Here is a 576,716-nt window from a genome sequence, read left to right on the forward strand (position 1 = left end):
AGCGTGATAACAAGCGAGAATCCGAGAGGCCGTGAGTGGGGCTTCAGAGGCTCCTGGAAGCCAGATAAAAACAAAATAAAACTCAAAGTTGATCAGATAAGATTCTGGGGATGTAGTTCAGTGGTTGTGCATCTGCCTAGGGCAGGCGTGACAGAACAGCAGGCAAGATGTTTGCCTTGCATGCAGAGGAGACCATGTTCCATCCCCGGCATCCCATATGGTCCCCTCAGCACAGAGCCAGGAGTCAGCCCTGAGCACTGTCGAGTGTGGTCCAAGATTAAAAATTAATATAAAGGGGCCAAAGTCATAGTACAGTGGGTAGGCATTTGCCTTGCATGCAGTTGCCCCGGGTCCAATCCCTGCATCCCATATGCTCCTCCAAGCCCACCAATAGTGATCCCTGAGCTCAGAGCCAGGAGTAAGCCCTGAGCACTGCCGGATGTGGCCCCATTCCCCCCACCATAGATAAAAATTTTAAATAAATAAATAAATATAGTGTCTGCCTTACATGTGTGAAGTACTGGGTTCCATCCCCAGCACTATATATATATATATATATATATATATATATATATATACAGTATCTCCAAATTAATCTCAAAACATCTTTCTAACTTCTATGAAAGGCAGGAGGAATGATTGCTAATTAATCTTTTAATTAATGCTCATCACCAGCAATTTATCAGTCCCAGGGAACATTTGTGAGGTGGCCATGCTGTGTTCTTTGATGTGTTCCATAGACATTTTATGGCTCCTTGGGGCCTGTATGTAATCAATATGGTCAGCATTTTTTATGAACATTTATAAAACACTTTGGAGCATAATTTTATTATTTTAAGCGATCACAAAGCTTTATGGTTCTTTGCTCTCTTGACATCTGGAACCGTCTCTGTGCCTTCAGATGCCAAGGCCTGACTTGAGAGTGTGATATCCTACTGCGGCTTTATTTTTATGGAGAAACAATGACCTGCTTTACAATGACTCAGTTAGGATTCCTTTTTTTCCAAAGACAGGAAGGAGAGCAACACTCTTCTCTTTTGCTTCCCCATCCTTGGCTCTGGGTCCTGGGTGCAGGTTGAAAGAACTAAATGCAGTGAATCTCAAGACATCCTAAATGGGGACTGGAGAGATAGCACAATGGGTAGGGCGTTTGCCTTGCACACAGCCGACCCGGATTCAATCCCCAGCATCCCATATGGTCTCCCAAGTACCGCCAGGAGTAATTCCTGAGTGCATGACCCAGGAGTAACCCCTGTGAATCGCCAGGCTTGACCCAAAAAATAGAAAAAAGAGAAAAAAAAAAAAAGAAAAAGAAAGACATCCTAAATGGGGACCCTTTGGGGCTGGAGCAATAGCACAGCGGGTAGGGCGTTTGCCTTGCACGCAGCTGACCTAGGTTTGATTCCCAGCATCCCATATGGTCCCCCAGCACCGCCAGGAGTAATTCCTGAGTCCGTGAATCAGGAGTAACTCCTGTGCATCGCCGGGTGTGACCCAAAAAGCAAAAATAAATAAATAAATAAATAAATGGGTACCCTTTGCAGACAGGACTCTGGGTTCTGTTCTCTGGGGTCAGTTCTAATAGAGCACGTGTGCCTCGTCGGCTTATTAAACACTTGTCCACACTGCGACCAGTATCTCCTGAGAACCTTCTTTGTGTAGCCACAGACCTTCGGGAAGCAGGAGAGAGAGGTCCGAACCAGAATCTCACAACACAGACGAACCTAGAAATGCCCAGGCCAACCTTGCCCTGATGGTAGAGCTGTGGGGAAAGCCCCGAATGCACTAGAATTCCCCCAAAGCTGGGGATGGCAGCCGGCAGGACCATTTCCTATTTGACGGGACAGGAATCCCTCACTGAGCTGGAGGCAGCTGGAGGTTTCGGGGAGCTGGAGCCTCAGTGGTGGGTGTGTCCCGCCCAGATGTGTGTGGCCCCGCCACTGTCTCCCGGCGCTGAGCAGAGGTTGGTCTGTCTGACAGACCCCCCCCCCCCCCACCAGCTGTGCGCTGGGGGTGTGTAAATGTTATCCAAGTGCCCTGGAGACCGGGGAAGCACAATGCTTCCGAGGTTAATGAAGTCATGGGAACCTCCTGCCTGGATCCCAGCCCCGGCCCCAGGCTGTCCTTGCTCCTATCTCGGCCTGTTTGCTTATCTGAGCGCTCTGCTGCCCCATGGCCTCCCACAGGATCCTGGCAGGGCTGCTTAGTTTTACTCACTCGGTAGCCAGGAAAGAAGGACACCTGGACTCGATCAGTTTTCCACCAGGGCCTGAGGTGCCCCACCCCCAACAGTGTGTCCACCCCTCAGAGCAGAACTAATCAGGCGTGGGCCTGGCTTTTGTGACTCAACCCCAGGGAGAGGGCAAAGCAGCCTCAGCAGCCACTGGCAGTCCAGGCAAGTGAACAGATCCTGGGGATGTAAGCTGGGGAGGTAAACAAGGGGGGAGAGAGGGTTGGTAGAGCAATTCCAAGGCTGGCCACTGGAGCAAGGAGCCAGAGACCGTAGTTAGGAGCCACCACTGAAAGGGAAAGTTCTGGCCTGTGTTGGATTTCAGCGCAGGAAGGAATCCACAGCCTCTGTAGTAAGCGGAGGGTCCTGCAGCTAGAAGCATCACACTAAGTTCATGTCTGTTTTTTTTTTTTTTGCTTTTTGGGTCACACCCAGCAATGCTCAGGGGTTACTCCTGGCTCTGCACTCAGGAATTACTCCTGGCAGTGCTCAGGGGACCATATGGGATGCTGGGATTCGAACCCAGGTTGGCCGCGTGCACAAGGCAAACGCCCTACCCGCTGTGCTATTGCTCCAGCCCCTGTCTTTTTTTTTTTTATGGAAAAATCACTTTTATGTCTGTACATCATCATCACTGAATCAGCACTTGGCACTTGACCCTCCCGTTGATCATCGATTTGCTTGAGCGGGCCCAGTAACGTCTCCATTGGAGACTTTGTTGTTACTGTGTTTGGCATATACTCTCGGTAGCTTGCCGGACTCTCCGAGAGGAGCAGAGGAATCGAACTCGGGTCGGCCATGTTGGCTGCGTGCAAGGCAAACGCCCTACCGCTGTGCTATATCACTGAATAGTGCCAAAAAAGTTAAGAATTTCATTAACAATAGCATCAAAAATACTTAGAAATAAACTCAAAGATGTGAAGACTTATACACACAAAAGTACAAAAACATTGCTGAAAGTATCCATGTCTATTTTTATTTGACCTGGGTAGATTTCTTTGGGATACAGGGGAGTGTGGTTTGGACAACTGTCGGAAGGCTCATGTGGGTGAACCTTCATTCCCTGCCCCCCTGGGAGGCGTCTCCCAAGCAGTGTTCAGGGGTTCTGGGGATCACTCCAGGAGATACTCAGCCAACCAGTCTGGATGGCTCAATGCTCAGGTCCAGAGATGTGATGTTGCTGGAGCCTTGTGAAACTGGGCCCCCTGGGTCACAACCAGTGATTTAGGGGATTCATATCATGCCAGGGATGAAACTTGGGTTCTTGTGCATGTCCTGACTTCTGAATGAATTCCCAGCTATTTATTTATTTATTTTCTCTTTTTTTTCTTTTTTCTTTCTCTTTTATCTCTCTTTTCTTTTGGGCTATTTATTTTTTAATTGAGAAAAATATTGATTATCTGTTGTTGAGGAGTATACTTGAGATTATTCCTGAAGGTCAACATTTTGCCTTAACCAGGTTTATGGAATGGATCAAGGAAGATGTAATGCAGTGAGCACTTTATACTTTGCAATCACCCACATCCTAATTTGGGGTGTATGGACTGGAGAAATGACTCAATGAGCTGAATGTAGGAAGGAAGCTTGGGCTCTATCCCCAGACCCACAGGGTCCTCCCAAATACTGCCAGGATCCCTGAGCACAGAACTGGGAGTAGTCTCTGAGTGCCATGCTGGGTATGGACTAGAAATACTAGATGTGACTCTATTCTTTCCCTCAATGGTGCAGTTTTAGAATCAGGTCACCCGGTCACCTGCCTTCTCTCTCTACTTTCTCTCTCTTTCATCTCTTTTTTTGTTTGTTTCTGGGCCAAAACTGAAGTAAGCTCAGGGCTTACGTCTGGCTCTAAGCTCAGGGATGACTCCTGGCAATGCTCAGGAAACATACGTGATTCTGGGGATCTGACCAGGGTCAGCCACATGCAAAGTCAGCACACCTTAAGCCTTATTCTATCCTTTATTTTTTTCTCTATATATCACAAATGAATGTAATTATTCTTTATTTGTCTTTCTACCTCTGACTTATTTCACTAACGGTTGTAATCAAGTTGTAGCAAGAGTTCATCTTTTTGTAGCTGTATTATATTCCATCATGTATATATCCCGCAACTTTTTATACTTTATCTGTCATTGGATGTTTGCGTTATTTCCACATCTTTGCTATTGTAATAAGTGATAGCATAATAGTACATATCTTTGCTATTGTACTTTGCTAAACATACGTGTGCATCTGTCTTTCATAATTCATGTCTATGTGGTTGGGAATAGAGACCATGAAGTGGAATCACTGGATCATATGGAAGTTTTGTTTTTTTTTTTTTAAAAAGAATCACCACACTGTTTTTGTGTTTCATACAGGCTGAACTAGAGCACCTTTCCACCAAGAGTCAATGAAGAGTTTCTTTTCACCATTTCCTCACAAGCACTGGCGGTTTCCAGTATTTTTGATATATGCCATTCTCACTGGTGAGATGATATTTCACTGTTGGTTTGATTTGGATTTCCATGATCAATGACAATGAACACCTTTCCTATTGTCTGTCCTCTTCAAGCAAATGTCAATTTGTTTTGTTTCCTCTCTCCATTTTTGATAAGATTATCATTTTTATCATTTTGTTGGTTTTGTTGCAGCTTTATATACATTGGATATTAGCCCTCTATATGATCTATTGCATGCACATATTTTCTATTTTATGTAGATTAGTAGTAGATTCTATTTTAGTTTCTTTTGGTATGCAGAAACTTTTCAGTTTGATGTAGTCCTGTTTATTATTTTTGTTTTTACTTTCTTTACCGATGGACTTACTTGAACCACTGAAAACACAACTGAAGTTCTTATGCTGGAGAGTTATACCTCTTTCTCTCAATGTGTTTTTATGATGTCTGGTCTAATCTTGATGCTTTTAATTCACTTTGAGTTAGTTAGCTTATATAAGTGGTGTGAGGTATAGTTCCAATTTCATTCTTCTGCATGTGGTTATCCAGTTTTCCCAATACCATTGCTTACTCCACTTCACCTACCTGATTCTTTGATTTATTTATTTTAGTAGTAGGCAACAAAGCATAGAGAGAAATATATAAATATATGCCTCTCGGAGAGGCTGGCAAGCTACCGAGAGTATCCCGCCCACACGGGCAGAACCTGGCAAGCTCCCCATGGTGTATTTGATATTCCAAATACAGTAACAACAACAGGTCTCATTCCCCTAACCCTGAAAAATCCTCCAATCGTTGGGAAAAGATGAGTAAGAAGAGGCTGCTAAAATCTCACGACTGGAATAGAGATGTTACTGGCGCCCAGTCGAGTAATTCAACGATCAACAGGATGACCGTGATACAGTGATTTATTTTTTATAGCTTGACTGTCTATCTGAGGGCTTAACTCTGGGCTCTTGATTGGCTACAAACCAATTTTGGGGACTGAAAAAGCAGGGTGCTATTATTATGGGGTGAAACATGATCATTGGGGACAGTGCCTGGAGGTCTTGGGTACCGTTTGAAAAATCTGAAGCAGGTAAGAGTTTGAGCAGGTGAAGATTGAACGGGTTCATGTCTGACCTGAGGATGACACTCAGGCGGCTTGGGAGGGTGGGCAGGAAGAAGGCAATGGGGTGTGTAAAAATGCAGAACTGGGTACAAAGAACTGGGCTCGCCTAGCCAGCCCCAACCCTTTCCTTAAGGAGCCCAGAGCATGCCAGGGAAACCAGACCCCTGTTTGTGGACGTGCAGAGAGGAAGGCAGCCAAACAGAGCTTGTGAACAGAGTTCACTCAGGTGACACTAGGGAAATCAGAGTTTCGTTTTCACCACTGCAACAAGAGTTCCTGGCCTTTTTTTTTTTTTTTTTAACCTCTGGATTGTGTGAGGATGAAATCATTGTAGGAAAGGAAAGTGTTTAGCAAGTCTTCAGAGTATGGTCAAGCTTCATTTTCTTTTGAGGAGGGGAAGGGTCACAGGGGTTACTCCTGGCTCATGCACTCAGGGATTACCTCAGAGGACCATATGGGATGCTGGGAATCAAACCCCCGGGTTGGCCGCATGCAAGGCAAACGTCCTACCCGCTGTGCTATGGCTCCAGCCCCTGGATCAAGCTTCATTACTGGACACACACATATTCTGGACCTGCTCAGTCTGCAGGATGGAAGAATTTAAGTACATATTGGGGTTTGGGGGGGTCGGTGGGTGGGGTTTTGTTTGTTTGTTTATTTTTTTTTAGTATTGATTTGTTTGGCCGGCACACCCAGCTGTACTCAGGACTTACTCCTGGCTCTGTGCTCAGGGAGCCCATCTGGGGTGTTGAAGATTGAACACAGCAAGGACCTTATCGGCTGTACTATCTCTCCAGGACTGCATGCTGTTTCTACTGCACCAGGTTAAGGTATTGGAGGAAATTGCAGAGGGATAGCCGGGGGCTGGGGGCTGGCATGGACCATGTCCCTGAGGTTGCAGAACAGGTTACATGCCTCTCTCATGGAAACCGAGCTGAAACCGATGCCCTGAGCTTTTTTCTTTTTCAACCTAGTACGGAATTGACTCATCTCACCCTCCCCTGGTTTCATCTCCATGGGGTCATCTTCCCTCATTCCTGCCACAGAACCTGTGGCTTTTTGAATTGAGAGACCAACGACCTGAAACACGGAGACACGCAGGAGGGAAGTCTCTCGATAGGGTGGCAATGATGAGCTATGTTCAGACAGAGACTGGAGTTCCAGACAGGTTCCCACACCAGTGTCACGTAGGCTGCAGGAACAAGGACATATTCTTACAACTCACCAGACCTTAGCTTTCTTCCCCGGGGATGAGCCAGGAGTCTGTGAGCTCCAACATCTTTGGGTCCCCAGGGTGCTCAGAATCCCAGGGATCTGAGAATGCCACAGATGACATCAGGAGTGAACCAAGGTCCCAAGGGACCTCCTGCAAGCAGGGCCCTTGCGTTAGCTGTGGAAGGTTGACCTGATTAGGCAGCCACAGGCCTGGTCTGCAGCGTGTGCACCTCCACAGCCATTCATTTCTCTGGCTCCTCTTGGGAGCAAAAGACTCCAGCAAAGAACCGGGCTTGGGAGCATTTCTCCTGCTAGAGTGAGAACACCACCTCCCGCGGGTGCTGGAAAGACAGTACACAGGGAAAGCACTTGCCTTGCACTGGCCAGTCTTGATTCTGATCTCTGGCACTGCATATAGTCCCCTGAGCATCATCAGATTCACTCTTGAGCACCACCAGGTGTGGCTCGAACCTCTCATTCCCCACGAAAAAATAAAAGTATATCATTTTCCATTTATTGAGTGCCACCAGGCCTCACTCTCTTGCATCTTCCCTAAGATTCTGTAAAATTAGAGACACTATTTATTTCAATTAATTAATTTATTTATGGTATGGGGCCATGCCCACCAGTGCTCAGGGCTTACTTGGTGGTGCTCAGGGAAGTGTATGCAGTGCTGGGGATCAAATTGGGGTACTCTGTGTACAAGGCAAGTGCTTTACCCACTGTAATATCCCTCCAGCCCTATGATTTATTTTGTAGAGGAGGAGACAGCAGCTCAGAGAGCTGAAGTCAAAAGCACAGGTCACAACGCTACTAAATTGCAGAATTCCGAAGATGAGGCTTTTCTGAAAAAGCCTGTGTTCTCTCTTGAACACACCTCTCACTCTTTTTTCTTCTTCCTCTTCCCCTTCCCCAACCCTTTCCCCTTACCCTTCTTCCTCTTCCTCTTCCTCCTCTTCCCCTCCCTCTTTCCCTCCCTCTTCCCCCATCCTCCTCCTTCTCCTCCTCTCCTTCTCCTTCTCCTCTCCTTCTTCTTCTCCTTCTCCTTCTTCTTCTCCTTCTCCTTCTTCTTTTCCTTATTTTCCTCCCCCTTCTTCTTCTTCCCTTACATCTCTCTAAGTAAATTTCTTTGAATAAAACGATTTTTACTTCAGCTTAAAAAATTCTAATGATGAACAACACTCTCCAAGGTTATTTCTCATCTACCCTACTGGATCGTGTCTTAGTCCCTCACTTCGTTTGTTTAGGGGCCACACCTAGCAGTGATCAGAGCTTATTTTTGGCTCTGTGCACAGGGATCACTCCTGGCAAGGTCCAGGGGGATCATACGGGGTACCGGGTCAGTTGCGTGCAAGGCAAATCCCTACCCGCTGTACTATCTCTCCAGCCCCTCAGATCTTCCTCTTCCTTAGATGTCCACCCATGGCACTCAGATATCTGTCCAGAAGTCCCATTGGGAAACCTAGCTCTTCCTTCCCCATCACGCCTCCATGCCCTCATCCCAACACACACACATGCCGACATGCCGGGGTAGTTAGGTCCTATCTAGTCTGTCCCCCAAGAACCGCTCCTCTCAAGCCCTTCCTGTCCTTTCCCACTGGCCACTCAGGAGCTCTGGGAACAGGTAATGTCCTGCCAACACCTCTCCCTCCTGCCTTCAGCAAGCCTGTTTCAGCGGAGATTGTGGGCTATGAATGCATAATTTCCGCCTGTCTGGAGGCTGTGTGCCACTGCTACATGCAGATGTCATGACCGGGGGTTAGGGGGAGGGTCAGGAGGTGTTGACCAAACCAGCACTTAAACATATAATCAGCAGCCTGGCCCAACTCCAGGAGGGGCGGAGGATCTTGACTGCTGACTGACAGCTGGGACAGGGCACTTATAAAACCTTGATCGGTAGGTTTCTGCAAACATCTCCCAGTTGGAACTCACTTTGCATTCATCATGCTGAGGAAGATTATGAGAGCGATAGCACAGCGAGTAGAGCATTTGCCAACGGATTGGATTGCTCTGCCCCTCTCGGAGAGCATGGCAAGCTACCGAGGGTATCCTGCCCGCATGGCAAAGCCAGGCAAGATACCTGCGATGTATTCAATATGCCAAAAGCAGTAACAAGTCTCACAATGGAGACATTACTGGTGCCCGCTGGAGGATGACAGTGCTACAGTGCTACTATTCCAGTGGCATTGTCCGAGGACGTAGAAAACGAACAAGGAAGGTCTGTGTCAAGAATTTACAACAGTTGGGACTGGAGCGATAATACAGCAGGTGGGGCGTTTTGCCTGGCACACAACTGACTGGGTTTGGTCTCCAGCATCCCACATGGTCCTCTGAGCACCACCAGTAGTAATTCCTGAGTGCGGAGCCAGGTGTAACCCCTGAGCATCATCAGGTGTGACCCAAAAAAGACAACAACAACAAAAAAGAACTAACAGCAATAGTACAGCAACTAGGGCACTTCCCTTGCACATGGCTGACCCAGGTTCGATCTCTGACACTGCAAGTGGTCTCCTGAGATATTGCCAGGAGTGATCCCTGAGCACAGAGGCAGGAGTAAGCCCTGAGCATTGCTGGGTGTGGCCCCCAAACAAAAGAAAACAAAAATCCCATATAAAGTCCTCTAGCGTTGCTGCTGCATGAGTCTCTATATCCCAAATGTAAGAAATCCCGGTAGGATCAGCAAACGGCATCTACAAAACGCTTTGAGGTTTGGTTATAAACTCAGGTATGCTGGAAGTCAGCAGCCCTCCAAGTGGGAGGGAAATGCTAAGGAGTGCCAAGGACACAGGTCAGTTACCTGGAGACAGATAACTCAAGGAGCACCTGGGTCATCTGCTGACCCCTTTGTGCTTCAGTGGGGGAGGGGTGCTGCAGATGCTGGGGAGGGCGCACCCTACTCTGATTTTCCCCCAATTCTTTGTGGCAGTCTGACTTTTGCCGCAAAAATCAGCCCATTTCCTACACCCAGATGTTTACTCTCATTTCCATTTTTCACTGTTAAAGGGACCCATGGCACTACTGGTGAATGTGAAATAGTTCTGAAATACACTCTCCACAAAGCGAACTAACTCCTTCCTGAATTTGTGGAGCAATGCTTTGCTGAGCTCAAATACACTGTTTAAATCAGAGTGCATACAATACAAATTGTTTCTGAGTTCCAGTTCCTGAGTTTTTTTTTTTCCCTAAGCATATTACTGGTTGCAGAGAAACGAGGCTATACTAGGGGAAGGACTCTTAGCAAAGATTCTCTCTCTCTCTCTCTCTCTCTCTCTCTCTGTGTCTCTCTCTCTCACACACACACACACACACACACGCACGCACGCACACACATACTTCTCACAGCATTTCTAGGGAACACCCTCTTGTCTTTCCCATATGTGGCATGGAAAACAGGGCCAGAATGACCCTGTAGAAGCTTCCTGATGAAAACAGCCGGCTCAGCCATTCCCTGACTTCAGCCAGGGGCTACCTCAGAACTCCAGCCAGGCCCCCGCTGTGACTGTCCTTTCTCTGCTGCAAAGAGGCTGTGCCCAGTAGGAAGGGCACTGGGATACTAAGGTCCTCGACACTGGCCAAGTCTGGTGGGCAAACACCAACCAACCTTCCAGACCCATCTCATAAAGACTCCAGATTTTCCACCTGGGAATCACTGCCACCACATCCCAAAAATGCACGCCCCTGCCCCCCCCAGTCCTGAACTTCTCAGTAGGGGATTCACAATCTGCGTTCCCACCCCCCAGGTTGCTTTTGTGGGACTCATAATGGTACCGGAAGGGGGTGCTTAGTTGGATTAGATTAGGCTCCCACCCCCATCCAAACCTGCAGGTTCTGTCAACCCTTGGAGCAGTTGCTTCTTTCACTGAGTTTCTCTGTGCCAAGCTCTGGGCTAAATAAACCTTCTACCCTCACCACCTTCTCCTAAGTCTTCTAGTTTCCCTTGCAGAGGAGGAGGAGGGGCGATCTATTCCTGTTTCTAAGGTGCCAAAATAAAACAAAACAAAAAACCCACCTCCAAAAAATTAAATTTAAAAAAAGAGCGGGGGGGTGGGGGGGGAGGGCGGGGTGTGCGAGATGTTCGGAGTCTTTCAAATAACAGAACACAGCTGGGTTTTGCATCTCGTTGATTTATGCTGGCGCATCCTCATGCTTGCTAACAGGTCCCGAGCAGTTACTCTTTGACAAGCACGGCGCAACGAATTTCTCCAAGAAATTCTCTCCGAGGTAGACGCGTGTGCCATTTCCAGGATCTTGGCCAAGGGTCCTAACTCTCCACTCGATTCCTGCAAAACCGAGCTACAAAGGTGGCTGTGGCGAGAATGAATATTAAGTGCCCGCCCTTTTAAGAACCCAGACGGCCACATGGTTATTCCCAAAACTAACTAAATAAAAATAATCCCCCCCCCCACACACACACATACACAACCCACCCCCACCGCGCTCAGCGCGCTGCGTTGCAACGAATCATTTCCCTCCGTTCACAGGTGAGGCTCTTGGGCCGGAGAAGTTAAGCAATTGCCCCGATAACTCCAGAAGGGGCCCCGTGCGGCCCCAGCCCGCAGCCAGCCCAGACCTGCTCGCAAGTCGCGCGGGGCAGTTGCACCTGGCAGGTGTGGACAGGTGCTCAGCGTGCGGGGCAGCAGAGACCTCCGGGGGTCCTTCCCACGCGCGCACAAAAGCCTCGGGAGGCGGGGAGGGGAGGGGGCGTGGGGTGGGGTGGGAAACACCTCGCTGGAGTTCGGGGCGCGCGGCGGGGGGTATGGATCGTCTCGACGGCCTCCAAAGTCCCGCGGGCGACCCGGGAGACGAGGGACCCGGCAGCCCCCCGCGCCCCCACGGCCCGCGCCCCCCTCCCGCGCTCCCCCGCCCGCCGCGCTCCAGGGCGGAGTTTCCTCCCCGGCTCATTGTTCGCGGCCCAGCGCCCGCCCAGCCCCGGCCCGGCCCCGCCCGGCCCCGCCGGCGGCGGCGCGCTCCCGGGGGGCGGGGGCCGGCGCGGACGGGACGGGAGTCGCCGCCGCAGCCGCGCAGACAGCGCCCGCCCGTGCCGCAGCCGCCAGGCCCCCGCGCGCTGCCACCTGCCCCGGCCCCGAGCCCCACGCCACGATGCGCGCGGCGCCCGCGCTGCCGCCGCTGCTGCTGCTGCTGCTGCTGTTGCTGCTGCCGCTGCTGCTGCTGCTGCGGCCGGCGCTGGCCCAGAACGACGGTGAGTGCTGGGGCCGGGCGCCGCGGGACCCCCGGCCCGGCGCGCCTCGTGGCCGGCCCCTGCCGAGCCCCGGCCCCGGCCCCGGCCCCGGCCCCGGCCCCGGCTGGCCCCTGCCCGCGCCCCGCCGACCTTGCGCGCCGCCGGCTTCTGCTCGGGTCGCCCGGGCGAGGACCGTCCCCCGTGCCGAGGAGGGGCAAGCCCGGGTGGGCAAGGCCGGCGCTAAGGGGGGCCCGCGGGGAGGGAGAGAGAGAGAGGGAGGGACGGAGGGGGAGGGAGGCCGCCTGCCGGGGCCGAGGGATGCGGGGCCGGCCCCGAGCGCGCTCCGGGGAGTCCCGGAGCAGGTGCCGGGCGGGCGCCGTGCGAGCGGTCAGCAGCGCAGAGCTCGGCCTGGCCGGGGCCGGGGAAGTGGGAGTGTGAGGGGCTTCCCCGCGCCCCAGCTGCCTGGTTAGGGGGGTTTCTTCTGTCTTTGTGAAGGGGACGGTCTCCGTGCGTGGCCAGAACGGCGTGACCCCGCCAACTCTGTGGGATACACAGCAACTTCTCTCCGGAATCGGACCTGCATGCGCCTTCGAACACCCCCCCCCCCATTCCTTTTGTAGATAAAACGCAGCTTTTTTTTTTTTCCTGCAGGTCCGGGTGGTGGTTGTAAAAACCTACTAGAACGGGGGTCCTAGACACTCCAGGATTAGCAGGGAGTCTCGGCCTTCTCCTGCCACCCCCCCTCACCCCAAGAGAGGTGCCTTTCTCTCTTGCCCCCCTGAGCATTCAGTTTTCGGAGAAAGCGGGGAGCAGGAGGGCCAGGTCAGGACAGCTCCAACTGGGAGGCTGCGGCAGGTGCTGGCAGCTTGGGGCCAAACTGCGGTGGTGCCGCCGCCGCTGGGGCAAACGGTAGCACCATCCCTGCTAGGGAAGAAGCAGGCGGGCTTTCAGGGCGCCAGGGTTGGGGACATCCTCTGCCCCCCACCCAAGTGCTTGCGGTGTGAGGAGTGGGTGGTGGGCACAGCCCAGAGGATGGGGCCCCTTTGGGTGTGCAGAAAGGAAGGCTGAGTTGCTGCTGGAGTGTAGCCCTACTCCCCATCCTGGCAGGCTGCCCCCCCTCCCCCAAGCACTTTTGGGGGGCTCCGAGCTGATGAGGAGAGAATTAAACCCCAGTTTGTTCAGGCAGAAGGGGCTCATTCTCGGCTTCAGAGTGGCTTCAGAGCCTCAAGGGGCAGCACTTGAAGGCAGGAGGGGTGGGCTGCCGTGCCCTTGAACCCCTGTTGTTCTGTCCCCAGGGGACGGACACTGGGCTCCCCAGTGGACCCCCTGCAAAGCCACAAGCCCAGTGCCCTGGGATTGTCTTTGTTGGCATCTGGGCATTCCCCAGAACCATCTCCCCTGGGAGGCTCCCCTGCGCCTGGCACGGCACAGAGCATGGCAAGGGTGGGTGAGCTTGTGGTGTGGTCGGCTAATAGGGTGCCGGGTCCCCCAAAGGCAAGTGTGCTCTTATGCAATAAGAGAAGTGCCTTGTAAAGTTCGAAGCCGATTATTGCTATTAATGCCTTTTTTTTTTTCTGTTTAACTTGGCTTCCTTTGAGGCCAGAAGTTGAGGCATGCTAACTAGGGGTCTCGTGGCTCTGGGGTGCCCCCCTTCCTGAAGGCTTACGGGGATGGCTGCCATCCTGCCTTTCTGAAGGTGTGGCTGGTGGTCCTGTAGACCCACCCTCCCACACCCCATTCCCCAGTCCCTATGATGTCCTAAACAACTGAGTTTCCTCTGAGGCTCCTTATCGAGGGACGTCCCGTGAGGTTTGCCTTCCTTTTTCTATTGGCAGCACCAGAAATGACTTGAAGCTTGGGGGCCCCACCACCCAGATCTTTTTACAGAACTTTAAGGTTTGCCAACTGGGCAAGACCAGGGGTCCCCCTGGGCCTCAGCGCCTGCATCTCTAAGAGGGAGTTGCAAGAATAGACGGAACCTCGCACCCCATCCTTCCAGCCCGCTGCTGGAGAACCTGTGAACTCAGCGTTCAGTGAAATGAGCCAGTACCGGGACGAGCCCCAGCAATAATGGCAGGTGTCAATGTGGCAGACTCCTGAGCTGGGGGTCAGGCAGGCCTTGAGGGCCGCAGGCAGGACAGTGGAACTCTCTGAACCTCCATTCCCTCATCATCTGCAAAATGAAAACACGCTGACTTTTTTTTTTTTGATTATTAGTATTTTTTTGTTTGGTTTTGGGTGGGGGCCACACCCGGCAATGTCCAGGGCTTACTTCTGGCTCTGCACTCTCTCCTGGCATAGCTTGGGATGATATGGGGAACTGGTGATTGAACCCGGTTGACTGCATGCCAGCCAAGCGCCCTTGGTCTGGGCCCACGGTGCGGTGAGCTCAGTGAATTCCAGCTCTTGGGATCAACCAAGCAGTGGGGGGGATCCAGCTTGACACTCAGGCATCTGGGGCCTCGAGGGGCTCATAGCTGCTCACCGATAGGATTTAAAAATGCCTGTACAGGTGCCACGCAGAATTGGAAGTGGGGCTTGTGTGGGAAAGGGTAAGATTTGGGAGGGCGTGATCTGGGTAAAGTTTCTTTTTGCTGGGAGGGGACTTGGGCAGCAACTTGCTGGTGATGGAGGGGCTGCTCCAGGCACCGTGTGGGGGGTGGGGTGCCCCCCGATCGCTGGTGCGAGGCAGTGCCTTACCCCCAGTACTATCTGCCGGGCCCCTGGGTGAAGATTCTTGAAGGAGGTGGGAGGTGGTTGTAAAGCAGGAGGGCTCCGTGTGGTGGGAGCCTTTCCTGGGGTGACCAAGCCTAGTTGTGGGGTCGGGGAAGACACGGCTGAGAGCAGTGTTTGCCACACTGTGTGTGTGTGGGGGGGGTTCCCCTCAGGTGTCTGTGGGGGGCAACTCTGTGCATTGCAAATAGGTGGATTTTGGGGCTGGGGGGGTACTCTGTTTGTCTACTGCAAGTAGGTGGATTTCTGGTGCTGAGGGTCCCTGAGCCCCTTGTTTTCTTTCTGAAAAGGGGGCGGTAGTCAGATCAGTTTGGGGGCCTCTGGTAGAGGCTGGAGCTGATGGTGGGGTTCTTGCGGTGGGCTCAGTGAGCCGAGGCCGGGGTCGGCCGTGCTCCTTGCAGGCAGCTCGGCTCTGCATTGAGGCATGAGCGAGCTGGTCATCCATGGGCCTGTGCGGGCCTGGGAAGAGGAAGGTGGAGATCCAGGGGGACAAGACAGAGACTCGAGGCCCCGCCCCCCTTGAACAGGGGTGGGGGTGGGGGTTGGGGGTATCCAGGGATAGGCCTGGAGCAGGGCATGGTCCCAGGCTGAGAGAAGGGGCAGGCAGACCCCAGGGAAGCCAGAGGAGGGGAGGGGCCGGGTGGAGGGGCATTGCTGGGGCTCTGCTGGGGTAGTGGAAGCCTCTCCACCTGCTCTGAATCCCTCCCATCCCCAGGCAGGGGGCACAGTGTACTCCCGCACCCAGCTGTGTCCCCTGGTCTGCTGGGGTGCCCCCCAGCCCGCCTGGGATGAGTGCTCTTCGATGCAGGGGCCAGCGTAGGTTTATCTTCCACACTGCTGTCCCCCGACAGGAGGCCCAGGCTCCCCAGTACCCCAACAGAGGTAGTCGGAAGGGGTGCTCCAGGATGCTGTCCTCCACGGGAAGCTCCGCAGTGGTGGAGAGTGGGGGCTTGTTCTGGGCTCGGGTACCCAGGACTGGGCACAGTGAAGGGGAGCAGGGCCTCCCCCTCTTGTGGCTACACTGAGCACAAGCCCTGCTCAGTCCCACTGGACGAGACGGGGCAAGGGTCTTGTGAAGGACGGGCACACCCAGCGGTGACCCGGCCCTGGGTCTGGCTGTGCACTCACTTGCTCCTGGTCCCTGGGGGTCTGAGGCAGGCTCAAGTGCTCTGCTGGCGGGGGTTTCTGCCATATCTGATTCCAGGAGCACACGCACAGCACAGGCATGCACACACATTTACACTTGCACGTCTACACGTACACATGTGTACACGTACATACACACATGAGCATGCTCACGTATGCACAGACAGGAACACACATGCACGCACTGTTGCACACACATATGCACATACATGCACACAGGTGCACACACATCGTACACACGTGCATGCTCGTGTTTACACACAGGCATACAGGCACGCACATGCATACATTGTGCACACACAGGCACACACAGGCACACATGAGCACGCAGTGTGCGCACACACACACGAACATGCACACAATGTGCTCACAGGCACACATACATGCAATGAGCGTGCTAACATGTGCACACACAGGCACACACGTGCACACAGTATGCGCATACACACCAGACGTTCTCTCTGCTGCTTCTGCATCCTGGCCACTTGGGGGCGTTTGGGGGTCCTGGGGGAAGTGGCACATCTGTGATGGGGACACTCAGGGCCCCACGATCCGCCTGAACAGTAGTGCAGGTGTTTCCTGGAAGCACCGCCTACCCACGTCTTCCACACCAGACAAGCCCAGGAGCCCTTTGTGTGGGGGTCATTCATTTCCTTCCACACCCCCAAGGGGGCTGTTCCATCAAGGGGCCAGATCCCAACCTCCCTGGATGTACTAGAGTGTCGCTGACACAGAGTGTCAAGGAGCCTTTTGGATGCAAGATCATCTACACCACCTGTGTATTTTACTAATTCTTTTTTTTTTTTTTTTTTTTTTTTGCTTCTTGGGTCACACCCAGTGATGCTCAGGGGTTCCTCCTGGCTTTGCACTCAGGAATTACTCCTGGCGGTGCTTGGGGGACCATATGGGATGCCGGGGAATCAAACCCAGGTCGGCTGTGTGCAAGGCAAACACCCTACCCTCTCTACTATCACTCCGGCCTCCTAATTCATTCTTTATGGTGTTTTTTTTTTGGGGGGGGGGTCACACCCAGCAGTGCTCAGGAACTGCTCCTGGCTCTGTGCTAAGGGGGTGGTCACTCTTGGTGGTGTTCTGGGGACCAGGCAGGGCTAGGGATTGAATGTATGCCCAGCCTGGGCTCCAGGCTGTCAGCCTGTCTCTGGCTTTATTTCTTTTCATCGACTGACTTTCTGTGGTTTGATTGAACCCAGGGACTCACACTTGCACCCAAGTGCTTTACCACTGAGCCACATCCCCTGCTGGCTCCAGATCTGGGTGCAGACCCGAGAGGCGGGTCACTCGGCCAAGTTCCTGGTGACTGTGAGTGACAGTGTGATGGGGGAGAGACATCCCTGAACTCTGGACCCAAGACCTCTTTGGTATACGTGAGTGTGAGGCCGCGGAACTCTGCTTTTCAGGGCTCATGCTCTTCTGGACTTTGCAGAAACTCCCTAAAAGCCTTTTGGAGGGGCTTTCAGGATGGGGGTGCTCAGGGTGTGATGCCAAGAGACAGCCCACGCTCTAGACCTTTCCAAATTCCCCTGCGTCACAGTCCCGCTTTCCATCAGGGTAAGTTGTGGCTTCGAGTCAGTTTTCTACTCTTGGAGATTTAGACTCTGATTTCTGGGACCTGTGTTGGCCACCAGGTGTCAGGAATCCACATCTGAGTCCCATTGCTGGGTCCCTTGCCGGGTTCCACCAGAACCCAGAGCCAACAGGTGCTGGGAACGCTGCTTAGATGCCAAGCTGAGCAGGTGTGGCATGGTCTGGGATTCGCCAGCCCCTCCCCTCATCCCAAGCTCTGGTTGGGGTCCAAGCCCTTGACCCCCAGAGCTGCCAGCACAGACCCCCCCAGCCCCACCACTAGCTTACTGTGACCTCCCCTTTCACCAGCGTGCCCCCTACACTCCCCCATCCCTCTCTCCTTTCTCGCCTTCCCCCACTTGGGTCAGCCACCTCCAGCTTCCCTAGGGCCCGGGCGCAGGGTGGCACCGCGTCCGCCCATTGTCAGGGCCGGAAGGCTGTGTGCCTCAGCCCCAGGGGACCGGGCGTGAGGGAGGACCTCGCCCGGCAGTCCTGACTTGGGGGGCTGTTCCACCGCCTGGGCTGATGAGGGGACCCTGCTGGCCTTTCCTTCTCTGCTCTCCCACAGCATGAACAGTGGACAGACAGGAGGCAGGGCCATGCTCATGCGTATGATGTGTGTGCACCTGTGTGCATGTATGTGCATTTGTGTGCATGTGTGTGCAACAGCACAAGCCCTGCTCAGTCCCGCGGGACGAGGGGAGACAAGGGTCTTGTGAAGGACGGGCACTCCCAGCAGTGTCCCAGCCCTGGGTCTGGCTCTGCACTCACTTGCTCCTGGTGCCTGGGGGCCTGAGTGGGGGCGGGGAGACAGTTAGAGGCCTGAGCTCGCGTCTTCTTGCCTTCCCAGAGATTCCTCACTCTTCGTGGGGTCCTGCGGCGCCTCTGCGACCGTCTCACTGGACACCCCTGCTGCCTAGGTTACCTTGGGACAGACGATCCTGTCCTGTGAGGGGAAACTGAGGCTGAGGCCCTAGGGACCCATGGTAGATACGAAGCTCCCGTCTCTCCTTCCTACCTGTCTGGCTGCCGTCCTCCTCGCGCGCCCTTCCTATACCCTTGCCTCGGACCCCCGTCACCCCCTCTGGCTCTGCTCTGCAGATGAGAGTTGTCCGTGAGAGCTCGGGGTGGGGGGGACGCAGCTGCTGCTTCCCTCTCCATCTCTCCCCCAGGAGAGAGCAAGTCCCTGTAGGCAGGGCACCGCCTGTGGGTCAGGAGCATGGTGCAGGGATCCAGACCCAGAGGGCCGCGGGCAGAACTGGGTCAGAACCTGCAGTTCTTGTCTCCCGGTTCGGAGCTCTCTGGATGCAGAATTTCTCCCCTGGTTCCAGAAGCAGAGAAATGAGTGGTATGGCCTTGGGGGCTCAGGAGGGCAGGAGAGGGAGCTTGGAGCCCAGCTAGGAGGGCTGTGGCCGTGCAGGGGCTTGTCCTGGCCGCTTTTGTGCCTCACCACCCAAAAGGTCCTTGTTTGTTTGTTTGTTTGTTGGGCCCTGCCCAGTGGTGCTGGTGCTCAGGACTTACTCCAGGCTCTGGCAGGGATCAGAGGGTCATGTGGATGGCAGGGATCGAACCCTGTTTGGTCTTTTTTTTTTTTGCTTTTGGGTCTCACCTGGACTTGCTCCGGGGTTACTCCTGGCTCTGCACTCAGGAATTACTCCTGGAGGTGCTTGGGGGACCATATGGGATGCTGGGGATTGAACCCAGGTCGGCCACATGCAAGGCAAACACCATACTCGCTGTACTATCGCTGCAGCCCCTCTTTTTTTGTGCTTTTGTGTTTTTCCTCTGTTGGAGGGGGTGCAAAGCAACACCTGGCAGTGCTCAGGACTTCGTTCTGATCCTGTGCTCTGGGACCACTCCTGGTAATGCCTTACCTACTGGACTACCACCCCAGCCCCCATGGTCCTTCCAGTATGATCCATTTTATCTGGGCCAGAGGGGGAACCGGGCTGTCTCCATGGCCCAAGGTCTTGCCACCTTCTGGTGCCGCCGGCTCCAGTTTAGCCCAGTTCTGTGTGACTCCAGTTGTTTCTGACAAGTGCTTCCTTGTAACGCGTGAAGATAACACTCGGCTCCATCCACCGAGCCCTCAGCCTCCAGCTGCACCCGGTACCTGGTGCCTGCGGACTCCCATGAGCAGAGCTTTGCCAGCGTTGGTCCACAGTGGGGGGTGGAGGGGCACTTTCCCCCTGGGGCTTCTGGCTGGCAAGGACGTATTTCTGCAGCCCATCTTTCCTTTCCCATTATAGCGGGGGGACCTCGTGGTTGGAGGGAGGTTCTGTCTTTAAACTCTGGTCCAGTTAGTGTGGGATCCACAGCTGGTGGAGGTGTTCTGTAGCATTGCCTTGGGGGGCCACTGAGGGATGTGGTGTATATCTTGGAGGGACAAGGCCAATTTGGAAGGGACTTCTTGGTCCCCCCCACCCCCCAGTTTATGCAATTCTGCTTTCATGTGCTTAGTATGAGACATCACCACGTAAGAATTCCTGGGATGGATCCGGAGATAGTCAAGTGGGTAAGGCACTTGCCTTTCACATGCCAGCCTGATTCCATCCCCGGCACCACATATGGTACCCAAACACCACCAGGTATGAGCCCTGAGCACAGAGCCAGGATGTCTAACCCATGTGCCCTGCTGGATGCCACACATGTAAAGAATTCCTTTAACTGAGGTCCCATCAGAGAGAAGAACAATTCAGGCCTCTCGTGCTGATCTCCCAGGTGCTGAAGCTTTTAGCCTATGATTTGGCTGAATTCCACCAGCCCTGGGATCACAGACTGGTTCCTCATCCTCTGTTTCCCCAACTGTAAAGTGAGGTCAAGGGATTTCCGCCCCCAGAGTCTGTTCAGCATCACCCACTTGGTGGGTATCCAGCACCCAGGGGCCAGCCCTACTTCTGAATGGCCACATACCCAGCCATGCTCAGGGCTTCCTCCTGACTCTGCGTTCCTGGTGGTACTGTAGGGACTATATGGGATTCAACTAAGGTTGGCCACACACTGGGCAAATAAATGTCTTAGCTCTAGCCCTATTTCTTTATTTCTTTTTCCACTTTCATATTTTTCACTTTTTCAAGTTGGTACATCCATAAAGCCAGCTGTGACCCAGGAAGAACAGGGAATGATTAGTGGCATGGCTTAATCCTGGAGTGAGCTGGTGGTGTGGCTTTCCTGGAGTGTGTGTGTGTGTGTGTGTGTGTGTGTGTGTGTGTGTGTGTGTGTGCAGGATGTAGAAGGCAAGGAACCAAACCACACAGGGTCAAATCCTGTACAGGGCAGTGGGATACTGTCAAGACAGCTGGTGAGAGAACTTGAGGCCGCCATGCTTGGCTCACTCATGTTGGCCCGGGGATGTGGCACAGTGGCAGTGTGCTTGCTTTGCATGCCTGGAACCCAGCACCATTGAGTGCAGAGAGATTCAGCCTTAGGATTCGGGGGACCACCCGTCTGTCGGCAGTGCTTGACTGTGTCCTCCAGATGTTTGGTTTTATGTTGGGGGCTTCCTCCTGGTGGTGCTGGGGGGCCTGTGCAGTGCCTAGCTCCAGCCCCTGCCTCTGGCAGGCAAGGCAAGCACTCAACCCATTGCACCATCCTTGCAGCCCCTGGGTGTTAATAATTGTCCTCTCAGTAAGTGAATGCAAACCAGTTTCAGATAGAAAAGAGCATCATGATCCCAAACATTTGGGAGAAGCCTATTCTGATCCCTCTTCTTAGAAAGCCAGTTCTTTCAGGGCTAGGAATACAAGACAGTGAATAGGCCTTGCATGCAGCCCAGAATGACCTGGGTTCATTCCCCAGCACCCTAGAGGGTCCCCTCAGCCCTGCCAGGAGTGATCCCTGAGCATAGAGCCAAGACTAAACCCTGAGCACCCCCAGATATTGCCCCCAAACCGAAACAAACAAAATCCTAAGTGCAGAAAACCAATATTTTTGGGACCCAGTGAACATCGGGAAGGGCTGAGAACTTGCTTAGCATGCATGAGCCCTGGGTTTTATCACCTGAACCGGGTGGTCCCCTAGAGCATGCTGGGAACCGGGAATGACCCCCAAGCACTCAGCCAGATATCCCCTGGGCATTTCATATGTGGCCCAAAAACTAGGTGGAAAATCATATATATAATATATATATATACACACACATATATACATATACATATATATAAAATATCATGGGCAGAGCCTGGCAAGCTCCCCATGGCGTATTTGATATGCCAAATACAGTAACGACAATAGGTCTCATTCTCCTGACCCTGAGAGAGTCTCCAGTCACTGGGAAAAGATGAGTAAGAAGAGGATGCTAAAATCTCAGAGCTGGGAGGAATAGAGACGTTACTAGCACCTGCTCGAGTAATTCAATGATCAATGGGATGACAGTGATACAGTGAGGTAAAGGTAAAGGTAAAGGCCCTCCCGTTGATCGTCGATTTGCTCGAGCGGGCCCAGTAACGTCTCCATTGGAGACTTTGTTGTTACTGTGTCTGGCATATCGAATACTCTCGGTAGCTTGCCGGGCTCTCCGAGAGGGGCGGAGGAATCGAACTCGGGTCGGCCATGTTGGCCGCTTGTAAGGCGAACGCCCTACCTCTGAGCTATTGCTCCAGCGGTACAGTGAGATATATATATATATATATATATATATATATATATATATATATATTGCTGGACATTAAACCCAGGGCCTCGGGGCCAGAGTGATAATACAGTTAGTAGGGTATTTGCCTTGCACGTAGCAGACCATCCCATATGGTCCTCTGAGCACCCTCAGGATTAAATCCTAAGCCAGGAGTAACCCATGAGCATCCCTTCACGCCCCCAGCAAATAAACCCAGGGCCCCTCTTGTGTTACCTGCTGTCCCGCTGAGCCACCGTCCTGACCCCAGCCGTCTGGACAGTGCTATTCATTGCTCTGCGAGTTCCCATCAGCCTGGTTTAACCAGGCACATTCCCTGCAGTTCTCTCTGCTCTTTTTGGCCAGAACATCTGTGAACCTCTGGGTCAGAGTAGAGGCACCAGTGACATTAGTGTACCTAGGATGTGCCACCGTCTGTACGTGAGCACCCGGATGGTCCCGTGTAGAGACAAGGATGGCCTGGGAAAGCGTCAGAGTGCTCAGGGTGGGGGTGGGGAGTGCCAAGCCAGAACTGCAACCACAGGAGTGAAACCTCAGGGAGTCTCTGGGAAGCCTGGCGGGAAGGCTGTGGCCTGCGTGCAGCAGCTGGGAGCTGAGTGTGTGCAGAGAATCCGTGTGCATGGATGCCCTCTGCCTGGGCCTGCAGTGCTGAGCGCGCTTCTCAGGTGGCTGTGGGGGTCGGGACGGGGGTAGGGGAAGGCGAAAGGAGCCGTGCCTACGAGTGGGGCCTAAGGTTTGGCGTAGATGGGAGCAACTCGCACGTGTGCTGGCTCCATCTGCCGCCGCTCCTACTCCCCAGGTAGGCCTTTCTCTGTCCCCACAGCTCCAGTTCCCTGATCCACATGCACCCCCTACAGCCTGGGTCAGGGGCTGGAGAAGGGGGAGCCTGAGAATGTTCTGGCATTCTCATGCACCGCCCAGTGACCCTCCCCAGATGGGCAGCATTGCAGGGGCTTTCTCTGCTACTGGTGCCTCTCGTGCATCCTCAGCCCGTCAGGCACTTTTCCTGGAGTCTGTATGCGTGTTGTGTGTGTATGTGTGTGTGCATGTGTGTGTAAAAGTGTATGTGTGTGTGCATGTAGGTGTATATGTGTGTGCACTTGTGTGCGCACATGTTGTATGTGTGCATGCCTACGTGTGTGTATGTATCTGTGCGTGCATGTGTGTATGAGTGTGTGTGCATGTGCATGTGTATGTGTGTGCGTGTGTGTTTGTGTACGTGGGTGCGTGCGTGTGTATATGTGTGTGTATGTGTATGTGTGGTGGGTGCGCTCTTGTGTGTATGTGTATATGGGTGCGCACGGTGGTATGTGTATGAGTGCGTGAGTGCACAAGTGTGTGTATGTCTATGTGCGTGTGTGTATGTATGTCTGTGTGCATGCATGCATGTGTATGTGTGCATGGGTGTGCACGTGTGTGCATGTGTACGCGTGAGTGGGTGTGCGCGCTAGTTGGCTTACTTGTTCTCCTTGCCTGTGCCTTCCAAGTTGCCTGTGCAAAAGGCAGTGCCCCCTAGGAGTTGTTCTGGAGGTGCCCCCGACTGTCTTTGCTCAGTCAGGTGCAGCTCTAGGGGGTGCTGCTCAGTAGCCCCCCCTCCCCCAGACTAGTGGCTCTCTGTAGCTTCCCTCCCCAGGCCCATCCCTGTGGGCACTGTGCGTCCCTTTCCCAGGCCAGGCTGGCCCCCCTGAGCATTGCACGAAGTTGCTCTTCATGATGGTTTTGATGGGCTTGGTTGGAGCTGGGGGGTGGGGTTCTTGTGGTGGAGCTTGGTCTGCAGTGGTAGGGATCGAACCCAGGCTAAAGGGTTTTTACCTGTGCAAGACATGTGCTACCACGAGAGTCACACCCCTGGGCCCTTTGGATGGTCCTGGTTTTGGCTTCTCTGTGGCCACGGCCCTTGGGAGCTGCTGGCTGGGGAGAGGCAGCTGGGAGCAGGTCCTAAGGCTCTTGTCCCCCATTTTGGCATCTTGGGGAAATGACATTGGGGTGGAGAAACACTGGGGAGCTGGTTTTTGTTTGTTCATTTGTGTTTGGGGGCCACACCTGGCGGGGCTCAGCCATCACTCCTGACTCTGTACTCAGAAGTTCCCCCGGTGATGCTCGGGGGACCACATGGGATGCCAAGGAATCCAGGTCTGCTGTGTGCAAAGCAAACGCAGGACCGGCTGTACTAGCGCTCTGGCCCTGGAAGAAATACTTGGGATTCATTCAGGAGAGCCGGGAGCCTGGTTCTGGCTTGCTGTGGGGTCTCTGGGCTCTGCTCTGCATGTCCACACCCGGGCCCTAACTGGAGCCCTGTGGACTGGCCATGCCTGCGGGTGTGTGCCTGGGGAGGTAGGTGGCTCTGTGTAAGCTTGGTATTGCTAGAGAGCAGGGAGGAAGAGCAGGGGTGAGGTTTGCAGAGGGCCAGGGCAACGGGCTCAGAGGGCTGGAGCTGCGGTCTGCATGTCAGGGGGAGCCCCAGGGTCCATCCTTGGCATCGCACCCCAGTACTGAGCCAGTGGCACCACCCTGGGTGCACCCACCTACAAAAAACATGGGAGTGTGAGCTGGGAGGCACCGGGGAGCCTGTCTGGCCCCCAGTTTTCCCTCCGTGGCTGAGTGGCCCATCCAGGAGCTGGCAGGCACCCGTTCTGTTTGGTATTTCTGGAAAACCTCACTCACCCCTGCAGGTTTGGGCCCAGAACTGCAGCCTAAGGGGCCCCGTGTGCAGGGTGTGTGTGATGGGTTGTACACAGGGTAGTGGTGTGGACTGAGGAGCCAGAGGCTTTGAGCCCCTGAGGGGACCTCAGGGGAGGGGAGCTGCTGTCTCTGTAGCTGGTCGCTGGGGATAGCCTTCTAATGACTTGGGCTGCAGGCTAATGTGAGGAGGGGTGTCCTGCTGGCCTTGGCATCTGCCCATTCCCCCGCGGGTCAGCTGCCTCCCGCTCCCCAACTGCCAACAAGAGAGGCAGCAGGCCCTGGCATGTGGGGGAGGGGAGCTGAGCCCCCCCCCCACCCCCCGAACAGAGGGAACCCTGGGTGCAGACCTCGGGACTCCACAGAGAAGGTGCTCCCAGCTCAAGTCCTCTTACCCTCCTGCCTCTCCGCCCCCCCAACATGGGTGGGTGGGTGTCTGCTCTGTCCCCTCCGTGCCCCCTGTGGTCGGCGGTTATCTTTTCTGTTCTTGCTCTGACACCGACGTCAGAGCCCAGGGTTACAGAGGCAGCCGTTGTTCTTGGTGGCCCCAGCATGGGGTGCACCTGTGCCGCCCTGGGGGCCGTGTTCCAAGCTCTTTACCCCCCTGACCCTCTTGTCTAACCACAGAGGTGGGCACCAGCTCCACTTACGGCTGCCACCTCTTTGGGGGTGGGAATATTGAGTGGGCCACACTTGACGGTGCTCAGGAGTGACCCTGGCAGTGCTTGAGGAACCCTGTGGTGCCGGGATGGAACCTGGATTTGGGGGGTGGGTGCGGATGCCAGGCATGTGCCTCCCCCGCTGTGCTGTCTCTCCAGAACCTCTGGCCGCACCCTTGACCCAAAGTCACCCCCGTAAAGCAAGGACAGCCTGGAGAGGCGCTGAGAGGCAGCCCAGCTGTCCGGTTAGCCAGTTTCTTCTTTCATTTTTAGGGCTGACCCCTGGCAGAGCTTGGGGACCCAGGCCCACTGCTGGGTAGGCAGGAGGTGATGGGGGAGTGGGGGGCAGTGCGCATGGCAGTGTTGAGGGTTGGACCCGGGGCCTCGGACATTCCCGGATGTGCTAGGGCTGTCTCAGGCCCCCACGGTCCATTCTCGAGGCTCAGAAAACCCCTTCACTTGGGGAGGCCCAAATTTCAGCCCTGGGAGCCTCCGCTGGGTGCAGGTCTGGAAAGACAACCAAGAAACTGGAGCAGGGCCAGGGGAGGAGGCGGCGCCTCCCTTTCTGGGGGTCTGGGTGCGCCAGCAGTCTCGTGAGCTCGTCCAAGCCCCCTCAGTCCTGGTGCCCAGCTGTTTGTTCTGAGGAGAGCTGGGAAGTACACATGTGCGTGCGTGCGTGCGTGCGTGCATGTGTGTACGCATGTGTGTGGTATGTTAAATGGTATGTGGATTTTTTGGTGTCCTGTGTGATTATGTGTTCATGATGTGTGTTGGTGCATGTATGTGTCTGCATGTATGCTGTGTGGTATCTTTGTGCTGTGTGTTTATGTGTTTGTGACGTGTGTGGTGGATGTATGTGTGTCATGTGTTTGTGTCTGGTGTGTTTGTGAGGCGTGTGATACCCAGAATTTCAGCCCTGGAAGCCTCGGTTTGGGGTGGGTCCTGGTGCAGCTTTGTTTTATATGTTGTGTGTGTGCGTGTGTGGTGTATTTGTGTGTACGGTGTGTGATTCTGTGATGTGTGTTTGGTGTGTGTGGTATATGTGTATGATGTGTGTAGTATCCGTATGTCATGTGTGTGGTACATGTACATGTCTTTGGTGTGTTATGGTATGCATGCATATGGCATTTGTGATATGTGTATGTGTGTATAGTGCCTGTGGTGTGTTCAGTGTATATGTGTGTGATCGTGTATGTGTCTTTGGAGTGTGTTATGATGTGTATGTGTGTGGGGTTGTGATGTGTGTGGCATGTGTGTGGTGTTTGGTGTATTTGGTGTGTATGTATGTGGCCGTGTACATGTCTTTGGGGTGTATACCTGTGGTGTTGTCACGTGTAGCATGTGTATGGTGTCCTACACCATACACATGGTGTGTTCAGTGTCTCCGTGTGTGTGTACGTGTGGTCATGTACATGTCTTTGGGTGTGTTTATTGTGCATATGGCCCGCGTGTGACATGTAGCTGGTCCCTGACTCGCAGCCCAGCCCCCTCTGGGTTGTGGAGGCCTGGCCCTTGCCGGGGAGGTCCCTGGGCCCTGGGACAGCGGCTGGGATTCTTGATTCACTTCCCCAGGCGGGGCCGGAGGAAACGGAGCTTCCGCGCCCTCCAGCCTCTCAGACACGGGGAGTCTTGGCTTTGTTTGAAAGGAACGTGGCGGCTTTTAACTTTCCCCACAGGCCCTGTGGGGGGGTGGGTGGGGGGCGGGCGTGCAGCCCTCGATTGTTTGGCCCTATTCATATCGGGGTTTTGTTTGTTCTTCCAGCCCCGCACCTCCCTTCCTCCAGCTCCCCGAAACCAGGGGCCGCAGAGACATTCCAGTGGGTACGGTGCTGGCCCGGCGCACGGCCAACCTGGGGTCCATCCCCAGCATCCCATATGGTCCCATGAGCTCCTCCAGGAGTGCTCTCTACGCCCAGAGCCAGGAGGAAGCCCTGAGTGTCTCCTGACGTGGGCATGGGGTGGGGGGAGCCTGTGCTGGCCCTCCCGCTGGCCCGCGGCGTGGGAAACGGACAGGCCCCCGCAGCTGCCGCCCTTGTTTGTCTACGGTGGGGAGCGGAGCTGGGCCTTGGCGGAGGGCTCCTGGGCACAGCCCCGACCACATCTGGCTATTTTCACGGGAGGCGGTGGCGTGGGAGTGCCAGAGTGCGCCCTCGGGAAAGGGTTTGCCTGGGTTGTTTTCCAGGGATGGCGAAGGGAGACTGGGGAGGGGGTGTGGTATGTGCGGAGGGGGGCGTCCCTGTGCCCCCTGCCTTCTCCATCCCCCCTTCCCCCCCAACTCACAGACAGTAACTGTTTCGCTATGTCCAGAACCTGCAGCTCTCTGCACGGTGCCAGACCAATGGTGTTCAGCCTTTGTCCCCGCTGGACCTGTGGGTGAAGACCACTGCTGGATGGGGAGGCTGTGGGGGACGTGGACAGGATACGGGCCCAGGCCACAGTGGACACTGGCTGTGAACTCCTGCCTGTGGTCTCATGCAACACACTCTACTACGCTGCCCACTGCCCACTGCCCCCTGTTGTGTGTGTCCAGTCCATGGAGGATGTAGACGGGCAGGTCCGGAACTAGGCTTTCACATCCAGCTCCAACCCCTGCCACCAACCCCCCCCACCACCACCACCCCTGCCTCAGCCACCCTGATACCTCGCTTAATTTTACTTGATCGTCTGTAGTTTGGTTTGGGGCCACACCTGTCAGGGCTTGGGGAAGCCCCAGGGCGCTGGACACTGAGTCCGGGCATCCAGTCTGCTGAGCGCTCTCCTGGTCCACTGCTTTCTGTCTCCACTTTGTTCCCAGATCCCAGGACAGGCGCCTCCCTCTCAGTGGCCAGGCAAGGGGGCCGAGATCCCAGGAGGGGCCCACGCGCTCTCGGCCCCCCCCACCCGCCCATGGTGGTCGGGTACACTCAGGCGCTGGGCACCGCCAGACAGATCAGGGTTCCCCTGCCTGGCGGCAGCGGCCCCAGGATTAAGAGGCCCTGCAGAGAGGATTGTTTTCAGGAGGCTGATCTGTGTTTGCAGATGGCAGTTGCTGCCCGACCGACCCCCAGATCTGATAGGTTTGTCCCCATGCTGCCAGGGCTTGGGGGTAGGCGGCAGGCCAGGGCTGGGGACCTCCGTGGGGCAGGGAGCGGGCTGGGTTCTGGGCCCTGCTCGTCCCCTTGCGTCCAGCAGAGGAGCCTGGACAATGCAGAATGGGAGGAAGGGAGACAGGAGCTTTCCGCAGAGGTTGCAGGCCTCGCGTCATGGGTTTCTGCCTCCGGACCCCCACCAGGACAGTCCCTAGGGCGGGGCTACCAGCCCCAGCCTCCAGTTTGGCCTCTGTAGAGGTCTTCGTTGTTGTCCCTTGGTGGGGATTAGGCGGAGGCGAAGTCCTCTCTGAGCTGGCCCATAGGCCCTTTCTGCACCTGCCACCTCGTCTCTTCCGGGTCCCAGCTCTGGAGGGACTGGCGCAGGCCAGGGCCAGGGAAGGGACTGCGAGGGGACCAGCGGCGCTGCGCCCCAGCCCAAGGGGGTGTGGGTCCTGCTTCACCGCCTCCTGGCTGCACAGCTCAGCCCTGCCCGACGGTATAGAGCCTGTTCCTGGAGCTGGGAGTCTGGGTGTTAGGGCCGAGCCCCTCCTTGCCAATGCCCTCGCCTGCCCGTTACTGGGCGTGATGCACTTAGGTTTGTTTATTTATTTATTTGTTTTTTTTTTGGGGTCATACCTGGCAATGCTCAGGGGGTCCTCCTGGCTCATGCACCCAGCAATCACTCCTGGTGGTGTGCTCGGGGGACCATCTGGGATGCTGGGAATTGAACCCGGGTTGGCCACATGCAAGGCAAATGCCCTACCTGCTGTGCTATTGCTCCAGCCACTGCACTTAGGTTTTTGAACCGACATTTTTACTTTGATGTTTTTGGTTTTGTCCCAGTACGGTGCTTGGGGGGGCATTTCAGCTGGTGCTTGGAGATCACGTGGGTGCTAGGGATGGAACCTCAGGTCCGGATTGCAAGACCCACGCTCCAGCCCTTAGAGATCCTGCCCAGCCCTCCAAGGTGCTGAGTAGGGCTCTGCCCAGGAACTATGCCTGGCCAGGCTTGTGCCGCAGGTGCTGGGGGCCCACTGGTACTTGGGGGGCGGTGTGATCGCTGGTGCTGGGGCTGCACCGTGCAGTATTGGCAGTGGGGGCATGTGACACCCAGGGCTGGACTCAGCTTTGAGCACTGGAAGCCTATGCTCTGGCTCCTTATTCTTGCTTCTGACTCTGAGAGAGACACTCTAGCATCTGTCTTGGCTGTTGGGCTGCAAACATGGTTGCTGTCTTCTCATCCGAGTCCCTTGTAGTTGGCAGGGATGAGTGACTCAGTGGCACTTCAGGACCACCCCAGAGGAGAGGCCCAGCAGAGCTGGGAAAAAAAATCAGACTTCAGAGAGACCATGAAGGGTCAAGGTGCTGGTCCTGCATGTCCTAGGTTCAATCCCCAGCACCCTTTATGGTCTCTCGAGCTCCACCAGGAGTGATCCCTGAGCGCAGAACCAGGAGTCGGTCATCCCTGAGCACTGCCAGGTATGCTCTCTCTAAACAAAAAAGTTAAATTAAAAAATTTTTTTTTTATTTTTGCTTTTTGGGTCACACCCTGCAGTGCTCAGGGGTTACTCCTGGCTCTGCACTCAGGAATTACTCCTGGCGGTGCTTGGGGGACCATATGGGATGCTGGGAATCGAACCTGGGTTGACCGTGTACAAGGCAAACACTCTACCCGCTGTATTATCGCTCCAGCCCCCCAAAAGTTAAGTTAAAAAGCAGTCAGTGCTTCTGGACTGTGGCAGTGACCCGGCTGGCTTGGTCAAGAGGGCTTGGCCCCAGAATGAGAGCCAGCTCCTCCCCTGCACCCTAATCTCTCCACCTCGGGGCTCGGGGTACCCTTGGATGAATCCACTTCTGCCTCAGACACCGGCTTCGAACCCTGCTGTGCTGAGGTTTGGAAGAGGCCCGGGACCCTTTCTCCACTTGGGTTCTTCATCCCAGAATCTTCTGGAATTGGTTCACATCCAGTGAGAGACCAAGTAAACGCCTGCTGGGAAGCCACATCAGTCAGGATACTGAGAATATACCCGACGCTGCCTCCTCCCCAAATCAGACCCTCTTATTAGGGTTCCTCTTCTCCCGGCTCCTGTAAAGGAAGAGGTGGGGTACTTTTCAGGCTCTCCCCTGGTCACACATGTGGCCCTGACCCCCGGTGCAGGTCCTGGGGCCACTTGGTCTGGAGTAGCTGACCCCTTTGTCCTGATGAGACTGCTGATCAGGCTCTCCCCCCAGGATGCCCAGCAGGGATCCTCCCTGCCTTGTGGGAGTTGGAAGTTCTTCCTGGGGCGACCCCGCCCCGGCCTCGACTTCCTCTTCCTCCCCGTCTGGGTCTTGTCCTGACGACCACACTACCCCTCTCAGCCCCCAGTGTGCCCACTGGTGCCCCTGACACAGAGTGCATGGGAACCCAGTGGGTGCCAGCGGGCACTGAGCATTTCCTGCTGCGCTGAACCTTCTGCCTGCTGCTGTTTTGCCACGGCCCCCTCCCCTCCGCCCGGCCCCTGTTTTTACCTTTAACTTTTGTTTTGGGGCCACACCTAGTGATGCTCAGGGCTTACTCCTGGGTATGAGCTCAGGGATCCCTCCTGGCAGTGCTCGGGGATCATATTTGATGCTGAGGATCAAACCCAGGCCAGCCCTATGGAAGACAAGCACCTTACCTGCTATGCTGTCTCCAGCCTCATGAGCCCGTTTTGATGTTCAGGCCACACTGCCTATGATCCGGGAGCTCCTTCCTGCCTGGCGCTGGGGGGGATCGTGGGGTGCCCAGGAGTGGACTTGGGGCTCCTGCGTGCAGACTATGAGCCCCAGCCCTCCCCCAGCTGTCTGCCTTGAGCTTCCTCTTCACTTTGACGCCGGGGGACATGAGGAATTGAGGCGCCTGGTCAGTGCGAAGGGGGAGTCAGGCTTCAGACACACTGGCACACTGGCAGCCTGGTGGGTCGAGGGTCCCGTGGTGGGGCCGGGCCAGGTGAGCAGATGGGAGCTGTGTCCTGTGGTTGCTGGGTCTCAGTCCCAGGTATGGGGGGACAGGACAGAGGAGGAAGTGGGGACTTGGTGAGGTCCTCGGACAGGCAGCCTGCTGGAGCCCCGCCCGGCTGGCTGAAACCAGCTGATAAGAACAGAACAATTCCCGACTTGGAAAATGCCAGGAATTATCTCCTGAGGGGCCGCTGCAGCCCCTCTGGGACAGGGAGCGCTGACGAGACTCCACTAGGCCCGTGGGGGTGCTGGCCTGTGGCCAGAAGCACCAGGAGGATGGTCTGGCTGTGGGACAGCCAAGTGGCTGGAAGGGACATGGGTGTGTGTGGGGGGGGGGGGGGGGAAGTGGTGGTGGAGAACATGGCCCTCCCTGGACCACATGGCCTGCCCTCGGCCTGCCCGTGGACAATCCTTCCTGTGCCCTCACTCTTCTCCTTGCCTCGGTCCCGAGTGCCTCTTCTCATCAGTGGGACTGCTGGACACAGCTACCTGTGGACAGTCCCTTTTACCATCCCCGCTCTTGTCTTAGTGTCTGTCCTGGTCATCTGCCCAGGGAGGGAGGGGCTCAGCCACAGACCCTGAGTCTCCCAGGCTGTGGAGGGGGAGGTGTGGTGAGTGAGGTTCTGGAGACCCTTTTCTGGCTTGCCCGGGGCCGCCTTCTCGTGTGTGACCTCATGCAGATGGCAAAGCTTGGGTGGCACGGCTGCCTCTTCTAAGGACAGGAGACCCTGGGGTCTCCCCTCTCACAGTGGCCCCCTCCTAATACCCTCACCTAGGAGTTGGGGGGTCTAGGACTTCCACATAGGAATTTGGGGGAGCATAAAGCTTTAGGTTCGTCTCAGGGAACTTGCTCTGGTACCTTTTGGGGCATCCCCAACCCAAGCAGGGCGCTGTTCGGAGAGGCATAAGAGCACCCCTGGGGACCAGGGGACCCTGTGTTCCAGATGGACACTGACTGGATGTCCCCTGTAGACCGAAAGGCAGAACCCTTGGAACCTTTGTTTGGCACAAAGATCTCTGCAGATGAGATTACACCCAGGGGCGCGGTCATCCCAGAGCTCCAGCCCGAAGTTCAGTGACGAGTTTCCTCATGGGACACGGGTGATGGTGGAGGTGTGACAGGGTGGGACACTGATAGGGTGACAAGTTCAGCAGAGCCAGCGGCCGCCCAGTTCCCAGGGGAGTGCAGACAGACACCTGCACCTAGCCTGTGTCTCTCGTGGCCCTTCAGTACAAGAGGCCAAGCTGAGACCCCACTGGGCAAGCAAGAGGTGGCCATCGGCCCACACCCGACGCTCTCACTGGCCCGACGTTGCCCACTGGCGCCTTGCGAGTGTGTCACCGCCTGCTTAGGACTTTGGAGGAGGTGGTTTGGAGGGGATCTGAGTTTGGTTTGGTTTCCAGGCCACACCCAGCAGTACTTAGGGGGGCTACTCCCGGGGGCTTAGTGCCTGGAGGTCACTGTGAATGGTGCTCAGGGGACCCTGTGATGCAGCAAATCAAACCTGAGCCTCCTATCCCCATGCAGAGCCATGCACCCTTTGTGCTGTGCTCTGTGTGTGTGTGTGCACGCATGTGCGTGCATGCATGCATGTGTGCGTGTGCATGTGTGTGTGTGTGCGTGTGCATATGTGTGTGTGCGCTCATGCACACCAGCATGTGATAGCGGGGATCGAACCTGGGTCCTTCCACATGCAAGGCTGGCTTCCCCCACTCTGCTCCAGTGCTGGCTCCTGGTGTCCAGCCTCTTCTCTTCCCCTACCCTCCCTCTTCCCCCCCCCTTTTTTTAGTTTTTGGTTTTGGGGCCACACACCCATTGTGCTCAGGCCTTACACTTAGGGGACCAGATGTGGTTCTGGGGCTCGAACCCTGGCTTGGCTACGTGCTAGGCAGGCGCCCTCCCCTCTGCACCATCTCTGCAAGCTGTTATAAAGGCTTGGCCCAGGTCCGATACTCTTGAGTGGAAGAGGGGAGCATTCCGCCTCCAAGAACAGCATCTCGCCTTGGGGTGGGTGTGTGTGGGGGGAGACCCCAGAAGCGTGCTTAGTGGATTAGCTCAGCCAGCAGGAAGTACTGGGAACGGCAGGCTGGAGGTGAGGGACTTGTCAGGACCCCAAGTCTTCACTACAGAGCAGTGAGGACTCAGACAGAACCTTTCCAAGCTGGGGGGCTGGATGGGGTGCATGGGCCCTGCGGGCGTCCTGGCTAGGCTTTCCAAGTGGCTGGAAGGGCAGATGGGCCTACAGACACAGTCTTGTGCTGGAGGGGCAGGGTGAGTGGGGGGACATGTCTTTCCCTGGGGGAGCCCCGGGACCCTCTAGTCCATGACGCAGGCAGACCCAAGTGTCAGGGGTCTCTGTGGAGGATGGCAGCTGCTCCCGGTTGCCGCCCCCCGTTCCCCGGGGACAGTCACCAGAGCCAGGGAAGGAGGGGGCCCTTCCACACGCCCTCTTCCTGGGGCATTCTTTCCAGTTTCCTTGCCGCTATTAATAGGTGGGGGCCGGCCCAGCTCTGTCCAGGGCTGAGAACGGGAGGAAGCAGCCCTCGTGGGAGGTGGAGGGCTGCATGCCCCTCGGTGGCTGGGGGAGCCGGCGGCTGGCGCCAGGAGATGAGCACTACTCGCTTCGCAGGCAGGAGCCCTGTTTTCCATCTCAGTCAGGAACTGTGGGATGCTCCCGGTTTGGGGTCCAGAACCAGAATTAGTTAATGTGCGCCCTGGGCCAGCCAACACTCACAACAGCTCACAAACACCCTGCAGGCCTCATCCTCATTCTCTCCCACTCGGCAAAACCCAATGGCATGATCCAGAGACACACAAAGGATCTCGGACCCGAGCAACTTGCTGCAGTGATCTCTTCCGATCCTAATTATTAAAGGTTTAGAATTCCTAGACATTATATTGTATCTGTAACAAGTTGTACAAAACACATTGACTAGCATTGACTTGGCGGCAGGGGTGAGTGGTGGTGGGACTGGTCTCGAAATACCGAAGGTAATTAAAGTAGAGAAAGAGAGTATCGTGCAAATTGTCTGCCATGTGTGGCAGGGGGAGGTGTATTTTGGTGGTGGAAAAACGTGCACTGGTGAAGGGATGGGTGTTTGATGACTGTATGATCGAAGCTCAAACATGAAAGTTTTGTTACGGTACCTCATGGTGAATCAATAAAAACAACAAACAAACAAAAAAAATAAAAAACAAAGAAACAAAAACCCCTGATACTGCTAATAGAGGTTTTTGGTAATGAGAGTAAACTCTTTTTACTGAAACAAAAACAAACAAAACCCAATGGCAAGTGAACCTGCCTTGATTTTATTTTGGGGAGAGGGAAGGTAACACCTGGTTCTGCTTGGGGGTCGCTCTTGGCAGTAGTGCTCAGGGGACCCTGTGTGGGCATGAGGGGGTTGTCCAACCAGGGTTGCAGCCGCTTGGTGAGAGCCTTAACCTTCCCGCCATCTCTGGCCTCATGTGCTTCCCCCTTTCCATGCCTCTGATCCAGCTCCAGGACCTCACCTTGATCAGAGTCCGGGGGGCCGATTGACGGGGTTTGGGGTTCGTGCACAATTCTGATTCCAGAGCTTAGCGGCCCTGGAGGTGGGCCACCTTTACCTCCCACACAGACCTCTGAGCTGCAGCGCCTGGATCCCTGGGAATTCTCCCCATTCCCCATCTGCTGAAGTGCCCTTTGGAGCCGGATTGCGCGATGGGGGTCTTGTGAAGCCCCCACTCCTCCTCATGCTGTTGGAGGTCTGCTTCTCTAGAAGTCGCACTTCCTGTTTCCAGGATGATGAGTGCTTCCTGCCCCTTTTCCCCCTCACCTGCCCTCCTGGCTTCTTCATCAGCAGAGCAGATCTAGATTGGAAACTCCTCCTTCAGTGGGAGTTTACTTGCCCCTCACCCAAATTGCAAATGTCAGTCTCTGTCTCTTTCCTTCCGGTTTCGACAGTGGTCTTCTGTGGTGGAGTCGAGGGGCTTGGCTTGGGATCAGCACATGTGTACCCCTTCTTCTGTGTCAGAGGGAGTCGGCAAAAAGAGCGTTTCTAGCCACTCTCACTCCTCTCTGGAAAAGAAAAGCAAGGGCTGGGGTGTGTGTCCCAGGGCTCTAGGGCAAGTCTCACCTCCTAGAGGCCCTGGGTCTGAGCCCTGATATTGCAAAACTTTCTTTTTTTGCTTTTTGGGTTATACTCAGTGATGCTGGGGGTTACTCCTGGCTCATGCACTCAGGAATTAATCCTGGCGGTGCTCAGAAGACCATACGGGATGCTGGGGATCGAACCAGGTTGGCCACAAGGCAAATGCCCTACCTGCTGTGCTATCACTTCAGCCCCACAAAGCTTTCTTAACTATACCATTTCCTCCAGTGACTGCCGAATTTCTCTGCTTCTCTTCATAAACTAAGTTTTCTGCACACAGGTAGCTCTTCCCTTGATGTGTTGCTCTGTCAGTCAGCGGGTCATGCATGGACCTGACCGGGATTTCCACATGCCCGTCTCATCACTCAGCTCCATCTGTCATGCCCTGCCTGGGAAAGGGTTCAAGCCCTTGTCGAACCCCTAAGAAGATATTTGTTACATGAAATATGTCAGAATCTCTGTAACATTGTAGGAATATGTTCTGTTTCTGTAATAATACTTTTTTTTCTGGAGCCAGAGAGATTAGTATAGCAGGTAGAGCTTTTGCCTTGCACACAGCTGACTCGGGTTCAATCCCTGTCATCCCATATGGTCCCCCAAGCACTGTCAGGAGTAATTCCTGAGTGCAGAGCCAGAAGTAACCCCAGAGCAATGCTGGGTGTGACCCAAAGAGCAAAAAAAAAAAAAAACCACACAAAAAACAACCCCCAACCCCCCAAAAACCATTTTTTTGCCAATCTTGGAGTCCCATGAAGGAAGTCATCTCTGCAGCCTTGTTCTCATTTAGTATCATTTTAGAGTACTTATGGGTCAGTTGGGCTGGAGCGATAGCACAGTGGGTAGGGCGTTTGCCTTGTAAGCAGCCAACATGGCCAACCCGAGTTCGATTCCTCCGCCCCTGTCGGAGAGCCCGGCAAGCTACCGAGAGTATCTCGCCCGCACGGCAGAGCCTGGCAAGCTACCCGTGACGTATTCGATATGCCAAACATAGTAACATTTGCCACAATGGAGACGTTACTGAGCCCGCTTGAGCCAATCGATGAACAACGGGAGGACAGTGACAGTGATGGATCAGTTGAAAAGGTGATGACCTTCATCTTCAATTTGTGGTGGCTCCTTGTGGCCGTATAGAGCATTTGCTCCCTCTGTGTGTCTGAGGACATTTACATGGTTGGACCCACCTGGGGTTGGTTCCTGAACCCCAGAGATGCTGAGTGGGATTCGTGTGTGTGTGTGTGTGTGTGTGTGTGTGTGAGAGAGAGAGATATCACATGCTTGTATCTACATGGAGCTAATCCACATCCACCGCTTTAGGTTATCTTTGGATTACACACCAATAGTTCTTTTTTTTTTTTTGCTTTTTGGGTCACACCCGGAGATGCTCAGGGGTTACTCGTGACTCTGAACTCAGGAATTACATCCTGGCAGAATTTGGGGGACCATATGGGATGCCGGGGATCAAACCCAGGACGTCCACATGCAAGGCAAACGCCCTACCCACTGTGCTATCACTCTGGCCCCTACACCAACAGTTCTTACACCATTCCTCCACCTCCCCCCCAACCCCATCCGTAAGACCGTATTGTGCAGGGAATAATGATGACACACTGAGCCTGTGTGTATTTGTATGAATGCTGCAGTCAGATGAATTTTGGGTTTTGTTTTGGGAACAAACCCCGCAGTACTTGGGCTACTATGGGCTCTGTGCTCAGGGATCACTCCTGCTGGTGCTTGGGGAACCCTACATGGTGTCAGAGATCGGGGCCGGGCTAACTGTGGGCGGGGCAGTTTGCACTGTTGACTGAGTTCCCAGAAGCCAGGGGGCACGGGGGTGGCCATCTGTGTAGCCTGAGGTAGGGCCTGTGTGCTGACAACCAGTGCTGGGCGGCTTGGCATGGTCATACCAGACTTGGGTTGTGCACACTGCCGTCCATGAAATGTGGACAGCGTGACATAGGTCGAGCGAGGTGCTCTTCCTAAACGCACCCTGCAGCCTGGGTGCTGTGTCTCCCTGGACCCTAGGAAGTGGCAGGCGAATGGGCTAAAGTTTGACCCCAGCAGGAAACACTCTCCCAGGTGCCAGCGCATTTGGACCAGTTCGTACTTCTCCTGGGTCTTGCTTCCGCCTCTGCTCATCAGCCTTTAAAAAGGTGCTGCCAGGAGAATGATCAAGGGATGAAACCCCTGTTTGGCACTCGGGAACCCCCATGTGGTACCACACAGCCCTCCAAGCGCTGCCCCCACCCCCACCCCAAATGTTGCCAGTCTGATGGGTAGGGAATGATCTTTGTTATTCAATTCTGCATTTCTTTCATTACAACATTGTTCATTCCTCTGTTTTTTTTTTCCCTGCAACGTACCTGTTTAATGTTTATGTTAATTTTTTTTCTGTCAGATGGTTGTTTCCTTACAGATAAGAAAACATGACTGCATATGTTGTAGTTTTTTTCTAATTTCTGGTTTTTTTTTCATTTTCTTTGGGTTTCTCTTTTTATGTCAGTGGTAGTGGGGTGTCTGCGCTCAGGAGTGACCTCTGGTCAGAGGGGACACAGGCGGGTGCAGGGGGCCCCTCCCAGTGATTCTCAACCAGCCAGGTGGGCAGACTGGAGATTGTGGTGCTCTTTGGGCCCTGTGGTGCTGGGGACCACTAGGGTCAGCCAACAGTGCTTGGGGACCCCCAGGGCCATGCCCAGTGATGCTCAGGGAATCATGTGGTACCAGAGATTAAAGGCATATGATTACCCCAGGACTCTGGCTCGCTCCTTCCTTCCTTCCTTCCTTCCTTCCTTCCTTCCTTCCTTCCTTCCACCCAGCCGTACCCAGGGGCTGTTCCTGACTCTGCGCTCAGGAGTGACCTTTGGCTTGCTCAGGGGCCCAGGGATTGCCCAGGGTCAGTCTCCCAAAGTAGCCGCCACAGGCCTGGAGGTCTAACCTCCTGGGCTATCTCTGGCTGACCTGGTTTCTATTTTTGAGTGAGAACAGTTTTTTCTTTATCACTTTTATTTTTTCCTGGTGGTGCTAATGGGGAGCTGGGCCATGCCAGGGATCAAATTCGGGGCATTGGAAGTGCTCGGCTTGTGTGCCACTGCTGGCCCCATAGTTTTTATTCTGAAATAATTTTAGATTACAACAAAGGCTGCAGTATGTGTGTGTGGAGTCCCATGTGCCTTGCCTCCCCACTAGCCCTCAGATATTTTTATATCTGGGGGTTAGTGGGGTTTATACCGTGCAGTGGTCTGGGGGCTACTCCCAGGTCTGTGTAGTGCCAGAGGTTGAACTGGGGTCCTCTGCATTCAAGACAAACATATTTTATTATTAAGAAAAGCTTAGGGGGGCCCTTTGGTCTCAGCTGCTGGGCTTGCATTTTCCTGCAGGGTCCTGAGGACTGCGGCTGTCAGGTACACCTGAGCCAGCCCACAGGGGGGTGAGGAGTGGGGGGAGGGGCAAAAGGGTGGGGGAGGGGGAGGAGCGCCAGGATGCACCCAGCAATCCTGAAGGGGAGGAAATGATCATTGTTATGCAATGAAATTTGGTATTTCTCTAATTACTAACATTTTTCTTTTCTTTTTAAGACTCATTTAATTATTCTTTGCTTTTTGGGTCCCACCCGGCAATGCCCAGGGGGTACTCCGTTTCTCCTGGCAGGGCTTGGGAGACCCTATGGGATGCCGGGGATCAAACCCATCCCCGGGTTGGCTGCTGGGTTGTCTTTGTGCGAGGCAAACACCCTCCCCCTTGTACTAGCTCCAACCCCCCACTACTAACATTTTTCTTTTTTCTCTCTCTCTTTTTTTTCTTTTTTAATTATTGAACCACTGTGATATACAGTTGCAAAGCTTTCATGTTTGATATTCAGTCATACAATGATCGAACACCCATGTCTCCACCAGTGCACATTCCCCACCACCAATGTCCCCAGTATACCCCCCCCTTCCCAACCTTACCCCTTCCTCTATGGCAGACAATTTCCCCCCATTTCTCTCTACCTTTGGGCATTATGGATTGCAATATAGATACTGAGAGGCTATCATATTTGGTCCTTTATCTATTTTTAGCACACACCTCCCATCCCGAACGATTCCTCCAACCTTCATTGACTTAGTGATCCCTTCTCTATCCCAGCCGCCTTCTCCCCCAGCTCAAGAGACAGGCTGCCAACTATGGGACAGTCTTCCTGGCCCTTGTGTCTACTGTCCTTGGGACTACTAACCTTTTTCAATATGTCGGTATGCTCAGGGGACCTCATGGTACCAGGGGATCCAATGCCAGTTGGGTACGAGAAGCATCCTGCCCGCAGCACCGTCTTTCCTGGCCCTCAGTTAGTCATCTGAGTATCTCTCGCCACACAGTGCGCCCATCAGCACTGAGCAGTTAGTGCCAGGCAGCACTATTCACTCCACTGCACTCTTCCTCACATGTCCCTAGTGCCTCTGCTGCGGTTCTTTCTGTTCCAGAACACTCGGTGTGTTTTATCATCTCTCTTCTGACTTGTCCCTGCCAGTGTCTGACTCACTAAGCGCACTGGCTGGGGAGTCCGGGTGGAGCACCTTCACCTGCATGCATGCGTGAGGCCCCGGGGCCTGAGCCCTACCCCCTGACAGGAAACTGGAGCTCTGACTGGCTCTCTCGCGTGGACGATGCTTCATGTGGGTGTGTCTGGTGTTTTTCTGTATTTTTGGAAAGGAGGAAGCAGAGGGTGGGGACCTCATTCAGCTTATCAGGGGATGCGATGATTTGTGGCCGGTCATGAGTTCTCGCGAGGGACATCCCCCTGATTGTGTGGGTGAGGTGAGGTGCCCACCAGGCTTCTCTTTCCCTGGGGAGGGTGTGATGAGCGCCACGCCTGACTGTGCTTTGTGGTTAGGCAGTGCTTGGGTGGGGGGTGGTGGGCACCGTGTGGCCAGTAGCAGAGATTGACCCAGGCTGGACCCGAGCAGGAGGGACGCCTCAGCCCTCAGTAACTGTGTCTGCAGTTACTCTAACAGAATAGACTTCCCAGACTGATCCCTTCTTCAGATGGGCTGGGCCGCACAGTCTTGTCCCTCGAGAAGGTGGGGAGACAATCTCCCTTTTTGGGGGGCGATATGGATTTTTTTTTTGCTTTGTGGGTCACACCTGGTGATGCACAGGGGTTACTCCTGGCTCATGCACTCAGGAATTACTCCCAGCGGTGCTCAGGGGACCATGTGGGATGCCGGGGATTGAACCTGGATTGGCCATGTGCAAGGCAAGTGACCTACCTACTGTACTATTGCTCTGGCCCTGGCATGAATTCTTTTTGTTTTTTGTTTTTATTTTATTTAATTTTTTTGTTTTTTTTTTTTTGGATCTGACCCGATGATGCACAGGGGTTATTCCTGGCTCATGCACTCAGTATTACTCCCAGCGGTGCTCAGGGGACCATATGGGATGCCAGGTATTGAATCCAGGTTGGCCGCGTGTGAGGCAAACACCCTACCTGCTGTGCTATCGCTCCAGCCCATGGATTCTTTTTCATTTCTTTTTTCTTTTACATTTTTTTAAAAATTTTTATTAGTGAAACACCATGAGGCACAGTTGTAGACTTAACAAATTTTTGTGCTTGAATTTCAGTTAAACAATGATCGAATACTCATCCCTCCACTAGTGCCCATTCTCCACTACCACTAATCCCAGTATCCCTCCCACCCCCCATCCCCCCATCCCACCCTGCCTCTGTGTCAGGGCACTCCCTTTTGTTCTCTCTCTCCTTTCAGGTGCTGTGGTTTGCATTGAGTGGCAGTCATGTTCGGTCTCTAGTCTACTTTCGGCATGCATCTCCCATCCTGGGCGGATCTTCCCAATACCCTTTATTTGGTGCTCCGTGGATTGTTTTTCAAGTCTGATTTGCTACCCACCTCCCAATACGGATGGACTCCGAGCCTTTCTCCGTGTGTCATCCTGGGGCCCCCGTCCAGCCCCTGGCGCGTGCGGCTCCCCCTGTGGCTGCGGGTGTGGATCCTGCGAGCTCTTTGCAGTTCGTTCTTTGGGGCTTGCCTCCCTCTTTTTCTTCTCTGGGCTCTCCCTTTGCTTCCTGGCGTTACAAGATGTTCCAGGCTTATCTTGGCTGCTGCTCTCTGCCAGCACGAACTGAGCCGTTGCTCCCAGGAGCCCTGGTTGGCTGACTGGGGGAGCAGTTGGGCTGGCACCATCTCTGCCTTCCATCCGCTCACAAACAGTTCTCGGGAGCACATCCCGGGACTCGTGGACGTGCACAAATCTGTGTCTGCATACATGTCTCACCGCCTCTAAGAACACGGGCTCATAGTGACTCTTCTCTCTCCTCTTCCTCTCCCCTCTTCTGTCTTTCTCCTCTCTCTCCTCCTCTCCCTTCTTTGCGTTTTCTCCTCTCCCTCTCTCCTCTCTCCCCTCTTTTTTCTTCCTCCTTTCTCGTTCATTTCTCCTCTCCTCTCCTCTCCCCTCCCCTCCCCTCCCCTCCCCCTCCCCTCCCCTCCCCTCCCCCCTCCCCTCCCCTCCTCTCTCCTTTCCCCTCCCCTCCCCTCCCCTCCCCCCTCCCCTCCCCTCCCCTCTCCTTTCCCCTCCCCTCCCCTCCCCTCCCCTCCCCTCTCTTACCCTCCCCTCCCCCCCTCCCTCTCCCCTCCCTTCCCCTTCCCTCCTCTCCTCTCCTCTCCTCTCCTCTCCTCTCCTCTCCTCTCCCATCCCCTCCCCTCCCCTCTCCTCTCCCGCTCCCCCTCCCCCCTCCCCCTCCCCCTCCCCCTCTCCCTCTCCTCTCCTCTCCTTCCTCCCTCTTCCTCTACCCCCCTCTCGTTTTGAGCCACACCTGGCAGTGCCGAGGGCTTACTCCTGGCTCTAAGAGGTTATTCCCAGTGGGCTCAGGGAACCATCTGGAGTGCTCAGGATTGAGCTCAGATCAGCCGCCCCCAAGGCAAGCGCCCTCCCGCTGTTCTCTCGCTCCAGCCCCTTGGCGATGTCTCTCTCGAGCCTCACTGGGTGCTCTCAGCCTCGTCCACCAGCCTCATCTGTAATTTCTTTCTCCAGGGTGAGAAACGTGGCTTGTGACGTGTGTCATTAGTTCCAGAGTCACCAGTCCTAGCGGACAAGTAGCTGTGACTCAGATGGTGTGGGAACACTCGGTGCCTTTTGCTGTTGATGTCGATTCTCTTTGTCTTTCACTTTCCAGCGGAGAAATATCTCCCAGTTATTTTAGTCTTTTTTTTTTAACCTTCAACCCACGCTGGAGCGATAGCACAGTGGTAGTAGGGCGTTTGCCTTGCATGCGGTCAACATGGCCGACCCGAGTTCGATTCCTCCGCCCCTCTCGGAGAGCCCGGCAAGCTACCGAGAGTATTCGATATGCCAAACACAGTAACAACAAAGTCTCCAATGGAGACGTTACTGGGCCCGCTCGAGCAAATCGATGAACAACGGGAGGGCCTTTACCTTTACCTTTACCTTCAACCCACCAGTGTAACAAAGTTAAATTAATTTTCTAGGTTTTCATCATGTTGTGGGGTGTCCTGAGTATCTCAGTAATCAACCTTGCCCCACATTTGCATGAAATAAAGTTCAATTTTGGTGGGGGTGTGCCATTCTATGGGTCCCCAGTGCTCTCTTCTGTCCATCACCCCAGTACCCCCAAATACAGTTTCACTGTCAGTTGCTCTCCCACCCAGTAAAACCGATAGATTTTGTTTCCTATCACTGCCACTGTCACGGTCCTCCCGTTGTTCATCCATTTGCTCGAGCGGGTCCCAGTAACGTCTCCATTGTGAGACTTCTTGTTACTGTGTTTGGCATATCGAATACATCACGGGTAGCTTGCCGGGCTCTCCGAGAGGGGCAGAGGAATGGAACTCGGGTTGGCCATGTTGGCTGTGTGCAAGGCAGACGCCCTACCCACTGTGCTATCGCTCCAGCCCTTGTTTCCTATAGTTTTGCCTTTTCCATAATATATAAGTGGACCCGGGTGCTATGGATGCGAACTCCATGAGACCATGGTGGTAGTCCTCTCTATTGCTGAGCCGTCGGCGTGCGGATACGCCACAGTTCTCTTATCCATTCACGTATTGCAGAATATCCTGATTGTTTCCACTGTGGCTACACACGTTTGCAGCTGGGCTTTGGTGCCACCACAGGAACTCTTAGTTCTCTGGGCACATACTGAGAGTGGAACTGCTCGGTCAGTGTGGCCACTGTGTGCTTCACTGTAAAGAAACTGCTAAACTGTCTTCTAGAGTAGCAGTACTGGTTTGGAGTATTAGTCGGGAGTGAGAAATTCTGCTTGGCACACGCCCTTGCCAGGCAGGCTGCTCTCCGAGCTGTGTCAGGACTGCATCTAAGCTTGCGCTAGCATTTGCTAATGAGTAGTAATGAGCTCTGTGTGTGTGTGTGTGTGTGTGTGTGGTCTCTGTGTGTGTGAATGCGTGTGTGTGCATGTGTGTTTGTGTGTGTGCATGCGTGCATGCGTGTGTGCTGCTGTGTGTGCGGTCTGTGTGTGTGCATGTGTGCTGTGTATGTGTGTGAACTATGTGTGTGTGTGCGTGCATGTGTGGTCAGTGTGTGTGTGCATGTGTGCTATGTATGTGTGTGAACTATGTGTGTGTGGTCTGTGTGTGCATGCACGTGTGTGTGCGTGCATGTGTGGTTAGTGTGTGTGTGCGTGTGTGCTCAGTGTGTGTGTGTGTGTGTGTGTACTTGCGCTCATTTGCCATCTGTATCTTTCCTTTGCAGTTTTGGCTTGTCCTTTTATTGTTGAGTTTTCAGAGGTGCCCCCTGGGCCCCCTCACTGAACTAGAGCAGCTTTCAGTAGGAGTGTCAAGAGCGAGTCTCCTGGGTTAGACCCCAGTGTGAGACACAGTCTCTCCCGACTAAGTAGGATGTTGACTGTCAGCATCTTTGGAGATATTCTTTACTCCGTTAGGAAAGTGACCATCCTTTCTAGTTTGCAGTAGCTTTAAAAAAAAAAAAACCAAACCAATTACGAATAAATGATGCCTTTTGCCAAATGCTTTTTCTCCATGTGTGGAAATGATCATAACTTTTCTTATTTAATGTGGCGCGTCATTGTTTTTTGGATAATTAAATTAGCCAGGAGATGAGCCTTGTTTGTCAGGATGTATTGTCCTGTTCATATATTTCCTCATCTTTTTCTTTCATTTTTGTTTGAGGGCCGTAACCTGCGGTGCTCAGGGCTTCCTCCTGGCTCTGTCTTCAGAGACCACTCCTGGGAGGTTCCGGGTAGGGACCATGTATGGGGTGGCAGGGATCGAACCCAGGTAGGCCACGCGCGAGGCAAGTGCCTACCCATTCTCTCTAGCCCCTCTTCTGCATTTGCATGGTTCCTGATACAACCTAATGAAAAGATAAAAATAGCTGGTGAGGATGCTGAAGGCTGGGATGCACAGCATGGCAAATGGGCACTGGATCGGGGCCAGCCGCTCTGCGAAAATTCAGCAACCCTGTCCACAAGAGTTTCCAGTAACACTTTCTTGGTAGTCCTGAAGCAGAAACAACCCGGATGGCAGTGGATGGCTAAACCAAAGGTGTTCTGTCCTGCCAAGGCCCCTCCTTCAGCAGTCACGCGGCATCAACCTGTGCCCATTCGACATCACCGTGGACCACAGAAACATTCTAAGGGAAAGTTGCTGTCTCCTGGTGTGAATCCCTTCGCAGGGAACAGATAGACTCTTGGTCAGGAAGCACAGCTGTAGGGGCCACCTTTGCCTGTCGTCTCTCTCCCATGCTTGGGCATGTTCTTATGGCCAGGAGGCAGTGGCTGGGTTTTGAACCCTGGCCCCGCTGTGGTTGGGGAGATAGGGTAGGTGGCCGCGTGTAAGCCTTGCCTGGTTGATCCCTGGCCCCACTGGCTCTCGCCCATGCGAAACACATAGCGTGTGGTATATAAGTACTGCACTGTAGCACTGTCCTCCCATTGTTCATCCATTTGCTCGAACAGGCACCAGTAACGTCTCCATCGTGAGACTTTGTTGTTACTGTGTCTGGCATCGAATATGTCACGGGGAGCTTGCCAGGCTCTTCCGTGCGGGCGAGATACTCTCAGTAGCTTGCTGGGCTCTCCGAGAGGGGTGGAGGAATCGAACTTGGGTCGGCCCTGTTGGCTGCATGCAAGGCAAATGCCCTACCACTGTGCTATCGCTCCAGCCCTGTCCAGAGGCTGCAGGTGCCTCTGTCTGCCCGCTGGGCTGCAAGTGTTCCCTGTGTGTGCCCTGTGGGTCTGTGTAACATGATGCACTTTGTAGGATGCACCTTTGTGGGCACTGATTGAACAGTGGGAGAGAATACCAAAAACAGTATTCGATATGCCACAGTCTTCTCTGTGGCTGTTTGTTTTGTGTTTCATGTCTTGGGGTCACACCAGGTGGTGCTCAGGGCTTACTCCCGGCTCTGCCATCATGGGATCAACATAGACCTGTTTGCTTGGGCCTTGAGATTGGTCAGGAACCCAGAAGACCACAGAACTTCCTCCCCACTGCCCCTTAGGAGTATGATCTCTGTCGTCCTTCCTGGAAATTCAGTTCGGCTCTTGCTTCTCCTGCCCGTGGAGACCCATTTCCCCTACACTGAGATCAGGGTCTTGTACTCGGGTACCCGAGCCACGGGAACTGCCTCAGCCAGCACCAAGAAGCAGTGCCAACACTCTCCCAGCAAATCCAAAGATGCCAAATGCCTCAAGAAGCCCGATTGTTTGATGAACCAGTTAGAAAGGAAGAAGTACTGTCAGTGTGCTACCCACAGAGACTTCTCACAAATTCTCCCTGCAGAGACACGGAAACATGACCACTTTAGAACTCCTGAAGCCAGGCAGTATTTCTCAAGTTCTTGGGAGTGGGGGCGGGGCATGTGAGCTCTTTTGAGGAATGAAGTTAGAGCGTGAGTGAGCAAGTGAGACATGGAGAGGTCTCACGCGCATCTAAGGCTTTCTTAAAGCGCATGGCATTCCAGCGAATTGTGGGCTGCCACTGAGTTCAGGTTTCAGGCCACCAACTCACAAAACAGGACCAGGCTAGAGCCATATACAGAGGCCTTGCAAGCAGCTGACCAGGGTTCGATCCGCTGCATCCTATATGGTCCCCTGAGAGCACCGCCAGGAGTAAATCCTGAATGCAGAGCCTAAGAGTAAAACCCCTGAGCACTGCCAGGTGTGGCCCCAAAACCAAAGAAATAAATTAGCACTGTAGCACTGTCGTCCCATTGTTCGTAGATTTGCTCGAGTGGGCACTGGTAACGTCTCCATTGTGAGACTTGTTGTTACTGTGTTTGGCATAGCGAATATGTCACGGGGAGCTTGCCAGGCTTTGCCATGCAGGCTATCTGAGGGGCGGAGGAATCGAACCTGGGTCAGCTGCGTGCAAGGCAAATGCCCTACCTGCTATGTTATCGCTCTGGCCCAACGAAATAAATTAAAAGAACAAAAAACAAACAACAGTGCTACCGTTAACTGCTTGACTTAACATATTCTATCAGGAATCTCTAAGAAAAATTCAGCCTGAGAAGTAATTATGATAAGTTTTCCCTGACCCATAAAGCCCTCATTATATGTAACCATCTGTGCCATTTAGATTTTCTGCAGGGTCACTTCCCAGAGACTCATCACTCCTCAGAGCACTGCTGGGAGTGGTTCTTGAGCACCACAGTGGGAATAGCCTCGGAGCACCACCACAGGGCCCCCCCGCAGCAGCAGAAAAGATATGAGAGATGAGAGTCCATTATTGCTCCATTATTCTTGCAGAATTCTGACTAGTGCTGTACTGTCAGCCACAAGAAGACCCCTGATTTAATCCTTGAGATTCTGTTACCTGCACTGCGATACAGATTCTTCTGCTTCGCAGTGAAGTGTGTGTGTGTGTGTGTGTGTGTGAGTGTACCTGTGTGTATGTGTATATGTGTGTTTGAGTGTGCAAGTTGTAAGAGTAGGTAAGTGTATATGTGTGTGTGTGTGTATGAAAGTATATGCGTGTCAGTGTGGGTATATGTGTGAATGTAAGAGTGAGTGTATATGTGAGTGTGAGAGTATGTGTGTGAGAGTGTGGCTGTGTGTATATGGGAGAGCATATATATGTTGTGTGAGTGTGTATATGTGAGAGTGTATATATGTTGTGTATGTGTATATGTAAGGACATACATGCATTGTGTGTGTATGTGTGAGAGTGCACGCATGTTGTGTGAGTGTGTGAGGGTATGTGTATATCAGTGAGAATGTATGTGTGTTGTGTGAGAGCATATGTATTGTGTGTGTATCTGAGTGTGTATGTACGTATATGTGAGAGCGTATGTGTGTTGTGTGAGTACATGAGTGAGGAGTAACCCCTGAGCATTGTGAGTCTATGTGAATGTATATATATGTGAGTACATGTGTGTTTTGTGTGTATGTGGATGTGTGGATGTGCGTATATGTGAGAGCGTATATGTGTTGAGCATGTGAGTATGTATGTGAGCATGTGTTCTGTGTGTATATGTAAGAGCATATGTATTCTGTGTATGTATACACGTGTATACTGAACGCATATTTGAGTATATGAGAGCATATGTGTGTTGGTGTGGGTGTGTATGTGTGTCTATGTAAGTATGAGTGTGTGTATATGTGAGAGCTTATGTGGTCTGTGTAGCACTGCACAGTAGCACTGTCCTCCCGTTGTTCATCGATTTGCTCGAGTGGGCCCAGTAATGTCTCCATCGTGAGACTTGTTGTTACTGTGTTTGGCATATCGAATACATCCCGGTGAGCTTGCCACGCTTTGCAGTGCGGATGAAATACTCTTGGTAGCTTGCCAGGCTCTCCGAGAGGGACGGAGGAATCGAACCTGGCTCAGCCGGGCTGGCCACGCACAAGGCAAACGCCCTATGACTGTGCTGTCGCTCCAGATAGCACAGTGTATGTATGTGTATAGTGAAAGCATGTGTATGTTGTGTAAATATATGAGAGCATATGTGTTAGTGTGGGTATATGTGTGTGTGTCTGTGAGTATGAGTGTATGTGAGTGTGTGTATCTGAGAGCATATGCGTGTTGTGTGAGTGTGTGTGTGTGTGTGTGTGTGTGTGTGCGCGTGTGCATGTGAACACACCCACATGGACAGCAGTAGATCCCGGGCCCCTCTCTTTTAGGGGACCCACTCTGCTGGGTACTTGCTCTGTGTTCGGCTGTGGAATGGGCCAGAGGAGGCAGCGCTGGTCTGGGTGGGCCCGAGCCGACATCTCCAGCTCGGTGTGTATGTCTCGCCTCCCACAGGGGAGGGCTGCATGCGGGGCTGGCAGAGCAAGTGACGTCTCAGATGAGGCCAGTTCCTCTCCATCAAAGCCGTCTCTGAGCAGGGGGCAGTTCCTCAAACTGCCATGAGATGCCATCGATGGCGACTACCATCCCTTCCCCCCTTTCGGCACCAGACACTGGATTCTTCACTGGGAGCTGGTTCTAGCCCTAGTTGTGACTGCGCCCTCTTCTCCGTGAACGGGGCGGGGGGGGGGGGCGGGCGTGGGTTAAGGGTCTCCCTTTCCTGGCCTGGCGCGTCTGTCACTCACCCCCACCCATTTCTTCCCAGCACACCTATGTAGCCGTAGGGTTGCCCTCGCCGCCTTGAGATGACTCTCGGAGAGCAGCTGGCCTCCTTCACCTCGCCATCGGGCAGTTGGGCCTGTGCGTGGGTGTGGGTGGGAGAGAGGAAGCCGAGGGGATCTGCTGGTCTGCTTTTGGGGTGGTCATGAAAGATGTGTCCCCGGCCCTGGGGAGGGCCAGGAATCTCCCCCGACCTGCCTCATCACCCCTGTTCTGCAGAATTTCCCTTGGACTTTCTTCGCTTGCCTCTGGGGGGGTCGTCTCCCACATGAGGACTCAGGCTTTCGACCAGACGGCGGCTTGGATGATCGTAGGTGAGCGCTGGAGACTTGGGGGTGCCCCTAACTTGATTCTCTGTTGTCTTCCGGAAACAGATCCCCAGCTTGTGGAACCACCAAAGAGCACGGCCACATCTGCAGCCCCGGGTCAGGAAGTGACGGCAGCGCCCACGGCGGCCAGCACTGTTGCGGTGACCACGGCTGTTCCCAGCCCTGGCACTCAGACGGACAAGGATGCCCCGGGCGCTGAGCCCGATGGCACTGTGCAGCGCAGTCCCGATCCAGGTGCCTCTGTGGCCCCAACCACAGTCAAAGGGAGCTCGGTGCCCGCCCCCGCCCCCAGCGACAGCACGTCCGTGGGAGCCCTAGTGGACACGGAGGCCACTGCAACCTCCGCCCAGCCCAGCCTGGTCGGGCTGCCCACGGTCAAAGCCACGGCCACCACCAGCAGCTCCCCCGTTGTCTCTGATGCCGGTCCCCAGGGCCCAGACCCGGCTGTGCAGGCGTCCAGCCCGGTCCCCACTAAGCCGGCCCCCACCAGCGTCCAGGACGGGGCCCAGAGCTCAGCCACAGTCACTGCCCCGGAAGCGGGAGAGACAGAGACGTCGCCCCCCGCAGGAGTGAGCCACCCAGCCAGCACGGCCTCTGCGCCGCCCGCCTCCCCCAGCCCGGCTGCTGCCACGGACTCTGGGCCTCCTGGCAGCGTGCCCGAGGCTGGGGACCAGAGGACTGTGACGCCCAGTGGCCCCAGCCCTGCGGTGGGCTCCACCTCTGTGCCTGCAGGGTCGCCTTCTGCTGCAAGTGAGTAGCCTTTGGGGGTTGGTGGTGGGAAGCAGCTTCCTCATGCTCCCATAATGCCCGCCAAGGTGCCCCACCCACTCTCATGCTGGGTCCCCGTGGCAATGGCTGCCAGAGACCCGCTCCCCCCCTTTCCCTTTCCCCTAGGCTGTGTGATCTGGGAGAGACCAGCTCCCTGTGTGGTGCTCAAGGACACACCCAGGGCTCTGGGACGCCAGGGGTTGGGGGCACGAGGACCCCCTTGAGGTTCTTTCCCGTCCTTGTTTTGTGGCCGTCCGCAATGTGCTGTGCTTTAGTGGACCCTGTGATTCCCGGCTTGACACACACCAGCTCACGCACACGTCATAGCAAAGTGTTTTTGGTTTCTTAGGCTTTTTTTTTTTTTTTTTTTTGGCTTTTTGGGTCACCCCCAGTGATACTCAGGGGTTACTAACTTCTGGCTCTGCACTCAGGAACTACTCCTGGTGGTGCTTGGGGGGGCCATATGGGATGCCAGGGATTGAACTCGGGTTGGCCATGTGCAAGACAAACGCCCTCCCCGCTGTACTATATCACTCCAACCCCTTTTTGGTTTTTTTCTGGGTTTTTGGGTTTTTTTTTTTTTTTTTTTTTTTTTTTGCTTTTTGGGTCACACCCAGCGATGCTCAGGGGTTACTTACTCCTGCTCTACACTCAGGAATTACTCCTGGTGGTGCTCGGGGAACCATATGGGATCCTTGGGATTGAACTTGGGTCGGCCATGTGCCAAGGCAAATACCCTACCTGCCGTACTATCTCCCTGGCCCTGGTTTCTTTGTTTTGGGGCCACAGGGGTTACTCCTGGCTCTGTGCTCAGAGATCACTCCTGGTGGGCTTGGGGGACCATATGGGATCCCAGGGATCAAACCTGGATCGGCCGCGTACAAGGCAAGGGCCCTACTTGCTGTACTATCACCACAGCCTCCACCCTACCGCCATTGGCTCTGCTTAAAAAATTTAGTCCTATTGTCACTTCTGGGCATGCTGGAGGCCACAGCCCTCTGTGCTTCTGGGGAGAAGGGGCCTGTGAGGCCAGGGTTGGGCCCAGGGCCTTGCCGATGCAGGGCATACGTACCCTACCTCAGCCCGTTCATTTTTTTTAAAGGGAGATTAATTTTATTTTATTATTTCTTTTTTTTTTCTTTTTGGGTCACACCCGGCGATGCTCAGGGGTTACTCCTGGTTCATGCACTCAGGAATTACTCCTGGCGGTGCTCGGGGAACCATATGGGATGCTGGGAATCGAACCTGGGTCGGCCATGTTGGCTGCATGCAAGGCAAACGCCCTACCCGCTGTGCTATTGCTCCAGCCCCAGCCTGTTCATTTTCATGGTGCTGAGGACCCAGTCCAGTTCTTGTGTGGTTTGGGGCCACACCCGGGGAGTGCTCAAGGCTGACTCCTGGCTCTCCTCTCAGGGATCAGTCCTGCTGGAATGCAGGGGACCATCTGGGGGTGAGGAGGTGGGAACTGAACTCAGGTTGGCCACGTGCAAGACCAAGGCCATACCCCTAGATTCCACTTTTTTTTTTTTTTAACTTTTTTGCAGTTCTTCACCCATTATGTTCATTTAAAAAGTCACGGATGGCACAGGAGCCTTAAGGCCGGGGCTCGTGTCATACTGGCACGTGCTAGGGCTCAGAGTCAGCACACTGCCAGGGGATGTGGTGGGCTGGGGGCTCGGTTTGGGGAGCACCTGCCTCCCAGTTCCCTTGTGCTTCTCTAAAACTGGGGCGATTCTTGCGGTGCCTTTCCGTGAGTTGTGGGGCAGAACGTGTGAGCTGGTGCTTCAGTTCCCCTAGTTTGTTGTCGAGATGGGGTGAGCTCAACCCCCTCCCCATAGCAAAGACCTCGGGCCAGGAAGGATGATGGTGTTTCTCCGGGATGCTGAGGCTCTGCCCTGGGTTTTCCTTCCCAGGTACGGTGTCATCGGATGTGGTCCCGGGACATGGGCCAGATGCCAGCCGGCAGCCTAACATCACTGAGACCCCAGCATTGTCCTCAGGGAGCCCCTCCCTGGACACTGTGAGACCCACGGACACGTCCGCCAGTCCGGAGGCTATGCCCTCCACGACGGCGCCTGCAGATTCCAGCGCTCCCGTCACATCAGCCACCCCCCACGAAATCCACCCCTCTCCCACCTCAACTTCGGGGAGCCGCAGGGTAATTCCAGGAGGGACAGCACCCAGTCTGGGATGAAGGGTTCTGGGGTGGGGCTGCCGGGGGCCCTCCGCCCTTCACCCCTACTGGATTCAGGCGTGTCCAGCATCTGCCCCCAGCCCGCCCCTGGTCTTACTCTTCTCCGAATGCCCTCTGTACAAGGTGGAGGGGGGATGGCTCGGGTACGAGCTGGCAGCCTCATCCTCAACCTCTATCCCCAGGATTTCTTCGAGATACACTGTGACCCGCCGGAAAGGTTCTCAGAGAAGATGCTGGTCCTGAACTTCACCAAAACGGGACTGTGTGTGAGTACTGCTCAGTTAGACCTTCCATAGGCGTCACACCCCAGGTGGCGGGGGCAGTGGGGTTAGGGGGAGGGCTGGAAGTACCTTTCCCTACCTCACCGAGGCATGGCTGGTGCAGATGCTCGCAGCCAAGTGCTTGCCATAGGACTCCCATTGCAGTGCTCACAGAGGCCTGAGACCCTTGCTTAACTTGGGGCACTGGGGTCCAGCTGCCTCTGGTGCAGGATGGGACTCTATGAGATCAACAGGACTGGATTGGAAATGAGAGACTTTGTGTGCTTAGTTTTACCCATTCTAATAGTGGTAGCACTGTAGCAATGTCCTCCCGTTGTTCATCGATTTGCTCGAGTGGGCCCAGTAACGTCTCCATTGTGAGACTTTTTGTTACTGTGTTTGGCATATTCAACACGTCACGGGTAGCTTGCTAGGCTTTGCCGTGTGGGCGAGATACTCTCAGCTTGCCGGGCTTTCCAAGAGGGGCAGAGGAATCGAACCCGGCTTGGCCAGGCCAACCGCACGCAAGGCAAACGCCCTACTGCTGTGCTATCGCTCCAGCCCCTAATAGTGGTAATAGTGGCTTTTGTTATTAATTTTTTTAAAAGTAAAAACAGATTTTATTTGGAGGTTTCTTCAGAAAGGAGAGAGAGAGACAGAGACAGACAGACAGGCAGAGAGAAAGACAGACAGACAGACAGACAGACAGACAGACACAGGCTTCTCCAAAGGCAGAGAGCTCCTCCACACATCCCAGCATCCAATATGCAGCGACACATCTCAAGAGGGAAGATTGGGGGGGGGGGGGGGCTGGAGCGATAGCACAGCAGGTAGGGCGTTTGCCTTAACACACGGCCGACCCAGGTAGGATTCCCAGCATCCCATATGGCACCCTGAGCACCGCCAGGGGTAATTCCTGAGTGCAGAGCCAGGAGTAACCCCTGAGCATCGCTGGGTGTGAGCCAAAAAGTAAAAAAAAAATTTTTTTTTAATTTAAAAAAAAATAGAGGGGAGATGCGGGCGTCACATGTGCTCGGGCAGCATATGTGCCTCTAACAGTGGGGAAGTTTTCCTGGTCTGATGCCTCCTGGTTTTCTGACACCCCCACTCTTAAGCTACGGAGTCAGTGTAAGCCTGAGCATCGGGGACCACTGCCGGCAGCTGTGCCTCTGCCTGGGTGCTGGGCGCCTGTGAGTGCAGCTGCGTGTGCCTACTCCTAGAAGGATGCAGGGCTGGGGTCCAGCAGCTGGGGGCTGTGTGCCCCGGGTGCTGCATGGCTCTCTGCTGCCCTCTGCTGGTGTGTGTCTGCTTCTATTCTGGGACCTCCAGCAGCCGGCAAGGGGGGGGGGGGGGGGCGTGCTAACCCGTTTCTCGCCGCCTGCATTTTCTGCTGCTGTTTTCTTTCGGGAGTCTGTTTTGCTGGGGTTTTCCCCGCAGACCTTTGCCAGAGCACACGCTGAGACCAAAGTCCATGCTGTTTGTGGTGCCAGGGGCATGTGCCCCTGGCAGAGTGTCACAAGGGGCAGGGGTCACTCTGGTGTTCATCCCGCCTCTCTGCAGGCTCCTACTAAGGACGCAGACTTGTCCGGTGCGGGCTGGAGGGATAGCGGGGAGGGCTCTGGCTTTGCACAGGGCCAGCTGGCACTGCCAGGAGTGATCCCTGAGTTCCAGAGCCAGGAGTAAGCCCTGAGCACTGCCAGGTGCGGCTCCAAAACAAGAACGAAGAAACCCCAAAACAGGCCAGAGCAATAGCACAGCGGGTAGGGCGTTTGCTTTGCATGTGGCCAGCCTGGGTTCAATCCCCAGCATCCCATATGGTCCTCTGAGCACTGCCAGTAGTAATTCCTGAGTGCAGAGCCAGGAGTAACCCCTGAGCATTCTCTGGGTGTGACCCAAAAAGCCAAAAAAAAAAAAAAAACCCAAACAACAACAACAACCCAAAATAACGCAATAAAACCTTGTCAAGTGCATGACTGGTGTGAGAAGCCCTTTCCCCCTTCGCTATTAAAAAGGAAGGTGGAACCATTTTCCCTGCCCGGCACCAGGCGGGAATGAGAGCCCTGAGGGACCGCGTGTATGCGTGTTCATGTGTGTGCACGCGTGTCTGCAGTTAGCCAGAACAGTCCTGAATCCCAAATGGAGTCACACTCAGGGGTCTGAGTCGTCTCTGCCATCCACCCTGGCCTCCTCACCCTCAGCTGTGTTGTCCACGCCCTCTCCATTGGGAAGTGCTGGTGGTCCCCCTGGGGGTGGTGTCTCCTCAGAGTCGCCCACCCACCCTGTTGCTCTTCCCCTTAGGGATGGAGGACCAGGGCTGCTGTGGGGTGGGGATCGAACCCAGGGCCTTATCAGTTCCAGGTGCCTGCACTGCGCCCCGTGGCTGATGGTCACAGCAGCTGGGACACTTGGAGCTCTGTCATGGCTATGTCGTGGGCTGTCCTGTGTGCTGGGTCTCCCCTCTGTCCTGCTGTGACCTGGGCCTTGAGGAGCCCCAGGGCGAGATGCCTTGCTGGGGGGTGGGCAGGAGGCAGCCGGGAGAGCAGAGTCACAGAGAACTGGGGACCAGTCTCACGACCTGCCACCACCCACCATGGTCCCTGAAGAATCACCCCGGGGTCTCGCCTCTGCAGTCCGGGAGCCCTCCTGATGACAAGCTGGCGACGCTTCTGTGCCAAGCGGCCAAAGCCACCTTCAACCCGGCGCACGACCAGTGCCACATCTGGCTGGCCCCCGTTCCGGAAATCCAGGCGTTGGCCGTCAAAGAGATCACCATTCAGAGTGAGTGTGTGGTTGGGATTGGCCCTGGGGGCCCTGCGGCCCACTGAGCTGAGCGAGACCCCTGAGCTGTCTCTCTTTTCCCCGCAGCCAACCTCCTTCCCCAGGACGTGTACGAGTCGCTGAGAGACAAATGGGATGCCCTGAAGGAGGTAGATGGGGGGGTTGGGGACGCCCCCTCCCTCCCAGCCTGGGAGGCAGCAGTGGAGCATGCTGGGGAATGCCTGGGGGCTCCGTTCTCACCTGTGCTCTCTGTCCTGGACCGCCAGGTGGGGGTCAGCAACATGCAGCTGGGGGAGCTGGGCCCCCCCGAGGAGGCGGAGGACCGGTTCAGCATGCCTCTCATCATCACCATCATCTGCATGGCCTCCTTCCTGCTCCTCGTGGCCGCGCTCTACGGCTGCTGCCACCAGCGCCTCTCACAGAGGAAGGACCAGGTGAGCCCCCTGGGTCCCCCTGGCTGGCCACACGGGCCTCATGTGAGGGGAAAGCGAGCTCCCCACCATCCTAGCCTTTCTGGTAGCCAGCTGGGAGGCGGTCCGGGAGCTTCTGGAAATTTCGGGGAGGGATGCCCTAGCACTCGCTCTGTCCTGTGCTCTGTCGTGCTGAGGGTCACACTGGGGACTGGTCCAGGTGGATGGTCCCTCCCCTGTGGAAATGCTCAGAGGGGTCCCGTAGACCGCCCTGGCCTGCCAACCTCGGCACCAGCTCACCCACCTGTTCTTGCTAGGATCTCCACATCCGGCTTGTTCCCACAGCAGCTGCGGCAGAGTCTTGGGCCCCTGCCCAGGGGGTCCCTGGAGTCCCTTGGGTGTGAAGTCTGGGCAGTTGAGAGGATTTTCTTCTCCCCGTGGCTTCTGCTGTGGATGCAGCCAGCCGCGTGGCTGTCAGCTGGTTGGATCCCGGGGTGCAGCCTGAGTCATGCTCCCATTCCCCCCTGGGGGCCTGGGGGAGCCCACCCCCGCCCCAACCCCAACGTGGTTTAGGGGCTGATTGTATTTATGAAAAGCTCCTCACGGGATCCTGGAGCACGTCCCAGATTGTGTCTCCAATGAGATGGAGAAGAACGCACCATTAGGGGAGAGAAAGCGCCACCTCCAGGAAGAGCTACCTTGAGGAGACGCGACGCACGCCCCCTCGAGCAAAAGCGCGACCTCCCAAGTGAGGAAAGCACGCTCTCGAGAGAGGGTGATGGGCCCTGCGCCCCGTCCCTTAGCCGCCTAGAGAATGAGTCACTGTCTCGCAGAGAGCCTCCTCAGTCCGTTGGGTTGGGGCCCCAAGAGGAAGATGGGGGAGGGGAGGCCGGGGCAGAGCCCATCCCCCTGGACTTCTAAACATGGGCCTGGAGAAGCAGGGGGCGGGGAGCAGGGGAGCAGGATCTTCGGACTCTGGACAAGGCCTGGACGAGGCGGTCTGTGACCTAGGAGGCCTGCGGGGCTGCCCCTCGGGCTAACACTGGGGTTCTGTGGGGGAGTGTGTGTGTGTGTGTGTGTGTACACAAAGCAGCACGGGACCCAGGAGGCCAATGGGGATTTCTGGGGGAGAGGGTGTGTGTGTGTGTGTGTGTGTGTGTGTGTGTGTGTGTGTACACAAAGCAGCACGGGACCCAGGAGACCTATGGGGATTTCTGGGGGAGAGTGTGTGTGTGTGTGTGTGTGTGTGTGTATGTGTGTGTGTGTACACAAAGCAGCATGGGACCCAGGAGGCCTATGGGGATTTCTGGGGGAGAGGGTGTGTGTGTGTGTGTGTGTGTGTGTGTGTACACACAAAGCAGCACGGGACCCAGGAGGCCAATGGGGATTTCTGGGGGAGAGGGTGTGTGTGTGTGTGTGTGTGTGTGTGTGTGTACACAAAGCAGCATGGGACCCAGGAGGCCTATGGGGATTTCTGGGGGAGAGGGTGTGTGTGTGTGTGTGTGTGTGTGTGTGTGTGTGTACATGAGGAGGCCCTGGACCCAGGAGGCCTATGGGGATTTCTGGGGGAGAGGGTGTGTGTGTGTGTATACACAAAGCAGCACGGGACCCAGGAGGCCTATGGGGATTTCTGGGGGAGAGGGTGTGTGTGTGTGTGTGTGTGTGTGTACACACAAAGCAGCACGGGACCCAGGAGGCCAATGGGGATTTCTGGGGGAGAGGGTGTGTGTGTGTGTGTGTGTGTGTGTGTGTGTGTGTACACAAAGCAGCACGGGACCCAGGGGGCCTATGGGGATTTCTGGGGGAGAGGGTATGTGTGTGTGAGGGTGTGTGTGTGTGTGTACACTGGGGTTCTGGGGGGGCGGGGGAGGGTGTGTGTGTGTGTGTGTGTGTATGTGTGTGTGTACATGAGGAGGCCCTGGACCCAGGAGGCCTATGGGGATTTCTGGGGGAGAGGGTGTGTGTGTGTGTGTGTGTGTGTGTGTGTGTGTGTGTGTGTGTGTGTGTGTTTACACGAGGCAGCCCAGGACCCAGGAGGCCTGCGGGGCTGCCCCTCGGGCTAACACTGGGGCTCTGTGGGGGCGGGTGTGTGTGTGTGTGTGTGTAGGGCCGGGTGCTGGGGGTTCTTTGGCCAGGTGGGTCTCCAGCATCGTCCTTTCTCCCCATATCTAGCAAAGGCTCACAGAGGAGCTGCAGACCGTAGAGAACGGGTACCATGACAACCCCACCCTGGAAGTGATGGAGACGTCCTCGGAGATGCAGGAGAAGAAGGTGGTCAGCCTGAATGGGGAGCTGGGGGACAGCTGGATCGTGCCCCTGGACAACCTCACCAAGGACGACCTGGACGAGGAGGAGGACACGCACCTCTAAGCATCGTGGACAGGGCCAGCGGGCTCCGCACCGAGCCACCTCAAGTGCCACTGGACAGGGGAGGGGACGCTTCCCCGAGTAGAGGGGCAGGCTGGGAGGGTCCCCACCCCCCATCCCCACCCCGGTCCCCTCCGCCCCCCCGCGAGGCCTTAACTTTTCCCCTTTCTAGCTGAACAAATCGCGTCTTGTCTCGGTTCCTCTTGTGAGAGCCTGTCTGGGCCAGGGCTCAGGCCCAGGCCCAGATGAGCTTGGGGGCTCTGGGCTGACGGGTCGCGGCCTTTGGCATCCTTGTAGCCTGGGGCCCACAGAGGGTGCCACCAGGGTCACACCGGGTGATGACAGTCAGGATGAACATTGAAACCTTTGCATTCCGTCCCGGGCGCATTCCCAGGGGTCCTTACGTCTGCCCTGTCTCAGCCATCCTGTCCCCTCCGTCCGTCTGTCCATCATGCCGTGGGCCCACCCTGGCCGGCGGGGGTCAGGGGGTGGGGGTTCACCTCCAACACCATGCTCTGCCTTCCACTTTCCTCACATTGTTCTGGGATGAAGGGGACCTGGTTGTGGGGGGGAGGGGGCGGGAGGGGTGCACCGGTCAGTGAAGGGCGGGGAGGGGCCACCCTGGGAATGGGTCCCTGTCCTTCACTCAAACCCAGGGGTGGCACCCCCAGGTCAGCAGCCATCACGCAAGGGCTTGCTTGGCGGCTCATGGCCCGGCCACTGGGGGTTGAAGAGGCAGCTCAGGGACACCCCCGGGCCCTGCACAGGAAGGGCCTCCGTTAGAGGATGGTCTTCCTCCCGGCCCCCCATGTCCGTAGAGACGGGGTCTGGACAGACAATCGACAGGGCAGTGGGAAGGGCCTGGCTGTCCCAGTTCCCAGGGGCTCTCAGGGACATGGCGGTTGGCTGAGGGTTTTGTCACTCATTTTGTGGCCTGGGAGAGGCGTTTGTTTGCAGCTGATTCCGGCTCTCCTGGGCTGTGGGGGGGGGGGGGGTGTGGGGGACCCTGGCGGTCTGCCATCTGCCCCCCGTGGCCTTCCATGGAGCTCGGCAGCTGTGTCCTCGCCTGGGTTTCAAGTGGAGCTGCCCAGCCATCCGGGTGGCATCTCAGGGAAACCAGATCCCCTCTGCGCCCCCGACCCCCTTCCCCCGCCCCATTCCTGAGGGTCTCGGCAGGGGGCCTGGGAGCCCCCAACCCAAGGTCCCGGGACCCAGGGCTCAGAGGGGCAGACATGTATGGAAAATGAAAATTTGGGCCTGGAGGCTGCACCCCGGCGGGCTCAGGCTCTGAGACTTTTGTTTCTCTGTGACGGTGGTCTGTGGCATCCGCGTCTACTGCCGGCTGCCTGGATGTCACGCGTCCCTGCCCACTTGTCCCTCTCGAGAGCAGCAAATGTTTCGACTTGCTGGGTCTGGTGGGTGGACGTGGGGGGGGGCGGATATCTGCTTCCCCAGGGGAGAGCTGTTTGCTTTCTCCTACCCAGCTCTGGGTCACTCTGCCCAGTGGGTCTGCCCAGGGGGCCACAGTCCCTCCGGCCAGGCGTGTCGAGGCCGCAAGTCTGTCCCTGCCAAGAAGCAAATCGAAAGTTGTGACCCTGGTGTCCTTGCGCGGGGAAAGAAGGGCAGTGGACAGGAAAGACAGTGCATGGCCGTGGGGCTGTCCACAGGGAGCCCTAAGACAGCGTGGACTCTTTCAGGGGCGGCCTCTTGGGGGGGGCCCCTCAAGCCTTCGCGGGCCATTTGGGACTCCTGCTCACGCTGGTCTTGCTAAAAAACCTTTTGCTGGCCCCACATTGGAGAAGGCGCCCTCGGCCGGTGTCCTTGCTGGGTTGCTCTGAGCCTTGGGCTGGAAAGGGGAGGACACCAGGTCTTGAAGCCAGTCCCACCTACCGTGCAGTTTTTCAGAGGCAAATGGGTTTCCCCAGGCTGCAGGCAAAGCCTGGATGGACCCAGACCCGGGCCTGGGAGGCCTCCGAGGACCGCACACCCGAGCACGTCCCGCCCCGTCAGACGGGATACGGGTTTGGTCCAGCCGAGACATGAGTCCTTTCTCGCCCCTCTCAATAAGGAAAGCAGGCAGAAAGTTTATTCCAACCGTTTCTAGAGCTTTATCCTTTTTTTTTTTTTGACAATATACTGGAGAAACTTGGAAACATTACGTTCAAGCTGAGCTATCTATCTATATATATGTATACATGGTTCTGGGGATAATGTAAATACAGTGGTCATGCCCTGGTCCGCCCTGCACTGCTTTAAATGAATCTACTTGGAACAAGCCTTGTTGTTAGCTAGGGGAGACGGTTTCCTCCACCCCCACCCTCTCTCTGATAGGAATGTAAATGTTTCTTTTACTAGAAATGACAAGTTTGGGGCTGTGTGATTTTTTTTTTTCCTTTTCTTTGATGAACCATGAAATATCAGGCAGACTGAGATCGAGTCTCTGTCCAGCGGATCTTAACCTGGATTTTTGACCCCTGCTGCCCTGGCTCCAGGGAGATTGTTTCAGCAACCACTACTTTTTACAGAAAAGGAACCAGAAGTCCAGAAAGATAAGGGGACTTAGCCCAAATCTGTCACCTATGGTGACAGAAACAGGACTAAAACATGGGGTGCAAACACAGTGCAGAGTGGGGTGCTGGCAGGGACACTGGCCCCAGGATGGCTGGGTACCATTGGACCCCAGGGAAGGGTCAGTGAGGGCCAGAGGACAGAATCCTCTTTCTCTGTCCTGGTGGCCTCCCGTGGACAGGAGCCTCTGGGCCTGCGGACGTCCCTCCTGGGAGGGGTCAGGGCCCCAGTCTCCGTGGGGAGCAAGAGTGACCTTCAGTCCCTGCTGCTGGCTGGTATGCCCAGGAGCTTGCAGGGGGACGCCCCGGCTGGACATGAGGACGCTGGCCAGTGTGACAGAGTGAATGTGGAGTCTGCCCAGCATGTGTCTTAGTGGACAGGGGTCTGAAGTACACTGGAATTTACTGAGAAACTTATTTGTAAAGACTAATTATTGCCATTTTCTTACGGAAATATATTTTGGAAACTTGTCTATTTGGCTGTGTTTTGTGTGTGTGTAAGCCGGTCCCTTTGTGCCTGTGCTCGGGTGGTGGGGGACAGGGCCATTTGTGAGCTTTCCAGAGTGTCTCTTGGGGCGCAGAGGCCCCTGTCCCCAACACTTCTGCCTGCTTTTCTCTGAGTCACCCACCACCGCACCCAGGGCGGGTTCCCAGGGGACAGCTACACACAGCCGGACAGAGAGCAGGACAGAGGAGCAGGGCGCCCGCGGCTGCCCACAGAAGCCTCTCGACTCCAGAGTATCAGCACACCCTTGGCCCAAGGCCATGACTGTGGGGGGGTTGATGGTCCCCGAAAGGAACCAGGCAAAGGTGGTCTCGGTGCTCTTCAGCACCTGGTGCTTCATATCCAGGCCAGAGCATCCCGGATTTATTTCGCCTACGGCCCCGACTTTCAAAAAAGAGAACGGACCCTGGCACTGCACCTCCCCCTGGGCGGGTCCAGTGCGGGGTGGGGGTATCCTAGGCCAGGTCAGGAACACTTTGCTCACAGCATCATCTCCCCTTAGCTGTGGAAGGGGTGGCTCCTTGCAGAAGAGAAACTCCCGGGGCCGGGTTCTACACACCGTCTCTTCTGTTTGCCAAGCTCAGGTATGTTGGCCGCTCCCGGTGGCTGGGGAATGAGGCTGCCCCAGGGGGCCACCTGGGTTCCACCCCCTCCCCCAGGGCCTTCCTTGCCCCCGAGCCGCTGGCCTTCTGACCACCACCACCACCACTACCACTGCGGCCACCTGCACTGTGCTTCCAATAGGGGCTGTCCCCATGGAGGGCAGCAGCCACAGCCCAAGGGTGGGCCCGCGCTGGGCGCAGGGGTGTTCTGAGGTGAACAGCAGCGGCGTGCCAAGGACACGGGCAGGGTGCGAGTGCCAAGGAGCACAGGCGGGTCCCGGCCTCACTGGAAGCGCACTGTTCTCGAGTGACTCATGCTTTATCTCCCGCCGCAAATTCGGCCCGAGACTCCCTTCTCTTCCTGAATAGGTCATTCACCCTGTGCCTGCCGGCCACCCAAAGGCCACCCAAAAGCCACGCGGCCCTGTCACTTGGGTGCTGTGCCTTTCTGTCACGGACAACCTCTCCCAGGTGCCCTTCCACGTCCCATGTTTCTTGTGGAAATAAAGAACAGGACTGGGGGCTGGAGCAATAGTACAGTGGGTAGGGCATTTGCCTTGCATGCGGTCGACCCAGGTTCGATTCCCAGCATCCCCTATGGTCCCCGAGCACTGCCAGGAGTAATTCCTGAGTGGAGAGCCAGCAGTAACCCCTGTGTATTGCCGGGTGTGACCCCCCCTCAAAAAACCAACCAACCAAACAAAAAAACCAACCAGGACTGGCTACTCTCATGAACACGGGTGACTGACACTAAGATAGCTTGGATTTTTCAGACCCTGACCTTGTCCGGACTGGAGAAAAAAAAAAAAGCCAACAGATCCCAGTGAGCACTATCAGCGAAGCTTTAAGAGCTGGAGAGAAGGAGGTGGGAAACTGAGGCTGCCAGGGAAGGTCTGGAGATAAAACCTGGAATCCCTCAGCCCTGTTCCCTTTGTGCGTAGGAGGCCAAGGGAGGGGAAGACATCATCTGGGGTGCTCTAGGAGAGAGAAGCCAAACCCTCACCCCCAGGCCCCACACAGACCCAGGACAGCTGTCTGTTGGCCTGCTGGGTCAGGGTGGGGCTCGGGAGGAGGGGAGGGGTGTGTGTGTGTGTGTGTTGGGGGTGGGGATCTGCTTTTCTTTTCCCCTGAAGTCCGGGTGTCTGTGCGCCCATGAGCCCCAGGAGGAAGGGGACACTTCGTGGGTCCTGTCCCTGCTGGGGGTGGAGTGTCATCCTGGAGACATGTCCACGCCCACTGAGGTGCAAGCTGCCCTCTCCACCACCTTTTGACAGCAGACGCATATTTCAAGGGAGAGGGGACGGCCTCTCACAGTTCTATTCTTCAGGGTTTATTTTTGGAGGATGAACCAAAGGACAGCCCTTCCTCTCCTTATCACTGGACATCAAGTTCTCCGGTTTTGAAAAATGTTACTTAGGGGCTCAAAGCATATATTACAAATGAAACCAGAGTGGAAGCTGGATGACATGATTCGCGAATGGAGAAAACGTTTTTAATGTTGAACCCAAGGCATGTTGAGCATGAAAGGCTTGGGAGCATTATCACTGGCCCATTCCTTTATTTATATTTTCTTTTCATTTTGGTCACACCCAGAGATGCTCAGAGGTGACGCCTGGCTCTGCACTCAGGAACCACTCCTGGCAATGCTCGGGGGACCATATGGGACGCTGGGGATCGAACTCAGGTCGGCCGTGTGCAAGGCAAATGCTCTACCCGCCGTACTATCACTCCCCCTCTCCCGCCTATTCCGAATAAGATCAGTTGACAACTCACTCACTGAGAACTAAGCACCGCAAAGTCAAAGTAGCATAAACATTGGACTGGAGAAATAGCACAGGGATTAAGATATTGCATTGTATGCAACTAAGCCAGGTTCAATTCCTGGCAATGCATATGGTCTCCTGAATCCCACCAGAAGCAATGCCTGAGCACAGGGCCTGGGGTGAGCCCTGAGCGCCGCCAGGTGTGGGCCCACTACCCCCAGAGAAAAGCATAGACCAGACCGGGAGATGGGAGGTATCGGGAGAGCTTGTTATTGAGCGTCTCAGTGAGAAACTCACATAAATCAATCCCCAGCATCCACCGTTTTAATTTGGCATTTTCCATGTTTATTGTTTGCAAGGTTCAGCCCTGTTCCTTTCAGTGGGAGAGGAAAGAACCCAGGATTCTCCCAAACTTTGTAACACTTCCAACTTCTCTCTTTTGACTCTTTTCCACACTGCTTTCTACTTCAATGTTCTTTTTCCCCCCTTCTAGGTCCTAACCTGTACGCCTGTCCTCTGGAAAACACAGATCCAAAGTTACAGAGCATATACAATTTTAAGCTTTTAAGGCCATCAACATATTTCATATTTTATGACAATAACAATACCTTATGAAACAATTTGCCAGTTTTTTTTTTTTTGGTATCTCACGTCTTTATTCCTCTTAGCAAAATAATCTGGTTACATCCATTTGATATAAAGGGCATGAGTCCGTCTTTTTTTTTTGTATGAGTAATATTCTACTGAGTATATATATTTCTTTTCATTTTGGTCACACCCAGAGATGCTCAGAGGTGACTCCTGGCTCTGCACTCAGGAACCACTCCTGACAATGCTCGGGGGACCATATGGGACACTGGGGATCGAACTCAGGTCGGCCGTGTGCAATATATGTCCACCACTGGTTTTAACCCTTTTTACACCTTTGGACTGATGAAAACAAATATTTTCTGTTTAGAGGTAGGCACAGAGGGAAGTCATTGTTTCTAATAGTTTTTTTTTTTTTAAGTAATGGTTTAAAAATATACCTTTGGGGGGCTGGAGCAATAGCACAGTGGGTTGGGCATTTGCTTCCACACGGCTGACCCGGGTTCGATTCCCAGCATCCCATATGGTCCCTTGAGCACCACCAGGGGTAATTTCTGAGTGCAGATCCAGGAGCAATTCCTGTGCACCACCGGGTGGGGCCCCAAAAGCAAAACAAACAAACAAACAAACAAACAAAAACACACCTTTGGCAAAACATTTATTTCCGAGATAGAAAGCTACAGAAAGAATGACCATTACCTGTATTAGCTGTGAAATATATACCTGCATGTGGACATTTACCGAAAAGGCTTCTCCCAAGAAAGATCCATTTGGCGAAAAACGTAACTAACTGAACTCTGTATGCTTTTGTTTCACTGTACCTTTGCTGTTTCTGGAGCCTCCTTTCTGTTGGTTCCTAAGCCTATCTAAGATGGTACCTGAAGCCATGTGGGCTGGCTCTCCACTGGTTCCTTCCCACTCTCTTGTCTGACGGGAGATACATATGCTGTGAATTTCATTTTTCCTTTTTTTCTCTTCTCAATCTGTCTCATGCTGTACCTGTTCACCTCTGAGAAGGCTGTCCTGAGTGCCCCTTTTTGCCTCCTGATATTATAAAATTTTGAATTCATAAATGTCTTTTGAAAAGCACACCGAAAGATCTGTCAACAAATTATCAAAACCTAAAACACAATGCATACATAGCTGCTGGAAAGAAGAGCAATATAAAAGCAATCAACAGGAAACCTAGCAACTGAGTTTCAAGTTATTCAGAGACCTAACTGGCCATTAAATGATTCAGTTATATGCAAAAGGAAAATCTGATTATGCAGACACTGCCCTTACTGCAGTGGTTAGTCCTAACCTGTAACAATTTGCTACCATTAGGACAGGGAGCACTCCAGTAATTTTAATTAGTTAGAAACTCATGTATTTTCATATCAATTACTTCCCGCTCATATAACTTAATTAAAAAATTTTAAAATTGAATCACCATGACATACAGTTACAAAGCTTTTGTGATCAGATTTCAGTCACAGAATGTTCCAACACCCATCCCTCCACCAATGTACATTTCCCACCACCAATATTCCCTGTATCCCTCCTGCCTCGCCCTCCGGCCCCATCCCCCCAACAGCCTGCTTCTGTGGCAGGCACTTTTCTCTACTTTTGTTGCCAGTATTCTTAAAAAGTAAAAGTTGCCTCAGAAACTCTGCGATCCACCCAAACGCTTCATTTCAAGGCTCTCTCAGGAAGACACTCAAAGTCCCTTCAGTGTCATTTCCTGTCGCTGGAAGCCTTGATAAAACTTACCTTTTTTTTTTGGGGGGGGGGGGGGACACACACATACCAAGCAACTGCACTGAATAAGTAAACATTTTAAAAGATTTTAAAAGTTGATTTCAAGAGCCACGGCTGTTGGCTTAGCAGTAGAGCCTATACATGTGAGGCCCTGGGTTCGATCCCTAGCACCACTGCAGGTAGGTGAAGTGGGGGTGGGGGTGTGGTAATTCAAGAGCCATTTTAATAACACAAGACACACCTTGTAGTGCCCATATGCTTTTTTTTTATTAAGAAAAATGAACAAAATACATCCTTTCTCCATATGTACATTACATACAACAGAATTCTACAATTGCAGCTGTTCAACAGAACACTCATCACGAAGCGGTATTAACACAGTCACCAAACCAGGGATCGGAAAATTACTTGCACTAAAGAGAATAACAAACCCAAAATACGCAACCTAAAAGAGTCCATACAGATTAGGCAAAAGTAAGAGGAGCCATAGAAGACCATGAGGGGAGAGAGGGGACACAGCAGGACACACTCAACACAGCTCACAGTGACTCAGAACAATGGAGAAGACAGACACCCCCAAGCTCCTCTGTTCAAAAGTGTCAACTAGCGTGTGCCAGATAATCTGAAACTCAGGCTACCAGGAGAGGAGGGTGACGAGGAGGATCCCAGGAAAGTCTGCGCTTTCCTCGTCCATGTGAAGCAGCACGTGCCACATGAACACAGAAACTGAAGGCTCTGAGTCTTAGCTGATGGGCAGAGAAATGCATCTTTTTGTATTACAGGACTCCTGTCTTTTGGTTTTTTAGTTTTTGGGCCACATCCAGGGGTGCTCAGCGGTCACTCCTGGCTCTACTCGGGGGACCGGGTGGGGCTGGGAATTGAGCTGGGGAGGGGCCAGCGTGCAAAGCATGTGCTTGAGCCCTCTGAACTATCTCGCGGTCCCTTTTTCAAGGCTTCTCTCTGCTTTTCCTTTGGTCTTTGAAAAGTACTTTGTCCTTTTTGGATGGGAGTTTAGTAGTGGTCATATTAAGAAAAAAGTCCATTTTACAGCAAAAAGCTCGCTATATGTGAGAAGGCTCCATCTGTCCAAAATGGTGCACGAGGACTTAAAATTTCCAGTGAGTTTTCGAGATTAAATTTTCAATGACACGAACAAGGCCCTATCGCTTCTAGGTGATTTCTCACGCCCACTTACATATCAAAGATACATACTGAAGAATGATTTCCAGACTGTATGCTGAGGAAAGGACAGGGTCTGAAGGACTACAAGGATCGGGAGAAACGCTTGTACCATGGTCCTACGCGTACATTAAAACTGAGAAAGAGGGTGACACACACACACACACACACACACACACACTCTCTCTCAACTTTCTCAAGATTTTACCATGTTCAATACAAGAAGTCAGAAAAAACAAAGGAGTCTCACCAGCTAACAGTAGTTTTCCTTTCTTTATAACTGAGTCATTTCCGAACTTTCTATAATCATGAAAACCAGTAAGTGCTATTTCAAGTCCCCTCCAAGGTGTCTGAATGGCCGCTAACACACCAAGTGCCGGTCCAGGAGCTGTTCTAACAAGACAAGGAGCTGGTAAGCGAGTCCGTTAACGAAGTAGACTCAGAAGACAGCGTACTGGTGATGAACAGTTATACTTTCATTCTCAATCTAATTCCCAGTTCACTTTATTCTGAGGGTCTGCCCTTGATTTGAAGCGACTTTTACTTATGGAGACAAAGCACTTCTAACTGATAAAAGAAGTTTTTGTTTTTTGGTTTAGTTTTGTTTTTTAAATTCCGACATCCTTCCCAAGATGCTTACAAAGTAGAATTATGTAGAATTATGCTTGTTGCTAAGACCAAGTAAAGAAAAAAAGGTCTTAAGTTTCCCTGTACACCTCTGAGTGCAGCCTCAACTCCACACAGATTTCAAGGGTGGCCATCTCCAACATGCCAGCAAATAAACACATTCACAAAGGAAAAAACCAAGAAACCAGCAGGCTTCAAGACAACAATGGCAGCATCTCTTGGCTGGCTGGAAGTAACATTGAGGAAAGACAGTCCACTGTAGGCTGGGCTGGGCTTGCCGGGACAGTGCAAGTCCTTGTGGGAGACGGCACTGATTTCTTCCCACGCCCCCCAAAAAAGGGAGGGGGGCAAGGGCCAATTACCAAAAAATTTTTTTTTCTGGGAAAGGGGGGAAAAAAATCTCTTGGAGAAGCCCAAGTGCAGGACTTTCAAAGCATCTTCCATATATTTAATCGTGTAGACTGTGGTGTCCCGCTGCACCGGGACAACCTGTGTGGGTGTTGTGATTCGACAAGGACGGCGAGTGTGTATGGGAGACCTAGGGGAGCCTTCAGAAAGGTGCAAGGGTACCAGGGCTCCCCAAGTAGGCAGTGGCATGCAGAGCCACGCAGCTCTGTCCTCGTTTCTCCCCACCTCACCCTGGTTTCACAAGGGAAAATGCAATTTCAAGGCAAGGTGCTCGAACAGTCCCCCAGAAACTTGAATAGTAGAAGATCCTCTCCTTCGTGCACGAGGACTGCACCAGGCTCTGCGCTGTGTTGAGAACTGGACTTACTCCAGGTACCTTCTCTAATTAAATGAAACACTGAGAGATGTGGAGGAGACTGGAAGACTAAAACAAATTATTCTATACTTTCAGAGCCAAGCCCAGAAGTCATGCAGTCCTTGGATAAGTAGAAGAGACCCTTGGGAGTATGCATAATTAATTTTAAAGCACAGAAACTAAACTGATGAAAGATCAGTTCTGTGTGGGTGAACACTTAAACGCGAAATGACTATTTTTCTCCCCCCACTGTCAAGGGCTAGAAAAAGAACACCATCCAAATGACAGTTGCTCAGCTGTAACAGAGGCTGTCCTGAGTTTTGGCAACAAGGGAGAGAAAGGAATTTCCAAATTGGCTCCGTGAGCAACTTCTTGATCATATGCACGTGTGCCTGTTCAGTAGATCACAAGTGGTTTTCTATCCCCCCCCCCCCCCCCCGTTCTTGCTAATTAATTTGGCATCCATCACGTATTAAATGCAGCCGGGGAATGAAGATCTCCCTAGGCTGGTATTCATGTGGCAGACAGCTCTGACACCCAAACTAACCGATGTGAATGCTAACATCCCAGATGGTACAGAGCTGCATGGCAGCTAAGAGCTTCCATTCGATGAACAAGTGAGGACCCTGGGAGCGCCCCACTGCATGATCAGATGGCTCAATGCTGCTTCTGCCTCTGCATCCTTAGCAAGAAACGGGCTGCACATCAGAGGCTGCTCACCTAGTGGCAAGATCCACAGCTCAAGGGCTGTGGCTTGTACTATTGCGGCATGTGGCCGGCCTGAGTACAATCCTAGTGTCCCCTGCTCAGGTGCTGATCAGCCCAGCAGGGCTCATCCCTGAGTGGAAAGCCAGATGAAGCCCTGAGCACCCAATACGTGTGGCCCCGAGACCTCTCCCCCGACCCGACCCGAAAGATCCAGAATCCCTAGCACTGCTTTCTGTCTTAAATTCTCCAACGGCTGTCTGGAAGGAGAGAACAGCAACCAATCACAAGGAATTCTGCTTATCAAATATTATCAGAAATAACCGAATTCCCTATAATATTTTGATTATCCTTTTCCTAGCGCTGCACTTTCAGAATCAGAGTTAGAATCACGAGCTTTCCTTTCCATTTAGACTAAGGACCCCTCAGATCCATGAGCTCTTGTTTTCCTCCTCCCACCTTCTTCTCTCTAGCTCTATCCCTAAGGTTCTCTACACGGAAGTGAAAATGCCAGTGACTTGGGGCTGGAGCAGTAGGATGGCAGGAGGTTGCCTTGCACGCAACCGACCCAGGTTGAATCCCCAGCATCCCATGTCGTCCCCCAAGCCCCACCAAGAGTGATTCCTGAGCGCAGAGCCCGGAGTCAGCCCCCGGCACTGTCAGATGTGACCCTGAAACAGAACCGAAAACGAGAACAAAGGAAAATGTCACTGACAGGTAAAACAGGAGCCAATGTCTGTTTTTTTGTTTTTTCACTGACATTGTTAGAAGAGCAGAACAAAGGACATCAAATTATTTCATAATTTCAGTAAGTGGTATCTTAGGACTGGAAAACTTGCCTAATCAACATTCTCTGCCCCACATTTTTTTGTTCACCCTCTAGGTCTTAGATATATCCACGCAGCAATCTGCTCTCATTCAAGCTAGGTGGTGTTTGAAGGGCAAAAAACAGATGAACAAACAAAATACTCCCGAACCAAAAACCAAAAACAAAAAAACAAAACATAGGAATAAAGTTATATTAGCTGAGAAAAACTGGAAACACAATTTATAGTATGTGCTGGGAAATCAAAACTGCTATAAACAAAATCTCCAGGATGGTACGTTTTTGAGTATAACAAGATCCAGCCACCTCTGATCAGGCTGATGAGTTTGGAACTGCATCTAAAGATCTTTAGCATTCTACCTAACAGAAACGGACAGTTACATGATTTCCTACAATACCATCTCTCCAAACTACTAGAACATCTGATTTTTTTTTATAACCTCAAATAACTCCTTAGATCCAGAGCTACAGAATCTAAGGTCATAGGATTTTATCATTGGTTATGATGACGAATAAGATTTGGCATTTGGACTTGAGGGGAAGGAACACTTATAAGGCTGTGTACATTCCAAGTGTCAGAAAGTCAAAACAGGCCCTTCTATTAATGCTGACACGGCCATATTACTGTCCCGCAAATAAACATAGCAAGCACCTTTAGAGCAATATCTGAACATTATTTTAATTCTTTACATACAATTTTTACAATTTTTAATCACTGCTCTGTCATATACAATGATAAAAGAGCATGTCTCAGAATGAGTTGAGTCTCTTTCAAAAATACTTTGTAAACAATGTCACAGAAAAATGAGATAGTCTAGGGCTAAAAACAAACAAACAAACAAAATCCAAACCAAAAGCAGAAAAACAAAACACAAAAATAAAATTAGTTGAGAAAACCTGGAAACACAATTTATAATATATACTGGGAAATCAAAACTATTAATAAAATCTCTAGGATGATACATTTTTGAGAAGCAGAAAAGAGCATTTTGGTGAGTCCACAATAATAAATCCTTCCATCAAAACGAACAATGACATTACTCAGCAAATCTAGTTGGCCCTAATTATTTCCAACAACCTGGAAATTTCTACCTTTAAATAAAATACCCAAAGCTTCTAACTGCCACAACATTTTATCTTTATAGTCACTCACAAGGAGATACAGACCATAGTAAAAATTCACAATGAGGGTTATTTGACTAAGAAGGAATACAAAAATCTTGGAAACATAAGAGCCCAAAGGTTTAATCTACATAAATGCTCATCTGTGGACCGTTACGGCGTTCCTCTGATTGTGACCCTTTCCTCAGGAAGCCAACCTCCCAGAGTCAAGGAGAATCCTGCAGAAGGACAAGTTTAATGATGACCATGGATTTGTGCCGTGTTTGGGGAGTAGGCGGAGCTTCCCCAGTGGGGCTCCAGGGGCCTCAGGGCCAGACCTGGTAATACTTGGCCAACTGGGCAAGCATCAGAAGCCGATGACCATGGATTCTTAAAAAAAAGAAGGGAGGGGCTGGAGTGGTAACACAGTGGGCAGGGCGTCTGCCTTGCACACGGCCCACCTGGGTTCAATTCCCAGCATCCCATATGGTCTCCCAAGGAGTAATCCTGGTTGCAGAGCCAGGAGTATTACCCCTGTGCATTGCTGGGTGTGACCCAAAAGGGGGGAGGAAAAAAGGGATAGGCAGAAATACCAAACTGAATGACAGTTTCAAGTGCAAAATGTGATGAAAAATACAATTTTTTACTGCTCTGCCTCATTCAGTCAGCTAAGAAGCTAACTCAGAAAATAAAGGAATCACAATTATCCAATAAAATTCCCACGGTGTAAAGAATAATTATAGGGTAACTTCCTAATGCAATTATCAAAAAAACAGTGAAGAAGAGGAATATACTCTTTCCTAAGTGCTTTCTGATCCATTAAGCACCATTATTAATATCTCACTAAATGACTGAGTGCCTCAAACTGGTGTTTGGAGGTTAGATTTAAAAACTCTCTTATTACATAAACTTCTGGTAATCGATCTCCAAATAATACTTTCAAGGAATAGATTCATGGAAGGATAAGATATTTGATATACGTATTTCACCCAATAATACAATCTTTCTTTTTGGGGGGTGGGGGATGGGGTGGGGTGGCACGCCTATCGATATTTAGTGCTTACTCCGGGCAGAGCTCAGGGCATCGTATTAGGTGCCAGGGACACTATCCCAGCCTCCAGTTTTATAATCTTACACAAATCACTGAGCTATGAAACTGACACATTTATGATAGATCAGTGAATTCACTTTCTCACTTAAAAAAAATTATTTTCTACTTATTAGAAGTAAGCAGATTTCAGCCTAAATGAAAACCCCCACCAGGTCTAAAGATAGGATCTTTAAACCTTCAGTGCTTCCTGTCCTTCCTGTTCAACACAGTTGGGCACCCAAGTCTGGATTCCTTTACTTGAAGCCGATGAATAAACGTATTTGAATTAATCATGCTGGCCACATGAGGTCTCTGCTATTCCACAAAATACGGGAAAAGAACACATTTTTTTCAAATCAGATCATTTCCCAAAAGTGCAGCACAGAAAATCATGTTCAACAGGCAGTATACTTCTGGTTGAAAGGGTGTATTCTGCTAGGAAAAACAGAAATGGGAATGAAACTGAAGGAATGGCAGCTCACTAACTAATGCTCCGGCCCTGTGTTCCGGTCCAGGACTCACTAAACGAGAATGAATTTTTTAAGCAGCAAAAGACATACACCTGGCTTCCTTAACTGCGCTTGAATCCCAAAGGGGCACCTTAGATGGGAATGTGCTCTGGGATTCCAGAGGCTCCTCATCATAGAAGCAAATCTCCCACGTGGCAGGCTGTGAAACGGGAGCAAGGTATGCATGGGAGGAAGCCTGGCCCCTCCCTTGGTCACGGCCAGGACTACCCCGTGGGGATTCGAGTAAAGAGCCTCCTCGGTACGGCCCATCTCCCTTAAGAAACGCTGAGATGTTTGCTATGGTTCAACCCCACTGAAACATTTCAGTGAAAAATCAATTCTGCAGAGTTTCACCTCAATGGACACAGAAGAAAAATCAGAAGAGCGTATTTCACAGAAACAACTAGAGTCAGGATGGAGGATGACAAAAGCAGACAAAATCACTGCTATTAAGAACTGAGCTTATATAGAATAAAGAGATGGATTAAAAAAAGGAAAGAGAAAAAAAAGACAACCACGGAAGGGGAAACAGAAAAAGCACCACCAAAAAAAAAAAAGTGATGGAGGGCAGCAGAATTTAATGTTTTCAAAGTGACAGGATTCACAGTAGGCAAAACCATACATAAGGTTCTTGGCTTGGGGCACAGGGGTTGCTCCCAGATGTCCTGGGGACCCTGTGGTCCTAGGGATTGATGCTGTGGCTCCAGCAAGCCAAGCATGAGTGTCAGCCCTCTGAGCTGTCTCCCCAACCCCAGAGAGAAGATTTTAAATTTAGAAACTTATCCAAGTCAAATTCTTCCCTTCCAAGTCTGATTTGTACCAGTTTCCTCAAAATGAGATTTGCTAAGCTCAAATATTGGTGATACTTGTCTTTTGTTCTTGGCTGTCTACTCAGGGGAATCATTTTATGAAACTGTACAAGCATGTAAGTGGATTTTTTGTCTCCTCCCCTGTAAAGATAACGGCTATCTGCAGCTTACCCGTTTGGTACTTTGGAATTAGAAGCACTACTTTCCATCACAAGGTAAGATACAGATCTCACTGTTTAACAAACCGCTACTGCTTTGGCTACCTGGAGAGCCATGGAGTCCAAGATTCAAGTCTAGAACAAGGGAAAATATACTCTGTCCATCTCCACACGAAGTCAAACGATGCCACAGACAGAGCCAAAAGGATCTCAAAGTCTCATTCCCACACGTGAGACTTTTTTGAAAGTGCACTCAATTTCTTCTTTCTTTGGTGAGGCCAAAACTTGCTAATTAGGGACACACTCAATTCCCTAAAGCCATTCATTTTTAGGAACCTCTGGATGGATGGGCAATTCTTCTAGTGAGTCTACTTTCCAAATGCTGGATATCAGTTACATATAGCAATTTTATGAGCAAATACAAGAGCTGGTCCGGTGTAATTTCTTCTATTTCATTCCACAGCATCTAAGTTATAGGAAAATACATACTCCTATTCTCCCCCCAAACCCCCACACACCCAAGTGGAAAAGCCCATTTGCTATAATTTCCTTTAGTTTAATGGACCCCCCTCCCCCCATTACTTTTCTTTTTCCCTATTTAACAAAGAATGGTCCGTGTGCTTAATCCATTGGCTATCAGATGGATTCTGGTGAACAACTACGGGCTACTACACTTGAAAAAATCAGTACAAAGAAGCAGATGGAGGGAGCCAACATATCTGGAAATAAAAGTGTCGCCGTGGAAACCCGCCCTCTCAAATGAATGCCAGAGAGAGCATGGGAGGGTCAGTAGCCCTCTGCCACTGAACCAGAGGAGAATCCTTTAAGCCCCAGACCGCTCCAAGATATGCATAAACGTTTAAGTACTACTAGAAGCCTCCTGCTGGCAAAGTTTTGAATGGCTCTTGGAAATTTGAATTGTACTCGTCTTTTAAGGTTTAAGGTTTCTGTGACTCAAAGCTATCGAAATATCCACTATAAAATATATCATTATAGAAATATTATATACCAATCTCAGATAAGGGCCTGAACTGATCTGGGGTTTTGCTTTTTTAGCTTTATGACAAGGAGTGCAAAGTTAAGCCTCCAACTTCTCCTAGTGTTTAATGTAATACGAGACTCTAGTCAACAGAGACACACAGAGATATATACATACATACACACATATATATATATATATCTCACCTTAACATACATCAATTGTTGTACAGAACTATATACTGTAAGAATGAAGCGGAGAGGTAAACAAACAACACCACGCACAAGCAGCTGTGTGATGTGAGGTAAGGAGAGGCGGGAAGGAAAGCACGAGAAGCAAGGCCAGGAAACCCAACAACAAAACCCCAATTCTTGCGGCAGCGAGTCTGGAAGCAGTGTCTCTTTGCCCCAATTTTTAAAAACAACAACAACAAAAGTTGGGGACAAAGAAATCCTACCTGATTTTCTTTTTTCCTTTTTTTTTTTAAATACGCATTACTTAGAAGTTAAAGAAAAAAAATAATATGTGTATATATTTAAATGGAAAGTAAACCAATTTCATTTTATTAGCCTAATTTAAGAATGGGGTGAGGAGAATGGGGTTGAGATCGGGTATGAAGGAAGAGGGTTTAGAACTCGTGACAATGAAGATCCCTTCACACCCCCGGCGCAGTGCTCGCGGCGGCCTGAGTGCTGGTCAGCCAGAGCCCGCACCCAAACACTGCCGGCAGGGTCCTGCTCTTCACGTCCATCTAGTGACTCCAGTGTTCTCCGTCACAGAGTGATGAGATCTACCAAGTTGCCCTTAGGAGGAGTCATGCTGTCAGGAAAGAAATTGACTAAGGTGTCAAAGAGCTGAGTTCTTTGGGCATAGGTGTGATCCACGTCCGAGAAGCCTGGGGAAGGAGACATACAGAGAGAACTCATGCACGGGAAGAGCTCGTTGAGAAACGCAGTGCTGCAGAACAGAAAAACTCGACCGGCCGTAAAAACCACAGAGGCACCCACTCTCTGCCACTCCCCCCTCAAACAGTGGTGTGACCTTCTGGTGAATTAATCAGCTTTTCTGCACCTGTTTCCTCGGCTGTAAATCAGTGTCACGGAGTTATTGTGCAAATTACAGGGAACAAAGCAAAAGCACCTAGTGAGATTAGCACACACCGATTTCGGCTCTTTTCCTCACATGCATTTCCTTTCTAGTTCACTGAGGAAACTTCACTCTTGTTTGTTGTTTGTTTCTGGCCCACTCGCGGCTTACTCCTGGCTCTGTGCTCAGGGGTCACTGCTGGTGGTCCTCAGGGGACCTAAGGTTGGGGATTGAGCTTGGGTCAGCCGGATACAAGGCATTACATCCTGTACTATCGCTCTGCCCATTGCCCCAATGAAGCCTTTTGTCAATTATTAAAAAAGAATATATATAAAACTAATAAAAAAAATCACCCAAGGCCCCATGAGCTGAAAGTATCTCAGAGAACTGAGTAAAACAAATACTGGGGAAAGAAGCCCATGACGTGACACCTGGTGAGTCCCACACTTATGACACTGGGTACCAGGAGCTCCACCAGCTGCAGAGAATGACTCTAATCCAGGGAACAGTGGAAAGCAGATGACACTCAAACTCAGGGGAGGAGGGGCCTGAGCCACAGGATTTTTCCTCTTTCGACCTCTAGCAAAATGCCTTTCTTCTAGTCAGCTGAGGTACTGCTTCCAGAGGCTCTATACAATTTCCAGTCGAAAAGCGGCCAGTTTTGTCTTGATTTCCTCCTTTCCAGAAAGGGCCTACCAAGGCAAGGCTGCCTCTGTGAGTGCCATCAGAAATAAATGCAGCAGGCCAGAGAGATAGTCCAGGGGTTAAGGCTTTTGCCCTGCATATGGCTGACCACACGGTCCCCTGAGGTACTGCCAGGAGTGATTCCCCAAGCACTGAAGAGTTATAGAGGCCAGTGCTGGGCCTGAGCACAGAGCCCACCATGCTAGTGGAGTAGTGCCTAGGAGTCACACACACACACACACACACACACACACACACACACACACACACACACACACCATGCTCTATACAGATTTCCAGTCTAAAAATGGCGAGTTTTGCCAGTTATGTGTGTATATATATAGGGCCAGAGAACTAGAACTACCTTATAGAAGGTAAGGCACTTGTCTTGTATGCAGGTAATCTGGGTTCAATCCCCGGCATGCCATCTGATTCCCTGAGGCCACCAGGACTGACTCTTGAGCACAGAGTCAGGAGTAAGGCCTGAGCACTGCTGGTGTGGCCCAAAACACAAAAACCAGCATTTAACTAGGCCATGATACTCCATGCAAGGACTATTTCAAAGTGAATTTTCATTCAATTTATACAGTTTTCCATGCAATCTGTTTGTTTCTTTAATCTTGTGACGAACATGAATAGAACATAACATTGCCAAGGATACCAGATTTTTTGGAATAAAAAGAAAAATATTCTTTTAATTTTTTTAATTAAGAAAAAGGTCTGGAGCCAGGAGACAGCTTAAAATGCTGGGGCTCCTGGTTCAGCCCACTGCACTACCTGATTCCTTGAGCTTCAGTGGGAGTGGTCCCTCAGGGAGGGAGGGAGGGAGGGAAGGAGGAAGGAACTTACAAAGCTTACTATCCCAGGGACTAGAGCAATAGCACAGCAGGTAGGGTGTTTGCCTTGCAGGCGGCCAATCGGGGTTCAATTCCCAGCATCCTATGTGGTCCCCCGAGCACCGCCAGGAGTAATTCCTGAGTGCATGAGCCAGGAGTAAGCTCTGTGCATCGCTGGGTGTGACCCCCCTCCCCCCAAAAAAAGCTTACTATCCCATCACAAAAATAGATGGAAGGAAATATTCCAAAATAGTAACAAGGCTATCTCTGATTGGTGAGATTAAAATTTAACACCTACCCCAATTCTGCCCTTTCTCTAAAGCTGCTTAAGGCAGCTTTTTCTTTTGGGGTCAGACCCAGCAGTACTCAGGTCAACTTATTTATTTCAAACTCACAGAAAATTTCAGGAGTAGTACAATGAAAACTCATATGCCCTTATCTGGAATAATCAGTTGCAAACACTTTTCCACATCTGTTTGTGTGTGCATGTACCCCAGTCATGTTGTTTTTGCTATACTATTTGGTGATAAATGGTAGGCATCTTTACCCCCAAGTACTTGAATTTGAGATATTTCACCTAAGAACAAGAATATTCACTTATGTATGTGTGTATGTGTATGTATGTGTGTGTTTAGACATATGTAAATATACAAATTTTAGGAAATTTATAATTTATGCCTGAATAATAGTGATTTCCCACACTAATCTAATGCTCAGTGCAAGATCAAATATTGCATTTAGTTTTTAAGTGAAAAACCAATTCCCAGCAACATCATACTCACAAATGTGTTCTAGCGCAGCTGGCCCTAAATTCAATGTTAATGAACCAATAATATAAATACATAAATGCTCTTTAAATAGAAGCTTATCAGTCAAGCTCACAGAAACAGCTTTGTAGTCCCTGTGTTCTGCATGAAGTTATGGACATAAGAGAGTAAATAACAAGAATCCACTGTATCAGGCCTGCAGTGATGGTTTGGCGAGGAGGGCATTTGCCTTGCACATGGCTGATTCGGGTTCAATCCCTGGCATTCCATATGGTGTCCCGAGCCCTGCCAGGAGTGACCCCTAAGTGCAGAGTCAGAAGTAAAAACCCTGATCACTGCCGGGTGTGGCCCCCAAACAAAATGAAAAATCTACTGTATCTTGTAATCTGTGTACGCGTATGTGTCAAGATCTCCCAGGCTACATTTGAAGGGGAAGACTGAGGGACGGTGTTAAAGGATACTCTCAAGCATTATCTGTAGTCCATTAAAAACAGACAAATACTAAGAATAGGGGGTGGAACTCCAGGAATCCCGGCAAGAAGAAACTAACACTTCAACTGCAGAACCAGGAGAAAGGTTTATTGATGCTGAATCTCGCTCTTAATCATTGTTTCTCTTACTTGATTCTCAACAACAGAAAAAAAAGCTAATTACTCGAGGGTAGTAGAAACTGGGAAAGCTCAGTGAGGACGGTGGTTTAGAGAGTGAGCTCAAAGCCTTTTAGAAGGCCACCTACCAAATCACACTAAATCAGTGTCCTGTTTCCTGAGGAATGGGCAAACCTCTATTTAATTCTCATTAAGAGCCAGAGAGTTTGGCTGGGACAAAACTTTTTTAGAGAATTTAGAAAATGACAGCAGGTCTTCAAACAATGTCATTTCAACATGACAATGACATGGGAAAACAAACAAAGCATCCTGGCTGACACTGATCAAAATGCTATCATTTATTCAAGGGTGTACTTTCCATGAATGTGGTTTTACTTAAATCCACCATTTCCAAGAACCTCTTCAGTGAGGTGGAGGACTGACTTTACTTATATACATCAAACAACCCACTTACTTTCGATTCTATGTGGAGTTGGGATAAAATAATCTGATAGAAAATGAAGGAGAACAAGAACCAGGGACTCTTGAGTTGGCATGGAAACGTATAAAATGTACCGTTTGTTTCTACACTAGCCATCAAGTTTCCACTTATTAAGATCAGCGTAAAAACTTGAATTTGCTCCACATCCAAACTCACCCATGTCCCAGTGAAGACTATGCTTTTAAGAGAGGGAATCACAGTAGCCCCCTGACTTGGGTTATTAGTTATTAAAACACCAAAGGAGCGCTTCCATATTACTTCACTGAATTCTTGCAGCACTGAGGCCAGTGCTCTCACGAGCACAGAGGGGGAACTAGTGATCAGAAAGGTAACGCAAAGCCAGCCAGTGGCATCGCTGGGCCCAGTGCCGAATCTGACTCTGACCCAGTGGGCCGTGAGGCTCCTCCTCCTTTCGCGCTCCCTCTTGGGGGCTTCCTACAGCGTTCGCATGGCTCAATGTGCCTGAGAGCTGTGTACAGCCCAACAAAACAAACTGTTCCTGATAAAACACAGTAGCTGGCAGAGACTTGAGCAGAGACAGAAGGAAGGAGTTAAGCTAAAGGTAAAAATATTTGCCGACACCAGCCTACCATACTGAAATGACTGCCAAGAAATTCTTGTTCTCAAGGCTAAATATAAGTCAGCCAGAGACATTTCAGCGCTGCCCACCAGCACAACAGAAATAACGGCGCGGGCTGATGGGATCAATGCAGCACACAGTACATACTCATTCGAACATGGCAGGCTCCTCAGCACATCCCAGAGATTATTGTTTTGGATGATGAAACTCAAAAGGATACGAAGTTTGGAAGTTAGTGCTCATTCCTAGAGTCCCCACCACAAGGCTGAAGTATTCCTTTCTCCCTCCTCTTAATTCTATTAAGAAGAGAATTTATTTTGTTTTGGTTTTGGGCCACACCCTACCCAGTTGGACTCAGGAATCACTCCAGGGCTCAGGGGACCATATGGGGTGCCAAGGGTCAATCATGGGTCAGCCACGTGCAAGACAAGCACTCTATTCGCTGTGCTATGGCTCTGGCAGAGACTAGAGCAGAGACAGAAAAAAGGAGTTAATTAAAAAATATTTTGGGGGGTCTTGGGGTCATACCCAGCAGTGCTCAGGGGTTACCCCAGGCTTTGTGCTCAGGAGATCACATGCAGGGATCAAGCCAGTGCTAATGTAAGGCAAGTCACATGCCTTCTGTGCTATTTCTCTGTCACCTCCTTTTCTGTTTTTCTTTTTATTACTGGTTATCAATAGGGGACTGCAATTTCTAACAGCCTAGAAATATATTTTTTTAAGTCTCTGAGTAAATAGATTAGTAGTAAACAATTATCTAAATTTCTAATGGGAACCTTCTGGAATTATATTGTATGTGAGTCCACAGAGCCTTGCCCTGCGGAATTCTAATATTCTGGAATTAAAAACTCAGGACTGAATTGTATTAATCAGATAGAAGGCTTAATGACTGGTTATGGAAAATGAAAAAGCAAGACACCAAGAATACTGTTATTCTTTCCCATCCCTATAAGAAAACATCAGATTTTACAATGTTGGTTTTTGCTCTGAGGTATGGTTTAACATTAATGAGCAAAATGAGGAACACAATGAAAAAATTAAACAGATACCCAGAAGTGACATTTTATCCCAAAGAAATAGTATCCATAATACACACTGAAAATATTCATTTTTTAGTGTATAATATGGATACTATTTTTTTCAAACAAATATTCTGTAGTGAAATACTTCTCAGACAAATATTAATAGTGCAAGCATCAATGAGATTAACATGCATTCATTTTGTGGCTCTTTATAAAGACAAGAGGAAAGCTGGAACTGACCACAATTCATTGGTCTATTATCTTGTTGGAAAACTGAAGTTGTGATCAAGTCTCATTCTAAGTTCCTTGAAGAATCACCTGATGAAAGCTACGGGTTCTAGAACTTCACAGAGGGTCTATGAATTTAATAACTCTGCCTACTTCATTATCATTCTTGTAACATCACACAATTTCACAAAAATACGAGAGGAAAACAATTTCAGTAACAAACATTTTTTCACAGTAAGTGTAACAGCAACATAGCCTATATTCTAAAACAATGTTATACAATTTAATTTTGATTGTGCTTCATTGCTATCTGCTTGTATAAGTCAGCAACTATATGAACTACAGACAAGGTGATTCATCTATTAGTGATTAATGCTTGGGAAATTCCCTGCAGGTCAATAAGAATTTTGTATGCTACTTTGAGACACTTGTTTCATTTATTTATATGAATGTCTCATTTACTTCTTCATTTAAAAGAAAGCAAAATCCCAGGGCATTTGGATGGAGAAGTTACATCAAAATACTTACCAAGAGCCGTAAAATCTGAACCCGATTTGAATAGAGCTGAAGCCAGGAGCTGAAACTATACAAGAAACAAATCAAATTAGCTTCCTAAGTTCATTGGAGAAAAACAACCTGTATATTTTTGATAATCTATCAGATACTGCATGTTACGCAGCACCTTTTACATAAGTTACAAATACTGACAATTATAACAACACGTTTAGAGAAAAGAATATGCGAACTTTTAAAAACTGGGCTAAAATTGTTATTGTTCAAAATACTGCACGAAGTATTAAAATTATTACTTTTTAATTATGAACATATATATCAAGGAACAACAGGTCAACTGAAATTAAAAAAGAAAATGACTCTTTTTTTTTTTTTAAATACCTGGCAGTGCTCATGTCTTAGTAGTACTGGGGAGCAAATTCAGGTCAGCCATGTGCGAGGCAAGCGCTCTGTCTGCTATACTAGTTCTTTAGTCTGAAAATTAGGGAGGATTGGTGTACTGGAAACAGCTACTGAATTTTTAGTTTATATGCATTCTCACTACAAAAATACATAGTATTCTAAAGTATCACTGGCATTAAAAATCAAATTGGGGGGAAAAAACGTCATGATTATAATGTACAGGTCATTTCTTTCCTTTTCTTTTTTTTTTTTTTTTGACACAGTTTTGTTTGTTCATTTGTCCTCTATTTTTAAAAAGAGACCTACCACCTAGATAGGCCATTTCTAAATTACATCTTAGACTGACATTCTACAATCATGTATAATTATATTGTTACATAAGCCCTTAAAAACCTTTTCAAGGTCAGAAATTCTTCTAGAACTTACTAAGCAAGGGATAGGGAAAAAGAGACTACAGGAAGAATTTAAAGCGCATCATGGGCTCTGGTTACCAGTCCTCTTTGTCAGAGAGATCAGCCGAAAATATTACACTAGCCTGTGTTGTCTCTATTATCTTGTCCTTTATTTTTGGTGGCGTTGGGATCAAGCCTCACACATGAGGCACATGCTCTTCCACTAAGCTACCAGGCTTTCAGTCAATACAATTTCTCGGTTCCTTTCTTTTGTTGTTTTTAGGCCACACCCCATGAGTCAGGGAGCTACACCCAGTTTGCTGCAGGTTTGTTCCCAGCCAGGCTTGTTTGCAGGGCAGCAAACCCAGGGTCTCCTGCCTTCTGAGCCACCTTCCCAACTCCACCGAAAGAGTTCTGTTTTTTAAATTAAAGCACATTGATTTTTTTTTTTTGAAAGAGAAAATGCTACTGTAGTAAGAACTAAAGCTATAATACTATAGAGCTACATGTAAATATAACTTCTATATGTACTAGGGAAACATAAAGTTCACTGACCCGTTTTATTGGGATATGTGCTTTCCTGTGATAGCCTGAAACTAAACTCAGAATAGTTCTTTGTATTCCTATATAGAAGGATGGGGAGAATTTTTAAAAAAAAATTTAGTAATAAGATTAACCAAGAAAATCTGATACAGCTGGAAAGAAAGATGGCGGCCGCAAGGGAGCCTTGTGGACAGCAGGTTTGAGCCGGGGGTGGGGGGCGGCAGGGGCCTCATGGGAAGGGGGGCGTAATGGGCCGTCCTTCACGCCCGACCGAGGTCGCCAGCTGCCCCCCACGAGCGGCTCTCCGGCACAGCCACGGCCCCGGAGGCACAAGGACTTAGCACAGAGAGCCACCCACTTGGAGCACAAAAGTAAATGGACTATGTGTTAAACCGCGCCAGCATGCCTGCCCGGAGGCAAAAGGGTGTTGACCCACTCGCCCGCTCCTCTCTGGAAAGAAAGATGGCGGCCGCACCGGAGCCTTGTGGACAGCAGGTTTGAGCCGGGGGTGGCAGCGGCAGGGGCCTCATGGGAAGGGGGGCGTTCTGGGCCGTCCTTCACGTCCGACCGAGGTCGCCAGCTGCCCCCCATGAGCGGCTCTCCAGCACGGCCATGACTCCAGAGCACAGAAACCAATCTCTTAACTATCTAACTTTTAATAGAAATACTTCCAGGGTTAATAAGTAAAATAGCAGAAATCCAAAACCGCGACATCATTTAATTCTTAAAACCCAGCTGTAGAAAGTAAATTATTTCACAACACTGTTTCAGCATATCTGATTGGGGGGGGGGGTCATAAACTCTAAACAATAATTGTGCATCTTCTATCGAAACAATGTATCTAGTCAAAGTAAAGGCCCTCCCGTTGATCGTGGATTTGCTCCAGCGGGCCCAGTAACGTCTCCATTGGAGACTTTGTTGTTACTGTGTCTGGCATATCGAATACTCTCGGTAGCTTGCCGGGCTCTCCGAGAGGGGCGGAGGAATCGAACTCGGGTCGGCCATGTTGGTAGATAGAGTATTAACTAGAACTCATCTGCCTCACAGGAATTGGGAGGGGTGGGAGGTGGGGTTCTATTGGGGTTCGCGGTTAAAAATAAGTATTGGTAAAGGGAAATATGTTTGATATTTACATGACTGAGACTAAACCCCAAAGCTCTGTAACTTTTCCCACAGTGATTCAATAAAGAAATAAATAAAAAAAGAGAGAATCTGATACATACTGGCTGGCTTGCTCTTTCTTTTCCTTTTCCCTTCTCTTTCCTCCCACCTTCCCCCCTTACTCATCCTTCTCTTCCTTTCTTCCTCCCTCCCTCCTTCCTTCCCTCTCTCCACTTCTCACACAAGCAAGGCTGGAGTTGTGCTGCTGAGTCATCTCCCTAGCTCTGAGGTCTCCAGGTACCAAGTGATATTATACTACTTGAATAGTCACATTTTTATCCAGACTTACACTTGACTATCCAAATGCCATTCAAGTATCTCAGTTGGCGGTTTCATTGGCATCTCAGAGCAGGCTCCAAACTAGGTGGCGGGGCCCAGCCTGGACTCTCCATCCACGGCCACAAACCAGCTCCACTCAAGAACAGTACCATTTCTGTTGACAGTAACTCTTATCCTTCCAGATTTTCAGGCCCAAAACTTCAGTGTCTTTCTTCAAAATCCTACAACTAATCCATCACAAATTCCTGTTGGTTCTACCCTGACAATATTGAGACTCTGAGCTACTGTATTTCTTATTCTTCTCTATACTCTGGTCTAAGGAACCATCACCTCTTTGCTTAGATTTCTGCCATCTCCTTCACAGGCCTCTCTGCCTTTGTCCTTGTTCCTGTGTAGCCTACTGTCAAGACAGTAGTCAGAATCGTCTAATTAAAAAGGAAACATGGGCTCAAGCAATAGGAGAACGAGGAGGGCATTTGCCTTGCACAGGGCCAACCCAGGCTTGATTCCTGGCATCCCATATGGTCCCCGAGCCCTTCCAGGAGTGATCCTTGAGTGCAGAGGCAGAAGTGATCCCTGAGTACTGCTGAGTACAACCCAAACCCCCCAAAATCACGTACATCACGTTCCTCCCGTTGTTCATCAATTTGCTTGAGCAGGTCCAGTAACGTCTCCGTCGTGAGACTTGTTGTTACTGTGTTTGGCATATCGAATACATCATGGGTAGCTTGCCAGGCTCTGCCATGCGGGCAAGATGCCCAAAATAAAATTCTAAAAAAGCGGAAATAGCTGAAAGGGCCGAAACACATGCCCTGCAATCAATGAGGTCCCAAATTGGATTCCTGTCCCTTCATGACCCTCTGAATACTGCAAGGCATGGTCCCAGAGGCTCCCTAAAATAAAGAAATAGAGGTACTTCATTCTGGACTTGCCCTCACCCTTGCTCAAGGTGCATGATTTCTCCCCGCAAGATAAATAAAATAAAACAGAGGTTGGGGAGATGATTCAAAGGTTTAGAGTAAATGTATTTGCATGTAGCAGTCTCTGGTTCAATCTCAGAGACTATTTGCATGACCCGAGAGCATCATCCCACAAGTACCCCGAGCATCACTGGGTATGGCTCAAAAAACCAAATGCAAAACCAAAACTAAGCAGACACTTAAGGAAAGCAGATAATAACATTCTTCTGCACCATATCCTAAAGTGGCTTTGCGTTTTCTTGTTCGTTTGTTTGCTTGTTTTGCCACATCCAGCCAGGCTCAGAGTTTACTTCTGGCTCTGCACTCAGGAATTATTCCTGGTAGTTCTTGGAGGTCCCTAAGGGATGTGGGGGGATCAAACTTAGGTTGGCCGCGTGCAAAGCAAGCGCCCTGTCCCCCTATCCACTCTAGATCCTGAACTGGCGTCTGATTCGATCAGCAAGAAAATGAAAGTCAAAATAAGCGCTTAGGAAGACACTTATATTCTGTTCTCATCTCCTGACTCACCTCTCAGATCTTCTCTTACCCTTTTAACATCTATCCCAGACAGAAAGGCCTCTCTGCTGGCTATTCCCAAGCCAACATACCCAGACTGCTCCCATACTAGGGTGTCTGCCTGGTCCTCCCTCGGCCAGCCAGGAATTCTCTCCTCCAAGTGATCTGCTTAGCTCCCTCTCCCATATCCTGCTTTGTGCAAAACTCACTTCTGAAGGAGGCCTAGGATAATCAATCTATTTTACTGCTTCAAATGCCCAATTCACATTCTCTATGCCTTTTTCTCCCTTTATACTTAAATTTTCCTTAATACTTATCGAGTCAGTTTTCAATATACTTTGATTATTCATTAGTTTACTGTTTAACAGTCGTATCTCCTAGGGGTGGGGATCCTGTTTGGGGCAATGATGTAGCTCCTGCACTTAGAATAATGACGGGCATATTGGAAGGATGCAATACACATCCGTTAATGGAATGACAATAGTACTTTGGAAGAGCCTAAAAAAGTAAAATTAATACAAAATGCCCAATACTGGCTAAAAAACGTTTTCTTTCTCATTAGGTAAAACGGCGGGATTTTTTTAGGCATTATTTCCATAGGCATTTTCTAGAAAGAATGGATTTTTGTAAGTCTTAGTAGAGTATCATCACTAATTTAGAATGTATGTTTTGAAAAATGGAACAGGAAAAGAACCACTGCTTGGTACATAGTTGGGGAACCCATCCTTTCTTTGGTAACAGGCACCATTACTGATCCTCTGAATCATAATAAGACAACTTTCCCCTCCAGAAGAAAAAAAGAAAAATCTCTGAATCATAATAAGACAACATTCCCCTCCAGAAGAAAAAAAGAAAAATCTTAAAAACTCTATTTAGTTGCTGATATATTAATATAATGAAAAACTTAACATTCATAAGAAAATCTACTACAGAAAATATATATAGCAGTGAGGACTTCATTAGTAAGTAGAATCGGGTGTGTGTGTGTGCGGGGGGGGGGGGGGGGGGGGGCGGTGGCCCAGGAGTTTGGGCCACCACCCAGCTGTGCTCAAGGCTTGTTCTGGGCTCTGCTCTCATGGGTCACTTACTCCTGACGGACTCAGGAGACCACATGGGGCACCAGGGGCCCAATCCAGGTTAGCTGCTTCAAGGAAAGTGAATTACTGGTAGTACTAACTCTCCAGACCCTTAAGTAGAATGTAAGGTTTTTGTAAGGAAAGTGAAGCCTGATAGGCCTTATAAATAAATACTACAGGTAAACATCACTTCCACGAAAATAAAACTGCCACTAAAAGTAATGCCCCTAGAAAAAAAATCTATTCACACAGTTAGTTTTTAAAAAATATGGGGCCACACCCTTTGGTACTCAGGGCTCAGGAAATACTCCTGACAGGCTGGCGGAGCATGTGGGATGCTAAAGACTGAACCTGGGCCAGCCGTTTGCAAGGCAAACGCCCTGTCTTGCTGTTCTATCACTCTGGCCCAGAGTCACACATCTTTAAAACCAAAAAATATCTTCATCGGCTATTTTGTAATTCTCAAGGTCAGAAGTGTTTTCAGTTTCCTATTAAAAGCAGAGGAGAATATTGTTTTGAAAAAGTTTCTGCAGCCAATTCTAAAGCCAACAAACACATGTACAGCATGTCCAACATCATATCTTAATTAAGGCTGAACAACTCTTGACAGACAAAGCATTTTCAGAAATGGAACAGAAGCCCGTGGCATACTAAATCATAACTTGATACTATTTAGGAAAGGCAAAAAAGAAAAACCTGCACCAAAATGTTTTAAATGGCTCTATTTGTACTTGAGGATATCTCCTTGTCCTGGTTTTCCCCATTAGCTTAAAGAACAAACTGTCTGTTTTCTTTGGCCTACTTACAGCTCATACAGCTGAAATTATTTACTTTGCAATATTTTGTTTGGATTTAAAAAAAAGAGAGAGAAAACTGTTTCTGAACTATAGTCATTTTAGAAATAATATGGAGAAAATGACAAGGAAACCTATTTATAAGAGTCAAAAGCAAGATCTAACAAATGACCATTAATGGCTTCTTCACAACTATGTTCAGTTAGAAACCATACAGATTAAACCAAACATATTCTATCTGGCCAAACTATAATTTTCTTTACTTCAAATAGAAACATGAACTGACTAAAGAGTGAAGGGAAGACAATTAAGTGTCTCACTTCAGTTGGGTTCTAAAGTGCGTTCTGCTGATGAAGAGCTGCACCCCATACTGAGGAAGGGAAACAGGCCTTATTTTCACAGTGGGCAACTAGAAAAGGGTAAGCCCAGTGTATGGATGCCAAGGACATGCAGTCTCCGATGCTCAGAAGTATGAAGAATCTGATGCCTAAAAGTGATTCAACATTAAATCTACGTCAGAGCTCAACGGAGCAAAAGCAGTACTGGATGCTGCTAGTATAAAACGGAGGCAAAGCAGGGCAGAGAGACGGTACAGCAGGTAAGGTCTCGCCTTACGTGCGGCTAACCTGGGTTCAACCCCAGGCACTCCACCTGTTCCCCGGAACGCCACCAGGAATGATTCCTAAGCACAGAGCCAGTAATAAGCCCTGAGTACAGTTTTGTGTACCCAATCCCAAACTCCCCAGGCCTGCATTACATAAAGGAAGTGAGGGAGGGAGAAGAAAAAGAAAAAGAAAAGAAAAAGAAAGGAAAAGAAAGGCAAAGAAAAAGAAAACTGAAGCAAAGCAACAGCTAAAAGGGAAACGGAGGAAAGGGACAGAACAGCATGTAAACACCACTCCTGTCAGTAGAAGGTGAAACAGATGACAGCATGTACTATGAACAAGGATGGTGGCGCAGGGAAGCCAGCAGGGAGGCTGGGGGACCATGAAACTCACTGCAGATGTATTCGAACATTGGGGATAAACAAATCAATGCTAAACTATTATCTTCAGAAAGAGTTTCTCCCATTCCATGTTATGTAACAAAAAACTCCCAAGTCATGATCTGCTAATCTCTCAAGTTTAAGGACTGTTGCAAATGAAACTGAGAAGGTTGCAGTTAAACTACACACACACACACACACACACACACACACACACACACACACACACACACACACAGATTCAATTCATGTGACTAAATACCAAGGAAGCAAGGACTTTATTCCTACCCAATCTGTTTTTACTTTTACTCTTCCTTTTCGCTCTATTTTTGTTTCTGGACCACACCTGGCCTGCTCAGAGTTTATTTACTTCTGGCTCTATGCTCAGGGATCACTCCTGGCAGTGCTGGGGTGGGGGGGGGGAGAGGGGGGAACCATGTTGGGGTGCTGGGGATCAAAACTGGGTTGGCTGTGTTCAAGGCAAGCACCCTACCTGCTGTGCTATTGTTCCAAGCCCCGCCCCTTCTTCTTTTAAAGGATTCTGGAGTATTAGAAGCAAAGTTGATACTGAAATATTATGTAAACTTAAGTAAAAGTAATATTAATAAAATGTTTGATTCCCTTCTCAATACACAACATTAATATCTCAGTTAAGTTTTCTCTTCATTTTGGGGGGTTCTTGGTGGAGTTAAGGGGACCACGTGTGGTGCCAGGGACTGAACCTGGGGTCAGCAAGGCAATTTCCTCTGTGCACTCTCTCCAGCCCCTCAGTTAGAATTCTTACTGAGCTATCTGGGAATCCTTCACGAATGGACCAGTTTTCTTCTCTCTCTCACGAATGGACCAGAGTTTTCTTCTCTCTCTCTCTCTCTCTCTCTCTCTCTCTCTCTCTCTCTCTCTCTCTCTCTCCCCCCCTTCCTTCCATTCTTTCCCTCCCTCCCTCCCTCCCTCCTTCCTTCTTTCCTTCTCCCTCCCTCCTTCCTTCTTTCCTTCTCCCTCCCTCCCTCCCTTCCTCCCTCCCTCCCTCCCTCCCTCCCTCCCTCCTTCCTTCCTTCCTTCCTTCCTTCCTTCCTTCCTTCCTTCCTTCCTTCCTTCCTTCCTTCCTTCCTTTTTTTGCTTTTTGGGTCACACCTGGTGATGTACAGGGTACAGGGGTTACTCCTGGCTCTTCACTCAGGAATTATTCCTGGAGGTGTTCAGGGGACTATATGGGATGCTGGGAATTGAACCTGGGTCGGCCACGTGCAAGACAGATGCCCTACCCACTGTGCTATAGCTCCAGCATCCAGAGTTTCCTGCGTGACTTGAATCCTGTAGCAGCACATAAAAATAGGCCCTACTCAATTTTTATTTCATCTGCTCTACGCCACTTTATAGATTATTAGTGTCATCATATTGTGCTCTCCATCCTTAAAGGCAAAGGTCAAATCAGCAAATATGATTTAGACTCTGAAAAAAAATGTTCAATTTCTAAAGTTTATTATCACATTTACCTCTTTTGTCTCTTCTGGGTCTGAATGATCCACAGTTATATAAAGGTCATTTTGTAAATACTTCAAAGCACTAAGAGGATCCATTTGGGCCTTTTCTTCAAACCTGGAAGACATAAACAAGAATAATAGTTGTCTAAAGTTATGATAAAAGACCAGAAATGTCTTTTACGTGGAGTGGAATTTTCTGTGTCTGGAAAGTCACTGTGGATACTGAAAAAAAAAAAATCTACACATGAGAATTAGAGTGGGCTGTGCAGCTGGGGGTCCCTGCAGAAACAATGGCGAGGTAGATGAGGAGCTGCCCCTGGACAAGAACACTTCCTAACCACAAGCCGGATCTAGTCAACCACAGAAGCAGGTCGGGGGTACTGATCACAAAATAGAAGTGCGGAAAGAACCCGGTATATTCCACAGAGAACGGGTGGCGGGCTGGGGATGTGGCTCAGGGGGGAAGAGCACACGGCTAGCATGTTCAAGATCCTGGAGTCACCTCCAGGACTGCACAGCTGGGTCTGGTCCCTACAAAAACAAAACCCAAGTCGAGATGAAACTGAAATAAATGGTTCAATTTGCAGTTTCCATTGGAGGTGCTTAACAGATACTTTAGAAACAATTTTATTTTTAGTTTTATTTTTTATGGGGGTGGGGACAAACTCAGTGGTACCTAGGGGCTACTCTGTGCTTGGGGACTTACTGATAGTTCGCAGGGAACCACGTGGTTCATGTATAGTTTAATTTCATCTTTCGGGGGTGGGTTTAGGGCCATACTACACCATGCTCTGAACTTAGGGATCAGTCCTGTGGTACCAGGGACTGAACTGGGGTTGATCACATATAGGTTCTCATTTTGATGAGGCCAGACTTACTAGTCAGCTTCTGGGGTTTGGACTTTGCCTGTCATGCAGACTGACGGTTGGGTATGAAATGATTCTCTTTACAAACAACGTTAGAGAAAAAGCTCATGTAAAGCTTAAAATGATTCCTTGAATCCAGACTTGAAACTTCTTCATGAAATAAGTATTATAAATTCAATCTCTTCATGAACACAGCCTGCAATATTATTTTCATTTCTTCTTATTTTTCATGTGATATTTTGGTTTGGGGGTCACACCTGGCTATGCTCAGGCATCACTTCTGATTATGCTGGGGTGGGGCAGGGAACCATGTGTGGTGTTGGGAATTGAACAGGGGTCAGTGGCAAGCATCTTAACCACTGTATTATATCTCTGGCCAATTTTTTTTTTACTGAGTCTTAAAATTGATTAAATAAGTGTATACTGGGTGTGGGGGCAGGAGCAATAGCACAGCAGTAGGGTGTTTGCCTTGCACGCAGCCAACATGGCCGACCCGAGTTCGATTCCTCCGCCCCTCTCAGAGAGCCTGGCAAGCTACTCAGAGTATCTTGCCCACATGGCAAAGCCTGGCAAGCTACCTGTGATGTATTTGATATGCCAAACACAGTAATAACAAGTCTCATGATAGAGATGTTACTGGGCCCACTCGAGCAAATTGATGAATAACGGGAGGACTGTGACCGTGACAGTGATACTTGGTGTGTATGTGTGTGTGCAAGGGGGTGGGTGTGGGCCATACCCCGTGGTGCTCAGAACTTCTTCCTGGCTCACACAGGGCTTATTCCTGGTTCTGTACTCAGGGATCCTTAACAAATTATTATTTTTAAAAATTTTTATTAATGAAACACCATGAGGTACAGTTGTAGACTTACAAATTTTTGTGCTTGGGTTTCAATTATACAATGATTGAGTACCCATCCCTCCACCTGTGCCCATTTTCCACCACCACGGATCCCAGTATCCCTCCCACCCCCTGTCCTCCCAAGCCACCCTGCCTCTGTTGCAGGACATTCCCTTTTGTTCTCTAACAAAATATTTTTAATGAGACTATTTCCATGTTTCCTTCAGTATAACATCAACAAAAACAACTGCAGCAACAATTTATCAAGTATCTGAATGCGCTAGCCTCTGTATCAAGCATTTTTCCTTCTATCACTTCTTACAATAATGACAGCATTTTATCCTCATTAAAAAAAAAGATGATAAACCAAAAAATTAAGTCTGGCCAAGACTTGTACGTGGCAAAAGCAGAATCAAACACAGATCTATCTGTTCCAACTCTGAAGAGGGAACAATGAGTTCACCCACCCACCCTCCCTCCCTCCCTCCGCCGTTTTGGATTTTTGCCACACCTGACAGTGCTCAGGGGTTACTCCTGGCTCTCCTTTTCCCCTCACAGATGTCTCCCCAATCTAAAGTGCACCAAACTGAACCCATCTTTCCCAATGTGTTTCTGCAAAACCTGTCAGTGGAGAGAAAATAATTATAATCTACTGTCTAGTCCTCTGGAAGAAAATCCTGAAAGAATAATTTTTATTAAGAGGCAAGTCTGAAAGAGTCATTCCTCTCCCTAAAATATGTCCAATGCTCCCCTTTCATTCTGAGTGTAAAAAGCCAAAAACCCTTTCAGAATCACTTCATTAATTCCACAGTTCCTGATTCATTCCTTAAATAACCAAGGCCGATTTGAGCCTCAGAATCTTGTCTATCACTTATCTGGAACACTTTTCTACTCACGAATCTGTAATACCCACTCCCTCCGTTCATTAGATCTTTATATAATGCCATCTTCTTTGACAAAGCCTATTCTAATACTCCTATACAAAATCAGGTCCCTTAACACCTCACTTGTACAAAAACAGTGCTTAACCTGTTATAGGGAATTTCGACTTTTATAATACTTACTGTTCCTTGTTCTCTGCCCCCGCGCCTGGGTGTTCCTTCCCGGAGTCCCTTGGAGGGGAGCGGGTTGAGCTTTCCTCCCCGCCCCGACCAGGGCTACGGCAGCCGAAGACCTCCAGGACCAGCCACCACCATGCTGAGACCACTCTCCGCACACATGAAGGTACTGGCAGAGGGACAAAGCCACGCGGGTTCCGGGGCCGAGACCTCCAAGCCTACTCGATTTGGAGTCGAGCATCTTCCACCCAGATCCTCCAAATTCCAGTAGGCGGGGGTCACACCCACCACCTGGCCCCCTGGCGCCGTGTAATCCCATCAGCGGCCAAGACTCAGAGACTATAAAATTCAGATCCCGGAACCGCGCGGCCGCATTTGCGGCCGCGCGACATCTTATTATCTCATTCCTACTTTGGACAAACTTGCAGGCTATCGAATGTAGCCTGCCCACAGGGCAGAGTCTGGCAAACTCCCCGTGGCCTACCAAATATGCCAAATACCAGTAACAATGATGGGTCTCATTCTCCTAAAGAGCCGTGAATATAATCTCAGGGCTAGGATGAAAGAGACGTTACTGGGGCCTGCTCGAGGCAATCGACGATTAACAGGATGATGAAATGAAAATGAAATGAAACTGTTCCTTGTTATTTTTTTGCTTATGATCCGAAGAATGGAAACTCAGAGGAAGGATTTTTGTTTTCCCCGAAAGTCTAGGATGAAAAACTTATTGAGCATCTGTAATGTATGACACTTCCTTATTTTTCATTTGCAAATTTTTAGCACTGATATCTATTTTTACTTTGCAGTTTCCTTGAAAGCGTAAAGTAAAAATAAGGGCATATAGGAGGGAACTGACAAAAGTCACAGTCTTTGCAGTAATTATATTCCTGTGTTTCTGAATTTTCAAAGTAATTATCTTTGTAATTATTTATCAAAGTAATTACCAAAATATCATCCCCAAGGCTTAGATAATACCAACGATAGATAAAGTTCAGTGGAAGGTCACAATGGCATTCATTTACCTGTGTTTTCTTATGAGGTACTTGCAATGCCTCAGCAAGTAATCCTTTGAAGGCCGACACAACTTCAGTGACCAGAAGTCATCTAATCTCATTTTTGGAGAGCAAGATTTTCCTGGATTCCCACCAAATAAATAATGAACCTGTATTGAACAAAATATACTGGATTTTAAAAAAATGCACACACATTCAAAATCATAGTAAAATTTACTTTGCTAGTCATGGTAAAATTTATTCATTCTGGTAGTAGTACATAAAAGACATTCTTAGCTCTTATATAAAATAAGGCATTATTACATCTCTAATTTCTCTCAATTTTTCGTAAGGTTCCATTTTAAGGTAATATGGCTACTTTCTTAAGAGAGAGAGAGAGAGAGAGAGAGAGAGAGAGAGAGAGAGAGTGTGTGTGTGTGTGTGTGTGTGTGTGTGTATTACAGCCACAAAGCCTGCAAGGAAGACTATGCTATGAAAAAGGGTTCTGATTGGTGTTTTGGGGATGGGGAGTTTTGGGCCACACCTGGTGGTTCTCAGCTGTAACTCCTAGCTTGTTCAGGGATCCACTTGGGGCTAACTGCCTGCAAGGCAACTAACTGCCTTTACCCTCACATTGCTCTAGCATCAAATGACACTTTATATTAAGATGAGTCGTACAACTGCAAATACACTGATGACTGAGCACAAGAAACAAAAGCAATGATAGTCTGAAGCTGGATCCAATAAGCAGTTTGCTTAGGGTAATGAATGACAGGAATTACCAAGCTAATAAAGTATTGATCATAACAAGAAAGAATTTGTTTTAGTCTTAATGACAAATACTAAATTATATATGATGTCTAGGATAAATTTTTAAAGTATTACCCGCCTTTCAATTAAGGCCAAAAAGGAAATATATAAAAAATACAGTAATTGTTTCACTATATTAATTACAGTTTAGAGATCTTCTGTACTTGACATCATGTCAAAGCACTTACTGAAATTTGAAAACACTAACAATATCATCTAATCAGAGGTATTATTTCTATCACAGTTTTGCCTTTGCCTAAGTCTCTCATGAAAGAGAATTTAAATAATTATCAATGGCCTTAAAAGGAAGAACACAGAAAACCAGTTACAGAAATCATCTAAACAATTAATGAAACATAACTTCAAGATGTAGGGCAGTTTTCACAAAGCTGAGAGAAGAGACAGAGAAAAAAACTTCATACATGATGAGAAAAATCTAGAAGTTACATATACTTTCTTATTCTATACGACAAGATCCCCCAGTGCTGAAAAATGTTAATACATTAACTTGGATGTCCATACTGTAGAAACAACAGGCCATAGTATATATCTGAGTAATGCAGCCAAACATTGGCCACTGGACACGTGGAGCCGTGGAGTGAGGGGAGGGGTGAGTGCTCAGGGGATCATAAGTGGTACCTGAAATATGAACCAGGGTTGAAGCCTACACAGCCTCAGGCAAGGCAAGTGCCTAATCTTCTGGACTATCTCTCAGGCCCTACTGGCCACTTTTTAAAAATAAGAAAAGTGCTAGAAATTATGAACTATGCAAAAATGCTTAGTTTTGTAAAGAATTTCAGGGAGAATATGTCTGTTACACAGATAGTCAACTGTATGTCTGCTATTATAACTTTTCATTAAATCTACTTACAAATAATCAGGAACACATATTTGGGGATTCATTCAGATTGCAGATTACACAAAATGTACGGGGCAATGCAGTTAAGATACCTTGTGTAACTCATCATATACAAGCTGATGGGCAAATCTTGGACATGGTTCTTCCTCCTGAAGACTTTTACTTGGATTATCCTTTGCAGCTTGATCATTCTTATAGACACAAGACCTGTAAGATACTGCTTTTAAGACACTTTATCCTTGAAAACTAGCAATACACAAAATATTAATATAACCACAGTAAGCAAATTAACTGCATGTCTGATTACCAACAAAAACAGTACGTTTATTCATATCAACATTTAAAGTTCTGCTTACTCTCATAAATAATCTCGTTTTGTAGAACTGAGATCTGATATTCCTCAAGTTTTGGGATTTAACTAGGCGGTAAAGAGTGGGCTGGGGGATTTCAGAGCCAGAAGGAGAAAGGGGTTCCAGATCAGGGCCAGGAGAGAAGAAGAAGAAGAAGAAGAAGAAGAAGAAGAGAGAGAGAGAGAGAGAGAGAGAGAGAGAGAGAGAGAGAGAGATAGGAGTGAATGGGGATGAGATTGGAATAAAGGACTACTGAGACCAACCAGCCTGGCTCTCGTTCCTTCCTTCACCTGCCCTCAGCCAAAAGCCGTCCCGATCCAGTCCACACACAGCGGCTCTAGAGCACCCAACGCGGTGGTGAGACAGAGCCGCCCGGAGTGAACACACACCCTTCAGCGTGCGTAGTTTTTTACAGTGGTGGTGGTGGCGGGGGTCAGCAGACCCAGCGGTGCTCAGAGCTATTCCTGCTTAATTCTGGCACTGGGCCTGACCCACTTGTATTATCTCCCTGGCCCCTCACACTGGCATTTAAATGCACCACATCAGTTACCACCAGACCTTCCTTATCTTTCTCCTTTTGAATAAACAGCCTTCAAAACAAAGTCATATGGGATTACAGCACACACCAGAGCTACTTACCAACTATTTCTCACAATGTCATAAATCCAGAATGAATTTCTAACGTTCTCTTCTCTCTTTTCCTTGTCTTTGCTAAGTCCGGATAAGACGTGTATTTCATTCAGTTCGGGATCAATAGTTGCTCTCTGTGTGAATCCTGTCATTGGAACTGCAAATTGAAGGAGAAAATAGACAACAGTACTTGTGTTAGGCAACAGAGCATGTGTTTATCTTTAAGAGATAAACATAATCTTTCCCTATTCTATTTGTGGCCATGGTGCTTAACCCTTAGCAAGGCTACGCCATGCCTGTGTGCAACAACAAGGGATTCTTCAGTGCCATTCTACTTTAGAATGAAAGGTCTACATGGGTAGAAGCTGTTGGGTTCACGGTTTGAGACCCAGTGCCCACAACAGCGCCTGGCACAGAAAAGTCAGAGCAGTTACCCAACCACTCGCTTGCTGAGAGAATAAGTGAACACTATTACAATGGAGTCCAGCAGGGAATGATGGAGAGTGGATGAAACGTGATCATTTTCACCGAGGGAGTGGACAAAAAGCCTTCATCAATTTATTATCTGGGTCAGCTCTCAGAGTAAGAGAAAATACTCAGTGTTGACCTGGAAAAATGAGACTCTGACAGAACATGAAACACAGGTTTGTTCAATAAGGTTAGAGTTGTTTAAAGGATTTGTTCATGATCTGGGAATGCAGTACTTAATATCTAAGAGGGGGAAAAAAAACATTCTGGAGTATAATGTGCCATTTTGTCTTCCTGAGTGGCTTGAACTCTCCCAAATTAATAATGCTTGGGTTTTTGTGGCCATCTCAGGCCACATCAGGAGGTGCTCAGGGCTTGCTCCTAGCTCTGCATAGCAGGATCATTCCTGACTGGCCTGGGGCACCATACAGGATGCCAGGGATGGAACCTGGGTCAGCTGCGTGCAAGGCAAGCGCTTTACCCACTGTACTATCTCTCTAATCCTTTTTTTGGGTATTTTAAAAAGCCATTACATGTAGGGCCAGGGTATACAGCTCAGTGGTAGAGAACATGCTTTCCAAGGGTGTGAGGCCTCAGGCTGTTGGATGTTCAGTACCCCACCAGTCTAAAAATTTTTTTAAATTTAAAAAGTCATTTAAATGGGTGATTAAATATCCGGCAGAATACTAGCCAGCAGAATTTTGCAGAAAATGCAATTTTCCCCATCACTGCTATTTGGAAATAACAGCTACAAAATAATCTCATGTTTCACAACGTAACTGCCATGAACCAAAAAATGTCATTGTTTTAATGCAATTCATTTATACGTTACTGTCATTGGTTTAAGGAACTCTATTTGTACATGAAGCATAATTTGAGCACAATTGTATGCTCAGAAAGTTAAATAAATATCAGACTGAACACTCTGGTGACAGATGTGACAATGGGACTATGTACAGATGAAAATATCATTGTAAATCATGGTACCAAGTACGAAGGAAAATATTTTGTAAATCATAGTACCTCAATAAAAACGGGGAAAAATATTCACAGGCAGAAACTTTTCAAAGATAAAATCCCTACTAATCTGTAATTTCATAAATTAAGAGATACAGTTTTAATTTTTATAAATATAATTTATTATACTTATACAATTTAGATGCAACATAATTATATTTATATACATTTTTATTGGTTTATATTTTTAGGGGGGCCACACCTGGTGGTCCTCAAGGCTTACACCTGGTTCTGAGCTCAGGGCTCACTCCTGGAAAGCTTAGGGGGCCATATGGAGTGCCGGGGAACAAACCTGGGTTGGCCGCATGTGAGGCAAGCACCCGACCCACTGTACTATTGCTCTAGCCCCTCAAATACAATTTTTATTATAACTAGTGACAAAAGTTTTTATATTCAAGTATGTTTGCATATGAATAGAAAACATGGAAGAACACAGACCAAGCTACAAATACTGAGAAGACTATGACATTTTTATTTTCTATTTTATAATACAAATACTTCATTTATTGACTTTTTAGTTAGAAGATAAATCCAAATCTAGATACAGAAAATACTTATCTGGGAACTTTAAGTAGTAAGAGAGTTCATAAATATTTGGAGTACTCTTATTTCGGTAGAATGGGCATTCATTTTTTGGGGGGACCACACCCAACTGTGCTCAGAACTTACTCAGGCAGGGCTCCGGGGACCATATGAGGTGTCAGGAATCTCAAATCCAGGCCGGCTGTGTGCAAGGCAAAGGCAAGTGCCCTAACCACTATACTACTGCTTAAGTCCCAGGAATTGGGGTTTTAAACACAGGTTTATGGACTTTAAAAAATGCTTTTTAACTATTTGGTGGCATGATGGTGACAAAAATAAACTTAGATATATTAGGCTATGTTAGGCTTTTCCATATTAGTCTATGTATATAAATTTTTTAATTTTTTTTAACAACTAAAAGTAAAAACTTATTTTTAGAAAGTCCCTAGATATAAGGGGATCAACCCAAACTTGCACTAAGTATATATGTCAATAGCTTTGTACTGAAGATTTATAAATTATACTTAAGCTGAATTCTTTACTTCACTCCACTTTATTTCACTCCACTTGTTTATTGAAAACAAGTAACAATTCAAAACACATTTAAATCAAAAAAAGATTTTCCACCTCTATCTTCAAAAGTAGTCTAGATTTCTCCTAGAAACTAGTCCATTTTTTGTAATACAACAAATCTGATCTGTTATTTGATCTGATAACTTTTTTGTAAACAGCAGGAAAAAACCAATTTCTTATTTTAAATGGAGATTTTGTGCATTCTTATTAAGAAAAACAAAAATGCAAATAAATGTATGAAGTATGATCCATCTTATTTTACCTTAAGAGTATCTAAATACTATATTAATATAGGACAAATGGCTTCATAAAGCTATCTTAATACCATACTCTGATTCTGCAAGCTAATTTTAGATTCTTGAGTTTTTACTACTAACAGAAAGAAGCAACTTATTAGACTGTGGCTTCAGACAGCAAACTAAAGACAAACAACATTACTTTTCTCATCTCCTCATTAAATTGACAGAAAAGATATTCCAACAAAAAAGGGAGGGGTGGTAAATGACACTAGAAAAGAAGAAAGTTTGTCATCAAGAGATAAATTCCAAGGAATCTTGGATGACAGCTGGGTGTATGTGAACAGAGATGTCATGGCCAAGAGACAGAGCCCAATTCACCGGGGACGAAAGATGATAGACCTCCAAGGAAGTCTTCAGAAACAAAAAGCAGGACTATGCTGTGGGGAGAAACACAGGTAGAGCTCTAAGGAACCGCAAATCTTCACCACCAGCTTCCAGGAAGGACCGGCAGAGAGACAAGACAGTGCTGTTCTGACCCGCACAGATCTGATGACCCTGCACTGTCTTCCTCTGAATGGTGGACAGGTGTCTAACACACTTAGGGAGCACTCTCGGCTAGTGCCCAGGAGAAAAACAGGCCTACACAGTAGGAAGAAACCACTGTTGAGGACATTCCTTTCCTCCAGAGTCCTTTATTCATAAATTTTTAATGCTTTTAAGGGAATCACAATGCACGTGAGAAAATACTCAACAAGAGAGAAAGAGCAGGCAAAGATAAATCACAGAAAATAACAACATGGGAAACACTGGGAAACTCATTATTGTTTTTCGAGGGAGGCACCAAGGATTAAAACCTGAACCTCACAGATACAGAGGAAAAGCTCAACCGTGCACTCAAACCCTGAGCCCATCGTTCTCCTTGATGTAAAGAGAAGATTGTGTGTGCAAAAGAATAAGCTTCTAATATAAGGACCAGAGAATATGAAAAAGGTATTTGACAAATCAACGACAGAATACAAACAAAAGGTAATGTGATCGAAATAGTCAGAGGTCTTAATAAAACTGATACAGCAGCAGATCATATAGGAAAATGACACAAGTTATGATAGAAAAAAAAAACTAAGAGGATAAAGTCATGGGGTGAAGGGTAAAAAAAAAAAGAATCTGTCTAAAAAGAGTATCAGAAACTAGTGAAATAATGTAGAAGAAAGCAAACAAAAATAATTTCCCTGAACAGAAAACAGAAAACACCAGTGGGCATCCTGGCGGAATCTGAGGGGAAAACAAGGCTGTGGTACGGAGGGCATCGCTTTGACTGGCCGTGGAGCTGTGAGGGCCTCAATCTGGTACCCAACACCAGTAGCTAACTATAAACGAACACAACAGGAACAAGACAAAGTCTTGGCTACTAAGGCATGCCTTTATTTTTAAAAGATAGCGATATTTATCTATCCACACCCATACACATACACTACCGCTAGGAACAGGGAAATATTTCAAAATATTTAAAATATTCTAAATATAAACGATTAAATAGTCAAATAGTTACAATTAATTATTTACAATTACAAATCATTTAATTGTTAAAAGGCAAAATTGGGTCCCCCCACGACCATTTACAAAAAAGGTATGAGGAAGCAGATTTGATGTATTACAAAAATGGACCTGTTTCTAGGAGAAATCTCTTAAATATTAAGTAGCAATTTAAAACAGCTTCTTCTGTCTTGAGACAGAAGAGTAGACAGACAGGCACAGGGAGCTTATGTCCTCCCTGGAGGACAAAGTTGGAGCTTCAGTGAAACTGCAACACTCCAGCAACAAAAACCTCCGGGGAGGGGGGGAAGGCTACTGCCAACAGAAGAATAATTTCCAGCTAATATGAGGCCTTTAATAAGTAGCAGTTCTAGAACACAACGAAATAATACTTTTAAAATGATGAGAAAAAAAAATGAAACCAAAATTCTATTTTCGGTTAAAATTAACAAGCCTAACAAGGAGGGCAAATTAAACGGAATTTTTGAACCAGCGTCAGTAAGAAACTAATCTATGACTGCAAGGGAAGGAATTATTCTAGGAATAATTCCAGCAAGAAGAAAAGAAATCTAAAAAGGGCCCAAGAAAAGAGCTCCAAGGACTGTAGCACAAGTGGGAGGCTGGGCTCAGTGTCTGAGCAGCCCCTGGAATGCATCTCCCAGCACCAGTGCAGGGGCCAAAAAACCAAAAAACAAACCAAAAATCTAGGAAAAAGAATGGATAGAAGAGAAAGCAAGTACTATGAGGCACAAGAAAGAAAAAAAAGGAGAAACATTCATAAAGGAAATAAAGATCCATGAGATCTTGAGCCTTTCTGGGCAGTCTTTATAATGCAGAATATTTTCTTCCCTGAAAGGCTAGACATGGTATCTGGACTTGTAGTGTGGTCCATCCCCCTTTCTCAGGTTTTCACTGCTTATAATCTGGGTCCTAGTATTTTTCTTCAGGCAAAGATAAATTTTCTCAGGAGAAGTTGTCACTACTTATCACAAATTACTTACATCTCCAAGATTTATTTCTCATTTGCCTGACTTCCGAATGGGTTTCTAATCTAGATCTTTATATGGCAATCTTTCTAAGACAAATAAACCTGAGAATATTTTATTTCACACACATCTGAAAGTTTGGGAGCGGGGGCAACATACATTTCCTGGGTCAAAGTCATTTTCTTAGAGCACTTTCTAATCTCTGCTCTCTTCTTCATTCACTCTTACAGCCATCTGTTCTTTCTTTAAAAAATTTCTTTTTGTCTTTGATATTTCTGCTTTGTTCTGTTTTAGTTTGTGGGTCATACCCAGTGATGCTCAGGGCTTATACCTGACTCTGAACACTGGAAATCACCCCTGGTGGTGTTCAGGGAACCATAAGGGATGTTAGGGATCAACCTGGATGGGCTTCAAGCAAGGTAAGTCCTACTCACTGTACTATGGCTCCGGTACGTGTCTTTGATAGTCTTAATTTTAATACTCTTGGGTATGTGCTTCTCCTTATTTTCTGTTTGGTACACTATAGGCCCTTGACCAATCAAAGGCCTTTCAACTTTCCTGAACTCTAGGATATTTATCTCCACAATCTCTTCTCTTCTCCTTCCTCTCTCCCTTCTCCTTCTCTCCCTCCCTTCCTCCAGCCATTCCTTAACAGGAAGTCCTATTAAGCATTTAGTCCTATTACGTCCTATTAGGCATTTAGGCCTAAAACAGAGTATAAAGCTTAAGGCATTTGCCTCACATGTGGCTGTATCCATCACACAGCTTCCACACATGGTCCCCCTGAGTACCACCAGCTGTGGCCCTTGAGCACAGACCCAGGAGTGGCCGTCAAGCACAGCTGTGGTTTCTGAACACCAAAGGGTGTGGCCTCAAGACAAAAAGACTAAACAAACAAAAAAAGGAACTTGGCATTTATACTATACACATGCTTGAGTTTTACTTATATATATATATGATATATACTATACATATAACATACATATTCTTTCTCTTGTATCTTTTTGCTTTTCTATTTCTTTTGGGAAAAGTATTTCTTTTAATCTCTCAGGTAATTAATTCATATTCTATTTACAGTATATGTTACGATTTCATTTTAAGTATATTTCCTTCTATTTCTATTTGTAATGTTCTTCACATTACTAACATGTTTTCTTACATCTTTTCACAGATCATGCTTGTTAGAAAGTCTTGGCACATCTACTGTAAGAATTCTGCTTTAGATCCATACATATTGTCAGTTTATTGATCTCTTTTTAAGCTGTAGACTTGAACTGTCTAGTGCTACTGTGCTGTTGAGCTGTCTGATGTCTATCCAAAATAAGTGGATTTCTTAATAAAAATCTACCTAGAAATGTTTTTTCCAGGGTACCCGCTATTGTTTTTGGTAAGCTAGACTGAGGTATTCCAGACCAGGCCCTGGCTAGCATGAACACCAGTGAGTTTGAGGAAACAGGGACAAGTCAGGGGACAGGGAAGCCTTCGCATGGAGAACCCGTTAATAACTTTCATTTCTACCCCTCCCACCTCCCAACCGCCAGGGTTTTATACCTTTCAGCCCTTTAAGGGAAGTAGAAAGCAGCATCCCTGGAGGGGAAAAAGAAAAGAATGACTGAAACTGGAGAGCTGGTCCACATCTACTTCCATCTACTCTTAATTTCAGCGGGGCTTCTGCCTACCATAAGGCGAGTTCTTTGGATTCTGGCTCTGGGTATGAGCCACTGAGATGAGTTTCCATACCCAAGAAAAAGAATGAACTCAAGACAAGTTAGGGAGAAGACAGCCCGCTTTCTCATTTAGTTCTTTTGCAGTGGCGGGGATCAAAGCTGGGTTCACATGCGTGGCCTCTCACGTTGAGTTCCGAAAGTTCAGTTACCTCTCATTCCATTTTCAAGGGGTTGATCTGCAGGAAGAGAATCTGCAGCCTGTGTTAAGTTTGCTATTTTCTTTCTGGGGGCCAGAGAGACAGTACAATGGCGGGTAAGGCACTCACCTTGCATACACCTGACCCAGATTCTATCCCCAACACCCCTTATGGTCCCCTGAACCCAGCCAGGAGTGATTCCTGAGCACAAAGCCAGGAGTAAGCTCTGAGCACTGCCATGTGTGGCCCAAAAACTGAGAGAGAGAGAGAAAAAAAGAATTTGCTACTTTGGCTGAAATCCTTTTCACTTTATAATATACTGTGTGAATTGCCCTTATTAAGTACACTGTGTTACTTCTATAGTAATTTTATGAAAATAAAAATCATTAAACAAAAACAGTAAGATCAAATAAAAGATCTAAAGGTCAAAGCTAAGAAAGCTTTCATTCAAATATGCCATAGTTATTAACATAATCCCCTATGTTTTCTTCCCCAAAAGAAAACAAGGCTATCTTTTCAACTGAATAGCTTCTAGTGATGAAAGAAGGAAGGATAAAGAGTAAAAGATCTGCAACATGATTCTCCTTGGGGGTCATACGTGACTCTCTGTGCAGGGACCACACCTGTAAATTAATAAGGTAGAAAAGTGCTCAGGGGACTGTTTGTTAAGTGGTGCCCGGAACTGAACCAGGGTTATGGCAGCAGGTACGCGTTAGGCAAACATCTTAACCTTTGTACTCTCTCTCCAGCTCACATCGTTACAACTTGCTGTAAGGTAGCTAAATATTACAGTAACCAAATAAACAAGTAGTCTGAATCACAGTATCTTTTCTCCTTTGGTTTACTCAACAGGCAGATGGAGGAAGAGGACTGCAATTAGTAATGTCAGAAAACCACAAGAGGAGAATAAAAGGTAATAAGTATTTTTAATTCATTTCAGTCTCTAAAGGAAGACATCACTATTTTAATTCATGAATTAATCTCAACTCTACCTGTGCTATATGATCCATTGCACATATTTACTATTAATCAAGACATGGAGGGAAATTTTTTTGAGTGCTGTCACAAAATATAAAATTGAATAAAAACAGCTTTCTACTCTTCGTCAGTGTATTTTCTTCTTTAAGTAATAGAAAAGCCTGACTTAACAGTGGATTGACGAACTTGTAAAACACGGATCTAGCAAGCAGACAATTTCAGTGTTCCAACCAAACCAAGTGTGCTGGTTAACAGTCCTAGACTTCCCCGGTCTCCTTGCAGGTGTGAAGGTTGCCAGTACCAGCTCTAAGTAATGTCTATTTTTTCAAATGAGTATTCAAACAGAGAGAAAGGAGCCTGTTTGCCGCCTTCTTTCTCCTTCTCCTTTTCTTTCTTGGTTTTGGGCCACGCGTAGCAGTGCTCCGGACTTACTCCTGTACTTACTCAGGGATCACTCTTGGCAGTGCTTTGGGCGCCGTATGTGGTACTGGGCAACTGAACCTGGAAGGCAAGTGCTCTACCCACTCCCTGGCACTGGCATCAATTTTCTTAGGGAATTCCTCCAGATTTTCTCAGTGGTCAACACTGGGCCCAGGGAAAGTGAAATAATTTAGCAAGTGATAATGACTAGTTAACTAATTCATTGCCTAGGGCTTGGTTAACAAGAAAAGGCCTGCAGTGACTTGGTGATTGGGTAAGTAGCAGTGTCTATCACATTCGTATCTTCTAAGTTTGAGACTTGTTACAACCTGACAGGTTACAACCTGAAAGCCTATTAGGGTCTGGCAGTAACTCCAATTTAGATCTACTATCTCAGCTGAACCTGGGCTTCTATGGCTTTGTTTTAATTTCTGTAAAACTACAATTAGTTTGTATTACTCTACAGTGTTTACTGACCTACTTCATTCATATCTGGCAATCAAAAGTCCATCTCATTGAATAGACCCATCATAATTTACCTATTGTCATACGAGAGCCGAGAGCTGTTTCCAGACAGTTTACTCTTGCAAACAAAAACTATACTAAGCGTTAACCATAAGATTTATGTTTTTATATCTGTGCAAGTTTGTAAGTAGGATAAACCCCTGGAAAGAAAACTGTCAGTCAAAAATATGTATTTCTTTTATGCCATGGTAGTATTTTATTTTTCTTTTTGTAGTATCACAGATTAACATCACTTATTGGCAACATGAAACTTTTTTCTGTGAACAATATTAGTGAAATATTCCTTCTTTATTGATTTATAAGTCTTTTGTTTATAGTAGTAGTTTATAGTAGTAGGATTTTAATTTTGGTTGTAGTTGCTACACTGTCATTTATTAGAGACTTTCAGGTTTAGTGTCATGTTTAGAAAGGTCTTTTCCCAGGCCTAAATTAATAAAAACAGTAATAGATATTATTTATTCTGCATAAAACTAGAGGTTTATCTGATAGTAATAACCGGTACTACTTTATTAACCCTCACTTTCAAAACTGCCATTAGTATTCTTGCTGTTTGCTTTTATAAGTAAACTTTATTTCACATTTACTATAAATGACAAATTTTATAATTAAAAGTATAAAATGCCTTTTAAAGCCTGCAGATAGCAAAAACACCCCTGGGAGAGTAGACAGGGGCAATATGGGAAGTTATTATTACCAATAATGTTGAGAGGAAAAAGTACATAATCCAGGCTCGAGACAAGTTAACGACAGAGCATATGTAGGCTCTACATGAGGTTCTGGGTTTCATCCTGGGGGCGTGTGGGGGATGTGGGGGAAGGACACAACTCAAATTTATCAGAACAATGGCACACCAAATATGAAAGAAACAGGAAGCAATGAAAATCATTTTGAAAATAAGCGTTATCATCTCCTAGCTCAGTAGCTGAACTCTGTTAATGATGGAAATGATTAGCTATAAAATCTTTGCTAATGCACAATAATTTAAGTAAGAAGTGAAAGTCTCAGAGGGTTAAAAAATCATAAAAACTTATGCTGGTTTTTCAAAAAAGACAGTGAGCACATTCCCAGTGCCAAAATGAAAACCAGTGATATTTTGTTCAAATGTTTATGGATAAAAATCAGATTTTGCAGATAGCATAGGACTCATGTTTGTTTTATAGCCTGACAACAAGAAGGGACTAAAACTGTTAGATAACGCCCTATCATGAGGTAGTTCAGGCCCACAGAGATTTTTTAATTTTGCCAAAGTTGCAGAGCTTGTGAAGTTTGCTAAAGTGGAAAACAAGAATGAAGAGACCAAGTCTTCTGATTCTTAATTCATTACCCTATCTCTAGAGTTAGAACAAAACGGAACAAGTAAGGACAGATATGGGAAACACAGTGGAGAGAATTTACAGAACAAAAAAAGGAAAACCATAACTACTATAAAACATGGATTAAAGCTGTAAGAGCTCTGTGTCATCAATGCTGGATTTAGCACTTGGCAAATGATGAAGACCCAACAGACAATTTGTTATCATGAATAATACAGATAAAAGAAAATAATCATCTTAAAATGGACTGAATCTCTATAGCAAACCATAAAGGCCCAGCAATATGACGCCTCTGAAATGTAAGCTTCAACTATCTTTAAATACTGAATTTACATATGGGGAATCTGCTACACTCTCCCCGTTTACAAGCTTATTGTCAGAGTTATCCAGAAATAAAGCCAAAATTTTGATGTGGAATTTTGATACAATTATATACGTGAGACATAATACTAATAAATCTCTTCTTCCTGAGCAGTTGCCTATCCACTGAATTTTAAAATCTTAGTGAGGCGAATATTGTTATATTCTGGTTTTAAAAAAATTCAAGGTTCTTTCCAGTTCTGAGGTGTTAAATCTTTGAAGATAATTTTGTTGACTATAAAGAGCAACCATTTTGAGATCTGATATTATCTGACACAGAAAGCTGTAACAAACAGCTAGACTTTTTCATATTCCATCTTTAACTGATGAACTCCATAGTTCACATTCATTCTATGATTTCAAACAATCCAATTTGAAACACACAATAAATGCAGTTTTAATCAAATAACCCACATTACTGAATCATAGACAAACATAGTAATTATATGTTAAGTCCATCTCAAATAACAGTAATTAACTGTAGTAAAAAAGCTTTAGAAGAACAGTTAATAAATCGAATGTTTAAATGAGCTAGAGAGCATCCACAGAATAGAAGAAAATTTGTATTTTCTAAGAATGCCCAATAATGTGGAAAATTAAATAGCACCCAGCTTTGTTCTAATAGGAACTTTTCATGGCTTAAAAGATAAGTAATAACTAAGCATGACAAAACGGAGTTTCAAAGGGCTTTTAAAAATCATGTACAAGTAATTCTATGGGAGTACAATAAAATAAATAATTGTTCTGACATGAGGTTTTCTGATTACTCCAAGTTCAGTGAAAGTTTTTTTTTAAGGAGAGGTAATTTAGTGTTTTGAAAAGACAAATGTTCTTTGAGAAACCTTGAGAAAAATCTGTGTTTTTCAGATGAGCCTTTTACAGGTTTTGAAAAGCAGAGTCAAATTTATACTGCCAGAAGAAAACACAGAATGAGTTCAAAGTTTGAACCAAATGCTTTAATTCCTAACCTGGGCTTGAGGAGGTAAGAGAATTCCCATGATCTATGAAAGATCTGAAATACAACATAAGTCATTTCTGTGCTGGAGGTGGGAGGAAAAGTGATTTGGGCACGGGCAAAAAGCCAAAGGCAAGAAGCAAGCTTTTTACAAAGAATCAGTACTCAGTACTCATGAAACCAAAAAAAGGGGCCAAGTCAGGGTCAATACAGAGAGCGCACTGGAGGATTAACTGGCTTATCATACAGGAACCTGAGACTGACTGAGTTTAGGCTTCTAATCCTGAGGGTAAATATGAAAAAATTCAATCAAGTTTCTCATGTTTTAACAATATTTTCCTACCAGTGTAAATCAAAAGGGAAGGCTGCCAATCTACTTTTTTCTCTTCCCTATACATAACTACAAGCCCCATGAAGACAGAGCTGTTATTTATACTTGCGTGCTCAGTGCTTCTGCTATTAATAACCTGTAAGTGACAAAATATACCCACTTCGTAAATGTTACAGGATCTGGTCCTGTAGCACTGAATTAGTCATAGAACAGCTATATACTGATTAAGAGTGCGGGAAAGGCTTGGGGGAGCCGGGAAGAAGTCTAGAAACAGAAGCAGAACAGGGGATGAGAACAGTTCAAACTAGTGGTATAGCGAGGTAACAGTGACATGACTTGGTCACTGAATAGATCAGTGAGTCTGTCAATACTGTCCACTCTTAAGAAAATCTGAGATACCCACAAAAATACCAGCCTAAACTCTAAGGTCAATCCAGCTCATCTCCCAGAGTAGCTATGAGTAGGGATACTACTTTCCTTAAAATACAGTTTTATTCACTTACATACAAGCCAAGGCCAGGATATCAGGTAGCCTGCCCCAAGTCCGCCTCACTAAGGACTGAAATGGGCTTTCTAGAGCTACAACAGAGGTTCTCAAACTTGGCCAAAGAGCAGAAACCCTTGGGACAAGGAAGAAAGAGAAGAGTTTGGGGTAGGGTTGGGAGGGGGGTGTTGAAAGAGGAAAATTTTCCAGGTAGTTCTGACCAGATCTCAATTCTGCTATAAAGATCGTCAATCACACAGTGATGAACCACTTGAAAAATGTGTATCTAGACCAAACTTCCCAAAGTGAAGATACTGCAGCCCGGGGGTGCTGGGAGGATCTAGGGGGTCAGCAGTAGCCTAGGGTATAAATGGGGATACAGGCATCTCTACTTATTTTGAATTATTCAGCACTGAATAATTTTGCTTCTGAAAAACAGACGGCAGGCCAAGAGTTTGAGAATCTCTGATATACACCAAAGCATAGTGCTTTTACAACTCAGATTAAACTCTGGCATCGACCCTCTCAGACATAAACCTTACTTAGAAAATAACTGCACTGTGTTCACTTGTACAAGTACTGAATGATCATACTCCAGCTATTTCTCCAACCTCATTTCACATCAACTTAAGGCACCCTCAGCTGCCCCATCTACTCCTGGAACACCTAAGTTCTTTCCTGCTTTGGACCTTTGTATTTGCTTTATTCTTCGTGGTGAACATCGTTCTTTAAACGCTCACCTCATCAGGAACAGTTTCCTAATCTACTCTAACTAGGGATCACCAGTAGTACCTAAGTTTTTCCCCTTCACAATACTTAGAAGTATAGTTCTCTCTTCATGAGACTGTGTTCTTTGAGGGATCTTTTTTTTTTTTTTGAGGGGCTTGGAGTGGGAGGTTGTGGGCCACAACTAGCGGAGATGTGGTCTACTGCCAGCTTGGTGCTTAGGAACTGCCCTGGTGGTGCTGGGGTGAGGGTGGGGAGGGACCAGGCCAGGCCTGCTTGGCCCGCTGAGCTCCCTCCGGTCCGAGTGAAGGGATCTGATCCCCAGGCTTGCAGCTGCTTCCCAGCAGCATGTTAAAACACACAGAAGAAGGGCTTACATACGTGGGGAAAAGGGAGACACAACACACAGAATTCTCTAATGTAGAAGGAAGTGCCTTCAGAGGGAGGCTTTTTGTTTTCTTTTCTAAATGCAATGTACTGAGCCGGAGATTAATATCTTTCAATTTGGGGAAATTTTGAGTTTTTAATTTTATAATTCAGCGGCCTTCACTTCCCTAGTTCTCAACAGATGGAGAAACACTGTTCAGGATTTAGCCTCCTGGATTTTACTGAAATCCTTATTTATTGACAACTCTTCTATTTTTCTTTGTTTTGTTTGGGAGTCATATACCCTGTGTTCTTTGGGGGCACTCCTGACTGCTCAGAAGACCACGTGATGCCCGGAGGTCAAACTCAGGCCTCCTACATGCATAGCATGTGCTCCAGCAGCTCATCAAACCATCTCTCCTGACTCTCCTCCACATTTTTTTCTCTAACAAAATTCATTTTTCAGAAAGTATCTTAGCCTGACCATTCACGTACTCCAATTATTATTGTATGGATGCAGTACCTCTCCCCCCAAAAACCCTGTCACTGTCCTCCCGCTGTTCATTGATTTGCTCGAGTGGGCACCGGTAATGTCTCCATCATGAGACTTACTGTTACCAGTTTTGGCATATTGAATACGTCATGGGGAGCTTGCCAGGTTTTGCGGTGCAAGCAGAATACTCTCATTAGCTTGCCAGGCTCTCCAAGAGGGGCACACCTACCACATCCTACCTGCTATGCTATTGCTCTAGCCCCCAAACACCGTATCTGATCAGTAATTACTTTCATTTACCTGTGTCCATCCACTACTCCAAATTTCTCTTTTTAGGTTTGTTTTTGTCTCTCTCTTTCATGATTAGCTATTTCAAATTAATTGAAAGCTCATTAGGAGTGGCAATGGAGAAAGTAAACTGGAAACAGGAGTGCACAGTGGACAATGCTGGAAGGGCTCAGGGCTGGAAGTGATCACCAGACTCGGTGGGGACTGCGGAGTGATTATTTAGTTTGGGAGACAGGGTGAGAGGTGAGGGTGACCAAAACAATAGCATCTAGAAATCTTTTCTAGTCTCTGCCTAAGCAAGTATAGAGAAAGTTGTGAGGGTTAAATCAATTCATATGTAATATTTTTTAATGGTGGAATGATTTTTTTAAAGGAAAGGATCTGAACATAAACAACTATTTTAATAAAAGGTCTATCTTTCCAAATAATATGTATTCGATATGCCAAACACAGTTACAACAAAGTCTCATGATAGAGACGTTACCGGGCCCGCTCGAGCAAATCGATGAACAACGGGAGGACCGTGAATGACCGTGAGCTAAGAGGTAAAAAGAAAGCAAGCTGATGTAATTTTATTTTATTTCAGATTTTGAGCCACACCCAGTGCGGCTCAGGGTTTACTCCTGGCTCTGTGCTCAGAGTTCATTCTTGGCAGGGCTCAGGGATGAGGTACTGGGGACAGAACACGAATCTGGGTTGGTCCCAGGCCAGGCAAGAACCCTACCCGCTGTACTCTCTTTGGTCCCTGATCTAATTTTATACCTTATTGTTTAGTTTAGGCATTTTATACTGCTGAGTTTGAAATATCATTCTTCTACGCGTACTAAATTACAGGCAAAGCAACTACTTTGTAGGAGAATGACACAAATTATCATCCAAAATAAGACACTTTTGAGAAAGAATAGGACACTATCAATATACGCCAAAGCAATATGCATAAAGTGAGGACTATCTCAGAAAAACCCTATTTATTGCCAAAAGAGAAACTTCTTAGATGATGGATCTGTAAACTTCTAAAGTGCTACCAGTGACATGAAGTTACCTTCCAGAACAAAACTGCTCTCTACTTTGCTAAGGTTTAATACATGTCATGAGAATGAAACACAAGGTGGAAAAAGATTAGCAAACTAGAGGTACGTTTATATGCAGTAATTTTTGTTAACTAATTTTGGGTCATACCTCCAAGTGCTCAGGGGCTACTCCTGGCTTTTTTTTTTTTTTTGAGGGCAGGGGGTGGGGGGGGAGAATGTTTTTGGGCCCCACCAGCAATCCTGGGAATTTACTTCTGGCTCTGCACTCAGGAATTAGTCCTGGTGGTACCAGATATGGTGCCTAGGATGGAACCTGGGTAGGCCTCAAGCAAAGCGGTGCCCTACCCACTATATTATCTCTCGAGCCCTTCTCCTGACTTTGTACTCAGGCGTCACTCCCAGCAGTGCTCAGAGGACCATGGACTGAACCTGGAGCCTAGTGCATACAAAGCATGCTCACTAACCTTTAATGTCTCTGTTCCAAAATATATTAATTCTTTCAGAGACTATCCCCTCCCCAACAAATATACACATGAATAATTCCTTTAAAAATTTATACATTCTTAATTCAGTACACAGAAAATAGTATTTTAAGCGGAAACAAATTAACTGGCAGAAATCTCTTCCTCTCACACAAAATTTTAAAACAATGAAGAAAGGATAAAGAACAGTTAGAAAAAGAAAGTGGGCCTTCTACCTATACAATTAAGACAAGAGAGAGGGATAACTAAATGCCATTACCCATTCCAGAGTCTTTCTTGGTGCCATCTGAGATTATGTCTACATGATCAGAGTCCACATCGTAACTAAAGAAATCGTTCAAGTAGGTCTTCGATCGCTGGCCACCAAATACATATAAGCAACGATTTTTCTGAAAAATAAGAAAAAAAAGGGCAAAGGAAGGAGAAGTAGTCACTTCTATGAAGAATTCAGAAATATCCCTTTAAAACTAAAATTGGCACAAAACTCATTTGATGACAGATCCCATGCAACAGAGCACCATGTGGGAAGAAATCGGAAGTAGCAGTGCTACTATAGACTAAGTGAAATTTAACATAAAAACTAAAGGGAATGCACAGATCTGTTTTTTTTGCTACTGACTTGAATAAACTATGAAACAAGATTTTTCATTATTTCTGAATTTTAAAAAAAGAATGTAAACTACAATTTAGTGATTCTGAGAAATTATTTTTACTTTGGGTATTATACTACTATTGCAATTATATTTTGTAAAATTTCTTTTATTTTTGGGTCACACCCGGTGGTGCTCAGGGCTTACTCCTGGCTCTGCACTCAGGGATCACTCTTGGTGGGCTCAGTGGACCATATGGGGTGCCAGGGATTAAACCTGGGTTGGCCGCCTGCAAGGCAAACACCCTGCCTGTAGTACTGTTCCTCCCCCCTCAGATTTTGTTAAAGTTCTTATCTGTTAGTAAAGGTAAAGGTAAAGGCCCTCCCGTTGATCGTCGATTTGCTCGAGCGGGCCCAGTAACGTCTCCATTGGAGACTTTGTTGTTACTGTGTCTGGCATATCGAATACTCCCGGTAGCTTGCCGGGCTCTCCGAGAGGGGCGGAGGAATCGAACTCGGGTCGGCCATGTTGGCCGCTTGTAAGGCGAACGCCCTACCCGCTGTGCTATCGCTCCAGCCAGTGCTGGAGCGATAGCACAGCGGGTAGGGCGTTTGCCTTGCACGCAGCTAACATCTGTTAGTAATTAACTATAAATCTTGTATTGCTTTAAAATATTCCATTACAAAAAAAAAACACCTTAAAAATAAACAAAGCATAACAAAACAAAACCCCAAAGAAATAAAAGTGGGGTAGAGACATGAAAATGGAAATCCATTGGTAACTGGTGAAACATATAATCCAATGGTAACTGGTGAAACATATAAATAAGCATATTGGTATTTAATATACTTCTTTTTTTTTTTTTTTTTGGATTTTTGGGTCACACCAAGCAATGCTCAGGGCTTATACTCCTGGCTCTTTACTCAGGAATTGCTCCTGGCGGTGCCTGGAGGACCATATGGGATGCTGGGGATTGACCCAGGTTGGCCGCAGCAAGACAAACGCCCTGCCCACTGTATCACTAGGGCCCAGATTTCTTTCTATCATGTTATATGTTCAAGATAGCCTAAAATATTTTTAAAAGTGATTTTTCACAGAAGGAACCCAAGGTTTCATTGTATAACTTGAAGAGGTTAAAGAAATGCGTGTGCAACAAGCAAACTTTAAAAGGTGCCAGTTGAGACAGCAGGCTATAGGGTGAGGCACACAGGGCCTGGGAATGCTGGTGGAGGGAAGCTGACGCTGATATCAGTGACGAAACATCCCATGCCTAAAACCCAACTATGAATAACTTTTCAAAACACGGTGCTTTAAAAAAAATTTTTTTGGAAACAAAAATAAAAAAAGTGTACTGGTTATACTGCTTTATACTGGTTTTGCTTTAAAGTTCATCTCTAATTCTCTAAATATACTTTAAATAATGAGTAGCAGAGCAAAAACTAAGAACAACAGGAAAGCTGATTTTACGAAGAGTAGTCAATAAGTAGAAAAGTCCAAGACAGATAGGAGCTAATATGTGATAGCAAATCTAGATAAGCAATGAAAGAGTCATTAAAATATGCCTGGATCAGTAACCAGGTGATAAACCTTCAGGAATGACTAAGCTGATAGGAAGAATTTTAATAGCAAACTGTCAGTTTTGCTTCGTGTCCATCACTGCTAACTAGTCATTCATTTCTAATGGGGAGTTTTTCATCTCTTACTCACGAGTTATATTTGACCAATTCCTTTTCCACACTGAGATGTAGAGGACAACAAACTGTGAAATGTACAGAATTTCTTACTGAGTGGAATAGCATGCAGTGTCCTATCCGAGACTGGATGTCCTCCGGGCCAGCGTTACAGGAGTCCTCGCGAAGAAGTTTCCAGGTTTGGCACTGACAGTTGAAAGCAAACAGACCGCTGAACTGAGGCTCACTGGCTCTGCTGTCGTCCACGCTGCCGTTACACGTCAGAATCCGGCCGCCAAAAGTGTAGATCATGTGCTTTTCCGAGTCCATACACATCTACCAGAACAAAGCAACAGAGTCAATAGCATTAGATTGTCCTTCCCTAGGAATGAGGCCATTTAGGTTCCCAGAAAAAGTAAACTCTGTCTTAATACTACTAAATACCAGTCCCTGGTCATCACATGGAGTTACTGTAATACTGCTTGGCACTCACTGGGCAGAGATCCAGAAGGGATTTCAAGTTTCCCTTTCTCTCCCAGCGACAGTGAAATATACGGGGTCCAAAAACTATCCTTTCTCGAAACTCTGTAATCTCCATCATATAAATATGATATACAAGTGACGGATACATATTGGCACTTTACATATCAACAATAATACATAAGGTGCTGATATATACCGAAGAGTAAATATTCTTGCTCATACTCTGAGGTAGCTACTGCTCTTTTATATCCTTATTATTGTATCCTTTTTTATCCTCTCTTTTATTCTAAGCGATTATTATATTAAATTTGCTACCATTTAATAAAAGAGAAGATAGGTGAATAAGAATGATGCAACTAAACCCATCTTTCTGCATTTACTTCTTTCAAGTCATATTCTTACAAGTGGGTGAAACAGAAAAAAATGCTTGCTTTTGGCAGTACATACACTAAAGATGGAAGAATACAGAAAAAACTGGTGTGGTCCTGGGCAACAATGACATGCAAATTTAGTGAAACATTTCACTTAAAAAATGCAAGAAGACATTTAAAGTAGTTTCTAGACAAATTTTCTAGAGTATGATGAATCTTTCTTCCTTTTACCCTAATAGTATAAATGTAATTGTGTGACACGTTATGCTATTTTTGTTCAAGTCAAACCTGACTTTTCTATTGCCTCAATTCAAGGGAATTATGACCTTTTACAAAAACATCTGTGAGAAAACAGACACCTGTCACTAAGTCAGTAAGAACAGATTCTACACCTGCTCCTAGGAATCCCGGCAGCTGCCAACTTCCAGAACCCAACGAAAAGTCCAGGTACGCGGGATCTGTGAGGGAAACGCCAGGCCATAAGGGATAGGGGGTGGGTCAGTACTTCCCATCTCCTCATCCCTATGAGACCCTGGATGTCACGCCCACAAACTGCCTCTGGCTGCTATTTAAGCTCATTAATGGCCATGATCCAGAGACACACAAAAGAATCTCAGAACTGAGCAGCTCACTGCAGAAATTTCTCCAGACCCTAATTATCTAAAATTTTAGAATTCTAGAAGAGTGTGGCCACGAGTATGCTATTCATAACAAGTAATGCAAAAAAATTACCTAGCACCTGCCTTTTCAGGAGGTTTGAGCAGTGGTGGGAAAATTCAAAGATAATGGTTGTGGGAAGGTGTAATGGTGGTGGGACTGGTGTCGAAACAGTGAATGTAATCCATTATTGTGAACAACTCTATGAAAATAAAATTTAAAAACTTTTTTGCAAACATCTCTATACCTATAATAGTCCTCTTCTCATTAAAAAGAAAAAAGGTATCTTCCTTATTGTGGTGCAATCTTCAGACTGTAAACATTTCCCAGTTGTTATCAAAGAGATAATTCTGAGTATTGATTCGGAATTGCCTATTAATAATTAATACATTCATCCTGTTCTTTATTTGGTCCTCATTTGTATACTCGGTGTTTTCACTGGAGCAAAGGATTGGACAGAATTAGAATGTTCATAACAACTAAAGCAGAACAGGGGCTGGAGGAGCACAAGCTTCGCATGCTCAGATTAGAAATATATATAACTGCTTCAAGATTTGGTATATGATATAAAATAAAACGCTTAGAATTTTTATTGAGCTCAAATCATTAATTTACTAAAATAAAATAAAAATTTAACTTAAAAAGAAAAGAACTAATTGTATTTCAAAGATTACGTGCAACTCCAAGGTGGAAATTAAACGATGAACAGGTGGCATAAAGAACTGTTAACATTAAATATATTTTTGCTAAAGCACAAACATTAAAGTCACTGAAGTTCAATTTTCTCCTCCACCAAATTAGTTCTACTTACCTGTTTTTGTATATTTTAAGAATATATATAGAATATATATGAGATTTTATATATCCATACACATACACACATGCACTTAACACACACACTATATGCGTGTGTGTTTACGTTTTGCCAGGATTGTTCCAAAGCCTCACCAAGAGTTCTGCCACTGTCTCATCCGTGGCTCTGACATTAATATTATAAAAATTCTAGCATTCCCAAATTATACCTATCACTACAAAGACCCACTAGCTACTTCTCAGATTTCTGGCAGACTGCTCTAAGTTAGCATGGAAATGTATTCCATAAGGGTGGAGTCTTAGTGAAAAATGGGTGAAAAACTGAGATGTCAAAGCTTTCATTTCCTGGCACTGGAAAGAAAATGTTCCTACTCTTCCATCATACCATTGGAGCCAGAAAAAGTGTACAGGGAGTAATTAGGGTGCATGCCTTGCAAACATGGTCCCCAGATCATGTCTGGGTGCAACCCCGAGGGCCCTGACCATGCCGGGTTTGGCTCTGGTGGCCTCTGAGCACTGTCAAAATGCCCCAAAAAATAGAAAATAGAAAAGATAAAAACCAATCCATTTGGCTGAGCACAATCTAGTAGTCATTCAACAACTGTGACTTTGTCTAGGGCTACAATAAGGCCAGGTCACATTACTCTGTCCCAGGTTCATAAGGTTCAAGTCTCCAAAACCCAGGGGATCATGCTGCAAGTTACACGAGCCCGGTACATTTTCATAAATCCATACCATTTGCCCCATCTCTGTTACAAATTGCTACAAAGACGTTTTTCTTTCCTTCTGGGGATATTTAAGTTTAATTTGGACGTGGCTACACTCATTTATTATTAGGGATAAAGCATAAGCATTTTTATCTTAGTAGCTCACTTCAGCTCACAAGCCCAAACCAACCCAAAAAAGGAATTAACTACTGTATTAGCTCCGTAATTCTTTCCAATATCTTAGGACAAGCATGACACAGAAAAGAAACCATTTTATTCTTTCAGCTACCTAAACTTGGTTTTTATGGTTAAGCATGCAGTTTCAATTAGGGTCAATTATCAAATAACAAGATGTTTTAATCACTGTAGGAAACTTTGTACAGTTCATCAGTTATGGCTAACTTTTAATCCTTTTTTTGTTTTGAATCTCTGAAAATGTTTCAGCAAAGATAATAACTTATTAAAACAATGTCTGATTAAGTTCAGCTTCACTTCTCTCAATGATTAAAAAAAAAATTAAGTTCCAAGTTCATACTGAGAAAAGCTAAAGATCTAAATTCTAGATATCTAATTTCTAAAATCAAATGAAAAGTACATAACCTTTTATCTCCCCTCTCCAATTATTCTTAACTTGAAAGAATATTTTATTCTATCATGCAGACACACAAGGTTGGAAGGGTTAAGCTGAGTTCAACATAACGTTTTTCTTGTTATATTTGAAGGTATTTCTAAAAAGCCTTCTAAATACCCCCGTGTTTCTCAATGAACTCCCACCACTGTCAAAGACTGCTTTATGCCAACCTGACTCTGCCTACCTACAAAGTGACCAGTTCTCTCTTGACCTTTAGGGTTTCGTTTCCTCTTACTCCTTGGTACTGAAATGTCCTTACAGATGTACTGAGATAGATATTCTTTTTTTATTCATCCTGCCCTCTGCCAGGTGGTTTTCTCATTTTGAAAACCGTCTCTTTAAAGCAATAGGAGTTTCCTTCAATTCTACCTCAAATATTTTTTTGTCCCCATTTTCTTTCTATAATTCTACTAAGCAGATACCAGAACTTCAGGATCCTTTTCTGTTAATGTCAGCTAATTAAGTTACCATTTAGATATGAATGTTCATTCTAGTTTTTAATCAATTTAATTGAGATTCCACTAGCAAATGTTTACAACTTTTCCAGGTAATTTATCTTCATGGATATAAAAATCTCCTGATGTGCTTTAAAGAACATCACCTAAACTTAAAGCCTTCTTTAGTTTTAGTGTGAACTTGCTATTTTTCTTTACTAATTCTGATTTATTGAGTTTAGCACCCAATTCTTATAATACTATCTTCAAACATCTGAAACTTTGTTGTTGCTATAGTTTTCATATAGGAGAATCCCTATTCATCTGCCTTGCAGGTATAGTAGCATGCAACCTACCACACCCTGCATACCTACCTACCAGACCCTGTAAATGAACCTACCATACCCTACACATCAAGCTATCATTCCCTACGCATCAAAGTACCATAACCTACATATCAATCTATCCATACCCTACAATCAGCATACCATACCCTACACATCAACCTACCATGTATATCAACCTACATTATCAACCCTACATTACCAACCTACCATACTCTACATATCAATCTACCAAACTCTACATACCAACCTACCATGCCCTACATTTTACCCTACCATGCCCAACAATCAAGGGACAACATGGGAGCTAATGAGAGGCAGTGAATGATTTCACAACAGCTCTCTGCTGCCCCTTGGGCATTCCGTTTTACCTTTCCTGCCCCCAAATCCATACTCAGCATCTGATCTATAGGCTCTTGTCACTGCTAAGTGCTACTAAGTCACATGGAGACTCCGTCCTATTCAGTTTCCAACTGATCATGCAATGTTTGTCACAGCTCTATACATTTTTTAAATTCAAGTGAATGCATTCCTTAAAGATTCCAGCATCCCTCCCACCCCCAACCCCCATTCCACCCTGCTGAATTTGATCCAATTTGTCTTCTTACAGGCATTCTTCTAAAAGTTTTTAAGTTCCTCAAGCGGTTCACTCCTGTTTGTCAATGTGATTATTAATGGATTCTCCTATCATCTCACTGGTTATGGGGCAGGAGGAAGGTAAAAAGATATGGCCAGCTGCCAAAGACCCACACTGTCCCAGGAAGAATGTCAATGAGCTGAGATCTCCAATCCTTTTATCGAAGTTCCTTTTACTATTTCTTGGCTAGCTCATATTCCATCTTCTCATAATTTCCTCAAAAAGTATTCAAATGATGGGATGGCTAGATATAAAATCCTTGGCTCACATTGTATTATTATTTTAATTTTTCTTTTGGGGCAACATCAGGGGGTACTTGGGGCTTACTCCTGGCTGGGCTCAGGGGACCATCTGGGGTGCTGGGGACAGAATCTGTGTCAGCCATGTGCAAGGCAAGAGTCCTACCTACTGTAACTACCTTCTCAGCTCACACTATTTTCTTGAATACATTCTCGGATGCTGCTCCATTGTCTCCTGGGGCAAATAAAATGGTAGAGAAGTCTGATACCAGTCTTACTTACAGGTGTTTTGATCTAGCTGTTTTGAAAATTTTAAAAGCCTATTATTTTTGAAATCCAGTGTTACTAAGATAGTTCTGAGATTTTGAAGGCCTAGGTCAATTTCCCCTGTATACAGCACCTTTTGACAGATGTCATCTTACTTTGAGAAAGACTTTATGAAATTTATTTATCTCTCCCATTTTTTTGCTTTTATTTTTTAATATCTCCAAAGTGTATGTTGGCTCTCCTTTGCTATGTTATTTCCTGAGGAATCCCTATTGTTCTCTCTCTCTCTACTCTTCCTTCTCATGATCCTGAGATTCTGACCTATTCTTTATTCTTCTTTATACCCTTTATAGTTTACTCTGCATTTCTAGGTATACTGTGTTTTTCTCCAATTTCCTTCTTGAGTTCTCTCATTTCACTTGTTCCTTCTATTTGATCTCATCTATAGTCTTGCACTGTGGCTTTCTTCACAGTTTCACGATTCATTAAATTATCTACTCAGGGTGTTTAGAGGATCCTCCCAGGAGGGGAAATGCATGTTGAAAGTAGACTATGGACTGAACATGACTGCCACTCAATGCCTCTTTTGCAGACCACAACACCCAAAAGGAGAGAGAGAACAAAGGGGAATGCCCTGCCACAGAGGCAGGGTTGGAGGGGGGGTGGGGGGAAATGGGCACTGGTGGAGGGATGGGTATTTGATCATTGTATGACCGAAACCCAAGCACAAAGATTTGTAAATCTACAACTGTACCTCATGGTGCTTCACTAATAAAAAAAAAAAAAAAAAAAAGGAAAAAAAAATGATCTACTCCACATTAGAGTATGGGGTATGCAATTTTTTCCGTGTTCTTTCTCACTGTACTGTTTTATCTTAGAATGCCTTCCTGGAAGTCTTGTGTTTAACATTTCTTTATATTTCTCTTAGTTAAATGAGCTACCATTCCCTAGCCAGATAACAGGATCGTGTAGGAGATTGGAGCCTTGGGAGGCGAGGGTCTCCTCTGGACCACTGGGAAGCGGACTACAGAATGCCAATTCCACAAACCCTCCAGTCTCAAGAGCCCTAATCCTTCATCAATCACAGCAGATGAAATCTTGTCCCTAGGCATCACGGTGCTCCACACATTTTAGGAGATGGTACATCCTGACATCTATCCCCGGCTCCACCTTCCCGAGCACTTCCCACAGTCACCTTATTGACTCCCCCCAGTGCTGTTCATGCCAGACCCACTGTGAAACACTCTACGAGGCACCCTCTTACTTCCATTCCTCTCCCTTCTACTGCCTGGGCTTCCACGCACTTTCTGGGCATTCTGTTGTCTTTGGCTAAATTTACAAATAGTTGTGGGTTTTCTTTGGCTGCTGATTTTGCTGAATGTGGCCCCTCTTTTATTTAAGATTTTTTTTGTTTGGTTCTCATTGTTCCTGAAAAATCACACCAACCAACAACAACACGAAGGGTTTCAGAACTACACTGTGACTCTTTTCCTAAGAAATCCAAAGTCCCTGAATGCATAGTTTTGAATAAGGCAAAATCTTAAAAAGGAGAAGTACTACCTAGTGATGTCTTTATGACTCTAGCTTTTTCACATTCTTCACAAATTCGAACATTCAGTGTTAAATACTGTGCGAGGAACAATCCCAAGTAATTTTGCTGTGAATTCTATTTTATTGCTTTACATGCAAAAAAAAAAATAGAATAGCGGCTTTTATAAATCATGCTAATTACTTAAGGTCACAGAGCTAGTTGTTAGCTGAATTAGGGCCAAAATCCTGGTTTCTGCACTCCTAGTATTCAACTATACCATCTAATCAGTTGAAAATCAAGCATTATTTAACAGAGCCTAGCTCCCAAAGAACAATCTCTATTTTATCAAAGTCAAGAAAAACAAAAGCCACACACAAAGACAATATGTGTGCTGTACTCGAGACTACCCTTAAGCTATTCTTTTTTATTTTCCAACCTGTAAAAATAAAGGCATAAGCATCATTTGGAAGAGAAATTTGTAACCACTTGGAGGCAAGAAAATAAATTGTTTCCCTAACAATGTTATCTGCTGATGTTCTGTTTTTAAAAGATCAGAACCTGCCTAACTTTGGGGGGAATTCTTATTTTCCACAGGAACAACACTGGGGATGCCAGCAGGGAAGTGCCTATCTTTGACAAGCTTGGTTATGTAGAGCCAGCAATGTCCCAAATTCCAAATCCATTCCATGTGGGATGTATTTTAAAGATTAATGTTTTTGATTTCCCACCCACCATTTGATAGGCACACATGCGCACACACGCACACATCTCTAGTTCCTCCTTTCCTTACCGTTCATTCTCCTATGAACAACTGCTTATTAATATAAATACAACAGCACAATAGTTTCAAAGCAGAGAATATAAATCTGTAAAGATACAAAAACTAATGACTTAGAAATTCAAACCAAAGTCCAAGTCTGTGATAATTCATGTTCTATTTGGCAAGTACTAGATTAATGTTATGTTCATCAATATACTGATAAAGATTTTTTTGTGAGTTTAATTTTACACCCTATACTCAAATATCTCAACCTGAGCTGACTTGCACACAATTCTCTATAGCACTGCACTGTCCTCTCGTTGTTCACTGATTTGCTCGAGCAGGCACCAGTAACATCTCACTGCGAGTCTTGTTACTGTCTTTGGCATATTGAATATGGCACGGGGAGCTTGCCAGGCTCTGCCATGTGGGTGGGATACTCTTGGTAGCTTGCAAGTCTCTCCAAGAGGGACAGAGGAATCAAACCCGGATTGGCTGCGTGCAAGGCAAACACCCTACCTGCTGTGCTGTTGCTCCAGCCCATAATTGCCAATAAATAAAAAATTATTACTTTTTGTACTGACCTATCCAGCACCCAGATGGAGTAAATATTCAAAGAAATAGCAATGAAAATGGCTCTAGATTTCAAGTTATTTCAACTCATTACAAAGTTATTTTAAACTCTTCCAGGAATATAGTAAAAAGCTTTAAAATGGCCAGCTGTTGTTGCTATTTATCATAAAAAATAGTTTCTTCGTAAATATATTGCTAAACATACTCTCTAAAGTTTTTATAATTGTGCTGAGACCTTCGTATTTTATTCTGTCCTAAGTAAAAAGGGAAAAGTGTTAAAAATAACTTTGTGCCCCTAATGGTCATTTTTAGGGGAAATCATTTAGAGACAACTTATCAAACGAGTGAAATAAACTCTAAGAGCCAGCGTTACTGAGCATGAGTAAACGGCTTCATCTCTTTATCTGAGCCCCCACCTGATGATCAAACACCAATTTCGGTCCTCCGTCGGCGGCAGTGTCCTCGCTGAGCAGCATCCATGTGTTTGTGTCAATGTCATAACGATAAAAGTCACTTTTCAGAGATTTGCTGTTCCTCACAGAGGAATCCAGATAACGCCCCAATGTGTAGATTTGCCTTCGTTGAATGTCAATGCACATTTTATGACACGATCTGGCACTGGGGCCATTCTGTAGAGAGGATGGGGGAAAAAGAAGATGAAGAAAAAAAAACAAATAGAAAATCAAACTAAATGTTCTGTTCTTTAAACTTTCGTTACAGGGTTTACTCAGAAACTCATATCCGATCAACTGATTTAAGTACATGGGGTTTAAATCTCTAAAGGAAAGCAAAAGAAATAGTAGGAAACATTAATCTTAATTTAGAAATTGTTAACATCTCCAGGAAGGATGAATTATTCTGTACCTTATGGTAATCTGTACCCTCTGGCATTAGTTCTAACACTGAAATGGCTTCTATTATATATTCATTGCATTTTAGTCACTGCTGCACAGAGCTTAATTCTAGAGCACATATCAATCTATTTAAGGATACTTTTGGTCGTTTAAAACATCTTCGCAATTCTCATCAGAATTAAAAACAAAAAAGCAATCCAAGAATACTTAGAATCTCTGAATCATAACTGGAAGGAACCTTAACAAAACTTGTTTGTTTCTCTCCTTTTATAGATGACAAAATGTAAACTGAAAGAGAAACGGAATCCTGAAAATTTGTAGGCTAGTGAAAGAAGCAGAATGAGAACTCAAATTGTTGACTTCTCCGTTATATTACATAAAAACTGATTAAAGTAAAAAGTAAAGGCCCTCCCGTTGATCATCAATTTGCTCGAGCGGGCCCAGTAACGTCTCCTAACTTAATAAACAATATTAACCCACGAACAACAGGAAATATAGTACACTACACGCAAAACTGGCTGAGACTACCTGAATTAGCAACAGTGGGTAAAAGGTTAAAAAAAAAGAAGAAGAAGAAGAAAAAACCGTAGACAGAGGAGACCGGACATGATCTTACAGCAATGAAGGGCTATTATGCCTCCAGAGCAAAATAAAACACAGAACAGGCTTTTTTTGGGGGGAGGGGGGCGAAGAGTAACCTAGCATACTTATTTAGATTAAATGAACAAAGATTAGGCAGGAACAGTTTGACAGTAAGTGCTAACTAATCAAAGATACCAAGTTATTTTGAATCTGCACTTCAGTATATCATATTAATTGCTATTTTAAAACTTAAGAGATTTTATTTTGTCATGGAAAGTCTTTAGAATATGTTAGAAATTTTGCTTGAAGGGATTTCCTCCATAATTAAATAACTCTGAAAACAAAGATGGGGGCTGGAGAGATAGTACAGAAGGGTGGGCACTTGCCTTGCATATGGCCAACTGAGGTTCAATCCCTGGCAGTGCCCCGAACTCAGCCAAGGGTAATCCCTGAACTGAGCTGCAAGTTCACCAAGCTGCTATTTGCAAGTAACACTATGTAATCGAAAGTCAACTACCAATCCAAACACGTTCATTCACACAATACGGTCATGGAAGACAGTCTCCTAAAAATGAAGCATAGTTGAAATGTGGGCTGGAGCAATAGCACAGAGGGTAGGGCGTTTGTTTGCCTTGCATGCAGCCAACACAGCCGACCCGAGTTTGATTCCCGGAGACCTGGGCAAGCTACCAAGAGTGTCTCGCCCACATGGCAAAGCCTGGCAAGCTACCCGTGACGTATTCGATATGCCAAACACAGTAACAACAAGTCTCAAAATGGAGATGTTACTGGGCCTGCTCGAGCAAATCAAACAACAGGAGGACACTGACAGTTGCAAATGTTAAAATGTATGTTCTAAAGAAAAATGAGAATTCTGGAAAACTTCAGGCTTCCACTGTGATCTTGATACCTAACAATACAACTTTTCCAATAAGACGAACAGAACTTTCACTGACTGAATGACTGGGTTGTGGGCCATACCTGGCAGTGCTAGGGCTCACTCCTGGCAGGGCTTGGGTACTAGGGATCGAATCTCAGTCAGTTGTGTGAAAGGCCAGTGACTAACCTCTACACTACAGCTCACCAACAGAGCTTGAAAATTGTATAACAAAATAAGCCAACTTCTGGAAGATGTGCTTAACTCAGGGAACCAATATTTTAGATATCAAAATAACTTGCATGGGTAAAAAAGTTATTCAAAGAGCTGAGCAGACCAACGGATTTCAATATTAATGAAATACAAGAAGTACATGAAATCTAAGCAGAGAGGATTTTAGAGGGTATAATTCAGTTTGCCTTAGGAAACAACCATATAGACTAAGGGGGAGAGCTTAGGGGTCAGGAACACAAACCATATGGCCCCTGAGCACCACTGGGTGTGGTCCAAGTGGCCCTCTGTACGGGTGGGCCCTCACGGCTTCACATGGTCGAACTTCTGCATTGAACCACCCAGCCCAGTTGGCCAAAAATGAGCGGGGATGGTCAACCTACCCCAGGGAATCACCTGTCAATCTGAAATGAGACTGAAACGTAAAATGAGCCATTACCTACAAAAGACTATTAAGACAGTACTTTCTTCTCCAAAACCATCACTATGGGAGGTCATCTATCTTATACAAACATCAGCTGTAAGAATCCAGCTCTCGGGGCTGGAGTGAAAGTAGTCAGCTTGCCAGCAGCTGACCTGAGTTTGAGCACCACATATCCCTAAGCCCTGTTAGGAGTGATCCCTGAGCACAGATAGAAGCAAGCCCTGAGCATAACTGGACGTGGTCCAAAAATAAACAAACAAAAGAATCCAGCTCCCTTCCACTAGCACAAAAACTAAAAAGATTTATGAAAATTCAAAACTAAAAAAAAAAAAATCATTTCAAATACAAAAAATCTTACTTGCATAGCTTCATAAACAATTTAAATTGTTCTAACATTTGAAGCAGAACATCATCTTACAATCTCCTAAAAGTACTACTAGATATATTTAGGTGTAGCACTGTAGCACTGTCCTCCCGTTGTTCATCGATTTGCTCGAGCGGGCACCAGTAACGTCTCACAACAAATTTTGAGACTTGTTGTTACTGTTTTTGGCATATCGAATAGGTCACGGGTAGCTTGCCAGGCTTTGCCGTGTGGGCGAGATACTCTCAGTAGTTTGCCAGGTTCTCCAAGAGGGGTGGAAGAATCGAATCTGGATTGGCTGCGCGCAAGGCAAACGCCCTACCTGCTGTGCTATTGCTCCTGTCCATATTTAGGTGTATTACAGTAAATTAACTTCACTTTTGAAAGTATGTGTCACTGTCACTGTCCTCCCGTTGTTCATTGATTTGCTCGAGCAGGCCCAGTAACATTGTGAGACTTGTTACTGTGTTTGGCATATCGAATATGTCATGGTAGCTTGTCAGGCTTTGCTGTGCAGGTGAAATACTCTCGGTAACTTGCCAGGCTCTCCTAGAGGGGCAGAGGAATCGAACTCGGATTGGCCATGTTGGCTGCTTGCAAGGCAAACACCCTACCTGCTGTGCTATCGCTCCAGCCCTGAAAGTATGTTTCATTCTTTTTAAAACACATGGTCTAGCATATAGTCAAATGGTAACATGACTCACTGGTATATAGCATTACATGAAATGTACAAAAATGTACAGTTTTAGAAGAAATCAGCCTTTTTGCAAAGACATATACTGTCATTCAAGTCACATATCCACAAAAGGTTTTTAGGTGTATGTATCACGAAAATCATAATAAACCAGAAGAGATCTCACCCCAGTGTCGAGGTGCCATTTTATGCATCTCTATTCACTTCAAAAGTGAAACAGTGTGCTCTAATCAAAATAATCTGTATTTTTTCAGCCCAATTTTTATTTGTTTTTATTTTGGGCAGTGTGGTTTACATATTGTTAGTAGTTTCATGCATGAACAATTTCAGCGCCACATCCTCCACGCCCAAGTGTCCACTTCCCTCTCCCATTGTCCCAGAGCGCTCACGGTAGAGTCCTACTGAAATTCTCAGTTTCTGCTTTGGACATTTACTGTTTTTTATTTTTTAATGTATTCTGTATATGAGAAAGATTATTCTGAGTCTTTTCCTCTCCTTCTAACTTCACTCGGCATACTTTCCAGCTCTATCCACACCGCAACAAATTTCTTTTTTTTTTCTTACATCCGAGTAGTTTTCCAATGTGTATATACAGTTTCTTTATTCAGTCCCCTGTTCTTGACGTCTGGGTTGTTTTCAAATTGTGGCAACTGTGAGTAGTATTGCAAATGTCTGTTCTACACTGAGTTGTTGGATCCTGAGGTAAATTCTCTTGAGGTAAGTGTGTAAGCTCAATTCCTAGTTTTTTGAAGACAATTTTATCTTCCAAAAAGGCTGAACCAGTCAACATTCCCACCAGCAGTGAATGAGGTTCCCTTCTCCCAACATCCATGCTAACACTGATTGTTTTTGTTCTTCATGATGTGTGCCAGACTCACTGGCATGAGATAATAACTCATTGTCTTGATATAATTTCCCTGATGATAAGTGATGCAGAGTATTTTTCATATACCTTTTGGCTGTCTTCTTTGAGTAAGTTTCCTCTGTTCATCTCATCCTCCCATATTCTGATGGGATAGATTTTGTTTTGTTATATTTTTTTTTTTGGTGTTCTACTAGTGCTTTATACATCAGCATAAATTTTAGTGATTAATCATGTTTAAAATAATTTAACATATAGAAAATGATATAAAAATACTACACATTTAACAGGTTCAAAGTAGAACATTAATATTACCTGAGGCCCATAAACTATTCTCCCACCAAAGCAGTCCCTCTACTAGGTTTCAGTTATCTTCCCCTGGCTTTTCTTCAGCATTAACTCTTTGTGCAACTTATCTCACTAACTGACTCACAATAGTGTTATGTCTATAGAAACACACTGCCAACTGTGCTGATTTAGGTAGACCCGGTCTCCCAGCCCAGATCCCTGCCCTGTCGGAAGGCCCAGCGCTCCACCCACATCTGACTTCCGCTAGCAAATAAAAGTCCCAACTGAGACACCATGCTTATGACTCATCCTAGTTCCACAGCTCCTGGAGCGCACGGCTGCATATGCAGCCATGCAACATCTCCAAATTTCACAGTACTGACAGTCCAGCAAATATCAGAGCAAATCAGATAGGAAAACAGCACAGAAGCTCACTAAGCAAGTGAAAACAATTTAACACAGAAGGCTCAGCCAGAATCTAACAGCTCACTAAATACTCATACTTTACTAACACCATCATGAGATATATGTTGTAACAAGCAATATAAAGTACATTATTTTGTGCCTGCTAAGGGGGCCGGCTCGGGGCAAGGTGGGTGGGTAACTGGGGACACTGGTGGAGGGAAGAGTACACTGGTGGTGGGATTAGTGTTGGAACATTGAATACTTAAGACAACTGTATTATGAACAACTTTGTAAATCATGGTATTTAAAAAAAGTTTCAAACATTGAAAATGCATATGATTCAAGTTAAGGGATTCAGAATCTGGACAGGGAAACAGGAATGTAAACCAACCATTAAAGTAACCCACTCAAGGAATATATGGAGCTTAATGGGCACACCTCCAAAGGAGTTTCTAATTATGAGTGCAGAGGTCAAAAGAAGCATCACAGAGGAAGCCTCAACTTGAAGTGACAATAATAGTAAGTGCTTCTACTAACAGTAACAGTAGCAATAACTGGGTGCATGGGATGAGAAGTCTTTTGGGCCCACAGAAAACACCATTGCCAAAGGAAAAAAAGCTGAGAAAGCCAAATTAATTCTAGAAACTACAAAAATGGCTGGCATATAAAGTCAAGAGATAAGGCCATGAAAGTAGATGGAAACAGATTTGACAAGAAAAACTTGTCAATTACCAATATGAAGACTTTAAACAAAATGAAATACACAGCTTTACTACTGTTAATATTATTATTCACAGTGGTAGGGCGTTTGCCTTACAAGCGGCCAACATGGCCGACCCGAGTTCGATTCCTCTGCCCCTCTCGGAGAGCCCGGCAAGCTACCGAGAGTATTGGATATGCCAGACACAGTAACAACAAAGTCTCCAATGGAGACGTTACTGGGCCTGCTCGAGCAAATCGATGAACAATGGGAGGACAGTGACAGTGACAGTGACAGTGACATTATTCACACTTATCTATGTTTATACCTAATACCCAATGATAATGAACTTGGTCATATAGTTTCTTCTGGACAAGGGGACAAAAACAAAGGGGATGAAAACAAATATCCTACTTTATTCCTCCAGCCCCTGACTGAGGATGGGTCCCAGCCGGCCCAGAGGAAGGTGAGCAACTATCAGAACCACAGGGTCTCCGCTGAAACTAGTCAGCACAAAAGGAAAAACCAAGTCAAAGCAACAGAAACCAGTAAGACCAGGATGCAAAACAAGTGCTCACTATTAAATGTTACTGTAGTTTTGTGAAAATCTGTAAAAATCTAACAAAGAATTGAAACAGGGACTGAAGCTAACTGCAGGGTTTAAGAATCACACAATGGGGCTGGAGTCATAGCACAGTGGGAAGGGCGTTTGTCTTGCACGTGGCAGACCCGGATTCGATTCCCAGCATCCCATATGGTCCCCTGAGCACCGTCGGGAGTAATTCCTAAGTGCATGAGCCAGGAGTAACCCCTGTGCATCGCTGGGTGTGACCCCCCTTCCCTCCCAAAAAAAAGAATCATATGACAAAAGATTTTTTATAGACTGTATTAATGAATGGAGAAGAGACCTGGGAATCTACAATGGAGGCCAAAAATGTTTGAGAAATTTAAGTTGAGAAAGAAAGAAAAAGATGTAAGAAACACAATAGTGGGTACAACCTGGGCACTAACTGGATACAAAAAAGAGGAAGGATTTCATGGTGAAACCTGGTCTTATTCCAAGAATATCCAAATACGCAACCAAACTAGATTGAAAGAGTTTAAAACATATATAAGCTAGGTATTTTTTTTTAATCAAGAACTGAAATAATATTTTCACACTAAAACAGCAAAAGCAATCTTTATAGAAATAAAAAGGAAAAAAAAATCACAGAATTTTAAGATCGCTTTGAAAAGGTAAAACCTAGCGAAGGAGGGGATAAGGAGAGAGCTGAAGGGTCTAGAGTGCGTTGCTTTGCAGGTGCAAGGCTCCTAGTTTGATCCCTAGTACCACAAGGGTCCCCAAGCACTGCCAGCAGCAGAGAACCACATGAAACTAGTCAAGCAGCCCCCACAGCCCCCAGTCGCCAGCCCTCAGCAACACTACTCAGAAACCAAAGCCCAAATCAAAGCCAAAAACCCACTTGATTAATCATTAAAGCACATCGAATATGCAAGAAATCAATTTCCTAGGATGTGGGTGTTGTTTTATTTGTTTTGGGGTCTCACCCAACAGTGTTTAGGAGTTTCTCCTGGTTCTGTGCTCAAGGATCACTCCTGGCAGGCTTGGGGAACCATCTGGGATATGAGGAGTCAAACTCATCTTGTCCATGTACAAGGCAAATGCACTACCTGCTCTATTATTGCTCTGGGCCTGGATTTTATTTTTAAATGGTCTTATTTAAAAAAAAAAAATCAATGAACTTTAAATGAGCTCTTTTCCTCTTTCTGATTTGCAGTTACTACTATTTTGTTACTGTTTATTTTTTACCTTATAATCTGAAATGGAAAATAGAGGTACAATAAATTCTATACATATCTGGAAAAAAATCAATGTCATATTATTCAAAGCCATAAACTTAAGTTTTTTATTCACTAAGGACATATTCATATACATATATACTATTACTTTACATGTAAATAGATACACAGATGCACCTATTAAATGTTAGTTAAAAATAAATTAAAATGTCATTTGTGAAAAATTGACAGAGGAGCTGGAGCGATAGTACTGCGGGTAGGGCGTCTGCCTTGCACAGGCCGACCGGGTTCGATTCCCAGCATCCTATATGGTCCCCCAAGCACCACCAGGAGTAATTATTGAGTGCATGAGCCAGGAGTAACCCTTGTGCATCACCGGGTGAGACCCAAAAAGAAAAAAAAAAAAAAAAGGAAAAATGATAGATAGTGAACTGTAAGGAATCAAAACAGTGAGATAATTAGAATTCTGAAAAATGAGAATATTTCTTTCCAGAGGTCATCAAAATAAGATGCTCAAAAAATCAGAAAGCGATTTACCTTTCTGGTTAAAGCAATTAAAAACAAAAATCAGAAAATTATGAGAATTTTCCATTTATTTCCATTAAATAGTTCTATCCATACTGTAGCTGAGGAATCAGGTATAGGAACTGAAATGCATGAATACTTAAACCAAATATGGTGACCACAAATTCTGCTGATACACGTCAGAGAAAAAGACCAGTCTGGAAAAGGCAGTACACCACCCTCAACCCCACTGTAATACAGACGTGTGAGAAGCCCAAACACTTGCCTCTTTCTCAGTGTCCCTAGAGATACATGTCCACTGGTTTTCCTTCACGCTGTATGCCCAGAAGTCGGCAAGATCCTGTGTTCCATCCCAGCCACCAAACAAATAAACAGTCTCTATGAAAGATAGAAAAATATGTGTTTATAAAAAAAAGAGCAAAATTTACAATCCAGTTGTTTCCATGATGATTAAATAAGGCACATGTAACTAAACTGAAAACAAAGATTTCATTGGTAATACCTCAAATACATTCTAAACTAGTATCTGTTAAACATCAGTATTTCTTAAACCAGAAAAGGCAGTGGCAGGACCACTATTTTGAGAAATAAAAACAGATAAGTAGATGGCATTCCTTGGGATTCTGATTCCCCACATTTTCAGTGGATACAACAGTCTGTTTGGGAAGTTTCCCAAGTGACCCTAGTGCTCAGCTAGTTAGTCCTGTGTAACAAAGAGAAATCCCTAGAGAAATCTATAACACACAATCTAAGATAAAGACACTTAGCTGCTTCAAAAGAAACCTAGCAGTAAAACTGATTTTTTCATTGTAATACAAACAACAAGACTCAAACTGGCTGAGTGATAGACAGACATCATAAGACTAAACTGCTACATAGCCTTGGAATTCCATGAAAAGGGGTGGGGGGGGGGGGGAGAAAAATTTTCCAAACACATTATGGTAGGTTTAACCCATCAGAAACCGTTAAGTCACATCAGATATATTTTGATAATTTAGTTTTTTCTACCTCTGTGTTTCAATGTTTGTTTGTTTGGGGTCACACTTGGCAATATTCAGGGGTAATTATTACCCTCAGGAATCACTCCTACTGGTACTCAGGGGATCACAAGGGATGCAAGTGTTTGAAGCTGGGTAGGCCATATGCAAGGAAAGCACATTACCCAGCTGTACTATTTCTCTGACCCCATAGTTTTTTCTTCCTCTGAAATGTCTATGTAACATCCATGGACATTGTCACTGAGAAAAATGGATTTCCTACTCCGTGATTAGTGAAAAATATCCTTCACTAATAGCCCTAATCGTCCACTCTTCCTTAGACTAGTCATGCCTCTTTCTTCAAGTAGCCCCCCCTTGGTAGATGTCTTATGTGGGACTCAGCAAGTTCACCAATTACTTTTTGGAGTTAAATAAGACTAGCACAGAAAACTATATAAGCCAGTTAATGTGCCCTAAATCTTTAAATCTTTGTAAGATCTGACATCTTAGTGATGTGTCCCAGGACAGTTTCCATTCCAATGTGGAAGCAGTGTAAAAGTTTTGTCTTTCACATGCTGACTGGCTTCTCAAGAGTTCCCTGTCATATTTTCATATCGTTTCAAATTCTGTCACCATCCTAAGAGCAAATAGTTCTGTGCCTTGATAACCTGGGGAAATCAGAACAATGCCTCTGATAAGGACAACTGATACAGAACTGAGTTCTGGTGCTAATAAGGTACTCAAACAGGTCGCTTCACTTCCCTGGTTTCAGGTTTTTCATTTATAAAACTTTCAGTGTTTTGGCGACGTTGCTTAGGTACATGAAAACATTCAGAGGGCTGTCAAGCACAAATAGAATTTCTATCTTTAAAACATGCACACAAATAAAGAACTGAGCAGTTACTAAATGCACAATTAAGAAGTACGACTGTATCAGACTCCATGTCTCAGTACTTAGGAAACTTCTGGTTCTATATAAATGCAAAATAGGGCAATTTTAGAAATAGGGCTTCTCCAGAAAGAGTTGGTGATGGGTCTGGTGGTGCTGGGGACTGAGGGCTCATGAGAGACTGAGAATGAACTTGGATATTGTACACGGAGATATGTGCTCCACCCTTCTGAACTGTATGTGAAAATGATGTTAAACTATTAAAAATGGTCCTGTTTCAGGGTTGGAGATACGGCTCCAGTGGTCAAGTACATGCCTAAGAGTGTGGCCTTTGGGTTCAATCCCTAAGTACCACATGGGCTCCCCAGCATAGCTGGGTGCCCTGCTGGTTCCTGAGAACTGCTAGAAGAAACACAATCAGAAGCGGTGCTGTTCACCACCCCAAGTAAAGTCCATATCTCAGATCTACAAAACAATCCACTCATAGTTAAATGACATTCTTTTCCCTAAAGTGCACACAGTAATGCCCAGAAATGCAGAATTACATAAAAAATTAAGTTTTTTTCATCTGACATAAAATTATGTGTTAAGGCTTCACGATAAAGGCAATTAACCCTGTTTAACAGTGAAGCCTGGAGAGAAGGGGGCAACTAACTAAAATAGCAATTGACCTTTTGTTTTATATCGTTTCTGGGCACCCTCTGGATAAGGTTACCCTGGTTCATTAACTTTAATAACCCTTCCTCTTGGGCTCTGGGTTCTCAATGTTCTTTCTGAAAAGCAGGTCTCTTTGTACGCATAAATTCTCACAGCAAAGAAAACCCACATTTCCACAACAGCCTCATTGATAGCTGAGCAAAATAAAATCTGGCACAGAGCAAGCATCCCAGTGGAATTAAGCCAAGATGTCATTCTTGTTTGTGAACGCTTTGTGGTTCCAGTTCAAGTCTAATAGTAAAACTGAATGAATTCAATGGAAGCAGGATCTTTGGACATACCTGAACATAATGCCTAACATTCATTTAAATGAAGTATCACATAAGTTAAATAATTCGGAGATCAAATATTATCTAGAAACAAACACCAGAAAATGCATATGTGTGTGTGTGTGTGTGTGTGTGTGTGTGTGTATACACACACACACACACACACATATATATACACATATACCTTTCTGAATCATAAAGAACTAAAGGTTCTTCCAGCCCATGTTCTCCCTTGAACACGTACTTCACTTCCAGTGTCTCTATGATCTTTGCTTGCTTGGTTTTCCACTCTGGAGTAGCTGTGCTCTTTCTCTTGAACACATACTTCCTCTCTTTCCCTTCGCATCTTTCCAAGTTTTGTTCAATAAAAACGATCTTGTTTTGGGGTGGGAGCAATAGTCCAGCATGTAGGGGACTTTCTTTATGTGCAGTTGACCCGGGTTTGATCCCTGGCATCCCATGTAGTACCCCAAGCCTTCCCAGAGTGATCACTGAGCCAGAGTAAGCCATGAGAATGCTGGGTGTGTCCCCAAAACCAAACCAAAACAAAGATAAAAATCTTGTTTCACTTTTTTAAAAGAGTAGCAAACTAAACAGAAGTTAGAGAGAGAGAGAGAGAGAGAGAGAGAGAGAGAGAGAGAGAGATGGTACTAGTTGCAACATAGTAGACTAGTGATAGTGAACTGGATATTCACTGCCATGTTTCTAGGGTATTATTTAAAAATTCACATACATCCTTGGGGCAGTACAATCGCATCAAGCATCAGTGCATTCTGTTATTTTTGCTCTGTATTTAGGGGTCATATCAGGTGCCAGAGTGGGTGGCCTCACACGTATGTTCTTCCACTTGAGCCGCATACCTAGACCCTATTTTTCAAAGGGGTAATAGATGTAGAGCTATTCACTTCTCCTACCACTGAAAGGATCTTTAGCCAAAATATTTGCAAAAAAACATTTTTTTTGGAGGGGGGGCGGGGCGGGTGCCACACCCTCAGCTGTACTCAGGGTTATTCTTGATCCTGGACTCAGGAGTGATCCTGATACCCAAGGGACCCCACACAGTGCACAGAATTTGAAGGGGTGGGTGTCAGTTGCATACAAGGCAAGCATCTTTCCTCCAGTACTCTCTCTCTCTGGTCCTCAACAATATATTTTTAGAACTAATCTGACAAGGTACTTCAGAGAACAAACAGAAGGACTCTGTCCCTATCCTCAAGGAGCTAAATCTAGTCAAAAATTAAAAACGACGACATCAACCACCACAATGTAGACTAAGTGTCAGCACCATGGGAATGCTAAAGATGGAATGAAGTATACCTAGGTGAGGGGATCACGGGAATATTTAAAAGTGACAGAGTAATTAAAGAATTAAATTAAGCAGTGGTGGAAATGTTTAAACGGTGGTGAATAGACTATTCCACTTTAAAAAAATACAACAGGAGATGAAGATAACGTCAAAAAGACAAGTAGGGCTCAGCTCACAGAGGGGGTTAATAACACCAGGAAGGTTTTTATCTTGACTGCAGAGACTGATAGTAACTGAAGACTCTAAGTAGCAGTGTGATAAGATCTGACCTGAATTTACAACATACATGACTCACTGAAGTGGAGTCACCAAGGAAAAAAGAAGGATTAAAAGTAAAATAACCAGTAACAGCCTATATATAAAATGTCAAACCATTTCATTAAAATTAAATGTATCAATTATCTATCTATCTAGTTATTCTTACTCAAGACCCAAACACTGAAATTCAATTAAATTCTTCAGGATACATCTTTTTAGTGACAAGTGCTATACAAACTCTATGGACATTAATTATCTGAAAAAAATCTGTACATCTTTTTAAGTTTCTGGGCCACACCCAGTTATACTCAGGGCTTACTCCTGGCTCTGCACTCAGGACCATATGGGATGCTGAGGGACCATATGGGATGCAGGCGATCAAACCTGGGTCGGTTGTATGTAAGGCAAAGGCCCTATCTGCCATACTATCTCTCTGGCCTCTGTATATCTTAGAGATATTTAAAGTAAGTTAGGAATGTTAACATATGTCTCTTCATTCACTTCTAGGCTTTTCATTTTATGTGCCTAATTCACTGTCTATCCTTCTATTCTAATTCACAGGAATAAACCAAACTGTGCTGATAGCACAATTCTCCACAAGATGGCACACTATTTTTGTAATTAAATCATTTTCCCAATCTGAAACAGTATACAGTGCACTACTATAACGTAACCTAACCTCTGATAAAATTCATGTGTCAAAAAGGAGACACTAAGGACACATACTTCACATATCTGAGGTCTGAGTTTCTGCATCCAATCCCCAGACATCAAAGCCCAAAAACAAGAAGAGGAAGTAAAAGAAGGGTTAGCAGATTAGTGAAGAGAGCTAACATAATTCTTACTTTAATACAGACTCGGAGGAAAAACAGCAAAAAATTGAAGAAATTTACATTCAAGATCAAAATGGAACCTTGCTATGATTATTTCCGTTTGGAAGCTTAATCCTTCTAAAAATACTGGATGATTTCACTCCTCTAGCACATGGGATATAAAGAAACAAAGCAAGGGAGCGGACAAAATCAAACGAAAACAGACCCAGGGACTCTGGGGGTAAGAGGCGTATCAAAGGGTCAATAGGTCGCTGAAAGAGAATATTAGTCTTTAGGTGGTAAGTATGGAATGACAACAAATTTTGAACTTACAAAACACAGTTCTATAAGCCAAGTTACCGCAACAAAAATGAAAAAAATTGAAAGAAGCCTTAACATCCTTAGCCAATTCTGAGCTCGTGACTCAGCAGATTATCAAACGGATTCATCTGCCTTCCTTGTTCAAGAGAGCTATATTCTTTCATAAAGCAAAGAACAATCTTTTTGGTGAATTTAATATGCACTTACATTCCCTGCTAAGGGGTTATATTTTCGGCCATGGTAATATATTTTGTACTCTTTAATTGTCTGTATTTCAGAATTTAAGTCTGTATTTCTCCTAACTGTATGACAGATTCATGTAATCCGAATATACAGAAATACAGAAATATACTAATTTGTGGAGTATAAGATAACATGAGACTGACACCCAAGGACAGTAAACACTAGGGCCAAGAAGACTGCTCCATAGTTGGAAGTCTGCCTTGTGTGTGTGTGGGGGGGGGGGGGGGGGGAAGGGGGAGGGGAGAGGGAGAAGGTAGCTGGAATAGAGAAGGAATCACTAAGAAAATGAAGGTTGGAGGGATCAGTTGGGATGGGAGATGTGTGCTGAAAGAAGTACATAAAGGACCAAACATGATAACCTCTCAGTATCTGTACTGCAAACCATAATATCCAAAAGTAGAGAGAGAGTATGGGGGAAATCGTCTGCCATGGAGGCAGGGGGAGCATGGCAAAGCAGGGGTATACTGGGGAGATTGGTGGTGGAGAATGTGCACTGGTGGAGGGATGGGTGTTTGATCACTGTGTGACTGTAACTCAAACATGAAAGCTTGTAACTCTATCTCACTGTGATTCAATACAATTTAAAAAAGAAATATAGCAATATGATTAGATTTATAATTAATCATCAAAACCATTTAGTTGCTTCCTCAAAGATGATTCTTTAAGGGCTGGAGAGACAGCACAGTGGGTGGGGTATCTGCCTTGCACATGGACATAGCGGGCTGGATCCTGGCATCCCATCTGGTCCCCAGGGCCCACTGGGAGTGATCCCTGAGCACAGAACCAGGAGTAAGCCATGACCACCACTGGGTGTGGGCACACCCCCACCAAAAAAAAGTCTTTACAGACTTCAAGGAAAACTAGTAAGTGGTGCCACGTGTTTTTTTAAAGATGAAAGTGGCTGGAGAGAGTATGAGGTTACGGCGTTTGCTTGCATCTTGCTGACTCTCGTTCAATCCGAGGCATTCCTGAGCACAGCCAGGAGGCACCCGTGAAGGAAATACTTTCACGTAATTGGTACCAAACAGTCAGAGGTTCGAATTTTCAAAGAAGGGTTCTTCTGACAATACCACCCCCTTCTTTTGTAGATACGAAAAAAAAAAAAAAAAAAACTGGGGTTTGCTTGAGTTTTCTACCTATTCTCAGAGAAAGAGAAAAAAAGGCTGGTACCAAACTTACAAAAATTTCAACCACAGTTATATAACAGAGAACTGTCTAGTGCAATGGACATGTTCTTACACTAAAATTTGGTTTTTAATTCCCTGAAAGACTGAAACTTTTGTTTTATCATCAACCGTGCACCTATAAAAGCTTGATCCAGTATTCATAAAGTTCAACAAAATAGCACTCAAACAAAAAACCCAAATGGCTCTAAACTGAAATCCGAAATCTCTAAATTTTCTATGGTACAAATATTGGCTTTAAAATCTATCCAGAGCCTGGATAAAGAGCTTAATGGGATGAGCGCATGCTTTGCATGCAGGAGGTACGGATTCAATCCTTGGCACTGTTAGGTCCGCAGGCACCTCTGGGAGCCAACCCAAGCCCAGAGCCAGGAGCAGGCCCTAGCATCATTAGCTGCACCCCCTCGCCCTCCCACTTCCAAAAACGACAGACAGGTAAGGACATACATATACATTCTAAACTACTTCTATTACTATTAACAGACGTTATTACTAGAAGTACGGACATGGGATAATTTTCCTTTGTTGATTTATAATAATTCTCGTAAAGCAATCAAAAGGAAAGACTACTCCTTTAAAGATCCCATCTGGAATAATAATCTATGATTAGAAAAGGTATTCAAGTCACTCTTACTATGCTTTCTTATACTGCATCTTTCTAATGCAAGTCAAGTAAAAACTCCAACTCTTCCTCTGCTTGATTTTGCTACGATGAGCGAGGAGACAGCCGAGACCGCATCCATATCCAGGACACCACTGTGACAGAAATTAAACCCTTGGCCACATGGGCCACATTTCTGGCCCTTGTTTATTTTTTAATTTTCTTTTCTTTTTCAAAGAGTATTACCTTCTGCTAAAAATCCACCCTTCATGCACAGTACAAAGATGGTACAAGTAAATGTTTATCACTCTGAAAATAGTTCAATTTAAGAGTTTTTGACCTGAAAAGCTAGCTTTTAATCCTAAAGGACTTTGCTCAGAGAAAAATCAGGATATTTCTGGCAGAAAACGAAACATTTATTTGCATTTCAAACGACTTTTATTTTCAATTTTCAAATCTCACGGATAGTAAAAAAGGAGAAAAATTATTTCCCTGATAGTAAAAAAGAAGAAAAATCATTTTCCTGTTTTTTGTACATGTACTTTGCCTATCTCATACAAGAAATATTATGAAAATCCTGCTCACTGATAAGGCTCCTAAATGCCAAGTAAACCACATTGTTTATTTATAGAAATAAGTGCATGTATATTCACTGAACTCTTGGGTTAAAAAAAAGAATCATCAAATTCTACAGCCGAGTCAAGTCTATTTTGGGGAAGTGAAAGCCTTTCAGGGAGAAACCAAGATTTGGAAACTGAATTTAAATGAAACATTTCCAAAGAGATAACGAATAATATTCTTAACCCAGATCACTAACTTGGTTATACAAATTAAGCAGTTAATTTTAAATAAAATGTTATTTCCCTATATTGCTTACAAAACATTTATGAAAATGCATCAGTTCCAAAAAGATGACCTACATTGCATTAATTTTTATTCTTAATTTTTTTTGTAGTAAATCAAGCAGAACAACTTACTTATTCCCAATATCCAATGAGCCAGCATACCACAATAAGAAGAGTATATGTTATGCTTGGAAAAAGCTTTAAAATGTCTGGATTCATACCGGCACTCTACAGAGTAAAGTTTTTCTAAAAATCATAGAGTAAAATAAAATTATACTAAATTTTTGGCATTATTTGCTTTTGAAGATGGTAATTTGACACCTGTTATAATTATGGCATTAGCCTCTAAATATAATGGTGTTTAAGCTGCCCACGGCTATAGAAACCTAAGGAAGATTTTCAGTACCATGTTATAGAATAAAACTTGAGAGTAGGGGCTGGTGCGATAGCACAGCGAGTAGGGCGTTTGCCTTTTTGCCTTGCACACGGCTGACCCGGGTTCGATTCCCAGCATACCATATGGTCCCCCGAGCACCGCCAGGATTATTTCCTGAGTGAAGAGCCAGGAGTAACCCCTGTGCATCACCGGGTGTGACCCAAAAAAGCAAAAAAAAAAAAAAAAAAAAAAAGCAAAACCTTGAGCAAGCGAAGAACTAAAAGAAATTATTTCCAGACTTGTGAGGAGTTAGTTAGCCATTACTCTACCAACATAAAAGCTACCTAATTTGCTATTCTCTCCCTTGAAATACCTTAATTCTTTTCCTATGTTACCACATTGCTATAATAAAACAAAATGCACTGAAAATCCAGAAATACTCTATAGTTTACTATGAAAATCTAACTATAAACCTACACACACCACCACCACCACTCACAGTACTATAAAGGGATGCACATTCTCCCTTTTAGTTTATCTAATTTGATCTGTGCAGCTGCCAAGTCCCTTTCCTTAGATGCCACTGCCTGGTATTGGTTATAACTGTGGCTTATGCCTATTTTCTCTGCTACTTAGTTATGACAAGTAACATCAAACCTTTGTGATAAATATAAAGAAGTACAATCAAACTTACCTGGCATTTCATATATACATATATATATATATATATATATATTTTTTTTTTTTTAAAGAATTTGCTGTCCAGGGCTGGAAGAGTCAACCTGGGTTTGATCCTTTGTACCATATACAGTTCCCCCAAGCAAGCACTGAGCACAAACAAGTGTGGCCAAAGGAAAAAAAAAAACCACACTGCTTTCCACTGCAAGTATTCCTCACCTGTTTGAACATCAATAACCATCTGATGGCCCCCTCTCATTCCTGGCCTGGTATCTTCTCCATCACCTGGAATGAAAACCAATTATTTTCTTCTATAGGAATAGAAAGTAACAAAAATAACATTCTTCTGTTATTAAAGAAAACCTATACGAGAAATGTAATTTATAGCTGTGTTTATAATAATAATAATCTTTAGGTTACTAATACAACTGGAAGCCATTTGCCATAAACCAGCAAAGTCTGCACATTCCATAAAAATATGACAAGAAGCTCTAAACTATGGAGTAACTAAGTAAACGTGAAAAACAATCACACAACTGGATCCCAGGTGCACAAACATTAATTACCACAATTAATTAGTATCATGAGTACTTTAAAGACTTATAAAATTAGTTAATAAAACCCCAGGTGTTAATCAAATTTTATATTAATAATTTTCTTAACATATTAATTTATACCAATATTTCGAAAATCAGTTCTCACATAATTAACCAAGTATTTTATTTCAGAACTGACTGAAAATGCAACAATGGCTTCTCTGTAATTCTTACTTACATCACAAAACTTAACAGACAGGTTTAAATATAATCAGTATAATCAGTATAAATTTCAACTTCTGAAGGGGAAAACTGTCAATTTATATCTACTCTTTATAGCAAACCTTACATAAATAAATGAAGCTATAATTTTGTTCCAATAGTTGCAAAAGTTACAGAATTCTACTGCCTTACTGGCTATAAACCAGAAACTTCATTAATGGAATATACTGCTTGTCTAACAACTTGCCCAGTATCAGCTTTGTCCTATATTAGAAACTGGGAACATTCAACTTTTTAGTAATTTCACTGGGATACTACTAAAAAAATAATAAAATGTTGGTTTCTTGACACACAAAAAAATTTGATGCAAAACTGAAGCTTCTCATACTAATGTGGTGTTCAAGAGCTAAATATTGAGAATTACCTTGCAATTTTTTCCCCTCTCCTTTCCAATGGCTAGGCTTAAAGTTTCAGTTCACAATCAATGAAGCTTTTGTCTTTTTCTTTCTGTCCCCCAAACCGGTCAGTACTGCCACTTCCCCTGCCCCTCGTTTTGGGGCAATACCTTGGACAAGCTTTGATGAATATAGACTAAAAAGCAAATGCTCTTAGGAATATAAGGTCCAAAGACGCATCCACCCAAAAATTTTAGTTCCAAACTCATTGTGATGCTTGATATAAAAGCATGTAAAGATATTACTTTTTTTTCTTAAAATGGTTTGGAAGGCTATATTCATTAGATCAAATATAATGCTAAGAGAAATGAATCAGAAAGAGAGGGACAGACATAGAAAGATTGCATTCATCTGGGGAATATAAAGTAACAAAATAGGAGACTAACACTCAAGAATAGCCGAGATAAGTACCAGGAGGTTCTCTCCATGGCTTAGAGTCCAGCCGCACATGCTAGGGAAAAAGGCAACTCAGATAGAGAAGGGAGCACCAAATAAAGGTGTTGGGAGGATCCTCCCAGGATGAGAGATGCATGCTCAAAGCGGACTATAGAACGAATATGACTGCCACTCAATGCAAACCACAGCACCCAAAAGGAGAGAGAGAACAAAGGGGAATGCCCTGCCACAGAGGCAGGGTGGAATGGGGAGGATGGGGTGTGGGAGGGATACTGGGATCAGTGGTGGTGGAAAACAGGCACTGGTGGAGGGATGGGTACTCGATCATTGTATAATCGAAACCCAAGCACAAAAATTTGTAAGTCTACAAATATACTTCATGGTGTTTCACTAATAAAAATTTAAATAAATAAATAAAATATAAAAAAAAAGTTAAAAAAAAAACAAAAAACCCCTCATGGCCAGAAGTAACTGGAAGACTTGAAACAATAGTAGTGCATTGGTATGAAAAGAACAGATTGTGGAAATATTTACTAAGTCAAATTCTTAAGATCATGGTGAAGATGGGAAAGAAAAATGTTAAGGACAATTTTGAGGGTGCAGGGGCGGGGTGGAGATGGAGAGGTTTAGAGAGTGGAAATTTAACAGTGCCAGCAATTATCTTTATAGTAGCACTATAGCACTGTCCTCCGGTTGTTCATCGATTTTGCTCAAGCAGGCACCAGTAACGTCTCCATTGTGTGACTTGTTACTGTTTTGGGCATATCAAATACGTCACAGGTAGCTTGCCAGGCTTTAGCATGCAGGCGGGATACTCTTGGTAGTTTGCCTGGCTATCCGAGAGGGACAGGAATCGAACCCGGCTGCGTGCAAGGCAAAAAATGCCCTACCCGCAGTGCTATCACTCCAGCCCTTTATAATATTTAGTTATAAATACTTTACAGTATTTAGTTTTAAATTTCCACAGCTTCAGATAATCCTGTTTCTACTTTTCTTATAAACTCCATTAGCTATTTAGAAAAATGCAAGATTTTTCAGGAATACATATTTAGCACTAGAATAATAGTATATAATTTTACAACATCTCTAAAAAAGCAGTTAAGATGTTAATTTGTGTGGAAACTAATCTGCTACAGGAGTAAAACAAAAAGATCTGAAAGTAAAATTTCATATAACAGAGTAACTCTGCCATCTAGTTAAAGAATGTTTTGTTTTAAATACTGGCTTTACAATAACGGAATACTGTGACTTTTGAGCTACCTGGGGATAAATGGAAACTGAAAGCAAAAATACCTACAACGTGGTAGGTAGGCTCACCTTTGGTACTTTTGGGAATGATCTGACTCCATCGTGGCTTGTATTCCTGTTGACTGATGTACTGATTAAATAAGCCATCTGTAAATACCAAAGGATGAGAAACAATTACACCTGAACAGCTTATACTTTCATTACAGAAAAAATATGTGTTGAAATGCTGAGGCCTACATTAAGGAAAACCGTTAATGTCAATAACACCACAGTACACGTTTCCACAAAATTTGCCAGCTGAATTTTCATTCTACCTACCATATAAACAGTAAAATAATAATGGGAACAACCATGCAAAAAAATTGTTTAGCAGCCACTCATATTCAAATTTAATCTTTTTCGTCATTTTTACCATTACTATATAAGAAAACTAGACAAGGAAATGGGAACGCCAATAACTGGTCTCGGCCCTTATTGCCTAAAACAAATCCTATTACAGTGTAAATTATATGTCTACATATGTCAAATGTTAACATTCAAACTGTCTTACTGCATTTCAGTCTGAAAAACAACACTACAAATTAGGCATTATCATCTTTGCTTGGGCTGGAGCAATAGCACAGTGGGTAGGCCTTGCACGCAGCCATCATGGCCGACCCGAGTTCGATTCCTCCGCCCCTCTCGGAGAGCCCGGCAAGCCTCCGAGAGTATCTCGCCCACACGGAAAAGCCTGGCAAGCTCCCTGTGATGTATTTGATATGCCAAACACAGTAACAATTGTCACAATGGAGACATTACTGGGCCGGCTAGAGCAAATCGATGAACAATGGGAGGACAGTGACAGTGACATCTTTGCTATAAGGATATAGAAATCTTTTGTTTTTCCCAAAAAACTAAGGAATTTAACCAAAATCACATAGCTCTTGAATGATTCCTGTATCATACTATGCTCTGTTATATTCCTGATTGTTTTATTAATAAATTCTTAAACCACTTCTTAAGAGTTGTTACAGGATTACTACAAGGGTCCTGGGAACCAAACTATTCATATATATCCAGTCTACCTCAAATAATTATCCAGACTTAATGCCATGCGTCCCAACAAATATTAGGTTAAGAATAGTATGGAACCCAGTCCTGGCTAATGAAAAATGAAGATCTTCTGGGACTTCCTAGGAAATGTTTCCTTATTTATAAGTGGGTACAGAGAATACATAAATTTTACTCCTCAGGAAATTTTTATAAATGTAAATGTCCAGTGAACATTTACAGACGTATGAGAATGAAATCTGGATCAGTGATTTAATCAACCACAAAATTTACCTCACACGTGTATTTTTATGGCAACAGTAGCATTTCCTTGTTTTAAAAATGAGTTTCCAAGTTGCAATGGTGGTGGGATTGGTGTTGGAATATTGAGTGTCTCTAACAGATCATCATGAACAACTTTGTAAACCACAGTGTTTATATAGTGAGGGAAAAATAAAGTTTAATGAAAGAACAAACAAATAAAAGTTAGCTCCCTGTTACAAGGACCCCACAGATTATAATTTATAAAATCCCTTTACTATAAATTCTGTCAGATGACTGATTTTAATCTGAATAAAATTTCCCTTTGCTTTGTCTATTTTCTGAAGACAAGTCTCACCAAAAAATTTTAAGTAAAACAGTCTGTTCTTCATAACTTGTACATTCTCCAGATGCTGCAACTTAGAGAAATCTCCCTAATCTTTCTTTTCTGGGTAGTTAAGAAAAGTCAATTGTAACTACTCCCTTCCACATTCAAGTCTTTTCAGATGACTTTAACTGGAAACTTCCATCCCACACACAAATTCAGCTTCTTTTTCTTTGTTTTGGGGGCATCTCAACATTCCTACAAAAAGGAGTTTCTATCAGTCTTCTCTTCTTTTTTTAAACTAACACTTACAAATGAGAATTTATATCTTAGTTGTGAAAGTAGAGGAACAACTCAAATCAGAATTGATTTCAGTGAAAGGACTCCGATCATATAATGTGCTTTCACAGGCCTTTTTGACAATTCACCAACTCTGTCCCATTACAAGACTGAAAACTCTTCAGACAAAATTAATCACGATCCTAATAATACAAAAGGCAAGCTGATAATAAAAGGCTAACAGTAAATTTAGAATTATATAGAAATAAAATTTAAGCTTTATTCAGTTCTGAGGAAGGCACAGAAAAGTATAATAAAAGTAAATTTAAGTAAAATTCCTTTTACTTAAATTTAATCACAGAAGATAAAATTATTCGGTAAAGAGAATGACTTTTAAACATTAATGCTACACAATCGCTCACTGAAAAAAGATGGCAAAAGAACAAATAAAAACAAACTGAGGAAAATCAGGAAACTGCAGGACATGAAAACTAGGAAGCAAAAATAAAGAAAATCAAAAAAGTAATAAATTCCATGTTTTTAGTAGTAATGACACTTCCACATTATTCAAACTATTTATATGACTATTTACATTAAATCAAGTTCCTTATCTTTCAAGCTGGTGTTTAAGAGTTGGATATAACTGAGGATATAATTTTCTGATTGTGGCATACTAGGGTTTACCAACTAGTTAAAACCATAAGAACTAGATATTTACAGGAACTATGTATGTCTGGCTGACTTCACCTTATGGTTATCTTAGAGAAGTTTCCAGAAGCATATTTTCAGCCATGTGAGGTTCTCAAAGTCAGATCATTAGGGAAAGATCAATTTGCATTCTGAGTAATGCTGAGAAGAAATCAGGGGAAAACCGCGTAAGGAAAAACCTTGTTCTCCCAGAATGCAGCCCTAGTTCCTGGCCCACAAGCACCTCCTTCAAACAGAAAACATTCATTTCACTGCAAGATTGATAATACTAGCAGAGAATCAACACAAGATTTACACAGATATAGACAGGAAAGAAAGATACGTATGACTATTGAAACCATGTTACCTAAACTACGATGAAAACTTAAGAATAAAAAAAAAATTGACAAATGACTTAAAAGAATAATACAAGAAAACTAGATGAAAATGACCACTTTTCTATGAATATATTGTTCAAAGGAGTAAGGAATCCTCTCAATAAAATGAATTGAAATTAAAGAACAAAATAGCTGGAGAATAGAAATAAAAAAAGTAAGTAGGACAACACAGGAAATCAATCCTAAATTTTTAGAGTTGAAGAAAATAAGAAAAATTGAAAACATGACAGATAAAAGCCAAATTTTTTTAAAGAGGCCCAATTAATAACAGTAATAAAAATAAGAAAAGATAAACTTGAAATTTTAACATAACATGGTTTGAGGAAAAAGTATTGAGAGATTTTAAGTACGTTAAACAGAGCACATTATTTCCAAACCAAGGAAAGACGAAAGACTGGGGAGACAGCTCAAGTGTTACTACTGCACATGCCTTGAATGTGGGAGTTTGATCCCTAGCACCAACATGCCCCTGGTGGTCCCCATGCACTACAGTTGTGACTCTGGTGGCCTCCCAAAACCAACAGTTGCATGTCCTAGGTGTGGCCTCTATTTTTAAAATGGGGTGAAGTAAAAATGTTAAACGTTGGGGGGGGGAAGAACAGACATATTCATCACTAACTGCATCACACAAATGAAATAACTATTCTAATTGAAAGGCGGCAATTATCTTCTTAAAAAAGTGCAACTAGCAGGAGCTGGAGCAATGGTACATCAAGTAAGGCCCTTGCCTTGCAGATGGCTGGCCCAGGTTTGATCTCCCGCACTGAGTGCAGAGCCAGGAGTAAGCCCTGAGCACAGGTGCCAAAACCAAACAAACAAACAACAAACCAACAAAAATAGTTCAAAAACATTTCGACTAACCTGACCGCTGGAGTTCTAGCACAGATGGCACAGCACACCCTGGCATAGGAAAACTCCTTTTCAAAAAGTTAGAAACAGATTTGAAACTTAAATAAGTGTGACTGTGGCCAGGATACAGAGCAGGGGATGGGGCTGAGGGTGAGAGCACTTGTCGTGCATGCCCTGGTTTCACTTCCCCATACCAAATACCCTCCCTGCAAGCACTTCTTGGGAGCACTCCCAAGGACAGAGCTGAGAGTAGGCCTCTAAGCACCAGTGGGTGGGAACTGCCTCAAAACCAAAACAAGTAGCTATAATTAAAACAGGACAAATATTTTCTAAATACTTGACCTGGTAAAAGAAGATTCTGTGTGCATGTGTGTGTGTGTACGTAGGGCTGTGTGTGTGTGTGTGTGTGTGTGTGTGTGATGAAACTGAGTCCCTCATACATGTGAAATACATTATCACTGGGCTATAACTCAGTGATAACAGAAGTAGCTATTAAGGTAAGTTCATTTATACTTTATGGAAAAAATGTTACTGGAGATGAAAACATACTTCAAAAAGTATTTCATTCAAAGTAGTGTAATTTAAAATCTGTATAATTCTATGAACATGGCTTCAAATAAATAAATGCTGATGGACTATAAGCAGAAGAAAATGACCGAACATTCAACAGAGTATACATGAACTGAGTAGGAAATGTTTACACTTTTTTCTCAGCAAACAAGAGATTAAGGCAAAATTATTATTTATCAAGATTTATTCCTTCACGCCCTACCAAGGTCACAAGTTGCCCCCCACGAGCGGCTCTCTGGCATGGCCATGGCTCCAGAGGCACAAGGACTTAACGCAGAGCCTTGCAGCTTGCAGCAGAAAAGTGAATGGACTATGCGTTAATCCACAGTACCATGCCTCCCTGGGAGGGAAGGGGTGTCGCTCCCTTCCGCCTTTTTCCACCGGGGCAGCAAGATGGTAGCTGCCTCGAAGCTTATAGGAAAGCCAATAAGCTTTCCTATAAAGCTGGCAGTGACAGGCCAAAGGCAACCTCACGGGAAGTGGGGGCGTTCCCGGCTCGTCCTTCACGCCCCACTGAGGTCACGAGTTGCCCCCCACTAGCGGCTCTCCGGCACAGCCATGGCTCCACAGCCACAGAAACCAATCTCTTAAATATCTGACTCTTGGCAGAAATCCCTCCAGACTTAATAAGTAAAATATCAGAAATCCCAAATGGTTCTCATAACCAGCTATAAAAAACAAATTATTTCACAATGCTTTTTCAGCAGTTCTGATTGTTGGGTGGAAACTCTAAACAACAATGGTCCATCTTTTGTCGAAATAATGAATGTAATCAAAGTAGAGAGTTAAGTAGAAATCATGTGCCTCACAGGCATTGGGAGGGGTGGAAGGGGGTATATTGGGGTTCCTGGTGGTGAAAAATAAGTACTGGTGAAGGGAAAGGTGTTTGATCATTGCATGACCGAGACTTAAACCTGAAAGCTTTGTAACTTTTCCCACAGTGATTCAATAAATAAATATATATATAAAAAAAGATTTATTCAACATGACTTGCAAACAGACTATTTCAACCTATAAAGAGCATTGCCCCAACTACTGACGAATTCACATTCTGTCCAAGTACACAGGAAGTCATAAAAAATAAGTAGAATGGGTCAGGAAGACTCATCAAACTTCAAAGGATTAGAAACATAAAGAATACGTTTTCCAACCAATGCGCATTCATGCTGGAAACCATTAACAATAAAAACAACCAGAAAATATTTATTTTAAAACTAAAACTATCTTTATATAACTATGGTCACAAAAGAATCATATCACCTTGTAATGAAAAAATACTGAACTGGACAAAAAAATGAAAGTACTTCACAGCACAACTGAAAAACAAGAGTTATTTATATCCTGAGACAAATATGCAGGAAAATTGAGTCTGAAAATTAAGATGTTAAGCATTCATTTCAATAATTTACAAAGGGACAGAAAATTGATCACAAAGGAGAAAAAAAATACAACATTAAACATAAGTCAAGAACATTAGAAAATAACAGAAATGATGAACAAAGCAGACACTGGTTGCCTAAAAGACAAGTGAACTTGACAAACTTCTGGTGATAGTAATGAAAATTACTATCACTAGGAAGATTATTGAAAATTAGGGAATTTGCCTTGCACGCGGCCAACTTGGCCGACCTAAGTTTGATTCCTCCACCCCTCTAGGAGAGCCCAACAAGCTACTGAGAGTATCTCACCCGCAGGGCAAAGCCTGGCAAGCTACCCATGACATAGTGAATATGCCAAATACAGTAACAAATCTCACAATGGAAACTTTACTGGGCCCCCTTGAACAAATCAATGAATAACGGGAGGACAGTGCTGCAGTGCTACAGTGCTACTAACAATAAGAATTTGTACGTAACCAGCACTGCACTGCATTGTCCTCCCGTTGTTCACAGATTTGCTCGAGCGGGCACCAGTAACGTCTCCATTGTGAGACTTGTTACTGTTTTTGGCATATCAAATACACCACGGGAGCTTGCCAGGCTCTGCCATGCGGGCGCGGGATACTCTCAGTAGCTTGCCAGGCTCTCCAAGAGGGGCGGAAGAATTGAACCCGGGTCGGTCACATGCAAGGCAAACACCCTTACCTGCTATACTATCGCTCCGGCCCTTGTATGTACCAGTCAAATAAAATCAAGTAAATCTCAATAAACCCTACAAACATGAAAGAGTACAGAAGGGGCTATGAGGCATATATTCATGTTCATTCGTTTGCAATTTTTATTTTATTTATTTATTTATTGCTTTTTGGGTCACATCCAACAATGCTCAGGGGTTACTCCTGGCTCTACACTCAGGAATTACTCCTGGCAGTGCTCAGGGGGCCATATGGGATGCAGGGGATGCAGGGAATCAAACCCAGGTCCAATCCCCAGTTTGAAAATTTTAGATGAGACTCATAAATTCCTAGAAAAATATAACTCAGTAAAGCTAAACCAATCAGACTTGAGTCCACTAATGTTAAAGGAAATTTAGGAAAAATAAAAACACTCCCTCCGAACAAATTACAAAGAGATATCTCAAAGTAAAATCCAAACACAGGAGGAAAAAAAATCATGCATTTTTTGTGTGCTGGCAAGTAACATGCTTAATCCTTAGTCCCAATTAAAGTTTTTTTTTTATAAATACTTAAATAGGGAAAAAAGGTGAACTCCACAACCCATTATATGAGGCTAGAAATTGGAGAAAGACGAGAGCAAACTTATATAGCTAATCTCCCTAATGAAAATAGTTGGAAGAGTTCTAACAAATGTTGCATTAACCTATATCTAAGAAACCAAAATATTTATGACAAAGACCACTAAGAAATGCAAAGTATACTTGAATTTAACATCTGAAAAATGATCGCCATAAATTCACATAATAAAACAAGAAAAATCATATCACATGAGAAAAACGTCAAAATCAATATCCATTTATAATCACAAATTCTTAGCAATCTAAGAACCTAAAACAGGATCCCCAAATACTCAAGAACAAAAAACTGTATTTAACAATAAATGTTAAAAGCATTTCTTCCACCATCACAAATGACTATCATTCAGTAGTATGATGTCAGCTTGACCTTGTATTAAATCTTCTAGACAAAAGATTAAACAGGGCTGGAGAGATGACACGTAAGGCAGGTTTTGCAGGAGGAGCCCTGGCTTGACCACTGGCACTGCTGAAGGTAGCTGGGTATGGCCCCAAAACACACAAACAAAAACGGTTAAATATGCTTATGAGGAAAAAGAGGCATGAGTATCAGGAAGAAAAACTTCTCACTATTCTCAGTACTTTAAACAATGAAAATGAGCACACAACACAGCATGCTTGATGATATAGTTAAGCAAGTAGAAGGAAACTCAATACCAAATGCCTCCATTTGAAAAGAAGGATCTCAAATCAGAGGCCTCTGTTTTTATACTGAGAAACTAGAAAAAAATACAGCAATTGAAACCATATTGTGTGAGAACTGGAGTAACAGTACAGCAGGTAGGGTGCCTGCCTTCTGACTAAGGTTCCATCCTCACCCCATATGGTCCCCCGAGCCCCTCTAGGAGTGATCCCTGAGCACAGTCAGGAGTAAGCTCTGAGCATAGCTGAGTGTGCTCTCCCAAACAAAACAAAATAAAACAAAACCCAAAACAAATAAACAAAAAGAAACCATATTATATAGAAGGACATAATAAAGACAATGGCTTAAGTTAATGAAATAAAAAGAAGAAAAAGAAAAAGCAAGGCACAGAAATTCTTTAAATAACATGGCTAGATTTTTAGCCAGACTGGTAAGCAAAAAAAGACCCAAAAAATTGCAATATCAAAGATTAGACATGACACACAGGCATTAAATAGTTGATATCAGATTATGAAAATTTTATACAAATAAATTCATTAAGAGTTACTACCAATTTAGATAAAATGATAAACTCTGAGAACCAAAGATTCTAAATCGTTTAATACCCATTATTAATACTGTGTAGTAAACAACCTTGTCAATAAGGTTACTCCAACAAAATCTGAGATCTCGCTTTTAAAAAAAATTGGAGCGCAAAATATGCATACCAAATAATTAACAACTACTACACAAGGAGGTGAGAAGCGTACATAATAAGAAAACGGGAAGAGGGAAGAAAGGGTTAGGACCTCAGGTCGACACTTTAGGAACACTTGACATTATCCCTCCACCTCACAAAAGCAAACTTTCATTTCAATTGCCAATCAGGTAAGACTACAAATGGAAGCTTCCTTTGAGTATTTTCATTTCCTAGGTAATGACTTTCACCAGGCAAACTCAATTCTACCTTTCTTCACTGTGACTGTCAGGTAAGTAGTTGCAACTACAGATTCAGAAATTTCCTCTAATGAAATTGAATGTAAATGTAGGAACTTTTCTAGGCAGACTGGCACTTTCGTAAAATACAGACCACACTTGAAGAACATACCAATAAGCTAAAAATCCCTTTTGTTTCTTCCTTTATGAAAAAACTTGATAGAAACTGCTTTTGATTCCCTAGGTCTTCCTATTTCGCAGGCAGGAACTCCTTGCCCTTCTCTGCTGTTTTCAGTGGAGCAGAAGCCAAAAACTCTCCAGTGTTTACTTCCTTATTTGTCCAACAAAGCATCATCAGTGAAGTCAGCAGCAAGCTGAACCACCCTGGAAGGAATGTTTATTAACTAAACATTGTTGCAGGCCCGTTGAGGAGCACAAAGTATGAAAAGGAAAAGAAAAAAAGACTTGAAGTCTCATAAACAGAGTTACTACCAATTTACCCTTAATCTGGCTTCTTCTGAGAGGTGGATGGGTAAGTAAGGCCTCTACAGTTTCAGGGCTGCACAGATTTCAAGAGTTAGTTGAATATACCATCAGAGAGACAGTTTTAAAATATATTTTTAGCTTAATTGTTATGGAAAACTGCTGGTAGTTTTGTTCTCTATGTTCCCTTATCGTGACACCAGCACTGTAATTTGTGTTAATTAAACCACAGCCAAGTGTAAGCCACCAGCGGTACAAGCCAGAAACAACCTGTTAAAATACTGAATGTCTTAAATATCTAAAACAAACAAAAAAAAAGTAACAGTATTTGTACGTTTGCCACAAGGTCAAAATCACACAGAATTTATTCTAAGAAATTACGCGCACACAATTTCACCCATGGCATTTCATTTTTTTAAACAAGTATTTCTTTTTGTATATATCAATTTATTTTACCAGGACAGGGATTAAACCCTGGGTTTCACACATACAGATTTACATTCTTGGCCCTCACAAATGGTATTTTAGTGACTTGTTAAGAGATAAGATATCATATATATATGTTCATATATATGTACATCTATTTTTTATTTGGTATACTAATAAAACATACTCTATTTCAAAGACTCAAATCATTTATCTTAGCACTGTCTGTAGCACTGTCCTCCGGTGGTTCATCGATTTGCTCAAGCAGGCCCAGTAACGTCTCCATTGTGAGACTTGTTCCTGTGTTTGGCATATCAAATACGCCACGGGTAGCTTGCCATGCTTTGCCGTGCGGGCAAGATACTCTCGGTAGCTTGCCAGGCTCTCCGAGAGGGGTGGAGGCCGGGCCGGACATGTGCAAGGCAAACGCCCTACCACTGCGCTATCGCTCTAGCCCTCATTTATCTTAAGTATGATTATCAACTGAATGCTCAACTGAATAAGCAGCAACAATGTATAAGACTGAAAGTACAACTTGTTTTTATAACACAATAGAAATGGAAGTAAAATCAGAGGTTAACTTTTCATTTATAAACCCAAAGAAGGCAGTACTGGGGCTCTGTTTTTATCAAGTATAAAACACTCCAACATACAGGATCTGATAAATGAATACCCAGTACCAATGAAGGATAAAGTAACAGCATAAAGATTTATGAAACCCAGGCAGCACTGCAAAAGACTACGATTCTTCTTTTTTCCTATATAAGATGCACTAAATTTCCTCCCAGTTTCATACTGAGCATTAAGCCATTTTTACTCACACTCTAACTGATGTTATGTGGCATTTCTCCTCCCATCAACAATTTCTCCAACAATTCTGACATAAACTGTGTCCGAAAACTCAATTCTGACACAAATCTGTTATGTGTTAATATCAGATCCCACAAGTAAAAGAGTTTGATCCCATAGGAATCACCCTACTTTTAAGTCTCGCACTTCTGACCTAGTATTTCCCGCCCATAAATGTAGAGTGGGAAAATGTGCGAAAAGTGATGGAGGCAGAATCTCCTGACCCGGCGCCAGGCTGTCTTCACTGGGGCACCTCGACGGGGGACGGGTTGAGTCTCCCTCCCCACCCCAAGCAGAGCCCCAGCATCCGAAAACCCCCAGAACCCAACTGCCGCCATGCTCAAGGCCACTCTCAAATGAGCCTCAACAAAGAGGGAAGCAGCAGAAAAAACCCAGGAACGTGGGTCCCCTGAGATCTCCAAGCCTGCTCAGATCAGGACTCGGCCTCCTCCCTGCAACTCCCCAGTTTTCTAGTAGCTTGGCAGTCACACCCACCAACTGCCCCTGGCACCATGTAATCTCATCAACGGCCAAGACCCAGGGGCTATAAACTAAAGCTCCCTAAAGCGACACAGAATTTCGCGGCTGCATTCACGGCAGCACAACCTCTTATACTCTGGCCCACTTACGTACCAAAAGAAGAACACATCTGTTCAGTTTTAACATACTTGCTTATACTCTCTCATATACTGGCTTAAATGGCTCCAGAATGAAATACAGCAACCTTCACACACTTCCCTCTAATTGTGGGGGGAAGGTGCTTGGTGGTGGGATTGGTGTTTGAATATTATCTGTAACGAACTACTCATTACAGTTTCAATCCTCTAATCGCATGGCTTGGTTGTTCTGGAAGCCTGAAGCTCAGCAGAGCCCCCAGTGAACTCAGCTCACATTCACAGTCCACAGGTTGCAAGGTCAGAGGGGCTGCAGGCTAGCAACAGGACAATCTCGTGTTCTAAACAACCCTATCACAAGCAGCACTGATTCTCTTCTGTCCCCACCAAAAAGGGTGAAGGAGATTTTCAATGTCCTAAAAAACAACAAAGAGCGCTTTCATAAAAATAAAAAATCACACAGCAACTTTAATAACCAAATGGATGGATGTCATCTTCTGAGACAATTACCTTGGGAGATTACTTCATATTAATACATTTCTTTCAGTCTATCAGTCCCAAGAAAAATCACCAATTACAGAGCATTCAAACCACAGCAAAGATGATTCTAATATGAATCTCATCATTCCTAATAGTCTTCTAATAACAATTTTTTAAATATACCTAACATCCCCTTTCACCAAAGGACATCATTTTAGGAAATGGTAATTTCCTACCAACAAAAATATGTAAAAGTGTAGGCCAATGATACCAAAAATAAAAGCTTTTTCTAATGTGGTTTAGTGCTAGTGAATGTTAGCATCTGTAAATGTGTGCATTCCTAAGATGATAATTTATATTTTATATGTAGGTATGCTTTTTTTTTTTAAGTCTAGTCCATTATGGACTTAATCCAAGAAACTAGAAAACTTTTAGAGTTAAAAAAAAAAAAAGGCAGGGGAGGGAGGGAGGTCGAAGGAGAACCTAGCACAATAAAGGTTAATAGTCCTTTAAAAATATATTCTTGGGTGGCCAGAGAAACAATACAGAGGTTAGGGAGCTTGCTTTGCACCTCTGCGATCCAGGTTGGATCCTTTACGGTCCCTCAAATCACTGACAGTGATCTCTGAGAAGACACAGAAATAAGCCCTGAGCACAGCCTGGTAAAACACACACACACACACAATTTTGTGTGTGCTTCAGATCATTCTCATACCTAGTCTATGTTTATGAAACATACCATTTACAGCCTTTTCAATCAATTCTTCACAAGCATCAAAATCACCCTTCAAAACCAGTTTATCATGCAGATCTGTTAACATAGGATGTTCCAGAGCAATCTTGGTTTTCTTTTGCAATGATTCAAAGGCCTCTGTATAGTTGTGTTGCCTGAAGTGTTTGAGGCAAAGACGAATGGCTTCCTGTTCACGGTACTACTGGAACACAAGAGAAAGTAAGAAAAAAAAAAGAGTCTGCTTAGTTATTACTGTATAAAACAGTGACAACTAACCTATAGTGAGCACTTACTGTGTGCTTATCGTTGTTCTACTCTATTGACAATTATCATTATTGCTTCCACTTTTAAATGACAAAACTGAAACTCAGTCACTTATAATAAAAAGCCAAAGATTACAAAGTATGTATCAGAAAGATGTGGAACATATAAAGTTATAAATGCATGTTCATCATAAAGAGGAAACCAAACCAAATTCAAGAAACCAATTTTCCAAAAAGCAAAAACAGATCCATTTATCAAAGCCCAGTTCAGATGATAAAAACGTTAACTTCCATCTTTTACTGATCATATTGCAATGTACTAAAAGCAGAGAAACCATTAAGTAATACATATAAATTAAACCACTGCTTTCTGTTCTTGGTTTTTAGTAATAATTAGTTTTCACTTGACTGACTAAAATCAAATTCTAATGCATTTCAAATCCAAACCTGTTTGTGAACCAAAGACATCAAAAAGTGACTACTAATTCTATCATTTGGGGGCCAGAGTGATAGGACAACAGGTAGGGCACTTCCCTTGCCAGTGGCCAACTCAGGTTTGATCCCCTAGACCATATATGGTCCCTCCTGCTCTGCCAGAAGTGATCTCTGAGAACAGAACCAGGAATAAGCCATAAGCACTGCCAAAACCTTTTAAAAAATTTAAATTAAAATGTTTTTAAAGCCTGGTCTAAAACTTATCTATTAAACAGCCACAAAGTAAAATTTTCAATGCAATAAAACTCAATTAGGTCTCTGCCCTAATATAATGAATACCCAAAGTAATAAGCTCACAGATATTTTTAAAACAAAATAACTTCAAGAACGTTACAGATTAACAAATCTCTTAAGTACATATATAATAAAAAGTAATAAAACTGTAATCAAATTGTTGACACAGCAGTAACCATGACAATCAAAAATATGATTTATTGAAAAGCATATTTTAATAAAGCAAGAAAATAAAACAGAACCTCGTAAGAAAATTTACAGATTAGAAACACAAACCACTTTACAGTTGGCTGAATTTTTTATTAGTAAAAAGTTGACTTTTTAAAATCAGAAACAGGTTATCAAAACATTTTTCCTGGAGTACTCTAGTTGAGAATTTTTCCCTCATCAAAAACTGAAGAATAAATCTATATTCAAACTAACATTATATTAATAGTTTCTTACTCATGGTTTCTAAAGAGTTACCAGAATCTAGATTTATCACACTCATTTTTTTTTTTTTTGGATTTTTAGGTCACACCCAGCGATGCACAGGGGTTACTCCGGGCTCTGCACTCAGAAATTACCCCTGGAGGTGCTCAGGAGAACCATATGGGACGCTGGGAATCGAACTCAGTCTACCCGCTGTGCTATCAATCTAGCCCCTATCATAGACTCTTATGTATTCTAGATAGTGCAATTAAAACCCTATTAAGTACTTTTTAAAAATAGACTTTAGACGAGTCTATTCTAAACAGCATTCACATTATAAACATTCTGTCAAGCCCTAAAAATTCACAGTACAAGAGGATTTACAAAACAGCAGAATTTCAATGCTTGACACAGGAAACTTAAAGAGGGTAAAAAGACTTGAATTTCTGGAGAAAGGATTCAAAAGCAAATGAGGGTGAATAATTTCTGCAGGGCCACACTGGGTGGCGCTCAGGGCGCTGAGGAGACTGGGTCCTGCAGGGAGGCTGGGACACAGACAGAGCTCAGCTGGTGCTGCAGTGCCGGGTGCCAGGATCAACCCCGAGGCCACACCCAGTCAGTCTTCTTCTCCACCTCTTCCTACCAGTCACGTCCCAGACCCAAGGCTATACAATCTTAATTTCTCTAACAAAATTTCTTCCTGGGGGGAGGTAAAATTCGCAGCTCTCTACTATTTCAGAGATCTGCTTGAGTTTATTAAAGAAACATTCACATATCACAGGCTATAAGGAAAATGTTAATCAAGCATGAGAAAAGCCGAATCATTTTTTGAAGTAAGAACGGAGAGAACTCACAAGATTTTAAGTACATACTATGCATCTGGAGCGATAAGCACAGCAGGTAGTGCGTTTGCCTTGCACGCGGCCGACCCGGGTTCAATTCTTCAGTCCCTCTTGGAAAGCCCGGCAAGCTACCAAGAGTATCCCACCTGCACAGCAGAGCCTGGCAAGCTCCCCGTGGCATATTCGACATGCCAAAAACAATAACAAGTCTCACAATGGAGACGTTACTGGTGCCCGCTTGAGCAAATCGATGAACAATGGGAGGACAGTGCTACAGTGCTACTATGCATCTATTATGTGCATAAAACGTGAAAGTTATCTGGGGTGTAAGTTCAAAGGGTTGGAGCATCTGCTTTGCAAGTGGGAGGTCCAGATTGGATCCCAGGCACTGCCAGTCCCCTGTGTATGGAAGGAGTGACCCCAAGCAACAGGCCAAGAATAGCCCCCAGTACTGCCAAGTGTGGTCCAAAAACTACATATAAACAACAAGAAAAGGCGGGGGAGGGAGGCTATTAAAGAAATATCACAGTAAATAGGCTGCTTGCCCCAGCACATTTGGTTCCCTGAGACCAGGAGTGATCCCTGAGGACAGCCAGGAGCAGCCCAAAGACCAGAACAAACAACAACAAAAGAGGTCCAACAATGACCTTTAATATTTTAAAATTTCCGTCTTTACTGTGAAATAATTTATCTGATATTCAAAAAATACAAAAAAAAACCCTCCCCAATAGCCATCATCTATTCTAAACTAAATAAAATCAAATGCCAAAAATAAATTAGCCAAATAGAAACTAAATTGATCAGAAAAGAGTTGAACACCCATATTAAAAAAAAAAATCTCTGAAAGAAGCTAGAGTCTATTGCTTCCAATATCTGGGTAGATCAGTGCACCTACTAGCAAATAAAGTGATAATGAGACCAAAGTCTTATCATCTCACTGATAAAAATAGTGAAGATTCATTTAAATCTATCAAAATCAAAGATGAAACAGAACAAAGAGATCTTCAGAAAGACTGAAATATGTACCTTTATCAGAGTAGCAATGATTAAATAAAGTGCAAAGATGTGTAGAAGCTAATAGAATGTAAATAGTAAATGGTATCTGGCTGAACATTATAAGTATTCCTATTCTCAGTATTTTTAATTATTTAAGCTAGAAATTGATACAATCTTTCCTTTCTAGGCATTAAAAATAATAAAATTAGGATTTTAAAAATATAGTCCTACCTTGCTATACCAGTTGAGACAGGGTTGTACTACATCAGGATCATCAATGCCACTAAGTTCAACATACCAGATGCTAAAGTTAAAGCTGGGTCCCCAGGATAAGAGTGGAACTTGAGGGGGAAAAGGGAAGAAGAAAAAGGGGAAAAAAATTAACAAGGTTCAAATAAAACTTTCACAAAGCAAAATCACTATTCATACCTATTAAAATTTATTCAACAAATTTTCTGCATACATTCTATACACCTAGCACAATGCTAGGAATGAACTGATCACAAACAAAAAAAAATAATACAGAACATCATAAAGTTTCTTTAGTTACAAGAAGTGTAAGGTACACTGAAAGCGATCACATTATTTCCTCTTTAAGAAAGAGAAAAAAAGAAAAGATCGAGGCTCTATATAACTTAGCAGGCCAATTTTATTTGCCCAGGGACCAGAGAGATAGTACAGAGGGCAGAGTGCCTGCATGCAGCCAAGCTGGGTTCAACCCCTGACACCATATATGGTCCACTGGGTACTGCCAAGAGTGGTCCCTGAGCACAGAGACAGGACTAAGCCCTGAGCACAATCAAATGTGGCCCCAAACCCCCCAAAAATGTAGTTTTACCAGCCCATAAGAAACATGATTGCTAGTTTCCTATTATTGCTATTAATTTCTGTCTTAATACTTAACACTTTTAAAACACACCTTTTGGGGACTAGAGTGACAGTGCTCTCCCTGTAGGAAGCTGACCCAAGTTCGATTCCCAACACCACCTATTGCTCCTCCAAGCGACAGCATGACTGATCCCTGAGCGTCCCACTCCCTGAGCACAGAGCCAGAAGTAAACCCTGAGTACTACCAGTTATGTCCCCTGCAAATTAAAAAAAAATCCACCCCTCTCCAAAAAAAACCCCCCAAACCCACATATACCTTCAGACCAGAGAGACAGCCACGCATTAAGGCACCTGCCTTGCATGAGACTGACCCTGGTTCAATCCCTGGAACTACACGATTCCCCAAGCACTGCCAGGAGCAGGTATGCAGGCCCCTGAGCACCACTGGACAATGGTAGCCTGGGAATCCCAGCAGGGCAGAATCCTAGCAGCACTGCAGCCTCTAGTCCTCACAATGAACCACAGGCCTGGTTGGCAAAGAATCACTAGGACAGTCTGGGAGACCCTTCCCAAAAGCAAACCTTTTAAAAGAAAATAGAACACTTCTCTACAGAGGACTACCATCAGGGCACCCCCAAAGTTAGTATTCATCCTAGATTTCTAAATATTCCTGCGGACCCATTCAATCTAGCCAGATCGAAAACTTCTCTATAGTCTATGCAACTGCCCAGGCTACAAACATTCAAAATTCCGAAGAAATTCAGTGTGCCCAAATTCCATCTCTATCCAAAACTAGGACTCCCGGGATCCTTCTCAGATTCAGTACCTCCTTCTGTCTCCACCTCAACTTGCTAATTTCTTCATTCAGCTGTGAATGAAGATGTAAACCCTCCATGTCATCTAAAAATAGTATCTACACTCACCCCATCCCCCTTTATGCACTCTGATCTGATCTCCCAAGGAGGCGGCTTTCCCTTTCAAACCTTTATTCTGTATTCTCAAATCTTATCTCCCAATTAATGACTCTTAGTAACTTTTTCTCTTACTCAGTCTTATGTGAAACCAAACTTCCTCCTAAGGCCAATTCAACTTCCACACCAAGCCCAAACCAAGTCCAGCAACGAAATCACTCCAGTATGAACTCTGCCTTTTTGTGTGCCACAATCTTCTTTTTGCCTCTTCAGTGAAACTGGAAACCTAATCTTCCTCATTTTTCAGTGCATAATGGAAAACACATAAATTATAGAGTAAACCAATTGCACTAAAATATAATTACAAAAACTACTCATAAAATTATGACATAGGGCTGGAGCAAGAATACAGTGGGTAAAGCTCTTGTTACCTTGTATACAGCCCACCCGGTTTCAATCCCCAGAATCTCATATTGTCCCCTGACTACCACCAGGAGTAATTTCTGAATGGGGAGCCAGGAGCCCCTCCTGAGCATCGGTGGGCATGGCCCAAAAACAAAACAAAAAAATATGTATGCTTTTTATTAACACTCAATAAGATCTAGAAACAGGTCTAATAATAATAATAATAATTTCAAAGATACGAATTTGCTATACTGGAATGTGATGAAGAACAATTTTTAATGAATGATAAGCCATGAAAATTGTTGTAACTTACAACTATTAAGAGTTGCTCCCAATGGTGATAACTGAAAGAAATTCTAAATACTTTAGAGGTAAAAAAATGTAAAAATGTAACTCTTTCTCCATCAAATTCAGGAAGCTATTAAATAAACCCTACAAAGTCCTATACAAAAACTCAAAAATACATTTACGTCTCGAAGGAAATGAGTTTTGCTTGGTAATATTAATAATTGAGGAAAGAAGTGAGACTTCCTCAGGACTTCACAAATCTAAAGAAATAAAACATAAATATTACAAAATATGAGAGCTCAATCTTCAGAAGTAAACTTCTGACAGAGTCAGGTTCAGGTTCATGCAAAGTATGTTCCCCTTAACCCTACGCTTTCTCCCCAGTCCCCCACCCCCACATATATATCACTCACACACATATATTTATTAAAGCACCATGAGTTACAAAGTTATTCATAACTTTTTCCCCCTTTTTGGGGGGTGTGGCATGGGGATCACACCTGGCGATGCTCAGGGGTTACTCCTAGCTCTGCACTCAGGAATAAGTACTCCTGGAAGTGCTCGGGGAACCATATGGGATGCAGGGGAATCAAATCTGGGTTGGCCGTGTGCAAGGCAAATGTCCTACCAGCTGTACTACTGCTCAGGCCCCCGTAATTGAGTTTTTGACATACAACGTTCCATCACCAATTTTGTTACCAGTGTCAACTTTCCTCCAGAGTTCCCAGGTTCCCTCTCCTACCCCTCAGCCCCCAAGACCCAGTCTGCCATCTCGACAGGCACCTTTCAAGTTTGGTTTATTAAAGTCTGCGTCTCTTGACTTCAGTGTCATTTGACTTTGTGGTTTGGCTATTTAACTCTATCATTCCTTAATACCACAGATGTACGTGAATCCCCTTGACCTTTGCTCCTGTTGCTTCTATCTCTCTTGTCCCTTTACCCTTCACCTTATTTCTTTCCTTTTTCCTCCCTATACTCTGGGGCCAAGAGTCATCTAGGCATTCCCTCCCTTAAACCACTGCAATTCCTCACCCAATTACTCCAAATGCCACATTCAAGTGATATCATCCTGTGTTTGTTCTTCTCCTGGCTTACTTACTGCATTAATATACCTTCCAGTTCCATCCATGTTGCAGCTAACTGCATGATTTCACCATTCCTTACAGGTGCATGGCATTCCATTGTGTATGCATACCACATCTTCATGCTCTACTATCTGTTGTTGGACATACAGGTAGATTCAAAGTCTCAGCTATTGTACTGAATGCTGCAATGAATAATGGTGTCCATATGTCCTTTTGAATGAATTTTTTTCTATCCTGGGGTAGATACCCAAAAGTGCAATTGTTGGGTCATATAGCAACTTAATTTTAAGTTTACTGAGACTCTCCATACTGTTTTTCATAGTTGGTGGTTGAAACAGACAACAATCCCACCAGCAGTGGATGAAGTTCCATTTTCCACCACATCCCCACCAAGAGATTGTTCCCTGTATTTTTGGTATATACCATTCTAACTGGTGTGAGATGGTATCTCATTGTTGTCTTGATTTGGATTTTCCTAATAAGTGACAGTGAGCATTTTTTTCATGTGCCTCTAGGCCAGTAAGAAGTCCTTGTTTATTTCCTCTTTCCATTTTTTGATGGGGTTTTTGGGTTGTTTGTTTCTGATCTTTGTCAGACTTTATCTATCTTGGATATCATCCCTTTATCTGATGCACTGACCACAAATTTTTTAGTCCACACTTCTTTTACCATGCAGACACTCCTTAATTTGCTGTAGTCCTACTTGTTTGTCTTTGATTCTGTCATGTTTGACAGTAGCACTGTATCACTGAAGGCACTTTTGAGGTTCAGCTCTTGGAGTGTTCTGCCTATATTTTTCTCAATATATTTAATAGATTCTGGTCTGACCTCAAAGTTTTTGATGTACTTTGAAATGACTTTTGTGTGTGGTGTGATTTACAGATCCAATTTTAATTTTTCACACATGGGTATCCAGTTTTGCCAGCATCATTTGTTGAAGAGGCTTTACTCCATTTCATGCTATCAGATCCTCTGTCAAAAATTAGTTGAGCATATATGTGAGGTTCTGTCCTTGGATATTCTATGCTGACCCACTGGTCATAAGTCTATTCTCATAACAATACCATGTTGTTTTGATCACTATGACTCTGTAATAGAGTTTCAAGTTAGGTAATGAGATACCCGCCAGTTTCTTATTTCACTATGATTTTGGCTATTCAGGGTCTTTTATGATTCTATACAAACTGTATTATGGACTGTTCTAAGTCCTTGAAGAATGTCTTCTGAATTTGGATAGGGACTGCATTAGCTCTGTATAGAAGTTTAGGTAGGATGATCATTTTGACAACAGTGATTATTCCTATCCAAGAATATGGAATATTTTTTGTTTAAGGCCTTCTATTATTTTCTTAAGCCTTTTTCAGTTTTCATGGTATATAGACTGCCTACCTCTTTTGTTGATTCTTAGGAAGATACTTGATGTTCTTAGACATTATTTCGAATGGGACAGCACAGCGGGAGGGCATTTGCCTTGTGCGCGGTCGACCCTACTGACCCAGGATCAATTTCTCTACCCCTCTTGGAGAGCCCGGCAAGCTGAGTGTCTCACCCTCACAGCAAAGCCCAGCAAGCTACCCGTGACTTATTCGATATGCACAGTAACAACACAGTAACAAGTCTCACAATGGAGACGTTACTGGGCCCGCTGGAAAAAATCGATGAATGGGAGGACACTGACAGTTGGATTTGGTTTGCTAAGATTTTTTAATTTAAAATTTTTATTTTTATGCTTTTATTTTCCTCAATTGAATCAGTGAAAAATACAGTTACAAGACTGTTCATGACTGGTTTGAGTCATAGAATGTTCCAACAGTTGTTCGTTCACCAATGTACATTTCCCACCAACAAGCCCTCAGTCTCCCTCCTGCTTCCCCCCCCCCCCATGGCAGGTGTGCGCTTCCCCCCGCCGCCCCCCCCCCCACCCCGTGTCTCTGTCCGTGTCTCTCTCTCCTTCCCCTCTTTTTTGGGCCTTATGGTTTGCAGTACAGATCACTAAAAGGTTATCGGGTATATTCCTTGAAGGTCTGCTAAGATTTTGTTGTGAATCTTGGCATCAATTTCATCTAGGAGATGCTCTGAAGTTTGCTTTGGGTATCAGTGCAATGGTAGCTTTGTAGAAGATGTTAGGAAGGATTTGTTTCTTCAATATTTTGGAAGAACTTAAGGATCAACAGCAGTAAGTCTTTTCTGAAGGTTTAATAAAACTCACTAGTAAACCTGTCTTGATCAGAACTTTTGTTCCGGGGGAGATTCTTAATTATTGTTTCAGTTTCCTTGTTTGTGACTGGCCTGTTCCAGCTTCCTATTTCCTCTTTGTTCAATTTTGGGAGATTACATGTTATAAGAATCTGTCCATATTTTCCTAGGTTCTCCAACTTAACAGATTAGAGCTGTCATTAGGTAGTGAGCTCTCATTCTGTCTTGAATTTCTGAGGGTTCTGGTTTTAATTTCTCCCCTTTAATTTCTGATCCCATTTATGAGATCAGTTACTACTTTGAAGAACCAGCTTCTGGTTTCATTGATTTTTTTGTATTGTTTTCTTGGTTTCCGTACCAGTGATTTCTGCTCTGATTTTTACTACTTCCTTCCTTCTCTGAACTTCGGATTCATTTGTTGTTGGTTCTCCTGATGTCTGATATGCATTTCAGTTGCTGATGTTATCTTTTTCTTCTTTCCTAGTGTAGGCCTATATTGTTATGAGTTCCCCTCTACATGTGGTTTTTGCTATGCCCCACAGATTTTGATAACTTGCTTCTTTATTATCACTAGTCTCAAGGATTTTTAAAAATCTCTTCTTTGATTTCCTCTCTAATCCAGCTCTTATTTAGTAGCATGCTGTTCAGTCTCCAGATGGCAAGAGTTTCTCTACATCTTCTTTTCATGATTAAATTCTCTCTATAGCATTGTGTTCTGACTGGATACTTGGTATGATTTTTATGTTTGTGAATTTATGTAGAGCACAGCGGGTAGGGCGTTTGCCTTGCACGCAGCCAACATGGCCGACCCGAGTTCAATTCCTCCGCCCCTCTTGGAGAGCCCGGCAAGCTACTGAGAGTATCTAGCCCGCATGGCAGAACCTGGCAAGCTCCCCGTGATGTATTCGATATGCCAGACACAGTAACAACAAAGTCTCCAATGGAGACGTTACTGGGCCCGCTCGAGCAAATCGATGATCAACGGGAGGGCCTTTACTTTACCTTTACTTACTCTTATGTCCTAATATATGATCTATCCTGGAGAATGTTCCACGTACACTAGAAAAGAATGTGTATTCAGCTTTTTGAGGAAGTAAGGCCCTGTATATATCCACTGGTTACAGCTTTTCTAGTTCTTCACTTGGTACTATTATGTCTTTAGGGACATTCTGTCTGGTTGATTGATCCAGTGGTGATGGGGAAGTGCTAAAGTTCCCCACTACTATTGTGTTTTCATCCATATGTTCACTTGTGAACAAAAGCATTATAAACTTGGCTGATTCAACGTTTGGTGCATATATGCTACTTAAAGTTATCACTGTTTGATCTATTGTTCCCTTAACTAATAAGTGGGGTTTATCCCTTCTTTAAGTTCTATATTTAGATTGAATGCTGTTTGGTCTGATATAAGTATGGCTGTCCCAGATTTTTAATGTTTACCTTTGGCCTGTCTGATGGTTGTCTATCCTTTCACTCTGAGCCTATCTATCCCATGATTTTTAGGTTTGTTTCCTATAAGCAGCAGATAGACGGATTCTGTTTCCTGATCCATTCCACCATTCTCTGTCTTTTGATGGGACAGCTGAGTTCATTGACAAAATCAGGTAAGTTATGAATATTAACGGCTGTCTTGTCATTTTACTGTGTGGGGTTGTTACTTCTAATACTGGCTGTTTGATTTATATAAATGGCCTTTCAGTATTTCTTTCGGGGTCAACTTAGTCACAGCAAATGCTGTGAGCTCTTGGTGTCTGAGAATGTTTTTATCCTTCCCTCCCATCTAAATGAGAGATTTTCAGGGTAATGGACTCCAGGTTGAAAGCTTTTTTTTTTTTTAAGTGAAGTTTGAATATGCCATTCCATTCTTTTCACTACTGTTGCATATGAGAGATCTGCTGTGATTCTTATGTTGTTTCCTTTATATTTAAGTTTTCTCTTTTATCTAGGAGCTTTCAGGAGTTTCTTCAGATTTTGCCATTTTGATTACTACATGTCTAGGTGTTAGTTATTTTTCTTGGTACTCTTGAGGCCTCTTTAATCTGTACATCAGTGCGCTCAGAGAGTGGGGTGGGGGGTTCTCAGCTATTCTCTCTTCCACCACTTGTTCTTCCTCTTTCCCATTTTCCTCTCCTTCTAGTATTCCTATAATTCAGAGATTATTCCTTGTGCTGTTATCCATATAGCACCTTACATTCTCTTCCATTCTAGTGTTGGATTTTTTTTTTTTTTGCTGCTTCCTGATAATGCTGACTTGTATTTTGTCTTCAAGTTTGTTTAAATGGTTCTCCACCTGTGCAATTCTGTTACTATGACTTGCTATTGTGTTCCTTAGTTCCTTCCGGCTCATCTTGTTTGGAATTGGTCATCCTCTGAATCAGTTCCTATTTGAGTTGGTAAAATTTCTCATCTAGTGGTTGCTTAATTTCACTGGCCAGTGATTGCTTAATTTCAACTGCCAATGTAATGAGTGTTGATTTCAGGTCCTCATCAACCAGACTTGAGAGTTTTAATGGGCTTGAGGTCTTCCCTGAGTTTCTATCGCTGTCTGAAACAGCAAGTTGAGTTCCTTAGTTTCCTTATCTTGTTCTTTGAGTTTTATGTGGACTAATGTTGGAGATTTAGATTTTGAGTTACCTAAGAACAGTTCTGTTCAGCTGTTTATACCAAAAAGGCTAATGATAACACCCGTTATCCATAATTGTTATCCAAATTATGTTCTTTACTAGGCAGTGCTATTAAGAGTACGACATGGGACTTTGAACTAGTCATTTCATTTAGTTAACTGCAATATATGACTGTATAAGGTCTTTGAAGTATGGTGGCTTCACCCACTGTCTTCAATATGAAGAGTGTGTACAGTAATAATCTCAGGTGGAGGCTAATGGGTTTGGAGAATTAGAGCTGATTTCATACAGCTCCAGACGTATCTAGACACTGGGGTAAGCGAGGAGGAGGACCTCATATATAAAACTAGCCTCTGCCAGGCATTTTCTGCTCTGGAAAAGCCCATCCTTTTTCTTAAACATCTCTCTCTCCCCCTCCCCCTCCCTCTCCCTTTCCCCTCCCTCTCTCTCTCCCCGCCCTCATACTTAGGGAAATTTAAATAAAACTATTTTGCTTCATTTAAAAAATTAGCCTCTGCTAAAAGAACAAATAAATTTATTCTCCTTGTCTAGTTTATGAACTAATTCAATGAATATGTTTATATTCACTGTAAATAGATATTTTTCATTGTAATTGAAAAATATATCTAAATGTCAAATATGATTTGGAGATCATCTTAACACTAATTTAGTCATGTTTAGTTCTCCTACATTACTGGTTAATTAAAGGCTGACTATATTTAGAAATTGTGCTACCTAAGAAAAAATTTTTTCTGGATAAACATCTTTCAAACATAACTAAAATATAAATGTGACTAGTCAAACACATTTTAGGAATTTTAACCAATTCATCTTAACCAGGTAAATAAATCTGAGCTAAATTACCAAGACAGCTACACATCACTCAAAAATTGCATTAGATATGTACAAAGTTACAGGAATAAAAATACTAATTCCTAGTTCCACACTATTATTTTCAAAGAACATTTATTAACAGAATGCTAGGAAAAGACTAGAAAGTAAACATACTACAAAGAACAATTTGTATCTCTTAAGAGAAAAGAGAGAGGAAGTTATCTAAATGTCATTATCATAAATATCAAATAGGTCAGTAAATGTCTAACATTATTTGGAAAGCTCCAACAAACACTCTGCCTAAAACCTAACATTCACAGTGCTCGGCCTGGGATGTGGCCCAAGTGGTGGTGGGGGCCAAAACAAAGTAAAAGATATCACTGTGCCCATGCGGGACTGGCAAGGTCGGATTTCTTGTCATAATGCAGCTAAATGTATAATTAATCTATAAAAATATCTTTACAGGAACCACTCTCAGAAGACTAGGCCAGGCAATGTGGACTGGACAATTTGGTCTCCTGTCAGCAGTGCTAGGCAGCACGGGGTGCAGGCTGGTGTCATCAGGGCCACACCCAGCAGTACTGGAAGTGGGCAGTGATGCCAGAGACTAAACTCAGGGTCTCCCACATACAAAAGCCAAGGAGTGCTGCTACCTGAACTGTACTGCCAGGCCCTCATGAATTTTTAAGAAGGAAAAAAACAAACATATTACTTCCCTAAACAGATCTGTTTGTTTGGGGACCACACCTGGCAAGTTCAGTACTTAGTCCTGGCTCTGTGCTTAGGGATCACTCCAAGAAGAGCTTAGGGGCTGTATGTATCCCTGGTGGTGCTATGGACAGAACTCGGATTGGGTTCATGCAAGGCAAACACCATACCTGCTGTACTGCTCTCCAGAAACTCTACACAGATTTTTACCCAAACTTCTGTAATGAGTAATACTAGAGAACTAAAAACTATCGAAGCCTCAGTAACAGTCTCCTTTAAAGAAAACTAATAACCAATAAAAAAAAACCCAAAAAGCACAAATAAATCAGAAAATGAGAACATTTGACTTTATATAACTAATCCAAATAGAAGTTAAATACTTTAAAGCTATGTAGTATAACTCTATAATATAAAATAGTAAGGTATTTTTACCGCTTCCATATCTGAAATTTAGGATCACATAACTGTAAAAGCTATCCAAAAGTTGTTAAGAACTGGGGAGTCCGCATGCAGAGGAGAGGATTACTCATTAGGAGTAAAGAAGTAGTCACCCAAATTAAATTCATTCTAACACTAGGATTGACAAGGGGAGGAGGATTATTTAAAAACTAAGAAGAAACTTTGTGGCTGGAGTGACAGTTCAGCTGGCACATGGCTGACCCATGTTCAATCCCAGGCAATACATAAATTTCCTGAGCCCCACCAGGAGTGATTCCTGAGGTAGAGTCACAAGGAAGCTCTGATTATGGCCCCCAAAAAACAAAAACAAACAAAAACCCACCATTGCTTGTTTCTCACAGAAAAATAGGCTTTTATTTACTATAAATTGTATTATTTATATAACTATTATAATTAGAGAAGAAAGTAACACACTAGATAGCAATAGTGAAAAATTAGCTTTTCCAAACTAAAAACTGGTCTTCAGTAGAAAGCCTAACACAGGGAGGAGGAGTGAGAGGAAATGGGATGGAACAGCGTCACTGGTACAATGGTGAAGGGAAACAGACACTCAGATGGAGGGTGTGGTGCTGGAATGATTTATGCAAGAACCCTTCCACAGTATTGTAAACCAAGATGCCTAAAATAGAAATTTTTTAAAATTTTTATTTATTTTTTTGCTTTTTGGGTCACACCCAGCGAGGCACAAGGGTTACTCCTGGTTCTGCACTCTGGAATTACTCCTGGAGGTGCTCAGGGGACCATATGGGATGCTGGGAATCAAACCCAGGTCGGCCGCATGCAAGGCAAACGCCCTACCCGCTGTGCTATCACTCCACCCCCTAAAGAAAGTTTTAAAAGCAACAACTATCTTTTCTTCATAGGCAGTCTTTATGAAGACTTCAGAAATTCTATTTGATGCAATGAAATCAACAGGCCAATACAACAGACTGGCAATGACTATGAAGAACACTGCTTCAGAAAGAGGAATTTTCTCCCAATCAAAACATGGGATTCTGGCTTTTATTGTTATTCTTTAAAGACTGGGATTGAATTTAATCCTAATTCTAACATAAATTTTTGGATATTCAACAGAGGTGGGAATTACGACTCAAGCTACAAACATCCTGTCTTCTAAACAATAAATCTCAAAGGAAAATAAAAGATCGTTAAAAATTTAATTTTGAAGAGGCATGACAAATACTTCCTTAAAAGAATTGTTAATTATAAACCTTAAGTAGTATTTCTCAAATATTTTACAATACATTAGTCATAAAATTAACAATGTTTAGCAAACACTTTGTCATTTTTAAAATGAATATGAATATGAAAGAACAGAACAAAAAAAACCAAAATGCAGTCTTAAGGAATTCACTAGTATTTGGTCTGTTGTAGTTTTAGAATAATTGGTAAACCTTTCATAAACAATCAAAGTGATCAAGCCACTTTATCTTAGAAAATCTTTAAAGACTCTTTCAAGGAAGAAATATTTGGTTCCACTAGAAATAATTGTACTGGGGGCTCAGAGAGATGGTACCATGCCCTGCATACAATGAACCTGGCTTCCACCCCTGCATTGTGTATGGTCCCACAGGCACTGCCAAAAGCAAGCCCCGAGGATGTGTTCCAAACCTCCCTCAAGCCCCAAAGATAAGCAAGAAATAAACCTTTGCAGTTTTAACAGATTAAGGGCTCTGAAAACTTTTCTGCAAAGATTCACACAGTAAATCTTTTTATGTTCTAAGAGACGTGGCCTCTTACAATTATTCATCTTTTGTCTTCCGCAGTCCAAAAGCAGCCTTCATATTAAGTGAGAAACTGGAAGTGTTCCCATTAAAAAACAAAATGGGGGCCCTGTAAAATATGGTTTACAGGGCATAATGCTGTCTGATAATATAGACTTTAATTTCTATGGCAGATTTCTGAAAATCTTACCTATTTTAATGAATCGACAAGGAAACATCTGTTCATCAATTTTATGCTTCAAAGTGAATGTTTCTTTGTTATAATCATTTTTTAATCCACTGTGGGGAAAAAAATAAAGTTTTCAAATCTGACCTCACAATTTTGTAAGTACACTAAAATACAGGTTAAATAATTGTTAGATTTCAAGTCAAATCAGAACTCAAGATATATGACAAAGACAATATAAAGCAGCAGGCGAATATAAGAAAACAATTCAAAACATACTGACTGCATTGTAACTATAGTCTTATTTATGCAATAGCTAATTAAAAATATTCCAGGTAAATTTAAAAAATGCAAATGTGCACGCATGCAAATGTGTGAAGAACCTAAAGGCTTTACTGTATCCCCAAATACAATAAAACATCTAATTACAAAACAGAAAATCAGAAAACAACTAACTCGTAGCTGACCATGTTGAGTATCAAATATTAGAATCTGTCAAAGAATTAAGTCACCTAATTCGAATTAAGATGCCAGGTTTTCTTACAGCTCAATCCACTCTCAAAGGCAAATTTACTATAGATCCGAAAGCATTCACCTTATTTAATCACAATAAATATTTACCATCTCTCTCCAACTAGAACTGATGAAAAACATTAACCGAAAAGTCACTTACCTTTTAGAGCTCTTACATCCTGAAATACTTAAGTCAAAAATAATACATAGGTAACATGTATTTGTATAATTTGTTGTGCAAGAGGGACACCACAAACGTATCCTAAAACTCTATGGCACTATTTGGTCATCCGTTATCTATCTGATGTCTGATTACCTAAGGGGCAAGTGAGCACTTTCACTGCTGCTGTTCTATGCTGTTAAAATCCAAATTTAGTACAGTTCCATCCTAGCGGCAGGCACCATGCTGCTCTGTGCAGTCACATAATTTTTCTTTTAGTCTCCAATTTATTGAAAATTCCAGAATGATGTTTCTTCTGCAAAGGTTTTATTAAAAAAGCGGAATATATTTCTAAAAGTTCAAAAATAAGACTGAAAATAAATTTAGCAAAGATTTTAATGAATGTATTGCTGAAGTTCAAAACAAGATTAAGAAATAAGTAGAAAAAAGAGAAAAATTATCTTTCTTCTTTGATATCAACTAGTATTTGATGGTTAAAATTTTTCTAACTATAATTAATGGTTTTAAACTAATTCACTAACATGGGGCCAGAGAAATAGTACAGAGTCTAGGGCACTTGTCTTGCATGCAGCTAACCTGGGTTTGGTCCCCTGCACCCAATATGATTCACTGACACCTCCGAGAGTGATCCCTAAGCTCAGATCCAGTAGTTAGTCAAGGTATAGCCCCCAAACAAAACAAAAACAAGTAATGGACCAACTGAACCAACAATACTAAAAAAATAAGGCACTATCAATCTAAGAACAGAAATATTTTTTCCATCTTGAAAAAATAAAACAATCAGACCATGCAGCTTGGCTACAAAAATGACTGTGGCTTGTCTAGAAGACAACCCTTTACTCTTCACAGTGATTGATGACTCACCTAGACAATAGTTCCGTCATATTCTCTTCATTCATTCCACCAAAGACTTTAAACTTCTTCAAGTTGCAGACATGAGTTTTCTCATACTTTCCAAATGTGATATTCTGGACTATTGCAGGCCTTTCAAGCTTCAAAATCAAGTACTGAAAAAAAAAAATAAAATAATATAAAATAGTCAAATTATATTCTCTACTTAAAATACAACTTCTGAAAGTTCTGTTAACAAAAAAAAACACCTAAGGTCTATCCTATCCCATCTACACTGGGAGATTTCTTTTTACTGATGCTAACAGTAAACAGCTGGGTACTAGATAAAACTAGGTAAAATAAAAGCAACCACTACATATTCTCATCTGATATACTTCAACAGAAAATTCAATGTTCAAGATCAGTAACAAATCTAGAAAGGTATATACTAACCACCCCTGCAAATTTTATTTCAAAGTCCACACGTACTATAGATAGATCAAACATAACTCAAACTGTCCTATTATATACTATATAAAAGGAACTTAGAGAGCACATTTTGCAGACTGTTTTCAGTTTTAAAAAAATGAAAGAAAATTACTACTGATTAAACAAACGACATTCATAAAATGTTTTTCTAAATCCCAAAACATTTTGTTGGCAGACTTCATGCTTCATGATAATAGAAAATACCTGTGGTATGGATAATAAGAGTTAAGTCAGAAGTCTGATTTCATACTACACACAAAAATTAACTCAAAATGGATATAAAAAAATCCTAAAAATCATTACCTCAGGATGGAAAATATACATGTAAAAATTCTATAAAGTTCTTAGAAGAAAATAAGGGTACATTTTTTTTTCAGAATCGATTTGACAATGGATTTTTAGATGTGACACCAAAAGTGAAAGAAACAAAAACATAAACTAAACAATAAAAATTGAAACATTTTTTACCAAAGGACATTATTTAAAAAATGAAAAATGGGAAAAATATTTGCAAATATTTTTTGCAAGACTCAGAGACTATAAAAACCAGCTCGGAGGAGAACAGTGCAGTCTCCTGCCCCCGTGCCTGGCTATTCCTCGCTGGGGTCCCTTGGAGGGGAGCGAGTTGAGCCTTCCTCCCACCCCCGACCAGGGCCCCGGCAGCTGAAGACCTCCAGGACCAGCCACCACCATGATGAGACCACTCTCCGCACACCTGAAGATACCGGCAGAGGGACAAAGCCACGTGGGTTCCGGGGCGGAGATCTCCAAGCCTACTCGGATTGGAGTCGAGCATCCTCCACCCAGATCCTCCAAATTCCAGTAGGCGGGGGTCACACCCATCAACTGGCCCCCTGGCGCCGTGTAATCCCATCAGCGGCCAAGACTCAGAGACTATAAAAACCAGCTCCCGGAACCACGTGGCCGCATTTGCGGCTGCACGACATCTTATTATGACATCTCATTCCTACTTTGACAAACTGGCAGGCTACCGAATGTAGCCTGCCCACACGGCAGAGTCTGGCAAACTCCCCGTGGCGACCCAATATGCCAAATACCAGTAACAATGACGGGTCTCATTCTCCTAAAGAGCCTTGAATATAATCTCAGGGCTAGGATGAAGGAGATCTTACTGGGGTCTGCTTGAGGCAATCGACGAATAACAGGATGATCTGTGATTTGTGTGATTTGCAAATATATCTGGTCACGGTCACAGTCCTCCCATTGTTCATCGATTTGCTCGAGCGGGACCAGTAACGTCTCCATCATGAGACATGTTGTTACTGTGTATGGCATATCGAGGTTTATTTATATAAATATATATCCAGAATACATAAATCTATACAGAATATATAAAAAAAGCATTCCTATAGTCAACAGCAAAGACCAACAATTTAATTTAAAAATTAGCAAAGGATTTCAACAGCCCTTTTTGGAAAGAAGATGGGTTCATCAGGAACATGAAAAGATGTTAGTGGGAAATGCAAGTCAAAATCACAACAAAATAAAACTCCACACACAAATGCTAATAGTCAGGGTTTTTTTTTACCCCAGAAAAAAATCAAGTATTGACAAGGAAATGGAGAAAATAGAACTCTCACACATTGCTAAAGGAATTGTAAAATGTTTCAGCAATGTAGCATATAATTTGGCAGGTACTCAAAAAGGATAACCTTTAGAACTGTCACTGACCCAGAAGTTCTATTTCTAGATATCTACTCCATAGAAGTAGCACTGTAGCACTATCCTCCTGTTGTTCATCAATTTGCTCGAGCGGACTCAGTAACGTCTCCACTGTGAGACTTACTGTTACTGTGTTTGGCATAACATATCGGGCGGGCAAGATGTCGGTACTTGCCAGGCGCTCCAAGAGGGACGAAGGAATCGAACCTGGCTCAGCCGAGCTGGCCTCGTGCAAGCAAATGCCCTACTGCTGTGCTATCATAGAAGTAAAAAATAAAAATAAGGAAAAAAGTCCTCAAATATTCAGAGCAATGCTAGTCAGAATGACCAAATGGTGAAATAATTCAGAGGCCCATCAATGTAAATAGATAAACTGTAGTATTTCTATGCAATGGACTATAATTCAATCATTAAAAGTAGTGGAGTACTGATGTATGCTACAATATGGATGAATCTCTGAAACATGCTAAGAGAAAAAAATCAGACTCAAAAGGTCATATAGTATGGTGCTATTTACAAGAAATACACAGAACAGATAGGTCTATAGATGTGAAAGCAGGTTAGTGGTTGTTAGGATCTAGGTTTTTGGAGAAAGGAGATTGCTTAACATAACAGGTACCACATTTCCTTATTAAGTAATAAAAGTATTTTGGAGTCACAGAGAAATTAATAGTTGTACAATACTACATGTATACTAAATGCCACTTAATTGCCTGAAAATGCTAAACTTTATGTTATGTGACATGAAAAAGTGTGACGATGAAATCAGAGCTAACACCAGGTGAACACTTAATTCCCCTAAGTGGCATAAGCTCAATGTTTACATGCCTTTTTTAGCAGAAGCAGGAGAAATAGGAGCAGTATCTTAATAATAATAAGGATCCTCTTATTCCAATTTTACAAATGAAGAAATTTTACAAATGGCAGAGTTGTGATTAAAAACTTGAGTAATTTTACAATTGGGAGAGTTGAGATTAAAAATCAACCTAACTCTAGTTGACACTATGTGGCCGACCAACTCCACTCTCAACCCAGTCTTCCTTGCTATCCTACAACTAAAGGCAGGTACAGGACAAAATTCTGATCAAGGAGATGCAAGCAAAAAGCTTGCTGTGGGATGCTCTTGATTTCTAGAACAAATACTACCTCTTACTTATGTCAACAGTTACAGCCTCAACCACCACTGCTGTGCTGAAAGAAAAAAGATCAAGAGACTCTCAGCGTTGCCATCTGTGAAGCACTCAACTTTCACCAGCAACTGACTTGCTCAAGCTTTCAAGTATGTGATCCTATTGGTTCAAACCACTGGGACCTCTGACTATTGGCTGTGAAAAGTATTCCTATGATTCACTAACCCCAAAGTCAAAGCTCTGAGCACTATACAAAAACTGTTTTAGGCTCACATATTCCTTACACCCAAGGAGCCACAGAAAAGTTAAAATTGTTCTTCTTTCAGTCATCAAGTCTTTGTACTTATTTCAAATTAATATATGTGATAATATGACTTTTGGAAAAAGCTTTATGGGTAATTGCAGGAAATAACATTATCTCTTAACTTTCTATTAATGCATTCCCTGTCATTTCATTCCTTTTTCTTTAGTTGACTATCCTTTGAGATTTGGGGTTTGACTGGCTTTGCCTTATATTTTGGTTAATTAGGTGCAATGTGAAGATATAAAATGTATACACCACGCCTAAATCCAAGGAAAAGAATTAGTTTGTAGCACTGTCCTCCCGTTGTTGTTCATCGATCTGCTCGAGCAGGCACCAGTAATGTCTCACTTGTTGTTACTGTTTTTGGCACATAGCACAGCGGGTAGGGCGTTCGCCTTACAAGCGGCCAACATGGCCGACCCGAGTTCGATTCCTCCGCCCCTCTCGGAGAGCCCGGCAAGCTACCGAGAGTATTCGATATGCCAGACACAGTAACAACAAAGTCTCCAATGGAGACGTTACTGGGCCCGCTCGAGCAAATCGAGCAAATACCAAATATGAAATATAAATTCTCTAACTTGAAGTGTAATACACGTACTAACTTAGAAGCACATCTTAGATAAAGTTCCCATGTCTAATCACATTTTGACTTTAGTGATAAATTTTATCACATTTTGCTTTCCTATCAATGCCCAGTTGTATTGTTATTAGAGAGTTAACAGTTTTTCTCCCATAGCTAGGTAAGTTTCCATTATATTTTTGATACGAGAGAATAACAAGTACAGATTTAGTAACAGATACTGAAAAACTTAAAACACATTAAGAATGAACATTCGAGGGGATGGACCAATAGCACAGTAGATCGGGCTTTAGCCTTGCATGTGGGTTTAACCCCCCACACCCATACAGTCCCTGAGCACCATAAGAATGATCCTGGAGCACAGAACACTGGGTGTGATCCAAGAAAAACAAATTAAAAAATGTACCCTTTATTTTCTAAATATCTTTGTCACTTCTTCAGGAATCAAAGGACATTCGGTGGAAAAGCAGCCCCCGAAGTGGTTCCTTTCTCTGGGTTCCTGTATGGCCTTGAATACAGGTCCCATTACATTTTAATACCTTGTTATCTATCAATCATTATACCTTTACAACTTTTTATTTCATTTTCTTCCGTTTCACCTAGTTTTTTTCTACTTTTACTTAAGAGTTTATTGCAATTAAATTTGGTATTATTTATGCAAAGTTTCTTTGGTCCATTTTTAAGTCTGTCAAACAACTTTAATCGGTCTTTACCTGTATATTTTTATTTCTTTAAATATGGTATGCAATTATTTGGTGTAAAAAGGCTTAAGTGTCACAGGTACTCCTCTTCTTTACCTGATATCCCTCTTCTCCTAGCAAACCTTTGATCCCTCAGCACCACAGCTTAGTTCTCCTGAGTAACGGTTAGTGGAGACAGTGTGAGCGCTAGTGATAAAGGTAACCATCTCCTGACAGGATGAACATTACTCTGCAAAGAAAACCTTAGATTGGGTTTCTGATCCTTTTCCCCACTAGGTCCCCTTCTAACCCTGTTTCCTTTCCAGGGGTCACCTGTCCTATCAACTAACCTAGTCTAGTGCTAGAGCACCAGTACCACCTCCCCCAGCCCCTATATCCCCTTAACTTCCCAACTGCCCACCCCCTGCCCCCCACTGATGAAATTTCCACATGTGACCCCTTGGAATATCTGATTTTCAGGGGGTTGAGAAACACTGCTTTAGATCACTAACAGTCAGAAACACTTAAAACTAAAATCACACTGGGAGGGGTCCCAGATAATTGAGAATTTGAGTACCAAATGCGGGTAAGACTATCATGAGGATGAAGAGTAACAGATGAATTTTCTTCAGTTATTCTCCTCTACTCAGTCCCAATGTAATTTACCCCATAAATTACATGGCTACTCACACTCCCATCTCCAGAAGTTAGAATTGTTACTTGTTTTAGGGACCAGAGTTTCAGTACAGCAGGGGTTGGGGGGTGGGGGCACTTCCCTTGCACATGGTTGACCTGAGTTCAATCCCAAGCACCACATGTGGTCTCGAGAACCCCACCAGGAACGATCCCTGAGTGCAGAGTCAGGAGTAAACCCTGAGCACTACTGGGCATGCCCCTCCGCCCCCCGGGCATTTTTTTAAATTAAAGGGGGGGGGGAACCAAAGAAATCCCTTTGTTTTATACTTATCATGAAAATAAAGCAATTTAGGGTTCAAGTTTTCATAAGCTTTATGTATGTGTGCATATGCTTTCTCTCTTAAACCCTGTTTGTAACTTTCAGAACAAGAGTTAGAAATAAATACTATAACCTGACTCTGAACTCCAGAAGAATGATATTACTTGCTATGTATCTATACACTAAGGCTATATATATGCATTCCATCACATACACTCACCTTAAAAAGTAACAACTGGAATGATTATATTTTTTCTGGTAGAATTACTGTGTTTTGAGAGAACATTTGTGGAAACCCTGGATATTTGGGTTGTAATTAAACTTAAGAAAAATAGATTTCATGTCTTAATTTCCATGATGAATCAGTCTCATATGCTTAAAAATTTTGGTAACTGCTACTCTAGAACTCAGGGTTTACTCTCAACAGTGCTTGGAGACCATATCTAGTGTGGATTTGAACTGGGGTCCACCTCATGCAAGGCAAGCACCTTACCTCCTGTACTAATTCTCCAGCCCAGGTGCCTTTTAAAATGTACCTAAAATTAGACACTGTATGTGGATTATAAATACTGAATAAGCAAAGAAAAAATATTAACATCTATTAATTCTAATTTTGTTCTATAATAAAGATAATTTCAGAGTAAGGAGGTTTTTACAATTTGTTATAACAGAAAAAATAAATAAATAACTTAGAATTAGAGAGATAGTATGGCAAGTAAGGCACATGCCTTTCAAGCTACCAGGCAGGGTTCAATCCCTAGCACCAAGTATGATCCCCTAAATACCACCAGGATAATCCCTGAGAACAGAACCTAGAGTAAGACTGAGCACAGCCAGACGTGGCTCAAATTAAAAACATCAAAAATAAAATAAAATACCCCCTCCCCAATGGGCTCAATTTAAGTGATATAAAAACATTAATATAGAAAAAAATTTCCAAAACACATAATATATTCAGTTTCAATGAATATACAGAGTTGGGAAGAGATAGAAGAATACAATGCAAGTCCATAAACATATGCAGAGGCATGAATATAACGTAAAAAAGGCAATTAAAACCACCTTATGAAAACAGTTTATGAAAACAGATCTACCTTATCAAATAAAAGTAGAAACAACTATTAGTCTATGATTCAGCAATTCTACTCCATGGTATATTCCCTATAGTAAGTCCTGTATTGATGGGCCAGTAGACATAGAATAAAAATGTTCATAGTAGCCTGCTAGTAATAGCAAATAAAAGGTTAAAAAACAAAAACAAAAGGTCAAAGCTTGCCTTAATGAATACATTTTAGTATATTCCCATTCTGGTATATGAAACAGAATTGAAAATCAACTAGGATTATTCATAGCAAAATTAACAAGTCAAATATTATATAGAAGACTAACACCCAAGAATAGCCAAGATAAGTACTAGGAGGTTCACTCCATGGTTTGGAGGTCAGCTGTCCATGCTAGGGGGAAAAGGCAGCTCAGATAGAGAAGGGAGCACCAAATAAAGGGTGTTGGAAGGATCCTCCCAGGATGGAAGATGCATGCTGAAAGTAGACTATAGACTGAACATGATTACCAATCAATGCCTCTTTTGCAAACCACAGCACCCACAAGGAGAGAGAGAGAGAGAGAGCAAAAGGGAATGCCCTAGGGGGTATGGTGCCACCAGCAGGTCAATCTGTGCCTGTGAAGCGAGTGCATCAGCAGCCTGATGGCACCATCAGACTTTCAGATACCCCAAAATTGCTGCTGTGTCTTTGGCCAGACCCCAAAAACTTGGGGCAAAGTTTACCAAGAAAGTAAACGGCCAAAAGTTAGGTATGTGGGAGACACACCCACAAACCACCTCTGGCTCAGCTATATAATTGGAGGCATGGCCTCTCTGATTCTTGATCGAACTGCTTAATGGCCATGATCCCAGAGACTCGGAAACGAATCTCGGAACCCAAAAGGCTTTTGGCAGAAACGCGTCCTGTTCCTGCAGTAGGTTACTGGCGCTGGGCCACTCCAGGGGGGAATAGGTTTTGTGCCTTGGCTTGTTCCCCTTAGCGGCCCGGTGACCGCCATCCTCCAGAGGCCACTGGACAGTCAGGTTTGGGCCTGCAGTGACAAGACATGCTTGTCATCACCAGATGGGGGTGGAATCAGCCCTTTCCTCCCCATTCCAACGAGACCCCGAGTCACCGCCTACAAACAGCCTCTCTGGCTCCTGATAAAGCTGCTTAACGACCATGATCCCAGAGACTCAGAAACAAATCTCTAAACCCAGCGACTTTTGGCAGAAATGCATCTGGACCAGATACAAGGTGGCCGCCGCCTCAGAGCTTATTAAAAAGCCAGGTATGGCCGGCAGTGACGGGGCAACTGCAGTCTCATGGGAAGTGGGGTGATACCAGCTCGTTCTTCATGCCTCACCGAGGTCACAAGTTGCCCCCCACGAGCCGCTCTCCGGCACAGCCATGGCTACAGAGGCAAAAGAACTTAATCCAGAGCCCAGAAATTTGCGGCAGAAAAATGAATGGACCATACATTAAACTATGGCGCCACGCCTCCCTGGGAGGGAAAGGGTGTTGCTCCCTTCTGCCTTGTGTGTGTGTGTGTGTGTGTGTGTGTGTGTATGTGATCCCCCATCCCCCCCCCCCCCCCAGCAGCAAGGTGGCTGCCACCTCAGAGCTTATTGGAAAGCCAGGTATGAGCCAGCAGTGACAGGGCAACTGCAGTCTCATGGGAAGTGGGGCAGTAACAGCTCGTCCTTCACACCCTACTGAGGTCACAAGTTGCCCCCCATGAGTGGCTCTCCGGCACAGCCATAACACCAGATGCACAGAAACCAAATTCAAAATCATTATATGATTCTCATAACCAGTTATAAAAAACAAAGTATTTCACAATGTCTTTTCAGCAATTCTGATTGTTGGGGGGGGGGGGGGAATTCTAAACAATAATGGTGCATCTTTTGTCAAAATAATGAATGTAATCAATGTAGAGAAGAGTTAAGTGGAAATCATCTCCCGCACAGGCATTGGGAGGGGTGGGAGAGGGGGTATATTGGGGTTCTTGGTGGTGAAAAATGATTACTGGCGAAGGGAAAGGTGTTTGATCATTGTATGACTTACTTAAACCTGAAAGCTTTGTAACTTTTCCCACAGTGATTCAATAAATATAAGAAAAATAAATAAATAAAATTATGAAAAAAAAGTAAGGTGGAGTTCATGCCCAATTCAATCAGCTAATCAGTGCCTGAATAAATAGCAGTACTCCTACATTTAAAAAAAAAAAGGAATGCTCTGCCACAAAGGCAAGGTGGTATGGGGGGGGGGGGGGAAGGGGGGGGAGGGATACTGGGATCAGTGGTGGTGGAAAATGGGCACTGGCGGAGGGATGGGTACTCAATCTACTCAATCACTGCATAATTGATACCCAAGTACAAAAATTTGTAAGTCTACAACTGTACCTCATGGTGTTTCACTAACAAAAAAAAAATTACAAAAAGAAAAAAATATCAAATATTACAAAAAAGGTGATTAAGTCACAGAAATTGATTCAATTTATGTCATATTAATCTAAAGTCAGAACCAGTTAAAATTTAAGAGTATCTGTAACATATTCATAAATATTACTGTGATTAAATGCTTAACAAAATCTAAAATAATAGTTTTTTTGGGTGGGAAGAAAGGACAAACACAATATGAGGTTCAACTAAAGGCTACAAAGGATTTTAGATATTTTCTACTTCTAAAGATGGTTAATGAGCAAGTAGATGTGTTTAAGTCTCAGGCATAATATTTTGTAATAAAACATTTAAAATACCAGGTGTTCCAAAATGGTATGCAGTCAAAAACCAATATAAAGGAAAATAAATACCAAGACAAGGTTTCCAAGAATTATACTAGAATAAAAAACTGTTATGTTTACCCATCTGTTTACCTAGCAGATCATTAAGTTTCTCAAATATATGGACACAATAACTGCTGATGCTTAAAACATATAAATGAGTAACAGTTTTACATTTCAATGACCTCAGATACCATTTGCTAAGGAAAGACTTTATTCACTACACTGTTTGTTTTTCCCTAAAAGGCAGTCATTGAACCACTGTTAAAGATCAATGCAGGAACGTTTTCTAAAACATTTTCAGAACAAAGGCTGGTGAGACAGCATAAGGGGCTGCAGCTCTTGGCTTGTCTGAGTTAGGCCCAAGTTTGATCCCCAGCTCCCCACGGACCAAGAGCACCACAAGGCACAAGCCTGGTGGTCCCTCTGCACCACTGGATGTGGCCCTGGTGACCTCAGCACATGAGCAGCGCCATACTGCCTGGTCTGAGCACTGGCCCGCTAGGCCAGCAGTCAGGAGGATTAGCGCTCGGCCACAGGCCTACTCAGGACTGCTGGGAGGCTCAAAAGAAAACAAATATTTACATACTGACAGTCTGTCATAAGTGCAGCAGAAGCCAGGACTGCTCAGACCAGCCAGTATACAGATCAGTGACTGCTCAACAGTAACAGCCTGACAGCAGATCTTTTTAGTTAACACATCCACAAAAGATAATAGGAAACTTAGTTCTGCATCATTAGTAATCAAGAGAAAATAAAAATTGATTTCAGACACTCTTGCAGATAGAAGTAAAAAGTCTGAGTGTCATCAAATCCCACACTGCATTTTCCCATACAACTAAAAATTTTTGCAAATTTTTGGCAGGTAAAGGTAAAGAAAGGCCCTCCCGTTGTTCGTCGATTTGCTCGAGCGGGCCCAGTAACGTCTCCATTGGAGACTTTGTTGTTACTGTGTCTGGCATATCGAATACTCTCGGTAGCTTGCCGGGCTCTCCGAGAGGGGCGGAGGAATCGAACTTGGGTCGGCCATGTTGGCTGCGTGCAAGGCAAACGCCCTACCGCTGTGAAAATTTTACTTCATGATTTCAAGTAATGAAAAACTATTAGCGGATTCATGGCAACTAATATAAATCAAATAAATGGCTATTAAAATTTTGACTTCTTAAAATTATATCAGGAGTTCCACATAACCTTACCTGGGGTGGATAGTTGCTCTCTGAAGACCACCTTGAAGACTGGTCATTTGGTTTATCCACTAAAATGTTTCTGAAATAAGAAAATAGTAGCAATTAATTTTAAAAAGTAATGGAGTTGGTGATTCACTAGCAGGGACTAAGGTACTTGGCCTTGTACAGGCAATCTCAGCTCAATCGCAGTGTTGGGGTCTCAGCAGCTAGCCTGAGACTTTCACCAAATCCCCTGCCCCTGGAAGCAAGAGCTGGCCCAGTTTACAAAAATCCAGGGGGCCATCCCAGCACCCCCCACAGGCAGGCACTCTGGTTAAGAATGAGGGACATGATGGTGCCCACCTATTCATATTGTTAACCTGGCCCTAAGAGCAGGATATGTAAATCATTAACTGACATCTGTAGGAGCACCTACCTGAGAAGCCTGAGAAGCATGCGTGCCGTACTAGGGAACCGAGCTATATGTTGGATTGCCCGCCCCCGCCCCCCCCCCCCCCCCCCCCCGCAGTGTACGTATAAGAACCCCTGGGTAGGGGCCAGTAAACGGGAGAACTGCTTGACCACCAGACTTCCCCCCTCTGTGGCTTTCTTTCTGGCAGCTATGGGCAGCAGCAGGAATCCAGGAATCCCGGAATCCTGCAGTGTGCAGAAGGCCAGGGCAGAGGCTTCTCCCCTACCCATTCCCTCCCATTTAGGGAGTAAGTCTGGCAACTTCAGGGGTTCATACTCCAGTTTTCCGGGGGTCAACTGGCCAGGGCCCTGACACCGCAGCACCAGATACTGGTCCCTGAGCACCACCAAGGACCACTCCCAAGCCCAGGACCAGGAATAAATAAATCCTCAGCATCGCTGGGTGTTGGCCCAATGCCAACCTGCCCATATTAAAAAAGAACACAAGTGTTCAAAAATAAGACAAATCTACCAGATGCTGAAAATACGGTGCTATAGAACACCTAAAACTTAAAAAAAAAAAAAGAAAAAAAAGAAAATCGAATTAAAGATTTTAAAATATCAGGAGGATAAAATTTTAGATCGTGAATATAGATGTGTGCATATATGTGTGTACAGTTTTTACTTCATACCTAGTAACAAAGGCTGGAGCGATAGCACAGCGGTAGGGCATTTGCCTTGCACGCGGCCGCCCAACCCACCCGGGTTCGATTCCTCCGCCCCTCTCGGAGAGCCTGGGTAAGCTACCGAGAGTATCTCGCCTGCATGGCAAAGCCTGGCAAGCTACCAGTGACGTATTCAATATGCCAAACATAGTTAACAAGAAGTCTCAAAATGGAGACGTTACTGGGTCCCCTTAAGCAAATTGATGAACAAGGGAGGACAGTGCTACAGTGCTACCTAGTAATAAAATGAACTGTACATTATTTAGATATAAGGCTGAAACAAAGTAATAAAATACCAATGAAACAATGTCATATATTCTATATTTATATCTATAATTTTCCTGTGATGTTATCTATTTATATCAAAGCTATATAACATTATATATAAACAATCTTTGCATCAAGGGGGTCTCTTATAAACACAGCATCCAAAGCAAAACTGGGCAAAAAAAGAGTCTGATAAGATCAACTTTGGAAGATAGTGCTTTTCGACGGAAACGCTTAAGATTAAAGATAAAAAGAACTATTTATAAAAATGACACTATGTGGTAAAGACATTTTTCACAGAAGTATGAGTTAATTCTGAAACACTCTGCATGGATACTGGGGTTGAACAAATAAGCAAAGGAATGAAGCAAACAAGGGCAGAGAGGTTAGTACAAATCCAGTGGAACTGGATTACAGTCAGCAATGTCAGTGTGAAGGCAAGTTTAGCTTAACAACAGATAAACAGTCACAAAAGAAGTTACCAACTTATGGGTACTTCCATGCACACACACTAGCAGTATTTCCTAGCTCTATTAGTGCCCATAGCAATGCACACCCCCAGCGCACAAAACTTTGTTTCTACACACCATCTTCAATAACAATGAAAACTGGGACTCTGGGGGAAACAGATTCTGTCTCTAACGTTGGGGTGAGGAATTCATAAGACAAGCCTGGAGCATTCTGTACTGCTTAAGAAAAAAAAAAAAAAGCAAAGCCAAAAGGACTGAGCCATAGTCAAAGCAACACAAAGGAGCTAACATCTAAGAATGGCCAGAACAGCAATGATTTTGGCAACAAAATTTACAAAGTAGCAGTGCATTCTAATCCAAAATATAAAATAAATACTCATAAGCAGAATGGACAAGCCCCCTTTGACAATTAGAAAAACAAACTCATGCTGAAGATTTTGTTATTTTTGCATTATGCAACAAAGCACATGGCCAGTGATACTCAAAACTCTCAGTATGTTTTAAAAAGACAGAGTAAGACGCTGTCACCAATCAGAAGAGTAAGTTATGACAACTTAAAGTTATGGCATCCTGGATGGGATCCTAGATGATGAAAAGGACATTAGTGGGGAAACAAAATTTAAGTAAAATGTGGAGTTCAGGTAACAGTAATGCAGTAATGTCTGTAATTTAGTTGTGACAAAGATATCAAGGTAATCTAAGATATTAGCAATAGGTAAAATGAGGGAGAGGCGTAAGAGTGAGCTAACTTTGCAACTTTTCTGTTATTCTAAAATTTTTCCAAAATGAAAATGCACATTTTTAAAAAATTAGACCCGTACCTCACATAGACGGTATTTAATAAGTTTACAAGATTTTAGATAGAACTATAAGGGGGGAAACTGCCAATACAACAGAGCCAGAGAGATAGTGCTTGCCTTTACAGGCAGACATCCTAATTCAATCCTAACACTATATACAGATCTAGGAGTAACTACCTCTGATCACAGAGTCAAAAGTGAGCCCTGAGCACTGCTATATACAAATATATGTGATGATTTAAAGTTTAATTATAGTCATAAATGAGGAAAAAGACAACATAAATTGTTAATACAACTTTCAATGAAAGTATAGTTTCACCTTTATACTTTGAATTTTCTAAAATTAATATACTGCTTTCAAAATCTGTGGAAAATATGTTTGCAAGAATTATAAAACAGTATGAGATAAGAACTATGAAAAAACTGCAATACAATTCAAAGTTAAAGCTAAAAAACTAGGATTTTTTTTTAAATCACTGACATGTAAGTTATAAAGCATGAATAAAGCCTATCTATGATAAACCTGGATCATAAAAATGACAAAGTATAATAAATTTGGAGCAGGGAGGATTTCGAGGAGATACGTAAACGAGCTTATTTCATCATCTTTTATAGCTCCTGGGAATAATGTTTCTGAAAGTGAGAAAGGAAAAAACATATTTAAGAATACTATTTAAAAGCTTAGAATCAGGCAGGATTAGAATTAAAATATGCTACCTACATTCTAAATTGTTAATACAAAATATTAACAAAAACCAATAAGCAAAAAAGCAGTAAATAAAACAATAAAAACAGAAACATTAATGCTATGCAAAAGACAGCACACACCATCTAATATAGCTACACATAAAAAGGACCTAAAGTAACAAAGTAGAATGTATGTTGGAAGAATAGCAGAAACACTATCCACATGAAGGGGCACAGATAATAACAAAGTGAATCGTGACAGACATACCGAAGTAGAAAATTTGTAAATCCAGGGGGAATTTAAAGCAACAAGTACTTGTTGGTTGAAAACCACAGCTAAATACTAATGAAGATTAAGCCAGTGTATCAATATAACTTTTGAATGTTAATGAATCAGAGAAAATAAAGCAAAAATATAAGTAATAAGAAGTGAATAAAAATAGTAATAGAAGATTAACATTTCTCACACCTGGAAAAACATCTTCATAATGGCAAAAATAGTAAGGAACAATACTCTTATGAATAAAAATGTAACAAAGCAAGAGAAAGAAAAGGAATGTATGACATGGGGGAGCTCCCCATGCTACAAAGTGAGAAGGGAGCTGGGCCACTAAATGTGGAAGTCAAGGCCAAACAGACTAGTCCTGATCCGGAAGATTCTGAAAAGCTATTAAACACGCACTGAAAGTGCTGCAATTGGTTATGAGACTGAAATGCAAGAGAAATCCCAGCTTTGTAAACAATTTCTCTTTCAAGACCAGTGTATCTCTTCTAAAAATCTGAAGCCATGGCCCAGAATGAGATGGAACTGGAGAAGAGAAGCTGGAGGATGATGCTCTAGGGGCCCATCAGTTAGGGAGCCCAGAGGAGAAAGATGAAGGAGGTAGAGACTGAGAAAAGCCAAAGGTGAAGAAAAGAAATCGGAAAGTTGAGGGTGTATGCTTAAGAAAGTACTCGTGCAAGGCAAACGCCCCACCGGCTATGCTACCTCTCCAGCCCTTAAGAAAGTACTTTTAAAGGAAGTGGAAAGTGACATAAAATGCTGAGAGTGTCTGAGCTGGTGGTTTTCACCCTCATATCCCTAAGTCCAAGTCAAAATGTTACCATGGAAGTACTTATAAACTGCTACCTAGTAGAAAGTGTCAAAATGGATCCATGAAACTATCCCTATAATTCGATTACTTATACTAAGTTGAAATACAAATAAAAGAGAAGTAAAATACAAACCAAAAATGGGAAGGTTTGGAAAGACAGAAGTCTGAAAGTATTTCAGATCACCTCCATCTCAACATTAAGTCAAGTGAGCACCTCTCACAAGCCCGACAGGGGACGGACAAAACACTGACCACAGGAGAACCAATGTGATCTTGAATACCTGCCCCAGGAGAAAGGCATCAACTGCTAAAGAGTTCCTGGGACAATCTTTGTGACTAACAAAGAACAGAATAAGAAAAAAAGCTGCACCAAAAAAATAATGCATATTGTCGAAAGTAGACTATGGACTGAACATGTTTGCCACTCAATGCCTCTTTTGCAGACCACAACGCCCAAAAGGAGAGAGAGAACACAGGGGATTGCCCTGCCACAGAGACAGGGGGGATGGGGGGATGGGGGTGGGAGGGATATTATCTATGGTGGTGGAAATTGGGCACTGGTGGAGGGATGGGTATCTGATCATTGTATAATTGAAACCAAAGCACAAAAAATTGTAAATCTACAACTTAAAAAAAAAATAAAATAAAATAAAATAAAGGGAAAAAAAATAATGCATAAAAAGGAACAACAAAATTTATTTAAAAAAAACACACAGCAAGGGGGGCTGCAGCGATAGCACAGCGGGTAGGGTGTTTGCCTTCCACCCGTCCGACCCAGGTTCGATTCACAGCATCCCATATGGTCCCCTGAGTATTGTCAGAGTAATTCCTGAGTGCAGAACCAAGAGTGACCCTTGTGCATCACCGGGTGTGACCCACAAAAGCAAAAAACTATATTGTCTCACTAATAAAAAAAGAAAACAAAAAGAATACATGTCACTGAAGCCATTAAATTGGTAAAAAAAAAAAATCTTTAAATCCTTTTGTATTATTTGTGGCAGCAGAAAAAAAAGAGTACATAAGGTATCCCTTCTCACCAACCAAACTGAGAAATGAAAACACACTTATCAGGAAGTCATGGAAAGCAGGTAGGTTATTTTCATTATACCAGCCTTCTGGAAAGTTAATTTTCAGTATCTATTAAAATGGCAAATGTTCATATTCTTTCACTAGCCCTATCATTTTGAAATTTATCCCACAAAAATAAAATTATCAGTACGTATGGACATTCTTACAGAGGTTGCTATGTGTTGTCTGTGTAGTATAGGAGTATTTGTATAGAAGATGAATTATAAAATATACCTACACACACACCAAGGAACATCATATTGTTGGGAATGGAGCAATAGCACAACGGGTAGGGCATTTGCCTTGCACACTGCCGACCCGGGTTCAATTCCCAACATCCCATACGGTACCCTGAGTACCGCCAGGGGTAATTCCTGAGTACAGAGCATCGTTGGGGTGACCCAAAAAAAAGAAAAAAAAGGAACATCATACTTTTATTACAAAGAATCCTTTAAGCTCTGTATCAGTTAACTTTACATTTCTACACTGTTAAAAACAAAGAGGTAACAGGGTCCTGGGCATTAGCCTCAGCCTGCACCACGACACATGACACTGTGATCCCAGGGCCACTGTGACTTGTGATTCCTGGGGCAAGGCCAAAAGTGTGCGATCTCTGACATCCAACCACAGAGTGTGATGCACCACAGCGAAAGTGTGCAGGCACAGCAACCAAGTGTGTCAACACCCCACCCACTGTGAGCACCACAATCAAAGTGTGCACAAGGGCCAAAACCAAGTGTGTACAACTCCGTATAGGATTCTACTACTGTAAAAAGAAAAAACCCTATTATTCATATGTTGCATCATAAATCACGGTCACGATCCTCCCGTTGTTCATCGATTTGCTCGAGTGGGCCCAGTAACGTCTCCATCATGAGACTTCTTGTTACTGTTTTTGGCATGTCGACTACCTCACGGGTAGCTTGCTAGGCTTTGCCGTTTGGGCGAGATACTCTCAGTAGCTTGCTGGGCTCTCTGAGAGGGATGGAGGAATCAAACCCTCCTCAGCTGGGCCAGCTATGCGCAAGGCAAACGCCCTACCACTGTGCTATCGTTCCAGCCTGCATCATAAATAACAAACATGCATTATTTGATCTAATTTATATCAAATTACAAAGGCATCAACATAAATTTAAAATGAAGCTTAAATACCATTAAGGGGTTTTATTTTCATCTATTTAACGTTTTGCTTTTATAACAAACATTATTAACAGTGAAAATAATAATTATAAAAATTCTATGGCTGTGATGACAAGTTTCCCACATTTATGGCTAAACTGACTATATGATGATCAAAAGATCAAATTAGGCTCAACTTTTACTTCTTATTCTAAGACCTAAGAGGAAATAAAGAAAAAACTAATAAAGAATTGTTGCCTCTTAAAAATGTTAAGTGACAGATCATCTCCCAAAGCTTTAAGTCAATCTGTAAATTGTTTTAAATTCACCCTCCCAGATGTTTCTTCCCTCAAATCTTGTTCCACACTCCAGCAAGGCCAATGTGAAACTACAATATGAAACTAGGTTAGAGAAGTGACTATTAACAGGAGAACTTCCACATCAGTAACAGAATTACCATCACAACATTCTCCATAGCATTCCTTCTTCCTGCTCGATTTGCTCGAGCGGGCCCAGTAACGTCTCCATTGGAGACTTTGTTGTTACTGTGTCTGGCATATCGAATACTCTCGGTAGCTTGCCAGGCTCTCCTGAAGAACTACAAATCCACTACTGCTATTATAAAAGCCACCATCAACACTTTCACTTGCTCTAATTCATAGGACTGAGCAAGAAACATCCACCTCTCCTCCTGTGCAGTCACGCATGGTCCCAATTAACCGTTTTTAATGCAGAAATCTCCCGTGGACAGATAGCTTCTGCTGCAAGAGCAAGCCAGTGATGTTTCTGTATCTGTTGACTTTCTTTTACAAACACCTCTTTGACAGCTAAGCTACCTGGCTAGAGACCTCTAACAGGAGATATTAGACATAAAATTGGAGATAAAGTATGGAGATAAAATTCTAAGGCAAAAAAATACGTAAGAAAACTAAGTCAACAAGAGAGAAAGCCAAAACAGAAAAGGATAACTAAGAGAAAAAATAAGCCAGTCAGTATAAAGATCAGAATAAGGCCAATATAAGATAGAGGAGACTCTAGGAAATTAGAAAATAAAAATTGGAGACTTTTCATTTGAGGGTTTCTGTTGTTCATAACTCAAAAATATAACCATACCACTCTTTTAGACACTCCATAATTAATTTTAAATTTTAGACAATTTATCTAGAAAAATAAAAATTAAGCACTGTCCTCCCATTGTTCTTTGATTTGCTCGAGAGCGGGCACAGTAACGTCTCCATTGTGAGACTTATTGTTACTGTGTTTGGCATATAAATACGTCATGGGGAGCTTGCCGGCTTTACTGTGAGGGTGAAATACTCTCGATAGCTTGCCGGGCTCTCTGAGAGGGGTGGAGGAATTGAACCCGAGCTGGCCGAGTCGGCCACGTGCAAGGCAAAACACCCTACCGCTGTGCTATCGCTCCAGTGATATTTAGAAAAATAAAAATAATAAGAATACAATGGTTATACACAATTCAGTATACAACGATTCAACTGATAAAGAAAAATCTTACTAATAAGGGTAAACATCTGCATTCTAAGATATATTTAAAATGTAAAAAAGCAAAATAGCTAAGTAGAAAAAAAAGACTGCTAAAAGAAATGGGTTTAGGATTAAAATGGCTTCCTAATTTCATCAAAGTTAATTTAATTTTATATGTACGTTTTCATTCCCACTAATGCAAGATAAAAACTGAAGGTAATAAAAGTGAACAACAGCTAATCTCTTAGATTACAAAAGCAAAGCTGTAATTATTCTATTAGGGTTATAAAAATTCAAAATGAAATATATGGGCAATTGAAATACTGAAGTTAGCTTTTCCCAAAATGTCTCTATTGTGCATATTTTTCAATGTACTCTATCTACATACATATTCCCAATTAAATGTCAGAAACAAACTATTAAAACTCATTATGGTATTCGATATGCCAAACACAGTAACAGCAAGTCTCACGATGGAGACGTTACTGGGCCCGCTTGAGCAAACTGATGAATAACGGGAGGACAGTGCTATAGTGCTACAGTGCTATGGTATGACAATTTATTGGACATTTTGGGTTCACCTGAAATTGGGAAAATCAAAGTCTTGAAAGTCTTTTTTTGATTGCCCTAAATCTGTTTGGCGATGTCCTTTAAATTGTTTCTCTTAAGAATACTTAAAATAAATATAAAAAGTAGCACCTGAGGGAAAGGGAATGGAGCACTTCATTTTCCAGCTAATGGCTGCTCAGGATACTTAGTAAAACCAGTCAATTTTTAAATTTGGAGTTTTGTGTACTCAAAAGTTATTTCTAGTTTTGATGTGATAAAGTCAACTGAGTAGAGCATTTTCAAGAGTGAAGGATTCAACTGCAGAATAGTTTCCCTTTCTTAAAGTTTAAAAGCACCCTCGTAAAGCCTGTATCATTTTGTGGAGTGATGTGATAAAATGGATCTAGAGGAAACCAACTACAACTAAGCATCATAAAACCAAGGAGGCTGGCCACTAATTGGTTAGATAACCTTAACCACATCATGTATCTCTAAGGACTTGAACTCCTCAGCAGAACGCAAAAGGCTGAATTTCTTAGCTTCATGTTTCTTCTGGCTCTAGTCAGAGCAACTGACTATACAATGAACATGACCATGCCAGTATTCTAAAATTCTAAGACTTCATGCAAGTTATCATGTTCACTCCTCTTCCTCCAACACAGTAATCAATAACAACACACAGTCCATTATTATAAAAGAGCTTCCATTATGTGTAAGGTAATACCAAGGCAGTTGAAGAATGGGTACCTGTGGTTCAAAAGGATTACGGTCTATTTTTAAATAATAAATGCATATAGCATAAAATTTAGAAGACAAAAATAAATACCAGAAACCTGTAAAACTTCTACAAAATACTAATAGCAACATGACGGTGCAATAGCACTTTCCAGTAAAAATTTCTGAAATGATGGAAATATCCTATTTCTGTATTGTCCAATACAACATGCACCAGTCACTGAGATGTTAAAAATGGGAGAAAGAGAAAGACACCACCTAAACAGGAGAGGCAGGGAAAACCATTCATTTTATAAGAAAAGCTCCCCCTGCTCCCCGTGAGTATTTTTTTTTTTTTGTTCTGAAGGCCAATCCTCTAAAGACAATTACTTGACAAGATCATGATCCAACCTGGGGAAGGCAACTAGTCAACTTCAGCCAACTGACTTTTTCCAAGGCCAAGAAACACTTCAGAAAGCAGTAGACCAAGGAGTCTGTCCCTGTGAAAACTGTACTGCAATCATAAAGCAGAGCATGTTTCCCCTCCCTCACATCTCAAAACAGTAGGTTAAAACTGAAAAGACAACACCACACATCTCTACTTAAGAGGCTCTGAAGGAAACAGCCAAGAACAGGCAGAGAAAGTAAAACACAAAACCCAAACAGGACAGGACACTAAGGAAGGAAGCCTCTTAATCTAGGGCTACAGAAAATATCAAAGAGCCCAACTTCTAACCTGATGAATATAAAACCTCCAACTAAATGAACCACAGGAGTAAACAGACCCCCCACAGACAGGGAGAGAGTATTTGTCCACCACTCTTTGGGAGAGGGTTACTACCCAAGATATATAAATTAGCACTTAAATAGTCAACAGACAACAGCGACATCAGTCAGGCAAAACTGTCGATTGAATACGATGTGGTCTATTTCGTTGTGGAATCGTCCACCGGAAGACTCCCATGTCCATCGTTTAGATTCTGCCTTCTCGAACTGTGAGTTACCATGAATGGTCTTGGTCGACATGATGAACTCAGACAGTCTCTCACCCTGTTCGTTCCATTCTAGGCCATGGGTCCCGATGTGAAGTTCTTCAGCTGATCTTCTTGGTCCTATCTTGGCATTAAAATCACCCACAATGATCTTGTAGAAGGTGTGGTCTTCTTTATAGAACTTCTCTAGCTCCATGTAGAACTTCTCGATTTCTCTTTCATCATAATGAGATGTTGGTGCATAGACAACGAAGATAGAAACTGCAGGCAGTGAGCCACATCTATTCAAATGTAAACGTCCGATTCGGGTTGTTAGGCATTCGAATGAATCAATGCTCTTGGCCAAGTTTGTGTTGACAAGGACACCGACGCCTCCAACACCTCTTTTATCGCATGTTCCGAGGAACAATTCTTCTCCAGTGTCGAAAACGGCATGGTGAGATTCGTGCCTTCTTGTCTCGGTCAGACCAATGATGTCGTACTTGATCATTCGCGCTTGTACCATCACGCCCTCGATGGATGCATCTGATGCTAGCGTACGTGCATTGAAAGTACAGACGATCATTTTTGTCTTCCTCCATTGTGGCAGCCTAGGTCGGCCTTGAGATTTTGTCGGCCTCTCCTTTCTCATCCTTCTCAGTGCTGCCATGTCGGTGAAGCCTTCAGGGTCAGGTGAATGAGACCAGTTGTAGTTACTGGTTTTGGCATATCGAATACACAGCAGATAGCTTGCCAGGTTCTTCCATGCGGGCGGAATACTCTCGGTAGCTTGCCAGTCTTTCCGAGAGGGATAGAGGCTTTTGGGGTGACCTCTAATCACCCTTGTAGGTGTTACCATATTTGAACCCTATCAAATATGGTACGACAATTCCAGAAGATGGGTATTTAGTGTCTTATGATGTGTCGCGCGGCTTGCGGCCACGCGGGTCCGAAAAACATCCTGGAGTGTGGCGACAGCTGGGTACTGGAAGTAGTATCCCAAAATTTCGAACGGGATCGGACCACCGTCTTCTTCGTGCAAAATTCTACTTCACAGAGCGGGGAGAAAGGGCTGCAAAGTTCAAAAAGAGAACTCCCAGAATGACCAACTGGGAACTCTTTGGTACTATTGCGGCAACATGGGAAGATGTCATTGTTGACAACATTGACAAGGAATACGATCGACTGGTTCAGCACCTCCATGAATGTGCGAGGAACGCCAAGAGAGAGATAGCCACAAAAAATCGCCTATCTTCGAAAACTCTTGAGCTAATTCGCCAGCGTGGTTTGGCGCATGCCTCAGGCAACCGCAAGCTAACGTCCAAGCTTGCAAAGCAGTGCAGAGATGCGATCAAGGAAGACCTCAAAGAGAGAAGAGCAGAAGTACTGGTAGATGCGGCAGAAGCCGGGAAAAGTATTCGTAACGCCCGCCTGTCCTTCGCCAACTATAAGACCAAGATGACTGCCCTCCGATGTCCTGATGGATCCATCACATCCTCCAGAACGGCAATGGAGAAGATTATCCATGACTTCTACTCAAATCTCTTCGATAGCCATGTCCACTTGCCGACATACCAAATTCCACAGGATGGATATGTCGTTCCCAATGTTCTCCCTTCCGAAATCCGACACGCCATTTCGTCAGTAAAGAAACAAACAGCACCCGGCCCAGACAAGGTCAGACCTGAACACCTGAAGAACCTGCCGTCAGTACTCATCAATACACTGGCTCGGCTCTTCACTCGCTACCTGTCTGAATGCAAGGTTCCGTCCCAATGGAAAACCAGCAGGACCGTACTTCTGTTCAAGAAGGGAGACATCCATGACATTGGCAACTATCACCCGATCTGCCTATTGTCTGTCATCTACAAGTTGTTCACTCGAGTCATCCTAAATAGGATTGGCAGAACACTAGATGAAGGACAACCATGCGAGCAAGCAGGGTTCCGCAAAGGATTCAGCACCATCGACCATATCCACACGATAACCAAGCTCATTGAGGTTTCTCGGGAGTTCAAGATGCCGCTCTGCTTAACGTTCATTGATTTAAAGAAGGCCTTTGATTCTGTTGAGACGGAAGCAGTCATTGAAGCCCTAGCCAATCAGGGCATTCAAGCCCAATACATCAGGATCCTCCGTGAGCTGTATTGCGGATTCACTACCAGGATCTCACCATTCTACAAAGAAGTGATCGTTGATGTCAAGAGAGGGGTGCGGCAGGGTGATACCATTTCACCGAAACTCTTCAGTGCCACCCTCGAGAACATCATGCGACGACTAGAATGGGAAAACATGGGAGTGAAGATAGATGGTCGGCAACTACACCACCTCCGCTTTGCTGATGACATTGTTTTAATAACACTAAACATCAGCCAAGCGGCACAAATGCTGGCCGACTTTGACCGTGAGTGTGGAAAGGTAGGACTACAGCTGAATCTTACGAAGACAATGTTTATGAGAAACAGCCTTGTTCCTGACGCCCCATTCGCTCTCAATGGAACGACCATCTCCGAATGCAACAGCTATGTGTACCTAGGTCGAGAGGTCAACATGAGAAATGACCTGGCACCCGAGCTGCGCAGGAGGAAGAGAGCGGCTTGGAACGCCTTCAAGAACGTCGAAGAAATAGCTAAGAGGACGAAGAACCTCCGGCTCCGGGCACATCTCTTTGATTCCACTGTTCTTCCTGCATTAACATATGCCTCAGAGACCTGGGCCCTACGCAAACAAGATGAGAACGCTATTCAGGTCTCCCAAAGAAGAATAGAAAGAGCTATGCTTGGAATATCACGTTTCACTCAAATGAGAGAACGAATCCAGAGTTCTGACATCCGTCGACGATCAAGGATCAGGGACGCTGTTTCATTTGCCAAGGTGTCGAAAATCAGATGGGCTGGTCACGTAATGAGATTTAAAGACGACCGCTGGACTAGAGCTGTTACTGATTGGATTCCACGGGATGTCAAGAGACCGCGTGGCCGCCCACCTACCAGATGGTCAGACTTCTTCTTCAAGATCATGAACGATCGGTTTGAGGCCCTTCATGTTCCCGGAGCGAACAGATGCCATTGGGCTACACTAGCACGCGACAGGGACAAATGGAGACGTTACTGGCGCCCGCTCGAGCAAATCGACGACTAACGGGAAGTTAAGTGATTAAGTGATTAAGTGATTAAATAGTCAAAATCGGAAAACAATGCAAGAGTCCAGGTGACTGGATTTAAAAAAAAAAAAACTGTTACCTGTACACAATGGATTACTACTCAGCTATCAGAGAAGTACTCATGCTATTTGCTGCTATGTGGATGGAACAAGAGTATCGTCCTGAGTGAAGTTCATCAGAAGGAGAGGGACAAATATAGAATGATCTCCTTACATGCAGGATATAAGTAGCATAGTAGGGGGATAATGAAAGGTCAAAAGCAAAGCAATGAAATCTAAAAACTGGTCTACAGAACTGGGCTTACCACGGCAGTGTAAGTGTAAGTGGCAGTGTGTGTGTGTGTGTGTGTGTGTGTGTGTATGTGTGTGTAAATAAATACGAGTGGGCAGTGTAGTGTTGAAATGTATTCACAAAAGCCTAGAACTGACAGTACTGTAAAATTATACATCACTTGATCATTTGACATCCCATTTCTTGTCAATTTGCTTGAGCGGGCACCAGTAACATCTCCATTCGTCCCCATCATGTGCTTGTGTAGCCCAATGGCATCTGCTTGCTCCAGGAACATGAAGAGCCACAAACAGACCATTCAGGGTCTTGCTTGAGGAAGAAGTCTGACCATCTCATACATCGGTGGCCAAGCAATCTTTTTGATGTCCCATAGAATCCAATCAGTAACAGCTCTAGTCCAGCAGTCGTCTCCAAATCGCTTACGTGTCCAGTCCATCTGGTTTTCGATGCCTTGGCAAACGAGACAGCGTCCCTGATTTTTGATCGTAGACGGAGGTCAGAATTCCGGATTATTTCTCTCATTTGAGTGAAGCATGATACTCCAAGCATAGCTTTTTTGATTCCTCTTTGGGAGACCCGAATAGCGTTCTCATCCTATTTTCATAAGGCCCAGGTCTCTGAGGCATATGTTAATGCAGTAAGAACAGTGGAATCGAAGAGATGTGCCCAGAGCTGGAGGTTCTTCGTCCTCTTAGCTATTTCTTCCATGCTCTTGAAGGCATTCCAAGCCACTGTCTTCCTTCTGCTCAACTCAGGTGCCAGGTCATTCATCATGTTGAGTTCTCGACCTAGGTACACATAACGCTTCATTCGGAGATGTTTGTTCCATTGAAAGTGAATGGAACACCAGGAACATCAGGAACGCGACACATCAAAAGACCCATCATAATACCCATCTTCCAAGATTACCGCACCATATATGATGAGGTTCAAATATGGTTTGAACCATGGGAACACCTGTAAGAGGCCACCCTAAAAGCCTCTATTCCTCTCAGAGAGCCTGGCAAGCTACCAAGATTATTCAGCCCACACGGCAGAGTCTGGCAAGCTATCTGTGGCGTATTTGATATGGCAAAAAACAGTAAATACAATGGATCTCATTCCCCTGACCCTGAAAGAGCCACCAATACGGCAGCATTAAGAAGGATGAGGAAGGAGAGGCTGATCAAATCTCAAGGCCGAACTAGGCTACCAAAACGAAGAAGGATTAAAATGACTGACTGTACTTTGAATGCACGTATGCTAGCATCAGATGCATCCATCGAGGACCTGATAGTGCAAGCGTGAAAGATCAAGTATGACATCATTGGTCTGACAGAGATGAGACGGCATCAACCACATCACGCCATTTTCGACACTGGAGAAGAACTGTTCCTCGGAACATGTGACAAAAGAGGTGTTGGTGGTGTCTGTGTCCTTGTCAACACAAACTTGGCCATGAGCACTGATTCATTCGAATGTCTAACAACCTGAATCGAATGATTACACCTGAATAGATGTGGCTCACTGCCAGCAGTTTATATCTTCGTTGTCTATGAACCAACATTCAATTATGGTAAAAGAGAAATTGAGAAGTTCTACATGGAACTGGAGAAGTTCTATAAAGAAGACCACACCTTCTACAAGGATCATTGTTAGTGATTTTAATGCCAAGATAGGACTGATAAGATCAGCCAAAGAACTCCACATCGGGACCCATGGCCTAGAATGGAACGAACAGGGTGAGAGACTGTCTGAGTTCATCATGTCGACCAAGACCACCCATGGTAACTCACAGTTCCAGAAGGCCGAATCTAAACGTTGGACATGGGAGTCTCCCGGTGTGACAGTTCCACAACAAAATTGACCACATCATATTCAATCAATGGTTTTGCCTGACCGATGTCGCTGTTGTCCCAAAATTCCAAACGGGATTGGACCACCATCTCCTTCGTACAAAATTCTACTTTACAGAGTGGGGAGAAAGGGCTGCAAAGTTTGAGAACTCCCAGAACGACCACCAACTGGGAGCTCTTTGGCGCTACTGCGGAAACATGGGAAGATGCCATCGTTGACAACACTGAAGAGGAATACAATCGACTGGTACAGCACCTCCATGATTGTGCGAGGAATGCCAAGACAGAGATATCCACAAAAAGATGCCTGTCTCCAACGTAGCTTGGCGCGAGCCTCAGGCAACCACAAGCAAACGTCTGAGCTCACAAAGCAGTGCAGAGAAGCAATAAAGGAAGATCTCAAAGAGAGAAGAGCAGCAGTGCTGGCAGATGTGGCAGAAGCCGGGAAAAGCATTTGCAACGCCCGCCTGTCCTTTGCCAACTACAAGACCAAGATAATTGCCCTCCGACGTCCTGATGGATCTATCACATCTTCCAGAAGGGCAATGGAGAAGATTGTCCATCACTTCTACTCAGATCTCTTCAATAGCCACCTCCACCTACCCACATACCAAATTCCGCAGGATGGATATGTCGTTCCCAACATTCTCCCTTCCAAAATTCGACACCCCATTTCATCAGTAAAGAAGCAAACAGCACCTGGCCCAGACAAGGTCAGACCCGAACACCTGAAGAATCTGCCATTAGTACTCATCAATACACTAGTTCAGCTCTTCACACGCTACCTGTCTGAATGCAAGGTTTCGTCCCAATGGAAAACCAGCAGGACTGTTCTACTGTATAAGAAGGGAGACATCCACGGCATTGGCAACTATCGTCCAATCTGCTTGTTGTCTGTCGTCTACAAGCTGTTCACTCGAGTCATCCTGAATAGGATTGGCAGAACACTAGATGAAGGACAACCATGCGAGCAAGCCAGGTTCTGCAAAGGATTCAGCACGATCAACCATATCCACACGATAACCAAGCTCATTGAGGTTTCTCGGGAGTTCAAGATGCCGCCCTGTCTAACGTTCATTGATTTAAAGAAGGCCTTTGATTCTGCTGAGACTGAAGCAGTCATCGGGGCTCTAGCCAAACAGGGCGTTCAAACTCAATACATCAGGATCCTCCGTGAGCTCTATTACGGATTTAATACCAGGATCTCACCATTCTACAAGGAAGTGATCATTGACCTCAAGAGGGGTTTGGGAGGGTGATACCATCTCACCAAAACTCTTCCATGCCACCCTCGAGAATATCATGCGACAACTGGAATGGGAAGGAATGGGAGGGAAGACAGACGGTCAGCAACTACACCACCTCCGCTTCACTGATGACATCGTTCTAATAACACCAAACATTAACCAAGCGGAAGAAATGTTGGCTGACTTCAACCGTGAGTGTGGAAAGGTCAGACTACAGCTGAATCTCACGAAGACAATGTTTATGAGAAACGGGCTCGTTTCTGACATTCCATTTGCTCTTAATGAAACGAACATCTCCGAATGCAACAGTTATGTAAAATTATGAATAAGTGATTAAAATATAAATTTTAAAAATTTGACCTGTTCACCTCAGTTCCTATGACCTAATATAGACGATCAATTTCCCATAAAAGCCAAAAAAATCATGCTGAAAGGAATGAAAGAACACACTGAAAAGACAAAGTAACCATACCAGATATGCCTCAGGTATGCCACATTTTTTTTTAGAATTATCAGTCAAAAAAATTGGATTAATGAATTTTAAATGGGGCTGGAAGGACAGTACAGCAGATAAGGTGTTTGCCTTGCACACAGCCAATGCAGGTTTAATCCCAATGTGGTCCCCTCAACTCTCCTGTAGTGATCTGAGTATAGCTAGGTATGGCCCCAAAACAAACCAAAAAAATAACTAAGAGCAATAAATTATAGGAATAGGGAACATAGACAACATACAAGACAGATGACTAATGTACCTAGAAAAAAACTAGTGAGCTTGAAGATTTGCCACCATACCAATAGGTTCCCAAATAAAAGGGGGGGGGGCGCATTTTATAAAAAAAAAAGTTATCAAAGGATTATGAGAAAATTACAAAAACTAAGAGACATGCAGAACTACCATAACATATAAAACTATTTGAAGTAAAGGCTAGAAAATTTTCAAAACTAATGACAGATATCAAACACCAAAAAGGGCTGAGAGAATTAAGAATGATAAATACCAAGATATGTTATACACCCAGGTCTGTAGTACCACATTCGAACTGCAGAAAACCAAAGCATAACGGAAATCTCGGGAGGAGCCAGCAGGAAATGTTCCTTCTTTATAGGAAACAGCAGCAGGCATGATCCTATAGAACATCTTCAAAATCATGTGTTCTGGCCATGGTTCATGACGGGGCCAACATGCTGCATAAGCTGGCTGTGCAGCTACCTGCCTGTACTATATGCCCCACAAGTGACGCAATAAATATCCAAACGGCCCTTCCCAGAAATAATGCTCCCCATCCCTGCTCTAGAGAAAAAAATAAGAATTATTTTAGACATTTAACCTAAAACCATAAAACCAGGAAAAGGTCAGAAAACTTTAAAATGTTAAAACCAACCTAAAGTTCTGTATCCAGTGAAATTATGCTTCAAAACTAAATAATATTTTCTAATTATTAACTAATAATTTTCTAATTAACAACTAATTACAATTATCATCAATTGACCTGACTTAATTAAAGTTAAAAGAGGTTGTATGCAAAATGTCGATATAGATCAGAAACCTGGATCTATACAAAGAGAAATCAGAGAATTGGAAGATGATAAAATAAAAAACCTGTGTTTTCTTTCCACGTGAACTAGATTAATAACATCAACAACATATCAGAGGATAAGAGTATATGAAAAGATAAAAGGAATGAGAGTAATGTCTTAAGAGATGGTAGAAGAATTTGGAAAACTGGATAAATACTAGATTACCCTGTGAAATAGCATATTTCTGTTATATAGAACTGAATTTGTTAGCTGTAAAAGTACTGCAAACACTGGGATAATCAATACCTTTTTTTGTTGTTATTGTATGTTTGCTTTTTGTTTGGGGGCCACACTCACTGGTGCTCAGGGTTTACTCCTAACTCAGAGGCACTTCTGGAGGGGCCCAGGAAACCACAGAGCATGCTAGAGGTGAAAGCTGGGTTGGATGCATGCAAGGCAAGTGCCCTAACTTCTGTACTATCTCTCTGGCCCAAACAACGTATTCAATGAAACACTGAAAAGAAGCATAATTAATATGCGGAGAGAAAATGAAATCAACACTGAGTCGCCATTTCAAATCAGAGAAGGTAGAAAGAGAAAACAACCAAAGAACAAGTGCAATGAAATAAAAGTTATAAAAAAATGGCATCTATAAATACAAAGACACAGATGACAAAGAAATGGAGAAAACCATACCCTGCTTTCAAAGGAAAACTTGAATAACCATGATAACACCTGGAAAAGACTTAAAAACAAAGAAAATCACAGGGCAAAGGAAGCATTATATAACAGGGGTGGAGAGTGTCAATTTTCCAAGAAGATATAACAATATTGAATGTGTCTTCAGGTTCCAAAAACGTGTCAAAATACTTGAGGGGAAAATCTGACAGAACTACAAAAAGAAAGACAAATATACCAATATAAGTGAAGACATCAACATCCCTCCAGCCATGACAGACAGATCCAGAAGGCAGATACTCACTATGAATATAGTTTAATTGAACAGCACCATCAATCAAATGGATGGCGCTGTTAACATTTATTGAATATTTATCTAACACAGCATAACACATATTCTTCTCAAGCTCAAACAGCAACATTCACCAGTACAGATCACTGAACACATGTTGACTGAAAAATAGTAGAATGTATTCTCTCAGATCTCAGTGGAATTGATCTAGAAGAGAAAGATGGAAAATCCCAAAATATTTGGAGTAAACACCACATTTCTAAATAACACGTGAGTCAGGAGAATCTTAAGGTAAGTTTTAAAATACAGCGAACTAAATGAAAATAACAGCCAAATATCTAAATTTGTGTCGTGCAATCAAAGAAAAACTTAAAAAAATTAAGTTTCTGGAGAAAGAGTAATTTAAGTATGAAGCAACCAGAGGATTTAAAAAAAAAAAAATTGAAAAGAGAAAGGCAATGAAACCAAAACCTGGTCTCTGGAGCCTGAGTCCAGTGGGTGGACTATCCAAGGCAAGTGCCCTTGTATTCAATCCTCAGCATCCCATAGGGTCCACTAAGCACTGACAGGAATAATTCCTAAGTGCAGAACCAGGAGTAACCCATGAACATCGCTAGGTGGAACCCAAAAAGCAAAAACAAAACAAAACAAAACCATGGCTATCTGAAATAAAACGATAGCACAGCGGGTAGGGCGTTCGCCTTACAAGCGGCCAACATGGCCAACCCGAGTTCGATTCCTCCGCCCCTCTCGGAGAGCCCGGCAAGCTACCGAGAGTATTCGATATGCCAGACACAGTAACAACAAAGTCTCCAATGGAAACGTTACTGGGCCCGCTCGAGCAAATCGACGATCAACGGGAGGGCCTTTACCTTTACCTTTTATACAATCAAGAAGAAAAAAAAAAGACACAAATTACTACTATGAGAAAAGATGTTCATTACCTCAAATCGTAAAAGATAGCAAAATAAACATTATTTAGAAGATCCATTTCCACAAAATTGTAAAGTATGACTAGAACAAATTACTACAATACTCAAGGAACAACGAAACTACTGAATAGGCCAAAAACCATTATCAAAATAAAATTAATAAAGCAACATACCTAGATGGGTCCACTGATGAATTTAATGAAATTCCAAACATTTAAAGAAAATAATATCAATTCTTTATATGTCTCTAGAAACAAAGGCAAACTAAAAAACTTCATAACTCTAAGAGGCCAACATTATCTAAATATCAAAAGCAAAGTATTTTACACACACACGCACACACACAATAACCTTCAACCAGTATCTCAGAGGAGCAGATGGAAATATCCTTTCAACAAAATATCAGCAAATTTGGGGCTGGAGCAATAGCACAGCAGGTAGGGCATTTGCCTTGCATGCTGCCGACCTGGATTCGACTCCCAGCATTCCATAGGGTCCCCTGAGTACTGCCAAGGGTAATTCCTGAGTGCAGGCAGAGCCAGGAGTAACCCCTCTGTATCGCTTCGCTGGGTGTGACGCAAAAACAACAACAACAACAACAACAAATCAGGAAATTTAAGAATGCTTAAAAAGAAGTATATACAATTTATTCTAGAATTTAGTCAAGATAAGTCGAAGTTAGTTCAACATTAAAAAATAATTAAAGGGGCTGGAGCAATAGTACAGTGGGTAGGGCGTTTGCCTTGCACACAGCAGACCCGGGTTTGATCTCAGCATTCCACAGGGTCCTCCAGCACTGCCAGGAGTAATGCCTGAGTGCAGAGCCAGGAGTAACCCCTGAGCATTATTCGGTGTGACCCAAACAGCAAAAACATAAAAAAAAAATTATAAAAATAAATAAAAATAAAAAATAATTAAAGAATCTCTCCAACATCAACAAGCTAAAGACTAGCTAATATGACCAAATTAATGGATGCAGGTAAAGCATTTCACAAAATCCAGTAATTCATGACTTTAAATCTTAAAAAGTTAGAAACATAAAGACCTTCCACAAACTGATAAAAAAAAATCCTAAAAGCATTTAGAGTTGATAAAACGGTGAGAAACTAGAAGTTTCCTATTATCAGAAACAACCTACTTCTATTACATCATTGTACTGGAATCACAGCTAAAACTCGAAAGAGAAACAAAGAAATACAAATTAAATAGAAATAAAAAACTGGCATTGTTCACTGACAATATGATCGCCTATACTAAAAATCCCAAGTAATCAACAACAACAAATCCTAGAACTATATGGACATATATATATAAAAGCCAACAGCTGTTCTATAAACCATAAATGAACTGTTAGAAAGTGAAAATAAATCACAAATATATACATATTAGAACATCAAAAAATCAAGTATAATAATTCAAACAAAATATGTACAAAGTCTATATAAGAAAAACCAAATGATAAAAGAAAGCAAAGAAAATACAAATAAATAATGAATACTCCAAGTTCATGGGGCTGGAGCGATAGCACAGCGGGTAGGGCATTCGCCTTACAAGCGGCCAACATGGCCGACCCGAGTTCGATTCCTCCGCCCCTCTCGGAGAGCCCGGCAAGCTACCGAGAGTATTCGATATGCCAGACACAGTAACAACAAAGTCTCCAATGGAGACGTTACTGGGCCCGCTCGAGCAAATCGATGATCAACGGGAGGGCCTTTACCTTTACCTTTACCAAGTTCATGAGGGGAATTCTAATGCCAAAATTACCAGTTCTTCCCAATTTGATCTATATTCAGCCCAATCCTAAACAAACTCCAAAATTCCAACAAGCTTTGTGGATGCTGACAAGCCAATCAGTGAGTTCAATAACATCACAGTAGATATAAGATCAACATGCTGCAGTCAAGGGAAAAAAAAAAACCAGTTAAGTACATTTTTACATTAAAACGGAGAGCTAATGGAACCAAAAGTTAAGGCACAAACCATTAACAATTACTTCAGAAAAAGTAAAATCAATATAAATCTAGTAAGATGTGCAGGAGGCTTTCTATTCTGAAAATGACAAAATGTTAATGAGAAAAGATGGCAGAAATGGGAAGTGGGCTGCATTCATGTATTAAAAGACTCATCAAAGTAAATAAGGTTGAAGAAAATAATAGATGTTACAATGGTATAAATAAAATTAGAACTGGAGATAAAAACTATTCTTCAAAAAATATATTTCCTCCTTATATATTTCCTCCCTATATAAGGAGGAAATATATATTTTTGAAGAAAATTTCTTATATCAGAAAATATAAGGAGGAAATAAATGACAATCCAGAAGCAAAAAGCATTTCTAGTTTCCAATCATGAACTCCACAAATATCATTCCCCCATCAAGATGTAACAGTTCCAGAACATCTTGTACATCATGTAAACGGAACAGAAGGGCAAGCCTAAAGGGGCCCCCGCTGGCCAAAGACGAAACAATCAAATGAATTTTTTTTTAAACACCATGAATATATAAAGAAGCCGAGGGTTCATAAACGCTTATCTTTTTTGTAAAAGAAATAAAATTTGTTACTTAGAAGTATGTTATCAACTTGTTACTCTAGAAATTGGTCATTAAAAGGAAATCAGCATTTATCTTGCTTTTTCAGTAAAATTCCATCAGTGTAATCAAAGAGCTCTAATGGATAAGGGAAACTTTATAAAGAAAAATGCCGGCTATAAATAAGAAAGAAGCATACCAGATCAAGTTGTAACTCCCAGAAGTAGTGTCTCAAAAAAAAGACACAATAAAAAGTATGGTACCAACTAGAAAAACAATATTTTAAAAAAGGAAAAACAAAATCAAAACAAAATCTACCTAATCCCCACCCTATACAAAACATGACAAAAAAAAATAGTCAAATGTTACTATGAACAAAAAATCGGGGCCTATCAAAAATGAAAGAGCTTCTTCAAAACAAGTTAAAACTCCCCAGAACTGGCAATGCTGAGCCCGACCATTAGTGCTCCCATTTAGGGCTGGGAGTCACAAGAGCCACAACCAGTGCAATGGAATGCTGGGATAGAAATCAGGGCTTGGTAATGCAAACTATGAGCTCAAACACGTTGAGCGATCTACTCAGTCCACTAAGATCATTCTCAGTGAAAAGAATTTCAAATGGGTATAACAAATACAGCGAGCATTTAGATACTGATTCAAACGAATTATAAAAAGACATTTTAACAAACAAAATGTAATAGACTGATTTGAGTTGAACATGGAGCGGTTAGGTATTGCTAAAGAATTACTGTTTATCTATTAAGCAAAATAATGGCAATATGTTGTAAGACATCTCGGACTGCAAAATGCAAAGATGGTCCCCCAAATCCCTACCCCCTAATATCCATGCCCATGTGTGATTCCCTACTTGCTACTAACCAATGGAATGTGTCAACGGTAATGGAAAAGTTACTTCTGAAACTAGGCTACTTAACACTCTGACGTCACACTCTGACGTGCATCTTGTCAGCACATTATCTCCCTTGCTGGCTTTGATAAGCAAAGCATCACGTTGAAGAGGCCCACACAGCAACACAGCTTTTTAGAAACTGGAGCCTGACAACAACCACTTAAACTTGAAAACAGATTCCTTCCCACTCTGCTAAAACCCCAGCAATGGTTTTGACTGTAGGGAGTCCTGTAAAGGATCTAAAGCAAAGGATTTCTCTAAGCTATGCCCTAAATTCTGACGCTCAGAAACTATGATAATAAATAAACGTATATTGTTTTAAGGTGGTTCCTTCGTGGTGATATATTATGGAATAAAAGACACAATTTTCTTTCTTTCTTTCTTTCTTTCTTTCTTTCTTTCTTTCTTTCTATTTCTTACTTTCTTTCTGGGCTGGAGCGACAGCACAGCAGGTAAGGCATTTGCCTTGCACGCGGCCAACCCGAATTGGATTCTTGCCGGGCTCAGAGCCCGGCAAGGAGATACCGAGAGTATCTCCTCGCACGGCAAAGCCTGGCAAGCTCCCCGTGATGTATTCGATATACCAAAAACAGAAACAAGTCTCACAATTTGTTGTGAGACGTTACTGGTGCCCGCTCTAGCATATTGTTGAACAACGGGAGGACAGTGCAGTGCAGTGCAGTGCTATTTATTAAACTTTTTCGGTCACACCCAGCAATGTTCAGCAGTTTATTCTTGGCTCTGCACTCAGGAATTGCTCCTGGCAGTGCTCAGAGAACCATATGGAATGCCAGGATCAAACCCTGGTCAGCTGCAAGCAAGGAATACACACTACCCACTGTACTATCCGGCCCCAATACCTTCTTGCTGATGTACATTGAAATACTTAGAAATTAGGTGACAGGACCACATAGCTAAATAGGACAGGGTTCATGCTTGCATGCCAGAAGCTCAGTAGGATCCCAAACACTGGGAGTAGTCCGTGAGCACTGCCTGGTGGGGCCCAAAAGCCTGAGGAAGAAAAAAATAAGGGAACAGAAGTTACACTTATCTTTTGTCTTTGGACAATACCTGGCTGAGCTTAGAGCTTACTCCTGATTCTCCACTCAGGAATTGCTCTTTGAGGAACTCAGGGGAACATATGAGGCACCAGGGATAGAACCTGGGTTGGCACGTGTATGGCAGACACCCTACATGCTGTACTAGGGCGCAAGCCCAAGGTATATTTATCTTAAGTCAGAAGAAAATTAGGTGAATGCAAAGAGATGGGGGGGATTAGAATTCATTTTCCTCTATTACATAAGCTTGCAAGGTGTTTATTACAATACTTTTAAAAGAATAATGGCAATAGCAAACACATACAACAGAGTCAGGTAGTGGGCCTCTAGGCAATCAACTTCAGGAGGTTATAAAAATCAAGAGGGATTGGGAGTCGCCTTATATTGCCCCCAGCTCCAGAATAAAGACTCCCAATTAAAAGCTAAAACCATCAAGGGAGCTGATTCACCAGAAACTAAGACCCTGATGAGACTATGGATAGACCACCAGATCACACAGTCCCTTTTCCTTGCCAATGTCCTAGCAGCAACTCTTCTCTGCACAGGACCTTTAAACCAGCTTTGCAAAATCAACTCCTGTGCACTTCTTTTTGGAGCTGCCCACACATCCCACCTTGTGAGGGGAGACGGGGCAGAGGGATGGAGGGCTAATTTCTTTACTGCACTCCCATCTTCTCTCCTGTAATTGTTGAATAAAACTATTTTGCTTTACCATCTCCTGAAATTCTTTTCTGGTGAAACAAACAGCAAATTTAGGACCCAAGTGAAAATTGGGACTGACGGTTCCTCTTTCTGAGAAGAGCATAATTTCACCTCCTCCTGAGAATCATGACTTCCCAAATCTTCAGGTAGCAGGTCTGAGTTCCTGCTTGATGGTTGCAGGGCTTAGTCCAGGCAGCTGCATACCCACTCACCAGTCAGCCTGTGGTGGGTCAAGGAGAGAGGTAGCCCAAACTCTAAACGTGGCTACTTCCACAACTCTAGGGTGCCCCTACACTCACCACTGGCAACACATACAACTCTTGGGAGCTTATGTATTAGGTAAACAGATAAATGGAAGATGCACGGTCAAAGCAAAGTTTTATAATGACTGCCTAGAAACTGGCGTAGTGACTGAATTAGGGCAGGGTTGAAACCCAGTGGTTGATTATGTAGAAGAGACAGCTGAATAAACAAAACTGGAACAGTATCCGAAGCATAAGTGAAAAAACTAATTTAACAGAATCTCTCTCATCTTAACAGACAAAAAAAAAAAGAGAGAAAATGAAGCACAATTTCATAAGGCTTCCGTATACCCTAAACATAATATAACACTTCGATACTTCCATTGACAAAAAAATTCTTTAAGTCTATATGAAATCAGAATTGTTTCACACTGTTAATACAGTCTGGCCAATTAACTATATTCTGGTTAATATATGCTAGTCAAAATACAAATAGATTTCTAAAGATGTAGTTTCTAAACTCAGCCCAAATGCTTATTTCTTAAGTAGTCATGATTAATCTATTCTACTTCGACTGGCCTCAGTTTCTGCATTTGTAAATACCTACACTGCGAAGAACGCCTGTTGAAAATTGTAGAACAGCAATAGCCTAGAGAATAGAAAGCCATCTGCTTACCATCAACCCTTAGCAAAACTCAAGTCAGCAGCTTGTTATTACCAAGCAATTGGAAATGTCTGAGCCTAGAGCAATTATCTCGAAAGACTCCAGCACTCTGGGAACACATACCTACGTACATGCAACACAAATGAAGAGCGGCAACCACTGGGAAAAGAGGATGGTAACAAATCAAACAAGCATTCCCATACAGAGTACGATAGGAAACTCTTAACTGGTCAATAACCAACTGGAAAGGCAAACAAAATGTGGCTTGGTGTTTTCAAAAACCAGAAAGCTTTGCTAAGACGCTGGCATAAAAAGTTCTCATTTACTGAATATCTCACAAGGTCATGAATCAATAAGAAAAAATTTTGTTTGTTTGGGGGTCACACCCAGCAGTGCTCAGGACATACTCCTGACCCTGCGTTCTGGAATCACGCCTGGTGGGGTTAGGGGGACTATATGGAGTGCTGGGGATTGACATGGGTCTGCCATGTGCAAGGCACATGCTGTACTAGTTCTCTGGCACCAATTAAAAAAATTTAATTAAACAAGTCCTTCAGAATATATTTCAAAACTAGGAACTGCCTCTCTCCACCTGAGGCAAAAGCCACCAATTCAGGACATGAACTAGAAAAAGTTCACTACAGCTTACTATGTACATTCTCAGACAAAATAGCAGATAAAGCCAAAAAGGACTTTAGAAACCAAACTATTTCCTAGCACCTTCAAAAGCTTCATTCATCTGTAAAGAATTTCATGAAAATAATCATTACTGTTTTCTGATTAAATTCTCAAAACATACTTGCTGAGTAACAATTTGGCTTAATTTGAATTACTATTATTTGTGATACCTTGACAGAGACACATTTCTTCAAAAATTATTCTGTGATATCAACACTTTGCTGTCATATGTCAAAAATAGTTTTGGCATTGTCTTCAACGAAATGACCCCCATTGGCAAAGAAAACAAAAGAAGAAATAAACAGATGGGCTCTATCAAATGAAAAGTTTTCTGTTCTACGACCGAAACGAGGCCTAAAACAAATGGACACTCGACTGGCTCAGAGAAAATGGTCAAACATAAATGCATCAGACAAAGGGCTAATATCCAAGTTATAGAAAGCATGCTCAAAGCTCATGCAGCCTACTAAAATATCAAAATGGGGAGAGATGAATAAACACTTTCTCAAAGACATAAAGATAGCCAAAAGGCATCTGAAAAAGTGCTCATCGTCAGTGACATTTAGGAAGCTGCAAATCAAAATGACAATGACACCATTTCGCACCAGTGAGAATGGTCTATATCGCTAGGACATTTGCCTTGTACAGGTTGACCCAGGTTCAATCCCCGGCACTACATAAAGTCCCCCAAGCCTGCCACGAGTGATCCCTGAGCACAGTGCCTGGAGTAATCCCTGAACACAGTCAAGTGTGGCCCCCCACAAAACACAGAAAAGTCCAGAAACAACAAACACTGGTGTGGATGTAATTACAAAAAAAAAAAAAAAAACACTACCTCTCAGGGCCCGGGCGATAGTAGACTGGATAAGGTGTTTGCCTTGCATGTGGTCAACCTAGGTTCAATCCCTGGCATCCCATACAGTTCCCTGAGCACCACCAGGAGTTATTCCTGAGTGCAGAGCAAGGAGTAAGCCCTGAGTATTGCTGGGTGTGGCCCCAAAACAAACAAACCAAAACCCCCAAATCCCTCTCTTCGCTGCTGCTTAAATTGCAGTTTGATTCAGTCTTGCTGGAAACTTCTCAAAGAATTACAGATAAAGCTTCAATATGACCCCTTAATTCCACTCCTGGACATCTACCCAAGAAAGTAAAAACACTGATTCATAAGGACATATGCAAACTGATCTGTTAACCCAAGCTGTTTCTCTCATACCTGGTTCCTACATCAGGTTCCCAACCTTAAGTTTCCTGACCTTAGTCAGATCTCTTCACACTAAAGACTTGACTCCTTCAGCTCAGAAGAAATCTTCCCTTAAAAACAAATTTTTTCTGGTATTTTTTTTGACCTGTTATGTAGAAAGCACAGGGCTGCTATAAATGGTTGTGCCAGTTGCACTTTGCACAAGAAAAATCCCCTGAGGAGTAACAGCTGAAATCCAGCCTGTGGCCCACTTACCAATCCTGCAGAAAGCATGAAAATTTATGAGAATAAGATAGTAGATGTTCTGGATCAATGTTAGCTGCCATGACTAAATTATCACAGATATTTCCCACCTATTTTTCTTCTAGATTTTTAGGTATTTTTCTATGTTTTGTGTAATTATAGGGAAAAATGGACATAAAATCTTATTACTTGTGGAATTTTTTTCATAAATCTAGTAATTTTTTTGTCTAGGTTGGTTCAAAGAATAGATTATAACTAGGATCTATTGATTTTTTTAAAAGTTCCCCAAGAAGTTTCAACAGACACAACTGAAATGTATTTCAGTCAATGACACGCAAGTATTTTTGCTCAAATTCCCTTAAATAATTTTGAAAAATCTACAGACATCCTCATCAGGGTTTCTGCTGTTGCTGTTCTGTTTTTTTAGTGAAGTAAAAACAGCTTTTATTTAGAAATTCTGAAGTAAAAACAGCCTTTAGACATTGAGAGAGTGCGAGCACGCATGCGCTAAGTATACATCTCAAGAAGGGAGATGAGGGTGGCATGTGCTCAGATGCCATGTACCTGGCAGCAACCCATGTGCACTGTTAATAGATGAGTGCATCTTTTTCATTTTGATGATCAATGCTTCAAAGGCTGTAATTTACCTATCTTTGAATACTGTCATTTTTCATAAAGCTGGTATGTTCTTTCAAAAGTATCAACAGAATCAAAGTATTACCTAATTTTAAAAACATATAGCTTTTCTTATAAGCATATTGATCTTGGTTTTCCTAAAACTTCACCCACGAATTTTTTTTAATTTTTATTAGTGAGACACCATGAGGTACAGTTGTAGACTTACAAATTTTGTGCTTGGATTTCAGTTATACAATGATCAAATACCCATCCCTCCACAAGTGCCCATTTCCCACCACCATGGATCCCAGTATCCCTCCCACCCCCCTCCCCCCATCCCACGCTGCCTCTGTGGCAGGGCATTCCCCTTTGTTCTCTCTCTCCTTTTCGGTGTTGTGGTTTACAAAAGAGGCATTGAGTGACAATCATGTTTGGTCTATAGTCTACTTTCAGTATGCTTCTCCCATCCTGGGAGGATCCTCCCAACACCCTTTATTTGGTGGTCCCTTCTCTATCTAAGCTGCCTTTTCCCCTAGCATGTGTGGTGGACCTCCAAGCCATGGAGCAAAATTCCCGGTACTAATCTCAGCCATTCTTGGGTGTTAGTCTCCTATTTTAATATGCCAGACACAGTAACAACAAAAGTCTCCAATGGAGACGTTACTGGGCCCGCTCGAGCAAATCAATGATCAACGGGAGGGCCTTTACTTTACTTTACTTACTTTATGTTCCCCAGATGAATGCAGTCTTTCTGTGTCTATCCCTCTCTTTCTGACTCATTTCGATTAACATGATACTTTCCATGTAATACCACTTGTATGTAAATTTCATGACTTCATCTTTTCTAACTGCTACATAGTACTCCACTGTCACCCACGAAATTTAAACTAATATTATTTTATTCTGATACTTTTATTTTTCACTGTTATTAATTAAAACTTAACTTTTTGGTTTCTGAGCATCAAATTCTAAGTAATTTAAAATATTTCCTCTGGCTAGTATCATCAATAGTACAGGCACACTACTGATCAAACCAACAAAATATATAAACTTTAAAAAAATTACTGAAAGAAAATAGAGTAAAAATTTTCTTTTTTTTTTTTTCTGCTTTTTGGGTCACATCTGGCGATGCACAGGGTTACTCCTGGCTCTGCACTCAGGAGTTACTCCTGGCGGTGCTCAGGGGACCATATGGGATGCTGGGAATCGAACCCGGGCTGGTCGCGTGCAAGGCAAACGTCCTACCCGCTGTGCTATCTCTCCAGCCCCGTGAAAATGATTTTCAATGATATGAAAACTTCTTATTCTAAAATGGATATATAAATGAATATCACTGCTAGAATAAAGTGAAATTCAACAGTCTATAACAATTTATATTTTTATTAGTAAACACATTAAAAATTTTGTTAACATAAATACAAGGGAACAGATGGAATCTGTCAATACTCTTAATAAAAAAAATTTAGGGGCTGGAGCGATAGTGCAGTGGGTAGGGCGTTTGCCTTGCACACAGCTGACCCTGGGTTCGATTCCCAGCATTCCATACGTCCCCTGAGCACCGCTAGGAGTAATTCCTGAGTGCAGAGCCAGGGGTAACCTGTGCATCACCAGGTGTGACCCAAAAAGAAAAAAAAAAATTATGGGCCCACTATGGATTACAAAGTATTCAAAATTTAGTTTCAGACATACAATTTTCTAACACCAATCTCTTGACTTCCCTTGACGAAAACCCCCAATTTCCCTACCACCCCCCACAGTCTGCCTCTATAAGGACACTTTTTTTTTCTTTTTTCCTTTTTCCTTAAGACAGTGTGGTTCACAATCCAGTTACTGATAGGGTATCCTGCATATCACTTTACCTCCATTCAGCACATGGTACCTACCCACAGTGAACAAATCCCTTCCTTCATTGACTTACTGGTCCCTTCCCTGACCTATCTCCCACCCCCTACTAATGGCAAGCTTTCAATTAAAGACCAGTTGTCTAGCTTTTCCTTTCTACTGTCTTTGGGCTTTAGTTATTCTTTATATCCTGCATAGGAGTGCAATCATTCTGTGTCTATCCCTCTCCCTGACTCATTTCACTCAGCAGAATATTCTCCAGATCCTTCCATGTATTAACAAACTGAATGATATCATCTTTTCTTATGACCAAGTAGTATTCCAGTGTCTATGTGTAACATAGCCTCTTTAATTAGTCATCTGTTTGGGGGCACCTGGGCTGTCTCCAGATTTTTGCTGTTATGAATAGTGCTACAATAAACAAAGGAGTGAAGATGTTTTTTCTGCATTGTTTTTGGAAACTTGAGGTATATTCCAGGATTGGAATTGCTGGTTGGTTGGAAGCTCAAGTGCTAGTTTTTGAGGAATGTCGATAGTGTCTTCCAAAAAAGACTAAACCAGTCAACAGTCCCAGCATCAGTGAATGTGGGTCCCATTCCCCACTCCCCATCTCCTCTGCATTCACACCAACACTGGTTGTTGTTCTTCCTGGTGAGTGCCAGGCTCTCTAGTGTGAGGTGTGATATCTGATTGATGTTCTGATATGCATTTCCCTGATGATTAGTGATACAGAGCATTTTCTCATATGCCTTTTGGCCATTTGTATTTCTTTGAGGGACTTCTGTTCATCTCTTCTTCCCATTTTTTGATAAGACTTATGTTCTTTTCTTGTAAAGTTCTATCAGTGTTTTATATATCTTGGATATTAACCCTTTATTGGATTGGTGTTGGGCAAATAATTTCTCCCAGTCTATGGGCTTTACTTGTATTCTTATCATCATTTCCTTTTAGGGGCAGAAACTACTTAAACTATCTTTGCTATACGTATCTTTGCTGTTACGTGCTTTTACATGCTTTTATGTAGTTGTGGTGTTTTATTCTTAAAGATACCTCTTACTTCAATATCATGAAGAGGTCTGCCTATGTTTCCTCTATATATCTTATGAAGACAAATCTGATATCAATGTCTTTAATCCATTTTTATTGAACTTTTAAGGTCTGCCTATGTTTCCTCTATCTTATGGAGACAAGTCTGATATCAAGTTCTTTAATCCATTTTTATTGGACTTTTAAGCATAGAAAGAGTTCTAAATTCCTTTTTTTTTGTATGTAGCTAAAGATTTTTCTCAGTACCACTTCTTGAAGAGGCTTTCCTTGCTCATGTTTTTTTTTTTTTGCTCCTTTATCAAAAATTAACTGACCATATAACTGGGGTCTCCCTCTTAATTTTTATTTCTATTCCATTGATCTGAGGGTCTGTCTTTTTTCTAATTCCACAGTTTCGATTACTGCCACTTTATAGTATAATTTGAAATTGGGATACCTCCTGCGTATCCTTATAGGGACGTAACTGAAACTCTATGTTTTAGAAATGATAGCCATTTTGATAATCTTAATCCTCCCAATCCATGAGCAAATAATTTTTTTCCATTTTTTTGTTCTCCTTTATTTCTTTAAGGGCTGGAGCGACAGCACAGCAGGTAGGGCACTTGCGCAGCCAACCCGGAACAACCCAGGTTCAATTCCTCCACCCCTCTCGGAGTGCCCAGCAAGTTACTGAGAGTTTCGCGCCTGCATGGCAGTAACAAGTCTCACAATAGAGATGTTACTGGTGCCCACTCAAGCAAATCAATGAACAACGGGAGGACGGTGCTATACAGTGCTATTTCTTTAAATATTATTTTCTAGTCTTTTTTATATAGATCTTTCAATCAATTCTTAAGTACCAATTTTCTGAGACACAATTGTAAATTGGATTTTTTTCTTATTCTCTTTTATTTTTGTATGTAAGTAAGCCATGAACTTTTGTGTGCCAATTTTATATCCTGACACATTACAATACACATCTACTATTTTTAGCTTTGTTTGCTTTTGTAGTCTTTAGGGCTTTCTAAACATAGTATGCCACCAGCAAATAGTAAAAGATTGACTTCTTCCTTTCCTATCTGGATGCCCTTAATATCTTTTACTTGCCTAATTGCTATGGCAAGTACTTCCAGTACTATAATGAATGGAAGTGCTGAGAGTGGGCAACCTTGTCTTGTGCCTGATTTTAGAAGGATTTCAGTTTTTCCCCACTGAATACGTTTGCCGTGGGCTTGTGGATAATGACTTTGGTTATACTGAAGAAAGTTCTTTCAATTCCCATTTTACTGAGTTTTTAATATGAATGGGTGCTGGATCTTGTCAAATGCTTTCTCTGCATCTATTAATGATTTTTTTCTTGTATTGATAGGGTGGCATTATGTTGACTGACTAGAACATGTTCCTTGCATCCCTCTAATCCCACTTGGAAATGGCGTATGATCTTTTTGATGAGTTGTTGGACTCAATTGTAGTATTTTGTTGAGGCCTTTGCACCTTTGCCCCTCAGGAATGTCGAACTTGTCCCACAAGTTTGAGTAGTTCATGTTCTTCCTTTTTTTGTATGTGCTGTTTGTCTTTTTTTGATATCAGGGTATTTGTTTCATAGAAAATGGAAATGTTTGTTTCTTCAACTTTCTGAATGAGCCTGAAAAAGACTGGCAGTAGCTCTTCTTTAAACGTTTGAAGGAACTCACTAGTAAATCTATCTTGGCCTTGGCTTTTGTTTTTGGGTAAACTTTTGACTTCTTCCTTTTGATTTCCTCAATAGTAATAGGTCTGTTTAGGTATTCCACATTTTCTTGGTTCAGACTTGGGAGATTATAGCAGTCCAAAATTTTATCCATTTCTTCTTGGTTTTGTTTCATTTCATAAAAATTTTCATAGTAATCCCTTAAGATTCTTTGCATTTCTGTGGTATGTTATGATGCCCCTCCCCCTGTCCCATTCATTTCTGATTCTATACGTTCTCTCTGTGAGTCTTGCTAATGGTTTACTGATCTTGTGTATTTTTTGCAAAGAACCAGCGCTTAGTTCCATTAATCTTTTTTAAAAAAAAAATTCAATTCATTAAATTTCTGCTCTTAATTTTTATTATTTCCTTTTTCCTGCCTGCTTTGGGCTCCCTTTGTTGGTCATTTTCCAATTTCTTAAGCTGCGCAGTTAAGTTAATGTAGGTCCTTTCCTCTCAACACTACTTTTGCTGTGTCCCACAAGTTTGAGTAGTTCATGTTCTCAATCTTGTTTCCAGGAATCTTTTGGATTTCCTCTCTGACCCAACTACTACTGAATGAGCTGATTTCTAGGTATTTTTTATTTCTCCATTTCTGTTTGTGATTAACTCCTACTTTCAGTTGCATCATGGTCTGAAAAAAGAATTGATATGGTTTTGATCCTCTTGACTTTATGGAGTTATGTTTCGTTGCTCAGCATATGGCCTATCTTGGAGAATGTTATATGTATGATGAAGAAGAATGTGTTTTGGAGTTTGGAGGGGGATGAAATGGCATATATAACATAAACATATAAAGTAAAAGGTAAAGGTAAAGGCCCTCCCGTTGATCGTCGAGTTGCTTGAGCGGGCCCAGTAACGTCTCCATTGGAGACTTTGTTGTTACTGTGTCTGGCATATTGAATACTCTCGGTAGCTTGCCGGGCTCTCCGAGAGGGGCAGAGGAATCGAACTCGGGTCAGCCATGTTGGCCACTTGTAAGGCGAACGCCCTACCCGCTGTGCTATCGCTCCAGCCCATATACATATAAAGTATATATGATATATATTATACCCCATTCTTTTATTTCTTCCTTCAAAATCAGTATTTTGCTGAGTTTTACCCTAGATGCTCTATCAAGAGATGTCATGGTGATGTTGAAATATCCAATCATTATTGGGTTGCTATCAATGTCTTCCCTCCACTTTATTGATTAGCAGTTGCTTTAAGTAACTTGCTGGTTTCTCATTATGCACAATATGTTTAGGAGTATACGTTCTTCCTGCTATACATATCCCCTTACCATTAAAAAGTGAGCCTATCTCTAGTAGCACTGTTAGGCCTGAAGTCAATGTTGTCTGGTACAAGTATGATACCCTGATAACCCTGGCCTTTTTGTGGCTTTTGTCTGCCTGAAATATTGTCCTCCAAGTAACTAGTATTAAAACTTTGATAAATCTCCTTCCATACACATAAGCATATAAGTGTGACTATGTTTGTATATATGCATGTGCATTTATAAAGAAAAACTGGATCAAATTATTAGGGGTATTTTTAGACCCCTTCCCCCCCTTTTTTTAATATGCTGTATGTCAGAAGCATTTTGTCTATGTCATTAAAATAAGACAGATGGAATGGAGCAATAGCACAGCAGGTAGTGCAGAGCCAGGAGTAAAAGCTGTGCATCACCAGGTGTGACCCAAAAAGCAAAACTAAAATCAAATAAGACAGATAGATATAATGTTTTGGAGTCACATCTGGCTATGGTCAGGGTTTATTTCCAATCTATGTGCTAAGGGATCACATATGGTTATGCCTGGAGTACCAGAGGGGGTACAAAGGACTGAACCTGTATTGTTCTCATGCAAGGCAAACAACCTACCTCCTCTATTGTCTCTGACTCCTAAAATTTATATTTTAATGGAAAGTTAATAGCATGCCATAATTCAGATATTGCTCCAAAACTTTTCTATTAAATCCAGTAAATCTGAGGGCAATATAAATATCAATGTCAAATTTCCTAGATTAATTTGCATTCCATATTATTATTTTTTATTATGTTGTTGACGCAGAGAAACAAAAATGATTGTCTGTACTTTTAATGCTCGTACACTGGCATCTGCTGCATCCATTGAAGACCTTATGGTACAAGCGCGAAAGATCAAGTACGACATCATTGGTCTGACCGAAACGAGAAGACATCAATCCCATCATGCTGTTTTCGACACTGGAGAAGAACTGTTCCTTGGAACATGTGATAAAAGAGGCGTCGGTGGTGTCGGTATCCTTGTCAACACAAACTTAGTCACGAGCATTGATTCATTCGAATGCCTAACAACCCGAATCGGACGATTACACTTGAATAAATGTGGCTCACTACCGGCAGTTTCTATCTTTGTTGTCTATGCACCAACATCCAGTTATGGTGAAAGAGTAACTGAGAAATTCTACATGGAGCTGGAGAAGTTCTATAAAGAAGATCACACCTTCTACAAGATCATTGTCGGTGATTTTAATGCCAAGATAGGACCAAGAAGATCAGTCGATGAACTCCACATCGGAACCCATGTCCTGGAATGGAACGAACAGGGTGACAAACTGTCTGAGTTCATCATGTCAACCAAAACCTTCCATGGTAACTCACAATTCCAAAAGGCTGAATGTAAACGTTGGACATGGGAGTCTCCCGATGGACGGTTCCACAATGAAATAGACCACATCATATTCAATCCGCGGTTTTGCCTAACCGATGTTGCTGTTGTCCCAAAATTCCAAACGGGATCAGACCACCGTCTTCTTCGTGCAAAATTCTACCTCACAGAATGAGGAGAAAAGAATGCAAGGTTTAAGAAGAGGACTCCCAGAACAACCACCAACTGGGAGCTCTTTGGCTCTATTGCGGCAACATGGAAAGATGCCGTCATTGACAACATTGATGAGGAATACAATCGAATGATTCAGCACCTCCATGATTGTGCAAGGAATGCCAAGAGAGAGATAACCACAAAAAACCGTCTTTCTTCGAACACTCTTGAACTTATTCGCCAACGTGGCTTGGCACATGCCTCAGGCAACCACAAGCGAACATCCGAACTGGCAAAACAGTGCAGAGAAGCCATCAAGGATGACCTCAAAAACAGGAGAGCAGCAGTACTGGTAGATGCAGCAGAAGCTGGGAAAAACATTCGTAATGCCCGCCTATCCTTCACCAACTACAAAACCAAGATGACTGCCCTCCGACATCATGATGGAACTATCACATCTTCCAGAAGGGCTATGGAGAAGATTATTCATGACTTCTACTCAGATCTCTTTAATAGCCACATCCACTTGCCCACATACCACATACCACATGATGGATATGTCATTCCCAATGTTCTCCCTTCCGAAATCCAACATGCCATCTCGTCGGTAAAGAAACAAAGAGCACCTGGCCCAGACAAGATCAGACCTGAACACCTGAAGAACTTACCATCAGTACTCATCAATACATTGGCTCGACTCTTCACACGCTACCTGTCTGAATGCAAGGTTCCATCCCAATGGAAAACCAGCAGGACTGTACTACTATACAAGAAAGGAGACATCCACGACACTGGCAACTATCGCCCAATCTGCCTATTGTCTGTCATCTACAAACTATTCACTCGAGTCATCCTGAATAGGATTAGCAGAACACTAGATGAAGGACAACCATGTGAACAAGCTGGATTCCGAAAAGGATTCAGTACCATCGACCATATCCACACAATAACCAAGCTCATTGAGGTATCTCGGGAGTTCAAGATGCCGCTCTGTCTAACGTTCATTGATTTAAAGAAGGCCTTTGATTCTGTTGAGACGGAAGCGGTCATGGAAGCCCTAGCCAATCAGGGCGTACAAACTCAATACATCAGGATCCTTCGTGAGCTCTATTGCGGATTCACTACCAAGATCTCACCATTCTACAAAGAAGTAATCATCCATATCAAGAGAGGGGTTCGGCAGGGTGATACCATTTCACCAAAACTCTTCAGTGCCACCCTCGAGAACATCATGCGACGACTAGAATGGGAAAACATGGGAGTGAAGATAGATGGTCGGCAACTACACCACCTCCGCTTTGCTGATGACATCGTTCTAATAACACCAAACATCTGGCCGACTTTGACCGTGAGTGTGGAAATGTAGGACTACAGCTGAATCTTACGAAGACAATGTTTTTGAGAAACAGCCTTGTTCCTGACGCTCCATTCGCTCTCAACGGAACCACCATCTCCGAATGCAACAGTTATATATACCTAGGTCGAGAAATCAACATGATGAATGACCTGGCACCTGAGTTGCACAGGAGGAAGAGTGCGGCTTGGAATGCCTTCAAGAGCATTGAAGAAATAACTAAAAGGACAAAGAACCTCCAGCTACGAGCACATCTCTTTGATTCCACTATTCTTCCTGCATTAACATATGCCTCAGAGACCTGGACCCTACGAAAACAGGATGAGAACGCTATTCAGGTCTCTCAAAGAGGAATCGAAAGAACTATGCTTGGAATATCACGATTCACTCAAATGAGAGATAGAATCCGGAGTTCTGATCTTCGTCAACACTCAAGAATCAGGGATACTGTCTCATTTGCCAAGACATCAAAAATCAGATGGGCTGGACACGTAATGAGGTTTACAGACAACCGCTGGACTAGAGCCATTACTGATTGGATTCCACGGGACATCAAAAGATCACGTGGACACCCACCTATAAGATGGTCAGACGTCTTCGTCAAGACCCTGAATGATCAGTTTGAGGCTCTGCATGATCCTAGAACGAACAGATACCATTGGGCTACGCTAGCACGCAACCGGGATGAATGGAGACGTTACTGGCACCCGCTCGAATAAATCGATGAATAACGGGGATTAAGTGATTAAGTGATTAAGTGATTATTATACTTTTGATAAATATAAAAATAAGCACTGGGGGCTGGAGCAATAGCACAGAGGGTAAGGCATTTGCTTCCCATGCAGCCGACCCGGGTTTGATTCCCAGCATCCCATATGATCCCCCAACCATCGCCAGGAGTTAATTCCTGAGTGCAGAGCCAGGAGTAACCCCTGAGCATTGCTGGGTGTGACCCCACCCCCCAAAAAAAGCACTGTCCCAAGAGGAAGATCAGGTTAGAGTAATAATAAAAAAATAAAGCATCTTGGGGTCAGAGACAGTACAGGGATTAGCCTGGCATGTGGCCAACCTAGGTTCAAATCTCTGGCACTACTATGGTCACAATTTAGAACTGTCAAGGTACACTTTCACTTCTGAGCATCACCAGATGTCCAAAATCCGGGGGGAGGGGGAGAGGAAGGACTAGAGGGAGGAGAGAAGGGAGACAGAAAGAATAAGGAGAGAAAGAAAACATAAAAGTTGTACTAACTCATTTATTTACTTAACACTAGACATTATAATTAAGGGAAAGAATTTCGTAGTTCCTATGGATGTTTGAGGTCTAGCTGGGAAGATAACTACTAATCAAATAATCACATAAATATATACTTATAAGCAGTATCAAGAAATACATGGGCAATGTACACATTTGTATGAAAATATTTACTCTAGAGGCAAGGGAGGGGAATGCCAAACTAAGCTGGAAGGATGGGGGTAAGGAAAAGTTTCCTGAGAAAGTGACATTTAGCTGATGAAGAGTTCAAGGAGTCAGGTTTATGGCTCTTCCAATAAAATTACTTAAACCAAAAGAGGAAAAGGGGATTATATTCAAGATACACAAATAATTTAGCATTTCTAGTCAAAATTTTTATACAAAACAATCTATTTTAAAAATACATACATTGGAAGCCTTCAGGGTCAGGTGAATGACAGTTTCATTCATACCAAAGAAATACAAGAATATTCTTTAAGGGGTTAGAGAGACAATAGAGCAGATAAGGCACTTTCCTTGCATGTGGCCAACCTGGGTTCAATCCCCAGTACTCCATACAGTCCCCTGAGCACAGCCAGGAATGATCCCTGAGCACTGGCACAAGTAAGCCCTGAGCACAGCTTAGTGTAGCTCAAAAATAGGGAAAAAAAAGAAGAGAAAAGAAATATTCTTTAAGGTATTAAATACTAGCAACAGTGTCAGACAATAATAATTACATTAGACCCTGTATCTTCCTTCTACATAGGTCTTTACACAAAATATTTAAGTTCTAATTTTAAAGGTATGTAACATAAAAGACACATTATAAGAGGAAGAAATAAGTGTACTTATGGCAAAGATTAAGCTCTCGATATATGGATTGCATAAACAAATCCCAAAAGAGATTTATAAATTACAATAAAATCAAATTACAATATCTTTTGTCTTAAAACCACAGTACTTTAAACAATTGCTAAAAACAATGTCATTTATGTTCCATGAATTTTTCCCTTATCAGATATTAGGAATAATGACTTAAGTTATTCAACTGCAAAACTGAGGGCGAGGGGTGATGACTGAGTAGAAATATTGAGGGCTTGAGAATTATAACAATGTAACCAAGAGGAATTCACACTCCTACAAGAAGATAATAACAATCCATTATATAGGAAACAGAAAGATTTCCACTTCTGGACAGAACTGAATAACCTATTCAACATTCTTAGAATTGACAAAAATAAATAAATAAACAACTATAAAATGAGGGGGTAACATTCTTAAGCTCTGAGACTTTCCAAGACATCTAGGGTTTAAGATGGCAAACTCAAACTTTATAAGCATCCTTCAGAAAAGAGAGGCTAGCCACTATATGGCAGAAGAGTCAACACAGCTTTTGCAACTTCACAAGGCTCAGAAAACAAAATATCCTCCGGACATCTCCAAGAACAAATCTAATTAAAACCGATTCTTAATCACTAATTACTACAGATGACACCCAAATAATCTCGGAGTAAAAAAAAAGATTTCCTACACACACAGCAGGAAAATAAGTTGATCCCTTTAATTTAACAATTCAATACCTAAGAATTTATCATAAAAGAGTTCAAGATCTGTTTTTGAAATGTAAACTCTAAGGATCAAAAAAATAACAAAAACAAACCAACCCTTAACATCTGAATGACCAATGATATGAAATCTATTTTTTTAATTCCATAAAATCGCTACATGAAGTAAATGCATTCACAATAAATGACACTCAAGAGTAGAGAAATATTACATATTAAGAAGCATTGCCTATTAAGGAGGAAAAATACAAAACAACACACAGGATAATACCAAGTGGAAAGCATACACAAAACCAAGAATGATACACCAAAGGATGACTATCTTTGATTAAAAAAAAGAGCAATTCATGTTTAATTTCTGTTGAGCCACATTTTATTAACATTCCATAATAAATGTAGGATAATTTTTGCAATTTAAAAAACACATTCATTTTAATACTTGAAACATATATGTGAAACAAATAGTGGAAATAGGTTCACTGCCTAACCTTGCTGTCTGAACTTTATAAATCGCAACTTAATATTTGCTCGAGCTGGCCCAGTAATGTCTCCATTGGAGACTTTGTTGTTACTGTGTCTGGCATTTCGAATAGGACAAGGGGAGCTTGCCAGGCTCTGCCGTGCGGGCGAGATACTCTCGGGAGCTTGCCGGGCTCTCCGAGAGGGGCGGAGGAATCGAACTCGGGTCGGCCATGTTGGCTGTGTGCAAGGCAAACGCCCTACCACTGTGCTATCGCTCCAGCAACTTAATATAAGGCACAATTTTAATCCATGTTTCATTTTAATAAAGACTAATAGGAAAAAAGGCAAACCTTTTCAAATGTATCAACTTTTGCTATCTAATATATTTAAGTCTTTCAATTTTATGTAAAACAATAAAAATTATTCTATATAAATGATATTAATGCATAAAATAACTTACAAAGATTCTTCCCAGTTTTAATATAAAACATTAAAATCTTAAATGTCAAATTAAAATATAGGTCACGTTTTGTCCGTATTTCCAATTGAGCACATATTAATCACTTAATCACTTAATCCCCGTTATTCATCGATTTATTCGAGCGGGTGCCAGTAACGTCTCCATTCATCCCGGTTGCGTGCTAGCGTAGCCCAATGGTATCTGTTTGTTCTAGGAACATGCAGAGCCTCAAACTGATCATTTAGGGTCTTGACGAAGAAGTCTGACCATCTTATAGGTGGACGTCCATGTGATCTTTTGATGTCCCGTGGAATCCAATCAGTAATGGCTCTAGTCCAGCGGTTGTCTGTAAACCTCATTACGTTTCCAGCCCATCTGATTTTTGGTGTCTTGGCAAATGAGACAGCGTCCCTGATTCTTGAGTGTTGACGAAGATCAGAACTTCGGATTCTATCTCTCATTTGAGTGAATCGTGATATTCCAAGCATAGTTCTTTCGATTCCTCTTTGAGAGACCCGAATAGCGTTCTCATCCTGTTTTCATAGGGTCCAGGTCTCTGAGGCATATGTTAATGCAGGAAGAATAGTGGAATCAAAGAGATGAGACTCGACTCTTCACACGCTACCTGTCTGAATGCAAGGTTCCATCCCAATGGAAAACCAGCAGGACTGTACTAATATACAAGAAAGAAGACATTCACGACATTGGCAACTATCGCCCAATCTGCCTATTGTCTGTCATCTACAAACTATTCACTCGTGTCATCCTGAATAGGATTAGCAGAGCACATATTATACTCACATAAAAAAAAATAAACAGTTTTGAGAAAAGAAGTCAAGAAAGCCCAAGATCAGAATCCTCCCACAACTTTTTCAACTCTTGGACCTAGGCAAGTAAACTTACCTTTTCTCAATTTTTCTAACTGTAAAACTGAGAGTTAACATTTATCACTGAATTTTTACATAATGGAATTGCCTGAGGAATAGAATATACTCAAAATGAGGTGGGTGTTACTAGAGATACAGGCAACAGTTGAAGTCACAAAACCTGCCAAGCTTTCTGAATCTCTAAGACCTTAAAATGGATAAAACTCCTCCCCACAATACACAGGATCTATCTTGTCAAGTATGTGCTATGGATTAAATAAAACCACACATAAAAGGCACTGGATGAATATAGTTACTATCACTATCAGTCACTGCAATGAGCATTTGGGTATTAAGGACTATTCATAAAGTATTTTTTACATCCAACAATGCACATAAATGCTAAGAATCATCACTAAAAGGTTCCTTCATTCCTAAATCCCATGAAAGGTAAAATACAAGCAAAGTATTTCAAGTACACTAAGAAAGGCTCACTGTTAGTTTCAAAGTAAAAACATGTTACTACAACTAGATTTTGTCTAGATCTGTTTTAATTATTTTTAAGGTTCAAATAAATCAAAGAGTTAGAGGGAAATTTTTTCCCCCTTGCTTTTGGGCGGAGAGGGAAAACAGCCTTCCCAGGCCCTAAGGAGAAAAAGAGATAACTAAATTTTTCGTTTTTATTTTTTTTAATCCCCATAACTTCAAATATCTTTACACAACTTTACACAACTAAAGTTAAAGCGCCAGCTGGATAGTACAGGAGGTAAGGTGCTACCCAGTTCAAATTCCCAGCACCAAATCTAGTCCCCAAGTACCAGAAGAATAAGCCGATACTATTATTTATACTAATTAACATGAATAATGTAAGTGCCTTGAACACGAAATGCTTATCTGTGAACTCCTGTCTCTACCACAGTGTGGAACAGGACAGCCCTACAGCTGGCGCCGCTCTGGAGCCAAGGGAGTTTGAGTTCAACTCCTGTTTCATGGAGCTCTTCAACCGTAGGCAAATTTTAACCTCCTCATGCCTTTTCCTCATCTGGGAAACAGAGACTGCTTACACAAATGCTGTGAAATTAAGTGAGTTCATGTCCCTAAAAGTGTTCACAAAGAGCAGAACATAGGGAAACCGTATTAAGTGATTATCACTGTTGTTTTATTATTACTGTCTTCGGTACCTAGATCTGTAACTTGCAAAACATAAGCAGCTTCTATCCTATGGACAAATTCAACAAATGGTTTTATTTACAGATGAAAATACAGTGTAAAGAGATGCGTCGCATGTGAGAGGCCCAAGTTGGATGCCAATCACCACATGGTGCCCTCTGCACTGCTAGGATCACCAAAGACTAGCACACAAACACACACACACACACACACACACACACACACATGCACTGAGAAGAGAGTAGCCCTGTGACCACCTGATGTACACACACACCCCCTTCCCAATTTTTTTTAAAGGTTATTCAAAATGAAACCTGCTTAAGAAGCACCTTCACATGAACATCACTCACTGCCAGTAAAGATACAGCAATTGCTACAGAGGACTTTAGGAGAAGGTTAGGAAAATGAAAACTTTTCTTACATCTCCTATCACACAAAGTTAAACTCCAGGCACAGCAAGCACCAACCCTACACACTCAAAACTTTCAAACACAAACTCCATTTATAGCTACACTTTTATCCAAGTAAAGGTTCAGAATTACTTTCTATTACAGCAGTTTACAGTGTTTTAAAACAAAAACTATACTGCATGGCCACGATCAGTGACATTCAACGAAATGAAATAAAGATGAAATAAGACACTAAAATGAAAACTGCTTGCAAGTTAAGAGTCCATTAAAAACACTTCCCCAATTTCAAACAGTTGTCTTCTAACACCAACACTACTGTTCCATTCACTTCAAATCCAGGCTCCGGATAACGAGACAAGGAAAACTGCCTTTCAGCTAGAAGCATTTCATGCCTAAACTGTGCTATTCCTTCTCTATTTAGAATGAAGACAGAACCTGTTATGTCCAAGTCTCCACTAGTGCCAAATCTTAGTTGGACGTGGCCTAATTACAGCAGAAAATCTAACCAGGAAAAAAATACCCCTCCCCCTCACCAATTTCCAACATCAAGAAGTTTGTTATTTTCAGACTCAACAATTGAAGAAATTGTTGAAACTGCCCTAAAGTGAGAGGGCAAGGGCGTATGGTCCCATTTCAGCTCCGGCGGGGGTCTAACATGCTTACCTGCCCACCTGCAAATTAAATGCTGGGTACAGCATCAAACTGGGACAGGGCCACAGAGGAGCCACGGGCCACATGAGGTGACAAATCACTTGGCTTCCTTTCCACCGCCAGATCCTCCTGGAAGGTCCGCCTGCCAAACTGGACCAAGGGCCTGGCAGTCCAGAGAGGTAAAGACAGACTCCTCTCGTCCCAGCTCCACTCTTTTGAGATTTTTTTTTTTGTACTGGATCTGACTCCAGAACCCAAGTTTTAAGAGAAAGTACGAAATTCCTGAAATAGTCCTCCCCTTTCAGCCAGCTTTGAGGTTCAAGTTCCCTGCATTTGCTCCCCAAATGTCAAAAAACACTTATCACTTTGTCACTAGATTTGTCCCCTGGGCCCCAGAGATGACGCTCCAGAAACAGGGGAGACAAGGAGCACACTCTTCATGAGTGTGCACAAGCCCCTGGAAAAACTTTGCTGTGACCAGTAGTGTCTCTTACCCGGAGCTTAAAAACCAAAGTCAGGGCTACTTCTATCCAAAACAGTAGAAAAAAACTTCCAACATTTCTTTAAAAAAAAAAAAAAAAAGGAAGGAATTTGCCCCAAACGTGTGTGTGTGTGTGTGAATGCAATATATATTGACAACTTACACGGATAGCTATAACTATATCACAATGCACTTGGAAAAACTTTGCTGTGACGAGTAGTGCCTCTTACCCGGAGCTTAAAAACCGGAGTCAGGGCTACTTCTATCCAAAACAGTAGGAAAAAACTTCCAACATTTCTTTAAAAAAAAAAAAAAAAGGGAGTTTGCCCCGCCCCCAACCGTGTGTGTGTGTGTGTGTGTGTGTGTGTGTGTGTGTGTGTGTGTGTGCATGCAATATATATTGACAATTTACATAGCTAGCTTATAAATACATCACAATGCAATGAAACCCTACAGCAGGGGGGTGAGCCAAAGCGAGGTCGGTCGTGGATGCTGCATTCACCCCCGACTAGCATCCGAGTTTCGGGGGGCCGGCACGGACCCCTTGGGCGCTGCCCCTCCTGCCCACCACTCCTCCTTGCCAGAAGCACCGGCCAGAAACGGTCACACCAACCCCGTCCCCCGCAACCTCGAGGAATCCCACGGAAGCCGGCCCCTCGCCCGCCGCCGTCCGCCCGGGACCCCTCCCCTCGGCGCCAGGGTTCGGCGGCGGCGGCGGCGACAGGGACCGTCCCCGCCCCCTCCCCCCCTGCAGCCGCGGGGCTCGGGCCGCCGCCGCCGCCGCCGCCGCCGCCGAGGCTCGCCCGCGGGCCCGGCCCCACCTCCCCGCAGCCGCCCGCGCTCCCGCCCCGCCACACCCCGCCCCGTCGGGCCCCGTCGGGCCCCGGAGCCCCCCGCTCGGGGAGGCCGGACGGCGACTCCCGGAGGCCGCGCGTCCCCCCCCCCTCCCCACCACCAGGCCCCGCCTGGGCCTCTCGGCTCCCGCCGCCCTCTAGCCACCAGCCGCGGCGGGCCGGCGCCGGGCAAGTCCGTCGGGCGGCCCCGGGCGCGGGGCCCCGGCACTCACTCGGGAAGGTAGGTGGACGAGAAGGAGCTCCACTTGTGCAGCGCGTAGGGCAGAAGCCGGCACTCGGACGCCGCAGCGAAAGCCCCGCCGGCCGCCATCTTGTCAGCCCCGTAGCGGCCGCCACCGAGCGGCGGCCGCGCCGGGAGGAGGGGAGAGGGGCGTGGCCTCCCGTTAAAGGGACCGCGGCGCGTTCGGCGGCCGCTCTCCGGGTTGGGGGAAAGTGATGCTGGGGAGCGGGTCGCGGGGAGGAGGGGGTGGTTGGAGGGAGCGCAGCGCGGGCTGGGAACCGAGGGATGGAGAAGCGCGCTGGGCTCTGAAAGAAGGGAGCCCCCCCCCTCTCCCTCCAGCGCCCTTCACTGCTACTGGAGCCTGGGATCGGGATGTGAGCGTCCCACCTCCCCACTCCCCTTTCCCCTCTCCCGCCTTCCTCCCCCGCCAACTGTCTCCCCCCCCCACCTCGGCACATTTCGGGGGGGGGGGGGGCGCGGGGCGGTGGTTGGAGTTTCAACGTGCTGCAGAGGATTTTTCTTCGAGGCCAAGGTAAAGGAGTGGGCTACGTGGGGGTGGGGTCGGGAGTTGGGGTCCGTCGAGCCGATGAAAGAAAAAGAAATTGCCGTTTAGGGCGAAGCAGAGGGCTCGGAGAAAGGGATGCGACGTTGGCGACCCTAAGAGGTGTGGGTGAGACCTTTGGGGGAGCAGTCCTTCCCCTGGGTGAGCTCCAGAGGGGACGGAAACAGACAGGCTGGGGAAACTTCGTGCACAGGAGCTGTGAGCTCAAAAGCTGGGCCGTGCCACTCCCCCAAGTCCGGGAGGGTTTGGAACGCTGGACGTCTTCGGTTTTTTTTTCTTCCTTTTTGGGTCACCCAGCAATGCACAGGGGTTACTCCTGGTTCATGCACTCTGGAATTACTCCTGGCCGTGCTCGGGGGACCATATGGGATGCTGGGAATCGAACCCGGGTCGGGCTGCGTGCAAGGCAAACGCCCTACACGCTATGCTATCACTGCAACCCCTGGACACTGCAGCCCCTGGACGTCCTCGTTTGCCTCCTCGTGGGTACTTGCTTGACCAGACCTACAGCCAGCCCGAGGTTCAGCTACCGGCAGTGGAGGTGCTCTGGGCGGGAAGCATAGTCCAGGAGGCACCCAGGAGGCTGGGAGAGGGTTCCTCCCAGCTGCTTATCACCAAGGCGCACCTGCTCCAGATGTCTGCCCCTGGAAACCAGGGTGCCCATGGGAGCTCGGCAGGGTGCTGTGCTCCCTGGCTCAGCCTTTGCACTTCCCCGTGCACCTGTGAGCCCTGCCTCCCTGGGCACGGTCCCAGTCTGTCTCCACTTGCAAAAGGGGACTGACACCTCGAACCGAAGGGGACCTCAGTGAAGGGAGCCAGCCCTGTACTGGCCTTCTCTGCCCGCGATAACCATAAGCCCTCCTGATGCTCTCTGATCCCCACTCCTTGTTCGGATGGGCTTTTGCCTGGAGACAGATGCAATCCCAGAGGCCGAGCTGGAAGGTCGCAGGATCTGCACCAGTGGAAGGGCAGGGGTGTGTGTGTGTGCTTTTGCGTTGCATATTGAGGGAGGGTTATCTGTCCCCTACGGGCATGCTATCACCCAGCGACTGGAATTGGGGAGCTGCCAGAAACAGTGGGAAAGCCCAGAGAGAGATAATCCCCAAAGAGAAGTACTGGTTCTCTTGAAGATTAAGGCAGGGGGGGATGGAGAGATTCTCTAAAGAGTGGGGGAGGTGTGAAAGTTAACATAAATGTTTCAGTTCAGTTAGTTTAGGGGTCCCAATTTGCTCCTCTATCAGTGACCTGAATGTAGAGTTCCTAATATTTTGCAGACTTAAGAGTTGTATATCCTCAGTGTTGTTGTTGTTTAAGCTGAAAGGCCTTTCTTAAGATTGGACACTTCCAGTGATTTTCTATTCCCTTTTTCAAATAAACCTGTTCTTGGGGCTGGAGTGGGGCGGGGGCGGGGGGGGGGGGGGGGGGGGGGGGGAACGGGGGGGGGGGGGGGGGCGCTTGCCTTGCATGCAGCCCACCTGGGATCAATCCCCTGCACCACATATGGTTCCCCAAACCCTCCACAAGTGGTCCCTGAATACAGAGCCAGGAGTAAATCCTGAGCACAGCCAGGTGTGATGCCAATACCAAAAGTAAATGAATAAATCTGTCTTCTCATAGGTAACACTAGAGGTCCTTAGCTGAAGTATCTTGTGCTCCGCAGTGATTATCTTTTCAGTCTTCTCTCTCTTCTTTCTCTTTTGTACTTTTTTTGTCAGCCACATTAAAGCCAACACTGCACTGTCTGATGTAATACACTGTCCTCAGCTTCCAGGGCTTAGACTAAGGCAAGGCTTCTTAAACTTTATCCACTCGTGACCACTTTTCGAATGAGAAATTTTTATGTGGCCCGGGTACTATGGTAGATAAACTCAGTTTACAAATTAAATATTATTGATAATATCACAAAAGTATTTTTAAAACAATTTTGGAGATTTTTTTCAAGACCCCCACATCCAGGTCTACAACTTCACAGTTTGGTAAATCATTCCATATCATCTGTTTTAGGGTGCTGCATTTTCTTTGGTACTCTGAGTTTCTCTCCATATCTTAGCATACATCATAGCATATTTTAATTTCCTCTTAACTACCTTCGTCTTCCTAAAGCATAACCCCATCAAGATAAGAATTATGCATATTTTGTTCATGGTTATTTTCTCTGCCCTATCTCTCCTATTAGTGTCTAGCCATATAGTAAATGCTCAATAAATATTTATTGAAAAGTGCACGAATTGTGTTGAAAATCAAAATTAAATTAAAAGCCTTGGGTAGCAACAGGAAAAGAATGCTAGAACTTCTCAGACTGCTCACTTGTGTCTCTGAAGTTTGATTACTGCCATGACAAAAATCCAAGATAAAGGTCCAAGGTAATGGTGTTTTTCTGCAACACAGATTTTTGTGCAGTCAAACAAAGGATCTGTATGTTAACATAAATACAGATATATTATACTGAAACCAATAGTAGTATAAAATTTAAGATGCAATATAAGACTAAAGAAGTTTCACATATGAGTCTCTCTGACCCATGTTTGTATACCTATTTTATATACCTTGATGCCCAGGATCATGTAAAATTTTCTCAGGTAGGGGCTAAGCAATAGTATAGTGGTTAAACCATTTGCAAGCGGCAGACCAGATTGGATCCCTGGCATCCTATAAGGTCCCCAGAGCACCACCTGGAGTAATTCCTGAGCACAGAGCCAGGAGTAGCCCCTGAGCATCACCAGATATGCCCCCCCCAATATTTTTTTCAGGAACATGTTTCAGGGTCACACTTGGAACATGTTTATGAAGTTCTGCTTTAAATGATAGGGGTTATTGTAATAAGGCCAGAGCAATAGCACAGCAGGTAGGGCGCTTGCCTTGCACACAGCCGACCCGGGCCGACCCTGGTTCGATTCCTCCACTCCTCTCGGAGAGCCTGGAAAGCTACCAAAAGTATAGTGCTCACACGGCAAAGCCTGGCAAGCTAACCATGACGTATTCCGTATGCCAAAAACAGTAATAAGTCTCAGAATGGAGACATTACTGGTGCCCACTCGAGCAAATCAATGAACAACAGGAGGACAGTGCTTTACAGTGCTATTGTAATAAAATCAAAGTCTAGAAACTGTCAGTAGACATTTAGTCTCTCTAGCTGCCCCCCACTTGAAAGGCTGGAACATATTGATGGCCTCGTGGAGGACTTTTTCAGAACCAGCATCTCCATTGTCCCGATCATCTTGCTCTCCACAAAAGGCATTCATCTTTTGCTCTCTGATGCCTTCTCACTATGTTTCCCTTATTGAAGACTTCTCAGAGACAGCACCGGATTACATTTGGCTTATCATTTACTCTCTTTTTTTCTACAAAAAAAGGAAAAAATAAAAAACAAGAATCACAGAGAGGCTATAGAGTGTCAGGCTCTGGCTGATATGTCAGTGAGACAGTGATAGACAGGCAGGCCTCGCAATGACCCTGTTTTATGAAGCAGACATTCTGGTAGGGCAACATATAGTAAATGCAATAAATCAAATCATAACGTATGTGTGTGTAAAGGGCTAAGAAGAGACTACAGTTGTGGAGTAATATTTAGACGGTAGAAGGAAGCTACTCTAAGTATGATATTTGAGCCAATGTTTGTGCAATGAGAGATTATCAGCTTTCCAAGACTGGCTTAAAAACCATAAGATTGATGGTATTGTGGGAATACTTGATAAAGATAAAACTTGATTTTGTTGCCTGCCACTTCACTGTACAAGTCTATTCTCCTTAGAAGCATTTTTGTGGAGTCCTCAGGATTTTCTCAGTAGACTGTCATGTCATCTGTGTATAGTGAGAGTTCAGGTTCCTCCTTTCTAATCTGGATACCCTTAATATCTCTTTCTTGCTTAATTACTATGGAAGGAACTTCTAATAGTAATGTTAAGAGTGGGAATTCTTGCTCATAGGAAAGTCCATAGCTTTCCAATATGCAAATAATGCAATAGAAAAGAGTTTTCTTTTTAAAAAAAATTCCCATTCACAATTGTGTCTCAGAAAATTGAGTACTTGGGAATCAGCTTACAAAGGAAAGGACTTATACAAAGAAAACAATAAAATACTCCTAAAAGAAATAATAGAAGATATGAAGAAATGGAAACACAACCCTTGTTCGTGGATTGGAAGGATTAATATTGTCAAAATGATAATTTTTCCCAAAGTATTATATAGATTCAACATAGTCCCTGTCAAAAAGACCAAAAATATTTTTAAAAGACGTAGATCAATGCTGTTAAAGTTTAAATGGAGTAATAACCTCACCCCCATAAAAAGTCCAAGCAATCCTAAATTAAATAAATAAATTCCATGAGGGATTGTAAGATTTGCAAGACTCAATTAAAAAACATTCTAGGCAGGGCCAGAGAGACAGTACAGGGATTAAGATGCTTGCCTTGCATGCAGCTAACCCTGGTTCAATGCCCCGTACCACATATGATCCCCAAAAAGTGATTCCTAGGGACAGAGAACAGAAGCCCTGAGTATCACCAGGATGTGGGATTTGGGGCAGATAGAATACACAAGAGCAACAGTCTCAGAGTAGAAAGGAGATGGAGTGATATGAATGGAGTGATTGAAAAGTGTAACTGGAAAGAGAGAATGGAGTTGGAGCAAGCACAGCCCTAAACATTATGGTATAGTAACATGTGTTACTATATGTTTGAAAATATGAAGAGGAGACTTGTGCAAGGATTGAAAGCCAAGGACCAGCAGGATCTGGATCCACTTTTCACTTTCAAGCCTCACTCATTTTGTAGAGAGACTAGAGTTTAGTAGAGGAGACCTGACAGGAGAAGATGGAGGCTTCCTTTCTTCCTCACCCCTCACCAGAATTTCCTTTGATACTTCTGCCCTTCACAACAATATAGACTCTAGCATGCACCACAGAACTCTCCTGGCCACTACCCACAGCCCAGTCCCAAAGCTGTTTCTATGTTTAAGGTATCTTTTACAGCAGCACTCCCACTTCTCTTTATCGTGATGGTAAACTAAGGTTCAAGGTGGTCAACTAAAGGGGAAATTTGCCCAACACTCTCCCATGCAAAATTTACACTGAGGACTGGATGATGTGCAGAGTCCTACCTGAGTCACAGCAGAGAAAAATCAGTGGATCTTGATATTCCTCCACACCCACACCCACCACACAGTGGGGTTTGTGGCAGCCGCGGAGGGACAGGATAGGCAGATGTGGAAGACCACAAATGGTTTGGAGGAGTGCAACTCAACTCAAAGGACTTTCCATCATGGGCTTCTATGGTACCGTGAAATGATGTGGGGGGAAGGGTGTGTTGAGTGCAGAGGTCCCTCAGAAATTCAGTTCTATTTTCACATCTACTGAGTGAGGAAGCAAGTAACTGGGAGTTGGTTGGAGTCCATGTGGTCTTTGTCTTTGTTACTCTTGAGAACCACACTTCTCTGCCATGAGTTCACCCATACCAAGTCTGTGGCAGAGCAAGCTGTTGGCTGATGGATCTTTTCTTAGCCAAGCCAGCTGACTTAGCCAGTCGAGCCCACAGTAGTCAGAAAACAAGTTGATCAGGTCTCTCTAAACATTGGCAGACAGCAAGGAGCCCATGCCCAAACTGTGGAACACAGTAGGGCAGATGGGAATCTGCCACACTCTGGCAATTTAGAACCCCTAGCTGCCATTCAGTCCCTCCTAAATTTGTTGCTCAGGCACCTGGGGGAGGGTAGGGATTCTGATCTGAAGCCTTCTCCCCCAAGATTGAACAAATCTCACTCACTATTATCTTTGATTACACACAAACCCAAATTCTCTGGTCATGCCACCCAGGTTCTTCAAAATTGGCAAAAAGGTACCCTTGTCTGCCAGAAATCTAGTATCCCAGGTAGTTCATTAAACCTGTTCAAACTCAACACAAATGTATCTCAGGGTAGTAGTGTCTACTGTCTGGTCGTCTTCCATATCTGCTTAAACAAGACACTGAGTTGCAAAGACCCATGTGAGTGATTTCATCTAGTGACAGCAAAGGCCACTCGACCTTCATGCCATAGGCCTATCCAAAAAACTGTAGCATCACACCTCAGGTTGCTACCCAGGTATGGTGACTTTGGCTCTATAATTGCAGATAAGTACTGGCAAATACAGTCCCCATCCCTGTTAGCTATGTTCAGCTTGCTTAACGGCTGGGTACAAATGATCACAATCCCTGGTTACTACTTAAGTCAGCCAGACTTTGACTCCACAACTTTTTCCTGACACCAGGAACCATGAGCCATGATTCAAAGTTTAGGCCCATTAGATCTTGGTGCTATAGGTGCTAGAGGGCACTTGTGACCAGAAATCTTCAGCAGTCATCTAGACCTAAACTGACTCAAAGCCAAAGACACTGACTTGATTTTTTAACTATTATTCCTGGTCGGTGCTCAGGACAACTCATATTCAGAGTTCAACCCTAGCTTTCATATAACACCAGGCATAATGAAAATACAGCAGTTCAGTTACATCAGCCCCTCCTTCCTGGGGGACAAAATTCAGGAGGGTCTTAAAACACACCAGAACTTTATAAACTCCTTGATAAGATTTCAAAGCTATAGTCCTATCATGTTCAGTGAAATGGAAAAAATCAGTAAAAGCCATCAGTACTACATTACACTGCACTGTCCTCCCTGTTCATCAATTTGCTCGAGCGGGCACCAGTAACGTCTCACAACAAATTGTGAGACTTGTTGTTACTGTTTTTGGCATATCAAATATGTTAAAGGTAGCTTGCCAGGCTTTGCCGTGCGGGTGAGATACTCTCAGTAGCTTGCTGGGCTCTCTAAGAGGGGAAGAGGAATCAAACCCAGGTCAGCTGCTTACAAGGCAAACGCCCTACCTGCTGTGCTATTGCTCTAGCCTAAGAGCCATCAGTAAATTCATAGAAAGTATGAAAAGAAGAATAAACTCCAAACAGAAATGAAGTGACATATAGAGTATAAGTACTTGAGTTAAACAAGCAAAACACAATAATGAGGATTGGCAACAAAATAAAAGAAATCGAGACAAATCATTGACCTCAATGACACATAGAAAACATTATCAATAAAGAAAAAATTAATAAATGAAAATATTTATGGGACAGCTTTTAACAAGGACAACACTTGTATATAGGATTTTTTTAAAAAAACAAATAAATAAAGGAAAGAGAATGGGGAAGAAATGCCGGTGGAAGAACTAACAGTCAGGAACTTCCCCAATCTGAGGAGACAGATATGCCCTAATCCAGGAAACCCAATGGGATCCAAGCATGAAAGACCAAACAGAAGATCAACATTGTAATCAAAATGCCAAGAACCAAAACTGACAGAAAATCAAAGACATATAAGATTACTATGATAGACTCACACACCAGATTTTATCAAATGAAATTTTATGGATCAGAAGGGAATAATATGATATATAAAAGTCTTTAATTAAAAAGACCTCCAACCAGGAATCCTCTACCCTGCCAAGTTATTACTCAGATTTGAAGGAGTTATGGAAAACATTTTCAAACAACAGCTAAAGGCATTTGCCTACATGAACTTACATAAAAGACAAGGAAACCCAACTTGGTAGCAGAGACATGTAAAACATGAACAGGGAAAAGAAATAGAATAACAAGGTGAAACTCCCAGAATGGACTCAGTATTTACTTCTTTCAAATTGAAAAAGGGAAATAAGTGGGGAGTGGGGGGGACCAGGGGGGTTGTTTGGCTTTTTGGGTCACACCTGGCAATGCTCAGGGATTACTCCTTACTCTTCACTCAGGAATTACTCCTTGGGAGTCCATATGGGATACCAGGGATTGAACCCTGTTTGGCCACGTACAAGGCAAACACCCTCCCCGATGTTCTATTGCTCCATCCCTGGAAAAGGGAATAAGTTGCCACTAGATAATAAGCTCAAAGCAAATATATTTAGAAGAAACTGAGAAGAAGAGGCTTGTGGGAGCAGATGGCTATATAAAAGACAATACCAAAGTCCAAGCAGAAATTTTTATAAGGAAAGGCCAAGAAACAGGGCACATCCTTTTAGAAAAGTAGAAATAAAGTCATTATATCTCCAGTCCAAAGGCAAAGAATGGCTAGACGGATCAGGACATGGAAGCTAATCTGTTGATTACAGAGGATGCACTTATACTCTCACAATAAATACAAGCTTAGAGTAAAAGGTTTGAAAACAGTTATACAGGCAAATAGTAGGCTAAAATAGGCAGGGGTGCCACACATGTATCAGAAATAGAATTGGAGGAAAAGGAGTAAGAGATAGAGATGGACATCACAAACAGATTAACTTATCAAGAAGACTCAACTCTTGACAACATATATGCCCCCAAATTTAGGGGTAACGAAGTTCTTAAAGCAACTACTGCAACACAGTAATAGTAAGAGACTTTTTACACCCCATTCTTATCATTGTGTGGATTAATCAAACAAGAATAAACAAGGAAACGGTACCCATAAATGAGGAATTGGAAGGGTTGGGGGTTAATAGATATATACGGGCGCCAAAAAGCTGAATATACATCCAAAAAGCTGAATACACATCTTCTCTAGAGCACATGAAATATTCTTTGGAATCGACCACATACTGAGGCACAAATCAAGTGTTCATAAAGTCATGAAGTAGAAATCATAGCACGTATCTTAGGTCAAAGTGATATGTGGGAAGATATTAACCATAAAAAAAGAAAATCTCAAAACACTTGGAGACTAACATACTATTGAACAACCATTAGGTGGAAATGGAAATCACTGAAGAGATAGAATGATTAGTGAAAGTGAGTGATAATTAAAACAGCAGTTATTAGAGTTAAGTGACATTGCAAAAGAAATATTGAGAGAGATTCAAAGCAATACATGTTGACATCAAGAAACAAGGAAACGCTCAAATAAACTAACCTCATCTCTCAAGAATTTTCTTTTAAAAAAGAACAAATGAAATTCAAAGTATAAAGGAAATCAAATTACAACAGAAATGATATGACAATCAAGAAAACAATACAAAAGGTCAATGAAATCAGCAGTTGTTAGTTTTTTTAAAGACTAAACAAAATGATAAACCCTCAAGATTCATAAAGAAAGAAAAAAATAAAACTATTTCAGAAATGAAAAGGGAGAAGTTACGACAGATACTTCACCAGTATAAAAGATCATGAGAAGTTACTGTGATCAACTTTATGCCAATAAACTGAAGAACCTAGACAGAATGGATTAATTTTTTTTAATTTATTAAATTTTTTTTTTTTTTTTGCTTTTTGGGTCACACCTGGTGATGCTCAGGGATTACTCCTGGCTCTGCACTCAGGAATTACTCCTGGCGGTGCTCAGGGGACCATATGGGATGCTAGAAATAGAACCCAACTCGGCTGTGTGCAAGGCAAACGCCCTAGTCACTGTGCTATTGCTCCAGCCCCAAGAATGGATTAATTTTTATAATTATACTGGGCTAAGAGATATTACAAGGGATAAGGCACTTGTTTTGCACATGGCAGCCTCCAGTTACATTCCTGGCACATCTTGTATGGTTTTGAGCACTGCCAGGAGTGATCTCTGAGCACAGAGCCAGGACTAAGCTTTAAGCGCTGCCAGATGCGGCCCACAAACCCAGAAAAATAATCATAATACCATACAATCTAACAATTCAGATTTTACGGAATGAGGAGGCAACAGAAAATCTGAGTAAACCTATTGCTAGTAAGGAAATTGAAGCAATAATTAAAAAATTCCCACCCCCAAGCAAAAGTCCAGGTTCATACAAATTTACTAGTGAGTTCAAAGAGGACCTATTACTTATATGTCTCTTCCAGACAAAGAAATGGGAATTTTTCCTAACTGCAACTAGGAGGTCAACATTACCTCACATCAAAAGCAAATAGAGGCATTATGTAAAAAAGAAATTTAGAGACCAGTATTCCTTATGAACATGGAGGGAGAGATTCTTCAGTCAGTCACAGTCAGTCAGTCACTGCATTCCCGTTGTTCATCAATTTGCTCGAGCGGGCCCAGTAACGTCTCCATTGGAGACTTTTGTTGTTACTGTGTTTGGCATATTGAATACATCACGGGTAGCTTGCCAGGCTCTGCCGTGCAGGCAAGATACTCTCGGTAGCTTGCCGGGCTCTCCAAGAGGGGTAGAGGAATCAAACTCGGGTCGGCCATGTTGGCTGTGTGCAAGGCAAATGCCCTACCGCTGTGCTATCGCTCCAGCCCAGAGAGATTCTTAACAAACCAAGTATATCATAAATCCTGATCAAGTGGGATTCATTCCAGTGATGATATAATTTATGTGAATCAATGTGATAGAACTTTATTGATAAAAGGAAACAAAAATATGACCATATCAATAAATACAGAGAAAGGTTTTGATAATATTCAGTACCTATTCATGGTAAAAAGATCTCAACAAAATGGGGATAGAAGGAACTTACTTCTGTCTTACTTACTCACTAATATAATACTTACTAATATAATGCTAATATAATAAAGTCCTATGTACAATACCCACAATTAACATCATACTCAATTAAAAAAAAACAAAAAACTGAAAGCTTGCCTTAAGATCAGGCTCAAGACAAGAATGTCCACTTTCACTACAGTTATTTAATATCGTGTTGCAAAGTCCCAGCCAAAGCAATTAGACAACAAAAAGAAATTAAAGGATTCAAATTGGTTTTTAAGTTTGGTTTTGTTTTGTTCATGTTTTGCGCCACACCAGGCCGTGTTCAAGGCTTACTCTTGGCTCTGTGCTCAGGGATCACTCCTGGCATGGCTTGGAAAAACTGGTGCTGAGGATCCATTCAGGTCAGCTATGTGCAAGGCAAGCTTCGTACCCACTGTACTATCTCTCCAGTCCAGGGATTCAGATAGGAAAGAAAGAAGTTAAACCATCATTATATTTGCAAATGACATAGAAGATCCTAAAACCATACACCAAGAAAATTATAGGAGTAAATATATAAAGTATTCAACTACAAAACACAAAAAATCTGCTGCATTTATATAAACAACTAGAAGAGAAAGAAATTTTTAAAAATACAGTTGTGTACAAAAGCCTCCGAGTAACCTACAAATAACAAAAGAGATAAAAGACTTATGCATCAAAAACTTTGATTAATATAAATTAACAGTAACATTAATATAAGTACAAGAAAATGAAAAAATACTCTATGTTTATGGATTGGAGGAATTAACATTAAATGGCCATCCTATCCAAAATATTAAAAAGCAATTCAATGCTTTCCCTATTAAAAGTACAACATTTGTCTTTAAGGACAAAAAATAAATATAGAACTATAAAACTCCCCAAATCTGGGGTCAGAGCGATAGTACAGCAGGTAGGGCATTTGCCTTGCATGCGGCTGACCCGGGTTCAATCCCCAGCATCCCATATGGTCCACCAAGCACTGCCAGGAGTAATTCCTGAGCACAGAGCTGGGAGTAACCCCTGAGCATCTCTGGATGTGACCCAAAAAGTAAAAATAAATAAAACTCCCCAAATCATCAAAGCAGTTCTAAAAATACTCTAAAAATTAAGTTGGGGGGCTTGTATTCCCTTACTTTATACTATAAGACTATAGTAACCAAAACTGTGCAGTACTTCAGATCACTGTACTAGAATTAAGAGCCCAAAAGCAACCCCTCAAATGTATGGACAATTAATTTAAAACAAAAGAACTGTGTCTTAAGTGAAGGAAGGAAAGCCTCTTCAACAAATGGTGTTGGGAAAAGTGGTTAGTCACAGACAAAAGAAAAGAAATTGAACCTCTCACAAAAGTAATCAGACATAAAAGTTAATTCAAACAGATTAAAGATCTACACAGTGGACCAGATTCCACAAAGTCTCTGAACTAAGGAAAACATAGGCAGAATGCTTCATGATATTGACTTCAATGATTCAACTCCATTGGCAAAAAAAAAGAAAAAATAAATGGAGCTACACCATTTATGCACTGTGAAGACAAGATGGCTAAAACAAATAGAATGGAAGGAAAACTTATGCTATGCATCTGACAAAGTTAATATTTGGTGTATAAAACACTCATTAACAACAACAAAAAAGCAACGTTGTTCAAAAAACAGGGATAGATGCTGATCAGACACTCAAGGAAGATATACTAGTGGTGAGCAGACATTTGAAAAGGTGTTTATCAAGTGATTATAAGGGAAATGCAGATCAAAATGACAATGAGATTTATCACCTGACATTAATTATAATTTTATATATATATATACATAATGTACATAAAAACCTCCAGAAGTAACCAACGTTAACAGGAATGTGGTGAAGAAGGAACCCTCAGACTCTTGTGGAGAGGCAGTTGATTCAGCCTCCAAGGAAAACAGTAAGATGACTCCTCAAAAAAAAAAAACATTAAAATAGAACATCCATATGACCCAGAAATCCCACTACTTGGTGTCTATCCCAAAACATAAAAACATTCATTTAAAAAGATATGTGCACACTTACGTTCATTGCAGAGCTATATATAATAGCTATGATCTGGAAACAGCCCAAATCTCCATAACAGATGAATGGATTTTAAAAAAAAATTCTGGAATATATCTATATATACACAATGAAATACTACTCGGCTATAGGAAAAGATAAGATCTTGCCTTTTGCTGCAACTTGGATGGAATTAGAGGGTGTCATGTTAAGTAAAATAAGTCAAAGGGAGGAGGACAAATGCCAGATGTTCTCATGTGGTATATAAAGAAAGGCCAATGAAAACAAACCCTTGGATTCTGACCACATAACCAAGGTTACGAAGAAGGGACGGGGAGGAGAGATGGGGACAGACTAGAAGGGACATAAGGACAATGGTAGAGGGTCTTTGGCACGTTAGGGATGGTGGAGGTGCGATTATTTTGAACACCGAAAGCATAAGAATTAGTATTAGTGTAAATCATGCTACCTCAATAATAATAAAATTAAGCGGAAAGGTTTCTTACAGCTTGTTTTCTAGTTAGTAAGTGGAGAAAAAAAATAACGGGTTAGAAGCTGTCCCTGATACAATTTCTACTGAACTTATCTTAATTAGTCCTCACAAGAGTCCTACAAGTAAATTAGAGGTTAACATTCACCAAAGTCACTTGCCCCTTCTCTCTATCATACAGTTCTCAGCTGTAGGCTCTGCTCACCTCACCCCAGGAGCCTTCATTCAGAAGGTCACTAAACAGAATCGGATCCGTTCCTATAGCTAACAGTTCTTCCATAGTCTTATTTCTGTTGTCTCAGTTTCAACTAATTCATTTCAACTTTTGTTCTCGTTGTCTGAAATCATTTCTCTGAGCAAACGCTGTCACCGGAAGCCTATAAAAAGCAAATCCAACATGTTGTTTGCTAAAACGGAGGGTATTCTCTTGATTTTCTAGGACGAAGGAACATCAGCCCTGCCTCCACGGGACTCTGCCCGAGCCACAGGTGAAGATGGGGCCTGGCTTCAGGTAGGAAGCTGGGTCCGTCTTCTCCCAGGAGGTGGCAGCAGCAGCAGCCTCAGCCTGCTGAGGAGGCAGACAATTCATCTTGAGCCATTTGGCATCAGAACCTAGAAATTCTCGGTTCCGGAGCCCACTTTTTCCCCTCCCCTAGCTTGCTGAGCTTGATTGGAGCCCTGACACAGGGGGTACAGGAACTGGCAGTGACTCCGAAGTGCCCAGTTTTTTGTTTTGTTTTGTTTTGTTTTGTTTTAAAAACCCGTTGCGCTGAGCTGTGACCTTGAAGCATGCATGAAGGAGGATGACGAAGTCTCTGACTAAGGAAAATGGCTTCAAAAAGAAACAAATAGGGATTGAAACACTTTCGTCCACGTAGGTGTAACTCCAGAAGACCCCAACTCACAGTTGGACGCCACATAGAGAACCAAGTCTCCCAGCTATCAGGCAGCTGACCTTGTCATTGAATCCAGCCAAGCTACAGTTTCCTCATTCGTCCATACCATCTAGGTGATATTTAAGTGCCTGCTAATTCTTAAATTATGAGTTGCTGCATTTTTTATTTTCTGGATTAAGTAAGGTTGGGTCTTCATTCTTTCAGAAACTAAAAAAAAAATAAAAAGCCAAACACAACGAAACACTATTGGTTCCAAGTTAATCCCAGGCGAGCCCCTATCCTGATTTGGCAAACACTGCCAGCTGCAATGGAGGTGGGCAGGAATCCCAGGAAATGTCTGAGGAACACACAACTATGGATGGACTGTCAACTATGCGGAGTTGCTTTGCAAATTACCACATCTAAACGAAGCTGACAAAATAGCATTCCAAGAAACATTTGACACTGATTCCTAGTATATATGGAACCAAAAGGCCTTTTGGGAAAGATGAGATTGGCCCTCTGGGTAGAAATGTTTGAAGCTAAGGGAGTGCTTGACTTAGAGTCCTTCCATGCTTTTGTCCCATTGCCAAAGCCAGGACTCAACCTGATCTTTGAGAAGGAGGTAGGAAACTAGCTTTGTGAAGTTTGCAGTTACCTTTCTTGGGTACCTACTCTGTGCCAGATGCTGGGAACACACCTCAGTGTTCTGAAACTCCATAGTCAAGTTGTCAGACATTGAATGAGTTGATACACAAAGCATTCAGGAAGAAGTCCTCTGTAAAATAGAAGTAATGGTGGATAAGTTGGTGATGGCAGTTGCCTTAACTCCATAGGACCGCCATCAATTGTTAATTTCCTAATTAAAGCTGTCCCCCAGAACATGTTTGAACTATCAGAGATAATTCTGAAGTCATCTAGTTATTGGCTCCTGTGGATCCCTTAAGACAGTCCTTTCTTCCTGTTTCTCATGAGAGCTATCATATTAGATTTTCTTCCTGGGTGAAGAACTTTAACTCCCAAGGTCATTACAAATGAAAATACAATGTGAGCTGTCATGAAAGGACCAAGCTCTCTGAGGACAGCTTCTCCCTCTATCTCTTCTCCTGGAGTTCTCCATTGATAGATGAAGAGCCAATCAGATACGTCTCAGTGGTACTGAAACAGGAAACTGGAGTGGGAATGACAGGAACATGAAATGACAGAAACGGGGGGGGGGGGGGCAGGAGGGGATGATTTCTATGTGGCTGTATACTAGAAAAGAGATGCAGATTCAGGTTCAACTTGGAAAGTAGGTGGGAGGGTGAGGAAGCCATGGGAGGAGGGACTGAGCTAAGCTCTGTCATCCAGAAAAAGGAAGCACACTTCCTCCTGCTTCAGGTGAGTCTGAGAAGGCCATCTGAAGCTTGTCTTCAGAGAGATACTGGATACCCTCATAATTTTTGCTCAGGACAACTCATCTCTCAAATGGAAAATTTTATTAAGACTTTTCTTTTTATGTTGTTCTTGTTTGGGGGCCACACCCCACAGTCCTCAGGGATTGCTCCCAACTGGGCTTAGGGACCCATGCAGTGCTGGGGATGGACCCCAAATCTCCTTCCTGCAAAGCTTGTGCTCAGCCCATCGAGTGCTCTCTCTCGCTCTCTCCCTCTCTCTCCATCTCCCTCTTTCTCCCTCTCTCTCCTCCTTTCTTTCCCCCTCCCCTCCCTCTCTCTCCCATCTCTCCTCCTTCTCCCTCCCTCCCTCCCTCTCCTCCTCCCTCTCTTTTTCTCTCTTTCTCTCTCTTTCTCCCTCTCTCTTTCCCCTCTCCCCCCCTCCACTCATTCTCTCTCCCCTGCCAGGCCCTAGAGACCTTTCTTAACATGTCAATACTTTTCATTCATTTTCCTTCCTGTTTATTTTTAAGTAAGCCCAATTTTTCTCCCTGTTCCACCTCCACAATCAATTTTCAGCAATGTCAGTTTCTAATCATGTAGCACAAAGGTTGAGCAACTCTAGCCTTTGGCTTAATTTCTTCCAATTTAATGTTTGGGTTATTAGTCTTCAAGTCCCCAAAATAACCAGTTCTATAACAGGATCCTCTAGTGAGCACATTCGGAGAAAAGCCTCCAAGCAGTGGCTCTTGGATGCATATTGGAATCACATGAGGAACTTTTAAACCACATCCTAAGTCCGTTACCTATTAGAGATGGGACCTACGCTCTGATGGAGATATTTTTTTAAGTTCCTCAAAGGATTTTGAGTGCACTCAAAGCTGAGAACTTTCCCTCCCCCGCCCCCCCCCCCCCCCGTAAGTCTTAGGATAGGGGTAGGCAGGATCCTGCTGTATCTGACAACTGAGCCCTCCCCTCCTCTTTGGAATTTCTCCTAAGAAGTCAGCATCAAGGAAGCAGATTCGGGGGGGGGGGGGGGCAGAGTAATAGTTTAGTGGGAAGGACATTTGTCTTGCACGCAGCCAACCTGGGTTTGATTCTTAGCACCACATGTAGTTCTCCAAGCGACCATGAGTGATCCCTAAGCACAGAGCCCCAAGTAAGCCCTGAACACAGCCAGGAGTAACCTTCCCCCCCCCCAAAAAAAAAGTCAACAAAAAAGAATGAAGCAGATTCTCGGCTAGGGAGGTGACATAAAGAACTGGAGCACATGCTTTTGCATGCAGGAACCCCAGATTTGATCCCCAGAACCACATGATCCCTGAGCACCCAGCCTGGAGTAGATCCAGAATTGCCAGGTATAACCCCAAACAAACACACACAAAAGAAGCCAGATACTGTAATGCAGCTAGCTTGCACATTCACTTTGTAAGATTTCCATTTCAACTTTCCCATCCTATCCACCAGGTCTACATTAAAACCTGTGGTTAAAGATTAAAGAATTACTAGCGAATTATTTCAAAGAAAATGGGCAACAGGTGGCATAAACGCCATGCCAGAGATTCCCACATTAATTTTTTAAACATTCTTTTTTAGAAAAGAAGAAATCCTCCACCTTAGTCTTTCCTGCTGTACCCATTTCTCTTCCACATCATTTCTCTTCCTAGCTTCCTCCTTCCTTCCTCTTCATCTATTAATCTTTCTGTCTTACTTCAGTACTCCTTTATCTTTCATGCCTATTTCATATTTCATATTTATTTATCTTTCATGGATTTCCTTATTCCTTCTGTAATAACAACATAACTCTGCTCTCTTTCATCATCTTTCCCAACTTCAACTCCTTAACAGACTATACTATAGACAAAACTTTTGTCAGATATTTCTACTTAGTAAGATTTTTTTTTGGTTTTTAATTTTAAAATTATTTTAGGGGTCAAAGAGATAGTACAGCAGTGAAGGTGCTTGCTTTGCATGCAACCAATCCAAATTGATCCTTGGCACCACATATGGTCCCCGGAGCACTGCCAGGAGTGATCCCTGAACGTAGAGACAGAAGTCATGACTATTTCTGGGTGTTGCCCAAAACAAAAAATATATATACAAAAATAAAATCAGTTTGAGAAATTCTAAAAATAAGACGTTTCTTTTTCCAAGGAGAAACAAAAACTTGCTCAGAGTTAGCATTCCTTAAATATTATTAAACTGAAATTTTCTCATACCTTCCTGTACTGACCCTAGATTTAGTTTATGAGTTCAGTGACCCTCAATAGCAACATGGTTCTCTGTTCCTCAGTAATCCTGACAACAGCAGCTGATATCAATGTAAAAAGAGAAACAAGCTAAAAACAGTAGTTGAGTGTATGCACCCTGAATTGCATATTCAGTTGCAAAATCATCATCATCATTATTATTGTAATTGCAGAGGGGAGGCATTTAAATAATTGTTCAAAGTGTCTTCTTAAGGAAATAACTAAATCAGGACCAGCTGTCATAAACCAACCTACAATAATAATCCCGTATGTGCATCTTCAGTATTCATAGCAAATCTCCTATAACAAATTGTGCATTCATCTAATGTCCTTAAACAACCTGAAAAATAACAAACAAACAATCTGATCCAGCGTCTCTTGGGGTAGTTGACCTGTGTTTTTAAGTGTTGTTCCTGAACAACCTTAGGACCATAAACCACCAAGCCAAAATTGCATCATCAATTCAGTGACAAACTGGGGTGACTGGCTCAGCATTTTCTTGCTAGAACAACAAATCTAAGTATACAAGTTGAATGGAAACCAGGTAAGTTAGAGGAACTGTCACTGTCACTGTCCTTCCGTTGTTCATCGATTTTCTCAAGCGGGCCCAGTAACATCTCCATCGTGAGACTTTGTTGTTACTGTGTTTGGCATATCGAATACGTCACGGGTAGTTTGCCAGGCTTTGCCATGCCCAGTGAGATACTCTCAGTAGCTTGCCGGGCTCTCCGAGAGGGGCGGAGGAATCGAACTCAGGTCGGCCATGTTGGCTGTGTGCAAGGCAAACACCCTACCTGCTGTGCTATAAGTTAGAGGAGCAGACAATTTAAAAATATAGGTGAAATACCCACAACGGTAGGCCTTGAAAATTGTGAATAACGGGAACTATAAGAAAGGAGGGAAGTTTCTTGTTTTTAGTTGTGAAACCAGCACTTGGGATTTTCTCTTCCCAAGATACAGCTGTGAGCTGACTAATAAGAATTAAGAGAGTCTGAACCAGAAACTCAGTGTGTCACTTCTCTGGGGACAGAGGATGGTCACCTGGTAGGAGCTGCCCCTGACATTGGTTACTTTGGGTGTCTTAAAGAGGACCAACCAGATTCCAATATGGCACATGTAGAAAGAGCAAGATTCATCCAAGTCCCTTTGCATACTTCCCCCGTCTCACCATATCTCAGTGCTTTTTTGTCATGTTTGAATCATCCTTGTTCTTGAAGAAACTCAAGAAAAGGGAAGAGAGGAAGAGGGAGGAAGCAATTCTATCACATTGAGCCACTGTGGGTTTCCAATAAGTCTAACTTATTGGCCTCAACAATGTTAGAAGAGTCAGTGACCTAAGACTGCTAAAGAAAGTTGCTAATTGCTCTCATACAGTCTTCTTAGGTTCGAAAAATCTATACTCGCAGTGGTTCAATGCCACTTGCATGCCTTACGAAAATCCGTTTGTTCACAGCCTTAAACTGATTCTGTAATTTAAAAAATGTTCTCTTTCAATTTGTATTAAAATAAAACTATCAAATGGGCATTGAAAGTTATTTCAAGTCACAATCTTTCTACATTTTCTGATTGTTAAAATAAAACAACACACTCATCTTAAAAATAAATTCAAACATCAGAAGTGTATAAAATGGAAATAGAAAGCTTCCCATTCTTAATCCAAGGTAAGTGCCATTAAATATTTCTTGTGTGTTCTTTATACCTGAGAATATATAAGTATACACATGTTTGACAAATCACTTAATCACTTAACTTCCCGTTAGTTGTTGATTTGCTCGAGCAGGCGCCAGTAACGTCTCCATTTGTCCCTGTCGCGTGCTAGTGTAGCCCAATGGCATCTGTTCGCTCCGGGAACATGAAGGGCCTCAAACCGATTGTTCATGATCTTGACGAAGAAGTCTGACCATCTGGAAGGTGGGCGGCCACGCGGTCTTTTGACATCCCGTGGAATCCAGTCAGTAACAGCTCTAGTCCAGCGGTCATCTTTAAATCTCTTTACGTGACCAGCCCATCTGATTTTCGACACCTTGGCAAATGAGACAGCGTCCCTGATTCTTGATCGTCGACAGATGTCAGAACTCCGGATTCTTTCTCTCATTTGAGTGAAACGTGATATTCCAAGCATAGCTCTTTCTGTTCTTCTTTGGGAGACCTGAATAGCGTTCTCATCTTGTTTGCGTAGGGCCCAGGTCTCTGAGGCATATGTTAATGCAGGAAGAACAGTGGAATCAAAGAGATGTGCCTGGAGCCGGAGGTTCTTTGTCCTCTTAGCTATTTCTTCGACGTTCTTGAAGGCGTTCCAAGCCGCTCTCTTCCTCCTGCGCAGCTCGGGTGTCAGGTCATTTGTCATGTTGACCTCATGACCTAGGTACACATAGCTGTTGCATTCGGAGATGGTCGTTCCGTTGAGAGCGAATGGGGTTTATGAGAAACGTTTGACAAATATATTTGTAAAATATATATATAACTATATAGCTTATATAAAGAAATACATATCATTTAATAGTGTCCTACTGTGAAATAATTTGAACTATATTTATTGGTCTCTGCTCTGGTTCCTGAAAGAACTCCTAAAACCCAGTGCATTCCTCTATCTTAGAAATTTGCTCACATATCAACATGAAATGTATATTCTCCATCTCTCCTTTTCACCCTGTCCCCTCATGCTTCTCCAAATAAATAACTATTTTACTTCACTAAAAGTAAACAAGTAAATGAAACCCTTGTATAACTCCTACATGATAAGATCATTAGGGTCGTCTCTTGTTTTAAATATTTGACCTTGAACCCTGGTTCCTGATACTGAGTTCTTAAATCCCTTGTCTTTTGTTCTAATAAGGCTGGCTCCTGGAGGCTGATCACCAGCAAGACCAGATCAGAAGACCATGATCAGAAATTCGGAATTTCCAAGTTTACCCCTCACCCCCCATTCACCCTCACCCTTTGCCACTTCATGATGAACAAGAAATGATCCTGCTATGTAATGTAATCTCTATAAGAATCCCAATAGTATGGAGTTCAGAGAGTTTCCAGTTGGATAAACATACCCACACTCTACTGGGAGAGTAACATGGCACGAGAAGCTCCTGAACTCAGCATACTTTCAGTTCTCACCCTAGGTATCGCTTCTTCACCTAGCTGGTCTCAGTATCCTTTCTTACATTCTTTAGATATGATGAACTGGTCAACTTCATGTTTCTCCAAATTTTGTTAACTATTACATCCAATGTGTAGGAGATCATGGGAACCTCCAGTTGTAGTCAAGTTTTACCAAAGTTGTGGTGGATCCTGCAGTCATATTACATGGTGGATGCTCAGTTGAGAGGGGAGGGACTGAACCTTCTATCTGTGGGCCATGATGCCTGTCAGGCAGGTAGTTTCAATATTGAGGTAAATTGTAAGACAACCTGCAAGTATCACAGAGAATTGTTTGGTGTGTTCGGAGTTTGGGAGGGGGGTGGAGAAGAGGGAGGGTGGACCTACTTCTGGTGTCAGATATATTGAGAGTTCAGTAGCACTGTAGCATTGTTCTCCCCTTGTTCATCGATTTGCTCAGGTGGGCACCAGTAATGTCTTGTTGTTACATTTTTTGGCATATCGAATACGCCACAGGGAGCTTGCCAGGCCCTGCCGTGTGGGCAGGATGCTCACGGTAGCTTACCGGGCTCTCCGAGAGGGATGAAAAAATCGAACCCGGGTCGGCCTTGTGCAAAGCAAACACCCTACCCGCTGTGCTATCACTCCAACCCAAGTAGAGTATAAAAACAGATAACACATAGGAGAAAGACTGCATTTTTCCTAAATACCCAGCCTTGCTCTATTCATTCTATCAGAAACATTTCTATGTCAGCACATGCAGATTCCCCAACATCTCTCAATTATTGATGTGCCATAATTTATTAAACCTCACTGATGAACACTGAACTCATTTCCATATATCGAGATGATAAATAATATTTCTATGACTAGTCATATGTGCCCTTGGGGGATATATATGACCTTATGAGATAAATTCATTTAAATAAAACTGCCAGTTTGAAATAGATGAACCTTTAAAATGTGATTATATGTCTGAAATAGTTGTTCCAATTCCAATTTTTTATGAGTTGTCTGTACATTTATACCTTTGTGAAAAAATGAGTTTTACCGGACTTGCAGTATCAATTGATGGTAAAAATGGTACCACTTCATGGTTGGCACTTTTCTTGTTTTGTTTTGTTTTGTTTTGTTTTGGACCACACTTGGCAGGGCTCAGAGCTTACTCCTGGCTCTGCATTCAGGGATCACTCCTGGTGGGCTCAGGGGACCATATTGGGTGCCAGAGAATGAACCCATGCTAGCAGCATGCAAGGCAAACAACCTACCCATTGTACTATCACTCCAGCCTCATGATTTTCACTTTCTAAGCCTAACGAAGTGGAGTGGTTTCATTCCAAGTCTTTTTGCCAATTTTACTTTATGAAATATTTGCTCATATTCTTTGTATATTTTTCTGTTCATTTGTTTGCTCATAAGTCTAAGAATCTACATGATAATTTTTTCTGTTAGACTGTGAATAATTTCTCTTCTGTTTCATTTGCCTTTTGGCTTAGTTAAGGTATTTTCTTGTTGCCATGTTTGGTTGTTACCGTATAATTTTTTTTATCATTTTAATAAAATAATTTATCACTATCTTCTTTGGTTTGGCAGTTTTTAAAATATTCTCTTGCAAGAAGGATCTCTTTGAACAACTGTCACTTTAATGTTCCAAGGAATCTTGAATTCTACAGGTGAAAAATTAAAGTTTTACTGTGTAAAGAGGAAACTTACACAAGCAGGTCATTAAAACAAGGGTGGGCATGGAGATCTCCAGCTCCTGTTGTCCCCAGCTGACCTGCTGGCCTCAAAATGGCATGTGTTCCAAGGACAGGAACTCTCCCCTTGTATTGGTCTCCTCTATATACCAAGCAGCCTCATCAGAGAGAGGAATAATCAGACAACCTTGGCACCAGACAGCTTGGATTTTAGTGCAAACTGTTTACCAGAGTTGTCTAGGAAACTCATACAAGCTGCCCAGCACCTAGATTTTTGATCTTGTGAGATATTACATAAGAGAAAGGAAGCCAGGATTCACATGAGAAGCTGAACTCACGAACAGTTCCTCAGGCCAGGAGAATCTCCTTCCTTGCCCAATCCTCCCCAATCTGATTTGAGCTGCCTCAATGTCCAAGTAACACAATGTACACCTCGATTAGTGAAAACAAGCTTGCGCTTTGCATCCCATTGAATTAAGTCAGTCAGTCAGAGAAATTTAACATTTTTTTTGCAATTAACCCCTTTTTCACATCAACTCCTTTCAACCCCATAAAGAACAACGAATGCACATAAACTCCTCACCTGACTTCACCACTTGTCAACATTTTATCAAATTTGCTAACTCTTTTTTGCAAGTATACATTTTTGTCCACAGAAGCGTTTGCAAGTAAGTTGACTATTTCATGACAATTCACTCAAAATAATTGAGTGAATTCAACTCAAAATATGCCTCCTAAGAATAAAGGCATTATCCTCCATAACTATTTTCATACCATTTTCAGAACTAGAAAAATAAACAGTGAGTCAATGTCTTTAATTTCTTATTCTGGTTTCTCCAATTGTCCCAGATACCTTTCATATCACTCTTTTGTGGTTAGAGCCACTTCATTTTATTCTCTATCTCTAGTTTAATGTCCAAAGGTGGACATTTAGCAATGTCAGGCAGAATGCTAAGGGTCATGGATGAAGGTACTATGGACACCCAGTCATCAAAGATCAAGATATTTTCAAGTATCCTGAAATACAGAGTGTGACCACTCACCTCAAAGAGTTATCTGGTCCAAAGTGGTATTTATTGGCAAGGTTGAAATCCCATTTTAGTCGATCTATAAACAACTCTTTAAAACTAAGAAAAAAAAAATGAACTCCACCACTTGGTGAGAGTTGCTACAAGGTCACATTCCAAGGAGGAATGTATACAAAAAGGAAAGACCTATTGCAATCCATCTATCAATGTGATGCTGTGTGTCACTTTATTGCATCATGTCAAACATTAAATTATGTCATACTGTCCCACTCTGCATGTTGTGAAGTTTTAATACGTGATTAAATGGTGATTAAATGAGCTGGAGCGATAGCACAGCGGGTAGGGCGTTCGCCTTACAAGCGGCCAACATGGCCGACCCGAGTTCGATTCCTCCGCCCCTCTCGGAGAGCCCGGCAAGCTACCGAGAGTATTCGATATGCCAGACACAGTAACAACAAAGTCTCCAATGGAGACGTTACTGGGCCCGCTCGAGCAAATCGACGATCAACGGGAGGGCCTTTACCTTTACCTTACCTTAAATGGTACCTTAAATATAGTCGAAGTGATATCTGCATTTGTTCATTGCAGCACTCTTTACATTAGCCAGAATCTGGAAAAAACCTGAGTGCCCAAGAACAGATGACTAGTTAAAGAAACTTTGGTACATCTACACAACGGAGTACTATGTAGCTATTAGAAAAGATGAAGTCATGAAATTTATATACAAGTGGTACTACATGGAAAGTATCCTGTTAAGCAAAGTGAGTCAGAAAGAGAGGGACAGACATAGAAAGATTGCATTCATCTGGGGAATATAAAGTAACAAAATAGGAAACTAACACCCAAGAGTGGCCGAGACTAGTGCCAGGAGGTTTGCTCCATGGCTTGGAGGCCAGCCACACATGCTAGGGGAAAAGGGAGCTCAGATAGAGAAGGGAGCACTAAATAAAGGGTGTTGGGAGGTTCCTCCCAGGATGGGAGAAGCATACTGAAAGTAGACTATAGACCAAACATGATTGCCACTCAATGCCTCTTTTGCAAACCACACCACCCAAAAGGAGAGAGAGAACAAAAGGGAATGCCCTGCTACAGAGGCATGAGGGGGCATGGGGGGTGGGAGGGATACTGGGACCCATGGTGGTGGAGAATGGGAACTGGTGGAGGGATGGGTATTTGATCATTGTATGATTGAAATTCAAGCGCAAAAATTTGTAGGTCTACAACTGTACCTCATGGTGTTTCACTAATAAAAGTTAAAAAATAAATAAATAAATAAATAAATAGTACCTTAAAGTGTATAAGCACTCTATTTCCAAAGGAGAACTCCATCTTTCATCTAGGTATGATGATACTCCTGCACACTATGTCTTTCCTGTTCAGAATTGTATTAGTTTCCTAGGGCTGTTGTAACCAAGGACCCACAAATGGCTTTAAGCTATAGAAAGACACTTTCTTAAGCTATAGAAAGAATCTTTCCTTAGAGCTTATTGTCAGTTAACCAAGAATTTCTACTTAGGTTCAATTTGAAGGGAAAATCTGCTAAATTTGCACAATCCTTCTTGTGTAAAGTAGATTTAGACTGGTTTTGCTTTCTTTTTTTTTTTTTTGAGGCCTAGTCAAGCGATAGCACAGGGGGTAGGGTGTTTGCCTTGATTCCTAGGTCTGTCTTGGAGAGCCCAGCAAGCTACTAAGAGTATCCTGCCCACACAGCAGAGCCTGGCAAGCTCCCCATGGCGTATTCTATATGCCAAAAACAGTAACAAGAAGTCTCACAGTGGAGTTGTTACTAGTGCCCACTCGAGGAAATCGATGAACAATGAGAGGACAGTGCTACAGAAGTATTAAAAGCAATGTGTCTGTGAGATGTCTATGTGAAATGAGTCAGAGGGACATACAATGATTGGACTCATTTGGGAGATACAAAAAAAAACCCCATAAAATGAGACTAATATCCAAGAACAGTGGAAATAAGAACCAGGAGGAATGGTCGACAGTTGGAAGCTGGCCACAGGTAGTGGTGAGGAGAGGGCTACTAGGATAGAAAAGGGACCACAGTGACAAAGATAGTTGTAAATGGTCATGCTGGACAAGAACTGAGTGCTGAAAGGAGATAAAGGAAGAAACATGATAACCTTTCAGTACCTGGACTGCAAACCAAAATGCCCAAAAGAAAAAAGAAAGAGGGACATTGGTGGTAGGAAATGTATAGTGGTGAAGGGACAAGTGATGGAACATTGTATGACTGAAACCCAATCATGAACTTTGTAACTGTGTCTAACAGTAATTCAATTTAAAAAAAATTTTAATCAAGAAAAATACAAACAATCCAATTTGAAAACAATAAAAAATAATAGAAATAAAATTAATGTGTCAGAAAAGACTCACTTTGAAACAATAGGAACAAATCCTCTCTTGCCATTTCCAGATCCTAGTTGGCCCAGACATTCCTTGGCTTGGAGCTATACTACTTGAATCCTGCCCTTCACATGGTGTTCTTGCTGTGTCTGTCTTCCTCAACAGTCTTCTTATAAAGACTGTAATCATATTGGAGTAGTATCTTATCTGATCCAGTATGACTTTTTTTCATCATTTATATCTGCAATAGCCCTACTACCAAATAAGGTCACTTTCTGAGGTCCTAAGGGTAAAAACTTCAACAGACCTTATTTGGAAATCATTAAAATCAGAGTTCCCATCTATGTTTCATTCACCCAAAGTTTTTATCACTCACTAACTAAATCAGTTATTCTTGGGGGGGAGGGAAACTTATACAATAGTATTTTCCTTAAAGCTTTTCATTTCCTGCATTTAAAAGCTAGCAAACCTTTATAAAGGTTTTGTTTTTCTCTTTTTCCCTAATGTTTTCTCCTTGCCTTCATTTCATTTTTGAAATTATTTTAATCATGTAGTTTTTTTTTCTTTTTATGCAATTGTCATTTTGATACAACCATACAAACACAATTTGGGACATCAAATTATCTCCTGTTAGTCTTGTAAGAGGCTGTAAGTTCAACTTTTAATGGAAAAAAAACTTATTTAAACTATTAAATTAAAAAAATATTTTTTTTCTCTTTAAAACATAACCTACTTTCTACTCCTACTCCACAGGGCCAATTTCTACTATCAGAGAGACAGGCGAGATCTGGGGATTTTCTGCCAAGGAAGCTGATGTGATTATTCCCAGGGGAAAACATCATCACTCTTAAAGTACAGTCATCTCATGTTGTCATTTATTAAGTATTCTTCTTTTTATATATAATTTTAATAACTTTATACCTAAGTAATCTACTATATATTGCAAATGAGAAATTTGAAGCTTAGAGTGAGACACTAGGAAAAGTATACATTTTGTAAACTATTGGCTTGAATTCTGGTTTTGTATGTGATTTGGGGCCTTCTAAGACCTACTTTATTGATGTCATGTGATACGCCAACCCAGACTGTATATTTAATTCTTGTCTTTCTATATCCTGATGGTAACAAGCATGCCTTTCAGGTCATGCTTGGTAAGTGACACTGTCCATTTATAAGTTCATCTTTTAAGATTTAACGTTAGGGACAGGAATGTGAATTAATGGTGGAGCACATGTGTGAGGCCCTGTGTTGATCCCTGGCACTACACACACACATACACATACACACACACACACAAATACATACACTTCAGCTTTTCCCCCTGAAAACTGTGCTTTCATTCATTCCATAAACTGTACTGAGCATTCCCAAGTCCTGTGCCCCACACAGGTATTTAGGTACTTGGGATACTTTGAAACTGAAACAAATATTCTTGCCCTTGCTTACTTTTAGTTGGGATAAATAGGTAGCACTGCACTGTAGCATTGTTCATCGATTTGCTCGAGCGGGCACCAGTAATGTCTCCATTGTGAGACTTGTTACTGTGTCTGGCTTATCAAATAAGCCACGGGGAGCTTGCCAGGCTCTGCTGTGTGGGAGGGATACTCTTGGTAGCTTGCCAGGCTCTCCCAGAGAGTGGAGGAATTGAACCCGGGTGGGCCGCATGCAAGGCAAACGTTCTACCCGCTGTGCCATTGCTCCAGCCCAAATAGGTACAAAACAAATTGTCAAGTTTTAGAAGAGGGTGAATGCTAACGAGAAAAGTAAATGCTATAGGGATTTCCAGGAAGGAACTGTCATTTAAAAACAGGTTTTCTATGTCTGTCCTTCTCTTTCTGACTCATTACACTTAGCATGATACTTTTCCATGTAGAACCACTTGTATGCAAATTTCATGACTTTATCTTCTTTAACAACTGCATATTATTCCATTTTGTAGATGTACCAAAGTTTCTTTAACCAGTCATCTGTTCTCGGGCACTTGGGTAGGGAATATAAAGTAACAGAATAGGAGACAAACACTCAAGAATAGTTGAGATAAGTACCAGAAGGTCTGCTCCGTGGCTTGGAAGCCGGCAGCAGATGCTGCGGGAAAAGGCAGCTCAGTTAGAGAAGGGAACACCAAGGGTGTTTGGAGGATTCACTAGCTCCGGGATGCAATGCGAGATGCGAGATGCCGAGATGCAAGATGCGTGCTGAAAGTAGACTATAGACCGAATACAATGGCCACTCAATATCCCTATTACAAACCACAATACCCTAAAGGAAAGAGAGAGCTAAAGGGAATGCCCTGCCACAGAGGTGGGGCAGGGTGGGGGGGATGAGAAGGTGGGAGGGCTACTGGATTCATTGCTGGTGGAGAATGAGCACTGGTGGAGGGATCGGTATTTGATCATTGTATAACTGAAACCCAAGCACAAAAGTTTGTAAGTCTACAACTGTACCTCATGGTGTTTAACTAATAATAAATAAATAAATAAAATAAAAACAGGTTTTCATTCTTTAAAAGGTGCTAGTTAAACAAAGACTTGAAGGAGGTGAGGACATTGGTCACGTGGCCCTCTAGGAGAACAACAAATACAGAAGCCCTTGGGCAGGAGTGCATTTGGCCTGTGGGGAGCACATGATAACACGTGGCTGGAGAACAATGAAAGAGAGGAAGTGTTTTATTGACCTAGCAAACACTTGACCAGCCTTAACTCACAGCACTATTTTAAAACACTTAAATATATAATGATGGGTCTCATTCTCCTAAAGAGCCTTGAATATAATCTCAGGGCTAGGATGTAGGAGACGTTACTGGGGCCTACTCGAGGCAATCAACGAATAACAGGATGGTCGTGATTAGTGAAATATATATCAACCAATAATCTCGACAACAATATGACCTGCCTAGTGCTTTTCTCTTTTCCAGTTAAAGAAAATGAGACCCAGGCAGGTTAAAGAATTGCCTCCAGATTGCTCCACAGCTTGGAAACCAGTCTCACATGCTGGTGGGGGGGTGGGGGGAAGGGCAGCTCAGATAGAGAAGGGACTACCAAGTAAAGGATGCTTGGAGGGCCCGCTCGGGATGGGAGATGCATGCTGAAAGTAGACTATAGAGGCCACTTAATGCCTGCAATGCAAACCACAACACCCTAAAGGAGAGGGAGAGTAAAAGGGAATACGCCTGCAACAGGGCTGGGGGTGGGAGGGATGGGAGGGGATAACTGGAACATTGGAGGTGGAGAATGGGCCCTGGTGGAGGGATGGGTATGACTGAAATGTGAGTATTAAAGTTTGTAATTCTGTAACTGTACCTCATGGAAAGAAAAGAAAAGAAAAGAAAAGAAAAGAAAAGAAAAGAAAAAGAAAAGAATGACCTCCAAATGGTGAAACTATCAAATGATAGATTTGGATTTGAACTCAGGGAGTCTGTCTCTAAAGAGTTTTGCTTTTTTTTTTTTTACTTGTTTGTTTGCTTGGGGTCCACATACAGCAGTGCTCAGCATTTACTCCTGGCTTGGTGCTTAGGGGTCACTCCTGGCAGTGCTCAGGGGAACAATGAGTGCCCAATACCTGAATTATCGCTCTAGCCCAAAAGTTTGCTTCCTACAAGCCTAGAAAAATAAGTTGTACTGCTGCCTAGTAGCAAGGGGATACGGTTTCATAACTGGGGATGACTAGCTCTCCCGGGTTATTAAGAGTTGCTTTTTTATTCTTCATGATATAGGTTTTGGGTAGAAAGTGATATGTTTGAAATTTCCAAAGTATTTACATACTTGATCTATGTCCTACTCTTGGAATTTTAATATACTTATGCTAGATCCTAAATCATTTAAATTTATGTTATAATAATTTCCTGGTATGTGTTCTTTTTGCACATTCTTTGCTTCTACCTGATCCCAGTACCATAGCTATAAGGTCGTTGAAACTGATTTTTATCTTATTCACTCGTGTTCAAAGCCTTCAATAACTTCTCACTACCCATAATGTCTGAAGTTCCTTCTGAAACCAACCTTCATTCAAGGTTCTCGACAAACCATCACAACCTGCACTTCCAACTTTCATCTATTTTTCTTTCCTCTATTTAAATTACACTGCAAGCTCATCTGGATGTGCTTGTTTTTCTTTCCACATGTATTCCACTTTCCTGACACCAACCACATTCCTTCTATTAACCTACATAACAGAATTCCTTGTGGGTTTGGATGACACCTACAGGGAAGATGGTGACATTTTAACACAACTAGCACCATCAGTCTTTGGCCCTCAGTGCCTAAACAGGCAACTATGACTGATCATGCATATGCAGGACTTGGGGCTGGGGGTGGGAGGTGGGAGCTGATTGATGTGGACAGTATGCGGGCTTTGTTTCCCTCTCTATAAGAGAACTCAGCCCCCGCCACACACACGCACACCAAGACTATGTGTGCGACTGAAATCAAGCATATTACAGATGTCTGTAATGTGACTGTCTGATTCCAGCATCAAGATCCCAAGATGGACAGTTGTCACACCGTTCCATGAAATATCAGAATGCCTTGATGCACCTTTTAGTACCCCTGAGGAATTTCTAACAATTTCAAATTACGTATCAACTTATTTCTCCATCGCAGACAAAATTATTCAGTCTAGCAGGCATCCACACAAAGACTAAAACAAACAAAAATCACCAAAAACAAAGCAAAAAGACTTATGCTGATGTTACAACTTGTCGAGGAAGCGCTGCCTAATGGCCCATACTTGATGGTGAGCAGCCAAATCAGTTAGGTCCTTTGAAAGAATCAAATATGAAAGACAGAGATGGAGTCAGCAGTTAACAGGAGGCAGAAACAAAAAGATCCACAGAGGGATGAAAAAGAGCTGAAGTCTTGTGGCAACAGCAACCAAGAGGCAATAGAAGCCCTGAGACACGAAGAATAGAAAGTACTTAGGAGCGAGGGCAGTGGAAGCAGAATCACTGTAATAGCAGATAATTAGAGTACAAAGGAACAGATATTTGCTGCCGAAGAGCCCACAAGGAAACCCAGCTGCTATTGTATGCTGAATCACCTTCCCCTGCCCACTAGTCATTACTTACACGGAGATTGAGGCCATCAGAGTCTCTGTTCTGGAAATTCAATTTCTGCCTCTTAGTATCTGTGTAAGTGAAGATCATGGCCGGAAACCCTCGGCTGAGATTTGGAAAAAAACTTTGTTGAAGACGTGACTTATAAGGTGATAGTCAGGGTTGTGGAAATTTCAGGAAATGTTGAGACTAGCGAGACTAGCAAGAACAGAAGCCTAGGGTTGAAAAGACAAGGAAACGAAATAGTGGTATGGAACGGCAGAAAGAGCTGGAGGGGCCAGACTGGTAGTAAAGTGGGTAAGGCACTTGCCTGGCATGCAGCTGACCTGGATTCGATCCCTGCCACCTCAGCCCCACCAGGAGTAATCCTTGAGCAAAGTCAGGAGTAAGTCTTTAGCACTGCGGGGGTGTGACCCCTCCCCCACCAAAAAAAAAAAAAAAGCTAGAGCTGAGAAGAAGCATAACTACTGCCAGAATTGTGATGGCTAAGGTGATATAAGAGAAGAGAAAAAAAAAATGTTTCATTTCCTCCCCCTGCCTCCTCGCCCTGGGTTCCCTCTGATGCTCCCCATTGACAGACTCCAACTCTAAAGCAGAGGGCAGGGTTCCCTGACAATATCACTTCTGGGGAACAACCTTGTGGAGCACATGGCAGGAAACAGAAGGAAAAGGAGCTCTGATGGGCTGACTAGTGATTCTTCAAAAAGAAAAAAGAAAAAAAATCTTTGTGTGTGAATCCTCAGAAGGCAAGACTAATGCACGAGATGAAAAGAAATGTGCTTTAGTTCAGAGTCCTGATAGAAGCTTGTGCTAGTTTACTTGGCTTGACCCTAAAAGTGACCACGCGGATCCCAATAAAAGAGAAATAGGGGGAGTTTGGGGAAGAAGAAGAGAACCAATAAACCATGGGGTCAGAAATGAGGGAAGTCACAAATCAGGGAAGTCTGGAGATGCCGAAGCGAGAGGAACAGCTTCTGTCTCAGAGTCTTGGGAGGAGCTTGCCCTGCCAAAATCTTGACTTTGGACTTCTGGCCTCTAGAATTGTGAGAAAATGCAGTTCTGTTGATTTCAGCCACCCAGTTTGTGTTAATTTGTTACAGCAGTCACAGGAAATCGGGGCCAAATGAAGTCTTACACAAACTCTTACCATGAACGTGATGCCCTCCACGGTGATCTGATCAGTTTGGCTGGAAACTCTTCTGCTGACCTTCAATCTTCCCCTTGGTACTTTGTTTCAGATCACCCATATGATTCAAATTATATGCTCCCAAGTCATAGTTATTTTTGCACAGAATACTTTTTTCATTCCAACTAGATCCTATGTCTTCTTGAGAGCCTTCTTTCATATGTCTTCACATTCCATGAAAAGTCGAGCACTGTATTTTGAACAGAGTGGACATTCTGTAATTGGTAAATAAGGAAGAGAGCTTCCATTTGTCCATCCGTAAATGGAAAATAACAATTTTACAGACTTGCCTTTCAGAGATAATAATGGCAGTGTTTCCGGGAAACAATTTCTGTACCTGTAACAGAATGATATATCTGAAACACCGAGACCTGCTGGAGCAATTCATGCGGAGAAAAAAAAAAACACCTCAACATTATATTTTGTTTTAGCAGGTCTTCCAGTCCTGGTGGAGCTGAAACAGATTCACAATTTACCCCAGGGAGGGAAAAGGCAGGGGGATAATTAACAAAAAAATTATAAGAGTTTGAGTGTTGGTGTTTTCTCAGAAATTTTGATTCATTCAATAAACATTTATCAAAGGATTTATGTTCAAGTCCTGCCTGTAAATATTGGGGAAACAAGCAAACGCAGAATAAGGCACGATCCCAACTAAAGGAATTGTCACCCAAAAATGATAGATTTTTATTATAATAAACAGAACGCAGTGTGGCCAGAAAGAAGGGAATGATTAGGGTTATTGATGGGAGTTTGACACCCCCCGTCCCGCCCCGCCAAAGTAGGGGCACATTTAAATTGGTCCTCTAGGACTTCATCAGGCAAAGGCGAAATCAAGAGAATTTTGGAAACCAAGAGAAAAAACTTGGCTTGAGTGGTTGCCAAGCAAACCACGCCCTCAACCGAGCCCTATTGTATCCACAAAGACCTATTTTTATTCTTTATCCTTCTACAGAGGAAGAGAATACTCCCTTTTCATTTACATCAGGTATTTTATATGTCCAAGAACAGAGATTTTTCAGAAGAGAAAAGAGGTTGACTCCTGGATTGCCCACCAAGGACAAGACAAAATACCCATTCGATAAGGAGTTCATAAAGACTCTCACTTTCCCCAGCTGCAAACCCAGGCAGACTTTCCTTTGTGTGTGTGGGGGGGGAGGTGGGGGGGGGAGGTGGTCCACAGGACCAGGGACTTCACTAGGTAATCGAGAGGGGAGAGAGGGGATGAGGGCACTCCCTAGTCTCACTGCCCCAGACTGGGGACCTCTTCCTTGTGTCCAAGGCCCCTTGAATAAGAATAATGGCTGAAGTTCTTTTTCCTCCCAAGGGCTGACCTTCAGCTCATTCCTTGGGGAACTGCTCTCTGTAGGGCTCCGCCCAGCTTGTCTCCAGAGCCAACCCTGCCTCTGAGACCAGGGCTGGGCTGCTCAGCAGTGGGAGGAGAAAACTCTGTGGAGAGTCCCCAGGAGAGAGGGGAAGAGTGGCCGAAGCCCACCAAGGGGTCCCAGGTCTGCCCATGCCAACCCTCTGCCTTCCTCTGGAAAGACGAGGAAACTGGCCCGATTCCAGTCTCAAACTGCGGGTCACTTGTCCTTGTTTTCTCAAGAAGCCTCTACCTTCCAGCCCTTGCCAGGAAGCCAGCGGCATTCTCATGAAGCAGTAATAACAAGGACAGAGCGTTCCAGCCTGCTGGAGCCTGCTGGCTGGTCACTCTTTCCACTGCCTTTTGTTTTCATGCATCATTCCCTCACTTGCTTCTCAGATTCCTCAGGGCTTTGAAAACAGCCACAAACACTCCACACTGCGACACCACCCAGCAGGCTGGCAGACAGTGCTGACGAGTCCCCTGCCCTAAGTGATGAAGTAGAGGCAATTCCCAGCCATACACCTACTATGGGGTCCAGAAAGTGACACCCCAGACCCCCAATTAGCCTGGCAAGCTGAAATGTAAGATTCACAACCCCCCCACCCCCGGGGGAATAATAAAGCACGTACCCCTGTTTGATTCAAAATGCATCCGCAAGATAGGTTGGGCCAGGGGTACCTTTCTAACTTTTTACCTTTTTTACCTTTTTACTTTTTTTAACTCAAGGATTGGACTACAGCCAACACAGACCCCAAGAAAAGCACTAATGCACGGTTCCTATGTTATTGTCACTGTCACTGTCCTCCCATTGCTCATCAATTTTGCTCAAGCGGGCCCAGTAACATTGTGAGACTTGTTACTGTGTTTGGCATATCGAATATCTCACAGGGAGCTTTACCTCACGGGGAGCTTGTCAGGCTTTGCCGTGCGGGCGAGATACTCTCGGTAGCTTGCCCGGCTCTCCGAAAGGGGCGGAGGATTCGAACTCGGGTCAGCAATGTTTGCTGCGTGCAAGGCAAACACCCTACCCACTGTGCTAACGCTCCAGCCCATGTTATTGTACATTATTAGATAGGCCAGAGAGATAGATAATTAGATTAGATAATATCTAATAAGATATTCGATAGGCCAGAGAGATAGCACAGTTGGTTGAGTGCTTGTGTTGCATATGGCACCCCATACTCAAACCAGAAATGATCCTTAAGTGCAGAGCAAGGAGCAATTCCTGAGTATTGCAAGGGTGCTCCCAGATATAATACGCATATTAATGTGTACACAAATACACAAGCAGAGACCCCCAATGATATTTGTGATTATCAGTCTCCAGTGGCTTCTTTTAAACCATATGGCAGTAGTGACTTTTGGGAATCTGAAGATAGGGCATAGATATATATATATAAAGTGGATGGTGTTGTTAAAGTACAGGAGAAAGAACTTCTATGTCACTGAAGAGTATAAGAATTAGTTCGACTACTGTGGAAAGTAATCCAGTGAGCAATTCAATAAAGTTGAGTATGTGGATATACTATTTCTTAGTACTTTCTGTTTCACATATATTTCCAGGAAGAAATCTCACGAAGACTATATAAAGATGTGAATTACACCATGATTTGGAGCAAAAACTAGATATAAAAAATATCCAACAGAATAGACGTAGGATACTCTTATAAAGGGACTATATTATGACACTAGATAGTGTAATATCGCTATGGTCCAATAATGGACTAGATCTACAAATGTTATATGGATTAATATCCTATACAATGTTGAAAACACTAGCTTCTAAAAATATGTGTGTTTTTTATATACTGTCTAAACACGTATATTCTCACCATCTTCAAAATATTGCCTCTGGGAAGAGATGATATGCAAGGGCTGCCTTTCATAACTAAAGCATTTTATTTACCTTAAAACAGTATTCTAAGTTGTTATAATGATAAAATCTGGAGAATGTATCTATGTGCCACCAGTGACTAAGGATCATCCATAGCAGAAAGATCTTAGGAGATGTCTTAAGATTTTCAAATACCAAAACCAAACGTTGGTAGGATTGAATCTTCCTGATGACGCTTCTGAACTCTCTCAATTCAGTATGTGATTTGAGAGTTTTTCACTAAAGATGGAGTTGTTGCCTCAACTCACATATACCCTTACTTGAGTGTGCTTGTGACCTTGATTTGTGATCATCCTTGATAGAGTCAGGCACTGGAATGAATCCAGGGCTTGTTTTACTATTAAAGCTATACCCAGAGCTTCTTGAACCTGGCTGATATTCTGAATCACATGATAAAAGTTTTCATGTAGATTTCCACCTTCCAGACTCTGAACTTATGATACAAATATTTCTGAGGAAGCTCCTGGAATCTATCTATCTATCTATCTATCTATCTATCTATCTATCTATCTATCTATCTATTCATCTATCTATCCATCTATCTTTCTCTATATATCTTTTAGTTTGGGTGACACACGCAGTGGTGCTCACAGTTTACTCACGGCTCTATGAGCAGGAGTCACTCCTGGTGTTGCTCAGGGGATCATAGTGGTGCTGGCCAACCATGTTTATAAAGTGATGATAATTAACAACCATTATGCTCTATGTTTTCAAAAAAGTGGAATAGCGAGAGAGATGGAAGGAAAAGAGAGTCTTAACAGTAAAAAGGAAGAAGAAAGTAAAAAGACAGTCTCCAAATTCTTCCTAGTTAATTTTTTCCTCAGACTTCTCCAACTTGAAATGTCTCTCCACCCACTGAACTTTGTTAGAGCTCTAATTATCTGTAGTGTTCATTTACAATTCGGTTCTTTCTATCCATTGCTCTGATGGGGTATTATTTACTCAAAAGGTTTATGTCTTTTCTGAATTAGGCTATAAACTTCTTCAGGACAAGAATCATATCATGTTTATCTTTGCTTTTCCCCCTATAATATCTTACATGATGCCCTGCACAGAATAAGCAGTATATAATCATGATTAGAAATGTAAAATAAAACAAGTTCATAAATGTGATAATACAATATCAATATACAAAAATCTATTTAATCATGTGTGTGTGGTTTTGGGAATTGAACTCAGGGCCTCACGTATGCAAAACATGTGCCTTGCCTCTGAGCTATACCCTGGCCCACTTGTGTTTCTGTACTTTTAAAAATGAACAGTCTGAAAATTAAATTCAGTGTAATACTTGTCCAAATCCTAGCTGCTTGTTTGTGTTTGCAGAAATAGACAAACGGATCTGACAATTCAGATGAAAAAGGATCCTAAAATAGCCAAAACACTCTTAAAGAGGAAGAACAAAGTTGAAAGAAGCACATTTCCCTATTTCAAAACCTATAACCAAATGACAATAATCAAGACATCAGGCAAAAGGAACCACACATAAATCAATGGAATATAATTCAGTGTCCAGAAACAAACCCTCATATTTATGATTAATTGATTCTTTTTGGTAAGTGTGCCAAGCTAATTCAATAGGGAAAGAAAAGGAATTTTTATTTGTTTATTGTTTTTAATGAATGGCACTGGAGTCATTGGGCATCCATAGGCAAAGGTAAGAGTTGCTCTATGCTTACATCATACAAATACATGATCTGAAAATGGATTAGAACCCTAAACCCTAAGAGTTAAAAATTAAAAGCTAGATCAAAACGTGGGAGTAAATTTTTATAATTTTTAAATCTGGCACTGGTTTCTTAGGTAACTCATCCAAAACAGAAGTGAAAAAGAAAAGAAAAATAAATTGACTTCAAAATTAAAAACTTTTGGGCTTCACAGGACACCTTTAAAAAGTAAAATTTCTGCCAAGGTTTCCACTACAAATGCAGGAAAAAAGTGTCCTCGCATTTTTTGTTAGATCTTGCCTCCCAGATTGAAAGGGAGAGAATAAGAAAAAAACAAGGAATGTGTGTAACTCAAATAGTTTGTAGTCAGTAAGATTTTGTTTTGCTCCAAAGAAGAATCTAAAAATAATTGAGTTTACAAAAGTAAAACAAACTTTGAAAGTAAATTAAAGAATAAAAATTTATAGATTTTGGAAATCATGTATTTGACAAGGAACTTGTATCCAGAATTATAGAAACCCCATTACAGCTCAATAATAAAAAGACAAATAACCCAGATAAAACTTGGGCAAAGGAATGGAACAAATAGTCCTCCAAAATATATACAAATTACTGATATGTACAAGAAGATATTGTCAACATCATTAGTCAGGGGGGAAATACAAGTCAACAATACAGTGAGATGCCTCTTCACACCCAGATTGGCTATAATAAAAACAGACAATGACAAATGCTGTTAAGGATATTGGAAAATTGAAACATTCAGATGTTTGCTGGTGGACATGTAAAAAAGATGCACTTTGGAAAATAGTTTGACAGTTTTTCAAATGCTAAACATGGAGTAATCAAATGATTCAAGAATTCTCTTTCTGGATGGGGGGGTGGGAGGGATACTGGGAGCACTGGAGGTGGAGAATGGGCACTGGTGGAGGGATGGGTACTCAATCATTGTATAACTGAAACCCAAGCACAAAAAATTGTAAGACTACAGCTGTACCACATGGTGTTTCACTAATAAAAATAAAAAATAAAAAAAAAGAATTCTCTTTCTATGCACACCCAAGAAACAAATACATATCACCACACAAAAACTTCTGTATCACAATTCATAGAAACATTTATAATGGTTAAAAGATGGAGGCAACTGATGCCATGAAATGTTGAATGGATTAACAAAATGTTACAATGGAATATTTCAACCATAAAAATGAATAAAAGTGCTAAAACATGCTACAATATGAATGAATCTTGAAATCATTGTTCTAGGTGAAAGAAGCTATTCACAAAAGAGCATCTATTGTAGATAAACTTTTTAAAGAGCTCATTATATTCAAATGGGGGCTTTAGAGTGAGCCTTAATCCAGAATGACTAGTATCCTTGTAGGAGGACATCTGGATGCACAAAGAAATATCAGGGTTCTGATACACAGTAAAATTGTGTGTGGGTAGAGAAAGGGATCTAGGTACCAGCTAAGGAAAAAGGCCTGAGAAGAAACCAGATCTTGGACTTCTGGTCTCCAGCACTATCAGAAAATGAATTTCTATGTGTAAGGAACCCTGCCCATCGTATTTTGTTATGGTGGCCATAGAAAAGTAATATACAGGTTCTTCTAAATATGTAACAGCCAAGTGAATGATGAAGGAAAGACCTGCCTGTTTTTAATTGTTGCATTTTTTTTTAGAGTGACATCTTTTGATCACTTCTAAAATCAATTGTAAGAAATGTGAGACCTTTCCAGCAGATAAAGTTCTATGTAGTAGTTACCATGCTACTACATAGTAGCCCTGAAGAGTTCTGGGTTTTGGACATACCTTCAGAGTCACCAACCTGAGAGAAGGTAGGTAAATACTTAGAAAATCTCTCCAGACCTGTGATGTTTTCATAATTTGGTAAAGATAGTCCGGATGTCCTTAGACCCAGGGAAAATATCAGTTTAAAATAATAGTTGATTAATAAGAGCTTTTAATATCATGGGGAAACTGACTAATACTAAAGTGAAAAATTCAACATGCTATTAATGGGGCCTTCCCGGAGACCTGAAAAGGAAATAACATTTGCCAACTCTGTGCCTAGTACAAAGAGAAGAGCTTTATTAATTTTATCCCCAGGACAACACTGATAGCTTCCATTATTCTCCCATTTCACATGAAAGAAGAAGGTGACTCAGAGAAGTTAAGAAACTAGCGCAACATTTTACAGCCTGTGAGTGCCAAACATTGTTTGACGTAAAAACCACACCCTTCCCACTGCATAAGAAATCTTGGCATGCACCAAGACACCCCTCAGGGATTGAGGCAATACTCTCGACTTCATTTATACTTCACCTGAACCCACTGACCTAGCAACCTAGCAACAGGCAAAGGGAGGCAAAGAATCACCAAAGAATACAAGCAAAGAATTACCAAGAAGCAAGGTGATCCTGAAACGAGGGCAAAATTACCAAGAAATTTCTTTTCTTTAGCTTTCTCGGAAACCTCAGGACAAATGACCTACTCTGCCCTTCTCGTTCCAACTCAGTTTCCAGCTTCTCCAGGGGTGAAATCATTCCTTAAGACCTTAAGTCAGGTATTCCCCAAGCATTCCATGGGTCATGCTTCCCCTATGTCAAGCCCCCACTGGGCATTAAGAAGATAGAACTGCGGGTAGGGCATTTGCCTTGCATGTGACTGACCCACGTTCAATTCTGGCACTACGTATGGTCCCCTGGGCACTGCCAGGAGTGATCCTTGAGTACCAAGCCAGGCATAAGTTCTGAGGGCTGCTCAGTATGGCCCCCAAAGCCTAAGACAAACAAACAAATCAATAAATAAATACGAATTGTATTAACTTGGGTAGCACATGGAGTAAAAACAGTTGAAATGGACAATGAATCAGTTTAACAGCAATATATGAAAACCAGAAGTAGTGATCTGGCGACAAATGGAAAGTAATATTAAAATGCCAGGCATAGGGATTTGACCTTTTAAACAGACAAGCTGAACGTGTTGTTTAGCTCTGACCCCTGAAGGACAATCCACTGGCTGACCAAACCCCAGTAATGAGGGGAGCCAACAACTCCCCAGATGCCAAGTGAATGGGCAGCATTTCCAGGAGCTCAAACCATTGCTGCTTTCTTCTCCTCTTCCTAAACAAAAGCTCTGAAAGTGCAAGGGCACCCCATAGGCCACCGAGCACATTCCCCATCATCCTCCAGGGAAATCTGATGCTGAAAAATGGACCTTTTCCAAAATAGTGGTTTAAGCCAGATGAGAAATTACAGAGACGACAATCTTTCATGGAAAATACCCTCCCTCTAAATCCCCAATGTCTTCATTAGGGAACTGAAAGCAGGCACACCAGCTGGTCTCGACTGCTTTGAAGCACTGTGGTGCAGTGGAAAGAGCGATGCTGTAGAGCTGGCAAGAAGCAACTAGCCTTTTAGTTCATCTGTCCCGCCAGACTTTAGCTGGGTGACCTTGGATAAAGAACTTAACTTCGCTGGGCCCTATGTTTCACATTCGCTAAATGAGGTTTGATGAGACCATGGTGCCACCTGATTGTGAAATTCTCTTTGATCTTCGGGTCAGAATCTTAAGTGGAAAGAAAATGAAGAGACTGATGTATTGTGTTTTTCAGATATATACTATTATTCTCATGATATTTCTCCAACCCTTTCAATATTCTCCATTGGCTCCTCTTCTTCCCCAAGATTAAAGCTAAATTCTTTAGCATGGCATTCGAGATCCCTCGTGATTAGTCGAGTCCTACCTAACCAGCCGCTTTGCTTGTCAATCTTGAATAAATTAGAGCTCACTGCTGGTAACAAGGTATGAAATGTAATAGATGAAGAAAACAAGCCATTATTTCTCAGTCATGAAGCAGTTGATTGTGCAAGGAGCCTCTACCCAGGGTCTTTCTATTTGATAGTTTTGTCATCTAGCTTCAGAGCCCTTTATTTCCAGAGCTAATAAAATGGGAAGGAAGGAAGAAAAGGTATGTATGCTTCTTAACCTTGCCCAGAAATGATGCAAGGTACTTTTGCTCAGGGCCCATTGGTGAAAACTGGTCATTGGCTATCTAGATGCATATGGATTTGAACCTGGCTGGTCCAGTTCACAGAGAAGTCTCATTCTATAGTCTGACCACTGAAGCCTCAATGGTCAGCCAACTCTCTCATGGCCTTCCTTGACTTGCCCACTAGCACTGTAGCACCATACACTGTCCTCCCATTGTTCATCAATTTGCTCGAGCAGGCACCAGTAATGTCTCCATTGTGAGATTTGTTACTGATTCTGGTATATCAAATACGCCACGGGGAGCTTGCTAGGCTCTGCCGTACGGGCAAGATACTCTCGGTAGCTTGCCGGGCTCTCGAAGAGGGATGGAGGAATTAACCTGGGTCAGCCGCATGAAAGGCAAATGCCCTACCCGCTGTGCTATCGCTCCCGTCACCACTAAGCCCACCTTATTCACCCTTCTCATCTTCGTCTCAATCCACCTGCTCTGTGAAGTCTTCCACGCCCTATTAATTTAGAGTCTCCCTCACCTAAGGATAGTAGATACATGGAACAGATAGAATGCTCTATAGCTGGAGGCCTGCCTCGTGAGCAAAGGGGAGAAGGCAGCTGGAATAGAGAAGGGATCACTAAGAAAAAGATGGCTGGAGGAATTGGTCGGGATGGGAGATGTGTGCAGAAAGTAGATAAAGGACCAAACATGATAACCTCTCAGGATCTGTATTGCAAACCCTAATGCCCCAAAGTAGAGAGAGATTACGGGAAATCATATCTGTCATGGAAGCAGAGGGAGGGTGGGAAAGGAGGGGGTATTCTGGGGATATTGGTGGTGGGGAATGTGCACTGGTGGAGAGGGATGGGTGTTTGATCATTGTGTGATTGTAACCCAAACATGAAAGCTTGTAACTATCTCACGGTGATACAATAAAATTTAAAAAAAAATTTTTTAGAGTCTCCCTATACCTCAGAGCACTTTGCATAGTTCTCCATTTTAATTACAGTGTCTGGTTTTTGTGGAAGTCAGATGGTGCCAGGAATGAGCCCAGAGCCTTGCACATGTGAAGCACATACTCTACACATTGAGGCTCCTTCCCTGCCCCCCCTGATCATTGAGATGAGTGAGGGGTCTGCATGTTGGTCTGCTAACAGGGATTGTGTCACCTAAAGGCGGGAAGTTATTTCTTTACATTTCTCTAGGGGACAGAAAGATAGTGCTTGCCTTACATATGGCTGACCTGGGTTTAATCCCTGGTCCTCCATGTGATCACCAGCAATGATCCCTGAGCAGAGAGCCTGAAGTAAACCCTGAGTACTGCCAGGTACTGCACCAATCCCCTCCCCCCCACACCAAAGGAATTGTCTGTCCATTTTTGTATTTGGAAAGTTTTGTGTGATGCCTAATAGTTATACAATATTATTTAATGAACTGATGAATATTATCAGGGAGTGAAATGATTTCCTCAGGATGAATGATTTCCCTAAGAGGCTAATTTTTAAAAAGGAAAAAATATCTCAACTTAAAAAAAAATCTATCAGTCATTCAAGTTTATTCAAAATGACAAAAAGGCTTTTCATATAAATGTTGAAAACATAAATGTTGAACATTTCAACATAAATGTTGAAAGTGTGATTATATATTACATTATTATATATTTAGAATCTGTCTTTCTCATAAATTTCATGAGGAAGGGACCTTATATATATATTCTTCTTTTCTCTGATGCCAGCACCCATCAGACTGTGAGACACATACAAGGTACTCAACCAGTACATTTGATGGGATGAACAGTCAGAAAAACTACTAAATACATGAGTGATATTGCATTCTTAAACCCATAAACACATAATAAATGTGATTTGGATGACAAAGGAAAATGTGGATGGGGCAGTGAAAATTTACCACTACAGCTAGAGAACGGAACAGAAGCACAGTAGGACCTTATTGTCAGTACATTGTACCATTCATGTCATCATCCTCCTTATATAAGAAGATGAGCAAACAGTGCAGGGGAAGCTAAAATCTCAGGGAGAACCTTAATCTGTAAGTAAATGAGAACAAATGGATGTCTCTGAAATGGCTACACTATGAAATGGCTTTTGTAAATTGGTTAATGAGAGATGCAGGAAGTAAGAGCGCAGATAATTAGACAGTCATGACAACTGTGAAAAATACATCGATTGAAGAAAGACAAAAAACATGGTTTTCATAGTCTCTGAAGAGGTTTGGGGACAGTTCTTTAAGTGTTTATGACACATTTTCTATCCTCATAGGTCTCATGTGGCCAAGTTGGGTTTACTGTTATTTATGGCTTCCAGTGGATTATTTGCCTGACTATGATGAGGAACTGTAATCATAGGGAAAAGTGCAAGTGCATGGTTAGATTCCAAACAGAACCTCTCTAGGATCTTGGTCCAGGATCTTGAATATTATAAAATCCTAAATGTAAACAACTATATTCCCAGTGTATACTGGTTTATGCTAATGGGGAGGGCTGACTTTTTCCAGAACTGAATCAGATGTGATGGTAGTGCTAGGCATTAAATGAACTGAAAATAGAACTGTATATTTATTTTGCTTGCCGTCCTGACACACGGAAGTAGTTCTAGAAGCTACCCTAAGGAACTCACTCTCTTCCCTTGTAGCAGAAAATTGCTGTGAACTGGGCACACAACTTGATTCTTCTCTCTAACTTCTCTTTAACTTGGCTAGAGCCATTTGATGTAAGGTTTGTAAGGTTTGCTCAACAGAAAATGACTTGGAGTGATGAGTGCCACCTCTAGGTTTAGCCAGTTAAAACACATCCTGTGCAGGGGTCAAGGATGTGGTTCGAGTGGAAGAGCGCATACCCACTATGTGTGAAACTCTGGGTTCCATCACCCACCCCACATGCTCCCCTCTGCTCCCAGCATCACCAGGTGGCACCCTTGTGGCCCCTGAGCACTGACTGAAAAGCACTTCCTGTGCTTTTTTGGGGGGAGGGTCACACCCAGCGATGATGCGCAGGAGTTACTCCTGGTTCATGCACTCAGAAATCTCTCCTGGCAGTGCTCGGGGGACCATATGGGATGCTGGGAATCTAACCTCGGTCTGCCACGTGCAAGGCAAACACCCTCCCCGCTGTGCTATTGCTCCGGCCCCTTCCTGTGCTTTTTTTAAACTGTTGGCTGAATAGAGAGAATTCTGAGAAACTATGGAGAGAGAGAGTCACAAGTTGGGAGAAGCATGTGTTCCTGAATGACTGTAAAGGATATTTATCACCTCATACCTCTACCAATTCATGTTGGAGTATGGCCGAATAACATTTTAACTGGATCAAACCATTTTTTAAAATAATTTCACTATAGTATCACACTATACAGTCTACATTCCAACAATGGTACCTCTCTATAACTTCTTTTGTTGTTTGCTTGTTTGTTGGTTTTTTTGGGGGGGTGAGGGGCGGAAGAGGGCACACCCAGAGGGTACTCAGGGCTTACTTACTTCTGGCTCTGTGCTCAGGGATCACTTCTGGTGGTTCTTGAGGGACCATATGGGGTGCTGGGGATCAAACCCTAGTTGTCAAAGTGCAAGACAAATGCCCTACCCACTGTACTATCTCTCCCACCTTGTTTTGATTGTTGTGTTGCTGGAGCTGGAGAGAGAGAGAGAGAGAGAGAGAGAGAGAGAGAGAGAGAGAGAGAAGGAGAGAATGCTAGGCTAGAGCCTACTTTGTGTGAAGGAGTTTAGTGTTTAGCTCCCTGAGCAGGGAGTAGATTCTAAGCACTGCTGGGTATGTCCCCACCCTCAAGATCTATTTCTGTCCCAATGTCTTCGGGTCACAGACATGTTTATGGTGTGCAGAAAGTCATGCTTTTTTGGGGTCAGGGATCACAACAGCAGGGTTGGTTTTTATATTCAGCGGTGGAGGTGGTTGGGGGACACTAGGCCTGTTAGAGGCTAGGCAGGCATTTTGCCACTAAGCTGCACCCCACCATTGAGATGCTGAAGCCATTTATATTAACAATGGGCATGTCTTGACTCATAGAACTCTATTTCCTAACTTTCCTTCTGATTGCCAGTAGGAAGAGACACGAGGATGAATCTCTGGATTTTGTCCCTAGGATAGATCTTTACAGAGGATGAATAGAAAAGAAGGTAACACAAACCACACAACAATGGGTTCTGGAGTTAATTTTCAAGTTTTGAAAAATCCCCACAGGGCTAAGGTCAGTCTAGCCTCCACTTATCTAACTAATCCCCTCTGGACGTTTTCATACTTTTGGGAGAGTAGTAAATAAATATTTCTAAAAGTACTCATATGAACCCCCAACATAACCCTTTTCATTTGATATGCTTAGGGTCTAGTCAGATAATCCCATATTAAACCTGCTTTGCTTTTGCTCTTGTTTTTCTTGCTAAACATGGTGATTAAGAAGGAAAAATTAATTGGCGGGTAATTTTGTGCTGGAAGGTTAACATTTTAAATGACTATACAAGGTTTGGTTGAGCACAGTACTAATGGACTATTGTGAGGCAGCTAAGCAGTGTGGCAAGAATGAGGTCTTTGGGTGCTCGCCTGAAGATGCTATTGGGAAACTTTTGTTTACTTACCAGACTTCGAAAATTAAATCCTTTTTAAAGTAGCCTCTGGGTCTTAAGGACAATAAATAAAGACATGTTGATTGAAAACATTTTAAAAACAACTTGTTACAGCCTTTAAAATAACAAGGGATAAATTCAGCTTGAAGCAGAATATTCCAAATTCATTTGGCCTTCCCAATAGAAATGCTAAATTTAAAAGCCCAGTTGTATGGGCTGTCTGTCTGAAGATGTTCCACCATAAGAAGTTTAACAAGAAACTGAGACGCAAACTCTAGAAAATGCTAAATCACTTCCGACTGTTAGTTGTAAATCTGAGCCCATTCATGAGCAGCGGACAGTTGATCTCCCTATATCCCCTATTACCTTCCCAATTAACTCGGAGCTAATTAGGGCCCAGGAGGAGGCAGAGCCAAGAGATTTAGAGAAATGTCTGTTCTCTTGTCTTAAATCACTGCTGAGATGCAAGTGGCTAACTGGTGACAGTATTTTTTTCCCCCCTTGGGAAATAAATTCTAATGCTCTATTTTACCAGGGGCACAAGTATAAGAGGTATGATAATCCTCTAACTTTCTCATTCTACCACAAACTTGGTCTTTTTCCAAGACATTCCATTCCTTTTTTCTCCCCACCTAAAATTTTCAATCTTCGTAAACAGGCAGCAAAAGCAGATACAATCACTTCTTGAAGCTCATCACCAGAAATGTGAAATATCTTGCAGGAATCAAGGAGAGAAATGGATGGTGGAAAATGGGCACCAGTGGAGGGATGGGTGTTTGATCATTGTATAACTGAAACTCAAGCACAAAAATTTGTAAATCTACAACTGTACCTCATGGTGTTTCACTAATAAAAATTTTTTAAAAAATGTTGCCAAGATAGGCTGGGGAACTGAGTGTCCCCCTTAAAAAGGTGAGATTTCACCATCAACACAGAAGTTGCGGTGCTTCCTTTGTGTACCCTAGTTAGAGCCCTCAGGCCTTGAGGGTTCTTAAAAAAGGTTCTTGGAGTGTCTATGTAGAACGTGGGGTATGTATGAATACTTTTCAATCAATTCTCTCAGTGACAGATTCATTTTCACCCCAGGCTTTATATACTTTGAAAGATATATATCTATTAAGTTGTATGTATGGAGGAAGCATATTATGTATTAATTAGGCACTAAGTATTGTGGGTTATTTGGGGGAGGGGTTGTTTTGTTTGGGGACCACACCAGGCAGAGCTTAGTCCTGTCTCTGAGCTCAGAAATTACTCCTGGCAGGGATCAGGAGACCATATGGGATACAAAGGATTGAACCCAGGTTGGCTATGTGCCAGACAAGTGCCCTACCTGTGGTAAATCTCTCCAGCCCAGTACTATGCTTTTATACTGTGGTTATAAGTGTGATGGCCAAGAGGTTCTGGATGGTTCAGACATTCAAGCACGTCCTCTGTCACTGAGCCAATTCCCCACTCTTCTTGCATAATGAGGGTTTTATATAGATATTATGTAAAATTATTTCAGTTGTTTGAAAAATATAAATCATTAACCCCATCATACAGATGAGTAAATAGGTTCGTTAAGCAAATTGCCCACTTCTTTTTTTTTTTGCTAAAAATTAAATTCTGCTAGATTTCACCATCATATCCAATTTATTTTCAAATACTCCCTCTGCCTTACAGACAACAGACAAGTCCAACCAGAACTTCTTTGTATAAAAATAAAGTCTTCACATTCAGTTGGTGTGACATAATCACCCCCATCTTCCAGCCTTCCTAATCCTTCACAAAAGATGCTTTGTATTATCATAGGAGACCTGCTTAGGACTTTGTTGAGATTAAATACACAATATCCCCTAGACTTCTTTAAAGTTATGAACATGATTCAAGTCATTCCATTATTATCCTTGTAGAATCCTTATGAATCTGATTGACCACATTTTTTGGAATTCTTCCACTCTTTCATTCCATTGAGTTTTTGTGAACTGCCACAGACTGGGGGGAGGCAGGGAACCCTTCAGGCACAGACAAATGGGAACTGGGTGGGCGTGGGGGTGGTGGTGGTGGTCAGCTAAGTCAGCAAGTTGATAATACTAAGTGGTTAAAAAAAATCAAGTGGGAAAGAACAGGACCAGAAGTAGAAGGAAATAAGAGAAAAGAACAAAAGATCAGGATATGTCAAGAGGAGAAAGATAAGAAGAGAAAAGGAAAGGGATGAATTGTTCCTTATATTTTTGTTGGGGTTTTGAGAGAGTGGGTGTGAGAGGGTGAGTGGCTAGGGACAGACCCAGTGGTGCTCAAGGATTATTTCTGGTTCTGTGCTCAGGAGTCATTCCTGGCAGTGCTTGGGAGACTTCTTTTTCCTCTAAGGAAACTTTGCCACTTCCCTACTCAACTGTTAGCTTTGAGGCCAAAATCTAGAAGTTATAGAATAAGTGGATGAAAGGGATATTAATTATGATAGCTGTAAAATGAAAATTGTTAGTCCAGCATCCTAGAATTAAATTCTGTGGTGCTATGCAGGAAATTCTGTGTTAACTGTAAACCAAAGTAATAAAATCAAAGTAGCACTAATAATCATCCCTGCCACCTCCCACCCCCAGGGATCTTGAAATATAGAGTCACTTTGGACAGAGTTTAACTAACTTCAGTATACAATTGCCATGAAACAAAGTTATTATTTGGAAATAAATCATTTTCCTAAGAGACCCTAATTCTTAGTTTTCAAGTCACCTTTAATATATATTTTTTGGATTTTGCTTTGGGGACACACTGAGCTGTGCTCAGGGCTTACTCTTGACTCTGTACTCATGGGTCAACCCCTGGAAGAGCTGAGGGATTGAACTTGGTTTGTTGCCTGCAAGCAAGCAGCCTTACTGAAGTACTATCTCTGGGCCACACCGGAAATAAGGTTAGTCAAAACCTAGTTACTTGCATTTTCAATGGATCAGTTTGTAGTAGTTAAAATAGAACAGACAGATGTATACTTTTTCCTCCATCAAAATTTAAGCAGTGCTCTAAAAAATCTAAGGAATTTTTTAAAATTTTTCATTTCGTACTCATAAGTGCTCTTACTTTTTCCTTCTAGAGTCTAAAGTGATTTGTGTTGTGCCAGAGAGAGAACTGGGTGGGATCAATTCCCAGCACTGCATGGTCTCCCCCAGCTTCACCAGGAGCGAACCCCCAAGCACACAGCTGGGAAGAGCCCCTGAGCAGCTCCTAAACTGACCCCCCAAACAAAACTAAGGAATGGACATAGTAACTGAAGTGATTTGTGGGGTAAACTGTGTATATGTGTGTGTGTTGGGGCTGGGGGGCGGAGTTAAAGGTAGAGGTGCAGTTATTTTTAAATGCCATGAAAAGTTCATTTGTATCTGAATTTCCATGGTCATTTGTCTTTGAAAAGTGTTAGGAAAAAGAGCTATCCAGTCATGGCTACATTCCAGCAAATGACTGGCCAGGGTTCTCTTTCCCCTAGGCCCCTGAGTCTAGAGTAAAGGTAGTAGGAGCTGGTCTTAACATTCCAGAAATTTCTGGTCTGATTGACCACCCTCAGAGATAAATTTAAACACCTGCATATACTCCATAAAGAGGATAAAGCCTCACTCTTGATCCTCTTATCTTCTATCTAGGGTAAAGGCCCTATCCTAGATGCCAGGCAACAACCCAGAGTCCCTTTATCTGAACATTCAAAACAGAGATAACCATTTCTCTAGAAGTGTAAGTCATTAAGGCCTCATTTAAAAACAAACATATTTGTGTCAGAGCGATAGTATAGCAGGTAGGGTGTTTGCTTTGCACAAGGCCGACCTGGGTTTGATCACTGGCATCCCATAAGGTCCCTCAGCACTGCCAGGAGTGATTCCTGAGTGCAGAGTCAAGAGTAACCCCTGAGCATAGCTGGGTATGGCCCCAAAAGAAAAAAACATGTTTTAATAAACTACCATCACCTAAACAGTGATTAATATTAGCTTCAATCATACAATGCAATAGGAAATGTACAGTTTTGCCTATGAAGATTTCATAGCAGAATTTTTACTAATTCTTATCAAGACTTTTGATCTAAATTTGAGCCCAAAAGAAAAATAGAGAATAGAAGAGATGGTTTAATAGCACCATGAAAAAGCAATAATACAAACCTGAAATGTGGATTAATTAGACCAGAATCATCAAGAATCAATGCATGAGAATAAAATATAAGTGTTCATGGGTGTAGAAAGAAGAAAACATTCTAGATTAGAAGATTAGTACATTTTAGGTTATAAGATTGATAACAAAAAGGAAATATATATAGCTTGTTTAATTTATCTACCTTTAAAAAATCATTAGAGAAGGAACAGAAAATAGGAATTATTCTTCAATTAAGGTATAAAGATTTTTTTGGATAATTAAAAAGTTCTGGAAATAGTGATAATGGCAACAATATTTTGAATGTACTTAATGCCATGACATTTTATGAAAAACGGTAAATTTTACCTAAAATTAAAAGTCAATTGGTTGCTCACCTGCAAAAAAATTAATGCAGACCCCTAACACCATATAAAAGAATGATATCAAACTAGATTAAAGACCTCAATATCAGACCTGAATACATAAATTATATCAAGAAAAACACAGGTAGAATTCTCCATAACATTGGAGATAATTCAACATTTTAATACCATTTTCTGAGCAAATGAAAGCAAAGATAAATAAATGTAACTACACTGTAAATAGAACTTTCTACACTGCAAAGACAAACAAACAAACAAAAAACCCAAAAAACCTCAGGATCAGTATAAAAACATACCCAACAGACTGGGAGAGAATATTTCTCAGTACTCAAAATCTCCAATGGAGACGTTACTCATTTGAAAAGGGTGATATCCAAGAAATATAAAGCACTGTTAGAATTTTACAAAAAGAAACCAACCAACTCCATCCAAAAATAAGGGGGAAGAGGGAAGATGAACAAAAACTTCCTCAAAGAAGACATACGGATGGACAAAGGCATATGAAAAAAATGCTCAACTGCACTTATCATCAGGGAAATGCACATCAAAACAACAATAAAATATCATCTCAAACTAGCAAGACTGGCACACTCACAAAAAATAAAAGCAACCTGTGTTGGTATGGATGCAGGGGAAAAGGGACCCTCATTCATTGCTGGTGGGACTGTCAACTTCCCCAGTTTTTTCTGGAGAACAATATGGACAGACCTCAAAAACCTAGGAATTGAGCTTTCATATGGCACACCAATTCTACTTCTTGTCATCTACTTCAAAAGCTCAAAAAAATTATCTAGAGATGACATAATTTACACTCTTATGTTTATTATAGCACTGTGTACGATAATCCAAACGTGGGAACAACCCAAGTATCTAAGAATAGTTGACTGGAATGAAAAACTGTGTGTGGGACATATATATTGTGAAATACTACTGAATTATAAGAAAAGATAAAATCATGCAATTTGCTGCTACATGGATGGGTCTGGAGGGTGTCATGCTCAGTGTAATTTGTCAGAAGGAGAGGGACAGACACAGAATGATCTCTTTCATATGTGAGATATAAAGACAAAAATGTAGGGGTATAACAAATGTCCAATGGCAACAGAAACCAAGAACTGGTCTTCAGTAGGAGGCTTACCACAGGGAAAAGGTGGTGGGAACTAGGATTGAAGGGTATCCACAACAGTAGAGAAAAGTGGACATGGGGTGAGGGGCCCAGTGTGGTGTTGGATTGTGTTATTATTGTTAATGAAACCTATTATTAACGCAATTATAAATCATGGCACCTATTTTTTTTTAAACTCCTAATGTCTTTATAATAAAAAAATTAATTTGGAACCAAACAGGGGGATTTTTTTTATGTCACTGGTATTAAATGCTATCAAAAAAGTATGTTTTTTTTAGAGTTATGATAAAACTGTGTTACTTAACAAATATGTGCTTATATTTAGAAATAAATGTTGAAGTATTCAAGTATGCAAGTATGCTATATCTATTATTTATCTATTGCTGTCTCTTTCCATATATATATACATAAATATCCATAACTTTCTTTAAATTATTTCAGCCAAGTAAGAAAGGAAAAAAAGAAGAATATATGGCTAAAATTAAATAATTTTTACTGTTACTGTCACTGTCCTCCCGTTGTTCATCGATTTGCTCGAGTGGGCCCAGTAACATCTTCATTGTGACAATTGTTACTGTGTTTGGCACATCGAATATGGCACGGGTAGCTTGCCAGGCTTTGCCATGCAGGCAATATACTCTCGGTAGCTTGCCGGGCTCTCTGAGAGGGGCGGAGTTATTGAACTCGGGTGGGTCATGTTGGCCGCTTGCAAAGCAAACACGCTACCCGTTGTGCAATCGCTCCAGCCCAAATAATTTTAAAAATAAAAATATTTGATACTGGATGGTCATTATATCACTCTTACTTCTTTTCTGTGGGTCCCCAAATTTTGAAAAAGAGAAAGGAACTAAGAACATATACCACTTCTCTCTGTAAAATGCCAAGCTGTGGTTGGATTTCTTAACTGGAAGCAGGAGTTTAGCCTGAGACAGTGCTCCTTGTAATACATTCTAGAGGTAAGAAGAGAGTGGCAAGAAGAGAGTGGAGAATTACGTATATGTATATGTGTATATAAATATTCCAATGTGTGTATATATGTGTATATATGACAGAGTCTGGCAAGCTCCCCGTGGCGTATTCGATATGCCAAAAACAGTAACAAGAAGTCTCACAATGGAGATGTTACTGGTGCCTGCTCGAGCAAATCGATGAACAACAGAAGGACAGTGCTAAGAGTGCTACATATGTATATGTATATATATGTGTGTGTGTGAGTGTGTGTGTGTGTGTGTATGTATTTCAATGTATCCAGAAAAAAGTCCAAAAAGGTGAAGAGAAATTTCAACTCCAAACCCGAGTACCGGAGATGAGCCCAGAGAACGAGTGCCCTCAGCTCTCAGGATTAACCGGCTCTCCAGCCACCCCCACATCCTCCCTTGGGGTTTGGGCTGCTTAATCTCACTGAAAGGTCAGAACGTTGCATTTCTGGGAGCTAAACAGAGTGGAAAAGGACTATTCTCATCAAAGGAACCCTGCAGTTCATTTCCCTTTCACAAATCAATGTGCCAGAAAGCAAGGCACTGGGTTATGTCTCTGCTAGGTGTTTATGAAATTTGTCTCAAGCTTTATTCCTCTCCATGAATAGAACCTGGGTATACTCTGACTACAAGTCCACACAGAAGTGAAGAAGGAAAAATAACCACACCAGGTATTAATAAAATGAAGCTTTAGGAATATAAATGGATGGCTTCCCCCAACCGAAATATCCAGTAATATTTACAAAGCAATTAATTCATTTATGCCTACAATCATTACCCACTATACAGCACAAGTCACCTTAATAATTCTGCAATTTCCTTCCAGCTTCAAGACTTACTTGGAAACCATGAAATGAGCTGCTTCCTTGATTGGGGCTTTGATTTGCCAGACACAGTGAAGCAAGCTTACTGAGGCCTTCTGCCCAAGTGGGTTTGACACTTTCCTCTTCCCACTATCTGCATCTGTGTCTTTGGTCTTGACTCCTCCTATAAGATAAGAACAACTCAGCAGAGGAGCAGGGACCTTTTTACCATCCCCTCCTTTCTACTCTGTATGAAAAAATGGTACTACCTAATTGTAGGTATAGGATCCTGTTAACAGTGAGCGTCTCGTCTGTCCTTTTCCTTCTCTCTCCTTCCTTCTGTTTCCTTTTAAGGATATTTAATGTTAGGATGGTCTTTCTCCCTCATGCAATGAAGTCCAGCCATTTGATTCTCCTCCACTCTCCCTAATGCTCTTAATTGCTCACTTTAGCTTTGTACCTAGCATGGGTTAATAAAATGGAAAGATTCAGGTTTGGGCTTAAAGTAAGGAGAAATGCCCCCTAAACCTTTTGTCTTGATCCTGACTGAGGTCTAGACTAGTTTATGAGAAGCTCTTTAGTAATAGTATTTTAGGCACAACATGATTAATAAAATGTTACATTACCATGGACTCTGTACTCTCATGGGCTAAGACAATTTTTAGGCATTCTTAGATTTCTTAACCTAATAGTACTTACTATGTACTTACATACATATTTCATCTATCTATCAATCAATCAATCTATCTATCTATCTATCTATCATCTATCTATCCATCCATCTGTTCATCCTCTCAATCCATCCAGCCTATCATTTCTATTTACCTACTTGCCCATGAGTTGTCTCTCTATATAACAAGTTTATTGAGAAATGCACATCATACAGTTCACTTTTTTAAAGTGTACACCTCAGTATTTTTTAGTATATCCACAGAACTGTGAAAATATGGCCACAATTTAAAAATATTTTAACCATCTCTCCCAAAAGAAAAAACTTTGTGACCATACATAGTCACTCAACTGACACTTTTTAGTCTATAAGTCTGTCTTAATTAATGTGTTTTTATGGACATTTCCTAGAAGTGGAAGAAATTTTTTATGATTGCTTTCATTCAACATGCTTTCAAGGTTTAACCACATGTGAACATTAATACGCAGAAACCCTATTAATTTTTTGTGGGTCACATCTGGTGCTTGGGGACCACTCCCGAATATGATCAGGGAGCCATACAGTGCTGGGATGAACAGTCTCCATCATACAAAACCTGAACTCCAGCCCTTGAAGTCATCTCCCTGGTCCCACAAATCCTGTTCTAATGAGTTAGAAAGCTAAAATGAAAGATAACTTTGTGTGTGGAATCAACAGGACCCATTCTGCCTTTTATTACCATGAAAGGTGACCCTTATTTCCTTCATGTAGAACTGAGGGGGTATCCTCCAGAGATACATAGGGGTTCATCTTGAATTTGATGAAGAGCACATGGATCTTCTCATGAGTGAATTTTCCAGTCTCCTTTTCCTTCTGCTGTTTATTTCCAAATTGAATCAACAGTTTTTCATTTTGTTTTAGGAATAATTGATTACTTTTGTTTGAGATAGTAGTGCATTTCTTTTTATTGCCAGATCATATCCATAGTATGCATTATTTGATTCGCCTACTCATTAACTGATAGACATTTGGGTTGTCTAACTTTTTACTATTATTACTAATGCTTCAATGGCCATTCAGTTATTATTTTGTGTGGACATGTTTTCATTTATTTTTGTTGAATAGTGAGGAGGAAATTTGTCGGGTTATATGGGAACTGTAATTTAACATTTTGAGGAATTGTCAGAATTCCCAGTAGCAATTGAAAACACTTTATGTTCCAGATAGCAATATATAAAGATACCAATTTCTCTACGTATTTGAAAAACTTTGCTATTTACAGCTTCTAAAAACAATAACCATACTTGAGTCAGAGGTAGTATAGAGGAAAAGGTGCTTGCCTTGCATGTGGCCAAGCCCAGTTTGATCTTTATCACCACATATGGTTCCTGGAGTATCACCAGGAGTAGTCCCTGAGCATAGCACCAGAAATGGTCCAACCCTCGCCCCCCAAAAAACCAATAAAATTATAATCATGCTAAGGGTTATAAATGGTATCTCATTTTGATTTTGTTTGCATTTTCCTGATAGTTAAATAATGGTGCACATTTTTCAAATGCATTTTGTGTGTCTTTCTTGAAGCAATGTCTACTCAAATTCCCTGTCTGTTTTAAAAATGGGTTCTCATTTTATTATTGAATCATCACAGGTCTCTGTATAGTCTTCATGCAAGTCTCATCAGAAGTGAGGTTTCCAAAAGTTTCTCTTACTATGTAGATTGTCTTTTCATTTATTTAGTGATAGTTTTTGAAACATGAAAGTTTAAATATTGATGAATTTAAGTAGTTTACCCTTATTTTTAGATCATTGGTTTCTCTAGAGTTAGTTTGTATATAAAATGAGGCCAGGGATTCATCTTCATGTGAATATCCAGATTACCAGAAGCATTTGTTGGATAAGCTTTTCTTTCCCTATTGAATTGTCTTGGTACCCTAGTCAAAAATCAATTGATCATGAATGTGAATTTATTTCTAGGCTCTCTGTATCATTTTACTGATCCATAGATATGTCCTTATGTCAGTGTCACAACTATCAGATGTCTTCCAAGTTTGTTCTTTTTAAAAACATTTTCTATTGCATTTCCATCTTCTATTGAATTTCCATATATACAGATATGTTTTTATTTATGGCAAAAATTAAACAACCCATGTGATATGTGGTAGGAACTGTGTTTAATTTGTTAATCAATTTACGTAATACTGCCATCTTTAAAACTATTGTCTTTTGATCCGTAGATGTGAAAAGTTTTTTTATTTCTTAGGTTTTCTTTAATTTCTTTCAACAATCATTTGAAGTTTCAATTTTTATACTCATTTTTAGTAAATTCTTTATAAGTCTATTATCCCTTACTGTTATATGTTATTATAAATGGGAATGTTATTATAAATGGGATTATTTTCTAAATTTTGAGGGAGATTGTTCATAGATAGTGAATAGAACTACAATCTATAAGTTATATGTTGATATATTTATATATTGACCTTGCAACTTAAGACCTTTGTTAACTTTTAGAAATGAACCATAATAGGTTTTTAGTAGATTTCTTGGAATATTTTTATGTACATTATCATGTCATGTTCCCATAGAGAAATAGTTTTTCTTCCCTTCCAATCCAGAGCCTTCTTAATTCTTGCCTAATTACCTTGTTTAGAAATTCTAGCAAAATATTGAATAGAAGTGGCAAGAACAGTCATCATTATCTTACTTCTGGTGAAAAGACTTGGTCTTCCCCTGCTAAGTATGATGTTAGCTGGCGCATTTACTCTTTAATTTGTTAAAGAAATTCTATTCTATTCCCAGTATGCTGCCTATATTATCACAATTGGATGTTAATTTTTCCAGATCCTATTTTTCTTTATCTATGGAGATGATCATGTGAACTTTAACTTTATTCTACTAATATGGGGAGATTATATTCATTGATTTTGGATATAAAAGCAAAACCTTTCATTTCTGAGGTAAGTCCTACTTTATCTTTTTTTTTTTTTGCTTTTTGGGTCACACCCAGTGATGCACAGGGGTTATTCCTGGCTCATGCACTCAGGAATTACTCCTGGCGGTGCTCGGGGGACCATATGGGATGCTGGGAATCGAACCCGGGTTGGCTGCGTGCAAGGCAAACACCCTACCCACTGTGCTATCGCTCCAGCCAGCCCCAGTCCTACTTTATCTTGAATATAACCAGACTTTTTTAACTTAAAAGAATAATAGACATAAATAATAGAAACAAACCATCTTAAATATCTTTAAGTATGCAGTTTTTATATACCACCATGCATTTCCATAAATGTCTTCATTTTGTAAAATTGAAACTCCATATCCATTGAATAATAAATCTACATTTCTCCTTTCCAATATTTATCAATCAGCATTCTTTTCTTGACACTATGATTTTGATTATTCTAGGTATCTCTAAATATATCATAAATAGAATCATGCTTGCTTTGTTGTTGTTGTTTTTGCAATTGATATGTATTTTTTATTTTTTCTTTTCATTTTTTAAATTTGATTGAATCACTACATAATACACTGTCACAAAGTTGTTCATGATTGGGTTTCAGTCATAAAGTGTTCCAACACATGTCTTTTCACCGGTGTATATTTTCTACCATCAATATCCACAGTTTCCCTCCCACCACCCCAACACACAGCCTGCCTCTTTAGAAGTCACTTCTCTCTCTCTCTCTCTCTCTCTCTCTCTCTCTCTCTCTCTCTCTCTCTCTCCTCCCTTTTCCTCTCCTCTCTCTGTCTCTGTCTCTGTTTCGGTCTCTGTCTGTCTGTCTCTCTTTCTTTCTCTCCTTTTGGGTATTATGGTTTTCCATACAGTACTGGAAGGTTTTCGCATACCTACTTTCAGCATTTACTTTTTGTCCAAAGTGATCATTTCCAATAGTCATTGTCATAGTTGTCCCTTCTTTATCCTAACTGGCCTCCCCTACCTCACCCTTCCACACTTGTGGTAAGCTTTCAACTATGGACCAATTCTCCTAACCCTTTTAAATTTAAATTTTACTGTTTTTACTGTATTTGGGTATTAGTCTTATATTACAATTTTTTATATCACAAACGAGTGCAATCATTCTGTTTTTCCCTCTTCCTCTGACTCATTTAATTCAGCATTATACACTACATGTTCATACATTTGTAAGCAAATTTAAATTTTCCTGGTGGCTGCATAGTATCCCATTGTGTAGATATACTGATATATTTTACTAAGCATATTAAATTAAAATATTTAGAACATTTTACGTGCCTCAAAGCTTAACCAGATTGTAACATATTGCAGAACTTCTTTCTTTTGGAAATAATTAATAATAATCCAACATAACTTAAAAACTTTTAAATTTTCTTTTTCTTTTTGGGTCACACCTGGCGATGCACAGGGGTTACTCCTGGTTCTGCACTCAGGAGTTAGCCCTGGCGGTGCTCAAGGAACCATATGGGATGCTGGGAATCGAACCCGGGTTGGCCGCATGCAAGGCAAATGCCCTACCCACTGTGCTATTGCTCCAGCCCCAAAACCTTTTAAATTTTTATGAAATTTATTTTTGTCTAGGATTACCTTTGCCATTAGATCCAAGATGCCTTTGGTATCGGATTTAAGAAATCATTGCCAAATCTAATGTTGTGAAACTTTGTACATTTTTTTCTAACAATGTATAATATTTTTGCTAGGTTTAGTTTCCTAGTATATTGTTGATAATTTCTTGTTCCTAAATTCATGAAAGATATTATGACATCAGATTTAAGTATCAGGGTAATACGGGCCTCAGAGAATGAGTTGTAAAATATTCATTTTTATTTCTTGAAAGAGTTAGTGAAGAATTTGACTTAAATCTTAAATTTTAGTAAAATTCAACAGAGAAAAATCATCTGGGTCTGGAATTTTCTTTGTGAGAAGTTACAAGTTTCTAAGTCTCTTCCTAGTAATTAAGATTCTTCATTCACAGTATTCTGCTGCCCCACCCTAGTATTTCGAGTACGTCATCTCACTGCCCTCCAGTCTCCATTGTTTCTGTTGAGAAATCACTAGAAAGTCACCCATGGGCTCTCTTGCATGTGATGAGATTTATGGTTTTCTTCTTCTTTTTTAAATTTTTATTAGTGAAACACCATGAGGTACAGTTGTAGACTTACAAATTTTTGTGCTTGGGTTTCAGTTATACAATGATTGAGTACCCATCCCTCCACCAGTGCCCATTCCCCACCTCCAATGCTCCCAACATCTCTCCCCCCAACCTCCCCCCCCCCCATCCTACCCACCCCTGTGGCAGGGAATTCCCTTTTGTTCTCTCTCTCCTTTTGGGTGCTGTGGTTTGCAAAAGAGGCATTGAGTGGCAATCATGTTAGGTTTATAGTCTACTTTCAGTATGCATCTCTCATCCTGGGAGGATCTTCCCAACACCGTTTACTTGGTGCTCCCCTCTCTATCTGAGCTGGCTTCTCCCCACAGCATGTGCAGCTGGTCTCCAAGTATACTATGAACCTCCTGGTACTTATCTCGGCTATTCTTGGGTGTTAGTCTCCTATTTTGTTACTTTATATTCCCCAGATGAATCCAATCTTCCTATGTCTGTCCCTCTCTTTCTGACTCATTTCACTTAGCGTGATACTTTCCATGTAGTACCACTTGTATGGAAATTTCATGACTTCATCTTTTCTAGCAGCGTCACAGTACTCCATTGTGTAAATGTACCAAACTTTCTTTAACCAGTCATCTGTTCTTGGGCACTCGAGTTTTTTCCAGATTTTGGCTATTGTGAATATTGCAGCAATGAACATAGAAGTGCAGATATCATTTCAACTGTATTTTTTTGTCTCTCCGAGATATATTCCCAGGAGTGGTATTGCTGGATCAAATGGGAGTTCAATTTCTAATTTTTTGAGAACTGTCCATACTGTTTTCCAAAAGGGCTGAATCAGTCGGCATTCCCACCAGCAGTGAAGGAGGGTCCCTTTCTCGCCACATCCATGCCAACGCTGGTTGCTTTTGTTCTTTTGGATGTGGGCCAGTCTCTGTAATGTGAGATGATATCTCATTGTTGTTTTGATCTTCATCTCCCTGATGATTAGTGATGTATCCGTACACACAACCCCAAATCTATGAACATCTAATCTTTGATAAGGGAGCAAGAAATGTGAAGTGGAACAAAGAAAGCCTCTTCAACAAATGGTGCTGGCATAACTGGACAACCACATGCAAAAAAAATGGGCTTAGACCTCGACCTAACACCATGCACAAACGTCAGATCAAAATGGATTACAGATCTCAACATTAGGCCCAAATCCATAAGCTACATTGAAGACAAAGTCTGTAAAACCCCCCACAATATTAATGCTAACGGTATCTTCAAAGATGATACTCCACTGACCAACGAAGTGGAAACAGAGATAAACAAATGGGATTATTTTAAATTAAGAAGCTTCTGCACCTCAAAAGATATAGTAACCAGAATACAAAGACAATCTACAGAATGGGAAAGGATATTTACCCAATACCCATCTGATAAGGGGTTGATATCAAGGATATACAAAGCACTGGTTGAACTCTACAAGAAGAAAACATCAAAAAATGGCTGATGAAATTAACAGAAACTTTCCCAAAGAAGAAATCCAAATGGTTAAGACACACGATATTTATGTTTTTGTATTTTTCCAATTTAGAATTTCAGTGTCAGGATGTGGGTCACTATGTATTGTCTTTGGAGTTAGTGAAACTTACGCGATGCATCACTTGATCACTTGACATCCCATTACTCATTGATTTGCTCGAGAGGGCACCAGTAACGTCTCTATCTGTCCCTGTCGCGTGCTAGTGTAGCCCAGGTCAGCTATGTGCGAAGCAAGCACCTTATCCATGTACTACAGTTGCGCAAAACTTTTCTTGACTGCTAACAACATTTTCTGAAATCTTTGTTCAGGCTTGATATTGTGCTCACCCTAAGTGCAATACGAGAAGATTCACTTAGAGTGAGTTTATAGATGAAGGTACTGACAGATCACCCCTGACAAAATGAAAACTTTATAGAGGGGCTCTGGGAAGCTTCTCATTTTTATGTCCCAAGCCACAAAATACCAGCCTCAGGCAACCACAAGTGAACGTCCAAGCTCACAAAGCAGTGCAGAGAAGCGATCAAGGAAGACCTCAAAGAGAGAAGAGCAGCAGTGCTGGCAGATGCGGCAGAAGCTGGGAAAAACACTGGCAATGCCTGCCTGTCCTTCGCCAACTACAGGACCAAGATGACTGCCCTCCGACATCCTGATGGATCTATCATATCTTCCAGAAGGGCAATGGAGAAGATTATCCACGACTTCTACTCAGATCTCTTTGATAGCCACATCCACCTGCCCACATACCAAATTCCGCAGGATGGATATGTTGTTCCCAACGTTCTCCCTTTTGAAATCTGACACGCCATTTCGTCAGTAAAGAAGCGAATAGCACCTGGCCCAGACAAGGTCAGACCAGAACACCTGAAGAATCTGCCATCAGTACTCATTGAATACTCATACGAGTACACTGACTTGGCTCTTCATATGCTACCTGTCTATGATGCATATAGTTTAAAAATCAGGGAAGGTGCGCTGGAGCAATAGTACAGTGGGTAGGGCGTTTGCTTTGCTCGCAGCTGACCTGGGTTTGATCTCCAGCATCCCATATGACCCTCCAGGCACCACCAGGAGTTATTCCTGAGTACACAGCCAGGAGTAATCCTTGAGAATCGCTGAGTATGACCCAAAAATCCAAACAAGAAAGAAAGAAAGAAAGAAAGGAGGGAGGGAGGGAGGGAGGGAGGGAGGGAGGAAGGAAAGAAAGAAAGAAAGAAAGAAAGAAAGAAAGAAAGAAAGAAAGGAAGGAAAAGAAATTTTCAATCTTATTTCTTCGACACATTTTCCTTTTGTATATGGGTCACATTATATTTCACTATTTCTTTTCCTGTCTTATAATAGTTTTTGTTGAAAATTAGATATTTTAGATAGCCTATTATAAAACAACTTTGAGTACTGATCCTACTCGAACTCATTATTTTTTGAGTCTATAAGTGTATTATTAGAGCTTGCTTTTTTGATATCTTTAGTGACTTAGCTAGATTATTTTAGTAAAATTGACTTCCCTGCAGCATGAAATCTCTAATATTCCTCAGAGCCTGCAGGTTTGGTCATCCTGGGATGACAGGAACTTGAGCAAAGCTCTTTTTCTTACTATCTCCATCCAGATCTCAGTTAAGTTGTAGGCCTTTGTTGATATTAGCTCAAGCTGTTAAGCTCCATTAGTTGCTAATAAGCACTTTATTATTTTCAACAATGCCCTGAAGAGTAAAATGCCCCACAGTCAGATCCAGTTAAATTGAAATATGGTGGAGAGATAGTTTTTGAAGCCAAAGTTTGCGATTTCTTCTGACCCTTAGAGGGTTCTTCTTTTAGCTAAAGTTTCCGGACACCCCTCCCTCCTTTCTCACTGATAAACCAGCTGATTGATTTTGATCTGTCTGATAAAGTAGTTTGCTGCCCCTCTGGAGTTTATCAGCCAAATCTCCACTATTGGCCAGCATTCCCTTCGGCTTGAACTTTCCCATATTCTGTTCCAAATAGAGTCAGTTCCCTTACGCAGAACAAGAGAAATTTGTCTGTCTCTTCCTCTGGGAAAACTTCCTGAGGTTCTGCTGTGAAATGGGGGTGGGGCCAGAACAATGACCCATTTCTCTTGGAGTAATACCTCTGCTTTCCAAGCAGCACCTGGGATGAAGGCAGGGGTTCTGGTCTTAGATTTCCTATCCTTTCGCGAAACCACACTGTGTTTCTTTTGTATGTATTTATTTATGTAGGGTGCCTGGGTTTTATTACAGAATCTCATACACGTATCAGCATATGCTTTATTACTGAGCTATATTCCTGGCCCCTTGAAGAACAATGTTCCATGGCTACTGTTTTTTTGTTTTGTTTTGTTTTTTAAAGCTTCTAAACCACATTAAAACAACAAAAAAATAGTCTTAAAACTGTTTCTTTGAGAAGTGGCTCTGGAGCTCATTGCACCATCGTTCTGGAATGTGGTCCATAATAGTGCTTTTAGTGGGGCTGAGGGTTCTCAAGTAGTGCTTAATGGGTCACAGGGACAGTCCCATCAATACCTAGCCAACTGGGTTTGACAGTTGAATGCTTGGGCCTGAGAATGCTGCTTAGGTCTTGTGATGATGAGGTACTACCAGGATTATATCCTGGGGATGGGGGGGGGGGTCATGCAGTGCAGGGGTGAAGGAAACCTATATAAAGCACATCTCTGACTCTCCCTGGGTCGAGAATCTTAATGATAGCAACAGTTTAGTTTTTCTTTTTCTTTTTCTTTTTTTAGGGGGAGGGAGGGGACAGAAGGAGGGGAGGGAGGACATTGGGCTATACCCAGGGATTTTCAAGATTATTACTCTGCTCTGAGTTCAGGGATTATTCCTGCAGGGCTCAGAAGACCATGTGGGGAGCCAGAGATCAAAGCCAAGGCCCAGGTCAGCTATGTGCGAAGCAAGCACCTTATCCATGTACTACAGTTGCGCAAAACTTTTCTTGACTGCTAACAACATTTTCTGAAATCTTTGTTCAGGCTTGATATTGTGCTCACCCTACGTGCAATACGAGAAGATTCACTTAGAGTGAGTTTGTAGATGAAGGTACCGACAGATCACCCCTGACAAAATGAAAACTTTATAGAGGGGCTCTGGGAAGCTTCTCATTTTTATGTCCCAAGCCACAAAATACCAGCAATTAGCATTAAAAGTAAACCATTAAAGCCCACATGATAAAACAAAGGTGCTAATTCTTATCTCTCTCTCCCCTGGCAAGGAAAAGTATATTAAATAGTTGAATAGGCATAGGCTATTTCTCTGAAATACTTAGTTGTAGAATTTAAAGTATTTGTCTCACCACTGGGGCCCAAACCTATGGTTCAGGTGGTGTTTCTGGTGGGATAAGTTTCTGTACTCCACCCCACCTCCAACCCCAACTTGTCTCACTCCTATTCCCTCCTGCTGGGACTGTTTGTTCATCTATCTGGGAAAGATCTGTCTGGGAATGGTGAGTTATTACTGCATTGAATCTGTGAGGTCCAGGCTGAGTTTTGGCCTTGAAGCCTCATGTTCTAAGCACCTTGAACTTGTAGGATGAGGAAACAATATTTCAAAGACTTATCCCACGCTCATGAAACATTTTCATTGTGTAAGAAAAGGAAGTACCGCAGTTGGAATTTCCAGTTCCAATCTTCTTGGAAGAAGTCGTCATTTACTGTTCGAAACCAGAACTATGTCTTATCCTCTTCAAGGATTGTTTTGGGTTTTTAAAAATTATGATTGTTCCTCTACAGTTTGCCTCCCAGTTATGACCTACTGTTCTTAAACAAAATTTGCCTCCAGAAAGTAGCATCTTTATCAGGGCATGTGGTACCGACTTAATTTTTACTGACTTTTAAAAATTTTTTTTTCTCTTTTGGGTCACACCCAGCAATTCACAGGGGTTACTCTTGGCTTTGCACTCAGGAATCGAAACCAGGTTGGCCACATTGCAAGGCACACGCCTTACCCACTGTACTATAGCTCCAGCCCCTTTCACTGACTTCTTTTTTTTTTTTTTTTGCTTTTTGGGTCACACCCGGCAATGCTCAGGGGTTACTCCTGGCTCATGCACTCAGAAATTGCTCCTGGCGGTGCTCAGGGGACCATATGGGGTGCTGGGAATCAAACCTGTGTCAGCCATGTTGGCTGCATGCAAGGCAAACGCCCTACCCGCCGTGCTATTGCTCCAGCCCTTTTTTTTTGCTTTTTGGGTCACACCCGGCAATGCTCAGGGGTTACTCCTGGCTCATGCACTCAGGAATTACTCCTGGCAGTGCTCGGGGGACCATATGGGATGCTGGGAATCGAACCTGGATCGGCCATGTTGGCTGCGTGTAAGGCAAACGCCCTACCCACTGTGCTATTGCTCCAGCCCCTTTCACTGACTTCTTAATAAGCATTGCCACAAGCCATTTGAATACCTTAGAGATCAAGGTTAATAAGTCTCATCAGTCTTTAAGGTGGTTAAAAACAGTATCTATTCAGAGATGAGTTTTAACAAGTTCACCTACAAGAACTCTTTGGGAAAAAAAGAAAGAAAGAAAGAAAGAAAGAAAGAAAGAAAGAAAGAAAGAAAGAAAGAAAGAAAGATATCTCTGTTCTGAATGAGAGCAACTGATCAATTCAGTTTTTCTGAAGCTGCCAAACCAACCTCATGCCTGGCAGGCAGAGTTTTCAAAGCACAATAAAGTTGTTTAAAATATTGGTACCTAATGATGAGTCATTGCTTATTGGATTTAGAGGACTTCTTTCAGCTTTTTTTTTTTTGAGATAACATTGAGGCAAGCTAGCCTGGTGTATTTGATATGTCAAAAACAGTAACAATAATGGGTCTCATTCCCCTGACCCTGAAGCAAAAACAGTAACAATAACAGGTCTCATTCCGCTGACCCTGAAAGAGCTTCCAATATGTTGGGAAAGATGAGTAAGGAGAGGCTGCTAAAATCTCAGGGCTGGGACGAATGGAGACATTACTGGTGCCTGCTTGAGTAAATTGATGAACAACAGGATGACAGTGATACAGTGATGAGACTCTATGTTTTATGAATACAATTTCACAACTATCCAAAATTTATTTTATTATCTGTTTCCTTGGTTTGGGGACCACATCAGGTGGTGCTTAGGCTTTCCTGGCTCTGTGATTAGGGATCACTCCTGACAAGACTCATAGGTGATCCCATGGATTGAACTAAGTTTGACTGCACGCAAGTCAAGTACCTTAATCTCTAATCCCTGTTCTATTACTCAGGTCCTTCAATAATGCATTTTACCACACCCACCACCCAATATACCTCTACCACAATCCTCTGCATTTCCTCCCACCCTTCCCATACTCTTCCCCATTCCCTTTTGGTAACGTCAATTATGTACTCAGGGCCAAAGGGTTTGTTTTCATTTGACTTGGCCTGTTCCCTTGCTTTGTTTCTTTATGTCTTGTGAGATCATCCAGTATTTGTCTTTCTCCTTCTGACTCTCATATAGCATGCCTCTTTTTTCCATTCATATGGGTCAAATAGCAAGATTTAATTTTTACTTACAGATGAGTAGTATCCCATTCTATACCATCACATCTTCTTTAGCGACTCATTTGTCATTTGGGTACTTGGATTGTTTTCATATGTATTGTAAGTAGTGTGGCAATGAACATAGGCAGGCATACATCTAATTAAATCAGTGTTCTTCAGATAGATGCTGAAGAAAAGAATTGCTGAATCATATACCGAGACTTTCTTCTTTTGGATGATGACAAAATTTTTGAAATAGTGGTGAATACACCAGAATACAGATATATGACAGGCCATTTAATTGCACATTTGAAATTACTCAAAATTGTCAAGTTCATATTATGCACATTTTAGCATACACATAACACAAAAATCAACTAACCAAACAAACAAACAATTGCCATGCCCCCAGCTAGGGCTTCATTGCTGTTCACTCTTTATGCAAAATGTTCCTTAAATCATTTTTATAATAGCATTTATTGTGAAATTGTGTCAGCACCTGAGTTTTCCAGAGAGCCCCCAAATTTTCCTAAATGTTCTACAATCATCATGACAAATGAAAATAAAAAGAAGAAGAAGAAGAAGAAGGAGAAGGAGAAGGAGAAGGAGAAGAAGGAGAAGGAGAAGGAGAAGAAGAAGAAAAAGAAGAATCCAGTATCTCTGCCTGTTTCTCCAGATCTTGGAAGTGATCTGAAGCTATTTAGAGTTCGGGGATTCAAAAGGGCTTAAGATGGGCATAGCTACATGTTGAATTAGCCCAAGTTGGCATTTACTTCCCTGTGTCCTCATTAAGTGGTACCTTAAATAACCAACAGGGTCATTAAGTGGCTTACCCTAATCCTTCTAAATTGTTAGGCTTAATCGAGAATTATGACGATACAACCGCAATTAGCTGCCAATAGTTTTGAACATCCTTTTCTGATTGACTGTGTCTTTTTCCTGTTTATCTGTTAGCCTGCCACAGCCTTGTGACCCAAGGCTCTGGAATGGATCAGCCCTCCTACTCACTCCCTCCTGCGCACACTGCGTCTCCATGGAAACAGCTTGTCAGGCCTTGGCTGCAGGTTCTGAAGACCTCTCATCTGCAGCCTCGGTCCCACACAGATTCAGTCGCAATCAGTCAGGTTTCTTAGTAGGAGCTGTGTTAGGACGCTCGGTCCCTCTAGTCTGCGGGTTGGGGGATTGTTCGTAAGCCTCCTTTGCTGTGTACCTGGAGAGGCCCTGAGTTGCTCTGACCTTCTGCTGTTGCTATTCAGGTCAACGGCAGGATTTCTGCACTGTGTTCCACTTCAACCTGAATCCATCATCTTCCAGCAAGCTTCTCCTCCCATCCTCTCCTCCCGCCCACCAGAGCCTTTCTGATCTCTTCAACCTGTGGCTCATCACCAGAGACAATTTGTGCAGTCACTTTTATGTCTCTCGAGTTCATTTTTTTCTCTGCATTTTATTGGCCCTGCTTTAGGGCCCAGATTCTTAGCATTTTCAAGTAATAAGCACTGTAGCACTATCCTGTCCTCCCCTTGTTCATCGACTTGCTCGAGCAGACACCAGTAACGTCTCCATTGTGAGACTCGTTGTTACTGTTTTTGGCATATCGAATACACCACGGGGAGCTTGTCAGGCTCTGTTGCGGGCGGGACACTCTCGGGAGCTTGCTGGGCTCTCTGAGAGGGATGCACGAATCGAGCCCGGGTCTGCCGCGTGCAAGGCAAACACCCTACCCGCTGTGCTATCACTCCTGTCTTAAAATTAAGACACATAGTTTTTTTTTTTTTGCTTTTTGGGTCATACCCAGCTATGCTCAGGGATTATTCCTGGCTCTGCACTCAGGAATTACTCCTGGAGGTGCTTGGGGGACCATATGGGATGCCTGGGATCAAACTCAGGTCGGCTGCATGCAAGGCAAACGCCCTACCGCTGTGCTATCGCTCCGGCCCCCATAGTTTTTTTTTTTTAAACTCATCATTCCACTGCACTCCTAATGGACTACCATAAAGTATAAGCGTAACTTAAAAGCATTTTTTATCCTTTTTTTTATTTATTTATTTTTTGGGGGCGGGGCACACCGAGCAGTGCTCAGTGTTTGATTCTGTGGCTGTACTGAGACATCACTCCAAGCTCAGGAAACCATATGGGGTGCCAGGGATCCAACCTGCATGAGTCATATACAAAGTAAGTGCCTTACCTGCTGTACTGTCTCACCAGCCATTAAGCATAACTTAATTGGGGGAGGCACACCTGAAAGCGCTCAGAGGACCATATGTGTTTCTAAGATTCAAACTACTGTTGTGCCTATATCTGCATGCGAGGCAAGTACTATCTCTCTGGCCCTGAGCATAATGTTTCTATGCATTGAGAAATTGAAATATTTATGTGACTTGCTTTACGGTAATAGTCACTAAATTGTAGTGTGAGAGCGAACTGGCTCTGTCTCCAGGATGTCTCCATATTTCCTTCCTAGGTTCACTGCACAATCTTCCAACTTAGTCCTCCTTCTTCCATGCCTGGTGTTCTTAACTCCAAAGTCTACAACTAGGGAGAAAACTTCCTTCAAAAGCAGATGGGGTGGGGGCGGTCTGGAGCGACAGCACAGCGGGTAGGGCGTTTGCCTTGTACGCAGCCAACATGGCTGACCCAGGTTCGATTCCCAGCACCTCATATGGTCCCCTGAGCACCGCCAGGAGTAATTTCTGAGTGCATGAGCCAGGAGGAACCCCTGAACATCGCCGGGTGTGACCCAAAAAGCAAAAAAAAAAAAGCAGATGGGGTGGGGCCAGAGCAATAGAACAGCGGGTAGGGCATTTGCCTTGTACTTGGCCAACCCAGGTTCGATCCCCGGCACCCTATATGGTCCCCTGAGCACCACTACGAGTAATTCCTGAGTGCAGAGCCAGGAGTAACCCCTGGCGATGCTCACGTGTGATCCAAAAAGAAAAAAAAAAGCAGATGGGGAACGGGGACACAGAGACATAGGACAGGGGTAAGGCGCACATGGACAATCCTGGTTCAATCCCCAGCACTGAATATGGTCCCCTGAGCCCCACCAGGGGTGATCCCTCAACTCAGAGCCAGGAGTAGCTCTGAAGAGCAACAGGTATGGCCACCAAGTTTTCCCCAAATGAAAGCAATAGAAGCAGACCTGTCCTTCCTGCAGAAGGTCAGTTAGGGCAAACCATTACTCTCAGAATGAGTTCCAGACCCATCCCAGTACATGCAAAATTACATCTTTATAATGTAACCCCTGCTGTACTGTCTCACCGGCCCATGAGTTCCAGACCCATCCCGGGACATGCAAAATTATCATCTTTGACTTCTTCACTTGTATGCAAGCCTCAACCGCCTCACTTCACTGGCTTCTCCAGTGGGCCAGTTTTCTGGTCTCTGAGCTTGGCTACTGCCTCCCCCTTCTGGGGCATCATCTGTCTTCTGGGCTGAGCCTCTCACACTCTCTCAAGGCAGAGAACCGGAGTGCCTCTTCTCCCTGATTTCCCAGGCTTATTGCCTTTTTTGCCTTTCTGATGAATTGTCAACTCCCCAAGGATAATGCCTGTACTTTAAGTTCTAGCTCTAGCTCAGGAGCCAAAACAGTCGCACAAATATCTATCGTATAAGTGAAAGAATAAATAATAAGCTTCTGGATTAGAAAGCTTGTGGCGCGCTGATTATAAAGACATTCTTTTCCAGAATCTTCTGTCATCGGGCACCATTTATCCAGCAGACTGGATCAGTTATGGGCTTGCAACACCACTGGGTCTCAGTGACCTCCACTGCAGGCCGCTATCCGGGGTCGGGTGCCCCACCCCAGCTCTGACCAGTCATGGTTGCCTCCTTTCGTGAGTTACTGGGAGGTCCCTGCAGGGCTGGTGCCTGAACTCATGTGGCCTCTTTCAGCAGCTGGAGAGCCATTCCTCAGAGCTGAGATGGTGAGTCAGCCCTCCTTCCAGTGCCCAGGGAAGATTCCTTTCTCACTGGTTATGCAACTTCACTCTCGCTTCACGAAGTTTTCCTTAGTGGAATCCAAGATTGGGGTTCAGGGTCAGAAGAGAAAATGGCAGATAACCTCAGGTAGAGATGAGATCGGTCTCATTTTCTTTAGGAGGACTATTTTCTCTGGAGTTGGGTGAACAAGGGAAGTGGTCAGGGACTTGAATGTATAGAGAAGGAAATAAAGCAGAAAAGGAATTGAATGTATAGGGACTCAGTGCCCTAAGAAGGTCAGTGGGTTTGGGCCAGAGAGATAGTGCAAAGGTTAGGGCTCTTGCCTAGCATGTGGTTCTGTTTGGGATTCTGGTTCAAATATCTACATCTCTAAGGTCTCCCGAGCATGCGGCCAAGTATATGTCTTGAGCACAGAACCAGGAGAGAACCTTAATCACTGCTGGGTATGTTCCCCCCAAGCAAAAATAAATTTAAAATTAAAAATCTAGGGCCTGGAGCGATAGCACAGTTGGTAGGGCATTTGCCTTGCATGCGGCCAACAGGGTTTCGATTCCCAGCATCCCATATGGTTCCCCGAGCACCACCAGGAGTAATTCCTGAGTGTAGAGTCAGAGTAACCCCTGAGCATCGCCAGGTATGACCCAAAAAAGACAAAAGAAGTAAATAAAAATAAAATTAAATTAAAAGTCTAATGAACGCTCTGGAAAGATGTCCAGAGAGCCCTTTCACTAGAGGCAGCGCCCTACCCCCACTCGGTTGAGGAAGTTAGTGGTGTTAAAGAGTCCTCAGCCCTGCCCATTCATTCCCCCCCTCCAAAAAAAAATTGCTCTCATTTTCCAGAAATGAGAAAATAGTAAACTGTCTGCTTGGAACCTGGATGAGATGAAAAACAAAAGGATGGATTTGCCTCAAACTGAAGACCCTTGCTCCTCACAAATGGTTCAGGTTGATCAGGAGGAATAAGGATTCCGGGTCAAGGAGGCAGCAAAGCCAAGGCATAATCTTCCTGTCTCTGCAGCAGAACACGAAAGATCCATTAGATGAGAAAATGTATGTGAAAGCACTTATCACAGTGCTTGGCAAGGGGTTGGGATTCAATATTATTGACTTTGGGGGCTTGGTTTATTTTATCTATGCTCAGTGTGGGCGTCACGGGCATCTTTTGTGTGTAGGAAAAGTGGTAAGGGGTGGGGGAACCAGTAAGACTGGGAGACCCCTTGGATGAAGGTGAACATTTCACCATTAAAGGATCTGTCCCTTGATGGTATTAAGAGACAACTACTAATTAGAGGCAAAGCATAATGTCTTTAAATGTTCAGTTTTACTCTTGATGGTTAAGTGTAGTCATTTTAAAGAAAAAATATAGGCAGGAGCAAAGAGGAAGTAAATATCATATTTGGTGAGGGGAAAGAGTAGATATTTTATCCTTCTCAAAGCTAGACAAAGAACTATGCGTCTAAATTGGAATATTAGGTCTGGAGTGGTAGCACAGAGGTTAAGGTGTTTGCCTTGCATGTAGCTGAACCCATTTTGATCCTAGAACAGTATTTGGTCCCCCAACCACTACCAGGGCTCTCTCCTGAGTACAGAGCCAGGAACAGCCCTAAAGCAGGAATCATGAGGCCAAAAGAATCTAAATAAATAAATAGGGATATTTTTGTCTTATAATATCTACTATTTAATTTTAATAAGCATAAAGTCATTCTAGAAATGAGAGAGGAAATGTAGAAACCAAAATAGATTATTTATCTCAGAACTAAGGTGGTTTCTTAATTGGTTACTTAGGAGTGGAAGGAGATTTTGTCTTCTGACAGCTTAGAAAGAGACAGTTGAAAAAGGAAGGAAAACAAAAATCATAAGTATGTTCACAAACTTTTTAAAAAATTAGTTTCTTTGTGTTTGTGTGTGTGTGTGTGTTTCTAGGGATTGAACTCAGAGCCTCACACATATGAAGCATACCATATGCTCTATCACTGAGCTACATCCCTGGCCCTAAATAAATATTTAACATCATTAAAACCAGAACATTCCTTATAACACTTGTGATAATGCAATAAGTGTTTGTTTTCCCCAAAGCAAACTAAAAGTAAAACAAAATATATGAAAACAAAACTGGTATTTGTCAACACCAGTCAGCGAGGTTTCTGACTAGGTTTAATAAAACTATCTGAGTCATATAAGCTCTGGAAATAAAGTACTCATGTTCTGTTTCAGTACGAAGTTATCCCATGTGTATTTTCTTTCTATAATCAACAGTTCCCTGAGTTATGTCATTTTTATCTACCTTTATTTATGAATAAAGGAACTATATCAGAATAGGTAAAAGAATTTATTTACGTTATCAAATAAACTTAATGTTATCCTGAAATTAAAATTTTCCTTTTTAAACTTTTTGTTTATTTATCATTAATTTATATTATGGGGATTTCGGAGGGTTAGCTTCACATCTCTTTATGTGTGTGATTGTCACCAATCTCTACATCAAAAAGACCCTTTTGCTTATTCTCTTGCCCTGCTCTTTCCCCCTGGAAATCTTGACAGTTCTTCAGTATTAGAATTCATTTTGTTGTTTTCCAGGTTTTTATTTTGCTTTCATTATTTATATTCCATATATGAGTGAAACTATGTGATGATAGTCTTTCACAAAGTACAGTCTCCTCAAAAATATTTTGTCCCAAAGGACACAATTTTTTTTCTAGTGGCAGAGTAATATTCCACTGAGTACCTAGCCCACAGCTCTCCTATATTTAGTCATCTGTTGATGGGCATTCAGGTAGAGCGCATGTTTTAGCTTCTATCAATAATGCTGCTGAGAACACAGGGGTGCATACACCCTTTAAAATCAGTGTTTTCAGATCCTTTAGATAGATGCCCAGGAGTGATATTGTTGAATCATATGGCATTTCTATCCTTTTATTTTTTTTTAGCAATTCCTTACCATTTTCTACAAATTAATATGCAAAATTAAAAGACAAAAAATTTTACTGGAGCAATCAAAATGCAACAATTCAAAGGCAAAGACCAGTAGAAATCTTGGCAAAAGGCACATTATAAGTGTCGAATCATAAAAGGAGATTTCTAAGACAGCCTCCAAGAAATCGCATAGCCAGGGTTGAAGATAAATGGCTCTTTATTCTTGTCCAAATTCCAAGCCTGAATTTTACCATTTTTCACACCCTCAAGTAAGATGCTAAATGCTCCATTGAAGGCATTAGAAAGTCAAGCATTTGGGGTAGACTAGATCAGCATTATCTGACCCTCATAAATATTAGCAACCAGGGAGGAAGACCACAGAGGACTCAATCAAGTGCTAGGATGTGGTCAAGTCTTTCCCAATTCCGTACTGGGTACCTGTGGTCTGCCCACTCAAGTAGGGTTCCTATGTGGACCACAGTGTGGGTATTTGGGAGAATTTACAGAAATATATACTCTGAAATCTCCAGCTCCACAATCTGGGTTTTAGCAGCTTCCTGGGTAGCAAGCATGGATAGTGACTTCCTCCAGTGAGGGGATTTGGCTCAGAGTTTGCTCATTGTCTGTGGCCAGGATGGGACAAGACGGCCTTTGGGGATCCTTTCTAAACAAAATCCTCTAATGGACCCCAAACTGTCACTCTGCTGTTTTTATGAAGGGTTTTCAGTAAAACTAATGAATAAATCCAACGGTTTGGGGATTAATATTGTCTACAACAAATATGGAGTTTTATAATTCATAATTTTTATTTTTATTGCATTACCATGAGATACAAAGCTTTTGTGATCAGGATTCAGTTACACAATGTTCCAACACCCATCCTTCCACCAGTGTACATTTCTCACTACCAATATCTCCCATATCCCTCCTACCACCTCCCACTCCCCAGCACTTTTCTTCTCTCTCTCTCTCTCTCTCTCTCTCTCTCTCTCTCTCTCATTATGGTTTACAATATAGATAATGTTCTTTACCCACTTTCAGCACACATCTCCCATCCAGATCGGTACCTTCCAACTATCACTGTCATAATGGTCCCTTCTCTATCCCAACTCCCTGCCAGGCACTGCCCCCCAACCTGTTGATCTAACATCTTAAAATGTGGAGTTTCTTGCTTGATTTTTGCAAAGGTCCTCCCAAGCAATACTTGGCCAGCCTGGCTGGATAGTACAATGGGGCTCAGGTTCTGTTGCTAGGGACCACCGAGGTTACCCGAGGAATTATGGGGAACCACTAGGGTCACACTCAGTGGTGTTCGGGGCCTCCAAAGCCACACCCAGTGGTGCTTGGGTGAGGGAGTGGTGGGGAATGATGGGCATGCAGTGCCGGACATCAACCATTGATCTGAGTTTCTTATTAGAATCATTTGATCAGGCTTTCTTATATGCCCAGGAGGCACCTACTTCTGCCCTAAATCTCCCCCTCCCCCCCCGTCCTTTCTGGTTCATCTCTCACCAAAGGCAAAGCACTGGGCATATAATCTTAAATTAGCAGATATGAACAAATCAATCAAGTCTGGACTACGGACCAATGTAAGGTCCGCTCTTGTACCCGCCTTTCCGCAGAGATTGAACTCTGCCAGCTTCTCCCTCTTACCCCAGGTTTGCAGGTGTGTGCTGGTACCCCTTTACAAGTGCGCATGCGTGTAGGATCTTCTGGTGAGGCAGGAAAGAAGAGACAAGGAAATAAAAAAGGGGATAGTGGCTGAAGGCCCCTGTGCTGTTCGATAAGCTGACAACACTGGCAGAGACACAAAATATGGCTATTAAAATGCTTCTGAAGCAACCTATGGCACAACACTGTCATCATTCTCATTGGTGCTACCATTCTTTTAATTTGATTTGCTGTCTGCCAACCTCTTTACTGAGGGGATCATCTTGGGAATGACAGCCCCCAGCCAGAAGGTTGTCCCTAGTAGGCTGCCAGAAAAACCAGTTACAAGAAGAGACACAGAAAAGATCCAGAGGATGGAGAGGCAATTTTGAGTTCCACTAATGAGTGAGGTGACTCATGGTTGACTCAGACGAAAGAAGGCTATGAGCAGGGGAGATGGGAGGCCGTGGGGGGGGGGGGGGGAGTGTGTGCTGAGCTCAAAGGAGCCCTGCCGAAACGTACAAATGGGAGCTGGGAGGCCAGGGACACGGTGTTATTTAGAGAACTGCCTGCAGCTCTGGCGGAGGGAGGAGCGGATCCTGAAAACAGAGGGAGAAAATTGCATTTGAGGCCAGAAACTGAGTTGTGAATCTGTAGCTTTCAGTGCCCTGACAAATGTGTAATGTACTCTGGTGACATTGACCTGCTCTTTGGCGAATCAACGAATATGAACTCAATTATCATCAGGTCCCCAGGCGAGGAGAGGTACATCAGGTACAGAGGTACCACCCTCTATTTTTCCCCTAATGATCTCAATTAGAAAAATGTTTCTCTTGACTCTCTTGAATAGTTTCTACCAGGCAATCGTTATGATGCAACCTGGGCTTTATTCCCCCTGAATCTGAACCTACAGCTAAGGCATCTTCTCCTGTACTCATGATTCACCAAGGTTTGCAGTGTGAAGGATTCAAGGTCACATACCGATTGTTCCAAAGGACTGTAACAGCATTGTCCCAAATGGATCGTGCTGAAAGAATGTCAGTGCCGTGAAAGAACATGCATTGGTGAGGCGGTTGGATATCACTGCCCAGAGAACACAGTGATTTTGTGTGTTCTGAATAACCCACATAGAGATCAAGCCCATAACCTCAGCCTCATGAAGATAATCTGAACCAACTGTGCTATCTAAATATAATCAATATTGATTACATATTGGTTGTACTGTAATTACATATTGATGTGTGTTTGGTTGAGTATCTACACAAATGCACTTCACAAGAATGGAATCACAGCAGTGGAAAAAGTTGGCAACTCAGCCTGCAGTGAACTTTCACTGAGATGAAAAACTCTGCTCCTAAAGCAAAGGTGTATTAACTTTGCCTGCCCCCAACAGATTCAGGCGCAGTTAGATGTGGTGGTTTTAGCTTTGGCCAACTGGTTTTCTGTGACCAGCAGATATTCTGTCTTAAACTTGGGTTGCTTTGCAGCATTATTAATCCCAATAAGTCTAATCATTGCCAAAGCAACAAGAATGTAGAGTGTGCTATTGAAAAGAGGCTTGCAATTATGATGGAAATCAAAAGAGATGATTAACTAAAAGGTGGAATGAAAAATCACCCGCATTGCCTGTGACCAGGAGATGGATCCCTTCTTCAGTAGAGGTAATCTGAAAGGCAGAGATTCAAAACATGTGAAGAATGCTGGAGCATTCTATGCAATGCATAGTAATCAATAAAAAAAATGTTGAGAAATGATTCATTATGGGACACTTTGGAGTGTGTGATTAGGGTACCAGTATCAACAATGAATGCCTATAGCCCAAAGAAAATTTGGGTAAGGGTCAAAAGTACATCGATGCAATTGTGTTTTCTTAAGTTCTCATTCTGAAATGTCTGAAGAAAACTAGTGATAGTTCCATAAATTCAAGACCCGTTAGATCTATAGAACATTGAACTAGCACAGGATGCAGAGTACCTGCCTAGTGTGTATGAGTATATGCTGCTGGGTATGACCCCTGTGAGAAGAAAAGAAATGAATGTCCTATTGGAAGCTGCCAAGGAGCTCCTTATGACAGTTGGCAAGTCCTGCCACATTAGCCTTAACTAATTTTCACTATTTAGGAACAGGAGATCTGTTTGGGAGTAAGAGAGAGAGGAGAATGGCGTTCAGCTAAAAGATGTGAATGGTGCCTGGTTTATAAGTTTTGAAGGACCACCCAAACTCCTTGTTGGAAAAACGTCTTTTTAAACTGAAATTGTTCTTTGTTTTGCCTTACTAACAGTCTTTCAGAATTTATCTGCGTATTCATTTCATCTTGGACCCGTGCAGGGCTGAACAGACTGGGGTAAATTGAAAGAGGGTGGTCAGCCTGGTGCCCACCCAAGCAATGCCCCTGGCAGCTGCTTGCTTCCACAATCCAAAATCGTCGCCATACCTCCAGCCTGACTCCATCTCAGGACGGACCTCACCAAGACATAATCTGCTGTAAGTTCTGGTATGTGGGTTTTGTGACTGAAATATCCAGGCTTTCTCAAGATTGGGATGGGCTACCTCCCCCTCACCTCCCTGAACTTCGGGAAGCCTTGGCAGTCACCTCTACACCCCAAAGCTTCCACCCAGTTAAAAAGCTACTACAGCCTTATCGTCCTTAAAATGCTGAACACCCTGAATAAACACGATGACCTCTTAGTACCTATATTGCAAACCATAATGCACAAAAGGAAAAGGAGAGAGACTAAGGAAAGTGCTACATAGAGGGAGGTTGGGGATGGGAGATGGGGTATTGGGGGATGTTGGAAGGGAAACAGGAACATTGGTGGTGGGAAATGTACACTGGTGGAAGGATGGGTGATGGATTATTTTATACTGAAACCCAATATAAACAGCTTTGTCATGGTCTACCCCAGGGATATTCAATTAAAAAACATTTTTTAAAAGTAATGTGGAGTTTGTACCTGCTTCAGTCAATTTAATCAGTGGCTGAATAAATAGCAGTACTCCTACATTAAAAAAATTATCTGTGCATTTTATCATGTTTTTAAATTTAGCATCAAATACTGGGAATATTGTCTTTCTTTTTTCTTAATTAATTAAACAAATAATTTACAAATTTTATGTATCTATATTTTGGGGTTTTTTTTTTGAGGGTCACACCCACCAGTGCTCAGGCCTCACTCTTGGCTCTGTCCTCAAAGATCCCTTGTGGCAGTGCTCAGAAGACCATAGGTGATTTGAGGAACAGAACCAATATCTGTCACATGCAAGGCAAGTGCCTTAAACCCTATACTAACTCTATGGCCTTAAGTATTTTTCAAAGAAAGTTTGGTATTTCAATTTATTATCATATATTTTATCCACCTTTTTGCCGAATTCATAAGGCTACTGATAGTATTATCATTTGCCATAATTGTGAAATTCATGAATATTTCATGAGGAAAAGATTGTGACTGTATATATGAATATTTAATTTATATATATAGAATGAAGTTACTAGGCTATAGCTTTATGAAAATGTCTCAAGTTTTCATATATTTCCAAATTCTTCTCTAGAACAGGTTTGCCAACTAATATTCTAGTAGAAAAGTATCAATGTATCATTTCCAGGTACCACTGGCAGTCCTAAATATTGCATTTCTTTTATCTCTGCATTTAGAGGAGAAAAACATTTTAAAATATTTATTTAGTTGATAGTTATTAAGATGTCTTCCAATGATTTTCAGTTTATGTCCTCTGTCAGGGCTGGAGCAATAGCACAGTGGGTAGGGCATTTGCCTTGCACACGGTTGACTGGGTTCGATTCCTCTGCCCCTCTTGGAGAGCCCAGCAAGCTACCAAGTGTATCTCACCAGCACGGCAAAGCCTGGCAAGCTGCCCCTGACATATTTGATATGCCAAAAACAGTAACAACGAGCCTTACAATGGAGACGTTTCTGGTGCCCACTCGAGCAAATCAATGAACAATGGGAGGACAGTGCTACAGTACTACAGTCCTCTGTCAATTTTTCTATTGGAGTATTTTTCTTTCAATTGCTGATTTGCCCTTGATCTTTATATATCGAAGCAAGTCCCTTGTCCTCCAAATTTCCACTTGTCTTTAACTTTATTTTAGTGGCTGCACTTTTTTATATGTCCAAAGATAACACCAGTGCCAATTAATTCACTGGTTTATGAGGAAACTGAAGAAAAGAATATTTGTAAAAATTCCACAAAATATGAGACTTTTAATCATGTACTTCCAATACCAATGTTACTCAGAAATCAAGAGCTTATCCAGCAAGTTTAACATAAGTTATGTTAAATAGCATTATTTAACATAATTTACAAATTTATCTGTAGATAAACTCTCTCTACTTGGCTCTGAAGTATCTTAGAAATCAAGAGATTAATTTAAACTCTTTGTACCATACTTATTCGGAATGCTATGAAAATAAATACTCCAGGGACAAAAACACTCTGAGATCTTAGATGAGTCCACAAAGAAACTTGTCATTATACTCTTCTGCTTTCCTTTGAAAACCCTGACTCATACTGTTCAGGTTTCTCCTGGCATGAAAGGTGGCATGTTCATCATGGAAGTTGTCTCAAGTTCCTAGCTTAGGCTCTGCTCCCCTCAAAAGGGCCTCACCTCAAGTCTTCCTTTACTTGAAAACAGAAAGTGGTGGCTGGAGTGATGGCACAGTGGGTAGGGCCTTTGCCTTGCACACGGTCGACCCAGGTTTGATTCCCAGCATCCCATATGGTCCCCCGAGCATTACCAGGAGTCATTCCTGAGTGCATGAGCCAGGAGCAGCGCCTGTGCATGGCCAGGTGTGACCCAAAAAGCAAAAATAAAAAAACCAAAAAACCAAAAATCAGAAAGTGACCAGTCTGTGAAAAACTCTACTCCAATACAAAGAAGTCTCCAGTTGCATATTTTAAACTATAAATAAATAACAAGATTTGAAGGCATCCATAGAAATGGTGCCTTTGGTTCTCTGTTCTATCCCTGCTCACTGTGATTTATGTATGTCTACATGGTGTTTCTTCAGCCATTTGCAAAACAAACCAAATAGCTGATATTACTATCATTCCTCTTTCCATTCATAAAAGTAGCATGGGCACTTATCATCTTTTTTCTTTAAACAAATTTAACAGGATATCATTAATAAGAGGATATCATTTGTTGTAAACACAAGACATAATGGTGTTGGAATTCAATTAGAAGTTATATGCCATTATAGTTGTCTCTGTTGGAGGGTTAACAAAAGGCTTGCTTTTCTGCCACCAAACCTGATTCCTCTTTTTCCTGGGCCCAAAGCTAGATGGCATTTGCTGTCATTTATGCTTGTTTGTTTGTTTTGGGTACATACCCAGCAGTGCTCTAGACTTAGGGACTCACTCCTGGGGTGGTGTTTGGGAACTGAATAGGGTGCTAAGGATTGAAATGAGGTCAGCCACATGTGAGACAAGTATTTTTTGCTTGGTTCATTTGGATAGTTTGTGAAATGAGATGAGGAAATTGACAGTCCATCAAACCAAGCTTCTTGCTGAGTGAAATGTACTATCTCTCTGGCCAAAAAGCAAAGAAGAAAAAGGGAAGAAGAAGAAGGAGAAGAAGAAGGAAGAGGGACAGAAGAAGGGGAAGGAGAAGGAGGGTGGAAGAAGGACCGAAGAAGTAGGAGAGGAGAAAGAAGAGGAGGAGATGGAAAAGGAGGAGAAGGAGGAAGAGGAGGAGGAGGAGGAGCAGGAAGAAGAGGAGGAGGAAGAAGAAGAGGAGGAGGGAGAAGTTTGAGGAAGAAGAGGAGGAGAAAAAGGAGGAGGAGGTGGAGAAAAAAGAAGAAGACCGCTGATCATCAGGAATACCTATTTCTTATACAAGTGAGAAATGAACTTTCTATTATGTCTAAATTATCAGGCATATTGAGGTGTGGTGGTAGGTTTAATACAACAGCTACGATTATCTACTTAACACAGACAACATACTAAAGAGACTTTAGCCCAACAACTGGCATATGTCAGATGTTCAATAAACATGTTTTGTGTGAATGAACCTCTGGAGAGAAACAATTTACCTTATCAATTTATTACCCTACTACTCAGTTTATGTTTTTGTCTATCAAAACTTTTGAACTTTTGGAAAATTACTTAAATGGAGCTAAAAACTAACACTCTTTAACTTGTAACAACTTGCTTCTGCCTTTTGCACTCATACAAAATAAGTCAGAGCCTGCTTCAAAATAGCTTTCCAATATTTTTGAGGGGTCTTTTAGCATTCAGCAGTTCTACGGAGGATTCTGGGAGGATTCTGGGAGGATTCTGGGAAGTATTCATTACTGTAATACTTGGCCTGGCAGAGTGGCCTTAGTGCTTCAGTACTCAGGGAGGGGACCTGGTGCTCTGGGACCAACAGGTCATATCCAACAGTGCTGGGTGAGGATGGGCAGAAAACGACAATGCAGGGGAAGAAAGCGGAGGGAGGGAGGGACAGAAATGACAATGCAGGCCTAAGGATCAAACTCGTGTCCCCGAGCGTACTGACACACACATCTTTGAGCTGGCCCAGCCTTTTCATTTATTATTAGTATTAGTATCAATATTATTGCAATACTTCTTCCCATTTTCTCTGCAACAAATCCTCTGGTTTCTAAGATAAATCGTCCAGAGTTAATTATTATTCTTAGGCTATAATAAGAATAAGTCACTATATGGATTACTGTGTTTCTCCTCCTCTGAACATGTTAGGGTTTCTTATTATGTCCCATTCAATGGGTACTCAGGACAGAGAATCAAACTCTTGGCAAGCACCAAGCAGCCCATGACTACCAGCTGTCCTTCTTCATCAGGATTCCATACTTTCATTAAAGCACTTAGTATTTTAATATTTTAGCAACATTGTACAGCCATATAAGTTGTTGATTCATTTCAAGCTCATGGTCAACTTTCTATCTTCTCTCTCTCTCTCTCTCTCTCTCTCTCTCTCTCTCTCTCTCTCTCTCTCTCTCTCTCCCCTCCTTCTCCTCCTCTCCTCCCCTACCCACAACATAGGCACATTCTTCACATGGCCTTGGACAAATCACCTCCCTTCTCTTGGATTCATTTCTCACATTAAAAAAAAAGAGGTGGTTGAACCAGATGATTTTTGAGGTTTCCCCCCTCCCCACCCACACATACACACTGTTCTAGTATTCTTTGGGTCTAAAACAGGAAGTTCTCAGAGAGTTCTCCTTGTACTTTTATGTAGAAACTATAACAGTATCAAAGTATAAATATGCAACATGAAACCATACAGGTACTGTCTCAGTGGTGTCATGCTCTCAGCTACCCAGAGAGAGTGTGGTCAATGTTATATAGCCACAAAAGCCAAACGTGTGTATTGTGTGTAGTGGTTAAGTGAGAAAATAAAGTACAAATCATGAAAAACTGTGTATGCATGAGGGGGATCCGGGTGTGGTTTTCTCTTCCATCATTTTTTTTTTAACCCGGGGGAGAATAACCTTGAAAGGTGGCAGAGGGGGTTAGGGGGTACAGCAGGCATTTCACTCGGCAGGAAGCCTGGTTTGATGGGCTGTCAATTTCCTCATCTCATTTCGCAAACCAGCCAAATGTACCAAGCAAAAAACACCCCAAAGCCCTGAGCCAATTACAAATAAATGTGCTGGTGGAGGAGTCAGACCATGTCTCCATGGCGCTTTCCCTTAGTTATTTTTTTTTTTAAGCAGACATCTGAAAAGCAGACATTTTAGCTGATGAATTTCTCTGAGTATTTCTGCCTGACAGCCCTCCATCCATGCCTGCGAAGCTGGACCATCTTTCCTGCCTACACCGAGATCCTAGGCAGCGTTAATATTTGACCTCTTTTGAAAAACTCATTGCCAGTTTTATAACCCGATCTGGGCACACTCCCTATTGGGGCCTGCATTTCCTGTGGATGATGCATTGGTTTCCTAGGTGACGGCAGAAAGGAATAGACCTGTTAGCTGGTGGCTTCTGACTCACTCACTGCAATGGACGTCACAGAATCGTGGCTGAACAAGTGGATGCTGATAAAAGCCTGTACTTAAGGGAGCAGCAGGGCACTAATGGTTAAAATCACCCCATTGTCACAGCTCTGCCTCCCATCACGCCAGGCAAAGGACAGTCATAACAGATCTGACAAAGCAAGCAACAGATTTGAAACCTCACTCACTCCTGGTCATGAAGAAGAGCTTAGTGGAGTGTTGTTGTTGTTGTTGTTGTTGTTGTTGTTGTTGTTGCAAGGATCTCCAGGATCACTCCGAGCAGTGCTGGTGTGTATGTGTGTATATGTGTGTCTGGGGTTGTGGCATTAGGATCACTCCTGAAGGGAGTCATGCCATTACCAGGGATTGAATCCAGGGCCTTGCATGCAAGGCATGTACCCCAAAACTTGAACCACATGCCCAGCTTTAGCCCTAATATTATGTTCCTTTCCCTGGTTAAAATTTCTCCATTTTTTTTTTCTACCTCACATCCCCTACCCCCTTTCCCCACAAAAACGTGGAAATATTAAGATCCTCTAATGAAATAGAAAACCAAAGCTGGAAATGGGGGTTGGAGTCTAGGAAGAGAGTAAAGACGAGCCCCAAACTCACTGGAAGCCTGTTTACTAAGCAACAGCACCTTTTGAAGTTTCACATTTGTTCTCTGTTAGGGGAAAGTAAACCCATAAGGAACTCACCGTGAAGCCATGCCAGAAGGAAGATTACGTTCTGCTGGGGCAGTGAATCCTCAGGAAAAAATGGGATTTCATGCCGCTTACACACCACACACACACACACACACACACACACACACACACACACACACACACACCCTAGGAGACAGAGAAAGAGAGATGAACTTCTTGCTCCTTCTTTTGCTATCAGAGGATCCCAGCTAGAAATCTGCCTGCCGAGACTGCCACCGAGAGCACTTTTCCCTTCACAGCTGAACCTACTGAAGTTGGAATAGATTTTTCAGAATCTTAAATTCCTTAAATGACCAAAGAACCTAAAGGTTCCCCACTGGAGATAATGCATCTTGTTTTCCACACAGCCTTGAGGGATGCTTTAAATAGCATCAGCCAGCATCCGAATGAATTAGACAGCAAATGTAGGTTAGCTTTATTTAGACGAATAAAGACAAGCGGAGAAAGTTGTCTGGTTCAAGGGCGGTGCAGCCTGACATGGCAGCATTTCTCAGAGGAGGGGAAATTGCTCTGGGAGAAAGGTATTTTGGGTGAGGAGCAAAGTTCCTTGGATTTACCAGGTGAAGAGCTGCTCGGAGCTTCAGTAGGGAAAGGCAGGAATCAAGCGTGGCCTGCTGCACTTGGAAGGAAGGAGTTATAGATTTCAAACAGAGCCTCGCTCCCTAAATGCGTGCACGCCCATCCTTCTCTCTCCCCTTCCCGCTGCATTTGGGGAACACCATCAGATACCACACGCTTCATGGAACATAAGCCGGGCGAGAGGGCTGATGAGTCTCCTCGGGAGTGGGACGGGAGATTCTCTGCAAGTTCTGAGTCAGATGATGTGTCCAGATGGAGGGTTCCCAGAGAAGTGGAAGCCCCCAGAGCAGAGAAGCTGGCAAATTGGGGGCCAGCCAGTCATGAAATAAATACGTGGATGCTGGAAAACAAGCCGGAGTCAAACAAGTTTTGCCTCACTCTCCTCACCAACCCTCAGATTATTTTCTGAAAATAAACACCTTAGGAAAGGCCAGAAATCCAGAAAAAAAAATAATGATAAAACTGCTTGTAAGATGGTAAGATTTGGTAACTTTGCTCTGGCTTCTTGACAAAAGTCAAGTGAAGTTGGGTTCCGCTTGAAGGCCCAGTTAATGCCCACAGGAAAACCAACATCAATAAATGTATATTATTTGAGTAAGTTTTAAAATATAGTACATGGTCGAACTCCACAAGAAGAAATCATCCAACCCCATCAAAAAATGGGGTGAGGAAATGGACAGAAACTTTCGCAAAGAAGAAATCCGAATGGCAAAAAGGCACATGAGAAAATGCTCTACATCACTAATCATCAGAGAGATGCAGATCAAAACAACAATGAGATATCATTTCACACCACCACAGAGACTGGCCCACATCCACAAGAACAAAAGCAACCGGTGCTGGCACGGATGTGGCGAGAAAGGGACCCTCCTTCACTGCTGGTGGGAATGCTGGCTGGTCCAACCCTTTTGGAAAACAGTATGGACGATTCTCAAAAAATTAGAATTTGATCTCCCATTTGACCCAGCTATAGCACTCCTGGGAATATATCCCAGAGAGGCAAAAAGGTATAGTTGAAGTGACATCTGCAATTGTTTGTTCATTGCAGCACTCTTTACAATAGCCAGAATCTGGAAAAAACCTGAGTGCCCGAGAACAGATGACTGGTTAAAGAAACTTTGGTACATTTACACAATGGAGTACTATGTAGCTGTTAGAAAAGATGAAGTTATGAAATTTACATAAAAGTGGTACTACATGGAAAGTATCATGTTAAGCGAAATGAGTCAGAAAGAGCGGGATAGACACAGAAAGACTTCATTCATCTGGGGAACATAAAGCAACAAAAAGGGAGACTAACACCCAGGAATGGCTGAGATTAGTACCAGGAATTTTGCTCCATGACTTGAAGGCCAGCTACGCGTACTAGGTGAAAAGGAAGCTCAGATAGAGAAGAGAGCACCAAATAAAGGGTGTTGTGAGGACCCTCCCAGGGTGGGAGAAGCATGCTAAAAGTAGTCTATAGACCAAACATGATTGCCACTCAATGTCTCTCTTGCAAAACACAGTACCCAAAAGAAGAGAGAGAGAACAAGGGGGAATGCCCTGCCACAGAGGCAGGGTGGGACGGGGGGTGGGTGTTGGGGGGGGGGATGCTGGGACCCGTGGTGGTGGAGGATGGGCACTGGTGGAGGGATGGGTACTTGATCATTGTATAACTGAAACCCAAGCACAAAAATTTATAAGTCTATAACTGTACCTCATGGTGTTTCACTAATAAAAAATAAATAAATAAATAAAAACAGCTATGCAAATAAAATAAAATATAGTACAGCGGATAGGGCATTTGCCCAGCATGCAACCGACCTGGGTTCAGTCCTCTATACTCCATATGGTCCCCCAAGCCCCACCAAGAATGATTGTTGAGCATAGGGCCAGGAATGATTGTTTAGCACCGCTGGGTGTGGCCTAAAAACCAAAATTAGAATAAAATAAAATATATAATGGTCGCCTGAATATACCAAATTACACCCAAGACATTTTTATGTTCCTAAATACTTAATTTAGACTTGTAAAATTTTTCAGAAAAATCTAAACATTTATATTTACATGGGTTTCTATGTGCCCCCCCCCCACCGCCAGAATGATTCTTTAAATATTTTCTGTTTTAAAGATCTTCTCACTTCTGAAAAGTTTACAACTTTGTATAATCCAATGCCAAAATCATGGGAGAATAGCATGGGTATATATCTATACTGAGACAGTATCGAAGCTTCATTTTGATTTAAGCTTTGCAAACTTTGTACAAATCACTTTAATAATGTATATTATTATAGAATCAAAATACTTTGCTAATGGTTTGTAACATATGTACCAGTAATTTATCAATTGGACCTCTCTCTCTCCCTTCTTTAGCAGTCCTTTACTATGTTCTTACTGGAGCGATAGCACAGCAGTAGGGCGTTCGCCTTACAAGCGGCCAACATGGCCGACCCGAGTTCAATTCCTCCGCCCCTCTCGGAGAACCCGGCAAGCTACCGAGAGTATTCGATATGCCAAACACAGTAACAACAAAATCTTCAATGGAGATGTTACTGGGCCTGCTCGAGCAAATCGACGATCAACGGGAGGGCCTTTACCTTTATCTTACCTTTACTACATCAAGCGAAGATACCACCAGCCCGATTTTGCCCCTTCTACATTGCCAAATGCTTTTATCTTCTAGTCAGTTCCTTACTACTCCATGCACCCCAATCCCATTCACTAGCAAACCAGTAAACTGATAAACCAGCTTGGGAATAAACAATGTTTTCAGCAGGGAAGTGTTGTTTTGCACTTTAACCAAAGCACACACAAAACCTTGAGTTCACTGCCCCAAACTCAATGTGCCTTTAACTCTTTGTGAGATTGACAAATAGTTACCAATCATTCTAAGAAAGTGATGGAAAGCCAATTCTTCCAACTGTATTTATCAAGCAATTGATTGAGAAGACTCATAGGAGACCTAATGCAAAGCTAGTGCAGTACTATAAGAACTTGTTTACCACCATCCAGCCCCCCCCCCCCACACACACACACTCACCTAAAGCCAGTCCTATAAAATGTTTCATTTGTGGATTATAAGAATCTAATCACAGGCTGGGAAGATAGCTCAAAGGACTGCAGTGTAGAAGGCCCCAATGTCATGTCTGGTGCTGCAGGTTCCCCAGTGCACTCCCAGGCACAGCCACGATGGACCCCAGAACTGCCAGACCCCTAGCAGCAAACACCATGTTATCCCGTTAGAGCACTGAATGGGACCAAATACCAATTGGAGTGGATTCTGGGTTCCCTGTACACTGCTTGGGAGGACCTTGCTCCAAATAGACATTCCAACAGAGGCCAGACAGATGGAAAAGATGGTACAAGGAGTGCATACCTTGCATCTAGCCAGCCCATAGATAGACCCCCCCCCAGAGCACTAGTCAGTGGAACCCTGGAGGCCTTCAAACATCGTCAAAGTGGCCTAGGGTAATCCTAAACATTGCCAGGCCCATGTATGACCATATCCAGGGGCCCTTTTCACTGAACCACAAAACTAACCAGTCCAAAACTCAGGATGTGCTCTGGGGTTCTCTAGGCCCTTGGAAGCCTTCCCTACTGAAAGAAAGAAAGAAAGAAAGAAAGAAAGAAAGAAAGAAAGAAAAAAGAATAAAAAAGAAAAAGAGATTCTAATTAAAATGAAAACTATTCTGGGCTAGGGTGATAGCGGTGCGAATAGGGCACTTGCCTTGCATACAGTTGACCAGGGTTTGATTTCAGTTCTACATAGGGTCCCCAAAGCCTCGCCTGGGGTGATCTGAGTGCAGAGCCAGGAGTAAGTCCTGAGCACTGCCAGATGTGGTCCAAAAGCCAAAACCAAAACAAATAAATAAAATGAAAACTATTCTTTTACTTTTTTTTTTTAAGTAAAAAGGCTAACAGTTCTAATCAATTGCTGATCTCAGAAATAAAGTGAATTCTAAACCTTTTACAGTTGTAAAAGAGAATGTGGTTCAGCTGTATAGAACATGCCTCACATATATGAGGTCGTGGGTTTGATCCTTGGCACCTCAAATACTATTACTACTACTACCACTACTACTACTAATAATAATGATAATAACAGGGCTTGGAAAATAGTGCAAAGACTGGGCACATGTTTTGTGTGTGGGAACCTTGGGTGTTTGATCCCTGGCTCTGAGTAGTCCCCAGAACTGCTGGTAGTAGCCCCCAAACAAACTAAAACAGTAATAGTAAAAGTAGATGAAAACATTTATGGCAGGGGCTGGAGAGCTAGTACAGCAGGAAGGGTGCTTGCCTTGATCTCTGGGTCCCCCAAGCACTGTCAGTAATGACCCCCTGTGCATAGAGCAGGAGTAAACCCAGAGCATCCCTGGGTGTGACCCCCCGAAAAAAATTTGTAGCAATCTTTATTTCTTTTAATTTCCAGATTGTCCATGTTTTATGCATTAAATAGTATTATTTTAACAGTTCTATTAATGCTGTAAAGAAAAAAAATCTTGTCATCATATTTGGCTCAATAAAATGAGTCAAACATTTTATTTTCGTTTTGTGACATTTGTGGCAGTTCAGCATGACATTGGCATTCTTCCTCTTCTGATGCAACTTCCTCCTCCCTGGTGCTCTGTCTGGGTTGAGGCTATTTCAGCGTCCCTCTTCTCAGAAAAGTCTTTCAGCTTCACTGTGTATGAGAATTGAAGCCGCGGCTTCGTTTTCTGAATATCCACTTCTGTGTTCCATAGCAACACCTGCAGATAAACATCCAGCAGGACCTCCAATTGGCCACTCTGGCCCCCCACCCTCAAACTCAGAGGCAGGCAGACACAGGTATGCAGGAACTGAGCTGTTCCCCAGCCTCCAGCTGCTCCCCAGCCTTGGCAACAAAAGCAGCAGCAGAGCTTCCTCGGGTCCTGTTGTCTGATTGGAAGCAGCACCAATCATGTGGCTGTAGCTAAGGAAGAAGTGTTGCTGCCCGGGCCGAAGAGAAGACGCTGCCTTCAGGGTAAAGACAGTAGAGCCCGATGTTCAAACTATGCAGTGAGCAGCGGAGAAGAGGAAAAGAATTGGCGGCGATCTCCCCCATGCCCCCAGAACTGTGCCCTGGTGCCTGTTGCTAGGCACGCACTGACATTGCAAGACTCAGCTCGGATCTCGCTGGCTTTCCAAAGTGTTTCCAGACACACCCACTGTGCCCTCCTCTGTCTTCAGATGATCCATGTTTGGTTCAGTGTCCTTTCCGTTCTCTCCTCCCACAACCCTTTACATTGAGATTTTGAAAGTCACAGAACCTTGGCTGGTGCACCCTTTGTCTTTGCGCCTGCCACATAGCAGGCATTCCATACACGTTGGATGGATGGAGGCCACCCCTTCCCTCCATGGGAGAAAGCAGCAACCAGCTTTTGGAGGAGGGGCAACAAGGAAGGGGGTGCTGGTGGGCATCTCTTTCCCTCTATAAAGTTGATGCTGGAATAAAAGAGGCTATAATGATGCTGTGAGGACAACTGTCCCTACGTGAAAATAAGCCACACCCAGAACAGCTGCCTCACTAACGTCCGGAGCCCTGGACGTTGATCCATAGGTTTCTTCAGGTGACCCATAGGTAAGTCCAGTTTACAAGCCTCCATGAAACTCCAAGCTTGAATGAGTAGAAACTTACACGCAGGAAGGATAAATTAGCTAGCCATGGGGAGGTATTCAGTTGACAAAAACCATTGATGTTCCAGAGTAAAATGTTTCAACATTTCAAACGTTTTAATATCAAGGAACTGTAAGGATAAGGCAAAACTGTGTTCACAAAATGCAGAAAAGAGGTTTGGGGGTGAAGTTTGGAGGAATAGGATGAGGGTTTGAATCCTCAGTACCACATATGGACCCCTGAACCCTGCCAGGCGTGATCCCTGAACAGAGAATGAGAAGTAAGCCCTAAGTACCATGGGTACCAGGTACCTTGCCCTCCCTCCCAGTCTGACCAAAAAAAGAGATATATTTGAAAGGGTCCCACTTTTGGCCATGCCTAGAGACCCCGAGGACCCCCCCAGTCAGCATCCAGCAGTGATCAGGGCAGGAAGGAGATGCACCTTTCAGGCTTTAGGGGGCATGTAGTACTGGAGAGAAAATCCACCTGAGCCATATGTCCATCTCCACAACACAGATCTTGTTGGCCAATGAAGAAAGGGAAGATTATAAGAGATAGGAATCAGGAAACCATCCCTGTCCTAATGACCAGCAGAACTTTGAAGGGAATGCTATGCTGTTTGACCCTTAAAGCCTCTCTCCTTTTTTCTTAAGGTTTGTTGTTAATTGTTTGTTTTTTTTCAAAATAGAGATTTTAGGGGTATCAGGGGCCAGAGTGATGATATAGCAGGAAGGGCATTTGCCTTGCACATGGCTGACCTGGTTCGATCCCTGGCATCCCATATGGTCCCCCAAGAACCCCCCAGGAGTGATTCCTGAGAAAAGATCTAGGAATAACCTAAATCCCTGAGCCCTGTCAGGTGTGGCCCAAAAACAAAACAAAAAATAACAGAAATATCAGGCTGGAGAAATAGTACAGAGTTTTAGACCCTTGTCTTGCTGGCAATGCATGCAGGTTCCATCCCTAGCACTGCATATGGTCCCCCAAGCACTGCCAGGAGTGATCCTTGAGTACAGGGTAGGAGTAAACCCTGAGTACCATCAGGTATGGCCTCAAAGCCAATTTTTTTTTTTTTTGCTTTTTTGGTCACACCCAGCAATGCACAGGAGTTACTCCTGGTTCATGCACTTTAGGAATTACTCCTGGCGGTGCTCAGGGGACCATATGGGATGCTGGGAATCGAACCTAGGTTGGCTGCGTGCAAGGCAAACGCCCTACCCGCTGCGCTATTGCTCCAGCCCTTCAAAGCCAATTTAAAAAAAAATAAAACTAGTGGGGCTGGAGTGATAGCACAGTGGGTAAGGCATTTGCCTTACAAGTGGCCGACCCGGGATCGATTCCCAGCATCCCATACGGTCCCCTGAGCACCACCAGGAGTAATTCCTGAGTGTAGAGCCAGGAGTAACCCCTGAGTATTGCTGGGTATGACCCAAAAAGCAAAATAATAATAATAAAAATAATAGAAAATAAAATAAAATAAAAATAGGAAAACTCAGCTTTTCAGAGGTGGCAAAATGAAGACTGGATATCTATTATGCATGGGCCTGAGCCACCCATGGGACTGGAAAACAAAGAAGGCAGAATGGCCCTCCACTTAAGGAACTATGCCCTGCCTGCAGGAACTGGCCATCTCTAGAGACTGAGCAACAGACCCCATTGGAGAATAGTGTCAAGGTCACTGAGAACTGAGGGACTCTGGTGGTTTAGGGAAGCCTTGCAGGACAGGAGAAGGCAGACTTTGAGGAGGCCTTGAGAGGGTCCAAGTCTTCGGGGCCCTGCCAAGTAAATAAGGGGGTAGACATCCAAAGGAAGTCAGATGGAAAGTTCAGGGAGGTCAGTGTGGGGCTGCGGTGGTAGAAGGCGCAGGTGGATTAGAGCCAGACCAGGGAAGGCTTTGAAGTGGAGTCTGGTCTTCGAAACCGGAAATCCGGTCTGGGAGCAGGCAAGGATCCAATCCAATTATACATTTGAGTCCTCAACACCACCACACAGCCATGCCTGTCCAAATGTGGAGAGTTCGACACAGCAGCTGCCCTCTGGGTGTTTGAATTTTATTTCACTTAGGGGTTTTGAAAGTTCCTATTTAAATGCAAACGCCCTGACCCCCCTGCAATGGTGCCAGCATATTTCTTAGATTCTGAACAGGGAGATTCCAGAGTGGGACAAATCTTCATTTGTCCTTTTTTTTTTTTCTTTTTGGGTCATACCCGGCGATGCACAGGGGTTACTCCTAGCTCTGCACTCAGGACTTACTCCTGGCGGTGCTCAGGGGACCATATGGGATGCTGGGAATAATCAAACTCGGGTCAGCCTCGTGCAAAGCAAATGCCCTACCTGCTGTGCTATCACTCCAGCCCCACCGTTTGTCCATTTAAAGATGAAAATATTCCAAGTCATTGCTGAATCCACCCTGCCCCAGATCATACAACTTCACCACCACCCCACCCCCCACTAAAAAACAACAACAACAACAACAACCCACAAGTCAGATAAAAAGTAGGACATCGATCTTCATCATGAAGCAAAAAGATAGATCTGCTTCCTTCTGAAGAACCTTGGCAAACCTAGGGGACATATGCTCACCCACCCATGCCACCCAGCCTGCCCCCCTCCCTAGGCATCGGTTGGGACCCGTCCCTTCCTCCCCACTCCTAAGACCATCTCTGACCTCCGCCCCCCCCCCCCCAACCTGGGCCAACACATCCAGCCTCCTCTTCCCATGCTGCAAACATCCCAGCAGGGAGGTGAGCATGCCTCCACTTCCTTCCTGTAGATCAGCCAGCCCCTGCAGCTTGCTTAACTGTTCTCTCACCTCCATGCACTAGACAAATGCCAGAACGGGAACTGGGTTCTGATGGCTTAATTGAGTTAAAAGGAAAGGCGCAGATCTTCTAAAAGCCTCTCCATGGTTCCGGAGTGGCTCTCAAACCTCTGAAAGCCAGCGGCCGCCTCGGTTCCCCGGGTAGGGAGGAGTGGCATGAATTTCCTAGCAGAGAATTCAGAAGCGCTGGAAGTCAGCAGTTCTCAAAGCCTGCAGAAAGGGCTTGTTTACATTTTTCTCTCGGGCTGAAACCCATCTATTTAAACTTTAACCAGAGGCAATTATAAAATCCCGGGCGAGCCAGGGATGGTAGCGTGCACAAGACTGGGAGACAGATGCCAACAGTCTGGAATTGACGGAAGAAAGAGAATATTTTGAGAAATTAAAAAAAAAAAGAGTCAAGAAAGAACAACAAAGGAACGTTCTGGAAGCAGAAGGTGTCACCTAGGCAGTTGGCCTTCAGAAGCAGGAGGAAGGGGGTGGGGGAAAGGGGTTAGGGTGGGGTGGGACTGGGGGGCTCTGGTGGGCAGGAGGAAATGCACTTATCCTTAGACCATGGGGTCACATGCCCCACACCGCCCAGAGGACCCCTCCTGGGTCAAAAGTGCATTAACCCAGGAATCTGAGCTCCCAGACCTGCCTGCCGGGGCATGGACCCTCTTCCCCAAGGCTGAGCCTCCTTCTCCATTTAGTTTTTCTTGGCCAAAGCCCACCTCAGAGCCTAAGGAGCAGTCCTGTGATGGCACTGGAAATACCCCTCTAGACAATGAGGACAGCCTGATGGTGACTGAACTCCGCAGTCTGACACCCAAGTCCAAATGTGAAGAGTTGGACACACAGCAACTGCCTTTGGGGGCTTTGGTTTTTATTTCACTTCGGGGCTTATTGAGATGCAAATGTTCTGTGAGGAGAGCCCAGGACCCCCAACTCCTCCTCTCCCACCGTGTCAGAATTGCTCCTGGGGCACCGGCAGATGACCTGGGAGATTCCAGAATGGGACTAAACTCCATCGAAAGAAAGTCAGGGTTCTATGGGGAACTGAGGGCCGAGTTCGCTCCAACGGCCTGTGAAACCTTCCCTGCTAAATCAGCTCTGATGAGGGAAAGCCATCTGGGACACAGCCAGAGGAAATAGGGAAGGTCAGAGAACTTGATCATGTTCCAGTCCAGGACCATGGCCTTCCAGGGCAAGGAGGCCGCAGCGTGGGCCTTCCTCCAGACCCGGCTGCCGCTAACAGGGGAACAGCTGCCCGATGGCGGTGAGCAGCTCGCTCCAGGCCAGCCCATCCTCTCAATTAAGGCTTCTAGGCCCAGCCCTTCACCAGGCCTGGGGCGAGGTGGAGTTCTCTGCAGATTCCTCAGCCCAGCTGGGGACAGACCTGAAGGTAATAATAGCAGCATTGCGTTAGTAGGTGGGGCACTTTGTAGAGAAAGAGAACAGAGTGTCACATTTTAGGTTCATTCTACCAAGGCTCAAGCTGCTCTGCTTAAAGTTTGTATGCATCGTCATTGTTTTCTTGTATCCAGTTCCCCACCCCCCACCCCCTTGAAAGAGTGTCGAATTCAGATGTCTGGGACTGACAGTAAGTGCAGGACTGCCACCAACTATCTAGAGAGGCACTGCAATTTCAGAGGGAAACTCGCATTGCCCCACCCCTGAAAGAAAGTGTTCTCCTTAAAGAAGACAGTTGATAAGAATAAGGCATTTTTCTCCGTAGGAAATTCTGGGGGGCTGATTGTAAGCTAGAGAGTGCACAGTGGTTAGAAGCATAGATACAGGGGGTCTGGGGGACAGTACAGTCAGCAAGACGCTTGCCTTGAATGTGTCCGACTGTGGTTTGATCCCAGCACCGCAAATGTTCCCAAGCCCTGTCACAGAGCCAGGAACTAGCCCCTAACATTCTGTGGGGTGGGCCTAAAATTCCCCTACATTGAAATAATGAAAGGCACAGATTAAGATGCCTGGCTATGTGGGCTCACGGCCTAGTGCTCCTACTTAAGAGCTGTGTGATCTTGACTCGTTCTCTCCCCCTTTCTGGGCTTTGTTGCCTCTTCCATGCAGTTTAGACAGTAGCTCTCATCAGCTGACGGGGCTGATGTCAGTTTTAAATGAGTTCAGATGGAAAGGACTGAATGAATCAATTTTTTTTCTTTTTTTTTTTTTTTGTTTGTTTTGTTTTGAACTTTGAGCGACATCTGACTGTACTCAAGACTTACTCCTAGCTCTCAGCTCAGGGGACCCTGTTGGGAAATCAAACCTGGGTCTACTGTGTGCCAGGCCAGCTCCCTACCCGCTGCGTTATTGCTCTGGCAGAGTGAATATTTAAAGGCACTTAGGACAGTGCCTGTCATAGCAAGGGCTATTGACTGATACATCGACACAGAGATGAATCAGCCCTGCTGGAGACCTTTGCTGGTTCTCTGATGGGAACTAACAATCATGGTCTTGGTCGGCTGGGATCTGGACTCACTCCCTGCTTAAATAAGACAGAGGGAAGACCCCTTGATTAACAATGCCCCCCCCCGACCCCCCAATCCTACTTGGGTTTCCCTTCAAGCAATAAGTAAGGCTCTTCTGTTGTACTGTGAAGCCCAGCAAGAAAGAGGATTCCTCCATGCAAATCCTCAGGCCCTGGGCAGGCACCAGGCACGTGCAGTCACCCAGCACTGCATTCACCTATCCTTCAGGAATACCACGCACCACGGCAGGATCATAGAACATAAGGAAGAGCCCCCACAGAAGGTACAAAAAAGCTGAGAGCCCAGCAGGTGGCAGGAAGAAGGCTCATGGCAAGAAGAAACTAATCACATGGGGGGCGGGGGGAGGGCAGGAAGAAAAGCTGAAATAAGTACAAGGCAACTTTTTTTTCTATTTTTGACCAAGTGAAAAATGAAAAATGAAACCAACAAACACAAGAGAATCGGCAGAGAGATCTGAATCAGATTAAGGAAGGAAACCAAGCAGAAGAAAGGCAATCCATGCTAATGACTGCTCCTACCCCAGTACCTTTACAAGTATGTCCCTGGAAGCCATTGGGACTGGGTCAAATAATGATTTCATTTAATAGACTTCTTCCACATTTCTTCCCATATTCCCTCCTCCCCTCCCGGTAGTACAGAGGGTAGGGCGTCTGCCTTGCACGCGTCTGATCGGGTTCAATTCCCAGCATCCCATATGGTCCCCTGAGCACTGCCAGGAGTAATTCCTGAATGCAAGGCCAGGAGTAACCCCTGTGCATCGATGGGTGTGACCCAAAAAGAAAAAAAATCCATCCAACCAACTGTGTTTGGGGAAATAGAGATAGTATTTATCTTTAGCAAATTTAAAGACACAGCTTCACACACACACACACACACACACACACACACACACACACAGCTCAAATAAGCACACTCGAGAAGTAAAGAAGAGTTTGTGTCCCAGCATCACTAGCAGAGCAGGCCCATAGTAGGGACTCAATAAACACTTGTTGGACAAAATCATTTATTTTTGCACTTCTTTAGTCACTACCATTGCAGCTGGCTGTTTTACATACTTCATAAATAAGTTTTGCAATTTTAATGAATGCTATTTTGATTATATTTACATGCTAAGCTAGTTTATATAAGGGAATTAGTGTAAAAAATAGTCTAAAACTCAATCAAAATTCATATTCGAGAGAAAATGCCATTGACAATCCCTTCCCACTCACTTTTGAAGAAAATCGTCTCTTGCTTCTCTGAGTCCTCTCCATCCTTCCCTTTCTTTTAGCGCTGAGCGATGGTGAGGAGCTCACTAACGTTTCCTCCTGACAGGACTGGCTGCTGAGTACAGCTGAGTTTTCTCAGCAGAAAATACTGAGAGTCATTTTATACAAGAAACAGAATGAAGAAGACACAGCATGACACCTGGAAGAACTCAAAGTCTTGTGGCCCTGCCAGGTTGTTCTTGGATGCAATTATGCAAGAGGCCTGAGTTTTTGTGAGTAGTGAAGAAGTGTTTACCTCCATTTTCTACTAGTCAAGATGACAGACACGGATGCATTTCTCAGACTAAGGGGCTGAAAGACATTGCAAACTTTTCGAGTAGCATTGTGTTAATGAGAATATATGGAGTATCACTGGCGATGAAAGTTACTTCTGTACCACACAGGCATGTGGAATGATACTTTCTTGTCAAGGCAGCATGGTTGTATGGGAGCCTTGGAGACACGTGTTCAGTTCCAAACACAGAGAATCGTTTATAAAATATGAAAGGGAAGAATTTTAAAACATAGGCCCTCCACATTTCAGTTTTCCAATGTGTTAGAAATGCAAAGCAATGAATGGTACTAAAATACCGATTGGAATATCTCATAGGGTAAGGGAAAGACCTTACTGGCATCTGGTTTCAGGAAAGTGGGTACAAAGCAGGATCAGGATCACTGCTAGAAATGATAGGTGAGACTGAGAACCACCAATCCCAAGCATCAAACTGACTTGTTGAGAGGCAGATGGAGCTGGCCACTGCCTGATGTGTCTCAGGGGGAATGAGGATATGGGAAAACAAGGGCACATAGTAGGCAACTGGACCAGCAAATATAAGTCTCCATGATTTAATCTAAGGCATCTCTGTGATCACAGTGAGAGGAAGATAAACTTTTCATTTGAATATGATTGTCAATAAAAAAGTAAGACAGACTCTACTACAAAAATATTAGAATCAGAAAGACAGTTTAGTAAAACCAATGGGTGTGTATATATATACATATATATATGATCAACATACAAAATCTGAATGCAATTCTGTGCCTGTATTTATCACATAAAATATGTAATAGTAAAAAAGATATTAGTCTTGTTTTGGGGTTTTTTTGTCTTTTTTTTTTTTTTTTTTGCTATTTGGGTCACACCTGCAGATGCTCAGGGGTTATTCCTGGCTCTGCACTCAGGAATCATTCCTGGCAGTGCTCAGGGGACCATATGGGATGCTGGGAATTGAACCCAGGTTGGCTGCGTGCAAGGCAAATGCTCTACCCACTGTGCTATCACTCCAGCCTCAAAAAGATATTATTCTTAACAACAAACAACAACTATGAATACACATAACATTCATTTTGTGTATAAATAAAAATGTGAATTTTGTGTACATATTTATGTAAAAAGTAAATTTGAGTAAATTGAGAATATACCATGTTCATGAATTAAACTATTCATTATAAGGAAGTTGGATCCCCTAAAGTTAATATTCACTCTCAATGAATATTAAATTAAAAATTTGCAACCTGATGATATAACAGGGAACAATGAGTACAAAAATTCATGTCAAAGAATAAAGGTCAAAATTTATTATACTAGTTGTGTGTCTTTGGATGCAAATTAAAAAAAATACATACCTTAATGCGTCTTAAACAACAACAGTTTGTTATTTTACTTTCCAAGACATCCAGTGGTAGGTGGTTCAGTTTTGGTTAAATCAGCATTACTGGCATCGTGGGGACCTGGGACCTTTTCATCTCATGTGCTGGTATCCAGCTTTCCCCTCAGAGTAGCAGGATGGCTGCAAAAGTTTCGGGTATGATGTTTTCCTCCAACTTTGCACAAAGAAAGGAAGGGCAAGTCTTTTTCTTAGATACCTTTTTAATTTTTTTTATTTTTCAAATTTTTATTTCATTGAAGCAACATTATTTACAAAGTTATTCAGTTTATTTTACTTTTTTTTTTTGTGATACACCATGAGGTACAGTTATAGACTTACAGATTTTTGTGCTTGGGTTTCAATTATACAATGATCAAGTACCCATCCCTCCACCAGTGCCCATTTTCCACCACCACGGGTCCCAGTATCCCATCCACCCCTGATTCCCCCATCCTACCATCCCACACTGCCTCTGTGGCAGGGCATTCCCTTTTGTTCTCTCTCTCTCTCTCTCTCTCTCTCTCTCTCTCTCTCTCTCTCTCTCTCTCTCTCTCTCCTTTTGGGTGCTGTGGTTTGCAACAGAGGCATTGAGTGGCAATCATGTTTGGTCTATAGTCTACTTTCAGCATGCTTCTCCCATCCTGGGAGGATCCTCCCAACACCCTTTATTTGGTGCTCCCTTCTCTATCTGAGCTCCCTTTTACCCTAGCACATGTGGCTGGCCTCCAAGTCATGGAGCAAAATTCCTGGAACTAATCTCGGCCACTCTTGGGTGTTAGTCTCCTATTTTGTTACTTCATGTTCCCCAAATGAATGCAATCTTTCTCTGTCTATCCTGTTCTATCTGACCCTCCTTCACTGCTGGTGGGAATGCCGACTGGTTCAACCCTTTTGGAAAACAGTATGGATGATTCTCAAAAAATTAGAAATTGAGCTCCCATTTGACCCAGCAATACCACTCCTGGGAATATATCCCAGAGAGGCAAAAAAGTATAGTCGAAGTGACATCTGCATTTGTTTGTTCATTGCAGCACTCTTTACAATAGCCAGAATCTGGAAAAAACCTGAGTGCCCGAGAACAGATGACTGGTTAAAGAAACTTTGGTACATTTACACAGTGGAGTACTATGTAGCTGTTAGAAAAGATGAAGTCATGAAATTTACATACAAGTGGTACTACATGGAAAGATACCTTTTTAAATGAGAGGAAAAGTTACCTGTCCCATCCCACCTCCACTTTAGTACATTTTCACTTAGGTCTCATTGGCAAGAGATGCAACTCATGCCACTAGTCAAATCAATTCTAAAACATTGGAATTACTTTAAAGGACTTAGACTTAGCACCATGGGAGAGGTTCAGGGTCATGGGAAATAACTTCCATTCAGTTATAAAGGAGAAAGATAAAAATCTGTTGATCAGATGATCAACCACAAATACCCAAGGCAAATTTGAAAAGGAATAAATTAGGTTGCCCTCCTAGATACAAATGTGACAGCTAAAAAAAATTGATGGGCCAAGGAGACAGATCAAGGGGTGGAAGTGGTGCATGCTTTGCATATGGGAAATCGGGGTTGAATTCCCAACATCCTTTGGTCCCCCAAGGCCCATTAGTGAACAGCATCTCATAGCACCACACTGGGGGCCCCCAGCACTGCTAGATGTGACTTAAAAAAAATGAAAACAAAACAAAAGCTAAACTGATAAATATATGCTGAAAAAATGACATATTTTTCTATGTCAAACTTATTTCAAAAGAAGTTTGTTTATTTAAAGGCCTATCAAATTTTATCCTTCTAGAAAAAAATAAGATATTATCTATGTTTAGAGTCAGAAGAATTTATTAAATATGATGTGGAAGAAAAAATATATTGAAAATGGTTAATATACTTTACTACTTTAAAATAAAAATAAAATAATTCAACAAAGTGAAAAGATAGGCTTAGGCTGAGATTAGATATTTTCCATGACATAAAACTATCGAGGTTTTAGTAATCAATAGTTATAAAGAACTCCATAAAAAGCCTTTTGGTTGTTGTTTTTGGGGGTGGTGAGGACACCCATCAGTGCCCTGGGCTTACTCCTGGTCCTGTGCTAAGGGATCACTCCTGGCAGGCTTGGGGAACTATCTGTGGTACTAAGGATTAATCAAAGTCAGCCAGATGCAAGGCAAACACCTTACACACTTCTATTGTTTTGAACCAAGAGTCCCTAAAAAATAATAGGAAAAAGATAGATCTATGTCTGGAAGAAAAGTTGGTGAATGATATGAACAAGCCAATTCACAGAGGAGGAATCATAACAGCCAACAGACAATGAGAAGATGCTTGGCTGTAATAGAAATTAAGGGAAAACTGGGGCTGGAGTGATAGCACAGCTGGTAGGGCGTTTGCCTTGCCCGATTCCCAGCATTCCATATGGTCCCCCGAGCACCCCAGGTGTGATTCCTGAGTGCAGAGACAAGAGTAACCCCTGTGCATTGCCAGTGTAATCCAGAAAGCAATAATAATAATAATAATAATGAAATTAAGAGAAAACAAAACCAAAAGATGAAGTTACCATTTCATCATCAGAAATGGACAACACTTTTATTTATTTATTTTTGCTTTTTTGGGGGAGGGTCACACCCAGCGATGCACAGGGGTTACTCCTGGCTCTGCACTCAGGAATCACCCCTGGCGGCACTCAGGGGACCATGTGGGATGCTGGGACTCGAACCAAGGTTGGCTGCGTGCAAGGCAAATGCCCTACCCGCTGTGCTGTTGATCCAGCCCCTGGACAACACTTTTAATTTAAAAAAATGCCAAAGGTTAGTCAGACAAAAATGAACAGTAGTCTTAGAAAGCAAAATGAAGACCCTAAGACCAAGTAGCTCCTTTCTTAAGTAGATTAGATTTGTGATTTCCAATTTGGGGTAATTTGTGGGTACTATCCCCCCACAGAACATTTGGCAATGTTTAAAGACATCTCTGGTTGTCCAGCTGGGGACAGTGGAAGGGATTGTTACTGAAGAGTTGTGGTGAAGGTAAGGGATGTGGCTGAACATTTCACCCCACAATGAAGAGTCATCCAGTCCAAAATGTCAAAAGTGCCAAGAAAAACTGAATGTCAAAACTGACCCAGAAACTCTTACATGGCATGCATGGTGTTCAAATATGAATTGCAGCAGTTTTTAATTATAGCAAACTCAGCAATTAAAAATCAACCTAGGGATTGGAGAGATAGTGCAAGCAGTTAAGGCTCTCAATTTGAATGCGCCCAACCCAGGTTCAATCCCATCACCCCATAGAGTTACCTGAGCTCTGACAGGAGTGATTCCTAAGCAAAGAGCTTAGGGAGTAAGTCCTCAGCACTGCCAGGTGAGGCCCAAAATCAAATTTAAAAAAAAAAAGTCAGCTGAAAAGCAAATGTAGCATCTAAAACACATGAGGATGGATGTATATTCATACACACACACACACACACACACACAATAATACACAATCGGTATAGTAGTCATTATACCTATTTTTCAGGTTACAACATGGAAAACCTAAAAACAAATGATGACTGAAAAGCATTTAGAATTTCGTCTACAACATGATATAGTATTCTTTTCTGATTCTGTGCTTGTAAAAACAAACACAAATACTTATTGTTTAGAAATGCACATGTAAAATATAAAGGTATGAAAACCTGCACAAGAATGATTTATAGGAACTTCAAGGGAGTGGAGGAGGCAAGAAAAACAGAGAAACAAATGAGATCGGGAAGGCACTGGTGTTCTACTGTACTTGTCAGGCAATTTACCAAAAAAGCAAACAAACAAGAATCCCTATGCAAATAAGTCCAATATTAAGATTTTCTGTTTTATACACTGATGTTTGTTCAGTTGTGTTCTACATTTATATTTGTTCAAAATATTTTATAACGTAAACAGTTTAAGAACTCCGTTCGCAAGAATGAATATTCTTTATGCATCTTAAGAGCATCATACTGGTGGAAGAGAGTCAGTCTTTTCCAAAGATGTGGGGCGGCTCCAAAGGGAAATTAGAGAAGAAGAAGAAAGTAACATCTAAGTTAATAAGGGCATTTTCCAAGGGTTCTTGGCTGGAAAAGTTGGTTTTCTGACTGCACCAGTGATTGGTGGATCATACCTCTGTCCATGGTCCTATTCCTCTGCCTCAAGCAGCCTAAGCTTAAGAATTTATGGGAGTTCAGATTTGCCTGTCTGAGGCATTTAAGTATTCTAGATAGAGCTGAGAAGCAGAGAAAAAAAGAAACACTCTGAGCATAGCATATCTTGAGTAGCACTGTAGCACTGCCCTCCCATTGTTCATCGATTTGCTCGAGCAGGCCCAGTAACGTCTCCATCGTGAGACTTGTTATTACTGTGTTTGGCATATTGAATACGTCACGGGTAGCTTGCCAGGCTTTGCTATGCAGGCGAGATACTCTCAGTAGCTTGCCGGGCTCTTGAGTACCTGGAGAAAATTCCTGAATCTGTGCAGTAGATCCCACTAGTAGAAGGGAACCCTAGTGGATAGTTGTTGTTTGTAATAATGAACGGTATCTATCAGTGGACTGAGCTCCATTTACAGCAACACATGCTTGGTAAAAAAACGATCCCTAGCATTTCATCATTTTTTTTTGTTTTGGGGCCACACCCAGTGGTGCTCAGGGCTTACTCCTGGGTCTTTACACAAGGATTACTCCTAGTGGGGCTCTGTGGACATATGCGGTGACAGGGATGAAACTGGGTCACATGCATGTAAGAACAAATGCCTGACCCACTGTACTGTCTCTTCAGCCTGTATTTCATATTTTTAACAAAAGACTTTATCATTCCTTTTTTCTTTTTTAAATTTTTGGATCACCCACAGCAATGCTCAGGGGTTACTCCTGGCTCTGCACTCAGGAATTACTCTTGGCAATGCTTTAAGGACCACATGGGTTGCCAGGGATCGAATTTGGGTTGGCTATGTGCAAGGCAAATGCCCTACTCAATGTACTATCACTCCAGTCCCCGTTTTTCATTCCTGATGCTTTCTGGAATTTCTTTCCATCACGTCTGTAAGATCAGCCAATGTTCTCCTATGTTTTTCTGAAGATGAAGAGAAACTAACAAAACTTTCCCGGAAACTTGATTTCTTTATGTTAGCAAATATTTTTATTTTACCTATGCCACTGCAAATAAATAAATGGTGAAAGCAATTCAACTGAGAAAGATATTTTATGGGCATCCCAGAGTAATCGCCTATCTTTGAAAGAGAAACAGCATTTCTTGAGATCCCAGGAGGTGTCTGGCACTAAACAGTGATATGAGCATGAGAGTGCAGAACATAATGTTTGGGAACATAATGTTCCTCCGGGGACTTAAAAATTAATGCAGTTCCAAAACTGTTAAAAAAAACCCCAAGGTTTGGCTGTAATAAATTAAGGGAAAACAAAATGAAAGGTGTAAGGGCAAAGATTCCAGGCATAGTGATAAACTAGGGAATATTAAAGCAGAATATGATGAACCAATTAACATCAGTAGAACATAGGTTGACAGTATAGGCAGGAAAAAAGATACTCCCCCCCCCCAACCCCGCCATTAAACTAATTTTGCAGGGTCCTTTATCTACACGCAGAAAATCAATAGCTGCTTCTGATGGGACACTGACAAAAAATACTGTTGTTTTCTATCGATGGGTACAACTTATCTGGTATACAATAAGGTGGTTAGGAGGAAAAGATGTAGGTTGGCGGCAAACTTTTAATCTACAATATTGGACATCTAGTTCTGGGTGACAGCTCAAATAGAAACAGGTGCAATCGAGTTATAGATTCTGATTTTTATCAGCAGCCAGAAACTGTGCTAAAAGCTCCATTTGGCCTACTTTAGGCTCCCTGGGTAAGTTATAGGGAATTTTCATTAGTCCATTTGTTGTAGGTCGAAAGAGAGGAAAAAGCAATATGGGTTCACAGTTCTCTATGGAGAAGAAGTACCAAAATAGAAATGGAAGTTCTGGTCCATAGAAGCATTTTCCCACGAAAATGATGGAAAATATTTGGAAATGCAAGAAGCCAATTGGTGCTCAAGCAGAGCTTTCTCCTTCACTCCAGCTTTCCTGCTTCAACCCTTCAACTTTGATAACCCATAAATACTAGGAGAGTTTGGTCTATTGATGGTCAGCTTCAGATTTAAACTTTCATGGTCACTAAAAGTTACTCACTTTTTAAATCTATCTTTTCACATTTTCTAGAACGAGAGTAATAGTAAAAGATGAAAATGTCTACAAATTATTATGGGAGGGAAGAAATGAAGATAGTTGCACTCTCAAATATAGAATCTAGTAGACTTATCAATCTGAGAATAAAGAGAGAACTCTTGGTTCTTGACCAGAAGAAAACTCTCTTGTTCTCTTTCGATATTTTTGTATCTACTAAGAGTTACATTTAACCAAAAGAAATTGATTCTTCTTATAAACAAGATACTAGCACACTGTCCTCTCGTTGTTCATGGATTTGCTTGAGCAGGCACCAGTAACGTCTCCATTGTGAGATGTGTTGTTACTGTTTTTGGCATATCCAATACACCACGGGGAGCTTGCCAGGCTCTGTCTCGGGTGGGATACACTTGCCAAGATCCCCAAGAGAAACAGAGGAATCGAACCCCGGTCGGCTGCGTGCAAGACAAATGCCCTACCTACTGTACTATTGCTCCAGGCCAAACAAGATACTAACAACAGATAATTGCTGGTGTTGGTTCACCTGCTCAACTATGCTATCAAGTATCTAAGTAATTCTCTTCTTCCCATCCCAACCCCCAGGTCTCAATTCATTTGATCTTAAAACACTGATCTGTGATTATCATGCATTTTGTTTTAAAACTGGCTGCCATAACCTTAGGCATTGTTATAGTGTCCAACATGCCCACATCTAACCCCAGATGACTTTCATTTACTACTCCTTAGCTAGAAATGAATCACCTGTAGGTATAAAATGGATGGGAAAGTTGAATATCTGGCAAAGGAGAGTGGGGTTGTTATGATTGAAATATACCAATCATGATTCATCATTTGGAGCTAAATATATTTTCATTCTAAACAAAGTCAGGTTTTTCTTAGCAAGAAGGAAGTGAGAAATGATTAACAGGGAGGGAAATCATTTGTTCTACCTTATTTCTTGTTCCCAGCCTACTTCTTCCACCAAGTCATGTCCCTTCCTACCCAATGACCAACTCAATCATAGATATTTTTTCATTCCTGTGTTTCTATTAGGTCCCACATAAAAACCACAAAAAAGATTTGTTGCTTTCCCCTCCCACACACCCATTCTGCTCTATTCTTCCCATCTTCACTGCTGCTATCAGAGCCCAAGTCACTACTATTCACCTGAATTATTGCAATGGCCTCCTAAAGATCCCATGCTTACCCTCTTTTCTACCCACTGTCCACACTGAAAACCACTTCTTTACATAAAACCACCCAACAATGTTCTCTCTCACCTAAGGTCCAAATTACTTGCTGAGATCTTTCAAGCCTAAAATGCAGAGGCTCAGTTCTTCACGTGTGATTCCATATCGTATTTTTCTGTTTACCTCTAAGTTCCAACCATAGAGGCCTCTCTCTCTTCTTCAAACTCACATTTGTTGTCATCTTGAAGTTCTTTGGACCCTTTGTTCTCTCCATCTGGAATGTACTTCATTTAGACCAGCTCCTCCTTGTCCTTTAGATCACTACTCAAATGTCATCTCTTTCGAGAGCACTTCTCTTCCCACCTAACCCAAAATAGCCACCTGGTCAGCTCCCACTTTATCTTGTTTAATTTCTCTGCATTACACCTTTCACTGCCTAACATGATCTTTTATTTTACCTTCTTGTGAATTATATAATAAGTTTAACTATTGTTTTATTTAACAGTCCCTTCACATTAAAGTCTATGCCCTTCTAGAAGAACAGACACCTTGCCTGTTACGTTCACTGTTGCATTCCTGGCACGTGTATTAAGATATATAGTAGGTTCTCACCCAGAATTTCTGAATTAATGAAAGAGGATAAATATTTCTAAGCAGAGGCTTAAACAATAATGAAGAATTTCTATATCACTATCGGTCTTTGTGTTTTCTTTATAGAGCAAAATCACTTAAAGAATATAGAACATGGTGTGCTTTAGAGACGACACTATAAGAGGATTCATTTCTTCCACCCAACCTCTTTTGTTCTATGTCCTTCTTTTCCAAAACAAAGCACACCACTCTACCTTGTGTGTGTGTGCGTGCTTGTGTGTGTGTGCGTGTGTGTGTGAGTGATGTGGGGAGGAGATTGAGCAACATCTGGCAATGCTCAGGGTTTACTCCTGGCTCTATGCTCAGGGGTTAGTCCTGGTTGTGCTTGGGAAACCTATGCAATATCAGTATTCAAACCATGGTTGGCCACATGCAAGCTAGGGGATAGCTCTAGCCCTCTTCTCCGTGCTTGGCCAGGGATTCAAGATGGAGAAAACCCAGATGTTCTTGGAAGAAGGTACTGAGTATATGAAATTTTCTTCCTTTTCCAGAGGTTTCCATTTTTCTAAACATGTACTTTCTAAAGGCTAAAATCGTTTCTACTCTCTTTATCGGAGAACCAGATTTTTTTTTTTTGGCTTTCTGAGTCACACCCAGCAATGCTCAGGGGTACTCCTGGCTCCGCACTCACGAATCAGGGGACCATATGGGAAGCCAGGTATCGAACCCTGGTAGGCTGCATGCAAGGCAAATGTCCAACCCGCTTTACTATCGCTTTGCCCCCAAATCAGATTTTTTTTTAAAAAATCAGGCCATTCTCCTGGTTAAAAATATTAAAATCATAGAAAATAAATATGTAGTTTCCCTCCACTTCCCTATCCAGGACCCTCCCAGCTCTTAGTCACACCCTCTTTATCTCCAGATGAGTTTCACTTTGTTCAGACTTTGGATTAGTGACATGCTGAGCTCAGGGGACAGTCTGAGATCCCTGATCCACTGTGAACAACCGGTCAGCCATGGTGCATGAACTACACAAAAGATACTTAGGGAGGTTCCTGTCCACACCAGGACACAGAATCCTAATAACGCTGATCCAGCATACTGCAGAATGCCTCTGTGTTTGTAAACATTCCCAAATACTGTTCATAAATGATACATACACAGAGAATCTGGGTTTTAAATCTGCATTTGCCAACAAAAATAATTCAAGGACTCCCGTATTCTTACATAAAAAATCTCAAAAAACAGGCACCGAGTGTCCCTCTGTTCTCACCATAGTCTAAGTCCCTCTCCCTTCCTCACCTGCCACCAAAATTCCCCCTGCCCCCCACTCCTAGAGCACCTGAAAGTCTAGCTCCATGCCCACACCTTAGCTCCTTGGATGTGCACTGACCTTGGAAGCATAAAATGTCTACAGCCTTGGCCACCTTTTGGATCATGCATTTGTGAAAAAGTATAGGGACATTTATCCCCCAAATAGTTATTAAAGTATATACCATATGCCTATGTTTACCCCCCAAATAAGAAAAAGATAAAATAAAATAATTAATTATTTGGGCTGGAACAATAGTACAGCAGGTAGGGCATTTGCCTTGCATGTAGCCAACCCGCGTTGGGATTCCTGGCATCCCATTTGATTCCCCGAGCGCTGCTAGGAGTGGTTCTTGAGTGAAGAGCCAGAAGTAGTCCCTGAGCATCGCCAGGGGTAACCCAAAAAGCAAAAAATAAATAAATAAAAATTAATTCTTTGATTCAATAATGTTGGGAGCCTATTTCCAGATCGGATCTCAGGTGAACTTGGTAACTCCATTTTCCCTTATTGTAGGAGGTACAGTTGTAGACTTACAAATTTTTGTGTTTGGGTTTCAGTTATACAATGATCGAGTACCCATCCCTCCACCAGTGCCCATTCTCCACCACCACTGATCCCAGTATCCCTCCACCCTCCCCTCCCCCAATCCCACCCTACCTCTGTGGCAGGACATTCCCTTTTGTTATTTCTCTCCTTTTGAGTGTTGTGGTTTGCAAAAGAGACATTGAGTGGCAATCATGTTTGGTCTCTAGCCTACTTTCAGCATGCATCTCCCATCCTGGGAGGATCCTCCCAACACCCTTTATTTGGTGTTCCCTTCTCTATCTGAACTGCCTTCTCCCCTAGCATGTGCGGCTGGCCTCAATATGCATGTAATTCTAAAGCTAGATTTCCATCATTTTTATCCCTGGTTGTTCAAAGACTAATCTGCCAGGAAGGGTGCTTGCCCTCTTTCATCCACATCCCAAGCCAGTTTATTTTAAGATACTGAGGTTATATAGATCGGCCTGGCCCAATCAGGTGAGTTCTTTGTTTTATTTTATTTTAGCAGGTAGGGCGTTTGCCTTGCATGCAGCCAACCTGGCTGACCTGAGTTCAATTCCTCCACCCCTCTTGGAGAGCCCGGCAAGCTACCGAGAGTATCGTGCCTGCAGAGCAAAGCCTGACAAGCTACTCGTGACGTAGTCAATATGCCAAACACAGTAACAACAAGTCTCACAATGGAGATGTTACTGGGCCTGCTCGAGCAAATCAATGAAAAATGGGAGGACAGTGCTACAGTGCTAACTTATTCACAATAAAAATTTATTTTTTATAGATCGAGAAGCTGAGGAGTTCAGTGTCATGGTGTTTGAGGATGACCTCATCTGTTAGGTGAGTCCCTTAAAAGATTGGTTTTCCTCTGCTGGTTGCAGAAAAGGAAGCCAAAGAGATTCCAAAGGTGAGATAGAACTGAGGGGTTTGGGGCTGAGAAAAATGACCATATGGGAAGGAATGTGTGTGGCCTTTAGGAACAGAGAACAACTATTGGCAAGCAGCAAGAAAGAGTGCCTTCAAGGAACCACGGATCCTGGCAGCAATGGGAATGAGTTTGTAAGCAATGGATTCTTCCTCAGGACCTGCTGATGAATACCTTGATAGCTGGCTAGTGGGACCCTAAGCAGAGAATCCACTAGTCCCACACACTAGAATTTGGACCTAAAGTGAAATGCAAACTAATGCATAAGATATTGCTCTAGGCTTTAAGTTGGTGATAATTGGCCTCCAAGCTACAGGTAACTAATCCATCCCACCCATTGTCAGATCCCCAAAGAGAGGGTAGAATGTCTAACTCTGTTCAAGAAGCACTCAGAAAAGAAATATGAGAAAGACAATGGGTATGTCTTAAGCTCAACACAAAACAAAGATATTGTGATTTCCAAGATGTTATGGTTTTTAATTTAATTGTACTACCCACTAAGGTTCAATCCAGGAAACTTAGACACTAATTATTATGTTTACTTTCTTCTGCTACTTATTGTTGAGCATAGGCTCATATTAGAAGCCACATCCTATGGGTTTAGAGCATGAAAATTGTTGCTTCAGGAAGGTCATGTGTAGTTTTTTCAGTTCATAGAATAATGTGCTGCTCTTACAGTTATTGTACTGGATACTGAGACTATAAGTAAAATACAAAGATTTCCAAACCCCCCTAGTTATAGTGTGCCTCTCTAAACAACAACAACAACAACAACTTGACCTGCCCCTGGGTAAATACACTAAATTCCAACCAGCTAGAATTTGAACGTGAGAAAATTCTGAGAGCAAGGCAAAAGACGAACATACCTGTTTTAATATAGTTGATCACAGAGATTAAAAAAAAAAGAAAATATAAAAGCAGGGCAAGAATGTTTTGACCACATAGTCATTCCCTCAGTAAACAGAGAATGAATGGTGCTGAACCTGCTAACCCTGATTTCTCCTCTTGAGAGAATAGTCAGTAACCATGGAGCTTTCTGATGAGCTCAAGACCAGATCTAGTTCAAACACAGTGGTCTGGGCAAGAGGAAGTAGGAGTAAAGTGAGAGATTGTATACAGGGTGAGAACATCCTAATCCAAGAAGACTTCGTCTATATACGATTCAGAGATGTAAGAAGTTATCATCCGGTAGTTAAAAACCATCTAGTCCTAGGTACATTACTTAAGTCCTCTGAACCTCAGTTTCCTCATGTCTACATCAGCATAGTTTATCAATGTTCTTAGCAGAGGGCCTAAGACTGAGTCCTCAATAAATAAAGGATGACTGCATTAGGATCATGCAATCTCATCCTTCTACCCTTGTCCAAGAATCCTGGATAATCACCCCCAGTCTAATGGATGCTAATAGCCCTGCTGGCTAGTCCTAAGCATCATGTTCAAAGCAAAAGGACTATAGGCCAGAGTCCAGGCCAGAAGTCTAATGCAAACACTCCCTCAGGGCAGGAAGAGACAGAAAGAATGGGTCTGGCTCTGGGAACCCGATTCCCAGCTAGGGCATAGGCACCGAAAGACAGGCCTGTAGGCAAATATCCACAAATAAAAATCTCTTTCTAAAACAATCCAATTTTCTGGCCTAATCAGTTGACAATGACTTGGCCATTGAAGATCATATTTTTTTTAACATGGTCCATTTTCTTGGCTTTCCTAAGTCATTAATTATAACCATGCTTTCCCAAATGTGGAAATTCCCCTCGCACAGATGCCACTGCTGGCGAACCCTCCTTTTCCTGAGAAGTCGCCACAGCACAAAAATATTTTTGTTTTCCCCAGTTGCCTACAGGGAAAATTTCCTTACTCATTCTCGATCCTCTCTCTCTCTCTCTCTTCTCTCTCTCTCTCTCTCTCTCTCTCTCTCTCTCTCTCTCTCTCTCTCTCTCTCTCTCCACTCCTCTCCCCCACCCCTTAAAGCCCTCTGGCAATTTCCAGGAATCTAAGTAAAGGATACTCACTTACATCACTGGAGAGCCTTTCAGATGTTCTACTTCTAACACAGCAAAATAAATTAAAAACATTTTTTAAAGCCTGAACTTCAGATTTAACATTATTAAACTGATCTGAAGAGTTCCTTCGAATCATCAAAGGCAAGGCCACTGAAATCAAAATACCTCCCACTCCTGCCTAAGAATATGGCTCTGAGAATTGGGAGCTTGAATTGCAGGCAGAGGTGGTCAAAGGGATTATCCTCCAGCCTGGATCAAAACCCTTTATGTAAAATGGGCTTCATGCACCTAAAAGCCTAACACAGTCATGGGCATTTGGCATCAATAAGGGTATATGATAGGAAGAGGGAGTGATGATTCAAATCATTGAAATGGGTACGTTGATTTCCTCCATTTAGCAGGTTGGGAGTCAGTGGCTGGTACAGGACTAACAACCACCAAAGTATCCCAGAGATACTTGGTGCTTTTCAGAACATTCATCAAAAAGCGTTCCTGTGTCAGAAACTGAATTTAGTTGGTAGGGAGGGGGCAGTAGGGTGATGAATCAGATTGGTCACTAGTAAAAAAAGGTAGAATTAATGTACTAGCTCTTGGTGTTCAACCAGGGCAGTATGTGCCTCTCCCCTCCCCCCGCCCCCCTGCACAACTGCACCTCACCCCACAAACATCTGGCAATACCTGGAAATATTTTTGGTCATCAGAACTAGATGTGTAGGTGCTTACTGGTATCTAATATTAAACATTCTACAACACACTCCTTCCCCAGGGTTATCTGGTCCAGAACCTCACCAGTGCTGAAGCTGGAAAACACTGCTCCAATTATTTTACCTAGAAGAAAGCTTTTGTTGGCTGATTGATTGATTCATATTGGTCTACACGGTAAAAGATTTTCACCCTGAGACCCCAGTCATTTTGAATTTGTGTCTGTGCCTAACCCATTAGAACTATTAAATGTCTTTTGAATAAATGAGTAAATTTAGACAGGTACTGAATAAAGCATGAGATGGTGTCACTAGGCAAAATGAATGATAATTTAGAATGAATTGCTAACTCAAGAGGACAAATTTTTTTTTCTAGCATGCCAAGCATATAGTAACTGCTCAGTGAATATGAACATAACATATTCAGATAACCTAGCAACACTCGTTCTAAAATGCAGCATATTGAGGACTCTTATCATTAAAGCTGTCCTAGTGGTGTGCTTTATTTCTGGAAACTTCACTATAGACTGCTTGAATGTCAAAGTATAGTATAAAAGCACGAAACTATGCATTTTTGAACACAGCATTTAAGAGCTTTACAATTAAAAATGAACCCTTTCCTCGGTGGGTTTAATTAAATGTTCATGAAATATGAAATTTTAAACATCAAAAAGTTGACGTGGACATTTAATGACTTTATGTTGGAATTTCCAACAAAGTGAAAACAAATAGCAGAGGCACTTACTTTGGGTCTATCGATTTATATACTTAAGTATCAACAGTAAGAGAATTGTAAAATGCCACTTTCCATAAGGATCAATTAAGATAAAATTGTATCTTTAAATCAGAGCATGTCAGTGAAATATATAATTTAATTTACTAAAATGATTCACAACTTTTAGACAGAATAATATGATGGTCTACTATTCCAGTGTTTATGAGATAAACATGGCTCTTATTGCACTGAAAATCTGTATTTTTGATTAAGCAATTACCTTTCATTGTGATATGCTGTTACCAAGGAAATATTGGCTTTCTTCTTCCACCTATTTGACCTGCATTTTCTCGATGTAAATTGGTGAGTAAGTCAGAAAATGACATCTAATTTTGTATTAGCATTAGTCAAATCTAAGTGGGAGGGGAGAGCTACCATAAATGTCAAACGGAAGTACTGAGTGAATCTGCCATTTGTACAATCATCATCTTTTCTCGAACTTAACACAGATGATGGATACCATAATATCCCTGGTCTTTACAACATGAAATGGAAATTTCTTTGAATTTGAAAATTTCTATTTAAATCTTTTCTCAAATGTGGGTTTTAGCACAGGGGATTTTGCTGTTTCCTATTCATAAAGAAAACAATACATTAAAAATAAAAGCTACTCTGTCTCTAAGAATGAACTGTATGGAATAAGTTCAATCATTAATATTTTCGGTTAAAAGTGACATCAATATTTTAGGGTCTGGAGTAATAGTATAGTTGGTAGGATTTGCCTTACATGCAACCAACCTGGGTTCAATCTCCAGTACCCCAAATGGTCCCCTGAGCCCGCCAGGAGTGATCCCTGAGCACAGAGCCAGGAGTAAGCCCTGAGCACTGTTGGGTGTGGCTCAAAACTAAAAAATAAAAGTGAAACAAATATTTTAAAACATCAAATATTAAAGAATGAAATGTTTAACATGGTTAGGAAAAAAAGTGGGCCTTAATGTAATATATAACTGGTTATCATGTTGGCAATGACTGATGAAACTAGATGTCCAAGTTAAGACTTAGTCAAAAATATCTGGAACCACCAAACTGAAACGGTCTAGATAAATATGAATTCTCATTATTTGACATTATCATGAGGATCAGGATAAAGATGATCTGTAAACTACAAAGCATTAAGGAAGCATCCTATAGCCTGTGGTATTGAAATAGATTAGACCTATAAAACTGTGTATTTGCAGGGCTGGAGAGTGTACAGAAGTTAAGGTGTTTGCCTTGCATGCAGCTAACCCCAGTTCAATACCCGGCACAGCATATGGTCTCTTGAACACAGAGCCAGGAATGATCCCTGAGCTCCACTTGGTATGACCCCCAAGTACATATGCATAAATAAATATAATATTATGTAAATATAAAATTTTAGAGGTACAACATAATGACTTGGCATTTGCGTATTTTGTGAAATAAAAAAGTTTTGCTCACTTGATGACCAAAAGTATTTACTGTTTTTTTCTTGTGATAAGAGTAAATATATGTTTATATTAATGAAATATTTAAAGTCAGGTTTTGAATCTCTTTAGACTATCAAAATAAAACTGCTATCTTAAAGCAAGTAATTCTTTAAAATTCTACAGTAACTCTTATTCCCATATCCCATAATAGGTATGATGGTTATTTTTAGGTGTATTTAGTTGCTTACTGTTTATGTTTTTGCATTGTTTTAATGTTTTCAATTGTTTTAAACAGTTCATTAAAATAATGATAAAGGAAACCAATCCATTCTTTTTACCTAATTAAAATGTAGTTCACATTCGTGTAGTTCACATTTCTCTCTTAGTTTCTTACATTTTCTGAATATGCCATTCCCCAAACTCTACAGCACTTTCACCATTAGAGCTCATTGAAAAGAATCTTCCACTTAACCAATGTGAAAGGGCAGGATGTCTCATTGTTTCCACAAGGCACATTATCTTGAAGGTTTTTTTTAATGGCTGTTATTTTTGTTCTTTGTGTTGTTACATCCCGTTGTTTCAGAATACGGGGGGCTGAAGAAATAGCACAGTGGCTAAGGCAATTCCCTTGCATGCAGCCAACCCAGGTTTGATCCTCAGCACTACCCATATGATCCCCCAAGCCCCATGGAAGCGATTCTTGAGCACAGAGTCAAGAGTAAGCCTTTAAGTACTTCCGGTAGGGCCCAAATCATTTTCCCCTCCCCCAGAACCCTGAAAGCAAAAACAAAACGTTGCTGAACTTCCCAACCTCCTTTGAAAGATCTGCACACCACATACCAGTACTGGTAAATGTAAACGTTGGGGAAATTCCTTGATAAAATAATTTCAGAATTTAAAAAATAACTATGGAAGTGTCAGAGTGACAAAAGAGATCAATGAGGAGGAGACATGAGAAATACAATGGTTAGGAGGCTTATAAATTCTTTACACAATTTTTCTTTTCAGACTCTGGCTCTAAAGTGGATATCACAAACTGATAAAGTCCCCAAAGTCTCTAAACCATATGACTCAGTCTCTTTATATTCCTCATTAACCCTTCAGATTTCACAGGAGACTAATAGAAATTCAAAAACGTTTTTATTTGGGGGGAACGTGACAGGATTAAGATTTTTTTTTTTTGGCATTTTGATTGCGTATCCTCTATGCTCTTTTTAATGCTCTTTTTATCTCCTTATCTTTCAGTAGAAAAATGGCAGGGGGAGAGTAGGACAGTTTCATCATTAGAAAATTTGAAGGTCAGGCTGAATGATTCATAAGAATAGTCCAGAATAAATGGTACATTTAGAGAAAACGAAGGTGAGCTGCTTTCCTCTTTAAATTTGGAGCTTTAAAATTCACTCTCTGGTCCCACAGGAGGGAGGTGCACGGTATTGAAAGTTTCTTTCACCTTTCTCACGAAGCCTCCAACCTGCAGCTTTTGTGAGGGCAGCAGCTATGAGAACTTAATAGGAGATGGAGTGGGTGGGAAAGTATTACTGAAAAACTCGGAGCTGTCCAGCAGTGGGGAAAAAATTGCTTGTGTTCTACGTTAAGACCCAAATAAGGAGACTTAGGCAGTTTGGATTCAGCTGGGCTGTACCATGAAAGGGGCACAGATGCTTTTCCAACCCATCCCAAGGAATCTTCTCTGCCTTTCACACACATTTATTTTGAATGGAGTCAATATTCTTTAAAATACTATAGAAAAATAGAGTTGCCTTGGGGCTGGAGCAATAGCACAGCAGGTAGGGCGTTTGCCTTGCATGCGGCCAACCTGTGGCCAACCTGGGTTCGATTTCCAGCATCCCATATGGTCCCCTGAGCACCACCAGGGGTAATTCCTGAGTGCAGAATCAGGAGTAACCCCCTGTGCATCTCCAGGTGTGATGCAAAAAAAAAAAAATAGGGTTGTGACAAATATTAGCTTAAAAAGACTTTCCAAACTAAAGCAATGAGACTAAGACAGATGGGATGTGACTCATTGGTAAAACACGTGTTTCAGATGTGAGAAGTCCTGGGTTTGATCCCCAATACCAACAAATGAAGAAAAAAAATGGCCTCAAAAATGTTGCTCAGACTTTTTTCCCCTCTGCAAGCGGAAGATACAATGACTTGAATAAGTGCCCACTTGATTGAGATTCTGTAAAATGATCTAAAAATCTTTCAGCATGTTTTTAATTGTGTTTTGAGGGAGGAGCACACCCAGTGATACTCAGCGGTCACTCCTGGCTCTGCACTCATAAATTACTCTTGGCGGTGTTCAGGGGACCATATGGGATGCTAGAGATCGAACTTGGGTCGGCTGCATGCAGGGCAAGTGCCTACCTGCCGTGCCATTTCTCTGGTCCTTAGCATGTTTTCAGTTGTTATACCTAGCTGGATACCGTGATTTCTTTTTTTTTTTATATTTTCTCCTGAAAGGAGAAATCAATGTTTTCACAGACATCCTCTATTTGAGAAGAAAGGACTTTGGGGAAACATCTTACCCAGTTCCCAGCTGCTAGGCAATTAAATAGTAACACAATTGTGTAGGTAAAACAAGTGAAAGTGGAGAGGCTCTTGCATAGTAATTTTTAAATTGACAGATTAATAGGCAATCATAGTGGAAAGTTTGAGGACTAACAACAATACACACAAATAAAATAAAAAATATTCTGACATAATAACTGTGGCTAATAGTCTGAAGTATAGCTGTGCAAATACACTTGCATATTCACATACATCTTTAACTCTCGATGTTATTTTTTAGTTGGATCCCATCCAGTCCATGCAGCGTGCCTGGGACCACTCGCAGCCAAACTTTACTGAATCAAACAGAGCTGTCCTGAAGGTACAGCAAGCCGTGCTCAGGACCATCAGAGCCACACCTAAAGATGTGTAGGGACCATCAGAGCCATGTCAGAGGTGCTGTGGTGGAGGGGGTATCCAATGCTGAGGATCAAACTCAGGGCTTTACAGGACATGTGCCATCCCTTGAACAATCTTCCCAGCCCTCAAGCTTAGTGTGTTTTTTTTTTCCTTTCTGGGTCACACCTGGTGATGCTCAGGGGTTACTCCTGGCTCATGCACTCAAGAATCACTCCTGGCGGTGCTCAGGGGACCATATGGGACGCTGGGAATCAAACTTGTATCGGCCATGTTGGCTGTGTGCAAGGCAAAGGCCCTACCCACTGTGCTATCGCTCCAGCCCTGCTTAGTGTGTTTTTGAGGAAAGGAAAAACACAAAACAAATGGACTACTGGTTTGTCTGATCGAAACCTAGAACTATGATCCACAGATTGATCATTTTGTTTGTTTGTCTTTTTAAATAGGCACATATTCTCTACCCTTGAGCTCAAACTGACAGTGAATTCCAAAGTAGGTGCCAGGTTTCCTCTTTGAAAACTATGACCAGGGTTGTGGTGATTCCTTGTCTGTCTTTCCTCAAGAGAGACCCAAGAAAGTGTAAAGAAAAAAAATGATACTGCAAACACGGCTTTATTTTTGTGAGGTAACATGGGGGGCCCCCATGTTGACAGCTGCAGAGCCAGTCACATGGCTCACCGGAGCATGGCAGTCTTACAAAGGAAGAAGTTAACTTTAGCTTTGAAAATCCTTTTATCCTCCATGATTTTGATGGCTTTAAATTTGTCACCTGAACGCAATATTAACATAATCGTCTGCATTTCTGCTAATGAATGCACCTGCTTCTAAGACTTTATTTTCGCGGTTTTAATGAGCTCTTCAAAAGAGTTTGCCTGGACTCACTGCACTGCTAGAGAAATAGCAGCTGTAAGCACCTAACAACACATTCAGTGTTTGAATCAAGCTCAGTGAGGTTGTTAAACTTGAGGAGTATCTATCCATCTGCCTGTGATAAAGGAAAATGAAGCTGAGATACTGTGACATTTGGAAAAAGCCCTAGAGTCAGTAGGGCTGGCCCAAGAGGTTATTTTGTTCGGCCATAATGTCCAGACCCCAGCTCTTCATGTTATTTCTCATCTCTCATAATGGTAACCACCTAACAAGCTGAGGATTAAATGCCTCACCTGGTGGAAGCATTAATAATGTTAAATTTTATCAGTAGTATGTTTATTATTCATGGCTTAAAAGTATCCTGCAAATTCTATTTGATAGGCTGGAGGTTGGAAGATGATTCTTAGATGAATAATTGGTCATTGAGACCTAGAAATAGAAAGAAAAAAAACGAAAATCAAACTTATCCCTTTTGCTTAAGGGATCAGGGAATCAATTTATCTATTTATTGATTTGTTCTAGCCTAGTGCAGGAAATTGAACACAGATTTTGTGTTTTTTGACATCCTTTGACATCCCCAGCTATGAAGACTATTTTGATACTACACTATATCCTAACCCCAGAGTATAGATACCTCAAAGGATAGGAATCAACCAATCCCTCATAGCTGAAGCCCTTAGACAATTCTATCATGTATTTACAATTTCTGAATACTATGTAGATGTTAGGATTCTAGACTTACTTAGCTTCAGTATATAACTTAATACTTTTCTAATTCATTTTACTCGTTATTCCCCAATTCCAATAACACATTTTCATTTTGATAATCTCCCTCCTTTTTTTCATATGCACCTCCATATACTTTAGTTTGAAAAACAGTAATAGTTCATCCAAAACTCATCTGAATGGAGGGGGGGAGGACCACTGTTGCCTTAAAGATACACACAAAGGAGCAAGCAAGATAGTACAGTGGGTAAGGCACTTGCCTTGCATGCAGCTGACCCCCATTCAATACCAGGCACCGCATATAATCCACTGAGCACCACTAGGAGTCACTCCTGAGCAGAGCCAGAAGAGTTCTTGCGGCCCAATCCCCTTACCCCCACACAAGTCATATGGTACTGTATTGCAGATCAATTGGAGATCATGACTGGAAAAAGATACGAAGATCCTCTTCTCTCACTCATATAAAGAGGGTTCAGGGTTATAGCTCAAAAAGTTGGAGCTCATGCTTTGCATACTGGAGCCCTGGGTTTGATTCCCAGTATCATGGTCCCATGAGCATCAAACCAGAGGAGCCTCCCACAGTGGGTCCAGAACAAACAAAAATCACAACAATGAGATAGCTGAAAGTAAGAGATCTAGTCAGATGAGGATGACAGTGATATCTATTGGGAGGCCCACCCCTTTGCCACATTCAACCAAATTGTCATCCCTCAATAGTGCAACAAGGTCATTCGGCTTCCCAACCCCCGTGTCACTATACTGAAGAATCTTCAGGAGCCTGGACCAGGTTGGGAATCTTTACATACGATAGAGGGTTTTCTGGGAAAGTACTGATTCAAGAACCTTCGGGAGTAGGTGGACATCTACTCACTGTCCACAGGCTCACATCTGAAGTGGTCCAGCCATGCAGCTGGATGCATCTGTGCAGAAAGCATTCACTTCTCACCTTAGACCTCATCTTGTAATTTGAGATGACAACCCCCCAGGGAACCCTTCTCTAGGTGCCCTTCTGGACTTTGAATGCGAGCTGACCTCACGTCAATGGGGAGTTGTGGGAATACGGCCCCACCTTGATTCTCTGGGTGGGGTTCTCAAAAGGGCAGCATCTGCATCACCTGGGAGCCCATGAGAAAGGGTCTCGGGCCCCACCCCAGATGACTGAATCAGAGTCGGCATCTTATCCTGATTCTCAGGTGATTTAGATACATCTTTAGGGTCTAACAGTCCTGGGCTGAGGGGGTCCACCTGTGCCTGCTATTTCCGCCAACACGGTTCACAGAGCAGATCTCCTACTCCAAAGCTGTCTCCGTCCGTTTTCCACTTCCAGTCTCCATTCCATGTCGCTGCAGTACTCCAAGGTAAACCATCTCTACTTTGGAGGCGCTCCCAGCCAGTGGGTTCGGCAGGGATCTGCGATTCTATGATCCGGATGGTCAAAAGTGTTTCAAACCTGGCTACTCATTGTTTACACCAACCCCCAGTTCCCTCCAAGTCATTTTGCCCTCCTTCTGCCCACAGCTGGAGTGTTACCATGTTCATAAATTATTGTTGAAGAAGGAAATTACCAAAAGAAGGAAAAAAAATAGTCTCGTCTCTATCAACCTGCATAGTTTAGAGCTAAAGAATATGTTAAAATTTTCCATCGTGGAAATTTCCCAGCTACTGGGCTCTTTAGATTTTTTTTTTTTCACAGAGCTGCAAGCAAAGAATGGAAATTTCCAATTGCAGCATCCAGGGCTGCTGTTCTGCTGACTGTCTTGCTCAGCTGGGGTCATCTGCTCCGCTAAGACATCAAGGAATGCCAAGGTAGGCTCTGAGAGCACACAGCCTCCCTCTGCAGGAAGTCAGGAATGTCTTGTACTGCCTCCCAGCTGTGACGACAAGCAGAGCAGGGGAGGGGACATGCCCTGCTCCCTTCACCCGTGTGCACTGTGGGCTGGCTGTGACCACCTCTCAGACATTTTGCCAATGTAGCTGGCTGACAGGTTTTATTTTTTTTTAAAGAAGTGCCTAAATTAAATGAGAGATCCAATGAGAAGAAAGGAATATCTGTGAGATCTGCCTTTTCTAAGGACGCCAACAGGTATTTTATATCTGGTGTTCCCCCTTTATGGGAACTGCCCAAGGTGAACTTTTGATTTTTCTGCACCCCAGTTTTGGAAGCGACAGATGTTCTGCCTGAGATAGGCTTACCCCTTTCAGAAATGAGTTATCTGCAAGCATCGTTTTTTTGGGGGGGGGGGGTGGGGGTTGGCGCAGGTAAGGAGGCTTCCAAACTATGCTCAGGGACACTCCCAGGCCTCTCCTAGTAATATTTGGTGCTCAAGCAACCATGGCACTGTTTCTTCTGGCTGGATCCACATGGAAAGATGTTTCCATTCACGACTGGCCCCACTGAGTCTGCAGGCAGCCTGGCTCCCTGAACCCTGTCTTGTTGCTTTCCTGTGCTGTGCTGGCCACTCCAGAGGGCCAGTGATGGGCAGCTCCAGGAAAAGCCACAAGTAAAGGAGAGGGTTTCTTGGAACCCGGGCCCAGCATGCTCACATTCAGGCTTTGTCTTGGTGGTTTGGGAGTTTCATTTTTGTTTTATTTGGTGGTGGTGGTGTGTGTGTGTGTGTGTGGAGGGTGTTTCTGAAGGATGCCAGGGATCCCAGGCTACCTATGTTTATACTCTTCTTACTGGCAGCCAATGTCCCAAGAAAAGAACAGTTAAGGAGGGCTGCTGACATCACTGGGCTATTTATACTTCCTGTTGTTTATTGAGGCAAGTTTGGTAAGAATGAAGGTATTCCAGCCATAAATTTCACCCCCCCCCAAAAAAAAATGTCATATGGCTAGTGAGTGTTTAAAGAAGGATTGCATAGTCCAGAGGGCCCCACATTTATTTGGCCTACTGCCCCCTTTTCAGAAATAAAGGACTCACTCATCACCCTAGCCCTCTGGAAATCTACTTCCAGGAACTAACAGAAAATGGCCCCCAGTAACACCCAAGGCTACTAGGGTTTTACTCCATCACTCTGGTGCCCTCCAGGGGGCAGTATTGTCCACTATGGGAGACACTATATTCCTCGCTGCCTTCAATCACACTTTGTACATACTGACCAATCTACTCATTGCACCCAGCTGGACGGTTGTGATAGGGCCACTCCTAGCAATGTGAGCTGTGGTGTTGGAGCCAGGGAATAATGGGGGCCACCTGTATGCATGTGTACTCCAACCTTTGGAGCTCTCTCCTGACCAGCCCTCCCACAATCAATTTTAATACCACCTGGTTCTGAAAAGGCGAAGAGAGGAATGGTTCGCAAGAATGTCTATAATTGTTCGTTAAAACTTTAGTCTCAAAGGGCAGTGTTCGGTTACATCAATCATGCTTTTCCTTATCCTCTTAATCTATTAAAGGGAATTGGATTCCCTGGTGAAATTCTCTGAGATGGTCTTTGACTCTGGGCCTGGGTCTACTGCCGAGGGATCCTTCCCTTTCTCCTCTGAGCTTCTGTTGTTGCGCTGGAGATGGGGCCTCTTGGTGGAAGACACTGGTGACTCAGATGTGTGGGCGGAGCTGAAGGCATTGATGGAAGATTTCCTTTCCACTTTCCACCACAGGGATGACTTTGCATGGTGTGTGTGTGTGTGTGTGTGTGTGTGTGTGTGTGTGTGTTGCGAGGGGCTCAAACTCAGGATCTTTCTCACACATGCAAGGAGTTGTGTGCAAACACAGGCCCAACTCTCCCAGATGACTTCGGACAGGATGCCTGATATCTTAAAAGGCAGATGAACTCTTTTCCCTCAAGGGTCCCATTTTTCCCCTCACCCCTTTACAACATGGCTTGGCGGCTCATGTGACCAGGAGTTAGTCGATTTCCCCACCCTTGACCCTGGACTGCTGTTTGGGCTTGCTATGGCCACCAGAGTGCAACCGAAATTAAAGGGCCAGCCCCAAGCGGAAGGGGGGGACCTTCTGCTCTTTTCCTCAGGCATCTGCCCCTGGTACATAATATAGGCTCACTCACAAGAGGGTCCCCACGTGAGGAAGGGAGGAGTGGAGCTGTGTGCTCACTGAGCACCTCCCAGCCCAGCGCCGGCATGCCAGCTGACCGCAAATGTCAGAGCAACCCCACCAGAATGAGCAGAACCGTTCTGTCCCAACAGCCTCGTGAGAAGGCGTAAATGGCACCTATGTGAAGCCACTGCGTTTTGAGATGGCTTGTCATTAAAGCAATAGGTAACTCACCCAAGTGACCAAGTTCCATCTTTATTCTCTCCCTGACTCCCAGAAAGCTCCTAGTCCCACAGAAGGCCAGGCACAGAATCTGTGCTCAATCATTTATTCCAGCCCCAAGGCGGACCAGCTTGCAATCCTCTTTGATAGTGAATTAAAGAGTGTTGAGTGACCTGCGGTTTGCCAACTCCGTCCTTTGCTTGAAATATTTAGGTGTTGGTTTTGATTTCTTTTCTTTCTTTCTTTCTTTCTTTCTTTCTTTCTTTCTTTCTTTCTTTCTTTCTTTCTTTCTTTCTACTTCTCGAGAAGAGATGACTCCAGAGCAGGGTGGGCCAATGTTTTCTGTGAAAAGCCAGCTAGTAAATATTTCAGGCTTTGCCGACCATGGTCTCTGTCACACTCGTCAATTCTGCGGTGGTGGTGCTAAGGCAGTTCTAGACTACATGTAAACAAAATAGGCATGGCAGTATTCCCGAAAAACTTAATTACAAAAACCAGCAGGAATGTTGGCGACAGGATTCAGTCCTCAGGCCGCAGTTGGCTTCCCTTGGAGTGTTTCCCAAAGTAGGTGATACCACTCCTAAGGGGGTGCTGGACCAATGGGAGGGGGCGTTAGTGGCCTCGGGTGCCATGGAGGCGAAGGGGTGAGGGCAATTTTTCTGTTGGATTAAACAAGGCAGATTTCCCGGGAGCTCTGAGTGATTGTTAATTCCAAGAACAGGGAGGTAGGCCAAGTCAGTTTGGGGAACCTCCGGGGTGAGTAATCTTGATACTCTGCAAAAACATCTTCAGGGGGCCAGAGTGATAGTACAACAGGTAAGGTGCTTGCCTGGCATGGGTTCAATTCCCTAGCACCACATATGTTTCCCCGAGCCCTGCCAGGAGTGATCTCTGAGTGCAGAGCCAGCAGAGCCAGATGAAGCAAAAAAGACAGAATGCAAAACAAACCAAACAACCATCTTAATCCATACTAGGGTCCCATCACTGGATTTGTAACTCATACTAATAACTGCAAAAAAAAAAAAGCAGGTGGATTACGGGAACTTTCTACTACAGAAGGCAAGTGGTAAGCAGGACTGTGCCGGGCGACCCTTTGTACCATGGCTAGTGCTGTCCTGTCCCGCCGGAAATGCCCCAGTGTGTGACTGGTTCTCAGCATTCCAGGCCAGAGGGGGAGATTCGCCCCTGGAGATGGTGATGTCTCATCTGTTTTGTTTTTCTTCAAAGTCTCTAATCCCAAGCACTTGTTTTGCAAATGCGCACTGTATGTCACAACGAGGATGGGGCTCTGGTCGTACTTGCCTCCACGGAGCTCCCTGAATGTATTGTGCTGTTTCACGCCTCTCTAGTTCTGCACGCAATGTTCCTTCTGCCTGGAACACACTTAGCCCTCTTCTCTTAGTGGCTAACGCCTACTCACTGATCAAAACTCAGCTCAAGGATACTGCCTCTTGGAAGACTTCCCTGAGTGCACCTCCACCTCCTCACCCTCAACCTCCAGCCGGCACACTCGGTCTCAGCATCTATTCTACAAAATGAATCATGAAAATGCTTGTGTTTACAGGGTGCCAGGTCCTTCCTTGATGCCAGGTTCTGGTAAAAATACAGTCCTCCAACTGAAATCACAGGTCTATTTGCCTACTTCCCAAGGCAATCAGAGATTCTAAACCATGGAGTCTCTTCCAATAGTTGTGCTAGGCAATATAATAAAATAAATCCCAAGCTTGGAATATTGAGAATAAGCTGACCGTGGGCACAGGTTGAGATTTATCTTCCCTTCATAATCCCTGATATGTCCAGAGCAGAGATTACGGATTAATGAATAAAACTAGAGAGCACTAATAATCCTTTACATAACACGCGCTGGGCCATGTGTTAAACTCTTTCATGTTAGTATTACAGGCATTTAGACAACACTAGGGCGTAATTGGTATAGTTTATATCACTGTTTCTCAGCTGGGGAAGGGCAGGCATGGTGAGGCTTTATGTCGTGTGCATGAGACCATGTAGCTTATATGTGACAGTGCTGGTCCAGATACATGTTCATAGTCTCTGGACCAGTGGAAAGCTTGGATGATTGAGCATAAATTCACCGCTCCTTTTAGAAGTAAGGCACAGTGCACCACTTTGAGCACCTGCTTAGTCTGGTGGCAGCATTTGGGTTCACATTTGCCCTCCAGTGTCCAGTTGGGGTACCCATGACTCCACAGGGCACCTTCTGTGGCTTAGAGACCAGGACTACAGAGCAAGGTTACACAGAAACTGACAGTGTCTGGGCAAGTTCCATCCAGAACAGCACCGAGGGCCTTAGCTCCAGGCCAGGCTGGCTTCTCAGAATTACTCCCAGAGGATCCATACCTTGCACAACGGCAAGCCTAGGACCGCTGTGAGACCCTTCCTGGGGCAGCAGGATGATGTGGTAGATGCGGACACCTTGGTTTGGTCCAACAGCCACATCAACAGATGAGCATTATAAAGACGATAATGTGGAAATATCTAAAATTTTGGCCAATGGTGCTCCTTTATTTGTGGATAATTTGGGGATACAAAGTAGGAACTGTGTCTATTTTAAATGTACTCACATACACACACTTTTTTGCTATTGGGGTTTTTTTGGGGGGGTTGGTATTGGTTTGATACAGTTACGTGACTTGAACTCAGGTCTTCACACTGGTGAGGTCTACCCTCTACCATGGAGCTGCATCTCCAGGCCCTTGTGCATCTGGAAGGACTTTTGTGGGGGAATATTTTTACCATCCTCCTTCTATGGATGCTATTACTGCTGCAATCAAGGAATACACATGAGTCCAGTAGAATGCTCGAATGTTTGGGTTCTGATGGTCACTAGAGGGTATGCATCCGGTTGCAATATTTGCACAATATTTCCATCATTTGGGGTGGGATGTCACACTACTGGTGGTGATTCATGGGGAATCACACACTTGTTTGCCTATTTTTTTTTCTAGAGGGGCCTCCCCAGCAGTGCTGAGGAGTTGCCACAGCCTGCTCTGGCCCAGTGAGGCAGTACCCTCAGGCCTGCAGTGCTGAAGGTCACCAGATGGGACTCAGGAATACAGTGCCAGAGACCCAGGTTAGGGCTCTGCAGAGGTCAAGAACGAGCATTTCCACTTTAGACACTCTCCCATGCCCGGAGGCCACACGTTTTAGTCACAATGCTCACACATTGGCTTGCGGGGGTCACGTTCCAGGCCATGGTGCTCACGCACATCTTTTTAGTCCCAACGAAAGGGTATGGTGGTGCTCACCCACATCTGGTGCCTGAAAATTACTGCTGGTTGCAGGGATTACCCGTGGCAGGGCTACCAGGCCACCAGGACCCCACATCAGGTCCTGATCTCATGCTCTGACTCTCCCAAGGCAGATGCTGAAGTCGCAGAACCATCTCCCACCCCACACCCATGGGTGTTGTTTTTCAGACCCTGTGGCCAGTCACTCTCTGATGGCCTTGTTGGTCCCCAGGCCCTCCCCCTCCCATACACACAAATCATCCCACTTGGTGGGGAGGGCAGTGATAGGCCTTCTCTGCTGAGAATGAAAGAGAGGTTTCCAGTTGGAATTTGCTTCTGAGACAGACAGAGCCTGTCAGAGTTCTGGGGTATCAGGAAACACACGTGCTGTAAGCAAGCCCTCGAAGTGTCTGGCAAGCCTACCCTCACTCCCCCAAATCGGTTCTTCCCCTCTGCCCCTTTGCACTCAGACAGTAAAGGAAAGGTAGAGAGGCAGAGAGGCTGTGTGCATGATGGCCACCAGTGGCAGAGAACCCAACCCAAAATAGTATGCCGGTGGGACCGGAGCCATAGGACAGCAGGTAAAGTGCTTGCCTTGCCTGTGGCCACCCGACATCCCATGTGGTACCCTGAGCCTGTGAGGAGTGATCTCTGAGTGTAGAGACAGAAGTCAGTCCTGAGCATCACTGGGTGTGGCCCAAAAACCAAAACCAATGTACCAGGGTCAGAGGCTACTCTCAGCTTCCCATTCTCAGTCTGACACTCAGAGGCCTCTTGTGGTCCTATGGTTCGAGATTCGGCTCAGATGAGCCACGCACCCTGCGCCATGTGGGGCGGAGGAAGACTGCGCCTGAACATCCACAGTAAGGTACAAGATGATCTATCCCTCCATACTCCTCTGCCGGCTTCCTCCCTGTCAAGGATGAATCACAGGACAGCTCCAGAAACACCACGATTGCTAGGCTGGAAGGCTGCAGCATCCTGGGGCACTAAACAAATGCATTCATCGGAACTTGGGTAGAATGTAAAGAAAGCGCTTTATTTTCCATTTAAACACCATCCCGGTGCGATGATATTTATAGATTATTTCCTGCCATCGAATACCCAGTCATTCCCCACTGGCTGGTCTCATTACGTAAAGCTTGCATTTCCCCATCTAGATCACAAACTCGCCGAGGACGGGGATCAGGTCTTTATTTCTGGGGATTTCTCAGTGGGCGCCAGCCAAGAAAGGTTGAGTCTACATCCTGCCTGCCCGAAGGTGAAGGGGTGCCAGCGGGTCCTGCCTCCACCCCTTCCACTGGGAACAGGGGAGGGAGCACTCAAGGCTCTGAACAGTGCAATTTCATCATCTTAAGATTACCTTGCTTACCTTACTGGTTTGTTGAGAGGATCAAAAAGATAATGTCCATGGAATATTTTGCAAGCCAAGATTTGCTTGCGACTGCAATATACATAATCTCCAGAAAAGGCCCTTTGTACAGGTCTGGTTGATTTTTTGAGGACACAGTTGGGTCCTCCTCTTTCTCTGTGCTTTTAGTTCATGTAGGGGCTTCATTTTATTTGATAGGCAAAGGAAAGCCGTATCTTTCTGAGACAGCGTGAACTGTCCCCTAGTGCATTTCACCCCAGAGTTACTTTAAAGCCGGACTGAAATCTAAGCAACTGACCACAGAAGTCACATGGCGTGCTACGGCCCCACCCATAATCCACAACTCCTGGAGATCAATGCCATGGTAGCCTTCTCGAATTTCAGAGCCTTCCCTGTGATACAGCTGCCCACTCAAGTTGTCTGACAGCCAGGAGGGTACATTTGTCAACATTCTAGCACATACTTGATACGGAAGCCAGGCTGATCCCCACTCCAATCCCCGGACAGTTGAGGGAAAAACAAAACAAAACAACACAGAAAGTGGAATCTTCTGTGGGAATTTTTATAGAGATGTGATACTAGGAAACTGACTTTTAGAATGACTCATTTAATTACAGTCTCTCCTGCCTATTTGTTCTTAACCAATAAGAGTCTCTTTGTATTAACAAAAATTCTATATGATGTATTAGAAAAATCCTCTTTCAAATCTGATGATCCCTCAGAATTTTTTGGGAAGAGATCTACTTTAATCTCTGGGCTCTTCTTACTTAACTGGAGACCAAAAAATGTGGAGATGCTAAGACATGAAGAAAGTTTTATGTCCTGGGGATTAATATATAGATTTTAGATTCCTCATCTAAAACTCAGGTTCCAAATACCATAAAAAGAGAACTGATAACATGGGCTTCTGTTAAGAATTTTCTTCCGTTACTAAAATATTCCACTTTAGTATATTCAATTAAGGTATTTTTAAAAAACTGTGTATGCTGCTAGTTTTCTTTTCCAAATTCAGTGACAGAGAATCGATCACATTATTTACCTAAGGGATGAAGTATTTGAATGACATACTGAATCCAGTTTAGCTTTGCACGCCATTGATGGAACAGTTTTTAGGATGCTCTTTTGTGAAATGTGAGCAATAAATATCTTTTACAGAATTAAACAATTCAGAACAGTTGTACGAAACTGTATTTTCTTGGAAAAACTTTTTGTTATGGAACATTTCAAACATCCCCACAGATTAAAAGCATAGTAAAATAAACTCAATTTGCATTCCTGTGAACCCCTTATCCAACGGTCAACAATGGACAACATAGGGTGAATCATATGAAATATGTTTTGGGGGGTATCACACTTGGAGGTGCTCAGGAGCTACTCCTAGCTCTGTGCTCAGGAGTGACCACCTGGTGGTGCTTGGGGGACCATATGTGGGAGCTCCTTCTCCATGTACTCTTTCTCTGGCCCAAATAGTTGAATTTTCATCAAGACATTTCTCTTACTCTCTAGAAGTCTAACTTCTAGAGCTGAAATGAGGCCAGCCCCTTTTCTAGCTCCATTCAGTACTAGAACCTAATAAGAGGAGGAAGTAGCATTAAAGCAGGGGGGACTGGGATATGGCTCTGTAGTATTCAAGTGCCTTACTTGTGTAAGGCACTAGATCTGATCCCCAACACCACACAAAAATAACCATTCTCTTGATATGATAGTAGATCTTTGCCTTAAATGTTGCAGGGAACTAGTGGTGGTGGTAAGGAAGACATTTTCTGCCATGGAACTGGTTTTGTCCCAATGATATATGGAGAGAGGTCACTAGGTATTGCAGGTGGAAAGAGCCCAAAGGATAAATATTACACCCAAATATTTCAAGTTGGGGTGGGGGCTTCTAGTATGTAATATATATAAGAATGTACTCTGTGATTTGGAGGTTCTAGCAGCTACTCTTATACCCTGGACCGAAGACTGGTCCATCTCTATTCGGGGAAGGCCTTCCTCTTCGACTGAGTGCACAGCTATAGGAGGGACGCACATGGAGCGTTGAGGGAGGAAGTGGACACCTGCCTAGCCAGCCAGATCAGCTGAATCAACCCTGGCGATTGATGGGGTGACAGATGTAGCAGCCAAATCAGCCAACCCAGTTGGCCCAGATTCGATTCCTTTGCCCCTCTCTGAGAGCCCGGCAAGCTACTCAGAGTATCTCCCACAGGGAAAAGCCTGGCAAGCTACCCGTGACGTATTCCATATGCCAAACACAGTAACAACAAGTCTCACAATGGAGACGTTACTGGACCCGCTTGAGCCAATCAATGAACAACAGGAGGACAGTGGTATATACACACATACACATATGAGTATTAGTAGTTTGCTCTGTAGAATTATTCAAAGACCAAAAATGTATACCTGGGGCTGGATCAATAGTACAGTGGGTAGGGCGTTTTCCTTGTATGCAGCCGACCCAGGTTCAATTCCCAGACTCCCATATGTCCCCCAAGTACCACCAGGAACAATTCCTGAGTGCAAAGCCAGGAGTAACCCCTATGCATTGCCGGGTTTGACCCCCTCCCAAAAAAACCCAAAATGTATACCAGCTTATATTTGCATCATATGGGGAGGTGATCTAAAGTAATAATTTTATGAGGAGGCCTCTTGACAATGCTCAGGGCCTGGGGACTTCTCCCAGTGACGGTCAATGGGGTTGAATGGTTCAGTGCTTCGGCCCAGCGGTACTGAGGGCTACCACAGATCCATGTTCAACAATATTTGGCAGCAAGACGAGTGTCCTCCCCACTGTACTATCTCTCTGGGCCTGAGGATCGTATTTTTTTAAAAAGCAAAGTAAATTTGAATGATGAGTCAGGTAAAAATTCTATGATTTTGACAAAACTTTCGATTTTTTTCCTTTTATATTGTTCCTTATAGTAAAAAGAGCAAAGTCCTGCCTGAAGGTAACGCCAGTACCATAGACTTAATTTTAGGATCCTTGATTGTTCTTGGGAACAAGTATACTGCTGTGGCATGAAGTGGAAGGTATAATTTTGAGCCAGACGAGAGAAAAAAGGCTCTTTTCAGAAATAATATATTCATGTAAAGCATAAAAATATCAAAAAAAGGCTTAATAATTTCACCAAGTAATCTAAAGCTAAATTTCATATGCAAGTTCCTTACAGAAATATAATAAACTTTGTGTAACTTGTCTTAGGTGGGAAAAAAAGACTTTAAAGCTTCTTTTTAAATATATATATATTTTTAATTTTTATTAGTGAAACACCATGAGGTACAGTTGTAGACTTACAATTTTTTGTGCTTGGGTTTCATTTATACAATGATTGAGTACCCATCCCTCCACCAGTTCCCATTCTCCACCTCCAGCGCTCCCAATATGTCTCCCACACCCCCAACCCCCACATCCTACCCTACCCCTGTGGCAGAGCATTCCCTTTTGTTTTCTCTCTCCTTTTGGGTGCTGTGGTTTGCAAAAGAGGCATTGAGTGGCAATCATGTTCGGTCTGTAGTCTACTTTCAGCATACATCTCCCATCCTGGGAGGATCCTCCCAACACCCTTTATTTTGTGCTCCCTTCTCTATCTGAGCTGCCTTTTCCCCTAGCATGTGCAGCTGGCCTCCAAGCCATGGAGTGAACCTCCTGGTACTTATCTCAGCTATTCTTGGGTGTTAGTCTCCTATTTTGTTACTTTATATTCCCCAGATGAATGCAATTCTTTCTATGTCTGTCCCTCTCTTTCTGACTCATTTCGCTTAGCATGATACTTTCCATGTAGTACCACTTGTGTGTAAATTTCACGACTTCATCTTTTCTAAAAGCCGCATAGCATTCCATTAAATTTTATTATTGCTTTTTGAAGGGACAGGGTTTGAGCCATATTCAATTGTGTTCAGGGATCACTCCTGGCAGTGCTCAGGGGACCATAGGTAGTTCTGGGATTGAACTGGGTTTGGTTAAGTGCCTTAACCTCTGTACTCTCTTTCCGGTCCCTTTTTTGGTAGGGAGGGAGGTGGGGGGTGGGCAGTCCAAGTGGAGCTAGGACTCTACTTAACATTCCTGGTAGGCTAGTTGGCAGTAGGTTTCGCGCACAGGCTGCTGCTCAGGCCCCGAAGTGACAGGGATACCCACGCCAGTTTTTCAGCGCTGGCATCTTCCAGGTCACACTTGGTGCGAAGGGGTCGCAGAACTGCACCGGGCTGTGTTCAGGAAACTGTGCAATGCCTGCTATCAAACCCAGTTTGAGGTCATGCCAGGCATGTGCCTTAACTACTGCCTGATCTCCCAGCCCCTAACACCTATTGTAACACAAATGCAACGGTGACAGCCAGTCGCAGAATGTCAAGCTGCATCCTTCTCTACTCGTATTTGCTTCATCCTCCAGGAGAGCTTATTTTGCGTTCAGTGAAGATTTAAAGAACAACAGGGGTGAATGCTTATCCTCCCCCCTTCCCCTCTCCCCAACACCCAGTGGACTTTCTGAATGCAGGAAAATGATTGTCCTTTTTATTTTTCAACATCTCGACTCCAAGAGAGCTGGGGAAAGTGCTACTCACAACCCCAACAGAGCTCGCTTCCGGCTCTGCCGAGGCGAGTGGGTGAGAGGTTCACCGCTGAGTGTGGGGTGGAAGGAAGTGAGAAAATAAACTTCCTCAGTTATTACATGGCACCACTGGTCTGACTTCACTGTGGAAGAAATGAACTGCATTTCTTTCTCAGTACATTCACAATGAATCCCTGAGATGCAAGGATATGGTTGCTCAGTCTGAACAAACAAAGCAAAACAAAAACAGAACAAAACCCACATTTAATCTATAGAAGAACAGTAAATGCTTTATAGGAAAGCGTCCAATTTAACGGGGGTGGACAAGTCAGTTTTTAAAAGAAATTAGCAAGTCAGGGGCCGGAGGGATAGTACAGTGAGTAGGGCATGCGCCTTGCACATGGCTGATCTGGGTTCGTTCCCCAGAACCCCACATGGTTCCCCAGAGCACCGCTATGAGTAATTCCTGAGTGCAGAGCCAGGAGAAACCCCTGAGCATTGCTGGGTGTGGCCACCAAACAGTAACAGCAAAAAAAGAAATTAGCAAGTCAGTGAAACTAACGTTAGGTAGAAGAAAGAGAAATAATAAAGCATAAGTAGCGTCAATAAAAATAAGATACAAGATACCAGTGGTCATGATACTTTTGAACCAATAGGATTTCCATTTCAAAAGACAAACTTCTTGATTGGGATTAAAAATAAAAAGCTCTGGGTAAAGTTACCTCAAATAAAGTGACAGAGTTTGGAAATAAATGGTTGGGCAGATATATGTCAGGCAAATCCAAAAACAGGAGTAGCAATATTAATAACAAAGTCAAGGTCCAAAGATTTAAATAGAAACAATAGGAGGAAAATAAGTAAAGGCAATATGGTAGAGATGTCTGGGTGCCTGGATAATGCCCATTTCTCTTCATCCTTGCTAGTAAGAAATCAGTTTAATTCAGTAGAGCAATAGTCTGGATTTTTAAAAATCAATTTTAAAAAACAACTGCTGTTTTACAAAGGCAGTAAACAATAAGCTGTAAGCAAAAATTACAGGTGGGATCTGCTGAAGTTCTAATTCAACTGCTTCTTTCTGCCTTCTTTTTTCCTCCTTCCTGATATGATGTGATGGCTGGAGCTGCAGGAGCCATCTTGTAACCAGAGAACAGAAGATGCACAACAAAGATGGGGGAGCACAGAGACAAACTCAACTTACATCTTTAACAGCCAGGGAGCCCTGACCAGCCCTAAAACGCATCATCAAAAGCCTTCAACTTGCTTCTCTGTTCATTTAAGCTAGTATTACTTGGGACCATTTTAGATGCAGGCACTTAATTTACTTCACTTAAATTACTTCATTTACTGCGGTAACAAAGATAAACATGCAAAATGCAGTTTTATGCACCATAAATCAGAGCACAAATTAAAACCACTGGAAAGACAAGCAAAACTTGCTGAAAAGAATCACATCGTGATAGATCTTTGAGGGAGGGTCTCCCACGTAGGACTCAGGTGAACAGGGAACCACCACAAGTAACTCTGGGTTTGACTGTGGGACCAGACAGTTCATTGTTTGGATCAGGCACACCCAGCATTGCTCTGGGGGCCATGCAAAGCTGGGGCCTGAATTTTAGATCTCATACATGATGGGCAAATACTCTGGACTCTTGAGGTAACTCCGTGGCTCCTGTTGTCACCTATCTTACATAGCTCATAGGCTATAAAGTCAAAAACAAAAATATAATGAATGATAAAAATAAAGCCCGTGGGCCAGAGAGGTAGAGCAGAGGTGAAGGTGGGGTTGCAGCCAACCCCAGTCTGATCCCTGCCACTGCACACAGTTCCCTGAGCACTGCCAGGTGTGACCCCAATATGTATTTCTTCGTATATAATATAAAACCCACAGATTTGTTCCTTACAAAAAGAGATGGTGCAAGCTTTGTATGTGTGTATGGAGCAGTTACAAAGTCCATAAAAGATGAGGACCTGCTGCGGAGGTGGGTACAGGAGAAAGGGGCTGAGTCAGGCAGGCTGGTCCTCAGCACCGGGCAGTGCCCGTCTGACTTCTCATTTCCTGATCCAGATTCTTCATCTACGCAGTAGGCATCCTTAAGGCCTAACATTTTTATCTTTTATAATTTACAACAGCCTCTCCCAGCCTGACATTTTCCCAGCCGGGTGTCCCGCTGCCCACCTCATGCTGTGAGCTCTTCACAGGCCCCACTTGGGGCAGGTGCTGGGCCAGGCTGGCTGGTGTCCTTGACACTAGGGTGGCGGCAGGAGAGAAGGTCACGTTTCTCCTCCTGGCCGCTTCTGCAAAGGAGCACCAGGCTGCCGGGCACAGGATTCGAGAGCACCAGACGAATGTTAAATGGGCAAATTGTTACCAGCAGGAAAAGGAACAGGCGCGGTATTTCCAATTATTCTTCTTTCAGACAACAGCGAGCTGTCTCTGTTGGCTGGCACAGGGGCCGAATGGCGGGCACTACTGAGAAAACTCTACTGAAGAAGGGGGAATGTGGGCCAGTGGATTTTTCTGACACAGTCCCAGCTTTATTTTTGCTTATTGCTAGCAAGCTTATACAAGAGACATTAGGAAAAAGAATGAACAACAACTCTGTAATTAAGGCTTTAAGGACAAAGAGACTCTATAAAACCCCCTCCACACACACACACACACACACACACACACACACACACACACCCAACCATATAAACTTTTTGCACTAATAAGGATTATTTGTAGCACAAGACAGAACCTCTAAGTTGAATTTTTGGTAAAGAAAATAAAAAAGACATATAAATCTCTACCCCCCTCCCCCCCACACACTCCCATACACACAAAAAAGAAATGTGACAAAATGGAAACTCTTTTCCAGCATCACAAATGTAAAATATTGAAGTCTTTAAATTAAAATATAGTATTTCCCAGGAATAAGCTCTGAGCATAGCTGGGTCTGGCCCAACTCCTACCCCCCAAAACATATTATTTCTCATGAGCAAGTACGAAGGTAGAATATAAGAAAATGTAACTGTACTAACACATTTAAAATAAATTTTATTTATTTTATTTAAAAAAATTTAAATAAATATAAATTGTAACCCATGTTATAAAATAAGTATTTAATATATATTTATAAGTTAATGGGCTGGAGCGATAGCACAGTGGTAGGGCGTTTGCCTTGCATGCAGCCAGCCCGGCCGAGCCGGGTTCAATTCCTCCAACCCTCTCGAAGAGCCCGGCAAGCCACCGAGAGTATCTTGCCCGCACAGCAGAGCCTGGCAAGCTACCCGTGACATATTCAATATGCCAAATACAGTAACAACAAGTCTCAAAAAAAATGGAGACGTTACTGGGCCTGCTCGAGCAAATTGATGAACAACGGGAAGACAGTGTTTGTTTGTGTTTTATAAGTTAATGTATTAACTATATAATATAAATATATATAGTAATACATTAAATGTAAGATATGTTAAATTTATATTTATATTTAATACAAACTTTGGGGTTATTTTAAAAATACAACTTAGAGGTAGAGCAGAAATATACTGGAAATCATAAGTTCTCTTACTCATTTTAGGTCACAAACCATTGATAAACTCACTGAGGTCGCAGGCAATGAATGGGGTACTTGTTCCTTTGCTTTGGGTGATTTGCAAAAGCAGTAGCAGAAAGATATTTTTGCCTTTGTGTATTTTTGTATGTTTCCTATCAAAGATGTTGATGTACACATAGTTAAGCCTAGGATGAAGATTTTCTTGCTTGATCCAAAATATTTCCTCTCTAGCTGTTGCTGATTTCTCTCAGCATTATTTTAGTCTATTGGCTCTTGGCTAGTCCCTACTCCTTCCTCCCTTGAAAAAGTTGTGTGTGATTGCAAAATCAGTTCCCTTCCTGCTTGCCTATAAAGGATTTCTAGCCAGCATCGGCCATCATAAATAGCCTTTCTGAGGCTTCACTTAAGCTGTATCATTCCCGGGAACTCGGTCCTCTTTTCTTGTATAAAAAAGCATCACATTTTAGGAAGCAGCAGGGTTTCCGACTTAATACAATTAAAACCACATCTTTCCCCCGACAGTGAAGCTACTGAAAGGGTGCCTGGTTCTTCCCAAAGAAATACAGGAGAGAAGAGAACGATGCTGAAAGCCAGTTGGGGAGGGGGAGGGGGGGCTCAGACATCCTCGGTCTGAAGTCTCCTAGAAACTGAGCTTCTGTAACCCAGCCGATTAGCACGGGGCTGTCAGGAATACATGATCTTTTCAAAAACGTGACTTGTCCTTTAGTAGTACATATTTACTGGCTTGGATAGATGACAGTGGTGTTCAGGACTACTTTAAAATGATTCAAAGAGGTCCCCCCCCACTGCCCCCACCCAGTCTAGGAGATTTTCTTTTTTCAGGATAATTTTTTTTTAATTCCAAAAATTGCCTTCCGAAAATCTGTAGAAGTTATCTAATCACAGAATTCCCAGAATGCTCATTTGCACGCTCATGCCTTCTCCCAAACATGGAGGTCAGATCCTCAGGCTGGCTGCCCCTCATCCTCGTGACGGGAAAACGATGCCACAAAGTACTTTTAAAGGATAAAGGAGGATTAAGGATAACAGAGAAGGGGTTCTGAGGGAAAGCCGACTATAAAATCAGGAATCTTTCTCCACACGTGGTTGGTAATGCTTTTTCCTCATCTTCACTGGCCCCTGGTCCTTATTTTTCCCTCATCATGCAGCCAAACAAGCCCGATTTTTGATTCAGAATTCCAGCTGCCTCTCTGGAGGACGGGCGGCATGCGGGGGGGAGGTGGGGCGGCCAGGAGAAAGTTGGGGAGTAAAAGTCTTTGAAGAAGGAAAGTGAATGCTGAGAACTAAATTCACGGGTCAGTCTGGTCCTCCAGCTCCACGTCTGGCTGTGAGATAATTTGCCCCAGATGAAGAGCGTGTTTTTAAAAGCCGAATTCAAATCATTGTTCTGGAATGGTGCTGTGTCCCTTCACCACTTGTTGGTGAATAAAGAAACTCATCTTACCCAGAATCTAACTGCTTCAAATGAGTCACAATGCATGACTCAAGATTCATCTAGCTGCAGTATTTTTCCTCGTCGCAGATTTCATGTTTCTCTCAAGACTGTCTTGTAGATCAGTTAGGTAGCTATAGATTTTTGTTACACCACATCTGTTTAGGATTATCTGCATGTGAATAAAATGTGTGCACATATAATGTTTGATTAGGGCTGTCATGGTAAACATAAGTCTGAAGAAGATGCTGATTACTCCTATCCATCCAAGGAGAGGTAGGACTAACACAGGAGCAGGAAAGTGGCTTATTGGTAAGAGTTAAAATGGTCCAAGTGGCTCAAGGTCAAGAGTTGAATACCCATCATTGCCCCATCACCAAGTTCAATCCCTAGCTGTTTCCCCAACCAAGCATGCAACTCTTAGATATCACGACAACAAAGGGAAGGGAGAAGGAACATGAAAAAAATACTATATTACCCCCCAAAATTTTATAATCAAGTAATGTTTACTCTGATCTCATAAATTTGACTCATTTCTCATAGGCTGGAATGGAAATCTCCTTTGTACATTTGAATTATTCATCAGAGGTATCAAACATCACACAAAGATTGATAGTGAAGTTAATATTGTGGATCTAGTATCAGTAGCTGCTTCCCAGTTGCCTGAAGAGCATTTCTATTTGTCAGTGGTTCCTGAAAAATCTAACAATGGCGGCATTCTTCAGAGCTGCAGTTATTGAAGGAGACATACCTATGGCCTTCTGTGCATGCAGGATAAGTAGATTTGAAGTCGCATGATCTGACTTCCCTGAGTCTATCCCCCCAACTCAATACTTCTACTCTCCCCCACTCACCTGTTCCCCAAATACACCCTGTGCCTTTTCACCTGAGACATTGATTCAAGCTGTTCTTCCTACCTGAATTATCTTCTTCCTTTGCTTCTTCAAATCCAACTTCTGACTCTTTTTATAAATTTAATATAATTTTAATTACACAAAACAATGCATGGATACAACCTCCTTGGGAAAATATTTTTAAAACATAGAGTCTGTTTATAGTGAAAATGGAGAGTCTGGATGAGCCTCATCCATGAGTGAATCTGTTGAAAAACTCAGGTAAGCAAGATTTGTCCTCCAAGTTCTCATGGAGACGGGAATAGGCGACCTCTCCCCATTTCACTGTTCTTCTGGGAGCCTGGCAATCATGCCCACAAACTGCCTCTGGCACCAAATAAGCTCATTAACAGCTATGATTCAGAGACTCACAAGTAAATCTAGGAAGAGATCAACAACAGGTCAAAGATGCCTCTGGAGCCCAAAGTCACCATCCAGCTAAAATTTTAATTTCATGGGGGAGATTGACTGCCATAGAGGCAGGCGGAAGGGTGGGAAGGGGTGGGGACCGCTAACGAGGACATTGGTGGTGGAAAATGTACACTGGTGGAGAGATGGGTGTTCAATCATTGTATGACTGAAACGCAAACATGAAAGCTTTGTAACTGTATCTCACAGCGATTCAATTAAAAAAAAACAATTTAACTCATTCTGGATCACCCTATTTAAAATTTTAGAATTCCTGAAGCACTTGGCTGCAGCATTTCATACTCTACACCACTGATGCATCAGGAGTAGCATATTACATTGGATGGGGTGTAAAGTAGAAGGCAACCTATCTCAATCAAAAAGGAAATACCAGCACACACGGCTCAACCTGTGACCACATGTTAGTAACCTCTCATACAAGGGCTCAATGGTTCCAGGGTGAGATACAACCATCTTCACACACTTTCTTCTAAGGAAACATTTTTAGATAACTTTTAGTGGGTTATTCATAAGAAGCATTAAAAAATAAATTATTTAAGGCCCGCTATTTGGGCAGGCTTGGGTGGTGGTTGGGGAAATCTGAAATAATGGTGGGAAGGTGTAATGATGGTGGGATCAATGTTGGACTATTGAATTTAATTATTGTGAACAACTTCATAAAAATAAAATGAAATAAAAATTAAATGAATATATAATAAAATTTAAAATAAAATTAACTTTAATTTAAAATTATTTATAGAAATTAAAGAAAAAAGTATAAGTTAAGACCATGGTTATGGAATAAGTTCTGCCATGACCCAAGAAGTAACTGAAAAAACCCTATTGGGATTAAAAAAAAAAACCAACCTGGCCTGAGGACTATAGAAGGAAAAATAAGCAAGATGTTCCCAGGAAAAGCACCCTTTGCCAGAGAGAGACCATTTTAAGGTTTTCTAGGGTATAGATAGGAGTCTATATATCAGGGCTGGAGTGATAGCACAGAGGGTAGGGCGTTTGCCTTGCACGGAGCTGACCCAGGTTCAATTGTAATTCCTGAGTGCAAAGCCAGGAGTAACCCCTGTGCATCATCAGGTGTGACCCAAAAAGCAAATAAATAAATAATAAATAAATAAATAAATAAAAAGTCTGTCTTACTGTGTTTATACAAAAGACTAGAAATATTATTAAGAAGTCAATTTCATATGATCATTTAAATGGATTACCAGTAAAGAAAGGAGAAAGCAATGTGCCCCTACATGGTATACTGCCCTGCGTGGATCTCCTAGAAGAATTTCCCCTGAAGGAAGTGCTTTAATCTGTTCATGTTTTTGTTAATGTTCAAACACACCTATGTGTAATTGCTGACCACCAACCCTTCATGGTTTCTCTATAATAATTCTGATTGAGTTGAATAAAGTAGCCACTGGTTACCAAAAAAAAAAATAGAGAGTCCTCTTCTGTTATAGCCTTTCCCCCACACACTTGCTGACAGTGCTCCTATCCTCTAAATATGCTAGAGATCCATCTAACTTTTTCCTCTGCATTTAATGACACATTTAAATGTACACATATATTATATAGATACATGTATTAAGTTTGTTTATTTCATTTGAGAGTAAGTGGGGTTAAACCACAAACTATATCTAGCTTCTTCCTCTTCAAATCCTTTATTAAATTCTCTTTCATGTGGACGTAATATCATCCAATAATCCCTCTCTATTATCCCTACCTTGAACTTCAAACTCTTAGTAACTACAATGCTCTGTTATCTTTCCAAGATGTTGGATTATTGAACTTTTTTAAGTGTGAGAATTTCATCTTAGGAATGTAAAGTATTTGAGGGCCAGAACTTACTGGGTTTTTTTTTTCCTGTCATTTAGAACAGTTTTGTTCACAAAATAGGTACTCAAAATGATTTTGGTGCTGGAGCAATAGCATAGTGGGTAGGGCGTTTGCCTTGCATGCAGCCAACCTGGGTTCAATTCCCAGCATCCCATATGGTCCCCTGAGCACCTCTAGGGGTAATTCCTGGGCGCAGAGCCAGAAGTAACCCCTGTGCATTGCCGGGTATGACCCAAAAAGCAAAAAAAAAAAAAAAAAAGATTTTACTGACTAAGTGAACTTAAGGTTAGCCTTTTCCCAACCTCAGGTGAGAAAGTTCAGCTTTCACGAAGAGAAAAAGGAATCTTTAAAGGAAAAGTAATAAAGTTCTTTAGAAATGTCATGGCCTCGCCTAAGAATTCTCCCAATTTGTTGTAAATATTGAACAGGCAGAGGGAAAGAGGTAGGTACACTGGTGAGAGGTACAGTTTTGGAATTACATTCATGAGAAACCATCATTAGCAGTATTAAAAATCATGGAACTATAATGAATAAAAATAATAAAATTCAATGAAAATTTTGGATCCACAGATTTTGACAAATCACCTAGGACTCGTGGCAACTTTATGAGAAGTCAGAGACCCCAGGCACAACTCCTGTGACCTCTGAGACCAAGGACAGCTCCACCACTGACAACCCCTCCCTCCCACTCCCAGAGGAAAACATCCTTTGAGTGAGTTATGCCCTGACTTAGCATGAAAAGAGGTGAGGGATGCACAGACCTTCCAAGGAAAGCACGTCCCCTCTGATTTTCAGAGCTAAAATTTCAACTCTCATGGAATAATCTCTCCAGTGGAATTCATCATTGGCATTATAGTCATAGAAACTCAAAAGGAGTCTTATTTTTTCATCTTAATATAAAAGCTAAGAAGTTGAACTGGCATTCCATTTTTTTCAGAATGTTATTCTCTTAGTTCTCAGGGAAGCAAAAAACAGCCAACATATGTGTGCTTTATTTTTGATAGTCTCTTGAGAAAGTAATGCAATACTTTTCTCCGTGTCCGTTTACTTATTTATAAAATGGATCTAATGATAGCAACCTGTTGTGTAACAGTCTGGGCATTAAAACGAGAGAATTAAGTGCTGTAGGTAGCTGAGTCTCATTCACGGTAAGTTCTCAGAAATGTTAGCTCTGCAGATGATCACAGTCTGGCTTCTCACTTCTATGCAGGAAACTGAAAGGGTTTTCTCCAGGGACCTTCAGCCGAAGAAGGCAGACAAGAAGAACACTGTTGAGTGTTATAATAGTGAACGTTATCAACAATCTTTCTTGGAATATTCTATTCAATTCCTTCAATCTCATTACAACAAATTTGCTTAGAATCTTTATTAAACTGACTGTTGCTTGATGTAAGTGGGTTATTTAATGAAAAAAAAATCTCTTTTGGTTAAAAATTTCCCTACAATAGTATTAGTCATGACAATTTTACATTCCTTTTGACATTTTACATGTCTTCTATTAATAGTCTCATTTCTCAAGTCCAAATAACCAGTTAAAGGGCTCTAACTTTATATTTAATAACAGGGTTTTGTTCTATACTTTATCTTATTTTATGAGCTGTTATTTTGGACCCTACCAGATTGTCTTCAGGGCTTACTCTTGGCTCTGTGCTCAGGGTTCACTCCCCGCAGTCCTCAGGGTTCATATGCTATGCCAGGGATTAATCCAGGGTTGGCCATGCAAGGCAAGCACCTTAACCCTGTTCTATTGCTCTGGCCCCTGATTTTATATTTAAAATTTTTTTGGTTGAGCTTCTAAATCTATCAGCTGAGAAGTCATTCATCAAAAAGAAACAATAGTCAATAACTAAACGGCACTCATACTGCAGAGCACCAAAATGTTAAAGTATATCAAATTGCTAGGGTTTCTCACAGTTAATGAAGACGCTATGGACAGAGACAATCTAGAGCAATGAGCGCCTCCATTTAAACACAAAGATACTCAGTATCAATTGATTGAGAATCTCAGGTTGAATTACTCAGCTATTCAATTGTTGACTTCACCTGGCATACATCTATATAATAAATTCACTTAGGAGATTTTAATAATTAATGTGTTTTGTCAATGTACACATCAAGGGCATGAGGATTTGAGGTCAAAAAGATGAAGATTTTTCTTGGGAAAAGTTTTAATTCTCTCAACCTCAGTTTCTTCATTCTTAAGATGTAACATTTATTTTCCCGGCTTTGCAAGATGGCAAGGAGGAAATAGATGAACTGAATTGTGGCGGGTAGATATTGGATTCTTTTTATTTTCTTTTGAACACGCTCCCATTTCTAGGCCATCATAAAAAATATAATCAAATATAGAATGAATGATGCTCACTGCTAGGGAGAAGAACAAGGTAGGAACCATGTGTGTCTACACATGGGGGAATGAAGATGAGAACGCCATTCAGGTCTCCCAAAGAAGAATAGAAAGAGCTATGCTTGGAATATCACGTTTCACTCAAATGAGAGAACGAATCCGGAGTTCTGACATCCGTCGACGATCAAGGATCAGGGACGCTGTCTCATTTGCCAAGGTGTCGAAAATCAGATGGGCTGGTCACGTAATGAGATTTAAAGACGACCGTTGGACTAGAGCTGTTACTGATTGGATTCCACGGGATGTCAAGAGACCGCGTGGCCGCCCACCTACCAGATGGTCAGACTTCTTTGTCAAGGTCATGAACGATCGGTTTGAGGCCCTCCATGTTCCCGGAGCGAAGAGATGCCATTGGGCTACACTAGCACGCGACAGGGACAAATGGAGACGTTACTGGCGCCCGCTCGAGCAAATCGACGACTAACGGGAAGTTAAGTGATTAAGTGATGCTCACTGCTAGGGAGAAGAACAAGGTAGGAACCATGTGTGTCTACACATGGGGGAATGAAGTAGGTAAAAAACAAACAAAAAACCCAAAAACAAACAAACAAACAAGGAAACATGGCTCAGGAGGATCCAACTCAGTCCCTGCACATGACCTCTGTTGAGAGAACCGGGACAAATTGTCTCCTTTGAGCCTCCGTCATTTACAGTTGTGCCTCTCTAGAGCAGCAGCAGCCTGTCTAAAAATTATGTGGGCAAGTGAAAGAGAGGAAGAGGTTAGGGATGAGGAAGGAGGGGATCTGATACATGATGCTCAGCCATAGGGTCAGCTATTGGCATCAGAGCCCCAACTTAATTTTATTTTATATATATATATGACCCTAAATATATATTTAGGGTCATATAGGGCTATGTTCAGGGCTTACTTCTGGTTCTGTGTCCAGGGAGCACTCCTGGTGGTGCTCATGGGACCATATGCGGTGCCAGGGATTGAACCCGGGACAGCTGCATGCAAAAACAAGAGACTTCCCTGATGTATTCTCCCTCTGGTCCCAGAGCCCCAGTTTTACAGGTAGGTTTCATTGGCCTGAAAACTCAATAGTGTTAAAACTTACAGAGCAATCTAGAGCAGCATTTCCCCCCAGGGGACCACATGGATATTCTAAGGGGGCTATGTATGAAAACTGTGCCAGTCACTCCTATGGACAAGGGCATGAGAGTAGAGTTCAATCAGCAGGACAGAGTTGTGGGGGAGGGGGCACATGAAAGAAGCAAGTCGAGTGGAGTTCATGCACAATTCAATCAGCCTAATCAGTGGCTGAACAAACAGCAGTACTCCTACATTAAAAAAAAAAAGTCCAGAAGGGACCACAATCCCGAAAAAAAATAAAGTTGAGAAGCGTTGAATTCTAGAGGGTCAGTTGAAGTTAGCCACCATGATCTTTTGACTATTTAAAGAATGACTGTTCTAAAGTATGAGATTAATACCCAAGAATAGCTGAGATCAGCGCCAGGAGGATTACTCCATAACTTAGAGGCCAGCCAGGTATCCTAGAGGAAAGGGCAGTTCAGATAGAGAAGGGAGCACCAAATAAAGTATGTTTGGAGGATCCTCCCAGGAGGGGAGATGCATGTCGAAAGTAGACTATGGACTGAACATGTTTGCCACTCAATGCCTCTTTTGCAGACCACAACACCCAAAAGGAGAGAGAGAACACAGGGGATTGCCCTGCCACAGAGACAGGGGGGATGGGGGGATGGGGGTGGGAGGGATATTATCCATGGGGGTGGAAAATGGGCACGGGTGGAGAGATGGGTATCTGATCATTGTATAATTGAAACCAAAGCACAAAAAATTGTAAATCTACAACTTTAAAAAAAAGAAAAAAAAAGAATGACTGTTCTTTAAAAATAAAAATGCCTACAGACCAGGAAGTATATAACCTCTATACAGAAAATTCAAAAAAGTTAGAAAAAAATAAGGCAGCTAGAATCTCATTAGCTGAATGTATTTCCTGTCAGTATTTAGCATAATTTCATTCAAGTCTTTCTTTGCTGGGGAGTCATACCCTATGTTGTCAGGGAACAGGGATGCCCAGGAATGTTCTCTGTCATGCTTTGCCAGCATGCGCCTGCAATGAGGTTTTCAGAAACCACCAGGTTTACTTTCTCCTGTGTTTGCAAAGTGGAGGGCCACAAAGTGCCAGGGATCCAACTCAGGGTCTTGAACATGTCAGGCATGTGCTCATGCTCTTGAACTCACTTTCTGGCTTTCCAAGTATCTTTCTGTATAGACACTTCACATTTACACAACTGTGGGTCTCATTTTTGTAACTATAACTGTCTCATAGGCATTTTCTTTGTTGCTAACCAACTTTTCATAGCTGCCCTTTTAATAAGTGAATAATATGCCATTATGTAAATGAGCAGTCATTTACTTAATTTAGCTATCTCCTTGTTTTGTCTAGATATTTCAGATCTTTCAACCTCTTGATATTACAAACTTCACATCAATATGTTTTCCTGACATTTTCCTTTCTATAGGTTAGATTTTCTTCTTAGAATTGATTTTCAGAATTTCTAAAACATAAAATGTTCCAGGACAGCAACATTTTACGACTTCAGATTACTGCCAAATAGCTTTCAAAGGGATTTTATCAATATACAGTCCCAAGAATGACGGTGTGAGCTTAATAAACCTCTCTGCACCCTTGAATACATTGAGTTGCTTTCTGTTTGTTTTTTTTTTAATTGTATAATGCTCTTGACCATGGTCAGACTTCTTCGTCAAGATCATGAACGATCGGTTTGAGGCCCTTCATGTTCCCGGAGCGAACAGATGCCATTGGGCTACACTAGCACGCGACAGGGACAAATGGAGACGTTACTGGCGCCCGCTCGAGCAAATCGACGACTAACGGGAAGTTAAGTGATTAAGTGATAATGCTCTTACAGTTATTTGTTATTTTTCTTTTTTCCAACTTTTTTAAACACCATGGTTTACAAAGTTGTTCACAATACAACTGTGTTGGGCGTTTTAAGTTCCAGCATCAATCCCACCACCAGTGTGACCTCTCCACCACTGTCCCCAATTTCCCACCCACCTCCCCAAGCCTGCTTCTTTAGTGAGAACTAAGGAATTTCTTTTATATTGCTTATTACAACAAAATGGTAGGTGGAATTATCAAAAAATAGTTCATTCAAAGAAAATTTTTCAAATTATTATGTCTCACAATGGTGCTATCAAAATCATTGTTTGTTAGTTTTTTTTTTAACAGCTTCTTGTTCTGGATGGTGAAAAGTATATGTCAGATGGTGAGAAGCAAGACAGAGAAGGACCTGGAGGGAAGAGGGTAGTGGCAAGGAGGAGGAGGTAGTGGTTGCTGAAAGGTCTTTCTAAAAAGTCTAAAAAGGTGGCATTTTAGTAAACACCGAAGGGAGGGATGAAAATGTGCCTGAGGAAAATGCGCCTTTAGCGGAGATATCCTCATGACAGATCCTATAACTGATTCATGGCCGGCATTCTTGGAGGAGCAGTGAGATGGCCCGGGTGGCTAATGTCCATTGAGAAAAGAAAAATATGGAAGGAGAAGAAATCAAAGGGAAAGTGGGCCCAGAAGGCTTTCCAAGTCACTGAACGTTGGGAAGGAAATGAAGGGTCTGAGGAAGAGGGGAGTCAGAGATTGATTTACCATAGGACTAGCCTTTGTATTCAGAATAGACTGTGCCAACTCCATTTTAGCAGCATTCCTGGCAAAGCTCTAGTCTCAGCATCTCCATTATTCGACTCATCGATGCTCAAAACCTCAGTCATCTTTTGCATCTCAAAATCAAATGTCTCCTTGTCCATCCTCCCTCCCAAATGCCTCCTGTCTCAGCCTTTTCTATTCATTCTATCGCCGGAAATGTATCAGGACAGTTTGCTAACTGATCTCAAGGCTTTCGTGGTCTGCGTAACTTAGCATTGTCAGAAGCACCATCCTAGCAAAGTTATCTGTCATGGATCAGCGTTGTCTTTGCTGATGCAGCCTCTCCCCTCCTCCCCATAAAGTCTAAATGGAATTCAAGCTCTACCACAATCTGATTATCATCTAGTGGTCAGCCTTATCTCCCATTATTATTGAGAATTAACTGTGCCTTCCTGTCTAACAAGTTTCTTGAACCAGCTCTGTGCTCTCCTACTGGACGCCTCAGTATCCAATGCCCCCACCCCCTCCACCCTGCACCTTCTGATTTCAACAATCTTCCCTTCCAGACTCATCAAGAAATCAATCAAACTTATAGGACATCATCTAAGCACCGCCAAACTTCTAACTTACACTTCAGACATCATCTAGACACAAAGTCATCTTCAATCTCTCTGGCTGGATTTATGCTCATATTTGTCTGTGCACTCTTAAAAGGATTCTTAGTAGCACACATTCTATAGCATATAATATCAGTTTTGAGAATACACGTTTCTTTTCTATGGGTGTTAAATTCATTGACCATTCCTGTCTTGGTCTTTCCTACGGCATTTATTATTACTATGCTTCATACTTTGGGTGTCTGGTAAATATTCGTGAACTTTAAATTCTCCATGTTCTTGCTGCTAATTTATTGTTGAAACAGAACTAGAATTGAGTTCCCTCACTCCCAGCTTCATAGGCCTTACCCAATATTATTTTTTTGACTTCTTCCTATGGTTCACTGTTATCTCAACTGATTTGCATTTGAAACCACTAAAGAATTTTAAGGGAGAATGACTAAACAAAAAACAAATGTTGGAATTTCTTTCCATGTAGCTATTTTAGCCAAAGGGAACCTAATTTCAGAGCACAATAAATTTGATGGTGAATTAACATATTTTTAAAAACACAGTATATACACATGGAGAAACCTTTTAGTCTCTTAGGGTCTAATTTGTAAGCTTCATCTTTTAGTTGTCTTATTTCTAGCTATGCTGATAATTTGAAGTTTGGGAGAAGAAAGAAAAGAAAAAGGTGTGTGATTTTGCTTCACAGCTGTTAGCAGTATTTCTAGTCATGAAGAATATAAGAGGGTTTGAGATGAGGCCCTGAGGACTGTGTGATTCCTAATGACCCTAGCTTCCACCTTGGAAAAATAGCCTAAGGAAGTAGTATTCTAAACTGAACTTTTTCTTTGGTCCTTGACATTAAATAAGCAAATTGTACTCATGATACATGTTATATACAAGTATATGTAAAATGATATTAGAATTAAAATATTTAAAATACAGTTAATGAGTAATATGTGCAGAGGAGAAAGAATTCTTTGTGAGCCATGAAAAATTTCCCCTTAGGAAAATGCCCTTTCCCTTAGAAAAGGGAGACTTGACACAGTAAAAACGTATTACAAAGAATGGTTTAAGGTAGTGGGGGGAGAAGGAAAGTAGAATGACTTTCTTTCCTAAACAGTTTGGTCTGCTCTTCTTGTAATGATGAAGAGGGCAGCAATGCTTTGAAGAGTGTCCCATTGAGGTTTTCACAAATTCAAATGAAATGGGATCAAATTAAAGCCTTACATTTCACAGGGGGAAAGGCCAAACCTGAAGCACTAATTCAACTCACTCTCCTTACTCCAGCTCACTCTGAGTGCCGAGTGGTGTCTGAGTATCTGACCCCGTGATTCTGACATGAATTGTAAAACAGGATCATAGAAATGAAAGCAACCTGTGAAGTAGTTTCATCTACCTTCAATCCTTGGTGAGGAAGCCCCAACCCCTTACAAAGTGGCAGTATTTAAGAAACTTTCCCATAGGCCAGTTCCCAACTACAGCCTAAATTCTACCTTGTAGAACGACACGGTTCATTTTTCTTGAACTGTACGGTAAAGACTACAAGGAGCTTTTTGCCAGAGGAAATGATCATGACCATCTGTACTCCCCGACTATACTTCTGGACTGTAGGGAAATGGCATAAAGTGATGGGTAAGAATTCAGGCTTGGAGACAGATTTGTGCTTAAGCCACAACTGTATGATCACAAGTAACTTATTTAAGCTCTCTTAGTCTCAATTTCCTCACCCATAATGTGGGGATGATAATACCATTCAGCTGATCGAATTACCCTGAAGAATAGTCTGAACAATAGAATATAATGCAACTCACAAATGCAAGTCATAAACAATTAATTTTTTTTCTAGTAACTGCATGGGAAAAAAAGAGAAAGAGGTGAAACACATTTTAGTAACCGAGCATATCCAAAACAATTAATTCCCAGCTACTCTTCAGGGCTTCCTCCTTAGTTACTCCTGGTTTACTCCTCAGGGCTTACTTTTACTCCTGACTTTCTCCTGGCTTACTTCTGGCTCACTTCTCAGGGCTTACTCCTTACTTACTCTTAATTCCCAGTCTTACTCCTCAGAGCTTACTCCTGGCTCAGCATAGCTGAGTATCACTGCTCGCCATGGTCAGGGGATCATTTGGGGTGCTGGGAATTGAACCCAGGTTGGCTGTGTTCAAGACAAGTGCCCTGCCTGCTGTACTATCACTCCAGCTCCCCAAATATCATTTCAATGTGTAAAAATATTAGTGAGATATTTACATTTCTATTTTATACTGTCCTAAAAAATTTCACATGTATTTTACACATATAACTTGTTGCAACTTGAATGAACCACTTTCTAAGTACTTAAGGGCTACATGTAGGGGCCTGAGAGATAGGACAGAGATTTATGTGTTTGCTTTGCATGTGGCTGACCCCAGTTTGGTCCCTGACACTGCAGATGGTTGCCCACCCCCCCATGCACTGCTGGATTTGGCCCACAAACCAAAGCAGTCACTCCTGAGCACAAAGTCAGGAATCATCCCTAAGCATTACAAGGTATGGCCTAAAAACCAAAACTAAGAAAGAAAGCTTCACTTAATGGTGCCCATTTTGAAGAATACAGGTGTAGAAAAAAAGCTATAAAGAGTTAACATTAGGTTAGGCATGCAGTGAATGCTAAAAAAAAAAAAAGTGTGGAGTCTATATTATTTTAGTATTATTCTTAGAAAATTGTTTAATCCTCTTAAAGTTTTCCATTGAGACTTGCTTTGTCTATATGGTGTGCTTCAGGAATAACTGGAGAAGCTGGTTGCTCAAGGGCGCTTCAAGGCAACTTTCTGTTATTCTCCGTCTGTCATCTGAAGGGATCACAAGAAGTAACATGGAGGATATATCTGCTGAGTGCCAATGATGGTCAAATATTGACACATGAAACTCTAACAAGTAGGTGCTACCACGAAACTGACCTTCTCAGGTAAATCAGGCTTCTGCTAAAGCAGCTGCACTGTCTGCACTGCACTGTCCTCCCGTTGTTCATCGATTTGCTCAAGCGTGCACAGTAACATCTCCATTGTGAGACTTGTTGTTACTGTGTTTGGCATATCGACTATGACACGGGTAGCTTGCCAGGCTTTGCCTTGTGGGCAAGATACTCTTGGTAGCTTGCCGGGCTCTCCGAGAGGGGCGGAGGAATCAAACCCGGCTGCATGCAAGGCACACACCCTGTCCACTGTGCTATCGCTTCAGCCCATTTTAAACTCTAATAAGTAGGTGCCACCACGAAACTGACCTTCTCATGTAAACAGGCATCTGCTAAAGCAACTATATGCTCCTAAACTTTACCTTTTCAAGAAGTGGGATGACAATACATTTAAATACTCGACACTGACTTATAAGACAACACAGAGTTCACATATATAACCCAATAACTTGAAAAACATGTTCACAAAAAACCTCTTCACAAATGTGCACAGCTGCATTATTCATAATAACCAAAAATTGGAAACAAACTAAATGACTTAAACTGATGCCAGATGGATAAACAAAATGTGGTCTATTCGTACAAGGAAATATTATTCAGTCATAAAAAAGGAAAGGGTTGATGGACTGGAGAGATAGCACAGGGACTAAGTGCTTGCTTTGAAAGCATCTAATCCTGGTCTCATCCTTGGCACCTTATAAGTTCCAGGATTGATCCATGAGCACAGAACTAGGAGTAAGCTCTGAACATCACCAAATATAGCCCACCATCTACCAAAAAAAAAAAGTTCAAAAAGAAATGGGCTGATAAAAAAATCCATGGATACAAATTTTTAAACAATATTTAGAACGAAAAAAACTAATCACAAAAGTCACATGTTTTACTACTTCCATTTATATTAAATGATCCCAATTAACAAATTAATGTCAGAAAATAGCAAATTCAATAGACAGAAAATGTGGTTTTCCAGGGTATGAGATGGGGGATGGGAAGATTTAGGAGTGATTACTAACAAGTCTGAAGGATTTTTTGTGTGTGTGGCTTTGTTTTTTTCTGAGATGATAGAAATATTGTGGAATTAGATTATAGCAAAGGTTATAGAACATTGAGAATATGATAGAAAATGTTAAGGTTAAGGTTAAGGCCCTCCCGTTGATCGTCGATTTGCTCGAGCGGGCCCAGTAACGTCTCCATTGGAGACTTTGTTGTTACTGTGTCTGGCATATCGAATACTCTCGGTAGCTTGCCAGGCTCTCCGAGAGGGGCGGAGGAATCGAACTAGGGTCGGCCATGTTGGCCGCTTGTAAGGCGAACGCCCTACAGCTGTGCTAAAAAATTTGACTTATTGTTATAGGAAAACATGACCATATGTATAAATACTGCCAGAGTCCCAGAGTAGAGAAGTATTTTCAAGACTTTAAAAATAGATAGTACAGATGTTAAGGCAATTGCCTTGTATGTAGCTGACCCCAATTTGATCTGTGGCACTGTATGTGGTTCCCCGAGTACTCTCATGAGTTATCCCTGAGCACAGTACTAGAAATTAGTTCTGAGCACTGCCCTTGTATCCCCTCCAAATACCAATACACAAATACATTAAAAGAGAAGAGACCAATGGTATACAAACTATTATTCATTAGAATATTTTCTTTAACTGTCATCTTGTGTATACAGTTGAGGGGAACACACCACATAGGCTAAGAACCCCCAGAGTTATGTCTGGTAGTGTTGGAGGGACTCCATGCAGTGCCAGGGAATTAACCCAGAGCTCTGACACGCAAGGCTTGTGCTCTTCCTCTTGAACCAGATCTCCAGATTCAACTATTATCTGTAACATCCCATCATTTTTCTTTCCTTCCCATAAATTAAAATTATTTTACATTTTAGCATTAAACAAAAGAACTACAAAGAGGGCCCAAACCCATGAGCCAGAGGCACAAACACATATATACATAAACAATAATCTCCACTCTCAGCTCCCAGCTCCCAACTCCCAGCATGCCACCTGTGTGCAAAGTCAAGGTCTTACTATTCACTCACTTTGTGACTTGAGCAAAGTGAGTGAACAGTAAAAAAAAAAACAAAGTTTTTTTGGAAACTTTCCTAGCTGCTCCTGTACCTCAGTTTCTCTTTACAAGGATGCTGAGTGCCTCTAGACACATTATAAGACTGAAGAGAGCCAGACATAGCTAGTGTGGTCAGGAGAACGTGGTTGATACTTTACAAGGGTTCATTAAATAAAGAAATATTTAGAACTTTGTGCCCATGGCATGTTAATTTTGCTTGGCCATGCTCTTCCGCAGAACTCTCTCCATAGAAAAGCCCCAGTCTTCTCTTGCTCCACTACTTGGTTCAAATATCACTGCAGACCACTCTTCTCTCATGCCCAATTTTTGGTGATCACTTTCTAATCTGTTGCATGATCATTTACTGATAGATATTGGTGGTGGCCCATCCCTCGTACTAGAAGGTGGGACTCTTGCCTGTCAGTCTCCCATTCAACCCAGAACAGAAGCTGGTTACTTCTGGGCAGTAGCTCAGGTAACTGACTAGAAATCTCACTGAAGACTGGGCGGTGAGTGAGGCCTACCTTTCACTGAATAACCCTTTGCATCATTTTCTGCTTCACCTTATGTTGATATTCTTTTCACGACAATGCAAAAGGCAAGAAATAAAGATACTGGAAATCAAATACACGGCCCAGAGGGAGAAGGTAGGATAGAAGGAAATAGGAAGCTCTGAGATCAGGAGAGGCTGCTAGAGGAACACTGGGAGACTGTTCCCTCTCTTCCCCCCCCCCACCCCCAAAGGCCACCTAGAGACCTTCCCTCTGAGTCACAACTGGACCCAGCCCTTGGAAATGGCACGCTGCCGAATCTTGAAGTGCAATGTGTACACAGAGTCTTAGTAAGATCCTTCACATTGTGAAATACATGACCTGTACCTGTACAATGAGAAATTTTTGTGTGGCAAAAGGCCAGCTGCCAGGCACAGTAAACAGAAGTGTTTGCCTGGTTTCACCAGCATGCACAAATAGGCAAGTGGCCATGGTGCACGGTGCCTTGGAAACTGGGATTCCCTGTGCAGGGATAGACAGGCTGTCTCACAGCCTATGAAAAGGGTCCTTCTTTGTGTCCCAGTAGCCCCTGAAGTATAAGATGATAGCGTCCCTGCAAAGAGCACTAGACTTCAAATGAACTGTTCAATAAACTTACCCCAACTAGTTTGCAGGAAAATAGCTCTAAGTTCTCTCTGGGCTGCTCCCACCTCTCTTTTCCATTATCTTCAACTATTCCTTAGCTGTGCTTTATTACCCTTCTGCTCTCCTGGCAGGAGAAAAAAATCTGATGAGTCACTAGCCTCTGGGATGATAGACGACCCCCTTTCCGCAAGCTTTTGACTTAAAAAGAGGTCAGCAGGAAAGATTAACAATGATATTGTTAATAACTAATAATAGGCTGGAGCGATAGCACAGTGGTAGGGCGTTCGCCTTACAAGCGGCCAACATGGCCGACCCGAGTTCGATTCCTCCGCCCCTCTCGGAGAGCCCAGCAAGCTACCGAGAGTATTCGATATGCCAGACACAGTAACAACAAAGTCTCCAATGGAGACATTACTGGGCCCGCTCGAGCAAATCGATGATCAACGGGAGGGCCTTTACTTTTTATTGATGATAATAATAATAGTTGATGATAGCAAAAGTAGTTTACTTTGTAGAATAGTGCCAGGTATCCTACTGAAAAAATGGATGCAAGGACCTTGTTAAATCCTCTATCGACCTAATGAAGTGGAAGTTCTATCCATATTGCCCATGAGAAATAAACATTTACATCTTTAGTAGTTGAAGGATTTAGAATCACCATCTGTAGGAATGTTTGTGCTAAGGAATTCCACCATATTGGAATAAATAGATTTCTAAAGTGGAAACTTTGATCCTGTAAGAAAACAGCTGGGAGAAACAGACAATTTCAGCAATCCTGGGAGCAATGAAATGCACCTAGGAGGCTTGAAACTTCAAACAATTCACTGTGCCTGTGAATGCCAGGTCCATTTCTGCTCTCACATTTGTGACGTCACTACTTAGAGCATGTCACATAACCTCGCTTGCTTGAGATTATTGTTTGAGTTCAATGAAATATGACCAATGAATTGCATCATGCATGTAATCCAGATGTTGTATATTTTGACTGCTATAAATGCCTACTATTAGAATATTTATTTATAACTTCAATATATCAGAATCTGTTAATATTTCCTAATATCTTCCTGGTTTTGTAATATGGGTTTGAATTGATTTCCTAAGAAATTTTTTTATTGGAAAGACAGAATAATAACAGAATTTCAAAGGGAGACACCCACAGTCTTATTTCTTTTTGTTTCTGCACATTGTCTTCAAGCTTAGTTAATTCAGAGAAACTATGTGGGGTGGACGTTGAATTTAATGATTTCTGGATTTTATCTCACTTTTTCCCAATTTTACTATCTAACCTCTGGAAAGTTATAAAACTATGTTTCCTTGGTTTCCCCAAAGATGAAATGAAGAGGTTAGACCAGATGATCTTTAAGATACCCCTAGCTCTAACAAGCTATGATTTTAATTTATAATATGTTTTTCTTTTACTTTCATGATATTCATTTGAAGTTGAATATATATAGGACATAGAATTACTGTTTTCAGAGTTAACTTTCTAAACTATGATTGGCAATTATAATTTCACATATAATGAGTTCTACAAAGGTTAAAATGAACTGTACTAACAATTTTCAAAGTAGCTATCAAATAACCAAACAATTATAAAAATGAATATCCAAATACCTTCATGAAATAAATGTTTGCAACTAAAGTCTGACAGTTCTACACATTCATTATATGTAATACATTTAGTTTGGTATAGGCATTCTAATCTTTGTTGATTTGCAATTTTAGTCATACCATAGATACAAAAATACAGTCTAAGTACAATGTAGTTATTCTTAAATTTTCTCTACAAGAAAAAGAAAAAATAATAATTCTATCTGACCATATTGGAAGAAACTGGTCAATATAAACATCATAAAAGTAACATAGTTAGGTGAGACAGACATTTTCCTTCACTGCTGCTTGGTGTGCAACCTAGTAAGACCTCTCTAGAGGCAATTTGACAGTACTAATCAAGAGCTTAAATACATCACTACCGGGCCGAAGTAATAGTACAGTAGGTGGGGCATTTGCCTTGCATGCAACTGACCCATGTTCAATCCCATATTGTCCCCTGAGCACAGCAAAGAATGATTCCTGAGTGCAGAGCCAGGAGAACCCCTGAGCATCGCTGGGTATGACCCAAAAAGCAAAAATAAAATAAACAGAAACTAATTAAAAAATACATCGCTACTCTCTGATCAGGTAATCCCACTTATAAAGACTTGAACTGAAGAAGTAATGTGTGATAATGCTTCATGGTTAATATGGAATCTAAGGAAATGAAATCAACCAAATGTTCAGAAATAGAAAAATATCTAAACAGCTGGTGTTAAACCTGTACTAAATATATATGAATATATACTCATCGTATACCAAAAACTTGTTATGATGCTTTGCTGCTTTGATTTTGGTTCAGGGCTACAATTGGAAGTACTCAGGACTACTTCCCCCCACTCAGTGCTCAGGAATCATTCTTGGTGATGGCTCAGGGGACCAATTGATGCTGGGGATTGCGCCTGCGTCTCAGGTCTTGCAAAGTGCTCAGCTCACTGAGCCAACTCCCTGGCAAGAACTATAAAACATTGCTAATGGGAACTAGAGAGATGGCTCAGTGGGATAAGCACACAGCTGACCATGCAGGAGTCCTGGGTTCCATCCCCAGTGTCATATAGTCCCTCATATACCAACTACTGCCAGGAATGATCCTGGATAAAGGAACGGGGAATAGCCCCTTAGCACTGCTGAGTGCCCCCTCCTGCCAAAAATATTTTGACATTCTTTTTGTTTTAGAGTATATCCCATTAGAAAGGTGTAGCCAAAGTAATTCAAAAAGGTTCTCTGTATGCCTCCAGCTGGGTACGCAATTTGATTTTTTAAATTAAGAGTTTCATTAAAAATTAATATTTTATAATTATACAAAATATTTACATGATTCAAAAATCAAATCCTAAGTCGATAGAGTCAAGTAAATCTAATTTTTTGACAACATCCCTTTCCCTTAATCTCTCTTCCTTTCTGATAGGCACCTGTTATTATTTTTTTTGGTACCTATTATTTTGAAATATTTATCCTGTAGTGGCCTTTAATATAAGCAAATTTATAAATAAGTATATTTATGTGTATTTACATAGAAATATGTGGATATGTGTAGATTTATATTAATTTTTCTACACTTTTACATAAATGTACCATACTGATTCACTCTTTTTTCCTTTGATATTTTATATGCTATATATCCTGAGATCAACAATGGTAAGTATAGCTGAAGATGCAGCAATCCATTTTATGACTGCATAGAACTCCATTGTGTGAATGTACCAAACTTTGCTCAACTTGACCTCTATTAATGGACATTTGGATTATTTCCAGTGCTTTGCTATTATAAATAGTTGCTGTTCTATGGTTTTGTATCATATTTATATATACCATCTCTTAAATATAAATAGATTTTTACTGTGTGGAATTATACAAGATGAGCCTAGACCATCTTATACCAAATAGCAGGAGCACTATCAAAGACTGTAAGAGCCATTCAAAATCTTGTTCAGGAATTGGTTTGCAAATGTCACCATGGGCCAAATAGGGATAATGCTACATTAAGAAGAATAACTAGAAAGATGTATTGATACATTATGAATGCATCCATGAATGAGTTCAAATAATTGTTTTAAAACAAATACAAGGGATGAAGAGACAGTACAATGGGTAAATTGCTTGCCTTACATGTACCTAAACTGGATTCATTTCTCAGAACCACATATGGTCCCCAAAGCACCACCAGGAATAATTCCTGAATACAGAGCAGAAGTAAGCCCTGAGTACTGCTGGGTGTTAGTTACCTCCAAACCAATAAAATAGCACAAAATCAAAGTTAATATAATTACTCATTTGGATACCACTATTATATGTCAAAGTATCAACTCAATGAATAATAGCAATAAAATATTATCAGTTTGCAAGCTACAATAGATTACTGTATACTGTAAAAGGTAAAGGTAAAGGCCCTCCCGTTGATCATCGATTTGCTCAAGCGGGCCCAGTAACATCTCCATTGGAGTCTTTGTTGTTACTGTGTTTGGCATATCGAATACGTCACAGTGAGCTTGGTAGGCTCTGCCGTGCAGGCGAGATACTCTCGGTAGCTTGCCGGGCTCTATAAGAGGGGCGGAGGAATTGAACTCGGGTATACTGTATACTTCCTAATTGTTAAACCCATACTGTATACTGTATACTGTATACTTCCTAATTGTTAAATCCATGTTAAACCCATGTCCTATAAAGCAGTCTTACTCCAGTCCTCATTTTAATTTTTTTCAAGTAGGTACAGCATTTTATTTTACTTTAATTTTTTAATTAATTTTTATTAAAAACTACGTGATTTATAAAGTTGTTCATTATACAGTTGTTTCAAGCATTTAGTGTTACAACATAACCAGTATGACCTTTGCTCCACCAATATCCTCAGTTTCTCCCCCAATCCCAAGCTGTTCCCTTTGGCGCATAACAAATTTACTTTATAATGCTTATTCGAACAAAACTTTAAGAACTGGCAAACAGAATGATCAGAAAATAAATCAGTATGAGCCAATCAGTGATTACTATATGATTTTGATTTGTAAATAAGAAAATTAAAGCCATTTAATACAATTTTTAAAAATTATTATCATTTAGGGCTGGAGCAATAGCACAGTGGGTAGGGCGTTTGCCTTGCACACGGCCAACCCAGGTTCGATTCTCAGCATCCCATATGGTCCCCCGAGCACTGCCAGGAGTAATTCCTGAGTGCAGAGCCAGGAGTAACCCCTGAGCTTCGCTGGGTGTGACCCAAAAAGCAAAAAAAAAAAAATTATTATCATTTACATATATATGTTTTCAATTCTGGAACCTAACGCATATTACATTAAATTTTATTTTATACTTGGATTTTGTGGGGGCTGGAGTGATAGCAAAGTGGGTAGGGCATTAGCCTTGCACACGGCCTACCCGGGTTCGATTCCCAGCATCCCGTATGGTCCTCCAAGCACTGCCAGGAGTAATTCCTGAGTGCATGAACCAGGAGTAACCCCTGTACACCACCGGGTGTGACCCAAAAAGCAAAAAAAAAAAAAAAAAAAAAAAAACAACTTGGATTTCGTTATGGCAATAATCATGTCTCACCTGACATTAATAAAACTTCTAAAACAAGTTGTGTTAATATATTTTGGAGTTTACATGAAATATGTAAGACCTATATGTGTAAATTTTTTCCCAATAGCCTGGCAAGCTACTGAGAGTATTTCGCCCACACGGCAAAGCCTGGCAAGCTACCCATGATGTATTCGATATGCCAAAGTAACAAGTCTCATGATGGAGACGTTACTGGGCTGGCTCGAGAAAATCGATGAACAACGGGAGGACCATGACCGTGACCGTGACACTTTATATAAACACTGTCATTTCCCACTTTTAAAAAGTAAAACTTGGGGCTGGAGAGATAGCACAGTGGGTAGGGCTTTTGCCTTGCACATGGCCAACCCGGGTTCGATTCCCAGCATCCCATAAGGTCCCCCCCAGCATACCAGGAGTAATCCTGAGTGCAGAGCCAGGAGTAACCCCTGAGCATCACCGGGTGTGACCCAAAAAGCAAAAAAAAAAAAAAAAAAAAAAAGTAAAACTTGAAGGTAGGTGTCAGAATTACAAGAAGACAGAGAAACACGCCAAATGCTACCAAGAGGATTCAATGAGAATAGCCTATCCTTTGTGGATAGCTACAGAGAAAACCATTTGGTTTCTTTAACATATGAATTGCAGTGGGGTGGGAGGAAATCCTGCAATAGAACCTGTGCATATTTAATAGACACATATTATCCTCAGCATGTGAACTATATTTGAAAATTGCTTCAAACAAAATATAAAAATATGTATAGCATTTTTGTAATAACAGAAAATTTTTAACACTGACTTCGTATTTCATGTTTTCAAAACATTATTGTTTGGATGTGATGATAGTTATGTTTAGAAAATCCTTGTCTTTTAAAAGTTTATGGGTGAAATGACACAATTTCTGGGATTTGCTTTAAGATAATATTTGTGGAAAAAAGGAAGACAGTACTGATGGGTTGGCCAGGCTGGGTCGATGGACAGTTGGGTTCATTATGATTCTTCGTCTACTTTTATGATGTTTTAAATTTTCTATAAAATCCAAGAACATGCAATCATATGCAATGAGTATTTTGGTATAAGTTTTATGTATATGTGTATATAAAATCTGCTGTAAGGACATAAAACAAGATGTTAATGGTAATTATCTCTGGATGATAGAATTGTGAGTGACTTGGTGAATTTTGTCATCTTGATTCTACTTCTTATTCTGTGTTCTTATACTGACACATTATATATAATCAGGAAATAGGTATTTTAAAATAAATATTTTAATTGTTTAACTATCATTTTCACAATTGTAGACTTCACTTCTGACAGTGAATAAGGTAACTTTGTACTATTCAAATATAATTGGCAAAATTATTTAATATCCAATTGTATTTCATTTTGAGTAGGCACAGATAATAAAAATACAACCTAAAGCTTGAGGTTTTGAAATTCTGTCATTTGGTGTAACAGGAGAATCTTAAATTTATAGCTTAGAGTAAACAGTTAATTCCCCCACCCCCCCTTCTTACATAACAGAAAAACAACTGATCCAGTTTGGCACAAACTTTCTCCTCCAAAGTCACCTTTGTGCTGAAATTCTGCACCTCAGCTTTTGGTCAAATAACTGGCAGAGGGGAAAAGATTCCTTAACAAAATTTTCTTGTAATTTTACTACGGCGCTAGTTCTTGGCTACTCGGGAGAGTTATTCTTTTACTCAATTAAATGGGTTGGGGGAGTCTTGCTGTGCTCCCCTAAATTCTGAAATGCAGAGCGTGCAAACACCTTTAATCAGTCCTTTGGCATGATCTAAATTAACGTAAAACCACGACAGGAGATACAATTAATGAATAAAATAGTTAACGCATATTTTTAGCATACTGATACTTAAATCAAAGCACTGCAGGTTTTTTTCAAATTATAAGAAAATCTGAAATTTTAAAACCAACATATAAAAACAAATGTTTTGTCATAACACATGAACCTATAATATTGACATTATCATCTGACTGTTCTATAAACAAATAACTGTCCCTACAGTTACTTGAAAATCGATATCATGTATCTAATTTTTCCTTCTTGTATTCACAGGGAACTTTCTGCCGGAAAATCAGTTCGTTTCTGTTACATATTAACAAATCATCACTCAAGTAATAATGTGTTCTCAGTGTAGACGTCAAAACAAAGTCATTATTAGATAGTTTTTCATTTGGAAATGAAATTTCCTGATTTAACAAATATCTAGAGGGGGCAGAGTGATAGTACAGTGGGCAAGGCACTTGCCTTGCATGCGGCAGACCCTGGTTTGATTTCCGGCACCTAGTATGGTGCCCCAAATACCCCCAGCAGTGATCCCTGAGTGCAGAGCCAGGACTAAGCCCTGAGCACCGCACCACTAGGTGTGACCCCAAAACAAACAAACAAAGGAACAACAAAATGGAAAAACAATCCAAAAAACCCAACTGTCTAGAACCAAAGTATCAATCTGGATCTATCGCCAAAGCTTCTTCTAAATCCAATCCACACCTGCAACTATGTACCCAGCTTTGTGCTAAATAACTTCCTATGGAATTGCAATTGTAAGGGACAATAATCCCATGAAAGAGTAAACTGAAGAGTAGCAATTGCAGTTGCACTTGTTTTTGCAATCGCAATTGTTTCGTTTCCATATTTGGGCTATGGATTCCTGATGACTGTGCCTTGTGCCCGTCCTTGAGCTATGCGTAATAAATAGGACTGGACCTCTTTCTATAAAGAGGTCCAGTTCGAAGGCTGTTTGTACCATTGAGTTCTCTGCCTCCCCCACACTGGATGGCACACAGGAGGGGAAATTATTCCTTATCCTCTGAGGAGCAGCAAGCCAATATATGTTCTGTTCATGATGAAACCAATGAGGAAGCATGAGCGAGATGGAGCGATAGCAGAATGGGTTCTTCACAACAGCAAAACGGCCACTACACTTTGCTATCTGGTCTTTGAACAAAGAAAGTTCTAACATCTTTAAGCCTGGGAATAATAAACTGTATTTTTGGGTTGTTATTATTATTATTATTATTTGGTGAACAACAGATTAAAGGTCAACCCGAGAAAGTTGATTCTTGGCATACTTCCGACCAGGGTCACTCGTTTCATCCGAATGAGCTCAAAGTTAAGAATGAAAAACCTCAACTTTAGAAAATGACACGTTTGAAATACTGAAAGTTCTAATTAGAGGTAACATTCAAAACACCAGTCCAGTTCGGTCTGTTCCACCCATTCATTCTATGGACTTCAAGAAATCCCATTTGTTTGGGAAGTGGGTTTAAAAAAAATTACCTTCAGCCAAAATTACGTCATGGAATATGTTAGTAAAGAAGTTTCTAATTTCTGTAGACTCAGTGATAAAAGGAAAATTATGTTTGTAAGACTCTGGCTACCTGGTAACTTAGAAATATTGTATCTAAGAATCTTAAAATTTCACAGGTGAAGTGCTTGATGCAGTTGAAAATTCAAACAGAATTTTCTAAAGCCGGTCCTTGTTTCAGCTATTAACACAAGAGAATCATTCTGATGGGCATCAACTAGAAATCAAATGGATTATCCCTATAAGTTTGCTCAAGCATGCCCACTAGGAATATTTTATGTGTGAGACATAAATATAGGTTACACGGTACGGTGTGAGGGGACTTGAATTAAAGGATCTTAAAAATAAATAGGAACAACAAAAATAAAACATGACTAACTCTCCTGCCACCATCAAAACAAATGTTTCCAAGACCCAAAGCCAAGAAAGTAGGAATCCATAAACACAAAGGCTGAGATAATCAGTTGAATGTGCTAAGTCTCCATTAATAACTAAACAAAACACCAAACATCAAACCACCCCCTTCCCAAACACCACCTGCTTTGAAGAAAGAATATCAAACTATGTTGACCTTTCACCTCTACACCTCCAGTTTATTTTTAAATGTACCAAATCTCTTAAAATTAAGGGAGTGGAATATTTTACAAAAGTGAAAGGTTTGATTACTTACGTCAGTCCCACTTTAGGTGAAGTAGTGATTACTGAAGGACGGGTAACCCACTTCATTCATTTTAATAACTAATTCATTCTCAGATTGCCACAGAACCAAACTCATTTAGTTATTAAGTCACGATATTTTTTCAGTCTAAGAATTTTTTTTTTTACTTTGGAGAGAAAGCCTGGACAATTTAAGCAATTTTATATTTAATTTCTCTGTCTCTCCAGTCTCACTCTTATATAAGGTATTGAATGCAATTTCTTTCATTCTTAGTGTTTTACATTGCGTTGTCTTTAGAAAAACCTAGACTAGATCTTAAGAGGCTCCCAAGTTGGTGGCTAGTTCGTATGAAATAAATAAATAAATAAATAAATAATCACTACAGTCCATATTTTTGGCATGGAGAATAACAGACTAAATTCTGGCTGTCCTGAAAATTCTCTGTAGAACAGAGAAAAAGCTTGTCACTGATTGTGTTAGTGCATAGTCTAGATTTTATTCTACCTCTCTCCAAACACTTCCATGAATGTCTGACCCACACACTTGTTTCTTCATCTCCATACACATGATTTCTTTTCATTTGGAGGCAATATTGCTTAAAGAGCAAGGTCAGGAAAAGAAAGCTAAACTTGGCATCAGAATCCAGGTGTGAATTCCAGCTCTACAGGGAACCAGTTAAAGGCAATTTAGCACAGTGGGTAAGTGTGCCTGCAAAAGCCAGAAAGCATAGGTGAAAATCCTTGGTTTCTCCACTTTCTAGCAAGGTGTCCTGAGGCATTATTGATCTCTTGTGCCTCAGTTTTCTTCTTTGTAAAATATCCATGATATCAAGAGTGATCACATGGGATTGTGAAGATTGAATGTCTTTAAAAGGTTTAGAACAGAACCTTAACCACTGAGTATTTTAAACAGAGTATCCTAAATCCTCAATAAATGTTAGCGATTATGACTGCTAGCCTGACATTGGGGAATACACCCAACTTCCAGAAGACTCTGTTTATGTTCTCTCCAAAGAAGTCAGAGCCTCTACTTGGTCTTTATGGAGACCAAATAAACTCTCTTAACATTTACAACAATCACTTAAAAAGTATATTCAGGTGTCAGAAAACACCTCAAACCAAGTAGTACTTCTTTTTTCTCCGCTATGCATCTTAAGACACAAAGATACATACACACACACACACACACACACACGCACATACGCACACACACGCGCACATCTCCTATAGCACTTATCACACTGCATCATAAGAATTAGCTTACCTGTCCATCTTCCCACTAACAGTGCATCCTCTGATTCACCTCTGCGCCCTCTGCACGTTGGACATACCTGACACAGGATAGGTACTCAATAAATATTTGTTTAAATGAATATTGTTCAAATGACAGAGCAGGAATTCTCAAGGCCTTTTCCAGAATGATAGAGTATTTTTGCCAAGTACTCTCAGTAGGACCACCCAGAAATGTGCTTGTTTTGTCTCTGGCACAATATATTGAGATTCTGTCATTTTTAATGCAGCCAATCTTACATCGTTATATTCACTCATCCTCTGACTTGATAAATAATCATTAAGCACCAGTGTACCTGGTCCTATATGGGACACCATATGGTACACCACAAGTGGAAGTGCCCAGGCTAATTTAGACCCTCTGTACTATTTCAAAAGAACCTAATGATTATGGAATGAGTTACCGCCAGAGATAGTAAACTTGTTGGCTGAATTACTTCATCAGTGAAATGAATCTCAGGATGTGAAAGAATTGTTTTTTACTATGAGAGACCTTAGAGATTAATGAGGGTCAGGGATCTGACTGCCTAAACCCAAATCCTTTCCCTGTTTTGTACAAGGGATAAGCTAATGACTAGTTAGGAAAGGCCTCTAAGCTTTATTTACTTTTCCCATATGTAAGAGAGAGCAAGAGGGTTTGATGTGAATATTTGAAAAATGACCCCCTGATTGGAACAATAGGGCTTATCTTTCATGCAATCAACCCAAGTTTGATCCTGGGTATCCCATATGGTCCTCTTCTGTACTGGAGTGATTCCTGAGCACAGGGCCAGGAGTAAGCCATGAGCACTACTAGGTGTGGCCCCAAACATAAAATAAAATAAAACAATGATCCCCATCAAAAGTCATCTGTTATGGCAGCACATAATATGCACTCAGTATGTATTGGTTATTGCTATTAATTTAACTCCTCACCATAGGGTTCAAACTTCTACCACAAATATACCCAGCATACGGTGCATGAATGCCAGGCTTGAATACCATCAAGGTTTTACTACCTCCAGGACGTGTCCACCTGTTTGCTGGGTACATTTAATTATTGACAAATTCCAGTGGGTTGACTATACACGGTAACATTTGCTACTCATGGACCCTTAATCTATCATCTGGGATTAGGCAGAAGAAATCAAAACTCTCTTTGGTGGACAAGCCATTCTAACTCTGAAGGCAATTGAGGACCCATAACATACCCACTCACCATCTTAAATCCTGTCATCAAGTTTATATGACACAGTTGACCAGATATCTTATGTTTCTTTTTACCTTTCTTGAATGGACTTTTTCTTTTTTTTCTTTTTAATTGTGGTGGGGTACACTGCTACGGGTGCGGGCCATGGGGAGGCAGTCCTGAAAGGAACCTGGGGCTGCCGCACATGTAAGCCAGATAACTTGAGCCACACCCCAGGTCCTTGAATAATCTTTTTTTTTTTTTTTACCATAGTTCCTGCTTTAAGAATAAAGATCAGAATTCAAAAAAAAAAAAAAAAAAGAAGAAGAAGAAGAAGAAATGGGGCCTGATAACTGGTATGCACTAGTGATAATACAACAAACAATGGATTTGGAGTGGGGGGAGGGTCAAGTTGCTTCATCATCTACTCACAATCAACTGTGAGCATCCCATCCCCAACTTGTCCTTAAACAATGGAATTGGGGGACCACTCTATATTGGCCTCCATTAGACTTTGTGTTATTAGATATGATTCACTATTAGGTTTTGCAGGGATTTGGCTTTGAGGGAGGAGTCCTGATTGAATTACCCAATTCAATTTTTGTCCTTCCGTGTCCTGTGTCATCTGTAGATTTTCTCAGCTTGTCATCAATGGTATCATTTTAATCACCAGTGAAAGTGGAAAAGTGAATAGGCTGTGAGCCACACTTGCTTTAGTTTCCTAGAAACCTGGCATCATAAACTTTTTCTTAAGTGACATAATGCAATGAGCAAATATTTACTGAGTGCCTATCAATGATCAGGTACTATCTCAAGTCCTGAGTTTATAGTGGCAAATGAAACAATCCCTGTCCTTATGAAGTTGGCTTTCTAGTAGAGGAGGTAAAGAACATACAAGAAGATAATGCTACAACTTTTATTTATTTTGGTTTGGAGGTGACACTTGGCAGTTCTCAGGGGTCACTTCAGTCATTACTGGGAAGTGAACCAGGGTCAGCCACAGGCAAGGCAAGTACCTAATTTTGGTACTATCTTTCTAGCTCCAATCCTATGTCTTTCAAAATGAATAAAAATTTCATCAAGATTGGGGCTAAAGAAAGTTGACGGTGACAGTGGCTAAAGTCAAGTACTTTTTAAGGTTGGTTTTTTTTTTCAGTACTAGGGATCACACCCAAGGTGTTAAACATACAAGGCATATGATTTAGTGCTGAACGATATCTCTGACTCCTGAGTTTCTTTTGAAATACCAGTGCCTCATGCACCAACCACATTCTCCATGTATATCTGACCCAGAGAAGGCCATTTTTCTGTTTTCTCAAAACTCTCTTGTGTTGGTATAGATCATATTAAGGGGACGTGGGTAGAAAACCGATCAAGAATTCATGAAACCAAAAACAAGAACATTTGAAAGGAAATAATTCCCCAGAAGACTTCCAACACCTTCTCCCATGAAAACACCATTCCAAGATTGGCAGGTGGGAGTGTATGGGCACACACAAGCAGGGAAGTTATACTCCTGATGAAGTCTCCAGAGAGAAGAATTTTAGAATGATTGCTCCTCAAATATGGCATGTGTTGGGAAATTGAATAATAGAGGAAGAGAACAAACAAACAAAAAACTTACACTCACCTTATTCCAATCCCCATGTTATCAAGTATGGAGTGAGTTATGAATCCAATAATTTATGGAAAGGCAGTAGGATGAAACACATGACCCCCAAGAACACAGCTCAAAGAGTCTGGATACTGAACTCTGCAAAGGAAACCCAAATAAGACAAGTTTGAAATCTATCAGTTAACTTCTATCTATTCTGCATTCTAATGTGGAATCTAATTTTTCTAAATAGTTCTAGATAATCTTCAAATCTTTTTCTTTTTCTTTTTTTTGCTATTAGGGAAATTTGACAAATCTTAATAAAATCCTAACTTCATTTTCTGGCTGGATTATATACATTTGCTTGGGACACTATTGATCAAATCCAGGTCTTTGTACCAAATTTCACCATATAGTTGTTGCATATTCTATGCTAATTTTTTGGTCCCAAAATAGTTTACAATAATTGGGTGATGCTTTTAAAAAATGGTCTACAATAATTGGGTGATAAATAAATTTTTGTACTGAAAAAAACAGTACAATTATTGTGTAGTGGCAGCCACTATTGGTGAAATATGGTATATACAAATATGCAAAACATGTTCTCTACCACTGAGGGACATTCCTGGCCTGGAAACTTACTTTATATTATGATATATTGAACATGTCTATTGCATTCTTCATTCACTATCTGTTTTGTATCAAATGCTTTGCGTCTGCAATGAATCTAAAGGTAAATAAGATGAACATGGTAATTGTCTATGGAGGGGCAGCAGAAGGCCAAACAGAAAAAGGAAAGTAGTTCTGATTACAGCAATGAGTGCCTTGTTGGAATGTCCCGAGAGTTCAAGAAGGGTCATCTGACCCAGACTTTGGAGGAACTGGGAGTTTGTGACTTCTCCATAGAGATTTATTTACAAGGTGTGATGGATGTCGTTAACGAAAGAGATGGGGCAAGGCTGTTCCAAGTGAAGGCCAAGCAGGTGCACATTTTAGAGTTGACAGAAATGGTCACATGTTGAGTGTTTGAGTACTGAAAACAGTTCTGCCAAGTTGAGACAGCATCGTTAGTGATGAGAGTAGAACAGAAAGTGGAGGGCTAAACAACTCAGAAACATACAAGCTGTGTCATGGAGGAGATGGAATCTACTGAAGTCTGTGATGGCCAGAATGTTGGAGATTGGAAGGGAGAGAAGTCAAGACTGCTGTACAGAGAGTTTTTGGCTCCGACAACTGGACCACCAGTGGCATGGTTCACTAGGGAGGCAAATATGCACATACTAAAGAGCGGAGACTTGATGGAGAAGGAATTGAGTTTAGCCTTGGTGGTATTAGTATGCAATGTAAGGGGAACATACACAGAGAAGCAGTTAAGGGCACAGGCTTAGAAATCACCAGCACACAACAGGCAACAACAGAGTCAGATACTTCTCTTTGTGCTGTGAAGTGCATGAGACCTTGTGCTGTGTCAGGTCTCATGCACTTCACAGGACAAAGAGAAGTATCTGACATCACAGCAATTCCAAAAGTCTTACTTCCCACACCCTCTCTTGTCATCATAACCCTGTATCCCACACTCAGAGCCTTGTCATATAGCCAGCTGAGCGACAAAGTGAGGGAGTGTGGAATCCACTATGGCAGTCCTGTTCTCCCTCGCTTCCTTTGTGATGAAAATCTAGAGGTGATATCATCCATCCTGAAAACGACACATGTCTACACTCGTTGGGGTCCATTTATGACCTCCCAATTCATGTGACCTGATTTCTGCTTCCGATAATCTTGCTCTTGCCCACCTGCGTAACTATCTCCTTGGTGTTTGTATACTGGGTTGTAGCATAAATATGTCCCAGCTTGATTGCTGGGTAACATTTGCCTTTGTTAGTCATGGCCTACAATGGAAATGTGTTTTTCCCTTAACCTTTCTGATATCTACCCTTTCTCCTCTCTTGCCATCATAGCCCTGTATCCCAAGAATTAGCCCAGAAATCTCTGCCCTGGCCAATGCTCCTGGAGAGTGAAGAGGCATCAGCAGTAACTAACCTAAAGAGGCTGTAGTCATAGCTATAGCCTGAGCCTGGGAACTAAGAGTTGAAGCAAAGGCCTCACATGGTTCATCTGTGCCCCCAAATCAGTGACACAAACAGCTGCACGGCTTGAGTCCTTCAAGCATTACTTCTAAATTGTAATCATTATTGGATATTTATGTTCTAAAACTTCAACTGAAAGGCTCAACTGTCTTCAGTTTGTGATTACAGCAGAGGAGATAAAGGAAAGGGGTAAACATTATGCTAAATACAATATTTTGCCTTGTGTTCAGGCTAGCTAAACTGAGTTTTCAGCTGAAGATTTTTTTCTTTTCATTTCATCCAAGTCAATAATCATTTACCCACTGCACTGGGTATTGCTTAAAGCAGAGTTTTCATCTAATTCTCATTTAACAAGATCGAAAAGGGACAAACTAAATAATAATACCTCATTTGCGTATAATGGTTATCTTTCAAAGAAGACATTATAACCAATATTATACTATCTAATTTACAGTTGCAACATGTTGATAATGTAAATACTAGTAGAGGCCATTATCATTTTACAAATTACGCATGAAAGAAGCTGAGGCATGTGAGTTTAATGAAGCTTCCATTTCGGAGGTGTCATCGCTGGTTTATTTTCCACTTTTTTTTTCTACAGGAGGGAACCAGGTTTTAGATAAATGTGTTTATGAAGCTACTGCACTGGATACCTAGCCCTTAAATTTTAAACTGAAAAGTACCTTGTCTGAAAAGAAAGAATAATTTAAAAGTTCTGTACATCGAACATCTCTCCCAAATCTAGATCAAACCCAAGCAGTACCCAACGCTCAACTGTATGTTAACTGGCATGCTTCTCACCATCTTGTGCCACATGCATTAGAAGTTAATTACGTGTCTCACTCTCTTCTTCATATGCAGAATGCTACAATAATCTTGTTGTTCCAATTGGATCTGCAAAGCACTATGACAAGTACAAATTCTGTGCATATGTAAAATCACAAACAGTTTTATGCTTTTACTTGCTTTCATGGTGGGGGGAGGGGATGAGTCCCATTTTTCCTTTGCTTTTATTAATGTATTGATTCCCTCATTTATTCACTCATTAATATTCTCAAGCCTTCCTATATCCATTCTACAGAGATTGTTCTAAATGTACAATGCACATTCTAGATGCAAAAGATAAAAATAGAAGATGAAATGACTGGCTTCAGGAAACAGCCTATGGAAGGAGCCTGGTGTGCAAAGCAGCTATAGGCCAGCTTGGTAAGAGGGGGAATAACACATGAAGTGGTTGGAGATGGAGAGGGGGAACTGACTGTTGTCGGAAGGTGAGGAAAGCTTTAATGAACTCCAGATCTGTACCTGTTAAGAAGGGCCCCTGGTTATTTCAGGAAGGGGGCATACTTTTGGCACAACCACAGACAGACCAAGAAAGGACCTGAGGCAGTTGGGCCTCTATGGGAAATGGGATAGGATAGAAAGTTGTGAAAACATTCTGCCTGTCTTTATTTCACAGCACTGGAAAACGTGTCCTAGCCTTATCCTTAGACTTTTAAGTAGAAACTTACTCTACATGGTATCTGTACCATAGTGTCTTTTGAAACTGCCTATTTGAGGAATGTCATGCAGGGAACAATACACGATCAAAACTTGGATTCAGTTTACTCAAGGTCTATAGCATTTTGGGAAGGTGAAGATATATATTCCTGGCTCTATATTCAGGGCAACTTTTGGCAGTGCTCAGAGGGAAACAATAGGCAGTGCTGGAAATCAAACTATGTCAGCCACATACAAGGCTACCACTTAACCCCTGAACTATCTCTCCAGCTCTCAAGGTCTGTACCTTCAAAATTTCATCATGGTTCTGTTCTGGGAGTAGGGGAGTGGATAACAAGTAAGAACAATGTAACTATTCACCCAACAGAGGTGGTCTCAAAGCCCATTTGAGATCATTATCATTATCGTTTCCATTATCATTTCAGGCTAAACTTTTTTTCTATAGAAATACTTCCAAGCACTGCACTTTCAAACACACTATGCAGGATGAGTCTTGTTCTTCCCATTTGCTTCTTCTCAATCATTCAGATTTGGTGTGGCCCAGCCTCCAGATGGCTTCTTAACAGCAACTTCACTGGCAAGAGATGTTTGAAGATTGTCTCTGGAAAAACCTACACACTTCCCTGCAGGGAGAACTCTTCTCTGAAATCTCGGAGGGGTACTGCATGAGAGCCTTTAAGACTGGGGTTAGCAGGAGATAAAATGCAAGCACTCCAGCTTTCATATTGAATCTTCCCTAAATTATGCCTCCAGCCTTGGTAATCCCACTCTGAATTCCCCTGACACCTCAGAAGAGTTTTGCACTACAATATTTCACCCTTGTTTTTATTTGGAAATCTTCCAGAAATTCTAAGCATGTAAAATAACTCATCTCTTCTTCCTGATCAATTACAGAATCCTAAGACACCATGTCTTCAAGCACCTGATGCTTCACTCAGTCAACAGACATCAACAACTTCCTTATTTCGATCTCATGAAGCCAAGCCAATCATCCTTTTGTCCTTACATCACTGAAAACTGACGTAGGAAGGTCACAGTGACCTCTGGGTTGTCAAATCCAATTCTTAGTTGTTCTCATCTTACTACTGCTCAGGGACTCTTGGCACCAATTATCAAGCTCTTACTGACACATCTCTTCAGTTGGCATCCATCTCACCCTCCTGTCTTTCCTCCCACCTCATTGTTTGTTCTTTCTCAGTCTTTTTGGGCTGGGCCCTTCCTGATCTCTGAATGTTAAGAGCCCTTGAGGGCTTAATTCTCTTCCACTACCCATCTATCCCACTGCTTTTCCTTTCCTTCACTTAACATCTAACTTTGAAGCTGGTTTCTTTTATTTGAGATGCTGAAGTTTGAGTTGAGCTCTCAAGGAAGACTTGAGTTGGCCAAGGAAGAAGACTGACATATTTCTTAGGCATCCAGAAGGAGAAAAGAGGCAAAGGTTATACAGCAGAAGGGAGCAGCGCCAGGTGAATTTAGTTGGTCACTTTAAAATTTGCTTATGGAACAGGTAGTCAATCAAAATAGATAATGGGATGGCAACTCCATCTCATTCTCTCTCTCCCTCTACCTCTTCTTTTCCCTCTTCCTCTCCCTCCTTCTCTTCCTCTTCTTCTTTTCCTGAACCAGCATCTTCCTCTCTTCTATGCCCAGGTAGTGACAAGATGCCTAAGCACAGGAGACTCACCCACACGCACAAGGCCATAGCCAGAGTCAGGAAAGCCAGGACAGAATGACTGGGGTACAGTTGGGAGGCCCAGCAACAGGTACAGAGCACAAGGATCATGGGTGCATGTGGCCATCGCTGGAGACTGAGGAAAGTATACATGGGATAGAGAGTGACGCAGGGTCAGGATCTGTTCATCAATCATGGGAGGCAAGTAGACTGTGTGGGATGAGGCAAGGGAGGTCATTCACCAGATGGGGCAACATCAAGGACAGGACTGCTGACGTTATTCATGGATAAAGGAAAGGCCTGGAAATCTGGGGAAGGACCCAGACCTATCTATTTTATCTGTACAATAAATTCTAACTTTTAATCTTCTGAGTTTTTTCAAGAGCCCACCAGCCAGGAAAATCCACTTTGGCGTTTATAAAGGTTAAAAGGGATAGTGTGAGGTGGGATGAACATGACGGTAAGGTAGCTATATCAAGAAGAATCTTGATTGATAGCTGAGGGATTTGGATTTTATGCTTGGGGCAGTAAAGAAATTATCAAAAGTCCTAAAATATGGGAGTGATGTCATTACTCATATTTTCTTAAAAAAATGTAAAGGGATGTGGTTCAATTGGCAGAGCAAAAGCTTTGCATATGTAAAACCCTGAAGTGGAGCCTAGCAACAGTGGGTGTGGCCCCATAAATGAAAACGTTTTTAAAAAAATAATACAAATTTTCAAGCGTGAGATTGAATGCTGAGTAGAGTAAGGGATGACTGGCGCACAGAAAGCCAATTAGGCAGTCACTGTAATAGTTTAGGGAAGGGATTAAGGTCTGAATCACCACAATAGTAGTGGGTTAAAAGCTAGTGACAAATCCCACGGAGATTTAAAAGTTGCTGGAGGACGTTGATATTGATTTCAGTTGGGGGCAGGGGAGAGAGGCAATGATGAAGTGTAATGATAGTAAACTAAATGGGAAAAGGAAAATCACATAGAGACTGAGACAGAACAATGAGTGTTCAGGGAATAATTAGTAGATGTTAAGTTTTCAGGGATTGTAGAATATACGCAGCAAATGAAGGACATGTCTGCAGGTCAGGCAAGAGATTTAGAGACAGGGAATTAGTTCAGAGGTCAACGTTCAGGGGTAGTTAACTCCTTAGAATGGATGAGATATCATAAAGAGTGATGAGCAGAACTCTTGGGAAAGGGGTCGGGGAGGTGTTGGGGGAGCCTGCAGGCAACAACTGACAGCAGTTGGAGGAGAAGACTGGAAAGGGGGCAAGAGAGTAGGAGAATGGGACTAAGTGAAATCTGCAAGGAAAAAGGACTCAAGATGTTGAGGGGGGAGATTAACATTTCTCACTGTGGGCTGGGTGATGAGCTTTGGTTTGGAGATTAGATCTGCAGAGCACAGTTCTGGAGAGTTAGAAGTCACACTGAAAGGGATTCCTCTCAGAAGACTGGCTGCAAGCGAAGCAGGCAACCACTGGGAAGCAGATAGAACTGGGCAAGGTATCAGATTTTTAAAAAAAAATTATAACTGGAGAACTTAGTACAATAGATGATCATCTAGGTTCTGTTAAAATCTCGGGGGCACTTCCAAATCCACAAGGCAACCTCATTGCATTATTGAACAGCAATTGAATACCTAATTCAGTTGGATATGTATCCTTAAGTGTCTGGTACATCTAAAGCATTGGGCTTGGCTTTTGAGTGGCTAAAGATATGCAAGACACAGTCATGCTTTGGCTGCTTGTATATTGGCTAAAATCTGCCTTCTTCCTGTATGTACTGGAACTACACACAGTAAAAAGAATTTCTAGGCTGAGAAGATAGCTCAAAGGATAGTGTGCGCATGTAGAAGGCCCGGGTTTGATCCTCAACACCACAGGATCCATTGAACACTGCCAGAAGCAACTCCCCTGGGCATAGAGCCAGGAGCAGAACCACCAAGCACTTCCAGATGTAACCCCCAACCCTCTCTCCCCCTATAAAAGAAAAATTTCTTCAAAATAGCTACCATTCAACTGACCATGGCTTTCAGCTTCTTCCAGGGTTTCCTCACTCATTCAACTTCCATGAAAAATCCAATCTATATGTGTGTGTGTGTGTGTGTGTGTGCATGTACACATTTGTGGATATATACACATATGGTTACTAGCTGGCAGTTCCCTTCTGGACTGCATAGTCATGTCAGTTTCAAATGGTGAACACTCTGAATGAATCCTCATTCTCTTCATCTTGCATAACCAATGTCCAGACCTGTTGGCACTTTTGCTCCTGCTTTTGGGACATTAATACCACCTGATACTGACTGAGGATTCTGATAATCACACTGTGCCCGTGGTGGTACTTTACAGTCAAACCATATTCTGACATCTTTCACACCTAAAATGTTGATCAACTATGCCTTCTAAATCCTGTATTTATACACTTCCTTTTTTAAAAAATCCAATTGCAGGATTTTGTATTTTCCCTCCACAGAGTATATTTTCACAGTTGGCCTCAATTATCCAGTAGCAAGGGTTTAGGAGAGATGTATAGATTTGAATTCTGGTGTTTCATAGCCCAGTGACCCTGTGGGTGTTGTGGTTGCTCTTAGATCAAATTTGCTTATCAGAACTGAGATAATCCCATTTACTCTGTAAAGTGGTCTTGAGGATTAGATGAGGGAAGTACAATACTTAATAGAAGAGCTCAACAAATATTAGATATCCTGCCTTCCTTTTCTTCTATTATCTTAGCTTTGTATTCTTAGCTGAAATATGCCTTTAATATCATTATCTTGGATTTAGAAATCTTCCCTGTAGTTAAAAATGTTTAAGCAAAACATGTGTCAATGGCCAAAAGAACACACTTTAATACAGTGATACCACTTCTAGGTGGTCTCTATCTAGGTATCTATCTCCCAAACACAAAAACATTAATTCAAAAGGATATATGGCACACCTATGTTCATTGATGCACTGAGTACAATAGCCAAGATATGGAAACAACCCAAATGCCCAATTATAGATGAATGGATCAGTAAGTTGTGATACACACACACATATTCCACACACAGTGGAATACTATACATCTCTAAGAACAAAATCATGCAAATTGCAGCAACAAGGATGGAACTAAAACATATAATGCTGAGCGAAGTTGTCAGAGGAAAGGGATAGATACAAAATGATTTCACTCATACATGGGACTTAGAGATACAGAGCAAGGTAGCAGCAAAGGACCAAGGGTAACACAATGGGAGAACTTATCCACACAATTGAGTTGGGGTGCTTGAGAGGGAGAGTCTGGGGGTTCTTGGGAGAGGGAGAGGATACTTATTAGCAGCATTGAAAACCACAGAACTGTAATTAAATATGTTTTCAAAAATAATAAGAACACACTTTAATACAATACTATTAATTCAGGCTCTGAAACCAGACTTGTTGGGACTGAATTCTAGCTCCTCTATTTACTAGTTGACTATCATAAGTAGGTTCATGAACTGTTCTGGGCCTTGGTTTCCTCATTGGTAAAATGTAGATGCTAATATCCTGCTTCTCTGGATGTTGGGAAAGGGTTACTGAAATGAGAGATGGAAAATAGTTTTGCACAGGACATGGGCATGCTGCCATTTAGAAAGTGCCAGATAAGCAATACTCACTTCATCCACATTTTGGGGCTAAAAATTTTAATCCGCTATTCACTCTGGATAATATTTTGTCCCACATTCCATCCTATTATGGACAGGGATGGCATGAAAATTCTGTGTCCAGTGTAAGAAAAAATAGTTTATCTTGCAGAAGAAATATTCTCTCTCTTTATTCATAACTTGCCTTGGCATCCCCTTTCATCTTCAGTATCTTTGTTATTCTGACTAAAAGAGTAGCTTATGGTTATTGAGGTATGTATAAAAGGAAGATACAGAAATTACAAAGAAAATAAGTTCTGATTCCTCTACCAAGACATTATGACTATAGTTATTTTTTTTCTGTGTAACTGACCAGTCTCTTTCCTGATCAAATATATTTTAAAATAAACAAGCAACATTTTCTGCTGCCACAACATCTTCCATAATCCAGTTTGACTAGATGCGTAGATTTCATTCTAGATATATATTTCACTTTATGCAACATTCCTCTTAGGACACATAAGTTATCTCCAAGTTATCCACAGGTTAATCAGAATGAAGAAAGATAAACTAAGTATTCTACAAGTAGGTATTTTCTTAAGATAAAGTCTTAAAGGCAAAATGATGGAATCAGATGGTTTGCGTATTTGAAGGTTTATAATACACAATGCCAAATCACTCCCTAGAATGTTTGAACTGAGATAAATAGCCAGTCGACAAGTGGGTGCTTATTTGCCAACCTCTTCACCCACACAGGTGTCATTTTAAACTTCTTGACAATTAATAGTCACAAAATATATTTTTTTATTTACTTTGAATTTCTTTAATGACTGGTAAGACTGGGTGTCTGTCATCTGAACTAACCGGTTAAATTCTATTTAACTGATTATTTGCATTTTCAAGTTATTCATCCACTCTTCTTTTGAGGTGCTGTCTTTTTCTTTTAAGTTTGTAAGAGCTCTTAAAGACACTTCCCTTACCAAAGATACACATACATATATGAATATATGAACAAAGATACATATATACATATGAATATATACACATATGTGTGTACATGTATATACATAAATAGCATGTGTATATAAACATGCTATATATATACTATGTACACACCCTATATATTGCATAAATTCTTACTATATCATTTAATTTTAATTTTTTGGTAAAGTTTTATTATTTTTTGGTATGGGCATGCCTGGTGGCACCCAAGTTAACACCTGGCTCTGCACTCTGGGATCACTCCTGGCAGGGTTCACTTATATGTGATACCAGGGATCAGACCCAAGTAAAATGTATGCATCACAAGTGCCCTGTCCACTGTATATCTCTCTGACCCTGGGGTATAGTTACAATAAAAAATTTTTTTAAATAAGGGGCTGGAGGATAGCACAGTGGATAAGGCGTTTGCCTTGCACGCGGCCGACCCGGGTTCAATTCCCTTCCCAGCATCCCATATGGTCCCCTGAGCACGGCCAGGAATAATTCCTGAGTGCATGAAACAGGAGTAACCCTTGTGCATCGCCGGGTGTGACCCAAAAAGAAAAAAAAATTTAAATAAAACGTATTGTCATTGATAAGTGAAAAGTTCAAAGACATCAGACCATGTTGAATTAGGCTTAGACATGGTGGAGTGGACCTGAGAGTTCCCTCTTTTGTTGGCAAGGCTTCACTAGTTCTAACAAGCACAAGAGGTAACAGTCTCATTCTCAGGAGACCTTTCCTTTGTGATCCCCCACTGACTGCCAAGGAACTCCCAAGGCTACACACCTCTGCACTCACTTTTAGAAGAAATGTGTCTCTGTTCTAGAAGTTTCTGAAGCAAAAGTTCTGATCTTTGTTTTGGTTGGTTGGAGAGACTAGAGGCATGTCACTGGACTCAAGAAGATGAAATTCACTGTTGGGCTTAAAAGGAACAACAGGTTGCACCTCCTCAAGACAGTGGTAGTATCTGCTTTCTCAAGGACAGCCTAAAGGAGGCAGCAGATGAGAAAGGGGGACGGATGTAAAAACACAATGAAGGTACAGGTGATATATTTTAAGGATCAAAGATCATTGTTTTAATAAAGAGTGACAAATCGTTTGTCATTTGAAAATTAATTTGTTTCACTGAAGGATTAACAGGGTAAAAACTGTTAAAATCATGAAAAGTCATGGTTTCTCCACTAAGTACTAAACTAGTTATATTCAAGATGTATAGTCATCACCTGTGTGCTTTACAATTCCTAAGAATCTGATCACACGAGGTTGGAACAATTTCTTCCATGGCCAGCTGATCTTCAGGTACTCCACTTTCCTTCCTTAATACTGAGAAGTAAATAAAAAAGAAATAAACCAAAGCTCCAACTCTCCCATGAATTTTATGCTGGTAAAATATTTGTTACCTGCTACTTTGTTCCTGGCTACTTATTTGAATCCCTCCTTTCTTTTTCTTCTTCTTCTTTTTTATTGTGTGCTTTCTCAAATGCACATGTGCAAGAAAGTTGCTACATCCAGCTTTTTTTTTTTCTTTTTGGGTCACACCCGGCAATGCACAGGCGTTATTCCTGACTCTTCACTCAGGAATTACTCCTGGCAGTGCTCAGGGGACCATATCCAGCTCCTTTTTTTTCCTTTTTATATTTAGGATCTTACATATACTGCTGTGCAATGTCTTCTGGTTTTTGACTCCAGACCTACACATTGACCTGAACCTTTTCTTAACGGGGCACTCCATGGGGCCAGTAGAAGCTGATCCACTTGTACCCACATACTATGTACCAGGCACAGTTCAAAGTGTCCTTGATATGATTTCATCTTAGACATTGTTGCTAAAAATCTTTGCAGCAGTCTTTTGAAACCTTGCTGAATCTTGGTCAAGCATCATCTTTTCGACACATATCCCCTCTCTCTATCTGCTGTGAAAAAAAGTATGTTGGGTCACCTGTCTGCACTTTCCCATCCGAAAGCCCTCATCCCCAAGGTGGTGATACTTGGAGATGGGGTCTTTGGGGGACGACTAGGTCATGAGAGTGGAGAGCCCATAAATAGGGCTAATTCCTTATAAGAAGAGATAAATATAAACACATTCTCTCTCCAAGTGTAGCTCCAGCAAGAAGGTGGTGATCTTTTATTGTTAGTACTCAACCACATTCCGCTGCAGTACATTGATGAATGTGTCCCCTAAATTGTCTTCAGTCTCTTCTCTACCTTCCATTGCCACTGGTAGTATGATTCCCTTTTGGACACAAGCCTTCTCTGTGTCCCTTCTCTGTGCGAGCAATGGCCATTGGCAGAGTTAAATAAGTAAAATGCCCTATTTCTGTTATTTTAAGGCCAGTTAATTGCATGATTTACAGTTATTTAATAGGTGTTTTTAGAGTTCTCTCTCCAAAATACTACCATCTTCAACCTACTGAAGATACATTCTGATTTTAGAAATATTAACAATAGGCCAAGTGATAGTACAGTGGGTAAGGCATTTGCCTTGCAAGTGACCCAGGTTTGACCCCCAACATCCCTCAAGCACCACCAGGAGAATTTCTGAGAATTGCTGTTGTGGCCCAAAATCCAAAATGAAAAAATAAAAAAAGAAACATTAAAAATACAAGGGAGGTAAATAACCCTCATACTACGATTCTAGTTGAATGGCTATTTTCAGGGAAACATTAGATAGCCTGCCCCATTCAATAGCTTTACTTGTAATTCTACAAACACAGAAGAAACTTATCAAAACCTTTCACTGTCTTCATTACTTTCCCTAGACCTTAGTTGTCTCTGACCTTAGCCCCCGGGATTAATTATTTTCATAAGTCTGAGTCTTTCTTTTGAATGAGGCCTCATTCTCTGGCTCAACTCCTATTATTTTTATTTGTCCTCTAAAACTCACAATGCTTCTGGAACAGATATATTGATCCTTTTTTAAAAACATTTATTTATTTACTTTTGCTTTTTGGGTCACACCCAGCAATGCTCAGGGATTACTCCTGGCTCTGCACTCAGGAATTACTCCTGGTGGTGCTCAGGGGACCATATGGGATGCTGGGAATCGAACCCGGATCGGTCGCATGCAAGCAAACGCTCTGCCCACTGTGCTATCGTTCCAGCCCATATTGATCCTTTTTATTTTTTTTAATTAATTTATTTATTTTTTTGCTTTTTGGGTCACACCCGGCAATGCCCAGGGGTTACTCTTGGCTCATGCACTCAGGAATTGCTCCTGGTGGTGCTCGGGGGACCATATGGGATGTTGGGAATCGAACCTGTGTCGGCCATGTTGGCTGCGTGCAAGACAAACGCCTTACTCACTGTGCTATCGCTCCAGCCCCTTGATTCTTTTTAGATGGTCCTTTTCCTTCATTGAAATTAATGCTTTGATAAGAACTTCAATTTCAAGGCATTTTACATTTTTTAGCACTTTCTTTTCTGTATCTGGCAAGAGTCTCAAGTTTACATTTTTGAACTTGTCCAAGTTCTGGATATCAGGTTAGCAAGCACAGAATTGCCTTTTCTGGCTATTACAAATGCAAGGATGCCATGGTCACTTATTTTAAGTTGTCTGTCACTTCCACTTCACCAGAACATTCTTCCTGGCTGGTTAGCATTAAGCATAGAATAGTACCTCTTCAAGAAGCAATTAGTTTAAATATAAGTCATGCCAACTTTATTTGATGCTCACTTTTCAGCAGAATGAGCTTGTCAGTAGATGTTGACGTTCTCCATTATCTTGCTGTTGTGTTCCTGTGCCAATAATTTTGTCATTTGTATTGGGAAATCATTATTGATGTTGCCATAACAGGTTTGCAAGGCCTGCTAGAGTTAGTTGACAACAAATGGCCAGTGGAGAGAGACAGCCTAAGCCAAGACCGAGATGGGTGGGCATGGACTGGGAGGACATAAGCCAACTTGGATTAGGGGAGCTGGAATATGCAAGAGGTGATGTCTCAGACCAAATTGAAATTGGGAAGTTGCTCATACTAAGTCCAGTTTGAAGGTGAGGCCTATAGATACCATTGTTTGAGGAGGTAACAGTAGGGGGTGTGGATAGCGGAAAGCAGCCCTCCAGAGAAGAGGACTTCAAAGATAAATTGAACAAGTTACCAAAATTGTGTGACAGAAGGCCAGGAGGAGGTTCCTGCTGACAGGAAGACTGAGACACCCGGCAAATGAGCAGAGATGGGAGGTGTAAATGTCAAGATGGAAGGTCAACATAGGGGAAATACAGAAGAGGAGGGGCTATCACAGAACAGGTGTCTGAGGCCCACAGCTGAACCTGACTGGAAGGAAGCAAGATACTGGGATTGACTAGAAGTATTCGCGAGGTTGGAGAGGTAGATTCCTGAGACTGTCTGCCAGCTGGTTACTAAGGAAGACCAGGCAAGCTGGCCAGCTGCCTTGCTATCTGTTCCTATACTAATATCATCTCTGCTTTTATTTTCACCCAAACTTTCTCAAACCTCAGGTTTCTGGTTTCCATTTTGTGTATGTAAGTTGTTGAGACTTATGAGGTTAGTATATTTGATCTTGTATGTTTCTGTTGTACAAGATCTATACACTCATATTGGCATAAAACAGCAATAGCTACCACTTACTAATTACTTATACTACCACATTATCTGATTTATGTACGCCACTTTATTTAATTCCCACAATCTCCTTGAGAGGTCAGTATTATTATCCCCATGTTAAAAATAGAAAACAGAAGCTTATATGGTTTGTGTAATCAACCCAAGGTCTTATAGCTGGAACACAAAGGACCTCTGATTCAAACTTAGCATTTTTTTACTGACCTGTCCGTTGCATTCTCTACAATTATACTGCAATACAAACAGTTGTGATTGACACCTAAATATTGATTTATTTATCATTTAGCCTCTATTGATCTATCTGTTATCAACCCTCTATTATCTGTCTCTCATCTGTCTCCTCTTTTACCTCTAACTCCATAACATTCAGAACAACATTATGTAAGAATTAGAGCATTAAGGTACATGTTGAGTGAACTCATGCAGTTTCGAACTGTGATTAGAGGGGCCAGTGTGATAGTGCAGCAGGTCGGAGTGCTTGCCTTGCACATGGCCAACCCAGGTTCAACCCTTGAATCCCATATGGTCCCCCAAGCATTGCGAGGAGTAATTCCTGAGTGCAGGACCAGGAGTAACTCCTGGGCATTGCTGGGTGTGGTTCCCAGACACCAGCAACACCAACAAAGTTAGAATTACTATGCCCTCTTTGTGTGGGCATTTATAAAGTTGTGTAGTAAAGGAATTTTCTGTTTGTTTTTTAGAAACTCCTTCATTCACACACATTCCTTCAGAAAGAACAAAGTGTTAAATGAACCGAGGAGCTTCTCTTTATTCCCAAATACATCCATTGGAGACAAATGTGTGTATATGTTCAAATAAGCTTGAGAACAACGCATTAGAAATAAAACATTCATTTCTTCAGAAGTCCAAAGCTTGAGCTCTTCTTCATGATATGATCTTCTTGTTTGTCTAAATCCGAGGTTGCCAAAGTAGTGTCCACGGGCCAAATTCAGCCCACACCCTGTTTTTGTATGGCTTTGTGAGCAGAGAATGGCTCTCACTTTTTTAGATAGCTGAAAAATATCCAATGAAGAATCTGTTGTAACATGAAAATAAGAAATTCAAACGTCACACCATGAAGCTGTATTGGAATGTGGCCTCACTCATCTGCACACACAGTGCTTATGACTGCTTTTGTACTGTGCTAGGAGAGTTGGAAAGGGCGTGGGGTTTATGCCCATAAAGCCCCAAACATATCCTATTTGGCCCTTTACAGGAAATCTTTGTTTTCCCTGGTCTAATGACCTAATTAGGGTGACACAACATTTTTTAAGCATTGCCTAAATCACATCTTCTGTTTCAGTTTCTAATTCAAGGACAATGGATCAAAAGATTATGACCTTTCCTCTTCTATGTGGGAAGTTTTGCCGTTCTCAGGACAAAGTCAAAATGTTTTTTCTTCAATGTCCTCTAGATTCTCTCCTGATGGTGGCACCATTCTGCAGAAACAATACAAGATGGAGGTGTTGGTTGTTTCTCTGGGAGATAACCGGCTCTCCCTGCCAAAGTCATCTTTCCCTTTGATGGGACATTCTTATGAACAGTGACTAGATAGCACAGAATTAGAGAGGCACTAGAATGGACCTTACTGTCTCCATTAACTGATTGAAGAAAAGCAAATTTCTCCACCAATCTCTCTCTGAGAGAGAACCTAAATAAAAACCGGAACCTTGGTGCTGGAGCAATAGCACAGCGGGTAGGGCGTTTGCCTTGCACGCAGCCAAATGGCCGACCCTGGTTCGATTCCCAGCACCCCATATGGTCCCCCGAGCACCACCAGGAGTAATTCCTGAGTGCATGAGCCAGGAGTAACCCCTGAGCATCGCCAGGTGTGACCCAAAAAGCAAAAAAAAAAAACCAAAACAAAACCGGAACCTAAATAAAAACAATGATGCTGAATGATCAGACACAAGTGAATATTCTTTATCAAGAGGGATCCCAGGGCTTGAGACTTAGTAGATAGTACAGAGGTTAAGGCACTTGCCTTGCATATGGTGGATATTGGTTCATATCCCGGTACCTGAGCACTGCCAGGACCCAGTTCTGAGTACAGAGCCAAGAATAACTCCTGAGCATCACAGAGTATTGCCCCCCAACTCCCCCCAAAAAGATTCTGGGAGGCACTGAATAGCTCAATAGCATGGCACAGAGAAGAGCCCCATCAGAGCATTAGCATAAAACAAATGGCCAGAGAGAGGATAAAGGGCACTTTGTCTTGCATACTGCCAACCCTCACTGGAACCCCAGAACCATATATGGTCCTCTGAGCACTGTCTGGAATGATCTCTGAGCAGAGCCAGGAAAGGTACTGTATACTTCTGGGGTGCAAAGCAGAACTTCCTTAATTTCCCAAGATCATGTTTGGTTGCCAGAAAAGTTCAAGGGATTATGTCTTGTTGACTTATTTCTTGAGACCCAAGGATACATTTTATTCTCTTTCTATAACTCTGTAATATCTCTCTGTAGCTTTGTCTCTTTTCCAATTTAAGCAAAGTTTACTGGTAAAGAGTAAGCCCTGTGGTTACATAAGTAATTAAAATAACCCCAGCTCTCAAGTTTCTTAGAGTTTATGAGAGAAACAAGTCATAATGGTTTTCTAGGACCTTTTGGCAACATTTAATATAAAGTTGGCCCCACGATCTCCTGGTTTCGCTTTTCTGCTTTCTGATTCAGTCCCCGTTGCCAACTCTTCCTTTTCTACATAATCTCTAAATGACAGATCAATGCTGAGCCTGTTTTTCTTCTGATTTTATCCACCTTCTTGAGGTGATCATCTTCCAAACGGATCAGGCCCGTTCTAGCAGCTCTTCTGAGCTTCAAACCCACATCACAAGCCTGGAGTAGGTATCTTCACTCAGAACTTTGAATCTTCCCTGAAATTCTGGGACTGACTCAGGATTCTCCACCTTAGCAACTAACATGTCTGCTCATGCACTGCATTGCGAAAGAACTTGTAAGTCAATTACTTCACTCTCCATAACACTCCATTTCCATTCAGTTGTCAAAGAAGGCTGATTATTCTGTGTCCGGTGCATGCCATCATCCTAGTGAGGGAAACATGCCACCAGCTCCTCAAGAATCACTTAAATACCTTCCCAGCTTATCTCGCTACATCTGCTCTTGCCCTGCTTTATTTTGACTTCTCCGAGATAATATTTTTCACATAAAAAATGTAAACAGTCATCTTACATAAACACAATGCTAGCAAATACATATGTGTTTTGTCTTCAATTTCCCCCTGGTAATGGATCATGAAGATTTTTCACATCAGTATACCTAGCATTGCCTCACAAATCTTAAAAGCTATCTCCCAACCATAACTTACTTAACTATGTAACTATTGATGGACACGTAGGCTGTTCTCAGTCCTTAATGACTATAAATAACTCTTCAGGGAAAATCCTACCAGATTAATCTTCTATGTGTGGGTATACCTATTGGATAAATACATAAACGTAGAATTGCTGCTCATAGGCTTTTTACAGAAAAAAAATTGATAAATATTGCCAGCTTGCCCTCAGAAGATTGTACGAACTTTCATTCGTACTAATAATGCAATAGAGACCCTTCTCAAGTTGGTGAGCTAAGTATGCTAATTCAAGATTGTTGGGGGCAGTTCCAGGACTCAAATCAAGTGCCTACCTCTGAGCCACATCTCTGTCCCTGCTATTAACCTTCCTGATTTGTGTCAACCTCTTATGTAAAGAGGAATCCCATTGCAATTGTAAGCTGCATAGCATTTGTTATAAGAAAAAGGTGAGCATTTTTCCATATTTCAAAGGCCACTTTATTTTTTTTTTACTGTGATGTTTGTCATGCCCTTTGCCCAATTTTCCAAGGAGTTTGAGAGCTTCCTTATTGATTTGTTGGAGCAGGTTAGAGGAGACAGGAGTGCTTTGGTTTCTTCTTAAGCAACTAAGTTCAGGTTTGCATTTTAAAGAGATTCTACTACTTTTTAAAAGTGACAACTTTGCTCTTTTTCCTAATAATAAATCATTAGCAAATGCCAGTTGTACCATAGGGGAGCCCACAGAAGAGCTCACCTGATGAGGTTACAATTGATTTTCAGAGGCTGGAAATAGCTCAAAGGGCTGGAGTGCATGCAAGAGGCCCCAAGTTGGATCCTGGCACTGTATATCCCATCCCAAGCCCCACTGGGTTTTTCTCTGGAGGGCCTGAGCACCACCAAGTGTGGTCCTGTGGATCCTCGGCACTGCCTCAGACAACTTCCACCAAGCACTGCAAGACGTGGCCTCCAAGTCCTCTGAACATTGCTTGGGAGGCACCCTAAAACTTGATTTGCAGAAGTACTGATTTACGTCATAATTTTATGAGACTGCTTCCTACCTTTATGAGACCATTTAATTTTTCTAATAAGTGTATGGGATGTGTATTATCATTGACCACAAGGTGAAGTTCAGAGAAGGTGAATGTCCACTGTCACATACCTAGTAACTTCCACTTTTAGATTCTTCAAGGCCTAATCATTCATTATCACTAGCCATTCCTCAACCACATCAGGCTATGATTCTCTATCTCTCAAATTTCTAATAATCTATTGCCTCTCTCTTTTCCTTTCAACAGAGACCAATAAAGATTTTGTGTGCCTACTGTGTGCTAAGATTCCTCATGATATTTATATTTTAAAGAAGGTCTCGATCATAAGCAAGAAAAAACAAATAGTAACCAAGCTATAAATAAAACATAATTCAAAAGGAAAATGGGGGGGGGGAACTGGTGACCCAGAGGGATAGTACAATGGATAGGATGCTCGCCTTGCATACAGCTGACCAGAGTTTAACCCCTAGCATCCCATATGGTCCCTTGAGTCCTTCCAGAACTGGTCTCCAAATGTAGAGCCAGAAGCAACCCTGAACTTCTGGGCATGCCTCCTCTCCCCAAAAACAAAACACAAAACAAAACACATTGAATAATTGGAAAGGTGGTCAGAGGAAGATACTACTTAGACTAGGTAGTCAGGAAGGGTTCTTTGAGGAGATGACATTTTAAACAGAGATCAGAATGACCAAAAGAATATTTTTAGAAGGACCAGAGAGATAGTATAAGGGTTTAGTTGTTTGCCTTGCATACAGTCAAACCCAGGTTGATCCCTAGCACTGCTTTTAGTCCCCTAGCTACTAACTCCTGGTCACAGAGTCAGGTCTAGCCCCTGAGCACTGCCAGGTATAAACCCTCCCGAAAAATATTCCAGGAATTGGAAATAACTGGGAAGTCCTTCAAAACCAAATGAATCCAGTGAGTTTGGGGACAGACAGAAGCGAGAGGATGTGGGTGAGAGGATTAGGAGGCGAATCTGAAGTTCGTCTGGGTTGCCACTGCAGAGGGCTTTCGAAGTTCACAATGGAACAGGACTTGGGAAGATTCTAAGGAGAGACACGTACAAACTGATTTATGGCCTTGGCTCATGTCATTCTAGCTGTGCTGTGGAAAACAGGGGAAAAAGTGGGAGCAGGAAAAAACAATAAGAAGGGGTTTTCAGGAGCCCAGCAGCTAGTGTAAGGAATAGAAGGAACTGTGAAGCAGGAAAGAGATAGGAGAGTGACCAGAGAGATGGTACAAGAATTAAGGTGCTTCTCTTTACAATAGCCAGAATCTGGAAAAAACCTGAGTGCCCGAGAACAGATGACTGGTTAAAGAAACTTTGGTACATCTATGTAGCGGTTAGAAAAGATGAAGTCATGAAATTTACATACAAGTGGTACTACATGGAAAGTATCATGCTAAGCGAAATGAGTCAGAAAGAGAGGGATAGACATAGAAAGATTGCATTCATCTGGGGAACATAAAGTAACAAACTAGGAGACTAACACCCAAGAGTGGCCAAGATTAGTACCAGGAGGTTTGCTCCATGGCTTAGAGGCCAGCCACATATGCTAAGGGAAAAGGGAGCTCAGATAGAGAAGGGAGCACCACATAAATGGTGTTGGGAGGATCCTCCCAGGATGGGAGAAGCACACTGAAAGTAGACTATAGACCAAACATGATTGCCACTCAATGCCTCTTTTGCAAACCACAACACCCAAAAGGAGAGAAAGAACAAAAGGGAATGCCTTGCCACAGAGGAAGGGTGGGATGAAGGGGAATGGGGGGTGGGAGGGATACTGGGACTCGTGGTGGTGGAAAATGGGCACTGGTGGAGGGATGGGTATTTGATTATTGTATAATTAAAATCCAAGCACAAAAATTTGTAAGTCTACAACTGTACCTCGTGGTGTTTCACTAATAAAACTTAAAAAAAATTATAAATTAAATCAGTCTTGAAAAAGTGAAGGAAAAAAAAGAATTAAGGTGCTTGCCTTGTATGCAGTCAATCCCAGTTCAATCCCTCACACTGCGTATGACCTGGTAGCACTGACTCTTGAGTGGCTCCTAAGCATGGCTAGGCATGAGGTCAGAGCGACAGTACAGCTGGTAGGGTGTTTGTTTGCCTTGCACGAGGCCGACTCAGGTTCAATCCCTGGCATCCCATAAAGTCCCCTGAGTACCACCAGGAATAATTCCTGTATGCAGAGCCAGGAATAACCCTGAGCATTGCTGGGTGTGACCCAAAAAGTTCTCCCACACCCAAAAAAACCCATGGTTGGGTGTGGCACGAACTGCTTCCTTACTTTCCCCCCACCAAAAAAAAAACAAAAAACAAAAAGCAAAAAACCAACACTGTCCTCCATTGTTCATCGATTTGCTTGAGTGGGCCCAGTAACGTCTACATTTTGAGACTTCTTGTTACTGTGTTTGGCATATTGAATACGTCATGGGTAGCTTGCCAGGCTTTGCCGTGTTGGCGAGATACTCTCGGAAGCTTGCCAGACTCTCCGAGAGGGGCGGAGGAATTGAATCCGGCTCAGCCGGGCTGGCTGCGTGCAAGGCAAATGCCCTACCGCTGTGCTATTGCTCCAGCGCCCCCCCCCCCAAAAAAAAACCACAAAAGTTATAGAATAGTAGTCATAGAGATAGACTTAGACAGATTTTGGAATTGGAGGTAAAGTTGGCCTGAATTCCCTGTGGGTTAGATGCAAGAACAGAGAAAAGAATTATGAACGCCTACATTGCCTTTCAGTCTGAGCAACTGATACCCGGTGATGACATTTCATTTGAAGAAAGTTGAAAGAACCAAGAGTTTTGTCTCCCATATTATTTTATTTTCCTCGCACACTATTTTGCTCCTTCCCTACACCTTTATTTTCCTTCTCTAGTTGTTCTTTAGTCCTTGATACCCCCTAAAATTTCGCTTCGCACCCTGATTTGAATCCACTGCAATCTGGTTACCATCCCCAAATCCCAATAACTCCTCCTTGCCAACCACAACAATGACCTCCTTGTTGTCAAGCCAAGGACTTTCCAGACCTTGTTTTTTCTTGACCTTTCTTTAGCATTTAATACTGTTGACATTTCCTCCCTTGGCTACTCTAACACCACTTGTTCCTGGTTCTCCTACTTCTTTGAATGTTCTTTCCCTGCGTCTTTGTTTCTTCACCTTTTCTGTGTTGGCATCCTTACAGCGTTCCAGAGCAGGCCCTTTTATGATTCTTCCACTACGGCTTTTATCTTGGGCATCAACTTTCATCAACTATCACTCACTCAAAGGACTTCTAGTATAATCTCTCGAGTTCTAGACTCTTCTGTTCAAGGACGTAGTAGACAGTGTCACTTTGATATCATCAACCTATGGTTCCTGCAGTTCTTACCTTGGTGAATGGTTATTACCATCTTGTCATTTACCTAAACCATTTCCGCTTTAGTCCTTAATCCTACAGATACAATAAAAAATAAAAATCAGTAGGTTCTATATCCGTAATGTTTTTTTTAATCTGTCTCTTCCCTTCCTTTCCATTCTTGCCACCTTAGTTTGTATGTCCACCATTTCTTTCTTCACACATGAAAGTAAGTTAGTTTCTCTGCTTGCAGTGTTATTCAGTCAATTCATTCTCCAAACTGGAGTCATCTTTCTAAAATGGGCATCTGATCACTTCATTGCATTCCTTAAAATTTATCAGTGACTCTTCATTGACATTAGGAAAACTGAAACTTAGGAAGACACACAAATCTACTGACATTACGGCCTTGCTGATTTTTCTGGTTACATTCCTGAGCACTGGGAAGCACTCACAATATATTTAGCTGGAATTTACTATTTTCTAGGCATTGACTGTTCTTCCTCCACATCTTTCTGAACATACCTATTTATCTCCAGGACTTTACACCTAGCTCTTGCCTTGCTTGAAAGATACTTTAATTGATCCACTTGTTTTGCTAATACTCAACTTTTAGAACTCATCTACAAATTCATCTTTCCTGGGGGCAGGGGACGTGACTCAGTGGTAGAATACATGACTTGGATATATGCCTGGATTTGATCCCCAGCACCACATATATAAAAATCACCTGTCTGGTTAGGGACCCTGACAGTGCCCAGTGTTAGATCTGAGTCCCATGTTGGTATCATCTCACTACTGGGTGGTTAACTGTGTATTCCTCTTTTGCCTAGTTCTGCTATGATTAGGTCATTCTAAAAAGGCCACTTTAGATTCACCTTCGAATTTCCCTTTGCCTACCACAATGCTGGACACATAACTTTTATTTTCTATATGTAATTCATATGTAATATAACATATAAAAATGATTAGATAGGCAAAGTTGGGTTTCAAAATCAAGTCTTTTATCTCTGGCAGAAATCTCACATTTCTCTATGCTACTTTTTTATTTTTTAACATCTTGAATCTGAAAATTTTGAAAATCTTTGCCAGATCTATTTCTGCCTATCACTAACTAAAGTACAAATAAACATTTTTAAAAAGCCTCAGTTATCTTGTAGATGGTGCTTCCTTATCATTCTCCCATTTAACTCATCAAAATACTTGGGTTCACTGAATTTATACCGGGTAGACCTTTCAATATATTTTTATATCCTTTCCTGCATCTTAACCTGTGTCTTCCGCGATGCTGCCAAGGGAGCAAAGAGAACTACATTGGGAGTAAGGTAGATTTTATTTTTCTGGCAGCTGACACTAAGAAATAATGGTGCGAAGGCAGTTCATTTCATAGTATTTTTACCTCTGGCATATTTCTGGAGAGGTATGAACATTTCAGTATTACACTTAAACTTTGTATAATCCAGATACAATTGGAATTTTTTTTTACATGGAGAGTTCAATATAATCGCAGAATTTTGTAACTGAAAGGAGCCTGAGAGATCTTTTCACCCAGCACTTGCACGAAGTTTCCATGAAGAAAAGACCTTGCTGGTTCTCCCCCAGCCATCCGGGCTCTAAAACCAGAAGCAAATTTCGTGGTGTCCTGTCCTCTGAGCTTTTCTCAACACATTTTATTTTCCACTTAAACAAATCAGCTACATCAGAACTCACCTAGTTATTTACATAATGCTTATCTTTCTATTGCCTTAGTGATAGGCTTATTATAGGGAGGAAGAAAAAGGAAGAGAAAAAAGAAGCAAGTCTGCCTTGTCCAGGGACATAAGGAGACTTGGTGAAAGGAACAATTAAGAGACAAAGTGATGGACTTCTGTTTGCAGTGCAGTCTTGTAATCACACTCTGTTCTCTGAGAGCCCCAACGCTAACCAGGCTTATTTGTCCTCCTGGGGCCTGGATCCCATTCAACTCTGCGCCTTATTTAGTCTTAATGATTTCCCCAGCTTCGGTGTGTATTTTTCTGTGCTTCATTTTAGAAATATCATATGTAAATCTACTCCCTGCTTGAGTTTGTTTTAGTTCTGAAGCGGAGGGACAAAGAGTCTGGGTAAAAGAAGGAGGAGGAGGGATTTTTCTGGGCTTTCCATTTCAAGAATGGTTTTTCTGAAATGGCAATCTGCAGTCCACTCCTCAAAAGATGAGGTTTTGCATAGGAATTAGGACTCATTTGGGATGATTTGTTTTCACGAACAGCAGAGAGTTCTTTCCAAGAGGACCAGTTTGATAATATTTTAGCAGCCAGTGCTCGAGACCAAATATAAACGAGTTCTGAGAAACAGGAAGTGAACCTGACTGGTCTGGTCTGTGCGTCCCTGGCAGTGACGCACATACAGAAATCAAATTAGGAAAACAAGGTATGTGGGTGCGAGGCCATGGATAACAATGCAGGATGCTACAGCCCAAGTAGGAACGCTTCTAACCAAATGCCATTCATTTTAATAACACCAGGAGAAGTTGGATTTCCACAGAACATGCTAGAGATTAGAGAGCAGGATGAGCTAGAGTTCCCTAGCAACGGCCTGTGCTTTTGAGACAGTCATTAGCCTTTCCGTTAATCCCGCCAACCCCTTACTGTTAAATGTATGATTGACATTAAAAAAAAAAAAAGGAAAAAAAAAGAAAAAAATGCTTTAGAAAATGCTTTAAATGTTTCAGGAGCAGAATGGAAAGGGATAAAAGAAAAAAAAGAAAGAAAATTGCCCTGAGAATTGCCCTCAGTTAAAAGCATTCGTGGTCCTCAGCGCCCAGCCTGTCCCGTTAGGTTGCTAATCCCCCCAGGGTAACGCCTAAGGGAGGTGGAATTGCTCAGTGGAAGGCAAGTCCCTCATCCAGTCTGAGGCTCGAGTGTGACGTCTCATCTCTCAGAACCACAGTGTGAAGTGGAGGGGGGGGGCGGTGGGCGAGTGATGAATATGGGCAGTTTGTGGGGGAGCAGCGGCTGGATGGAGGGGAGGTAGGGTAGGAGAGAATATAACATATAGTTTCCTTTCTCCTTTAAATGGGTTTAATCACCCTGCCCGGGAGCCCGGGAAAGGAGGGAGGCGGGGGGGGGGGGGCGGCGGAATTCTTTTTCCTATTGATTGTTTAATTGCACCAGAGGCTGTTTGTCCGAGGCCGCTGGCCAACAGCATTATTTTCGAGGCGAAAGTGAGACTGGGCAGGTTTCCCATCCCCTTTCCCTAGTGTTAAACAAGACAATCCACAGAGCGCAGCCAGACGACAGGAATAAGGTATAGGTTGACTTCTGCGACTCGGCTGAACCCCTCCGAGCGCCGGGAGTGACTGCAGGGCGCTTCTCCAAGCCAGAATCAGTGCCTCTAGCTCGGGTCCGGGGTTCGGGACTCACCACGCCCGTTGGGGGGAGCCCGGCTCGAGCTGCGGGGAGATTCGAATGGAAATTACTAGGGCTCCTCATCACGGCTCGGCTCCCCACTCCGCTCTCCACTGGGCTCCTTCAGTTTGGGGGGTGGGGGTGGTCTCCTAGGACTCTCCGCCTCCCCGCCACCCCTGCCCCGCTGCGCGCTCCCCTTCCCCAGGCGACCACCTGCGCCGCCCCACTTACCATCTGCCCCGCGGGGAGGGCCCCCCGAGGTAGCGGAGCCCTCCCTGCTCCCGGGCGGCTCTGGGGGAGCTCGGTGTTTGCCTCCAGCCCTTCGCTACCGGAGAGATCAGGTTCCTCCCCTCCTCCCCCTCCAGCTCCGGCCGCCGCCGCCGCCGCCGCCGCCGCCTCCTTGCATGACACAGCAGAACCGCAGCTGCTGCAGCAAGTCCCAACCATCCGCCCAGGAAGCGCCGCAACCGGGAGTCGGGAGGGGCCGGGGCCGGGGCGAAGGGGTGGGGGGGGCGAGGGGTGGAGAGGGCGAGGGGCCTCCTTGCCCCCCACTTGGCGCTCCACACTCCCCTTCCCAGCTCCCGGGTTCGGGAAGCGGATCCGGCTCAAAACCCCAGCAGGCCGAGCCGTTGAGGAATGCTGGGGCTTGGCATCAGAAAAGGATGGGACTGGGAGGAGCGGGGTGAAGACCCCAGTGGGGGGGTGGGGGTGGGGGCAGCAGGACACTGCAGGCAAAGAAGGGGAAGAAGAGGCCACGAAGTCCAGGGCCAGTCTGTGAAGGAGAATTAAGGAGGTCAAAGAGGTAAGAAGGTAGAGTTGCCGAGACGCGGAGGGAGTCAGCACTGGGGAAAGAAGGGGGGGGGGGGAAGGGGAGGGCGAAGGCGGCAGGGGAAGCTTGGGGAGGGGGTAGAGTATTTGGGGGAGGTCTGAGTTAAGCACTGGGGCTGAAAGGGGGCTGAATTGGGAGGCCAGGGTAGGAGAAGGGTTGGAAAAGGTGGGTTAAGGAGTAGGCAGCCAGGTGGGGAGGGGGGACATATGGAATTAAGAAGGGAGCAGTGAAAATCATTTATCATGGCTGATGAGGCCGGAGAGACAGGCCAAGGCAAAGTCACAGGCGAGGCTGAGCTACTGCCCCACTCCAGTTTCTCCTGAAGTTTTCATGATTCGCCAGCGCAAGCAGGGAGTTCGTCTTATAAATCGCAAAGCAGGAACTAACCCATTAAAAAAGGAATAGAGAAGAAAAAGAAAAAAAAAACCATCTCTTGGGTAATAGACTTGCAGGACAAAATCTTCCAGGGGCATAAAAACTTGGAAGGCAGAGCTTTGAGATATAAGGCATAAGCCAGGAAAAGGGGGGGGGGGGAGTGTGGGTGTTGTGATTCCATAATAATTCAGGAATAATAGCAGTCGAACTGATGTTGCTTTTGCCGCACGTCACTGGGCCCAAATCCTTCTGAGCTGTGTGTTAAATGCTTCTGTCATGCTAGAAATGATGCAAAATTATTGGTTCAAGATATTTTCTGTGCATGCACAAGGCGATTCACATAGGTGAATGGTATGATGAAGGTAGAAAATGTGTTTTTCTGGTTATTTTGTTTCTGGGCAAACATACTACGTATTTTACAGCTGACTGACCAGCTGTTTCTCAGCATTTGAAAGACTGTGGTCAGAAAAGTAATGCAAAAACTGCCACTTTGGTTTTGTCTGTACCTTCCAGGTCGTCTCTTCCTACCTCACTTCCTGACACAAACAAGTTTTTACCGTTGTCAGCAACAAAGCCTTAATATAGCTGCGGAAGAGAAAAAACTGCATTGCATTTTGCCTCCTGCAAGCATCATCCACAGTTACCGGAGGAATGTAATTCCAGAGAGCTTTAAAGCTGGTGGTGAGGGTAATTATGTATCAAATGCTTGATTCTATTTCTGCTATTATTGTTTTGTCATTTCTGTTCACCCCAGTGCTGGCTGAACTCGTCGAGGGACAAATCCGGTTTTTTTTTTCCGACTCTGTAAAATCTAATCAGACCTGATAGAAAACTCATTGCTTTTGGGGGAAAATAAAGTAGGAGCCACGAAATGTCATTTTCACAGAGCGTGGGTTTGGTGACTGTAGGGAAGGATTTCAGGATGCTCCTTCTGTTCGCTTTTCCTATGTAATGAGCAAAAAAGGCTTCACGCACGCACCGACGCCACAGCGCCCGGATGCTCTGCTCCCCGATCTGGGCTTCTGCTGCGCCAGAAGCCCCTCCGGGATGCTGCGAGGGGCGCCCGGTGGGTGGTGGTGGTACCGACGCTGCGGCCGCCGCCAGTCCTGCTGCTGCTGCTGCTGCTGCCGCCGCTGCTGCTGTTGTTGCTGCTGCAGTCACGTGGGAGCCCCTTTAAGTTTCCATAGAGAGGCCTCTCCGGTGTCACATGATGGACATGATATAATGAAACAACATTGTGGAGAGGAAAGCATTAGGGGAGCCCACGGCTACGAAAACAAGTGAGTGAGAAGAGGTGGGAGGAAGAGAAACTACGCCACCTCCCTTGCAGCCGAGCCGGCGCGCAGCAGCGGGGCCCCCCGAGCAGAAGTGGGCGACGCCAGGAGGGGACCGAGGTGGGGAAGGCGGGGGTGGGTGGGTAGGTGGGTGGGGGCGCCGGGAAACCGGGGGGGTCCTCGGCTTGGGGCTGGCGTCCCCCGCCGCCGCCGCCGCCCACCCAGCCACCTCGGCGAGAGAACAACTTTTCTCCGGCGGCGCCGCCGGCTCGGCTCTGGCTGCACCTGTCTCCCTCGCCCGCCGCGCTCCCGGCGATCAGCCCGAGGGACGTTCTAGAAGAATTCGCTCCACGAATCTCCCTGCGCATCCTTTTCCCCCTGGCGGGTCTGGCTCCCGCGGAAGCGAAGAGAATCGGGATCGGAGCGGCGGCCGCGCTGCGATGCCCCCCCCGACCCCACCACCACCAGAGGTAAGATGGGGAGGGGGAAGGAGGGAGCGTGGAAACGGAGATGGGGAGGGGGTGATGGTGGTGGGAGATGGTGTTGTTGCGGGGTGGGGGGGAGCCAAGGCCCCTCGCAGACGGGGGCCCCCCGGCGGGCTCGGCATTTCCTCCTGCGCACGCCCCGCATTGCCAGCTTTCGCGCTCGCGGGGCCCGGGGTGGTGGGGGGGGAGCGCGCGGAGGGCAGAGGAGAGCCCCCGCTTCCCCGAGGCGAGGTCGCCCACCCAAGGGTGCTCGGGGCACTTTTTTTTTTTTTTTGCCTCCCCCAGGGCTGTGAGGTGGTGGCCCGGCTGTCACACAGGGCTCCTCGGGAGCTGCTGCCGGCTGGAGAGCGTGGTTTTTTTTTTTCCCTCCCCAATGTCCGCATTCCAGCTAATGTTGCGCAGATAAAATTCAAACTTGAGGTAAACAGAAGAGGAGGAGGAGGAGGTGGAGGAGGAGGAGGAGGAGGAGGAGGAGGAGGAGGAGAGGGGAGGAGGGACGAGGTGGGGGGGGAACTGTTTCCATTTCGAGATCCCACCTCTTCACTCCGCCGAGCCCAGCGTCCCGCACCTCGAGAGCGCTCGCTCCCTTCTCCCACGTCCCCCCCACCCCCCACCTTGGCTGCCGACGAGAAATCAGGCGAGGTGCGGGGCGGCGGGCAGCGTGGGGGGGGGGGCAGGGGACGCCGGAGGGAAACGGGCGGCGGGCGGTGGGGTGCGGGGGGGGGGGAGGACCGCTGCGGGGAAGAGGACGCGGCGTCAGAGGATGGACGCCCCTGGCCTGGGGCCGGCTCCCTCTTTAGTGTTTATTCTTCTTAGGATTAGGAATTATTTTCCTCCTCCTCCTCCTCCTCCTCCTCCTCCTCCTCCTCCTCCTCCTCCTCCTCCTCCTCCCCGCGCTCAGAGGGACGGAATAGGATGCCTGGGATGGGGTGCTCCCACCCACCCCCCATCCCACCCCGCAACCCCCGGAGGACCGCGCTCCCGGGCGGGGCGAAAAACGGGGGTGCGGGTGCGCCCGCCGCCCCCCCCCCGCGCTCCTCGCTTACTTTCGGGGGAGCGGAGCGTGTCGCGCCCAGCCTCACCCCACCCCACCCCACCCCACCGCACCCCACCCCACCCCACCGCGGGCGCAGCTTCCCCCCCCTCCCACCCCGCGGACGGGGGAGCGAACCCCAGAGGCTGGGGACCCGGGGGGTGGTCTCCGACTGCGTAGCAGGTGTGCAGAGGGGGCGCATCGCGGTCTGATTTCGGAAGTGTGGCATTTGGTGGCACCACCACGTCGGGGGAGGGAGGGGGGGCGAGAGGACGGGGGTTTGGTGGTCTTGTCGCGGAGAGTGCCTGCTGTGGGGGGGGGGGCGCTGAGTGGCGGCGTCTTTCCCTCCCCCTCCCCCAGCAGCACCCCGTTTCGCTAATGAGGCGGGGGGGGGGAGAAGACCTTCCCCCATCACCACACCTCCAGCCCCCCGCACCCCTGCTCGGCCCGCCCTGGGGGGGGGGGGTTGGAGGTGGCCGTGGGGGTGGGGGTGGGGGTGGAAAGGTCGGAGGCAGTTCGCCGCCCGGGGCTCAAGGGTGACCGCGGAGAGGACTGTGAGGGGACGCGCAGCTTCGTCATGATGTGCGAACGGGGCTTCTGACAGCTTGGAAAGAGCCGCTCGGCCTCCCCCCCCCCCCCACCACCACACACACACACACACACACACACACACAACTCCCGGGCGGAAGATGTGGGTCGGGGTGTGCGTGTGTGTGCGTGCGTGCGTGCGTGTGTGTGTGTGTGTGTGTGTGTGTGTGTGTGGAAGGTGGGTGGGTTTGGCCCGCTCCGGCTCCCAGGGTGGTTGCGGGCCGAGATCGGCATCCGTGGAGGTGGGGGGTCGGGGCCGGGGGTCGGGTGGTCCCTCTCAGAAGTGCGCCCGGTGGCCGGCGGGGAGTTGCCGTGGCTCGGAGGCGGCGGCCACGTGAGGCGGTTTGAAGGGGGGCGGGGGGGTCTGCGGAAGCGCCGGAGCCGAAAAGATGAGGTGGTGCTTGCTTGGGGGGGGGGGGGTTGGTTGGTGAAGTGCGTAACAGAGTCGTGACGGGGCTGACACGCAGCCCGGAGCAGCGCGGCGGGGCGGGGGGGGGGGTGGTGGTGGCCGTGGCCGTGGCGGTGGCCGGGGCGCGCTCAACTCCACCCGCCCCCCAACCCCCCACCCACCCCGCGCGCCCGCCCGCCCGCCCGCCCGTTCGTCCGCTCGCCCGGGCGGCCCGCTCCAGCCGTGGCGACGGTTTTAATTCCGCTCGAGCGCCGGCTGCGCGCTGGGCGCCTCCCACGCCGGCCGGGCGGCCGTCCCGGACGGGCGCGGGTGGGGGCGCCCTCGCGGGCCGCTCCCGGGAGAGCGTTTCCGGGCGGCTCCCCAGGCCAGGAGCGAGGGCTGTAAACAGGGTGGCGCCCTCTGCCCTCCGCCCCCGGGCTGCCGGGGCGCGCGCGGCTCAGGCGCGGCGGCCGCGGCGGCGGCGGCGGCGCTGGCGCTGCTGACGGGGACGCGCCCGCCGCCCCCGCGCGCGCCCCCGTCGCCGGCTCGGGCCGGCCCGCCGCGTCTGTTTTTGTTTTGATGGGAGCCCGCGTGCAGCTGGCGCGTGTCGCGTCACGTGCCGTGGGCGGGCAGGCGGAGGGGGTGGGGGTGGGGGCGGGGGCGCCCCGGGGGGCCGCGGGGGGGAATCGGGGGCGACGGCAGCGAGCGCGCTTCTCTCGGACGGGCGTTGGTGGCCGCCGAGCCCCCGCCCCCCCCCCCCCCGAGGGCCAGCCGTGGGTGGCCGTCGCCGTCCCGCCCGTCAAACGGACATGAGGTTTTGGGGCGGGGGGTAGGGGGAGGTGGCGCGTCGAGGGACCTGGATGTGGTGGTTCGTTCGTGGCCGCCCGTTATCAGCCTCTGAACCAACACCCGATACCAGGCCCAGGCGCATACGGGGACGTGGACCCGGATCCAAGTTGGATCTGTACTGTTTTTACTGGGGAAAAAAAAAATATATATATATATATATATTTCGGGTTTTTTTTTTTTTGGTGGCTCTAGGGATCGAAGTCAGGGCCTCACGCTAGAGGCAAATGCTCCTCCCCACTCACCCCGCTGTGGGGGCCCCTGGTGGGTGTTTTCTGATGCCAGCTGTGACTGATGCCTTCTTCCCGAGGTAACTGCCTCGCTCCCCGGCTCGTGAAAAAGAGCTGAGAGTGGAGTGTTGGGTCGCTGGACGCGGGGGTCCCCACGTGCTGGATTTGGCGGCTCCGCGGGTGTCGATCGAGTTGATGAGACATATGATTCCCACCCCCACCTCCTGCATTTTTGCACTGGGAGTGAAGTGGAGCTCAGGAGGGTTAAGGGAAGAAAGGGTTAGTGCGGAAGCTCAGGTTCCTCCAGGCCGGCAGGTAGTGAGATCCCATATGTTTCACTGTCCGTGCTCTGCCTTGGGAGAAGCCCTTTGCCAGAGCCTCAGATCAGTGTGGACTCTCTCGGTGCGGGCAGGCCAGGCTTGCTTATGTATATTGACAGTTGGTTCGTATTTGCTTCCACAACGTGTTTTTTTTTTTTTTTTTTGCTTGTGGAGAGGAGAAACCGGTTGTCTGATGAGTCGGTAAGAAGACCCCCTCGGGGCTGCTAAGTTGGTGAAGTTTCTTGTGCGGATGAGGAAAGGGGAGGGAAGGAGGCCTGGGAGAGCTGGCTGTGTTTCTGTGCGTTTGGGGAGACTTGGAAGACTTGTCAAGTGCGATCACGGGTGCAGATGCAGGTGTTTCCCAGGGAGCGTAGACATCCTGCAGATTGTGGACGAGTTGGGGTGGGAAGGGGGGCACGGTGGAGCCTAGAGTGCAAGGCAGTGCACAGAGGACAGAACATTCTGGAGGAGGAAAATCAAAGGGATGACCCCCGTTGGAGGACAGAGGTTTTGCTTCTCCCTTTGATGGGATTTCATTTTGTTTCCTGTTAGATAACTTGGTGTGCGACTAGGTAGATGATGTGGGGGACAGTATTGTTTTTAAAAATTGAGTTTATCAGTATATTAGATATAAATATAAAAAAGGGTTTCCCCTGAAAACAAAGGTTTCCCATTATGAAGTTTCTGTGACTAATAAGTATTAGATGGTAACATGTCACTTTTTTTTTTCTTTTTGGGTCAGACCCAGCAATGCTCAGGGGTTACTCCTGGCGCTGCACTCAGAAATTACTCCTGGTGCTGGGAATTGAACTCGGGTTGGTTTCATGGGAGGCAAACGCCTTACGCCACTGTACTATCACTTGGGCCCACATTTTTTTTTTAAAAAATCTCTTTCAATCCTGTCAAATTATGTTAATTGTACACAGGCATAAGTGTTATCACTGATTGTTTGGTTTTAGGCAGTGGTTTTACATAACTTGCCCTTTGGGTTTGGAAAGTTTATGGAGGCTTAAGGCAAGCCTTAAGGCTAGGCTGGCAAGGGACTGGCATATTGATGACTTCCTAGTCTCCTCCTGTCATCCTGATGACCCCCCCAAGCCTTCCTCCAACTGAGGTTACTGTCTTGGTGCCTCTATCAGGAATTTTCTCCACAGGAAACATTCCAAAATATTCCCGTGTCGCCTCTGTGCATCTTTGTCTCACTGCATTTATCACCACATAACATTGTTTGCACACATTGGACACCTCTGTTAAATCCTGGAGGTGGGATTTGGTGATTGCTTAGCTGCGTGAAACTGAAACACCCAGGTCTGTCCCTTTGCTGTGATTCCTGCCTGTCTTTGCCTCTTCAGCTCCAGGGCTTCAAGGCATAGAAAATGGTGGGATCTAATCTGGTAAAGGAACCGGAAGAAACAGTCCAATACAGCCAGTATTTCCCTTGTTTCCCAATTTCATTCTCAAAAGTAGGAATTTCCGTAGGAAAATAGGTTCTGGGAAATAGGCCTGGCATCATCACTTACTCCTTTACCTGGGGAGGAAAAATAATGACACAATTACAGGTATGTGAGGGACTTCAGTTACATTTCATTAGAATGCTCAAATACAGTATTAGAGCTCTCATTGTAGGGTAGCACTGTTCCACGGACCTTTTGGAGATGACAGAAATAATTTATGATGATACTTAAGTGCTAACTGCTAGTTACTTGAGCCTGTTGTGAGCAGAGTCACAAACTGGGGTGGGGGAGGCTATTATGACATAGGAACTGTCCGATTTAAATGTCAATAGCAAGTGGCTGTTGACTACTGTGTTGGACACATTGGACAGAGTTTTTGTTTTTATACCAAACCTGGCCATGTTCAGGTCTTAATCCTGACTCTGGACTCAGGGGACCATACAGGGTACTGGGTAATTGACCCTATGTATGCAAGGTAAGCGTCTTGTCCACTGTGCTATCTTTCCAGCCTGTATGTTTAAGCCTGCTATTTGGCAGACAAACTTCTATGACTTTAAGAGAAAATTCCCCCTGCCCTTTTTTTTTTTTAAGGGGTGACCATACCTGGCAGTACTTGGGAGATCATGTGGTACCAAGTGATAAACTGTGGGCCTCTGTCATAGAACTCATGTGCTCCAGCTCTTTCGAGCTATCTCCTTAACCCTTAAAAGAAAATTTGCTCGAGCGGGCCCAGTAACGTCTCCATTGGAGACTTCGTTGTTACTGTGTCTGGCATATCGAATACGTCACGGGGAGCTTGCCAGGCTCTGCCGTGCGGGCGAGATACTCTCAGTAGCTTGCCGGGCTCTCCGAGAGGGGCGGAGGAATCGAACTCGGGTCGGCCATGTTGGCCGCTTGTAAGGTGAACGCCCTACCCGCTGTGCTATCGCTCCAGCCCAAAAGAAAATTAAAAAAAAATTTTAATTGTGGGAGGTTGGTCTTTCAAATGGTGCTCAGAGGTGTAAGGGCCCCTCCTGGCAATTTTCTTGTGAATGGGTCTGGTGATTCTGTGTTTACAATCTGCAGTGCCAGGGATTATCCAGGTACCCAAGGGTGCTTGGGAGACCTCCAAGGCTATACTCAGTGATGTTGGGGGATGAGGATCATGTGGTACCAGGGATCAAGCCAGGACTGGCCTCATGCAAGGCCTCGGTCCTAATCCCTTTACTGTTAATAATTTGACCCAAAAATCTTGTTTCATTTACAGCCTTACTACTGTGCTGCCCTCACAGAGTATAAGCAGTTTATAGGGTGGTTATTTTTCCTGTGTGAGGCCTTCATCTTAAAGCATTTATCTCTTCTGTGAGATTTTCATGTGCTTGCTTTCCCCTTTTCAGGAGCAGAGGCGAGTGATGAGTAATTTATGAGTATTAATAATTATATACACATCAAATGGTTATGAGCTCTTGTGTATGAATTAAGTAGAATTCCTTTAAGCTTAATATGTCTCTCAAATGGATTATGAGGATCAAGGGTTGTATTTGTCTTGCTGGCCAGTTCATCTCCAGTACCTGGTACAGTGCCTGACAGTAATGGAAGCTTTGAACTATTTGTTTAGTGAATAAATGAATGTCCAGTAAATCGACCCCTCTAATGTAAGTGTGGAGGGTTGGAACAGGAGGTGAGCCTGTGTACCAGGAACTTGACATAATTGACAGCTCTTCTGGAGACACACTGTCCAGCGGCATTCATATTAACACAGTGATTTTGATTTCTGTGGCGAGAAATGAAGCGGGAGTTGGTACCTTTACTTGATGACAGATAGTAAAAATAGTGTATTAAGGAGATTTGGTGCTTAGCTCATATGGAGAGAGTGGAAAGTATAAATCAAATTGAAGCAGTGCTTTCTATCACCTTTGTGACTGTTTAGGAGAAATGAAATCCTGCACTGAACTGTGTTGCAAACGAGGTTTTGTGAAATAAAGGGTGAAGTGCTGGCCCAATAAGACACATGATTGACATGTATGAGACCCCAATTTTGACCCCTTGACAGTGTACACATGAGCACCCACTTATCCACACCCACACACATAAAAACACAGTAATTATATAGTCGGTCCAGGAAAGGCTGAAATTTTTTAGCATGCCAAGGCATTGAGAAAACAGCTTCCATATGAATAGCAGGAATGGAAATATTTATTCTTTTAACCTCTAAATCTTAGTCTGTGGTAAACTTAACACCCAAGTTATAAACTTCTCAAAGAGGATATTAAAAAATGTAAATAGAAACAGATGTTTTGTTGTGCAGTTAAGCATGCCTAGACTTTGATATATGTAGGTTAAAAGGTATGAAATCCATCAAACATCTGTTTAGGAGGGTTGTAGGTCAAAAGTGACATTTGTGTTACTGGCTGTCGGTTCTCTCTGGGTGGATGCATGGTAGGATCTGGTGTGTGGCCTGGCCTCTGGGAAGACGATGCAAGCCTGCTTTCAGCCCTGCCCCCTTCGTGGGGCACCTGCAGATGGGTTTAGGCCTCTTCTGGCTCTTAGGACAGAAAGACTTCCTATCCTCATGCCACTCTGTGTTCACAAATGAAAACTGATATTTATATCAGAATAAGCAAAGCAACTGAAAATAGAAGTAAATGGCATGAGAAAAAAAAGTCATGGGATATATCCTGAGATTGTGTGTGATGCTTTCTTTTTTAAAACATCAATTTGTGGCCTCTTAGTTTTTTTTTTAGTAATTGCCTTTCAAATGTTTTTAGTGTGTGACCCTCATTGGTGGAACACATATCCACACACAAGAGGGCCTCATAATAATCTCTTCACTGCATGTCCCCTAAATCCTGTGATTCTCAAACCCAAACCAAAGCTCAACCTTAACTAGTCAAAACTCTCTGCAGATTGGGCATTCTTAACCAGGAAGCACTTCCCAGCGAAAACACATTAAAATGACGTCACAATCTGCTACTCTTTAGTCCTGTTTTCTCTAACCCAATGCCTTTTCATGTACAGCAACAGAACATATCAGCCTATTCTGTAATTATGGACTCAATACTCAAGTGGGTTTCCCCTTGGTGCTGTGTCTCAAACCCAGGGGCTCATACCTGGAGGTATGTGTTCTACTTCTGAGCTGCTCTCGGCCCTCACCCCATATTGAAAAGGCTTTGCAGAGACAGTTTTTAACTAGTTCAAACTCTGGCTTTGCATACATGGTTGGATTGTTGAGCTGTCACCTGAAGTCTTCTGGGTTGGGTAGGAAAGCTGTTGAGATAACAGGAACCTTCTGAAAGGTGCCCTGGCCCAGTAAGCTGCTGTACCCAGAGGGTAAGTCTGGTGGGGGCAGGAACTGGTGGAGATGCCAAAGGAATTCTAGCAGGTGGCAGTTGGGCCACATGCCAGAAGAAATTAGACTCCCCAGGGGCCAGGAATCAGGTAGACGAAGGTTTGAAGTGAATTGAAGTGCGATGTGGAAGTGAGCTAGTGTGAGTGACTATGGGGAAAAAAAGAATGGTGGTAAGTTGGTGGGGAGTCTTCCTGTTCTCTAAGAGTAAACAGATAAAATAAAGAAATTGATGAGGAGTAAAGAAAGGGGGTAAAGAAGCGAGTTTTTTTGGTTTCCAAATGTTCTAAAACGTGTGTATATGTCAGGAGTTACATAACAGCACAGGCCTCTTTGTTAGGAAATAAATGAGTTTTCGTTTTCATTTCCGGCGTACACTGCAAAATATCACCAGATGTTGTTGTTATTTGACTTCTCTCAAATGCCTTTTTAGAATTATGCCCAGAACTCACGGAGTACTTACTTTTTAAGATTGCTTTATGATCGTTAGTTTAAATCACCTGGGAGGGACACATGATTTTTTTTCTTCTGGCTGTGTTTTATAGACTAGGTAGTACATCTTTTAAGTAGGGCCTGCAGACTGGTCGAAGCGTGAATGTTCAGGGTTGATGGAACATCCCTTTGATTGACTGTAGGCACATCAATATATTTGGCCTCATGGACACGGCCATAAGTTTTGATCTGTTCTTGCTGCTTTGCAAAGGATGTGACTTGCTCTTTAGATCCCAGTCATCTCTTGACTTGAACATCTGACATAATCTTCCTAACTTGATCTATGCAGCTGTGTTTGAATTCTCTAGAAGGTGACAACTGGAGGCTGGGATTGATGGCCCCTGTGACTAGAGTCTGGGGTTGCTTATGGGTCCATTTTCTTTCGGCCTTCCTATGTAAACCCTTCCTGCATCCTGTGCTTTAGAGAGTCAAGATCTTCTATCTGTATGTTGATACTCTTTTGCACCCCCAACTAGCGAGATGTGATTTCTGCCAGCTGAACTCTCCCCACTTTCTCAGGGACAGTCTTCTTGGCTTCTCATGCTGTTTGGCCAGTCCCTTCCCCCCACCTTTAATGGATGTGCTTATCTGCCGTCTCATTTTCCTCTCCAGTTTTGTATTAGAAGTTCTCTTCTTCTGTGCCATCTCTAGTCTGGTGTAAAGAGTTATTGAGGTAGAACAGCATTAATATGCTTTTTAGTGAGTGTCCATCTCTGTGGAATCCCTGACACCTGGATGATTTCCTTCTCCTCCCTGGATTCCAGTTTCCACTAACCATGGAATCTTGCATAAGGGTATGTGTATGTGCGTGTGTGTGTGTGCGCATGCGCGCGTGCACACACGCACGTACTTGCCACAGCCTGCTTGTCTGGAAAATGAGTTGTCACCGGGATAAGATTTTCTGGGCCTAAGATAATGGGGTTTATCGAGTTTATTCACACCATGTCCAATTGTAAGCCCTCGTGGGAGCTTTTTGGAAGTTGAATTAGGGTTGGTCTTATTGTCGGGGTGATGTTTCCAAGTCCAAGTCTCCTGAGGGCCTCTGCAATGTGGCTGGCCCTTTGTACTACATGTTCTTTGTCAGAAGATCCCACAACTGAACCTCAACCCACCACTTTGGAAAGGTGGTTGACTCAGCTGTGGCAAGTGGTGCTGCTGCTTACGTGCCGGAGGCAGATGGTGTACTTTGGAGGTGGGTGTTATCTTCTCTTCGATGGTGCTGAGATCACGAAGGGAATTTCTGGGAACCGGTTTCACACTCACTACTTCTTGCTCCACAATAAAGTTCTACCCTTGTGAATCTGTATGGAGTCCGTGTCCTTGAAAGTTTACTTCCTAGTTCCAGGGGGATTTCTGTGACTGCTGCCTTTTCCTGTGATGTTCATAATTCTGCCAAGCAGCTTAGCTGTTCATTATCAAGGCCACCACCATTGTTTTGCTTTCAGTGTTTAATGTACCATGTGTTCATTGCACATACTGTCCATTTTCTAAAAACTTAGTTAAGACTCTGCTTATATATTTGTTTCCAGAGAGGTCAGTCATTGCCATGCTAGGAATAGTCCTTTGTGACACACATTTCTTTAGTTGCTTCTACTTTTTAAGCCTTCAAAATTAAATAGACCTACTTTTAAAATTTCCCCTTATACCTTTTCAATTTTACAAATTATCTCCTGAAAAATCCAGCTATTCAGTAACAAATAACAAGTATATTCATGTAAAATGTCATAGTCTTTCTTTGGATTTTGACTTTGAAATTTGTGGGCTGTTGTATACTTTTTTAGTAAGTACACAAAAAATTAGTTTGTATTTGTAGGTTTCTCCATTTTTATCAAAAAAGGTGATTAAAATCTTCATTTCTTCTACTTGAAAGCAGCTAGAGATTATAAGATTACTTCTGATACTTAATTCTGAATAAGTACAGAATTGGTTCTTTGCCATATATCTTTGTTGCTTCTAACTAGAAGTTTGAATTTAGATATTTATAAGCTTAATGAATTAGGAATTATTTAGTCATTTCATATATTCTGCACAATCTTTTCAGTGTTTTCAATAATATTTTGAGATTCTAAATATTAGGACTAACCAACTAACCAAACAGATTTGTAATAATAATAATTTTAATATGATTTCTCCATGTAAAAAGTCATTTACCTTATGTCTGAGAAGCATTTTTATTATGTTGAAATGCTGGAAGTAATGGTGGCGTGGTGCCCTGGATTCTGCTCATGCCAGATGTTCCTAGTTCCTTCACCTGGGACAGAGGGAGGCGCCTCCTTATTTGAGGTGTGACTGCAGTGGCATCCCGAGAGTCTGACTGGAAATGCCCTTAGGAGTTTTGTTATTTTTGGAGAGTACCATTGGTTTTGGAAACACTGAATTACAAAGTGTGTGACTGCACCTATTATTTGCTAAAACATCTTTTTGGTTCTCTGTACTGTTGGAGGGAAGAGATCCAAACTCTCAGAAGATTGTGCATCAGGAACATGTTACATTGGGCTGTGTCAGGTAAATAGTCCAGTGTGTTTGGGATTGGAACTCTTTTTGGGCTGTTTTCATGCATTGGCGTCTTCCTAATGCTTGCAGAATGTTCTCAGAGCAGGGACAAGTAAACATGTCCTCTCTGGACAAACTTTCTGTCCAAAAGAAAAGAAAAGAAAAAATAAGCGACCACAAATGTTGAAAGGTGTGGAGAGTTTTGTGGAAATTTGGCATACCACAGCCCTGAGACATTGATCAGCCATTTTAGACCATCCTTGTTTGTTCTCGTTCTCTTTTGCATTTTTTTATTCTTCATCTGTTTATCACCTGTCATCTTGGAAAAAAAACCCTGCTGTTCCGTTCTTTCCTCTTGTCTCACCCCTCAGCCCCTTCACTCCTATTGTGAATAGCCTAGTAACATCATAATTACTGGGCATATTTTTAAAAAACCTGACTGATGGCGAATCAGAGCTGAAAATGAGTATGACTCTGCTCTTGAAGTTTTCTATAGTCTGTAAAATTCCATGCTGGTGTGTATTTCTAAAGGCTTTAATATTTATATGCCACATGTTAGTGGAAAATACATGTGAAATATGTGATCTCCTATGCTATTTGGGATATTTAAGTAGGCATTTAAATAAGTTTGATATTAAAGTTTGAATTGTGTGCTAAAGATTGTTTTCCAAAAATTTAGGTAATCGTAATGTGATGGGAATTTGGGATTCTTTACACTTAAAAACTTCTTTGGTACAACTTTTTGGTTAAAGCGTTTTGGTTAAAATAATCTTTTCAAATTGTTTAAACCCTAACAAAGTGTTTTTATTTTTTTTTAAAAAAAGTGTGACTCATATATATCTGACTTCTACAACTGTTTGTCCCATCTCTATTAATAGTCAGAATACATTCTAGTTATAAGGTATTTCAAGACAAATTCATTTTGATCTTATGTGATAGGAGAGACAATTTATGTAATTTTACACTTAATTGTTAGTGACACTGTTGAGCATAATTAACTCTTCGCTTCCCAGTGACCACTCTGCTTTTGGGGATAGATAATTAACTTTTATGAAATTGAAAGGTAAAAAGGGCAGAGAAAACAGAAAAGAGTTCAAGTTCTTAGCTACAATTACTAGTCATTAGAAACAGTTACTTGTTTAACCTATTGGATCTTTTCTGGAGGATTCTTGGGTGAAAAAATGAAACTGTTGTCCATCTGTGCACTTTTCAGTTTATTTCCAGTAGACATGGAGACTTCATTCCCATGTTTTAGTAGATACCATTTGTGATTTTTTCCTTGTGAGTGACTCAGCTTTTTCAGAGTGTACTGTTGTCGGACACCTGTGCGGTTGCCATACAGGATGATGGCAGCTTCTGTATTGAGGTACTTCTATCCTCCCTTTGATTAATTAAAGAAAACCCTCATTCCGAGGCAGGTCTCCCTGTTTCATGCTGGTAAAAGGGCTCATAGCGGCCTGTTCTTTAAATAGATAGTTGCTAGCAGATTTTTCAAGTCGTTCACAGTTGGTAACAGGTTAGAGAGGGAATGTCAAATATAGAAAATTTACCCACCCACTCTAACTTACAGAATTGCTTTGGAATTGTGGCAATGACTCTTCCCTTTTCAGTAGGATAATCTGGGTTTGTGCATGAGAAGAGACACATTGTTGTGACATTCTGGAAGGACAAGTCGGAAGGGTTGGAGAAAGGCTGAGGTGGTGGGAAGTGCCTTTCTCAGAGGAGTGGAACAGTGACCTTTCAAACCCTTTCTCCATTGCCTGCGTGTTGATTCCTGCCCTGGCCACCCTGAGTTGTTAGAAGTAACCCATTTTTTGCAGCACTCTACCATGTGCATGACATCGAGCAAGTGTGAGGGGAGAGGAAAAAATGACTGGAACTTTACTGTCTAGGTTGGTTTCTCATACTTCAGCCATGAAACGATGAGGTCTGTACTAAATGTCTGACTTCCCCCAAGAATGTTTTAGAGTAGGCTGCTAAAAATTTCTCTGCTCATGGGCCGGAGCAATGGGTAGGGTGTTTGCCTTGCATGCGGTTGGCCAAGGTTTGATTTCTGGCATCCCATATGATATCCGAAACACCACCATTAGTGACTTCTGAGCATAGAGCCAGGAGTTAACCGTGAGCACCCCCGGGAGTGGCCCCAAAACTAAAATACAAAACAAAAAACTTTCCCACTCAATCCATTTTTGCCCTAATTTTTTTTTTTTGCTTTTTTGGGTCACACCTGGCCAATGATCAGGGGTTATTCCTGGCTCTGCACTCAGGTACCACTCCTGGCTGTGCTCAGGGGGACCATATGGGATGCTGGGGATCAAACCTGGGTTGGCCGCATGCAAAGCAAACACTCTGGCCGCTGTGCTATTGCTCCAGCCTCCGCCCTAAAATTTTTGGGGTGACATCAGCCTGGTCTATAGGTGTAGACAAGAGAGAAACAAATCATGCATTTACTGATACTAAATTATACAATGATTGTAAAATATTTTTTGTGAACTTTACATTCGAGACCCCACAGTTTAAGAAGCTTAGGGTATAGACATGAAGGGAGGAGGACTGAGCAGGTGGGGTCGTCCTATTCATCAGAGAAAGAGAAGTCTGATGGAGCCCAAAATTAAAAACACCTTAACAAGTGGTATTTCATTTGAGGGGGAGTGTTGAAGGGCTAGCATAGTGATGCCTTGATCATAGGCCTGGCAGTTGGTAAACAACATGTTTGATAAGGGGAGATGGGAGACCCTTGGACGTATCTGAGTCTTTTTACCCCAGTTTTAATTAATATATATACATATATGTTTTGTTTTTAAAAATAGGTGCCAACTGGTGGAGGGATGGGTATTTGATCATTGTATAGTTGAAATCCAAGCACAAAAATTTGTAAGTCTACAAAAAAAAAGGTGCCAAGAACTCCTGCCCAGCTTAGCTCAGCTCGGGCCATAGTGGAGTGGGTGGGGAGGCTCTGCTCTTAGGCGATGGGGCCACACCTAGTGGTGCTGAGGGTCATCAGCACAGGGCCTTGCATATACTAGGTAAGTGTTCGACCACTCTGCCACTTGAGCTAAGCCTGCCTTTACTTTGGGGGTGGGGAGATTTCAAAGTTTTAGAAAAGTAATGCTGTGAGCACAAAAATACTCTTGATCAGATGGATGACCAGGGTACTGGAACAATCCAGGGGGCAGTAGTCATCTCAGATACGGTTGGGAAAGATTTCTATTTGTTGAACTGAGTAGATTTCTGGGAATGGGTGCTGAGTGACGTTTTTATTTCTGGAAAAGAGGGTTTAGGCCAAATAAACTGTTTTAGATGAATTAACTTTCTAAGTAAATAAATTTTATTTAGAAACTGTGAGAAAGGAAAGGGAGATTACTCATCAGTAAAGAAGTTATATACTCATAACTGGGATGTTGGTCGCCAGAATGAATTAGTTCATTATTAACATGGAATTATTTTGCCCACATGCTCTGATCTGTGTGTGTTTGTATTTTGAACAAAACAAGACAAGAGTATTTGTAGAATTTGCTTAACTACTTGTGTAAGTTGGCAGATAATATGACATTTTAACTTGAAATGTCTCAAGAGGACTTCCTTCTGTAAAACCACAGTACAATGGTGACACCCAAGTAGTTTAGCTGTGACATAACAACAAATATTTAAAATCGGGAGTTAAATGTGCGTCCGGTTTACTTTATGTTAATCGGGAAGGCTGGTCTGGCTCAGGCATAATAAATGAGTTGGTGAGACAAGAGTTTGGAGACAAACATTTAAGAAGTTACATAAAAGGAGGAAGCCCATTTTATTCTTATTCAAACTTCCTATAATCTTCAATGAAGTTCAAAAATCTGTCTTTAAAAAATATTTAACAGCCAGACTCTAGTCTGGCTGTGTTGTTAAAGATACATTCTACAGAAGATGTAAGTGAATTTATTATGAACATTTGTACATGTAGGTAGATCTGGTGCCTCAGGAAGGGGAGAGAATGCGAACATTCCATGAGGTATCGTTAACTTTCAAGATTTTGGTAGCTGGAGAGCATGAAGATGCTTCCCTGACATGTCCTTTGTTCCTTTTGAATTTTGAACTATGTGAATATATTATTTATTCATAAAAAGGGTAAATAGGCCAAAATAGACTTAGGTTGATCCTGTTATTAGATTTGTGATATGCAGGAGAAAAGTCTCAAATGTCCTAAAGGAATTTAGAGAATGAAACCTGAAGCAAAGAAGATAGAGAAACATTTTTACTTTCTCTTTTGAATTGATATTTACTCCTTGAGTTTGTTAATGGAAAGGATTGTTCATAATGATTTCTCCCCTTAGGAACTACTAGTATGAGAGAAGGTCCTTGGTGGGCATCAGATATTCTGAAAATCTGAGAATTTCACAGAACATAGCACAGTGGAAGAAGTAGGCATTTGTGTCTCTTAGAGAAAAGGACTTTTACTGTCTTTTGGACTTTCAGAGACAGAGGATTTTGCAGTTTTGGTAGAAAAGTACAGAGGATGGCATGGGAATCAAGAGTTTAAAGTCATGCTACTTTTGATGGTAAAGAATTTTAAGTGATGGTGCCAAAAAGGGCTGCCAAGAAGAAATGAACATTGAGGACTAGAGTCTGACTGTTAAATATTTTTTAAAGACAGATTTTTGAACTTCATTGAAGATTATAGGAAGTTTGAAAATCCTGCTGAGTAGATACTCTAGAAATCTGTCATTAATAAATAATTTCCATCTGATAGCAGTTTTATTATTGCTTTGGATAATTTTTGTCTCGTTATATGGTGAATTTGCTTGACATAAATCTTTTAAAATTACTGTTTATCAGTGTTTTGATATACGTTGCATGAAAAGTTAAAATTAATTTCAGAATTAACTCAGCCACAGTTTATTTCCGGCTTTGTACGATTAACACAAAGTTATTGATTGTTACTTAGTGCCTTTTCTCTTGAAGGCCACTATTTATTAATCAGTGAGTGCTGAATTGCTCCCAGTGTCCATTAGGCATCCTGTGGCTAATGGAGACAAATGGTCTGCCCTTGATAGATGCCTCTGAAAGTTAACATTTCAACAGTAGGAGTGAAATCGCTGCCTGGGAGGGAGGCCACCCATCCCTCAGCCAGGCTTCAAGAGAAGAGGAGCTTGGCTGTCTTGGATCAAGTGTCCAGACTGTGACCCTGCAGGTGAAGAAATGTTATTTTTATCAGGTCTTCCAGAATTGATGGGGGTTGGGAGACTGAACCGAGCTGACCTAGCTGAACAGGCGATTGGATGTCTCAGTGACTTTTGCTTGCTATGTGACATGCACCTTGTTGAAAGGACGGGATCTGGGTCATAATTGTTGACATGGGAAGTAAGACGGGGAAGAACAGCTTATTTTCTGTTGCTATTTCCCTGCATGGAAATTTGATAGTGGACTTTTTAATTCAGGGGGCTATTTTGCCCGACAAAATGGGCCTAAAATCTAGTCTTGGGGTTGGACAGATAGTACTGCATTTGCATTGCATGTGGCCAATCTCTGGCTCTGCATATGGGACCCCCAAGACCTGCCAGGAATGGTCCCTGAATGTCGATGAGTAATGCCTGAGCTGGGTGTGGCCCCAAAACCAAAAATAAAAGATTGGTGAAAACCCCAAGAATATTGTAAAAAGGAATTGCTTTTATGTAGATTCCTCTATTAATAATATTTGCCCCCTGGATTGTGTGTTTTCTTGCCCTCTTTATTATATATGTTTACATATTTTTATGAATCATTTGAAGATTTTATATATATGTAATGCACTTTACCCCCACATTTTTACCTCTGATTCCCTAAGAATTAGTAAGTTTATCATTGCTCATGAATTTTCACCTAATGTATACATAACATGGTTTTGCTAGTTTTACCTAATAATTCTTTATAGCATTTCTGTCTGTGGTATGAAAATAACTTTAGGATACTATATCACATTTAGTTATTATCCTATCTGTTCAATATTCTTGAATCTTTCATATGTCCATGGTTTTTTAATTTTATAAAATTGATTTGATTGGAAAATATAGAATGGTTCCTTTTATATTAAAAGAAAGTTTCTTAATTTGTGTTTGATGTTTGTTTGCATCATTAGATTCAGGTTATACATTCTCTGCCAAAGCTTTCTCTTCCCCTCATTTATTAAATTCTTTTTTCAAAATCAGGAAATAACCCTGATACAATGATAGTTATCCTAGTACAGACCTTAGTCAGTTTCCGTCAATTATCCCCCAAATGTCTTTATTGTAAGAAAACCCTGAATCATACCTAACATCTGGTTTCCTTTGATCTTGTCTCTGGTGTTTTGTGGCACTGGCATTTTTGAAGAGTCCTAGCCAATTATTACATAGACTGTCCTTCATTTTGTGAAGGTTTGTTTGAAGTTTTCTCAAGATTAGATTTAGGTTTTGCATTTCTGGCAGGAATGCTACACAAGGGACATTGTGTTCTTCTAAGTGCATCCCAGTCAGAGGCACCTGACGTCTGTTTGACCCCCTGTTATTGAGATTAACTTTGATCAATTGCTTAGAGTCTGGTCAGCCAGGTTAGTCTAGTGTAAAGTTACTCTTTCTCTCATTTCAGAGAGTAACTATCTTGTGGATATACCCCAAACTTTTTGTTCTAGGTTTGAGAACTCGTGGGTGATTTTGGCCCAAGTCGTCATTTATTTTTTGCGGTGGTGGTGGGAGGACACACCTGGCATTGCTCAGGGTTTACTCGTGACTGTACTCTTGATTCCTAAATCATTATTCTTACTGATATTTGTCCAGTGGCAGTGATGGTCATTTTTAGTATGCTCGCTAATATTTTTAATATGCTCAAAGAGGTAATGGTCCTCTTTGTTAGTTGACTTTTATAAGGAACAATATTTCTTTATCTCCAATCAACCTATATCAGTGTAGACTCAGTCTTTGTTCGGTCTTAGTATCACTATTTTGATGCTCAAGTTGTCATCAAGTTCCTTTGTTCTTTATTATCATTATTTTGATCCATCGAATTGTCAAGAGCCTCTTCAGACTGACTTTTCTGTCATTTTGGCATACCACCCACTTTGTCCCTGGCACGGAACGAGCTGCCTTGTCTACTTTTTTACCTTGGTCCTGGAAGCAATCAGTTCTGCTTGAAGTAGAGTGTTCCATCTCCAGAGCTGGGCTAAGACCTTTCTTGTTTAAGCCTTTTTTTTTCCTGCTTTTTTTTTTCTTTGACACCCAACAAGTGATGCTCAGGGGTTACTCCTGGCTCTGCAGTCAGGAATTGCTCCTGGTGGCAGACAGGGTGCTGTATAGGATACTGGGTTTTGAACTGAGGCGGACCAAATGCAAAGTAAGCACCCTACCTGCTGTACTGACCACTTCTGTTTAATTCTTGCCAACTTGATAGTTGTGAGATAGTATCACAGTGAAGTTTTAAATTGTATTTTATTTATGAATGAAAGTGGCTATTTTCATATGTTTAGCATATATAAGTGTGTATCTGTATCTGTGTGTATTCACATATTTTGTCCTTTCCTGTGTCTGATTACTTTCCTCAATTATAAGAGTTTTTTTTATTGATACTAGTCCTTCATCTGTGAAATAATGCAACTATCTTATCTAATTTCATATGTTGTAATTTGCTACATTTTTGTCTGTGCAGTGCAGTTAAATTGTTTTTAGAGCTGGGGAGTTGGAACAGGATTTAAGGCACTTGCTGTGCACAAACAAGGCTTACCCCAGTTCAGTGCCTGCACCACAAATGGTCCCATGAGCATCACCAGGAGTGGCCCTTGAGCACTACTCCAGAAATATCCCATCTGGATATAACCCCATCACCCCCAACATATACTCCACACACACACACACACATTTAATTGAATTGCTCAGTCTCAGTTTGTTCTTTAATTCTTACTCATTTTGGTTTTTTTGTTTTGTTTTGTTTTTTTGGGGCCACACCCAGCAATGCTGAGGCTTGGCTCCTGCACTCAGGAATTAACCCTAGCATTGCACAGGGGACCATGTGGGATGCTAGGGATTAAATCCGGGTCAGTCATGTGTAAGGCAGACACTCTACAAGCTGTAGTATTACTCTGGCCCCTCATTCTTTTTGATTTTGAGCCAGGAGTAGGATTATAAGAGAGACTTTTTCTATTAAAAAATCAGTTTATTTTAGTCTGTTGAACCCGCATTTTAATTTTACTCTAGATTGCCTTGGATTTTCCCTTTTTATAAACAATGCTGTGGAGAATAGCCTTATGCCTAAATTTTTGCTTATTTATATTATCATGTCTGTAAAATTTATTCTTGGACATGGGATTGCTTATTTAAAGGCATATTTAAAGTATTTTAAAAGTGTATTTTACCAGATTATTTTTGGAGGCTATTTGACACATTTTAAAAATCATGCAAACTTTATGCACATAGTTGTAAGGCAATTAGAACTTAAATTTTTGTTTTTTGGACTTACCTGGCAGTACTCAGGGTTTCCATCTGATTCTATGATCAGGAATCACTACTGATGGGGCTCAAGGAACCATATGTGGAACTGGGAGTTGAACTTGAGTTGACTGCATGTAGAATAAACTCCTACCTACTCCTACTTGCTGTCTCTAAAGCTTCCTGGGTTGAAAAAGTTTTTAAAAGAAGTACATGAAAATTAATATAAACAAAAATTTGTATATATGTGGCCATTAACATGGGAATATTAATGTTCAAAAATCAGATCAATGTCTATAGTTAAATATAAAAACTAAAGTCATTTCTTTAGTTAGCTATATTTTGAATTGGTTGTAAAGTGTTGAGTCTAGTTCAGTATAGAGCATCAAGGGACATTTCATATGAGAACAATGTAGATTAAAGTAGAGGCAGAATTGGAACATGTCATGTGAGGTCAGTCAAATATCTAGCGTCAGACTGGAGTGCTGTGTTTGTATTCAGAGATAAAGTAAGGGCAGTTAGTGGAAGATCTTGAGTGCCCAAAGAATTTGGATTTAGTCCATTTGGCAGCAGAGAACCCTTCGAATTAGTAGTCTATTGTCATTTAGCAAATTACCCCCACATCTAGCAACTTAGAACATCAATATATATCTCTCAATTTTTATAAATCAGAGAAAACTTGGGAGCAGGGTGTGGTCTTGCCGTACTGTTCCTCAGAATCAAGGATTGCATGTGCCAGGGATGGAGCATTAGGTCACACTTTTTAAGGATTCTGGGAACATATTTGAAAGTCCACATGCACTCTGTATTTGGAAGAGGGGTGATACTATTCTGAAAAGGAGAAACCACCACTGTGTCTAGAGGAAGATACGGTGGCAGTGTCAAAAATAAAGGGGAAAACAGGAGGCAGATCCCAGTGAAGTAGTCCAGTTGCATAGTGATGGGCAAAGTTGACAGAGAGAAGATGTAGAACCGAAGTGAGGGATTTAGCAGAATGATGAGAGGAGAGGAAGGCAAGCATGAAAAACTAGTCTGCATGCTTGCAGATCTAAAAAATGACTAGGTGTTTAATAACCGAAGAAACAAATTTGGAGGAGATATGAGTCCTCTTTTTTAGCTCTTCCAGTTTTAGATAAAGCGGTTAGTTCCTAAGTAGTTAAAACTCCAGGACCAAGGTTCTTATTAAAATGTCTTGCTAAGAGAGATATTTCTCATTTCTCATTCAAAAAATAATGTATAAGTTCTTGAGAGAATGCGGAGCACCAAGCACTGAGGATCAATGTCTTTACAGAGAGCCATGGCTTGGATGTGATTGGGCAGAGGAGCTAGATCTGTAGCATTAAGTGAGAAGAATAGCCAGCTGTCAGTGAATGCAAAAAAAGGGGGTGGTGGTGGTGGGGAAATGTTTAAGAGCTTCAGGTTTGCAGAATCTGAAGAGAATGATGTTTGAAAAATGCATTTGCCTGTAAGATGATTAGAGGTGACAGCAGTTTAAAGTGGAGTAGAACAGTTTTGGAAATTGGATTATAACACTTAATTTGATGATTAACTTTTTAAAAAGTGCTTGAGGTGGGAGGATGAGTGGCTGGCATGCCTTCATCTCCTGGATTTTGAGATCTTACAGCCTTTTTCCTTATTTTAGCTCCTTCAAACCTCCCTGGAATGGAACCTTGACTCAGTTCTTCAATTGAAGGATGAAGTCGAGTTTTTACCACCTGTATTTCAGGCAGTCTTTGAACTGTAAGTGAAGTAAACTAATTTTAATATTCCCCCCACCTCTGTGTATATATGTGTGTATGTGTGTGTGTGTGTCTCCTTTCTGCTTTTAACTCTTATTCTTTCCCCCTACTGCCTTCAGTTCATTTCCTTTTCCCCTGCTTAATCTGACTTAGGATTTTGGTTCCAGATAGGTATCACCCCTTTTCTACTCCTCTCCTCCCAGCTTCAACCATGAGTCTGTCAGTCACATGTTTTATTAATCAAACTTTCAGGGATACAATTAATACATGGTAAATATTAAAAGACTAACTGAGATGCATTAAAAGATAATTTTGTATTCTCTTATGCATTTTCATAATCAGCTTTCAAGTTAATGAAATACTTGTCAATAAAATGAGCAAAGATATGAAAATACTTATCAATCATTTTATATATATTACATAGTACATTGTAGCATTTATGGAAGAAATTATTTGATACTTAATGAATCCATTGTAATGAAGCACTGACAAAGTTAGAAATTTAATCAGTTTTCCCATCTCTATAGTAAAATGATTATTAACTGTTTTCGTTCTAATGTTCTTTTTTTGAAAGAAAAACTTTGAGTACACTTAAGTCTTAAACGATTAAATAGCAGTCATACCTTGGTTCCAAATTAGGAGGATACTTTATGCTATGAAAAATACGCAGTCCTTGTTGAGTTCTATTTAGCAGAAAAAGTAATGCTTGTTCTCGGTAACATCATCTTTAGATAAATAGAGCAACATGAAATGATGCAGCTGAGCTCTGCAGTCTGCATGGAAGATGAGCTGGAAAAGAGAAGGGGTCAGGGCGTGGTGAGAAGGGCAGGGGTGAAGGAAACCTGAGCAACTACTGTGGAGGGTAATCGGGCACTACGAAGGAGAAACCCAAAGGAAGTCAGATCCCCAAAGTGTCCCAACACTGTGCAGCCACTTGCTGGTAGTTTTCTCAGTGTGGGTCAGTGGATCAAGTGGGAGACAAAAAGGGAGTGAAGTATGTGTCAGATTGTGGGTTGTGTTGTTTACACGATTGAGGAACTGCAAATATTTGTAGGAATTAGGTTCTAACCCTTCTCAGCTTGTGTTTGGGCAAATGACAACATGGTTAATTGATAGGTTTCATCTTCCTGTTTCTCTCATCCCATCCTGTCCCTTTTTCTTCCCTTATGCTTGCTCAGCATCAGTTTAGGGACAGACAGCCCTGGAAGCTTTCTTAATGGCTTCTCCCATTCTCAGTGTTTCGATTTGTTTCCTCCCTTCCATGTGCCAGAAGAATCTCTGGGTCACTGGACTCCTCCAATGTGTTGTCTGAGGTCTCTCTTTGTTTTCCCTCCTAGATTGTGAGCTTCCTCATTGAGAGGGGATGTACTCATCCCGTCCCCACATGCCCACAATCACTCCCGATTAGTTGAATGCTTGAGTGAATGCTTTCTCTTACACTTTGTTGTAGTAGGTTCTCACCAGGGTCTACCAGCATGACAGTGAAGTCATTGAGTTTTGAGGTCTGCAACTGGAGAGAGATTGTGTATGTTTTGAAGGACTCTGTGGTGGAGTGAAAATGAACAGGGCTGAGTTCCTGATGTTGAGATGCTCCACAGAGTAGATGAGTAGATGAGTAGAAAGCAAGAAACAAAGATTGTAAGAGGCTCATATCCATGCTCTTGAAGTGTGACATTAATCCAACCTGGAGAGATCTGGGAGGACTAACATTTGAATTGGGTCTTGCAGAGTAATGAAAAAAAGTGCACATCAAACTGAAGCGATCCAAGGATCATAATTTGGAGACGTTGAGAAAAAACCTCAGGTTTATGGGAGCTGGGGAGTAGGAACATGGAGGAAAATGAGCCTGGAAGGTGCTTGTGTATTAAGCCGAAAAACTGGTCTGTGTCCTATTGACTCTCAGGAACCTTTGAAGGTTTTAAATTCAGCAGAAGGGCATATACACTTTTCTTTTAAGAAAAGTACTTTGCCTTAGGGTAGAAAATAGATGTGAAGGGAAAAACAAAGTGAAGGGAAAAAACAAAATGGGCTAGATTCTCACCTAGTCCATTCATGTGAGTGAGCTGAAGGGCCTGAATGAAGGCACTGATGATGGAGATGTAGATGAGAGTATGATTTTGATAGGTAAGGGTTTATAGTATTCCTGACTATAGCACTTCCTAGTGCTACATAGAGGAAGATAGAAGAGAGTGCAGATGTGTCATACTTCTGGCCATGGGATAAGAGAGTAGAATGGGAACATTGGGCATTTGAGAATGGAACATAAAAATGGAGACAGCTAGCTGATAATTGGAAATGTGACTTGAAAGTGTAGAATAGATAAGGTCACATCATGTGTACATGGGGCCGATAGGAAAAGCAGAACCAGTTCTTTTGGTGCAAATTGAGGCCAAGGACTCTTGGGACACTCCTAATATTTACAGAGCATAGTCATGAAAGGAAACTGTCTCAGAACAAATCTAAAAAAGGAAGTAGGTAATATCAGATGCCACCAAGAGGTCAAGTTGGGGCAAGAAGTAAAAGGAGGCCATTGAAGTGGACCAAGTCAGTGAGTCTTGCGAAGAGAAGCTTAATAATGGGATTAGAAATGCCATTCCAGTGGTTAAAATGATATGGATAGTAATGAGTAGAGATGGTGAGGAGAAGCTACCTTCTTTTTATTTTTCAAACAATTTAAAATAGGAGATAGGCTGTAGGATCTCTGGAGAGCTGACTGGGGAGAAGATCTTTATTTTAGTATAAGGTCAGGTAAGCTCATTGTTGGGGTCTGAATTCTTTTCAAGACAGCTGTTTTATAATGAAGGAACTTGACCTCCAAGGAGGGAGCATACTTTTGGCACCTGGTTCATTCATAGCTTATGCTTCTTCTTGGTAGCATTCCACCCCTCTTTCTTATTTGTATGCTGGCAAGATCCTCTTCCCTTCTGCCATGTGAGTTTAGAGCATAAAGACAGCCAGCTATGACCTGAAAGCCCATCCTCTTAGGTGTCTGGTGGTCCTTTGATCTCAAACCTCGAACTTCTGAAACTGTAGAGGAAAAAAACATACTGGTTATTTCAGTTTATCCAGCTAATCATCATCAGACATACCTAAATTCTTAGAAGTTAAGACAAGAGATGAAAGAAATAGCAAGTTCCAAAGAAAATTGAAAGAAGTTGGATCCAGAAATATAAGGGTAAAAATGTGTACGTAGCTTCTTCGGAGTCTGAGAAATGGGGTTGCCAGTGCTTGTGGGGGGAGAGAGAGAGAGAGAGAGAGAGAGAGAGATTTGAAGAGCTGAAGAAACTTTAGCAGGCTTACCTTGGAGGATTGTCTGGCAAATCAGTTGTAGGCAGTGACAGAAAATGTTTACTTAGAGGGCTTAGGGGGAAATGGTAGCTGCTTGGGGTAGGCGTTGTATGACTTGAGAGCCCGTGAAGGGCAAGTAGTGGCATATCACCCAGCAGCATGGGTCTGGCAAGTTATTCTACTAGATGCTAAGAGTTCCTGATTCTTTTCTCCCGTTGAGCTCTCTAGTCTGGGAGCTGGAAGAAGTAAACTCAACATGACTAGTAATTAAAATCTTTGTCTTTTTCTAAAGACTTTATTCTTTCGAATAGCAAAACCTGTTGAGTTTTTAAAAAGAATTTTGGCATGGTAAAAGCAAAGAAAAATTTGTTCTATTTTATTTCCCCCATTTTAACCATTTTAAAAGTGTATTGGTCAGTTGGCTTACATATTCATGTTCTACAACTGTCATCCTCCCTCCAGTTCTAGAGTCATTACAGCTTTCCCACTTGAAACTGTACTTACCTTTAAGTGCCAGCTCACCACGTCCTCTCACCTGTCCCCTTCCCTCTTTTCCCAGCTCCATAACCATACCTTTTTACTTGCTGTTTCCAGGACTTCCTCTTACTCTGGGGGCTTCATATTAGTGGAGCCATACATTTGTTCTTTTGAATGTGACTTATTTAGGTAAAGGTAAAGGTAAAGGCCCTCCCGTTGATCATCGATTTGCTCGAGCGGGCCCAGTAACGTCTCCATTGGAGACTTTGTTGTTACTGTGTCTGGCATATCGAATACTCTCGGTAGCTTGCCGGGCTCTCCGAGAGGGGCGGAGGAATCGAACTCGGGTCGGCCATGTTGGCCGCGTGTAAGGCGAACACCCTACCCGCTGTGCTATCGCTCCAGCCCTATTTATTTAACTTATTTAACTCAGCATAATATATTCATGATTCATCCACTTTGTACCACATGTCAGAATTTCCTCCAATACTCATAGCTAAGATTTAAACAGTGTTTTCCCAAGAATATAACGATTCTATGACCAGTACAACAACTGCCATAGTAGTTTCATGTCAGGAAGTGGGTCAAGGTTGAGTAGGAGAAAGGAGTTCACACTTGCCTTGTGGTAGGTGCTACATGGTTGGCCAGTGCCTCATTGATTCTTTCAGCCTCCACAACTCCATGAAGTGGACGTATTCATCTTCTCATTCTACTCTGAAGTTACAGGGTTTCAGAGCTTGGGAAAGCTTGTGCATGGTCATATACCTAGTATGTAACTGAGCCAGGATTCAAATCCTGGTCACCTTGTTACCAGGCTCTTAACAGGATCATTTTTGTGTGTGTGGCCCTTAAGTTCAAGATAATCATTTTGTCTTTCTTGTTCTAAAGGGACTGGATACCTATGTTTTAAACATAATGAAGAAGTAATTTCAAAGACTTTCCTAGAATTCAGAAAAAGTACTAGACACCACATGCCATCAATCTTTTCATTTTGTATTGGAGCTTTTAAAGACCAAATTCAGTTGCCAAAGTAGAAAGTCAGAATTCATTGTTATGTACATAGTTATTTAAATATTTAGTTATTTTGTGTTGTCTGGTATTATTTGCCTAGCTTGATATTTATCTGAGGTAGAAAACAGAAGAACTAAATAGCATTTCAGGATAGATCTCTGAAGGAAAATGCTCTATTTTGATCGAATTTTTCAAACCCCACTACAGATAAATATAATGGAAAATATGTAACTGCTTTTAAAGATATCACAAAATAATACTCAAGTTATCTGTGTACAGTATTTGAAACCAAAGGCCACAATTTGAGATTTGCTGTGCTAAGATTTCTTTCTAGCCATTATAAACATTTGAGGTTTTTTTTCTAATGAAAAAGATTAAAACTTTTAAAAACAGTTTTCTAAAATGATCTAAGCAGTAATTAGAATTTTGTTTGTTTTGGGGTTGTACCCAGCAGTGCTTAGAACTTACTTTTGGCTTTATGCATAGGGATCACTCTTGGTGGGTTCTGGAGACCATTTGAGATGCAGGAGATTTGAACCCGGATCCATTACATGCAAGGAGCACTCTACCTGTTGTGCTATGGCTTTGGTCCTTGCAGTTGTTATTATTTATTAAGATGGTTTGAGTAGCTGATCCTGATAAAGCTTTAAGAAAGAAACCCATTTCTAGAGTGGTTGTTTCTAGAATGCAGGACCTACAGGGAAGTAAATCAGTGACTTTGGTGCTATTTGAAGGCTGTGCTTATCCTACATAAAGTGTTTTGCTTTGAAAGCATTAGAACATCACTGAGTTTTTTTGGTTTCATCAGTCTTCTGTTTCATCAGTTGGACAAACTGGCAGGCTACCGAATGTAACCTGCTCACACGGCAGAGTCAGGCAAACTCCCCGTGGCATACACTATATGCCAAATACCAGTAACAATGAAGGTTCTCATTCTCCTAACTCTGAAAGAGCCTTGAATATGGCACTTTTTAAAAAAATCTCAGGGCTAGGACGAAGGAGACGTTACTGGGGCCTGCTCGAGGCAATCAACGCAAAGCAGTCTTCTGTGACCAATTGCTAAAGATATCCAAAGATTAAAAAAGTTTGTGTTGACTTTTGTCAAGCCCATTTTGGGAATACTGGACTATGGAAAGCCAGGTTCACTTTTACAGTGCATGCTTGGAAAAAAATAAGTGGTTCTCCATTCCATTGAAGTGGATCATGTTACCTAAAGGGATCCAAAGTAATGATGAAAACAAAGAACAGGTGACCTAAAATCTTCCATCAGAAGGCAAATAATGTCATATTATAAAGGGATAGATAGTTTTTCTTTCTAGACTATATATTTTCTGCAAGGTGGACAGAATTAGACATTTTATTTAAAAGTTTTCATATCTTAGTGATCAGTAAATACACAGTCTCATCTGCTTTATTTCAAGGCCCTTCTCTGTTGTGAAGGATAAATTTAACAGCAACTGGTTAATGACTACAGTGAAAATTTTCTTGTTGTAAAAGTCATGCAAAGAGCAGACATTTTCTTACCTAAGTCAGGAACTTAAACTAATCAACTATTTGTGTCTCCTTGTTTATTCAAACATAAAGGAAAGAACAAAGCTTGTGATAGAGCAAAGATATTTTTAAAGGATGCAATTTGTGTGACTCTTGCTGAGTCAGGTGAGTGGGTGACACTTGGCAGAGTTGTAGAAAAAAACTGATTTCTAGCAAGGAATAAGAGAACTCATGCTAAACAGAACAGGAGTAGCCTAAGAAGATGTCCCTGGAAGAGAACACCAAAAGCGTTAGGTAAAGGGGTCCCAAGAGGCGTAGGAGGAAGAATTGGATACACAAGGACTAGATTTTTGGGTCCCCAAGGTAAAAGACTTGACTGTTGTCTTTATAAGGGGATGGGGGGAGAGGGCATGAAGGCTTGAGAGTAAGGCTCTGTCTGGGCCTGGGGATGGAAGTCAAATGACCTTAGCTGAAAGATCTGGCTCCAAGGAATTGCTGACAAGATAGAAAATGCAGTCACGAACAGCTTAGGAGGTTCCTTTCAGCGTTCTCCACCTACCATGAAAGTGAATACCGTGAGATTATGGTGCACACAGTTTAGTCCAGATGGATAGCAGTTGTATTCCCAAGGTGCATGGTAGTAGGCGTTTTCGTGTGTTTGAACAGTCTGCTGTGAAATGCAGAGTAATCAAATAAAGGATTCTTGTTAGACAAGAGAGCAGACTACATACACCATGTTTTCATAGGGTGAAACTTACAAGCACTTGGTACAGCTAGAGTAACATAACCCATGTGTGAAATCTCTGTGGGGGTTCGTACTAAAGTACTGTTTGATGTAGAATTTGATACTTACATGTTACTTCTCTAATTTTCATCACTGAGAACATAACTTGTTTTGGCCCAGAAGGGCAGAGACCTGGAATTAATTCATTTTGGGATAAAAGCCCAGTAGAGTCACAAGAATGTAGTATCCGAAGGTATATAACGTTAAGGCTGTTCTGTAGTGCAGAAGGAATTTCAGGGACTAGTATGGGATAGGTCTGCCATATAGTGATTATAAATTCCTCTAGTTTCTTATGATTTTAAACATTTTTTCTTGGCTGCACTGGGGTTAACTTTTGTGAAACTTTTGTCGTTTCTGTCAAGTGTCCTCTAGCTTACATTGGAGGAGGGACAATTCTTTGATATCAAGTAACACCTCAGTTTAACTTTCTCACTCAGAGTATATTTAGTCAACAGATAACTGTTGACACATACTAAATATAAGTAAATTGCAAGTGCTAGGCAGATACTAAGACAAGTCAGGTATTATTCTCAAGATGTCTGATCTGTTGGGAACTTGAATTCTGGAGTCAGACCCAATACGGGTTTTTTTTTGGTTTCAATTTTTTTCCTTTGGTGAAGCAAGATAGTTTTTATTGAAAATTATTTAGAAAGATGTGAAGAGAGAGAGAAAAGTACTTGCAGGCTTCTCCAGAGTAATAGGCAAGCAAAAGAAACAGAGATAAGCAAGCGAGATACATGTTCAAGGGAGAACATGGACTTAAAGAGCAATCTCAGTTCTTGTTTTTGACATATAATAGGTGTTTATCCTGGGGGAAAGCCACTCAGTCTCTAAACCTTCATGGGATATCCATCTTGTACACGTCAACACCGGGATCCATCTCAGAGGAATGGTGGAAGCTATAAAGGACTTGAACAGAGGCACCTTAATTCATTTGGCCTTTTGTCCCCATTTCAGAAATAAAACTACTACCTTCTTTAAATAAACAGACAACCCCACAGTCACACCCAGAGCTAATACTGCCTCTTCCCCCTTATCCCATCCCCAGCACTCGCCAGGAAGCAGTATTAAGCACCTTTGGGAAACACAGGTGTAGAATGTAGAATGTCCTCCGTAAGCACTGGCCACACACACAGATAATTAATAGCATGTTATTCTATAGCCCCAGAGCAATATGACTTCGCTGGAAGTTTAATATTAGAGATTAGTCATAGAGAATCACCTTTGGGGAAGAAGCCACTCAGACTTGAGGACAACTGAACAGCACTGCCATTCAGGCAAACACAAGAAATAATGGGAAAGAAGATATCATTTTGGTATACATATATTTTTTGCTCTTTGGGTCACACCCCTTGATGCTTAGTGGTTACTCCTTGTTCTGCACTCAGTAATCACCCCTGGCAGTGCTTGGGGACCGAATCCGGGTAGGCTGCATGCAGGGCAGACTTCCTGCCCGTTGTACTATTGCTCCGGCCCCCATCTTGCTATTTTTAACTACAAAAGTGGACTAGTAATTATATTTGTTTTCGTTGGGATTATGTATTTACTTGTGGTAGAACTCGATGCTAAGGAAAAGTAAATTAGGCTGATACTAACACGAAGCTCACTTCTTAAATCATCAGATCTTCTAATAGGCAATTATTGAGCCTGCTCTCCTGATGTGAATTTCAGCATCAGCTCTATTTACCAGTACTGAAGAAGTAAGACTGGAGTGTCATCTCAGTGCTTGCCATTAAATATGTGTGGTTTATGTTTTTATAGCTTTTGAGCTGAATAAATAAGACTGATAACCATTTTAGTAAATGAAATTTAATAAGTGGTAGAGTTGGATGTTTTAATTTGCTCTATTAGGTGTTGGGTTCAACTTCTTTAAGCATTCTAAACATCACTCATTGCCTAGCTATGTGTAATACTTAAAATGTAATATATTTGTATTTTTAAAATGTGAGAATTGCTACATGCAAAAAGATACATAATTCTGAATTAATAAAATTTTATTAATATGTGCAGTTACTTAGTGAGAAGGCACTTTAATTTACTACATTATTATTGCTACGTATGAAACGTATATTGGTCAGTCATTAAATATTTCTTGAGTACCGGCTCTCTTTCTTCTCCTGCATTTTGTATTGGGTCAAGGATCCTTGATTGTTAGTTGGAAAAAAAGAATTGGATATAGACCAGAATAATGTAAAAATGAATGGAAATGCAGTGATGTCCATGTCTGTCATTTAACCAACAGAGTAGAGTTCTGACCTCAGAGATTGGATGACTTGCTTCTGCAGTTCCTCCTTCCAATCCACAATAATGGAGCTGCATTCGGGGAAGTGTAGTCTCATGTTAAACAAATGGCTTTAGTCCAAATTTCTACACATTTCAGTGCTTGCTTCTAATTTTTATTGAGACATTCAGAATAATTTCTGCCTAGATTTTATCAGAATAGTTGCTTAAGATATCACAATGGTTTTTAAAATAAAACTTTGTTATGTTATTTTTTGATTTTCCATTAAACAATATTTTTAATTTTTAAAGCCATGACATATAGCAGAAGTAATATTATCAAACTTTTTTCTGTTAAAAGAATTTTTTTTATTTGAGAAGTCAGTTTGGATCTAGTGCTGATATTTTAAATATGTATGTATATATAATACAATGCCATCTGGTGATAAATAATTTGCTTTCTGGCTGTTAAATAGTTTATTACAACATTTACTTATTGGTAAGTCAAGAACTTCACTTTTTAAAAAAAATTTTTATTAGTGAATCACCGTGGGGTACAGTTACAGACTTACAAAGTTTCATGTTTGCGTTTCAGTCATACAATGATGGAGTACTCATCCCTCTACCGGTATCCATTCTCCATCACCAATGATTCCAATATCCCTCCCACCACCCCCACTCCAGCCCCCCACCCCACCTCTGTGGCAGGGCATTCCCTTTTGTTCTCTCTTTCTTTCCTTTTGGGTATTGTAGTTTGCACTAGAGGCTTTGAGTGGCCATTGTGTTCGATCTATTGTCTACATTTGGCTCGCATTTCCCAATCCGAGCTGGTCCTCAAAATACCCTTTACTTGGTGTTCCCTTCTCTATTGGAGCTGCCTTTCTCCCTCATCATTTGAGGCCAGCTTCCAAGCCGTGGAGTAAACCTTCTGGTTCTTATCTTTACTAATTCTTGGGTGTTAGTCTCTACTAATTCTTGGGTGTTAGTCTCCCATTCTGTTATATTCCACAGTTGAGTGCAATCTTTTTATGTCTCTTTCTTACTCATTTCATTTAACATGATACTTTCCATATTGATCCATTTATACGCAAATTTCATGACTTCATCTTTTGTAACAACTGCATAGTATTCCATTGTGTAGATTAGATGTACCAAAGTTTCTTTAACCAGTCATCTGTTCTTGGGCACTTGGGATTATTTTCCAGATTTTGGCTATTGTAAACATTGAAGCAATGAGCATACAAGTGCAAATGTCATTTCTACTATACTCTTTTGCCTCTCCGGGATATATTACCAAAAGTGGTATAGCTGGGTCAAATGGGAGCTCAATTTCTAATATTTTGAGAATCGTCCATACTGTTTTCCAAAAGGGCTGAACCAGTCAGCATTTCCACCATCAGTGAAGGAAGGAACTTCACTTTCAATCATAAGATGTACTCTGAAAACTAGGGGGATTTTTCTAAGTAAATAAAATATAAATAATTTCTTTAAGAAAGGAATTTTCTAATAGATATTATTCTGCATTTATCATGCATGTGTAATGAGTCATGATTATCCATCTCCTCAATTTCACTTGGAACAAAGAGTGCAAAGAATTTTATTCACGTAACATTTCAGAAACATGGCTTAGTATAGACTGAACGTGGACTTCAAGACCAGGTAGCCAGTGTTCTGAACCCTCACATATATTAAATCATTAAATAATTACTAGCACCAAAGGAGTGTTTTTAAATTCTGTAGGACAACCAAGTGTTTCCAGTGCTTTTCTCATTGCTTCTGTGTTTTTTGTATATTGATCTGTTTCTTTAACACAGAATGACTCTTCCTAAGATTCAGCTTAAATTGATAGGTCTCCAGTTTACCTGTGAGCATTTGATAGTGTTCTTTTTTTTTAATTTGTTTGGGGACCACACTCGGCTGTGCTCAGGGCTTACTCTAGGCTCTGTACTAAGAGATCACTCATGGTGGGGTTGGGGGATCCTATGGGATGCTGGGGGAGTCAAAATTGGGTCAGTCATATGTAAGGCAAGCTTTACTATTTCTCCTGCCCTGGTAGTTTTTTAAAATTTGCCTCCATGAGGAGCTGGAGCAATAGCACAGTGGGTAGGGCGTTTGCCTTGCACGCGGCCAACCTGGGTTTGATTTCTAGCATCCCATGTGGTCCCCTGAGCACAGCCAGGGGTAATTCCTGAGTGTAAAGCCAGGAGTAACCCCTGTGCATCGCTGGGTGTGACCCAAAATGCCAAAAGAAAAAATTGCCTCCATGAAACAACCCAAGTGCCATAGAACAGACGACTGGTTAAAGGAACTTTGGTACATCTACACAATGGAATACTATGCAGATGTCAGAGAGATGAAGTCATGAACTTTGCTTATAAATGGATAGACATAGAGAGTATCATGCTAAGTGAAATAAGTCAGAAAGAGGGGGACAGATATAGAAGGACGGCACTCATTTGTGGAGTATAAAACAACATAACATGAGGCTGACACCTAAGGATAGTAGGTACAAGGGACAGGTAGATTGCCCCATAGCTGGAAGCCTGCCTCATGAGCAAAGGGGAGAAGGCAGCTGGAATAGAGAAGGGATCACTAAGATAATGATGGCTGGAGGAATCGGTCGGGATGGGAGATGTGTGCAGAATGTAGATAAAGGACCAAACATGATGACCTCTCAGTGTCTATATTGCAAACCATAATGCCCCAAAGTAGAGAGAGATAATCGGGAATAATGTTTACCATGGAGGCAGAGGGAGGGTGGGAAAGGGGCGGTATTCTGCGGATGTTGGTGGTGGGGAATGTGCACTGGTGGAGGGATGGGTGTTTGATCATTGTGTGATTGTAACTCAAATGTGAAAACTTGTAACTATCTCACGGTGATTCAGTAAAATTTAAAAATATATATATGTTAAACAGTTGTTTAAAATAAACATTTATAAAAATAAAAAAGCCTCCATGAAATAAAAATACAATAGCCACAACAAGTTGAAAAGAATTGTTTAGAAAAGTGTAAGTATTTTGTTAAAGTGAAACATAAAAATGTATTATATAATCAGAAACTCCAGGTTCTAATTTTTGCCTGGCCACTTTCTAATTTAACTTAAATCTGAGTCATCTATGTACAAAATTAAAAGATCCAGAGTTGTACAAGTTTGTCACAAAACCTAGCAATCTCCTCACTCTCCTCTTTGCCCCAGTTCTTGCTCCTGGGAATTCAGCTCTAAGACCTGACTGTGATTATTTACCTCCAGATCTCTAAGTAGCATGTTGCTGTTTCCCATTTTTAAGTTTCAGTTTGGGGCATTATTGTTGACTTCTAGGACAGAAGAGTTCTCTTTCTCAGTTTTCCTTGCCCTATGTGCATTGCCTGCCCCACCTTTCTCATTGCAATTATACTTACATGTCAAATGACATTTAGTATTTATTTTACTGTGACTGTGGAAGCGTTCTTCACATAATCAGCAAGAAATGCCCTCAGTCCCGTTGGACAATAGGAAGCTCTTTGCGGGGAAACTTTTGGACAGGGAGCTATAACCACTATCTTTTGTGATGAGTAGATGGGGAGAGGAGAAGTTGCTGAATAAGGTTGCCAGGTGTGAGAAAAGACTGAAAAGCATCTGGGATGTGAGCAGTTATATTTCAAATATTATTTGAAACTAAAGTAAAGCAGAAAGAAACCTTGACGGTAATGTCACAGATTGTTGTAGGAAATAATACTGTTGAGGACTGTAAGCTGTTTTGTTTACTGCAGTCTTAGATTTGTCATGGTTGTGAATAGAGTCTGAGGTCATTTGGCAGAAGTGCTTTTGTTATTACTTTACTTGTGTATGCACGTAGGAAGGGCTGGAGTGATAGCACAACGGGTAGGGTGTTTACCTTGCATGCGGCTGACCCGGGTTCGATTCCTCCGTCCCTCGTGGAGAGCCCGGCAAGCTACCGAGAGTATTTCGCCTGCATGGCAAAGCCTGGCAAGCTACCCGTGAATATATTCGATATGCCAAAAATAGTAACAACAAGTCTCGCAATGGAGATGTTACTGGTGCCCGCTCGAGCAAATCCATAAACAACAGGAGGACAGTGACCGTGATACATGTAGGAAAAAAACTTGAAGGCAGTGAGATAAGCTGTGTGGCGAATTTGCTAAGAAGCTGTCATTCTAGAGAGTTGGCACTAGGAGGCCACAGAGACCAGGATTCTGATGGACTCTGGGTTAGTCATGCGTCATTCCGGTTGAGAGTGGAAAAAGAAACCTAGATCCAGAAGCCCAGTTGAAATGCAGTAAAAATTAAAAATTCACAATCCAATAAATTATGGTGCAAATTATATCTCTTTATTCTCATAATGCAGTAATAAAGGAAACTAAAAATAGGCAGCACCGTCTCCTTCCTTGCTTGTGATTGTAAATAAAATAAGCAAAGTGTGTATTCTTCCCTGTGACCTCCATTTAGTGCTTGAACCCCTGAATGAGAGCCTCTCCACTGAGATGGCTTCATTAGCTTTCTAATATACCACGCTTTTTGTTTCATTTCCCTTCATTCTATCCTATTTCTTGGAAACAAGAATTATCATCAGAAATAGTTTTGTTCACGTGTCACTTATGACTAGTAACCTTTGTTAGTTTCCGATCAAATTCTTTCAAGTCGGAGCCTGTTTGTGCATTGATTCACTTAATAGCTATGTATGGGTTCTCTATAAACAAGATAGACAAGACTTCTGACCCACGAGCTTTATTTTTGCGCGTATATATCCTTCGTATTGCCAGCATAGTCTCACAGCTAAGTACGAGTGCCTTTTCTCCCCCAGACATTTACTGTTGTATTTTTAAACACAAATCAACCTCTCTGTCATTCATATTACCTTTTTTTCAGAACTTCCTTCGGTTGTTAAAAACCTGATTTCCCCCAATAATTCCATGAACAAAGTTCTTGCTCTATTTTCTTTTCTGTTCTTCTCTGTTACTGCTTATGTAGATGATAGCTTTTTATATCTCTTTCCTGTTGTGCCAAGCTCAGTATTCTGATTAAAGGGAAACAGTACCTTAATTATGTAACACAGCCTTCTGGTTCATTTTCTGGCAACCCTTCACTTTTGTCTCCTGACATTCCCTCAGTTATGGTCAAGAATGTTCTCCATGCCCATAAGCTTTGGGGAATGTGGTATCTGGCCTCAGCCGGCTGCCATACTATCTTGGAACTGCCATTTCTGCAGGGGGATTGCTTGGGCAAGAGCCTGTGACCTAGTTCTGGCCCGTGGGACTTGAAGAGGTCTGCTGGAGGGTTCCCTTCCTGTAAAAAACCATGGGAAGTTATGCCCCCAGGTGGGAGAAGCTCCAGTGCCTGGGGAGCTCGCCCAGGCCACAGTTGCCAGAGTGAATGCTGGGGGTAGGAAGACAAGTGGCGTTAGTGCTCTTGTTGGCATGACTGGGCCAGTCCTCCTTGGACCAGGAGGATCATGAAGTGGCATTTAGCTCATTCCTCCTTCTCCCAGCCTCAATTTAGATTTCTCCCATTATTGACCCTTGTCCATCACCTGTTGTGAACTTGCTAAACTATGTTATAATAACTTGCAATTCCCACAATTGACTGCAGACTATTAAGAGCAACAATGTTTTCTTGTTCATTGCTGTGTCTTTAGGCGCTAGCACAGAACCTGGTAATAAGTTTTGCATTATCTGTTTACATTATCCTGGAAAGTAGGTTTCTAGAGCAGGGACAAATACTAGAAAAATAATCTAAGGATTGCAGTGTTTAACCTCAGGGGTATCTCCATGGTCCTGCTTTCACCATCCTTTGAAATGGAAACCTAAACTTTAGGGGAGAGAAATCTATTGCTTCCTATTCTGTCATCTTCTAAGTTTTTAAGTCTTGTCTTTAACTTTGGTCCTAGGAAAAAATGCTCAGAAAGCTCTTTACCGTATTAAGGTAAAAAAAGGTAAAGGCCCTCCTGTTGATCGTCAATTTGCTCGAGCGGGCCCAGTAACGTCTCCATTGGAGACTTTGTTGTTACTGTGTCTGGCATATCGAATACTCTCGGTAGCTTGCCGGGCTCTCCGAGAGGGGCGGAGGAATCGAACTCGGGTCGGCCATGTTGGCCGCTTGTAAGGCGAACGCCCTACCGCTGTGCTATCGCTCCAGCCCGTATTAGGGGTATTAAAAATACCTCTGGGCTGGAGCAATAGTACAGCAGGTAGGGTGTTTGCCTTGCACGTGGCCAACTCGGGTTCAATTCCCAGAATCCCATTGGGTCCCCTGAGCACCGCCAGAAGTAATTCCTGAGAGCAGAGCCAGGAGTGACTCCTGTTCATCACTGGGTGAGACCTTCCCAAAAATAGCAAAAAAAAAAAATACATTTTGACAGTGACACATTTGGTGCATTTTACACTGCTGGTTGTGAAGATTGGACTAAAAGAATAGCACTGCACTGTAGCACTGTCCTCCCGTTCATCGATTTGCTTGAGCGGGCACCAGTAATGTCTCCATTGTGAGACGACTTGTTACTGATTTTGGCATATCGAATATGTCACGGGAAGCTTGCTAGGCTTTGTTGTGCGGGTGGGATAGTCTCAGTTGCTTGCCGGGCTCTCCGAGAGGGATGGAGGAATCAAACCTGGGTCAGCAAGGCAAACACCCTACCCGCTGTGCTATCGCTCCAGCCCGGACTGAAAGAGTAAACTTAATAATTTCAACTGGGATAAGGGGGTTTGGTGAAAGCGGTGGCAAAGTGTCCCAGAATCATCTGGAGGAAATTTCTGTGACCCTTAAAGAAGGCGGAAAGCTTTCTATAAGCTCGCTGTGTGCCCTCTGGGATTTTCCTGTGAAAGTTAGTCGTGGAACTCTGTCTTGATACCTTACCCACCTCACACGTCAGTGTTGACATCTGTTCCTGCTGATTGTTCCACTTTGAAGTTTGCTTTTATCAGTTTCATGGGATTTGTTCCAGGGTGTTTCTTGGATTTATTTTTAATACTTTCCTTTATATCATGATTTGAAGAAAATTTACAGCGCAAATACATAAAGTGCCATACAGTCAGAACTAAGAAAAAGGTTATATATGTGTCAGTTGCTTTTTAAGTTCAGATTTACTTCTTAATTTTTATTGTCAACCTGAAAAATGGGTATTATTACTTTGTTTATGGTTATTTATATTTTTTAAAATTTTTGAGGGGTATTTCCAGGCCACCTGGCTGAGCTAAGGGGCCACCTGGACTGTACCTGATAGGGCAAATGGGTCCCTGCATTGTGGGGGATTGAACTTTGGGCATGTTCTCCGACTCATTGAGTCATCTTTTTTGGCCCCTGAATTTTAATTATTTTGAATAAATATGCAGCAGTATAGAACTGCTGGATCTTTTAATTTTTGGAGCAATTTCCAGTCTTTTCTATCTGTTGCACTGTTTTGCATTCCTTTCTACTGTGCACAAAGATTATGGTTCTCCACTGACCTGCCAATGCCTCTTTCTGTGTTTTTGATCATTATATTCTGACAGGAGCAGAGGGGATCATCTCACACAACTTTCCATGTAAATTTGCCTCACTGTTAGTGATACATCTTATCATATGCTATTGACCACTTTTTTTGAGGGGTGGAGGAGGTTTATACAAGGTATTAGAGATTTTTTTTTGTCTAAAAAGGGGGATTACTTCATTTCTTGCTGGTTTGTAGAAATTCCTTAGATGTTTTAATATTATTGTTTATCAGCTACATAATTGAGAATGATTCTTAGTCTGGGTTTCTTTTTCATTCTTGGACTTTTCTTTTATTGTGTGGAAGTTATAATTTTTTAAAAAATTGTTTTGTTAACATTTGTTGATGTCCTTGTTTCTTTTATATATGCATTGAAATTTCTATAAGCTGTATAACTGTATGTTGATCTGTGCTTGTGTTGATGCCCATATAAGTTATTCCAACAGTCAGCTAGTATGAGCAATGCTAACAAACATTGTTCTATGTGCCTCTTTCGGTACATGTGCCAGTTACCCTGGTGGGAATTCAGGAGTAGAGTTGTTTTGTTGTACATATTAGTATCTTCCCAATTATCAGACATTGTCAGATTGATCCCTCAAAGTAGGCCCTTTCATTACCATGTGGTATTTTGCCAGTCTGGCATGAAATAGCATCTCAGCCTAGCATTACATTCCATTGTACTGACTTCGGACCTTGTAGGGCTTTTTTTCCACTCAGATTGCCTTTCCTACTAATTAGCTACAATTTAAAAATTTTCCAATGCAGTTGCTTGTGTTTACGTGTTTATTTTTAGTTCACGTATTCTGTAAATTAATACTTTGTTGGTTATTAATATCTTTTCCAAGTTCATGTCTTGGTTTCCATTTTTAAAAAAATCTGTATTTAGAATGTAGGAAATTTACTAGTTTGTGTGGTGCCAGGCATCCAACTGTAGCCTCATGCAGGTGAGGCACATGCTCTATTGTTTGAGCAGCATTGTGGCCCCTGCACTTGCTTTTTACTTATACTTAATACTTTTTCTTTATAATTCTGTATTAAACAATCACTTAGACATAAAAATACCTTTCTTACATCATTAAAAAATTTTATCTTCGGTATATTTATTTTACTACTTTAATTAGGACCTTTATACTATTTGAGTAGAAATGACGGTAATAGTCATGCTGGATTCATTCTTCTGGCCCTTTAAAGGAGGTACTTATTTAATGATTATGGTGATCTTTTGCATACTTAATGAGGAAATTACGAGGAATCTTTTTGTTCTCAAGATGCAAGAATTATTTTTTTAACCATAAATCTGGGTAAAGAATTAACAAAATGATTTCTGATTCTCTAAGGACAAATATGACCTTGGATGAACTTTCCACTCAGTTCCTCTGAATCCTGATAATAGTGGAAAGTCAACCATGTTACTAGGCAACATTGCTTACGGTAAAAGTGACCTTTATTTGGTTTTGTGTTTGGACTGAGAGCAACTACACATGAATTCAAACATCTTGGTTAGAGGCTGGAGCTTTGCATTTCTTAGGCCCACTATTCAGAAATGGGCATGAAGCTGCCTGGGGCCCCTTCGGGCACCACCTTGGGAGAGACCCGTTCTCACTGTCACACAGGGCTCAGGGTCCGAGTGCCTTTGCATTTACGGTTGGGTGCTCATCTCCTTGCATCTGAACTGTGGTCCAGATGTCAGAGCACATAGCTCCTGAATCTTGGGTCCTGCGGGGCTCCCCGGGGGACTCTGCACATGAAGAGAGCACCTGTAAGTGCCTTGCTGGTATGCTCTTTCCTTCACTGCTTTCTGAGCAGCTGTCGCCATGGGGTAGCCTGGGCTAATTGGGCAGCTTCGAACATGTAATTGGAAGTCCCATATGGGCATTGCTTAGTGCATCCACACCAAACAGGAATACAGTGTTTCCAGGACTGGTCTAAGTTTGTAACTCAGAGCCTCCTGTATTGTAATTTTTACATATTGGAAAATTCATTCTTGTTGACTCTAAATTAATGTAAATTTGAATAGATTTAAATAAGCGAGACCACTTGAATTTTGTTTGTGGGCAGTGCCTGTGGGCTACCCTTGGCTCTGTGCTCAGAGGACTATGCAGTGCTGGGGATCATGCGTTTTTCATGCAAAGCATGTTCTCAACCCGCTGAGCTGCTCTGGCTCCCACTTAGATTTTGTAATTTGTTGGATTGTGTATTTGCTTTTGAAACCCAAATTGGTTGTGTTCCTAGAAAAAAATGTTTAAAAATGTTTCGAACTCTGTGGCTTGATGCTGGGTTTTCAGATATGACTTGTTAAATCCAATTGGATATCAATCAGATAACTGGATGCTTTAGCCTCTTTTTAATGCTCAATGCCGCACTTGACCACTGCATAGCATACTGAGTATCATCAGTTTAGACCATTGTAATCATCATAGAAATATATTTTACACTTCATTTATCCAGGTGGTCAGACAACTTGGTATTTTTGCTCTAAATATTACATACTATAAGAAACTACTAGAAAAATATGAATCAGCATCTATCAGGAAATAATGAAGACCCTGGTATATTATTTGTATTATAATCTGCTAGAATAACATTTTTCAGACTTGTATATCATGGAAAATTCTGTTTCTTGTGAGATTTAATCTCCCAGTGTGACTAGTTGAATTATGTAGGAGATGGTCTTTCCCTTTTTGTTTCACTGTCCACATAATTTGCTGAGTTTAGCAGAACTCTAGTAATGGAAACCTAATAATGTCAAGCATTGGGTTGATAGTTTCTGCTCTAGTCAGTTAGGGATACTGAGGAGGAGCCACTTCCTGCTATGCATTGTCAGGGAGCAAGGGGACTGAAAGCAAGTGGGGTCCCGGGGTGCACACCCATCAAGCCAGTTGAATTATCTTTAATAGCACATCTTTAGTTTTCCAAATGTTTGAAAGACTCATACTAACTTCGTAAGTTATAACCAGGCTTTTTAGTATTGCTAAGAAAATTCAACCAAGAATATATTCGATACTCAATCTTAGGAACCAGTTTAAAGAAAGGCTTAAAAACAAAGAATGGTGTTTAATTTGTTGGTGGAATCTTGTCTTCTTGAACACAGAATCAGATTCTGGGTATCTTCTCAGTATCAAAGCATTACTGGACTTTTCCATTTTCCCATTTTTCTCTGGAATATGTAGACCAACATTTATATGCATTTTACTTTTTACATTTTACAAGTTTTCTTGCTTCTGACAACACTTAAAGCAGCTTAGATGTTTTAGGCCAAAGTAAAGCAGTTTAAAAAGAAATAAAATCAACCTCAGTTCAAAGAAGTTGAAGGATTAACTATTCCTATACATATATTAGTATTTGAGCAATGTTTTTAGTTGCTTAAGTGAAAGAAAAAAACAGAATTAATATAGTTCTGACAACCGGAAGCATAGAAACATCTGCAGAAACCAAACATTTCCTGGAACCAGAACTCAAGCAGAAATTTATCACGTGAATCTTTGTTTAAAGAACCTTGGTGAAAAATATTTTCCAGCACAGTTATGTAAAAGCCAGGATGCAGTTCGTGGGCACTGGGTTCTCTGTGCAGCGTGCAGACCCAGTGGCAGGAGATGTGGAGGAGTTTGGGGGGGGTTGAACACCCCTCAGAACCCCACACTGTGCTGACGTGAAAGTAGGCCTAGAGACGAAGCTTAGACATTCATGATGGTCTATGTGACCATTTGATGTTGTCTTCAAATATTGACGATCTATGTGGTTTTTGCATAGGGGCTGATTTTGTCCTATTCCTCTTAAAATTCTGGCAAGTCCCTGCGGTGTTTTTTGTAAAGTTTTTAAGTTTGGAGGCTAGCAGTGAAAGAATATAAAGAACTGGACCCACAGTTTTAAACTGTTGGGGTTGTTTCTGAGTGAAGAGAACAATGCAATCTTTATTTAATATGGAGCTTGTGTTCATTAGTATGTTGGCTTTTGAGAAGGCAATTTATGGCTTCACAGTTTAGGTATCGTGGAAGAAGCAACTTCTGCCTGACATCTTGTATAAATATAATGAACTCTCAATTTTTCCTGTGAAGATCCTGAGTTGAGAAACTTGAGGACAGATGTCCCAGCACAGCTCTTTGAAGAATGTTTGCATACCTCAGATCTGCTAGCTTGTGCTAAATGAAACTTTAAAAACAGTCCCACCATTTTAGGATTGATGTTCACATATTTACCAAATATGATTGTTCTGATATAAGGTATTAGCTGCTCATCCTAGTAAAGAGTAATTAATAATTTTGACTTTTTATAATTTAGTCATACCAAGCTAGCTCTGAAGAAGTGAGTTAGGAACGGGGCTTCTTGGGGGCTTAGAAGACTGCTGATGGGTGCCTAATATACAGAGCTGCTGTAAGGAGTCTAGATACAGCTCCACTTTATCCAAATGGGTTGTAGTTATATAAAATGTGGAGCATATAGCAGGTCCTTAGTAAATGTTCTTCATCTTGTCATGCTACTGAGAGGCTGTGCATATGATTTTCATGCACACTTAAAGACTTCTACAGTGCCATAGAGATACATATTCTTAAGCATGTTGGGATCTATCATTATTTTAAACAGTGCCATCTTACATCAACACTTCTGTTAAAGTATTTGGTTGATGATAAATTTGAAAACACTGAACATAGTTTTGAATTCTTGATGAAATGAGATATGGTTTGAAGAGTGTGCAGGAGTAGACTGTATTGAAAACATGCTCCAGTTTTATCTGTGACATTCCTTTGATAAAATATTCTTTGTAGCAAGTCTGCTAAAAACTGAGCGGAGACTCAGAGTCCAAAGGTTAGAAATGGAAGTATGTGTATGCTGGTAACAGTCTGCAAGAGCCACAAACTCTTGGAATACAGGCATACTCACAAAAAGACAGGGGAAACCTTTGGCTGTAGACTCAGAGAAACCTTTGGGAAGGACTAATTATAGATAAACCCAAGAAATTTAAAGAACCTTGCAAAAAGCCAGCACAACTCAGCTTAGTTACTGTTCTTACCCTGCAATATCAGCATCTGCATGCCTGCAAATTATCATTACAGATACTGCAGCAGTTAGTAGATTAGTAAGATCCAGAAACTGAGTCAAAACAACATTTACAGGTATAGCATTATTAAATGAATATATATCCTGCAAAGGGGGAAATGGGTTGGCAGCTATGATACAATTTGAGGGTGTCTTATTGCTAATAAAATACTGCTAATTGAAACCCAAATGCCATATTTTAAAATGTTTTAAGTCTTAAAATGAATTACATTCATTTAATAGAGAAAAAATAAAAATTTTAGTGGAAAATAATGTTTCTCAGTGATGACATGCCTTAAGTCTTTATGTTCAAGTTACTGAGTCATAAGTTGTTTATGACAACATATTTTATGCGCTCTCAGAACATGATGTGAGGAGTTAATTGCCTATCCACAATGTTGCTTTCAGCTACCATTGTTTATTTAATAAATGTAGATCAATGTTATACTTGGGGCCAGGCAGTTTCTTGTGATGAGAGAGCATTGAACAAAATAAAAACATGTTCCCTGAGAAGCTTAAAATCTGCAGAAGAAAGAGAAAAGGAAGAAGGAAATTAACTAAGGAGAATGATAGAAATGAATATGAACAAGTAAAGAAAACCAGGGTTAAGTAGGATAGAAAGTATAACAGTGATGATGGAAGGTGGGTTACGTGAAATAGGGGCCCCCATAAAGCCTTTCCAGAGGGGTTCATTCCTGAGTATAGAGGCCTCCTCTGGAGTGGGTGGGGGGAAGTACCATGCAGATGAATATGGAGAGGAAATAAGAAGTATGAGCCTTGGAGTGAATTACTTACATCCTCTAGGAGCACCCAAGACAAGAGGGCAGAGAGACAAATGTGGGCAAGTAAGGAAAAGAGACGTAGCAGCTCCATGGAGTGTTTCCTTGGTACCACTTATGAACTATGTAGGCCATTATAACAACTTTAAATGAGAAGGAAACCCATTGATACGTTCTGAGCAGAAATAGGGCATTGATTTGATTTTGTTTGCTATGACTCTCACCTCCTGTATAGAAAATATTGTGCATGGAGGCAAAGGAAGAAGCAGCTGGGAGGCTGTAGCAGTGGTCCAGAAGGAGGTGATGGAGCTGCATATCACAGCAGTGGTTGTCATGGAAGGCGAGAGAAGCAGTTCAAATTTAGACACCTTTTAAAGATAGTATCAATAGGAGGATAGGATAATGGATTGGATGTTAGGTATGAGGGAAAGAGAAAAGCCTGGGATAACTTACAGGATTTAAATAGGAAATTGTGTTATGGAATTACTTTTGGGGTGAAGGAACATTAAAAGTTTGGCATGGGATGGCGTTAAATGTGAATTAAATGTTAGATGTTCAAAGAGAGATGTTAGATAATAAACTGAAAATAAGAGCCTTGAATTTTTGTAAGAGATTTATTTAGGTTCTTGTCAGTGGTGTGTTGTATTTAAAGTGGTGGGATCTTTGATGTATTTGAATGAAATGATCAAGGAGAAGGAGTACAGATTAGAACCAAGGGTCCTGGGCCACTCTGGTTTGTGATAATAACAAGTCTAAAAAGGATTGAAGTAAGAGAGCCGTGAACGTGGGGTCCACGAAACCAAGGTAAGAAAAGATTTCAAGAGGGGGTTGATAAGTGCTGTCAGATATTTCTTGACAGGTTCAGTAAGTTGAAGACATTTAGATTAGGTCTAGTGATGGTTATCTCTGCTGCTTTTTTCCAAGTGGCTTCCTACATGATCTTTGGGATTGCAGTGGGACCTGCCTTTAGATGTTGGGTGGTGAACTCTTTCTCTGAGGTAGTACTTTTCCTGACATAGTATGTGTATAATAAAGCCCAAAGTGGATGTTGATGGTGGCTTCGTAAAAAAGAACAATATCAGGAGCAATGGGGACAAAATTGGACTGGAATATGTTCAAACGAGTGGTGATTGGTGGGAGCAGATATTTAGTCAAGTTTTTTGAGTATTTCTGGAAAATTGGATTAGAGAAACAGGGAGGTTGGTTGTGGGAATGTGGGGTGAAAAGACTCTCCCTTATTGGGAAAAAGTACAGACTAGCTTTTTTGTTGTGATGAGAACCATCCTTATCCCGAGAGAGAACATGGATGAAGTAGTTGGATTTGGGATTGTGGGATGTTTTCATCACAGACAACCAAATAACAGAATAACTAGATTGTCCTTTGCCCTCTGACCTTCTCTTTCTCAGTTTTCATTCATTTGTTCATAAAATATTTATTGAGGGACTGGAGCGATAGCACAGTGGATAGGGTGTTTGCCTTGCATGAGAATGACCTGGGTTCGAATCACAGCATCTCATATGGTCCCCTGAGCATCGCCAGGAGTAATTCCTGAGTGTAGAGCCAGGAGTAACCCCTGACCATCGCCGGGAGTGACCCAGAAACAAAAAAATAAAAAAAATTATTGGAGGTGTTTAAGGGGTACCAGGACTAAGTGAAGTGTTGGATAAAGAATAGTGATCAAGGAGTGAGACAAGCAGGAATGATCCTTGCACTCACGGAGTTTTTGTCTGGTGGAGACAAGCTTTTCATGGATAATAAAGTTCTGAGGTGGGAAGTAACATGATGAAATCTGCTTTGCGGGAAAGGAAACTGCTTTTGTGTGGGTCATGGGGCATGGATTGAATTGGAGAATAAAGTTGATAAAAGCAACAACAATTTCAGCGAAAAGATAGTATCTGTGAAAATACTTAATACTGATAGACTTGAGAGACGGTACAGGAATTAAAAGACTTTCCTTCCTTGCAAGCAACAGATCCTGGTTCTATCCTAGCACTGCATATGGCGCCCGCACCTTGAGCACCAATGGATGTGGTCCACTACTCATGGCACCTCCTCACCCTCAACAAACAAAACTGAAATATTTTTAGGTTAGGTAGAAAAAGTAGAATTGAGAATATCTTTTACAATGAAATTTGCTTTGAGTTTACCAAATTTCTGAGAACCTGTGAAGAGAGATCATTTTTTGTTAAAAATAATGTCAGACACAGAAAAGTCTGACAAAGATGTCTGTGATCTCATATTACTTTGCCTAAAGTGAAACTTTGAAAATGATTGTGTAAACTTTGTGGAAAGTTAGAAATAAGACCACACCAACCTTTTTCTTTGCAGAAAAAGGTGACGCATCATTAGAGGCAGAATCTATCAAGAAAAGATAAAAGTACATGAACATATTACTAAGAAAGTCAATCTACCCAGTATAGCTTTAAGTATTCATATCACATACAACCTTTTCAAGTTTTTGTTTTAATGTGGTGAATGTACATTATCTTTATTTTTAGAATAAAACCAATATACTAAAAATAACTTACTGATTAACAGATATTTTAGAAGTTCCCCTCTTCATTTTAAAAATGTCTTAGTTTGTATGATAAGCTAGATAGTTGGAGGTGCCATTCAAGATTAAAATTTTGAAAAGTTACAGTGAAGTGAATATTTTTTTATTTTATTTATTTATTTATTTTTTATTTTTTTAATTTTTATTAGACACCATGAGGTACAGTTGTAGACTTACAAATTTTTGTGCTTGGGTTTCAATTATACAATGATCAAGTACCCATCCCTCCACCAGTGCCCATTCTCCACCACCACTGATCCCAGTATCTCTCTCACCCCTCATCCCACCCACCCCCCATCCCACCCTGCCTCTGTGGCAGGGCATTCCATTTTGTTCTCTCTCTCCTCTTGGGTGTTGTGGTTTGCAAAAGAGGCATTGAGTGGCAATCATGTTTGGTCTATAATCTACTTTCAGCATGTTTCTCCCATCCTGGGAGGATCCTCCCAACACCGTTTATTTGGTGCTCCCTTCTCTGTCTGAGCTCACTTTCCCCCTAGCATGTGTGGTTGGCCTCCAAGCCATGGAGCAAACCTCCTGGTACTAATCCTGGCCACTCTTGGGTGTTAGTCTCCTATTTTGTTACTTTATGTTCCTCAGATGAATGCAGTCTTTCTATGTCTATCCCTCTCTGACTCATTTCGCTTAGCATACTTTCCATGTAGTACCACTTGTATGTAAATTTCATGTGAAGTGAATATTTTTATTAGTGTCTACTAAGGCTATTTTATTAGGCCTTCCTAAAATAGAAGGCAAGATGTAAAGCATCTTTTGATATCTCACATCGTCTATAACTCCAGAAACTGCACTAACTTGTTCTGAGATGGGGTGGGGGTGCGGGGATAAGTATGGAGGGGTGGGGGTGGGGGAGAAGGGAGAGAAAAAGGAGGGAGAAAAGGAGGGAGAAATAGAAGTTATTCTCTAACTAGACAATATAATTGCGGGAGTTCAAATGTTATATTTGCCCCTCACAATGGGATTTTTTTATTCACATTTTTCAGGGTTAAAGGAGAAGTTACCTGGAGTTTGCCCTCCTGATCTATGCTTTAACCCAACCTACTATGCTGCAGGAATAACACTCAGTAACATGGGAGTAAGTAGCTGCTTCTGTGGTTATTTTTGTTTCTACTGCTTTTAAAAAAAAGAAAATTTTGTAATCCTAAAGCTTTAAAAATATTATGTACTTTAATTGGGTTCTTTACATGTTTATTTGTTAAATAACTGACTGTTCTGATTCCAAAGGGTGAATATTTATGAATAATTTTATTTTGCAAGACATTATTCTCCTGATTTTTTAAAAGCTGATGGAACCATTTTCTTTGCATAATACTTTAGCTTTTAAGAAGATACAGTAAAGACTGAAATGCACAAATTAATATGAAGAAGTGTTTCATTGATTTATTTACATTATGAAATGTAAAAATATTGGTAAGGCAGTGATTAAGAATTATTTAAATGCACAAATTACATGTATATACATAGAAACTGCCTTTTAGCACAATGTATTTTGATTAACCTGAACTAAATACTGTTTATTTAGTGAAAATAGAATTTTAATAGTCTTTGCCATTTTCAAATTGCACCCCCCACTCAACCCACTAATGCAGAAACAAATCACATAATCTGGCGGATTTAACTTTAATTGAAGAGACTAAGGAAGAAGGGGCATTTAGTATTTTAAATCAAAACATCGGAATGGAATTCTGAGAGTTGAGCCAGTTATCTTGATAGAAATTGTTTCTCAGAATGAAAGTTACTGTTTTTCTTGTAATATCCATTGAAACTATCTTGACAAAACAAAACATAGGAGTTCATGAAATTGTACCAAGGCTTTGTTTTGGAATATTAGATTAAAGACGATAAACATACAAGATGTTCCCTACTGTAATAGGGCTGTTAAATTTTGGCTTGTGTTTGTTCTGCCCAATGTGACTAAATAGAACTACTGACATTGGATATATGCTTAGGTGCAGTTGAGATGACCTTTGCAGAAATAAATAGCATATTTCAAAGACTTGTTATGAAAAACATAATTGCAACAATTTTTGCTTGAATAACATAATAAAATAATACTTTGGATATGTTGAGTTAGATAAAAACCTTAAAATTTTACTTGTTTTCTTCTACTTTTTATTGTGACTATATAAGTAATTGTTTTAGTTACTGATGGCTTATATGGTATTTCTAGTGGACAGAACAAATGTCATCATGTATGTCAATAGTCATAGTTATCTATTAGCATTCTGTGTAGCTTGAACCTTCTAATAGTTTCATTGGTGAATTAATAGGAACTTTTATTGTTTTAAGAAAGATTCTTTGATTCATTAAACATTTATTGACTCTGTACCATGTGCCAGGTAGCATACTAGATCCTGATGCTAGAGGAGTGAACAAAATAAATAAGACAGTCCTTTCATGGAGCAAATGTTTTAATTGGGAAAATACAGGCTGAAGACAAACAAGTAATATATAATATTCTCTTCTGAAGGACTGTGGAAACAAGGGGTTGAGGAAGTTTTGGTTTTTGAGGAGCATTTTATTTTTAGTTTTAAAATTTATTTATTTGCTTTTTGGGTTTGGGCTGTGTCCATAGCTTACTTCTGGCTCTGTGCTCAGGGATCACTCCTGGCAGGCTCCTGGGGCCATATGCAGTGCTTGGGGATTGAACCTGGGTTGACTGCATGCAAGCCAAGCACCCTATCCACTGTACTACGGTTCCGACTCATGAAAAGCTTTCCAAAAGAGAAAAACTAGCATACTTCTCTCAGTGGATGTATTTGTAATATTTTAAGTTACTTTTCTGAGATATCCTCCTAGGTTTGTGAATTTCAGGCCAGTACTTTGTGGGTGTATATGTGGGAGAGTAATATTTACCTCTTAGGAGGATTTTTTGGCCTAGTTTTTTTGTTTTGTTTTGTTTTGTTTGAGCTATACCTGGTGGTGCTCAGGGCTTACTTGGGCTCTGTGTGCAGGGATCACACTCTGTGCTCAGGGATAAGGGGACCATATGTGGTGCTGGGGGGTTGAAACCAGGTCAACTACATGCAAGGCAAGTGCCTTATCTGCTGAACTACTTCTCTGGCCCCCATGGACTAGTTTTTTATAAAGGGTGTGTGTATGTGTGTGTGTGTGTGTGTGTGATGTGGAGGTTGGTGTTAATGGTCGCTTTTATAATTTTATAAAGAGCGTCTTTATAATTGAAGTTGTTTGGAAATCTGACTTCATTTCTTCCTTTGGGGTGTGTGTGTGTGTGTGTGTGTGTGTGTGTGTATGTGTGTGTGTGTGTGTGGATTTCGGGCCATACTTGACAGTGCTCAGGTCTTAGTCCTGGTTTTGTGCTTAGGTATCATTTCTTGCAGGGCTTGGGTAACCATATGAGGTGCCAGGGATCAAATCCTGGTCAATCTTTTCCATCTTACCTGCTGTGCCATCTCTCTTGCCCTTTTTTTCTTGCTTTTAGCTCAGAAATTGCATTCACATTTATTATTTTGATAATTAAGATTTTCCTGAAAACAAATAAACCTTTGGGCCTCCCAAGTGATACCTAGGAGAACTGGGAACCCCACTGGTGATGCTTAGCCAACCTGGAGAAGTTCAGTTGTAAGGGCCTGCAGATGCAATTGTCTTTGGGTCCTGTGGTGTTGGGGCTATCCAGGTCTCGACCCTGCTGTGCAAAGGCCTCTAGGGCTGTACCTGGCTTGGGGAACTATGTGGTGCTGTGAATCAAACTTGGGTCTAGCATGGGTCTTAGCCACTTTACTACCCCTTGGCCCAGTTTTCATGACCTTTAAGGAAGTTACTGATGCGTTGGAAGAAATTGCCCAAGGTGACAAGACAAAGCATCATCAGAGTTAACTAAATTTTTGGTCTGATTTACTATCCATGTGGAACAATAAATCTCTCTGTGTTTCAGTTGCAACAGGAATAAAGTGAGCAGAATACTTAGCATACATGCTACATAATGTTTTTATGAGGAATTAAATAGGTGAAAGAACTCAACTATATAAAAATTGTATAAATATGAAATAGTGGTCTTAAAGCAGTTCAGCTTGAGAGTTTTGCAACAGTATTTGATGTAACGAGAAAAAATGGAATGTAGCAAATCATGGTTGAGAATAACAAAACATAATTTTAGTAATAGAATCTGCAGGATTTTGCTTTTTGCCTCTATAGATTTTTGTCAGTACCACAAAAATCTATCATATTTGGGCCATCATAGAGCTTTGTGGTCACAAACCATGATTGAAATCAAGCAATGGGTTCATTTCTAGGAAGCTCAGTGTTGTTGAACATCTGAATGTTGCACTGTTTTTTAAGACTTTTTTTTTTGGTTTGGGGCCACATGGTGGTGCTCAGGACTTACTCCTGACTTTGTGCTCAGGGATCACTCCTTGGTGGTTCTATGGATGGAACCAGGGTTACTACATGCAAGGGAAGCATCTTATTCCCTGTACTATTTCTCTGGCTTGTGTCTCATTGTTTTAATGTAGTTAGTTTGCTGGCACTGTGTGGGTGAGTTCCTAATGGAAAATATTCAAGACATCATGATACATTTCAGATCAGACAAGTGCATTGGACACTTGAAGTGGAATGACCTGCAGGGTTCTATAGTTCTATAATCATATAGTTCTGTTACCCCATAGACAGCTTTGTCACCCCCGTACAGTTCCTTTACCCCACATTCAGTTCCACCATTCTGTAAGCAGCTCTGTCATCAACATATACAACTCTTTATTCGACCCTTCCACCTACATATACCTCCATCATTCCACATTCAGTTCCCAAGAGTGAACAATAGAAACCTTCCAGGTACAGGGTGTTCTAGGTACAACCTCTGCCCAGATCACTGGCTGGCCACTTGGTATGCACACATGTGACCTATAGAGAAGCACGTCAGAGAAAAAAAATTGAGAAATAAAGACATTAGGACTACCCTTCACGGGGGAAGTAGATTCTGGAATTTAATAAGAGAACTATCAATCCTTACAAAACTGAGCTCTGTCACTGATGTGGTTAGTTAAGATGTGGTATATCCATATGCTGGAATACTGTTTGGCTGTAAATGAAACTTGAAAACATGTGAAGGAAAAGAAAGCAGCCACTTAATGTATGATTGTACACACACACACACACACACACACACACACATACAGTGTTACTATCAACCAGTTATGATTGTATCCCAAAATTGTATCAACCAGTTATGATTGTATCCCAAAATTAAAATTCTCAGGAATAATTTAACCAGATCTTTTTTGTCAGGGTCTTGGCCAGTCGACCCCGGCAAACTGGAGTATGAACCCCCAAGTCATGGACTTACTCCCTAAAGGGGAGGGAGTGGGTAGGGAAGAAGCCTCTGCCCGGGCTCTCTGCTCACCTCGGGATTCTTACTGTGCTGCAGCACAGCAAGAGAGAAACCAAGAAAGAATGAAGCAGAGCTGGGGAGTCTGACGGTCAAGCAGTTCTCTGTTTATTGGCCTCTACCTAGGGGTTCTTATACTTACACTCAGAACTGGAGTGGGGGGGGGGCAGTCGGAGGCAATCCCATGTACAGCACGGTTCCCTCACTTCTCGAATAGGGCTCATACAGGTGTCAGTTTATGACACTACGTAGCGATAGTACAGCGGTAGGGTAGTTTGCCTTGCATGCTGCCTACTTGGCTGATCCAGGTTCAATTCCTCTGCCCCTCTCGGAGAGCCTGGCAAGCTACCGAGAGTATCTCGCCCCACGGCAAGCTACCCGTGACATATTCTATATGCCAAACATAGTAACAACAAGTCTCACAATGGAGATGATACTTGGCCCTCTCGAGCAAATCGATGAACAACGAGAGGATAGTGCTACAGTGCTCTATCCTGCTCTTAGGGCCAGGTTAACAATATGGGTAGGTGGGCACAGTCATTTACCCTCATTCTCAACCAGAGTGCCTACATGTGGAGGGTGCTGGAGCGAGCCCCCTGAGTCTTTGTAAACAGGGCCGTCTCTTGCTTCCAGGGGCAGGGGATTTGGTCAGTCTCAGGTAGCTGCTGAGACCCCAACACTTGCCATTAAAAACTACAAAATTTTGTTGTGGGACAGAAAAGAATGCTTAAATAATTTGGAATATATTTCATATTTATAAGTTTGGGAGACTTCCCCAAACCTGACTATAGATTTAATAGTCAATCTCGAAATTATTAGGAAATTTTGTAGAACAGTATTTATAGAAAATTGATTAGCAGATTCTAAAACTTATATGGAAAGAGAATCCAGAATGGTCAAAATGACTTTTTCCCTTATTTTGGGACACATCCATCTATGCTCAAAGCTCATTCCTGGCTCTGTACTCAGGGATCATTCCTGGTGGAGCTTGGGGAACCATATGGAATGCCAGGGTTAAACTCAGGTCAGCTGCATGCAAGTTAGTGCCTTGCTGTCTGTACTCTCTCTAACCCTTTGCCAAAATGGCTTTTAAAATGAAGGATGAAGTTGGAAGATGTACGCTATTTAATTTCAAAACCTTCATAAACCTAAGTTAACAAAGAGAGCCTGGTATTTGTATACGGATAGTTGAGTAGAACAAAATCTCCAGTAATAGATACTGGTGGTCAGTTGCTTTCAACCAAGTTGCTGAGGTAATTCAATAGGCACCACATAGACTTCTCAGCAAATAGTGCTGTAATGGTGCTTATGTCCGTGTGAAATGAAAAACCTCCAAGCAGGAACATAAAAACGCATCCTAAGCCAAAATGGAAAGAAAGAGAACATAGTAGGAAATGTGTGTCTTGGATTAGACAACAGCTTAGTAAATAGGCAGTGAAAAGGCTATGAAATGTAAAAGAAAAGATGATGAATTCGACTTCATCAAAGAAAGTCTTGCTTTTCAAATGACACTGCTGTTGAAATCAAGCTGTATACTTGGAGAAAATATTTACAGAAGTTGTCTGCTACAGGATTTGCATCTGGAAAATATAAAAAGTTTATCTTGACATGAGTTACCTTTTCCAGGATTTTGTGATGGGTACAGTTGTGTTTCCCTTGTTACGTGAGTGTAGTTTGGGATGATTGGTCTAATGTTTAATAATTCTGTGACCTCTCCCCCGGAAGACAATAAATAGCCTTTTAGGTAAAAGTGAGGTCTCGGGTAGAAAGATTAACCTGCTTTTTGTGTAACATCAGTAGCCCTACAACTTTTGACCGTCATTTTGCCTGTTTGCAAATAAAAACGTTCTTTTGAGAACAAACGGTTCTTTGATATTCACCAACCTATTTTTCCAAATAAAATACCAGCTATTTAGCTAAATTAGCCCTTTTTCTTTTTTTCCTCCCCCAGAAGCAAATCCTTTAATCAACTAAAATGTGTAGGACACTAGTTATTTGCCAGATATGACGATAAGACTTACTTGCAGGCATAGTAAAAGAATGAAGTGGGCTGAGTTCCCAACCTGCTTCAGTGGGGAGAATGTTGCAAATAAAAGGGATGGGAGAAATGTGAGGAAAGGGTGGGTAAGAGCTGAGTTTTGAAAGGGGATAGAACTTGGATGGTGTCCAGGTTGGTAAAAGTTGGTGATGCCTGAAAGTTACTTTTCGTTGGGTCTAAAAAGAGATTCAAGAAGCAAGAAGTGGAATGAGTGGGGTATGATGTGGCTTTTTGACCACATCATACCCCATCATGGAGAAGATGGGAGAAGCAGGGGTCGGGAAAATTCAGCTTCTGCCCTGGCCCACTCAGCAAGGGGTGATGTATCACTCATTGAGGTGGGAATACGGAACACTCCAGAGTTTTATTTGTTTTACTTGTTGATTGGGAAACCAGGAATCCACTTGGGAAGTTTCATCAGGGCAGTACAGCCATTTGCACACACTTGATTGAACTTTAAAGTTAATCTTGCCTGACGCTTGTGCACGAGCACACACGTGGGAGGGTGAGGGAGGAGCATGAGCACTGGGCCTGGCCGTCTGTCTCCGCAGCATCAGGAGCCACGCTCTGTCTCATGTTTACAGGTAAGACCAACGTCGAAATCTGTGGGCAGTTCCAAAAAGGAAAAATTCTTGCTCACAAAAACCATTCCCATCAGAATCGAGGGCTTCTCTTCAAGCCTGTGCGCTCCCTGAAGCACTGACCACACTTGTTTGTCTCTCTGCATGCCTCGGGTTTCTTTGCTTGCCTGTTTCCACTCTGAGAAGTTCATGTCCTCTCTGGAACAAGTCCTTTTCCCTTTCTCTCCACTCACACCTTTCTAAATTAATAAACACTATATTGCTTCACAAATTTTAGAGATTTTAGTAGTTCCTTCGCAATACTTGTGTCCATGTCTAATGACTTACAAAGTATTTTATTTGTCCTTTGTCAGATAGAAGTAATGAAAAATCATCTTTGTTTGTGATTATTCACCCTTTTGACCTTTTCAATAACCTTTGCCATGTAAAAAATGTATTTAAATTTGTTTTATGTTCCCGTAATACAAAACATAAGGATTTTTGTTTGTTGTTTTGGGGCTGGGAATTGAAGCCAGGGGCTCATGTGTGAGAAGCAGATACTCTGCCACTGAGCTACACCTCCAGCCTCTAAGGTGTAAGTTCTTTATCGTGTTCATCTACATTAGCTTTAATTGGTATTTGCGGTTTGAAGGTTCAATAGAAATTGGACGTAAATTCTACATACTGCTTTTAAACTTGTACTTTAGAAAGTGTGGTCAGATCCTGCTTTAAGTATATTATTGATTAATATACCTTAATTGAGGTTTTAAGTTGCTTGACCTTGAAATGTAGTAAAGGTAGGTTGTTTCCTTATTTGTATAATGAAACAATAAACTACCTACTCAGAAATGACTTTTTGGGCCTTCTTGCCAGCAGACATGTAAATTTTCTTTGATTCCACAAGGGGGCGTGCCTGCGTTGTTGCTAGCCTAAGCTTCTGAGGTTTGAACATCTTAAGATGTGGCTGAAGTTAAGAAAAATGGACTGCTAAAGTCTACTCTCAGCATGCATCTCCCATCCTGGGAGGATCATCCCAACACCCTTTATTTGGTCCTCCCTTCTCTATCTGAGCTGCCTTTTCCCCTAGCATGTGTGGCTGGCCTCCAAGCCATGGAGTAAACCTCCTGGTACTTATCTCTGGGTGTTAGTCTCCTATTTTGTTACTTTATGTTCCCCAAATAAATGCAATCTTTCTATGTCTGTCCCTCTCACTCAATGCCTCTTTTGCAAACCACAACACCCAAGAGGAGAGAGAGAACAAAAGGGAATGCCCTGCCACAGAGGCAGGGTGGGATGGGGGTGGGGTGGGATGAGGGGTGAGAGAGATACTGGGATCAGTGGTAGTGGAGAATGGACACTCATGGAGGGATGGGTACTCGATCATTGTTTAACTGAAACCCAAGCACAAAAATTTGTAAATCTACAACTGTACCTCATGGTGTTTCACTAATAAAAATCTAAAAGGTTAAAAAAAATGGACTGCTGGGAAAAGTCAAAAGTAAAAGAACTTTTCACAGAGGAACTTGAATCAGTGGTGAAAAGGAAGGGATTGTGCATAAAATTTATCTTAAGATACGAAAGTGACATTTTGTTGACAAGATAGATATTCTCTGGCAACAAGACTTTTGGCATGTGAGAAGTTTGATTTATTTTGTTTATTTTGTTTCTATCTTTGTCAACTGTGTCTATAAATCTTTTATATTAAACAGATATGGAACACAAGGTTTGAGTTTCCCGGTAGTGGCGCTGAATAATTAACATTGATTGTGCATAGATCTTATTATTTGGATAAGAACAAAATCTGCTAGCCCAGATTAGTAAATTAGAAAAATTTGAATTTATTCATTTTGTTGCCTCCCTCTGAATCACTTGGTTGATGTTTTGCTTAGAAGATTGATTTGGACAAAGAAAAGCATCATTTCTGTAGACCACACCTAGGGACATGGACCCAGTTTTAATTACAGTGAAATTTAAAATGTTGACTCCAAGATTAGAACTAAATACAATAAAGATGTCAGTTGTGGACTTACTCTAATAAATTTATGGAAGCAATTTGTATCAGCTATGAATGTGTTCTCTGATTTAAATTAACCAGCCAATCCCTTATTTTTGTATTAGCATTATAAATATTAAAAAGTATGAGCACATTGTGTTTTAGTAGCTATAATTAAACTGTAACACTTTCTGTATTGGAAAATACTCTGCCTTTAGAAGGTCTAGGTATCTCTCTCTCTCTTTTTTTTCTCTCTCTCTCTCTCTCTCTTTTTTGCTTTTTGGGTCACACCCAGCGATGCACAGGGGTTACTCCTGGCTCATGCACTCAGGAACCACCCCTGGCAGTACTCCGGGTACCATATGGGATGCTGGGAATCAAACCTGGGTTGGCCGCGTGCAAGGCAAATGACCTACCCGCTGTGCTATCACTCCAGCCCCGAATTTTTTTTTTTGGCTTAGGTATCTCTTATTACACTTAATTTTACATGAAGAGTTTTCTCTTGGGGTTGTTCACAGAAATAGAACAGTGTATAAACTTCAGAGTCAGACTTCACTGGTTTAAATTTTTTTGGAAACTTAACGAAAGTGATTATCCCTATTATTTTACTATCCATGTAGATAAGTCGAATTTCTCAAGCAGAAGAAAGTAGAATATCTGTAGAATCAAACATGACTTTCTCTATGTAGTAGCCAACCTTAAGTGATCTGTGATAGTAAACCATAGATCATACAGACTTTTGAGATGAAAAAGTTTTGAAATGTTAAAATGTATCAAAGAAAAAGTTTTGTATCTATTTTCCTGCTTCCAGCAGGATTATTTTCCTTGTTTCAGAATGTGAGGATACTTATGATCTGTTGACCACAAGAATGTCACTATATTGTATGTTGTGGTGAAAAGAAAGTAGAGAATAGTTGATATAGGGATCAACTCTTCTTTTATTTAAAGTAATTTTTAAAGTAGTGACATGTTTCAAGCAAAGAAGTGTAAGGAATGCCATATAATTAAAATATCAGTTATTAAAACTTTGTGTATTTTTCCATAAACCTATCCTTATTGATACTTATCATTTGGTGCATGTTTTACGCTTCTTCTAAACACAGACATATTTCTAAACATAAGCAAAATTGTGATATCTTTAACAACATCAAAAAATGAAGTATGGAGAGGGTATAATTAGGTTGGCACTGCAGACCTGTGTGTGTAGATATAAGATACATATGTACACATACATGTATGTACACACATATGTGTATATATGTGTGTGTATACACACACACATAAAGGAACCTTCATTTCACACCCACACCCCAGTTCACAAGGTGCCCAATTTCTTCACATCTTTTTCAGTATTGTTTTTATTATTTTTGAAAATGGCTATATCCCAGCAGGTGTCAGGTGATAGTTTATTGTGGCTTTCACTTACATTTCCCTAAAGTTGCAAATCTTGCAGTCTGTTGGACATTTGAAGGTGGTCTTTGGAGAAATATTTTTCACATTCTTTGCCTATTATTTAAATATCTTTGTTTATTTGCTGTTGAGTTGGTGTACCTTTTATCTGTGTGTAATATATTTGTGGGTATTACACACACACACACACACACACACACACACACACACACACACACTTCATCTCTCTGCTTGGCAAGTATGTTCTCCCATTCTGTAGTTTTCCTTTTGCTCTCTTCATTTCTTTGCAGAAACTTTATAGCCCAAATTCTTAACCCATTTTGTGTATAGTGTAAGACAAGGATTCAGTTTCATTCTTCTTCATTTGTATATTGTTTTCCCAAACCCATTAATTGGAAAGCTTTTTCTTACTCCTTTATTTAATTCTTCTTTACTGCAGTGTCAAAGGATCAAACCCTGGTCCTCACAATACATTAGCCTTGGGCTCTAATGCCAAGTCACACCTCTGGCCCCTCCCTTTGTATATTTGTGATTCCTTTATTGAAGATCAATTCACCTATATAATCATGGATTTATTTCTGGGCTTTCATTTCTTTCATTTCTGGTTTACATTTTCTGTCTTTGTACCCTTTAATTACCTCCTTAAATATATGATAGACTTTGCCAGTCCAGCCATTAGTCTTTTGACTTTATTTAGGGAGAAGTTAAAAAACGACTTCGTTTGGCTTTGGGCCATACCCAGCCATGCTCCAGGGCTTCTCATGGTGCAGTGGTCAGGGTCACTTCTGCAGTTGCTGGAGATCAAGCCCGAGGCTTCTGCATGTGATGCAGTCCTGCCACGGGGAACCTTTTTGAATCACCAACTCACTGGTGGCAGACCTATTTTTCATTTTCATTTCTTTATGACTCTGTCTTGGTAGATTATGTGTTTGAAGAAATTTAGCCATTTTTTTCTAAAATATCCAGTCTGTCAAAAAAAATAATTTGTTCATAAGTCTCGTCCTTTTTATTTCTGCAACATTAGTTTTCATATCTTTCTGATTTTGAGTTTTCCTGATTTCTTATTTTAGCTAGAGGTTTATCTTTAGAAAACAAAACAGTTCATAAATTTTTAAAAATTGTTCTAATCCATTTTTTGTACTCTGATGTTTATTATGTTCTTTCTTCTGCTAACTTTAGGTTTAGTGGTTCTTTTTTCAAGTTCCTGGAGATGTAAGTTAGCTTGTGTATTTGGAATTCAGAAAGTGTGGCCCAGGGAGGTGGTACGTAATGTACTTAATGGTAAGGTGCTTCCGTCCATGCTGCTGACTCAGCTCAGGTTCAGTTCCCTGGCCTCCACATGTATCATGAGGTGTAGATGCTTGCCTCATTTCTGGTGCAGAGTCTGAATTCCCAGCATCCTTGCTCACTGGGTGCTTGTCCACGTTGTGCAGTGCCATTCTTCCCTATCAGGTGTCCCTCTGTGGTAATACTTTCGGCTTTTTGGGGGGAGGGGGGCGGGGAGTGTCATACCCTGCAGTGACTGCTGGCTCTGCATTCAGGAATTATTGCTAGAGGTGCTCGGGGGACCATATAGGATGCTGGGGATCAAACCCAGGTGGCCGCGTGCAAAGCAAACACCCTCACCACTGTACTATTGCTCCAGCCCATCTGTGGTAATCCTTTTGGGTTTCAAAATTTTGTTCCACTTTTTTCCTTCTCCTCTACTTTTTTCCTGCTCGAGTTTTACACTTCATTTGGTACCATGACTCAAATCAGATTTTCCTTGTTGTGCCTTTACTTCTTTGATGTGTCTTGTATTCTGACAGGGGTAATTCTTTCCTCCTTGTTTTTTTTTAAAACTTTCACTGCCTTGTGCTTTTCCTGCATGCCTACTAGAAAAACCATGAAAAACCTTTGACATTAAATTTACAGATTGCTTTGAGAAGAGTTGATGTCTTTGCAGAATAGATGTTTCTTGTCTATATTTTCTTTAAGATCTATATTTTGATCTTTTTGGTATACACATAAGTTGTATTACTTTCATTAAATACTGACTGTGTATGTGTGTCTGTGTGTGTGTGTGTCTCTGTGTGTTACTAACCTAAGGAAGTGAAAGACAATTGATAGATGGTTTCCTTTGTATTTGTAATGCGAACAGCTAATGGAAACAAAATGGCAAAAAGCTGTAAAACTTATCTGTAGATGAATGATTTTTCTAAGTTTAAAGGACAAATTAGAATGAGCATCCAGTTGTCCTCACATATGAAGCAGATCATGTACTTTTGTGCAAAAATTATTTTGACTACATTAAAAATAAGAGCAACAAAACTAACCCCTAGACTCAGTGAAAGCTGTGGTGGTTATTAGAGGGGAAAAAAGACTTGGAGGTGAGTGGGGAAGGGAGGAAGAGTGGAGAGGGGTCTCTGGAGAGGGGTCTCTGTAGTAGTGGAGTGGCATCAGAACCTTGCTGGGTGTACCGTCAGCTTTATATACATCTAGAGGTGGGAAGCTGAACTCCTGACATTCTCTCAGATTTTAATCATCAGTTTTTAGTCCATTGATCCATCAATTGGAAAACAAAAATGAAGAAGGAAATCACTTCAGCAACTGGGATAGTTTGTTCTGTCTTTCAGGCTAACCAAGTCACAGAGCAGGTCCACCCACATCAGTCTTGAGAAAGTCAAGATCAAACTGTGCATGAGTGGTTTTTGCTTCCTTTCCTGTGGGTTCAGACCTTGATTATTTATGGTTTCTTCAGACTCCTGTTCCATAATTGATGATTATAACCACTAAACATATCCTGCGAGTTGTACATAGAGTTAGATAACTTTGAAAAGTGCCTTGGTTTTAATGAAAAACTCTTCAGTCAGAGGATGGTGGTGGGTTTGGAACCTTGGTTCTGCGCCCGGATCCCTAAACCTCAGTGCTCAGCAGGGAGAAGCTGGCTGGGGCTGGTTCTGGGTGTGGAAGGGGTGTGGCAGCTACTTGTGACTGGGCCATGCATCATGGAGGCCAGCTGGGTGGAGTCTCAGAGATGATTGAGCCATACCTAGGTTGGAGTGTCTGGAAATTGCCTTTTCTGAATCCAAGGTGTCTAACAGACACACAGCCGCAACAAACTGATTTTTACTTTATCAGGAGCGAACTGAAACAGTGTAGTTCAAAGGACTTTTGATTGAAGACCGAGTGTTTCTTCATGTGATTGTATAGTCCCATAAGGCAATCACAGGTTTCATATATAGAGTTTCTGGTAAACATTTAGGGCCCTTCTTTTAAGTTGTAATTCATTACTGGGGAATTCAGAACAAACTTGCTCTGGTAACTTAACTCCTGGCATTTGCACCTTCCTTAGATCTTGGGCCCTACCACTTGAGGCTGAAAAAAACAAAAGTGATGGTTTATAACCAAAATTTCTCCATCATCAATTTAATAATTACATGCTCTATCCTTGGCTAGGAAGCAAATTATTTAACAACACTCCTATTGATATGTGCATTGACATGTTTCACAGTGATTATTCCTCAACTTTCCAGTCACAGATGACTTGTGAATATTCACCTGTATTTTACTCTGATCAAGCTGGGATTTAAAAATATAATTTAGGTACAATTAGATTTTATATTTGTATATCATACATATCCAGTTATAAAATTTGAGAAAAACACCTACTTTGTTTTGCCCACTTCCTTAACCAGATTTTGCATGATTTGTCCTATTGTTTTGACCTCTTTAATCTCTTGAGTTTCACCATCAACAATAACAACCACCATCATAGGTACCCATACGTACTCAGTGAAAACCATAATAAATAATGTTTAATACTTGTTTATTTGCAACTGTGTCATTCTTATTAAATTTACTATTTCTTGTGTTGAGTGTTATGTTCAGATATAGTCCATTGTAGATACACACTATGCTGTTGTAATTATTAAAGCTGGTGCAGCAAGTCATTCCTCTTAAGTATTTTTTTAAAAACAGGGTATTTCTACTTCATTTTTCTGTCAGTTGAACTTTAAATAGTTGATCATTTTCCAAAAAAAAAAAATAATAAAACCAAAAAACAACAAACAACTATTGATAATTCTGGTGAATAACATGTTCATTTTCTGAGCAAGGGTGAAAGCATTTGTATTTTAGTTTTCTGGCCAAATTAATACTGCCTTGTCATCTTGTTTATAAATTCTGGAACTTTGTAGTTAGAGACGATAAATCCCCAGACTCCTCTTCTGATTAAAATTCCAGGCAATGAAAGAACTCCGTCGCAGCCACCAGACTCATGCCACATGTTTATTTCGTACAGACAAAATGTTTTTCTGTATCGCCCAAAGCCTTTGCCTCCTCCTCCTAACAAAACACGGTTCATCTGGCACTGCGTTTCCTGACTGGGCAGATTCTTGAAAAGTGATAATATCTATGTGCTCTTGGGTTAAACACAAATTTTGCGTGTGTCTGGGCTCCCCCATAGGTCCTCAGAGGAATGCTGGGTTCCTGGGCCCCCAGCTTACCTTTGGGATGGAGGGACAGTGCTGAGGGGCCGTGTGGGGTATCTGCGCGGCCCCTCTCCCACCTGCTTGCTTCCTGGCAGTGGTGTTTGCCAAGTGAGGGATATGATGGCTGGTTTGTCATGTGTTTTCACAGAGCAGTGATGGCACCAGGCCAACCCATTTAGCCTTTGTCTTTTTATCTTGCATAAAATTGCCTATTTTGCACTTCACACGGGGGTGTCAGGCGCGTCAGAGATGTTAGTTCTTGTCACACTGGTGTGCCATCTGTGGTCTCCTGGCATGGCAGACAGTGCCTCAGATTGGCCAGAGTGTCCTACACAGGCAGGGCCCTCCTCCCTCAGGGCCACGGGCTCCGTTTTTTTTTAAGTTTGAGTTGACTCCATTTAGGGTGCTTTTAGATTTTGAGGAGGGTGGCAGAGATGGCGCAGAATTCCCTGCGTTCTTGCACTCAGGCACTTCGATCGCCCGCTCATCCATTCTCAGGCCGCTGTTGTCATAATTAAGGACAAGCCTAGGTACGTGACTATTGTCTCAAACCCACTCTTTGTCTAGATTCAGCCACGTTCTCCTAACGAACACCTGTTTTTGTTAAAGACCCACCCAGGAGCAGCCGTTTCATTTGCTGTAGGATCTAATTCGATGACTGTGTCCTACCCAAATCCCTGGTGAGGAATTCTGTAGAATGTTCCCCAGTTTGGATCTTTCTTTTGGTCCCTTTATGATTGGTCAGAGGTTCTAGGTCTCTGAGAGAAGAACCAAAAAGGTGAAGTGCCCTTATAACCCCCTTGGTATGAAGAGCAAGTGCCACCCACGTGTCCCCTGTGTTCTGGCCATTCCCTAGGCCCCCAGCTGGGTCGGGTTGGCCCAGTGCACAGATCTTCCCAGACTTGGACACATGCCACTGAGCAAGCGCAGTAGGGACTCGAGTGGATAGTTTTGTTGGCCGTTGAGATTAAAGCACGCCTCTTGTTTGCTTGTTGTGTTGCTTTGTTGACGGTTCAGAATAAAGAAAAGTTGCCTGGCCCCAGAAGGTCTAGGAGCGGTCCGTTGTGGAGATTCTTGCTTCTTGTCCCTGTGTTTGGCGTCTGGGGTTTGTTCTGAGTGACTCCATATTCCGTGCACGCCATCCTCACGCCCCGGGCACCGCTCCATTCGCTCATATGGCAGCACAGCTTGTCCTGTTTCTTCTCGCAGAAGGAGCCTCGTTTCTCACTGTGGGGGGAGAAAGTTTAGCGTAAGAACATTTTATCCCTCCCAAGGCTTATCAGGAAAGTAAACACCAAAATAATACTTCTTCTAATTAATTGGCTGGAATTTTTTTTTCTGTGTCTAAGGCAGTCTTACAGGTTGATGTATTTTCAAGCTCGCCCGCCTCTGAAGTCATGATGGGTGGTTTGTCTTTCCCACATCTCCACACTGGAAAGTCACGGAGTGCCTGGTGTCCAAATTACTGACCACTCTTTTTATGCGTGGGGCTGGTAGGGCGATGCTCGCAATGAACTTGATTTGTTTTTGTATTCAGCTTACCCTATTTACATTGTCACTTCAAGTTCATTTTTAATTATGGATAATGATAAATTCGGCGATTTTTATTAAATATAAGAATATCCTTGAAATAATACACCCACAGTTATATGTATGCCTACATCCACATACAAATACACTTGCTTTGTTTCTGTTCATTGAGTGATTTTGTGTGCTCTTATGGAATGGAAATTACTATTTCCAGAAAACCTTCTGAAAATGTTTAGGATACCAATAACGATCAATTTAAAGTTCCCATTTGTTGGCATTTAATTTTCTTCATAGTTGCAAACTTTCAATAAGGACTACAGGTTAAAATGTATTCTTAGAGCATTAGCATTCATGTTCTTTTCATTATAACTTTATTTAAGGAAAGAGTCTTAGGGTATTTTGTATTTAAGTCAGACCCAGACCCAGTAGCAGAGGGGAGAAAGTTCAGAAAATACATTTAAATAGGATTTATGCTAACTTCATGGTCACTTGTTAAGACAGCTCAAAAGAAGAATTACGTTTTTAATCAGCCAGAGGGGAAATCTTTCACCTGGCCCCGCAAATCTGCTTTCAGTCTCAGAAGATGCTTAAATTCATATGGGGGATTCCAACATGTTCTAAAATAAGCCTCTTTGGAACTTTTCATCTCAGTGTACAGTGGAGGGAAGCCCATTCTATCTCGCCTCTTGGTTTGCGGAGGGGAGTGTAGTGTATCACTACTTTGTTTTACTATTACTCATTTTTTTTTTCTTATGCAAGAACAGAAAGGCTGAGTCTTGTAGAAAGAAATACAGAAAATTCATTTGTTTTTGAATAGGCTACGGGCCTTTTATGTGGAAGATCTTTGTGTGTTTCCTGGTCCATGTTTCTGTAGGGAGGGAAGCAAACCTTAGAGTTGAGCTGTGGGATGGGCTGCGGGGTGCGGCTGAGCTCTGGCCACAGTTGCTGCCGGCAACTTTCTGCTCAGCTGGTCTGAAGGTACCTTCAGTATGGGGCTAAATATTGAGCCCTTGGTAGGGACGGACACAGAGAAGAGGAGCCTTGTTGCCCTCTGAGAAACCCCACACAGAAGGGGTTTCTCACCTGCACTGTGGTCTGAGCTCAAGTGTGCAGGTGGTGAGGTTCTGCCTGTATCACCTCTTGCCTAGAACTGAACCACCTCCAGCAGGCTGAAGCCCTAGTTTCAGGAACCTGAACACAGAACTGCCCCCGGAAAGCAGAGGCCCCCGCACCAGCCCTTTGCTCACTGGGGCCCATTCTTGGGCTCAGAGGAATGGGGTGGGCACAAAGACTCTTTTCTTCCAGTCACTCGGAAGTCACCTCCCCCACCCCGAGCGCCAGCAAAGATTGAAAGTGTTTCTCCTGAATTTCCCTGGTTCATCCAAGGCTTTACTACCCGCAACCTCACTGAATGTATTGCCAGTGAAAAGCTAACTTATTCTGTGCTTGTGCCAAGGAGATTCAGGATCGTGGTGGGTCTTCTGTTCCCCACTTTGATGCTGCTTGGGTTTGGTGATGACCTTCCAGGGAAGGTGACCTTGAAGCCTTTTTTCCCTGTGGAGTCGCCTGTTCACCGTGTAGTGGGAGGAACCCGCACCTCCTCCGAAACCCAGACTGAGTCAAGTTGCCTGTGGGTTCCAGCGCTCTCTGGTCCAGAGGGAACCTCCTCCAGCTGGACAATTTCTAAACGGGACTGGTCATTGTCCAATATCTGGTGGTTAGCTATCTGTCTCCTTCACGCCAGGACACAGAAACCGCCATCGTCAGCTTAACTCCATCTGATTTTGACTTGGTCCAAACCCTGAGTTTCTAAACTGGGTTGCACAATGGGCTGTAAACCCTTGTCCCTGACTCTATTAGTCTTTAGATTTGTAGCACCGGCTCATCATTTGCATGGGGGTTGGGAGGTGCCCTGTATGAGGCTAGGGCTGGGGAAATCCCAGGCCTGCTGGTAGAAATGGCTGCCACTCGTGAGGGGCAGGTCAGACTCCCTGCAGCAGCTGATGCCTCTTTTAAAATTTTGGAGGGACGAGACTCAGGACAAGGGGAGAGAAGAGATGTGAGGTAGTGGAGGAGCGGGTGTGTGTGTGGGGGGGAATTAGCAGTGTCAGCTTCTCAAGTGCTCCCGGGGAGTTGCCATGGATTCAAAGGCCTGTAGAGGCTGAGGAGCAGGCTAGAAATGTCAGGGTATTCACATCTGCCTGGGGTTCAGGATTGTGAAAGACAAGTTCTCCCAGTTATTGAGTTATGAGCACATGTAATACAAGCCACCCCACCCGCTGACTGTGATTCCAGCCTGAAGCCTGAATATTTTTAACTGGACATTCTTTCCAAAGACAAATTAACCATTCCTTCTTCCCAACCTTTCCACCTCAACTTATTTAGACGCTTGGGGCCAGAGAGATACTGCAAAGGTAGCATGTTTACATGCAGCTTAACCTGGTTAGATCCTTAGTACCACATAAGATCCCCCAATCATCACCAGGAATGAACTCTGAGCACAGAGGCAGGAATAAACCCTGATGTGGCTCCAAACCTCCCCACCACCCCAGGATATATTAACCCTTTTGGCGGGAGAGGATACCAGGGAGTTCGATCACCAGCACTGTATGGTCCCCCAAGCACTGAGCAGGAAGTAATCCATGAGTATTACTGGGGAAGGCCCCAAAAGAAAAATTATAGACTCTTAACTGAAAGTTGAGGATCATTTGGGTAGATGGTCATGAGTTTGCCAGAACAAGTCCTTACCCAGAACAAGTCTTTACCATTCTAAGGTTCTTTTGGGAATTGCGTTGGAGAAAGTGTTTACCTGGAGTGCTGGTGACGAGTTTCCCGTGGGGATGGTTAGAGTGTTGAGGTATGCAGCTTGGTTCAGTCCCAGCATAAACCTGAGGCAGCTTTCTTTCCAAAGGTCCAGATCACAGTAGGGAACGGTTGAGTTTTCAGGGATCTGTCGGTGAAAAGCTTTCTAACCTAACTTGGGGGTGGGAGAGGAGGGTTTGTCCTGAGGGTGATGGGAGCCATCGAAGGAATTTCAGAGATGGGATAGAGGGATAGAAGTTATGAAATATTTCAGTTTTTCAGGGAAAAGTGATGTGGGCTCTGAGTGTATGTCAATCTTTTCCTGGCCCCCTTGCCTCCCCAGATCTCTCCAGTGGAGCGTGTGTGTGCAAGTGGAAAAATAGCACTTTTAACTCTGTTTTGTTGAAAGTGGGTGGCGGGCTTGGATTAGCAGCTCCGTGGTAGGGCATATGCCTCCAGTGAATACTGTGTCCTTGGTTCTATCTGTCACCACTACACACCAAAAAAAAAAGTAAAAGAGAATGGTAATAAAACACAAAAAACAAAATTTTAAAAGAGAATGATAGTTTTTCTTCCTGCAGTTAATTTGTTTAGAAAAGGGGTAAATGATTGATAAGAAGATGATGAAAAGATGTCAGGAAGCATGCCAGCTATGATAAGCACTGGGAGAAAGGGTTCCAGGCACTTCTGGTGGGTGGGCCTAGCCTGACCCATCTCCTGCCTTCTGGCCCTTCCTCAGCCACGGTCTTGTCTGTTTGGGCACCAGATACCTGGGGCCTCGGGGCCACCGTGTTGTGCCTTTGGCCTGTGTCCTTGTGGTACTGAAGGAGACTGTGATGGTGTTCTGGGCAGAAGTATAATCAGGCTGCGAGAAACCTTGGGGAATCTGGGGTGACTGACATGATTGGGGGGGGGTCAGTCACCTGACTGTACCCCTGTTCCTATGTCTCCTTGCCTCTCCTTGACGGTGGTATTTGTCCGTGTTACAGTCAGATATGAACCAGATGTGGATTGGAGGCATTACTGGAGGAAATGTGTTTGTCTTGTGTATTTGCTGTGGACGAGGACTTTTTTTCTTGTTGAGAAACCTATATTCAGAATAAATAATTATTCTCTCCTTCTCTCCCCTCCCCTGCCCAGGGAAATGTCATCCTGGTTGCAAAAATATCTGCCTGTCAGAAGTCGGGAGGACTGACTTCGGGAGGAGGTGGTGAGTCAGACCTGCAGGCGGAGGGGAGGAGGGCTCGCGTGAGCCTCCTCAGTCCGGAGATTTCCTGGGCAACCGTTCGCGCAGCGATTAACTGCATAGAAGCACGAGGTACGTGCTTGGACATTGTGAGCCCCTTTTTAATCCTCCCAGGCTGCCCTGGCTGAGACCTCTGCTTTTGTTGGGTCTTTGTTTGTTTGTTTCTCATTTAAATAAGTAAATAGAAAGCTTAACACTTGATTATGGAAAACCCCCACTTCCATGGAGACGGGCTTGAAGGCAGCCCTGTGTCCTTGCATGCCCCCGGGAATACCTGTATATGTGTGTGTGTGTGTGTGTGTGTCGAGGCTACCTCCTGTAGAAAAGCAGAGCTGAGGAATGATCTGGAAAAGCCCCTCTTCGCACATGCCCACATGGGCACTCATTCCCTTCGGGAGTGCCTCTGGTGGGTGGGGAGCCTGTCCATGCCATTCGCCCTTTCCGTGTTCATTGTGGAATCACCTTTACAGAGAGGGGCTTAGTTGTCCAGACCCTGCTCAGAGGCTGGAGCAGAGCTGGAAGGTGACTAGGGGTGGGGGGCGGAGGGGGTCCCTCCAGCAGAAAGACAGCCTAAGCGGGTTGCAGATTTTCCCAGAACTCTTCACTCTCTTCCTCTCCCCCACAGGTTTTCACTGACACAACCAGGAGGATGTAATTTAAAAATAAATAAATAAAAACAAGACCAACGGCGTTTCTCCTGCTGTGGAACACTCCGCGTCGCAGGCTGGACTGCAGGTGGACTGGTGCTGAATTCCGTTTCAGTGAGCCAGGTGACTCGTGCGCAGGCCCCGGCAGCAGAAGCAGAAGAGGGCAGTCCTGTTAGGTAGGTGACAGACCAGAGGGTGGCAGTGTTCAGAACTGCGGGAGCCAGGCCATACTCGCTTGCAGTGTCATTTGGGCAGGGTGCTGGTGGCCTGGGAGTGCTTGTTCTCTGGGGTGGTTAAATGCTTCGGGTAGTGGGGCCCACTGCAAATCCAGATGCTCCATACACTAAGCATGGATGGACTTTGGGGCCCCTATGTGCTTCCCTTTGGGGACAGCCAGGAGTAAGCCCCAAGCACTTCTAGATGTGGCCCAAGTCCTCCTTCCCTAAAATAAACACTGACTCTTTAGTGGCAATGATGCTACATTTCTATCCTTAATTTTAACATGATTCACTTAATTACGTATTTGAAACACCAGGCTAGCCTCCCTTAAAGTGTTTTTAAGTAAGGTGTAGGTCATAAATATGATAATGCTTTGGTTTTTTTTCAATTTTGAGGTTTCCACTTTTTGCTGAGATAATAGTTTAGTCTTAGATGCACCCATTGGATGTCCCCTCTTTGATAGTCATTGTGGTAGACATTGTGGAGAAAGAGATAAAGTCTGTCTTCGTTTTCTTTTATTTTGAATTTGTTTTCTCAATAGGGGCCACTCCCATTGGAGCTTGGGAGATGCAGGGCCCCTCCGAGCAGTGGGGAGTAATTTGGTGTGCTGGAGCTACCCTTTAGCAGTACTTACGGTGGCGGCCATGCGGTGCCCACAGCGAACTCAGGGCTTCACACATGCTAGACATATGCTCTAACCCTTGAGCCATCTCCCTCGTGGTGCTAATGAGCCAACAAGTAGAAACATGCAAATAAATACAGTAGGAACAGCAAACACTTCTGGAGCACTTAGCTGTGTGCCAGGCTTCTAAGCATTCATTCTGACTTACGTATGAATCAACGCGATGAATGTTCCGCGACGTCCTTACTTTCTCTTGAATACATTAAGAACTAACAGGTTGAGTACTTGCTCAGGGTGATAAAGCTAGCTCTAGTTGATAGTCAACAAAGTTGTTCGTCGGCGACTACTCTGTGTTAAGTGTGCTCAGAGCTATCGTGGGGTGCCCTGGCCAGGCAGGAGAGTGTCCCGTTAGAGAACAGGCAAGTGGAGATCTGGCTGTCAGAAGCTTTCCCAAAGGAAAAGTTCAGAGGAGGAGAAGAGACAAAATTTCTCTTAAGAATCTGTGGCACCATAAAATGTACCATGAGTGAGTGTATGGGTGGAATCAATGACAAAATACTAGAAAATGAGAGTGAAGATAAACTAGATCCCTGCATCATCAGCATAAATAGGGAGAAATTGGTTTTAGATTTTTTTTCAATGGGAATAAGATGTGACAAAGTCTTAATTTTAAAAATCTAGTAGAGGGGCAGGGGAGCTGGCTCAGTAGTGGACTTACCTTGCGTGTGTGAGGCTCTGGGTTCGACCCCCAGCATCACAAAACAGAACAAAACCATGAAATAAAATTTAAAATCTAATTGAAATGGGTGAACCCTTTTTGAATGCTTAAAATGGTTTTCCCAATCTCTCATAGATTTCATCTAGGGAAACCTATTGCCATCTGTAGAAATATACCTACTTGTGTTTGTTTTGTCAACATTCAAGGCAGATAATTCATTTCTCTCAGATTAGAGCTTAGTGTGAACTCTAGCCTGCTCTGATAGGTGCATTACAGATATCTACAGCTCTTCCTCCCCATCTTTGGTGACAAGCTCTGCTCTTAGCAGCTCTCAGACCCCAGACCTGTCCAGCTTGTCCACAGGGTCCAGTCACCCCTTTTTTCTCGGTGTGACTGATACCCCGATGCTCCAGGCAGTCACTGCTCTCATGCCCAGGCCTTGAGTCCCTGTACCATTCTCTTTTCCCTCCTCTTTCACCTGGCCCCTTGAATTTGAGAGATTGTCCTCTGCTTGCACAAAGGGTCCCAGACTATGCTGGCTACCGGCTGTCCTGACGATTCCTACAGACTGCCCCTAAGCAAGTCGCTCCTCATCCTCACTTGCGTTTCTCCCCTTCTCTCTCCAGATGCGCTGCTTCTGCCTCAGGCCTGTCTACCCACCAGCCTGCCTGGGCAGCCTACCTCTGTCCTGGGGACCTGTGATCTGCCACCTGATTTTCCATGATCCCTGCCTCCGAGACATCGTCACTGGTTGCAGACCCTCCCAGTGGACTCGCATCCCACAAGGCAAGTGCGGCTGGCTGTTCTTTCTAAAACACGGTGCCATGTTATGCTTTGATTTGGTGGGGAGTCGTTTGGTGGGGAGTCGTTTGGGCGCCTGCACTGCCCTCTGTGGTCCCAGTGCCAGGCCAAACCATGTGCAGGAGCCCCCTAGTGGCTGAATGGCCCTGCACCCGTCCCACCCCGTTCTTCACAGACCCGGGGAGCAATGAGCATTTTGCTCTGGAAGGCCTGAGTTTCAGTAATAGAATGTTCTTCCGTGCAACCTGTGGTGTGGCTCAGAGAAAAGGTGAGCGAGGAGCACTGCAGTGCCTCTTTTGCCTCATCATCCGTCCTTTGCATCTGGGAGTTCTTGACCTTTGTGTCTCGCCCTGCACTGCCTCTTCCCTGATGTGCTGTTGGGGGCTGCCACCCTTTTCCCGGCGCTCCTCCACTCGTCGTTTAGCTAGCACTTCCTCTTCTCCCCCCTGGGCTCTCACACACAGGGAGGCAGCCCTGAGACACTGATCGGTCGACACTGGCTTGCTGAGCATTCAGGGCTGCCAGCGAGAGGACCCAGCACTGCCTCTCTGTGACCAGAGACCATGATTGTGGCAGCCCGGCATGGCACGGCCAACACCCTCAGATCTCTGCTGGTGCTGATGCTGTCTCGAGGGTCTGAGAGAGAACTCTTGAAGGCAGCGGGTGTGTGCTGGGCTCCCACGCAGAATACGGTCTGTCCACCTGCCTGCCCCTGTTTTGGGTATCCGTGATCCCTGCCCTTCTGTCTGAGCCAGGTCCTGAGGTCCAGCTGGAGCAGGCCCCGGGCGGGGCGTGCAGCACAGACCTCATCCTGACTCCCCGAACACCTGCTGCCGGCTCACACAGCCTCACTGAGAGGGCTCTTGGGACCAGTGGAAATTGAGGGAGAAAATATGGGGTCACACGTTGAAGATTGGCTTCGTGTCCCGTGGGGTGGTGGAGGGCACTGTGTGCTGTGGGAGGCGGTGTCCTCTCTGCCGCACTCTCTCATCCGCCCCCTCAGTCAGTGGGTGGTGCCTCTCTGCCGTCATGCTCAGCGTGGAACAGTTTCACACAGGATTTTCATTGGCCTCTGTGGTGTCTATTTAGGGGACACTTCCCAGCCAGTGCTCGAGGGGTCCCTTTCATGGATTTTCAGTAGACCAGGTCACAGGTTCAGTGTGAGGCCTTGAGGGGCGGTGCCATTTGGGCCCTGCAATGTTGAGACAACCAAGGGCGCACCCAGTGTTTGGGGTGCTGTGGGGTGCCCAGAATCCACCCATGGTTGGGTGCATGTAAAGCATATGCCCTAACTTCAAACTCTGTAGGAAAATGGGTATGTGCAGGAAGCCCCCTGAGTGGAGCCCCTCCAGGATGGTGCCACCCATTCCAGTACCACTTTGATCCATGATACCTGGATAGAGTTAAGATGGGGAACGTTGCTCTCACTGTGCCTGGTGGAGGTTCTGGCACTGCATTTGCTGACGCCTCCAGGAAGTCATGTGTGTAGAGGAACACTTGAGTCCTTAGCATGGTGTCACTAAGGTGTCGCCCTGGAGAGAGCCCCCAAGCACCACTAGGTGTGTTCTTGGTGACCCAGAAGCAGCCCCATGTGGGTGGCTCAGGTGGTCCCTTGTACTGCTGGGCCTGAGCAGCACTGTGTCCTTGGGCCCTTGCTTTGGGCCATTGGGCTCACTCAGCCAAGTATTGCTGGGAGTGGCCCCCGAGTCTCGGAGCACTGCTTGGGAGCCTCCCTCCCACTTCCAAAAAAAGTCAGTGAAAAATGAAAGAAAAGATGAAACACATCCTTGAAACTTTCACAGTGGGGTTTTGGAGGCCACAGTGTCCCTTGGGGCCTGCAAGGATTCAGTCAACCGTGGGAGCAGAAGCCTGGGCAGTACTGAGAGGCAGTGCTTTCCTGAGATCTGCCGGCCTGGGTTTGGCATGCCATTGCTCTCAGGCTGGTTATTTTGCAGCAGTTAAAACTATTTAAAGCTATTCGTTGCATATAACTTAATTCATTATACACAAAAAAAATATTCCTTGTACTAATCTCCCTCCACTCCCCCGCAATGCAGTCTTTCTCGATACTTGTGGAGCACAGCTTAGGAAATGCTGATTAAAGATCTTGGAGGATAATTAGTGCAGATTGGTGAGGTTGAAGAGAATCTGTTCTGGGTCGGGGCACCCTGCTTCAGCTCTAGTCTTGAAGGAGATGAATGCTGGTGTTAATGGAGTTTCATCTGGGTAGTGGCACTCTCCACCCACGAGAGTCCACACTGGTGCCCTTCTCTCCCCCTCACCACTGCCAGCCGCTCGCTGTGATGTACTGGGGTCGGGGAGGGCGGGGGAGGTGGAGTGAGGAGCTGATTTGTTATTTTTCCCTCTGCAGCAATTGAGTTTCTATGATCTGCAATTTCGAGGGAAAAGAGAGCAGAGATATTATTGAGATGGAAGAAAAATAAAAAACCCAGACACCTACATTCTAAGCTTAAACTACGTGTTAGGAAATCTCAGTGGTCATGGTAGTCTTAAATCCCAACATCTTAATCCTACTTTTCAAAAATGTTGGACAGTTTGGCATATGAATTTTGACACAGATGATGCCAGTCCTATGTACTTACAGTAGGGCTGGAGAGGGGCATCAGCGGTAAAGCACCCGCCTTGTACGTGTGACGTTCTGAGTTTGATCGCCAGCACCACAAAAAAAGGAAAGGAGAGAGAATGAAAAATAACGTGAAGAAGCTGAGGGTTAACTCACGCAGAAAGGTAAAGCCAGTCGAAGAGGGAGGCTGAGTCATGCCTGGGTTTTATGGCAGAGCCCGCTGGTCTCCCCTGGGCCCCACAACTCCCTCTCGAGAGATGCTGACGCTCTGCTCCAGACCAGGTGTTTGGCAGCTTCATGGCCATGCAATGAGCTTCTGGCTAATTCTTGGTTGTTTCCAGAATCTTCCCTAAGGGACTGTATGTGTCTCCCTTGCTCTTTATACTTGTTTCTCCCAGTGTTCTGTCAGGAATGTGGGTATTACACGCGGATCCCAGATTCGGATTGGAGGCTCTACCATGTGGGCCCTCTGGGACTTTGACCTGAGGGGGAAAGAAACACCTCTTGTTTAAGTTCCACTCTTGCTACTTTGTACTTCCTGCCACTCTCAGCCAAACCTAACTTGAGCCTGGCAAAGGCAGTTGTACTTTACTTACAGCTCTCAGCCCTGCACTTAAATGTGGTATTCCGAGTCTCACTGAGTTGATTCCAAGGTGGGGGGTATTAGGAAAGAAGCAACATGCCCTCTACCACAACAGTTATGTGAATCCGTGTGCCAGCTTTGTGATGCCCAGGTCGCCAAGAGCGTCATCCTTGCTCGATGAACAAGCACGCAGCCTCAAGAAGGCCACGTGGCACTTGGTTTTGTAACATTCATGCTTTGGCAGAGCTCCAGGTTTGTGGATTTTTTTAAAAAAAAGACGTTGGGTTTTTCAGAGAAATTCACTTGCGGCTTTTTGAAAGTGACAAACATGTTAACTGTTTTTCAGTCAATAATACCTTTTTTTTTATTTCAAAGAAACCTGTATTGTTATTTCATTTTCTTCACTTTTGTCACTTTGCGATTGGGACATCTCTGTGAAAGAATAGTTCAAAGAGGGGAGTTTGTAGTTCTCCTCAGTAGTATCCACATTAAAGGAAAAGAATCTTTAAAAAAAAATATTCTGAGTAAGTGACAACTCCAGAACATTCCCCAGGTGGTGATGTAGAAATGAGGGTGAGGGTGGCCTGAACGCAGCTCTGAAGTCAGCATATGCCACGTGGAGGCCAGGGAGAACAGGACGTGAGATGCCGGTGCTGGCTGCTGGCCGGGACTGGAGTGGGCAGGCTGGCAGCCCAGGCCCAAGGGCAGGTGGGGCCCAGCGGGTCTGGGGAGCTGGTAAACCAGGCCCAGTGCTAACAACTCATTGGCAGCAGAAGCTGCAGTTGAAACAGGCATCTTGACCCACTGCCAGAGCTCCTTCAAGGCCATTCCCTTTTGTCATCTCAGAGTGAACTCTTAATTAGCACAGCAGCCTCTGAGTGTGTTTCTGGGAACACTAAATCTGCAGGTCTCCTGCATTTAAAAAAAAAAGATTCTGTGGCAAATAAAATTGGAACTATGTGGTGGTCTCACCCACCTTCTGGAAATCCACAGGGCGTCTTAGCAGCACACTTTGGCCGACGGATGAGTTGGAGATGTTAAGGACCCTGTTAAACTTTGTTTACCCCAGTTTCTGCAATGAAAGTTGTGTCTTTTTAAACTTGGAACTCCTTTCTGATTCTCTTAATGAGCAGTTAACAGTGGTCTGTGTTTCGAGTGTCTGAAAAAAAAAAAACACGCCTGATTTGACCCAACAAGGGACTTTCCTCAGTGCCCCACTTGCTCTTACTTGCCAAGCTTTAGCTAATCACTTCAGGTTAAGTTTGAGACGGCTTAAAAATCAACCCTTTCTTGAGTGATTGCAGAAAGTGAGTTACCTCCAGGTGGGACCTGAGTGGTAGCACCTCTGTGGGCCGCAGGAAAGCAGCTGCCAGCCCTTGTCAGGTGCTCATTGGCTGTCAGAGGTAACCCTTGGCTGTGGTTCATGAGGTTAAAGGTTGGTGAGATGTTTTCTGTAATTTAAAAAAACAAAACAGGTCCCAGGCCATTGACATCATTAGAGTCTAGATAATTTTGCTTTCTGGAGAGTTTTTTTTTTCTCTTTTGCCTATGAGATCAGTAGCCCAGAAGGTCTTTTTCTGTTTTACTGCTTTATCAAATTATTTTGCCCGTTGTATTTGTGGAGTTAACCTCATCCCTTCCTTCTTTTCACGAATTCCCAGCGGTGGTTTTAGATTGGGGCAAGCCTTTCTTCACGTGGAGGGAAGGTTCCTGGAATAGAGCCTTGATGAGCAAACCCGGCCCTGAGCCCTGCTGGATTTTTGGCCCTTAGCTGCCCCTTTTACCTTGAACTTATCCTGATGGCTATGAATTTCCTTGGGTGCAGCAGAAAGCTGCCTCATGGGGCCTGAGGTCTGATTTGCTCCTTGTGTCCTCTTTGTCCTTCTCAGGGAATGTGGTTCCATACTCCTTGCTGTGTTGGCACTTTCCTCTGCATCTCTGAGTCTACTAGCCAGTCTGGTGAGGTGACTCCATTGACCTCCCTTTCCTCTGAAAGCAAACAACAGAAGCTTCTAGATGTTTGTAGAACCTAAATGATCTGCCAAGGTCATGACATAGGGAAGCAATGTGGAATGTTTAGTATAAAACAGGGAGCAGGATGACCTGGCATCCTCATGGCTTTTGGAATGTCCCTTTATCTTCTGAAACTCAAACAAAGGGGGTGGACACAGTCCTGAGACTGTGTTGGACGGAGCTGGCTTGGCTAAAGTAGCACCTTGATCCCTAATCCAAGTGGGAGGCAAAGGTCTATAGCAGAGCCCGGATTAAGTATTAAACTTGAAGAGCAAAACCCTTTTTTTCAGTTTGTTTGCTTTTTGGGCCACACCCGGTGATGCTTAAGGCTAACTCCTGGCTCTGTGCTCAGGGATCACTCCTGGCAGAGCAGAGGGAACAAGATGAGGTACTGAGGATAGAACCCAAGTAGACCACCTGCAAAGCAAATGCCATACCCACTGTATTACCACTCTACGAGCAAAACTCTTTTACTTGGAATCTCAGGGGGTAATGTCAAAAACCAACAGAAATTGGAGTGAAGAGTAGAGACCTATGCAAGAAGCAGATCAAGACATGTGATCAAGGACTGTGATGGGGTATTAAGCAAACTCTCTGTCTGACTCTCTACTTTCTGACACCTGTACCCAAGGAAACTTGGAGCACATGCTCATAGAGACAGAGCCTGAAGGTACTGCCATGTCATTAATATGGAAGCTTATAGAAGTGATACTAATACCAAGACATCCATGGAATTAATAGACATTCTGGACAGTGGTTTATTTTTTTTCTAAAATGTGGAATTTTATTAACCTCGGTTGATTTCAGTTTTTATAAATTGAGTCACCTTGAGATACGCATTTACAAAGCTATTCATGGTTTCAGTCATACAATGTTCCAACATCTTTCCCTCCACCAGTCTACCACCAATGTCCCCAGTTTCCCTTCCCACCTCCCCCAACCAGCCTGCCTCTATGGCAGACACTTCTCTCTCCCTCTCTCTCTCTCTCTCTCTCTCTAACTCTCTTCCTCTCTCCCTCCCTCCACCCGCCCCCCCCACACTTTTGGGCATTATGGTTTGCAGTAGAGGTACTGAGAGGTTATCATGTTTGTTCTTTTACCTACTTCCAGCACACAGTTCTTATCCACAGTGATCATTTACAACTATCATTGTCATGGACCAATCCTCCTAGCCCTTATTTCTACTGTCCTTGGATATTAATCTCATACTATGTTTTTTTATATCCCATAAATGAATACAGTCATTCTATGTCTGCTCCTCTCCTTCCGACTCACTTCACTCAGTATGATACGCTCCATCCATCCATCCATCCAATCCATTCATTTATAAGCAGATTTCATGACTTCATTTTCTCGGTGGCTGCATAGTATTCCATTGTGTAGGTGTACCAGTCTTTAACCAGTTGTCTGTTCTCAGGCATTCTGATTGTTTCCAGATTCTGGCTATTGTGAATAGGGCTGTAATGAACGAAGAAGTGCAGATGGTATTTCTGCTGTGTGTTTTTGCACCCTCAGGGTATTCTCCCAGATGTGGTATTGTTGAATCATATGAAAGCTTGATTTCTAGTTTTTTGAGGAATGCCCATATTGTTTTCCAAAAAGATTGGATCAGTTCATATTCCCACCAAACAGTGAATGAGTGTCCCAATTTCCCCACATTCATACCGGCGATGGTTGTTCTTGTTCTTTTAAAGGTGTGTCAGTCTCTGTGGTGTGAGATGGTATCTTATTTTTGTTTTGATTTTCACCTCCCTGATGGTTAGTGATGTGGAGAATTTTTTTATGTGCCTTTTGGCAATTTGTATTTCTTTGAGGACGTTTCTGTTCATTTTTTCTTCCCATTTTTGGATGGGGTTGGCTGTTTTATCCTTGTAAGGTTGCCTTAAATATCTAGGATATTAACACCTCTTCTGATAGGTATTGAATAAATAATTTTTGACATTTTGTGAGCTGTTTCTGTATCTAGGTCACCATTTCTTTTGAGGTGCAGAAGCTTCTTAGTTTAATGTAGTCTGGACAGTGGATTGAGCTGAGTGTTGTTACGCATGACTCAGTAGTGCTACGTCCTCTCTAGAGGTGACACTGTTTAGAAAACTATTCTCAGCTAATAAATAGGGTTTGTGTTTTGCTGCCTAATAAGTCTGACAGAAACACAGGACTGGAAGAACTCAGAACACCACGTTATTCTTTTGTACCTAATGAACCTGAGATTTAGAGATGAAACTTCTAGGAGATGTAACTTGGGAAAAAGAATCAGAGACTGCTGATTCATCACTCTGTACCACACTGTGCGGGCACTCCTAAAGAGGACCTTTCTATGAACTTGACTCACTTTTCCAGAGCATAAACTGGTACTGTAGAGCCTCAGCCCTTTGTGGTACTTTACATGAGATGATTATGGAGACTTGGGTACTTTAAGAGACATTTTTTTCAAGTATGGGAATTGCATCGATCACTAAACTTTTGAGAGCAAATTTCTTCTGTGAAGATATGTTAGTGGATACTAATCTCTCCCCTTCTCTCCCCTCCCTTCCCCTCCCCTCCCCTTTCCCCCCCTTTCCTTCCCCTCCCCTCCTCTCCCCTTTCCTCCCCCTCTCTTCTCCTCCCTCTTCCCCCTCCCTCCACTTCCCCCCTCCCCTTCCCTCTTCTCCCCTGCTCTCTTCCCCTATGTTTTATAAATGGACCCCACCTTGATTGGGATCTTTTGTAAAAAGTTGTCACTAATAAAATAATTTCAATAGAAAAATGTTTGTGGTCCTCGCCCTCCAGAAGACATTCACATATGTGAGCACAACACCAGACTCAGTTAAAAATGAATCCAGTTGCTTCAGGGCCTAACCTAGTTGGGGTGGTTGGAGAGTATGCCAAGGAAATAAAAATCAAACTAACCATGGGCAGTTTTTGCAGAAGATAAGATGGGAACAACATGGGGTTATAAAGTATCATTCTGGGGGCATTCTGCGTTCTTTTCTTGCCCCAGATTTGCAAAAAGTTTAGCTCTGTTTCCATCTAACAAAAGAGATCAGCTTGTAGCTAGCTGCCTGGGTTATTAAAAAATTTCCAGATATTTGTTTAATTCGGCGTAATAAAATTCTAACCCTACAAAATTTCTTTAAATTTTATTACTGTTTAGGTAAGGCGGTTACAGTAGTGCTGAAATGTGTGGGATCATTGCACAGTTACTGCCGCCTACCAGCACCCAGTGCAGCCAAACCATCCTGCAGTTCTGCTTCTTGGAATCTGCTCCCCAAAACTAAAACACTAATTTAAAAAGTGATACACCCTAAAATAATTTTGAGTGTGATTCCATGTGCACTTGAGGAATGGTGGTCTTTAAATTTTGAAGGTAATAGTAATTTTCATGACTCAACATGTACAGAAGTCAAAAAAATCCCACACACTTTGATTATAAATTTTTCTATTTCACAAGGGTTAGCCAGATACTGATTTTTTCTATTTTTCTCGAACACAGGGGTGTGAAGCGAGGCGCTCAGCGCTGTCTTTTCTTCTTTCTGCTATCAGCAGATGGCGTCGTCCTGTTTCCAATCTCTGCTTCCTTTGCCTTTTCATTCCTTCCTCCTCCAGTCTCACACACTCCCTCAGCAAACATTTGTCACAAGAATGGATGCTGTTATAAAAGAATTCGCACCGCGACATGTTTTCCTTTCAGAACAGTGAGACGGAAAGGAGGAAACAGGTTTTCATTGCTTACGGCACAGTACCATTAGCTCCTTTTCTCTGCTCACACATTCTCAAAAGAGCACTTGCTTTCCTTCAGGAGGCAGTCTGGTATTCTCTCCTGGGCAAGCTCAGGGAGCTGCTCTGTTTTATCTATGCTGCTTTGCATATGGATGGCTCCCTTAGCCCCCTCCTGTCCACAGCTTGTTTTGGAAGGTGAATCTGGTACGAGCAGAAGTTGGGTTGATGTACCAGGAACATCAAATGCTTCTGTGTGAGCTCCTGTGGATGGATGGGCAGTTAGAAAGCAGCTAGCTGGTGCTCCTTGAGCACTGTCATGGGCAGCCTGATCTCTTGGGGTTTTTTTTTTGTTCGTTTTTGTTTGTTTGTGTGCTTGCTTTTTGGGTCACACCTGGCAGCTCAGGCGTAACTCCTGGCTCTGCACTCAGGAATCACTCCTGGCGGTGCTTGGGGGAACCATATGGAATTCTGGGAATCGAACCCCGGTTGGCCGCATGTAAGGCAAACGCCCTACCTGCTGTGCCATCACTCCAGCCTCAGCTTGATCCCTTGGAACCTAGTAAAGTGACTCGGTGCTCTGGGTTGTTGCTTGACACTCCGCATTTCAGAGGGACTCCCAGGGGAAGTGATGATGATGACCTTCAATGTCCTTAGCCCATCTGGAGTCTCCCTCCTGCCACGCCTCATTCCCACACGCGTCGCGTCGGTGCATCTGACTGCAATTCCATCCCACGACCTCTTGCTGAACCTGTAGAATCTCCTCTGTGTATGTTTTTCAACATGTGCTCATGCTATACATTTCACAACATTCGCATAAAACAAGTTCCTTTGGATAGGGCATTATGCCATCTGTATAAATCATGCCTTCGTTAATGGCTGTGACTTGGAGAACAAAAATGTTCTCTGCTTGAAATGGAATTGATGGGCCGTTGGAGGTTCTTATCAGAACGCTTACATGTGGCCATTGACTGTTTCTGCCAGATACTCCTCCCAAGCCTCCCCTGTGTGGAGAAGGCCAGGCTGCCTGCTTTGGCCAAGGGCTCACCCTAATTTCCTCTGCTCCCATCTGTACGGAGTCCCTGAGACCTAGCCTACTCCCCTGCTCAGAGTCTTCTCTTCCTCACTCTGCTATTATGCTCAAGCATACCTTGGGAGCTGCTTCATCCTGTTTAAGAACACTTCATTTTCCTTTGTGGTTCTGAAGATGGAACTCAGAGCCCCCCACAGGCAAACATATACCGTGCCACCAGTCCTCACCCTTGACCTCCAGATTTGCATTTGAGGCAGGGAGGGCTTGCCCAAGCAGCGATTTCAGCCCCACTCCTGGGGCTACTCAGTCTGCCCACGCAGGCCTGACGGCTCAGTGCTTGGTCCCAGGAGATTGGTCCTGTCAGGCCCAGTAGTGCTGGAGACCAGTAGGGCCAACCTGGCAGTTCTTGGGAGAGACTGTGCCGTGCCAGGGATCAAACAGTCAAATTTAGTTTGTGAAACTATCTCCTATCTCCCTGGCCTCCCAGTCTACCTTTCTGATGCAGAGTTTTAAAAAGTGTATTTGTCCCACCTCCCTTTATACGGAGGGAAGCATGGTAAATGTAGCCCAGGTACTAGCCAATCCAGATAGTCCTATCAACATTTTTTTTAGTTAGAAAATACTTTAATTGAAAAATTATGGGCTAATTACCTCCACTTCAGAGGACACTGCCAGAGGATGCAGGCTGTAGGGTAATGGGAGGGAGGACTTTGGAATGAGACAGGAGGGTTGAACCCTAGCTCACTATTACCTGTTCAACCTTGGACTGAATCTAGTCCAAATAATTTTTCTCCTGAATTAGAGTGCTAAAGATACCACTTGCTTAAGGAGGAAATCCTCAACTATTGATGGGGCCCCTCACCTCCCAGGAAAGGGGGACTTACGGTTTTCCTGCATGTGTGATTGCCTCAGTCCATGTGCCTCACCCAGTCCCCCTGTCACCTGTTTCTAGGGGAGCTTCTCAACGCCCATATTCCATCCTGCCTAGCTCGCTGCAGCAGTCTTTGAAGATTGCCTGAAGCTCCAAGTTTAAGAAACAAAGGACTAAGCATTGAAGATCTTAGGACAGTAGAACTAAAATTTAACATTGTCCACAAGTTTCCACTGCAGTTTTTCTCCTAATTGTAAAATATGAGAGTTGGTTAAAAGCTTGGACTGCCAAGTAAATTGCAGTGCATCAATTTTACGTAATACTATAGCTCATTAAAACTGGTCAATATGTATCAATATAGAATGTTCTCCAAGATAAGTTCTGTGAGACAGTAGATCCAAAGAATATATAGGTTTTACCTTTGTGAAGGACAAAGGAACATAGAGATGTATATGTGGAATTCTGGAAAGAAACAGAAAACTACTGAGAGGTAGACTGGGAAGAGGCCCTGAGGGTGGGGACTAGTGACGGACTTTTCATTGACTTTTGAAAAATTGACCATCATCCACGTGCTTCTAAAAAACTGTGTTTTGGAACAATTCTGAGCCAAATACGCAACTAGCTTGGTTGGGCCTACTTCCAGTTTACTTAAACAGGAATATAGATTTCCAGGTGTAAGGAGTTCAGAGGTGGGATAGACTTGAGGGACCACTGGCATGAGTGAAAGAATTCCTGAAGCCCATTAACCGCCTCTAGAACAGCTGGTAGGGACTCCACCGGGTTAGGTCCAGGGGGACGGTAGCCTGGGATGAAGCTTTAAAACCAAGCAAGAAATTCTGGAAGTCAGATTGATACGCCCTGTCCATGGGCTGATCACCAGTGAACCCCTGAAGTGTAGTTCCATGAGTGATTGGTGACCATGTGAAAAAAAGAATGTTAATTGGTAGACCCAACATGAGTTCACAGAAGGACAAGAAATGTAACATGAACTTCGTTTCCTTTGAAAGCGTTCCCATGTGAAGGGTATGTTGTTGAGATATTTTATCTTGAGTTATCCAAACAGTTAACCCAAGAATTCTATGACCTGTTGATTAGATCAGTGGGCCGGCCGTTCCCCCTCCACAACCCCACTAGGTTCTCATCTTTTCACCTACTGTATGTGGATCCATTCTAGAGAAGGACCCAGGAGTCCAGCCTTGGATGGAGCCCATCTGGGTAGTCCTCGGCCATTTCAGACCTGGACTGGCATACCAGAAACACTGATAGAATTTTCTCAGACATGTAGGGGCCAAGGCTTTTCACTACTTCTCCCTTCCACAGAACTCTACCACAAAAGGCATTTCACTAGTGAAAGTTTGTTGAAGTTAATATTTAGCATGTCTACTGAAGTGATGTTAAGGAGAAAAATTCAGTTTAATGAGCAGTTGAGAGCTGTATTTCCCTTGCCACCTTCTGTGTTTATAAAATGATATAATTTTGTTTTAAATGCATAATCATTTAAAAATCTATCATGGATAATTACTTGAACATTTTATTCTTTTTTCTTTTTTTTTAATTTCTTTTTTTAACTTGAACATTTTAGCAGTGAATTTCTTTTTGTTTCTAAAGAACTTTTCCTGGGGGTTTTAGGATACTTTCCATGCCACCCAAATCCAAGTGTAAGGGATATTTGTCTCGGAACCGTCACTCTGTAACTCAGCTATGGAAACAGTTCCTCCCCTTTCTTATCACAGATCTATAGTCATACAGGAAACATCTAATTCTTAGAACAAATATTTACCCTCTCCAAGTAGGATATTACCACAAAGGGCTCTCACTATGATGAAAGCAAGGCCATCCTGATGCCGAGCCGAACCCAGTGTGGGGACAGCCAGGTGGGGCGAGGGCAAGGAGGGTGGGGAGCGCTGGGCGTGGGTGTGTGTCCAGGCAGTTCCGGGACAGGCCTGTAAGAGACTGTGCTGTCCCCTGCCCCCCAGGGATCCACCCCCTTGGAGTCTGTGTGAACAGAGCAGGGACTGGGAGACCGAGGTAGCTGCTTCATGTGCGCTGGGCCTGGAAGCAGGTGCCTCGAGGGGCGCTTGCGCCCCCTCTCCCCAACCCCCAGCCTCAAAAGATGTCATCTAGAACACTAGCCTTTTATCCTGTCTGGCAGTGTGTTTCACTAGAAGCTGTTATGGGTGGTAGCCTTCGAGCACTGCTTTAGGAGTCTTTTTTCTTTTTGGGTCACACCTGGCGATGCACAGGGGTCACTCCTGGCTCTGCACTCAGGAATCACCCCTGGCGGTGCTCAGGGGGACCATATGGGATGCTGGGAATCGAACCCGGGTTGACCGGGTGCAAGGCAAACGCCCTACCCGCTGTGCTATCACTTCAGCCCCTCTAGGAGTCTTTTTAAAAAAACAATAGTTGACTATTGACTGGATACCTCACTTTTAGGCTAGGAGGAATGTTTGGCTCCCTGTGAAATACAGAGATTAGTGTTGGGGACTCCCACCGCCAATGAGAAAGGAGTTTGGCATACAAAAGCCAAGTAGTTCATGGTATAAATATTGAGGGACTTCGTTGGGCCAGAAAATCCAGGAAGGCTTCCTGAAGGCATAGGCTTAAGGACATCCAGAACTTGGCTCTGTTGAAGAATAGAGAGAATAAAGGTTGTGACCTTTGGGGAGAGTATAATTTTAGAAGAAAATCATGTCCCATCTTCAGTATTAAATATTTAAAAATACATTGTGTTGGACAGATCTCCAAAAGAGGACCGCTGTGCTCCTATGGAGGAAATGACCTCCTCTGGGGACCTTTCTCCTTAGACCTGGCTTGACTTGGCTTCCCCGTTTGATGCCTCCTCACCTCCCTTCTCCCCGGACCTGGCCTCGCTCAGGTCGGGGGAGGGGGGCATCAAGCCATCCGTGGGTTCACCCAGTCTGGCAGTGTTGGGCACTGATGTGTGTGCCAGGTTCCGAGAGGTTTTCGTACCCGCAGCAAACAAGTCAGAACTGGACAGGTGAATTGGATGCCTGGAAACCACCCGAAGTGCTTATCGTTAAGCAGTATTTAAAAAGATAACAAAGCAACTTTCCCTGCGACTGATAAAAGCCAGGGGTGCACACCTCCGGAACCCTGGCCTTCTAGCAGGGATCAAAGCTTGGCCTCTGACCGCTTGTAATCAGGTCTTGTGTGGGTGCGATTGTGGTTTGAGCCTTGGGATGCTTCCAGCCTTTATGGCTTTTTGAGCAGCTGGGCTGGGACTGTCCTATCTGTACTAGAAGGTAGGGACTGGCTCTGATAATATTTCTACCAGGAAAGTAGCTTAGTGGGAATGAGGACTGGGGAGATGGTTGGGGGCGGGGTGGGAGGGGAATGGGGCCAGGAGGAATCAGTTAAGAGATTCCTTAAGAGAACTGAGCTCTTGTTTGCTTTTGCAAAAGCTAGAGAGAATAGGGGCAGAGGAGGAAGATAGGGGATAGCCTCCCTGAGCAGAGGCACAGATGCCCCAGCCCCAGCCAACTCCACCCAGTCAGGCAGTCACTCAGCCTCCCCAGGCCCCTGAAAATGCGGTAATGCACTGATTCTCCTCCTCACCTACTTGCCCATGAGTGCCTGGAGATGGAGCATTTGGAATCACCACTGCTTGAGGTGTGACTCGGGGGTGAAGCTCATGCCTCCCGTCCATCCCTGAGGCCCAAGGTTCAATTCTCTGCTAAAGAGAGTTGCTGCCACCAAGGAGCAATGCACGTGACATCCAGAGAGCTGTCACTTCTCAAGAGCGGTGCCTCTGCTCGATTGGTTGGTTTTTCTCTGAGACTCTATAGTAGATACTGAGCAAGCGTGAACAAGAAGCAAGATCAAATGAGGACAGGAACTCCTCCTTCCCTTCCTCCTTGTCCCCACAGTTCCCAAGAACCCCCTCACCCCCCCTACCCCCAGACCCCAGAGTTGTTTGTCTTATAAGGCTTTAACATCATATTTGATTGTGTGACCTTGAACAATTCTGATTAAGTAGTTCTGGGCAAGGCTCTAATGGTTGGAAAATAAATCAGGCCTCCCACACGTACCTGCTCAGCCAAGAATGTGTTTGCCCGGAGCCGTGGGTGGGCGGGAGTGGGGCGGGCACACACCCAGGCCCCGCTCAGCGCTGCTTCCCGCCATCCCCCCCCCCCCACACCCCAGACTCACCCACTCCTGCCACCAGCCACCAGAGCTTTCTGGCCTTTGCTCTGCGTTTACCCCATTCTAGAGAAGCAGATAGTTTTCATTCTTTAGAAAGTAGTCAAGGCAGCAGCCGGGGCTTTCTCTCCCCAACTTGGGAACCCTCCCCCCACCCCCCCCACCCCCTGCCCCTTCACACCCTACTGCATGGTTTTCTTTTCCTTGGTTCTCCTCTTTGCTGGGTTTGTGCAAATCTTCCACCCAAGCCCCGTTTCAGAGCCTTGGACTCGTTGCCGGGGTTTCTGTTCCTGCTGGTACCCTTTGCACAGGGACGCGGATCCTGGCCCACATGGGGATTTCATCCCTCTCGGGTTCCGGGAGTGCCCACAGGATACCCGCTGGCCGGCTGAGCCCCGGCGAGCCTATGGAGAGGGGTGCCTAGAGAAGGACTCTTTACGGGGCCTGTGAAAGTGCCCCTGGAACCGGTGGTTAGCCTGACAGCCTGGCTCCAGGATGCTTGGTGGTTTTCTCTTTAGCCTGCTTAGCATTTCATCTGGATGTGCTAGTTCAGGCCCTGGTCCTGGAAGCCAGGGCACGTGAGAATAGGCCTGTGCCAGTCCAGGGGAGAGGGGGCACCTTGGTCTCCGGGACATCTCCTGTCTAAGCTAACCCCTGGCAGCTTCATGAACCTCTCTGAACCTCTTGCTCACACTTCCATCTTCAGAGGGAGTAGTGCCCCTCTCCTGTCCCCTCACCCTGATGCATCCTGGGATCCGCCAGGCGCCTGCCACAGTTACAGTCAAACGCTGTGCACCAGTCCTCACGCTTCTCAGTCTGCCCCCAGGGGCTGCTGGAAGGGTGACTAGGGACCCTGTTGGGCTTAGGGGGACTCCAGCTCTTAGTAATCACTGCTCCCCCTCTAGCTGCTCGTACCTCATGCACCAGACTTCACGATTCGGGGGGCTAAAATTAGGGACCCTGTGGTCAGCATCCTGTGGTCTTACCATGGAGCACTCCTTGTTCCCGTTCCCTGTTGCTGAATCTGGGGGAAAGGAGGCAGCCCACTCCCGCTTTGAATATCACCACTTGATTTCCCCTCTAGCATATGCAAATATAAGGGAGAAGGGGTGAAATTAAAAATAAAAACGGTTTTGTTTTGAAAATGAGACCCAATTCTGCAAACAGCCCTGAATCAAGAGGAACCACCAGCCAGACATCCTGTTGATCTGGGTGCCTCTGCAGCCTCCGCAGGCATGCTGACGGGGGTCGAGGTCCCTCTGCCGCCAGAAGCCTGCTGGGCACACGAGCCAGGAGGAGAAACTCTGTGTGCCACCCCGTGATGTGCCGCCCTGCCCGTTTCCACTGCACAAACCCAGCTTGGAAGTGCCGAGGTAATCGTGTCTCATGTTTGTTAGACTTGCTCTTAGGTCAGAAAGTTTGGCAATTGTCTCTGATGACACATAAAGCTCTTCTTCAGACTGGAGCGATGGCTCGGCGGGCTGAGGTACTTGCTTTGTAGGCAGGAGGTCCGAGCTCAGTTCCTGGCACCTCATGGTCCCCTGAGCACCTAGCCGGGAGTAATAGCCCCTAAAGACCGCTGGGTATACACGCCCCCTCCCCCCTACCCCAGCCCTCTGCCTCCCAGAACCAAGAGCTCTTTCTCAAGTGTCCTGGAATAAAATAAAAACTGTCATTGCCCCCTGGATAGAGCCTGAAGTTCTCAGTCTGGGGAAAGGTCCAGTCTGCCTGGCCCACCCTACTTGCCCCGCAGAGTAGCAGTGCAGAACAGACTGTAAGGGGAAAGGGAGGTGATGAGGGAGTTTCTTTGAGGCTCCCGCACAGGCCTCGGGGAGGAGGAGGGGAGGACAACTGGGGGAGCTGGTGGGTTTCTTGTCTCAGGTGTGGCCTTGCCTTCAGTCACCTGTTCTTTGGAAAAGATGCTGGTGTGGTTTATGGAAATCTTCCAAACGTTAATTACTCTTCTTAGCAAGGATTCTGTGGTTCTCAGATTCATTCAAGGGGTCTCCCCCACCCCACCCCAGCGCCCTGCTGAGAAGTCCCCGGCACTCTTCCTCCAGTGGATGCAGTTCCCAGTTCACTCCAGGCCAGCCTGGCAGCAGCATGGCTAAGTAACCTGTGCCACCTTCCCGCAGAGCCTCAGGGTCTGGCCTGAGAACTAGAGCACAGGTACTGTGGCAAGAGGTGGCACAGGTCCCTTCCAGGGACCGCAGCCCATGTCCTTGCCTTCTGAAGATGGCCAGCTGCCGTGGGGTAAGAAACAGACCTGGGTTTGACTCTTTGCAAGACAAGAACTGCTGGTCACATAAATCCCCCTTACTGGCACGAATTGGTTCGTTAGGGGTGAAAGCCTCCCTGAGTTAGGAGGGTTTGAGGCTTTTCTCTCTGGCAGAGATTGCCCACAAACTCAAATACATGTGCAAGGGGACATCTGCCCGGCCTCCTCCCTGGTCTTGCTGCCTCCAACCCATGGGGACCGGGTACCTTTTCTGCAGGCTTCCTGGGAACCAGATGAACTTTCAGTGAAAGCCGCTAGGTAGTTGAATATGCGTGTGCTTCGACACAAGAAGAAAAGCCAAATATTGGGGCTGACTGCAAGCGGCTGTTACCTGTGATTAGGTGAAAACACATCAATGAAGCATTATTGAAGGCCACGTGTCTTCAGGTCTGTCTCCATCGGTCAGCTCTTTCAGACTCACTTCTCCTTGGCAACGGGCGTGCAAATACCTTCCCTGATGCCCGTATCAGGTGACAGTCGGGTCATCATTTTCCCCCTCTCTTGTCTCCCTTGTGTTCCCTTCCCTTCACTTTTTCTCCATTGAGTGCAATGTCCGAGTCACTCCGGGCCAGCCTGGCAGCAGCTCAGTTAAGTACCCTGTGTACCGCCTTCCCCATCGAGCCTCACGGCCTAGCCCCCAGGGTTAGTGCGCAGGCACTGCAGCAAGAGGTGGCACTGGGGTGAAGCACACAAGATGACTTGGACAGGCGTTGATCCTGCTTGCAAGGCGGGACGGCGCCCAGTTCAGAGGCAGCTGGGCTTTGCTGTGGGGTGGAGAAACGCAGGAGCATTTCGGGTCTGTGATGCAGAGACGTGAAGCTAAGCAGCGGTGGGCACTGCTGGGAGCCGCTCCGTATAGGTTGGGGTGGCGCAGGGGGGCAGGGGAGGTGCCTTTAGTAATGGAAATATTTCCTTTGACTACACTAGCTTTGTCTCTTTGTTTGGCCTTTGCGTTTAAGCTAAAGGGGCCACACAACTTGAGTCTTGTTTGCGCACTCACATCCGCCTTTGTGTGTTGGTAGGTGGCATGTTGCTTCTTTCCACCTTGCCCCAAGCTGTGCATACTTTGTTTATCCTTCTTAACAGGGTTTGACTCATAGTGGTGGTGTTTCCTTGATATAATCCCATGGTGATTCCAATAGGTCCTTCCGGGCCTGCAGACAGTTGATTGTGATCTAGATTGATTACTGATCACTGCTGTACATTCTTGTCTGCCAGCCTCCTTTCTACCAGGTTCCACCCTTTGTGGTTCTGCAGGATCTCTGGGGGAGGAAAGCCATCCTGTCCCGAGGGGAATCTCCCTACTTTTGTGCCTGTGTCCTCCCAGGACTGTTCTCAATGGTCAGAAAGTTCAGACCTTTCTCACCCAGGCACTGCCGATTCTCATCTTAGGGAGGCGGCGTCTAAAACACGTTATGTTCTTCTAGAATTTAAGAAGTCAACAAAGAAAAACCTGGGCTGGGCAATATGAACAGAATCCATTGGGATTAACAGAAGGAGCTCTGAAGGGTCGAGAGAGGCAAGGTGACACTTGGCACGTGAACTGTCTGTTGTTCAAAAGATGAATCTACTCTGAAGAGAGCTTGGGCCACCTGTGCAGTGCAAGACCCCCTCCCCTGAAAATGGCCCTAGAGATGGATGCTCTGGGACTGGAAGTGAAGCCAGGGATAGCGAGTAAGCGTTAGACACCCCCCTTGGTTCCAGCCATCGCTGTGGTTTTGAGTGGATGAGCGTCTTCACAATAACAACAACCAAGGAGATGGTTCCTGGGGTTGGGTTTCCTTTCCTCCATGCTGAAGTGGGGTGGCAGGGGCTGCCCTAGAGCCCTGGTCCCCTATTGTCACCCATGGGGTAAGAAAGAAAGAGGCAGGCAAAGGGAGTCAAGCAAGGACCTGACCTTCTTACAGTAAGTAGACTTCTTAGATCTAATCATTAACTAAGGTTCTCCTAAGGAAAGACTTCCATTACTGCAGGGGTTTAATTATCCTACGCCAGGGTGGATGAATTCTTGTTTTCAGGATAGTCGTAACTGCCGTTCACTTCCGTGTCTATTAGTGGCAACTTAAGGGAATAGAAGGGACAGAGGATGGAGGGAGAAAACTCCTTGACACCACTTATCTGTCTGCTTCCCCGAGAGTCTGCTCGAACCACAGCTCTCCAGCACTAGCCCAGAGCCAAGCAGGCAGTTGCCGTGCACACAGCAGGGTGGGGTCTGTGTGTGTGTGGCTGGGCGGGGGGCACAGCCCTGGTGTGGTGGTGCCAGCATTAGGCCCCCCTTCTCCACCTTCACGCAGGCTTTGGGAGAAGCTGCATCCCTCAGGCAGAGTGGTGCAAGCACGACCCACTGAGAATCCCAGAAGCGAAGCTTAATTTTGCTTGCAGCTTGGGGCCAGGCTGCTGTCCGGCTGGAATCGGAGTTGACATGGTGTTTCTGGCTGGCCTGGGGTTTGCGGACCTGCAGCAGACCTGCTTCTCCCAAGGGCAGAGCCCAGCACGTGGGGCACGACAACTGCAGCCGTCCACCATGATCTGTCCTCGTTTCCTTCTCTCTGGCAACAGAACAGACCTCTCCCTTCTCTAGCGCTGGAGACTAGTGCAGCAGAGAGAGCCCTTGCCTTGTACAACCACCCCCCCCCCCCCCCGCCAGGATTGATCCTGGAGCAGGGGGAAGCTCCGAGCACCACCGGGTGTGGCCCCTCCTGCAAACAACAAAAGTAATTAATTCAATTTAATTCTTTCCCCCCAATTTTCAAAAACAATTTTTATTTTGTCGATTTGTTTTTTACATCATCTGGTGACAGAGGTCCTCAGGAGAGCACCTGTGCATGGAAGGTTGACTCCCAATCCCCAGTTTGCTTCTGGGCTTAATTCGACACTGGCCAGCAGACAAGGGTCCTGGGTCTCTCCGAGTGCCCGACCTGATTTTCAGAGCAACCAGGTTTGCAACTTATCCTGGTGAACATCAGCAGGTTAAATAGTCATTTGCCTCAGTGTCGTGTGTTTAGAATGATTTTTCTCCTTACCCAGAGAAGTCTTATGAACAGAGTAATTCCAAATGGCTCAAGAGATAGTAGTGACCAGCTTAGCACATACTTGTGTGTTTTTAAAATAATATCATCAGATATTTTTGTCTGAACTTTTCTCGAATTTTTGTCTGTCTTTTGATAATCTTTTAGTAGCTGTGTAGACAAAAAAATGCATTATACATGATATATATGTACATGTATGTATATATATACACAGACAAACACATTTTGTGTGTGTATATATATGTATATATATATATGTAATTTCCATAAAAGTAGTAATTCAAACGACACTGAGTCCTTTTAGAGCTAAGAGGATTAAGTCTGTGAACGTCAGCCGTGAGGGGAGAAACGGGTTCCTCCCGGGACATTGCCTCCGGGTTGCACAGTGTCCAGCTGCGTGTTAGCTGCACCTCACCACTCCAGTCTCTTCCCAAGAGAGAGATGCTGGGAGCCTGAAGTCTGGTCTTGCCATGACCATCTTTGCCCTCTTCAGGCTCTTCCATGTCCCTTCAGCATGCCTTTTTCCTGCTCTACCTGAAATTTCTTAGATGTTCCACTGCTCTCAGAAGAAAATTGAAGGTTGGGGCAGGAGATAGCACAGTGGGGAGGGAGGTCGCTTGCCTTGACATGGCTGACTCAGGTTTGATTTCCAGCACCACATATGTTTCTCCAAGAGCAACCTGGAGTAATTCCTGAGTGCAGGGCCAGGAGTAATTCCTGAGCATTGCCAGGTGTGACCCAGACGCCAGGTACCCGTTCCCCCAAAAAATACAGGGTTGTGTAGTGCTAGCTGGAGTTCACTACTCACCTCAGATACCATCTCTGACCTCTGTCTTACTTCCCTGCCTGGCCAGACAGGCCCTCTCTTCTGCCACTGGGCCTTTGCACTTGATCCCTGTTACAATCTAGCTCTCCCAATTTGCCAAGCAATGTCCCAAAAGTCATAGTTTGGCTCACTTGTCAATTTCTCAATAAGGCTCTTTTTTGACACCCCTTCCTCCATCCTACTTAACCTTAGTTAAAATGTAACTTGCCTTGCCGTTTCCCACCTGGCATTTATACATTTTAGTTAACCAACATTTGTTTTCTGTGTTCCCCTAGAATGCTGACTCTCAGGGAATGGGGGATTTTGCCACACATATTCACCATGTGCCCAGCGCCCCCTAGACCAGGACTGGTTCCCATGTTAGTTGCACGAAATGTGAAGTTGGCTGGAGAACAGGTCTCGGTGCCAGGCACATCACAGGACTGCATACCAGTTTTCTTCTCGGCATCGTCATCACATGAGAGGGCTGTTTCGACAGCATCTTTTAAAAATCAGCCATAGGTGTGAGCTGTTTAAAATGCCACAGGGTGAGGTGGGAAGTACCAGTTAACAGGTGCTGTATCAGGCCCGTTGGGGACAGCACAGGCAGTGCCAACGCACCGAGTCCCCCGGGAACCCCTCATGAGAGCTGGCTCAGGGGAGGTGCAGAGGCAGCATTGGGGCCCGCTCAAGGGATGCTCACGGTCCCTGTGTGCCCTGTCTCACAGCCCACTCCCAGTGTGGGCTCCCCTGTTCTGAGGGCCACAGCGCGGGTGCGGGAGGGCTTGTTTGCCAGTGTTGTCTCATCAAGGGTTTCCTTTGGCTGCAGCGAATGTTTCCCTTTTTGTTTGTGATGTTTCCTAGTTACCCCACTGCCACCAGCCTTCACAGCAGAGTTGCTAACCAAATCATCTTGAACTTTGTGCTGTTTCTCTTCTTGTATCTTAATACTTCTTTTGGCCATGGACGTCTAGGAAACCAAGTCCCACAAGTGAATGTAGGTTGTGGCCACCTAAGGACTGGGGTTGGGGGGGGTCACCTGAGGAGCTCACCAGGGAAGGCAGACGGTCTGCCTGACGCATTAGCCCTGCTCAGTGACGGTGCAACAAGTTCTACAAGTCCAAAGCCATCGTTTGTTCAATAAAACTTCTCTTGAATGTCCACTATTGTGGAAGGTGCTAATAAAATGAGCATGGTATTCGCCCTCCTGGAATAGCTTATCTAGTGAGATAAGCAAAATTAAACAGTTATGGGCTGTGATAACCGCCACAAAAGAGAAGATCAAGGTGCATTGGGAATGTAAAATAGGGGAATTTGTTCTCCTCTTGCCATCTTGGTATCTTTGAGCGGGAATCTGAAGGTTTACTTGTTCTGTGTGTTTTTTGGGGAAGGGTTGAGTGTTGTGCGCCTGAGTCCCGATGCACAAACTCTTGAGGGTTTGAGGGATTCCCAGGGAATAAGAGGAGTCTAGAGGGGCAGAAGGTCGAGGGTGCAGGGGGGCTGGAGGGCTGAGCAAGGCTCTAGAGTCACCTTTAGGGCCTTTCTCCTAAAACCAGTGCAGCACTTTGAGAGGGTTTGCATAGAACTGAGTGAACCATGCTGTATTTTCAGCTTAAAAATAAAACTCCCTGGACATATCATGGCTGACAGGGTAGAACAGAGAAAGCTGATAATATAGCTAGAAGTTCTTTGTTTGGAAAGAAAGGGGGTAGGATACAGCTGGGACTGGGGTGGTAGAATGTGAAGAAGATGGGAGAATGTTAGAGACCATAAGCATTAGATGATGATTGATTGGAAAAGCATTAAATAATATTCTGTTAATTTGGCTTCATTTTTAATCTGCCTACCTGAGATTTAAGGACATTGTGTTAAGGGAATGTGAATTTGATATGCACAATGGAATACCACTCAGCTGTAAATAATGATGAAGTGTTGCCGCTTGCCACAGCATGAGTGAACCTGGAATGGGCAAGTCAGAGAAGACAAACACCATGATTGTACTCAAGTGGAAGATCAATAAAATTCACAAACATTATAAGAACAAAATGGTGGAGATGACTTTATAAGGCTATAAACCTGAAATCTATATATATCATATTCCAAACCAAAGTTACATCCAAAAAAATGGGGTGGGGGTGGGGGGAGAAAATGTGAATCCATTGGTCAAGCTGGACAGAGCCAGAGCCGAGATGGTTTTCCATTGTAACAAATGCGCAGGCATTGTGACAATACATGAATAATGTGTGAGCCTGGTTAATAAGTATTGATCAGCATGAACATTTTGAGGACTTGAGATTGACTCTGAGAGCCAGCTGAGCCGAGGGGCCCAATGGAGAGTGAGAGCCATGAATTCCTCAGAGTAATGTACCTGGTGGGTACTTTCCACATACCTTGCTCAGGTGGCACCTTCCTCTTCTGGCCAGTGCTTTTCCATGACACTTTTTTTTTTTTAAGACAAATTTTCAGTACATCTATACTAGCTCTATCCACACATTTTTTCCATCTTTAGCACAGAAAGTTATTTCACAGAAAGATGCGGCCCACCTGGAAAGCACAAATCTCCTTTGAGAAGGCATGCCGGCTCCTGAGGGACTCCTGCCCAGAGTCTGTTCTGAGTCACTTCTCTGCACACCTCACTCTTTCTTGTGACGTGTTGATTTCCTGTTGAAATCACGAGTTTGTTTTTTAAGTATCTTGGTATCTGTAAATGTAGTCATGGTGTCTTCATGGCTCTGGTTAAAAATTCAAGTTATGCAGCTGAAATAATTGGACTAGTGTATAACGAAGCCCTTTTAATAACATGAGTTTAGAGAGAACAAGAAATGATAAAGAATGTGTTTTTAAGAGGTTGCTAACAAAGTTTTTCTCATCTTTTTCAGGAGAAAAAAATGGAAGAAACCGAGGTACAAAGAAGACTACTTAACAGGTTACTGAATCTAGCTGGATTTATACAGTTACACGAGTTTACATTTGGTAAGTCTTAGAAGAGTAACTAGAACATAGTAAATATATGTTTGCTGTTACTCTGGTTTTGATTTTTGAGCAACATCTAGTGGTGCTTAGGACTTTCTCTTTGCTCTGCACTCAGGGATCACTCCTGACAGGGTTTGAGGACCAAATGCAGTGCCCTAAGGATAAGGCACACGCCCTACTTGCTGTGATATTGCACGAGCCCAGTATTTGCCATTTTAAATTTTTCAGTATACACAAGTGCCCCCCTCCTTCCAAAACCCAATCATCCAACAAAAAATACTCAACACAGCCAAGCCTCCCTACTCCTGAATCAACTCTGGATGTCCACTGGGACCTAATTCAGTGACCTGGGAAACTTAATCTCTTAATCTTTGGGCATTCCAAATACTGAGCCCCTGTTCATTTTTGTTTTGCTTTCTCTTCCATTTTGAAACAAAACAAGCATTTTCAAAATTCTTGAAGACATGGTTCTTATCATTTGGGGAAATAACATGGCTAAGTCTGCGGGAACTTCCTGAATGGCCACAGAGAGTTACAGTGATAGAGGGCTGACGTTTCTAGTAGCACTCGCCTTTTCTGATGACAGTGAGAACATGAAATGGCAAATTTCAAGTGACTACCCTTCCCTGGGTGCTAAAAAGTGCTGGTGCTTCAGAGACCACAGAACAAGCATTTATAAGGGTCTAGTAAGCTCTCTGCTTGGCATTAAAATCTTCAAGAGAACCCTCTCTTCTCTCTCTCTTTTTCTCTCCCCCTCCCTCTCGCCTCCCCCTCCCCTACCCAACCCACTCCATCTGCAGAGTCCTACCTTTCAAAAAAATTAATTGATTTCTCTTCCACCTCCTTGTTGGCAACCCTTGTTCCTCTGGCCAGGGTGAGGCTCTGGAGCCTCTTTCCTCTCAGCATCAGCTTCTCTGTTCCCCTAGCTCCTCTCACTCCCTCAGAATTTCAGCTTGGTTGTAGTGGGGAGAAAACCCTAGAGCAGGGCTCAGCGTTGGCCTCAGAGGAGGGCCAGATTTTCTCGTGGATGGCTTTCATGTTGGACTTCCTTCTCTGACTTCTGCTTCACTGTTGACTCAGTTTAGCTCAGTCCCTCCTCATTTGATGTTCTGTCATGGTTCCCATCTGGAGACATTACCCTGGGCAGTGACTTCTCTAGTTGGAACTGTTTCTTGCAGCAGCCTTTCTCTTGAAAGCGACAGACACAGGTGGTTCCTTCATATTCTGTGTCTGTCAGACCTTTCTGTCAGAACCCTCAGAAATAAATGTGCCTTCATGAGAAAATGCTCCACATCATTAATCATCAGGGAGATGCAGATCTAAACCACAATGAGATATCATTTCACACCACAGAGACTGGCCCATATCCACAAGAACAAAAGCAACCGGGGCTGGCACGGATGTGGCGAGAAAGGGAACCTCCTTCACTGCTGGTGGGAATGCCGACTGGTTCAGCCCTTTTGGAAAACAGTATGGATGATTCTCAAAAAATTAGAAATTGAGCTCCCATTTGACCCAGCAATACCACTCCTGGGAATATATCCCAGAGAGGCAAAAAAGTATAGTTGAAGTGACATCTGCAATTGTTTATTCAATTGCAGCACTCTTTACAGTAGACAGAATCTGGAAAAAACCTGAGTGCCCAAGAACAGATGACTGGTTAAAGAAACTTTGGTACATTTACACAATGGAGTACTATGTAGTTGTTAGAAAAGACGAAGTCATGAAATTTACATACAAGTGGTACTACATGGAAAGTATCATGTTAAGCGAAATGACTCAGAAAGAAAGGGATAGACATAGAAAGATTGCATTCATCTGGGGAACATAAAGTAACAAAATAGGAGACTAACACCCAAGAATGGCCTAGATTAGTACCAGGAATTTTACTCCATGGCTTGGAGGCCAACCACACATGCTAGGGGAAAAGGGAGCTCAGATAGAGAAGGGAACACCAAATAAAGGGTGTTGGGAGGATCCTCCCAGGATGGGAGAAACATGCTGAAAGTAGACTATAGACCAAACATGATTGTCACCCATTGCCTCTTTTGCAAACCATAACACCCAATAAGAGAGAGAGAACAAAAGGGAATGCCCTGCCATAGAGGCAGGGTGGGATGAGGGGGAGAGGGTTACTGGGATCCGTGGTGGTGGGAAATGGGCACTGGTGGAGGGATGGGTATTTGATCATTGTGTAATTGAAACCCAAGCACAAAAATCTGTAAGTCTACAACTGTACCTCATGATGTCTCACTAATAAAAATTTGGAAAACAAAAAAAGAAAGAAATGTGCTTTAGGACCCATTACCATTTCCTGAAACACTGTCACTACTGAATGTGAGCTGCAATAGAATTTTCTAGCCTACTGAATTCTATCGCTTCTTTTTTCCCTCTGTTCTTTTTTCTTTTGTGGAGGCCCAAGGGAAACAAGCAGAGCCAAGAATCCCAGGGGATACTGGCAAAGTGGACTGGATGGTTCAGTGCTCACTACCAGGCAATAAGATGCTTAGGTAGAGATGCTAGGTGCCACCAAGGCTATACCTCAATTTGCAGAAAGAGGCCCTGTGGTTCCAGGAACCAACCTTGGACCTTTGTACACATACAAATATGTCCCTGACCCCTGAACTGTCCCATTCCCCTCTTTATCATGTTTTCTATAATCTATAAAATAGATTTTATAATCTATTAGTTGATAGTACCTCGAGAAACTTGAAATACTCTTGTTGGAGCCCTTGCTTTTCTTGCCTTCCTTTTGTTATACTAGACCAGTATTCTGTGTGTGTGTGTGGGGGGGGAGGTTGTCTATAATCCTCCCTACCATACACACAGACCCAAAGTCTTTTAACTTCTCTTCACAAAATTCTTTATGGACAAAACTCTTGTTTTTTTGTAGCTTGGCTAATATTCCTATATTTTCACATGCCATTCATGTCTCAGCTTTCCCTTTTTAAGTTTTGACATACCATTTATGGATGAAATTGATTCTTCTGTTTTTAGATCTTTCTTACTAGGTACAATTTTCAAAAAATAACACATTTATGGGAGCTAGAGAACTTGTATAGGGAGAAGGCACTTTGCCTTGCATGTGGCCCAACCCAGTTTGATCCACAGCACTGCTTGGTCCCTCGCCAGGTCTTCAGCAGAATCACCAGACTGACTGAGACTCCCCAGGTAGGGCCCCCAGGCCTCCTGAGCTCTGCTTGGGAACCCCCTCTCCCAAGCAACACTTTCATACATTTCTGTGTTTGTTTAGATCTCTGTATTCATCCTCTCAGACACAGAACTATTGGACACTCCGATTCAAAGCTCATGCCCCTCTTATGGGATCCAGGGATCACAGACCTCAATCCCAGAAAGGGGCAGCATCAGCTCTGCCTTTCGCTTTCTTAGTCATAGTTGGGTTGCAGAGACACCTTCCAGCCCAACGGTTGTGTGACATTGTGCTTGTAATGTCTCTAGGTTAAGCTTTGATAGTACAAGGGTGAATTTTTGTATTGGGAGACACTGAGGTCACCCATCAAATTTTCTCAATCATTCTTAGGATTTCTAACCCAATATTCAACAAATTAAAATATATCCATGCTATGTCCTGCAACCTAAGGACTGGCAGTGCAAGGGAGGGCAAGATTCTATGTGGAAACCTGATGCCTTACTTTGTATGTTTCTCAGTTTACTGTACAATGATGGTAACACCGCCCCCCCCATATTCATTCGCAATATTTAGAAATGGTAATTTACTCTTCTGAGAGCTAAAACTTAGGTCAAATTCTGTATATTTACAGTTTGATTTTGTTTGGTGAGTGGTACATTTATTCTGCAGCCAGTGCTCAAAAGGTACTGCACTGTAGCACTCCACTGTCCTCCCATTGTTCATCGGTTTTCTTGAGTGGGCACCAGTAACACCTCACAACAAATTGTGAGACTTGTTACTGTTTTTGGCATATTTAATACATCACAGAGAGCTAAAAAGGGAAGAATTTAAAATATATTGTCTATTTGTTTTGAAATATTAGTCAACATCACGGTGACTTTTGTACACAATGTTTTTGTTAAATTTTCATTGATCTCAGAGTTATTTATAAGGTTATTTTAAAGGAATTGTAATTATATACTTTTAATATCTCTCAGCACAGTATAAAAATTTGAAAGAGTACAATATACAAAGTGGTTCTTTTAAAGAAAACTAAACAAATACATCTGATTTGAGAAATGCTTTAAAAAAATGTAGGTAGTTAATGAGATAACATACCCATTTTCTTTGTTGAGAAGATCTCATTTTGAGTAGCCCTAAGAAATTTCTGAATCTTAACATTATGAAGCCAAGCACAGTTATTTTGTTTTTAGAATGTGTCCTCATTGTGGTCATGATTAGTCAAACCATTGCATATTATTTTTACTATAGCTGGCTTGCCGAAATTTTAGCCTATTTTGTTACTATTGTCTTAAATGCCATACAGTACAATTTGGATTACTCCAGTAGTATAACATTTCTGAAAAAAATTTTAGAAACTAGTTGATATTAAGGTGTAGTTTTCAAAATCCTCTGGGAAAAAAACTGGATTACATTTTTAGTTTCCTTTTTTAAAAAAAAAAATCTAAGGCAGTTATCAGTAACTTTGTAAATCTTGGCTCTTTAAAAAAATTAAGCCAATTTTTATAATTCAGGAAGACTTTCCTTAAATGAAGTACATACAAAAACAAAAAATAATTTTTGTTGTTGTTTTTTGTGAAGCTGGGTACCAAGCCTAAACCTTATGCATGTCTGGCCACTGAGCCACATTCCTGGCCAAAGTACTTAGTGATTTCTTTCTTCCTAGCCTTGTATTAGGCATATGAACCCCTCCTGGACATCTGCTCCATAAATATATAGTTTCTTAGGTTCTCTAACTCCTTTTAAATGGAGAGATAATACTGTAGGTAGGGCACTTGCCTTACATGTGGCTGACTGGGGTTTGATCCCCGGCATTATGTATGGCCCCCCTGCCCGCCAGGAGTAATCCCTGAACACTGCCAACATGGCCCCAAACCCAATAATAATAATAATTGTAATAATAAAATGTCACAGATCAGTCCAGTTTCTTGCGGGCCTGTGCCCTGTTTGCTTTGGGGACAGGAATGCGACACACTCTATGTGATCTCAGCATCTCTGTCTCATACGGAACGCCTATTACGAGTTGGCACCTTTTGGCAGTCAAGTCATTTTAAGGTGGATGAAGGTGAAGTCTAGAAAAATGCTTGAAGGGATGGACTGTAGTTGATCCAGAGTCATCTATTAATTGAAGAAAACCAAAGAATAAGCTCATGAAAAATTCTGGGAAAGGCAGGCACGTGGCTTCTTCCTGTGACACCAGATCCAGCCCATACCACCTTTGTCGTGGTCATGAGTGTTGTTAGTGTTACCAGGGAAGCTCTCCCCACCTTGCCCTTGGGCTCAGCATTTCCCTTTGTGCCATTCAGTCCTTCACCTGCCCGCACCCTGCCTGCTGGCTCCTTCCTCACTCGCCCTCCCACAGCTTCTTCGTGCTCAAAGCTGCTGGAGCCTCGGTGTTGCTCCTGCTTTTGTTCCCTTCGGTTCCTGGCTGATGAACTCACAGGGCTTGGAGAGGATTGGCAGAGAGCCTGCAGACAAATTTGAATCCTGGTTTTTGTTTTTTGTTTTTGTTTTATTTTTTTTAGAAACAAGAATCCATAAAGGAGCCTTTGATTAGATAACGAGCTTTATTTGTTAATTGGAATTGGGAATTCTAGGAAGACATTTCACCCTGCTTCCTGGCCTGTCCTTGTTTACTCTTAGTGTGAGACACTTCCTTGGAAGCCAGTAGAAAAGCCCTTAAATGCCTATGTTGATGCCTTTTCAACAGCTTTGACAGACTACAGAAGGTACTAACGCCGTACCTCTGACATGATTCCACCTCAGACACAGTTGCCTCCTCCCCTTTCAAAAGGTAAACTAAGTCTCACAGGATAAGAATGTGCTGGCTTTGGAGAGTGGCACAGACAGAAAGGCTGTCCAAGAGACAAATTATGGTAGAGGCCTAAACAGTATTTGGGAACACAGCATACTGTGTTTTGAGTTTAATAATCCCAAACAAGAACAAAAATATGTATTTTTTTTGCATATTTCTTGATTCGTTATCTGAGAGAGAAACTGAAGTGAAAACAAGAATTACTCCTTTCATCAGAGCACCTAGATTGACCGCGATGCATTGGGTAATGCACAGAAAGTAGCCAAGCGCTGGCTTGAAAAGTGCGAATGAAAGACAAAGAAGGCACAGATCAGTTGAGTGTGCTGTTAGGGGCGAGTTTTATTAACCTCTGAACAGCTCTCAAGTCTGAGTATTAGTGTTACTAGTGTTATCCCCAAACTGAGCATGGGAAAAGCTTGATTCCTTGTAAACGCTCACCAGGTAGTGGCAGCTATGAACTGCTATGTCCGGTGGTGCTCAGAGCCACTCATAGGCAGTTCATCTACTCTTGCTTCCGGGAGTAGGCAAGGGTGGATTTGTTTGGATATATCCTCTATATTTTGTGATTATTACCTGTGAAAGAAAAAGAGGATATTAATAACCTTTTTTCCCTGTTTTTTTTTGGGGGGGGGGCGGAGGGGTTGCAAGCACAATCCACAATGCTCAGGAGTTACTCTTGACTCTGCACTCAGGAATTTACTCCTGGTGGTGCTTGGGGGACCAGTGTGGGGTGCCGGCAATGGGACTTGGGTCAGCTGCATGCACAGCAAGTGCTGAACCCACTGTGCCATCTCTCTGGCCCTGTTAATAACCTTTATTGAGTCTTTCCTGGGTGCTGAGTTTTGGGCTCACGCTTGTGCCCAGTGTGTGCATGATAGAGGCTTACCCTGCTTAGCAGGTGAGAGATACTAACCCCACTGGGATTCAGTGTTAACCAGTCTCATCCAAACCATATGCTTGTTAGATAATGCTGCAGCAGTAGCTGGAGCTTTGAAAAACTTTTGGTTTTAACATTGCACATTAGTTGTGATAGCCATGAAAGGGGAAAAAAACTATACTAAAAGAGGAAGTTTTAACAGAACTTTTTTTTGTTTGTTTCTCTGCCCCAGATTTTATTTTTTTTTTCTAGTTGAATAGCAGTTTTTATTTATTTATTATTAGTGAAACACCATGAGGTACAGTTGTAGATTTACAAACTTTTATGCTTGGGTTTCAGTTATACAATGATCGAGTACCCATTCCTCCACCAGTGCCCATTCTCCACCACCAATGATCCCAGTAACCCTCCCACCCCCCCCCACCCCGTCCCTCCCGCCCCACCCCACCTCTGTGGCAGGGCATTCCCTTTTGCTCTCTCTTTCCTTTAGGGTGTTGTGGTTTGCAATAGAGGTATTGAGTGGCCATCGTGTTCAGTCAATAGTCTATTTTCAGCACGTATCTCGCATCCCGAGCGAATCCTCCAAACATTCTTGGTGTTCCCTTCTCTATCTGAACTACTGTTTCCTTCAGCATGTGCTGCCAGCTTCCAAGCCGTGAAGCAGACCTCCTGGTACTTATCTCAACTATTCTTGGGTGTTCGTCTCCCATTCTTTAACAGAACTTTTTAAAAATTAGATTTTCTCCTAAGTTTGGAGCATTTATTTAATAATTATTTTGATGTTAAAGATTTTTTAGTAAATATTTGAAATTTAGTAAGATATTTAGTTCTAGGGAGGATTAGTAAAATACAAAAATAATTATTGAAAGTAACAGTTTCTTTAATATTTATATATATATAATCCAAAACTTACCTGATACATTTGTTTCATAAATATTTGGTATTTTCAGTTGTTTCCAAGATCTTTCTTTCTCATGGGACTTTTTAAAGACCAAAGGATTCAGTATTTTGGCTCTATCTAGTCAGTAATTTGCCAGAAAATAAAACCATCACCTCTGGTTGAAGGGGCAGCTAAATACATATCTGTAACTAATTTTCTTCTTACCTTATTGGGAAGAAAACATTTTAGTGGATGAACAAAACATTCTCTCTACACAATAAGTTATTTTTGATTTAGGGGATTTGATTTCCCCATATTTTTGATTTTGCATCGGGCTCTTTGTTTTCAGGAGAGGCAGCAGCAATGAATTTGGAAATGGTGTAGTTTGTATTTCTGAAAGAGAAATCTCCCTATAATTTAAAACATATTGCAGTATTGCCAAGAGTTTAGAGTAATACTCAAGGAGTTTATTAAATTTCCATTGTAGGTTCATTTTGATTTGCCTATTCTTAAAACTTTAATGTCCGGGTAAAGCAGGAAGTTAGCATTGGAAAGTGTCTTGATACACATCTTCTCCCTCCCCCTGCTCATCGGGTTCCATTCTTCCCTTCTTAAAACCCCCAGTCTCCCTCTTAATATGAAATTAGTGCAGGATAAGATCAGATATTTGAGGGGACAATAAGCTATAATTAAGTCTTCAGCCTTGAGAATTGGAGGGCAGACCAGAAGTCATTTGACTTTGCCTGTTCAGTCTTATTCAGAAGGTCAGAATGGGGTTTTCTGAGTGAGTGTGGAGCCTGCAAAGGAGCAGAACTCAGACTGACTGGCACAGAGGCATTTCCCGTCCACAGTCATCCTGATTTTCTTCTTGCAGCTCTAGACCCATATGACCACTGACGTTGTATGGTCTTTACTATGATGGTTTGGCATACTTTGTGAAAGAAAGGATTAGCCTTAAATGATTCCAAAAAAAGAATATTAAGCCTTTCTTTTTATTCCATTTTTTAACACCTGACTCGGCAAGTGTGTATCTTTGCAGAATGTAGTGGAAAGCCAAACCTACTTAGGGCTGAGGGCATGTTGGCTGCTGTTTGTACTTTGCTACACTGAGAGGGCTGCCTCTCAGGTACTGCTGAAAAAAGAGAGAGTGAGGCCCAGTCTTAGCCTCAAGAACAGCGAAGGTTTCATGGGATCATTTCTAAGCCCTTTGAAGGAGCCACTTCCTTCTCAAACCGTGGTTGCTCCCTGAGAAGTTCCATGTCTCTCCAGGTGGAAGCACCTCTGTTAAGCCCAGAAAACTGCCTCCCTCATCCCTGTATTCTGGGAAGCCTCTGACTGATCCCCTCAAGAAACATGGCAGTCCTGTTGTGCATGGTTACCAACTATGTTGGAGTTTGCTGCTACAGACATAACTTTGGGTTGAGTCATTAAGAGCTTTTTAAACTAATCAACTTGGTGGAGGCTAGTTTTACACTCGAGTCTCATACATACCATAAGCCATTTGACTTTCAGGTCACCAAGAGGCTCTAACTGCCCAAGCAGATACGCTCACCTGAGTGGCTGCTATGAGAATGAATGCTCTGGGTCAGGGATGTGGCTCTGCTTCACATGTGTGAGGCGCTGGGTCATTCCCCAGCACAGACATGGAAAAATAAATAGATGACTGCTCTTGGTCCCTTTCAGCTAATGAAACTGTACATGGGGCAGGAAAACCAGCATCATCAAAAGTCCCCACTGTGTAATACCATTAGTGCTAAGTGTCAGTTGGTCAAGTGCAGGCATTATTACTCTGGTAACCCAAACTATATCATTCTTAGAAGTTGTTCCCCTACATTGGTACATACTTGAATCATTCTTTTTTCTGTTTTGATGCACCAGAAAATGTACCCTGACCCATATGAGCAGTATTGGTTTTAGACACAGTGAATACTTGGTAGAAATAGCTTAATCTGACCTGGAAAGGAAGGAAGCTAAATATATGTAAAAATAACCTAAAGAATTAATATTGTGATAGTCAAATTGTATTTCTGGCTTCTCATATACTCAGAAGTTTTATTTGGGGAAGAGTAAAGGCTGTATTAAAATACATAGTTATCTACCTTGATATTTTTTAAAGGGAGCATGAAACTGTAGCTCTGGTTTATTTAATAGAATTCTTGGAGAATGTACTTAAATACAAGATATGGTACGTTATTGTGATGATATATACTTAACCCTTAGATTTTTCTCATTATTTGAATATTTATTTGAATATTTTTTCCAATCTTTCTTTATTATCTACATGAAGAATGGTAGAGAAAAATTAAAGTTTTTTTTATTATCTTTCCTTGTACATATTTTGCAGAAATCTCTTACTTTGTAGATATTTTTATTATGTATATTAATTGAATAATCATGAGATACAGTTACAAGGTTATTCATGATTGGGTTTCTGTCATACGGTATCCCAATACCCATCCCTTCACCAGTAACTCCTAGATTTTACCCCTATACATTGTAGTGAGCAATGCATCATTATGTGTTAACTTTTTTTTGGTGGGGGGCGGGAGTGACATCATACCTGGTAGTGCTCAGAGGTTCCTCCTGGCTCTGTATCAGGTATCTCTCCTGGCAATGCTCACGGTGCCATATGGGATGATGGGTATGAAATCCCTGTCAGTCACATGCAAGGCAAGTGCCCTACTCACTGTACTATTGCTCCATTATTCCTCTGGCTCATTCTGTATTAACTTTTAAATACTTCACCTTCAAAAGTTTCAAATGATGTGCAAACTATAGTGGCTACAGACTTAGTGTTTCCTTTTGTTTCAGATTTTATTTTCCTTCAGATTAGCTGAGAGGAGGAACAATCTTTCCTTCTGTGGTATGCCACAGCATAGTGTTTACTTGGGAAGTACTGGGTTAGGCTCTTATTCATGGGCCCAGTACCTAAGAAGAGTGTTGCCTTTGACTTTTCTGCTTTAATGGGTCCCATCTGTAGGGCTTACTAATTACAGAATATTGGAGGCAGAAAAATCTGGTGAATAATTCTTTGTAGTTTTCTAAAGCAAGTTGGTAAAATTGCTGTAATGTGTATTATATTTACACCGTTTATTTATATCTCATTTGAAACCAACCTGGGAGTAACACAAATTGGGTGCTGAGGGAAGTATTCTTTTTTTTCTGATTTTACTTTTATGATTGGCAGTCTCCTGCCCCCGCGCCTGACTGTCCTCGCTGCTGGGGCCCCTTGGAGGGGAGCGGGTTGAGCTTTCCTCCCTGCCCTGACCAGGGCTCCAGCAGCCAAAGACCTCCAGGACCAGCCACCACCATGCTGAGACCACTCTCCACACACATGAAGGTACTGGCAGAGGGACAAAGTCACGTGGGTTCCGGGGCCGAGATCTCCAAGCCTACTCGGATTTGGGCCGAGCATCCTCCACCCAGATCCTCCAAATTCCAGTAGGCGGGGGTCACACCCACCAACTGGTCCCCTGGCGCCGTGTAATCCCATCAACGGCCAAGACTCAGAGACTATAAAAACCAGCTCCCGGAACCGCGCGGCCGCATTAGTGGCCGTGCGACATCCTATTATGACATCTTATTATCTCATTCCTACTTTGGACAAACTGGCAGGCTACCGAATGTAGCCTGCCCACACGGCAGAGTCTGGCAAACTCTCCGTGGCGTACCAAATATGCCAAATACCAGTAACAATGATGGGTCTCATTCTCCTAAAGAGCCTTGAATATAATCTCAGGGCTAGGATGAAGGAGACGTTACTGGGGCCTGCTGGAGGCAATCGACGATTAATTTGTGATTGATGATCATTTATTTACATTTCTCCAAAGTACAGACAAAAGTCTATAATAGGACATAAAATGTTGCTATTTTTTTAATTGAATCACTGTGAGGTACAGTTACAGAGTTAGAAACTTTCATGATTACTTTTCAGTCATACAATGATCTAGCATCCATCCTTTCACCAGTGACCATTCTCCACCACCATCGTTACCAGTATCCTCCCACCACACGCTCCCATTCCCACCTCTTGCCTCTGTGGCAGGCACATTCTCTCTCTCTCTCTCTCTCTCTCTCTCTCCTCTCTCTCCTCTCTTTCTCTCTCTCTCTCTCTCTCTCCTTTTGGGTGTTATGATTTGTAATACAGGTACACTAAAAGACCATCATGTTTGGTTCATAGTACAGATCTCCCATCCTGAACAATCCCTCTAACCATCATTTACTTAGGGGTCCCTTCTCTATCCCAGCTGCCTTTTCCCCCCAGCATGTGAGGCCAGTTTCCAAGCCGTGGTGAGATCCTCCTGGCACTTATCTCTACTGTCCTCAGGTTATACTGAGCTCCTGGAAAGAATACTTATGTTAATCTCCTATTATGTTACTTTATATTCCACAAATTAGTGCAATCATCTTATGTCTGTCCCTCTCTTTCTGACTAATTTCACTTAGCATGATACTCTCCATGTCCATCCACTTACATACAAATTTCATGATTTCATCTTTTCTAACAGCTGCATAGTATTCCATTGTGTAGATATACCAAACTTTCTGTAACTAGTCATTTGTTCTCGGGCACTTGTTTTTTTTTTTTCCAGATTCTGGCTACTGTAAACAGTGCTGTAATAAACGTACAAGTGCAGGTGTCATTTCTGCTGTATTTTTTTTTTTGCATTTCCAGGATACATTCCCAGAAGTGATATTGCTGGGTCATAAGGGAGCTCAATTTCTAGTTTTTGGAGGAATGTCTATATTGTTTTTGAAAAAAGTTTTGACCAGTTGGCATTCCCACCAACATTGAAGGGAAGTATTCTTCTCAAGGGAAGTATCCTTTCCAGGAGCTCAATATATCCCAGACTGCAAGAATCACTAGGGCTACAGGGTTCTTTGGCTTTTAGAGATAAGATGTAGAAGCTGTACCAGAATTGATTGACTTCCTGTAAAAACTTAAGTACCAGTGCCTGAGGACAAATTTTTGGTGAGGACAAATTTTTGGTGAGGACAAATGTTTGGTTTAACTTTAAATAGGAGAGTTATATTGCTTACAGAAAAGAAAAATAAGAGTGTCCCACTCAGTTGCATTTTCGCATATTTTCTGGGGAGGAAAGAAAGAGAGGGAGTTTGAGCTGATTTGTTGGGAAGTGTTCAAATGCACATCCATAGTATCAAGGTGGCCAGAAGACTCTCTCTCCATCCAGCCAGCAGAAGACAGTAGAATACAGCTTACCTAGGGCATTGAATTTATTTTACAACCAGTGTACTACCTGCAGTTTTAAAAACACTGCATTGTGGGGCTGGGAAGGTGGTAGTGTGGTTAGGGTGCTTGCTTTGAATGTGGCCAACCCAAGTTCAATTACCAGGTTTAATCCCTGGCACCCCGTGTGGTCCCCTGAGCACTTCTGGGAGTGATCCCTGAGTGCAAAGTCAGGTTAAGCCCTAAGCACTGCTGGTGTGACACCAAAACCAAAAACAAGAAAAATAACAGCAACAAAAATCACAGCTTCAGACAGATTTGGATTTTTTTCCAGTGCCAAAGGATTATCACCTATAGCCCTTTCCATTCTCTCTCATCCTTCCCTTGGAACTAGAAGTGGAGTTCACAGTCATGTTTTAATGGCACCAGTCTGTGTCGGAAGGCTAAAGTTGGTGCTGTCTTTGAAAAAAGGTCTTTAAATATATTTTATATTTTAGATGCACCTAACACATTTGTAACATTAAAATTCGATCAAAGTCGTAACACTTACAAATGAATTTTATTCACAAAAATTCATAAAAACTTCTCTGATGATTTTAACTGAGTGGGTTAATGTTGGGCTGGAGCAACAGCACAGCAGGTAGGGCGTTTGCCTTGCATGCCGCCAACATGGCCAACCCGAGTTCGATTCCTCTGCCCCTCTCCAAGAGCCTGGAAAGCTGCCCATGACGTATTCCATATGCCAAACACAGTAACAAATCTCACAATGTTACTGGGCCCACTCGAGCAAATCGATGAACAACAGGAGAACAGTTGACAGTGACGGTTAAAGTTAGACGGGATGATTCTAAGGAGTTGCTGACATTGATTGTTGGGACCCTCAGTTCAGACCCACCCCACCCTTCCCAACTGAGTGAGGAATTCTAGGTGTCCCGCAGCTTAAGTGATTTTGTCATTAGAACAGGGTTCTCGGGACCATTGCTTTCTTTAGGGCTGAGGGAGAGTCTTGGGTATGTCCCATCTTGCTCCTGACATCCTTTTTAGGGGAGCTGACTGCTCACACTGACTGGGAAGCTCACGCACACCAGAGCCCATCTTGACCCCTGACCATTTCCTCATCCCTGAGTCACCAGCCAGCACAAAACAACTGCTGCTTTGAAAGACTGATGGCCAAGTTCACCACACAAGGCTGGCCGCGGACTCTTGCTTTGTATGTGTCTTATCATGTGGGCATAGGGGCTGTCACTTGGGGCCTACTGGGATCAGTGGCCTACAGCCTCTGATTCTGCAGTAGCAAGGCTTCCTGTGCCCATGTGACATTTCATCCAACTCCTTTTCCGGCAGCCTTGGTGAAATTCTGTATAGAATGGTCTTTTCTTGCCCATTTCAGTCTGATTGCATACATACGTCTTAGCATATGCCATTTTATGTATATGTGTGTGTGTTTAATGATTTACAAAGCTGTTTGCAATAGAATTATTTTAGACATACAATGTTGAAACACACCAACCCCATCACCAGTGTTCCCTGCCATCCCCCCAGCGTGCCCCCTTGGCTGGCATACAGCAAATTTATATAGAAAACTCTTCATTTCTCTCTGTTCAGTTCTGAGAAGTTCCCAATGGTACTTATCACAGCTGAGAAGCTCAAGTGTGTATCAAGTCAAGCTAATGATATAATCATTATCCAGGGAAGAAAACATAGTTTATTTGGAAGTAAACTGAGGCAGTAAACCGGTGTCATTAACTTTCAGGTGCCTTAACCGTCTAAATCTGATTATAGGTACATTCTCTTCCAGTGACCCTTTCCACATATGCCTGGAGAAAACTAAGTCTTTCATAGCCCTGTTGTCTTATGCCTTCCATAATTACTTATCTTAGAGTGATGTTACACATTTCACTTCAGGTGTATGTTATTGATTCACACACGTTGTGAGTGAACTAAGTTTTTGTGAAATAATCCGCTGGTGGCCATTCACAATGTAACTCCTTTTGGGGTGTGAGTAGGTGGTAGGCGTGGAGGGAGGCCATACTTCGAGATAATCAGGGGTTATTGCTGGCTCTGCACTCAGGAATTACTCCTGGCTGTGCTCAGGGAATCATATGGGATGCCAGGGATTGAATGTGGGTTGGCCATGTGCAAGGCAAATGCCCTAGCTGCTGTGGTAGACCCCACAGTATTATTTTTAACAGAAAAATAACTCCAGTCCTAACCCACCAGCACAGCTAGAATAGGCAACATAACCAGGCATTTGAAGAGTACTTAATGTCTTCCTTCTTCTAACCACAGTTTAATTCCTGGGAAGAGGTTGTTTAAAAATTACATAAGCACTATGAAACGTGCTACTATAATTATTTTTCATAAATTAGAATTAAAGTCATAGGAAAAAACAGAATTCTGGAAACAACATTAATCATGTCTTTTGATGGTTGAGTATGTATTTGGAAATGACATAACTTTCTAGTTCTGTACACATAAGCATTCATGAGACACTCTTTGCTACATTAATTTAGCTTCAATCTGGCAAAAAGAAGGAAGCAAGCATTGGTTACAGAACTTGGAGTGTCTCTCCCCAATTCCAGGTGGTTTCCCACTTGAGCCTCCTAGCCTACCTCTTTCTCTCTGGCTGTTGGCTCACACATACACTTGAAATAGGAGGACATTGCCTGTCGAGGTGGTTTGATGTCCTTGAAGACGTTTTTTATGCCTTTGCAGTCATAACATGTTTAAAAAGAAAGGATAGTTATGTTTTCCTCTTAGCAGAATTTTATTATTGACTCTACCTGAAGGCATTCCTATCATTGTACTATAGGCTGACCATTTAAATAATAATTACATAATGGCACTTGAAGTTTATTCCTCATTTTAACTCTTAGATTGATACTGGTTTTATATTATGCAAATTTTATTTCGTAAGAAGGTTGATGTTGGGTTAGGTATATGAATTAGTGGTGGAGCCCTTGCCTCATATGTGAGGTTCTGGGTTTGATCCCTAAGCAACACACACACACACACACACACACACACACACTACACTCATGTACACAACTTGGCGTTTACCCAGAAAAAGTATACATACTATTACTGTTCTGTTCTTGAGATTTAGCGTATAATCTGAAATTTACTGTGCCATTGTAACAAACTAATGGCCACTAGTGATTCACAACAGGTGGTCTTTTATGTCATGAGAATTTAAAAATATGGTTCAGGATATTGTTGGCAAAGAGAAGCAAATAGAACTTAAAATTTGGGGGTAGGGTTGTTGGGGCTATTCCGGGGGAAGCGTGAGGATATGCAATACTGAGGACCAAAGCAGGACAGACTGCAGCATTTACCTTAGCATCTCTCTGACCCTCAGGGTATGGTTTTTGTGTTCATGTTTACCCAAACCACATAGAAGAATCCCTTGGGTTGGGTATGGTGAGCATTGGATGTGGTGACAAATGACCTGACTTTCAAAACATTTTCTGTGTGCCCAGCCTTACATAAAATAAAATGATAACATACTAATCCTTCAAAAGGTGAACAAGGTCTGAGGTAGAAATAGATGTCATCAAAGCAGACTAGAGGTCGGGAGCGGTGGTGGGGGGGGGGGGGGTTCCACAATGCTGCCTCCCTAGCGCCCTGCTGTGGAAGTGACTGGGGTGAGGGGTCTCTGCAGCTCCCAGAGCCCCACGCAGCAGCCAGGACACACCCCTTCTGCTGTGTGTGTTGTGCCTTCACCTAGGATCGAATTTGGGGGGAATATAAGGTTTCATTGTAAACACGTAACTTGAGAACCACTGCCCAACATCCAACATTCAAATTTCACCAATTAGGCAAAATACTTGGCACATGGGACAGGCCAGGTCAGCTCATGGAAGGATGTGAAGCCAGCATCCTGTGGTCCTGCTGGTCTATGAGGGCATGCAGTCATCCCAGGGGGGTGCCGATGTGTGAGCATGCCATTTCCTGAGTAGCGTTGTCTTCATCCTGGAAGGTTATTTGGAAACTTAGAGGAAAAGGTGAACCTGGCAGTTGAAATGCGCTGTTCATACATAGAGATGTTCAGATAGCATTTTTCTATTCTGATTCTCGGGATGAGACTTCCTGAGACTGAAGTCACTGACCTGGGTCAGATGGAGAACAGATGATGGGATGTGACTGGGTTTTTGCTGAAAGTTGGCCTAGTCATGGATTGGATAAAGAAGGAACCAAGAACAAGAACTGTGGAAAGATGATCTCATTTTAAGTACAATTATGTCACTATTTCTCAATTTCCTTCTTTTCTTTTTCTTTTTTTCTTCTTCTTTTTTTTTTTTTTTTTGGTTTTGTTTCTGGTCCTTTATGTGCAGAGGTGAAAGGTGGTGGAGGTGGAGGTGGACACAGACCCTGCTCAGGTTTCCTGTAGGAGGAAGGAGGCTAGTGTGGCTGGTCCTGAGCTGATGTCTACGGTGCGCTTCCCCTCTCCAAAGGAAGGGATTGTTCCAGTGAGACTTCTCTGGCAAAGAAAGTGGAAGAGCAGTTCTGGATGACGTGCCTGGAAGATCGTAAGCAGTTGGCCACCCGCATGTTCTTTCTCGTCCTCTTGTTCTTTGACACTTACCTGTTTGCTAATTTTCATCGGCATGTCCGTGTGCCACCCTGAGTGTGGCACTTTCCAAACTCAACAAGTCGAACTTCTAGGTATTTGCAGATTCCCACCCCCCCCCCCACACACACAGACTCCCCCAGATTTTGCGTCCAGAGCAGATGGTCCAAGGATTACAAGTAGAAAGCCTCTAATTCTAGAAAGAACTGTTATACTGTTGCATGATTATTGGTTTTAATATGTCCTTGATCCATGTAGGGTTTGCAAAGATCCCATTTCTCCTGAGAAATTTTGGCACTCTTTATTTTTCTGAGCTTGCAGAGTCAGAATTTTTTGACTTGAAAAATAAGTGTTTGTGCCTGCACCTGTGTGTAGTGCATGTGGAAGAAACGCCTGGGAAGTGGTGAGACTCTGTTGTACAGGGCGGTGGTTGACATCATGAAAAAAATTTTTTTTCATTAGTATCGCCTCATGAGGGAGTGAGCTCTCTTGCTGTGGTTTCTGAGGGTTCGGGCGAATGCTACGAAAAAAGGAACCCCATTGAGTTTTGACTCATCTGGGAGTGGCGTTTCTTCCGTCTTGCTGAGATGGGATATAAGTGGCCAGCCCCAAAAGCGGCAAATCAGACTTCCACACGCAGAGCCTTCATGTAGCCAATAGCTTATTCAGAACGTGTATGTGACGAAGTGCAGTTTCATTCATCAAGGGGATTTCAGGCTCCACCAGCGAACTGGCTGCATCTTGGTGAGTCCTGCACTCTGGGCTTTGCAGTGATGGCTTCATAGAGACCAGGAGGTGTGCCTCTCTGGCCGGGGGAAGAGCATGCGGTAACCCAGGTAAGGGTTCACTGGAAAAATCCCTCCTCCTCTGCTTTTGGGTGGATTTATGATTAGAGAAAAATGACTCCTCTCTTTGCAAAGAGCTCGGCGAACCATGTGCCTTATGTTTTTGATCCCTCTAACCGGCTGTGGAATAGTAAGAGTTCCCCTCCATTTCACTCTGTGGACGTGAAATCTACCTCCAAAGCATAGTTTCATTTTCAAAATTTTAAAACACAGAATTCCATGTTCTTTTCTTGCAGGAAAATTTAAAACATGAAATCACCAGAGTTGCTAAGATACTAATTAGACATACGTCGATTCCTGCTTTAGAGCTGAACTCTTAATTTTAAGAAGTAGACTCTAAAAGTTGAGCAGGGCTGGGGAGTGGGCTATTTGTACTTGAGTGGTTGGGTGGTACGTGTCAGCTCCCCCCACCCCACCATAGGAGAGTCCACTGTCTTTTGAGTGACCTCCCTTGTTGTGAGACTCTTCTGCTTTTCCTCTCGCCATCTGTTGTTCTCCAGCGGATCTGCCCGCGTCTCTCCTGAGTCATGTGGCCCAGTCTGTGTACATTCAGAGCAGTGGCATTTTTCTTGAAGAAGTGACTAAAGCTTCTTGGATGAATTCTCTCTTTGAAAGAGGTGGTGGAATTGCATCAGAAAAGCATTTACAGTAAGCGGCTCCCCCCCCCCCCCCCTTTCCTGTAATGACCGCATGTGAAAGAATGCATCAATTCTTGTTTTGAGGAAATGAGGACTGCAGAGTTCTATGAAAAACTCCCCTTATTTTTTATCATTAAGTAGATTTGAATGTTAAAAATTTCTAAGATCAGAACTACTGTGCTGCCGAAATAAATATCATAAAGATACTGCTTTCCACTTATAGTCTATGCGAAACCTTGAAGTAATGAAGACTATGGCTGTAGTTAACGGCAGAAGCCTAAGTGGATTAATTTCATTTTCCGGAACAATTACGTGTTTTTCATTGATATATTGCTTATTTCCCTGTTAGGACTAGATTCTCAGTGTGATGTGAAGGCTCTAAGGAAATTCCCCGTGTCCTCTAGCTGGGGGTTTTCCTGAGCACAGTACCACCCCTTAGGAGGCAGGACAGAAAAGAAATGTATCAGTGAGATTGGTTCTATAGCAAAGTATGTTCCTTGGGGGAAGGACAGAAATTTTAGATATCCCTAAGTTGGAGAAGGCAGAATAGCCAGTATGCCACAACCTTTAACTGTCCTTTGGGATTTTCATTTGGTGAAAAATCAGCTTATAGTTATCTGAGCCTAGACCCACCCTCATTTACATAAAAGCACAAGATAACATATACATGTTTCAGTATACAGAGAGCGGATTTATTTTCATTCTGCCATTTACGTGTAGTTCTTCTGTTTTTCTTTCCACTTAACATAAGGCTTCTGATTTCACTTCTCTTAATCCAGGCATATTCTATAACTGGACTTAATCATTTACATATTGAAGTCTATGACTTTTTATTATAAATTGCTCTTAGTTTCTTCTTTTTATTCTATTCAGGGCACTATATTAAACTTCTAAAAGTAGTTCATATTTATGTGAAACTTTTTTCCCCCATAATAGCAGATAGGGCATTATAAAACTTGTGGTTATAAACAAAGGGACTTTGGAACCCGAGTAGCGGTTTGAAGCAGCGATCCAGCCCTCTTTTACCTTCAGGAAGGGCAGTATGCAAATCACCCAGATGAGAACTGCTTCTTTGTGAAGTTCTCCAGGGAACATTTCACATGCACCTCACTAATGTCTTAGTATCTTGAAATCTTCACACTGAGCTACTTCTTCCTTAGGAATATTTTCCAGGAGCCTGGCAACAAGGGCCTAGGTTTCCCCCTTTGTGCATGAACAGGTATGGAGAGGAACTTATGGGCTGCTCTGCAGGCAGGCTTTGGCGGGGCTGGAAACAGTCCCAGGCTTTCTTGAGCAGAGGGGCCCAGTGTCCCTGTCTCTGCCAGGCGCAGCTTCACACCTAGAATGTGCTGTAAACACAACGTGTCGTGAGTGAGCATCCCGGGATTCAGTCCTCAGAATTCCAGCTCTGGTTGCAGGCTCCCTGGCACATGTATGGAGCGATCCTTCATTCTGATTGTTTGGCGCTCCTGCTTTTTAATCTCGCAGGCCTTTTCCTGGGTCCCCTCCCACCTGCGTGCAGTCAACAGAACTGTCGCTAGTCATCTCTTCCTAGGGACACCAGTAAAGGTTGATTTTGGAACTCTGTACAGATCACCATTGCCCCTTTGGTTTTTGTTTCTTACAGGAATCTTTTCTGTTGTTTATCTTCTTTTTTCTGCCTTGATATTGCCGACTTCCCCGCAGCGTGTATTGATCCCCGATTATGGGTTCATACTGATTCAGAGCAGGGTCATGGCTGAGTGGGGCTCCTTGGGGGAGTTTCGTGCCTGGCCAGTTTCCCTCTAATGGCCCAGAGCCAGCCCTGCTGATTGTAGTCGGGGTGAAGAGGCTATGACTTTGGGTCCTCACCAGAAAACTTGTTTCTTTGGAGAGTTTCCTTTCTTTAGACATTTTTTGAGTTTTACCTGGGGCTATGGTGGTGTTTCTAAGGTCTGTCTATTTGTTTCTTTATAACTGCAGAGATCTGCATGGAGAGGGCTACGGTTGATACTCACTTAGGCTTGGCAGTTAGTCTTTGGTCTACCCTCCTTTGTCATTTCTGGGTGGTGTCTTTGCTTTCTGGAGTCTAGAACATCATCACTATATCTCACCATTCTTCCCTCCTCAACAGCAAGCCTCGTTAGAACCTTCTGGGCTATTGGCCACCTCTTCTCAGCATCATCAGTGAGTACCTTTTCATCCTTTCCTGAATCCAGACAAATCCCGAGGCACTGTATTGACTTTTCTCATAGTGGCTCTGATGTTTGCCCTGACCACCATTTTGAAGTGGTCTGATGGTCAGGTTAGGCTGCTGTGAGAGTGGGTGCCACTGTGGATGACCAATAGACACCAGGCACATATTCCCTGGTGAGTTACTGCAGAGTCCGGCTCTGGCTGTGTCCTCCCATGGCAGAGGCTGAGGAACTCTCGGGGCCTCTTTCATAAGGGTGCTAATCATGAGGCTGGCCCCTTGTGACCTGACCTCCACCCATAGGCCTCAACTCCCAGATCCATCACGTGGGGGTGAAGATTTCCACAGCGAATCTGAGGGGATTATAAAATGCTTTGCTCACCTCTAAAGAAACCGGAAAGTGCTTTCAGTTGTTTATCTGTCACAAGTTAGCTGAAGAATTCAGTCAGAAATGCCTTTCGAACAGCATTTAACCAGATAAAAGACTAAGGATCTGGTCACAGTAATGGCAGTAGCTCTTGGGTTTGGGTAAATGGGCCCTCCGGTAAGGATGCTGGGAGGAAACAGCAGGGGGACCTTTTCATACAGTTGTGTTTTCCAGCTGCGGGAAGGGGAGTTGTTGTCCTTAATCACATGAGTCCCTAGGAGACTCTTAGCTTCATTGCTAAAGGAAAAGATGCATCTTGTAAATCATCCAGCTTAGTCATTTAAAAAAAAATCTATAAAAGTAGCTGTGGCCGTTAGTTGCCTTGATACAAGTGAAATACTTTTTTCATTTTACTTCTGCCTTTCAGTTTAGGAGTCCTGTCCTTTTATTTCTCTAAATTTTATTCCTTGGGGGTTTAGCATTTATTCTTGTTCTCCCCTTCTTTTTTTTTTTTTTTGTATCTCATATTGTTCCTCTCATTTCTGTTGTTGAAAAAAATAAGACTCTATTCTTATTGATCTTCTATTTCTCAGATTGGTTTTATGGTTCCTGGAAACGGATAGCAGTGAGGATGAGCGGAATTGGATGTTAACCACTTGATCCCTTTTCAACCACTTTGTACCTTGTCTTCCCTAAACTTGCCTGACGAAACTGGTATCAATTCATGGCAGAAAAAAACTCTGGATCAATGTTTCCAATCTCATTGTCCCTCCATTTTACTTGGAAGAGCTCTTGCTCTGGAAAAAATTCTCCCTTGCTTCCCACCTTCCCCCGTTATGGTTGAACTTTAAGTGAATCATCTCTGACTCATTCTGATCCTCTTGTATTAATAGTAAAGTCCCAACTCTTATCTCTCGGATGTGCAAAGTGGATAGATTAGATATTACTCCCTGTGTAGATGCAGCTATAGTTAGTAAAGGTCAGTGTCTGACCTCATAGCCTAAGTTGCTCACCAGCTTCCAGCCCTCTGGATACTTCCAGATCAAAGCACAGGCAGAGAGAGGGAGGCTAGAAATCCTGATCTGCCCGCCAGCCAGAGCATGCTTCTAATCTTCATTTCGTGGAGACAACATGTCCTCTTCGGTCGTAGAAATTGCTGCTGACCTTGGTCCGCTGGAAGGAGCCTCAGGTGAGGCCTGAATCTCTCATAAAACATTTGCTTCACAAACTTGGCTCCCCCACCCCCATTCTGGGTGTAATACACTTACCTGCACATCCATTCATCCCTGGGTGGCCCTGCCCGGACCCGTGGGCAGCTCACAAAGATGGACCTCTATGTGGCAGTTGTCCCCACTGAAAACTTCGATAGTGTGGTTCAGATGGCTGATTTTGGAAACGCCTAATGAAGTGTCGCTCAAACAACAGCAAAGCATTACTCTGGAGAAGACTCATTCTCATAATAGAAACTTATGAGGGGCTGGAGCAATAGTACAGCGGGTAGGGTGTTTGCCTTGCACACGGCCGATGTCAGTTCGATCTCCAGCATCCCTTATGGTCCCCCTGGGCACTGGCAGGAGTAATTCCTGAGTGCAGAGCCAGGAGTAACTCCTGAAGCACCGTTGACTGTGACCAAAAAAAAAAAGCCTCCCTCCAAAAAAAACGTTTATGAAGGAAAAAACTTTTTTTTTCTGTAATAATCTGTTCTTATTGTGTTCTAAAATAGCTCTGCTGACTTCACACGCATCCTGTCTCTGAGCAGAAGCTCACTGGGAAAGGTTCTGTAAACACTTACTTTCTACTTGAACTTTTGAATATAGTAAAATATATATATATATATATATATATATATATATATATATATCAGGCTGGAGCGATAGTACAGCGGGTAGGGTGTTTGCCTTGTATACGGCCGACCTGGGTTCGATCTCTGGCATCCCATATGGTCCCTCAACCACCACCAGGAGTAATTCCTGAGTGCAGAGCAGGAGTATCCCCTGAGCATCGCTGGGTGTGACCCAGAAGCCCCCCCCCAAAAAAAGAACCTTTTAAAAGATTCGTGATCTGAAAACCAAAGGATGACTAGCAATTGCACTGATGCGTGACAGGTTTCTGTTAGATCAGGTTTCTTTTTAACACCCGAGTACACGGAAGTGGAAATTGGTGCTTTTTGTGGGCTTCTCCCTGAAGTTGAGGTTGGGGGATGAGTTGACACCAGGTGCCTCAAAAGGGATCATAGTTGTCCTGTTGTTGCTGGGCCATGCTTAGCCATGTTACTCCTGGGGGTGGGGAGGGGGCCCAAGGCTCCCTACATGCCAGGCATGTGACTGCTGACTTAAGTCATATCCCTGGACCAGGATTTTTCCTTTGTTTGTTTGCTTGTTTGTTTGTTTGTTCTAGCTGCACAAAGGAGCAAAATCTTCGTGTCATTCAGCTGGCTCCTGACAGTTTCCGTGTCTTCCCCCATTGGCTTAATGGATCAGGTGTTACTGTGAATGCCTTCCCAGAGCGATGCAGAATGAAAGGCTTGGGGTGGTTTTGAATTTGGTTTTTTGGGGGAACTCCTACTAGGTGATGCATGCTCCAAAATGCGAAGGAAGGGGCTTCCTATTACTTACCAGACTTGCTCTTTCCTCTACAGAAAGGCTCCACAAGGGAAGGTATTTCTTAGAACTCACATCTTCCTCCTCCTCCTCCTCCTCCACCTCCTCCTCCTCCTCCTCTCCTGTGTAGTCAGCTCCTATAAAACACAATCCACTCATTCGGAACACCATCTTCCCTGGTCTGTGTTTGGACTTGCACGGTTGTGCTCAGCTCCTGGCCCCCGTTTCTGCTTTCTCTAGCAGTTTCCTGGCCAGAGAACGAACAAGAGCCCAGGCCAGGAGCTGGGCCTGGGACAAGCGATATTTCCCAGCTCTGCTTCCCTCAGGACTTGGGAAGGCCTGACCCCACCCCCCACCTCTACCCCATAATGCCCTGCACCAGCGAGCAAAATCCAGCTTTCGGCAAACGCAAAGGTTTAATGCTCTGCAGAGGGTGCAGTCCTGGTTGAAAAATGCCAGTGTGTTGGTTACCAGTGCAAATCAAGCTGGTGTGGCTACAGAGTAAAGTAGCAGCTTTTGGCGTTGCATCCTACACAGTGATAGTCATTGTCCTCTTGAGGTGGCTCAGACCAGAGGCATCCTCACAACTGACTTACCCCTGCTGGCTCTTACGCATTGTGGGGAGATTTGCGGGCTGGCTACCATGAGAGGGCTCAGAAAAACGCAGAGGTCTGGTGCACTCTTAGGTTAAACAGACATGCCATGTGACTTTCACCTTCAATCTGCTGGTTTTGCGCTGACTTCAGTAGTTAGTACATCTAAAGAATCCAGTATTCAAAATAGTGTTTTGGTTGGAGGTCTGCACTCTTGACATCCTTTAAGCTCTCCCACGTCAAAGAGAAGAAGCCCTCAAAACTCAAATTCCAGTGACCTATCCTTTCTCCATGATCTCCCTTCCCCTCTCCCTTTCTCCTTCTCTTCTTCCCTCCTTTCTTACTTCCCTCCCTCCTCCTCCTCCTTATCCCCCCCTTCCTCCCCCTTCCTCCCTCCCTCCCACACAGCATAAAATAGTCCCTCTCAGTCATCTCCGAGCAGGCCACGCAGCTGTGTTCCTGTGAATTCACTCTGCTCACCCCCACCCATGGGTCTCCAGAACTTTTCATCTTGCAAAACTGAAACTGCACCCATAAAATAAGAACTCCCCCTCTTTCTTCCTGTCAGATGCTGGAAACCACCCTTCTGTGTCCTGTCATTATGAATCTGAGAGCTCTAGGAAGTGCATAGCGTGGTGTGACATGGGACGTTTTCGCGGGGGTGCTTGTGTCCTCAGGCATCAGCCACATTCTTGCATGTGCTCTCATTGTCTTCCTTTTTAAAGGCTGATTAATACTCCATTGTATTTTAGATCACATTTTCTCTTTCCATTAGTCAGTGAACATTGGGTGACCCCTACCTCTTGACCAGTGTGAATAATGTTGCTATAAATAATGTTGCTATAAATATAGAAATGTAGGAAGACAAATATTATCTCCAAGAGTCTTTCAATTTTTTAAAATTACTGACATTTTTTAGTTAGTAATTCTTGATGCTTCTGTTTCTGTAGATGCCTGTTGATTATTATCCACCCCTTCTCCCACGGACCTTCTTTATCATTTTCTTAATAATGTTCTCATGCCTCATTAAGTTAAAAACCTTGAAATTGAAAAAGAATTGTTCCCATCTCTACATAAGCCAAAAGCCCCAGTATTTTTTGAGGCATAGCATAGGGTCCTGAATGTGAAACTTAGACTTGGTACTTGGACAGACTTTGGTGACTTTTGACAGACTATATTCTTTAACTGTTTATGATGCATCATTTCTCTAAATATGGTTGTGTTGTTTTTCTTACAAAAATAATATATGTGAGAATCCTAGAAAACAGGAAAATTGTCACACACACTGATAATGCCTAAAGGGAACCACTGGTAGCATCTTGATGGAGATTTTTCTGGGGTTTTAAATGTAAGTTTTTACATATGCAAGATAATGTTGTTTCTGTACCTGTTTTTGGCCTTAATAATAAATATATAAGCATTCCCTTGTCTATAAAAACTGTTTAAAAAATTTCTTTGTGGGGGCCAGAAATGTAGCTCAGTGATGAGTGAATGCTTTGCTGTGGTCCTGTGAAGCACTTCCTAGAGCTCTCAGATTCATAATGACAGGACACAGAAGGGTGGTTTCCAGCATCTGACAGGAAGAAAGAGGGGGAGTTCTTACTTTATGGGTGCAGTTTCAGTTTTGCAAGATGAAAAGTTCTGGAGACCCATGGGTGGGAGTGCACAGAGGAAATTCACAGGAATTTGCATGTATATGGCCCAGTGTTAGATTGCCAGTACCAGAAAATACATGTGTGTGTGTGTGTATATATGCACATATACACATATTTATTTACATACATAAAAACATTTTAATTATGGCTAAGAAATATTTATATGGTTTCACTGGATTCAGTGACAATTTTTCAGTTTTAAAAATGTTCCCTATAGGAAATGCTGGATGTCTCAAAATATATGAATTGGAGAATTTACTTGGAAGTGCTGTGGTATTTTCTTCAGAATCAGAAGATAGAGCTACCATCTGATCTAGTAAATCCTCTTCTGAACATCTTTCTCCAGATTGTTAAGAGTATGCATACAGACAATTAAATCACCTCAGTGTCTCTTGCCGTGTTGTTTACATTAGCTGAATCATGGAAGCAACCTAGGTGCCTGTTGGTAGATTGTTGAATGAAGATGGGATACATTTATACAATGGAATACTATTCAGCATTTTCTAGAAGTTTAGATATTACTATTTGTAGAGAAATGGTAGGAACTTGAGGGGCTTATTCGTGAGAAAAATACACTGAAAGGATAAAGAAAAGTATTTGAATGATTTCAGTTGTGTCTAAGGAGATGATGTCACTTGAAGACTCATCCCTAGTGGCTGGAGCCATAGTGCAGTAAGGAGGGTCCTTGCCTTCCATGAGGCTGACCTGGATTCAATTTCTGGTATCACACATAGTTCCCTAAGTTCCACCAGGAGTGATCCCTGAGCCTAGACCTGGGAGTAAGCCCTGAGCATTGCTGGATGTGACCCTTTCCCTTCCCCTCTAAGCCCCCCAAACCCCCCAAAACTCATGCCTGTAATTGATGAACAGACAAGCAAAACAAAAAGTCAAACCAGTGGATATTGATAATAGAACTTGAGGAATATGGGACTGGGAGGGAGATCAGATGAAGAGAGGTTGTAAACCCCTTCCCCCCAAAAAAGTTGAGTTAGAAGTAAAATTTTTTTGAAAAAGAAAGAAAATGTACATCGCAGTATTTGAAAGTAATGAAAAAACTATTTAGTTTTCTCCCTCTTAGACTTTTTAAATGTTGGTTGTTTTTATTGTGGCACGTGGTTGACGGGCTGGAGTGATAGCACAGTAGGTAGGGCGTTTGCCTTGCACGCGGCCAACTTGGCTGGCCTGGGTTCGATTCTTCTGCCCCTCTTGGAGAGCCTGGCAAGCTTCCGAGAGTATCTCGCCCTCACAGCAAAGCCTGTCAAGCTCCCCGTGATGTATTCTATATGCCAAACACAGAAACAACAAGTCTCAAATGGAGACGTTACTGGTGCCCGCTCGAACAAATCGATGAACAATGGGAGGACAATGCACTGCAGTGCTTCGTGGTTGACAGTGGTATTAGTACTTAGTTCTTGGCGTTCTGTGTTACTGGCCCACCTTGGAGCAGCCCTCTGCCTCTGTCCTTCTGTCCCTTTTTGAGTCTCATTGAGATTGACTTCCTCACTGCCCCCAGCGTCCCTCTTTTCCTCCTAACTTTCTTAACAGGCAACTCTGACATTTATATACCATTTCTTAACCTGAATTTTCACCAACTCTCTTATTTTGTGTTCTAGACTATCTTCCTGCATTCCTCAAGCACGTTTAGGGAAACTGGCATTTACTCCAGTTTACTTGGTCCTTTCACTCAGGGTATCTGTGTGCCCATCTTCGGTTTTCTGTAGGCATATGTGTGTGTATGTGTGTGTGCGTGTGCGTGTGTGTGTGCGTGTGCGCGTGCGTGTGTGTGTGTGTGTGTGTGTCCCTGCCCTCTCCCTGTTTGTCTGAATACCCTGTAGGAGATATGTATGGAGTATGAATGTGGTGTAAAACCTGTGAGAAGGTCCTGCTGGCTTTCCTGCACTTCACTGGCTTGTCTGTCTTGTGACCCCGGGGGGGGGGGGGGGGGGGGGGAGGAAATCTTGGCATTTGCTATTGAATGCAACTTTTTTTTCCGTATAAAAAAAACTTTCACCTTTTGAGTTGAGTAGAGTAGCTTTTGTTTTCTTTATAGGATTTTACATTTTCACCATTCAGTTGTGCTGCTTTGGGACAGAGAACTGGTTTCCATTGTGGCATCATCAGATTACCCTGCCCTCTCCCCCTTTTTCTCTATAAAACTGAGACTTGTTTTCCTGCCTCAGATTTAGAATTTCTCCTAATTGTCCACTCTTTCCGCCCCCCCCCCCGTTTTTATACTTAACTCTTCAGTTCCCAAGAATTAATTTTGGCAAAAGCTATATATAAAGAGCCAGTTTTATTTATTTTATTTAGTTTGGGGGCCATATAGTTCCTGAGTTCCAGCAGTAGTCAGGAACTATTCTTGGCTCTGTACTCTGGGGTCACTCCCAGTGAGGCTTAGGGGGGGACCATGTCATGTTGGAGACTGAATCCAGGCCTCCCCCACACAAAACACTCTCAGCCTTTTGAATAACCCAGGGCTAGTCATTTTTTCTAAATTATTTTCTGATTCTTCTCTTTATCCAGAATTCCAGTAAAACTTGTGCTAAGAACCCAAGGAAGATTTGTTTTTGTTGTTGTTTTGTTTAAGGTCTTGATTTTCCCACTGGAAAAAATTAGGAGACTGTCATATTCCCAGGGAAGGAAGTTACCCAGGAAAAGGGACAGGTCTCATCTGTCTAGAGCTGACCTGTGTCCCTTCTTCCCTAGGCCATCGACCCCTGCCACTCAGGTCTGGGATACTCCTCACAGCTGGCGGGGGCCAGAGGGACCCTTAGTAGAAAGTGTCAGAGGACTTATGAGTTACAGGCCAGGGGTCCAGAGCCTTGCTTCTCCTTCACTCATCTAGCACTGACGTAAGCAGCCAAGGCTCACTCCTTGGAACCTACTTGAAACACAGGTTACAGGTATATGGGAAGCAGAGCATGGAAAAACCAACCCTTGCCTCGCCCGTGTTGCCCCCGTCCAGTTGTTAATCAGCTCATTAATGGAGGAGAAGTGGTTTTTCTAATTCCCTGATTGACTGAAGGAGGAGGTTGAGATGTTAGTCTCTGAGACGTGGCTTCCATAAATGATTGTTGTGGCACCAGAATCAGTGAGGGGCTATTTCTTGATAGTGAGCTCATCTCTCCTTAATTCCGCCTACAAATAGGATACAGAGTCTAGTGTCACTTAATAATAATGCTACCCTGGAGATGTTATGCTTTTACCTGTCCTCATCTGCTCTTACCTGTTCTTGTCTGCTGCTTAAGCTCCCATTCTGAAGGGCTTGTCTCTCAATGATTTCTTCCTCCTTTTTGGAAGGAGGAAGAATTTCTGATTCTAAGACTTGTTTTCCTGCCTCAGATTTAGAATTTCTCCTAATTGTCCACTCACAGCTGGACAATAAACAGCATCTGGATTATTCTTAGTGACCAAGAATTACGCAAAACTGAGCGCGCGCCCCCCACCCCCCAACTTTGCCTATCAGAGCTTTTCAGAGCTGTGGACTAATTCTTCAAAAGGCTAAAGTAGGGCCAGAGCAGTAGTACAGAAGGTAAGGTGCTTGCCCTGCACACAAGCCACCCTGCTTGATCCCCAGTACCACAACATGTGGTCCCCCAGACCTATCCAGGAGTGATCTCTGAGCACAACCAGGAGGGACTAAAAATGGCTAAACCAAAAATATTTTGAAAAAATTGAAGCATTAAAGTGGTAAAAAAACATGAGTTACAAATATATGTTCCCAACCATGTTATTTATTATTATTATTAATAATAAATTATTATCTGTCTGGTGCTACGGATCAAATCCAAGGATTGAAATACAAGGCATGAAATCCACCACTGAGTAACATTCCAAGCCAACAAATTATTTATTAACATAATAATAGAAGTCTAAAAAAACAAAGCCATGGACTTAACCTTCATTTTAAGTCTTCACTGTGCTTGTATTAGTATACTGTATTTTTTATAAAGTAGCACAAAGGTAGACCCACCAGGTTTGATGATACTGAGCACAGAGCCAGGAATAAACCCTGAGCGTAGCCAGGTGGGATCTGTTTTCCTTCTCAGAGTATTTTCTAGCATCCATCTCCCCCTGTTCTCCAGAATGGGTGAAGACAAACCGGTGGTCGTGGCATAAGTTACCTAACAGTACAGAGATAATCCAGATGCTGTTTAATGATGACCAGTTACGAAAGTTACCAGTTTCTATGATGACCATAGAAAGCTTTCTGTGGTGTTGGCCTTTTCTTTTTGAAACTGTATTTGTTGTAATAAAATGCAGTGGCCCATTGATGGGTAGAGTCTGACCCCTGAAGCAGGCTTCTTCTCTGAGCTGTTGGAACAGGCCTCGTCCCACCTAATGAAGCATCAGTCCTGGGAGCAGCGGCCACCACGGCTCATTTGATGACAATTACGTATTGCTTGGTCTTCAAAAAGCATAGAAAAGCAGCTTTTAAAATAAGCCTCAGCTGGGTAGAGTTTGCCTAGAGACAGTTTACTAATCAGACTTTCTTACTGTAGAGGTCCTTGGATCTCCTAGAATGTTTTTAAGCACCCTGAGGGCTTATTTTCAAGGCATGGTAACAATCTTTCACAAGCCATAAAATACTCGTGGTTTGATGAAACTCAACCTAAAGACAGTGTTTTTAAAGCCTCTGGTTCAGTTTCTTTTTCCCCGTGTGTGGGTCGGTCACATAATCATTACTGTGGGTCACGTGTGTTGCTCCGGTCCCTAACACAAAGTTAAAATGTTCACTTCCTGATTGAGCCACCAGGATTGCATAAAATGCAAACCAGTGTACATACCTAAGAGCCCGACTTGTAAGGGGGAAAAGCTGTTTCCTTCTTCTCTTTCCTTGTTGATGCCTAAAAAATTCAGAGCATGAGCCCGCCGATTTGTATTTGGAAACAGGAGACAGGGATTTGCTGTTTTGTTTTGTCTGTTTGTTTTTTGGTCCCTTCCCTCTTAGATTGAATCAAGCTTTACTTTCATTATAAAAATAACGTGCCTCCTGGCTGGATCATTGGAGCTGGTATAGTTGCAGGATTGAAATCAAAATGGTTGCGATTAGAGAGAGCGTGTGCCAGGCATTCCCTTTATTACTCCTTTCATGATCTCTGAAGGACATGATACCTCTCCAAAGGCAAGGTTTTGATATTTCAGAATTCTGAGTGGCCGGTGAGCCTTGCCACTGCCACTCGGTACAAGTGCAAGTAGCTGTCATCAGGCCGGGTGACACTTGTTCTGTCATGGCCCTTTAAAGTCCCTCACATTTTCTCGAAGCAGTTTTGAGGTCATAGTAACTGGCGTGATAATTGAAAGGTTTTTTTGTTTTGTTTTGTTTTGTTTTAAAGAAGTTCTTTGGTTAGAGTGAAATTTAATTTGATTACCTCTGGATGTTTTTCTTTTCACCCTTTCTGACCAGTTTGGCTCTTGGTGCTCCAGTTTGTATTTTGTCTTTATTTCTGGGTGAACACAAATCTGCAGATTTGATTGTTGCTAAATTGTTTCAGTGAAGCACGACTGTTGATTGATTTCAGACAGGTCATAGGGGGCTCTAGTTGACTTCCCAGTAAAATTGCACTGACACACTATAGGCCAGAATGTAGTTTCATTCAGGGAGGTGTGTTACCGGGAAGTCTTCCTGGGTGTCTGTGACTCGCTTTGGGAGATTATAACTGTCTTTTGCTTTGACTGTGATATCATTTAAGTAAGAATTTAGGGAACACAGAAAAAAGAAATGTGTCAAACTTAGAAATGTGTTCGCTCAAAAGTTCTACCTTCTGATGTCAAGAGTACATTTTGTAAATTAAAAAAAAATAGTCCTAACCCTGGCAAGTTTGACTTTGTCAGAGTTTAAAATGCCGCACTCTTTGGGCTCACTAATCTCCAACCAAGTTAATCTGCCTCCAGGAAAGCCTGCGGGAGCAAACAGGTGGGGTACTACCCTTCCAGACGCTCAGGGGCAGGCACCGGTGCCACTGTGGCCGCTGGGCATTAGGGAGCCCGGCTCTTGGACAGACAAAGGCTCAGGACAGAGAACAGCTGGTGCTGACCTGGGTCCTGGGACTGACCCTCGGGTCCTAGATGGGCAGCGCTTTTGTTTCCCAGTGGAAGTGCCCAGAGCACCGGCTGAGGCCACAGCGGGCTCTCTGTGGGTGAATGCTTGTGGCCGGTGACTGCCTGACTCCTCTGTGAGGGGCTTTTGTTCAACTGAGGGTGATTCCAGACCACCGGACAGCGAAGCAGCATGTCCCGCCAACAGCAGCGATGGTGCTGATGCGTGGCCAGTGATGTCAGGAGTTACGAGGCAGCGGTTTCAAAACACGGCAGTAAACAAGGTCAAAGTGTCCCACTTTGCTGGAAGAAGGTTTGTTTTTAGGAGCTGGACAGCACACGGCTCAAGTAATTTTTCAAAACAAACCATCACATTGACAAGGTGTTTTTTGTTTTGCTCTGCTTTGTCTTTCAAATAAAGAAAGCTTGGCCGGATGGGATTTAGTGAGGGTTACATTTGTAAGCCAGGAGGCGCTTACCGAAGGGTTCTTCTGTGTTTGCACAGAGGAAGCGAATAAGATCGAGGGTTCGGAACCGGTTGTCTGATGAGGATCTTCCCCACCCCCCCGGCCCTGACCCGAGAGCAGAGAGCTCCTGCCCACCAGGACCCCTCGCTCTACGGCCAGGCGTGGAGCACCAGCCCTGCCCCAGGCTCGGCGTGTGTTTTCCAACCTTGAACCTGGGCTGGTGTCCCTGGCTGCGCCTCGCCACAAGCAGTGATCCGCCCATGGCAGAGCTCCGCAGGGAACAAGGGGGTGTCCCGGGCGGGTATGTGTGTGGTAACGACAACAGGGTGCCACGTGGCACCCAGAGGTCACCTGGGCCTGGACTGAGTGGGGGTTCCTGGCCCCGGGAGTGTCTCCAGTGCTGCTGAGACGAAGGGTGACCGCGGTGAGTTCTAGAGGCCAGAGCCCTGGGGCCGGGGTCCACAAGCGCAGCCCTGAAGGGGGCGAGCAGGTCCTGGACAGCCTGCTGCCCCCTTCTCCTCCCGACCTGCTTACCGCGCTGCAACACAAAGTAAGTTTTGTTTGTTTCGTCGTTAGTCGGTCTCTCCTACAAGTTTTTTCTTGTTGACACTCAATATCTGGCACATGCCAAGAGTTTTTTTTTTCTCCCCCTTTGTCAGGAAGTAGCTTATGAAGTTTATTAAATAGCTAATTGCTGCTTTTATCTTTACTCTTTTCTCTGTCCAGAGCAAGCGGGGTCAGGAGGCTTGTTTAAAAAGATACGAAGATACTGAAATTTATTATAAGAGAAGAACAAAATGGCATTTAAAAATAAAATAAAATGCTCCAAGAACCTGGCTGTTAATTAAAGGATGGTGCCACAGACAAAGCTATTGAGATGGTCTGCCCAGGCTCCCTCAGACAGAGCAGCCCTAGTCCTCAGTCCTGATTTTTGGTGGGAAGCAGGAGGGGCTGTGCAGGAGGTAAGGGCATAGTTATGTCCCCTTGGGGTGACAGAAAGGAGGGGCATGGCACCTGACAGGAGGCCCGGCAGGAAATGGAAGGGAACTGAAATGGATGATGCTGGGGTTGGAAATGGCTCTGATGTGAAAAATGGAGATAAAAACGTAACAAAGACTTAAAATGTCCAACAAAAACGGAACTTCTTTATTTTGGAAATTTTCATGCTTGGTAGACTACAGAAAATGTTGTTTCCTTTCAGAAAATTGTTACAAGGTTTTGTCACCTGCTGGACGATTACTCGGGCCTACTTAGGACACTGGGCCTCTGTCTTCCGTTTTTGTTTGTTTTTATGTTGGCCCTCTCGCCAAAGAGATAGCTTGGCTCGGTCAACTTTTCACACTAAAACTTCTGTGGATTTGAAAGGGCAAAAAAACAAATAGTGGCTACTTTACGTTTTGGAACAAACTCAAATCTCTTACTAAGTTAACCGCTTACTACTATAGCATTGTCTTGACTTTTCTGGACTTGAGCATGTTGAAGGTAAACAGAGGCAGTAGTGCAGCACTGGAAAGCAGGGATCAGGGTTCTAGCGTGCGACACTGCCTTTCAAGTTACAGCTTACCTTAAACTGGTGAGAATAAGACTCAGAGTGTCGATATTTCATTCGAAGTGCTCCCGGTTCCCTATACGAACGTTGGAATTGCTCATCCACCAAACACCTTTAAGTCCCTTCTTTCATGTCTAGCAATAAATGTTCAGAACTACAGATTTTCCACAATTGAATTTTCAGAGATTTGGCTTGTAAATTAAAGATTAAGAGCAGTTTGAAGCAAGGGTGAATGAGCAGAGCGTTACCATCCAAGCGGTTTACAAAAGATGGTGCCAAGTGAGCAGGGCTTTCCCCTTCTGAGCTGCCCCCCTAATTAAAGGGGAAGGTGGCTGCCATCTGTCTTCTTTCATTCAAGGCAGTAGGGGGTCTGGGGTGGAAGGAAGCAGCCCCCCTCTACTTTTCTCCCACTCTTTTTTCCACAGTCTGGCTTTCTCCCTAGTCAGTGACCCAGAAGGTCATTGGTGATCTGTCTATCTCAGAATGAATAGTAACATAAGCATGCATGGCACTTGCAAAACAAAAAGTTTATAGCACTCATTTATCCATTTAGAATTCCACTTGAATTATGTCTGCAGAGATTGTAATCTCTGTGTTGGTGTCTCTGCCCCTTTTGTCACTGAGGGCACTACTGGCAGGAAAAGTGGGGGAGTTTTACTTCACTGATTTTGGTCTTGTTTTGTTTTAAGTGAAAAACAAATTTCCAGTCCACTGGGCCTAATCAGAAGGTGGCAGTATGTAGCTCTCGGGGAGGAATGTGCGGGCATACTATTTTTTTGGAAATGAAGGGCACCCCTTACTTCTGACACATATGTCCCCGGTGTAGTCGGGAAGAAAGATATTAGCAGATGTCCAAGTGGCACAGCTGCTGTGGCCTCTGGTACCAGAGGAGGAACTCGTTCCTGTTGCTTATCCTTCAAGTCTAGCATAAGTTCACATTTCAGCCCTTTGGCTCTAAGACCGTCTCTAGGAGAGTTGAGTTAGCTGGGGTCGTGACTTAACTGCATGAAATGTGCGCCGACAGAGTGCCTTCCCTTTCCTGCCTGAGTTCCCACTGCATTATAGGAGAGGAAGATGGACTGCTTCAAAAACTTATAAGGAATATGAAATCATATTTTGTCCTGAGAGTAACTTGTGATTGAGAAATTCTCAAATCTTATTTGTTTATTTTACTTAACAAAGTGTCACAGTCATCTGCAGATTTGCTCTGTACATGTTCCAGCCACTCCCCCAGGCTATCAATGCGGGCTTCCCAGATTTGGCTGCTTGTTAGAACTCTTCTGTGACTTGGAGGTGGGGTGTCTTGCAAACCTGATGACTTTCAAGCCTCCAGGGAAGCATCACCTCTGTAATTTTATTGAGATCGTTCATTCTCCCTCAAATTTGCCATCAACTTGAATGGTCTCAGTGGAAACATAGATGTGTCAACACGGTTGGGTCTTGGAAGCGGTGGCGTGTGGTTTCTGGAGACACAGATCTGATGCGATGGTTGGAGGATTGGAGGAGATCACTCATCTGGGATAGATGCTTGGCGTCAAGCAGGCAAGGTGGGTCTTTGGTCTATTTTCTTTCCTTTTTGTAATAATCTTGTATATTCAACTAGGTGCCTCACTGTTCTTTTCAAGATGTGATTTAAACTACTAGTTCCCACAAACATTGACTTCAAGAGGACTAAGTAAGCCAATTTCTTGAAGCATATCTATGAAGTATGGTTCTGAAGTTACCTCACAGAGTAAAGATACTGGTGAATTTTTGCCACCTTTAAGTTTCTTAACGTTAGTTGAAAGGAATTTATTATTTAGTTGAGGGAAGTTTAACATTTTACTTAGGGGTTCCACCTCAACCAAGAACACATGAAGAGCCTCCTATTTGCCGCTACCTTAGAAACTTTCTCCTTTTCCCCCACTCTCCACAATGATGGGAGCATCTCTGTCCTTGACGGTTGGAAGAAGAAACCCCTATTAAGGTCTGAAGAGCAGATGGTTAAAGCACTGGTCTGAGTCACCAGCTCACCTTGTAAACCATTTGCAGAGTCACCTGCACCCTCAAAAGTGAGCCATTCTGGGCCTTCACCAGGAAGACAGAGCTAGATGGGACACATGCCATGTTAGCACTGCTGACAGATACGGTAACAGAAGGACACAGGGCATTGCTCAGGCTCAGAAAGGGATAAAATAAATTTTAAAAATAGAAATCTGAGGGGAAAGGTTAGAGTCATCATATACATGATTTATGAAGTTGGCTTATGAGTAGAATTTTAGAATAATAACTCTTAGGAGAAAAGGCTTTCATCATTCATGGTAGATCTTTTTTTTAAAAAAAAAAGTAAGATGTCACTGTATAAAAGGAGAGTTCCAACATGGGTTGTTGTTGTTGTTTTGCATGAGCATTAGTACAGCGGGTAGGACATTTGCTTTATACGCAGCAGATACAGGTTCAATCTCATATGGTCCCCGTGAGCACTGACAGGAGTGATTCCTGAGTGCAGAGCCAGCCAGTCCTGAGCATCACCTGTTGTGACAAAAATAAGTCAAAAACCAAAAGAAGAAAAAAGGGGTTTTTTTATATTGTTATAATTCTATTCCCCAACAGGATCAGTGACTCATTTTGAAAAGTAATTCTTATTTACATGTTAAAATTGAGTATTTTTTGAGGTACTAGGTTAGACCAAAAGAAGACATGGGTCTTTGCTTGCTGGAAGCTGCAGGCTCATGGGAGACAGTAACTTGAAGCTTGCCTACATCTCTGAGCATGTTTTCGGGGAGAAAAGACTTCATCACATCCTCTTTTGGGTGTGTTCTGTGGAGATGATTTCTCTTCCTGTTGCTCAGTATTTTTTCAGAGTAAGTGATACTACGCACTCCCTGGGGGTGCTGGATGCTCACGGATGGGAGGGTGGGAGGACCATAGTAGCCTCCAAAGCAGTTGGCACACGAAAGGGTGGGCAGGGGTACTCTCTTAACAGTTTGCATAAAGAAGGTAGATATCCAGGCAGGCTGTGGAATGATTTTACCCCAGAAAAGAAGGCAGGAGGTTAGATAAGTTTGGAAGCCTCAGGTCTAGCCAGTAGTTACACCCTCAATGTGTGTAAATTTGTGTAATAGTAACGTAGGCTGTTGAGCAGTGCCACTCTGTGTTCGGAACTAAACAGTAGCTGTGGCTCCCAGAGCAGCTGCTCCTCAGTGGAACCCCAGGGGTTGTAATGCCTCACCCCCATTTTCCGGGTACTTTCAAATGATGCCCCTCATGAGATCCTGGAGTCTGGTTCTATGCACAGACAGATGAGACTCAACAGGGAGGTAAGATAAATGTGTACTAGGACACACACACACATACATGTGCGCGCATACACACACCGAGGGAGGGGGGAGGGAGGGACGGAGGGAGGGAGGGAGGGAGGGAGGGAGGGAGGGAGGGAGGGAGGGAGGGAGGGAGGGAAGGGAAAGAAGTATTGTGGCTAAGTGGCCAAGAAATGCTTCATGGATTAGGAATACTTGAGCTGGGCATGGGCAGCAAAGAAAGGTGAAACTGGATGGAGAAGTTGGAGAGGAAGTGTGCTCATCTGTAGGAAAATGGGTGAAGGTGGGCCCAGATGGGAAATGCCATGTATGGAGGCACTCATGGGTTGTTGTTGCTGGGCAACACTGTGTGTAAAAATGACTAAGAAGAAGATTAAGGTGGCAAAGGTCTGTTGAGGCCAGGTCCAGGAGGGCCATGAATATCATATGACTCATGTCACCGGGAAGAGGTGGAAGAATTTTGGTCAGCATGACAGTGGGATCTTTGCCGTCCAAAGTCCTGCTGTAGACAGTATGGGCACGGGTTGGGCAGTGAGAAAGCTAGAGCACAGGCAGCCCATTCAAGCTGTTGTGAAAATTAGGAGAGGCTGTGGAAGAGGGTCAAGTCGGTGGGGAGACCATGGAAAGGATGGGAGGGAGCCAGACTCTGGAGTTTAGGGACTGCCAGGATCATGGGCCTAAGCGAAGCAAAAACAACTCCAGACTCGGAGCTGTTGCTACATAATGTGCCCTTTATTCCCTGCTATATGCCAGGCATCTCACAGGTATTGTTACCTTTCATCTTTTTTTTTTCAACCTTTCATCTTTTTTGATTCTTAGAAGGTTGGTAGTTTTGTCCTGACTGCAGTGATTTTGAAAAAAAATGAAAACTTGAAGAAAGATTTGTCTGAAGATATACAGCTGAGTACATCTTCAAGCCCCCGTTTCCCGTGTTTGGGCTCCATTTAGAAGACAGCCCCTCTGTACAGTTAGATGTTGTCACGATGTCCATTAGATGAGAGGACACAGCTGGGGGGGTTGGGATGAGGGGCTTCAGGATCAGTGCCATGTACATGGTGACAGTCTTCTTTCTGGGTGCCCCTGCATGGCTTCAGGCTGTGCACTAGAGCCTGGCCACAGGGAGTGCAGATTTGCTATGGAATTCCTGCCAAGGGGGCATGACTACGTCTGGGATGAACTAAATCTGATAAGGAAACAGGTACTCAGAAGTGATGATGTCAAGATGAAAAGTGAGTAAAGGTACTTTCTGGGAGGAAAAAATTAGAATTCAGTGAGACCCAGAGACAAAAAGGATGCTAGGCAACTCAGGAAGCCTGTAAATCATGTGTGGTCCAAGTGGTAGCATGCATGCATGGAGATAAGGCTCAAGAGAGGACAGAAGCCAGTTCGATCAGGAGATGCCTCAGAAGGTTTCTCTGGGAACCTGGTCCTTTAAGACACAGGGAAGTCACCGTCACTGTCACTGTCCTCCCGTTGTTCATCGATTTGCTCAAGTGGGCCCAGTAACGTCTCCATTGTGACACTTGTTACTGTGTTTGGCATATTGAATAAGTCATGGGTAACTTGCCAGGCTTTGCCATGCAGGTGAGATACTCTCAGTAGCTCGCTGGGCTCTCCGAGAGGGGTGGAGGAATCAAACCTGGGTCAGCCGAGTCGGCTGGAAACACAGGGGAAGCATCTATGAATTTTAAGCACAAGAGACATGATTATACTCATAGTTAGGAAGAGTAGTTTGCTAGAAATGTTAAGGAAGCAAAAGCTGAGAGCGGAGGTCTGAAAGTGACAGCGGTCACTTGACTGGAGATACCAGCTGGTAAAGAATGGCAGCTGGGCTGGAATTTGGGGATTTGTTGGATATCATAGATGGCAGCGGGACAGCAGTGAAAATTTAAACATAAAATTTTGATCAGGAATGTTGGGTTGTTGCTGGTATTCAATTAGGGGAGACCTGGAGAAAGCAGATTTGGGGGTCGAGATGATCAGGTAGCTCTTTCAAAAGGATAATGTGTTGCTGAATTTGGTGTTTCACCTCAGCTAGGTCACCGAACCCAAAATGTTTGATGAAGCCTGTCACTGTAATGTCATCAGTGCGAAGGTATTTTTAGATGGGGTGACATTTAAATCCAGAGGCTCTCAGTAAAACAAGTAATTTTCCAATCACTTGACAGCCTTCAGAGGAAAAGCTGGAGGTCCCCAAGCAAGAAGGGATTCTGCTTCCCAGTCTCCTTTCTGATGAGGTTCCAGGTTCTGATCAGCTCTGTGTAAAGCTGGCCTATGCCAACCCCTGTGTGCTGCCATTTTCCTGTCATTTCTGTCTCCCTCTCTGACTCTGAATCCTCTGACTCTCAGTCACTGTCTCAACACACATCCTGTTGGTATCTGACCACTCAGAATGGCAAAACAGAAATCCATTTGGTTGCTGCCGGTAGTGGTAGAGACTGGCATCAGGCATCTCTCGGTAGTGTTGTGGTTGCACAGGTGAGGGGAGTGAATCAGGAAAGGGTGTGGTGCATCGGTTCAGATGTATAACGTGGCTGGGCGAGCCCAGGCGAGAGCTCTGCTTCCTTCGCGGTGGCAACATGGTCTCTGCCCGTTGGCTCCCGCCATTTCTGTCAGCAAGGCGGTCCAGTTGGCGGGTTTGCCGTACGGGATTCGTTTGTCTCTATGGAATGCGCTCTTGTATTGTTAGTGATGGTCCAGTTGTTTATAGACACTCTCCAGTGAGATAAGGACTGGTTCGTCCCTATTCTATGCTGCAGCAAGACTCCCAAGTGACAATCAGTAGGCCCTCCCTGCAGTTTTACACCAGCAAGGGTGTAGATCAGTGCAAGAATTAAAGGTCACAAGGGGTTGGGGGGAGGGTGGGTAGGGTTGGTACCACCCTCAGGCAGTGCTCAGTGGCCTCCCCTGATCCCTCTGCTCAGGGATCACTCCTGGTGGTGCTCGGGAACATATGTGGTGCCAGGCATCAAACTGAGCTGGTGCCTTAATTTCCACCCTATTTCTCCAAGCCACACTCTACAACCGTTTGCTTCTTGGGCACACCCCTGGGCTGCCACACCACTGGTGAGCAGTGGACCTGGCTTGGTGCTCTCAGCACTGATGCTGTGGCCTCTGCCCACCCTCCACTGCCTGCATCCTGAGACTGCCTGGCCACTGCTCCCTCTTTCACTCTCAGCTGCAGTATCCTGTATGGTGGTGGTGCTTGTGGTACGATTGTTTTAAAGGAGCAGGTACCTGAAAGTACTTTTTTAAGGGCTGCACAGGAAAACCTTCTTCCTTCCTCCTTGAGAGACAGAGCAGTTCCACGGCCCCAAGCAGTCTGGCCCTGCTGCTGATTTGCTTGATCAGCAAAGACTGGACTTTTCTCCTCTAACCTGGTGACACTGGCATTCATCTCATTTGCCAAAGATCAGACAGAATTGTGATAGAGTGGTGACGTGGATCTGTGCCTTAGACAAAAATTTGGGGTCGGAGGAAACTTGGGGAAGAAGCTAGCATTTCTTTTGTGCATGTCCTGTGGCTCTTGGGGTATGACATCATGGCACCCAGCAACCGGGCCTTATGTGTGCTGTTTCCGGTGCCCACCCACCACCATCTCAAGACAGCGCCTTCTTGCCATCAGCTCACCTGACAGTATAGAAGATGAGGATGTGCCATGGGAAACAGTTACCGTAGCCCCCTGTGCTCCCAGACTCAACTCTGAGACGAAGTGCCATGAGGACACTGGGCCAAGCACCCCGTTTCCTCACCCAATAACTTCAGTGCCCAAGGGACAGTAGATGCTTGATGCATGGTCATTGCATAGCTGAGAGACTCACCCTACTCTCTCTGGTCACTAGCAGCCATTTCTGGGGTCGAGAAAAGAGTGGAACCACTTGACAGGGGATTGGTGTGCTCACAGGTTTAGCACATACTTGGAAGGTCTATGTAGCAAATACTTGGAGGGTATTTTCTTACCAATGCTCCAAACAGAACATGTCAGTTTGGGCTCCATGTCTCTGACAATCAGTAAATCTCTTCCTGAAGGACTCTGGGTAACATTGTGTATGTGCCCTGCTTATTCGCATTCCAGATCCATCTGTCTCGGAGCTTGCACTGCTCACTAGGCCATATCAGAGCACCCCTGGGCTTTCAAGAAAGCATTCCTATATGGATCTTCAAACTTGCCCTCATGTTCTGTTTCTTCCTTTACCCAGATTCTTCTGGCTTTCTGCGTCTTTCTCACTCTACACACATGTGGGCTTAAACACACTCTAGTCTCTAGCCCAGCTTCCTAATTTTAAAATAAATATATAGAACACCATTTTGTAAATTAAAACAGTATACTATATTTTTCTCTCAAAGCTTATAATTTTTACCTTACATAGCTAGAGACTAGGAATTGTATTCACCACCAGTATATACTTTTATTTTTCCCTTGGAAATAGTAAATCTTGAGGAGCTTGACTAAAAAATAGAAATCAGAATTATGCATCATTGGCTATGTAGCAAGGCAAACGCCCTTCCCGCTGTGCTAGCATTGTAACACAGCAGGTAGGGCGTTTGCCTTGTGTGCAACCGGCCCAGCCGAACCAGGTTCGATTCCTCCGCCCCTCTCAGAGAGCCTGGCAAGCTACCGAGAGTATCTCACCTGCATGGCAAAGCCTGGCAAGCTACCCTTGATGTATTCAATATGCCAAACACAGTAACAACAAGTTTCACGATGGAGACATTACTGGGCCCGCTCGAGCAAATCAATGAACAATGGGAGGACCATGACTGTGACCGTGGCTATATAGCCTTGTAGTTTTGCTTTTGTCTAAGTATGTGATGTTTTTTCATACCTGTAGTACATAATGTGATTATTTTTTCTTAGCAAACTGTTGTCTTTAAGAGTCACTTCTGGGCTTGTGTGCTTAATGAAGTATGAGGGTCAGAATACCTGTTTTATCTATGTCAAGAGATAGGCCTTTTGTAATTTTTTTCATTAAATCCTCCATTTAATGAAAAAAATATAACTAGTGATTGAGCATTACTATCCAATGAAGGTCATGCAAGAAGGTAAGGTAAGGTAAAGGTAAAGGCCCTCCCGTTGATCGTCGATTTGCTCGAGCGGGCCCAGTAACGTCTCCATTGGAGACTTTGTTGTTACTGTGTCTGGCATATCGAATACTCTCAGTAGCTTGCCGGGCTCTCCGAGAGGGGCGGAGGAATCGAACTCGGGTCGGCCATGTTGGCCGCTTGTAAGGCGAACGCCCTACCCGCTGTGAAAATTTATTTGAAAACATGCTATGTGCTAGATTAGACCTCTGTCCAGATTAGGAAATCTTCAAAGTGGTCATTTTACATTTGGGAAGACCAGTCCTGACAGCAAGACAGATTCAGGCAGGAGTGTAATTTCAAAAACTGCAAGTGAGGTGTGATGGCAGAGCAGCCATTGTTTTTTAGAATGATCAGGTTACCAAGAATCATGAGAAATGGACCCTCTCGGCCTTCTCAAATGCAGAGCTTTGGCTGGTGCTCTTCTTTTTGAAGTTGCGCCATTATTGATTCTTATTTCTAGCAAGGAGGGGGCGGGAGAAAGTTCTTAAGAATTTATTAGAAGTTAAAATGACTCATCCCCAGGCATTCCACATTAGGTTGTAGTGATGGTTTGGAAGGGCAGTGCTCAGTCAATTGGCCCTGGAGGCGCAGGACAGGAGGAGCCCTGTCCCACCTCTTCACCACGATGGAGACCCGGCTGCTTCCACCGTAATTCTTTCCTTCCTTGCTTGCCAAGACCAGTGGCTCCTGTTGTAACATGTGGGGACTTCTCCCCTAGAGACTAGCTCAGTCCAAGTTGCCATCATATTTAGGACCAGCTACAAAGACTTTTCTTCCCCCTAAACCCGTGCCAAATTGAAATCCAACTACCTTTTCCCTGGCCTTCCAAATAGACCGAGCTCATGTTTGAAAAGGATGAGAAATGAAATGCACAGGCTTCTTTGGGTTTGATGCCTGTAGAAACAGAAAAATAAATAAGGCACATCATGCCCAGAGTTGCTTTGTGCTCCCTCACTTCTTTCTGAAGGAGCTTGACCCTGCTTACGTTTTCAGAATCTGCCGCTGAGTTGTTGTAGAGGAATAAAGCATGACCAGCTGTCAGTTACCAGTGCTGCTGGAGGGCAGGTGGGCCTTAGCTGGGGAAGGGTGTGAAGAGGTGGGCAGGGCTCTAAAATCCTCTTGGACAGGCCTCCAGACCTGTCCAGGAGGAGCCAGGCAGGAAATGGCTCCTAACCTGGGGGGCTTAGGTAGTCACCTTCTGAATAGTTAATACTAACCAAGTAGCATCGGTCCATTTTGGTTTTTGAGAAAGAAAGCTCAATAAAAGAAGTACTTCTAATAACTTGTTCTGACCTGTAAACCTGGACATTTTCTCCCTGGGCGTTTATTTGATCAGCGAACACCATGGGTTTTATTCCTTCTCCTTAATTATATTCCCTCACCAACTTTATTGGTATAATTAATATTCTCATATTTTTAGCAAAATTCCCTTTTCTTTCTTCATTTATTGTTTTGAAACCTCAGTGTCCGAATTCATTTGGGATGGCGGGATTGGGGTCACACCTGGCTGTGCTTGGGGATTACTTTGGACTCTGTGCCCAGGGATCACTCCTGGCAATGTTTGGGGGACCATATGCAGTGAATTTAAACCTGGGCCAGCTGCAAGCAGAGTGGACACCTTTGCTCCCATATATCTCTCCAGCCCTAGAATTCATTTTTATGGGTTGTATTTCTGTCTTTTTAACTTGTTGATTATTTAATTTTACAGAAGGTTATTTATAGCCCAAGGTCAGCTCTATGTGATCTGCATGTGGCTATCTTTGTTCCTGTCCTCTATCTTTCCCACTGCTTCTGATATTTTTATTTCTAATTCTTTCAATTTTTAAAAACATGTATTGAAATAAGATAAATGTTGCATAGCTAAAGCTATTTTGTGACAAGGAAAATAGTGTCACAATATGTGTGTTTTGGCAGCTTACATTTCCCCCTGTACTATGGTGATAATCTCAGCCATGTTGTGGGAGTCAAACTGCAGTTCCTCCATATCCGTTACCGTGACAATCCAGTGTGTGCACATGGGTCCCGACGCTCCCATCTTGCAGTGGCAGGGAAGGGAGAAAATGTCAGGGACGGGAGACAAGTTGTGTTTGAGGCAGGCATCTCCTAGAATCCCAGGGGAGCGATTGAGTAGACGTTTGGGTATTCAAGGGAGTCTAAGATGTAGTAGCATCATATCACTGGCATCTCAAGTGTGTGATGTTTCCTCAAATGCCCTCCAATCCATCAGCTGAGATTTTTATGTTTTCTTAAAGTGCTTTTTGGTTTTTGTCTTTTCCAGTGTGTCTAGTAAATTGTTCTGAAGTGTGACTTTAGGCAGAATTAAGAGATCAAGGTACAAGGAATGTAGGGGAAAGTTTCTTGAAAACTCTAAAGGACTATAAAGTAAAATTTAGTTTTTGTGATTATTACTTCTCTTGGGGGGGGGGGTTTCTCGTGGCCACAAAAGAAACTAGATAGACATTTACTTTCAAAACCGAAGAAAATAGACATAATGATGACATTTCATTAAAGCCTCTTGTTAGCTCGTAGATGGTAGCACACATGGCTGTAAGTGCTTACTTACATGTATTAGCTCATCTAATCCCAACAACTGTGGTAGGAAGGACTGTTCATGTCTTACAGATGAGAAAACGAAAACTCATAAATGACAAACTCCGAAGGTGAATCCACAGTCAGTTCCTAAGAGCTGTACTGTAGACCAGCACTTCCCCAGAGGGGACCCATACATGCCAAGGGGGCCACATGAAAATTTTGTCAGACCACGGTCACTGTCACTGTCACTGTCCTCCCTTTGTTCATCGATTTGCTCGAGCGGGCCCAGTAACATCTCCATCGTGAGACTTGTTACTGTGTTTGGCATATCGAATATGTCACGGGTAGCTTGCCAGGCTTTGCCATGCGGGCGAGATACTCTCAGTAGCTTGCTGGGCTCTCCGTATCAACCAGTAAAAGCTGGGAAGGAGGAGTGGTTATAGGAAGGCAACAAGGTCAGAAGGGGGCCACAGTCAGAAAAAAAAAGTCGAGAAACACTGGCCTAGAATATTCTGTGTTCCCACCTGTCTTCTAACTAACCCACTTCACTTACCCTTTAATTTCAGCATGCTTAAAAATTTAGGGTTGTTTCATTCTGGACACCTTGAATCAAACTCCCAATGCCTCTCCAGGCCCCTAACAAGAGACTTCGTCCCTGCTGGCATGGTTTCACCACTGCTCTGGGCCTCGGGCTTCTCAGAGCACTGTCCATCTCTGCTTTATCCCTTCTGGGCCTGTTGGAAGTGCTGGCCGCTTGATCTAATCCCAGCCCCACGCCACCCAGCGGGTCAGGAGCTGGCCAGACTCTAGGTTCTGGGTCTTCTGCCTCTCAAGCATCACATTTGTTTGGTGTTAATAAACCACATTTCTCCAAGGGTTCTGGCAGGAATTTAAAAGCACTTTAGAGCAGTAAATACCAAGAATCCTTTTTAAAGCAAGGAAGTGAAGCCCTGGCCAGAGCAAACACACAGTGTGCTTGGAGGCTTTGACAGCCTCCCGCTGGCACTGGGATGATTAGATCATGGCCTGTTGGTCTGGGGAGGTGGAGGGAATGTCCTCTACTGTGGCTCCAGAGCTTCAGCTGGCCCTGGAAACCCTGGTGAAGAGGAAGCTGGGACAGGTGCTGCCCCACCCAGAGCATCAGCGCTGGCCCCAGCCACTGCCCCCAGAACAGTGGGGAAGGTCTCACTTGGGACCTGGTATACCTGGTCAGGGGCCCGGGAAGGCCGCCCAGCTGGCACCTGGCAGCCTTACTTACTCTGTAACAGGTGACTTGAGTTTGATCTTCAGTACTACAAACAAAAGGGGAGGAGACAGGGAGGGAGGGAAGGTAGGAAGAACAAGTGACAATCTCGTAAGACTAACTTCTTACATGGACATTATAGAGATTGAGTGATAACTATTGGTTGAGTTCTGAGGAAAAAGAAAGCTCTTAAAAACTTGTTTTTGCAAGTAAGATTCAAGCTCGGATAAACACTATTTCTCCCATTTTCAGAAAAGCACTTGGAAAATGAGCAGCCCATTTCTGTATTTACAGCAGTTATCTGTTCCAAAGAACATTCACAGCAAAGTCTGGTCTGTGGCCTCGAAACAAGGGTGGAGTCTGCTGCTGATAGAGTGCGGGGTGACAAGAAAGAAAGGGGGCTAGAGCACCACACCCCTACGTGCGTGGATGCTGGGGCTGCCCACTGGGAACGTCTTACTTCCTGTCCCTTGAAGAGAGGTCTGTAGGACCCAGTGCTTGCGTGCTCACACAAAGCCAAAATCACAGGCCTTCAGTACAGGTGACCGGGGCACCTAGAGAGGGGAGCTCCCCTCAAGGCCCCTGGGAACAAACCTCGTCTATTCTTCTTTGGCCCTTTGGTCTAAAAGCAGTCAGGTTTTAAATCAGGAGAAAATTAGAAGAGAAACAACCTAAAGCTAGAAAAAGTTGATCTTCTTATCTTTCCCCCTTAGAAGTGGAACACTAGCTCATAGAAAACTTGCCCAGGTTTGTGATTGATCATCTAGTTTAAAAATTTCAAAATAAACACTAACTGTTCACTTTTCTCTCTGTCTCACCACTACCCTTCCCATGAAGTCCTAGGACTTTTGTGAACAAATTAAATAAGGTGCTTTCTTTATGACATGAATTAAACCTAGATGCCCATGCTGTTTGGCACCTCCTAAATACCCAGATGGACGCAGCATTTGCTTTGAAGTGAAGACGTGTGTAGAGTTTTAATACACGTTTTATTTTTTTTTCTCTTTTAAACATCGCCTTTTCAGTAGTTGCTTTTTAATGAATGACTGACTGTTTACTGTGGCTTTTAATCAGGAATTTGAATATTAAAAAATCCTAATCAGGATACAGATGGAAAAAAAATCCCGCTCACTCTCATATCCAACATTAAGAAAAATGATTGATTTTCTCCTTTTTAAAACTTAAAATCTAGTCATTCTCTTCTCGAAAACTTAAGTTCAATAAATGAGTTCAGAAGAAATGTAATTACAGTTCTTAAACTATAAAACTCTTTTGTAAAAATACGGGAAGGACCAGAAAACGTTCTACCTCTTGAATATAACTGACACTTTAAAAATGCAATTAAAAATAAATTCTTTTTCTTTAAACTTTAACCACTTAACATAATTTTTTTAAAAAAAAATAGCAAGAACAAGACAGAGTTTGTTATCTGCAGGGAACAACCATTTGAGTCCAGAGACCAGAATTCCAAAACAGTCTCCAGGTACTTGTAGCCTGGGCTGTTCAGAAGAAGAAAGAGTGCTACTATTGTTGTAGGGATATCAAATCAGAGTTTGGGGCAAGAATTTATTTCACTACCACTACAGAGATCCTGATTTTGAGGGGGTGCTCACACCCAGCATGCCTGGAAGCTACTCTCAGCTTGTCACATGCGGGGTAGGGGGGCAGACTCGGGCCTCCCACACACAAAGCGTATGCTCCAGCTTCTTGAGCTTGCCCACAGCTCATCATCCCCTTCTGTCTTTGACAGGGAGTAAATCTTTGTATGAAAGATACTTTCTTTAAAACAAAAATCGAGGCAGGGAGATAACCCCAAAGAAAGGAATGTTCCGAAGGGGTGCCTTTAGCTCAACTTCTTTCCAGTTGGATGCACAGAGGCTGTGGGAGCAGGTGTTTCCACTGCCCTGCGCAGTTGGCAGATGCACACATACACATGTGCACATGCACAAACCTCCCTCCCACACAGACCCATGCCCCATACACTCCACACCCACCCATCTGCACTCCACACGCACACACACACACACACACACACACACACACACACTGACCCCCATAGACACAACTCCCACACTCCCACACACTCCTTGTACACCTCCCTCCCGCACAACCCCGTCCCTCCCCCCCACAGTGACCCTTCACTTCTCCCAGGATGAGGAAGGGACAGTGGGCCTCCCAGTGGGGCCAACAGTTCTGTGACCATGGCTGCAGGGAAATGAGGCTTACAGAGTTTGCCTGCGAATGGCCTGATGTGTCCACTACAGATAGCAGTGCATGTGGAAAGGAAAGAGTGTTCTAACACGTATCTAGGTAAACTTCATAAATTTCCATGTGAGGGTGAAACAAGAAAGATTGTGCTTTCAAACTGCATCGATGACTGAGTCCGACAGCTCAATGTGGATAATGGCGCATTAAGCCTGCCAGCATCTGAACATTTCTCACCCATTTGTTCAGACACCTGCACTCGGGTGCTAATGTGCATGTTTAATTGCTTGAGCTTAAATTTAAAAGTCCCCAAAGGACCGTTTTCATCCTAAAAAAAAAAAAAAAGACACGTCTCTTGCAAAAACTGTTCCTGCTCTCAAGAGGACCTACCATGTCTTGGGCCTTCTGTGCCTGCCCCTCTTAGCATAGGTTTGTCTTGCAACACCAGAAGTCGAGCTATTTGAAGGCAAAGAAAGTCTGACCCATCAGCAAAATCACTACTTGCATTCCCTGAGAAACGGTGTCTGTCAGAAATCAGTTAAGTTCAGCAACTAGCTTTCCTCCAGATTTCTGGGAGGTCGGGATGAGTTCGGGTCAAAGGTGTGCTTCCTCCGCCAGCCCAGAGATGGGCCTTCTTCGTGGGCTTCACTCATTGCCCTGTGCTCTGCGGGCACCGCAGCCCCAGGGGCCAGCAGCCGCTCAGGACCCTCCTGGCTCAGGCCTGGTTATTTGTCCCTCCACCGGTTCCTAGCTGCTGTGACATCAAGGTTGCCCATTCAAAGCCCAGAGAAAGGGAACCGTGGCCTCTCTCCGCATCAGTAGCCAGGACAAGCCGCTGTTTCTCAGGCATCCCAAGCGTTCTCTGGCAGAGCTGTGCATGCCATGCCTGGGTGCGCTGATTAAATGGCGGAAACCAAACGCTGTACTCTGAACAGGCTCCAAGACAAGCATTCCACCCTGTGCGGTGGAGCGCAGGCCTCCCCGCCTCTGAGGACTGAAAGCGGAGCTGCAGGATTGCCTGGTTCTCTCTCTCACCCTCCCCTCCCCCCACCCTCGTTCAGTTTCGCTGAGAGTCTTCAAAGAGAGACAGCAGCACCAAATCCTCTATGTAAAATTCCCGGCCATGTGTGAGAAGTCTTTGGGGATCATGGTTTAAAGCTGTTGAACCAGCTGCATCTGTCTTTCTGTCTTCCCTCCCATCCAAGTTCTGCTCAGGTCATCCCCCCAGTTTTGAAATTCCAGAGTCTCACATATTCGTGCAGATGAGATTTTCGCTATTCCTCATCATGCAAATTCTTTGTATGCAGACGTAGCGCGATACAGCCACTCCAAGGTGTCGCTCACAAAACAGGGTCTGGCCGTCTCCTAGTGAAAGTTTCTTAATGCGACAGTTGTGGAGAACTCTTGGAGTGGACCTCCAGACTGCTGTCTCTTTAGGAATAAGCCGAGATCCCCCAAGTGGTCAGCAGCCTTGCAGGGCCCAAAGCCCATTCATGGCAGTCTCCTTGCTCACAGCGAGTGTCTCGGACTTCACTGACCGGAGACGCAGCTATCTGAGGGCTGGCCTGCTTGGCTGGCTTTCTGGCCTGGGAGAAGACTTAGATTCTTGGATGTGGACAGTCTGGGCACTAGGAAAAACACCACATTTGGTGTTCCAGAGTTTTCTTGGTTAAGTAAACAAGCATTTGAGGTTTCATGTTACAAATCCCATTAAATCTTTCTCAAAATAGCACTTCTCTGAAGGATGTTTGCAGAAAACAAAACCATTAGTTATTATACACAAGTGTTTGTACACATTTTGCATCAGGAAATTTCTTGGCCCAGTGGGGTCTTTGAAAAGGGAATTTCATAAGACAGAATTCATTTGGATTGTAAACTCATGTCACCTGGGAACCCAAATTCTCGCACTGTGAATAAAGCTGGAGAGGAAAGCAGGGAGTGGCCTGGGGTGAGTCTGGCTTGACCCAGACACTCAGATTTGCCCGAGGATGTTATCATAAAGATATTGTGGAGCACGGGGGGGCTCATGAGATTGGATTCTTTGTGGGTGCTTTGGACTAGCTGGTCCTGAGAATCTTGATAGGAGAGGAAAATTAGAACGTGATATTCCATTTGAGGACTGAAGAATTTGTCCTTTAAAAAAAAAATACTACTGAGCCCCTTTGAATTAGACAGCTATTCAGGATTGAGTTTCAGGCATACAATGTTCCAGCAGCAGTCCCTTCACCAGTGTCCACTTCCTCCACCAGTGTTCTCGGTTTCCCTCCCGCCCCTCTGTCTCTTTGGCAGGCACCCTTTTTTTTTTTTTGCACCCTCTCAGGCTCTGTGGCTTACAGTACTGTTACTGATCGAGTATCATGGCATTCATTTTTTCATTTCTGTTTATCGGAGGGCACACTGCCACATTTCAGAATGTCTTTTACTATCTGAATATAATGTGTCAGAATGCTACTGCTTTAAGGGAATATACTTAATACTAACTAATTTAAAAGTGTTGAAAATTAAAATATTTTATTGGGACTGTCATGAAAGCTTAAAAGAAAACACAGACTCTGTTTTTTTTTTAATTTTTAAAAATTTTATTGAATCACCGTGAGATAATTACAAGTTTTCATGTTTGGGTTACAATCATACAATGATCAAACACCCATCCCTTTCACCAGTGCACACTCCCCACCACCAATCTCCCCAGTATACCCCCTCTTCCCCGCCCTCCCCCTGCCTCCATGGCAGACGATATTCCCCATACTCTCTCTCTACTTTTGGTCATCATGCTTCACAATACAGACACTGAGAGGCCATCATGTTTGTTCCATTATCTATTTTCAGCACACATCTCCCATCCCGACCGATTCCTCCAGCCATCATTTTCTTCGCGATCCCTTCTCTGTTCCATCTGCCTTCTCCCCTCCGCTCATGAGGCAGGCTTCCAGCTGTGGAGCAATCCTCCTGGCCCTTGTATCTACTGTCAAAAACATAGACTCCTAAGCTCACCTTTGTGTTGTACGTGAGAAATGTGGGGTGCAAGGCAGTGATAGGTTATTTTGTTGGCTTCCTTTATAGAACCTTAATCCGGGCCATTCCTTGATGCCTCGACGTTTCCAAGGCCTCCCTCATCTCATGCACACACAGTGGCCTTAAGAGCCATGTGCCCTGTGTCATCTCTGTGGCAGAGGGCCAGCTGTCATGACTCTCTGGCTATGAGGGTTTCATGATCACGTGAGACCCTGCAGTCCTCTGATGTCATGTCCCATTCTGAACACCTGACTCACATTACAGGTGAACTGCATCAGTTACCTTTTATTCCACAGTAACCAGCGGAGAAAAATAGACAGGAATTGATGCTTTGACAAAGTTACTGATTGTTGAACACTAAGTGCTCTCTGGGTCAGAGTGGCAGAAAGAGTTAATGCACTTGCCTTGCAAGTGGCTACCCCAAATTCAGTCCTTGACACTGCTTATGATCTCCTAAGCACAGAGATGATCCAGGAGTAGCCCCTAAGCTCCACGGGGTGTGGCCGAAATTTCCCATCCACCTCCAAAACTGTGATCCCTTGATTTGTATGACTGTGACCTTTGTTTCCTTACACAGTTGGGAAAGCACAGGGATTCAGAGCCTGATGATTCAAGAGTGCCCAGGACTCCCCTTCCATCATTGGAAACACACAGTGTGGCTTCTTGGCCTTTATCATCGACCCGCATATGTGTCATCGCTGGCACTTCACTAGGTCCTGTAAACCTTGATTGCATTATTCACAGAATGTCAGATTCTTTAGATGTATTCTTAAGTAATGAAAGCAACCATGCAGAGTGGTCCTGGAGGCTGGAGCCTGTGTATATCACCCCAATGATTGCTTGCAGTCCAGTGATAGCTACATCTTCGAGGACTAGCCTGGGATGGGGGTGATGTCTTGCATTTTATAGGAGACCCTCACATAAAATTGGGCTGAACTGAAATCGCACCCTAGGCAGAGCAGCGAGAATCACTGAAGGATTTTTAAGGAACACAGTGACATCAAGCAGCGCAAGGCCAGAAAATCCTGTACTGGCGACTGTGTGTCACAGATTAGACCATATTGCTTCTCAGCCACTTTATTCAGGCCCTGGATGGCAACACTGAGGTCCAACTTCCCACAACTTCCCCACGACCAGATGGTTGGCATCTGCCTTTCATTGTGTTTTTCCACCACACAGTTGCTCATTGGCAAGTGAACCAATGAAAAAAGACTGTCCTGTGGTTGTCCAGGGACAAATGATAAAGGTCTGAGTGTGTTGGCTGGCAGTGGGAGGGAGGGAGGGGACAAAGGCAGCAGACACTGCCTGCAAATCTGGGGAGACTTGGTGACCCATTGGCTCTGCCCATCAAAGAAGGGAGTTAGGAGTTAGAGGTTCAGACTTGAGAAGTCAGGTTGAACCGCCGCGTCAGTAAGGAAACTGAAATGAGCAGGATTTGTTTGGTGGTGATGGTGGTGGTGGTGTTTCCCAGTGAACTTAAAAGAGATTTCCCTGTCCAGAGTAAAACTTTAAAGGTACCGGACTAGGGGTAGGGAAAGAGGCGAAAATAAGGGCTGAAAAAATATAACAAAATTGCAACATGCATGCATGCAAAGGAGAGCTGAAAGCAGTTTCCTTTGCAGCTGTGGGCTTCAAGCTGGGCTTGGCCACAGAGTCCCAGTTCAGGACTCCAGCCATAGGAGTCCTTTTGTGACTTAGCGCCCGGTTGTCATCACACTGCTGTACCTGCAGCAGAAAGAAGAGCTAGTCCCATGGATTCTTCTGTGTTTGTTTTGTGGGAAGGATCTGCCGTGGCCCCGAGAGACAGACTTTGCGGGGCCCTGTTGTATAAACAAATCTGTTCGTGCACACTTTCTTCTGTCACCGCATGTGCCTCCCGCTCCTGCCTTTCCCAACGCACATGCGGGAGGGAGGGAAGCCTAGGCATCCAGAAACCTGTTTTCTTCTTGAAGCATGCAGGCATCTAAGAGAAATGCGCAAAGGAATCAAAAAACAGGCTCTTTGATCCTGTGTGGGGTTTGGACCTTGACCGTTGTAACTCTAGGCCCAGAAGTCCACACAGTCTACCCCTCTCTCCTTTTCTCTCTTCTCTTCCTCCTCCGGTGCACCTTCTTCCTCTTCCCTCTGCCTCCTCTCTCCCTCTCACCTCTTCCTCAGTCTCTCTCCACCCCCACACACTCATTCTCCCCTCTTTTCCTCCTCCTCCTCCTCCTCCTCCTCCTCCTCCTCCTCCTCCTCTGGGAGGCGGAAGCCACCACCTACCTACCTGTTGAGTGAGCTCGGTAAATAATGGTTTTTTTGACCCAGGTACATTCTCTGGCCATAAGTGGGATTAGTCACCTGTGCTGATAAAACATTCTACTGGATTTTCCAAGAAGTGATGAATTGTTTCTTAAATTGGGATAGGAACATACATAAATAGATCTAGAGTGTCATTTCCTAATTGTATGTTTTTGCATGTTTCATTTACTAGTCCAACCAAGTTCAAGTTTTCATCACCAGAAGTAAGTGAATGGTTAGGAGTAAATAGTATTTAATTTTATGGTAGCAGTACAAAAATTCACTTTTTACATGCAATAAATTGCAGGGAAAAGGGACAGGCTTATAAATTTAAGAGATGAGTGTCCCAGAATTTTCTCTCTCAAATGACAATGACTCCAGAATGTTATCTTCTTTCTCTCAACTTTTTCCACAAATGGATTTAAGAAAAGGCATTTTAAGTCTTTGGATGTTAAGGTCAAACAGTACACAAGGGGCTTGAAGATTCAAAATAGTAAGTCACTTTCTGTCTGAAGAGTAAATAGGCAAATTATCATTCACTGCCACAGCTGAGGATGTCCCAACTTCCAATTACCTTGGTAGCCATGTTCACTGTGCACGTGGGCGACAATATGTTTACCATCCGAGAAGGCTGCGTGTGAGCAATGTTAAAGAGAAGAGAAAGGGCTACTCACACGAGTTGCGTTTATCACAGGAAGAACTGGAATAGCTTTATTCCGCCTTCACTTAACAAAGCTAATGGGGAAGAAAAATTGTTTTCCTTCTCTTTTTTCTTCTTTGGTCTTCCAACCTGAATTTGCAGAAAAGAACACAGAAATGGATTTCTGAGGGTGCGCATTCCACACCTGTACCTGGTTGGCAGTGTCAGATTGAATTCCCAACAGGTGCGCATGGGCGCACGGCCCCATGCACAGGTGGTACCGGGAATCGCAGGACACAGGGTCCAACTTCTAACTGGCAGCAGAAGCCTCCCTCAGTGAAGGTCTCTCAGCCCTCGCCCCCTTGAGCCCTCAGTGTCTCAGAATCTGCACGCGGGGAGCTGGCAAATCAGGCTCAGCCTTCTCACAGGTCAGGCTCTAATGTGATGGCAATGGGTGTGAATGTTCTGGAAATTCTCCAGAGAGTTTGTGGCATGGTGGGAACTCTGCCTAGTGGAGAGCCACATCCAGTGTGGCCAACAGCTGCTGATGGTAGGCTCCCTGACTGGATTCCTGCATGTTCTTTACCCTGGGCCCTGGCATTTCCACCTGTAGGGAGGAGCTGATGAAGGATTAGTGGGTGGCTGAGAGGAAATGAGTGGCTCTGTCCACGGGAGCTCTTGACTCCAATAAAGCCAGCCTGGGCTTCAGAGTTCTATTATCAGGCAGACTAACCTAGCATAGAGGGGCTTTGAGGAGTCTCCCTTAGAACCAGTCATAGCCAAGGGAAGGGCCCAGGAACTCCCCAGCAGTGGACCTCACATCCCATCGCATGTCCTTCTGGGGTGAGGCCACTGTCCCTTCTGTCTCGGGAAGTCCCACCTTGCCTAAGGGTGCACTTGTCTTCATTGTGTCAGAGGAAAACCTGGAGTAAGCATTATGGAGGGAGAACGTTTTCACCAGGTTCTATTTCACTAAGGAAGAGGAGAAGTGGGCCGAGAGATCTGGAGGGCCACGCACGGATCCTGTCGACGTGGAGCAAACTTGGACCCGAGGGTGTCTGTAGCACTAATCTCAGCAAGAGCAAGGGGTTTGTGGCGTGGGGCCGCCACTCCAAGAGTCTCCCTGCAGGAGCCTTTCTCCACTGGCACCGCATGTTTGCTCCTGCTCTCCTTGCCAGCGGAGTTGATTCTCCAGACACACCCTGATGTTGAGGTCTGGAACGTAGCACCTGTGTTTTCTCTATTTTGTGATTGGGGTCTGATAACCACCTTTTGTGTCGGGTATTAGTGACCTAGTTCCTCTTTTTTTCGTTTTTGCATATCTGTAGTGGTCCAGTTTTTCCAGTGCCATTTGTTGAAGAGGCATCTGGTCTCACCGAGCCCAGTGTCAGAAGGAATTTTTTTTCGTTTATATTTAAATTTTCCCTCATAAAAGATCTCTCTTCTTTGGACTGGCATCAACTGTTCCGCTTTCTGGCGTGGAGGCTCAGGTAGCCCGAGGAGGGAGGAGGGCAGGCAGAGAGATGGCTGCTTCATACGCTTCTTTGATTTGCTCTCGACCCAACTTCCAATAATGCCTTTCCTCACCCTCCGTCTGCCAGGGGTTTCCATATCTTCCTCGGGGAAAGGGGGGGGGGGGGGGGAGAAAATGTCAGTTGGATGAACACAAGAACACTATTATTGCATTGGTGAAAATTTTCTGAGAATCAAACACATGATGTGATTGAAAATTCTTTCATGTGCATGTCAGGTTTAACCCCCGGTGTTCAGAAAGTAGAACGGCGGGAGTCAAGGGTCAAAGCGGCAAAGGTTCCATGTTTATGTTGCTGGGTATGAGGGCGGTGCGACTGCTTCAAATGTGCAGGTTTTGTCCATTTTTCTTGGGTTGTCTCGTTTGGTGAGCTTCCCCCAGCACCAGTCCCCCAAGATAGGTACAGAGGAACAAGAAGGGGACAAGCTCTTCTCTCCCGCAGAAGGTCTGCAGGGGCTGAGATAACATGACTGGCACTGCCGATCCTGTCAGTAGAAGAAGCAGGTTTTCTCATCCTGCCCCATTGTCAGGGCAGCCTTCTCTCCTCATTGGTGTCAGTGGGGAGGCTTGGCTCAGGGCAAGACATATACAAGGTCCATTCTTGCCCTCCCGGGCCAGTTTTCAAAGGGTGTTTGGTGTGAAAGCCACGTGGCTACTCTGTGAACGTGACTGAGTCTTACTGATCACTATGTTGCTGTCCCCAAAAGACAGATTAAAAAAGTCCTTTTATCCTGACACATCCTGGGAATGGCTCCTAGGGGCTATGTCTGGGGTGGAGGGGTGGGGGATTTGGAGGGTCTCGGTGCCCAGCCAAGAAGATTCTCTCCATAGTTAATGTGCAAACAAACAAAAATCACGCTCTCCTTGAAGGGTTAATGCTCTAACAAGCTTCGGATTGGTTCACTTTGAATCTGAAAATTACTTTTCTGGTCACGCGCGCTGAAGGGCTAAGCGTTTGTGAAATGTCTTTTTTTTTTTTTAAACCCTCCTCCCCCTTCTCTCTGTGCTGAGCTCCTCTCGCTGTCTTAATTACCCAGGGGTGGAGAAATCAAATTAAAATTAGGCGTGTCTGGTAAACAGCGATCACGTTGCATGCTTTGAGCCGAGCTTGTCAGAGTTACTTCTGCGCCTGCAGCTTTCCTTCCCTCTTTTGAAAAATTTCCCCCCAAAGGAAATATCATGAGCGCTTTTAGCAATACTTACAGGAAGTGAGTCCCCATATGCTGGTCGCACGCCAGCAACTGAGCGTTGACAGGTGGAGAAAGCTGCTGGGCCTCCCGGCTTTATTGGAACGCTCACACCAGAGCCGAGGATTCAGCGCAG

The 576,716-nt window shown here is 43.3% G+C and overlaps 2 protein-coding genes across 6 annotated transcripts; one reads left to right on the top strand and one right to left on the bottom strand.

The window, feature by feature from the left end:
* The first annotated feature begins 12,008 nt into the window (after window positions 1-12,008).
* PODXL (podocalyxin like) lies at window positions 12,009-61,477 on the top strand. Its single transcript, XM_056123977.1, has 8 exons — window positions 12,009-12,191; window positions 49,707-50,411; window positions 52,343-52,587; window positions 52,806-52,889; window positions 55,514-55,661; window positions 55,749-55,810; window positions 55,928-56,095; window positions 58,244-61,477. Exons 1-8 carry the CDS (start codon window positions 12,092-12,094, stop codon window positions 58,439-58,441), a joined length of 1,710 nt encoding a protein of 569 aa, XP_055979952.1. The 5' UTR covers window positions 12,009-12,091; the 3' UTR covers window positions 58,442-61,477.
* A 14,006-nt stretch (window positions 61,478-75,483) lies between these two features.
* MKLN1 (muskelin 1) lies at window positions 75,484-422,022 on the bottom strand. 5 transcript variants are annotated; one of them, XM_056123893.1, is made up of 22 exons: window positions 421,557-422,022; window positions 395,877-395,999; window positions 393,053-393,119; window positions 283,969-284,116; window positions 184,420-184,489; window positions 173,608-173,750; window positions 172,074-172,162; window positions 160,053-160,162; window positions 156,587-156,779; window positions 144,418-144,495; window positions 141,711-141,776; window positions 132,281-132,393; window positions 123,826-124,038; window positions 115,077-115,298; window positions 112,962-113,091; window positions 103,638-103,673; window positions 96,758-96,905; window positions 95,861-95,975; window positions 94,130-94,269; window positions 90,355-90,457; window positions 81,770-81,824; window positions 75,484-75,844 (listed from the first exon to the last, which is right to left on the bottom strand). In XM_056123893.1, exons 4-22 carry the CDS (start codon window positions 283,977-283,979, stop codon window positions 75,723-75,725), a joined length of 2,157 nt encoding a protein of 718 aa, XP_055979868.1. In that variant the 5' UTR covers window positions 283,980-284,116; window positions 393,053-393,119; window positions 395,877-395,999; window positions 421,557-422,022; the 3' UTR covers window positions 75,484-75,722. The 5 variants fall into 5 exon arrangements, with proteins under 5 accessions (XP_055979868.1, XP_055979869.1, XP_055979866.1 ...); XM_056123894.1 differs by lacking the exon at window positions 283,969-284,116; XM_056123891.1 differs by lacking the exons at window positions 283,969-284,116; window positions 393,053-393,119; window positions 395,877-395,999; window positions 421,557-422,022 and adding an exon at window positions 230,645-230,767.
* Window positions 422,023-576,716: the final 154,694 nt, after the last annotated feature.

The sequence above is a fragment of the Sorex fumeus genome, unplaced genomic scaffold, assembly GCF_029834395.1.
Source record: "Sorex fumeus unplaced genomic scaffold, SorFum_2.1 ptg000048l, whole genome shotgun sequence".
NCBI classification, from domain to species: Eukaryota; Metazoa; Chordata; class Mammalia; order Eulipotyphla; family Soricidae; genus Sorex; species Sorex fumeus.

Coding starts and splice junctions, on each gene's coding strand:
- PODXL (XM_056123977.1), top strand. CDS start 12,092: ATGCGCGCGGCGCCCGCGCTGCCGCCGCTGCTGCTGCTGCTGCTGCTG. Junction 50,412..52,342: donor AGGGTCGCCTTCTGCTGCAA/GTGAGTAGCCTT, acceptor TTTCCTTCCCAG/GTACGGTGTCATCGGATGTG. Junction 52,890..55,513: donor TCACCAAAACGGGACTGTGT/GTGAGTACTGCT, acceptor TCGCCTCTGCAG/TCCGGGAGCCCTCCTGATGA.
- MKLN1 (XM_056123891.1), bottom strand. CDS start 230,742: ATGGCGGCCGGCGGGGCTTTCGCTGCGGCGTCCGAGTGCCGGCTTCTG. Junction 184,490..230,644: donor TCGTCCACCTACCTTCCCGA/GTGAGTGCCGGG, acceptor TTCTTATTTCAG/AAACATTTTAGTGGATAAAC. Junction 96,906..103,637: donor TTCCCTTAAAGGGCTGAAAG/GTATAAAACCCT, acceptor TTCAATTTGCAG/TTCCAATGACAGGATTCACA.